Raw genomic sequence first — 575,409 nt, 5'->3', positions numbered from 1 at the left:
ATGGAGTCCAGATGATGACTTTTGACAGTGAAATTGAATTGATGAAAGTCGCCAGAGCACATCCAAAGGCAAAGTGAGTCTTCTGATTGATCACAAAAGGCCAGGCCTTGTAGGGCAGACTCAAATCTTGGTTCCTTTGTTCCTATACATAGTATATAGCTCTATGTATAGGAATAACCCTGGGTTAGACGCAAACTCACAAACTATACTTGGGAATCCTGAGTGTGGGTGAGCGTGTACAGAGAGAGCACTTACTTGGTGTACTTCCACCTAGGTTGGTTTTACGGATTGCCACTGATGATTCCAAAGCAGTTTGTCGCCTCAGTGTTAAGTTTGGTGCCACACTCAAAACCAGCAGGCTTCTCTTGGAACGGGCAAAAGAACTAAATATTGATGTCATTGGTGTCAGGTGAGATCTCAGTGATGTTATTGCAGACTGAGACGTTAAATTTTTGAGAACTAGTCACCAACATCATCCTGTTTCTATTTCAGCTTCCATGTGGGCAGTGGATGTACTGACCCTGAGACCTTCGTGCAGGCAGTGTCAGATGCCCGCTGTGTATTTGACATGGGAGTAAGTACATGTGCCTCGTGGGGGGAGGGGTTGTCTGAAATAACTACTGAGTCTAGAATTTGCCTCTTGTAGAAGCCTTCTGTATAACAGATTTTAAACCCATCTGTCATTTAAATGTGAATCTGGCAATTTGACTTCTGAATTTTCTTGGTTCTAGACGGAAGTTGGCTTCAGCATGTATCTGCTTGATATTGGTGGTGGCTTTCCTGGATCTGAAGATACAAAGCTTAAATTTGAAGAGGTAATTACAACATTCGTTAGTAACCTACAGAGGGTATTTTATATATAGAAAGTTCCATTTTGGTATTTTTACTGATATTAAAAGCTACCAAACAAATAAGTGGCCTGACATTGTGTTCCCACTGACTTGTGTGTCTATTTTTGAGACTGTAGCCCAGGCTGGCCCTGAACTTTCAGTCCTCCTGCGTCAGCAGCTTGTACTGCCGTTCCCATCTCCCATATATTTTCAATGTTTAGTCTCTTAGGAAATGAAGCCATTACTCAGAGCTTGTGTTAGTATTTGTACAATTATGTGAAGTTAGGCAGGGTGGGAGTTTTATGTTGTTGGCATGTATTTAACAGGATTATTTCAGCATTTGGCCCCTTTTTTGTAATTCATTTTGTGCTATTTAATAAAACTAGTCATAATATGTTGGAAAGACAGAGATGGTCCTGAGAGGGCAATGGGAAATGGTGTACAGACTGGTTTCCAGGGAGAGAGATGTTTATGTTGCTTCTGTTGCCCGATGACAGACCTGCTGGGTCATGTCCTGTTCCTTACACACAGCAGTGTGATCTTTCTCCTTTGTGTCAACTGCATAACAAATGGCTGCTCCCTCTCTCACTCCTAGATCACCAGTGTAATCAACCCAGCTCTGGACAAGTACTTCCCAGCAGACTCTGGAGTGAGCATCATAGCCGAGCCAGGCAGATACTATGTCGCCTCAGCTTTCACACTTGCCGTCAACATCATTGCAAAAAAAACCGTGTGGAAGGAGCAGAGCGGCTCTGACGGTATGTGCTGTCAGATGAGTCATGTAGGATAACTGAAAGTTGATATGCTGGGTGGTAATTAGGGTGATCTGTTTTTCTAGATGAAGATGAGTCAAACGAGCAAACCTTCATGTATTATGTGAATGATGGAGTGTATGGATCATTTAACTGCATTCTTTATGATCATGCACATGTGAAGGCTCTGCTGCAGAAGGTAAGTTCTGAGTGTATTCTCTAGCAGTGAGAATGATGGACAGGATTCAGAGATATTAAAGAACAATGACTTCCTCATACAGAGACCCAAGCCAGATGAGAAGTATTACTCATCCAGCATCTGGGGACCAACATGTGACGGCCTTGATCGGATCGTTGAGCGGTGTAACCTGCCTGAAATGCATGTGGGTGATTGGATGCTGTTTGAGAACATGGGTGCATACACTGTTGCTGCTGCTTCTACTTTCAATGGGTTCCAGAGGCCAAACATCTACTATGTAATGTCACGGCCAATGTGGTGAGTGAGATTTTGTGCCTGCTTGTTCTTTCAGTTGCTCAGTGGAATATTTGCCTACTATGAGCTAGTAGGTCAGCCTTGATTATAACTTGCTCAAGCTAGCCTTGTCTCAAGAAAAGTACTGAATTTGTGTCTGGTTTTTTCGTCTTTGATAATTTTACTTGAGCTAATGGGAATTCTTTTCAATAATACTGCTCATTTTCAGATTTTTACTAGGAAAGGTCTTAGAACTAAAAGCAATTTAGAATATTAATGTAACTAAAATCAAGTTAGCATATGTGACCTGTGGTTTCCTTAGTAGTGAAATGGTACATTGGATTGTTTCCTGGTGATGTAGTGACGAAGGGTGAGGCCAGGAGATCTCTTGGGAGGGTGCCCAATTTGGAGAAACACTTGGGTTTTGAATATATCTCTTTGTTTTTAGGCAACTCATGAAGCAGATCCAAAGCCATGGTTTCCCGCCGGAAGTGGAGGAGCAGGATGTTGGCACTCTGCCCATGTCTTGTGCCCAGGAGAGCGGGATGGACAGTCACCCTGCCGCCTGTGCTTCTGCTAGGATCAATGTGTAGATGCCATTCTTGTAGCTCTTACCTGCAAGTTTAGCTTGAATTAAGGCATTTGGGGGGACCATTTAACTTAATTACTGCTAGTCTGGAATGTCTTTGTAAGAGTAGGGTTGGCACCAATGCAGTATGGAAGGCTAGGAGATGGGGGTCACACTTAACTGTGTTCCTATGGAAACTTTGAATATTTGTTTTATATGGATTTTTATTCACTTTTCAGACATGATACTAACGTGTGTCCCTCAGCTGCTGAGCAAGCATTTGTAGCTTGTACATTGGCAGAATGGGCCAAAGCTTATGTTGTGACCCATTTTGAAAATAAAATATCTTGAAATAATTGGGCATTGGGGAATGTTTGTAAGTATCCCTTGAAGGCACAAACTTCTACACAGGCTGCTGCATCACAAGGCTGTGCCCTCTCTGTACAGCATCAGTCTGCTTAGCCCCTCCCAAGTATGTGCAGTTGGCTGGGAACTTTGTGCCCAGAGTCTGTTGGTAAGGAATGTCATCTGCCTAGTGACCTGTAGGCCTGGCCACTTCCTAGAGAAGGCATCTGAGGCTCTTTGAACCTTGCCTGCAGAAGCCCTGATTGTTCCTAGACCCTTGACTTCAGCTGCATCACCACCTAGTAACAGTTGAAAGCATTTGGCAGTCAACTTCCTGTAATAAATTCAACCAGCAACTACTGTGTTGTAAAATCTTTACCTTGACCTTTTATGTTTTATAGTCTTGGCTCAGTTTACACACCTATTGCCTCCCCAAAGTATGTCTGCTCTTAGCTAACATTGAAAACTTGTAGGTCAGGAGGAGGGGCAGTCATATCCTGTGGTCCCAGCACTGGGAGACCAGTGTGGGCCACACTAGACTCTACCTCAAGCAAAAGTTAGATGTGGCCTGAGTAAAGCTGCTAACCTGTGACTGTGTGTCCATGGGTCTGAGCTACCTGTCCCTCCATACAGGTGAAGAGGGAATCCCTTCTGGAACTGCTGCTTCTTCAGGGGCTCCTTCCCCAGGCACAGCGCTATGACTTTTATCTGCTAAGATGTGAACTTTGTTGGGAACCATTACATGGATGGAAGGGCCCCACCCCAGGCCTGGGTGTTTGGTAGTTTGGATAACGGGAAATTAAGGTCTCTCCAGCTCCTGGCAGCAATACATTTTTCTATAGACAAGTTTTAAAGATAGTACACCATATGATTACTGGAAATACATACTTAGCTGTGAAGGTGATGGACAGATGAGAGGACACAAAGGAAAAGGCTTTTTTTCTAAAGACTTAAGTTCCAACCTAAAAGCACAAACTGAAATGGCTAGAAGCCAGCCTGGAATTCACAGAAAAGTACAACTTAATTTTTGCTTTCTTGAAGTAGAGCCCCACTATGCTGGCCCCACTTGTTTTGTAGGTCAGGCTGCCCTCAAGGTGGTGATGTGTATGTGTACAATGTGGGTTTTGCCTGAGGAGCCCAGAAGAGGACATCAGATTGTCTGGAAGGGGAGTTCCAGAACCTGGGTCCTCTAAGAGCAGCCAGTGCACTTAACCATTGAGCTATCTCTCCAGCCCCCAAATAGGTTTTGTTTTTTAAAACATTTTTGACCTGAAGAAACAGTTCTTACCTGGCTGGCTGGCAAAGACAGTTTCTCAGCCCTAGGAGGCTAAAGGCTTTGGGTTCCTTCTTGCCATGAAAGGAGTTGAGTTTGGGAAGACAGGCATGCTCAGACAGGTCAGGAAGGCAGCTTTGACTTAGTTCTCAGCAGGATCCAATCCTGACCTGGAATATGTGTATGGAGACCAGAGACTGACCTCTGACCTCTGGTCTCTTCCTTGAACACTTCTCCAGTTTATGTGTGATGTAGAAGGGTGGGCAGTGCCAGGGGCTGCTAGGCCAGCAGCCCACAAGCCCCAGTGATCCCTCTCCACCTCTGAGACAGGTTCTCACCAGACCTGGAGCTCACAGACTATACTGACTGGCCAACAAGCCCCAGGGATCCTGTCTCCACCTCTGGGATTACAGGCCTCTGCCACCTTTGTATGTGGGTATGGGATCAAACTTGGGACCTCATGCTTACAGGACAAGCACTTTCCTCACTGGACCATCAGACTAGCCCCTGACACTTTGTCCACCGGTTCATTCCCTGTCCAAACAGTGGCAGGCAGGGGCAGCCAAGAGCATCTGTGGCCCTGGTACTGCTGTGGACTGAGTTGGGCCTGGAGCTGGGCAGACCCAGCTGAGACAGCAGGGCACAGTCTACCTAACTCATCGACAGTGGGAGTGAGCCAGTGCTACCTCTAGGACTTGCCCATAGGTGGGGCTTGCAGAGCCCAGAATTAACTGGCATTTCTCCATTTCTACTCTAGTTCCTGCCTTGAGCTCCTGACCTGGCTTCCTTCCATGATGGTTGTTTAGTTTCAGATCAGGACAGGGGACTGAGGCACACATTTTACATATCAAAGCAGACCTGGCCTCAGGTTCCTACTTGGCAAACCCTGCCCCCAACCCTGAACTTTCCAGCCCAGGGGCTAGGTTGCCCTTCCCCTCTAGGCGCTTCCCTATATAATCCAGACACTCTTTCTCTTCCCCCTCCGCTCTCCCAGTGGAATTCCCCTGGCCTCAGCCTTTGGGACCAGTGAACTCTGAGAGCAGCTTCCCAATAAACTTGCCTTTAATATAAAATCTGACCTGAATTAGCATATTTCACCAGCGGAGAAATAACCAGTTGTTGGTCTATAAGCCAAACAAACCTTTGCCCTCTCAAGTTGCTTTTGGCCAGTGTTCTGTCACAGCTACAGAAAAACTAATAACTAGGATATCCCTAGCTACACACCTAAAACATTGCTGCTGCTGGTGAGAGGTTTTTTATGTAGACTAGGCTGGCCTCAAACTCAGATCCACCTGCCCTTACCTCCCTAGTGCTGGTATTAAAGGTGTGCACCACCACTGCCCAACTGACCTAAAGTGTTTCTAAGGTGAAACTTGCTGGGCCTCCATGCTTGACAATCCATTGGGAGAAGGTGTAGGAAGCTGGGCTGACAGAGTCTGGGCAGGAGTGTGCCTCTATTAGGTAGCTGGTATGCTAAAGCCTGGGCTGCCTGTGATGTGGCCTGTTCCCTCCTGTTCCCAACCTGTCTTGGCAGCTGTGCATGTTCAGCTCTTGATTTATAGGCAGAGAGACCACATTTAGCAAGTAAATTTTAATATATTACCTGATCCTATTAAGAAACATTTGTGGTTTATCTCATTCAACTCGGCAGCTTGACAGGGCTTCTGAGTCTTAAAACACCAGGATCCTGGCCTTGGCTTCTGGGTGCCATGTTGCCTTCTGCAAGTCAGGTGTTTCTGTGGGCCTCAGCATCCTTTTGAGTCAACAGGCACAGGAGACAGCCAGGCTCTTAAGACCAGGCCCTGGGAGACTCAACTGTGCAGTCTGGGACAATCCTGGTTATGGCCACCAGGGGGCAGCAGCACCTAGTGTTTAAGGTGTAGCCAGTTGGCTAGGGGCCAAGCTCCACTCTGAAAGAAGACTCCAAGCTGACTTGGTTCCTTTCCAGATTCCCTCAACCCTCATCCCTTCCAGGGATCTCCAGTGGGTCGTCTTCGGCCTCCGTTTCATGGTCTCTTTGTCCCTTCAGTGAGTAAAGCCTACAGCCATGGCTTCCTGAAGTATTACAGGCCTTTCTCTGTGCCCACACATTTGTGAATGCAGATTTGGCCCACCTGTCCCCATGTGCCCTGAGAATTTGTGTGTCTCAGTGTAGTCTCTGCTAATTGGCTCTGAGCCAGAGGCAGAGCCCACCTAGGATTTTCTTTGTATAGTCCGGCCTGTACCACCCACCCACACCCATCCCGATACCGACCCTCTCCTTACAACCTCCCTGCAGAAGCCAGGGTCTTCTAGAGATGAGCCTGGCAACCATTTGCTTTCCCTCAGCTCTACTCTGATAGCTTGCGGTCAGGTCCTGTCTCTGGGAATCTCATCTGACTCAGGACATCACAGTGGGCCATTTAGTACTTCAGCTTTCTGGACAAACAGCTCCCATGGAAGACAAAGGTCTGGCCCGAGTCATCTAACTCATTCACGGTACATCAAACTTGCACCCGAGTCTCACAGAAAACTGAAGCTCTTGTTTGTACTCTGGTGCTTTCGAGCCAGAACACAAGAAGCCTTGCTTGGGAAGGTAAACGACAGGATGCCACGCAACCACTAGAACTGTGTTCCTCCTCGGGTGCCTGTACAGGACAGCAGAGGTTCTGGGATCCCAGAGGCAAGAGAGCAGGACCAAGGGACTTTTAGGAGGCTCCTCTTCCCTCCTTCCCCCGCTTTCCTTCTCTTCTTCCTCCTCCTCCACAAGAGTTGACTTCCAGAAGGAGAAAGAGCCTGTCGGGGACCCCTGCTGTATAGGTGAGAATTCAGAGTTCATTCTGGGGTTCTTTCCTCTACTGTGAGCTGGGCTTCTTGGCATGTGACCATCATCTGTGGGGCCACTTCCCTCCTCTTTCTCCTAGGCAGCAGTAGACTGGCTCCCTGAGGAGCCACACAGATTTAATGAGTTCCCGACAGGGCGGGGTCTGCAAGGACCCTCAGAGCCACATCTTAGTTTGTACAGAAAGAGCTGTAACCCGCGTTTTCCTTCTTAATTTTTTTTTTTAGATTGCTTTTTGTTGTTGTTGTTTTTGAGACAGGGTTTTTCTGTATAGTTCTGACTATCCTGGAATTCACTCTATAGACCAGGCTAGCCTCCAACTCAAGAGATCTGCCTGCCTTGGCCTCCAGAGTGCTGGGATTAAAGGCGTGTGTTGCCACCACCTGACTCCAGATTGATCTTATTCATGAAGTGACTAAGTACATTAGCAGCCCCGGCCGGCCTGAGCCTCAAACTCCTGATCATCCTCCTGCCTCTGGTTCCTGAGTACTGGAACAAGACAAATTACTACACTGGTGTAAGTGGTGTGTGTGCGCGCGCGCACGAGCGTGCAGAATTTGCCGCTTATCTTGGGATGGACGCTAGCTTCCTCGTGCCTTCAGGCTTGTTTGTACTGTAATCACTGTTGGCTCTGGGTCTCTGAATTACAGGGCTGACGACCTTAGGGTCCTCTAGTCCACCTTTACTGGTTCCATTCCACACACCAGTTAGCGAATCAACAGATTAACGCTCCCAGTCATCTCTCCTGTCCTCCAGTCACTTTCTCCTTCGTCATATGCATTGTGCTGGTTAGTTTTCTGCCACCTTGACACAGTGGTCATTGGGCAGAGGGAACCTCAACAGAAAATGCCTTCATCAGATTGGCCAGTGGGCATGTCTGTGTGGCATTTTCTAGATTAATGATGGATACGGGAGGACCCAACCCACTGTGTGTGGTACCGCCCCAGCAAAGGTGGTCCTGGGTTGTTTAAAAATGCAAATTCAGAAAAACATGAGTAAACCAGTAAGCAGAGTTCCGTAGGGGCTCAGCCTCCAGGTTCCTGTTCTCAATCCCCTACATGATGGATTGTAAACTGTAAGAAGAAATAAACCCTTTCTGCCCTGACTTGCTGTTGGTCATGGTGTTTATCACAGCAACAGAAAGCAAACTGTAGCACAGAGTGAAGTCCTGCTGTGACAGATCTGACCGTGTTGTTTGGGGTAAGGTTGGGGGTGTGGGGGATTGTAGAATAGTTTGGAACTTTGGGCTGGAAAACACATTGACTGCTAAAGCTATCACAGCTTTGTCCCTTTGAAATAGGGTCTCTCAATGAACCTGGAGCTAGGCAGGCAGCCCACCAGCCCCACAGATCCTCCAGTCTCTGCCCTCCACAATGCTGGGCGTTATCAGGATATGTGAAGCCATTTTTTACGTGCATGCTGAGTTCTGAACTCAGGTCATGATGCTTACACAGCTAACCGTAGCCACGGAGCCATCAGTGCAGCCTCCCTTACTGGCTATAAAAAACAAAAACAACAACAAAAAGATTTACTTATTTTTATTTACGTGCAAGGGTGCACCACATGCATGCATTACTTTCAGTGGCCAGAAGAGGTCTTGAATCCCCTGCAAGTGGGCATACAGACACCATGTGAGCGCCATGTAGGAATCAAGCCTGGATCCTTTGGAAGAGCAACCAGTGCTCTTAACGGCTGAGCCATCTCTCCAACTCCTTTTATAGCTTTTGCTCCCTCGACCCCCTCCACCCATAACATTCTAGGGCTCAAATTCTGGTCTTTGTGTTTGCAAGTGTTTCTTCACTGTCTCTACCCAAACTACAGCCTTCCTTGTCTGCAGCCTCCAGACGAAGGGGTGTACCCAGCAATTTAGCAGGGAAGCTGTCCTCTTAGACTGGCTAGAAGTTCCTGCTTTCTCCTGACTGAGAAAACAGGGCATAAAAGTTGCACCATTAGACAGAGTAAGGAGAGACTTGGATTTCAGGTAGGCTCATCCCAAGCGTGAATGGTTACCCAGGGCCATTGGAATTACTGCTTTACTCCACTCTCAGCTCGGGACTGGGTGTTCTAGACAGGGGACAGGGGACTCTGGGATGGTGCCATGCCACACATCCCTTGAGACAGTTTGGTCTCTGCCTGGCTGGCTGTTCTAAAAATAGCTTCTGCTAATGAAGGGAGCGCTGGGGTCTGGCTGGGATGGGGTGCTGGGCCCCATTCTCCTGCGAGCAGGCCCTGTCCTGAGCTCATCAGCTAAGCAGGTAATTATGCATGTGCTTTGTTCCCCGGCACAAAGGGGCTCTCAGAGAACTTCCGAGAGGTGCGGCTTCCTGGCTGATTTGATTTTTTTTTTTTTTTTTTCCCAGAGCTGGCGTGTGAAAGTCAAGCTGAACCTGCCTAATTGTGCCTGAGAAGGCAATTCAGAGAAGCTGCTCTTGGAAGGGAATCAGGACAATTAGCTCTGGGCTGTGTGGAGAAGGGACGAGAGCTCACCATGGTGAATGTCAGCCTGTCCCTGGGGAAGCAAAGGGCAGCATTGAGCGAGAGTGAAGAGGTGAATATCTTCTCCTGAGGCAGGGTTAGCACCCACATCTGCGATGGATGTGAGTGGTGGGGGTACAGGCGTGGGAGCCAAGGCCAGTCAGGAGAAGGCATAATTAGCCCAGTCAGGGTTGGATGCCAGTGGTCTTGAGCCACTAACACAACCCTGGAGCCTTAGCTTCCCTGATTCCCCAAATGAGCAACACACACACACACACACACAACCCCAAAAACCAGACCAGATGGAGCACGTTCATGCCAGGCATCAGTAGGCACAAGGCCAGGGCAGATGGTGCCAACAGGGCCTCCAGCAAACAATCCACAGCAGCTGTAGCCCTGGCCCTCCAGTGCCCAGGGGCCTGGCCGTGCAAGCCAACTGCTCTTCTCCCTACTTCCCCCACTGTGCCTGGACCAGGGGAAAATGTTATTAGTTCCTGTGACTCTTGGGGCTTCCAAATCCAAGAGCTGGGCATTTGAATCTGGGGAGGTGAGTCTGCAGCCTCTGAACTGGCTTTGTCCCTTTATTCAGGTCTCCATCTGGCACCGAGTAGGTGACAAATGTTTGTTCTTCCTATAGCATCAGGAAACTGAGGTCTATAAGTTCACCTCCCAGTCAATGAAATACTTATGTGTGTGTGTATCTCATTGTGTGTGTCACACATGTGGCTCAGTATGTATGTGTATCAGAGGGCAACCTCAGGTATTAGCCCTCACCTTCTACCTTGAAACAGTCTCTCTTGCTGTTGTCTTGGGCTCCTTCTCCCTGTAGGAGCACAAGAATTACAGATGCTCATATTAATGTGTCCAGCTTTTATGTGGGACTGGAGACTTGAACTCGGGTCCTCACACTTGGACAGCAGTCTCTTTTACCTACTGAGCCATCCTCCCAGCCCTGTGTGTCTGTTTTAGGTTTGTTTATGTGTGTGGATGTTTTGCCTGTAAGTATATCTATGCACCATGTAAGTTTCCAGTTCCCACAGAGACCAGCAGGGGGCATCAGACCCCCTAGAACTGGAGTTACAGGTGGTTGTGAGTTGCCTTGTGGGTGCTGGGAATCAAGCTCTGGGCCTCTGGAAGGACAGCAAATGATCTTAACCATTGAACCATCTCTCCAGCCCATTGTGTGTCTATTGTAGATAGAAATTTCTAGAGAGAGTTTTGACTACCTGCTTTGAAAGGAGACTAAGGTATATACAATTGGTTTTATTTGTTTTATTTTATTTTTCAAATTATTTCTTTTAGTTTTCAGGATTATAATCTGCTCAGGAGAAACAGTCTTGCCCAGGAAAGAGCACACCAATTGGTTATCCGATACTAAATGGTCAGTCCTGAAAACGTATATATCAATAACATTTTACACACTGGGAAGGTTGTACTTACGTATGTTTTACTCATCTTAAAGGGACGTGGCTAGCTCCATCTGTTAGGACAAGCCTATGGAGTAGGGCACCCATGTCTACACTCAGGTTGTGGCAGTCACACTTCCTGGCTGTGTTTCTCAGGTTAGACTCCATGTATCTAGAGGACTCAGAGTAGGCCTGGCCTGGTTCTGTGAGTTTTAACATCACTGCTGTGGTCATCATTGGATGGTCCAGGCTTCCACTGTAAAACCCAGAGAAGCTGGCAAGTGGCATGGGATGAATCCTGCCATGTGGCTGGAATGAGAACACCAGGGCTCGGGCAGTGTCCTCCAACAAGGGGCATGCTGGGCTTCATCTGATTGGTCTATGTTTGAGTCATGCTAGTTAAATAGGTGGGGGGTTGGTTGTTTGCTTGTTTGTTTGGGACTCATGTAGTTCAGGCTTCCCTCAAATTCACTGTTCAACCATGCTTACCCCTTAAATTTATAGTCTTCTGCCTCTTAAGTCCTGAGTGCCAGGACCACTGGGAATGCACCACCACGCCCAGTTTGTGTGCTGGGGATGAAGGGCCTCATGAATACTATGCAAATACTCTTCCAATGGATCCACACGCACACGCACACGCACACGCACCAATTAAGTAGTTTATTTTTATTCTTTGAATATTTGTACTTATTCTTTGATCATGTGTTGGCTGGTTTTATGTCAACTTGACACAAGCTAGAGTCATCTGAAAGGAAGGAAACCTCAACTGAGAAAATCCTTCTATAAGATCCAGCTGTAGGGCCTTTTCTTAATTAGCGATTGATAGGGAAGGTCCCAGCTCATTGTAGGTGGTACCTTCCCTGGGCTGGTGGTTCTGGGTTCTATAAGAAAGCAGGCTGAGCACGTCAGGAGATGCAAGCCAGTAAGCAACACCCTTGTGGCCTCTGCATCGGCTTCTGTGTCCAGGTTTCAACCCTGCTTGAGTTCCTGTCCTGACTTCCTTCTACGACGGACTATGATCTGGAAGTGTGAGCCAAATGAACCACCTTTTCCTCCCCAACTTGCTTTTTTGTCATGGTGTTTCGTCACATCAATAGAAACCCTAACTAAGACAGAGGCTATTGGTGAAAGTGCAACCTGGTAAAGCAAAGAACCCCAACATTTTGGAGACCGCAGGACTGTGGGATGACCATCAAAAACCACAGCTGGGGTTAGAGTGGAGCTGACAGGAGCCTAGCCGACAAGCTGTGTATAGATGTATAGATACCATAGAGGACAGAGCTGGAAAAGGGAGGAGCCCAGAAAATCATGAGTGAATCTCACACAATTGGGCTGTTATTTACACTGTTGGAGTTTGGTTTTGCTTTGTTCAGATTATGACAGTGCCTTGGTTCTTCCTTCTTCCCTCTTGAAGAAAGAAAGCATTTAATTTATTTTTGATTTTATAAGAGCCCACGGTTAAGAGACTTTTAATTTTAAGGGGCTTTGTATTTTAAAGGGACTGAATTTTTAAAGATTGGAGCTTTCAGAACTTGATATGTTTATATTATAATGTTGGTATTAAAGTGTCATCTTAGGGAAGAACAGGAAAGAAAAGGTTACGGCTTAATGATGTGTTGTGTGTCAAGTTTCCAAGGGGTCTATTGGGCTGGCTGGTTTTATGGCAGCTTGACAAAGCTAGAATCATAACCTGAATTGAAAAAAAAAAATGCCTCCATAAGATCTGGCTGGAAGACATTTTTTCTCAATTAGTGATTGGTGGGGAGGTCCCAGCTTTTTGTGGGTGGGACCATCCTTGGGCTCGTGGTCCTGGGTTCTATAAGAAAGCAGGTTCCGTAAGCAGCATCCCTCCATGGCCTCTGCATCAGCTCCTGCCTTCAGGATCTTGCCATCCTGAGGGTCTTGGATGATGAACAGTGATAGGGAGCTGGAAGGAGGATTAACCCTTTCCGCTCCAACTGCCGCCCACCGCAGAAAGAAGCTTCTCTGACCAACATTGAGAACGGCACTTATCAATGAGTTTAAACAACTATTGAGAAGGCAGTTTGACAGCGCATTCACTTAACAAAGCAACGCTAGCACATATGTTACAGATGGGGCCCATAACTGGCTAACACCAGTGATATCTTTTCCTCTCCAGGGGCCTACATGAACCTTGGGGCATTATGAAATCCAGCCCTTCTAGGAGGGAAGTTTTCAGGGCAGTTCCAGCTTGTTTTCTCCATGTTCTGCAGCCAATATGTGTTGTCTTTAGCAATAGGGCCTTATCATCTAGTTCTGGTAGGCAACCAAGAGCAGTGGCAATAGCTTGTGTGGTTTTGGGGCCTCTGGGGGCTTCCCTGACCAATAATTCATAGGGAGGCAGCCCACACTTGGCACTGGTTATTTTGTTTCGTGACCCATGTCTTATGGGGAAAACATTGTCCACCCATGCACAGTATCTGTGTTCAAGCTTTTTAAAATTATGTTTTCAAAATGAGCTTACAACGTAGTGGGTTTCCATTAGGGTTTTTCACATAGACTTAGTTTTGATTAATCCACCCCACCTTCTCCTCCTCCCCAGTTAGATGGTTGAGAGATCCATGGATGGAGAACCCCCAAGGATGCTTATGGACACAGGGTGTGGGCTGCTGTGAGTGGGGCCAGAAAATGTAGGCCTGGAGACAAACTATCCTAGCTTGCTTTTCTGTTGCTGTGATAAAACACCGAGGCAATTGGGGAAGAAAGGGTTTGTTTATCTTATTAATCTCCAGTCCATTATCATGGAAAGTCATTGCATAAGCTCAAGGCAGGAACCGTGAAGGAATGGTGCCTACTGGCTTGCTTGCTCCCTATGGAAGCTCAGCTTGCTTTCTTAATACAGCCCAGGACCATCTGCCTAGGAGTGGATGGGGGGGGGGGGGCCTTCTACATTAGCCATTAGAAATGCCCACAGGCCAATCCAATGGAAGCAATTCCTCAATTCAGGTTCCCTCCTTCAGCTGACTCTAATTTGTGTCATAATCACAAAACAAAAGCACCCAGCCCCTTTCGCATCTGAGGAGACAGAGCTCCAAGGGAGATCCCCCTCCCAAGTAGAAGCCCCCACCTCGACCCCTGCCAGCCACTTCTGTGTCCGGCTGTCCACTGGATGTGAAGCCAAGCTCTGTTCAGTCAGAACAGAGGAACAGGCTGCATCCCATCACCAATGGCAACAGAGAAGAAGCCTCCTCAGCAGGCTTTACGGTAGGATCTCATGGCTCCTGAAACATGTTGCAAGATCTGTTCACGTGTGCCTGGCCACTGTTGGTTCTTGACTACCTTAATGTCATCTTTTGGAGAGCTATAGCACTCCAGCAAAGACATCTCTTGATGTGGAGTGCTGTCACTGAATCCTGTGTGGTAGAATTTCTATAATGTGGGAGAGTGTCTAAGACCCTCTCACTAGTGACTACTAGACCCTTCTGAATAGTTGCTCAAGCCTTACGGCTTTTTGGGGGGATGGAGACAAACCAAAGTGATAGAGGGTGGGTATGTTTCAGGGGCCATATTTAACTCAAGACCAGACATCTCTCAGGCTCCATCCCACTATCCAGGCTCAATGCAGAGGAGGGAACCAATAACTTGAAACCTATGCAAAACAATGTGTGGTTGTTCTGCGTGTCCCGTGTCTGCAGGGTTTGAGCATCATTGCTGATGCGATCCTCTGCTGGGTGGACCAGGGTGGGAATGGATGAAGAGCAGAACAGCCGAGGACTGCTGGAGCAATCGGAAGAGACCGTGCTCCAGAGAGACTGGATGCTGCCTCCAAACTCTCAGGGGTTATTCTGGAAAAGGTGAGCCTGGTTCCCTGACTGAGCACTGGCATTTGGAAAGTGATGTTGCTACTTGTGTCCTGCAAGTCTACTGTGTGTTAGGACTTGGTGCAGAGGGACAAGAAGAGAGCTGCTTTGGACCCCAGGAAGGGAAGCCCTTACTGGAAACCCACTCTGAGGTAGGCAGGGAGGGGATTTGGGGCAGGCTGAGCAGCCTGGGGTAATGGGTTTCTCAGCCACAGTTGGTAGCAGCTTTCTTGGGTCCTCAAGGAGGCTCTGGAAAGGTTCTTTTGCCCTGAGTGTGGCAGCTGTGGCTGAAGCAGACGGAGCTCTCTGAGGCCGCAGCCTCTCTCTCGCCACCCACCTTCAAGAAGCTCATGGTTCTGTCTTAAAGCCTTTCCAATAAAGCCTTGGAGACAACAAGCCCCATTTCCTGAGCAGAGCTGAACGGTTATTTTACACTTCATCTAATTGATTAAAATGACTCTTCTGAATTAACTGGGTTTTCCAGAGCCGAGCAGGGGAGTAAAATTCAGAGAGTGAATTGGCTGCCAGGCTGGACAGAGGCTTTTGTGAGGGGTAGTCCCTCTGGTCCCTGCTGTGTACAACTCTGCTCCCTGTCTTCCACATCCAGTGCCCCAATGCCCTCCTGCAAAAGCTAAAGGCATCTTTGTGGAGTCTTACCCCTCAGAAATGGGGCCAGGGATGATACAGCTGCTGGCCACTCCCTGCAACCTCAAGCCTGTTGGCATGTATTCGTGGTACAGTTTTCTTGACTCTTTCACACTTAATCCAGAGAGTCACTGAGACACCAATTGATAGAACAGACCCTGAGGCCTATTGGTGGCATATTCAGGAGGTGGCTAGGTTGGGGCTCAAGCCAACCTGTTGATAGAAAGCCAATGTCCTGTTCACTTTCTGACTCCTGCCCTGAAGACACTGTCAAGGGAGTACTCCTACACTGTGACTTTATCTCATGACCCTGAGATTCATAAATGCAACTGGATTTCAAGACTCTAAACATGAGACCTGGTCCAGAATGACACCTAAATCAGCAGGTCTCAGCTTGTGGGAGGTGACGTCAACGTCACATGAACTGTTTTATACCCATATGTAATACCTGTCAGGAGATCTGTCATGATGTCCATGGTGGCACATGCCTGTAATCCCAGCATTGGGGAATGGAAGCAGGCCAACCTCAGTTACATAGCAAATTTAGGTCAGCCTGAGCTATGCAGTGCCCCCAAGTCCCCCTAAAAGAGATCTGCTGTAAGCAAGAACATAAATACTCGTAGTTAGTCTAACAAGAGTTATATTTCATTATGCTAGGGGTCATCACACAAAGTTCACACTCCAAATTCCTAACTATGATCCTAAGCCAGTCTTAGCAAGACTGCTCACCCGTGTGGCTTACCTCGGCTGCTGAAGGTCAGGCCCAGTCTCCAACAGAAGTCTTTGGTTGCGTCTTTCTAGATTTGCAGAGCAGAGCGTTGCTCTTGGTCTCTGCTTATATACTGTCCAGTGAGCGACATGGCGTTCTAGGCCTGTGTCTGTTATCCAGAGTGATGTCACTGAGTTCTGGTTATCAGGGATGTAGTAGGGATCCTGACTAAGCTATTTTTACATGTCTAAATGGCTTTTTTTTTTTTTTTTTTTTTTTTTTTTTTACTATTCTATGATCTGTCACAGTCTTTCTGTGTCACAGCCATAACCCTTGGATCCCCTCTTCTGGCTCCTCCCCAGGCCACAGCTTTGGCCATTCTCTTTTGTGAGGTGTGGTTTTATAGCACTTGATTACTGTGTCATCGTCCTTATTACTGTCATTGGCCTTATCTTCTCCTCAAGGTTTCACTATGTATCCGTGGATGCTCTGAGACTTGCCATGTAGACCAGGCTAGCCTCAAACTCACAGAGATCTGCCTGCCTCTGCTTCCTGAGCATTAATGGTGCTTAAAGATCTGAACTTAAAATTAATGAATGAGGAGAAGAGGGAAAAGCCAACTATAAGAAGCAGGAGATATCTTCAGTGGAGATATAGAATAGGCTTACTCGGGGACATCTGGACAGTTTTTTCTCCAAGGCCACCCTTGCCATGATCGTAGATGGTGTTATGAGCCTGTCTTTGGGCCTGCAGGGTACAGGGGGTTCATGGACACCTCCCAACCAAGCCCTTGACTGTGATCATGGCTGCCCGTTGGTTTCTAGACTAAGAAGGGTATGGAATAGAGCTAGAAGGCAGGCAGCATGCTCTCTGGTGCATCTGTCAGTGTGCGGATGAGGTAGACCCAAGTCCTCTTCAGCATCCTGCAAATGGAGACTGCCCACAGTCCCCAGCCAGGTGCCCATGATAGTAAAGACATCTTTGCCTTGTTATCCTATACCTGTATTAGTGGAAGTGGAGCAGTGACACTGGACAAGTGTCCCCAGCCTGGCTGGCAGTGTCTCAGGCTGTGTTTTTGTCCTGGTGAATATTTATGACCTGCCTATCCCCATTCTCCAAATTGAAGCTGATGGTGGCTCCTGTGATTTCTTTCCCACACACAGCCAGGCGGCTGGCTGCCTAGGAGCATTTAATAAGCCCTTAGGCCAAATGTCTGCTTGCCCCAAGGGAGTGTCTCTAGGGCTTTCTTGCAGACAGCTCTCATGGCAACCTTGTAGGGAAGAAGGCTTTTTTTTTTTTTTTTTTTTTTTTTTTCCCTCTTCCTGCTTGGGTTCAGTCTGGGGGGCCTGCAAATCCAATTGAAAACAGAGGAACAGGAGAGAAACCAAGGTGTGTTTTTATACCAACAGAGAGGTCCGGTGAAGAGCAGAGATAGGTTTATATTGCTTTATACAGGCTTTTAGAGGAGAAGTAACAGGAGATAAGCCTGGGATTGTCACACTGACCAAGCCCTGCCCATCTCTTTTCCAACTTCTTTGTTTCAGAACCCCTGCTTTTAGCTTTATGTTTAAATGGTCCAGAAGCTTTAGCAAGAATCCTGTGGAAAAGAGGCATGGTGGCTGCTACCCAGCAGTTGGGAGGCTAAGGCAGGAGGATTGCCTTGAGTTCAAAGTCACTTGAGCTACTCAGTAAGCTCTAGACCAGCCTATGCTATGGAGTATGATCTTGTCTTGAAACAAAACAATAATAACACAATAGTCCTGTACAGTCAGGTCACCCCGGTCACACGCTGAAGCCTCCATATCTGAGTAACTGAACTTACCTGATCGGGTCCTCCTCCATCCCCCCAGAGGACATCTGATCTCATCTGCCTGCCTGCATTCACAAGAGTCCTGTTAAGTCATTTTAGCCAGAAGCTCTCAATCCTCATGTTTCCCCTAGTAATTTTCCATACTGATCTCGCTGCCATCTTGTCCATAAATCCCTGCCTTTCTATTTATTTAATTTACCCCCATGTGTGTGTGTGTGTGTGTGTGTGTAGGTAGGTAGTATGACCCTTGGAGGCAGGAAGAGGATGTCTAATCTACCCACTACTGCGAAGTCTCATTATTGTGAAGCTGGAATTAACAGTGTAACACACATTCCACATGGGTGTTAGAGACTGAACTCAGATCCTCTATAATCCTTATTAGCTCTTACTGACTGAGCCATCTCTCTAGCCCCTCTTTTCTTTTTTCCTTTTTATGTGCATGTGCGAGTGTATGTGTATGTGTGTGTGTACAGTTGCTCACAGAGGTTAGAAGAAGGCGCTGGATCTCCTGGAGCTGGAGTTATAAATGGTTGTGAACTACCTAACAGAGATGCTAAGGAAACAAAAATCTATTCTTCTGCAAGAACATAAAATACTTTTTTAAAAAAAGATTTATTTATGTTATGTAAACAAGTACACTGTCACTGTCTTCAGACACACCAGAAGAGGGCATCAGATCCCATTACAGATGGTTTTGAACTGCCACTTAGTTGCTGGGAATTGAACTCAGGAAGAGCAGCCGGTGCTCTTAACCACTGAGTAATCTCTCCAGCTCCACAAACACTCTTTTTTTTGTTTTGTTTTTTGAGACAGGGTTTCTCTGTGTAGTCCTGGCTGTCCTGGACTCACTCTGTAGACCAGGCTGGCCTCGAACTCAGAAATCCGCCTGCCTCTGCCTCCCAAGTGCTGGGATTAAAGGCATGCGCCACCACTGCCCGGCTTCCACACACACTCTTAAACACTAACATCCAGTTCTACACCCCTACTTTTCCTTGTCTTGTTCCTGACTGAGCCTAATCTACCCACTGCTGCAAAGTCCCATTACTGTGACCCCAAGCCAATGTCAATGGTTTATCATATATGGGTTCTTATGTGGCCCAGGTTGGCTTTGGACTGGCTATGGCCTTGGGTTTCTAGTTCTCCTGTCTCCATCTGGAATCAGTGCTGGAATCACAGGTGTATGCCACTGTATCTGGTTTATGTGGTGCTGGGATTCAAACCCAAGCTCCATTCCTATAGTCCCGCCCTTAGACAGGGTTGCTTTTTCTTCCCATCTGTCCTTGTTACTTCTTGTTGCTGTGTTAAACACCATGACCAAGTTTGTTTTGACTTATGGTTCTGGGGGGAGATTCCGTAATGACAGGAAGGTATGACAGCAGGCGGCCAGAGCAGGAAGCTGAGAGACCACATCTGCTGCTACACACAGGAAGCAGAGAGTGACCCGGATGTGTGTGAGGCTCTCAAGGCCTGCCCCCAGGGAGCTACTTCCTCCATCAAAGCTGTACTTCCTAAAAGTTCCAAACATCCTCCTCCATCAGCACCACCCACCAAGGACCAAGTGTTCAAATACAAGGGCTCATGTGGGCCGTCTCATTCCGATCACCACACCCTCTTCAAAGGTGTCACTAGAACATAGTCTTTTCCTTTTTTTTTTTTTTTTTTCCCTACAGTGGGTGCTAATGGCCCATCTACCATCTTCTTGACTAAATTGTTTTTCTCCACCTCCTTTCTAGGAGCAGCCAGGATGCCCTTTTCTTCAGAGAAAGGGAGTTTATGGACAGAGGAAGCTCAAAACAAACCTTGCTTTCCATGTCTGTCAAATCTCAGATGTCTTTAGTTCAAAGACTTGTCAGGGCCAGCAAGATGACTCAGTGGATAAAGGCACTGTCCTACAAACTTAGTGACCTGAGTTCAATCCCTGAGACCCACATAAAGGTAGGAGAAAAACCATAGCACAAGTTGTTCTTTGGACATATATGTGCTATGACACACACACAACAGTAGGGATCTTTGTGCTAACTCTGGGTCTGAACATTGCCCCCCCTCCAAGCCTCTAACTTCTCTACAAGCTGACCCTGACCACTGCTGCTCCTCCTAGTCCAGCTTCCTTCACACCCCCCTCTTTTCCCGTTGTCCATCAGTCCTACTCACCTAGGTCTGTGTATTCCTCCATTTATTTTTTTCCTCAGCATCCAAAACACTCAGCTGTGCTACTGCAGGCACTCGGCAATGGCCCCATTTTACCTGCTGTTTGACCAACAGCATCCTTCCAGATGTTGGCTGCTTGCCTCTCTCAGCACATTCTCAGCATCCTTTCAGGGTTCTATAGACACAGCAGATACAAAGTGTGGGGTTCAGAGCTGCCCTGAAGGAGGATCCCTCTCTGTTCTAAAAGGTATCTGGGGATCTGCCGCAGCAAAAGGGGAGGAGCTGAGGTGTTCTGGATGCCCCTTAACATCTGGGAGCAGTAGAGAACGCCCCTCCCCCAGTGAGAGTTCCAAGTCCAGCTGCAGGACTGGCCGTTGGTTTTGTTCTGGGGGACTAGAGTTTGGGATGGCAGGTATCAGATGGGGCTCTCACTGTGTAAATCTGTGTTCTAGATTTACAGGAACCGGGAGACACCGACTCATCTCTCCTGCCTAGGTTCTAACGTGGACTGAAGTTCAAAGGCAGTTATTTCTAGGGTTCCTTCAGATCCCAAGGAGACTTCTACCCTCCAGACAGCTCCAACCTTCCCATCCTGCTTCTGGCTCACAGAATCCAGTGTGGGATTCAGGGTTTCTCTAAGCTCCGCAATGAACAACCATAAGGACACCCAGGAATGGAAGGACATGGAGGGGTCCCGAGGAGAAGAGTTACCATACCAGCAAGTTTCAGAGGAGCAGCAGGCCCCACTAGCCTTCCAGTGTCTTCTGATGGCAGCAGCGTGAGGCTGGGGGGCCGTGTCAATGCTGGTCCCTAGCCTCTTCTGTCTTATTGGACTTCCCATTGCTGTCCCTGCAGTAAACATCAGAGCTGGTCTCATGTGGACCCACTGGTGATGCTTCCTCTCAGTCTCCTGGCTTGAGGGCTCAGAGCCCAGTGTGACAGATTGATGCCTGTCCCAGGTGACAAACATACAACAGGCCTGTCCAGCCTTGCATCTAGGTCTGGAACTCTATCCTCTGGCTATGCCAGTCACTGCAAACAGCTTGGTCGAGGAGGAGGGACTTTCTCTGCCATTCCCTGGTGTTACAGGGCACCTGAAGTCCCCTAGCAGGGGACTCTTGCATCCTCTAGGACCTCCCTGTGACACTTGCTACCTTCCAGAATGGCCCATCTGCTGTTTTCCCAATTAGAGCGTTCATTTCCTCTTTGCCTGGAACCTGGAGTTTGTTTCCGAGGCTGAGCAGGTGGCTGGAGACCTGAACATAAACAGATCATGATTTGGGAATTGACTTGCTTATCATGGAAATAAGTGTTCCTCCTCCCGAGGAGGAGTTGCTTGGCCAGATTTCTGAGTAATCCTTGTATTAGCTTCAATCTTGCCCTGTGAAAACCTGCAGCCCTTAGCTCCCCCACCCTCCACCCCAGGAGAACAAGACCCTCAGGGGGTGAGGCTGGGGTGGGGTGGGGTTGAGGGGTGGAGGGGTAGGGGGAATTGTGAGTCACTGATTCTTTGGGATAAGGTGAGGGAGTGGAATCAGGTGTTGTGAGCCATGCTTGCCGGTGGGAGGGGAGGGCGGGAGGGAGAGAGAGAGAGGAGGAACACGAATAAACAGAGAACAGTGCCAAGGAGACATCTGGGCAGCTGATCAGCTCGGCTGCCCTCGGTGCCTGCAGTCTTCCGGTCTGTGACAGGTCAGACAGACCCTGCTGCGAGGCTGTTGCTTCAAAGTCTGCCCTGCCTCTCACGTGTACCGGGGACTGTAGGGAGGCTCCACGGGGACAAAACTCTTTCAAAGACTCACAGGACCGATGCCTGGTTAGGAACCAGTTGCAGAAAGGAGCCGCATCTGTTTCTAAACCAGGAGCAGGCAAAGAGGTGCCCTTCACAAATACAGCCTGAGGGGATCTGGGGCTTGTATTGGACAGCATGGCCCTCGGGGCCCCAGCTCGTCTGAGCCGGAGGGCGCGGACTTATGGAGGGATGAGGCCCCCGTGCGCGGAGCCTCATCACAATGACACAGATCCTGGATGTAGTATATGGATACTTGAAGGCAGGACCTGGAGAGGATCGTGAGGCAGGAAGTAGAGGCTGGTTTGCAGCCTGGTTTCAGCATCCTCACTGGGGGAAGTTGTATCTGCCCCAGAACTATAGAATTGATGATATGAGATCTCACACAATCACCCCATGCTAACGTGGCTTCCAGGGAGATGGTGGTGAGGGGAGAGCAGAGCATTGCAGCCATCCAGACTGAGGAGCCGTGTCTCTGGATGCTGACAGCTGGCCCAACCTGGTTCTTCTCACAGAACTACATTGCTTCTGCTCTTGCTCATAAAGGGGGGTCTGTCAAGTATGAGAAGCAGAGGCAGGGCTCTTTCTCTCTCCCTCCCTCCCTGTCTCTTCACTCTTTCTTTCTCCCTTCATCTCCTTTTCAGTGCCAAGGTTGGAACTCAGAGCCTCTGTGCTAAGCAAGCTCTGAGCCCTATCCCAGCACGTCTTAGTGTGACGAGTAAAATGGAAGATATTTGGAATGAAGCAAAGAGGAGACTGGCTGAACAGCAGAAGGCTGGGTTAGAATCCAGAGACGCCAACCAGACAGGTCAAAGGACTCCAGCCCTCCTTCACTGTCCCTGGAATAGCTTATCTCAAACAATGTACAGCATCAGAGCTGGGCGCTGTTCCGGATAGAAGGTCCAGGAGTAAACAAACCCCAACCCCTTGCAGGGTTTAAGGATGGGAAAGTAAGGACAGGGTGCCCTGAGGGTATCCTCACCCCACCAGGATCTGAAAGGCTGCTGTTTTGGTGAATATTGAGGGTTTGTTGGGGGAAGCCTGTAGACAGACCCAGAGCAGGCTGTTCCAGGTCATGCTACCTGGTCTGTCAGAGCCCAAGGATGAGAGGCTGTGTGGTTGCTCTGAGGCTCACACATTCAACCTGAATGTGCTGAGGGGAATGTGTGTAATGGGGCCTGGAACTAGGAGCCAGACAAGCCTGGGGTGGATACTGCATCTCCCTCCTCTTTATTACTAACTTGATGTGAGGGCATGGATGAGCCCATAAAGTTTCTAGGTTCTGAGTCAGGGGAACTGAGGTCTGTGCCCTGTGAGAGTGCCTGGGGTGGGTCATAGGAGTTGGTGGATGGGAGGAGTAGACACTGGGTGGTCATTGGTTCATGCCCATCTTACTCCCACTGGTGGCCCCTCTACCATACTTGGTTCCAGGAAGCCAGGCCAGAGTGGCTGTCTTCCTCCCTCCTGTGATGTCCCCTCTCCACTGGCACTGATCTATGGGTAGCCAGCTCCACAGAGAGCCTGGGAAGACAGTGATGCCCTTTGTTTTTAGTTCAATTTGGTGAGCAGAATGCTCCTGGGGCCAATAGATTTCCCTAGTAATGAAATTGTAAAAGGAATTGAGTTTTGCCTTACCAGCTTAAAGGACAACCTATGCCCTTTCCCAAGTCCCAGGGTGACACCAGCAAATGCTTGTCTCTTGGTCTTTTCTCTATCCAGCATTCTCCTCTTCCTGCTAGAACAGAATCCCTGTGATGGAGTTAGCTACCCTAACACATCTGTTCCCTAGAACTGGATGCAAGATTTGCAAAATGGGGGTTTGGGGAGGGAAGCTCAGATTCATGTGTTGTACCTCGCTACAAAGTTGCAGTCTACCGATTCTGGACAGCTTTCCTGAGCTCTGTGCAAAATAGAGGATTCTCTTTTCTTAGTGAGACTTCCTCTTCTCCGCCTGATCTGGGGAGTCTGACCCCCAATCTTCTGTCTGAGGAATGTCATGTAATCCTTGGTGAAATTACAGATTAAACTTCTTGGAATGCCTCTCCATACAAATGAGGTATCTCCAGAAACTTAAGCCTCAGCCCATGAAAATTCACCCTAAGAGGAACCCCTTCCCACTCTCCAAGATTCATAAATATAGCCCTTGATTCACCCTGAATAAAGTCTCTGCACACACACTTTTTCATTGAGTAGTTTCCTATAGAGCTGTAACACTAAAATCCTTGGAAAAGCACCCCCCACCTCCTTCCTTCAATCCTGCTGACCCACCCAGTCCAGACTCCACCCGCCTCATCCTCATCTGCCAGGTATGCAGCAGTGTCCGGACACCCTGAGGGAAGGATCGGGAAATGAGAACCACACCCATGGAAGGGTGGGCAAGGATGACTGTGCTGGTCTTACACTCAATGCCTGGCAGGTGAGAGGAGCTTGGGAAACCATTTAGGGGGAGACTGAGGCTTCCTGCTTCCTGCCCCTCCCTGTTACCTCCATCCCAACTTTGTCTATCTTGATGCTTAGCATAGGAACTCCTGTCAGGTTCAGAGCCTCTGTCCACCTAGACAGCTGCCTTGAACTGGGCTCATTTTTCTCATCTAAAAAAGGGGGAAAGCCCCAGCCTCCAGCTCAGGGATGAAGACAGAACCATGGACAGCACGGGATCCACAGGAGTCACACTAGAGAGGTCAGGATGGCACGCATCCTCCTTCTCTTTCCTATCTCCCCTCATCCCCATTTTATTCTTTCACCTTCCTTTTGTTTCCTTTCTGTCCTAACTGTATCTCCCATATGCAAAACAGTGGCTAGTGTCCACCCTGATCTTGCTTCTGAAAATGCCTGCCTCCAGGGTCCACAAAGTACCTGGGAGGAAACCACACCCTTCCCCCTGGTGTTCTCACAATCCTGATCCCCATGCTCCTCTTGAAACTCCACTCACCCCTCCTCCAACTGTGTGACTCAGTTCATATGGTCCTTTGTTGGCCAGAACTCCCTAGAGCTTTGTTGCATCAGCCAGAATTTTTCCTCAAGCATGAACTCCTTAATAAGGCTGTCCCTGAAGGAAGCATTCCAAGTTATCAAGGATACAGGGTTGGACCCTGATCAGATTGAATTAGGACCTTACTGGAAGAGAAACAAACTATAGCCTTGAGCTGTCTTATGCCCAAACAAGGACACGAAGAGGCAACCATTTGTAAACCAGGAAGAGATCTCAGCAGACAGTGAATCCTAACTCCACCTGTGATGGATTGAATAAGAATGGCCCCCATAGGCTCATATTTGAATGCTTTGTCACCAGGAAGTAGTAGTATTTGAAAGGATTACAAGGATTAGGAGGTGTGGCCTTGTTGGAATAGGAAGTGTATCACTGGGTATAGTCTTTGAGGTCTCAAAAGCCCATGCTAAGCGTCTCTCTCTCTCTCTCTCTCTCTCTCTCTCTCTCTCTCCTCTTTCTCTCTCCTCTCTGCCTCTTTGCCTACAGAGCAGGATGTAGCTCTCAGCTACTGCTCCAGAGTTGGCCTGCACATAGCTATGCTCCCTGCTGCGATGATAATGGACTAAACCTTTGAAATTGTAAGCAAGGCCTAGTTAAATCATTCTTTCAAAAGAGTTGCCTTAGTCATTGTATTTCTTCAAGGAGGATCAGAAGTTTAAGACCAGTATGGGCTAGATAAGACCCTGTCTTAAACAAACCAAAACCAAAAAGACATTATTAGTCGATTGAATTTTTTTTCCTTAAAAATTTCATATACATTATAGGCTAGTGTGGTGGTTTGAATATGCTTGGCCCATGGGAAGTGACACCATTAGGAGGTGTGGCCTTTTTGGAGGCAGTGAGTCACTGATAGGTGGACTTTGATCATCTCCTTCTATGTCCAGGAGTAAAATAGTTGGGTCACCTGGTAGTTCTACTTTTAATGTCCTGGTGAATTGCCAAGCTGATTTCCACAGTAGCTGTATTAATTTGCACTCCACCCTGAGCAAATAAGAATTTCTCTCTGTCCACATCTTCTCCAACATCTGTTGTAAGGTGTCTCGATCACAGCCATTCTGGCTGTGGTGAGGTGTTGTCTCAAAGCAGTTTTAGTTTGCACTTCCCTGATGACTACAGATGTTAAACATAAGAAAAAAATGTTTTGGCCATTTTGGTTTCTTCTCTTGAAAACTGTCTGTCCAGTTCAGTAGCCGTTTGTTGATTGGCAGGTTTATTTTCTTGGTATTTAATTCTTGAATGCTTTGTAAATTCTAGACATTAGTTCCCTGTCTCCAGTGTGGCTGGTAGAGTTCCTCCTGCCTTGTGGGCTGTCTATTGCTCTGTGGATAACTTCCTTTGCAGTGCAGAAACTTTTAAATCTCATGTCATCCCATCATGGACACTTGGGGCTGGTTCCTGTGCTGATGTCCTGTTCTGGATGTTCTTATGCAAACACTATAGGTGTGGGGTCTAGTTTAAAATGGAGATAGAGAAAGGTAACAGTTTTATGTGGCCTTTGTGTCTGCAAGTTTGCTTTCTTCCTTTTCTCAGTGTTTAGGTTGTATTAAATAAACATAAAAAGCTGGGCCTGGTGGCACACTCAGCGGCAGAGGCAGGCAGACCTCTGAGTTCAAGGCCATTCTGGTCTATAAAGTCAGTGCAGGGACAGTTAGGGCCACACAGAGAAACCTTGTCTCATAAAACCAAGCAAAAAAACAAAACAAAACAAAAAGCAAACAACCCTAAAATTTTCCATCCTGACAATTGTGTGTATAGTCAGTCTATTAAATGCATTAATGATGTTGCATAACCATCACCACCATCCATTTTCAGACTGCTTTAAAACTCCCCTCTCAAATGAAATTCTGTACTACTTAAACAGCAGCTGTTTTAATGAGAAATCCCTTGATTTCCTCAGCACTCAGCCATCACCAGGAACTTGGTATGAATTTGGCCATGTAGTTATCACACTAAAGTGGGACTAATATAATGTCAGTTTCTTTTTTTGTTGCTGTGATTAAAAACAGCCCAGCAAAAGTAACCTCAGGGGTAAAGGATTGGTTTGGCTCACAATTTCAAGTCACAGTCCATCATTGTAGGGAAGTCAAGATGACAAGTAGCTACTTGAATCACACCTACTGTCAAGAGCAGAGAGCAGTGAATAAATGCACACTAGCAGTGAATGAATGCACACCAGCAATGAATGAATGCACACTAGCAGTCAATGAATGCACACTAGCAACAAATGAATGCACACTAGCAGTCAATGAATGTACACCAGCAGTGAATGAATGCACACTAGCAATGAATGAATGCATGCATACTAGCAGTTAGTGAATGCATACTAGCAATTGTAGAGTGAAAAATTATAAAGGCCATTTTATGAAATATGTGTAGATTTTTTGCCTTAGACCTGAGCAGGAAAAGTGCAGATTCCAGAACGAGGAACTGAAAATAAGATTTCAGGCCTTCACTTCCCCGGAGCACATTCTGGGTGGAGGACATTATTCCCTGAATCAAGCCTCAGGCAGTAGGCCCACCTATGGGTAGAAAAGGCCCAAGGCAGGAAGGCATTCCTGACTACAGATAAAGATGCTGCCACCTAGGTGGGGCTATAGCCAGAAAAAGTAAAGATAGTTAATCTGAAATAGTTGGTAAATGACAGGGTGGGACACAGTGACATGGCTATTAACCTTTCAGGGTGGGTTTCTCTGGAATGTTTCGCTATTCTTATGTTATGTATCCTTGGCAACCCCTCCTCACCCCCTCCCCACTCTCCTGGTTTGTGGTTTTACTCTTTAAAAGACCCCTTACCCATCACTCTGGGCCAAACCTTGCTCTTGAGAGAGAGCTTGTGGTTTGACCGCCGGCCAATTTCTCTAATAAAGCCTCTGCTGATTGCATCCAGGTATGGTTTCTTGTGATCTTTGGGTGGTCATGATTTCCTGAGACTTGAGGAAGGGTCTCCCGAGTATGGAGGTCTTCACAATGAATGAATGGATGCACGCTAAAGCTCAGTGTGCTTTCCCCTTGCTTATAGTCTAGAGTGCCAATACAAGGAACAGTGCTGCCCACTCTACATTGAGTCAAGTTGATTAATTAAAACTGATACAATGTTTCTTTTACTATGTCTGGCTTATCCTGTTTAGCCCAAAGCACTCAAGATTTATCTGGTTGTATATAGCACGTTAAGGCTGAATAACATGCTGTATAGATTTTTCCATGTCCCTCCACCACTTGAGTTACTTCCACCCAAGTTCCAGAAAATGTGAACAAGGCTCCTATAAGTGTGGAAATGTCAATATCTATCTAGGACTTTGTTTTCAATTCTTGTGAACATATACCCAAATTGCCATAGTGTTTTCCCCAGTGGCAGTACCATTTTTACATTTTTTGGCTTTTCACTGTGTCAGGCAGGTTCATTGAGGTTGTATATGGCACACACTTGTGTTTTTAAATTGCCATGTTAAGGATTGAGTTGCAAGAACAGAACACAGCCTATTAATCCACTGGTGATGGGCATCTGGACTCGCCCCAGTTCCACGGGGCATTGAACTGGGATCAGAAGACCTGGAAGAGAGAACTGGAGGACAGGGGAATGCGAAGAATGACAGCTTGTTTATAGGCTGATCAAACTGTGATTTTGATTTTTTTCACACAGGGGTTATGCACATAGAAGCAGGATGTGGGGAAGGGCATGATGCAGGAGCATAGGTGTTCTCAGGGGGAGTACAGATATCTTCCAGAACAGGATTTTGGCTGGGTGAAGAAACAGAAAACAAGTCACTATGACTCTGTCTATGATTCATTTGTTCTTATCTGACCTGGTACATTCCACCAAAGCTACCTATCCACAAGACCTATGACTACTTGTTTTTATCCAGGCTGGTAGTTTTCTACTAAGGCCATCTGTCTACAAGATCTATAGCTATCTGTTCCAGGGTCAGTGCTTTCCCACAGAGACCAAGACTTTGTGTTAGCAGGCATCCATGGCCGACTCAGGCCCATGGCCGATTTAGGCTTTCAGTGTATAAGAAAGGCTACTCCCAACATGGACTGTTGCCCACAATGGTTATTATGAAAGAATTTTCTTTTAAGATCTATTTTATGTAGGTGAGTACACCGTCACTCTCTTCAGACACACTAGAAGAGGGCATCAGATTCCATTACAGATGGTTGTGAGCCACCATGTGATTGCTGGGAATTGAACCCAGGACCTCTGGAAGAGCAGTCAGTGCTCATAACCACTGAGCCATCTCTCCAGCCCCCATGCCTATTATGAATCAGACTACCATTACCTGTCCTGTCCTGCATTCACGTTCTGATGGTCACTTATTTCTCTGGGGAATACATGGGAGGTAGAATTACTGGGTCCTGGGACAGGCAACTGTTTAGTAACTATAAGGTATAAAATTTGAGGTCTCCCCCCCCCTTGGGGCTTGAGTTTGAACCCAGAATTTCATGTGTGCTGGGCAAACTTTCTACAGCCCCAGCCCCTACATTTTGAGGCATTGAAATAGCATTGCTCCCAGCATACACAAAGCTTCCTGGTCTACTCTTTACATTGGACATTAAATCATTGCTATGTTCAAGTGAAAATTTTTATCTGGAGATAATTGCAGATTCACACGCAGACATGAACAACACAGAGAGATCCAGAGTGCCCAGTGCCTGCTTTTTCTATCATCAATAGATGTGTAAAACCATATCTAAGTATGAAGCCACAATGAATATATTGACATTGATACAACATATCTGTTTTATTCAAAGACTCTCTGTGTGTGTGTGTGTGGTGTATATGTAATTCTGTATGTTTTCTTACTTGTGTAGACTTGTAAATCCACCATCCTAACGCCCAAGCAAAGACACTCATCCTGTTTGTACCACAGATACCTCTCCGCATCTGGCATTGACAGACCTGCTCTGTCTTTACCCTGTGGGTAGGTAGCCACTGTTGGCTTGGCTAGATTGGGAATCACACAGGAGACAGTCCTCTGAGCATATCTTTGAGGATGTTTCTAGAGAGGTCTAACTGAAGAGGAAAGACTCATCTGAACGTTGGCCGCATCACTCTATGGACCCAGACCTGGACTGAATGCAGAGTGGGAAGCAAGCCAAGCACCATCATTCATCTCTCTGTGCTTCCTGACTGTAGAGATCATGTGACCAGCCACCTCCTGCTCCTGCTGCAGCACCATCCCACCTTCAAACCATGAAGCAAAAGAAACCCTTCCTCCCTTAAGTTGCTTCTTGTTAGGCATTTGGTCACAGTAAGGACACAAGTGACTAGTGTAACCCTTTATTGAGAGAATGTACTATAAAGAGAAGCAGTGTGTTAACAGTTGAGCTTTGCAGTCAGCAGACTTCTCTGCTGTGTGCTGTGGTTCCTCTGGAACTCATAAACTGGGACTTTAACCAGGTAGGAAGGACTTGAGAATGGGTCTTTAGGAATAGCTGTGCCTGTGAGGGCAGAGCCTTGTGTGTTAGATTAGTCCTTTTAGACACGAGACTGAGAGTGTGTGCACAGCCACACGTGCTGCCTGTGAAGCAGAGAGCAGTTATCTAATGGATAGTCAATCTGTGATGTCTCAACTGCCGGGAGCCAAGCCCAGGAAATTACCTGCTGTTTTAGAAAGTCAAGTACAAGGTTAAGAAAGGACGTTCACAGGTCTCAGGTCCCAGGAACCTAAAGAACGTCTGGCATTTCCTTGGAGCAGGTTATGACAGTGGGATGGTCTAGGGCAATAAGGTTATGACAGTGGGATGGTCTAGGGCAATAAGGATATGACAGTGGACTGGTCTTAGACAGTAAGGATTCCATAGTAAGATAGCCCTAAGCAATGACCCTCGCCCAAACTTCCCGGTTTGCTGTGTCTTTATAACCTGCCCCCAAAATTAAAGTTTCAGAGCTTGATCAGAACCTCAGACTTGCTCTCATTCTTTGTGTCTCTTGTCCTTTCATTCGTTTGCCCCCTTCCCTAAGGTCTCGTCGAATCCCTGCGGGCCGGGGCACTTGGCGCCCGACGTGTGGCCTTGTGGGTTGGGGTCCGATCGAACGTTGCTTCCACAGGGACGTCCCGAAAGCATAGGATCGACGCTTCTCCAGAGAGAAGAGAGAAGATCCGCATTGTGATCGCCGCAGAGTCACCCGCCTGTGAGATTGATCTGGTGAAGGTAAGAAAAAGCAACGCAATTCTGGGACAAGCATTGAGCAAACATGATTTGTTCTTAAAGGGTCTCAAGGAGTCCCTCAAGGCACGAGGAGTAAGGGTTAAAAAAAAAAAGATCTTAGAAAAGACAAATAGAATAGAGTTAGTTTAGAATAGTTAGTTAAGTTAGTTAGAATAGAGTTAGAATAGAGAGTTAGAATATAGAACTTTTCCCTTTTCCCAAATAGAAAAGACAAATAGAATAGAGTTAGTTAGAATAGTGAGTTAGGTTAGTCAGAATAGAGTTAGAATAGAAAGTTAGAATAGAGATAGAAATAGAGATAGAATAGAATTTTTCCCTTTTCCCAAATAGAAAAGATTTCATTGGTGATGTTTGTCGATGTTTCCCCAAGAGGAGACTATTGATGAAAAAATGCTACACCTCCTAAGGAGATAAAAACATTAAACCTTGGAGATGAGGGAGAGAAAGGGCTAATGCAGTTGTCCACTCTCCGGCCGTGTTAACAAAAGAAAAGAAGAAGGCGATTTTAGAGCCCTTCTGGGAGAAGGAGAAGATCAGGAGACTGTCCTGCTTTTTCTCTGGCCCCTTCGGGAGAGACCCTCAGTACTGCTCTCTGTGTCTATTTTTTGTCCTTGGTGCACCAATCTGTCTTTGTCTGTCAGTTTATGTCTGTGTTTTTGTTTTGTTGCTTGAATGTTGTTCCATGTTTCATGTTTAAAAGAAAAACGGTTAAAACTTTATCTGCTGGTTGTTAAGCCCTTGATTTAGTTTTTAAGTAGCTTCAGAGAGAGAGAGAGAGAGAGAGAGAGAGAGAGAGAGAGAGAGAGAGAGAGAGAGAGAGAAGAAAAAGTAAAAATAAAAAGCAGTTTCAATTGGCCTTTGGAGCCCTGCACTTGTGGTTAGGAGTCTAGCACAGATGGAGAGGCCCTGCCATGGTCTCACTGATGTAAAAGCTGCTCTTAAAGGGACTCGCAGGTTTTTATGGCTTCTATGGTAAGGAGCTAATAGATGTTTCTCCTAGAAAAATCTGTGACTATGATTATTGGGTTCAACAGGTGACAAGGTGCTTCTCTTGAAATTACAGCTAGAAAAAGCAAGAAAAAATTGTTTAGTCTAAATATATGTGCAGCCACTTCATTTTTGCTTCAGACTGGTTTCAGAAGTATAAAATGTTCTGCATGTCTTGAATATAGATTATTTGCTATAAGTTATTGGGTATGATTAAAAATTTTTTTGCAACTTTGGTAACAGAAAGTTGGCTTAAAACTGGTAACTCAGGATAGGAGTCATTCAGAAACCAGATGTATAAAGATAGGATTTAAAACAATGTCTCCTTAAGAGGTATTAAAAGCTGCACTATCATGCATTCATACATAAGAACTGACAGCCAAACTTAGTAACATGAAATAATGTACTTGGTGTTGATTTTAGAGAAAATAAATTGTTTATATTGTTAAAAATTGGTTTTGTTTCCCAAAATTATGGTTACACTCTAATATTGCAAAAGAAACTCAAAAATATAGTTAAACTGAGATCTCAGTGGGAGTTTTATCTAGAACACACAAGCTCTGATAAACCATTTTAGGAATTTGTAGGTAGTCTGCTAAAAGGGCTGGTAGAAATTTTAGAAACCCCAGGCAGGAGTTGTTTTTTACACATTTGGCTTATGAGAATGCTAACTTTAGTCCAAGCCATGCTTTCACAGCACTGAGGTGATAAGGAATGTTCTAGGTATGGAGACACCGGTCATTTTCGGAAAGACTGTCCAAAAAATAGAGGCATAGACAGACAGCAGAAATGCTGTCTGGAAGCAGGAGTGCCCCTGGAATTTGTCCTCAGTACAGGAAGGATAATCATTGGGCCAGGCCTCAAGAAATAGGCCCGGATTAAGAACTCTCACACTTGAGTTAAGAGTTTGAATCTTTCAGTGTATATTATTCATTGCATGGTATTTTATTAGTTGATCTCTCTGAAGGAGTTTTAATGCAAGCCTTCACGCTCACACAACGAGCTTTAAATTTTTGGGAGTGCTTGTTGCTCCAGAAAATATTCAAAGGCAGAAAATATTTACAGACAGCCCACCTAATGGGAAGACTATATATATAATTGGATCACATGTTCATTTTCTTAAGTTTCCCCTGCTTCAGCAGAAATAATTGAATTATGTGCTGTAGCCACTGTTTGAAATGCTGAAAAATCAAGCTTTCAATTTGTATACTCATAGCCAGTATATTATAGCTCATGGTTTATAATTGCTTAAAATTGTTCCTTTTAAAAGATATTGCTAATTCTCAAATTTGACAAATATAGCTTAATTTAAGAAACATGTACTTTTCCTTAACTTTATAAGACATTTAAGAGCTCATGTTGGATTGCCTGGACCTCAGGACAATGCCACAGCAGATTTGTATACCAGGCAGATTATAAGCCTCACAGTAACAATTGGCCAAACAATCTTATTCTTTATATCATCAAAATAGTAATACCTTAAGACAATAATTTGATATTTCTAGAGAGTGTGCAAGTAAAATTGCAAAAACTTGTTCTCTGTGTCCTCAATTTTTTCATAATGTTGTTAATCCTTGAGGACTTATACATAATCAATTATAGCAAGTTACTCATTTCTGATTTTGGAAAATTAAAACATGTACATGTGAATTGACACCTTTTCAGGCTTTCTAGTTCCAACTGTTTTAAAAGGAGAAGCAACTAAAAATGTAATTAGTTACTACGAGAGAATATGGAACTGGTTATTGCAGTTGGACATTTGAGATGTTTTGTTGACAATTTAATATTACCCATATTACTAGGATTCCTTATAATCTTCAAGGACAAGGTATTGGGAAACAGGTATTGTGGAACTTTAAAATAATATCTTCATAACTCTCTGAGTGTGGAAGGAGCAGCTACTGTTGCTTCTGCCCTGGTCTTGTAAGAAACTCAAAAAAAAAAAAATTGGCTTTTAAAAAACCAAAGATTGGGAGTTATACCCCCAGAAGGGGTCTCCTAGAAATATTCTCCATCATGCTTTGTTGTTCTCAATTTTCTAAATCTAGATGCTCATGGCAAATCTACTGTCAATCACCTCTGGCACCCTGAGACTAATAAAAATTATGCCATAGTTATATGGAAGGACCTTTTTACCTTTAAATGGAACTGCCTAGATTCAGTTCTCATATGGGGCCGAGGATTGATATGTCTGTTTGATATCAAAAAAGGCGCAGCTAGATGGCTGCCAGAAAGATTGGCGAAACAAACAGATACCTCCACAAAGCCAGACCCAACTGTAGATAAAATGGATAACAATTGAAATCCAGGGAAGAGAAATCTCCCTGAGAATTCCCTTCTTTTTCCTTTCCAGATAAAAATGAGCCACCCATGGTATCCGCTGTTGGAAGTTCTGATCCTGATGCAGGCCTCGGGACTTGTACTACTCAGAACCTTGACGGGCCATTGACAAGGACATCGAACAGCTAGAGATTGGCATCAGAGAAAAATCTCTCATCTGCTTTTCCTTCAGCAACGGGGGCTCTGTGCCACCCCCCAAGGAGGAATGCTGTTTTTATACTAACTGGGGTAGTTAGAGATAGTGTGGTCAAGATCAGAAAGAGATTAGAATGTCAAAAGAAACAGTGAGAACAAGAAAAAGTAGTTTTCTGCCTCTCCTTGGCTTACTATCCTTCTCCCTTCCATCCTGGGCCCTGTGATCAGTTCCCTTCGCCTTTTGGCTTTCCACCGGTGGGCCTTTAACAGACTCACTGGCTTTATAAAACAGCACATTGACTCCTTGGCATCTAAACCTCTAAAAGTGCATTATCATAGACTTGATTCGGCTGATAGAGGCTTGGCTGAGCCTTGCGACGACATATCTCCTTTAGGAGCTGCATAGAACTCAGATCTATGCATGTTGGTTCGGCATGGCACGGACACAACGTGGGTACCTGCAAGGGGTGCGTGACAAGGTACCGCAGGGGGAGGACCCAAATTGTCCGCTTCTGAGTCCCCTGAAAAGCAAACCTGATTGCATAGAGGTTGGTGTTGATTTCTTGTGTCTCAAAGCAGCCGACTAGGACTCAATATCCTACATGGCCCATGACATAAATAACCCTCTCCTCCCCCAAAAGACATCATTACAAATGATACTGGGAGGATCAGGTCAATGCTTTCCCCCTCTGGTCAATGCCCATTTATCTGCCAATGAGATTTCTTAATGTCCGCATTTGCCTGCCAGCCTCGTTTAAAATTGTTAAAATTATTAAAAGGGAGCAGATGCCGGGAGCCAAGCCCAGGAAATTACCTGCTGTTTTAGAAAGTCAAGTACAAGGTTAAGAAAGGACGTTCACAGGTCTCAGGTCCCAGGAACCTAAAGAACGTCTGGCATTTCCTTGGAGCAGGTTATGACAGTGGGATGGTCTAGGGCAATAAGGTTATGACAGTGGGATGGTCTAGGGCAATAAGGATATGACAGTGGACTGGTCTTAGACAGTAAGGATTCCATAGTAAGATAGCCCTAAGCAATGACCCTCGCCCAAACTTCCCGGTTTGCTGTGTCTTTATAACCTGCCCCCAAAATTAAAGTTTCAGAGCTTGATCAGAACCTCAGACTTGCTCTCATTCTTTGTGTTTCTTGTCCTTTCATTCGTTTGCCCCCTTCCCTAAGGTCTCGTCGAATCCCCGCGGGCCAGGGCACTCAACTTGGGGCTTCCTGACCCCATCAAAGCTAACATTATATGTTTGTTGTTTATAAATTAGTCTCAGAGGCTGGAGAGATGGCTCAGCAGTTAAGATCGCCAACTGCTGCTTCAAGAGGTCCTGAGTTCAATTCCCAGCAACCACATGGTGGCTCACAACCATCTGTAATGGGATCCAATGCCTTTTTCTCGTGTGTCTGAAGACAGCTACAGTGTACTCACATACATAAAATAAAAATAAATCTTCAAAATAAATAAGTAGATAAATTAGTCTCAGATCTTTTGCTACAGATGCTGGACTAGACTAACACATGGCAGGTCATCTTTGGTTTCTCCTCAAGTGTGAGGTATTCTAGAATATGGACCAGATGAAGTTGGTTCTGTACCTACCTTTGAGAGGATGTCTGATGTTTCCAGCTTCTGTTTATCATAATAAAACATTTGAACCAAGGGTTTCACAAACTCAAACTCACTCCAGAATGCAACTAGAAGTTTTGGGATGTCCATCTCACTCCCATTTTGAGCAGGGACCATCAGCATCTTCCTCTCTTCATGAGTTTGAAGCCTTCATGGTTATGGCCTCTCTGCGCCTCATTTTTTAAAATTGTATTTATTGCTAGCTATGGTGGCACATGCCTTTGATCCCAGTGCTTGGGAGGCAGAGATGGGTGGATCTCTGAATTCGAGGCTAGCCTGGTCTACAGGGCAAGTTTTAGGACAGCCAGGGCTACACACACACACACACACACACACACACACACACACAAAGCAAACCCTGTAAAAGTAGTGTTTGTTTTTTCATTACGTATTATTTTTGAGTCTGTGTATTTATGTGGAAGAGGCGTGTGTCACAAGGCACAGGTAGAGGTCAGAGGACAGACAATGTGTGGGGCTCTGCTCTCTCCTTCTACCATGTGACTCACAAGGGATTGAATTCAGGTGGTCATGCTTGGTAGCTAACACTTTTACCCACTGAGCCATCTTGCTAGCCCTTTGCCTCTTGTTTCTAAGGATTAGAATTTCAATTTTTCTAGCCCTGGTCTAAAGCCCCTTCTTTAGGAGTTGTAAGCAGCCCTCCACCCAGAACACCTCCCACCTGTGAGGTGCAGGCCTCAGGTGGGCCTAGGATGTTACCGAATGATTCCCTTATCTCCAGGTTTTAGCCAAAGCCTATACCCTTGCACCTAGCTCTATATACCATGCACTGTGTGTAAAATAAAATAGAATATACATCTCTGCTCATGAGCTGGACAGAGCTTCTCCTTCTGGGAGAGGCTGACTTGATTTGATGGAGACATGTTCTCTTATATCCATCCAAAAGCAAAGTAGCTTATCAGAGAGCCTAGGATTGACCAGGATTAAGCCGGTCGCTGGCTAGATCACTGTGTTTCTAACACTTTGGGAAGAAGCTGGGAAGCAAATGGTTAAAAAGAAATTCCAAACCTCTCATCATTCACCATAGTTGTATAATGTATGAAGCGGGGGCCTCATGTTTTCAATGAGGGCCTCAAATGTCAGCTGCTGGAAGGACTTTGGCCCTCTCTTCTGTGGTTCCTTTTCAAACTAGAGTCCTCTGGAAGAACAGGGAACACCCTTAATTGCTGAACCAGCTTGCTTGCCCAACTCGTGTGATCTTAATCAGGATGTTGGCATTCATTTGCCTCGCAGCCATAGGACAGAACACATGTGTCTTTCACCAAAAGAAATATGGAAGAGGGCTGCTTGTCTGGACAGCAGGCTTACAAGGAGAGTCCATGGACCTAACAGCTATGCAACTGTAAAATGGTAGGAACATAGCTCAGTGGTAGAGGGTTTGCTGAGCATGCATGACGCTCTGGCCTCCATCCCCAGCACTCCAAAACCCATAACAAAACATTATGTCACCATAATGACATTCCCATGAGTGTGAACACACATATAGTCTTATACAAAAGAACCTGTAGACAGTCAGAGGGAGACATACGTTTCAAGTGCATGGCCTGAGAAAGCATATAACCTCTGCTTACAGCCTTCCTGTGCTCTGTCTGGGTCCTCAATGGTAGCTGCTGGCAGCTTCTCAGGATGGAGGGGCTGAGGTGGTGTTTGACCTCTTTGGAAACCCTAGCAGCTGTAGAATTGGAAATGATGCCTGAACAAAAATGTTAGGATGGGTCAGTGATGGCTGAATCACCAGTACTGGGTTCTCTCTGCACCTACAGGCCACCTCTCAAGTGCCTTGCAGGCCTCTGGCACGCTCTGGCTGGCTGTAAGAATCTATTCCTGGAGCTGGGCAGTGGTGGTGCATGCCTTTAATCCCAGCACTTGGGAGGCAGAGGCAGGCGGATTTCTGAGTTCGAGGCCAGCCTGGTCTACAGAGTGAGTTCCAGGACAGTCAGGGCTACACAGAGAAACCCTGCCTCGAAAAACAAACAAACAAACAAACAAACAAAAAAAGAATCCACTCCTGGAACTGGCTTCTGGTGAACTGGCTTTCTGCTCAGGAACATAAGTGTGCTGAGTAGACTCCCAGTTCAGAAACATCTTTGTCCCCTTCCAAAGCTGGACCATCCCACGCCACTTGAATAACCCATCCCTTCCCAGTAATCTCTAATAACAGTTTGTATAGCTGACCAACCACCCAGGAGGAGAATGACCAGGGTGTTGTCCTACACTGCTCTGGTATTGCCCTTGAATGTTTGTTGTCATCCTGGGCATTGGTCATTCGTTATTCCACCTGGGAGGGTTCCATGGCAGGCTGGACAGAGAGAAGCCAGAATGGTGTTGTCCAGCCTGCTTCCCGCCTCCCATTCATCACCATGGCTCCCTGAAAGATTAAAACTGAAAGATTAAAGTTACCTCCAGGATGTCCCTTAAGCTCAGAAATAGCTGCTGTCCCTGGAAGAAAGCTAGCTCTAGGTGGTCATACCCTTTCATTTCTTGTACACACAGGGAAACTAAGTCAGAAAGGGATGGGACCTTGCTTGCCACTCACCTTTGCATTAGAATAAGACTTGTGACTCTAGCCTGGAGAATAGGGTTTCAGGCCCATTTCCTAGCTGGGTTGCAGCCTCCTGGGAGGAATCTGCATGCCTGTGCCCAGAGCTGAGGTGCCCAAAGCTAATTCGTCAACAGACATCAGATTTACTGGTTTCCATTATCTATTTACACAATTTAAATTTTGTAGCAAATCCTGTAAGATCTGGTGGATTTGAGAGATTTGGAAGACATTCTGTTTAACTAATGTTTGTTTTTTCCTTTGCGTCAGAGTTTTAACAAATGCTTTGGATTTCATCTAAGCAGAGCAGAACCTCGGGAGCCAGACCTGCTGGCTTTTGACTCCAGGACTAGGCCTGGGCTCAAGGAGAGTGAGGGCTTCATTCGGCCTTTTCCCAAGGAAGGCTATAGCCAAAGCCTTCTAAAATACTGACAATGTGCTTTTAAGAAACATTTTATATTGGACATTTTCATACTCAGAGAGACTATGTAACAAGCTGGTGTTCCAAACCCTACTTGTTCTTTCTCCTTATACTTGGAAGGAATTCTAGCCACAGTGTTTCAGCTGTAGAGATGAATGACTAGATTATCAAACACTGACTAGGTTCTTTTGTTTTGTTTTGGTTTTTGTTTGTTTGTTTGTTTTTGTTTTGTTTTGTTTTTTGTTTTGGTTTTTCCAGACAGGGTTCTCTGTGTAGTCCTGGCTGTCCTGAAACTCACTCTGTAGACCAGGCTGGCCTCGAACTCAGAAATCTGCCTGCCTCTGCCTCCCAAGTGCTGGGATTAAAGGCGTGCGCCACTACCACCCGGCTGAATAGGTTCTTAAAAGTACCATTCAATCAGTGGTTTTCACAGGGTGCTGATGGTGCATGACTTTAATTCCTGCACTTGGGAGGCAGAGGCATGCAGATCTTTCAAGGCCAGCCTAGTCTACACAGAGAAACCCTTGAAATGGAAATGTAAGGGTTCTTTGGAAAGTCAGTTGTGTTGGATGGTGTTTTACTGGGGCAAACACATGAAGGAGTGTTTTCCTGAAGCAAACACACTTTATTTTCTTAAGGCACAGGGTCTTTTTATTGGCCTAGAACATGGCAGTTAGACCAGTCTGGCTGGTTAGCAAGCACCAGGGATCTGCCTGTCTCCACCTCTCTAGCCCTGGGATAACAGGTTCTTCCTATCACACCTGGGGTCCTCATGCCTGTCTAACAATCACTTTACTAATAGAGTCATCTCCCCATCTCCTTTGAGACAGCTGAGATTCCTTCTACCCACAGCTAATGCCTAGTGAACCTCACTGGGGTTTAGTTAAAATCCTAACAGTTAAGAGCAGAGCATAGAGGGCTTACACAAGTGAGCATGAGACCAGGATCTTAGCCACACCCCCCTTATGCTTTAGGCCTCAGTAGTGCATCTGTAAATGGGTCTAAGGATAGTTAGGGGATAGCCTAGAGTGCTCCTGGGACGGAATGTATCCAGGGCCTGCCACATGTAGTAACTGCTCAATGAACAGCAGCATTATGATTCTTCTTTTTTAAAAAAAAAGATTTATTTATTTAATGTATATGAGCATTATGTATATTAGTACACTCTTACTGTCTTCAGACATACCAGAAGAGGGTATCATGTGGGTGCTGGGAATCGAACTCAGGACCTCTGGAGGAGCGGTCAGTGCTCTTAACCACTGAGCCATCTCTCTAGCCCTCAGCATTATGATTCTTACTGCGCTGCTTCTAAAGCAGGACGTACAAGCCAGCCACTGGGTGTTGGTCATGCGCTCGTCTTCAGCTGGAACCAGCCCATCTCCACAAATGCCCCTGGGCTTGGAGGCGCCGGATCCTGTGCTCCACACACGTTATTTGTCCCAGTGAGGCTGAGTCTAAACCCACCCAGGACTAAAAAAAGCCCTTTGGTGTCCAGGATTTTGTCTAGGGATGTGTTTGATGTGAGCATGGTGCTGGATTTCTGGGTTCCTGCCAAGGTCCTGTGGGCTCTTTGCCTCCTTGGATCCCCCTCCCATCTCACACAGCATTTTCCTCAGGAATTAGTGTCACTGAAAGCTTCCAGACAAGTGAGCCCAGACCAGACAGAACCAGCTCCTGCTGTCTGCCAGGCTAGGGGTGCATAGCCCCCTCCTTTCCCACCATGAGCCTCCTCCAGCCTCATGCTGACGCTAGCTGCAATTATGAACAACCACAGTTTGGTTGCTATAGAAACTTGCATGGTGGCTTGATTGCCATTTCCTTCTTAAGGCTCCTGTTTCAACAGGCATCAAGGAGGGTCCAAAGGATGGGTGGGGAGGAGGCTGCAGAACCCCACACCCACAGAGTCACAGTTGCAACAGAGAGTCCCCGATAACTGATGACAGATGATGAAGGTTTTGTGTCTCCTCTAGCTGTTCCAGCAATGGCTAGGCTCAGATGGGCACATGCGACCACTCCCCTGTGTCCAAGTCACAGCAGCAGGAATAGCCTGAGAAAAGGGACCTTGGCCTCACGGGGATCTGTGTGATCCTTGCTGTGAACTGGGTTTCTTCCTAGACCTCTCCAGGGTAGCCACACCATGAAAGTGGAACAGATGTCAGTCACCTTCCTGTGTGTCCTTGCTACCTGTCTTAGGGTTTCATTGCTCTGAAGAGGCATGACCAAGGCAACTCTTATAAATAAAACATTTAATTAGCGCTGGCTTACAGTTTCAGAGGTTCAGTTCATCATCATGGCAGGAAGCACAGTAGCCTACAGGCAGACATGGTGCTGGAGAAGGAACTGAGAGTTCTATATCTTGATCCAAAGGCAACCAGGAAGAGGCTCTCTTCCACACTGGGCAGAGCTTGAGCATAGGACCTCAAAGCCCACCCCCCACAGTGATGAACTTCCTCCAAGGCCATACCCACTCCACACCACCAGTGCCACTTCCCACGGGTCAAGCATATTAAAACTGCCACACTACCTTAATGTCATGACGGCATTTAGGGAAGGAGAACCATTAAGGACAGTGACTACTTCCTGCCCTGACTTCAACTATTTGACCATAGAGAACTCTGATGCAGGCACTGGGGCCTCACAAGCAATGAAAATTCTCTGGCCCACACTAGACTCACCAAGTCAGAACTTCCAGGACTAGCACCCAGCCATGTGTGTCTAAGGTATCAAACAGACAGGATCAGTGGCTAGGATACCCTGTGCCTGCTTCCCTGAGGGAGGGACCTGATTTCACTCTCAGCCCCCATTGCAGCCCTTCTTCCTAGTGTTCCCCAACACCTGTGGGGTGACTGAGCTGATTCCAGGTTGTAGAGATCACAATGGGGTGGGCCAGGGCTGCCTGGTGGTCCTACCTCCTGTAAGAACTTCATAGTGGCATCTTCTCTACTGAGTCCACCAGAGTAGGAAGTTCAGACTAACAAATCATACCAGTTCTAGGCTTTCTAGAAGCTCAGACTCAGTTTCTAGCAAGGCCCCTTTCTGTCTCACAGATGACCACCTTTCACTATGTCCTAGCCTGGCCTCTAACTATATGTCTCTCCTACTTTCTCTGAGGGTGGCAGGCCTGGGTCATGAGGGACCACTCCTTTTGACTTCAGTCTAGTTCTAGACTGTGATAGGGGCTAGGACCTTAGTGTGTAGACTTGGGAGACAATTCAATCCATGTTACATAATCCTGGACCCTCCCCTCACAATGCCTTCTGGTATGAAGCACATACTCAGCCCCACAGTGATCTTCTAAGGGTCTGTCTTCAATACTCAGGACAGGCCTGTTAAGGAAGTACCTTGTTCCAAGATCATCACCTTACCCTGATTCCCAAACACACATACTCTTGCTCTGTACAGCCCAGCTGGCTCAGCATCCACTTCAGGAAACAGAATGGCTTCTCGGGGCGGGGCTTCCGGCCTCCAGGTGGGTGCTCAGTGCTCCCCCCTTCCATGACCAGTGACTCTGCTCCCCAAGGTGTGTCAGACTGATTGATTGCCGAGACTGAAAAGGTCAGCCGGAAAACCAGTTGGGGGAGCAGGGGAGAGGATGCAGGAGTTGTCCTGCATGAGGGAGATGACTCATGAGACTTAAACCAGAGCAATTTGGAGACAGAAAAACAAAGGTGAAATGTCAGTCTGGGCAGAAAGGGACAATGACCAAAGGGACAATTACAAATGGATTTGTAATATCCCAGGACAGATAGGGCAATGCTTATCACAGTGATTTTGGGCAGGCCTAATTTTCCTTACTCGTGTCAAAGGGTGACATTAGATGATATGCTTAAGACATGGGTGTGGGTGTGGGGCATGGGACATGGGGCATGGAGCATAGCAATTCTTGATAGTCTAGGGCAGTGGTTCTCAAACTTCCTAATGCTGTGACCCTTTAATACAGTTCTTCATGTTGTGGTGACCCCCAACCATAAAATTATTTTCATTGCTACATTATAACTTGTCATTTTGGTACAGTTATGAATCATAAATGTGGTGGTTTGAATATGCTTGGCCCAGACAGAGTCACTATTAGGAGGTGTGGCCTTGTTGAAGTAGGTGTGGCCTTGACAGAGGAAGTGTGTCACTGTGGGGTTGGGCCTTGAAACCCTCCTCCTAGATGCCTGGGAAATAGTCCTCTCCTGGAACAAGACATAGAACTCTCAGCTCCTCCAGCGCCATGCCTGCTTGGATGCTACCATGTTTTCCACCTTGATGACCATAGACTGAACTTCTGAACCTGTAGGCTAGGCCCAATTAAAGAGCTTTATAAAAGTTGCCTTGGTCATGGTGTTTCTTCATAGCAATGGAAACCTAACTAAGACAATAATATAAATATTTTCAGAGATAGAGGTTTGCCAAAGGGGTTGCAACCTACAGGTTGAGAACTACTGATCTAGGGCATCCTCCAGGCAGGGCTTGCCTAGAGCTGGCAGATACAGGACACTCAACAAGTATAGATTTACTTTCTTTAGAGGGCTGATAACAATAGCGAAGATGGTGTGACGGTGAATGCTGTGACGGTGTCGGTAGCAGTGATGGTGGTGGTGATGGTGATGATGGTGTTGGTGATGGTGGTGGTGATGGTGGTGGCAGTGATGGTGATGGTGTTGGCAGTAATGGTGATAGTGATGATGGTGCTGGTGGTAATGATGGTGCTGGTGGTGGCGGTGATGGTGGTGATAATGAGGAGGAAGAGGATGGTAATAGTTATGATGGTGGTAGTAGTGAAGCTGAGAGTGATGCTGGTGATACTGATGGACATAATCACAATGGTGACTGTGATGCTGACAGTGTTGGTGATGCTGATGATTGTGGTGGTAGTAATGATGATGATGACAAGAGCAATTTCAGTGAATAATGACAGTGATACTGTATAATGTCTTACTTTCTCTGGGACTATCTTTCATGCTCTTGTCTGTGTCCCACCATAGCCTACCTTATCCAGGACCATAAAGCCACTTCTTGCCATGGGGGGAAAGTAATTCCAACTATGACATTTTTCTATAGTGAATAAACCACCAGAATTTTCTAGAACACACAAGTCCAGGACCAGTGACTCTGGCGTTGCTCTCTTAGCTCTTTCTAAACCATAGTCAAGAACAAACAAGAGAATAACACAGGTTACCTTCAATTGGTTCAGATGTTGCCCTGCCTGGCACACCTGCCATGCCCATCATGCCTGTTGGGTGGACTCTCAACACAGCAATGAGTCTTTCACAGGCTGTGTGGTCTTGGTCAAAGCTGAATGCTGGGATCTGCCATTTATGATCTGTGTGATCTTGACGTGTTTCTTAACTTCTCTGAACTCAGAATGCCGCTATGAAAGATTAATAAGAACATGTCTGTGAGAGCTCAAAGTGCCAAAATAAGTCGTTGTCAGTGATTACAGAGCTTTGTCGGTCCTGTGGTCAGGTAGAGGCTGCTGGTGTTGAGTTGATGGACCCAGAGTCCGGTCTTTTGGAAGGAGGAGGGGTGCTGTTAATTGGGTGCATGGGTAGAATGTGAACTGGAGTCAATTACAGTTGATCATTATAGCTTAGAAGGGATGGGGGGGGGGTAAGGGCACATGGCCCATGAAGGAACCAGTCCCCACCGTCTGTGTTCCTATGTGGGTTTGGGGGGCATTTGGGAAACCAGGGCTCAGCATACCAGGATTCAGTGAGGTTCTGGCACCCAGGCCTGATAGTGCTGCCTCATTTGCAGTCTGGTTTCTACTATGGCTGTGGTTGTGGCAGCCCTAATGTGTGCTCCTCACTAATGGAGAGCAAAGACAGATGGTGACATGCCTAGTGATGGCTTTGCAGCAGGATAGCAGGAGCATGTGGATTGTCCTCTTGTAACTATTTGACCTTTGAGGAGTCTGTGGACCATCTGGGATGAGGCCTGCAGCCTGCACTGACCACAACCAATCCTTGTCATCACCTGAAGCCCTCCTGCTCACTGTCCAGCACAGCCTGAGTCTCACAGGAGCTGAAGTATACACACCAGAGTGAGAGCACAGGAGCTCAGAAGGCTGTAGGCCAGTGATCTGTAGAGTTCCCAAAAATAGCAGAGAAAGAAGCAGGAGCTCAAGCCCAAGACTCTCAGCCTGGGGTACCACATTTATGTTTGTCTCATTTTGTAAATAACCCAAGGATATTGGATGTCCCTGGCTCGGAGTGAGTGGGCGGCAGGATGTGATGGCTAGTTTCATGTTGATTTGATGCAAGCTAGACTCATTGGAGAGGAGAGAGCCTTGGCTAAGAAAATGTCTCCAGGAGACTGGGCTGTAGGCAAGCCTGTAGGATATTTTCTTAGTGACTAGTGGGTGAGGAACCCAGACCCGTTGTGGGTTCCCCAGCACCACAGTGACAGTGGTCCCCCTTAGTTCTACTGTTACCTCCTTATCCGACTCTTCTTTAGCCTTCAGCTCTCACCAGGCTCCGGGAAGACAGCCCTTGGCCTGAGAATGGTGATGTTTTCCAGCCGGCCTCCATGTATACGAGCAACCCTTTCATCACCTAAAGCCCTCCCACTCACTGTCCAGGACAGCCTCTGTCTATCTCTTTCACCTGGAAGCTGATAGGTCTGAGGAAGTCCTAGCTACCACACACAGACAGAGGACTCCGAAGCCCCAAGAGTGCTGAAGCAAAGGGTCCTGAGTATTAGGGACATCTGTGCATGTGCAGGTCACAGGCTTAACAAAAGGCTAGCTTTTCCTTTTGTCCCAAATTTAAGGTGTCCAGGTTCTATACCCTAACTAGATATTCCGCCATGGACAACAACTTACCATCGGCATCAAGACTTCTTGGCAAAGCCAGCCTCCCTTGATGCAGGACGGGACAGGTCTAACAAGAACAAGTATGAAAATACAGCACCCAAATCAAAGCTGGTGTCTTAGGGTTTCATTGCTGTGAACAGACACCATAGCCAAGGCAACTCTTATAAAGAAAACATTTAATTGGGGCTGTCTTACATTTTCAGAGGTTCAGTCTATTATCAGCATGGCAGGAAGCATGGCAGCCTGCAGGCCAACCTGGTACAGTAGAAGTTCACCATGGAGCTGAGACTTCTACCTCTTGATTGGAAGGCAGCCAGAAGATTCTTCCACACTGGAAAGAGGCTGAGCATAGAGACCTCAAAGCCCACCCTAACAGTGACACACTTCCTCCAACAATGCCACGCCTCCTAATAGAGCCACTTCCCATGGACCAAGCACTCAAACACATGAGTCTATAGGAGCCAAACCTATTTAAACTACCACATTTCACTCCCTGACCCCCATAGGCTTGTAGCCTAACATAATGCAAGATACATTTAGACCAACTTCAAAGTCCCCATAGTCTATCACAGTCTCAAACTGTTTACAGGTCCAAAGTTCAAAATCTCTTCTGAGATTCATGCAATCTCTTAACTGTAATCCCCTATAAAATCAAAATGGAAAAACCAGATCACATACCTCCAACATCACAGGATATACGTTACCATTCCAAAATGTCATAGTGAGGAAATACTGGACCAAAACAAGACCAAAAGCCTGGACAAATTCCAAATTCTGCATCTCCATGTTTGATATCCAACTCCTTTCAGCTTTGCTGACTGTAACACACTTCTTTCTCCTGGGCTGTTTCCACTCCTGTTAGCAGCTTTCTGCAGCAGATATCCCACAGCATCTCTAACATCTTCGGGTCTCCTAGGCAACTTCAACTTTGCAGCTTCTTGTTCCAGTGTCTTGGCTATACATATTATCTTCTGGGCTCTCAAAGGGTTTGGGTCACTTCTCCAGCTCTGCCCTCTGTAGCATTCGAAGCTCTGGTTGACTCCACTCCACTGCTGCTGCTGTTCTTGTTGGTCATCCCATTGGTACAGACATCTCCAATATGCTGGGGTTTTCTGCAGCAACCAGGCTGCACTTTCACCAATAGCCTCTCATAGGCTCTCTTCCTGATGCTAAGCCTCAGCTTCTTTGCATAAGCCCTTCAGTCCTGGGCCATTAACTTCCACTGAGGCTGCACCACTAGTTTTTCCTGGCCTCTCACAGGGCCAAGCCTCAGCTGCTCTCCATGACCCCTTTATACCAAGTCTGGATGCCAGCATGAGGTCTATCTCTCCTTGTGCTCTCAGAAAACACTTCCCAGAAGATTTCACCCTCAAGGCTTGGGAACCCTATAGCCCACCTGTCTCTTTTGCCCAGGTATTGGCTGTCAGCATCTTTATTCACCAATCAGAAATAACTTGGTCACATAGCATCACCTGGGTCTACATGTGGACTCTCTCCTCTCTGGGGCAACCAGGTCTTGAGGAACCAGTATTAGCATTAGAATACAAGCAGCATCAGGCCAACCCACTATATTTCCCCCTTGCAGAATGCTAAAGATAGATGTTCCAACGTTATAGAGAATATTGGGGACTGTCCAGGCAGTCAGCTGTCTCTGTAATTTCTATATTTTTGGAAGCTGTGTCCTTGTGCTTCCTGCATACTCAAGCAATATTTATTTCCTCCTCAGGCCTCTGATGGGGTTAAAGGATAAATAGTCATAGTCTTACTTTAAGTTATGTTGTTTAGGATTTAAAAGGACATTCTTGGTTTAAAAAGGTAATTTTAGGAGCATAATACAAGTTAAGAAAAAAATTGATTTAGATACAAAACTCTAAACTCACCAGGATAAGATAGATAATAAAACACTTTATCCTCAGTTGCTAAATACAAACAGACTAGATGTTTTAAATGTGACTTTTACTTAATAATGTTCATAAAAAATTCATAATTGTTCCTAGGGTGTGTTGTTTATTTTTATTTTAAAAAGAGTCTTTTTATTTAGACAAAAAAAGAAAAATTGTTGAGGTTTGTTGTTGCTATGTATTGTAATGCTAATTTTTTGGTTTGTTTTTTGTTTTTTTTCCAAGACAGGGTTTTTCTGTGTAGTCCTGGCTGTCCTGGAATTCACTCTGTAGACCAGGCTGGCCTTGAACTCAGAAATCTGCCTGCCTCTGCCTCCCAAGTGCTGGGATTAAAGGTGTGAGCCACCACTGCCCGGCAATGTTATCTTTAAAAAAAAAAAAAAAAAAAAAAGATTTATTTTATGTATGAGACATCATTGTTCTCTTCAGACACACCAGTAGAGGGCATCAGATACCGTTACAGATGTTTGTGAGCCACCATGTGGTTGCCTGGAATTGAACTCAAGACCTCTGGAATAGCAGTCAGTGCCCTTAACTGCTGAGCCATCTCTCCAGGACCCTCCCCCTTCTTAAAGGATTTTTAAAAATTTTATTTTATTTATATGAGTACACTGTAGCTGTCTTCAAACACACCAGAAGAGGGCATCAGATCCCATTATAGATGGTTGTGAGCCACCATGTGGTTGTTGGGAATTGAACTCAGGACCTCTGGACAGGCAGTCAGTGTTTTTAACCCCCAAGCCATCTCTCTAGCCCAGTAATGCAAATTCTATATCCAAAGGTCTAGGCCTATGAGTGACTTCTCATGTTTAGGAGCCTTTGTTGTGCAAACCTTGTTCCTTGATTTTAAAACTATTGGTTAAATAAAACTGGCTACAGCCAGTTACTGAAGGGATTAGAGGTAGATGCATTTGGAGTGACTTGGTTATGAGAAGAAAAGGAGAGGAGAGAGGGAACCAAAATGAAGGGAGATGGACCCTGAACACGTGGCCAGAAAAAACAGCAAGTATCTACCATACACAGTTGTGGAGGTAGCCAGGCTAGCAATAAAAGAGTAGATTAGGGGTTACCCCCAAATAATTGTCAAAGCCAAATAAAACAACTATAGTCTGTGTCTCATTGATTTGTAAACTACTCAAGGATAAGCTTAAATTGGTTATACTACAGTTTGTTTTGTTTTTTTGAAAGAGGATTTCTCAGTGTAACCAGCTCTGGCTGTCCTGGACTTGCTTTCTAGACCAAGGTAGCTTTGAATTCATAGAAATCCACCTGCCTATGCCTCTGGGATTAAAGGAGTATCTCACCATGCCCGGCTACAATGCTGGTCTCTTCTTAATCATTGCTAATTTCTTAGCTCTAGCCAACCAGCCTCAATTGTCCCAGTAACTCCTTCTATTCTTAATTCTAAAGCCAGAGCCACATGGCTGAAGCTGTCAAGTTCTGCTGCTTGCTGGAGCTGGAACTTGATCCCCTTGTTCTATTACATCAGCACCAGTTTTCTGTTTTCCAACACCTTTACTGCCTAAGCTTGCTTGACCTGGCTCTTACTCTGTAGACTGACTTTGAGCTCAGAAATCTTCGTGCCTTTGTCTTCTGAGTGCTGGGATTAAAGGTGTATACCACCATGCCTGGACCCAAGCTTTACTTTACCTGGAACTTGTTCTGTACCAGGCTGGCCTTGAACTCAGAGATCTGGTTGCCTCTATCTATTGGAGTTAAAGGTATGTACTGTCACACCTGGACCTAAGTTTTTAAAAATTCCTTTCACACAATCTTTATAAGTTTTTGGTTGTATTTCATTCCAGATATAGTCAAGTTGACAAACAAGAATGGCCATCACAATCTACCCCTTGTCAATTTGACATACAATTATGTTTCTTTATGTCCAAATGAAAACAATCACCAGGTCATAATGACACCCAACATGATATAACTATCCTTATTCAACTGCAAATGCATAAACAATAAGCTCAGCAGGGTGGGATCCTGACCTGAGGTCACCACTCTCTTAATTTCATTTAACATCCTTAAACATAGGATTTGTCTCCATTCCACTTCCTGGTGCCCTTTAATCTTTGAACCAAACATTTTGTATTTTTCTTAGCTTGCTACACTCAAAACGTTCTTCATAAGAGTGAACTGCTAGACAGAGTCTATGCTAGGCTTTTTTGAGATTTCCTTTGTAAACACAATTAATCTGAATCTCTTCATCTTAGCCTCAGGCAGACTCTTCAGACAAGAGCAAATAGCGCTGGGCGGTGGGTGGTGGCGCACGCCTTTAATCCCAGCACTTGGGAGGCAGAGGCAGGCAGATTTCTGAGTTCGAGGCCAGCCTGGTCTACAGAGTGAGTTCCAGGACAGCCAGGGCTACACAGAGAAACCCTGTCTCGAAAAACCAAAAAAAAAAAAAAAAAAAATAGCAGCCACATTCTTCACCCAAATACCACAAGAATGATCTCTAGTCAATATACTAAAATTCTGTTCCTCTGCAACCTCTTGAGCCAAGTCCCCACAGTTCAATCATCCTCAGTACAAATCTTCCATGTTCCTACTAGGATGGCCCATCAAGCCACATTTAAAGCATTTCACTGCTTTCCTAATCTAAAGTCCTAAAATTCATATTCCTCCAAACAAAAGCATGGCCAGGCCTATCACAGCAATATCCAAATCCCTGGTACCAACTTCTTTCTTAGTTAGGGTTTCATTGCTGTGAAAAGACACCATGACCAAGGCAATTCTTGTAAAAGAAAGCATTTAATTGGGGCTGGCTTACAGTTTCAGAAGTTCAGTCCATTATCATCATGGCAGGAAGCATGGCAGCCTGTAGGCAGACAGGGTGCTGGAGAAGGAGCTGAGAGTTTTACATCTTGATTAGAAGGCAGCCAAGAAGAGACAGTCTTCCACAGGCAGCCAGGAGGAGGCTCTCTTCACACTGGGCAGAGGCTGAGCATAGAGACCTTAAAGTCTACTTCAACAAAGCCACATCTCCTAATAGTGTCATTTCCCATGGGCCAAGCATTCAAACATATGAGACTATGGGGATTATACCTATTCAAACCACCACACCTGTCAAAACACTTATGCAGAGAGTGCCAGGTCCAAGAAAACTCAATTTTGCCAAGTTCCAAAAGGCACCTGGGACAAATGGCTACCTATAATGTCTATCAGCATAACAAAGTACATACTGGCCTCCAAGGTCTCTCAGTATCACACGTACCTGTTACACATTTCAGAGTCCATGTTACTATCTTAGCTCTTCCCGCCTCTCATCTACCCTACCCTCCCTCCAGCTTAGAGCTTCTCTTTCTCAAGCTACAAATTCTTCATGGAGCCCTGCAATTTCAGTTTGCTCCTCTTTTGCCTCCATGCTCTGTCTTCTTCTCTCAGTGTTCCTCCTCCTCCTTTGCTCTGCTCTCACTCTCTGTATGTTCCTCTCTCTGCTCTGCTCCTGGCTTCTCTCATGGCCAGGTCGTCTGCTGGGCATGCTTAATCTACTACTACCTCTCTCTGCTCTGGACTCTTACAGATTCCTCTGGTTGCTCTCTTCTTCTTCTTCTTCTTCTTCTTCTTCTTCTTCTTCTTCTTCTTCTTCTTCTTCTTCTTCTTCTTCTTCTTCTTCTTCTCCTTCTCCTTCTCCTTCTCCTTCTCCTTCTCCTTCTCCTTCTCCTTCTCCTTCTCCTTCTCCTTTTCTCCTTCTCCTCCTCCTCCTCCTCCTCCTCCTCCTCCTCCTCCTCCTCCTCCTCCTCCTCCTCCTCCTCCCCCTCCTCCTTCTTCTTCTTCTCTCTCTCTCTCTCTCTCTCTCTCTCTCTCTCTCTCTCTCTCTCTCTCTCCCTCCCTAGCTGGATGGCAGTGGTACACATACCTTTAATTTCAGCACTCAGGAGGTAGAGGCAGTCAGATCTCTGTGAGCTCAAAGCCAGTCTGATGAGTTCCAAGACAGCCAATACTACACAGAGAAATCCTGTCTCAAAAAAACAAAATGAAACCAAGCCAAACTCAATCAAAACAATTAACAATTATGGAGTAGTTATGGCCTCAGTTTATACAGAAACAAGTTTGAGATAATTGTCCCAGGGAAGTGGATGCCAGTATGGAAGTCCCCAGTATTTGGTCCTGGGATAGAGTGCAGACAGAGCTCAGGGGAATTTGAGAAAAGCTCATAAATTCTATGACCACCTCAGCCCATCTCAGTGCTTAACATAAAATATAAATATACCCCCAGATTTTGGAGGGGTTTGAATAATTCCATCCCCTCATCATTTATTCCAGACACCTCATTTTATTCTAGAGTTGCCTTTGAAAACAAAGGGAGATGGATGGTGGCCGATAACTTGGGACAGGTTATAGAGAGAACTGCTGGAACACTATAGGGAGGGGGCCATGGCCTGCTTGGGGCTCAGACACCAGAGCAGCCTCAAGGGAAGACCATGAGAGAAGTCAGCAGGCCTGTGGCCCACCTTCCACCCTACTAGGCTTCTCTTTGCCTATCTGTAGTCAGGGAGGAGAGAGATGACAACTGACACTCAGTTCACTCCTTTGTGACTGGGTACCTCCTACTTTGTCTTTTCATTCAGCCTTTAACCCCAGCCCATAGGTTCTCTACACATTCAGGATCTTCCCTCAGCTAAACCTAGAGAAGCATCTTTATAGACAGGCTCGGAGGTATGTCTCCTAGGTATTTGTATGAATCTTTATGAGATCACTGCTTGCCGATTTGACACACAAACTATCCATTTTAACCATAAAACTGTGGGAATCAAGACAGCCCATCCTCTGGGATCGAGGTGTGAACTACTTTGTCTTGCTTTATTATAGCTTTTCTGATGCCTGTGTCCGTTTTCCCAGCCAATGAGGTCGTTGTGGCTGAGGACCATGGTTCTGCTAGCTCTCTGACTCTGCCCACCATGGACTCTGATCCTAGCCAATACTTATTCAAATGCAATCTCCCTCTTGGTCCTCTCTGCCTGGTAACCAATGTGAAGTTACCTCCAGCTGACTCAGCAGGGGCTTCTGCTTGGCATCTGAACTGTCCAGCTTTTTGGCCAGCTGCATTGTCCTTGTTCCTGTCCCCATGTCATCTGCCCTGCCCACACACACACACTATCACTTGCCTCCTGCCTCCCTTCCTGCCTTCCCATGTAGTGGAAGAAAACAAAGTTCAAGTCTCCTCTGTGCCCTGTGCTTGGCTTTGGGTGAGTCACTTCTAACTTCATGGTTGTCAATGTCCAGTGGGGATACAGAGATTTTCTTGTTCCTGGCACCAACCTCTATGGATTTAGAGCTGATGTTTTTGGGGTCCACCAAGAACCTCGCATGGGGTCATGTTCATGGCTCCTGTTTTTTTCTACACTGGATTCTGTCCCTTCTGCCTGAGGCCCATGTCTCCATAGGATGAGGAGCTACTGAGATGACATTTAGTCTTGGCTCATTGGTAGTGATAGTGTATGCTGAGATACTCCCATGTGTGGGAGTGTTTGATGGGTGGGCTTGAAGGAGTAGGAAAACTGGTCTACCTGTGAGGGTAAAAGGGTTCTTCATGAAGGATAGAGTGGCCCCTAAAAGGATCAGTGGAGCTTGGAAGCAGGGTTGTATATAGTAGGAAGGTCAAGAATGGATGATCAAGGCTCGAAGGGCCATTTAAGAGGATCTCTGAAGTCACTGGATGTCATGGTCCCCTAAAACAGGAGTGAGTGGCAGATGTACATCTTGGGATCAGTTGGTCTGAAGGACAGGTTTCTTTGGCTTGGATGATGGAAGTGGAGAGAGCATCCCGTTAAGGAAGAGGCACTTTCTTCATCTAAGCCTGGGATATATGATGGGGCTCTAAGCCTTGGGAGATGGAGTGGTGGGTAGAAATCACTGCAGTAGCCACACGCCTTTGTCCCTGATGCCTAGCAGCAATGCCTCCCAGTACAGGGGAAAATCCAAGTTTGTCTGAAGCTGTCATGACCCTGGGATTGGCTTATAGAGGAGTATGTGACCTGTTAGGAAAAAAAAAAAATAATTCTAGGGAAAAATTTTCCTGTTCAGCCAAAAATGGAGAATCTCTGTTCCTAGTCACTTTGCTAGTGTTTAACATTATCATGTCTTCCTCCAGGAATGATCCTTGAGCTGTCAAAGCCATCTTACAAGCCTGAGGGCAAGGCAGAAATGCCAGTCTAGAGACCTGATGCTGTTAGCTGCTGAGCCAACCGTGGCTGCTGCAGATTGTCATGTACTTTTGTTGTTAAATGTCTTCATTATTTATGCAATTAATCAAACTCTCTGCATCTCACAGTAAATGCATTCCTAATTGATCCATTCTACTCAGACTTTTTATTTTTATCATGGACACTATGGGAAATTATTAGATGATTTGGACACGAAGAAGGCTAGTGTTAAGAAATATAATGTGATGTCGGGCAGTGGTGGTGCATGCCTTTAATTCCAGCACTTGGGAGACAGAGGCAGGCGAATTTCTGAGTTCGAGGCCAGCCTGGTCTACAGAGTGAGTTCCAGGACAGCCAGGGCTACACAGAGAAACCCTGTCTCGAACCCTACCCCCCCCCCCCAAAAAAAAAAAACACTAAAAAACCAAAAACAAAAACAAAAAAAAATTAATGTGGACCGGGGGGTATCTTTGATGGGCCCATGCCCAGGTGAATTTCCAAGAAATTACAGCATGTAACAGATCTGGTGCAAAAGAGATTCATTGGGGGAGGGAAGAAGAGCAAGGACCTGGGAAAGGAATAGAGGCAGACAAGTGGACATGTAGACAGAAAGACAGACAGACAGGGAACAGGAAGAGAGTCATGAGGGCAGAGAGAGGGAACAGAGAGGAGGTGCACAGAAAACAGAGAGAGGAACTCAAGAGAGAGAGCTGCAGTGACTGTAGGCCCTTTTATCTGCAGCACATGACTGGTGGCCTACAGGCCATGGTAGCAGATGAAGATGCAAGGAATTGCTATGTCCTTGAGAGCCGGCCAGTGGAACTGCCCACACATTAACAGCTAGGATAGGATTATATTTGGGTTTTCCCTGTGTTGTTCTGAAAATAAGATGGAATTTGTCATTTCAATAGACCAAAGAAGAGAATGATACCATTCAATAATCAGTCATGATAAATACTCTGAGTGGTATAGGAATTGAACCAAACTTCCACAATCTGGTAAAAGGCAAGGGGATGCACATGTGCATACACACACACACACACACACACAGACACACAGACACACACATGCAGACACACACACAGACACACACACAGACACACAGACCATACAGAGACACACACACAAACACACATACAGACACAGACACACACAGACACACACAGACACACATACAGACACACACACAAACATACACAGACACACATACAGACACAGACACATGCACACAACAGGAAAGTTTTCTCTCAATATTCTTGCTCAACACTGTCCTGTCTTAGTCAGGGTTACTATTGCTGTGATAAAACCATGACAGAAAGCAACTGAAGAAGGAAAGGGCTTATTTCATTCACACTTTCTAACATTCATCATCAGAAGCAGCGAGGGCAGGAATTCAAGCAGGACAGGACCCTGGAGGCAGGAGCTGATGCAGAAGCCAGAGGAGTGTACCAATGTCAGTTGTCCAGTTCTGGTATTATCTGTATTTATACAATATGCAACAATTAGGAGGAATTGTGTGATGAATACAATTCAGTAGTACCTTGCCATTTTTTTTTTTTTAATTAATGAATCACCACTGTGTTGCTGGACACAATGGTGAATGTCTTTAATCCCTGAATAAGAGAGATGGAGAAGAGGGAGACTGGAGGATGACAACTTTAAAGTCATTCCTTGCTTTATAGTATATTTGATGCATCTGAGCTACTGACACAAAAGCCTAGCTCAAAAACAAAACAAAAATACCTTTCTTTCTTTCTTTCTTTCTTTCTTTCTTTCTTTCTTTCTTTCTTTCTTTTTTTCTGAGACAGTGTCTCACTATGTAGTTGTGGCTGCCCTGGATCAAGCTGGCCTCGAACTCACAAAGATCTGTCTGCCTCTACCTCCCAAGTGCTGGAACTAAAGGCATGCACCAACCACTACACCAGGCTAAAATCCTTCTGTTTTATATACTCATAAAAGATAATTAAAGATGAATAAAACTCTAATAGCTTTTCCAAACATGAAATGCTTAGGTATAAATGCTTAGGTAGCAGAAAACTATAAAATGGCAGATAAATAAAGATGGCTTAAGGAAATGGAGTTGTGCTCTCAAGTTGGAAGAGTCAGTATTTCTAAAAGTGTCCTCCCTGATCTGTAGAGTCAAGAGAATCCCCTATTGATTCTGCTCCAGCTGGAGCCCCAGGATGAATGGGAGGGGCTGTGAAGATGGACAGAACAATCCAGGGGGAGGGGCCAGTGAAGATTGATAGAACAATCCAGGGGGACCTCAAGGGGAGCACAGGCCAGAATGGCTATGTTTGAACTAGGAGAGCAGAAGGCATCCTACACTATGACAAGGTGACATCTAGGGTTAACTGCAGTGTGGACAGGGCTGTGTTCCTTTAACATGCCTTTCAGAAGATGATGTCACCAGGTGAGGACAGTCAGAGGATGTGAGTGTGATGACCTCAGTCACAGCAGCTGTGGGGACAAACAAACCTAGGAATGGATGACAGAATGAACTCTGTGAGCAGAGCTGACAGGAGGTGATGTCTTCGTTCAGGTCTCACCATGTAGCTCTGGCTGTCCTGGAACTATGTAGATCAGGCTGGCCTCAAACTCAAAGAGATCCACCCACCTCTGCCTCCTGAGTGCTGGGTTTAAAGATGTGCACTACCATATCCAGCTAGGTGTTGGCGCTCTTATCCATTTTCCATGCTAGAAATGTAACCAGGGGAGGTTAGTTGCCCAGGTTAGCACTGTTGATTTGACAACATAGAATCACCTGAAAAGGAAGCACCAACTGAGGAACTGTCTGAATCAGGTGGGCCTGGGATGTGTCTATGTAGAATTGTCTTGACTGATGCGGGGGTGGGGGGGTGGGGGGAGGCTAGTCTATTTTGGGAAGTACTGTTTCCTGGGAAGGTGGTCCTGGACTGGATAAGAATGCTAGCTTTTTGAGAGAGAGCCAGAGTGTGGGCAAGCAAGTAAGAGAGTGAGCCACTGAGTAGCGTTATTCCATGGTTCCTGCCTTGAGTTTATGCCCTGACTTCCTTTAACAGTAGATTGTAACCTGGAAGTATAAGCCAAATAGACCCTGTCTTCCCTAAGTTTTCAGTCAGAGTGGTTTGTTTGTTTGTTTGTTTGTTTGTTTTGGTCTGTTTTTTGTTGTTGTTGTTGTTTTCCACAGCAACAGAATACAACTAGACCAATAATCCCTTGGAATTTTATGTCATTTTTAATCTTCCAATTTCTGTGATAAAAATTCCTGGTGTGGACAATCTCTTGAACCTTGATCTCTTACACTATACCACGAGATGCAAGACCCTGCAGAGCTCCGAATGTGTCTTCACTGGAGGCTTTGTTGGTTTGGAAGGACAGAAGTCTTGGAGGGGCTTCAAGCCCCTCCAACATGTACATCCTAGGTGTTGGCTGGAATATGGTGCTGTAGTCTCCTGCTTCTGGTCCAACTGGCTCTTTGGGATGAACTCTTTTTATCCACTAGGGAGCAATTGCACTGACCCAGAAAGTGCAGGAGCTCAATGGGAAAGAGGGGCTGGAAGAAGCAACTAGAAACAAATGGAGATGCCAGTGACCAAGACCTCAGCCTCTGGCCAAGGGCTCCTGATGCTTTGCTCCTCTGCCCACTGGAGCAGGATGAATACAGGAGCAGCAAGACCTCATTCACTGTGTGGGTACCTGAGCCTCCAAGGATAAACAGATCACAGCCTTGGTCCAGCTGAGGAGTAGATAGACAGATAGTCCGTGGACAGAGATCACACAGGTGATGTGGTTGAGGCTCTGCTTCTGGGGTTAAGGTCAGAGGAACATGAACAGCTGAAGCCAGGCTGAAGTGAGAGATTCTAGGAATGTCAGAGGAACACCGAGATTGGGATCCTGAATAGAAGTCAAGACTAACCTCTGAGACTAGCAGAGCATGGCCCTTCTATGACCACACCCCCTAACACATCTCCTCCTGCTCTCAGTCTCAGGGGCACCAGCAGCAGCCATTTACCTCTAAGAAGAGCCTCTAGATCTAAGGAATCAACTCAGCTGACCTAAGAAGTAAAGAGTGTGTGTGTGGGGGGGGGGCCTCACATCTACCATGGACCTCTATGGATCAGCCTTTGTCTGTGACATGGACCAATGTCTCTCCTCTAGGCCTGTGAGGTCAGCCTTCACCTAACCTAGTCCCTGTTGCAAGCTTACTAAACTTCTGAACAGGGTTTTACTTCTGAATTTGAACTGTGATGATGAGCTGTCACTGTGAACTTGACCCACTTAGAATTACCCAGGAAGCCGGGCGGTGGTGGCGCACGCCTTTAACCCCAGCACTTGGGAGGCAGAGACAGGTGGATCTCTGAGTTCACAGCCAGTCTGGTCTACAGAGTGAGTTCCAGGACAGCCAAGGGCTACACAGAGAAACCCTGTCTCGAAAAACCAAAAATCAAAAACAAACAAAACAAAACAACAAAAAAAAAAGAATTACCCAGGAAGTCTCAAAGGAATGTATGCTTGAGTTGACCTGTAGGGAGATTATTTTAAAGGGTTAGTTGTGAGCCTTAGACTTTAATGGCTGAGCCATGTTTCTAGTCCTGGTTGCCTTACTTGATCTGGGAAGACTCAGCCCCCCGTGGGTGGCACCATTCCCTATGCAAGGATTCATGAACTATATAAGAATAAAGAAGTTGAGCTGAGTACAAACAAGCAAATGCATGTGTTTATTTTTCTCTGCTCTTGAACATATGTGATGTGACTAGTTGTTTGAAGTTCCTGCCCTCCCCTTCCCACAGTAATAGATGGTAACTATCTCTGACAGATGGAATAACAAGCTGAAACAATCAATTATCTTTCCCCCCTAAGTTTCTTTTTGTCAATATATTTTATATCAATCAAAATAAAACTATGACAGGGACAATGTCCCTGCCTCACAGTGCTGCTAAGGAAACCACAAGGAATGTTCTGTAAGGGCAACCAATGAGCTCATAGGTGGAACTGCTGGGCTCTCTGTACTCTGGAGGTACAAGGTTGAAGTGGGAAGGACTCCCTGACCTACCTCTTGCCTCCACCACACTTTGCTGTTCTTGAATTCGCCAGGTCACTTTATTATTGCTTCAACTACTGAGGAGCAATTCCTACAGTCCTGGGAAGTGGGAAGGGCAGAGGGAGTCTGAGGAGGCAAGGGTGGCATCAGGCCAAGGCCATAGAGAGCATGTCTAAAGTCAGGAGAACCCACTGGCGAGGACCTAGGCAATTGTAACACTAGATGACAGTGATGACAACCTTAGCAGCCATCTTTGAGGCCTCTGGGTTTAAGACGAGGATGCCCCATCTGTGATACTAAATGCCAAGAAATTCTAGTATGGAAGAACATAGTATTAGAATCCAGCTGCTGCTCAGCTACAGTACCTGCAGCAACCTTCCCCTCCCACAGGTACCCACACACATCCTACAGAGACACTCTGTGAGGTCTTAGCTCACACATTCCCAGGTGCCAGGATCTCTTGCTTGAGTTTACATTGAAGGGAGTATCGGTGGTCACACACCCTGCCCCGACGCCTGCCTAGGAATCAGAGAGCCTGCCTGTAGGCTTATATGGTAAAACCATCCTCCAATTAGAAAGGTATGAAACTCCTGTTTCTGTCATGTAGGCTCTGATTCCTCTCTTCAGAGACCACCACCATGCTGTCTGTTGCTTGAACTCTCCTCGGAGTCCTCACCGTGCGGTTGTCAATATACCCATCTGTCCATGGTGTGAGTGACTCTTAATAATTTCCTAATTACTAGCAATCTGCTTCAGTGTCCTTCTTGAAAACTCCCACCTGAGACTTTTTGCAGTGTAAGCTCCCAACACAGGAAGTGAGGGCTCCTGCCCCAAAGGACTCTACAGCCTTGGTGATACTTTGTGTGTGTGTGTGTGTGTGTGTGTGTGTGTGTGTAGCCTCTTAATTGCTGAGCCATTTCTCCAGCCCCCCATTTTTGGTTTTTGATTTCTTTTTATTTTTTATTTAATAGTCGTGACTGGCCTGGAACTTACTATGTAGACCAGGCTGACCTTGAACTCACAGAAATCCAACTGAGTGTTGGGATTAGAGGCCTGTGCCACCATGCCTGTCCTGTTCACCTTTTTCTATGTATTTATTTTGAGACAGAATCTTTTATTGGCCTGGAACTCAAACCCCAGAGATCTTTCTCTACATCCTCACTAGGATTACACGTGCATGCCACTGTGCCTAGCTTTTAAATGTAGGTTCTTGGGATTCATGGTGGATTAAATGACAACCTGGATAGGCTTCTATATTTGAATGTTTGATCCCTGTTGATGTTCTGTCTAAAATGGTTTTTGAGCCATGGCCTAGTTGGATGAGGTGTGCCACTGGGCATGGGCTTCAAAAACCCATGTACCATCCATTGTCTCTCTCTACCTGCTACCTATGGATCAGGTTGTGGGGAGCCGACAGAAGGCAGCTATCATCCTTGCAGCCATCTTGAGCCATATACCCTGACAAAAGACTTGTTTACAATAGCCTACAACAGCTGAGCACACTCTGATAACATCTTGGTTTAGATACTCAGGATCTTCCCTTCGGTATGTGAGACTTAAAGGTGTGTGACTTAAGGGTGTGACTTAGAGATCAGATTTAGAGACAAGACCTAAGGGCATGATTAAAGGCGTGACTTAAAGGTGTGGCTTAGAAGTGAGACATATAAAAGGCAAGAGGCAGACAGGAGAGTTCAGAACAATTTGGAGTAACAGAGAATCAGACACTTCAGAGAGTACAACTTGGAACTAGGAATAAGGTTAGAGAGAACAACTTGGAGTTAGTTATTAGACATTAGGCACTTGGCACTTGGAAGAAGAAACTTGGAACTTGGAGGCACTAGGGACTAGAAACTAGGGACTAGGAACTCAAGACTTGGGTCTTGGAGAGAAGAAGAGAGACTGAAGAATAAACGGGATTGAATCATATTCTATCTGGTCTCCATTCTTCGATTCTGTCCCCACTCTCTCTCTTGCTGAACCCTGACCCATGGACTGGAGCAGCTTGGGGCAATGCAGGCTCTAACAGTTTAGTTCCCGAGGCTTTGGCAGTGCGGGTCCAACATTGACAGAACAGTCCGAGACACTTGGGCCCCCAAACGTGGGGCAACTCGGGCCTCAACATCAGGTTGTAAACCATTGGTTCTCAACCTTCCTAATGCTGCAACCCTTTAATACAGTTCCACGTGTTGTGGGGATCCCACAACATTGCTACTTTCATTTCATTGCTACTTCATAACTATAATTTGGCTACCATTATAAATCATAATGTACATTTATGATATGCAGGATATCTGATATGCCACCCCTCTAGGGGCTGACACCCACAGGTTGAGCAGCACCTGTGATGTAATGCTTTCAGCTACTGCTCCAGCATCTGCTGGAGCCTGTCTGCTTCCCATCATGATAATCATGAACTAACCCTCTGAAACTGTGAGCGAGCCCCCAATTAAATGCTTTATTTTTATAAGAGTTGCCTTGGTCATGGTGTCTCCTCACAGCAACAGAACAGTGACTAGGGCAGGATTGAACTCAGGTTCTCATGACATCAAGACAATGGCTTTATCAACTGAGCTAGCTTCCCAGACTATACTTTCTGAAAGCTAGGGCTATGTGGAGAGCATCAGCTTAGATGTTGGCTCCTAAGGGGAATGCCTGAATCTGCTTGGTCCTGTTTCCAGATTCCCTCTTCTTTCCTACACATATCTGCTTTGGGGTAGGTTTGGACTCCATCAGCCAAAGCCCCAAAGGAGCAAGCAGCCTTTCTGCAGGCTCTATTTCCTGCTACAGAGTCTACTTCTTACCCACATATGTGCCCCATATGCCACATGGGGATAGACACAGCCTTCAGGGAGCCCACCCATAGAGCGGACCTGCCTTCATGCCACACTCAGATCCAGGAAGTGCATAACTTGTCACTTTGTGGTAACTTCTGCATTCCTACTGGGGAGAAATCTGGGGAACGGAGCTCACTAGAGGAGACAACCCCTGCCACGGAGCCGATTGACATTGTCTCTCCTGGTACATTTCCTAGTGCTGCAGACACCCCCTCACAACCCAGAACCATCCAGACTTCCCACTGCCCCTTTGCTATGCTTCCCATTGGCTCTTGATGCAGATGACAAAGGAAGAACACAATGATTGCTCAGCCTGCAATTCTGCCCAAAGGCCACTGCTGAAGAAGTAATTACCTCAGCTGTAACAGACATGTTAACCTTTCTGCACCTCAAGAAATATCACTCATCCTTCAGGAAGAAGGTAGGACTGAGTGCCTCCCACACCTTCCTCTGGAAGTAGGAATACCTTAGGAAATCCAGCCTCTCACTTGAACTGACTCATTTGTAATTCATGCCTTCACTCATTCAGAGCAGACGTGCTCATGAATGATTCTCCAGGGCAGTCTGCCCCAGGGAAGGCCAGGGGCCAGCGTGATTGCTTTCTTCTCTTGGCTTCTGCCTACCAGCTATGTGGCCACAAGCAAGTGGCCCAGGCTCCTCACAGTTCTTCTCCCTCAACTTTAAAGTGAGGAATAACAATGTTATCCACACCTAGCTTGTTGGTGAAGGTTGAATGAATGGTGGGTGGGTGGGTGGGTGGGTGGATGGATGGATGCATGGATAGATGGATGGATAGATGGATGGATCAACGGGTATGAGAACCTTTCAGGCACGTGTAAGACTCTGACAAGCCTTAGCTTACCGGGGACCCCCTAAGTGAACAATGTGGAGCCAGGGATTGATGCAAAAGCAAGAGGAAGTTTATTGTTCCAGCATGCTGGGGTCATCCCACATCCAAAAGGAGAGACGCAGCTCGTTCGGTGGGCCTTTATACAGTTTCCAGGGGTAGCATACAGAAGCAGCAGCTAGACACAATATGATTGGCAGAACAGTGTGACTTTTAAACTGATCGGTCTTTAGGGAATGAGGTGGCAGGGACTTCCCTTGTCTACAGGTGGCCAACGTTCTGCCCTGTAGAATGTGTCCATGTGCTCTGGGCCTCCCCCACCCACAGGTCGGTCCCCACCCCCTGTGGTCTGAGGAGTGTTTATTAGCCTCTCCCTTCCAGAGGGACAAGTGTTCCAAAGTTCCTGAGCTGACCTTTTCCCATGGAGCCCTGCTCTATCCAGGGAATGGTGCACGGGGGGGGGGGGGGGGGGGTAATGTGAGACCACTCAGGCTCCTTCCCCAGGGAATCTGAGTCCTGGCCTTGGCTGATGATGCAAAGACTCCAATTAGTGGGTGAGCTTCCCTCCCCTCTGTGTCCTGAGGACATCATTGGTTTCTGCTACCTCGATTACCAAAGCTGCCTGGCACCTGTGCCCAGATCCAACTGAGGCTGATTTTTTTCATTCTAAGCATCTTCAGATTTCCAAAACCCTTTTCTCAGAAGAAGCAAGAATGGGCTCTGTTGCTTACACACCCGTCCTACCTAACTGGAAGTTCTGTGGTCTCCCATCTGGAAAGTAGACTCCTTTCACCTGGGGCCAGGCCTTCTCCTCTGGTGACAGAGCCTTTGCCTTTTTTTTAGACAGACTGACTAGGAATAGACATGTAGCCCAGAGGGGGACCTATGTAAAAATCAGAGTGGCTTCCTGGGAGAGGGGATGCCTGTAGGGTGAAATGTTTGGGGTACTTTAGATGAGGGAAGACAGTAAGCAGCCACTGAGACTTCAGCAAACAACTGCTGGCTGTTTCCCCACCAGCTCCTCCTGTGGAGAAGTGGGGTTTCTTCTCTGAGGAACAAGACCATTAGGGGCCAGATGCTAATGGATCCCTCCCCATTGATTCTGCCTTTTGTGACCATGCTTGCACTGACTAGTGTGTTTAATTACCCATTGTTAGTCTTTCTCAGCTGTCCTGACCAGATAGTCTGTGTCTAGAAGCCACACCCTCAGGATCCCCTTCCCTCCTTTAGGGCTGGTGGCAATGTTGATGAGAATACTTGTGTTACCTCATGCAATTAATAATCAACATAAATGAGTAGGGCCTATGGGCTCCTAGAGGAACCAGAGGCACAGATCTTAGCAAGCAGGATCCCAGGCAGGACATGAACAAGCCAGGCCCAGTGTTCAAACAGAGCAGAGCCCATTTACTTCCTACTAAAGCCTTCCCTGGGGCTTTACCATCCTTTACGAGTCTTGGTTGTTGTCCTAAATTCAGGCTGGGACCAGAGGTCAGAGGTCAGGAGAACAAGCAAGAAGGATGCATGGAGCAAGGGCTGAGGGCTGAGCAATCAGGACAGACTTGATGTTACTGAGGTGATTCAGGCATAAGTAACTAGTGTGTAAATGTGAAATGGACTTATGTTGTTGCCGGTCATGGTTCTCAATGTGGCCTGCCCATCTTCCTTTCTCAGCTCTGAGCAGCAATTAAAGCAGAACCCTGAACTTCCCCCTTCAGATACCAGTTCACTCATACACTTTGTTGTTTTGAGACAGAGTTTCTCTGTATAGCCCAGGCTGTCCTAGAACTCACTCCATAGACCAGGCTAGCTTGGAACTCAGAATTCCGGGTGCCTCTGCCTCCCACGTGCTGGGATTAAAGGTGTGTACCACCACTTCCCGGCTCACTCATACACTTAAAAACTTCTATTTAATCCAACACTTCTACCACCCTCTACTCTAGAGTTTAAAAAGAGTTTTAAAAAAATTATTGGGGGGGGGAGAAGAAGAGGGAGACGGAGGGAGAGAGGGAAAGAGAAAGGGAGAGAGAGAAAGAGAGAGACAGAGAAAAATATTATAAGAATATGTGTTTGTTTTGATCCCGTGTGTAGGCTATGGGGGCTGCTTCAGATTGTCACAGCAGCTGACTATGATTTGCCTCATGCTCTAGCAGGGGTGTGACTTTGCCAGCTTCGGATAGTTTCTGCAATTGTGTGATGTTTGGAATTCTGGGAACTTTTCAGAGGGGATATAAATACTAGGGCCCCAAAAGGTGGGGTATGTTATTGGTTGCTTGTTGCTGGCCACAATTTGTTAAGTAATTGTTTACAAAAATAAACAAACAACAAAATTAAATTAGATATTCTGATGGTGAAGATCAAATTTGTCCCAAGGAACTCTATGCCCTGATTACAACAGGAAGTAGTCTAACAATAACATGGACCCTTTCTGACTCCTGACTTTATTTCAGGAAATTCTTTCCTATCCTCTCTATCTTCCTGACCCCTGTGTTATCTAGTGTTAGGGGATTGAAAGCTAGGAAACAGGGTGGAGAAGGGTGAAAGAAAGAATAACTCACAAAGTAGCCAAAGACAGCTATAAGCAGCAGCCAACATGAGGCCAGATAGATTGAGAAGATTGATTTCAAATGCCATAGAGGATACAGCAGGGAACAAAGGAATGAATGGATATTTCTTCTCAAGAGAACAGCAAGACTTTATTGTGGCTGATACTATAAGGCCCGCCAGGAAGGGAGAAACTCCCTCTCAGCCCACAGGAATTCACGGCCACCCCAATAACAGCAAGACACCGAACTTTATGTAATTAACACAAGGTATATTTGATTTCAACGTGTTGAGGCCGCACTTCAAGCCTGTCCTACGCAGAGGCAAGCAATGAAGTATGACCCCCACTTAGAGAAGAGGTAGACCTTTTGAAGGAAGAACCGCAACCTAGGGAGACGAGGGGGGAAATCACGATTAAGTATCTATAGAAAGCACCTGTCCAGTGTTCAGCTTCCGTGACAGGTTCAAGAAACAGTCATGAGGACATATCTCATAGTTCTGTTCCTGGTCTCCAGGGTGCATGGGCACGCTAACTTGAACTCTCAGCTCAAACCCTATTCAATCTATCTATGGTCAGTTTTTAGTTCCTGGTACCCATAGCTCTTGGTCACGCTGTCCTGAACTCCCAGCTCTGAACTCTTATCTTATTTATTTTGTCTTGAGGATAGTTTGTTTCCTAGGACCCAGTGCGCAGAACAAGCTGATCTGCACTCTTGACTCCATCTGTGGAAGGTTTAAAAATTTTTAACTCTTTCAATACCACTGGGATGTCCCCTGCTTTGCTCCCAGAGAGGATTTTCTGGTTTTTTTTGTTTTTGTTTTTGTTTTTTTTTGATTGTTTGTTTGTTTTTTCGTTTTCTTCTTTCTATATTCTGTTTTTTTAGAAGAATGACTGAGAGAAGTTGGGAAATTTCCAGGTGAAAATGGAAGGGCTTGAGAAACAAAAAACAAAAAACAAACAAACAAAAAAAATGGCTGAAATGGAAACACAAAAGGAGTCACTCTGCCCTCTCATTTCTGAAAGGATTGCAGAGTTGGCCATGCAACTGGAAAAATTACAGGTGGAAGTGGAGGCACCAGAGAGGGTGAAGCGTGGAACACCAAATGGCTCAGTCCAGGTGACTGAGCAAGAGACTAGGAGTTTCCCAGGAGGAAAAGGGAGCAGGAAAACTATGCTGGAGGGCAGTTGGGTCAGAGAAAAGCTGAAGAGGTAGGAAGACAATCTGATGAAACCGCCTGTTTCAAAAGAAAATAATTACTCTTGAACCGATTGCACCACCAGAGTGGGAAGAGGGATGGCCTGGGGTTACAAGATTATCATCAGCTTACCCAGTAGTCATATATGCCTGCTAATGGTGTGGAACAAGGTTATGAAGAGACAGACTGGTGTCCTACAGAAATGAGAGATCTAAGCTGGTTTAAAGAGGCTGTGATTTCATATAAGACACACTCACTTTATGTGAAACAAATTCTAAATAACTGGGATACTCAAAATAGAATTATCCCCCAAGACCGGAAGAGATTAGTAACAGCTGTATTTGAAGCTGGTTCACACTTGCAATGGTTAACATGGTGGAGGGAAGAAGCTGTGAATATTCAACAGTAAAAGTAGAGCAAGGGGAATGAATATAGTAGAAGATCAGTTGCTGTGTCTCTTAGGGTTTCCATTGCTGAGAACAGACACCATGACCAAGGCAACTCTCATAAGGGACAACATATAATTGGGGCTGGCTTACACAGTCAGGGGTTCAGTCCATTATCATCATGGCAGGAAGCATGGCAGTATCCAGGCAGACATGGTGCTGGAGGGGCTGATTGTTCTACTTCTTGTTCCGAAGGCAAACAGGAGAAAACAGGCATCTTCGGCAGCTAGGAGGAAGCTCTATCAAAGCCCACGCTCACAGTGACACACTTCCTTCAACAAGGCCACACCTCCTAATAGTGCCCTTCCCTGGACGAAGCATATTGAAACTATCACACTGGGTGAAGGCTGGTACTCTGATATATAAGAACAGACTCCATTTGATGACACTACTATAGAGCAATATCGCTTAGCAGCTTTGAGAGCTTGAGACAAAGTTGAGGAGCCTGGGAAAAGGTCCATCTTGTTTACAAAGATTAAACACAGCTCTGGAGAAGTCTTCATTGATTTTTTTTTTTTTTTTTTTTTTACAAAGATTAGTTCCAGCTGTGAACAAAGCCATATCAGACCCTGACGCAAGGCAAGTGTTGATAGAGATATTGGCATATGAAAATTCAAATAACAAATGTAAAAACGTTATTAAACCATCAAAGACTCAAGCAGCGCCTGCCGATGAGTGGATAAGGGATACAACTAATACTGGTTCTAATGTGTACCGTGCTAATACCATATGTCATACTATAGCTAGAGGTCTCCAATATCAACATGCCTGGTGTTTCAATTGTGGGAAATTTGGTCATTTGCATCAAAATTGTGAACAAGGTATCTCTAAGGGCAATGGTTTTTCTAAATACAAATCAGAAAGAAGGTCTAGGTTTCCAGGGGTGTGCAGGCAATGTGGCAAGGGGTGTGCAATTGGACCAATGTGTGTGTATATAAGAGATATATACAAGGTGATTTCTTACCCTCAGGAAATGGCTTTGGAGGTCTAGCCTGAGGCCCCACAGCAAAAAAAATATGAGCTGCTTCAGACAAGGAGTAACATGCAGACAGACAAACCTCAACACTCAGCAAGAGAGTCTCTAGGTCATAGAAAAATGTAGAATTAAATTAGTCTGTGTACTATAAGGATGTATTAGCATCAGAAAGGAAGTCCGAGAAAGTTTTGGATTGGGGACATGAATTTGTTTATATTTCCTCAGGAAAAAAAAGCGGTGGATACCATCAAAATTGATAAAGATTAGAATTGAGCAGGAGAGGTCTCCTGAAAACCTTGGTCACTGATCTAAAAAAGTGTTCATTTCATTGAAAATGTCTCTGTTTATAACCTCCCACTATTCATTCACAGCACAATTAATAACAGCACAAAGCAGTGTAGTGACAATTTTGGAGTTTTGGTTTTAAAAAGTAAAACACAGAAATAATATAAAAATGTGTTTTGGGGGGTTGGAGAGATGGCTCAGTGGTTAAGAGCACTAACTGCTCTTCCAGAGGTCATGAGTTCAAATCCCAGCAACCACATGGTCGTTCACAACCATCCGTAATAAGATCTGGTGTCCTCTCACAGTGGTGTGTCTGAAGACAGCTACAGTGTACCCACATATAATAAATAAGAAAACCTTTGGGTCAGAGAGAGGGAGAAGGGAAAGGGGAAAATGTGTTTTGTTTTAACCCCAGGCTGCTTCTTCAGATTGACACAGCAGCTGACTACGACTTACCTTGTGCTCTAGCAGGAGTGTGACTTTGCCAGCTGCAGATAGTTTCTGCAATTGTGTAATCATTGGAATTCTGGGGACTTTTTATTTAGAGGGTATATAAATGCTAGAGCCCCAGAGGCAGGGCAGGTTGGTTGTTGGTCACAGCTAGATAAAGAAGTAGTCATGTGCAAAGAAGAAACAAGAACAAAAACAAATTAGATATCCTGACAGTGAAGATGAACCTTGTCCCAAGGAACTCCATATTCCTAATCAGCAGAAAGTAGTCTAAGGATACTGTTACCCCCTTCCAACCCCTGACTTTATTCAGGGATCTTTTTCCTTTTCTCTCTATTCTTTTCTTCTCTCCTTTCTAGTGTTAGGGGATTGAAAGGGTAGGAAAAGGGCGGAGAAGGATGGAAGAAAGAAGAACCCACCATCTCACTTCAGGAGCACCAGAACGGCAGAAGCATCAGAATGGCAGAAGCATGTCACCACATCCTTATGTGCATTCTGAGGCTGTGCATCATCACACTGTTAGATGGGTCTGGGAGACTGAACTCAGTTCATCGGGCTTTACCAGGGCAAGCTCTTACACAACGAGCCCTCTTCCCAGTTCTTCCTTCCTCTTTCTGCCTCTTTGTCTCCCATACAATGAACTTTGATCTGAAGGTGCATGTTGAGGGAATTCTCATCTTTGCTCCTCTAGAGTAAAGAGGGAAGAAACTAAGGAAAGGGGCCAAGACAAACCTTCACCCTTCAACTCTGTTTTTTTTTTTTTTTTTTTTTTAAGAAAAAGATTTATTTATTTATTATGTATAAAGTGTTCTGCCTGCAGGCCAGAAGAGGGCACCAAATCTCATTGTAGATCGTTATGAGCCACCATGTGGTTGCTGGGAATTGAATTCAGGACCTCTGGAAGAGTGGCCAGTGCTCATAACCTCTGAGCCATCTCTCCAGCCCCACTCTTCAACTCTCTAACCCTTTGTTGCAGTAATACATGCACACTTTGACTGTCTGAAAGACGTCAGCCACAATTGCTGAATGCCATGCAGGCAATGGTCAAGGAGGATTTTATGAAGTTAAACATGCATCCCATCTGTGCCCCAGAAATTCTACTCCCAGATGTGAATCATCAAGAAATGAAATGTGTCTCCACATAAAAAAAAAAAAAAAATCTGGAATGAACTGCAATCCAGAATTGGAGGGCTCACATGTGATCCAGATCTTGAGGCTGGATGACACAAGTTTCTGGTCTGGATCTTGTCATGGAGAGCTTCAGGCATGAAAAGCTAAGGCCTAGGCAAGGTAGTACATGCCTTTAATCCCAGGGGAGTGAGGCAAGGAGATCTCCCAGCAAATGATTGAAGAGACTCAAGCAAATGGAGAGGTGGCACAACGGGTAAAGTGCTTGACTTTCAAGCACGGGGTTTGGTCCCTAGCATCCATCAGGGCTGTTTGTAATCCCAGTGTTTAAGCAATGAATCGTAAGTAGATTAGCAGACATTTCCGCAGCTGCAACGAGAGACCTGAGGTGGTGGAAGGAGATGAAGGTCAGCCTAGAGTCTCACGTGTCTGGGAAAACATTCTCCAAGGAGGGCAACAATAAAACCGATTTTCAGAAAATCACAAGCAGAGAACAGATCTTATGAATAGACTCTTGCTCTAAAAGGTAACAACAACAGCAATAAGAAACATACAGAAGAAGGAAGGCCCTGCTGAGGCAGGGGGAGAGCTGCCTCAGCAGTCACCACGCTCAGTGCCTACCCTCACTTACCCTTGTCCTCATAGTCACCTGTCCTAGAGCAGCACCTCATGTGTGTGGTGACCATGAAGATAAAGCCAACATAAAGGCACACATGTCCATGGTGCTCCCTTACTGCCTGTACCCATTTCCCCCAGGCCTGCCATTCTGCCTTCTGAACCTCAGTCAGACCTGCCCAGCCTGACTCTCATGGCTATGGAGAGAACCTGCTGCAGCCGGCCTCCCTGCATTCACAGACACCTAGAGCTATTTCCTGAATGTAGCTTGCCTGCTTTCTTCAAAGTGTAAATCTGACCCTAGGAAATTGTACCCTGGTTGGTTTTTGTTTTTTGGGTTTTTTTTTTGGTGGGTGGGGTGGGTGGGTGGAGAAGAGGAGAAAACTAAAAATCTGTAACTAAAAATCTCTTCACTTCTCCAGTTTAACCCTCTGCTCTCTCCAGTCTTTCACTGTCAGCAGATTCTCTCAGTTCCACACGTGGGGCACCAGTTATGGTCACATAGACTCTTGTCCATGCAGTTTCGGTCACACCCATCCCTTCTCTGTCTGGTGAAAGTCTCTCCTCCTTTGGCTCATTTGGCCCTGTCAGTTCTCTCCCACTGAATGCCCCTGTGGTATCATGGCTCCTTCTCAGTGACAGTTACCACAGGAGTGAAGCCACATTTAACTATTTACAGTCTGATTCTGCTGCTGGACTTTTAAGTTCCTACAGGGAACAGCCTGACAATGTGTCTCTGGGACAAGCACCTTGCATGGGGGAGGCTTGCCCATGTCAGGGAGTCTGTCACTCCCATGATACAAGGTTCCAGACTATACAGATTTGTTTCCTTTTGAATCCCTGTGAGTTTTGGGTCTTGTAAAATTGTACCATGGCCTGTGTGATGGGACAAAGGTTGCTGAAAGGAACTGGAGGTTGGGAAAGGAAAAGAAAGGGGACTTGGCAGCAGAGAGCAAGAGGACTGGCTTCTATGACGACCTTTGAGGGAGGGGCAGGAAGCTGGTGAAGAATGAGGTCAGAGGAGGGACAAGTGATTGGTCTGAGGTATGGGGGCAGAGCTGAGGACACTCAGACTAACATGGGAAGGGTTAAGGAGAAGCCATGCCACGCTGCCACACAGATCAAAGAATAGCTTGAGTCTTTCCCATTTTGAAAATGGGTGTTACTCTGCATCTCAGGGACTGTGACAAGACCCAGGAAGCAGGAATAAATAATTCTGACGTTTAAAAGATTATTTTTTTTTTACTTGAGTGTGTGTGTGTTTGGGCGGGGGGTAGGTATGTGTGTATGCACTCAAGCACATATGTAAAAGTCAGTGGAGAACTTTTGAGGGTCCATAATCTCTCTCTCCATTGTGAAGGTCCTAGAGACCAAACTCAGGTCATCAAGCTTGGAGGCAAATGTCTGCACCATTTCGCTGGCCCAAGTCTGAGACTCAACAAGTGTTAAGGCACCAAATATTGGTAGGGACACAAACCATAGGCTTTCTGTATGTACTCATGCAGAAGGCCTGACCCCAGGACAAGGGTCTGTCAGGGCAGGGACCGCTGCCTGCAGCATTGTTCTGTAATACTTACCAGGTTTAATAGATGGGTAAAGGGATATTGACTCACGTCTGTCTCATGAGTTGTCTATTTAATGTTGTTGAACAAAAATATTTTTATAAAGATTTGCATGAGCTCACGGGCAACCTTTGCCTCCCAGGCTGCAGAGTTACACCTGCAACTTCCTACTGGAGAAACCCCACTCTCCCTGAACCCGCCACGCCCTCCCCCATCTCCCTAGCCCCACCATGTGCCAGCTCAACACTTAGCACCATCCAGCCCCTTGATGCCATCTACTGCCCTCATCAATAGACGACCACTGTGTCCTTTAACTCCTCACTAGAGGCCTCCTCCCACCTACTGCGTTCAACCAGGTCAGATTTCTCTGTCTCCTTTGGTCCAGTTGTCTAAGTGCTCTTAAATCTGGTCTGGTTTTCTCTAGTCCCTCCACTCTTCCCCGAAGACAGCAGAGAATACATTTCTAAAATTCAAGGTTATGCTGTGATTCCCTTTTGACACACTTCGGTATAACCCTATTACTTTCCCTCTAAGAGGCAGACACTTTTCATCTGCCCAGCTTCTCTTCTTATTTCTGGACTATTCTTCTGGGAAGTATTCTCCTTTAGGCAGCTATATTGCTTGTATTGGTAATTTTAACCTGCGTGCGTGTGTGTGTGTGTGTGTGTGTGTGTGTGTGTGTGTGTGTGTGTGTGTGTGTGACCTCCTTCCTCCAGCCTGACATGGCTACCATAACCCTCTGCCCACAACTTCCTGCATAGCCAGCCAGGGGCTGACATATAATCTGGGCTTAGTGTTATGAATATATCTGCTGAGAGCTTATTCCCAGAGCAATGAGAAGGCATAGCATCTCTGCAGGTGGAGATCCAGCTGACATCATCCCACTTATGAGGGGGCTGTGCAGGTCCCTCACATAGGAGCTCATCCTGATCCTGCCATTTGGGAATCTGTAGCAGCCCTTCCTTCATCCAATTCTCCCCTACAAAGAACACCATTCCCTACCAGGAAAGGAGGACCCTTGTGGTGTCACACAGAGCCCACTATTCTCTCCCCACACAGGGACTCTCCCCATGTATCCTTTTCTTCTCCTTCATCAGCCTCTGTGCTCCTGCTGGCAGGAGCTGGCCTTTGCCATCCTTTATTGGTAGATTTGGGGCTTGATGGCTTTTGTTTCAACCCCTTAATTCTGTATATTTCTCCCATGAAGTTTCAAAGGTTTCAGCCAATTCATAACAATGGTGATTTGAAAGACACAGAAGTCTGTGTGAAAGGACACTTGTCTAGGGTAGTGGCAGAGATGACACAGTAAGGAACCCCAGTTCCCTTTTGAGCAGAGGCTCGTGGGATGTCCTAGAAACTACTGTTTGTATGGGATGGATTTGTATGAGAGAACTCTCCGCAGAAATGTGTGAGGGGCCAGTTCTTGGCTCCAGTCTCCAATAACTTCTTTCATCCATACCAACATCACCCTACCAAGCAGGTAGGACCCCTTATTTTCAGAGCTTAAGTTTTATGTGTGTGACCTCTCAGGCAGCCACATAGGTGAAATCATGAGACTGGATCTTCAGGAGGTGATGATGTCTTGGCAGTAGAGGCCCCAGCACTGATGTTCTACTAAGAATGGGGAGAGACTCTGGTTGCTTGAATGACCATGCAGTGGGAGGGGGCTGTGTGCAACCAGAATAAGCCTCCCCAGGCCCCCAGAAACCAAATCTGATGCTTTCATGATTTGGCTCTTCAGTCTGAGAACTCAGAGGAGCGAATTTCTGTTATCTAAGCTGCCCAGGATTTTGTTCTAATCGCTCAGGCTCCTAAGACAGATGTGCACATATAAATGTGAATTTTGCTCCTCACTTCATATTGTACATAAGAGCCAACTCCACATGGACCCCAGATATAAATTTTCAGAGCAACACAATAAAATTTCAGACAGAAACAGAAGAATATCTTCATGACCTTTGGGTAGGCAAATATCTCTTAGGACACAAAAAGCATAAGTCATGAAAGGAAGAATGGTAAGTTGGCCTACATTAAAATTAATAATGTTTGTTCAACCAAAACAAACACTGAGAGTGAAGAGGCAAACCGCAGGGGGATAGAGGAATTGGCCATGTGCACATAAGACTGCAGACTCAAAATCCGGCAAGAATGCCTTCAAGCCAGGAAGAAGAAGAGGAAAGGCACAGCAGGTGGAACAGAAAGAGGGCAGCCAGGCTTGAAGAGCTGCTTCCCAAAAGAGGACATTCAAATACAAACATGAACATTTGTATCTAGACACTGGAGAGTAGGCGTTAAAGCCACCAGTGGGGCCTCCTGGTACAAGCCTGTCATCCCAACTGTTTGGTGTGCAGGAGCAGAAGAGTATTAAGTTCAAAACCAGCCTGGGCTATAGAATGAATTCAAGTTCAAACTGGGTAATTAGTGAGACCCTGCCTCAAAGCATGGAAAAAAGACCTGGATGTATATAGCTCAGGGATTGTGTGTGAGCCCCAGATTCAATCCCTGAACCACCGAAGCCAGGCAGGGTAGTGCTTATTCACAATCCCAAACCAAGTACTAGGGGCTGAGGTAGGATGATCAAGAGCTCAATGCCAAGCTGGGCATGGGGGGCGGGAAGGCAGAGGCAGGAGGATCTCTGTAGAGTTCAAGGCCAGCCTAGTCTATATAGCTAGTTCCAGGACAGCCAGAACTACATAGTGAGACCCTGAGTGGGGGCGTGGCTCAAGGCTAGTCTGGGCTATACAGACAGACCTTGTTTCAGAAAACATGAGAATAAAAAAAGAAAGAAAAGAAAAGAAAAAGCAGAGAAAGGAATATAAAGCTATAGTGAGATACCAACACACACACAAAAGAAAATAAAAATGACCATAGGGATAAGTCTCAAGAAAGGCAGCGAATATTCATATTGCTGTGGGAGGGAGTCTCCATCAGGGCATCGTTAGCCAAGTTTTCCCTATGATGCAGCAAGAGTAACCCTAGGTGCCATTCACTGGGATCTATACCTTCAGCATATCAGCCTTGATGGTGTGAGACTAAAACAGGAACAAATACCTCGCAAGCTAATGGGAGACCAAAACAGGAAAAATATACCTTGCAAATTAAGAGTTCTGTTTGCAGACCCACCCTGTCACACGGCTGGCTGCGGGGTGGTGTGGACAAAGAGCTACCTGCCACCCAGGACATGGAGGCTATGATGATCAAATATGAGACTGAGAAGTGGAAAACCAGGGTGGTGCGTGCCCCATGGAGAGTGGCTGTGACAGGTGAGAGACAGGGCTGAGGTCAGCATGCTGTCACTGCTCAGGAGGGTCCGGAGCAGTGAGCAGCAGGTTTATGCAGACACAGACTCTGCCTCCTCCCAACATGCTGCCTGGCCATACCCTGGCTCTGGGCAATGAGATAAGGAGAGGTTCACTTTCTGGATTAGATCTCCTGGTCTGTGATACCACCAGAGGCCATGTTGTTGGCTGTGGTCCATGCAGCTGCCCTGGGGCCATGTCAAAGCCTGAGAACCACATGAAGGTGAGCATACAGTGTCGCTGACGGGCAATGGCTTAGTGATGTCCTCAAGCTTTGCTGCCTCAGGGGTACATGTTGAAGGGACTGACATGTGTAGCTACTTGAGGCCATGATGAGACCTGAGGTCCAGACAGCTGCTTCGGGCTGTGAGTGGTCCAGGTACAGCCAGAGGCTGTGTTGATGTTTGTTGCCCGAGGTTTTACCATCAAAGGCCTTGTGGGTGTTTGTAGTCTGGGCTGCTGCCTGAAGCCATGTTGATATGCAAGGGCCTTGCTAAAATGGCTCAATCCCTTCCAGATGTCACCCTGCAGTGCTCACTGCTGTGGCATCATGGTGGCCCTGCAGAGGCCCAGGGCTGATCAACTCAGCTACCACCCAGGCCCAGATGAAGGGCTTTGAGTTGCCCCACCCCAACATCTACCCCATCTGTGAGCTGTTGTAGTGTACATGGAGAACAGTCCTGCAGAACCACAGATAGCCACAGGATCTCCATGTCTATGGAAAACAGCAAGATACCTGAGAAGAGTCTCAGCAGGAGTCCAGGATTGATGCAATAGCAGAGAAGCCTGGAGCCTTAAACCAGTTCAATGACTCATTGCAATGGATATTTGCAAATAAGGCTGTTTGGGCAAAAGTGTATCCTGCCGGACAGACTTCAGCTTTCAGTGCCACTAACATGAGTGAATATGTGACTGAAAGGCAGGAAACACCGAGCATCGGAGTGATACACAAAGAATGGGAGATGCACGGCTATGAGGGATGTGAGAGAAGGATGCAGTTGAAGGAGGATGTCCCAGGATTGGTAGGCTTCCCCTTCTCCTCAAACAAGGGGAGGAGGTGGGGAGGAGGGGCTTGCAAGTAAGGGTGGGATCAGGAGGAGGTGGGGGCTGCAATTGGGATGTAAAGTGAATAAAAAAAATTATGTAAAGAAAAAGAAAATGAGGAGCAGGTCACTGCCTAGAGGGGTCAATGAGATGGTGTTGTTGTTTGGGTTTTTGTTGTTGTTTTGTTTTAGGTTTTTTTTTTTTTTTGGTGGTGGTTGGTTTTGTTTATTTTACTGTTGTTGATTTTTATTTGTAGTTTTAATTTTCTTTTAAGGGGAGGTTACAAGGGTAGGGGCAGACATGGAAGGACTGGGAAATGAGTGGGATTGAGGTGAAATTCCCAAAGAATCAATAAAAAAATGTTACGTTTTAAAAAAACGTTCTGTTTGCAGCTAAGAATAAGTTCTTGTTTGTCCTTGAAAATTAAGGCTTCTAATTACAAGGGCACTGTGCTTTGCAGTTTGCTTTCTGTTAAGTGATTCTTAGCTTTAACATATAAAACTAAATTTCTGGTTGGATCCCATGGGTTGCAGGGTTGCAGCCCCTTTTATTCTATTTCGGGGTTCTGCAAGCTATTCTCATTCTGACTCCATATCCTTGGAGGAAGTTAAGGTTTGTTATGGATACCCAGTGTGGTGCTTTGTATATGCTTGGTTAAGGGAGTGGCACTATTAGGAGTTATGGCCTTGTTGGAGTGGGTGTGGCCTTATTGGAAGAAGTGTGTCATTGCAGAGGTGGGCAATGAGACTCTCCTCCTAAACACATGAGAGCCAGTCTTCTGTTTGCCTTTAGAACAAGATGTAGAATCTCAGCTCCTCTAGTGCCATGCCTGCCTGGATGCTGCCATGCTTCCTGCTCTGATGATAATGGACTGAACCTCAGAACCAGTAAACCAGCCCCAATTAAGTGTTGTCCTTTATAAGAGCTACCTTGGTCATGGTGTCTCTTACAGCAATGAAAACCCTAACTAAGACACCCAGTTACCCATTCAGGCATCAGTCCCTGAAGAGGCATCCAGAGGAGGTAGGCAGGGAGTCCCTAGGCTTTGGGGATAGAAGACAGGACCTTTTAGCCCTACATGTCCAAAAGACTCAGAGATTTCTGAGTTTGTTACTATGGTGGTTTGAATAGGCATGCCCCTGTAGACTTATGCATTTGAACACTTGGCCCATAGGGAGTGGCACTATTAGGCAGTATGGCTTTGTTGGAGGAAGTATGTCACTGTGGGGCAGTCTTTGAGGTCTCCTATGCTCAAGCTATACCCAGTGTGGCACACAGTCCCCTTCTGCTGCCTGTGGATCAAGACTTAGAACTCTTGGCTCCTCCTGCACCATGTCTGCCTGCAGGCTGCCATGCTTCCTGCCACACAACAATGGACTAAGGCTCTGAAACTGTAAGCCAGACCTGGCCTGGGAGCCAGTCTAGGGGTGTGACTCCTAGGTGATTTTATATCCTGTTTGGTATCACACATCCCAGGAAACTCAGAGCCTTGGCCTCAGTGGCCTACCCCAGAATCGCAAGGCATGAATGGTTCTCTGAGTCCTCCTTGCTTTGGAGTCAGGAAAACTATTTCCAAACCCTCCGGGCAAGAGGACATTGTTTCTGCTTGAGTCCCGTGTCCATTAGCTGGCCATCACTATAACAAGCACCTGGGGCCATCTACGTACATGGAGAAAAGGTTGGTTTGGGCTCACAGTTTTGGCAGTTTAGCAGTAAAATCAGCTGTACCGATGGTTTGGCCTTTGGTCAGGGAATGCATCCTGGTGGGAATGTGTGGCAGGAAAAAAAAAAAAAAGCCATCCATTTCAAAGCCAGGCTATTGAGTTTAGAGGAGGCAAAAGAAGCTGAGGTCCCCTTCAAGGCCACTGTCACCTACTAGGCTATAGGGTCTGCCACCTTCTCATAGGTGCACACTGGAGAGCAAGTTTGAACCCCATGGGACTCTGGGTACATTGTAGGTCAATAACAGTAGGGCCCATGTGGAAAGGATCCCCTCACTGTGCCCGAGAGGCAGGAGGTCTTTCAGTGTGGGTAACTATTTCTCAAGGATGTTAGGAGTCTATGAGGAGAGGAAGCTCACAGGAGACTGAAAAGAAGCCAACATGTCAGATGCATTTGTGTCCAGTTGTCTGAGCCAGAGAACAATGTTGCACTGGTTTATGGTCTGTGTTAACAGAGACCTCTGCTAAGCTGTGTAAGATCCATGCTACCTGCAATGAGCGTCTTCCTTGCAGCATCCCTTCCTCACTTGATAGACAGACTGGTAAGCCTAGCAAGGGTCCCTGAGTCCTTGGGAAAGTCCTCTGCAGAAGAAACCTGACATAAGTACAGGGAAGGAACTTTTGCTTCTACAGAGGAGCGCTCTGTATTGTGAAGCTGTACATGTGTGTGTGTGTGTGTGTACATAGTAAAAGATTTAAAGATCTGCATGGTTAATTAAGTTTATGGAAGTCTGAGTTAAGCAGGTTCCTTCTTACAGAACTTGTTGGGTTGTTTAATACACACTATCAATCACCCGGACAGAGATATTCATGCGGCCATAGCTCAAGTATATTGTCCTCAAAGAAGTTTAGAGGAGGCAAAAGAAAGAGGCTGAGGTCCCCTTCAAGGCCACTGTCACCTAGTAGGCTATAGGGTCTGCCATATAGGAGTGTGTGTGTATGTGTGTGTGTGAAAGTACGTGTGTGAATGTGTATGTGTGATTGTGTTTGTATGTATATGTGTATTGTGAAAGTGTTTGTGTATATATGTGTGTGTGTTGTAAAAGCTATGTGTGTATATGTGAAAATGTGTGTGTGAATGTGTGTGTGATTGTGTTTGTATAGATATGTGTATGTGTGAAAGTGTGTGTGTGTGCTCATATTATTGATTCAGAGAGATCCAATGTGAATTTCTTTCTTTCTTCTTCTTCTTTTTTTTTTTTTTTTCTTGGTTGGTACTTTTTGTTTTGTTTTTTTTTCGAGACAGGGTTTTTCTGTGTAGCCCTGGCTGTCCTGGAACTCTGGAACTCATTCTGTAGACCAGGGTGGCCTCGAACTCAGAAATCCGCCTGCTTCTGCCTCCCACGTGCTGGGATTAACGGCGTGTGCCACCACTGCCCAGCCCAATGTGAATTTCAATACAAAGTAAAGAACATGCTTTTCCAAGCTTCTCCACTCCATCCCTTCCTTCCTCCCTTTCCCCTTTCCTTCCTCCCTCCTTCAAGAGCTAGAAATGGAGTCCAGGTTCTTGTATGTACCAAGTAAGTGCTACAACACTGGACTATATCCCCGGCCCTTGCTTTTTTTGAGACAGGGCCACTCTGTGTACCCAGGCTGGCCTTGAACACATGACCCTCCTCCTCTGCTTTCCGTAGGCCTTTTTTTTTTTTTTTTTTTTTTTTTTTTTTTTTTTTTTTTTATGATGCTCCTTTCCAAGAGCAAGCATGGAATCCAACAAGATGTTAATTCAGAAACACAAACTGCTCTACCGGACCATCACAGAACAAAGGGCAGCAGTGACAGGAAGTGGTTCAGCATGGGAGGTGGGCAATGGCCTCGCTAAGATCCAGCCTGTGAGCTGTCTTGGGGAATCTTGGGGAAGAACTTGGGCTGGCAGGTGGGCTGCCTTGGAAGGGGCTCATTTTGCTGGTTAGCTAAACTTGGAATGAGGTCACAGCAGGGTGGCCGAAGTGACAGGCTCCTCAGCTGGGGCCTGAAAACTGCAAATGAGACTAGGTTTGTGTCTCAGAGTTTCCTGTTTTTAGTTTTGGTGTGTTTTGATCAATTGTTTTTACTGTTTTGGAGAATGCAATTTAAAGGCACTTGCACTGGAAAACATTTTAATTATTTAAACCTTTGCAGGGAAGAGGATATGTTGTTGCAAATCAAAAGCACCCCAGGCATTAACTCATCATATTCCTGGACATCAGTCATTTCCTTGGGAGACCCTCTCTGAGGGAGAGTAAAAGAAAGAGGGAGGAAGTGGGAGGGAAGGAGTGAAAGACACACACACACATACACACACACACACACACAGAGGGAGGGAGGGAGGGAGAGAGAGGGAGAGAGAGAGAGAGAGAGAGAGAGAGAGAGAGAGAGAGAATTTTTGTAAGAGACAGAGGAGGAAGTGCCATGTATTTGAAGTCAGCCTGAGCTACATATAAAGTTCAAGGCCAGCCTGGACTACATAGCAAGACCCTGGTCTCAAAAGAACTAAGAGCAGAGAAGTGAGGTGTTCTTAGCTGCTTTGGCCTTGGAGCCGAGCAAGGAGAGGGCCAGCAGATGTGGAGAATGGTTTATGAGAAGCAGGGATGCCTCTGCTCTAAATTCATCACCAATGCTGAATGGCCTTTCTACATTCTGACACATTCAATCACTGAGTCCAAGTTTGTCCCATTATTATGACAGTGCGTGTTCAGGATAACTGTTCCAGCCACTGTCTCCCAGGAAGGGCACTGTCCCACACTGTTGCTCATTCTCATTTGAAGCAGATGGACCCTCCTCCCTGTTCCTGGAGCACACCTTCCCCCCACCCCCCAGGATCCCTGCATGGGGTGAGAATGCAGATGACAGGAATCTTCTGGCCTGACCCCTCAACAGACAAATGGCAGGCCATCATCACCATGTAGCCTGCAGCAGCTTAAGAGCTGAGTATCTGCATCCTGGGTCTCCATGGCAGCTGGAACAGAAATTAAGCACTTTCCTGCAGAGCCCCTACTTCAGAGGGGTGAGCAGAGGCCAGAGCAATGCACTTACACACGGCACTCCTCCTTGTCCCCCAACTGTCCTGTGGCAGTCCCTTTTGGGGGACGGTTCTCCTGTACAGATCTGAGCCTCCTTACTGTGCCCAAATTTCCAAATTTTGTCTTCTGGCTGGCTTCTTTTTGTTTTGTTTGTTTGGTTGGTTTTTTTTTTTTTTTGTTGTTGTTGTTTTTTTTTTTTGTTTTTTTTTTTTTGTTTTTCGAGACAGGGTTTCTCAATGTAGTCCTGGCTGTCCTGGAACTCACTCTGTAGACCAGGGGCTTCGTGTCCATTATGCAGAGACCTGTGTTCCTTAGCTCCAACAACCGGAGCCTGTGCAGGTCAGGACTGTCGTCTCTAAGGCAAGGCAGAGTCCCAGGTAGTTAGAGCTGGTTTTCACTTGGACCTTGCAACCCAGCCAGGTGACTGGCCCATATGCTCCTCCCTAAGCCTGGGCTTCGACACTGTCTGGGCCTGAGGCTGATTTAAGTGTTGTGCCCCTATCAGCCTGTGGTGGGCCTCACCATGTCACCATCTCTTTGACTTTCATTTGTTTTTCTAGATAGGGTTTTTCTGTGTAGCCTTGGCTGTTCTGGAACTTGCTCTGTAGACCAAGCTGGCCTCAAACTCGGAGATCCATTTGCCTCTGCCTCCCTAGTGCTGATGTTAAAGGCGCCAAGCTCTAGCTTCGATTTTTTTTTTTTTCCTTCTTCCTGGGAATCCCATTCCCATTGCTAGCTATGTCCATCTCCTGGATTATGGCATGCCTACCCTCTTTTCTTTGCCTTTCAGATACACAGCTGTCCTCTACTCTTCCTTTCAATCTGGGTCACCTTCCTGTTACACCAGAACGCCCTGAAGGGCATGCTATGGGTATAGCTTCTTATTACAGCTTCTTGTGCTTGAAAGCATCAGAGCACTGAGCCTGAAGCCCAGGGTATCTCTCCACACACCAAAATCTAAGTTTTTCTCTGCCCCTACCCCGGAGCTCTACCCAGGGCTGTTGGTCATTCTATACCAACTCCTACTAGAGGCTTGAGTTGGGGCTTGACAGTACAGAGGTGCTCAAATGGACAAGGGGGTGGCCCTGGTAACCTAACCTGGTGCTGACTGGCCCTGTCACCTGGCCCCTCTGTGGCAGGAGCCCATTTTTTGCTGCTTCTGTTCTTGTGGTTTTTCATGTGTGAATGCCTCCTCTGTAGCTACAGCCTCAGTGGTTTATAAGACTCTACTGGTTTATAATTCCTCCTACTGTGAGGAAGACTGCAGGAACCGTGCATGGCCTGAGATATAGCCCCTGAATGTCACTCTAGCTAAAGACAGAATTCACCAGCTCCCCAAGACTTGGTATCCACCAGACTGGGAGACCCTCCATGCCAGGTGTGAGTTTTTCTAAGCACCCATCCTGTAAGTGGGGGGGTGGGGAGGGGAGGGAGACAGGCCCTAGAAGATTCTACCATGTAATATCTTGTAGGAGGAATAAGGAGCTCTGGGACTAGCCAAAAATGTGGCATTGATGTTTCTAAGCTGGAGCGACAGAGCCCGAACCCCTCCAGAATCCTGTGTAATAAGTGATGGAGCTAGGTGGCAAACCCGGATGTGCCTGCCTCCTCATCAATTATCCATGGCAGACTTGGGCAGCATCTTAGTCAGTGTTCCATTGCTGTGAAGCGACCGTAACCACAGCAACACTTATAAAGGGAAATGTTTAACTGGGGCTGGCTTACAGTTTTGGAGGTTTAGTCCATTTAGACCATTTAGTGCATCGTGGTGCGTCGTATCATAGTAACACGCAGGCACACATAGTGCTGCAAGTTCAACATCCAGAGCCACAGGCAGCAGGAAGAGAGACACTTCCTCCAACAAGGCCACGCCACTCCAATAAGGCCACACCTCCTAGTCCTTCTCAAGTAGTGCCACTCCCTGGTGACTAAGAATTGAATGAGCTATGGGGACCATTCTTATTCAAAACACCAAAGGCGTGGATTTCACGGATTCACAGAGCTTTATAAAACTCCAGGAGAGAGACACTGCAACAGTTTGTCGGTGATATCCAACTACTATTGGAAGGTAGGGCCCTTAGAGGGTGATTAGGCTCTGCCTGCATGGGTAGGATCCGTGTTTATACAAGTTCTGTCTCCTTTGTCTGTACATAGCAAAAAGTGCTTTGATACAGACCAGTGCCTTGATCTTAGATTTCAGCCTCCTGAACTGTGAGCCAGTTCATTTCTGTTTGCTAAAACTTACTCAGCCTCAAGAATTCTGTTATAGCAACCCCAAACAGAATGGGATACTACTGAGATACTACTGCCTGTGTGTTTCACAGGTGATAAAATTAAAATAAGAGGCCTTAGCCAGGCTGTGGTGGTGCATTCAGGAGGCAGAGGCAGGCAGATCTTTCTGAGTTCAAAGCCAGCCTGGTCTACAGAGTGAGTTCTAGAACAGTCAGGGCTACACAGTGAAACCCTGTCTTACACACACACACACACAATGAATCAGAGACCGTAAGCAGCTCATTCAAGGTCACAGAGCATGGAAGTAGCAGGGGTGGGATTTGAACATGGTCTTTCTGGATGGGATTCCTATCACAGTCCTGACTGCCTCCCACTATGCTGATCCTTGGAAACGTCACTGTTTAGGCAGGCCTCCCCTCCATTCACATGATGCGTCTTGTCCTCATGTAATGATGAACTGTGTTTTCCTTTGGGGGAAGCCAAGTCTGCTGTCTGTGTCTTGGGTAGTCTCCTCCCTCCTTGCTGTGGGTTTAGGCCAAAGCGGGATCAACAGAGAAGAGTAATTAAGGCCTCTGAGCCGCTGATGCTGATTTTCCCATTAAGCCATTGTTAGCAGCAAGGAGGCATGAGCCCGGGTAATGACTAGTTTTGCAGTTCAGTAGAGTGTGAAGGAGCTGTACTGTCGGTAAACAGTTTGGTGATTTGAAGAGCAAATTGTGGCTTAAGGGAGCAGTGGGGAGAAGCCCTAGGTGGCCCCCACTTCTGGAAACTGGGGAAGGAGTTCTTTCAGAGAGAGGCCATGGCTGGGAAGAGAGAGGATGCTAACAGAGCAGGGGGGACCTTTGCAGGCCATCTGCCATGTCTAGCCCTTTGGCCAGTTCCCTGCAGGGTTGAGGCTGTTTGTTCTGGGTCTGTGGTCCAATGGGGAATCAGGCGTGTGAAGATAATCACGTTAAGAATCTTGGAGCAGTGTAGATGCAGGCTCATTGGGGTCAGAAGACAGAGCTGTGTGACTGCATGTCCTTATGGTTCTTGCACTTCAGATTGAAGGCCAGCCTGGGCTACCTAGTGAGGCCCTGCAGCAATCGATCCTCTTTAGTCATGACGATGAAATCACTTGTAGTGAAGTAAACAAAAGGTAAGCACCATGTGATTCCACTTCCCTGAATGTGGAGAGTAGCTGGGTGTCTGCCTGTGGCCAGTTGTTCAAGGGGTTTAGAATTTCATCTTGGAAAGGATGGAGCCAATGGTTCCGCTAACAACACAAATATACTTAATATAACTAAACACTAACTGCAGTTAAGATGACCACTTTTGTGTACGTGTTTATGTTGCGTATATTTTACTGACTACAGTGCAAAACTGTTTAGGTGGGTTCTAGAGCCTAGAATGAAAGCTTAGCTATGAGGGTGTATGTAGAGGGGACAGCAATATTTGTCTACTAATGAATATCTATGGTGAGGACTGGTCAATTCGTGTCTAATCCAGAAATGATTGACAGTAGCTATGAAACATTCCCCTGCCCCCATGAGCACTTTCTGAAGGCTATAGCCCCAGGCACAGGCGGTGGCTCTGATTGGATACTGGCAAGATGGAGTTTCAGAAAGGAGGTGTCCCCAGGCTGAAGGCCAGCAGTCCCTGTAACCATCAGGGACTCGGCAGGGCTCCCTGTGGGGGACTTTTGCCTTTCCTAATAGGCCTCCATCAATAGCGCCAGTAATTTCGGGTTTGGCTGAGAAGAATGTGTTCAATCAGCCAGCGGCTGTCATTTCCGTAATGATTGTGTTTTGCTCTCTCAGCAGATGGCCTGAAGCCTTCCTTTTCTTGACTCCTCTGCTGCAGGGCTATGTTGTGCACTCAGCTCCCTGCTTCAGGGGTCAAGGTGCAGTCATTTCTCTCCCTGGCAGGAATTTGCTGTCAACAGCAGGGTAATCAGTTCCCTATGGAGGAACCAGTCCAGGTCACCTGCTCAGTCTGTGGGAAGGAGGTCAACCAGGATGGTGACATGATTGTTGGGAGCCGACTTTAGTAGAAAGCGGCTGGATCAACTTTGCAGCCATCTGGAACCATATACCCTGATGAAAGACTTGGTTGTCAAAAGCCTATAACAGCTGAAGCACACTCTGATAAATATCTTGTTTATCCCACATAGCTTGTTTTGCTGTTTAGTGACCTCAGCTGTATGGTGCACGTGGTAAAATGTTTTCACCTGTGTTCTCCTGCTTGTGTATATAAATACCTCAGAATTCCCTTCAATAGGAGAGACTCAATAAAAGAGAGACCCAGTAAGAGAGACATGAGAAAATAGAAGAGACTGAATCACACCCTGCCTTGTCTCCATTCTTCGCGTCTCTTGCCCCAAGAGCCACACTCTCTCTTGACCAGAGCACTTAGCCCCAAAAGTGTTGAGGAAAAGTGTTGAGGCAGAGTGTGGGCCTCAACACATGATGATGACTGTGACCCTTTGAGGGCCACAGTCCTTTGCAGCTTATCTCATTTCCTCTTCAGAGTCATCCTGGAGGCTAGGGTTATCCTGATCTTCTTTGAGACACCCTAAGAGGATGAAGAAAGTGTCCCAAATGGCTATCAGTGTGGAAAACACTCTTCATCCAGTGTCCAGCGTCCAGCAAGGCAGATTCTAGGACAGAGCCTAGCCTAACATATGGGATATAAGGAATTTGCTGATAGGCTTCCAGGCCTCCCTAAAACAAATGTGACCAAGCCTTTCCCCAGTGATCCAACAGACTTAATAAAAAGAACCAGCGAAGAAGTAGAGGGGGCATCGTTGTGAGTGGGGTCCTGAGCTCAGGAGTGGTGGGGCCTGGGCCTGCAACTACAGCGGGGAGACAGTTGGAATAAGATACAAGGACAGAGTGGGAGCTTCCGGCTTAGGCAGTAGCACAAGTCTCACACAGAAATAAAGGTTGTAGCTGGAGCCAGGCAGAGTTCACTGTGGAAAACACAGAGATAGTCCAAGATGGGGCTGGATGCATCGAGCCCTAACAAGTGCACACATAGCTCCCGTCCATCCTGGGGTCAGCTGTGTGGGGTCAGATGGCCTCCTTTGTGCAGACCACAGTGACCAGTGACCGGGAGGCACTTCACACATTCCTTAGCTTCCAGGAACTGAGTTGAAGATGACTAAATTTTGTATTCAATTTGTATCCAAGGATCAGGGTGGGGGGAAGGAGGGAGGGAAATTGCTGAAGGCTCACAGATAATGTGCCTAGAGCCATGGGCTTCTTAAGAGTCTCTTGCTTTCTTACCCCTCATCCATTCATATGCTCTGTTCCAGGGTGCACCCACTGCCTTGGTTAACTTTGGCACCTCTGATCTAAAGGTGTGGCCAGAGAGAGTTTCTATCCCCTGGGCTAAAGGTGAGAGGGACCTGGACCAGAGAACCCTGCTTAGCTGAGGATGCTGGGGACAGGCAAGTGCTGGCACAGTGACATAATGAAAAGCTGGGAAACCAGTGGCTGTCTCTGTTGCTGTTCTAGGAGTCCCTCATCTAAGAACAAAGTGACCCTTAAGAAGACACTATTAGCCGGGCAGTGGTGGCGCACGCCTTTAACCCCAGCACTTGGGAGGCAGAGGCAGGCGGATTTCTGAGTTCGATGCCAGCCTGGTCTACAGAGTGAGTTCCAGGACAGCCAGGGCTACACAGAGAAACCCTGTCTCGAAAAAACAAAAAACAAAAAACAAAACAAAAACAAAAACAAGAAGACACTATTAGGCATTTGAGTCCCTGGATCCAGCTGTGTCTGAATCCCATGCTCCAACCACAACTATGTAGTGTTATGAGCCAGTCAATCCTTTTCTGCTTAAACTTTCAGGACTTAAACACTCTAAGTGTTCCAACCCCAACAAACAAACAAACAAACAAACAAGCAAATAGAAACAACAAAACAAACAAACAAAAAACACCCACTAGGTATTGTGACTTCTTTAAGCCTTGTTCTAAATTCTGTATTGTTCTTTTAAATGTAATCATTAGTGGTTGGTAATAATTTATCCTCAGGCCTTTTAATCAAATGTTCTGTTTAGCAGAAAATGCAATTGAATGAAGAGGCACTTAATAAAGGCCACTTTCCTCTAACGTGCTTTGGGAAGGCCTTGCTTCTAGCTGTAGGTGCTTCAGCCAGACCTCTCTGCAGCCATCACTGCTGGAGAGCCTTCCAGCAATGTGCTATGCTTTGAGTGGCCAAAGCACACAGGCCCGAGATGGTGATAAAAGCCATTTCAGTGTGTTTAGACTGAGGCAGACTGTGGGGCCCATTGGTATGGAGAGTTCCAGTCCTTCAGGAGTGACAGTAACAATGCTGCCACCTTCCCCCTAAAGGGGCACAGTTGGCATTGGCTCTTCAGGTCCACCAGGATATTTCCTGCTTAACATCCCATCCCCTCAGAAGGGAGGCAAGGTTTTGCCACTCAGCTGCTGCAAACCAGAGGTTGTAGCCTCTCTGCCTCTTTCAGTGTTTCCTTGTGGCTTAGAAGACATTTCTCCAGGATGGAGAAGTGGTTCAGTGGTCAAGAGAGCTTGCTACATGGTCATCAAGATCAGAGTTTGGATCTTGGCACCCACATAAGAAGCCATGTGTCTGGAGGGGACCTGTAGCCCCAGCTCCAACTAGGTGAATACGGAAGGATTGCTGGGGCATGCTGCCTGCAGCTTAGTTGAGAGAACTCAAGATACAGGTTCAGGAAGATATGCTGGCTCAAGAGGCTAGGTGAATGGTGATAGAGAAGAGGACACCTGATGCTCTCGTCTGGATTCCATGCACAACATGCACACATGTATGCACATGCAAAGGTAAATACACCTCCTCCTAAAAAGATATTCTCTGTGATCCTTATAGTGTTCCAGGAAGGAAGACTTCTCACCTACAGATGGGTAAACTGAGGCTCCCTGGGGCTTAGGTGTTGGGAGCCGACTTTTAGCAGAAAGCGGCTATCAGCTTTGCAGCCATCTCAAGCCATATACCGTGATATGAAACTTGTTTTTCAACAGCCTACAACAGCTGAAGCACACTCTGATATCCCACATATTTTGTTTTGCTGTTTACTGCCCCCAGCTGCAAGGCGCACGTGGTAGCCTTGATTGGTGTCCTCATGGGAATAGAATAGAACAGAGGGTGAAAGCACTTGCAGTTCAACCCAAATAATTCCGATTCAGATTCCTGGATCTCATGTAGAAGCCTGGATGTGCTGTAATCCCAGCACGCCTATGATGAGACGGGAGGCAGAAACAGGGGAAGCCTTAAAAAGCTTTGCTGGCCTACTAGCCTGGCATATCCAGCACAGTGACAAACAACCCTGCAAAGTGGAGAGAGCAAACGGACTCCTGAGGTCATCCTCTGACTTCCACATGTTCCTCATGGTGGATTCATGCATGTGCGCGCGCGCGCACACACACACACACACACACACACCAACAACAAAGAAACAGAGAGACAGGGAGAAAGTCAGACAAAGACAGAGATTGGAAGGAAGCAGTCAAGCCCTGGTCACACAGGCCACTTAGAAGCTGAAGGAGGCTCCACAGAGGCTTTGGAGGGAGTGTGGCCCCGTCAATACCCTGACCTTGGAGCTCCAGCTCCTTGGATGGTATTATCCAACCAAGAGATAATACACTCTTAGTTTAAGCCACTCAGTTTGTGGTTCTATATGAAGGCAGTCCTGGGGAGCTGGCATAGCCCAGAAGCCCTTCAAAACCTGGGCTCCTGGGAGGGAAATGTACCCAGGAAAGCTGAGGGCCAGATGGGTGAGGTGGAGGGGTGAGACAGGAGAGCCTCTGTGCTGGAGGAGAGAGGCCTGTCCTGCCCAGGGGCCCACACACAGAGTCTTGCTCAGTCCATTAAAGAAGGAATATTATTAACACAAGCCCAGCTCCATTGCCCTTTCTCACTGCACAGGGCACTAATGACACTTTCCCTTTGAGTGGGAAACAATAGCTTCCCAGCTGCAGCCCGTGGATGCTTTCAGAGGATAGAGGTCCTGACCCCAAGCCATATTGTATTAGATAGTCCTTAAGCAAACTGCTGCACCTGGGCTGTCAGGCAGGGAGGCTGCCATTCAAGGCTGCTGAATAGTCCAGGCAGGCTGGCCCAGGCATTGGCTAGGTGATGGTTCTCCTATCTTCCTGGAAGAAAGCTGAGGCATCCCTCTCACTTGGTGCTGTGAGAAATGCAGACTCTGGGGCCTGCCCTCAGCTTTCTGAGTCAGATTCTTCATATGTGTGTGCACAAACGTATGTGTGCATAAACTCATATAAATGGATGCAGGAGACAGGGATGGCCAAAGAACAACCTCGGGTAGCATTCTTCAAGTGTCATTCCTGATATTTTGACAGGGTTTTTGGGTTGGAACTTGCCAAGTAGGCTGGTTGGTCTGTGAGTCCCAGAGTCCCCATATGCCTCCATCTCTTTTTTTTTTTTTGGGGGGGGGGTGTCAAGACAAGGTTTCTCTGTATAGCCCTGGCTGTCCTGGAACTCACTCTGTAGACCAGGCTGGCCTTGAACTCAGAAATCCGCTTGCCTCTGCCTCCCAAGTGCTGAGATTAAAGGCGTGTGCCACCACTGCCCAGCCTGCCTCCACCTCTTTAGCACAAGGATTATAGACATGTGCCACAATGCTCAACGTTCAAAATGTGGATTATAGGGATCAAATAGACATCCTCATGCTTGCATGGCAAACACTTTACCAACTAAGCTATTACCCATCCCACGTTTTAAATAATTCATTTTATTTTTAAAAATTATGTGAGCCAGGTGGTAGTGGTGCATATGTTTAACCCCAGCACTAGAGAGACAGAGGCAGAGGCAGGCGTATCTCTGTGAGTTTGAAGCCAGCCTGGGAGCTAGTTTCAGGACAATCAGAGCTCCAGAAAGAAATTCTGTCTTGAAAAACAACAATAAAATAATTGTGTGTGTATGGGTATGTCAGGGGTTATGTGCACAGGAATGTGGGTGGGTGTCCTTGGAGGCCAGAGGTGGCGGATCCTCTGGAGCTCAAGTTAGAGCAGTGAGAACTACCTGATGTGGGTGCTAAGAACCAAATTCAGGCCCCACTCCATCCTCCCACCCCCAACCGCCCCTCGCCCCTTTTTTCTAATGCAACTCCAATAGCGTAGATGCCAGGTCCAAAGGCAGGAGATGTTGGTTCAGAGCCCTTTGGAGTCCTGGGCCTAGACTCTTCCCTGCTTCTCCATAGTAACTGACTCAGGACCATTATACAGGAGCCACTGTGGAGCCACAGGATCTCAGGTCCTTTGCAAAGGGTTGGGGCCACTAGCTCATTTAACCTGCAAACCACAGAAACATGTGCATCTAATCCCCATGCTATGGGGTGGGGAGAGGGGGAAGGCAGGGCCAGGTTTAACCAAGTAAAAGAGCTGAGATTCAAACCCAGGCCTGTCTGATTCCAAAGCCCCGTGTCTGCAGAATGTTCTGTGGGAAACGACACACAATTACCTCCTCTGTGTTCAGACAGGCCTGAAGGATGTCCTTCAAGTAGGCCTAGTAGGAAGGGCCTGAAATGCGAAGTTTTAAAAGTGGCTTGGACCAGCCACAGCCTTTTGAGCCTGCCAACATGGCTGCCGGCATCCTGGGTAAGGAAGAACAGAAATGACTGGAAAGCCTCTGTGACAGTCTTAACTCCTCTTCTCTGCCTCTTTCCTCTTTTCTTTCAGCACTTCTCCCTTCTTTCTCTTTCTTCTCTTCCTTTTACATCTCCCCCCACCCCCTGCATGTTCTCTGTGCTTAGCTCTGTGCCAAAGCCCTAGTTTCAGAGGCAACTCTGAAAGCCCCAGGACAGGAGATAACCCTTCATCACTGTGGATTCCAGTGTGGGATATGGGGCTGACCTGTGCAGTACCTGAGGGATTCTGGTCCAGAGGAGGAACTCTGACCTAAAGCAGGAAAGGAGTCCAGAGCATCAAGTTGCAACACACACCCTGTTAGGTGAGATGGGCCATTGACCCCAAGATGGTTTCCTTCCACTTCAGAGGGAAGAATCTTCTCGAAGACTGGGCAAAGGGCGTTTAACATCGACACTATGATATGAATTGAAAAACTATTTTTTTCCTGGCTTTAAATTTCCAAAGCAGACACCCACTGAGAGCTGAGTTTTCATTGTGCCTCTTGAGCTCAGACCGGTCTCTGGTAGGAACTGCCCCAAGCCAATTTATAAATCAACCAATTGTCTCCACAGAAGCAACCTGGGCCCATTTAAGCTTAACAGTGTCAAATGAGGAGTGAGTCCAGATCTGTCTGACCCCAAAGTTCATTTCCTTCCTGCCCCTGCCCCCACACCCAGATGTCCCTGGCCCTGAGGCCTTTGGGCCATGTTAGGGCACCCAGCTGCTTCGGGCGTCCTCAATCAGAGGCCTGAGAGAGAATGAGGACACTTGGAATTTTCCATCATCAACTGAGATGCCCTGGAGGCCTGTCCAATTTTATTTCATTGAGCCTCACTCTCTTCTGATCACGGCACTACATTCTGAGAGCTTTTTAAAAGTCAATTTTGCTGATTTTGAAGTGTGAGGGTTTGCACATGCATATTCTGGGAGGGTTCATATTCTTGCCTTTGTTCTCTGAACCTAGGTCCTGGGAACTAATGACTGACTTCTTTTCTGACACCCACCCCCATCTCTCCTCCACCTCTTCCAGAAGGAGATGGCTGCAGTTTTGATCCAAGGCTGAATCCTGTCTTTGTTCCTGCTGCCTCCGTGACAAAGACCGGGTGACAAAAAGGCGCTGCTCTTTGACTCCGGGTTCTGGGACCGTGTCTTAATCCCTTTGTTTCCAATGCTCTGACTTAGGTCTTTCATTTTGGCTCCTAATGGGCATTTGCAGCCCTAGGGTCCTCTTGAATCTCTGCTCTGCTCCCTGCAAGTACACAGAGGCACAAGGAGCTGAGCCCAAAGTCACCTGTCTTTATGATCCACCAGGCATCCCTCATCCTCAAAGATCAAAAAGTGACTGTAGCCCAGGCAGGCTGCCTAGCACCTGAGTCCTGATACTCTAGAAGGCCCAGTAAGCAATGGCAATGGTGTCTCTAAACTCTTCAGGCCTTAGAAATAGCATTTCAAGCTGGGGTGGTAGTGGTGCACATGCACCTTAAATCCTAGCACTTGGGAAGCAGAGGCAGGCAGACCTTAGAGTTCAGGGTCAGCTTGGTCTACAGAGAGAGTTCCAGTATAGCCAGGACTACACACACAGAGAAACCCTGTCAGAGGGGGTAGAGAGAAAGAAAGGAAGAAAAGAGGAAAGAGAGAGAGCATTTCAGCAGTGACCTAGAACCTTCTGAAATATTAAAACCTTATTAGCTCTCAGAGCTTCTTCAAGGCTGTGGCATCTAGTGATTTCCTTTAGTTTCACAAGTCAAATTCAGGTCATGCTGTCTCCTCTCCTGTGAGCTGAGCCTGAACTGGAAGAGGATGCCAACCCTGCTCTCAATCATGGGCATTTGCTGACAAACCCCCAACTCAGTGAGGCCGCCAAAGCCATTTCCAGAGGATCCTGGTGGCAGAAAGCAGAAGCTCTGCCCTCACTCCAGTGTCCCCAGGGGCATCCATTCTAGGTAGGGCTCCTCAGGGTCCTCTTTGCTCAGAGCCTCCTGATTTGGGTTTCTTCCAGGGGTTCTCCAGGTTATAGCAAGTCCTCATTTCAGTGATTCACTGCTTAAATTAGCACAAAATAGTGAGTAGCCACATTGCCCCCCTAATGGTTTCTGCAGGGTCTCTGTGGCTGCACCCTGCCTGAGGGTTAAAAGAGTCAGTTATGGGCAGTGGTGGCGCGCGCCTTTAATCCCAGCACTTGGGAGGCAGAGGCAGGCGGATTTCTGAGTTTGAGGCCAGCCTGGTCTACAGAGTTCCAGGACTACACAGAGAAACCCTGTCTCAAAACAACAACAACAACAAAAATGAACAGAAGAGTCAGTTATAGAGAGTCCAAGTCCCTTGTCTTAGAGTTTTGGGGTGTCTCCAAATCCCTTGTTCTATAGTCTTGGGTTGTCTCTCTTTCTGGGTTCATACCATTGGGGTTAGGTTGGACAGCTGGCCTCACCTTTCCATAGGGAGGGTCTGATACCTTCCAACAATGGGCAAGCTCAGAACCAGAGAGCAAGTTTACTGCTGGTAGCTGTGAGTGGGCCAGCTGCACTAGAAAGAAAAAAAACACTACACAAAAAAAAAACCCTCCAGTGAGTGAAGTTACCATCAAGAGTGGCCACAGCTACTGGAACAGACAGAAATGACAGAAAGGGAGACCTGAGGCTCTTTCAGTGGACTCATGGTTCCCTCACCCCCACAGGTCTGAACACTGTTCTCTGATTGGTCCTATTTTTTTCTCCCTATTTGCCTACCCACATTCAGCCACTCAGGGCCCAGCTGGCGTCCCTTAGCCCCAGAGCTTCAGCTTGGGGTGGAATTTATTTTCACAGCCATTTTCAACCTCCAGACATCAGACCCCCTGCTTCAGGTACTGGCTGTTCTGGACATGTGAGCACTGCAACCGCTCTCTGTTAGCATCGCGATGCTATGGGGAGTTCAAAGCCATCCCAACTGAATCATCTAACCTCACAATGGCAATCAGTATTACCCAGATTAATCCCGAGTTAGCTTGTATAGTACTTCCCGTTTGTACACTTTGCCATCTGCCCACTTCATTCTTGAAGAGGGCAAGATAAGAACCAGTTTGAGACAGAGGTGGTCTCTGGTGAGCCTATAGCACTATGAATTTGCCCTCAATGGCTCTTATGCTTGCATACTTGGTGCCCAGCCAGTGGGGAGGCTGTGGCATCCTCCAGAGATGAACTTTTGCTAGGGGAATAGAATCACTAGAGGGCAAGCCTTGCCCATTTCCACTTCCTTCTCAAGCTCTACTTTCCAAGTGGCCCCAAGTAACAGTGGCTGTATGATTCTATTACCATGTGGTGCCTGTGCCTGCCCCTCCCCCAGTGTGGTGAACTGTATCCCCCCCCTTTTTAAATTTTTATTTATTTATTTATTTATTTTTGGTTTTTCGAGACAGGGTTTCTCTGTGTATCCCTGGCTGTCCTGGAACTTACTCTGTAGACCAGGCTGGCCTCGAACTTTTTTTTTTTTTTTTATTATTTTATATTTTTTATTTTTTATAAATATTTTATAAATATTTAATATTTTTATAAAATATTATTTATATTTTATTTTATTATTTTATATTATTTATTTTATGTCTGTGAATACACTATAGCTGTCCCCAGACACACCAGAAGAGGACATCAGATCAAATTACAGATGGTTGTGAGCCACCATGTGGCCGCCGGGAATTGAACTCAGGACCCCTGGAAGAGCAGCCAGTGCTCTTAACTGCTGAGCCATCTCTCCAGCCCCTGAACTGTATCCCCTTAAGCCATGAGCCACAATCACCCTCTCCAAGCTTAAGTTTCCTCTTACTGTGTGTTCTATCACAGTGAAGTGGAAGATAACGAATATAACTTGTTTGGGCTTCTTATGGTCTACATACCTCACGGAAGTAAGGCCACTTGAAGGGTGGCTGGGGATTTTAAGAGCAAATGCTCTAGGAGGCAGAGCAGAAGTGGCTAAGATGATAGTTGTAGAATTCTGTTGAGAAAGGCCCAAGCTCGAGCTCAAGAGGGCTCTTCTAAATAGGCATGCAGCCTCTGGCCTCTCTATACCTCTTGGATGGCCATTGATGGCTTTTCTGTAGTGGAAAGTACAACCTCAAGGCCCTGGATCTCCCTTTCTTAGAGTCCTATAGGATTCTGAGGCATAGGCAGTGTGGTGGTTTGAATACACTTGGCCCAGGGAGTGGAGCTATTAGAAGATGTAGCCTTGGAGGAAGTGTGTCACTGTGGGAGACCTTCCTCCTAGCTGCCTAGAAGCCAGGCTTCTCTTGTTTGCCTTTGGAACAAGATATAAAATGCTCAGCTCCTCCAGTGCCATGCCTGCCTGGATACTGCCATGCTTTCTGCCTTGATGATAATGGGTTGAATCTCTGAACTTGTAAACTATATAAATGTTGCCCTTTATAAGAGATGCCTTGGTCATTGTGTCTCTTTACAGCAATGAAACCTATGCAGCATTTCACTTTTCCTTCATCCTCAGACCTCTGAACACCTTTCAAATCCCTTACCCAAGGGTTTTATTTTTTATTTTATTGCATTTTAACCCTTTTTATAACCCATGTATAAAATACAGGAAAGTCAGAGGCACTACCTGGCTTCTTATGTGATACACTGTTTCTGCTGGTATTTAAAGCTATAAGAAGCCACACTATGGACTCTTCCCGTGTGTGATGGCTATTCTTGGCTGTCAACTTACTACATCTAGAACTAACTAAAACTTAAGGGTCTGGGGACACATGTGAGAGAATTTTTTTATTATTTTTAAAGACTTATTTTATGTATGTGAGTACGTTGTCACTGTCCTCAGACACACCAGAAGAGGGTATCAGATCCCATTACAGATGGTTTCGAGCCTCCATGTGGTTGCTGGGAATTGAACTCAGGGTCTGTAGATGAGCAGTCAGTGCTCTTAACTGCTGAACCATCTTTCCAGCCCTGGGATTTTTTTTTTCTTAATTAAATCATTTGAAGAGAGAAGACTTGCTTTTAACCTGGATCTTTTGAGGTGGGAAGATCCACCCTTAATATGGACCACACTTTCTGGGAACAATCTATATATAAGGGACATAGGAGAAGGAAACTCGCTCTGCCTGCTTGCTCTCACTCTTACTGGCAAGACCATTCCTTCACAGGCATTAGAGCCCGCTTCTTTGGGATTCTGGTATATTCTGAAGACTAGATTAGACATCCAGTCTCATGAACTGAAGAACTAATAGATTCTTAGAGCTTCCATTGAGAGACAGCCATTGTTGGACTAGCTGAGCCACAGACTATAAACTACTTTAATCCTTTTCTCTTCCTCCTTCCCCTCGCCCTTACCCTCTCTCACACACACACATTCTGTAAGTTCTATTCCTCTGGCTAAGACACTATGTGTGCATCTCTGCTGCCTGGCTATGTTCCCCACCATGTTTGTGGGCATCACTATCTCAGTGTGTGAGACTGTGACTCACATATACAGTATATTTCATATATGGCCTTCTGCTTAGCGACTCTACTGCGGTCTGATTGTTCTATAGTCGTGCTGGGGTGGGCATTCAGGACACTTCGATTTGGGGTTAGTATAAATGATGCTACTCTGAACATTCAAGGTCATATTTTTGGAATGCAAAATGCACATTTATACTGGGTATAGTAAAATTGGGGGATGGCTTCTATGCCCCCTTTTGCTTCCAAAAGGGGGTTTCTAATGCCCACTTTAGCCCATATAGCTCCTGCATAAGAGACACGGAGACCTGGTATTTTTATAAGAAGCTGCTGGCAGTATGCTGGGCAGGTTCTGGGCTATTCTAATCCAACTAGGCTGTTAATACCCAGATGTATGCCCTGCTACTTACCATCTGAGTCTTTCTCTGCTCCGTGTGTGTCTTCGTGGCCAATCCTCCTGGTGTCTCCACATGGTCTGTTCACACCTTTCCTCTCTTTCTGTTCTCTCTCTCTCTACCTGGGACCCTTTCACTAGAATCCAATGTCCTGCCTCTACTGTCCTCTTCTGCCCAGTCATAGCCTGATCAGCTCTTTATTAACCTATCGGAGATGATAGAAAGCAATTTTTACATAACATTGAGACCGGAGATGCTTGACCATTCCCTTGTTTATACTGTAACCAGACAGGCCAGCATAAAATCAGCATCTGAATATACAGTACACAAGACCAAACCCCAACAACTGGTTATAAACCTGGGAGCTTACTAGGTGGGGGTATAGGAGGAATACGTTTAGAAAGGATCTCTTAGTACCCCAAAGGCTGATTCTGCACTGTTAGGGAGGAAGTAGGAGCCCCAACACTTGGAGAACAGGTAGATCAGCAGGTTGGACTGGGTCCCCAGCTCACTCTCCACCTCCACCACAGAAGTTGCCAGAGCCTCCCAGGGTAGGGCAGCTTCTGAGCACAAAGGTTCTTGATGCTTTGCTGTCTCCTGGCTGGCGGGTGTCGGTGAGTGGAAGATCTGATTGGAGATGAATAATTAACAATGACCGTGGTGGAAACAAAAGCCACAGGAGAGGCTAGATGTCCATGGCTTGGCTTCCGTGTCTTCCCAATGACTGCCACATGACCTTGTAGAGTGAAAAATTATAAAGGCCATTTTATGAAATATGTGTAGATTTTCCGCCTTACAGAACTTGGAACTGAAAATAAGATTTCAGGCCTTCACATTCCAGGTGAAGGACACTTGCTGGATTACATTCCCCAAGCCTCGCCCAAGGCAGGAAGGCATTCCTGACTACAGATAAAGATGCTACCACCTAGGTGGGGCCATAGCCCTATAGCCGGAAAAAGTAAAGATAGTAATCTGAAATGGCAGAATAGGACACAATAGCATGGTAAAAACCACATTTTTGAGAAGAATGAGTGTGCAGAGTGATCTCACATGACTCTAGATCATTTGGGCTAGATTCTCTGAAATGTTCCACTGTTCTTGGTTACCCCTCCCTTGGTCTTCCCAGTGCTATGTTCAAAATTTGTAAAACAACCAATCATGTGTAAGCGCTCGAAAATGCAACCATTCATGTGTAAGCTCGCGAAAATGCCTTCCTCTCCCCCCCCCCCATGCTATAAAAGACCCTTTAACCCACCACACGGGGCCAAAAACCCTGCTCTTGGAGCTAAAGAGCTTGTCATTTTTGACCGCCGGCTCCTCCCATAATAAACCTCTGCTGATTGCATCCAGGTATGGTTTCTTGTGATTTTTTTGGGTGGTCGCGATTTCCGGAGGCTTGAGGAAGGGTCTCCCGAGTATGGGGGTCTTCAACCTTGCAGGTGGTGGGGGTTGGGGTAGGGTTCCCCTTCCTGAGCCCAGGCTGAGTCCTAAGTGGAGCTACAAACTGGAGTCTCCTATGAGTAGCATATGGTCTCAAATGCATTTATATGCTAGAATCTCCTTGATAGCTTAAAAAAAAAAAAAAGGATAGTTGGGCCACTCTGGAAATGATGTGGCCTGGACTCTGAGTTAATGAAAAGACCCTGGTATGTCAGATGAATCAGACCAGCAGAATGATGTGTGCATGCAATATGCATGTGAGTGGGCAGTGTGCATACATAGTATGTGGTATGTATGCAGCACACCACAGGCAAGTAATACATTTACAAGGTACATGTAGGTACTGCACACAGTATGCATGTGGTATACTCGTGGTGTACATGTGGGTACTACAGTACACATATACCTTTGCTGATGTCTGTCATAGGGCCGTGGCTGTCTGTGATTCTGGAAGCTGTGTAAACAGCCCCTGTGAGGCTGATACCTTTCTTCAGGATTAAAAAAAAAAATTCTTTTTAACATTTATTTAGTGTGTATGTGGGGTGCATCGTGCATACGCCACAACAGGAGTGTAGGGGGTCAGAGTGCAGTTTGCAGACATCAATTCTTTCCCTATACTATGTGAGCTCTGGGGCTGTTCAGGTAGTCGAGCAAGCTTGGTTCCATGTGGCTTTACCCACTGAACCACCTGTCCAGCCCAAGGGTCGTCTGGTGATGTCATCAGGACAGGCAGGTGAGGACAGTCTAATATCAGGTAGGAGTAGTAAGATTTGGAGCCCTCAAGCAAGAACCAACTGATGGAAGTGGACTGGGAATGTGCCCCTAATCTTATCGCACTGACCTTGGGGTGTGAGTATTTCGAGGAATCCTTGTCTTTGTCATGGAGTTAAACAGCATGCTTGATTCAGGATCCAGGGAAGGGGAACAGCTGACTACTGCTCACCAAGCCTCACACCAGAATCCCTCTTGGCAACACCAGGAAAAGTTCAGGCCACCAACTTCAATAGCCAAAGCAGCTTTCGTGACTGTGGAGTGGGACAAGGTATAACTGAGCATTCACTGGCCCCTGTAGCTCTGGATGGTCCATAAAGCTACAGGCACCATAGTGTTCTCCATATTGACGTTTGCCTCCTGGCAAACTTTGTCTTGTTGCAGGATATTTGATCACAATGTGAACCCTGAGATTGTGTTGTTTACTGGAAAACCCTGTTACTAGTTGTGGTGCGGCTCAGCCTTAGCATACACCTTTAAGCCCTCTGGCTGGAATACAGACATACCCTTGGTACATACCTTTGATCCCAAACAATGAAGTTAAAGTGAGTTTGTAGAAGGAAGCATCCCTGTTTGAAAGTGATGTCTAAGTGAGTGGCAGACAAAGTAATGAATCACAGAAAGATTTGACAGAATAGGGTATGCCTAACTCAACCCAAGACAAGAGAGGAAAGGGAAGCTACTTGTGGGGCAGTGAGGAGAGACAGAGACAGAGAGAGACAGAGAGAGAGAGAGAGAGAGAGAGAGAGAGAGAGAGAGAGAGAGAGAGAGAGCGCGCAGTTTTACTGGGACAGTTAGTTGTACAGAGACAGGTTGCCAAGAAAGAACAAACTAGGCACAGGTGAAGACAGAATGGGTCAGAGAACCAGAAGGAGCCAGAAGATTAGAACAGGTTGCCGAAATTAGTATGAGGTCAAGCAAAGCAACTCAGGAAAACCTGATAGAGAGAAGCCAGATTGAATCAGTTAGCTTGGGGAAGAGTTTGAGCCAGAACATCTGGGTGACCTGAGTTCACAGCCCGAGTTCAGCTTATTCAGCAGCAAGTCTCAGAGGCTGAAATATTCTAGGCATAGATAAGATTGTATGGAGGCTAGAAGCTTCCAGGGCTAGGCTTGGGTTAGCAGACAGAGACAATAAGCCTCAGAGACTACAATTACATCAGCCAAATGAAAGTTACTTTTACATTGTCTAAGACTTGCCCTCCTAACCTATCCCTTGCTTGGCCTGAGTCCCACTCTGGTGCCTCTCGATATGCAAGGCCTCACCATTGCTTTTAAGTTGAGTGCCTCTTACTCTGTCATGAGATGCTCTTATGCCATGGCGTGCTCCCTTCATGCCAAGGTGTGCTCCCTTCTCCTTCTGCTTCCATGGAGCTTTACCTTCTGTCTCCCTTCCTGGAGCATTGGTTGCTGTCAGATCTCAAGAGCAGAGTGTGGGCTTTGTGGCCTTTTGTTTTAACAGCCTGGTGACTTCTTGCTGTGTTCCACTGAAGAGAGGCTGTGCTAATATCCTGTGGGAATGAGGCCACGTGCCAAGAGCAGGCTCCATGGGCTTCCGAGGGTCTGGCCTTCAGCTCGGAGGCTGTTTGAACTGGCGTTTTAGAAGGAGCAGGTTAAGCGTATCCACTCTGCTGAAAATGAAAAGTGTGGCCCAACCCCATTGATATCATCCATTCCTATCCTGGCTTCTGCTGGTGCCACCAGGGGGCATTTAAGTCAACAGGCTAGGCTCCTCTACAAACCAATTAAAATGTGGTGGGCATGCCAGCAATCTTAATTCCTTTCCTCCCTCCCCCCCCCCCCCCGCCATGACTCCAATGTATGCCACTGGTTGGTGCCAAGGTTGCAGACACACTTCTCATGAAAAAGACAGGGAAGGCGTGCCAGTCATTGAGAAACTGGTTTGGGCCTCCCACCAGCCTCTCAGTGGAGGTTTGGTTATTTACTCAAGATTTAACTGAGTCTTTATCTCCCAGTTAATAAAAAGCACCATGGAAAGTCTGACATCAGGGGCAGGTGGCAGATCACACCTTCCCTGGCAAACACAAATATAGTGTCTACCAAGGTGCTTGGCTACCTTGGGCAAGTCCCTGCCTTGCTTGGGCATGCCAGGGGGCTTTCAACTGAGGGATGATGATACCCTTCCAGCTTTGTCACCTCAGCTTACTAGACCAGAGAGAAAAGGTGATCAGCCAAAGACCTCATACAGGGAGCAGAGCTGGACCTGGACAAGCCTTGTCTGGCTCTGTGTGCCTCTGAGCTGTGGGCTCTGCATTCCCCATCTCAGACTGCTTGCCAAGGAAGCATTGAGACTTGGGTGCCGGAGACCTTGTGTCAGCAGGAAGGAAGAGTGGGGCCTTGGGGTGCTCTGAGCAGCCAGAGGGCTGGGGTGGAGCAATCCAGGAGCCCCCAGCTATGTTAGAGTGTATGCATTATTCTTAATGCAATGTTCAACATCACAAGTGGGACCAACTCTGTCTCTAAAGTGACCTGAATTGTGGTAGAGAACCACAGCACTCCTTGAGCATGGCTCTCCGTTCGGCCCCAGAGACAGCTGAAATATTCCCAAAAGGCCTATGTATGTAGTCAAGGCTTGGTCACCAGCCTATGTTAAGAAGTGTTACAACTCTGAACTTTTCAAGTTTTGGACCTGACAGGATGTGGTGTAAACTTTAAGGAAGCAGGGCCTAATGGAAGAAAGTCTCCTGGTATGTGTCCTTAGAGCAAATATTAGAACTGCAGCTGCTCCTTTTTCTCTTTGCTTCCTGGCCACCATGAGTAAGTTTCTTCCAACACATACTCCCACCATGATGTATGTAACCCCTCACCACAAGCACAAAGCAATAGGGCCAAGTGACTATGGGTTGAGACCTCTAAAACCATGAGCCGTGGTAAACCTTTCTTCCTTTTAGGGTGATGCTCTCAGGCATTTTGTCACAGTCACAGAAAGCTTACGAGCACAGTCTGTAACTCAAAGCCCAAATTTCTGAAGAAGCATATGCTTCTCAGAAATTGTTTCCCTCCACCCCATGCTGACATTTCAAGACTTTAAAACTCTGAATAAACACCACAGATTGGACTGTAAACTGAAACTCTATGACTATTGTCTTCTAAAATCCCAAGCTAGAAATACAACTTATTCAAGGCCAGCCAGATGGATAGTAGATCCTAGGTTGGGGATTTCTTCACTCACATTCCTCTTTCCATTAATTCATACGCAGACCTCAGAGCCTCAACTTACTCAACTAGGTGTCACTACCTAGCTACACCCAGCTAACTCACAGCCCCCACTAGGTGTGAAGAAAGATCTAGGTGTGAAGAAAGAACCCCTCCAGATATATCCTAAGCCTTTGGAGGGAGTGATGGAACATGGTACCCCACATGCTCTGGAGATTGGTTATCCTGAGCCCAAAGAGAACACTATCCACAAACAACAGAAGTGTCTCTCGAGATGGAAGCAGTACTGGTGAGCTCAGACGATAGGCTGCTTTGGGTGTCGGGGAGTCAGAGCACTGCTCTGTAATGATCCAATGGGGTCAGCCCATTTCTGGAACTCTCTGGAAAAGCACAAGGCTATTACTTTCAAGGCAGCATGAGACTGGCTCTCTTTAAGATGGTTGGATGGACTGTGACCACTGCATACACTGTGAAAATGCCTTTGGTTGGTGACATTGATCAAGTTGAATGCTTTCTAATCCCCAAGTACATAATAAGTTTTCTTCATGGATAGTGTTGCCAGTTCACCCAGTATATGCAGTGGTGGTTCTGATTGGATAAGATGTTCTGTGAGGTGGTGTGTGAAAGCAAGCTTGTCTACGCTATGCCACCTTCTTGGCTTCTTGAGGTAGCCCAGAAAGTGATGATGGGTGGGCCCTAGTGGTCTTACGAAAAGACCCTACAGATACCTAGGCTATTTTTTCCTATAGCCTATTCCTGGGTCCTGGGCACGCAGGCCCAACCTTGTCTCTTGAATCAGAGCAATATAGCTATGCAGCTGCCCCAATATGAAATGCTGTCCAGCCTTCTCAGCTGACAAGGTGTCTGCTGCGTGCCAGCCATCAGCTTGTCCAAAGCCATAAGCGGAGTGATCAGCTCTGACATCACCCTGAATGTCCCTTTCCCACCTGTATTAATTTTGTATTACTGTGATCAAGCACCTGATAGGAAAAACTTATACGGTAAGGATTTGTCCTGGCTCCTGTTCCTGAGCCAAAACAGCTGCTTGGCCTAAGTGCTTGGGCAGGAACATCCACAGGGAGGAAGGCTAGCCTCATCACAGCTGGCTGGAAGCAGAGACAGGGGCAGACTAGCATGCATTCTGTAGGTTTTCTCCTTTCCCTCTCTTTACTCTGCTTGCGCTCTAGTCTGCGGTGGGTCTCACACCCTCTGTTAATCATCTCTGGAAAGACTCCCACAGACACACCCAGAGGTGCACCTTGCCAGTCTAGGTGTTTCTAAATCCAGACATGTTGACAATCAAGATTAAGCTTCATGTCACCCATTTGAGGAGAGCCAGCTTACTGCCCTCCTGGGCTGTGGGTCATATCCTCTAATGACCCAGCAAGGGGGCTCAGGGGCTGATGCTCCAGGTTCTACAGGGCTCTGTTGTAGGGCAGTTCCTTTGAATTGGAATGTTCCTTTCAAATGGGAAGGGGAGTCTCCTGTGACTCTGGAGTAAGCAAAAGGTCACAAGTCTGAGAAAGTGGGATTGTGCAGAGTTCTCCAAGTTCCCTCCCCAGCTTTACAGAGCAATAGCTGACGACAGAGGGAGGACACAGACGGCCAAGCTATCAAGAGGAGAGCTTTCTGACCTGTCCAACTGCCTGCAAATTGAGCTTCCGCAGCAAACTCCAGGGTTGCATCTTTTGAGTGATCAGCTGTGTTGGGTGGGCTGTGACTCAGCCCTGCTCATTCCCCCTCACACATATTGCTGTTAGTAACCCCAATAAAAATTTAATGGTTTGGCAAACTGTACTTTGGTTCCCTTTCTGGAGTGAGTAAACGTGTGTGTATGTGTGTGTGTGTGTGTGTGTGTGTGTGTGTGCGCGCGCGCGCGCGCGCTCCCAGGAAGAGTCTCTCACACAGCAGGTCTGAATGGGAATTACAGGAATTAGCTTCCTATAGCCACAAGTCGGGGACAATTCACTGGTTGTGGGGGGACTGGCTGGTGAATCTTGGGTCAAGTGAATTTTGTTTTTGGTCAGTTCCCACAAACCCTTAACATACCCTTGTCTCCATAGGCTTTTCTCTGCAGGGTCTTCAAGCAGCTCAGGAAAGAATGGGCAAGATCTCTCCAGAGCCCTATGATACTGGGGTTGGGATAAGCCTGACCCTATGGGCTTTCACCCCACCCCCAACCCCCAGGGTCAGGCAGCAATTTCCATACCTATTAATTATTTTTCAAAATGAAGGGAAAAAATAACAAAAAGAATCCCAGAGGCTCTGAAAGGCTTTTATGGGCTCCTGGCAATTAGGAAGGCTGAGCTGAGGGAAGCAGAGGGAGCTCTGGGGGCAGGTTACTCCAGGAAGCAAAGTTGCAGGTGGAATTTTCCATGACACTCAAGTGGGATGTGTCCATGGGAGGGGTGTTTCTTGGGGACAAGTTCTCCAAAGATGTCCCAGAGGTATGGAGGTGATATCCCCCAGAAGGGAGAAAGACTAGTGCCCAGCCACTGAAGCTAACTTCCACTGTCTCACAATGATTCCAAAACTACTCATGTATCGTAGGCCCCTTTGGGGGAGCCCCCAACATAACAAGGAACTATCTGCAAGTCCCACTCACTTCCTGGTCAGGTGGAGATGATTAACCACACACCTAATACAGCAGAGCCATGAAGGGGTTACTGTGTGCACTTTGTCAACTAGTCATAGGGGCTATGGAGGGGTACATACCATATGCCTTGGAGAGTCTCCAACTTCCAGGGCAACAGTCCCAAGGAGGCAATGACTTCACCCCTGGAGCCCTCAGCCTCTTCCCCAATGATGTCAGAGCACTGGATGTCACAATCTGGCCACTGGCTACAGGGACCCAGCATGGTGACCCATGATCACACCAATGTATACCTAACTTACATCCACTCTTGGTACCCAACACCGTGGACAACAAGAGGCAGAGAGGACTGAGGCCTTCAGTAAGTGCCTAAGGCTCAGGAGTACAGTAAGGCTGGTCACAATGACCTCCTCAGGAAGTCTCATGAAGCTGGGCTCAGAAGGCCTCATACATGTAGCAGCTCATATCCATGTGTACACACACACACACACACACACACACACACACACACATCATAGTTCACAACAGGGAAGCAGAGGGATGAGCAGAGTCAAGGTTTTCCAGGGAAGTTCAGGGAGAAAGGCAACTGAGAAAATCTGGGGTACCTTGGTCAGCATCTCCAGGGAGGGAACAGGACTAACAGATGGGAGAGGGGGCTTCCAAAGAACAGAGTGTTTATTCCTTGTCTCTAGTCCCTAGAAAGTAGCTGAGTGGAAGTCATGAAGCTGGGGCCCCTTTACAGGCCAATTTCAGCTTGCCCCTGTTCTCTGAACTAACCTGGAGCACCCAGTACATCTCAGTCCAGGTTACTAGCATCAGGTCTGGAGGATGAAACCACTACAAGGCAATGCTGAGACAAGCTCAGTGCTGGAGAACACCAGCCCCTGCCTATGATGTGGGCCTTCAGCCCCTTAGATCTCCAAGATAGCACCTTGATTCCCAATACCTCAGAATATCTGCTTCTCACAGGGCTGAGAGCCTAGTGCCCCCTCCTTAGAGTGAGATGCAAACCTCTCCAGATCCTGAGGCACATTCTTTTCCCAGCTTCTAGAGCAACAAATGGTTCTTGCCTGTGGGTCGAGACTCCTTTGGGATCGCCTACCAGATATTTACATTATAATCCACAACAGTAACAAAGTGACAGTTATGAACTAGCCGTGACATGACGTTATGGTTGGAGGACACCACATGAGGAACTGTACCAAAGGGCTGCAGTATTAGGAGGTTGAGGTTGTAGTTCCATTGCTCTGGAGCCACAGCCAAGATATTCCAGGGTAATGACTTATAGATTAACTAGCACCAGCCAACACTGCATCCCTCTCAGTGCACAGCAGCTAAGTTCCTGCTGCTTATAGCCAGGAGGGAAGGTGGTCCAGCTTGCAGTGGTGGATGGAGGCTGGCAGATGCAGGTGCTATCCACTCTGCTTGGTGGGGGTGGGGTAGGGGAACTGGGCACGCTAATCTGCTGGCTCTAGCAGGCTGCTCACGGCCACTGAAGATGCGGTGAAGCAGGGCTGGAGTTTGGATGAGGTCAGCTAGGAGACCAGAGTGGTTGGGAAAGATGCACAGCGTTGAGTCCTCCTGAGAGCTGCTAGAGAGCTAGGTGGGTTGCTTTGTAAAACTAGAGTTCTTGATCCAGCTCCTCTGAGCCAGACCCCTAATCCTGTCACCCAACCCTGCCCCTTCCTTGTTTCTTTGCTTCTTGTCAAAGGTTTCTTCTTTTTGGTACAAAAAGGTTCTTTGATTTTCTTTCATTTTAAAATTGTATTTTTATCAGTAGGGGTGGTTTGCCTTTGTGTATGTCTACACACCATATGTATGCCTAGTGCCCACAGAGGCCGTAGAGGGGATCAGACCTGCTGGAACTGGGGTTACAGATGATTGTGAACTACCATGTGGGTGCTAGGAATCGAACCTGGATCCTGAGTAAAAGCAGAAAATCCTCTTAACCACTGGGCTTTCTTTCCACACATGCCCCTTTTCCCTGCCAAGATGCTTTTGTTCAGTGTGTCTTATCACAGTGGCAGAATGAAACTGGAACAGGTAAGCTCAGATTTCATCTGAGTCATGGCCTGGTTATATAGGCTGCTCTCGGTGCCTCAGTATCCCCAAACTTAAGGGAGAGGGTTCCAGCAGAAACAACAAAGGCTTCTGTCAGCTTTGGATTCTTCCAAGTGAACTTGATACCTCTCTAATGGATGGCCAGACAGACAGCAGAAAGAAGACTGGCCGACAGCCTCCAGTGATGATCCCCTGTGGCAGGTCAAAAAGTCTTCTTTTTCCCTAGTAGGGGCTCCCACTCTCAGCCTCCACCCTAAACCAGGCATTCCTCTTTCAGAAATAACATTCGGATGCCCCTCTTCTCAGGAGGTGTATTAGAGAAAGCCAATTGCCCCCGAGAATCTGCGTTTGACCTTCGCTAAAATTAGGTTCCGAGTCCCAAAGGGCAAAAGCAAAGTGAGGAGGAAAATGAGAAAACAAATTGAGGGCGACGGAGGATGTTAAAAATATGTGCCTGTAGTAATGTAGGCAAGGAAAGGAGGACGCCGCAAGCCAGTGGAGCCCCTGCGTGACTGACATCACGTGAGCGTGGGATCAGAACGCACCGCTCTGGACTCTCAGGGAAACTGAGGCCCACAGAGAGTCAGTCATAAAGCTCCAAGGCCCTCACACAGCACAGTCTGAAAGCCAGTCATATGCACGGGCGAACTTCCCCAAGCATGAGCACAAAATCCCCATGGTCCCACCTCTTGACCTGGAAGGAACCCGACTTCAAGGGTGCTCAGCCTCTTACGGGCTGCTGTGAGCTTCTGGGAAGTAATCGTTGTCTTTGTCACGGGACTCGGCATATCATAGCCTTGTTTGTGATAAGCCTCGGTTATTGTTTTCATTATTAATATTGATCATGGTGTGGAGTGACGTGAGAACGGGGCTTGTAGAAAATTATGTCTCCCTTTCTCCCCTAGCAACAGAATCGGGAGAGAAGCATGGGACTGTTTCAACTAGAGGCGTTAGGGTCAGAGGAGAGTGACGGAGGTACGAGGGAGGGATCAGGCTGAGGACAAGAGAGGCAGACCAGCGTCTATGCCATGGCGACTGAGCAGTACAAGCCTTTCTTGAGCATTGTAAGGGGCTGGCCCTGGGCAGATCTGCCTCTCTCCACAAGCCAGCCACCAGCCTTGCTTCTCAGAGGACTTACATTTTAGTAGATCCAAAATCTGCCTCTGCCTCTGATGCCCTACCCCTATGCAACCCTCCTAATTAGCGCATGGCATAGGCAGGGCAGAGGTTAGTTATGGATTACAGTCACAGGTCACCCAGGCAGAACCATAGCTGAAGCTCCTCCCTAAAGCACAGGCCTGCATCCAGCTGCCTTCACTGTCCCCTCCCACAGCCCATCACCAAGTGAACACCATTCTGAAGAGCTTGTGGGGAGGCTTCCTCAGGGGCCGCACCTGCATGTGCTTGATTAAAGAAGGACCCTTGGCTGTGAGGGTGCACCTGAGCATGCAGATTTGGGAAGGACATTTGTGGAGCAGTGACAGAGAAGAGGGACATCATAAAGCCAGCCAAGTCAACTAATTAACCCTGGCAATCAGTGGAGTGGCAGATGTCATGGGCAGGTTGCCCTTATATCCTGTAATACCTTTTTATTTTATTTATCATTATTATTATTATTTGACTTTTTTGAGGCAGGGTTTCTCTGTGCAGCCCTGGCTGTCCTGGAACTCACTCTGTAGATCAGGCTGGCCTCAAACTCAGAAATCTGCCTGCCTCTGCCTCCCAAGTGCTGGGATTAAAGGCATGCGCCACCACCGCCCGGCCTGTAATATCTTTTTAATATAATTTATATATAAGCTCTTTATTAGCTGCAAGACTGGGAACTTCTTCCTTCATTATATGAGGTTTCTTTGCTTTCTTTCTGTTCCTGCGTTTCTTTGTTCCTTTCTTTGTTTCTTTCTTTGTTTCTTTCTTTCTTTCGTTCTTTCTTTCTTTCTATCTCTTTTTAATGTAAGGGTCTCTGTATATATAGCCCTGGCTATCCTGGAACTCACTATGTAGACCAGAATGGCTTAGAACTCACAGAGATCCTCCTGCCTCTGCCTCCCAAGTGCTAGGATTAAAGGAGTGCACCACCATGCTAACCTTCACTTACTCTATGGTACCCTCTGGAACACAAATGGTAGCAATTCTGCTTAATCCTAACTTATTATTTCTTTACCATCATTTGTGATTTGATAGACTAGTGTATGAGGCTTTACGCACATTATTATTTTCTTCTCTCTCTCTCTCTCTCTCTCTCACACACACACACACACACACACACACACACACACTCATAGTGAGCTCCTCAAGTACAATGCTGAGTGGAAGAGACAACCCAGGCATCCTTCTCCTGTTCCTAATTACAGAGAAGAGCTTCCCATTTTTTGCCGTTAAGTATCGTACTGGCTGTGAGATTTTCACAAGCACCTTTGTCGGGTTGAGAAAGCGCCTGTCTGTTCCTACTTTTGTTGAGTGCTTTATGCAGGAGCATTTAGTCGTATTAAGTGTTTATGTGTCTATGGAGACCATTTAGTGTCTTTTGTCCTTTATTCTATTACTGTGACATATTACACTGAGTGGCTTCAGATGTTGAGCCAACCTTGTACTCCTGAGATAAGATACCATTTTTCATTGTGTCTAATCCCTTTTAATATATTCCTGGGTTCTCTCTGTGCTTTGGGGGGTTTTGTATCAACATTCACAGGGGAATATTGGTCTACTCTTATAATGTCTTCATGGGTGTCAAGGTAACAAAGCATGGGTTCTCCATTTACATGGAGAGGGATATACCAAGGGGTGGCTGTGAAGTCTCTGTGTGCACACGTGTGTGCATGCACAAGTACATGCATGAGGTGGTGGAAGGGGATCTGTGTCACCAAGGGTCGTCGATACATAGTTGGCCATTTGGATTTGTCTTCTGTGTGAGGACTCTCCTCATACATTATCTGGACTCATTTGCTTTCAGATGAATTCATCTTTCCAGAAAAAGATTCCTTAAATTTCTTGCTTGTTCTGTTGCCAAGGAGAGGACTAGAGCAGGAAGAGGCATCTGCAGGTCTGGGCGAGACCTTTGCTTAAACCTCTCACACATTAGCCCCGTCTCTGCCATACCTGGAAAATCCAGTCCTGGAGGATCTTAAATCTCCAGTCAATAAACCAGCTGTCACCTTCTGGGATGTGAGGAGTACGTGGGGAGAGGCTTTGGGGATCAGGGCTGGCTAGATCGTAGGCAGGTGAGATGGCTCACTGGATAAAGATGCTTTCTGTCATGTTGTTCCCAGGAACCACACGATGAAAGGAGAGAACTGATTCCAGCAAGTTTTCCTCTGACCTCCACATACATATGTGCCATGGAGTGTATGCACATGCTGATACACGCACACTCAGACCCACACTTTAAAAAAAAAAAAAGCCTGCATTATAATTTCCTTCTGGTCCTCTGGTCCCTGCTCTGTCCTGTGTGGCTCTGGACTTCTAAGATGTACCTTTCAACTTCTTTGTTGATATTTAATAGTGTTTTCTGGAGGTGGAAGTAGAAGTATAGTTAACTGGACAGTCCTTGAGTGATTTTTCTGTCTCAAAATTGGGGGACCCACCCAGAGTCTCGAGTATGACTCTCCCATGGCTGCCGCCTCACTGCTTTCTGAGGTTCCAAGCAGGAGATAATGGCTCTTCTGACCCTTTTTTTGACCCCCAGTGTTAGGGATGGACTCTAAAGTGTCCCTCATAGGCTTAGGGTTTCCCAGCTGGTGTTATTATTTGGGGTGCCATGGAACCTTTAGGAAGTGGGATCTGACTGGTGAAATTGGGTGCCTACAGGCAGGTCTTTGAAGATTACATCTTGTTCCCTGTTTTCTCTCTCTCTCTCTCTCTCTCTCTCTCTCTCTCTCTCTCTCTCTCTCTCTCTCTCTCTCTCTCTTCTTCCTTGTCAACCATGATGCGAATGCCTACATTATGGCCTTTACCACCATGATAATCGAAAGTCCCCTCAAACCTCTTTCTATTCTTGCTTCCATCGGGTATTGTGGTCACCAGGAGGCAAAGGGAACTAAGTTCACTTGGAGGTTTAAATGTAAATGTTTGTGTCAAGTCACTAAGAACCAGACCCCTGTCAGGAATTCTGACCAGAAGGCTTCATTGTGTCACTAGGAGTTTGGGGGAGTGGGTAGTCCCCAGCATGCAGTTCTGATCTAATGATTGGTTTGTCATCGATGGCAGAAGGAAGGCTACATAGACATGCTGGCTGGCCTAGAGCAACACTGGGAGATGAGTTCCCAAACATGATGTGACCCTGAGAGCCAGAGGCCTTGGAGAGCCAGAAGAGATCTGGTTGTATATGCTTTGAAGACAGACCACCTCTCCCTTGGTGAGCTGGAAATCGGTGTGGGATGAGGAGAAAGGGATGCTGGGAATATGCACTCAGAAGGCCTTGTCCCCAGCACAGCCAGTCTTCCCTCAAGCAGCCTCTAAAAGGAGATGCCATGGCTGCAGAGCAGCTTCTGGCTTCTAATACCTTCCTACCAGGATGTATTCCCATCACAGCCTTCAATCCAGTGCACCTCCAAACAGGCATCACACTGGGGATGAGCCTCAAGGTTTTCTGTAGGATCCATGTTTGCTGGACAATGGGTTAGAATGCTGCCCTTAGACAGCACTGGCTCATGTACATCCTCTGAGGACACAGCTTTTCTTGATAGGTCACTTGGGCCAGGCAGGGTGAAAGCATTCCTGTCCTCTCAGCTAGGTCACCTACACAGCAGGCCACTGGGGACAGAGAGGAAAATCAGTGAGGCAGATACATGGCCCAGATTCTAGTATACTTGATGAAACCTGAGGTTCAGGGAAACACCAAATCGCAGCTCAGTGGGTATCCCCAAATGGAAAAGACTTCTCATCTTTAATTTCCCAACTCTGACAACTCTATATGTGTGAGTCTGGCCAGAACATCAACTCAGAGTGGTTTTTGTGTGCCAAGTACTTTGCTGAGTAGAGCCTTTCAACTGTACTCTTTGATTTGTTAATAAGCCTTGCCAGGACACCAGCTCCATGCCAGGACCATTGCAGGAAGAGATAAAAATCTAGCAGAAAGCAAACCAGACACCAGCCTGTCCTCTCAACACTCACACTCCAGTGGGGTTGGGGTAGGAGGTGGAGGGGAGAGCTCAAGAATAAATAAACAGCATGGAGGTGTGCACCTTTAATCTCAACACTCAGGAGGCAGAGGCAGGAGGATCTTTGTGAGTTCAAGGCCAGCCTGGTCTACATAGCAAGTTCCAGGTCAGCCAGTGCTACATAGTGAGACCCTGTCTCTTTTATTCTTAAAGAAAAAAGTAAATAAACAAATGAAAATATAACATGCTAGGTGGTAAAGTGTTACATAGAAAATAATACAGGAGGGCTGGAGAGATGGCTCAGTGGTTAAGAGCATTGACTGCTCTTCCAGAGGTCCTGAGTTCAATTCCCAGCAACCACATAGTGGTTCACAACCATCTGTAATGGGATCTGATGCCCTCTTCTGGTGTGTCTGAAGAGAGCAATGGTGTACTCATATACATAAAATAAATAAAGAAATCTTAAAAAAACAATACAGGAGAGGGAACTTCTTGTTTACCAGTGATGAGGTTGTCTTGGAAGGCAGTGCTCTAAGCAAAGGCAGGAGGCTTGGAAGGAACTGGCCATGAGCACAACTTACTGTCATCAATGGGGAAAGAGCAGAAAAACTAAGAGGAGAGGAATTGCTGCAGGGTGGCTTTGAAGACAGTGCAGGTCACGGAGTATGACTTAGTGACTCCTGTTACTGTGGCTGTGAGGAGATATGGATCATGATCAAAGGAGGTGGGAACAGGGGTACAGGCTCCAGAGGGAGGCCCTGGCTACTGCACACTGCACATCCCCTACCTGGACTGTGTAGACAGTAGCCTGGCGGGGACTAGCATTCATTCAGGTCTAAGATGGCAGAGTCCATTCTAGCAGTCACACACACACGTGCACACGCACACATGTACACACACATACATGCACATATACATACATATATACTGTATACATAAGCAGCACATGTAAATAAGACCATATATACACATATCACATGCACACAAACTACACTCCCTATATACAAAGCACATATTTTCCATAACACACACACATGCACATATGTATACACACAGGTATATATTGTACACATATGCAGAACATATAAGTCAGACCTTATATACACATATTACATGTATACAAACTACATTCCCTATATACAAACTACATATTCTCCATATTTCTCACACACATATATAAATTCTCTCTCTCTCTCTCTCTCTCTCTCTCTCTCTCTCTCTCTCGCTCTCTCTCTCTCTCACACACACACAGAGGTATGTAGGCACATAAACCTCATACATACAAACCATACGCCCACCCACATGTACATTTACATCATGTATGCCAATCTACCTTGCAAAGCCCAGAAATCCAATCCTTCATGGAGAACAAGAGAGCTGGTAGCTGCTCATATCTTTTCTATGCAGCCCCTAGTGCATTAGCCCTTGAGGCTATAGAAAGTGGCTAATGTGCACAGGGCTCTGTCCATCTGCCCTGGCTGCATCTCATCTGACTGAAGGTGGCGTTGGCACTACCTGTAAGGTAAGAAGAGTCAATGCAGGTGCTGCAGAAGATTTTGGCCAGCTTGGGGTCAGGGAGTGAAAGCCACTCTGGCTCTGCCTATCCCTCTAGAAGGCAGCACACCCCTGACAGTGGATTTGGGAGTAGCACCAGATAGGAGGTTCCCAGTGGGCAGACCAAGTACTGAGATGAGAAAGAGGAATCAATAGTTACCTACTTTGAATCCAGGCCTGCCCTGCAGTCAGAGGAGACAGGTACCCTTGAAAGCAGATCTCCCACTTCAGAGATTCTGGGAATATCCTATTTCTAATACCCTTGGACCAGGCAAGGCTGCAAATGAGGGGGTTCGGCCAAGATGCAGCACTGGCTTCTATCTAGGAAAAGCAGTGGGGGCCTAGGCTCAGCTGTTCCAAGAGAATGTCTCCTACAAAGAGAGTGTTCCAGCCTAGTGCTGATGCCCAGAAACCTCTGAGACCTAGTGACTCCTAAACCTTAGGACGTGGGAGTGACCTGGTGCTCACCAGCGGCTATGCCTGGGCCGTTCATGTGTTCCTTTCTCAGCTCTACTGACCCCTGCACACCTATGTTCCTGTCGGCTCTGTCCCTGCTTCCTGATTTTTGCCTCTCTGCGACCAGCAATATGTGATCATCTTGTTCATGTCTGTGCCCTCCCGCAGAGTGCTCCAAATGTCGCAGATTCTCAGAAAACATCTGTGAAAACAAGCCTAGCTGTGAGACACCTCTGGCCACCTGCCTACTGGGAGGGAGAAGTAGGAGGACCTGTCTGTTTCCCATTCTTACTTACTACTGGAGGTCTCTGCTGATAAGGAAAGACGACCCCCCTCCCCCAGTCATAAGATGATGGGGCTGAGGGCAGACTTGGCAGCAATAACTGTCCTGTCCTAATGTTAGAAGCCAAAATGTGGTCTAGGTTCCCAGGAAGTGTCTCTAGAGCTTGGTCTCTAGAGGGTGGGGTTGAGGAGAGTTCTCAAGTAGGCAAGGACATAGGTGATCCCAAAGTGTAGATAAATGTGCTAGCACCTGTTGTAGCTTCAGCAGGGGAGTTGGGCTAGCCTGGGATTGAGGAAGCTGAAAGACTGATTGGCATTAGTGACCATGCCCTTAATCCCTGCCTCACCTTCCCTGACCTCCCCAAAGCAGAGTCTGTTGTTTTCTGACCCTGTGGAGTTTACCCAGGCTTATCACACCATCCCTGAGACCAAAAGGCCTCTGGTACGCAGCCACATACTCTGAGAGCTGTGTTCAGAGCCATTTAGACTTGAGTCTGAGGATAGGCCCTCAGAGCCTTACCGTGGAAATGTGCATCCAGCCAGCTCACCCAAACATCCCCTTCCAGATGGACTGATGAAGCTTCCCTTGCCAAGAAAGGCATCCCAGAGCTCAGCCCAGCCATTGCCAGAGGGAGGTTACAGAAAATGAATGCAGGGCTGCTATAAACGCAGGGAAAGCTTTGTAATGTTGGGGAGGGCCACCAGGGCTGCCAGGAGCCCTGAAAGGATGACTTTGGGTACCTGCTCTCCTACAGGCCTGTGCCCCCTCCCCCACCCTGCACACCCACAGCCTCAAACACCAGGCTCAGCATCATCTGAAGCTATTTGCTTCCCATAGCGGCTGCTCTTCCTGGGGCTTTCTCTGCAACCATCAGCAACATCTGACAGGGTATATAGTTATGTTCATCATTGTGGCGGCTGAAGAGTACTCTATAAAAGCAACCTAAGGAAGGAGGGAGGGAGGGAGGGAGGGAGGGAGGGAGGGAGGGAGGGAGAGAGGGAGGGAGGGAGGGAACGATAAATCTGGCTCACAGTTTGAGGGCACAGTAGTCTGTCAGCAGGAGTGAGAGGAAGCTGGTGACATTGTATCTATTGTTCAGAATTGTATTGTTCAGACATTGTATCTGGTGGCAGCTGGTGACATTGTATCTATTGTTCAGAAGAGGAGTGATGGATGCCGGTGCTCAGCCCTTTTGTCTGGGACCCCAGTCTATGGAATATTGCCAATAGTACCATTTAGAGTGATTCTTCACTCCTCAATGACCCCAATCTAGATAAACCCCTATGGACATGCCCGGAGGTTTGTCTCTTACGTGATTCTTCAAGTTGACAGTCAACATTAGGAGGCTTTGGAGTGACAGAGCCTCTGTAGTTGGGTATGAAGAGTCATTAAGTTTGTAGAGGGCTGTCACAGTGGGTGACACCTGCAATACCAAGAGCAGCTCCAGGTGTGACTCTAAGCCCCCGTGAGCACCACTGCATCACCTCCCCACTTTGTCACAGCCGACTCCCTCCCAAGTGAGATTTGCACTGTCCCCAGGTCAGCTGTTTATGATGTACTACTTGAACCGCCTTCATATTGTGGAAGGCATCTTGGGAGTATAGCCCCAACCAAAAATACCTAGGTCAGAGTGGAAACATAATATCTAGTGACTTACCACTGAAGCTTTAATGTCACTCACTCCCATGAAGACACCACAGGATGGCTGGGCAGAGACAGGAGGAGGGAACAGAAGGAACCTGTCAGCCTGTGGTATGATGTCAGGGAGGTAGCGACATGGTCCTTGGTGTCACCTCTCCCACATGTAACTTCTTATTCCCACCCAGCCGGGCCCCGGCACCAGCTTCCTCATGGCTGCTAGTGGACACAGCCCATCAGTTGTAACAGACTTTCTGACCCTCCACAGTGCACTAAAGAGTCTTAATATTCACTCGAGGATGGATTCCAACTATTTTTGGCCTCCTGCTAGCCAGACATGATTTCTCTGTGGACCAGAAACCACATCATGATGCTAATTGGGGAGGGTAAGACCGTCAATCACCCCTGAGACCCAGCGTGGGTGATGCTAGCAGCCACTACCCTGCCAATTCACTGATTACATGACCTGTCAGTTTGCAGTGGGAACCAGTCTATGCCAAGAGTAGGGCTGGTTGTTCTGGGAATTCTTTTGGCTCCTAAACCAGGAGCAGCTGCCGAGTTTTAGATTCTGGGAGTCTCATGGTCAGTAAAGTGTTTGGGCTTTGCACTTGCAAGACCTAGGTTCTTCCATCCTCTGATACCTCTGGAGTTCCATGCCACAGAAGGTACCACTCCTTCCTCTGAGACCAGTCTTCACTCACTAACCCTCTGACAAAATGCTTTTGGGAATGTTTGAAGGATGTGTTCTTGCTTTTTAAAGGGAAACCTACAGCTCCAGGGCATTTAATACCCTCTTCTAGCTTTTGGAGCATTCACGATCATACATATGGGCATCCACACACATGCACACGCACACGCACACACACAATAAATCTTTAAAACATAAAATAAATGTTTGTAGTAAATAAGGGAAATCTGAAATGTGCTAGGCCTTTCTGTGCCCCTGGTGCTGGCCTGGGGAATGAGATGTGGTCAGGTTCTTCATGGCACACTCCTTTTTTTGGATGCTGATTTTTAATGCCTGATGGACAAGGCAGAGACTCAGCATGCCTGAGCTCTTTGCCTGAGGTGACAGAGTCAGTGATGTAGGAGACAGAATTCAAATAGGTTGCTCTTGTCTGAGGTTGACCCAAAATCTTGGAGGGAGCTAGGCATGCTGGAGAAATCCTGAAAGGATGATGTGAGAGATGGGGGTCTCTGAGAGCCATCTCCTTCTACCCAAGCACAGCGGCCCCTCAGTCCACCCATCCCAGGGACATCTGGTAACAATGGAAGTGACCCCTGAGAGCTGCAGGGCATAACCACTCCTGGAAAGGATGGCTAATGGCCAGTTTTTTTTTTTTTTTTTTTCTGAGCACATTTTGACAGTCTGACACTCAGGGATGGGGGGAGGCAGTGTGGGGAGGGGTGTCATTAAAGCCGTTATTGCTCTATTAAATTTCTCTAGGAGCATAAGGAGCTTTCATCCCCCTCAAGCGCTGTGATCACAGTGGAACAAATTATCACCTTTTAAACTGGATCCGTTTCCGTAAAGCCCTGCATAATATGTCCCTGTTGGTGAAGCACACCCGCCTCTCTTCCATCTCCAGGATTCCCTGTCCCCTCTTCCTTTAGTTCTTTTTGACATTTTCTTTTCATAGCCCTGCGATTGCCTGGAGACATTCTTGTTGATTTTGTAGTAAAATCTCTATGGCCTACACTGCACTGAGAATACAGACCTGGGGTTTATTGATCAAAACCTGGAGTGCCTCAAAAAGTAAATGGGAAGGGAGACAGGCCACTTGGGTCTTAGGCCAACACTCTCTTATTTCATTTTAGATTTTCCAAATAAAAATGTGTTTCCACGGTAGGGTCCTGAAACTTCTCTGGTAAAATCAGACAACACTGGACATTTCTTTGTAATTGAACTCATTATGGACATCCTATATTTATGAAGGATTTACAACCATGACGAAAAAGCCAAGACAGCAGGGGAGGCTCCTCTCAACTTGCCTGCTGGACTCCACATGCCGCAAGCCAGGAAGAAGAGAGCAGTGGATGCGCACCAACCATCTCTTCTTTTTATGCAAAGCCCAAGCCCAGGGAATGCTGATCCCCACAGCGGTGGGTCACACCTCAATTAATTTCATCAAGATAACCTCCCATAGGCATGTCCAGAGACCCATCTCCCAGGTCTCCTAGATCTCATGAAGTTGACAGTTGAAACTAACAATCAAAGATTGCTTTTAAATTTTTGTTTTATTGTTTAATTCTTAAAGAATTAAGGATTGAACCCAGGGCTTTGTACACGATAGACAAGCAACTCTACCATTGTTCCAAGTCCACCCATTGGCAAGAAGAAACCAGAAGGGAGGGAGGAATAGGGGATGGTGTCTATGGTATAGAGTCACTGAAGAACAGTAATCACTTCTGCCCAAATTCCCTAAGTTCCTTTGGTCTCAGGTCCACACTGAGCTGCAAGGAAACCTGGGAAATGTAGTCCAGAGAGAAAGATTAATGTTAATGACTCTAGTAGTCAGCTTCCAGTTTGGGCCATGCTAGGTCTTTGTTTTGAGAGAACCAAAGTGGGGAAAACTAAAAAAAATGCAGTCTATGGATGTGATGAATGAGCCTGTGGAGGTGATGGATGAGTCTGTGGAGGTGATGGATGAGTCTGTGGAGGAGATGGATGAGTGTGTGGAGGTCATAGATGAGTCTGTGGAGGTGATGGATGAGTCTGTAGAGGTCATAGATGAGTCTGTGGAGGTGATGGATGAGTCTGTGGAGGAGATGGATGAGTCTGTGGAGGTGATGGATGAGCCTGTGGAGATGATGGATGAGTCTGTGGAGGAGATGGATGAGTGTGTGGAGGTCATAGATGAGCCTGTGTAGGTGATGGATGAGTCTGTGGAGGTGATGGATGAGTCTGTGGAGGTCATAGATGAGTCTGTGGAGGTGATGGATGAGTCTGTGGAGGTGATGGATGAGTCTGTAGAGGTCATAGATGAGTCTGTGGAGGTGATGGATGAGTCTGTGGAGGTGATGGATGAGTCTGTGGAGGTGATGGATGAGTCTGTGGAGATGATAGATGAGTCTGTGGAGGTGATGGATGAGTCTGTGGAGGTGATAAATGAGCCTGTGGAGGTGATGGATGAGTCTGTGGAGGTGATGGGTGAGTCTGTGGAGGTGATGGATGAGTCTGTAGAGGTCATAGATGAGTCTGTGGAGGTGATGGATGAGTCTGTGGAGGTGATGGATGAGTCTGTGGAGATGATGGATGAGTCTATGGAGGTCATAGATGAGTCTATGGAGGTGATGGATGAGTCTATGGAGGTCATAGATGAGTCTGTGGAGGTGATGGATGAGTCTGTGGAGGTGATGGATGAGTCTGTGGAGGTGATGGATGAGTCTGTGGAGGTGATGGATGAGTCTGTGGAGGAGATGGATGAGTCTGTGGAGGTGATGTCTCTATTAATCTGTGTTAAAAGCCTATGGGAAGAAGCTTTCTTTGGAACCTTCAACAGAGAATGGCAACCTCATTCTGAAGCCTGAAAATTCATGTCCAAGGGTACAGGGAACCATTAAAGGCTCTTGAGCAGAGGAGTGACCTGAGTAGAGCTCTTTTAGCAGACCCCTCTCTGAGGCCACTGGAGCAATAAAACAGAAAGGCCTAGAAGTCTGGGCCAGGTTAAAGACATGTCCCTGAGCCTAGGACATAGGAGGTGGGCAGTTGACATTTGTGTCTTGAATGAAAATTATCCTTTCATTAAATCTGTTTTTGTCTTTGTGTGTATGTGTTGGATATATACATGTTCACATACACACATGTGTACTTACACGTGTGAGAGGAATTTGAGATCAGGATTAACTTTAATTGTAACTTTGCTTTAATTCAACTTAGCTTTAATTGTAAATTTAACAGTTTACAGTTGACTGACAGGAAAGCCTCAGCTGAGGAATGGCCTCGACCAGATTGGCCCATGGGGACTGTCTTGATTACTAATTGGTGTAGGAGCGGGCCCACTGTGGGTAGTACCATCCCTAGGCAGGTAATATTGGCTTGTATAAGAAAGCTACCTAAGCACGAATATGAGTGAGCAGCAAGTAGCGTTCTTCCATAGTTTCTGCAACAGGTTCCTGCCCTGACTTCCCTCAATGGTGGCCTGTGACCTGGAAGTTGAAGATGAGATGAACTCTTTTGTCTCCAGCAGGAAGAAAACTAGGACAGGTGTTTTCCTCCATGGTCTCTCCATCTTAATTTTTTGAGACAAGTTCTATCACTAAACCTGGGTTCCTCTAATTTGGCTACAAATGACTGGCCAGTGAACCCCAGGGGTTCTCCTGCCTCTGCCTCCCCAGTGCTGGGATCCCAGGCATGGATGCCCACACCAGGCCTTTCACTTCCTTGCTGGGATCTAAACTTAGGCGCTCACGATTTTGCAACAAGCAATGAGCCATTTCCCCAAACCTATTTATTTTGTTTGTTTGAGCAAAAGCCTCAGTGTGTATACCTCTCAATGACCTAGAATTTGCTATGTCAACCAGGCTGGTCTTGAATTCACAGAGAACTGCCTGCCTCTACCTCTCAAGTGCTGGGATTAAAGCCCTATGTTTACTTCTTGATTGCACACAAAGCTACTGGCAGGATTCACGTTAGGTGTAAGCTCCTCACATTAGAACTGGGGAGGACAGGGTTGGTCTGGACTGCAGTTCACCCATGTTTTCTGTTTCCTGTTTCCACACCCATTCTATCAAGCATGTGACTGCTGGTATTTAGCCCTTAGTAGGAAGGCTGAAAGCACCATCTAGTTGAAATCTAAACTGCTCTGCCTTTTCTTCATGCCGTCATTTGTTATACATGTCTTTTTATCTGCAGATTCTCTTGGTTAAATGTTACAAATGTTTTTGGAAACCAGGTTTCTCTTCCCTAAAGTTGGGTATCATATATCTTCTCATGTTTGTGTTTGGCCATATTTAGACCTCTGTATGGTTACCGAAGGACCACAAGACTAGGGGAAAGGTTGGCAAGGAGGGCCTCTAACCCCAAGCCAGCTGAGGGAGGATCAGTTGCAGATGGATCTAGTGTGGCTTTACTTAAGTTCCCCAGGTCAGGCTAACCAGTGGCTTGTGGCTACCATCAAAGTGCTGTGTGATCATGGGCCCTCGGGGGGTGGGGGGAACAAGACACTGCTGTCCTTGAGTTCTGAGGAAGTATAGGGAGGTTTCTCAAAGGTTTCAGCTTTCTGTGGTCAGCAGGAAGGGAGGGGTGCAGGAAGATGACACCACTTGTGTTCTGCAGTTTGGGGGGGGGTGTCTCTAGGGCTAGGACATTACTCAGAAGGCTGATTACTGTCACACAACTTCAGAAGTGTCAGGATGTCATACTCTCCAAATGAACAAGACCTTGCCCCCTCAGGCCCTGACATCATGAACTCTGTGGTCGCAGGGGTCAACTGGCTTGCATTTCATGGATCTTCAATGGTCTCCTGCCTCCTGTCTCCTGCTTTTCACCCATCTGTCCACTTTGCTGCCACATTGCTGGACTGGACAAAGAGTCCTGCACAAGAACTTTGGGGATGCAGTAAATCATGGCGGGAGGCATAAGTGGTGCATTTGTTTCTATGGCTTTTTGGCATAAATCGGCGTAAATATATTGGCTTTACAGCGACACATGTTTATTCTCTTACTCCTTGGAGATCAGAAGTCTGAACCCTGTTTCCTGGGGTAAAAACCAAGGCTATGCAAGATGCTCAAAGAAAGTGGTCCCCAGCCCTCTCTGTTCTCCAGCACTGCGCCCCCCCGCAATCCTTGGCTCACAAGCTTCTCCTCCATTGACTCCAAAGTCCATTCGAGTATCTTCAAGCCTGTCCTCAATTCTTCACAAGGCCTTCTCTCTGATACAGTCTTTTTGTTCTCCCTCCTGGGGGTTCACACTTTTGATGATGTTTGGGGTCCATCCCGATAATCTCCTCATCACGGCTTCCTTGATTTGGTCACCACTGCATAGGTTTTGTCCAAGGAAGGAACATTCACAGGCCCCAGGAATCTTGATGCAGGTACCTTTGGTGGCGTTTGTTCTTCTGCCAGGGGGAGGGAGAAAGATGGACTGCACAAAATATTAACAGAGGGTCAGGAACCCAGACACCCCCCACCCAGGACAAGAACATCCTGTCCTGCCCCTACCTCTCGTCCTACTCCAGTGCCTCAGGACTCTGAGCTCTGGCACCTGACCTTGGAGTCAAGGCTAAAGGCCGAGGGGTTCAGTACAGTCTAATCTTTGGCAGGTATGCCGACCTCTTGCAACTTTAAGAACTTACAGGATGGGGCCAGTTCTTCACATTAGCTGCAGTCTGTCCTTGGCCAGGTCCTGGGGGTTCTCCTCTGCCTGCAGTTCAAAGAAAAGGTCTAGGTGGAGCCAGTAGGCTTACTTAGGTCTAGCTGTGTTTCTAGGGATGGGTGTTCACATATGCTATGAGGCTGGACTCTTTATTACCATCACGCACAGCCAGCCCATCCACCCCTCTGCCTGTGTGTGACAGGGCGGGCTCAGAGCCTGGTGGTGTGCTTGGCACTGATCTTGAATGGCTTAATAAAGTGTTTCTCTCATTTTTACTCAGCAGCCCAGGTGGCAGAGATTCCTGAATGAATGGTGGCGGGTGGGAAGGGCTAAGGAGTTCCCTGTGGTTTGCCTGCCACCCACAAGTGTCCTTGATTCCTGCTTTAGTCAAACATGCTACACTATTCTTTGCATCCATTTGCATGAGGCATCCAGGTATGTTTGAACACAAAAATTGTGCTTGCTCTTCATATCTGTTAGCAAAGGATTCTGGGAAAGAGACAGTGTTCCCTGTAGCCTGGGGCCCCTCTGCCTTATTTCTCCAGATGCAGTGTCTTTTGTGAAACAGATCTTCATAGCAAACCATAGATACAGACTTTCAGGAACAATTTCAGGGTAACAGTAGAAACCGCACCCCCTCCCTCCCTTTACCATCTGTGAATGTGTGTGTGTGTGGGGATTTCTTCCCGTGCCTCATGTCACCTCTCTCCTCTACCCGTTACCCCCTTGGCCATCCCTGAATGAAGTTCCAGATCAGCCAATGGACCCTCTCTGTGTGGATTTGCTTAGTGATTTAGAATTATCCAGAAGACTGCCTGGGTATCTGGCCTTGATTTCCTTTGCCCTTTCTTGAAAGCCTATGAACGTTCTAGAAGTTTCCAACTCATATCTGGCAAATTCATGAGGAGACCCAGTAGATGCTGTAGGTTCTAGAAGAGCCCAGAGTTACCATAGACTTCAGAATCATTGACTTTTGAACATGATCTACTCTGACCAGAGCCGGTTCATGAAGGTCAGTTATCTTTGAAAAAAACCCTTCCTGGATTTCTGAGAATTCTGGATATTCCAGCTACCTTAGCTATGCAGGGGTAGTGTAATCCACTTGAAGAACACCAATTGCAGGGCTGGGGAGATGGGTCAGTGGTTAAGAGCCCTGGCTGCTCTTCCATAGGACCTGGGTTCAATTCCCAGCACCCACATGGCAGCTCACAACTGTCATACCTCCAGCTCCAGGGGATTCAACACCCTCACACAGACATACATATAGGCAAAACATCAATGCACAATAAATAAATCTTTTTAAAATTTGTAGAAAATACTAGTGGGAAGCTAGTATGCTCTGTCTGTATTGAAACCTTGCAGTTTCTCCTAACCCCGGTTTCCTTCCACATAAGACAGTTCACACTTGTTGTCCCACATATTCAGGAGCCCAAGGCAGAAGGACTGTGTAAGTCCAGGACCTTGAAGTCAGCTGGTCAGTATGGGACACTATCTCAAACAAAAATAACAAAACCACAATAGCCGTATGCAATTGTGGCCAAGTGATTATAGTGATAGATTAGAAAAACATAAAACAATAAAGTCTATACAATACAATGGCATATACATTTATCCTTGTGTGCTCAGAATATTCAGTTCTGGGGACTGATGAGATGGCTCAGGGAAAAAAACCCTGCAGTTGCTGGGACCCACACGGTAGGAGAGAACTGACTCCCACAAGTTGTCCTCTGACCTACACACATGCACCAGGGCACATGCATGCACACTCAAGCTCACACACACACTCGTGCTAACACACGTGTAACATGTACACACACATAATATTTTTAAAAATTCTATTTTGTCCAGGTGTGGTAGGATATGTACTTAAGAGACAGAGGCAGAAGGATCAGGAGTTTAAGGTCATTTTTGCCACATAGTGAGTCCAACCTGAGCTACCTGAGACCCTGGGTTTTTGTTGTTGTTTCTTTGTTTTGTGTGTTTGCTTTAATCATTCATAAAATACTCAGTTCCACAAACCCTTATCTCCTGCTGAGTGCTGTGCTGAGTACTGGGCCAGGTGTCCCAGAGACACGAACAATAGCATCTCCCCCTCAACTTAACCACAACCCTGCAGGGAGTGAGTCCCAGAGAGTAGTGGACACCAATGGGCTTGCTCTCCTGGAGGCCTGGCTTCCCAGAAGCCCCTCCTACAGGACCACCTCTTGTCTTCGAAGGCTGAGAAGCTGCCAAGGTTCTCTGTGTGTCAGGTTACACCCATGGCTGTGCCAAACAACAGCTGTCCTCCGAGAGAGGCTCTCCTGGTGCAGCCCTCCACCTGCTATGAGGTGACCTTCTGAAACTCAGGTTTCCTTAGCTGTGCCCAGATCCTGCCGGCCTTTCCTGTGTATCTGAAGGCTGGCATGTTGCCAGGCCTTGGCTTATAAGGATGGGCACAAATCCCCTCTCCCTGGAGAACCCTACAGACAGGTGGAGAGTCAAAACTGCAAACAGTGCAACAGCTTGTTCCCGAGAAGGTCCTCAAAGGGAAAATGGAACCTGCTAAGCAGAGGAGGAGGAGGGGTCAGGGCAACCTGACAAGAGGAGCCAATGCGCCACAACTGGGAACAAGGGGGAGCCCTGCTCCTTGCAGGATGGCACTTGCCCCATGCTTGCCTCTGTTTGGGTTCTGGCTCAATGTCCCAAGGACCCCTGGAAGGAATGCAGAAGAGCAGCTCCAAGAGTCTTCTGTCTGGAGGGAAGACCAGATTCAGATGTCTGTTTTGATTATTGTAACAGTCTCTGACTCTGAGATACTATGTATCGAAAGATGGGTCAATCAGTGAGAACCCTAAGGAGGAGCAGTTTCAAATTACATTTAAAAGGGGAGATGGGGATATGGCTCCCTCCGCATCTAAGAGCATACACTGCTCTTCCAAGGAGGACCTGCCTTCAGTTCCTAGCACCCACATCAAGTGGTTCACAGCTGCCTGTGATTTCAGCTCCAGGGGATCCAACATTGTATTCTGACCTCTTTTGGCATTTGCATGCATCCATGCAAATGGGCACACATACATATAAACTAAAAAGATGCATTGAGATTTCACAAATATTGTGCTGTGTCTCTGGCAGGGATGGGAGGATGCCAAGGAGTCAGGGATTTACTTTGTAGGCAATACAAATATATCACATAATTCCATTCAACTGTTCTCCAATTATAGCTCCATAGCACCCCTGGGGAATCCCTCCCTCTAAGACCATTTCAGGAAGTCTGCAAGCAAAAGCCATTACCAGGAATGAAAGTTGGTCTGGTAGAGTGTTTGCTAGGCATACAGGAAGCCCTGAATTCCATCTATTGAATAAGCCAGGTGTGGTGCTGTATACCTGTAACCCCAGTACTTGAGAGGATCAGAAGTTCAAGGCCATTCTCCTCTATATAGTTAGTTAGAAGTCAGACTAAGGTACATGAGACCCTGTCTAAAAATAAAATGATTTTTAAAAATGATTTATTTATTTTTATTTTAAGTTCAGTAGTGGTTTACATGCTTCTATGCCTGTGTGAGGGTGTTGGATCCCCTGGGACTGGAGTCATAAACAGTTAGTTGTGAGCTGCCAGTGGGTGCTGGGAATTGAACTCAGGTCCTTTGGAAGAGTAGTCAGTGCTCTTAACTGCTGAGCTGTCTCTCCATCTCCCCAAACCATTTCTGTAATGCTGCTTAGGCCTTATTAGTGTGCTATTCTCTTCTCACGGGTGCAGAAAGGTTTCCTAGGCCTGTGCAGTAATCAAATGCAGAAGCAACTAAGGGATCCTCTTATCAAGCCAGCGTTTGTAACTGTAAAACAGTGACACGATTCTCAGTAAACATGTTGTTTGAGGAAAAATACAGCTGCTCTTTTCCCAACAAAACTGTTATTATAGTAATGTGTGATGGATCCTTCTTAATTGAATGAACGACTATATAATACTAATTAAGAGCAATATAATAGCTAGACAGTGGTGGTGCACATTTTAATCCTAGCACTTGGAAGGCAGAGGCAGGTAGATTTATTTATATGACTTTGAGGCCAGCCTGGTCTTCAGAGCTAGTTCCAGGATAGCCAGGGCTATACAGAGAAACCCTGTCTTGAAAAACAAAAACAAAACAAAACAAAACAAAACAAAAAACAAAGAAAACAAACAAAACAAAAGAATAGAAGAAAAACAGGGAAAATAAAATAAAAGACAAAAAAGCAATAAAATAAGGAATATACTTCTGGGGAGGGGCAATAAATGGAGGCATACAAAGGGGTCCTGGGAAGAGCCTTAAAAGCTGGTTTACAGCATCATCTCAAGCTACCCTAGTGGAGCAGAGGGCTGCTAAAAACTCTTGTGGGAATGTAAGAACCAGCCTTGAACTTGGAACATGACAGGAGTTAGAATAGCTTCAGGTTAGTCTTTTAATCTCTGAGCCTCCATAGCCTCTTCTGCATAAGGAAAGGAGACTCATGACTTCTGAGCCATTGGTTTTGTGGCAACTAGAATGAACTTCACTGCTTTCCGTTGGTACCAGGAGCCCAAAGGAAGCCACAGTCAATAGTAGTCAGGCAGTGTTTTCCTACTTCCTACTACCTGGACCTTGCCCCACCCCCAACACTTGCATCTATCTATCAACCCATACTGGAGCAGGTGAGGGACTTCCTGACTTGCAAGAATAGGAGACACTGTCTTGGAGCACAGCACCTGGTGTTACGCTGGAAACAGTCCCATGCACTCTGGACTCCCAAGAAGCCTGGGCACAATTAGGCACAGAGGGATGAACTCAGCCAGGAGCACCAGGCTTGGAGCTTGAGCCTGGTACAAGAAGCTGGCAAGAGCCTTGGACAGCAGGTGGGCAGTAGCCATGGGCATGCCTTTCCTTCCTCTTAAGCCTCCATCTGCCCAGGTCCAGGATTCAGGCTTCCTGAGAGACCTCACCTAAGTTTCCAAGACTTCTTTCAGGAAAGTGTGCATAAACGGAACCCAGGATAGTTATTTGGCTCCACCTGGAAAACAGAACAAGGTGTTAGCCAAGGCACCCGAGCTGTGCCAACTGGCACCATGTGGCACTACCCCTCCTCCTAAGGCCAACACAGGAACCATATCTGGCAGTCCTAGCTGAATCTTCCAAACCTGCCAAGTCAGGCTATTAGTGTGAGTGTGCCGCACGCACTTGGACACACGCACACCCTGCCTATGTTTATAGAGAACTCCTCACAGATGTCAGAAGTGAGGATGAGCCAAAGGCCTGCAGGCAGCTGGTTGGCTTCTGCCTCTGTGGCTCCGGCCCCTAAGAACCCTTGGGATAGGGGCAGAAGGGAGAGGCTTCCAGAGCTCAGGGGTGGGAAAGTTGTCTCGAGCCCCAAGTGCCAGCCCTGCATTGTGGAGGCCTGTGGTTGCCAAGGGCTGTGGTTGGACTCCATACTGGATGAGAGGCCTGGACTATTCACCTCGGTGGGTGCATGCTATTCATGCACACATCCTATGTAAGCATGTGTGTAGTAAGTGTTTGATAAGTTAGTCCCCAGCTTATATTTCCATAGGGGCGGGATCAAGCTATAAAACATAGCTAGGATATTTGTTGCCTATAATGGATCATGCCCCACCCCCCACTCCCACTCCTGTCTACATCTGCCTCCTACTACCTGGATACAAACACCACTTAGTAGAAGGAGGACCCTGAAGCCACTTGATCATCACCGACTCAGGCTTGGCCCCTACCCTGAGTATCCTTTAAGGCCTGTATTCTGTCCAGGGGCTCTCCAGGTAAAAGATCCTTGGAGTCAGGCATAGAGGGTACTCAGGGCTCAGCCTGGTGGCCATATGTTGACCCTACTTCAGAAGCAGGAGACTGAGACATGGCAAATATATGACCAGATGAGGCCTGACCAGCGTCTTCAGGTGACCACTTTCTGTTTGCTACTTGGATCTCAGTGTTCTGTGTCCACTGTGAGGATGCACATGCCCATCATGGCCTGTGAGTGTCTCTAGGGACAGGAATAGGATTCCCTGCCTTTGCTGAGTCCCACACTGCAGCAAAGCTAGCGTGTGGATTGTGATGATGACGAGGGCCCTGGCGGAAAAGCTCCTCTAAACACCTCAGGTGACAGACAATCCCGTGAAGCACTTGCCACTCAAGCAAGAGGCTCTAACTTCAACCAGAGCACCCCTGTAAAAAGCTGATGTAGTGGTCCATGATTATAATCTCAGTGCCAGGGAGATGGAGACAGGGATGCAGGGAGATGAGCTTACTGCAGCCAGCCTAACTCTAGGTTCCCTCTGGTCCTAGTGAGAAACCCTGTCTCAAAACAAAACATACAATAGGGTCGGATGGTTCAATGGGTAAGGGCCCTGGGGATCAAGCCCAATGACAGGAGTTTAATCCCTGGGACCAACATAGTGAAAAGAGAGAACCAACTCTCACTAGTTGTCCTCTGACCTCCACATGTGCTGAAACACACACACACACACACACACACACACACACACGCATGCACGCACGCATGCACACACATACACACGCACGCACACACGCACGCACGCACACACGCACACGCGCACACGCGCACACGCACACACGCACACGCGCACACGCACACGCACACGCACACACACACGCACACACACGCACGCACACGCACACGCACACACACACGCACACACAAGCACACACGCACGCGCACACACGCACACACGCACACGCACACACGCGCACACGCACACGCACACACGCGCACACACGCACACACGCACACGCACACACGCACACACGCGCACACACGCACACACGCGCACACACGCACACACGCACGCACACGCGCACACACACACGCACACGCACACACGCACGCACACGCGCACACACACACACGCACACGCGCACACACACACACACACGCACACGTGCACGCGCACACACGCGCACACACACGCACACACACACACGCACACGCACACGCACACGCGCACACGCACGCGCACGCACACGCACACACACGCGCACACACACGCACGCACACGCACACACGCACACACACACACGCACACACATGCACACGCACACACGCACGCACACACACGCACACACGCGCACACACACACACCCGCATGCACAGAGGTGAAGGAGAAGAGAAAACTAGAGAAGGGATAACCAAGCAAACAAGAAAGTGTAAATGGAATAATTTTTCTTCTAAAGACGGGCAGCTCCTGAGGAATAATGTCTGAGGCTGACTTTTAGCTCCATATGCACCCACATAGAGGTGCACATAACCCTGCTCCCCACACACATACCTTCCCCCCACACCCTCCCCTGCTGGAGCACAGCAGAGAAGAACACAACACAGCCCGCCTTGTTCTCCTTCCCTCAGACCTTCTCTGCGACTCAGGTTTTCCAGCCACCCTCCCTCCCAGCTCCACGTCCCTTTATCACTCCTGAGCTTGTGGTTGGGTTAATTTTTGTTTTCTAACTTCCTTCTACTCTTTCCAGTTGATTTGACTTTCCATGCTCCAGGCCAAATTACACACAAGCCACTCCCTCTCAGGCTTCTGCTGTGATTTTTCTTATAGAGGTGGCACCTGCAGGAGACCCTGGGCAGGAGAGGCAGGCTTGGGGGAGGGATCCGGAACAGCATCTAGCCAGGCAGGGTTTCTTCTGCTTGTCCCTTGAACTGAGGGCTGTGACCTTCCCTCCTACACACAGAGCCCATTGCGCCACCCTTCCCTTGCTTTACCAAGAAGCCCATAGTTGGAGTGGGTGCTGCCACCCCACTGGCACAGGTGAATTATGCTCCCACAAAGTCAGTCTGAAGTCTAGCCCTCAAAACCTCAGGGTGTGACTGAATTGGACACAGTGACTGAAGGTCATGTGGGTGGGTCCCGGTCTTCATCAGTAGATCAGGACACAGACACTTTACCTGTGGACTGTGAAGATGCAGAGACGAGGGAGCCACCCACAAACCAAGGGGAGAGGCCTCAGCAGAGAGCAATACTGATCTCACCTGGGCTCACACTTCATGCCTCCAGAGCTCAGAGGTGAGAAACTTACATCACTTAAGTAAGCCACCTAGTCTGGGACCTTCTGCCATAGCAGCCGACATAGATTCCGTCTACTCTCTTGGGCTCAGCACCCTGCCTGTGCTGACATGTCAACCCCCTAGAGGGCTCCAGAGCCACATGAGGGTACACTGGGCTCCATGAAGTTAAGGTCCCATCAGCTGGGCCCTCCCATCATGCCCGTGCCCTTGGGCTGCCATGATCAACTGTGTCTCTTCTCTTGCCAGCTGGTTTTGCTCCCAAATCACCCATGTGAACTGTGCTTGTTAGTGAACTATGCACAAAATGGTCTATCTGCTCCATAAACATGAGTGCAAAAGCGATCATCTCTATGGACGCTTAACTAAATGATTCGAAAGTAATTCCTGAAAGGCAGATTGTTCCTCATATTGAGTTCCACATAATGTGAAGCCCATCTCCAAGACAGTGCCAGGTTACTCCCCCCACGCTCTCTTGGAAATCATGCTGTTTTGTAGTTCTCCGTGAGGGGGCAGACTGTCAGGATAGGGACTGGGGATGGAGTGTGTGGCTCAGTTGGTAGAGTGCTTGTGGTACAAGCATAGACCTGAGTTCAGATCCCCAGCACCCATACAAAAGGCCAGTGTAGCAGCTTGTGCCTGTAATCTTCGCTCTGGGGAGGCAGAAACAAGAGGACTCCTGGGGCTTGCTGGCAAACCTGCCCAGTTGAATCAGTGGTCTCCAGGTTCACTGAGAGACCCTGCCTCGAAACATGATTAATGAAGACATATGACATTGACCTCTGACCTCCACACATGCACATATATCTATGTATACATGCATACATACAAGCATACACACACACACACATATGCACACACAAGCTATTGGTAGAATATGGTGTGAGTCTGGGTCATCAGTGGCTAGGACGTAGTGGGTTGAGAGCTGCAGTTTGTTTCTTTTGAGCCATTTCCTGTGGAGGACAGCTCTTTGTAGAGGCCTTATCAATATGGGCCAGGCAGTGGTGGCACACCCCTTTAATCCCAGCACTTGGGAGGCAGAGGCAGGAGGATCTCTGTGAGTTTGAGGCCAGTGTAGACTACAAAGGCTACCCAGAGAAATCTTATCTTGAAAAACCAAAAGGAGAGGTGGAGGAGGAGGAGGAGGAAGAAGAGGAGGAGGAAGAGGAGGGGAAGGAAGAGGAGGAAGAGGAGGAGGAAAAAAGAAGGAAGAGAAGGAAAAAGAGGAGGAAGAGGAAGAGGAGCTAGGTGCTCTGCAGGCACCAGCAGTGTGATTAACCTGTTTGCCTGTGGATCCCTCCGATCCAGCTCCTCCCACTGCCCTCCTCTGATAGGCTTGAATATCACCTGAGCAGTCTAGTAGAAAACCTGAGCAGACTGGTGTGGTCCCATTGCTCCCAAGTTCCTGACCACAGACAATGCGAGAGAGTAAAAGAAGACGGCTATGGGAGGGGCTGAACTCGATGTGATTTGCTATGAAGCGATTTACAACCTGCGCACACCAGAGAGACCACGGGAGAATCACGAGGAAAGCAGCTCTCAGTGGAAGCCAGATCTAGGCTGATTCATCGATGTTTGTCAACTCTCACTGCCACCTAAAGAAAAGGAAACTAGGGTGTAGTAGCACACGCCCTCAATCCCAGCACTCAGAAGGCAGAGGCGGGTAGATCTCTGAGTTCAAGACCAACCTAGTCTACAGAATGGGTTTCAGGACAGCCAGGATCACACTGTGAAACCCTGTCTCGAAAAAGAAAGAAAGAAACAGAAACTAGAAGAGGCGGCAGCCATCCCAGCCAATGCACAGTCCCACCAGCACCTGGACTCCGCAACTGTGTAACACCTAAACCAAAACCAGAGTGATAAACAAACTTAATGTGTGTTTTATGTTAAAAATGAGATTCTGGCTGGGCATGGTGATGGGATTGTGGGCACAGAGCCAGTGGAGAGCTGTGAGTTTAAGACCAGCCTGGTCTAGATGAATTCCAGGCCAGGGAGATTCTATCTCAAAAAAAAAAAAAAAAAAAAAAAAAAAAGCCATTTTGTTAAACAAAACTAACATAGGCTCAAAAGCTGTGGCAAAAGAGTGGGATTTTAGAACTACAAGCAGATGACCCTTTGTCCAGGAATATGGAAAGGTTATATCAATCAAACTTTGTAATCACGGGAGTGATGCCCCATTAAGTGGCTTTACCTAGAAAGGCCTAATTTAGGCATGAAACAAGAAGACATTGTCCATTGTACAAGTGTCTGTCATAGTAAACAGGGCCAGATGAGAAAGTCCTTGGCTGGAGGGGTTTTCTGCCTTGGCAGTGTCTCCACATGCCTCTTGGGTGCTACCCAGTGCTTGAGAAGAACTCTGGATTACTTTTTCTGTGTTTGCATGACCCGAAGAAGGGAGAAAATGGCTGGTACCTCCCCTACCAAGCCCACTTCCTTTCTGCTCTCCTGCGAGGCTCGAGGCTGATACGTACAGATATCTGCTGTGCCAGGCTTTGCCCCGGCATCGTCCTCAGCTGAGGAAGTTCACAAAGTTCACACGTGGTGGGTGAGCAAACACCACACCGAGCTTGCCCAGTGGATGAAGTTCCCAGACGACCAATTGACCAAGGGATCTTTAAATTGGAACCCAAAGAAGAAGAAACGGGCAGGATAGGAGGAGAGCTGGGACCAGGGCCTCTCAGGCAGAAATCATTGTGAACCACCAGGGACTCTCAGAGGCCAGTCCAGTCCATGTGGGCACTCCCTTGTCAGAGCATAGGAGGGAAGGATAGGGTGGCTGGTGGTGATTTGGGTGCAAGAAAAATCACATAAACTATTAAGTTGTGGGTGGGAGCAAGTGGCTTAACAGAACACTGAGGTAGACTGCTGAGGACTAAAGAGTTTAGTAGAAGAATTATTAACACATAGGCAGATAGACAGAGAGGCAACAACATGGGGGAGTCTCTGAGGCAGGTTCATGACCCTGCACCAGAGACAGACAATACGATGTTGTCTCTGAAGAGAATCAGAGCTCAGGTGGCAGAAGTGTCTTCTCATAGGCCTCAGAGGATAAGGGAGGTCTCCCAGCAGGAACCTGTAGCTGGGATCTCTGATTCCCAGACAGGAAGGTCAGATAGGATGGGGGGTGGGGGGGGGGCAGGATGTGTGGTGTCAACACCCACTGTGATGTGAACTGACTTCCCCCGGAAAAAGCCCTGTCTGTGTTAGCTAGGAACTCCCAGACAACGTCCCGGCAGGGGGCCTGTCAGTATCTGATAGAGGAGACCCGAGCAGAGGCTGGATTCTAACACTGAGCTCTTAAACAGGTTACACACATTTCCAACAACAGAAGGTAGCAGGCAGCATGATGCCCAGTGACCTTAGATTCGGCCTGGATGGTTTCCAGAGCCAGGGAAAGGCTTTCCCTGCTGCTAAGTGCAAGAGGCCAGCAGTAGCCATGGGAGTGGACTGAAGCAAGTGGGCTTGAGGCTGGATGAGGAGAGGTGCTGGTGCCTGGATGGAAAAGACAGGAAGCAGCTGAGTCCAGATCCCAGGCATGCAGCCTCAGATGTACTGTGGTGCTTGCTGTCAACCCAAAGACAACAGAGGCTGTATAGTGTTGTGAACAAGAAATGTTCCCCATAGACTCATGCATTTGAAAGTTTGGTCCTTGGTTGCTGTTTGGGACATTATGGAAGTTTCAGAACATGGAAACTTGCTGGAGAATCAGATCACTGGGGGCAGGGTTAGAAAGGTTATAACCAACTCTACTTCCAGGTCTCTCTGTCTCTCTGTCTCTCTGTCTCTCTGTCTCTCTGTCTCTCTGTCTCTCTGTCTCTCTCTCTCTCTCTCTCTCTCTCTCCTTCCCTCCCTCCCTCCCTCCCTCCCTGAACCCCTCCCCCATCCTCCCCCCTGCTTTCTGCACGATCTCTCAGCTTTCTATTCTGGCTTCTCCAGCCATTATAGACTCTCCCTTTGGAACCATAAGCTCAAACAAACTCTTTATTCTGTAAGCTGTTTTTGGTCAAACTGAAAGTCACTGGGGACCTGAGAGGTGATTTATCAGAGCAACAGAAAAGCAAATAACACAGAAGAATGCATAGCTGGGGATGCCTGCTGGGTCTTGAGATGGTTTCAAGTTCTTCATGAGAAGCTGGGTGGCTTTGGCCATACCAAGGAAACTGCTGCACTATAGCAGGCCATTGCAGCCATAGGTTATATATAGGCAACACCTCCGCAGATCTGGGCAGGAGAACCTCTCCTGAGGACACAGGCTCTGGAGGAAAGCCTTCATTAACAGGCTCTCATGATGCCATCAATGGTTCTGAGGCTGCTGGGTCACAATGGCAGGAACCCATTGAAAGGTTATGGGATCTTAACCTTTCAATCCCACGGGCTCCAGTATCCGGGATAGGGGAGAAGAATCAAGCAGAGCGAGAGACTTTGGGTGTGTGTGTGGGAGGGGGGCAGGGAAAGACTCTGCATCACCCAAGTTCAAGGAAGAGATCGTTTCAAGATAGAGCAGTGAAGCCAGAGGAAGTTCTGGGAGCTTCTGGAAGTTCTGGGCTGGCTCTGGGCAAGGTGATTCTGCAACTGCAATGGAAATTATTACCAGAGGGTGTATGCATAGAGACTAAGTCTCTTACAAAATGTTTGGAAGATGGAAAGGATCCAGAAATTCTGAGAGACTGGTTGTTGTTTCACCCCCTTTTTTATTCAATTAGGGGTAACATGTGAGTATGTTCTTTGGTTGAGAGTCAAGTTCAGATGAATGCAAAGGGGCTGTTCGTTTAGGAAGGATGCTCAGAGTGGGTGACTATGATGGTAACGTTGATTGTCAACTCGTCAGGCTGAGACTAGCCTCTGGGCATATATGTCCAAGCAGTTTCTAGATTGCATAAATAGAGGTGAGAAGACCCACCCTAAATGTGAGTGGCACCATCCCATGGGCTGGGGTCATAGATGAGATCAGAAGGAGAAAGCCAGCTCTTCTTGCTCCTTCCTAAATGGCATTTATCTCTTTCCTCCCTGATGTGGACTTTCTCCACCATGCTGGACTATACCCTCAAACTGCGAGCCAAACTAAACTCCCTTTCCTCCCTTAAGTTGCCTATGTTGGGTATTCACAGTGGCCATGCTGGCATGGTAGCACCCCTCCGTCATCGGGTGTCCACTCTGTCCTTCTACCTGCTATCTTAGCAACAGCTGCCTGTTTCCCACTGACCAGACCTTCTTCATCAGCCATTAGCCACTGCCCCAAATCTGTGGCTAAAAAGGATGAGGACAGACGTGGTGGACCCCAGATGCCTCTGCTGCATCACAATGGGACATTAATGAGCGATGCTAGCATTGCAAAGAAAGGGAGATAAGTTTGGTTTTAGATTCCTGAGGATCAGGAAGGGAGTGAGGGGATTGCCCAAGGCTGAGGCTCTAGCAGAAACACACTCCACACTCCTGTGGAGGTTAGGGTGGGAGAGGGGGATGGGAAGACACTTGGGTTTGGAGACGTGACAGAAGGAAGTAAAATTCCTTTTCATCTGATGGGTTCTACATCACAAAGAGACTCAGGAGCTCATCTGACCGGAATGAGGTGTATTAAAGAGACCGGAGGATTTCGGAGTCAGGAAGATATTAAATATGGATTATAGAAAATGAGGAAGTGGGTAGGAGAGAGGAAGGTGTGGAGACAGAGTCTGTGAGCATAGTCACGTGTGGGGTCTGGCGTGCTAGAAAGTAGACTGCGTGGTGAGATCATGGGACAGTCCTCAGAGAAGAGCTCCAGAGAGGCCAGTGTATGGACTGGTGGGAGTGACAGATGAACAGCCAGTGGGGAGAAGAACAGGAGAGGGGACAGGCAAGATGGCTCAGTGGGTTAAGGCGCCTGCACCAAGGCTGCAAGTTTAATCCCCAGGGCCCACGTGGTGGAAGGCAATCTGAGTTTAATCCCCAGGAGGACCCACGCGGTGGAAGGCGAGAACTGGCTTCTGCAAGTTGTCCTCTGAGCACCATATGTGCAGTGTGACATACATGCATGCACACACAAATATCTGCGTGTGCACCCACAAATACATGTAAAAACACAAATTTTGTTTAAAAGAAGAAGAACTTGGGCAGGGAGTTCTGAGTTGACACATGAGGGAATAAGGGGAGTCAGTACCCAGGTCAGTACTGACCTTGGAGGAGCCAGTGGCTGATGGATGAAGGTCACGTGATCAAGAAGAAGAGCTGGGAAGCTGGAGGAAACCCAGCATTGAATGAGCCATCCACATAAATATTTACAGCAGGATGGCGCAGGGTATCTTGGGAGAAGAGGGTAAGCAAGGAAACAAATCACATCTTCACAGATGTGCTCATCTGGAGGTCTCACAAGGTTGAAATGAAAGAATAGTCACCAATTAGCTGCTTAGCAACAGACTGTCCTCTCTAAGGTATCCCAGCTTTCCTTCCCTGATCCAGTTAGCCCAGAACCCATAAGCCCACCTGCTTCCATCACTGCTGCTACTCAGAATCTTCAGTCCTTTATCTGATGGATGAAGATGAACACCTACTCCTAGCCTGATATTTGCATGGTAGAGACGACCACAGGACTCTACAGGGATGGTGCAAAAGTTTGCCTGGGCAATGTATTCATTTATTAATGCAGTCCCTCTGATGTCCCATACACCAGCACTCTCCTCCCCTCCCAGGTGTCCTGCCTTTCTCTCAGAAAGCCCCAGCCATCTTTACCTCTTCTCCCTCCAGTACCCACTGGCATTGCTTAACTCTGTCTGTTAGGCTGGCGGCAGGAAGACTGTCCCCTTCGTCCTACTCCCACTTAGATCAGCTGTGGAGCTCTTGGACTCACACAGGATAATCCATGCCTCTCCATCATGCCCTCTAAAAAGAATAGCCATGACCTCTGATCTGTGGGCAGGGAGCTTTCCATTTCCTTCTGGAAGACTGGTGTCCTCCTGCACAAGCACAGATCCTTCCACAACTGTCCAGTCCCCTTCACAATGGTTTAGAAACTTTTTGAGACAGAGTCTCACTATGTAGCCTTAGCTACAGTTGCGATCATTACTCCCGACTCCCTGATACAGTGCCTGGGCCCCTCGGAGATAATGGCTCCTCTGAAGCTTGGAAGAGGGCAGTTAGGACCCGTGGGACACACAGAAGCAATAGCCTGTGTTGGAGAGGATCAAACAGTTGCCTCCCCCAACCCTCTCAGTCCTAGCCACTCCCTGCACACTCACAGTGAGGGAGGGGCTCTCCTAACTGCAGAGCATGCTCATGTTCTCGATAGCAACACAGCCATTTCCTCCTGGAGACAGTGATGAGGTCAGCTTCTGTCCCACGAGGCTTGGTGTGAATGACTGGGGCCAGAAGGCCATCCTCCATCCTCAACCAGGGTTACCTCTCTTTTACCCATGCTGGGCCTGAGAGCTTTGCCTGGTTATATCTCTCTGTTGTCCATCAGGAGACAGGGGGCAGGAGGCTTGAACTCTGTTCTTTAGTGGAGAAGGGAGAGAAGATTAATAATCATGGTGAAAGCAGTTGAGAAATCTACCAAGTATTTCCAGGGATGCTATGCATTGCTGCCTTTGCACAGAGATAACAAATCTCTGATCCCAAGGAACTCACATTCTGGTGCTAGAGATAGGCAAATATTGTGGTTTATATCAAAACAATGGTGATGGGACATTCCCAGAAGTAGATGTGAGTCCCGGAGGGGAGGGGAAGGCTTTGCAAGGTAGGTACCAAATCCAACCATCAAGAGAAATACTGCCTTAACAGTCGTCAACTCAACAGTGCTAAAGCCCCTGTTGCAAAGTCTTATCAAGTAAGCAGAGACAAGCCAACAGTTTATTCTGTGACCCTGTGACTTGCGCACAGAGATTGTCCCAGGAGGCTTGGTGTGGGTAGCTGGGGCCAGAAGGCCATCCTCCATCTTTAACCAGGGTTACCCCTCTTTTACCCCAACTTGGGAACCATCTCCCCTCTCTTCATCTTCCCTGCCTCAGAATGGATCCTGTCCCAAGGGATTGGAGCCAGGTAGCTTAGAAGTAGTCCAGTGTGAATGTGGTTAAAATAAAATACAGGGTGAGATGCTGGAGAGACTCTCAGCATTGAAGAATACTTGCTGTTCTTGCAGAGGCCTGGAGTTCTGTTCCCAGCATCCATAGTGGGCAGCTCACAATAGCCTGTAACTCTACTTCCAGGAGAGCTGGCATCCTCTTCTGGCTTCTGAAGGCTTCTGCACTCACGTGCACAAACCCATACACAGACACTCACCATCATGGCCATCATGTGGATATGAAGCCCCCTGGACAGGTTTAGGGTAGGCATGGATTGACAAGGGCACATGAACAGAGTAAAAGATTCAGGGCTTTCTATGGTTTCATGGATTTTGGCATTAGGGCTTCTGTTTCCCGTTTGCCCTGAGAGGTGTTTTGGAATTATATACCGAGCACAGGATTTCCTACAGCCTTAGTCTCTGTCCAGTGTGTCTGGACATAATGCTGGCTGCAGAAGAACTGGAGGGGTTTCAGGGGAGGAGGGAAAGAGGGAAGGAGGAGACCTCGATGAGGAAGCGGTCAGTGTGTAAAAGGCCAGAAAGCAGACATACCACACAGTTGACCTGAGGGAAGATATGGGAGAATGAAAAACAGCATTTCAGAATGCCTTGCCTGAGAGAAATCACTCAGTTCGTTCACTAAAAGCATGTTTCCATGGTTTTCAGTATCTTTCCAGTCACTCAATTACCACCTCAACAAATTTTAGAACAGTTCATCAGCCCTAAAAGAAACACTCTCCATTCCAGAGCCACTCCAATTCCCTCTAAACCTAGCCACTGCGGCCCAGCATCTTTAGGAAACCGTGATCTATTACCATGAAGTGGTTAGACACTGGATCTTTGAAGATTCTAGACCTATTTCAAGAATGTCGACCCAGATAGTTCCAAGGCTTGAACCTCATGGTAAAAGCCTACCCTGTTCCATTTTTTTTTTTCTTTTCCCTTCCTTCTTTCCTTCCTTCCTCCCTGCCCCTTCTTGAAGACAAGGTCTTGGCCCTAGCTGACCTCAAATTGTTTGCAGTTCTTCTTCCTCAGCCTCTTGAGTGCTGAGATTACAAGTCGCCATACTTGTCCTGGAAGCTATCTCCTAATGTCTTCTCTTTGAAGCACACACTCACTACCCAAGTTGGACATTCTAATCCAAAATGTTTTAGACCAGAAGTGTTGTAGACTTTGGAACATTTTTCAGATTTGGGGAAAATCTGAAATTTTTGCATATCCATTAATAATACAGCCTGGATTTGGAGCACACCTTTAGTCTTTGTCTTGGGATGCAGAGGTAGACAGATCTCTGAGTTCGAGGCCAACCTGGTCTACAGAGTGAGTTCCAAGACAGCCAGGGCTACACAGAGAAACTCTATCTTGAAAACAAACAACAACAACAAATATATATCTTGGATTTGGAAACCAAGTCTAAACCAAAGACATTCATTTGTTTTTTTAGATACATGATACATGTAGCCTGAAGGTAGTTTTACCCACTAATGTTAGTAGGCTGCGCTGTGACTCAGCTTGTCTGTATGTTGCAGGCTTCAATGTGGGATTTTCTTCATGTTAGTGCACCAACCTCTTGAATTCTGGAACATTTGGAGTTTTTAACTTTTGGATTAGGGGTAGTAAACATATATTTAATTTATTTTATTTTATGTATTTTATTTATTTTTAGAGTTATTTTTATTATTTTGTATTTTTGCGCATGGGTGTTTTGCCTGTATGTATGTCTGTGTACCACATGCATGCAATATCTTCAGAGGCCAGAAGAGGGTGTTGGTCCCCTGGAACTGGAGTTACAGGTGGAGATGGTTGTGAGTTTCCATGTAGTTTGGGAATTAAACCCAGTTTTTCTGGAAGAGCAGCTGGTGCTCTTAACCTCTGATGTCTCTCTCCAGCCCCTTATTTTTATTAGTATTTGTTTACTTGTTTGTTTGTTTGTTTACTATATATGAATATGCACCACTTGAATGTCTGGGAGCTAGAAATAATTATAAACCACCACGTGGCTGCTAGAAGCTAAACCCAAGTCCTCTGCAAGAGCAACAAGTATTATCATCCATCGAGCCATCTCTCCAACCTTGTCCCTTACCCTTATTTTACTTTTAAATGTGGTGTGTGTGTGTGTGTGTGTGTGTGTGTGTGTGTGTATGTGTGTGCGTCTGTATCTGTGTGTCTGTGTATGGGTTTGTGCACGTGAGTGCAGATGCCTTCAGAAGCCAGAAGAGGATGCCGGCTCTCCTGGAAGTAGAGTTACAGGCTATTGTGAGCCACCCACTATGGGTGCTGGAAAAGAACTCCAGCCACACTCACACTGGACCACTTCTAAGATACCTAGCTCCAACCCCCTGGAGACCTGCAAAGAGTCTGGTTAAAAGCTCATTCGTTTTCCAGCTTTGTTATAGGAAGACACAGCTATTCCTTCCCTGTCCCCCGAGCAATTCCTCTTCACCATGCTCTGGCTGGCCTGGAACTGGCTATGTAGACCATGCAGAGATCTACTTGCTTCTGCTTGGGATTAAAGTGTGTGCTACACACTTTGCACTTACTATCTCCTTAGAAGGGGGATTAGGCCCCCTTTCCTTTTTCTTCTCCCAGCTGGAATAAGGATACAATACCAGAGTTTTTGTTGCCATTCTGAGTCATGGCATAGCTTTGTAAATAAAAAATATACCATTCAGAGAAACAAGACACAAAAGACTGGGTCCCTGTCACTTAGAGGTGACATTTTAATCCTAAATTTCCTACCTTGGGGCTATTGGTTTTTTGTTTGTTTGCTTCTTTCTTTCTTTTTCATTAAAATCAACTTATTTAAATTATAACAGAAAATGAAAATCGTCCATTAGTGTATGTTTTTCTGCATGTATGTGTGTGTGCACACATACATGTAAAAGCTAAGGGTCAACTACATTGTTATCATTCCTCAAGAGCCATACACCTTGTTGAAACTGGACCTCTTACTGGCCTGGAGCTCATGTAACTGGCTAGCTGGCCAGCAAGCCCCAGACATTTACCTCCCTCACCCGGGGATAATAGTCACACACTACCATGCCTCGCTTTTTATGTGGATTCTGGAGATCAAACTCAAGTCTTTACATGTGTGCTGTGTGCTGGCTGGTTTTATGTCATCTTGACACAGCTAGAGTCATTTAGGAAGAAGGAACTTCAATTGAGAATGCCCACAGCAGATTTGCCTGTAGGCAAGCCTAGGGTGCATTTTCTTGATTGATTGATTGATGATTGATTGATTGATTGATTGATTAGGTGATTGGTGTAGGAAGGCCAAGCCACCCCTAGGCGTGGTGCCAACCTTAGGCTGGTGGTCCTGGAAGCTATAAGAAAGCAGGCTGAGCAAGCCATGAAGGGCCAGCCATGAAGAAACACTCTTCCACTGCCTCTTCTTCAGTTTCTGTTTCAAGGTTCTTGCCCTATTTGAGTTCCTGTCCTGACTTCCCTCATTGATGGACCATGATGTGGAAGTGAAGCCAAAACACACCCTTTCCTCCTCAAGTTGCTGTTGACCGTGGCGTTTCATCACAGCAATAGTAACCCTGACTAAGACACGCTGCAAGCAACTTACCCATGGAGCCATCTCTCCAACCCTGAAAAGCACCCATTTTAAGTGCACAGTTTAATGAAGTTTAACAGATGCCATGCCCATTTAACCAGTGTCTCAAGATACAGAATGTCTCCATCACTCCCCAAATTTCCTAGCATCCTTTGCAGTCATTCACTACTCCCAACACACTTACCAGCCCTGGAAAGCAACCATTAATCCACTTCCTGTCTTACTGATGCATTTCAACCTGAGCTACTTTTAAAAGATTTTATATATTTTTATTATACATGTACACACATATATATGCACATATATACATATAAGCACATATACATATATGCATATGTATTATACACACACACATATACATATATATGTATACATAGGTGCATACACACATGAGTACAGATGCCTGCAGAGTCCAGAAGAGAAGATCAGATCCCTGGGAGCTGGAGTTACAGGTGGTTGTGAACTGCCCAGTGTGGGTACTGGGAGCTGAGCTCAGGTACTCTACAAGAACTGTTTGTACTTTTAACTTCTGAGTCATCTTCATGCACACACCCCAAGCTACTTTTTTTTACCTGAGGAAGAACTAAATGGCTACATTTGCTGAAGTCAACATTTTTCAGACCTCTTTTATTTACAGCTGACTGTTCGAATCAGAACACAGACATTGTCTACACAGATCGACTTTAAGCGTATGTGCTAAGCATATGTCTACTCACAGACAAGAACGCTTGCTAGAGAGATATCAGCGTGTTAGGGGGCACGGGCTGTGACAGCTACGACAGAGGTCTGCCGACCCCCAAGGGGGTCTGATGTTGGAATGACCTTCATTGTTGTTCTAGGCAGGAATCTGGACCTTAGTATCCCCAGATATAGGCAATCCTGGATGCAGGTGGACCTTAGGCTAAGTAGCCTTTTCCACTAGAGGACAGTTCCTAGGGAAGAGCCAGGAACCATAAGTCACCAAAGCTCAGAGCAGCTAAGAAAGTGAATGTGGTGGCTATGGTGGGGATTCAGGGAGTTCATCATAGGAGCTGTGACACAGTATGTGTTAGAGCATATCCTTAGGGACCACTTGGATGTGTGGGAACTGTGTAAACCCATCAGCCATCACTTCCCACTGTGCTGTACCCCTGCCCCTGGCAAGCAAGCATCTGCTGAGCTTCAGTGGACTTGTGAGTCATACCTCTGCTCTGTGTGCCAAAGCCTGCTGGGGAGATGCCTGACTCTCCATGGGTCAGAGGTCTGGGGACTGGGTCGTCTGTCAATCAAAACAGCTCTGCTTGGCTTCTCTATGCCTTCTGTGTGCTTTTCCCTACCCACCCTCCATCACCCACACTCGAGATGCTAAGGATTCTGATTTTCGTTTTCCTCCTCGTTTGTCTGGTAAGCTAGCCTCAGTCAGGCCCGGATGTCTCTAGTTATCATTTTTTACATCTTTCCCATAAGTGACTGTCCCTGCCTCCTTATCTTGGTCCTTTCTTATTTTAAGCATCGTGCGCAGAGTTTTCGCTGATCCTAATTAAATGTCCTGTGACATTTTACTTCCTTCTGAGTCACATTTCTCCAACCACTGTGTCTAAGATTCTGCCTTACTTTCCTTGCTCTGCCTGAGGTTTAGCATTATCCAGAAATGTGGCCTCGCAGGGATGCCAACAGTGTTACCTCTGCCTAGATAGAAGGATGTCTCCCCAGTGATTGTTCTCCCTGAAACTTTGACATTCAGATGACCTGGGTGTGGCCACATGCTTTATTATTATTTCCTTTAAAAATAAAAGAAAGCACATGGGAGGGTATTCACATTACTTTAAGAATCATTCTATTATTTTATGTGTATGTAGGCATGTCTGATTGTGTATATGTATACGACATGCATGCAGGATCCCACAGAAGAGCAGGTAAGGGATAGTGGCAGGCAGGAATAATGGTAGAAACAGGAAGTTAGCTGATCATATTTTCATCCATAAGCAGAAAGTGGAGGAAGAGGGGAAAGAACAGGAAGTAGGGGGAAGCTATCAATCCCAAATCCACCCCCGACTGACATACTTCCTCCAGCAAGCTCCACCTCCTCCACAGCCTCCCCAAACATTGTCAGCAACTGGGCATCACGTGTTCAAGGGATGAGCCTAGAAAGGACATTTCTCACTCAGACAAGCACAGGAACCTTTGATACATTTGTAAAGGAGTGAATATACTCTGTATCATGATATACTAAGATAACTAGCAACACATTTCAGACTTGCAGCTGTCTCCTTCCATATTGTCTTTGAGATCTGCCCATAGGGCTTCACATTCATCTACTGATCTCAGCTGCAGCTTCTAGAAGTCTGTGGTTTCAATGTAACTGGCTTTATTTCAACATTAGTTCCTTCAGGGGTACAGTAACATTCTGGCACACACCCCCCCCTGCTGTGGGCTTTTGCAATTTTTTTCCCTCAGGTTCTCTTACTAGAAGCACAAATGAGGGACTGGCCTCTGAATCTCTCCTAGATGTGGCCAAGTGACTCTTGAATTCATACTTCTTATTACAGCATGGAGTGTATCTTTGCCCAGGGCCAACCCAGACCTGTGCTGTGGGTAGGATTCTGCCATATAATTGCTTGCTTTCTCCTTTCTAGCCACAAATGAAGCTGAGAATCTATTTTGTGGGAGGGAGATTTTTGTTGTTGTGTTTGTTTTTTGTTTGGGGGTTGTTTGTTTGTTTTTGAGACAGGGTTTCTCTGTGTAGCTCGGGCTGTTCTAGAACTCGCTCTGTAGACCAGACTGGCCTCAAACTCACAGACATCTACCTGCCTCTATCTCTGGAATGTGGGATTAAAGGTGTACACTATCACCACGGTGCAAAGCTGAGCCTCTTGAATGTGTTTATTAGCCATTTGCACTTTTGTTTTCTTCTGTGAAATTCCTTTTTTGTTTCATAAGAGGCTTTTCAAGTTGCATCCTGTGATACTTATGACAGTGGATCCCCACAGGCCAAGCGAGGCAGGGGGAAATCTACTTAGATGTCTGTATTCCAGGGCCTACCTCCCACTTAACATTTATTATTTATGATTTGAGGTAAATGCCTTCCTCTCTGATGTTTCCAGCATATTCATTCGTGTAGCACACAGTTCAGTAAGCTTTAGTGGAGATACAATGTATGAATCACTACCTGATTCGAAGAAGAAACCCTGTGCCCATCAGCTCTTCCTCTCCCCTCTCCTCTCTTCTCTCCCGTAGGCCCCTGCAGACAGGAATCTATTGTCAGTCTCTGTAAAGTGCCTTTTTTTTTTTTTGAGCATTATGTAGAGATGGACCATATAATAAATGGCTTTTTTGTGCTCTCTCTCTCTCTCTCTCTCTCTCTCTCTCTCTCTCTCTCTCTCTGTGTGTGTGTGTGTGTGTGTGTGTGTGTGTGTGTGTGTGTGTGTGTCTGTGTGGTTTTTTGAGACAGGGTTTCTCTGTGTAGCCCTGGCTATCCTGGAACTCATTCTGTAGACCAAGGTGGGCTCAAAGTTAGAGATTCTCCTGCCTCTGCCTTCTAAGTGCTAGGATTAAAAGCATGTGCTGCCACTCCCTGGCTACATGGTCCTTTGTATCTGGCTGCTTTCACTTGTCATAATGTTTTCAGGTTCAACATCTTAGAGCATGTAGCAGTCTCTTTTTCTTTGGTCAATTGATGATCCATTCCTCATAGACAACACTTTGTTAACATGTTTATTAGCAGATCAACTTGGTGTTTTTTAGTGAACTCTCTTCTGATTGTATACACATTCTGTTATTTCTGAATCTTGCCTCATACACAGTGGACCTGTCCAGTTGGTCATATTGTGACCTGTATACTTAATATTTTGAACTGTCAAACTGTTCTGCACAACCAACTGTGTTGTATTGTCATTGGCAATAGTTTCCAGTTTTCATCTTCTTAGCCACCTAGGTCCTTAACTTATAGTCCTAGCCATCCTGTTAGGCGCAAAAAATTCGCCTTTATATTTTTTGAAGTTTTAAAATTTAAACTCTGTTATTGTTGTTGTTGCTTGTGTTTTGGCTTTCTTTTGTTTATTTTGAGACAAAATCTTCTGTAGCTCAGGCTGGCCTCAAAATCCTTGTGTAGCTAAGGATTTTGTTTGATTGTTCCTGCCTTCACCTCCTGGAGGTAGAGTCTCTGACTTATGTTTCCCAGATGTGCCATGGTGTTGAAGTTTCTTGTCATGATTTATTGGTCATTTATATAATAAGAAATGATTGTTCAATCCAAAGTCATGAACACTTCACTTATATCTACTTCTAGGAGTTTTTTAGGTCATCGGTCCAGTTTGAGTTACTTTTGTAGAGGGTATGAGGTAGAGGCCTAAATTTTTTTTTCTGTTTGTTTGTTTGCTTGATTACTAGATATATTTTTGAGACAGGTCTCATGTAGTCCAGGCTTGCCTAAAACTTGCTGTGTAGCTGACAGTGACCTTGAACTTCTGATCCACCTGCTTCTCCTGAGTGCTGGGATTGCAGGGGTATGCCACCATGCCAAGCTCTCAGCTTTATATATCTCTCTGGTCTTCCAGGTGCCCTAGCAGCATTTATTGAGAACACTAGTCTTTCTCCCGTTGAATTATCTTCATAGCCTTGACAAGAGTCACTTGACAATGTATGAGGATTTATTTCTGGACTTTCAGTTTTATTCTGTCCATCCAGATGGTGATGTTGATGCCAGGACCACACTGCCTTGATTATTGTAGCTTTGTAGTGATGGCATTGCTCTTCCATATGGAAACTAGAAAGCACATTTACCCATTGCCTTGGAGGAGTATGTGACAAGTGGTTCTTAACGTGATGTCTCTGGGCCTACAGCATCAGCATCATCTAGACCAGTGGTTCTCAATCTGTGGGTCTTGACCCCCAACAGGGGGTCATATGTCAGATATCCTGTATATCAGATATGTACATTACAATTCATAACAGTAGCAAAATTATAGCTATGAAATAGCAGTGAAATAGTTTTATATGAAGAACTGTGTTAAAGGGTCACAGCATTAGGAAGGTTGAAAATCCCTGATCTAGACACTTGTCAGAAGTGCCTGAGACTTGCTTCACTAAAAACACTGGACCTGTGGCCCATCAGTCAGCATTCTCACAGACCCTTTATGGATTCTTCTGGGTATTGAAGCCTGCGTTTCATTGCATTGTATTTCTACTGTCTTGCTGTCCACTGGGACAACCACAAACACATGGTTATTGACTGGCCATTGGGGTTGTAGTCAATGAAAATACACTCAATTTCAAAGTTAATATGGAAAGGGAATACAAAATACCTCATTTGTGATTTTCACATTGATTTTCACATACATATAAGATTAAGTAAAATACACTGTTAAAATTGATCTCAGGAGCTGGGGAGATGGCTCAGTGCATAAAACATTTACCAGACAAGCATGAAGACCTGAATTCAGATTGGTAGAACTCATTTGTTTTGGTCTCCATTCTCTGCTGCTGTGGTCAAATATTCTGACCAAAAGCGACTTAGGAAAGAAAAGAGCTTAGTTCTCTGTGCTTCCATGTTAGAGTTCATTATGGAGGGAAGTCAGGGCAGGAACTTCAGCAGGAGTCTGAGGTAGAAACGGTGGAGGAATTCTGCCTGGCATGGAAGCACTGCTTGCTGGCTCAATCTCTGGCTCACTAGTTGCATCAGGTGATGTGCATCTATAATTCCAGTGCTGGAGAGGCAGAGGCATGTAGATCTCTGTGAGTTCAAGGCCAGCCTGGCCCACATAGAGTGCTCCAAGTTAGCCAGGACTACATAGTGAAATATCCTCTACAAACAACAACAACAACCACACACACACACACACACACACACACACACACACACACACGGACTGGAAGCTCTGGCTGGAAATATGATTGAGTAGCTAGGAGCACTGGCTACTCTTGCAGAAGGCCAAGGAGGGATTCCCAGTACCTACATAGTGTACTATGTACTAAAAACACTGAATGAGAATGGAGACCAAAACACATGAGTTCTACCGATCTGAATTTAGGTCTTCATGCTTGTCTGGTAATTGTTTTATGCACTGGGTCATCTCCCCAGCTCCTGAGATCAATTTTAACAGTGTATTTTACTTAATTCTGTAGTACCTCACAATTGTCTATGACTCTAGGGGCTAAAGTCCTCTTCTGGCCTCCAAAGGGGCACCTGGCATGCATGTGGTGCACGGACATATATGCAGGGGAAACACCCATACACAAAAAATAATAAAAAATAAAATTTAAAACTGGAAGAAAAAAAAAACCCAATCCCTGTGCGAGGTGTGCACTGAGATAGTTTTCAGGACACCTGTAGAGAGCAAAGCTGGACAGGTAAGCAGTCTTTCCCAGTTTACATTGGTTTAAAACAGTGGTCAAGGCTGTTGTTTGTATTTGACTTTGGAATTTACCTTCTCCGTGAGAGATCTGCAACCACACAGAACCTAGACGAACTCTCTTATTCTTCACAGACATGGAAAAGACATCAGTGTGCTGGGCAGAGCCTCAGGCTGGGACTTCTGCCTTGTGTGTGTAGAACCCGACAGGCTGTGGTCTTCCCCTCTATCCAGCTGTGCCAATCTGCAGGAGTGCAGACTGGTACTCACCTTGGGACTGTGGAGTGAGTCCTCCAAAAACAACATTTGCAGCGGCTCAAGTACACTTGACAGTTTATAAGGTCACTTTCTAGCTCTTAACATGTTTGAACCTACCAGCCCCTGGTCACCTGATGTCAGAGTACCCTGAGAGAGGTGCAGAGCAATCAGAGTTTTGTTCTGTGACACTGACCAAACATGGTGCAGCTGGGACCAGCACCCAGGCTTTTCTATATATGTGCTGCATGGTCAGCTCTGACAGAGAAGGGAAGGAACAAAGGAGGAGGAAGAGGATAATAAAGACAAGAGAAATATGCCTATAATTTTCTGAGCAGCTACCGTGCTGTAGGCCCTGCTTATGCATCAACTGTTTAAAAGAATTAATATCCACATCTTAGACATTAAGAGCTAGAGACTGGCAAGATGTCACAGTGGGTAATGGAGCTTTACCCAAACCCGATGATTCTGAGTTCAAACCCTAGAACCCACATGATAAAATGAAAGAATGGACTTCTGCGAGCTGTCCTCTGACCTTCATACATGACCGCCATGGCACATGTATGACCCATCCCCATGCACACACAAACAAATAAATGTTTTTATTTTTGTTTTTTTAAAAAGGAAGCTGGAAACTTAAATTCTGCATCAAGGCTCGGTTGAGGTGCCTATAGAGAATGCTCCAGACCTGTCAAAGATGGGTAGTGGATAAGAAGATACAAAAGAGGGTGTTATTTATATCTCTCAGTCACCTCATAAGATATTGTCTGCTTAGAGTCCTAAAAGCCCCACTTCCTTGCTCCTGGTGCCTTAGCATTCAAGGTAAGTTAAAAGGCCCCAAAAGATGCAAGATGAGTCCTCCTTAAAGCCATGGGCAGGGTTCTGGGATGACAGCCTCACAACCAAGGAAAGGTTAGGGAAAAGAGCAAGGAGCATATCTCATGTCTTCTACTTACGTTGCTGAGACAAAATATCACAGACTAGTGCTGGAGAGTGGTTGCTCTTGAGGAGGACCAGGGTTCACTTCCCAGCACCCATGTGGCAGCTCACAATCAGCTGTATCTTCAGTTTCTGGGGATTCAGCTCTCCTGTGTGAGTACTGTACACATGATGTGCACAAACATAAATTCAGATAAAAAGCCTATTATACATAAAATAGAAGCCATATTTGTTTAAAAGCCACATCCTAGATGACTCGAACGACTTTATATATATATTGCTCACAGCTCCAGAGTTAGGGTGCCCAAGATCAAGGTCCTGGCAGGTTCAGAGTTGAGCTTCCTTCCTAGCTTTTGTCTTCTTGCTGGGTTTCCACAAAGCATTTTCTTGGTGCCTGTGCATACAGAGAGGGATTGATTTCTCCTTCTCTTCAAAGACCACCAATCCTGGGGGCCTAGCCTTCTGATGCATTCAGCTTTAATGATTTCTTTAGACTATCTAGATCTAGAATGACCTCCAAAGGCCCATGTGCTAAATGCTTGGTCCCCAGATTGGTGTTACTGTGAGATGGTAGGGGCTTTAAGACCTAGGACCTACTAAAGGTCTTTAAGTCACATTTGAGTATCCCTTAAGGGGACTGTGGGACCCTGGCTTCCCCTTCACTTTCCTTAATAGGCAGTTTATTGCATCTCAGCTCCTGTCATGATAAGCTACTTGTCACAGGCCCAGAGTGTCTGGGCCCACTGATCACAAAGCAGAACCTCTGAACTACATCTAACAAGCTTTTCTGTGTATAGGTTCTAAAATCTTTGTCTCCAAATTCATAACACTAGGGACCCAGTGCTCTAATGTCTGAGGCAGGGGCATATACACATCCAATCCACAGCTGCCAGCAGCCTGAGGTCACTCTAGTTTATCTTGGTCTCTTGGAGCTTGCAAAGTTCTACCTCTGAATCACAGTGACGGCATGAGGCACGAGCTACATACATATTTCAAGAGAAGTCACGTACATAGTGTGTCTCAGTGATGGACTCTGTGACCTAAGATCCTAAGACCTGAGCCATCTAAGGATGTGAGGGTGGATCTAGTAACTTGGGTAGCTGGAGGAACACAATCACCCCCAAAGTCTCCCCTTCTTGGGTACCTTGTTGAGTGTCACCCCTGGTGCTGATAGGAAGTGTTCTGGCCATTTTCTCTGCCAGCTTCTGGGGTCAAGGGAAGGGTAGACAACTTCTACAGGTTGGAACCTCACCTACTCCAATCCTGGCAGGCTGTCTCTATCTCTAACAAATAAAACATGATAAAAAATGAAGAGGCTGTAGAGACTCTGGTCATAGCAAAGGACTATGACCAGGAACCATGTTGATTTGAAAGTCTCCCAGGTAAGATGCAGACAGGACTTACTTTCTCTCTGTCTCTCTGTCTCTCTGTCTCTCTGTCTCTCTGTCTCTCTGTCTCTCTGTGTCTCTCTCTCTCTGTCTCTCTCTGTCTCTCTCTGTCTCTCTCTCTCTCTCTCTCTCTCTCTCTCTCTCTCTCTTCAAGACTGGGTCTCATTATGTAGCTCTGGCTGACCTGGAACTCACTCTGTAGCCCAGTGCTGGGATTAAAAGTGTGTGCTACTCCACCCAGCTACCCTCAGGTTTCTTAAAGTACTAATAAGTAAGCTTTTATTTAATTTAAAAATTATGGTTTTTTGCTTATTGAATGTTTGAATGTGTTTGTGTGTGTGTGCACGCGCATGCATGCACGTAAGCATCCAATAAAGCCATAACTCCCAGAGCCCCTTACAACTAAGTAGGTTCATATGACTAATTCTGGACCATGAGTGTGGGCAGAGATGACTCAGACTACTTCCAGGCCGGGCTCCTAAAAGACCTCCCTTAGGTACCACTTCTGCTATCTTAGGTTTTTTTTTTTTTTTTTTTTTAATGGATGCTGAGAACCAGTGGTGGCTTACAAAGACCTGAGGTTCTGCTGAGGTCACTGGATAGAAGCCAGTGGGTTTCTGGGTGTCTGAGTGAGGCCTCTCTCTTTTGTGTTGCATGAGAATGAATAGGGGACCACAGTACAAAGCCACCTGCCTTAGCTGACAAGATGTCTGAAGGCTTCTGCCTCAGTCACCCACTTTCTGGGAGGCTCCTACCTGTAACCCTAGGTTACCTGTGCAGTGGTATGCTACAGAAAGGGGCAGACTGACCTTTGATAGGGTCTTTACTGAGAAGGAAGCCATCATGGCCAGAGAGACGTAAAGCCTAGCCCTCTAAATCAGTCAGATAGGTGCCCTGCAGCCCTCATTCCCTTGAGTCCTCTGGGTTCAGATTTGCCTTTCTTCGCCAGAAGCAGAGAGAAATAGAGAAGGCCCCAGGGCTGCCCTCCACCTTCAAGCTGCTCCACTACCGGCTCCCCTGGCAGCCTCCTGAATAGTAGGAGTTCACGCACATGTTTTTTGTGGAGGAGGATTTGAAGGAGGGATTTGAGTTTTCCCCTAGAGACGCCAGAGAGACAGATTCATCTCTGCACAACAGGCTCGCCCAGCTCCTCATATGAGCTGTTTCTGTGGTTACCTGTCTTCTGGGATATTTGCAGTGGGTGGGCATGGCAGGTGCGATCTGCCAGAGTATGCTGGGAGTCTGAAGGAAGCACCACTGGGACCCAGAAGGCCAGATGTCCCTATTATGGGAGATGTCAACCAAGCCTGCCCTTCTCAACAGGAAACTGAAACCACACTGAATGTCAGGGAGGCAAAGACCCTAAGGAGGATTCTGGACCTCCTCTCTGTGCAGTTTATAGGTGGGGAAACTGATGCTGAGGGAATCTAAGGGTTTCTTGGAAAGATGGCTGGAAGAGTTAGCAGAAGTAACTACAGCTGAAACACAGGTCTTCCCGCCTCCAGGCTAAGCTCTTTCCTTAAACCAGGCGCGGGAAAGTGGGAGATAAGTGCACACGGGACTGGTGTGGAGAGCGAGGAGAGCCTTGCAGGCATCCCAGAAGGTCCTGGGATGCCTAGGGCGACTCAAGCCTCTTTTCCACTTCCTTGGCCACTAGGACTGCACTTCCTTCCAAGTACGGCGGGGGTGGGGGTGGGGGGGTGGGGGGAGGGGGGAAGAGGACGGGGCAGGGGGCGGGGGGAGCAGGGTGGGTGGGCGCTTGCGTAAGGCCGGCCCCTCTGGGCACCGCCTCTCGACCTCTCCCCACCCGCAGGCCAGAGGCCAATGGTTAGGGAGGTGGGACCAGTGCTCGGCACTCCTTACCCCTCCTTTACCCCGTTCCCCTGAGTTCTAGTGGCCTTAACACCGAGAGGAGACTCTGCTGCTCTGAGAATCTGCAAGTGGTCAGGGTGATATATGGAACAGGGTTGGCGCACCGAAGGTCCAGCAGTGGGTGTGGCACAGGGTGGGGGCGTAACCAGACTGAGGCTGAGGCGGGGCTAAGACTGGGGGCGTGGTCGAGGCAGGAGGCGGGGCCGTTGGAAACTTGAGTGCCCGCCCTTGCGATGCGCCCCGCCCCGGCCTCCGCCTCCGGGTCCCGCCTTCTCTTCCCTTCCTTCCCGGGCTGGTGGCGGCTGCGGGTGGTGGACCTGCAGAGCGGCGGTCGCCCACACCTCGCTCTCTCCTGGGCCGGCGGATCCTTTTGTTTCTCCGAGCGGCGAAGGTCGTAGAGCAGACGCGGCGGCTGCGGGCGCACAGACGCCCGCGTTCTCGGTCACCTCCCCAGCCTCGGCCACCTCCGAACTTGGGCTCAAGAAGCCAGCGGACCGCGTCCAGCTCCGGAGCCGGTAGGGAAGGGGAGGCTGCGGGACTTCTAGGCTGCGTGGAGGGAGCGTGTGTGATCCACTCGCTGCGACCCAGCTGTGCGAGTGCGCGGGTGTGTGTGCGCCGGTACTGATGTGCCTGTTTCTCTGCGTAGTGGGCTTGCAGCTGACCGCGGACGGTGGCGTGGCTCTAGAATGGCGTGTCCTCGTGGGGATCGTTGTGCTCGATGGGATGTGCACTTTTCAGACTACCTTTGTGGAATTGTGTGTCGGGGCACAGTTGCCGGTGGGGACTAGTGCTGGCGAGGGTCGAGGGGGAGCCGCTGTGCGCAGAGTGGGGGTGGCGGGGTGGGCGTGGGCGGTCTGCCCCAGCAAGCCGAGCCCCCGTTGGTGTCGCTCTGTGCAGTGCGTAGCTCAGGAACCTGAGGGTACGACTAGGACCCGATAGGCAAAGTACCTGCCTGGTGGACAGCGGGCGTTGACCGCCCCCCCCCCCCCACGGGGTGCAGATTCACAAGGTCCACGTGGATAATTGTGAGCTTCGAAGAGGAATAGGGACTCCCTTGGCAGTGATCAGCTCTTGAGCAGTTGGGAAGACCAACCCAGCCCTGGCCTCGCCGTGACCCGCCCTGAGACCTGAGCATGAGATAGGCCACCTTCTTGGGTCGCAGTTTGCGTCTGTATCAAATGAGGACGGCCCCTCTGGGGCTGTCTTGACTGTGTGAGAACGCACTTCTTGACCCAGAGTCTTGCTATTCATTGGATTCTCATCTCATTAAAAAGAAATCCGTTTTGCCTTTATTGTGGATGACGCTCTCATTTCCTCCTGTACGGTGGTTTGTGCCTCCTTCCTGGATCCAACTTCACAAGCGAAAGCTTGGAGATTGAGAAAGTTTAGGCGGCTGTGTGCTATTCCTCCTCTCCGCACCTTACTGGCTGCGTGATGCGGCCTTCGGGTGTGCGGGAGCCCGCTGCGCAGGGCGCTAGCCCGGAAGGCTCCTGCGCCCGGGCAGCGTTCCGGAAGGCTGCGACTACAGACTCGCGAGCCCTTTTGTTCAACAAGTGCCTGGAGGATGTCGATCTGGAATTAGAGTTGCGGTGAGAAAGTGGCGGTCTTTGTAGACTCGCAGTTTGGGGTACCTGGAGCCTTTCTCCTGGCCTGGTCATTCAGGAAGCCATCCTCAGTTATAACCACTAGCAAGTCCACCCAGTAGAGGGTGTTCGCCAGGACTCTAAATCCTGTTAAGACACCCTCCACCCCCCCCTCAAACCCCCCCCCCCCGCCTGCCTTGGCTATGCAGTCAGCCTGATTCAGGAGGATGAGGTAGGTCGGGGTGGGGTGGGGGCACCCTCCTTCCAATTCCACCCCTTGATTAAAAAAAACAAATATATTTAGTATTGAAACCCGATAAAACTGCGTTGCCCTGAATATGCATACTGATCTTGACAGTTCAGCCTCCTGCACTTCTGTATTTGCACTGCGCCAGCCAGAGGGGCGGGATGGGGCTGCAGCAGGGCACCTGTCAGATCGCTTGATTACTTCCCTTCCCTACCTTGTTCTCAGGATCCTTCCCAGTTTAAAAGCTGCCTTTAAGCAAGGCTCTCAAAATGGAGCACTGGTGGGGATGCCTGCCACCTGCCTTTGTACGGGATATGTTCCAGAGTCCTGCATGCTCCGTCGTGCTCCCTACTTGTGCTCTGTAAGAAGCTGGAAGGTCTAGCAGGTGTTTGGAGCAGAAACCTCCTGTTTGGGTTCTTTGATTTGTCTTCCGAGCCCTGAGGTCTTTAAGATGATGGCCATCCAGGGATGTCATAAGCTGATTTTTTAATCCTGATGTCAGGGGCTCACTTAGAAAGCCACCTGCTCTCAGTCTTGATTTATATCCTAAAGAGAAAAGGTTTTTGATTGGAATCTTATCTCCCCCAAATCAGATTCAATAATTGTTTTAAAAAAGCAGTCTGGCTTTCTCAGCTCAGAAGACGACCAAAAAGCTGTCTTGTTTTGTTTTGCTTTCCTAATGCCAGCCCTTTGTCTCAAGCAAACCAGTATTTGGGCCTTCGATCTATTTCTGTTTCACTTTTGAAAGCTCCTGTAATTACCACGCTCTTGAGGTTTTATTGGATAATGTGCCAATGGGAAGGCCCAGGGGCAGTGCCTCTCCCTGTAGGAGGATGTGGTGCCACAACCTAACCTTACCTGCTCCTTTGAGCCCTACTTTGACACTGTTCCCTAGGTGGAACATAGCTGTAAATGAAATGATTCATAATAGGCCAGGAGTCATGACTTTGGGAATGGATGTCTGGGAGGCTGTTGGCTTGTGGAGAGACTAGAGCAGGTGGACCGGCCAGATGAACAGGGGTTTGCACAAACTCTGGTCACATACGCAGCCAATAGTGTGCTGAGAGGGGAGGAAGAGAGGGAGGGGGAGGGAGGAAAAGAGGGAGGGAGGGAAGGAGAGAGACAGGGGAGAGGAGGGAGGGGAGGGAGGAAAAGAGGGAGGGAGGAAAAGAGGGAGGGAGGGAAGGAGAGAAACAGGGGAGAGGAGGGAGGAGGGGAAGGGAGGAAAAGAGGGAGGGAAGGAGAGAGACAGGGGAGAGGGAGGGAGGCAGGGGGAGAGGGAGGGAGGGAGAGAGAGAGAGAGAGAGAGAGAGAGAGAGAGAGAGAGAGAGAGAAAGAGAGAGGAAATTGTTTTAGACTTTGACTTAGCCCCTCTCTCTATCCACAAGGCTATGCAGAATTAGAAATTTCCATGCAGGAAAAGGAATAGGTTCAGGGTCCCGTGCTGGGCCAGCTCCATTTTTTACAGAGGGCTGTGTTCTTCTGCTAGGTGGTCGGCCTGCACATCTTAGCCTTGGAGCTTAGTGCTCAGAATCCCAAGGGTTGCCTTTCACATCCTGTTCCACACTGAGCAGACAGGAGGATACTTTCATATGCCTTCCTCTCAAACTCATTCTAAGACTTTAGATTGTCCCTTATAAATGGTGGAACTCTGGATTTACCTCCAACCCATCGATAATCCCAAACCCTCATGGGGACCCCCAGCTTTTATTTGGGATTGAAGGTTAAGCTAGGTTGGGATCTGGTTTGTATTAGACCAGTTGCATTCCAGCAAATCCCAAGCCATGCTTGTTTGATGTGTGAGAATGCTGGCCCAGGCTTGTTGGGGGATTATGTATGTTTTTTGAGTGTTTGTCAGGCCCTGATGTTATTGTGCTTGGGACTGGAAGGTCCAGATAGAGTTAGGATGAGCTGACAGAGAGTTTAACTGTGCTTTGTTTTGAGGCTCCCCACTCTAACTAACCTACAGTCTTTGAGGCTTCTTCACGGTAGGTAGCTGTGTATCCGTAAATCCCACATAGCTCCTGTAGCTAGCTAGCTCTTTTTGGGTTGGGTTCTTAATCTGTGGAGGATGTAATATATGGAGATATCAGGATGGGCTGAGGGACTCCCTTAATGCCCCTTGCTCTATGTAGAAGAACAATATTCACTTCAAATCATTTTTTACCAAAGAACAAAAATTGGCAGGCCAGGCTCTCATGGAGCAGGTTGTAATATATAACTTCAGATAATCAATATAGTTTGACAGGTGGGACATTTCTTAGGTGCTGTTGAGCAAAGTGTGAGTCTATAGAAATCACACACACACACACACACACACACACACACACACACACACACACTCGAACCCTACCTTGACCATGTAGGTCCAAGTAAAAATAAATTTCCAAGGCAAAGTTTTACACCTCTGCATTTATGAGCCATGACTAACTGAAGCTTCGCTTCTCCCAGGCTCTCCTCCTGCCACCTGAGGGGCAAGAGATGGGGCTTCTTAGAATTCTTTTCCTTTACCTTAACAAGCCCAAGGCACCCTGGCATTGCTAACCTCGCATGCTTTCCTGGTACTGTATCTGTTTCTTTGTGGTGTTTTAGGTACAGCCTAAGTTGGCAAGCAGCCAGGAGCCTGGGGGTGGAGGTGCCAGCTCAGCTCCTCTCGTCCCCAGTCCACTGTGTTCTCCAGGAGCCAGCAATGGGTCTGTGACTAAGAAAGCTCAAGACTGGTAACCACACCATGGTGAAGATCCTATAATCCTAAAGAAAGGAAGAAACGGGTGGGGCTGTAGCTCTGTGTTAGATCATTTGCCTGGCTTGCATGAGGCTCCAGGCTCAACCCCCTAGTACTGCCAGTTAAATTTAAAATGGAAGCAGGTGGGGGAGGGAGGCTCAACTTGCACAGCCTTCATGGATTTTGCTTCAGTATCCTTGGGTCTCCATTGAAATCGCCCATTGCTCTAGGTCTGTCTGAGTCAGTCCCTCAGTAGCAGCAGCAGTAGTATAGCCAGTACACCTGCCAGGTTCCCCAAACAGTTGGTGACACACACCTGTGTCACCTCCTTGGCTGCAGCCCTGGCCCCATGTTCTGGGATGGGATGTGGGGTTCATGTTACCTGTCCCAGCAGGTCCAAAAACTCTCTGTGTTGGTCACATCTACTTGTCACGTCTAGACAACATTCTCCTCCTCATTTGTGAAAACTCTGGGTCTCATTTTCTGTCTCTTATTGCACCTGGTGAATATTCAAAGGGAATCTGAAGTGCTGGCCTATTCTCTCCAGTCAGAACCATGTAGCTTGGCTTCTGGTTCTGTCACCGAAGCCCTGCCACCAGCAACTCAGATGCACATTTGGTTACCTGTTCCTTTCCATTCGGGTTTGACCTCTCTCCGTGAGTGCTGTTTCCCACACCTCCTGTGAGTATCTCCCAGTCAGGCTCTGGGCAAGCTGGACCTGGGCTTTTCTACTGCTGGTGCACAATTTAAGGGCTTGAGCTGAGGATGAAGTAGGAAAATCATCAGAAAGCCCTTGGAGCTCAAGGGACCTACATAGGGGAGCCCCCTGTCCAGGATAGAAGCAAGGGGGCTTCTGGGGGAAACACCTGCTAAGTGGATACTTGAGAAGGATGTAGAGTGGGAGGCTGGGTGGTTCCTACCTCTCTCTCTAATCTCTTCCTCCAGAATTTTCTAACTACAAGCTTCCTACCTCTAAAAACGATATACTGTAACTCAGATAGAGTTATACCCATTTTAAGTGTACAGTTCAGTTTTTGTTTGTTTGTTTGCATCAGTTCATTGTTATATAACCATGGCCATCGTCTGGCAAAGGCTCCTTGAATCTTTCTGAATGAAGCCGCATCTTCACGTGCAGTCACCCCCTGTCCCAAGCTCCTTCCCACACAGCCGCCTGTCGTCACATTCTATGACTTACCTTTTCTCTCTCCTTCTGCTTCCTAGGTTTGAGTCAAGAGATATCTTCTTTGGATTCATCCTGGAGTCTACCAGTTAGAATTTGCTTTTCACCTGCATCAAACTTGTCTTTTAGATGTAAAAGCTGAGGAGGCTCAGAACAAAATAAATAGCCTAAGACTATCTGCACTGGAAACTGGAGAGCTAAGAACTGAACCAGGCCTTTTGCCCTGCTTTGGTTGTTACTGGGTGCTTGGTATTGCCTGGCCTGGGCAGATGCTCAGATTTTCCCATACAACACCTGTCATCATTTCCTAAACTAAGGTAGCACCTTTCAGGGTAAGGGGTAGACGGTGTGTCTTCGTCTATATCTGGTGCAGCTGGCAGAAGCGGCTGGATTACCCACATGTAGAGAGTTCTCTTGGGGAGTAAGTGGCGAGGGTGGGCATCCTTGGGGAGAGGGCGTGGTTGAGTGTCAAGGTGTGTTTTGATGCTGTGTGCTTTTCAGAAGTAGTGTTCTTCTTGTACTTGTGGGTGCTAAGGCAGCTAGCGGAGGAAGATGCCCTGTTTGGCAGGTGCACCAGCAGAGGCACAAAGTGTCCCATGTACCCCATGCAGACAGTGCTCAGACTTCAGGTCTCCAGAACACCCCCCCCCCCCCCCCCCCCCCCCCCCCGGGTTACAGGTTACTTCTTTCCCAGCGGTATAAGCAATTCTCATGGTAGGACATGACAATGTCTTACTTTCTTCCACTTGTAAAGGAGCTTGGGAGAAGAAGAGTGTGGGGATTGTCATAGTCCATGCTCTCTGATGTATTGTCTGAGAGGGTTCTGGGCCCACCTGGACCTTCAGAGGAAAGGCGACAAGTCTGTGATCACAGTCACTGGTTAAACCTCCTTGAACGGTAGCACCTCCATGCCGTTAGATAATCCCTTTCAAAGCAGGCTGAAGGGACTGGCAGATCTGTGTGTGACAGCTACTGGTATGGAGCCCAGAAGGGTCTGGGTCTGGAGTTCAGAAGACTATCATTTTGGGTCTTCTTTGTCTCATGATTTCTAAAAGACCCTTCTCAGGTTTTCTTATTGCCCAGAAGGGACCCTAATTCTGGGGGCTGCCTAGACTACTCTGCATGGTGCTTCTCAGACCCGGTGAGGCTGGGCTTCCTGCCCCTAGCCCCAGGGAGTACTTGGAAAGCACGTGTAGCATCTGGATGCTGGTATCTTCTCAGGCTGAGCAGGACTACAGGGAATGTTCACAGGCGGCCCTGGAGCAGTGTGCGCACGAATCGTACCACGTTCCTCCTGCAGCAAGGGAATACTCAGCTCTCCGCTTTCTCTCTCTGCTTAAAGGATGCTTCCTGGAAGCAGAGCCGATGGCGGTCCTCACCCCTCCCTGTCACGTCTACACTGTCCATTTGCCTCCCTGTAATTCCTTTTTTTTTTTTTTTTTTTTTTTTGGAAACTGAGAACCTCTTAAAAGCCAATCATTTCCAGGACTGTGGAGGTTTTTTTGTGTTGTGTTGTTGTTTTCTTTTCTATTCACCATGTGGGACTGTTAATAGATGCTCCTGGCCAACTGAATGCTGTCCAGCCTGGGGTCCAAGCAGAGCTTTCCCACATAACCCCTGCCCAAATGTAGCTGGATATACACTTGGTTAAAAAAAAAACAAAAAACCCCTTCCACAGTGTCCATGTGGGTCCCATATTTGGTGGCACAGCCTGGACAGTGACATAGCGTGGCATGTGACCGGTGGCTGCTGCCTTGGTTTCAGTGAAGTTAGAAACAAGCCTTTCTGGGACACACCCATGTCAGAACTCTGATCTGTCTGGAGGATGCCACTGCCTTCATCCTGAAGGGATAGATGAGGGATTGCTATTTTTACTCCATCTGTACCTAATATTCTGTTGCTGAATCTAAAATAGTGTGTCCTGATGGTTCCCTGGCCTCACTGTCGACTGAGAACTTGTGGTTTGGGAATGTTAGTGAGACTGGGCCAGGGGAAGTAAAAGTGAGGAATTCCCAGGGCTTCTCAGCCAGGGAAACCCCCACCCCCAAGGCAATATAAGGGGTTCCCTGTAGCCTGTAGCTCCCTCCCATAGCTTGTGTTGGGGAAGTTACTGGCTCCCTAGGAAAACCATGTCACCAGGGTCATTGTCAACATCAGTCGTCACCGTAGCTGTCAGTCATCACTGGTTGCCATCACCATAATCACCATTATGATTACCATAGCCACCGTCATCACCATTATCACAGTCACCACAATCTCTGCCATCATCACCATCATCATTATCATTGTCGTCACCTTCATCACCCAGTCTCAGCATTGGTTCAGCCTTCGGGCCATAATATCACATGGTACATTCATGCCATGTGCTCTACAGTCTTCCACGATTGGGGGTAGTAGTTATGAGGGTACCTTGGGCAGGATGGCTGTGGGCATATATAGCTTGGATGGATAGACAGTGGAATGTGATTCTGAAAATGGCTCTGGGAGAGTTACTGATCTGGAAGCTTCTGGAAAAAAAAATCTCACCCATTTTTTTTCAGGCCAGTATTATCTGGTCTGTGGTACTATTCTCTGTGCCCCTCTAGAGAGCCTAACCGTCTACTTACCTGTCCTAGGACAGTGGGTCTCTGAAGCTGGAACCCTGTAGATCTCTCTTGCTTGACGCTCCCTTACTGGCATAGAGCCAGGAGCACAGTGGATGCCCAGATGTGTGCTGGAACAGTCCCCACTTGCTCCTCTATAGAATGATGGGTGCATTGAATTATTTAAAATCTCCACAGCTTGCCTGAGGGCTTGCTCTGCAGGCTTGTGTGGCCAGGCCAATGTCCTGGTGGCATCTCTTTTGCATGTCACTGATTGGTGTGTGCTTGTTTTGGGCATTTGTTAAAATGGTCACACGGTGGTTTGGGAGTCCTCAAGACTTTATGGGCTGTCGGAATAATCCCCATCCTGCTAATGTCTGGCTTCGACTTGGCACAGGGAAGGTTTTCTCTCTCTATTCAGCCTCCTCATTTGTCAGATGGTGGGGCTTAGGGCTGGATGACTTCCAAAGCCTCTGTCAGTACCACAGTTCAGGAAAAAAAATGGTTAAAAAATATTAACTTGTGTGGTAAGACACATCCAATGAAGAGCATACTGAGAAAATGTATGTAGCCAGACTGACTGTAGGGGGAAATAAAGAGAAAAGAAAGAAAAAGAAATTAATGAAGACTCTCTCTTAGAAAATACAGACACCTTGGCAACTGCTGTATTGAGAGGTGACATTGCAGAATGGGGTACTAGGAGGAGACCCAAGCCTGGAGTGCAGACAAGACAAAAGCAGACGGGGGAGGGGTAATGCCCAAGAGCTGAGCTCTGGGGTTTTCCTCTGCCCTGGCCACCATTCAGTCTTTGCTTTGTTGTGTGGGACAAGGTAGGCGGGGCTCCTGGGAGAGACCAGGAGAGACCCTCACTCACAGTGGCACCTCTGGCAGAGAGGTTAGGAGGTAGGCCCAGCCCTTGGGCTCTGGACTCAGTGCCTTATTTAGAAGCTGTGTACTGTTGTCACAGGGTGCTCTACTAAGGAAAGCCACCAGTGAAGATGCAGTCCTTGTTATAATGACGGGTTTGTGTTCTTGGGAGGGTCTGTGCTGATGATCTAAGAGACCGGGAGATGGTGCTTCTCAGTTTGATTAATTGTAAATTAGGGAGACGTCAGCTTTATGAAGTATTGCACAGGACAAGCAATCATATTATTTTTCAGGTCAGAGTATATTTAGTGATGTAAAATACTGACCAGATTCTGCTTCAAATTGGTCTTGTGAGAGGATTCCTATGAATTCTTTTAAAATTAGCACATCGTTGGATGGTAGGAGTTAGTTCCTGGGGTTGGACACTGGGAACTTAAGCATTTCCTAAGTATGGGGTTGGGAACGAAAATATACAATTATGCAGACAGCTTCATTTTACTTATGCTTTGAGAGGGGAAAGCCAGAGGAGGACTATGGGAAGGAATTGGCTAAACTGGACAGGCATTGAGCTTGGCTGGGAACCGATTTCTCTTCCCTGCAACTTTGTATCTCTGTGAGTTCTAAATTTTCCAATAGGCATGCATGATTTTTATAATGTAAAAGACAAACAGGCTGGAGAGATGGCTCGGCAGTTAAGATCACCGATGTGAGTTCTTTTCTCAGCACCCACATGGGGGTTCACAGCTATCTTTGACTTCCAGGGGATCCTGTGTTCTCTTCTGACCTCCATGGGCTCAGACATGCATGAAGGCAAACAGGAAGGGAAAAGGAAGGAAGGTTGGTTGGCTTTTAGAAGAAGCCTGCCCCATGTAGCCCTTGCTTACCTCATTCCTAGCATGCTCCCTCTAATTTGTTTACCCAGCTTCCCTCCTATCCCCAGACTGTCTGGAACCCACAACTTCCATACTTGTGATTGTGTTAATTAATGGAAGTGTATCATAAACACACCATTAGAATTTGTTAACTCAATCTAAACTCAATATTGAGTAAAATGCATTAGGCTGGATATAAGCAAAAAACGTCCAGTGTCCTCCAAGAAATCCGCCTTGTCACTGTGGCCAAGGGCAGTTTGTTCCTGATCCACGGCACATTGCCACTTTGTTTGTTTGAATGTGGACATTCACTTGTGTCTTGATCCGAACAAAGCTTCCTGGCTCCCGTTGCTTTCACTTGGAGTATTATTTAAAAAAAAAAAAAAAAAAAAGTTATTTGGTGTATTCTGTGTTTGTCCGTGTGCGCATGTGCATTTGGGGGACAGAGGACAAGTTGCCGGGGTCAGTTCTTTCTGTCCACCATGTGAGTTCAAGGCGTCAAACTCAGGTTGTTTGGCTCAGCAACTGATACCTTTATCTGCTGAGCTCTCTTGCCAGTCCTCACTTGGGGCCTTTTGAAGCCTTAGGACCAGTAGTCTCTGTTAGTCTTCTCATTGTTCTTCCTTTTTTAGGTACCATCTCCTGTCTGTCTGTCTGTCTGTCTGTCTGATGTGTCCAGTTTCCCTTTTGAGAGTAACCTTTTATGTCCCTGTCCAGCCATTCCCTCGTGACCTGGAGGTAGGACTTGCTGGCATTCCTCCTTGGGAACCAAAGGATTTCTGATGAGAATCCTTCATCTTCTCCTTTGAGTCAGATGCTGTGGGCTGATGTTGGCTGGACTGTATTTATCTGCTGGCTGGGAATGGGGCCATCTCAACCCTCGTTAGGGTCAAACCAGACTTTTGGTGGCGTCCCTCCAGAGGCTGTTATTCCCCGTAGGTTTGTTTTTTTTTGTTTTTTTTTGTTTTTTTTTTGCCAGAGTCCAGGATATTGAATCAGCAATGGAAAGTTAAGATGATGCGGCAGCCATCAGAGAAATGGGCTAATATCAGAGATTAATTTTAGGGTGAATAAGGATAGAGGTTCTGTGAGCTGGGCTCCCTCCAGGCAACTAGCATTGCTGTGCCATGTGAGAAGCCCACCATTGCCTTTCCTACCAGTGCCTCAGTGGCTGCTTATTGTTCCTGGGATTAGATGTGTGCCAAAGCACAGCTTTATGGCTCATTCACTGTGTTTATGATATGGAGAAAGAAACCTGCAGTTGTCAGCAAAATACCATTGAGTTGGTATATAACTTTAAGGCTTTCACTGTTAGGACACCAAATTAAAAAGAAAAAGAAAAGAACAGGGCTCTAGTGTTGAGACATTGTTCTTCCTGATGCTGGGTTCTCTGGCCATTCCAGGATCCAGCACCAAGACAGGAAGCCTGCTTGCCTGTCACTGAAGACAGGTATGTTGCTATGGAGACCAGGTATGCCACTGTAGTTTCCTGGGTACCCCAGTCATCCTAGAAATGGAATAAGCCCCACCTTACGTGGTGTTTCTGAAGGGATGCATGTGAATTAACTTTCTCTAAGCAGAGGTCAGCTGTTTGATTTCACCCACAGCATGATTTCTGACGTCATTCACCTTTAACCCTCTTCTGTTTAATTATTAACATCCCCCCTTCCCTACCTGAAACACTTAAATGTATTGAGACCATATATTGAAAACAACAACGAATCTTTTAGACCTTTTACCAAAGCCAGGAAGCTCATTTAGCAAGAATGACGAGTTCCCTGTAGAACTCAGCAAGTGAGTCCAACTGTTATGGGCTGTGTGCCCAGCCTTGACCCAGGGTCCAGGACATTTTAAAATTGGACTGCTGAATTTGTGTTATGGCCACAGTCGCTACATTCTCCCTGTTCTATCACTAAATACCTGAGAGAAATAACTTAAAAGGCCCAGGAGTGATGGTATATTCCTTTAAACCCAGCATGTGGGAGGCAGAAACCAGTGGATCTCTGTGAGTTCAAGACCACCCTAGTCTACACAGTGAGTTTTAGAATGGCCAGGGCTACAGCCTGTCTCCAAACAAACAAGCAAGCAAACACACACACATACACACACACACAACCTTGGAAGGTTGAGAGGGGCCAGCAGATGGTTTAGCCCTTAAGGACAATTGCTACCAAGCCCAACAGCCTGAGTTCCATCCCTAGGCTCTGCATGGTAGAAGGTCAGAGCCCATTCTCCAAAGCTGCCTTCGACCTCCCACAGGCAGTAAAAATAAATAGACAAATGTAATATCAACAATTAGAGGTAGAGGGATTTATTTGGGTTCTCTATTTCAGATGCTTGTGTGTCTGGCCACTTGGCCCCACGTTATGACACAGGAAGTATTGAGATTGATGGGAAACAACTTGGGAAGAAGATGTCAGGGTCCCATCATTCCATTCTGGGCAGGCCCTTGATGACCTGATTTCCTTCCACTAGGTCCCACTTCTTGAGGGTTTCACCAAAACCTCCAGTCCTGATTGAGTTTTGTCAACCCCACACAAACCCAGACAAGGCTGGGAAGAGGGAACCTTAACTGAGGAAACGCCTCCATCAGATTAGCCTGTTGGCATGTTGGTGGGGCATTTTCTTGATTAATGATTGACACAGGAGGTTCAATCCCACAGTGGGCAGTGCCACCTCTGGGCAGGTGGTCCTGGATTGTGTAAGAAAGCAACCAAGCAAACCATGGAGAGCAATCCAGTAAACAGTGTTCTTCCATGGCCTCTGCTTCAGTCCCTGCCTCTAGGTTCCTTCTCTGACTTCCCTCAGTGATGGAGTGTGATCTTAGAGTTCTAAGACAAAATAAACCTTTTCCTCCCCAAGTTACTTTATGTCCTGGTGTTTTATCACAGCAATAGAAACCCTAATTATGACAGAAATTGGTACCAAGATAATAGGGTATCTCGATAATCAAACTGACCATGTGTTTGCAGAAGGATTGTGGACTTATTTACAAGTTTGGGTTAGAAATGCCATTGAATCCTCAGATCTTAATGGCTTCTCTGGGGGTTTGGAAGATAAAAATACTGAGAGTAGTATTAGAGGCCTGGCTTGGGTACTTACAGAGGGGAATTAATGCTATTAGGGCTGTATTTAGTTATATTTTGAATTAAGAATTTGTGGTTCTGGTCATCTGGGGCTGAAGGATTGGCTGTAATTAACAAGAGACCAGGACCACAAAAGTGAAACCTTTGCTTTCCTGGGACAATGAAGACTGGTCATCTGGGGCTGAAGAATTAGCCATAGTTGACCACTGAGGAGAAATCTTCTGAGAAATGTTTCCTTAGAGTCAGCATGAAGAAGCTGCAGTTAAGATGGGCCAAGGCTGTACCTCATGCTTGTCACTGAACTTGGTAATGTTTAAGAGTCTCCCACTGGTTTTGAAGGCATGAAGGGGTCACATGGGGCTGAGGCTTGGCACTGTGAGAGGCTATGGGAGGCCATTGGTACAGATGCAGCCTCAGTTTCAGTAGAAAGCCCAGGATTGAGGAGATCATGGAGCGGCAGGGTCAGAGTCCCAGAAGAGAGCCTATTGGTGAAGGTGCAGCCCAGTTGCAGTAGAAACGCCAGTGTTTTGAAGATGCTAGTACCATGGAATGATCACCCAGGACAGCAGCAGCTGCGAGCAGAGCCAGCCTGAGCCTGTGACATGAGATGTGTGTACTGTGGCTGGCAAAGCCAAGGACGTGGAACTGTACAAGGTTATAAGATCATGACTGAATCCCAGATGTCTGACACAGTGAACACTTTTGGACTTCAGTTTCACTTTGATGTGAATATAAATGTAACTGACCCTGGTTCTTCCTGCTTGGGCTAAGAAATCATTTAACTTGTTTTGATTTTTATAGAAGCTCTCAGTCAAGAGACTTTGGATGTTTTAGAGAGACTTTGAACTTTGAAAGAGACTTTTGGTGTTTTGAGGAGACTGAACCTTTTAAAGTATTGAAAATTTTAAAGACTAGTGGGACTTTTGAAAGTTATATTATTTTTGTATTGCTATATTAACATATGGTCTTGGGGACAAATGGGAAAGGAAAGGTTGTAGTTATAGTGAAGCCTTTATGTCAAGTTGACAAGGGATTAGCTGTCCTGGTTGATTTGGTCAACTTGATACAAACCTAGACATAGCTGAGAAAATGGCCTAAGAGTGGACTGGAGGCAGGATCTTGCACTTAGGAGGCAGAGACTGTGAGCTGGAGGCTAGCCTGATCTACAAAGTACCAAGACTATACAATGAGACCCTGTTTTTAAAAAAGAAAAAGAAAAAGATGGACCTATAGGCAAGTCTGTGAATGGCATTTAATGATTGATGTGAGAGGGCCCAGGCCGCCGGAGGCAGTGCCTCTGCTAGACAGGTAGTCCTGATTGTATAATAAGGCAGGCCGAGCAAGCCCTGAAGACTAAGCCAGTAGCAGCATTTCTCTGTGGCCTCTGCTTGAGTTCCTGCCTTGACTTCCCCGATGATGCACTATGACCTGTGAGCTCCCCCAAGTTGCTTTGATCCTGGTGTTTAACCACAGCGATAGAAACAATAACTGAGACAATAGAAAACTAATGAAGCATATGGACCTTTGGGGGATACTTAGTCCAAGCCATCATAGCCATAGGCTTTATGATGATGATCTGAGGGTGGAAACTGTCTCCCTGTCCCTACGGGGAGAATGAGTACCTGCCTGCCAGGATGACCCAGCAGCTCTGCAGTGGTTGTGATTCATGGGCATCCGTTGTGTGTTGTCTGTCTGCTTGCCTATGACTATTTTGCATGGCTGGCAATTTATTCTCCCCCTGGGGACCCCCCCTTTCAATTTCTCCATAATCTTTTTTATTATAGTTTTCATTCTTTTCTGTGTATATGTGCATATATGTGTGAATGCATGTGTGCTATAGTGTGTGTAGAGGTTGGAGGACCTGCAGGGGTTTGATTTGTTAGGTTTTTACTCATGGAACAAACTTGTTGCACGCGCCCCCCCCCCCAACACACACACATACCAACCCAGATTTCTAAATGCAAACCCGAGCTATCAGCTGTAGACAGACCTCTCTTTCAATGTCTAGGTCTCTTCACATAATGGTATGTCCCTCCCTCCTTTCTTTCATCCAGCTGGGCTCTGGTATCCTCCAATCCTCGGCGTCAACAATCCTTAGTCTGTGTGCTGGAATCTGAGGTGGGTGCCTCCCTCTGCTCACCCAGTGCTCTTGGTCTTCTTCATGTGATTTGGGAACCATAGGGTTACTATGGCTTCTTGCAGATGGCCTCCTGGCTCATGCCTGGTACTAGGTGGTGATCTTGAGGGACTATGTCCATGACAAATGTGGAAAGCAAGAAATGACTTTACTTGTCTCCCTCCCCCTTGTCTTCTCCTGTTAAGGACCACATATGTTACCTGCCAGGTGTCTTTATATTGTGGAGGTGAAAGAAGGAGGATTGAAAGTCTGTATAACCAAAGAAAGAAAGAGAGAAAGAAAGGGAGGAGGAAGGAAGGAAGGAAGGAAGGAAATAAGGTATAATTCATATATCACAAAAGCCATTGATATATATATATATATATATGTAATTCTGTGGTGCTGGAGAGATGGCTCAGCTCTTAAGAACATGTATTGCTCTTACAGGGGACCTGAGTTTGATTCCCAGCACCTACATGGTATCCCAGGACCATCAGCAACTTCCAGGACTCAAGTGGTGCACATTCAAACACATAAAATCTTAATTTTCAAAAAATGCACGATTCTGCCATTTTTAGTACTCACACAAAGTCGAACATTGCCACAATCAGATTTCACAACACATCCATCACCCCAAGAAAGAAATCTCCGGCATTCCCAATCACTTCCCAGTCTCTCTAGCCTTAGGCCTGCAAACCCATTATGTATGTTTTGTTTCTATGGGTCTGCCAGCTTTGGACATTGCAGGTAAACAGAACCATCAAACACATGACCTTTTGTGTCTGGCTTCTTTTGTTGAATATACTTCGGTGCTTCTTGTGTGCATGCAGTACCACAAACAGCTGCACACTGTGCTTTTACATGATTCTGTAACATCTCACCACAGGGGTATACCCCACCCCTCTCCATTAGTTCCTTTATCTGGTGATGAACTTTCAGGTTGTTTCCACTTTGGGTCACTGTGAATAACATTGCTGGGGACATTTGCTTACAAGTCTCTGAGTGGACATAGGTTTCATTTCTCCCAGGCATCTACCAAAATTTTGTTTTGCAGTGTGTGGTCCAGGAAGGCAGCCGGAAGGTGATCTTTGAGGCTGTTGGTTGCCTGGAAGTCTCAGTATGTGGGATTTGCAAGTGTAGAAAGCTCTTCTACACAAGGCTAGGAAACAAAGCCTGACCTCAGTGGCTCCCCAGCCAGGGAAGCCCAGACAGTTTAGCCAGGAGACGTTCAAGGTCAGTCAAATGGGCTCCCTGTTCCAAAGAAAGCACCAAAATCCCAAAGCTTTCAGAGCACCTTATCTTGCCTGGAAAGCTGATAAATTTCTGGAAATAGGGCAGCCTTTTTGTGACCATGAGGCTGAAGTTCCTGGACCAAGACCAGCAAAACAGATAAACAAACTAGGTCTCTGATGGCCTCTTAAACTCTGAGCCCTGGAGCCTTGGCACAGGTGTAACATAGACAAAACCCTCTTTTGTCTAAGCCACTGTTTGTAACCAAATGTGTTCTTCATGGATCTAATGCCCAACACAGGATGAATCATTTCAAAGTCCCCCAGATAGATCACTGCCTGCTTGAGAGACGTTCTGGTCCCTGTTACTGTTTTTCACTCAGCAGGCTAGACTCCCTGTTGGTCACCAGAATGAGGGGTTCCCCCATAGACATAAAGGATGTCGATAATTATCATCTCGCTGTTCCGCGCCTTCATACATGCTGCTCCTTCTGCTAGGAACACCATCCCCCTCCACCTGTCTGTGCTTGCCAGAGGGCCACTCATCCTTCAAGTGCTGTGCTGAGAACTGGCTCAGAGGGCGAGAGTATTTACTAAAGCACAAGGACCTGAGTTTCAATTCCCAGAACCCACATAAAAAAAAAAAAAAGCCAGGCATGGTTGGGTGGTGGCGCATGCCTTTAATCCCAGCACTCGGGAGGCAGAGGCAGGAGGATCTCTGTGATCCACCCTGGTCTATTACACAGAGGAGTTCCAGACCAGCGAATGGCTATTACACAGAGAAGCCTTGTCTTCGAAACCAAACAACAAAAAAGCCAGGCATGGTTTGTAACTCCAGTGCTTGCAGGTGGGGCAGAGACAGGAGGATCTCAGGAGCTAGCTGTCTGCCAGGTTCACCGAGAGACCCTGACTCAAGAGAATAAGGCAGCGTGAAATAATAGGGCAGGGCACTAACCTCTCTGGCCTCTGCATGCATGGATGCGTGCATCTGAACACACACGTCCCAATACACCGCACATACAGTGTTGCACAAGCACACAGATACAAATTTAATAAAAGCAAACAGCACAAGAGGCAATACTTCCTCTTCTTTCTGACATGCCCTGTGTAGCTTGTAATCAACATGGTGCAGTGGCATTTTTCGAGAAAGAAGCTCTTTCTCCCCAGTAGATGGAGTCCCCAGAGAGCAGAGCCCACACAAGCCTTGTTCTCTCTGTCCAGCATCTGGTCTTGCCCAGGCCTCCATTTGGCCCCTGAGATGGATGGAGTTGTGGTGGATGGTAGCTGAGACTATTGCAGATGTTGGTGGTGTCAAGTGCTTTCCCCTTTGTGCACCTCATTCTGAAGTGCCTTGCTTTGTCAGGAGTGAGCTACAGCAGCAGTGATGGAGTCCGCTGTCTGAGCTTCGTGTGTACTAGCCTAGGCAGTGAATGCTACCTGCTCATCAAACAAATAGGAGTGTCCAGTGCATTCCAGGCCCTTGGGACGCACCAGTGGGAAAGTGTCCCTCCCTTCTCTGAACTTCACTGTGGTGCTTTCAGAGACACCTTGGGTGTTTGCCCCTGTCTCTTTCTTATCTTTCATTTTACAGTAGGATCCAAGAACATGGTCTCAAGGATGGGCTTCAAGGGCCAGTGGGGTGGCTCTGTGGGTAAAGAGGCCTGCCACCAAGCCTGATGATCTGAGTTTAAACACAGGACTTACGTGGTGAGAGGAGAGATCTGACTCTTGCAAGTCGCCCTTGAAGTGCCACACGTGTGCCATGACCTGCATACAAGCACATACATGTAATAAAATATTTTTCTTTTTTTTAAAAAAAGAGGGTGGACTTCAAACCAATGGCCCTGTCATCTCAGGGAAAGGAAAGAATATTGAACAAAATGAAGTTGAGGAAAGTCAGGGAAGAAATCAATCCTATTGTGCATGGTGGCCTTTGAGAAGGACCAGCTACATCTTGCTAGTTTTGGGGTCTGTACTGAGAACTCACTGGCCAGGGGTGAAACCTAAAGAAATTGTTATGTAAAAGTCAATCAAAATAAATTAAATGCAAATACAGATTCATTGTAATGTTAATTTTAAGCCCTGGATCAATCAGAGGCTGTGGAAATGCCAAAGTTGTTAAGGCTGTGGTTGTCATGGTGACCGTGCTTCATGGAGAGGGGCCCTGTGCAAAGTCCTTGAGGGGGTGGGGGGTGGTGGATTGCTCTGTGCTGACCCCTGCAGGGCAGGATAGTGATCTGTTATTCGGCCTGGGGGTCAGGAGACCTTATGAACATTATCTCAAGACTCAGTTCATCCAGAACTACCTGTTGGTTTCCTTGGGAAAGAAAGTCACTTCTCTTCTGCCTCAGTTTCTACCAAGGGTTTTGCTGGCTTTTGACTCCCAGTGCCCCTCGCCAACCATGAGGACCTGAGTCTGATTCCCAGAATCCATGTAAAAAAGCTGGACACGGTGGCGTGTTCATATAACCCCAGCACTGGGAGGCTGAGATGGATACATCCTCTGGGCTTGATAGTGAGCCAGCTTAGCCACTTGTTGAGTTCCAAGCAAGCAGGAGACCCTGTCTCACAAAACAGACTGGACAGTGCCTGAGGAATGTGTTTTAGGTTGACCTTTGGTCTCCACACACACAACCAATACATGCACACACATGTGCATCTGCACGCACATGCATATACCATAAAATATTGAGGTTCAAAAGGTGATGCATCTGCACTCTCTGGGCTTCATAGTGGCAGTGCCAGGGTAGACATGGGGGTCCCAAGTTTTATGGTCCCATATACTTGGGGCCTTTCCCAGCACCCACTTCTGCATTGGCTGTTCAGAGTGTGTCTGTGGGGACTTTCAGTTTATTGACACATTGGTTGGCTTTGCATGGAACAGTGCTGGGCCCAGGACTGACTGCCTTGCTGTGTTTGGGGAAGCAGGGTTGCAGTGGCTTCCTACCACAGCCTGTAACTTTAAGACACGCTGAGGCACACAGCTGCAAGCTCATATTAAACACCTGCCTGAGGTGCATCTGGCTCCCAGCCCTTTATCAGAGTCCTGCTTTCTCTGGCTCAACCGGGGCTAATTAGTGCCACTGCCGGCTGGCTTTGGGTCCACTGACTGGTCGTGTGAAGCTGGCCTGGCCTTTCCCCATGCTCTGTGAGGGTAGCTGGGAAATGAAGCAGCTGTTCGCGACTTTTAAACTATGTGGGAAGTAGGCTGTTGTTCTGGTGTGTAACCCGTGCAGTCTCTGAACCGCCTGTAAGTGCGGCTGTCTTTCAGGGCCCCAATACTAAAAGATGGTGGTCACCAGAGACCAGAGCTGTGTGTCCCCCCCCCCCCCCCCGCCTCCCCCACAGTGCCTGGACTCCATTTCAGGGCTCACATGAAATTACATCTGGACTGAGTAAAACTGGGAGGTGGCAGGTTGCACGGGAGCTCTGCTCCCAGTCTGGCTTGGGGCTGTCAAAGTTAATTAATGTTCTGTAGCTCTACTTCCTTTGAGTTTTCTCCTCCGCATAGGTGTGTGAGTCTTCCTACCCACTGGCACTGGCCAAGAGACTCTGAATGGATGCCTACCGGCTCACATGGTGAGGTGGGAAGCAGTTTCTGGCATGCTACCCTTGGGTTGTGACAGTAGATGGCAGAAGCCTGTGGTGAGTCCTGCTTTGATCTTGATGGCCCCCTCTTTAGAGGTTGGGTTAGGGACAAGGCTGGGAATCAGCCTGCCTGCCTTTCTTCCATACTGGCACCCTGAGCCTCACCGCTCACCTGGAAGATAGGTGTGCTGGATAGTTTTATATCAACTTGGCACAAGTTAAAGGCATTCTCCGTGGAGGGAACCTCAATTAAGAAAATGCTTCCATAAGATCATGTTGTAGGCAAGCCTGTAGGATATTTTCTTAATTAGTGATTGATGGGGGAGGGCTTCTTGGCTCATTGTGGGTGGTGCCATCCTTGGGCTGGTGGTCCTAGGTTCTATGAGAAAGCAGACTAATCAAGCCCGGAGGAGCAAGCCAGTAAGCAGTATCCCCCCACAGTCTATGCATTAGCTTCTGCCTCTAGGTTCCAGCCCTGCTTGAGTTTCTGTCCTGACTTCTTTTGATGATGAACTGAGGTGAAAGTGTAAGCTGAATAAACTCTTTCTTCCCTGAGTTGCTTTGGTTGTGGTGTTTCATCACAACAATGGTAACCCTGACTAAGACAATAGGTGAATCCATCCTGGCCAGTGCTCTAGGCTAGGGTAACAGAAAGCTTCCTTGAAGCTGGCCTCCCAGCACAGGAGGGAGGCTCCCCTCAGCCTCTCTAGCTCTTCTTTTTCTCTCTCTACAGCCTTAGTAAGGAAATAATACTCCCGTGATTTCTCCCTTTGGGCAGAATATAGACAGTAGGCCACACCAAGCCCGTGCATTAGAATTGGCCAGCACTCGCTAACAGATGCCTGAGGTTCTTAGCATGGGCGGCTGGCCATCACAGCCTCTCCTCCATGTCCACTGTGGATCTCAAGAAGTTGGGCTACTGCCATTTACCAGCTATACACTCCTCCTTTCCAGCCCCCAGCTTTTGATCATGCTCAATTCATGCCCTTCTTCACAGAGAGAGGGCTTCTGCCTGGGTGCTTCCTCCACTAACCTGTGGCTCCTACACCGAGGTGGGAGGGAGGGAAGGAGTGCAAGGAGTGCAAGGACCTCTGAAGAATTCTGTGACCTCCCTGTGACCTCACACGCTGTCCAATGTACAGCGCACTTGGAATCAAGCCTCACCTGTCATTCCTGTGATTTGCAGCCACAACTGAGCTGGAAGAATGCTTTTACCTTGCTCAGCTCCAGCTAAATGATTCCAAACCCGCATTCCACAGAGCATAGTCCTGTTAGGGCAGAATGAGTACTGTCAATCCTGGGGTTACTCGCTCACACAGGCGACCTGTGGGAGACCAGAGCGTGTTGGAGTTAGACCCTTCTGTGCCTGCAGAGTGTGTTGGAATTAGACCCTTCTTTGCTTCCCAAGAGTTTCCAGTCAAGACACTCTGAGCCTAAGTTTCTCCACACGTGAGTCATACTGACTTGCTCAAACTGTTGTGGGGATTCTATGAGCTTTTTCTTGTCTTGCTCATGTGAGTTCCTTATTTCAGTAACACTGGAGAGTGTTGGGTTTTTGTGGTTTTTTTTTTTTTAATTTTTATTTTTAAGCCCAGGACAGGAGCCAGTTTGCCAGAGTCATCTGTGGGTGTTGGTAGCCTTACCTTCAGCAGGACTTGAATTTGGCCAAGAGCCCTGGCTTATTCCAGTGGAGAATGGAGTTATTTAGAGCCAAACTGTGGGGGGGCTTAATTCTCTGGGAAGCATTTGCTGCAGATGGTGCTAACATTAATGACTTACTATATATGTCTTCATAAGTGGGTGATTTATGGCTAACACCAGACCCATAACTTCTCATTTCCAGAAGCTTCATTCGTAATGGCCTGCTAGATTTAGGAAGTGTGAAGGGCTTGAGCTGAGGTCATTTTTGTTCATGAGTGGTAGGTGGGAGGAACTGGGCCTGTGGGATACCGAGGGGCGGCCATAAGGGACACCACCATCTCTTCAGAAACGGTCCACAGTGGGCAGGTGATGGCCAGAACCCTGTTTTATGGAGGCGGGCACAGAGGCCCAGGGAGGTTAAGTGATTTTTCTGGGTTAACAGCTCCCAGTAGACAGAACTGAGATGCCTCTGACCCTCAGTCTGGAATAGTGCTTCATGCAGGGTAGCTATGACATCTGCTCACCAGCATGATGTGCCAGCCTAACTGGGCTGAGGGATGACTAGGTAGGTAGTAAAGTGTCATTTCTGTATGCTGCTGGAAGAGATTAGCGTGGGAGCCAGTAGATAGCTGAAAGGCTAGCATTTGGATCAATACGTTCCCCAATGTGGGTAAGAGTATTATATAGTCCCCTGAGTGTCTGAGTAGATGTGCTAACCAAATGTATTGGTTATTTTTCTTATTGATATGACAAAGCAACTTACTAAAGGGTTTTTTTTTTTTTTTTTTTTTTGGCTCACAGTTTAAGGGTATAATTAATGATGGTGGGGAGTTCAGGACCTTGAATTGGCTGGTCACACCACATCCAATCAGGAAGGAGAGAGACTGGGTAGTGGTGGGGTCTGTTTGTTTGTTTTGAGCTCAGCTCACATCTTTTTATTTAGATCTGTACTGTAGCCAGCGGGATGCTGATACTCACAGTCAGGGTAGGTCTTCCTGTCTCAGTTAAACCTCTCTGGAAGCACCCTCATAGATACACCCAGAGTATACAACCAGTCACCATGGTGATTCTAAGTCCAATTAAACTGAGAATGAAAACCAGTCATCACCCAGGAGGAAGAGTAGATATTATCTCTCCTCTTTGGTCACCAAGCTCCTGGGTCTTGAGCCTTTGAACTTGGCCTAGAACCCCCACCAACTGGTTTCCCCTGGGCTCTAGCTTGCAGACAGCAGGTTGTGGGACATCTCAGTTTCCATAACCATGAGGACCGGTCCCCTCATCATCTCTCTACAGGTCTCTTTGTATTTTTACCAGCTCTTATTCTCTGGAGAGCCCTCAATACCATAGCAAGATTTGGGTTACTTTCCTACCTGAACATTCTCCATTCAAGATGGTAGGTCACTGGGGCAGTGAAGTGGTTTTGGTGACCTACTTATGCAAATTACTTTGACATGTGGGTTTGGGGGAGCTCAGTTTAGCTTATTCCACATGGAAGGGACAGTTTGCCTAAATAAGCATCAGCCAGCATTAACCCTGAAGAAGGGACGCCAGTTATTCTTGGCTTCCTTTGGATACCTACCTATCTTGTTTTCTCTAGTAATTAGCTCCCTGCCCACCCCTGTGCCTGCTAAGCCACTGCCCTCCAAACACAAGACTGCCTATCTCTATGTGGAAATGCAGAGTCCCCAGCCAGGCCTGGCTTGGCCAGCCAGTGGCTGCCCACGGCTGAGCAGTGTGCGTGTTAAGTGTAGACTCTCAGCCCACCACCTGCAGAGTATCTCCTCAACAGCTTCTGGAAACTTCCCTCTTTCCTGTCCCTTGCTGTCACAGCTCATTTTATTCTCTTGGGACAAGGGCTCTCCCTTTTCCCTCTTGTCTCCTCCAGTGCTGTTCTCTAGACCTGTGTGTGGCACACAATCCTCAGAACACTCTTTGGAGACTTGCCTGCAAAGTGCAGTCACTACTCCGGTACTGGCTGGTAGCCCTGTGCTGGACACGGGCTTCTGGACGCTTTCCCAGGAGTCCCCGGTTACATGCTGTTAGCCAAACATGCAGCCTCTCTGCCTCTGGAGCCTTGCATCTGCTTTCTGATCTTGGAGACGCTTTCTTTTTCTCTTCAAACCCCATGCCCCACTCCTTCCTTCAGAGGAAGGGGTGCCAGCTCCAAGCATAGGGCTGGATTTCTTCTTTAAGTGTTCTTTCTCGACTCTCCTAACGTTTGGACCCTGAGAAGTCCTTGCAGTAGGATAGAAAAGGGCAGTGGGGTTCATGGGGTGGAGCATGCACTCTTGGGGGGGATGAGGCTTTCCCTTTAAAGCAGACACAAGCAGTCCCTGATAAAGCTCAGATGGAAGTGGGTCCCTTTCCATATGTGTATCAGCCTGGGTGCTTTGCCTCTGTTCTGGGTGATTCATTTGCCTCTTAGGGCTCCGGGGCATTCCTCAGCTCCCTCCCTCCTCCTAAAAAATTCTTTCTGGTCTAAAATGGACCTGGAAATGTGGCCATGGGCAGGGTTATCACACTGACTCTCACCCCAGCTGAGTAGGTTGCCCCTGCTGGGCTTTGGTGAGGGAACCAAGGCATCCCCAGTGTCATTTTCACACTGTTGGATCTGCTTTGCACATCCCTGGGCTGCCAACCCCCAAGGCTCTGCTTTCACTCAGGCGTGTAGAAGGAACTGCTATTGCTCAGCTCTGAAGAGGGGCTGCTGAGGCCGCAGAGGACCAGAGTGGGCTCATTGGCTCTGTCCATCTTGTAAGCCTCAGTGTCTGTTTTATTAACATTCTAGGAAGGTTTAATTATATAGCCCTTAGCCCAGACTGGGGATATAACTCAGCTGCTAGGAGGCTTGCCTGGCATGCATGAAGCCCTGCATCTTCAGTACCATATAAACCTAGTTGTGGTGGAGCATGTCTGTAGTCACATCCCAGTATTTAGAGGTGGAGGTGTGATGATCAGAAGTTCAAGGTCATCCCTGATGACATAGAGTCTAAAGCTAACCTGAGCTATATGAGCCCCTGTCTCTTTTAAAACAAACAAACAAACCTTTAGCTCAAGTGTGGAGAACACTAAGCTGGGCAGTTTCTAGACCCTTCTGTCTAACCCATTGTTCTTGAAACCTGCACCCATTCTTTATAACTTCAGATGTGCTCAAGAATTCGTAGGTCAGGCTGGGTGGCCTTGGGTCTATGACAGCCTTGAGAGCTGTCTTAGGGTTTTACTGCTGTGAACAGACACCATGACCAAGGCAAGTCTTATAAGAACAACATTAAATTGGGGCTGGCTTACAGGTTCAGAGGTTTGGTCCAGTATCATCAAGGTGGGAACATGGCAGCATCCAGGCAGGCATGGTACAGGAAGAGCTGAAAGTTCTATATCTTCATCTGAAGGCTGCTAGCAGAATACTGGCTTCTAGGCAGCTAGGATGAGGGTCTTCAAGCCCACACCCACAGTGACACACCTACTCCAACAAGGCCACACCTTCTAATAGTGCCACTGCCTGGCTGAGCATATACAAACCATCACAAGAGCCATTCGAGATACACTCAACAAGCAAAGTACTGGGTATATGGGAGGGACCAGGGCGGCTGACAGGGAGACACATGTCCCAGACAGGCACTCTGTAGAGGACCAGGTAAAAGCTACAGTCCTGCTTTGGGGGTACTGGCCATGCCTTAGACTAACGCCTCACTGCAGCTTTGTGGATAAGGGCCACACTAAGAGGGGACAGACATGGCTTTGGGGAAGAGTAACACATGGGTCCACTCTCAAGCTACATGGAGGTGGCAGATTCTGGAAGCAAGATGCTGCCATGTTCCCTGGCATCTGGAAGGACACCAATAAGAAGCCTCTGATGCCTCCATCTGGCCCACAGGCTTGAGGGAGACTGAGCCTGGTGCCAAGCAAGGAGCTTCCCCATCAGTACAGGTCTGGAAAAGGCTGGATTCAGTAGAGACTCGTAAGGGGCCTTTACCTTGTACTGCACTTGTCCAGTACAAAGGACTGTGTCCTACTCTTTAAGGACAGGCACAGGGCTCCTCAGCCACAGATGCTGAAGCAGAACTGGCATTCTGTGAACTTAATGTTGGGCCTGCTTATCAAACCCCGCCCTTCCTGCCTCCATTGAAGAAGACAACACAGTGGTTCCCAGAGGGGAAGTGACTCTGGGAGATCACACTGAGTTAGGGCAGAGCCTCCAATGTCTGCCTGCTACTTCTTACTCAGCCTCCCATTTTCCTTTTTCCTACTTCCCAGGAACGGACTGTTTCCTTCCATTTAAGTGTCCTCAGCCAGTGTCTACACAGCCAGTGTCTTATGTTCTTGGGGCCTCTCTCGACTCTAGCTGCCACCCCATGCCTGCCCTCAGTGTTTCTCAGCAAAACTGTGTTGGGACCCCCAACTTTTCTTCACTAAGCTTCTGTCTACAGACGGTTGGAGTTAAGGGTAAAGCTGGCTCTTGAACTCCTAAGATGGATGTTATGATTAAAAAAAAATATATGGTCCCCATAGGCTCATAGGGAGTGGCACTCTTAGGAGGTGTTACCTTGTTGGAGGAAGTATGTCACTGGGGTCACTGGGAATGGCCTTTGAGCTCTCAGATGCTGAAGCCGGGCCCAGAGCATCATTGTCTCGTCCTGTTCCCTGCCGATCTGTGTATAAAACTCTCAGCTACCTCTCCAGCACTATGTCTGCTTGCACACTGCCATCCTTCCCACCATGGTGGCAATGGACTAAATGTCTGAAACTGTAAGCAAGCCCCAGTTAAATTCTCTTCTTTATAAGAGTTGCCGTAGTCATGGTGTCTCTTCACAGCAATAGAAACCCTAACCAAAACACCAGGCTTTTGTTTAAAGGAAAAATGGTCTGATACTTGTTAACACCTCAAGAAAGACAACTGCAGTAGGGGTCATCTCCATTGTACAGGGGCCAGGGATGTGTGTGTGTGTGTGAGAGAGAGAGAGAGAGAGAGAGAGAGAGAGAGAGAGAGAGATTGCTGTAACTCCTAATATAAGGAAGATATGGGCTAGGGAAGATGAGGGAGAGAGGGAATGAGAGACAGAGAGAAGGGGATTATGTCTGTGTCTGTCTGTCTGTCTGTCTGTCTCTCTCTCTCTCTCTCTCTCTCTCTCAATGTGTGTGTGTGTGTGTGTGTGTGTGTGTGTGTGTGTGTGTGTGTGTGTTTCAGTTTCTAAATGGAAGAAGACTGAGGGAAGAAGACTTTAGGGGTAGAGGATTCAAACCCTCTACCCCTGGGGTGAGAGGAGGGGAACTTGAATGAATGTCAATGGTAGGTCATCAGATAGAATGGAGACACATTGTTCAACTAATCCAGCAGGTTTCTTGCTAGCCCTAGGCTAGCAAGCCAGAGTGGGTGGAGTAGGGCAGGTTATGGCCCAGCCAATGAAGACTCAGAGAAGCCTGGTGTGGCCAAGGAAGGCATCTCAGCTAGGACTATGAGGGAGGTTGTAGGGTCACAGGTGGTAGGGTTCCTTGGACACTGTCTGGGCTAGCCCGTGCCTGAGCTCTTGTTGCAAGAGACCCAGCCTGCTCTTGGTTTCTGTCCTTGGTCTTCCTTCAGCCTTCTGAACACTGTGAATCATAGACTGAATTTTCTCATTTTAAAATTGACTGATTCCTCTGTGAAGAAAATTAGCAGGCTAGAGGTTAGACCGTAAGTCAGATGGCCAGGACCTGAGCTTAGGGACAGAGGTTTGTGTCTCTAGGAGCTTTCTAGGGACGAACAGTTAGCCTAAGTTAGCTTGAGGGAGCCAGCACTGGGACATGGCTTTTCATACCTGCCCATACATCCAGGTCAGGGACTTCCTGTTTGTCACCTGGCCGTATTCCCAGAATGGGAGCTTCCTGTGTTCAATGTCTTTGCTGCTCAAGGCCTAGGTTCTCACCTCTGCCCCAGTCTTCCTGTTGAGCTGGGATTTCTTAGCACACATTCTCAAAGCCCATATGTTCTGGTGGTCAACCTTGGCCATTTTTTATTTTATTTTATTTTATTTTATTTTATTTTATTTTATTTTATTTTTTGACACAGTGTCTTACTGTATAGCTCTGACCAGCTTGGAACTTGCTATGTATATAGACCAGGCTAGCCTTGAACTCACAGAGATCTGCCTTCCTCTTCTTCGCAAGTTCTAGAATTGACCACCATCATGCCTAGCCTTGGTTTTGATTTTTGAAGAAAAAACTTTAATTCAGTTTTTACACACAAACTTGAATAATTTGGTAAGATTAGAGAATACAGAAAAGCAAAGCCCCACCCCCTCTCCATGGCCAGCAAGATGGCTCAGCAGGTAAAGACGCTTCCCTATGAGTATGACAGACTGAGTTTGACGCCTGGGCTGCACATGGTAGAAAGAAAGAACTAACTCCCACAAGTTGGCCTCTGACTTCCACACATGTACTTTGGTGTGTGTACATACATATATACATCAACACACACACACACACACACACACACACACACACACACACACACACACACACACACAAATACATTTTTACAAATCCTCATCATGGCCAAAGTCAACTCTATTAGCATGCCGAGGTGTCTCTCTCCATTTGCGGCTGGCCACTTAAGGAGTCCTGCTGTCTGGAAGCAGAGCACATGGACTAGTGTCCTCAAGCTGCTCCCAGCTGTAAAGGAGTAAAACCGTCTTTGTCACCCAGCCTCTGTAGGGGTGGGGCCGTGGGGGTGAGGTACATGCTGCTTTGCAGGCATCAGTTCTCCTTCTCCTTTTGTCATAGGCATCTGTTCTGTTGCTGTGATGAACATCTGATTCTCATGCATGCAGGAGGCTGCTTCCCTTTGCATCCTTGTGTCTGCAAGCCTTGTATAGTCCTCACCCTTGATGTGACCTGGCCTTAATGATTTGAGTTCAGAAAATAAAATAGAGAGGATAACGGGGTATCACTGACACCGGGGTCTAAGGCTGGAGCTGCTTCCTTTCCTTTCCTTTTCTTTTCTTTCCTCTTCTCTTTTCTTCTTTTTTTTTTCTTCTTCTTCTTCTCATTTCCTTGCAACCCTTGGGTGGAACCCAGGACCTCATGCAGGCAGGGCAAGGCCTCTCTGTTGAGGTATATCCTCATCTCCTTTCATTCTCTCTGGGATGACTTGCCCCAAAGGAAGTCAAATGACAGGTGGAAGACAACTCACGAAGAGGCTCTGTCTGTGGAAGGACTGAGCCTGCCAGGAAGCTTAGAGGCACATGTCTATCCATCAGAGGATGAGCCTATGGCTGGCGTCAGAGCAAGTCTCTGACCTTGCCTCCTCTCTCCAGCAGGCCTAAAGAGGCTGTGATTTCAGGGTCTCTCAAAAGGTTCAAGCACAGGCAGGTCCTTTGGAAGGCCCTCGCTGTGTCCTCATGGCACCTTGGGGTCTGCCCTCTGGACCAGTGGCTTGTAGCTGAGCGGCTTAATCTGTATTAAGGTATTGCTGACCATCGTCGGGCTCGGGAGCAGATTTACTATTTTTAGCAAAAGTCAGGGAGTGTGACAAATCCTGTTAGTCCACACAACTGAAGAGAGGGGTTGTTTATTATGAAGAGTGGCTTTTTAAAATAAATTAGTCCCGGCTGTCCTATAGGACCCTACCACGTCACTCTGCTTATATGAGATGTCTTAAGTAGACAAAAGTAGACCAGTTGGAATGCTTTGTCTAAATGCTGAAATGTTACTCAGACCCAACAAGTTAATTCATGTTCCCTGCCTGGTCCCTGTGGAACTTCAAGTTCTAGTTTCAGGGCCAGCAGAGAAACTGAGGCAGGAATAATGCAGCCCGCACTTTCCTCTCTAGGCTTGTCTTTGTGATCCTCAACTCTAGCAGACCATTCTTTCTACTCGCCTTACATGGCTGCTATGACAAACTTTAGGGACATCAGAGCAATAACCGAGCAAGCTTTAAATGCTCTATGTGTCACCTCCAGGGTGGCTAGAACCCAAACCAGACAGTAACAAGTGTCAGTGGAAATATGGGGATATTTGTGCCTTGCTGGTAGGAGAAACAGTGCAGATGCATCGAGAAGGAGTCTGGTGGTTTCTCACACAACTGCATAAAGAACTGACAGGTGACGTCATGATTCCCCTTCCGGGTATATACCCCCAAACACCAGCCTTATTCCTTATAGTCCCCAAAGTGGAAGCAGCCTAGATGCCCATCAGCTGTTAAATGGGTAAACAAAGTGTGGTAGATCCATACAGTAGAATATTATACAGCCATAAAAAAGAAACTGACATATGCTTCCACCTGAAGGAAACTTGACAATATTACCCTCAGTGAAAGAAGCCACTCACAGAAGGTGGCGTATTGTGTTACTTAGGTGAAATTTCTAGAATAGGCAATCTAAAGAGAGCCAAAATAGATTATATTAGGGATTGCCTGGGGGCAGGGAGGAGGGGACCAGAAGCCACTGCTGATCTTTTTTAGGAGATAGAAAATATTCCTGGAATTAGATATCTGTGATAGTATGCTACCTGGGAGCCAACTGGAAACCCCAGGGCTGGGTAGAGAACACAGCTAAGCTGTACACACACAGGGACTGGGATTCAGGTCTCCAGAGCCCATGTAGGAGCTGCATGGGTGCCATGATCACCTTCAATCCCAGAACTTGGAGAAGAGGGAGGCAGAGACGGGAAGGCGCTCCCTAGGACACGTCAGATAGCGGGACCAACCAAATGCCCGAGCTCTGATCTCAGCCCTGCCTCAGTGAATTAGGCGGAGAGGAATGGAGGACGACTCTGGGTTTCAACTTTGAGCCTCCAGATATACATCACACACATATATACACACATGGGAGAGGAGGAAGAGGAGGAGGAGGAGGAGGAGGAGACCACACAGATAATACCACCACAACCATGTAAATACGAGCGGACAATATTTTGACAGGCTATGGGATATCTAATAATGGAACGATGTGATTTTGAGAATATTATCCTGGCCATGCTAAGTTAGCTTGCTTAATTAAGTTCTTTAATCTCCACCACTCCCATCTGTAAAGTGGGATCGCTCCCACTTTGTAGGGCTGAAGACTTGATGGGGTGGTGTCTGTGTGTCTTCCTGCATCGGTAGGTCCCACAGAGTGGTCCCTGTGATGATTGTCCCCTGCTCTGTGCCCAGCACTAAGCTGGGTACCAGGTGGTGTTGAGGAGGATGAAGCAGTGCTCAGAGCCCACCTGTCCCCAGAGTCAGCCTGCAGGACTCTTTGACACTGCATGCTTGGAGATGTGGTCACAGAACTTGTCTCATACACTTGTGTCCCACTGAAGCAGCCCTGTCAATCAGTGCTTGATAAAGAACCAGAAAGTGGCTCCACATCAGAAGCAGAGACAGAGGCAGCAGGGCAGGCACCCTGCCAACAGGAAGAACCTTCTGCATGCCTGCTCCTGGCACCTGAGGGTGTATTAGCTCATATAATTGTCCAGGCAACTGTGGGGCATGCTGGAGCAGCCACCAATGGAGTGATGGGGTGCGTGTGAGGACTTCTTTAGAAACACTGGGAGGTACAAAGAAATTGAGATGCACTATGGCCTGGATATAGAATTCTGGGTGCTAAAACCCATCTTCATGCCTTTCTGTCTTACATCTTGAAATTTTTACAGAGGAAACATAAATGTTTGTTTCAAGATGGAGTCTCGTTATGTAGCCCTGGCTGGCCTGCTCACTATGTAGATAGAGCAGGCTACCCTCAGACTTACAGGGATTTGCTTCTGCCTCCCTAGTGGTGGGATTAAAGGTGTGCACCACCATGTCCAGTCAGAGCAAAGTTGAAGCATCCTCACCCAAGAGAGGTGGGTGTTTATGTTTTAAGGGCAGTAGAGGCCCAGAGCAGTGGTTTTCAACCTTCCTAATGCTGTGACCTTTTATATAGTTCTTCATGTTGTGATGACCCTCAACCATAAAATTATATTCATTGCTTATTTCATAACTGTGATTTTCCTAGTTATGACTCTTAATGTACGTAGCTGTGTTTCCAATGGTCTTAGGTGACTCCTGTGAAAGGGTTGTTCCACCCTCAGGCTCAGAACTGCTGGCCTAGAGGAAGCCAGGTCATACAGCGGGCCTCAGAGTCAGCTTGCTCACTCTGTGCCTGTGTGGAGCTTAGCAACAGGCTCAATGGAGTAGTCTCTGGGGCCCACAAGCCTCCTGAGGTGAGTGTTATTGGTCCTCCTGCTGTTGGAGCATCTGAGGCCCTGAGGCTCCTGCCAGGTTTCAAGATGGGGACACTATCCTCTGTCTCATGGTGTGGAGTGTTCTTGGCTAGCCCAGATTAAGACACATGGATGATGTTCTTCTAAAGAGAAAAAAACAAAGTTTTGTACGCACGCACGCACGCACATGTGTGTATGTGTGTGTTAGGGTTACTGTTGCTATGATAAAACACCATGACCTACAAACAAGTTAGGGAGGAAAGGGTTATTCAGCCTATACTTCCAAATCACAGTCCCTCGCTGAAGGAAGTCATGAAGGAACTCAGAGCTGGAACCTGGAGGCAGAAGCTGATGCAGAGGCCATGGAAGGGTGCTGCTTACTGGCTTGTTTCCCATGGCTTGTTTAGCCTACTTTTTTATAGAACCCAGGACCACCAGCCCAGAGATAGCACCATCCACAAAGGAATGGGTGCTCCCACATCAATCATTAAGAAACTACCCTTCAGGCTTGCCTACAGCTAGGTCTTATGGAAACATTTTCTCAATTGAGGTTCCTTCTCTCCTCTCTGATGACTCTAGCTTGTGTCAAGTAGACATAAAGCTAGCCAGCACAGTCAGTCTCTCTCTCTCTCTCTCTCTCTCTCTCTCTCTCTCTCTCTCTCTCTCTCTCTCTCTCTGTGTGTGTGTGTGTTTTCCCAAGATAGCATCCACCATCTTCCCTATCACTCTTGACTTCATGTCCCTCCTATCTGGGAATGAAATGGAAAGTAGTTGCCCTCCTGTCTCCCTTCAGGCTCCTTCAAGAAGTAATAGAACTGAGGATGTAGTTGTGTGTGTAATCAGCTGAGCAGCATCGCAGAATTTCTTAGTCTCCCTGAGCCAGCTGTCCGCACTTGAACAGGAGAGAACAAGTGTTCTTGGGCTGATTGTTCTCAGTGTAGCTTGGGACTCTGGCCATGGAAGATGAGGTAGGACAGCGTAGATCCTGTGTCGCTGTGTCATGGACTTAGGCATAGTGATTCTGGACTCTCTAGAAGAATGCTCCAGGTATTAATGTGCTTTTCATACTGAGTGACTCAGAATGTTCTTTACCATAGTAGAGGGTGAACTCAGAGGTCACTAGCAGCAGACACTGGCATACCCCTGTCCCCGGAGGTAGTACCCCATGGGTATAGGTGGATGAGGGTTGGAGGGGACTGAACTAAGGGCATAGTCTGGAGGGGACAGGGCAGGTCTAATACAGGCCTGAGCTCTGCCCCCCACACACTAACTTTCTATAGTGGTAGCCTCTCAGATTCTGGCTTACCTCTCAGGCCTGAGGAAGGGTCTACAGCTTGCTGAAGTCCCAGGTCCCTGTCTCTCTGCACTCTGTGCCAGCCCTGGTCCCTGAAAAAGCAGAGCTCTCCTGATCACACCACCCATGTCACATGAGCCTTGAACTCCTTCCCTCTGGGTTAAAACATCCTACTTCCCCCCCCCCCCCCGAACATCTGTTCTAAATTCTAGATTCTGCATTGATGTGTAATAGATTTGGAATAAATTGCATGGCATGGTCCACCAAGTCAAATGCCACATCATGCACCAGGGACTGGTTCTCTTAAGAGAACACACACACACACACACACACACACACACACACACACTTCAGACTAGCTGTCTTGGTCAGTGTCTCCAACTCACAAGTTCAGATTTGTAACAGAAGTCATGGCACAGACTTGCCACTGGGTACCAGAGAGTTTCCTGGGGTTAGACTTGGCCATGGTGGAAGTTGGGAGTTTTGAGAACGGAAGGTTGGTATTTTGAAACAGAGACCCTTCCAAAGCCCCCAGGAGTGGAGTTCAGGGGTCCTTTATTATAAAGCACCCCTGCCCATTGCAATTGGAAGGGGGTGTGTAGGATTAGAGACAGCCCATTCATTGGTGAGAAACATTGAGAACTTGGCATTGAGTGAACGGGTGCTGGGAGGTGTGGGGCCCCTTTTTGGAGCCTCTGAATAGTCTGGGCAGGCCCAACCTGCCATCAGTCAAGACTGGCCAGCCTTAGCTCCTGGACACAACCCAAACAAGATTTAGTCTGTGACCTTCTTTGGTCAGCCAATGAGAGAGTGTATGTGTGAAGATGACAAGGCCCCAGAACAAAAGTCACCAGCCTGGAGCATGGGAGAAGCCTTCCAGGGAAGCTTCCCAGGGAAGCCTGAGCCTTACTCTGGACCTCTCAAGACATCTCGTGGTTAACATGGGAGGGGCTCAGCTGAGTGTGTTCCTGGGCACAAGGAACAGCATGTGCTAAGGTGCCTGGGCCTTGGGATTGGATCAAGGCGTGCCTTAAGTGCCGGAATCCCATCAATCTCTACTCTGGTTTTGTTTGTCTTCCTCCCCAGTTTTCCGTGTGAAGGGAGGTACAGTTCGTTCCTGGCCTAGCATGTTCCTGCCACCATGCAAAAGTCTCTCTGTTCTGAGGCTGGAATCCAAGGCTGTGGTCTGGACATGGCCGTTTATACCTCTTCTCTGAGGTCTTCCCCACCCCTTTCTTAGAGAAAGGTTGTGATGTGGAAGTGGGAGCTTCAGAGATCAGCTGCCTTGCCTTTGAGGTCTAGCTTGGGGCTCAATGGAAGTCGGTGCCCTGCTACCATGGCAAGAACTGCCCTCCATGTAGCCATGAGTGTGAGTTGTTCTGCTTCCTGCGCCCGGCTCCTCTGTACTCTGGAAGCTGCCGAGACCACATGTTTGTATGAAGCCAGCCATACTGAAGCTGGTATGATCATCAAGGGCCCTGCTGTACCCATGACAAAATGACCATGGTAGTGGTTGCTAACCATCCCTGTGCATCTTTACTGGAGTCAGACTCCCCTGTGACCCAGGTAATTCAGGAAGCCACTGGACTGTGTGGGCTGTTAAGTTTCACTAGCCTCCATATCTGCACACACAGGCCTCTCTTCTGCACTTCCCCCATGCCTGCTGGGCTGCTGGGCAGGCTTAGCTCACCTCTGCTTTGCCCTTTACAGTTTAGAAGTCTTACTGTCTTCAAAAGCAAGGGGCCCCAAGCACAGAGTGGGTTGGGTTCTGCAACTTGAGAACACTTCAAACTGACCTCAACCAAAGGCAGTTTAAAACCAGGTCTCTGATCTCCCTAGAATGTTACCCCTAGGTACCCCACTAGGTAGGAGGACTGCCTTCCTGCAGTGATCAGGGCAGGAGCCATCTTCAGTCAAAGATGAGTGTTGGACAGGAGGAAGGAAGAAGTGAATTGGGAAAAGGAGGGGAAGAGGAGGGAGGGAAAGGAGATGGGAAAGAGAGGAGAGGGGAGGGGAAGAAGGGGAGGAGAGAAGAACCAGAGGAGATCCAGAGGAGGAGGAGGAGGAAGAGGAAGAGGAGGAGGAAGAGGAGGAGGAGGAAGAAGAAGGGAAGAGGGAGAGTAACTAGAGGGGGAGGGAGAAGGGGGGATTTTCTTTCCTAAAAGAAGAACTGGAGTTTGAGTGAGAATTTAAAGATTTATTTTATTATTTTAATTATGTGCTTGTCTGTATGTGGGTATGCATTTGTGAGCATAGATGCCTGCAGAGACCAGAGGGGCAGAATCCTCCAGAACTGGAATTACAGGCAGTTAGTTGTGAGCTGCTAAAGGTGCCAGGAATCAAACCAGGGTCCTCTGCAAGTGCGGTGAGTGCTTCTAACTGCTGAGCCATCTCTCCAGCCCTATTTTATATCTAAATTATGTATATGTACATGTATGGGTATGTGTGTATGAGTGCAGTGCTCTCAGAGGCCAGAGGAAGACATAGGATTCCTTGAAACCGGAGTTACAGGCAATCCCTCCCCTGCCTTTTGTGTCTTCCCTGCCAGAGACTCCCTATCCCCTAAAGCACCCACACTATCTGCACACAGAGGCCCCACCGCCCCACACACACACCACACACACACACACACATCACACACACTGCAGCTAAGCACCCCCCCACCCCCCCACCCCCATTCTGGCTTTCTTCCAGGGGCAAAGCACCCTGGTGGTAACTCAGACCGACATGTGAAGAACCAAAAGCACCATTCATTACCTGCCCCAAGATGGTTTTATAGCTTTCACTGTCTTTGGCCACAGATACTGGGTTGCATATGTCCAGCGCTGGGCTTGCAGGGTCCAGCTGGAGCTGCCTTGATCTAAAGTTGAAGGACAGAAGTAAACCCAGTTCTTGCAAAGGGACTTTTAGATGGTTATCTAGTGACATCTGAAAGCCTCCTGCTACTCCTTGGAGGGGTGGGCTGAGGGAGGGGAGGGGGAACAGGAGGAAGAGGGGTCTATGTGAAGACAGGCTGAACATGTGGTTGGCTATGTTTTTCCTTAGTACATGGCTCCTGTGCGAGGCTCTCCCCACCCCACCCCCACCCCCACTGTCCTGGTGGAGATCTGCACTGCTCTACTTATGAGAACACTGAGCTGGTTCTCCTTAGGGAGGATTCGTGGTATCCTCTAGGCATTGAGCATCTTACCTGGCCTAGCTTCCTTGGAGAAACCTACATTGAGCTCAGAACCTGTTGTTTTATAACCAGTTGAGCTGTGTGGAAACCAGAGCTGAAGTTTCTCCCCTATTGAAAGCTAAACCAAACACAAACCAGGCAGCAAAGCCACGTGAATGATTAAGTACCACAGTGAACTCACCACCCTGAGGCTTTGATCTCCTAGGTTCCTGTTCCTGCACACAGCACCAGGAGACATTGCTTTTGATGTTGACTCTAGCACAGCCATCTTGGGACCAGCTAAGCTTTCTGTCAGGGAGCGGTGGTGGTTAAGTCTGAGCCAGGACTAATTATATAACAGAGCCTGGATCTCAGGCCCCACCTGGGCAGGCCATTTGACAGTAAGGGAACCCAAATGCCTTAGATTGGCACAGAGCCTGTTTATTCAGGAAGTGAGAAAGGGCACACATCTGCTCAGTGGTGCAAAGGCAAGCCAAGTTCCTAAAGTCGCCTAGCCATTGTCTTGATGGAATTGTGGAATGGCTTCTTGGATGTCACTCTTTCAGGCCCTGAAATGGAGCCCCATGCAAAGAAATGAGAATAATGACCCAGGCATCCCAGCCCCCATTGTACCATCTGGTGGCTCAGAAATCTTTTATAATCAAATGAGTAAGGAGACTTCTCACACTTCACACTGTCTGTGTGCGAGCTCTCTCTCTCTCTCTCTCTCTCTCTCTCTCTCTCTCTCTCTCTCACACACACACACACACACACACACACACACGCACGCACACAGACTCTAAAGGGAACGTTTTTTTACTCTGTTTTGGAGGCTTTTCTATGTAGTCTGGGTGGGTACACAGATGGTATGTTTAACCAAAGCATGAGGGATAATTTGAAAATAACTGAAAGTTTGAGTCTGTGGACACATCTGACGGGTTTGTGTGCTCTGGGGGGAGGGGGAAGGGGGGTGTCCGCATGACAGACAACCAAAGCTTGTATGCCTTGGGGTCCTTAGGCCTCTGGGTCAGAACATGGCTGACACCCACCTGGCTGTCTTTGACCCTCTTGGGGGGAGGTAGACCAGAAGAGTAGTGATAGTGTCCGATAATGAGGACACAGTGGCCAACTTTAGATTACATGGAACATGGCAAAAGAAACTTTAACCCAGGAGGAGGTGGAATGGGTCAGACCCAGCCTGCTTCCAGCTTTTTGAAGCCCACAGGCCTATTCATGGTTGGAGTGGATTCCTGGGGAGGCAATTCTTCATCTCCAAATTTGAACATGTCTCCCTACTTCTACCTCCACCCCTAACTGGTGCCAATTCTGTCCACTTGGCCATTTAAGCAAAACAGACCTCCAAGCTGCTTGGAGTCAACCCGTATCAAGAGCTGGTCAGGGTCAGGGTATGAACGGGCTGTACCACTGGGCAGCTGGCCAGCCAGGTTAACAGCCTCAGCCTGGGACTGGTGGTATGTCCTTGTGCTGGCAAATGCTAGCGTGGCATGCCCAGGACCTCACTGGCTGGGTTTTCACCATGACAAGGGATGAAGCCAGCACTCAGTCTCTCTTCCCTCTCCCCCTCCTCCCTCCTGCTTTTCTGCTTCTATTACAGCTCTCATTCAGCTCCCCAGGCAGCCAGGCAGCTAGGCAGCCTCCCCTCCCTTCCCCCTCTCTTTCTGGTGGGGCTCAAGACCTCTCCGAGATGGGAGAGTTTAAACACGTGTTCTTTCCCTCTCTGCACCCCACCCACCTTTGGCTTGCAGACTGCTGCAAGCTGTTTTCCTCCCCAGAAGAACACTGCAGCACTAAGCAGTAAATACTCTGGAGTCTCCCAAATACTCGCTCAACCAGCTAGAGTGCCGCCGCCGCTGCTGGTAGACTCTGCTCAGGTGAGTTCAGCTTCACGGGTAGTGTAGGCGCCACTCAGGAAGGGAACAAGAAGGTCTTTGGGTCTAGGCGCTGGAGGAATGTTTCTTGGGACTTGAGTTATCTGCTTCTTGCCTTGTCACACTGCAGTGTGGGGGCCTGGTAGAACTTCCATAGGAATCCCATGGCGGTATGGAAGTGGGATGGGGACTGTGTTTTTTTTTTTTTTTTTTTTTTTTTTTTTTTTTTTTTTTTTCCTGCACTGGTGAGTCACAAGGATTTCATGAGTGAAAGATCCCTCCCTTTGCTTCACAGTGGCCCCCATAACATTAACCCCTAACACTGGGTCCCAAGTGTGAACCAAAGTACTGTACAAATGGCGGCAGGGAGGAGAAAACACAGTTTTAAAACTATGCCAAGGCTGGAGAGATGGCTCAGCAGCTAAAGGCTGGGTTCACAACCAAAATGGCAAAGCCTCAATGTCCACCGATATTTGAAGTGCCTCCCATCACCCTGGGCTTCCAGGACCTGATTTGGGTTGTCATCCCCAGTGAATACCTGCTCTTCTCTCAGGCTCCCCCAGACTTTCTGGAACTTTCTGCTAGCTCCTTGTCTTCTCAGGTAAAAGTGCATCTCTGTCTCCTTCATGTCATCTGGCTTCTTATTCTGCACTGTGGGCAGGGGGTGGTCTGGGAACTTCCCAGTCCTCCTCTGTGGCATTGGCCACCACTAGGTACCTGGCAGAGGACATTGTCACATCATCTTAACATCTAGTCTCTAGGTTCCTCATCTCTGCCTCTCGGTTGATTCACACAAGGCTCAGTGTAGCAATCTGCTTCAGACATTAAAAATGGGGATGGGGAGGGAGGGGTAGGGATAGGGCCACCTCAGAGTACAGCTTAGGGGTGTCCTGACCAGTTACCCGAGCATGTGTTCCTTCATGCTTTGATTCTGTTTTGAGATGTCTGCTGTAAGTCTAGCTGGCGCAGGGGTTAGAAAGGGGAAGGCTAAGGATTAAGAGCTGGCAAGGCAGACTTGTATCCAGCAATTCTGTACACTCTAAACAGCAACATTGGGTTTCTTTTTAAAGTAATCTGGATTTTGGCCGCCTCCCAGGAAATCCGGAAGTGTGTGGCGTGATGTGGCTCACGCCTGTTTGGTCTAGTAGCCCAGCTTCTTTGCCAGAAGCTCACTATGAAGTTCCCAGCAGCTGGGCCACACAGGTACATGAAGGGCCTATCCAAATTTCAGGCAAATGAAAGAATCCGTTTATCACTGATATACTCTGATGACAGCAGCTACACTCTGGATGCCCGGCCGCTCTCTAATGTTGCTCTGTTTGCGTCTTTCCTATGTATTTTGCTGTTACTGCACCCAGGAATTTTCTTGGCTTTTATGACGCAGCTGGCCATGGCAGTGGATGTTTCTGAATTTTTTCCCATTATTACTGTGTTGGAATGGAATGCAGCTCTTAAAAAAGAAATTTTATCATGGTTCTCCACTACTATAAAAGTAATAACAAGTCAGGCATGGTGACTCATGTCTGTAATTCTGGTGCTTAGGAGGCTGAGACAGGAGGATTGCCATGAGTTCGAGACCAGCCTGGCCTTATAGTGTCTGACCTCCATCCTTTAAAAAAGAAAAGCAGGGCTTTGGGATCTGGCCTAGTTGCCAGAGTGCTTGCCTATCACATACAGGGTTCTGGACTCAAACCTCAGCCCCTCATGTACCAGTCTTGATGGCATATCCCTGTAGTCCCAGCACTTGGGAGGTGGAGGCAGAAGTTCAAAGTCTGCATGAAAAAAAGAAAAGGTTGGACTCCCATTTCATGCTGTGTGAAAGAATTAACCCAAAATATCCCCAAACCCTACATATAGTAGCTAAAGCTAGAACACTGCTAGGAGCTAAATGAGCAAAGTCTTGACCTTCAGTCAGGCCATCACTTCTTAGATACGACTCAGAAAGAGCAAACATCGAAAGATAACACAGTTGCCCTTCAAAGGACACCAGCAAGAACTTAAAAAGAGGCCAGAGAAGAGCCAGACTGCAAGGCACACACATTCTAGACTTGTATCTGGAATGTGCGAAGAGCCCTTACAATGCAGTAGCAAAAGATCCTCACAGAAAACATCGGGCAAGATACTTTTGTTGGTACTTTTCTCATTGTTCTATCAAGATGTTTACAAAAGGAAAAAAGAAGAAAGGATAGCAGCAGCAGCTTGAGGTGTCTGGTCACATTGCTAATACAGTCAGGAAGGAGGGGGCAATCCTGGTGTTCAGTTTACTCTCTCCCTTTTATTCAACCCAAAATCCTAGCCTACAGAATGGTGTTCCCCACAGTTAGGGTGGGTCTTTTCACCCTAGCTAACCCACTAGAAGTTCCCTCACAGGCACACCTAGAGAGTTGTTTTCTAGGTGAGTCTAGATCCCATCAAGTTGACAATAGTAGCCATTTCTTAAAGAATTCATTCAGGGACCTTGGGCACGTGACTGCCCAGAATCAACTATCATGAGAGCCATGTAATTCAAGACCACCACAAAGGGCCCGCCATACCCACTAAGACTCAGAGAACATCAGGCAGATACAGGTGTAGAAGTGGATATGGGGACATCGGAACCCTCGTCCACTGCTAAAAGAGATACTAAGAGAAGGAAGCACTCACAGAAGATAACAGGCTGTGTCATCCTACTTTCGTAAAATCTTCAGAGCAAAAAACTCCACAGAGAGAGTGTGAGGGTACATGGTTACCTAGGATGGTGGTCAGAGGGAAAATGGTAGTAAGTAAAGGATTTTAAAAAAAAAAAGATTTTATTTGGCGTGTGTGTGTGTGTGTGTGTGTGTGTGTGTGTGTGAAAACATACTGTTGTCGTACATACGGAGGTCAGGACAACTTGTGAGAACTTGTGAGAGTTGGTTCTGTCTTTCCACCACGTAAGTCCTGGTGGGACTGAACTCCGGTTTCAGGCTTGGTATGTCAAGCACCTTCATCATCAAGGCATCTCTCAGGCCCAGGTATGGCGTTTTTTTAGGAGGACGACAAACATGTTCTACGGTGGATTGTGATGATGACCACACGTACCTCTGAAACAACTGGGTTGCACACTTTGGACATGTGAAGCGTGTGCTAAGCATGTTAGTCCCCGGTGGAGGTGTACGTTGGTCACACCTTGCTGTGACAAGACACCTAGCAAGGGGCATTTCTGGAAGGAAGAAGGGTTTATTCTGGCTCACGGTTTGAGGGGACCCAGTCCCATAGCTGTGGGGAAGCGGGAGGCAGCTGATCATGTTATATCCACAGTCAGGAAGCATGGAGGTGAATGAATACTGTTACTCAGCTCCTAGTCGTCTTTTCATTCACTCTGGGGCTCCATCTAGGTCAGCGGTTCTTAGTCTGAGGGTCAAACAACCCTCACAGGGGGTTGGTCTTTCACAGGGTCACCTAAGACCACCAGGAATACATAGATATTCACATTAGGATTCATAACAGTAGCAACGAAAATAATTGTATGGTGGGGGGTCACCACACCATGAGGAGCTGTATTAAAGTGTCACAGCATTAGGGCAGATGTGAACCACTGATCTAGATCATGGGATGGTGCAGCCTACATTCAGGGTGGGTCTTCCTTCCTCAGTAAGCCTCTCTGGAAGTGCCCTCATAGACACACACCCAGGGCTCTGTCTCCTAGATAATTCCCAGCTCTGGTTGACAGGACTGACCAACACAGGCTGTTATTTTAAAACCCCAAGGACTTAACACAGGAGCTCCGCTTCCTATGTCTCCTTCCCAGGTCACATTTCAGTGACAAGAGCTTTGCCTCAGTGTCCTCCCCTCAGCCTGTCTGGGACCTTCCTTCCTTCCTTCCTTGCTTCCTTCCTTGCCTCCCAGTCCCTGGGAATCCACTCAGAAGGCAATGGCACCACCCACATATCACTGCAACGTTGCACTGCAGTCTTAGATCCCTTTAGCTTTCCTCATGGGCTAATTTCCCACTTGCTTTTCTGTCTAGAGCTGAACTAACTATCCCCAAACCAGGTGACTGTGTCTCCATTAGCTGTCACACACCAGAAGCTTTGCAAGCTGGGGTAAGATCCAGGCCCACGGCTTCCTCTGCAGGCACAGCCATCCCAGACGTTCATCCTTGTTATCTGAGCATCAGGTGGGCAGGAGAAACCCCAGAGAACAGCCCAGGGTAGGAGCTAAAGGATGGGAGCTCAGAGCCTGGTGCTTCCCCAGGAGGAGGGGGCCTCTGGGGTCTCAGTGTTGCCGTGGTCTTCCGTCCAGATGTCAATCATTATAGCCATCTGTATATTAGAGCGAAACAAAAATAATCTGCTGTCCTTCTGGCTGGCTAGGGCACTCTTTAATAGTGAATTCTGTTCCTCATCTGTGGAGTGGGCTGGATCCTTTAGTGATTTTTGATCTGCACTGGTCAAGAGAGCAAACTTTGAAAGGGTATGCTGACTTTCTGAGAAAACAGGTTGAGCTTTGGGCTAGCCTAGGACAAGGACAACCCTCATCCCAGCTCCTACCGCAGGGGTGACACTGACAACACATTTTCAGCTCTGCTGTCCAAACGGACTTTGAAAGGGTCACCTCTGCCTTCTACACCCACCCTGTCATCTCTCAAATGGGAAGGATTTCTGTCCTGCCCATTTTGTGGCTAGAACCCACAGTCTTTCATTGAGTTACATGAGCATGCATCTTCTGCCTCTTGCTCCAGATGCCAAGGACTCTCTGAGACTGAGTGGTTGGCTTGCACTAGACTCCATGTTTCCTAAATCAAGAGTGATCTCCAGGCATGCCAGGTGGGGATTTTATCAGCGAGGTTACCCCCTATCCCCACCCTGCTCCTCAACAATTTTCTAGAGTTTGAGTGAGAGCCGAAATACAATTAAAGGAAAGAAACAGAACTATGTTAGGTTACAGGGCTGGAATAAACTCAGAAGGATGGCTTTGTTATGGAATCTTAAGGTCCCATGAGAGTCTTGGAAACCGGTCTCCCTTGTTCTTCTTTGGAGATGGGAGCCCCTGGCTGAGGAGTTACAGCAGTGGTACTGGGCCCCTCCTGAAGAGTGTGTGCTCTTGCCATGAGTCATGACAGATTCATTTACCCTTAGACCTCACAGAGAGTGGGATGGTATTGATTTGTGGGCCTTTAGGCAAAACTTACTCTCTCCTAGCTAGTGAGAGAGCTGGTCTGCAGATATTCTGGGCAGGACTGGACTGCGAGGCCATAGATCAGGGCCTGTTCCGCCCTGCTCCTCTACTCTGTGTGGGAGTGTGAGCCAGGGACAGATAGGAGGAGGTGTGGGAGCAACACTGAGGAAGGACGGAGAGGAGGGGAGAGAAAGAGAAAGAGAAAGAAGGAGGATGGGAGAAGAGAAGGAAGTGGGGAGGGAAGAAGAGGAAGAGGAGGGGGGAGGGAGGAGGAGGAGGACAGTCCCAGCTGTAGGGGCAGTAGCAGCAACCCCACTTCTTAAGTGAGTACTTGGCCTTTCTCTGCCCTGGAGAAGCAGTTTTGATCTGTGTAGGCATCCTGAGTGTTTGAGGTTTTTTGTTTTTAAAAAATCTTTCCCAACCCCTAGCCTCTGCTATCCTATCAGGGACTGCATGGGCCTGTCCTCAACCAGCTGTGAGATTGCACCAATGCAATGCACTTGCTTAGGCACAGAGTCCTCTGGGGCCATCCAGTACTAAAATACCTCAGGCCATCTGCATCTGCCATCAGCCTTGGTGCTGTGAGACTTGGAGCCTGGTTTCAGCTCTCTGGCGGAGCTTGTTAACATCCTGACTCCTTCCCTTCTTAACTGTCCTCCCTCTGTGGAAGAAGTGCACATTGCTCCCCAACCATGTGGGCATGGCCTCAATGTCTCATCCAGCTGGCAATGGGCTCAAAGCTAACTAGTCACCAGCACCTAGGCAATGCTCACTACTATCTACCAGACTCATTCATTCATTCACTCACTCACTCACCCATTCACCCATTCATTTGTTCTTTAGATTCCAGTAACAACCCTATGAGACAGGTGTTTCTCTCTTGTTTGATGAACCGATGCCCAGCAAGGTTAATCAACTTGCTTATGGACACACAGCTCCTGAACTACTAAACCTCACGCTTACCCAGAAGAGGAGACAGGATCCATGTGTAGGGCTCTTGAGTCTAGCACAGAGAAGCATTAGGCCCCAGGGAAACCAACCCCATATGGAAAGGGCTCACAGAGAAAGTGCTTAAAGGACCACGGGTGGTGGCTATGAAATAAGCCTCAAAGGCTAGCTGAGGCACCAGCAAGAAGAAAACCTTGATGGAGGCCAGAAAGGGCCAAGGTAATAGAGCACGGGTGTCCAGGAGGACTGCCGTGAGCTGGGCACCAGTGGGGTATCACGCACACTGCTCTCATCCTGCAGCTCCTCTATAAGCTGTGGCTTCCCTAATTTACTACTAAGGGCCCCATAGGCCCAGGAGTAGGAAATATCCATCAAGTCTGAAATCAGGATTTGCACCTGCCTGGCTTCATCAGAGCACTCTGTCTTTCCTTCCCCCTCCCTCCAGTCTGGAGACTGGAAATACCATCCCTCAGCATTGGTTGAGTACTAAAAAGCTGTCCCCTGTAAGGGGTCCAGGCCCATCCACTTGCCTGTAATCCCACTCTTGTCCTGGGATTTCCCACACCTCATCCTTGCAAATGTCACCCCATCTGATAACATTAAAACTTGCACCCTCCCTCCCAGGCTACCATCCTCCAAAACCAGACCGCATGTCTTAAAAAGAGAATTAAAACAGCGGTGTCCTCCAGAATGGTGATGCACTCCAGTTATGTAGGAGACTGAAGCAAGAGGATTGTTTAAAGCCAGCTGAAGCACCTGTCTTAACCAATCATGGCAGCAGAGAAGAGCCTACACTGCCCAGTCCAGGAGTAACGACCTTGTATTAAAGGTGGAATGAAGGGGAGACCAAACTTGGCTAGAATGTGCAGGTGACAGCCACCTGGCCAAGTTCCCAAGCCCCTGGTTTTGCTCTTCCTCGTGCGCATATTTCCCAGTGTTTCCTTATCTTGCACCTTTTTCTGCCTTGGGAGCTGTATGACATGTGGCCTGTGTGTCATATGGCCAGAAGGCTGTGGCAGCTACCCGGGAGCAGCCCAGAGAGGATGCCAAGGGGAAGAAGCCCTGATGTTAAGCACCCTCGGAATCCTCTCTGATTCAGACATCTGTGATGGCGTGTCTTTTAAAGCATGCTAGAAAGAGCACAGAAGCCTCTGTGTCTTTATTAGATCACCCTGCATTGATCCACAAGAAGCCAGTGTTCTTTTAAACATCACGACACTTCCTCCATACCCGCCCCCTCACCCTGCCCCACTTCCTCCCCACTCCCTCTGAGGTATCTGCAGAACAATGTTATTTACTCCTATTTGTTTTCTCTACCTGCTGTTTAGAGAAAAAAAAAATCAAGAGATAGTATTCCCCCTACCTCCCTTATTCCGTTCCTAACATCACTAACAATAAGACTATCTTCCTTTGAAACAACAGCCTTCTCTGTGCAGAAAAAGGTGTGTCTTGGCAGGAGAGAGAGATTATGAGGGAACAGCTGGGAGGGAATGGAGAGGCATAGAAGGCTGTTCACCCATTCAGGCCCCTGTGCCTTCTGGACTGACTCTGAAGTGTTGTGGGAGCTATTAAAATCAACCCAAATATGACCAGTCAATGAGAGCACAACAGTAATTATGAATATATTCTGTAAGCCTAGATTGGGTAGATAGCCCTACTTTACTCTGTTCTCCAGCTATGAGACCCTTATAACTTGAGGATTTTCCAGACCCTGCTTCTGTCCTTCTACCTCCTGCCTCCCAGTCTGTCTTCTCCTTCGTTGTCTTCCTCCTCTATTGTCTTCCTCCAGTTCCCTCCCTGCTCTCTTCCACCAACCTTTATTTCTCCACCTCCCCTTCTTGTGCCCAATCACTGGCTCCGGCCTTTATTTTACAAATTAAGATGGGCAGAAGGTTCACTAGAATTCACCTGTGTAATGGCTCACACCTCCTCTTCACAGGAAAGGGGAATTAGTATCAAAATACAAGGCCGGGGCTATCTGCAACACTAAAGCTTCACCCTGCCTGGACGGTTCTTTCAAGCATACACTTAACCCACCTTGCATGCCCACCATGTGCACCTTGTGGTAGCACCCCTGGAAAGGGACCTTCCTCCTATAGTAGGAGTAGATGCTAGAAATGAGGAGAGTGTGCAAGGCCCCATTTCTAGCCAAGACTGCCATTGCTGCCATCGCTGAATGCCTCTGGCCCCACCTTGGCCAGCAAAGGGTGGGTGCACAGTAGGGTGTCGAGACAGCCCTGCTTCTTAATAGAGAAACAGGGGTAAATTGACAGCGATGCAGACTGTCCTTGGTGGGCTCCTGGTGGACAGCTGTGTGCGAGTGCTTGGGAAGTGGGTGGAGGCGTCAGGGCCCTCTGGATTCATGTCCGGCAGTACTTGGTGGGGTCCGACAGGCAGCCAGTTTTTCTGTAGAGACTGAGAAGTTGAAAGGCTCTGGCTGTGTTCCCAGAGAAAGTGTCTTTAGGTACCTGGCTCATAGGCTCTCTCCGCCTGCTTTCTCCCCATCTATCTATGCTATGGACAGTCTTTGTTGCCCTTGGCTTGCTCATCAGCAGTGTAGGACATTGGACACCTCGAGGATGCCAGGCTTTTTCTTTGATAGGCTTTCCATTGCAGCAGCATGTCTCAGGCAGATGTGGGTCCTACCCAGCCTGTCAGCTTGGCAGCCTCCACTTTAGACTACTACTTGGGACCAGAAGGATGACTGGGGGGCGGGGGGGACACACGACTATCCCAGGGCATGGCACACTGGCAGTATGGTGGCTCATGGCTTTCCATAGGCCCTTAAGGGGTAGCCAGCTCATAGGGAGACCTTAGTAACTATGCAGGGGCTGGTTCAGGAGATGGTGGGTCTAACATGGAAACCAACTGACTTTCACTCAGAGTCTACCACCTAGTGAGAAAGCCACTGAGAAGTGGAACCCACTTACTCCTCCTTTCCTCCCCCACCTCTTGTTTTGTTTTGTTTGTTTCTTGACAAGGTCTTATGTAGCCCAAGCTGGCTTTGAATTCTCTATGTAGCTAAAGATAGCCTTGAGCTTCTGATCCACCTTCCTCTATATAGGCATGTATCAGCACACCTGATTTATGTGGTGGTGGTGGTGGGCAGGAGGTTGAACTACAAGCATGCTACCCACTGAGGTACACTCCTGACCTTTCCCCAGAATTTCAGTCTGTGATCCTAATTCTGGAATAGTCCACCATCTGACTGAGCCCCTTCTGCCTTTGGTCTTGAATGAATGATTCTTTGGATCAGTGCTGGGATTGTGACCTGGGGAGGATCCGTAAAGTGTGGGACCAGGTGCTCCAGGCCATCCTCTGGCAAGTCTGGGCATAGGGACTATGGACACACAGCAGATGGGTGAAGGGCCAGAGGAAGGGAGAAGGGGGAGGTGTGGCATTCCATTGCCCTGTGGCTCTGGGACTTACTAGTCTTACAGCCTTCATTTGCTGGGATGGTGAGGTGATGGGGGAGCCCGCTCTGTGTTCTGCTTGAACTTCCCGGCCACTCCTCCAGCCGGCCACTCTGCAGCCTAAGCAAAACCTCCAGTCCCTGCACTTGTCAATAGGGATTAGCAGGTATTGTCTATGCCCAATGGTTTGTTTACAGAGGGGCTTTCTGTCCCTCCCCCGCCCAGACTCTGAAGCCACTGCCTACCAGACCTGGGTTGATCAGAAGTACTGAGGGTAAGGTCTTTTGAGTCTTCAGTTGGGCATACAGCAGTCTGTTAGAATGTGAGTCAGAGGACTCCTGAGCAAGGAAATCTAAGGCCTAAGAGAAAAACTGGTTTTCCCAGCGTCACACAGCCAATCGTGTATGTGTGTGTGTGTGTGTGTGTGTGTGTCCCTGTCGGTCCTTAGTCTAATGCACAGTATTTCTGAAGTGTGTGTTGGTGTGTTTGGCTTTTTACTTTTCCGACTGTAATACTGAAAGAGTATCAGAGGTGTGGACCCCTCTGTGGTCATGTGACATCACGGCCGGGAAAGTGTGACTCGAAGCAATCTATAGATAGATGGATGGGCCGAGTCTCAGGGTTGTTCTCTAAGCACCCTGATGACTCTGTGACTTCAATAGTCCTTCTTGGAAACTCTAGAATGGGCTCCTTAGGAACTGTCTTAATGCTTTGCCACCTACACCTTCTAAACATGGGTTTCCAGTGCAGAGCAAGCAGGGTGCTGGGGGAGGCAGGTGCTGGAAGGCAGGTGCTGGGGAGCTGGGTACAGAGTCCATCCTCCCAAGCCTACCTATGAAGTGTCCTGAGTGGAGTCAGAATCTTCATTTCAAAAAAATATTTTATTTTAGCTGACTTTAATTCCAGTACTCCAGAGGCCAGCCTGGTCTACAAAGCAAATTCCAAAAAAAGCCGGGGTTACACAGACAGAGCAACCCTGTCTCAAAAAAAAAAAAAAAAAAAAAAAAAACCTAAAAAAAACAAAAACAAAACAAAAAAAAAACAAAAGAATTATTTTGTTATTTTTTAAATTATGTGTGCATTGCGGGGGTGGGGGACACACATGAGTATAGTACCCTTGTAGGCCAGAAGAGAGTGACAGATCCCCTGAAGCTGAACTTATACATAGTTGAGAGCTCCCCAACATGGGTACTAGGAATCGAACGTGGGTTCTCTTGAAGAGTAAGACCCATTTTCAACCACCGAGCCATCTCTCCATCCCTAAGGATCTTCATTTGAAAGGAACTCAGGTCAGCCCTGAGGTCAACTGCAGCTTGGATACCACTGGCAAGGTTAAAGGGCTTGTTTACTCTCCTCACTACCCCTCAAGGCTGTCCCGAGTGAATTGTTTCCTACCTCTGGACCTTGATCCTCTTGTCCGTTAAACAGGGTGTCACCCTTTCCTGTTTGCCGCTGTAGGGGTCACCTAGAGTGTACAGAACATATAGTGCCTTGAGGCTGGCTCCCTGTGTGTGCTGAGTGAGTAGTGACTATCCTGGGCTTGTGGAGCGATGGGCAGGGCAGGGCAGGGTGATTCAGAGTGCCAGGATGTGGGAAAGTTTGCTGGGAGGATGCCAGGCCAGGACCTCAGGGCGAGGCCTCTGGGGGACTGATGTGTTTGCGTAGGAAGGAGGAGATAACATTAGAGCTTCAAGCCAGTCCAGAGATGGATCCTCCTACCTTTCCTGGGCACAGACTCCTAGCACCCAGGATGAGGAGGACACAGAGCCCCAAGAACTGTAACCTGGTTGGGATGTGTCCCAGCAGGCGTGGGAGCTGGGCCTGAGGCTCCTAGGCTTGCCCCATACCAAGGTAACCCCCTGAGCATGATGGAGTACCTTGGGACTGTACACAGGGGTTAGGGCAGCACCCTCCTGGAGGTTTGTGGGCTCATTTGAGAGGCTGATGGGTAAATTCTGGGAAAATACCAGATGAGATTAATTGCTGATGAGACTCTTTTTCACCAGGAAAAGTCCTCCCCCTGTTACCACCTCACCTAGGAGTCTCCACTTCTATTCACACCCTTCTCCTCTGAGAGGGACCAAGCCCCATCCCCACCCCCATCCCAACTCCCTCATTTCCCCCACACACACACCACCTCCCCATCCTCACCTCCTCCTACCAGATGTCCTGATTCCTCTGAACACAAACTTGAAAAAGACCCAGGGATTTATTTGTGCCTTAGCCTTTCGCGTTGTCTGCCCTGCCACGCTGAGCTCTGGAACTCAGTCAGCCAGCCTGTCTACACAGGGAAGAGTGAGGTCTCCAGGAGTCTGGGTCTGGTATGGGATCCTCAGACAGTAGCGCTCTTGGTCATCTCAGTAAGTTCTGGGGAGGGGTGGGCTTGTGGTGATAGGGCTGTCAGAGTCCAGACGAGGGACAGGCAGCAGAGTCCTCATGGGAGACTGGGAGGGAGCCAGGTGGAGATCTTGTAAGGATAGATAAGTCTTCCCCACAGGCTCGCTCTTGAGGCTGAATCCAGAGTGGTTGACAGGTTACTGTCTGGTGGGGACAGTTGTCTTTCTTCAGCCACAATGCTTGTCTTTTGCTCTTAGATGCTGATAAATCTAGGTTCTAGCAGTAGTTAACCTGCTGTCCTCACTTGGACTCACCACACTTGGCTGAGGGTGGCCTTTCTGTGCTCTATTCATGAGCAAGGCTCGAGAACATGGCTCACTGCGGATGTCCGGTTGGTTCATCGGCCAGCTGAGGAGCTCTACATTCTAAATTCATTTTTTTCCCTCACTATCTCTACACATCTTCACTTGCTGGATGTGTTCTGTATCCAGAGAGCATCTTATCAAGCTCAGGTTAGACTTGTATTAGACCAGGATAGACATTGTGTGACAGAGGTACCATTGCCTGGTCTCACAACAGCTCTAAGATCTGCTTTCCAAGCCCTGGCTCACTAATAGCCATCCCCAATGGTCTCCACCTGATCTTACTATGCCTGTCCATTTGTGATCTGTTTCTCCCCACAGCCCCTTCCTGCCCTGCCTCAGCAGCTCACTGTTTATTCTCAAAACTATAGAAACAACTTCAGATGTTCTGTGCCCCGTGCTCCAACAATCCTGAGCACCTGCACCCTGTGGTGCGACAACCCTGGCCATCCTGTATCCTAGGAGTCCACAGCTTCAGGATCTCACAGTTCTGGGCACCAGCAGCTAAGGGCATCCATTGTCCCAGGCATCCTGCATCCAGGGTGCCCACAGCTCTGGGCTCTCACAGTTCCATGCCCTGAAAGCTCCAGGTGTCCTCTGTCCCAGGCACCAACAGCCTTTGTCTCCTAACGGCCTTTTATGCACAGAGCCCCAGGTACCTTGCACCTCACGACTTCACAACTCTGGGTATCCTGACCCCAAGTGCCTACATCTCTGGGTTCCAAGAGCCCTGGGCATCCTATCCCCATGTCCCCACAACCCTGGGCTCCTACACCCCCAGGCTCAGCTCCCTGATCCACCTGATGCCCCGACTTCTTGCTTCTTCACCACCCAGGTTGATGTGATTTTCTTTTCTTTTTAAAGATTTATTTGATTTATATGAGTACACTGTAGCTGTCTTCAGACATACCAGAAGAGGGTATCGGATCCCATTACAGAGGGTTGTGAGCCACCATGTGTTTGCTGGGAATTGAACTCAAGACTTCTGGAGGAGCATTCAGTGCCCTTAACCGCTGAGCCATCTCTCCAGCCCATGATTTTCTTCTATATCTTAGAAGATATATCTTCTATATCTTCTATATCTTCTATATCCTCTATGTCTTAGAGGAGAAAAAAAAATTCTCATAATTGGGGTGCCTGATCCAAAGTCAAGGCAGCCTTGATTTTATCTACATGGGCCCAGAGGTTTCCTGCCGTGGGAGCAGCCAGCTGCTAGGTTGACGCTGAGTCCCTCAGTGCAGGATAAGGATATGTGGCGGTGCTAAGAGAGGGTACAGGAGCCACATGGTAATTGACATGGCAGAGGCACCCAAGAGAAGGATTGAATGGTGCCCCTGAGGCACAGTAAGGAGGCATTTCTGAAGGAGAGTTCTAATTGCTTTTGTGATGTGCTATCGTCTGAGGGTAACTTTGTGAGCGCACTGACCTCCCAACGGTTAGATAGAGAATTATAGGATATAAGCCGCTGGTGCGGGGGGTTCTGCAGAAGGTATTTTATTAGCATTTTTTTAAAACTAAAATTTAAATATTCTTATTGTGGAAAGGCTCATAAATATCCAAAAGGAACCTAAGGAGTAAAATATTAGTAACCACCACAAGCTCACATGCATATTTAGACGTAGATGTTAGACTTTCTGGTCAAAATTGTCATAAGTTCTAGACAAGTCCTTGGGCCTTCCAGTGCCCCCGGCTGGTTCCCTTGGAACTGATATCACAGTGAACTCTGTGGGGAAGGAGGGGCTGGCGAAAGCAGAGTAGTTGTCACTGCAAACCAGCTGTCTAATAAACTGAGCTTTGACACTTATCTGTGCCCCCCCCTCTTGGGAGACCTAAGCCCCCAAGGCATGCCCAGTTCCTTTCCTGGAACTTGGGAAAAATCGGCTTGAAGTCTTCTTTGGCACACCCCCTAAGCTGTAGCCAATATTTAGCCACCCTCCTTGAAGTCTGCATTCTGTGCCAAGGGTTTCTTAGACCTCACTGCCTTGACCATCCATGCATAGGGTCCTGTGTGGTGGGGCGGAAGGTCGGTGTGTGTGCATGGGGGTCCCGACAGAAGCATGTTCACTGAGCACCCGCAGCTCCGAAATGACATTTCAGGAATTGAATTACCGACATTTCAGTACTGGCAGAATCCAGGAATAGATTATTTGATTATATCTGTTGGAAGTCATCCCCGCAACCGGCTTTGCTTTCTCAGCCAACAGCTGAACCGGGTGAGGAGCAGGCGACAGCAGGGGGAGGCCGTAATTACGTGGTTCTCCCAAAAGCACAGCTCTCAAGCTGGCAGCAGCTGGTGGCTTGTCCCTGGTCTGTGAAAGCCCCTGGACTCTGATGCGCCAAGCCGGACCCAAACTGGCACCAAATCCCAACAGGCACAACATCACCTGCTAGTGCGGGTCACACTGCTGGGCCTATGCAGACTAAAAATGCCATTTTGATGGCTGCTGCTGCAGCCAGAGGCACCTCCTTCCCCCTCTGTAGAGGAAGAAGTGGGCCACTGAGGTCTGCTGGGTAAAATCAGGGTATCTGTGGCCTGATTTCTGTGACAAATCCTCTAGAGGTTATTGGTCTTGGGGTTCCAACCTTTAGGGCTCAACAGCCATTGAGGAAATCTCTGATTTTCCTTGACCTCAAGGTATTTACAGAGCATATTAAGGTTCCAGGAGGTGTTTCCTAGCCCTGCAACAATGTCTCCCTTTGGAGCTAGTAACCCTGCAACAGTGACCCCCTTTGGAGCTTGCATCCTGCCTGGCCCGAGATGGGAACATAGATACTTGGTGCTGCTAAGTTGAGGTACTGGCTTCCTGGTTGCTTCATGACTGGAAAACCCACTGAGAGTCACTCATACGCACTTACCCCTGGGTCAAGAGCAAATCTGTGAGGATCAGAAGAATGTGCCTCTCTCCCCAGGGCTCTCAGCACCCAGGCTGAGCTCTGGCAGGGCCTCATGGCAGACTAAGCACAGTGGGGAGAACTTCGTCCCTTAAAAACTGTCACCATTTGCCAATTAATCAAATAATAATTAATAGGTTGTATTTAGCTCCACCAGGGAAAGCCAAAATGAGCTCCAAGGAGGCACGGGCTCAGCCAGGCAAGAACTACTTAATTCAAAGGGAAAGGAAGGGCCTGGCCTCATTAGGCTACCCCCAGTGTGTCCTTGAAATGCACTTCTTGGCGTCCTGGAAAAAACAACTCTCTTGTGCAGGCGCCTACCTGTACTACTTATCTCTAAAAAGGACAGAGTCATGCCTCTGGAGTGGTTGGACTCAAATACTGTGCTGGCATTCCGCCCACACCATCTTTTGTAGAGCCCTGGAAGCCCAGGCCCCCTTTCCTATTTGTATCTCTCAATGTCCTCTTCTTTCAGTCCTGAGAAACTAGCTTCCTGGTTACCCAACACCTCTGGTTTCAGCTTCTTCTAATCTGTTTCTCGTCTTTCTGGAGCAGGCAGGGCATCGTCATGATAGAGGTTGGAACAGAGCGGCAGGGTGTCATAAGCAGGTGCCTAAGGGCAGGTGTGGAATGGGCTTGAGGGAGATTTGGGGATTTAGGTGTCTAGTCTGTCTTGACCTGAAATGTTTAGTGACTTTGTCCCCCTGCTGTAAGACCCCTGACTCCTCAGAGCTCATCAGAAGAAATGCCAAGCAACAGAGGCAGGTGTAGGCCGAATTCCATTTTGTCTCATGTTCTGAGGCTTGGAACCTCAGGACTGAATAGTACCTGTGGGCTAGCTTTTTTCAAGGCTGCTCTATGAAGTCTGGATACTCAGAACAGGCTCTAGACATTGAGGTGAGCACTAGCCATAACCTGAGGAGCCTGACCAGGGGCCATGATCCAAGGGATCACTGTAGCCTATTGACCACTATTGAAAACTCACAGCATGCTTTTCTGAGTTATGTGGTGCCCTGCCCCTGGGAATCAGGTAGCAACAATGTTAGGGAAAGCGTGCTCTGCACCTCCATCTCCTGCCTCAGTTTCCTCATATGTAAAGGGAAAGTGGTCGTCTATCTTAAGTCATACAGAATGAGACCTGTCACTGGGCTGTTACTTTGCTGTGGATCCAAGGTAGACCGTGCATTTTAGATTGTAGAGCCCAGGCGGGAGCTGGCATACAGGAGACTCCAGGAGGTCAGTGTACGGGCAGGGGAGTAAGTAATAGAGGCAAAGCCATGCAGGATGGAGGGGCCTAGTGGGTGGCATGCACTTAGCAGAGGGTGGTGGGGTCCTGTGCTTGCCCTGGTGTGAGGTGGAAGGGTCATGCAAGTCTGGTGGGCTCTTCACTTGGAGGGAAGCTGGTCTGAATGCACCAGCATCTAGGAGGTGACCATAGCCCTTGAACCACGTGGAGAGTCCAGCTGGAGTGCACATCTGTCTTGCAACCTTGACCTGGTTTACAGTGTTCCCTGGAGCTTTTCTACCAAGTCATTTACCCTGTCACCTCGACTTCTCTGTCCACTGCACTCAGTTCCACCGGAGCTCAGAGGCCTGGGTAGCAACGCACTTGGTTCTTGTACAGCAGGGAGACTTTCTGATAGCCTCTTGTCAGGTGGATAGCTTAAGGCGTGGTCTCACCTAAGGGCCCCAACTGGAGTTTCCATGAAGCTAAGTCTTACTGCATTAAAGGATCAGTGGGCAGGGTGTGGGACTTCCATGTTCTCTCTGGGGCTGGGCAGCATTGCAAGCTTTGACCTGAGCAGCCTTCCCTGGGACTCTTGTTTAATCCAATGCACATAGAGGCCTTCTCTTTACAGTCTCTTCCTCCTCCTCATCTCCTGGAGGGCTCACCTGAACAAGCCCAGTGTGTCCTTGGGCAGGCTCTCCCCTGGATGGCAGTGGTAAGGAGACAGGGCATACACAGGCCCTTGTGGGTCAGAATTTCTCTGCTGCTGGGCTGGCTCTTTTATAACCATTCAAAGATGTGTGGCAGCAAGTCTGCTTGCCTCTTCCAGAAGACAGCATCTTCAACGATGAAAGAATGTACATGGGTGTTTCCTTGGCTCATAGTCACTCCTGGGAACCTTGTGGTCACTGTTGGCCATAGAGTAAGGGTCTATCAGTCTCTCGCCAACTGGTCCAGTTGTAATTTTGCTTTATATCTGATCAGTTTTCCAATGATGAGAGAAATCAAAACCATCTGCTCCCTGTGGGCTGAAGCACAGGAGGGAAGCTATATAGTGCTTTGACTGTGTAGAGTTGACATGGAGAGAAGGCTATGAAAGTCTACTAGAGCGTAGCAGGGCCACCAGCATGTGTGACCATGCACTGCATGCATCCCTTCAGGCACTCAGCATGTATTTTGTCTCCATATTGTATCCAGGGTGATGGGTTCAATACTAGGTTAGGTTTGAGCGCTCTAAGGCTCCCAGGTGGGAGGTAAGTGATTGAGCAAATGTGTGTGATCCAGGGGACAAGCGCTGTCATCAAGTCAGGGCTTAGTAATAAGTGTACACGCTGCTCAGGATGCCTGCCCCTGGCACTCTTCTTTGCCACCTGCCTGGATATCCGAATGCTTCCCTCACTCTTGAGCATCTGTGTCACCCCTCAGGTGGCATCCATTTATAGTGAACACAAAGACAGCTCTCATTCCCCACCTAAGGACTGAACTACAGGTGGATTCAGAGCCACTTGTCAAAGCTGTGTGACCCAGCAGCTGTGGCTTCCTGTTCTTTCCTGGCTGTATCACACCAGCGACCCAAAGAGGGAGCAATCCAGTGCTGGGGGGCCCCCCCATCCACAGGCCTCTGTTTGCTCTCCCCAGCTGTTCTGCTCTCAAACAGGCAGAGCGTCAAGAGGCTCTAAGGGACATAGTTAGTGACAGGTGATTGCAGCAAGCCCAGGACTGATGGGATAATCAGAAAATGACTATAGATGCCTAGAAGGAGAATGGGAGGGGGTGGGGTAGGAAACAGATTCCAGGCATGCAGCAAGTGGAGCCAGATCCCTGGACAGGGATGAGAAGCTGATGGGGAAACTGAGGCATGATGTTGAGGAAGGTGTGACACAAGACTCAGGCCCCAGCAGGCTCTCTACTTCTGACACCCATGCCTCTTCTCCATGAATAAAGCATGAGGGAGAGGGGGTGCTGTCATCATTATCGTCTGACTCCATAATAGAAAAATTAAAATTTAAAGTGATGGAAAGTGACGAGAGACAGAAATGTTCCTAGAAACTGGAGATTGTGCACTGGGCCGCTCTTGGTGAAGATGACATCAGACACCCGAGTCCCCAGGAGTGGGTTTTTAATGTTTCAGTATTTGAAGTGGAGGACACAGGAGCCCTTTGTTCTCTGGGCCCCTGGGGGCCTTCAGTTCTCACTACCAGCCCCAAGAAGCAACTTCATCTCACCATGGTCCTATGCTTTGTGATACAGGCGGCCTCAGGAGTCCTGGCCAAGTCTACCCGTGCCACCTATGGGGACCCATGCCATGCTCATGTCAAAGGAAGCCCAGGCCATTTAAAAGCCAAGCCACTAAAAGCCTTTCCAAATTGTCTCTAAAGTTCTTAGCCTGAATCCAATATTTGAACTCCAGGGTCCTTGGGAGTTTTGACTCCAGACTCCCTTCCTTCCTGGGGTGGCTGAGGGTTGGCATTGTGATGGATGTTGGCTACCAGCTCTGGTTGATGTTAGTTGTTTTAATGTTTTAAAACCAGGTCTCGCTACAAAGCAAAGTGGCTTTAACTCTTGTTTTCCAGCCTCACCCCAATCAGTGTTGGGAGTGCAGGTGTGTGCCGTTGCATCCAGAAAGAGGTCTGTTTTTCTACTCTTGGGCTCTAGGAAAATCTAAAATGTAGCCAAGTCCTTAGTCCCCACCCCACTCCCAGGAGCTCAGAGCAACCTGGCTGGGCTTGCCCAGTTCCCCAGGGCAACCACTTGTCTTCCGCTGGCCTGCTGGGCTCCAAATGCTACTGGGCTCCTTCCTGAAGAGCATCCAAATCCTCCCCCCTGAGTCAAGCTGAGTCCTCAGGTCAGTGGGGCAGAATGCCAGAGCCCCAGGGACAACAGGCTGCACAAAACACTTACTTTAATTAGAAGAATTATGTAAAACAGATCAGAAAGTTGGCAAAAATATGGGACAAAAAAGTCACTGAAGGCCACCTCCTGACCCAGCCACTCGTTTGCCTCACCCTCTGATGCTTTCCTCACAGTATTGGCATGCACTGCAGAGAGGCCACCTTCTCTGCGGTCAGCCTTCTCAAGAAGTCTGAGGATTATAGGAGACACCCTTTTCCTCTGAGACACAGCTTGTCCGCCTAGATGGAGGATGTAAGTGGCCTCCCATCTGCAGCCGAGGTGGCGTCTTGTGAGGAGCAGGTGTGAGGAATTCCAGGGAGGAATTAGGAGAGAGGAGTTGAGTAGACATCTGGACATGATGGCATAGAGTCTGTGCCCAACCACCTCCTTCCTGGCAGTCTTCCTCCTTACTGATTATTGGTCTGTAATCTGTGTACACACACACACACACACACACACACACACACACACACACACACACACACGAGAGCTGAAGTTCTGTGAGGTGTGGATTTCTGGGACTTCACCACACGAAGCAGGACCATGATGCTGCTGGGAGAATTTGAAGCGTGGAGAGGGAAATAGCAGAAATCATGTGGTAGATGATTCCACAGGCCACAGAAGGTCTGCCAGAGTTCTGGGATGGAGAGGTGTTAAGCCCTCCCTCACATTGAGCTGTTTATGATGAACAAAGAATGCTAGAAAATAGGGTGGGTGGAGAGGGGAGGGAGGGAAGGAAGATCCTTATTGTCCCAGCAGGAGTTTGGGTCTGCCCTGTCCAAGGTCTCTCCAGGGTGAGTGCTTACTCCTGGAGAGCCATGACCTTATCCCTTATCTTTTGCTTAAAGTCTGCCCTTTTATCTAGTAACATTGTATCCCTCCAGAGAATTCACTAAGCAAGAGGTGTTGGCTACATTCTGTCCTGTCTCCAGTCCTACACTCCCTCCAGAGGCTGAGGTAGATTTGAGGGTATTGCTCAGAGGCCAGAGCTGAGGAGTGGCAGTTGTCTGTGTGTGAGGAAGGCAGAGGGCATGGGTCCAGCATTCACTCCCATCTCATGCCCTTTGAGACACTTAAGGCAAAGCTGTTATGGAAGGACACGAATTGTACAATGGCGTGTGTGTGTGTGTGTGTGTGTGTGTGTGTGTGTGTGGTGTGGCTGTTGGGACAGATACAAATACGGAAGTAGAAATCAGACCTGGATGTCAGCCCCAGATTTTCCTTTTAGCAGCTGTCTGACCTTGGACAGTTTTCCAATCTCTAGACTTTACTTTCTTTGTAGGGCTGGACAGGGTCACCCCCCTCCCACTGAGTCAAAGAGGCAGCAAGCCGCAATCACTGTATACAAAGCTATTGAGCACAAAGGCACCAAACCAGCTGTCTCCTGGTCTGCCTTGTTTTATATCTTGTGAGAGAGAGAGAGAGAGAGAGAGAGAGAGAGAGAGAGAGAGAGAGAGAGAGAGAGAGAGAATGAGAATTGGCTGGAAAACCAGCAATTAATAAAATAAGTCAGGAGAGTAATTGGCGAGGTGATAAATATTCATATTTGCTAAACCACTTATTAGCATAAATTTAAAAGATTTCTTTCTCCTGCTAACATTGTTTTGGGTAGTTACAGAGCTGGGTACATTTGTCAAAACTAAATGGATTGTACACCTAGAAAGGATGAAATTTATTGTAGGTAAATTAAATTTTTTTTTCCTTAGCTGGGTATAGTGACACATGCCTGTAATCCTAGCAATGAGGGAGCCGAGGCAGGAGGATGATAAGTTCTAGGCTGAATATATATATATATATATATATATATATATATATATATATATATGGCAAAACACATGTAATTGACAAGGTCTAACTTAAGAGGATGTATCTGATATTGATGAAGAAAAAGACACCTTTTTTTTTTTTTAGATTTTTTTTTAATTGTCTGTGTATGAGAACATATAGGTGGCCTTGGAGGACAGTGGTGTCAGATCCTTTAGAGCTGGAGCTCTAGGCAGTTGTGGGCAAGTCAGCATGTGTCCCAGAAACAGAACTAGAACCTCTGCTAGGGCAGTATGTGTTCTTAACCACTGAGCCACCTCTCTAGCCCTGCCATCTAAATAGTTTGCTCTGTAGACCAGGCTGTCCTTGAACTCACAGAGATCCACTTGCCTTTGCAGAAACCAAAGGTAAGAGCCACCGTGCCCAGTTTTGTAAACCGAACTTCTGGTGGCAAGTTTTAAAAATGTTTGGACTTGAACATGACTTAATCCTTTCTATTCTGTGGAAGGCCACCCCTTATACTCCTCCCCAGAGCCATCAGGGGGACACTACCCTGATTCTCCTCATGAGACCTTCACAGAGGCTACAGTGTGCAGACAGAAGCAACCCTGCCGTTTCCCAGAGATGACTGCTTCCTCCTCCCTTCTGTTTCTGAAGCCCCTCATCTCATCACTTGTCTGTCAAAAATCCTGTGAGGATGAACAAAACGTGGCTCATGGGAGTTGGTTTGGAGAGAAGGGGTTTATAACGTTACATACTGTCCTTGGCCCCATAAAGCGAAGGACTTGTGGTGAGACCCTAGAGGGTTGACAGACTTGGAAGACATACACTAAGCTTCCCTCTGGGCTGTGGATGAAATTCCACAAGGCAATAGCTGATCTTTTCTCAATGACAGCTCAGCAGGGCTCTCAGTTAATGGCCTTACAGTGAGTACAGCAACCCCGCCTATCTCTCCATTGGACATCCATTCACGAGTGCCTGGTGGTTTTGCCTGGACCACATCAGCCATTTCAGCCTCTACCTCTACGACATGCATACTACTTATCAGATTGGCCCAGGATGGGAGGAGGCGGGGAGCTATTAAAATTCCAGAAGCCTTGGTGGGTTGAGAAGATGAGCCTGGAAGGAGAGGGAATGTGTTAAGGCTAACGGCAGACTTCTCACCATGCTTTAAACGTGTAGTCACTCATTCATGAGAGGACAGGTGTGAGAAAAACGAAGACCACTGGAGACTTAGGGGACACTCAGAACCAATGGTCTTTCTCAACACATCTGCACAGGCTGACTGCAGCCTTGAGCAGGAAGCTGAAGGCCCTAAAGCCAGGCCTCCCCAGAACAGGCACACCCTCCTCATTGTAAGGATGGACCTGCTGGCCCAAGTCTATCTGGAGGTCCAGACAGGAAGAATGCTTATCTCAACCAAGCCCTGTGCATTTTTCTTATTTCGTAAATGCCACTGCCCCCAAAGAGCTGTTAATCAAGTCTGGCTGTGAGTCTACCTGCTCTGCCCTTTTGCCACTGTGACTGCACTTTAAAAACTTCAGCTGTCACTCAGCAAGTGGCTTTGCTAGCTTTGGAGATACCCCAGCCCATGCTCTGGGGGTGGGGAGAAGATGTGTGGGCAGACTGGTGGAAGAGCCATCTGTACGCCCTGAGAAGTCTCTGGCTTGAGGTCTGGAGTGAACAGGGAGAACCTGCTGGGACCAGGCAGTCATCGAGCTTTGTTCTTTGAGTCTGTGAAGTGAGGAATACCTGGGCTTTTCATCTAGCTAGCCCTGCTGAGAAAAGCCAGTGGGCACTGGGCCAGAGGCTAATACCGGCAGAGGTCTGTTTTAGCCCAGGGATCTGAGTGCTGACCGCAGCCGCCCACTGTCTGCTGTGTAGCACAAGCTCTGGCCTCCCCAGAGGATGAGCAGCCTTCTGGTTGAGTGGAGTACTTCCTGGAAAGTTTCTGCCAGGACTGCACTCCACACCCAGCCATATTCATATTCATAGTCACTTGCTGGCTCTTACTGGAGGCTCTGTTACATGTCACCTGCTCTGGAAAGCTCTCCTGAACCCTAGGCAAAGTTAGAGCTACCTCCTTGGCTTCTTCTAGTATCTATCACCTACCCAGGACTTCCTGTGGCCTTTTTGCTACATGTACCATGAACTCTTTGGAGGCAAGAATCACCCTTGTTCTGTGTTCCATTCCAGACACTTAAGACGGGGTCTGACACATGGCGGGAGTTTGGTTAAACGTGAGCAGAAAGGGTCCTCTGTGCTGGTTCTGTCTGAGCTATCCAGGAGCCCCCCTGTGGTGGCGCTTCCAGGATGTATGTGAAGCTGACACACTTGCCTGGTGCTATTAGAAGCTGAACAGTTGCCAGCCTGTCTGGGTCTCATGCTGCTTTCCCATTGGGAGACTTGTGCAAGTCTCCTTTCTCAGGCCTGGATGTATCTCTGTGGAGACATTGGGTAACACCTGAATGTCCATGTAGAGATGATGGTTCTATTTGCTTCATCATCAGCTAGATTGAGACTGTGTTAGCATGTTAGATAACACTTAGGGGACCAGGTTATTGGGCCTGAACAACTTGGGGTATCCTGATGTCCTCTGTGACAACTCCTACACTGGTCCTCACTGCCGCCAAGGCATGTTGTCACTGCAGTCCCAAGATGGTCTCGTCTACAGTAAAGATTGGTCTTAGGGTCAAATGTGATCAAAGTACATTGTATGAATGTGTGATGTCACAGGGAGGCCCTGTTATGTCATGCAGTTAATACGTACCAAGGAAAATGTGACAGTGTCACACTATTACAATGTGTCTTTGTTTGGTTGTTTTTTTTTGTTTGTTTGTTTTGTTTTTTTGTTTTTTTTAAGGCTAGTCCTGTGTGATCTGAAGTTTGCTGAAACAGTGTCATTAAAGATACGTAGATTAAAACATTACCACTGTAAACCTGCTAGAATGGCCAGAGTCCAAACTTTCCTGGAAGGCAGCTGGCAGTTTCTCACAACACTAAACATGTTCTCACTCTATGATCCAATAGTCACCTTCCTTCATACTACCAAAGAGGTCCAAACATGTGTCCACAAAAACTTACACACAAGGACCCCATGCCCAACTGCTATGACCCAAGTTGACCTTTTCAGCCACATGACTCCACTGTAACCTGCCAAGTTGCCACAGGCTCAAAACTGCAGGGCCAAGCAATTACAGATGAAACTTCTGAATCTGTGGCCAGAGTAAACTTTTTCCGCATCTAAGATGATGATCTCAGGTGTCTTTTGATGGAAAGTTGACTCAGACACAACTCTGCTGCTGGAATCTACAGTCTGTCGAAACACGAGAGCAGCAGTGGCTTATGGAGTCCAGCTCATGTCCCAGCATCTCAGGTACAACACTGTTGTTGTCTGGGACTTTGTAGTTCTTAGGCTGGTGTAGACTGTCATAGGTATGTACCCCCATTCTCTTCACCCATTGCCACATGTTTCCCTCTGAGAGATGCAACATGACTTTTGCTGAGAGCTGCTAACATTTAAAAATATTATATATTATATATATGCATAATTACCCATATGTGCACACACTTCCACCCACGTGCATGTGTACACACACACATAACACATGCCTTTTTAATGGTATCTCTGAATTGGCGTGTTTACTTTATATCTAGAACCAGTTTACTGAGATTTGCCCCAACCTGTAAGACACATTTCTTTCTCACATGTGAGCCACAGACAACTCTGGACCTCCACTCGAGGGCGGGGCTGGCTGGAAAATCATTCTTTTATTTACACACTTACGTCACTTCTCACGCAAGGAGTGGGCATGAGGCTGGATGCCAGCAAGTGTGGCTACTGCAAAAGACCCCTTGTGGGAGCTTAGGGACAGAGAAGTGGAATCCTCTTCCCTGTGGGTAAGATGGGCACAGGCTCCTAACCCTGGTGAGTGCCCAGTTCCCTGTGGGGTGTCATCTCATGCCTCACCACTGCAAGGCACAACTCTGTCCTGTTCTGGACAGGTGAAAAGTGGGGCCTTCAGACTTAATCTCATTTGCTCTCTCTGTGCCCAGAGGTGTGCTGGGTGCCAGGCAGGGGGTCCTCTGTCCACACTAGTTCCTTGCTGCAGGGCTAGCTCTAGACAGTTAAGAGATGCCATCAGTGCCACCAGCGGCTGAGTAAGATAAGGGGAAAGTGAACCTTGTGGTACAATAGGAGTGGGGTAGAGCAACAGCTTTGAACACGCAGATTGTAACCATCGGGAGATGGTCTCAGGAGCCCCACCCGTACATTTATTTTCACTGCTACTTCATAATTGTGATTTTTCTACTGAGTGGTGTCTCAGTTCCTAAGAACATTGGAAATATGTGTTTTCTTATGGTTGCAACCTACAGGTTGAGAACCACTAGGGTGGTGGGGTCAGGTGCTTGGAGCCTCCATGGAGGGACATCAAGACTCATCTGAAGGAGAATAGTTCATTGAGAAGTTGGGAACTGTTCTAGGCAGAGGAAATAGTCCAATGGCATGCCAGAGCTTAGAGATGGTCAGGTGGCTAAAGCACGAGAATTGTTTTGTGAACGAACTTCTCTTCTTCCCACTACCTGCTAGTCTCTCTGAGGTGCTGACCTAGGGCTGCCAGTGGTGCATGGAGTTACCCCAGGGGTAACCCTAGAACTCTCACACCTCCTACAGTGGCCTCAGCTCATGTGGTTGGGAATCTACATGGGAACAAGCAGTGACTCTAGGCTTCTTTCCTGGTGGGGGCAATTGTATGTTCTCAACAGACTCTGGATGCAGCTGATTTCAGGGAGATGCTACCATCCACAGGGAAGCTCCCCCTGTGGCTTAAAGCTGGCCTGAGTCTGGACTATATTAGTTGAGCCAGGCTGGATTAATCCGTGATGCTGAGCGTACAGTGTGGACAGATCCTGGGGAGCTGTCAAGATGGCGACGTTGTTCAAATCCTGTGTCTACCCACGCCTGAATGGCTGAGCAGTGTCACTAACAGGACTCCTGTCTTCGGGTGCCTGTGGTGAGGCAGTTGTTGTGGGAATGTGAAGGCTGCTCGTTTGAGGGGAATGAATAATTTATTTCTGTTTTCGCATGGCTTATCCCTTCATCGAAGTTGAGCTCCAAGCATCCTGCAGGCTCCTGATTAAGGGGCTTCGGCAGCCTTAATCCCAGTCTTTGTGGTGTGTTTCCACGTGGTCACTTCACAGGCTACATTTCAGGAGTGTCTTTGCTTTGAATTTCTCTGTCTCTGTCTCTGTCTCTGTCTCTGTCTCTGTCTCTCTCACTCCCTCTCTCTGTCTGTCTCTCTCTCAGGAAAAAAAGTTCCTCTCTTACCTGTCCAGAAACTTTAATCCCAATAATTCTGCCTCACAGGTTGACTTTCTTTAGTGTTTGTGACAAGCCAAAAGCTACCTATGGCTACACTCACCCCAGATTGTCTGATTGTTACATGGACCAGCCTCAGCCCCTGCCTAGATTGCTCACCTATCTCCTATCTCCTTTGAACCACCTCTGGCAAAGGTCCTGGCATATGCCCAACATTCATCCTGCCCAGGTTACCATCCTGACCCTCCAAGTCCATCATTTAAGAATCCACAATGGCTCCCAACTGCCAAACACAGTCTGAATCAAAACTGATAATGAATTACCCTGGTTCCTCCTTTGAGCTGCCTGCTGATTCTTCATTCAAAGTTTAGGGAGGGTCTTCTTCATCCAGGAGGTATTTGGGGACTTATGGACCCAGGACCAAGATCCCACTCTCTGACTGCACAACTCCAGAACAAGATCATCAGCACAGAGATGGCAGGCAGGCCTGTCGGATGGCCTGGCCCTGGGTGGGAACTGAGGGAGACAACATGGAGCACGTCAGGATTTGGGCATATCGTATGCATGTGAATGTACTTTCACATGGTCCTGTGCACAACAGGATGGTACTGCCAGCCCTTTGCATAAATGCCCATGAGTTGAGAGGGTGTTTCTGAATGGGTTCATCGCCTCATGTGGTCTCATGGCTACCCAAAGAAGGACAGGGAGAAGAGATGGAGGAGGCAGCAGTTCCAGGAGAGGTGACTGTCCAGGGCTACCTAGTGACATAGCAGAGTTCAGAATCGGCATGCTTTAGATTCCTTCCATGTTGAAGGGTTCACCCCCAACTCACCCTTCACATTCCTGGTACTCTGAGAACCTGCTGTCCTTCAGTCACCTGGGGTGGACTCAGGACAGCCACTCTTAGGGACACTGTGGCCATTGTGCTTCCTCTCTGGTATGATGATAATTTGTTCCAGACCTAATACCCGCTCTCCTCTCTCCTCCAATTTCATTATTAATAAAACTGTTGGAATGTGTAACGGTGGCACTCACAGATGACAGGCGGTCACTGAGTGACCACAGGTGGTATCACAGGAACACTTGGAAACTTTCTGTCACTATCTGACAAATGAAAAGCATCTGCCTCTCCCAGGAGTTTTGCTTGGTCATGCTGCCACACCTCACACACTGGCCTCACTTGCCCACTTCTGGGTATATGGCCTGGCCACACCTGGCCATACTGGTCTTACAGGGCCACTCCTGGCCATACACCTGGTCACACCTAGCTCTGTGATTTAGGACCAAGACTCTTCCCTCTTGGGATCTTTTACCCAACTGTAAGATGACAGGGATGGACCGGCTGGGTGGTTTTTTCTTCTTCTTTGCTTTACCCAGGGAAGCCTCAGCTAAGTGTCCGTGTTCACAGATGTGGTCCCACTGTGGAAGGAAGGGCAGACTACTTTTCCTTCCTATCCTCATGAGACTTGATGCAAAAGTTCTGGCTGAGACAGGAGAGCATCCCTTCTTGTGGGCACCACTCCACAGAAGCAGAAAGTGCCAGTTGGGTTAGAAGACACACACACACACACACACACACACACACACACACACATCTGGTGTTGGCTAAGGTTTTTAACCGTCTTCCTTCTGGAGCAGGAGACCCCTTGGTCACTTCCTGGGAAGAATGCCAGAATGGGTGTCATATGGCCCCTGGTCCAGGGTCAGCAGCAGCAGGTAGTCATGGTGGCAGGTAACAATGGCCCTGGCTAGGGAGGTCCCAAGAAGTCTATTATGAGAAAAGGGCCACCTTTATCCCCACTCTCTGGAAGATGATGTACACCCACCCACCTAGCCAGACAAAGCTGAAAAGTCTCGATTCACCACTACTCTGGTCCCCACAGACTCTTTACTCTGGTGCCTGATATTTTTGCAGTTTCTAGTTTTCAGAGTTCTTCTACAGCAATGTTGCTTAAATTCTGAGTTCTTGGGCTGGTGAGATGGCTCACTAGGAAAGGGTTCCCACCACCATCTCCCAAGCTGAGAGCTATCCTCATGACTCACATGGTGGAAGGAGAAAACTGACTCATGAAGACTGTCTTCTACTTACCACATGCAGCCGTAGCACACACACACCCTCACCAAATACACACACACACACACACCACACATGATGCACACACATAGCACACATACCACACACAAACACACCCATACACACACATACCCCACACACATGATGCACAAACACACATAGCACACACACCACACACAAACACACCCATACACACACACACCACACACATGATGCACAAACACACATAGCACACACACCACACACACCACACACATGATGCACAAACACACATAGCACACACACCACACACAAACACACCCATACACACACACCACACACATGATGCACAAACACACATAGCACACACACCACACACAAACACACCCATACACACCACACCACACACAAATACACCCATACACACACACCACACACACCACGTACAAACACACCCATACACACACACACTATACACATGATGCACAAACACATACCACACACAGCACACACACACACAAACACACACACAGACACCTGCACCCTCCCCAAACATACATACACACACACACACATCCCTAAATGAATAGATAACAATTTATTTTAAAAAATTAAGAGGAATGCCCACAGTGTTTAAGTCATTCATGGTGTCCCTCAAACCTGATACACTGCATGCTAATTAACAGTCGATATGTTAGGAGGTGGAGGCTTCGGGAGGTTGATTACATCAGGAAAGTAGACCTCTCAAGATGGGATTCATTCCCTTATAAAAAGAGGAAGAGGGCCTTCCCCCTACCACACAAGAACATGGTGGTGAACCAGGAGAGCGGCCTCACCAGAACCCATCCATACTGGCACCTTGACCTCAGATTTGCCCCAGAACTAGGAACTGAAAATGTGTTAAGCTGCTCACTCTGTGGACAGTTTATTATAGCAGGCCCCAAGGCGTGTGGACTCTTGTGTCTGGTTTCTTCATTCACCATTGTCTGTGTGGTTAGGCATCTCTGAAGGGCATTCTGATGACTTTTTATTATTCTGTTATGTGAAGACATAAAACTTTCCTACTGGTGAAGTGTAGATGGACGTTTGGGTAGCTTACAAATTGGTGCTGGCACATGCCCCCGGGGTGTGTGCGTAGCCACCTGTCTCAGTGTATCAGGGAGCTAGACCCCTGCTTCGTGGAGGATGTGAGTAGCAGATAACCTAGTCTTTTGAAGTGAGCGTAGACGGCAGGCTTTGTTGTCTATTTGCTTGTTTGTTTTTTGAGACAAGCTCTCATGTATCCCACGGTAGCCTCGAACATGCTGTGTACCTGAAGATGACCTTAAAAGTCTGATCCTCCTGCCTTGACCCACTGAGTACTGGAATTACAGGTGTGTACAACTAGGTCTGGTTTGTTCAACGAGAGGGATTAAACTCAGTGCTTCAGGAATGCCAGGGAAGCACACTAATAAGTCAGCCACACAGGCTGTGGGAGTACAAGCAAGAGCCACAGTTGGGTACCACATAGGCTTTGGAGTAGTAGGCATCTTTTTAAAAAAAAATATTTATTTATTTTATGTATATGAGTATACTATCTTCATGCTCACCAGAGGAACATATATAGCCCATGCTATACAGTATAACCCAGGCTAGCCTGGAACTGACACCTCTCTCACCTTAGCGTTCCTACTCTAGGGTCACAGGTATATGCCATCATACCCAGCTGTAACTCAGTTTCCTGAGCTGTGCAATGAAAGAGATGCCTCTACAGAGAGAGGTCATCGTCTGGATGGTATTGGAGGGTATTCTGTGAGCCACTGTGCTTATTACCTGGGGACCGTGGTGAGTCATTTTTAAACCACAGTCACTAAGGAGTAGTCATAATCCCAAACCATCCATCTTGGGCTTCAGAGCCCACAATATTTTTTTTTCTCCCTAAGGGACTCTGCTTCCTAATTAAGTTGAGCTTCAGAATATATTAAGACAATTTGTCATCTCTTGAGCACACATCCGGTCTGTGGGAGCGGGCTAGAGAGGCCATTTCCGGGTTCTCTGCAGGTTCTTGGAGGTAGCATGATACATTACCTGGACGGGAGTTGTGACTGGGGGCTGGAGGGAGACTTCTCTAGCTGAAGGCAGCCACAAGGGACCCTCCAGGTCTGGGCCATCAAGAGACTCCTGCCACAGAAACAGCCAAGGACTCCAAAAAGTCTAAGGCTGCAACTGCTGTGCTGTGGGTACATCTGGGCTGTTCATGTGACTGATCTGAGACCTCGTCAGCTGGAACTTCTTATGGACCATGTATACCCTGACAACTGGCCCTCCACAGCACCCCCAGATCCTGGAGCACCCCTTGAATAAGGAGGATGCTGAGAGTGTCTAACAGTATGCCTGGCATCAGGCATGTATCCAAGTAAGCCTACTGGGCTGTGCGCTTCCCACAAATGTAGACGTGGCCCTGGATGTAGTGCACATGGGGCCCTCAGCCTGGGTGGCCAGCAAGGGGGGCGGGGGGAGGGCAAGGTGCTGTACTAGCTCAGCCTAAAGTATGTTCTTTGGGGCGGTGGCCTGAATGTGAAACTGCGTGTTCTCTTCATCATCTAAATTGACACCTGCTCTCCTCTTCCTGTCTGAGAAGGATAATGGTCCAGCGCTAGGAAACCATGTGGTTTATCTCCTTGTTCCCAGGACTCTGTTCTTTGTCCTTCTGCCTTCAGATGTAGAAATGTAGAAAGACGTTGGCTTAGTTCCTTTTTTGCTTTTGGTGGGTGTCTTAGTTGCTGCTGCTGTAATGGAACACCATGACCAAAATTCGAGGAAAGGGCTTATTATCTTCCATGTCACCGTTCATCATCAAAAGAAGTCAGGACAGAAACTCAGGCAGAGAAGGAACATGGAGGCAGGAGCTGATGCAGAGGCCATGGAGGGGTGCTGCTTACTGGCTTAGCCTTCTTCCTTCTAGAACCCAGGACCACCAGCCTAGGGTTGTCCCCACCCACAAAGGGCTGGGCCTTTTCCCATCGGTTTATGAAGAAAGTGCCCTACAGTTGGATGTTGTGGAGATGGTTTCTCAATTGAGGTTTCCTTCTTCTAGATAACTCCAGCTTGTGTCAAGTTGACATAAAAACTAGTCAGCATACCGGGTTTTGAAGAAACGGTTCATATACCCTAAATTACCATGTCATAATATGAAGTAAATGTAATACACATAATTCAGTTGGTGGTGGTCTTTTCACGAGTATTAGTCCGTTTTGGAATGTTTCATCACACTAGAGCAGCTGTTCACAGCCTGTATCCCCTGTGGGGGTCAAATGACCCTTTCACAGGGGCCACCTAAGACCATCGGAAAACACAGTGTATTAAAAGTTCGCAGCATCAGGAAGACTGAGAACGTCTCTAGAAGAAACCTCACACTCCTAACTACACCCTTGTTTCCCCAGATCCAAGAACCACCACCACCATGGCAGGCAAGATAGCTTGGTGAGCAAAGACTCTCGTATCACACCTGAACTTAATCCCTGGAACCCACATGGTGGAAAAGAGAACCAACTCCCAAAAAGTTGTGCCCTTCTCTCTCTCTCTCTCTCTCTCTCTCTCTCTCTCTCTCTCTCTCTCTCTCACACACACACACACACACACACACACACACTCACACATAAATAATTTTATTTAAAAAAAAATTAGTCTTGCATGCCAGATGGTTTTGACATCCTTGTTAAACTGTATGTGTGGGTTCAGTCGATTGGCTTTTGAGGCACAGGACTGAGCCTTGGGCTTTGCTCATGCTAGGCAGGTGCTCTGTCCCGGGACTACATCCTACAGCCCCAGATGTATGCATTTATTTCTGGACTCCCAGTTCCACTTCATTGCTCTGTGTCTTTCCATGTGTCGGCACCGTGCCACCCTGACCTGAATGCCTTTTGCTAAGCTTTACATTTGGTAGGTAGTTGGCTCATATGGCTTGCTGCACTATTGTAAGGACCAGAGCTCAGATCCCAGAACCCACGGCAAATGTCAGTTGTGCATGGCGGCTGTGATTTCAGTGTTCCAAAGGTCCAGATGGGATCCTGAGACAAGCTGGCTACCCAGCCCAGCAGCATCAGTGAGCTCTGTGTCCAGTTGAAAGTCCTAGCAATGAAGGAGGGTTCCTGAGGTCAACCTCAGGCCACACACACACACACACACACACACACACGCCGTCACACATACACTGCACAGACAAAACACAAGGAAGATTGGGAGGTATGAGTCCTACGATTTTCTTCTTCTTTATAACTATTTTTGGCTACTTCAAGTCCTTTGCAATCCCGTATGAATTTTGAAATCAGTTTTTCGTTTTCTACAAAAAAGCAGGGATTATATTAAGTCTGTAGATCAGTTTGGAGAGTGTCCAGCTTAACGTTAAGTCTTGTGGTTTGTAAACAGAGAATGTTTCCCAAGTTATGTAGCTCTTCCTTGAGACCTTTCAACAATTTTTTGCTTCCTCCAGGAGTGCTAGTGCATGCCCATAATCCCAGAACTTCGGAGGCTGAAGCCAGAGGATTGAGGCAAGTCTGAGACCTGGCTAGACTACATAGCAAGTCCTAGGCTAGTGTGAATTATACAGCAGACCTTGTTTGTTTGTTTGTTTGTTTTAATAATAGTTATTAATTAATTAAGCAAACCAAAACAATGTTGTGTTATTTTCCAGAGCAGCACTTTTTGCACTTTTTATTGAGTATTTTTTTCCCCTTAGAGTTTATTCTGTTTGATGCTCTGTTTGGAATTGCTTATTCTAATCGATGTTATCATTATCTTCCTAACTTGATTTTTGAATTGCAAATTTCTACACATAGTCATTTTTATCTATTGATCTTGCCTCTAGCAGCCTCATTGAAAAATGTTGTAATGGGTTCATCAAGGGTGCTAATTATCAGATAATAACAGCAGAAAGTAGAAATGGTGTGCTCCCTCCATTCTCACAATAAATATCTTTCATTTTTGTATTTTTTTTTCCTTGCTTTATCGCCCTGCTTAGAACTGTGTGACTTGGATAGATACAGCTGGGAGGTAGCTCAGTGGTTAAAGCACAAGGACCAGAGCTTGCATCCTCAGAACCCAAGTAAATGTCAAATGGGCATCCTGGGTCCCTTGTCATGACAACAAGTAGAAAATTGAGACAGAGCAAGCTGGCTAGCAAGGCCAGCTAGACAGATGTGGTGGTTTGAATATGCTTGGTCCGGGGAGTGGCACTATTAGGAGGTGTGGCCCTGTTGGAGTAGGTGTAGCCTTGTTGAAGGAAGTGTGTTACTATGGGCGTGGGCAGTGAGACCCTCCTCCTAAGCACGTGGGAGCTGGGTCTTCTCCTAGCAGCCTTCAGATGAAGATGTAGAACTCTCAGCTCCTCCTGCACCATGCCTGCCCGGATGCTGCCATACTCCTGCCTTGATGATACTGGAATGAACCTCTGAACCTGTAAGCCAGCCCCAGTTTAATGTTGTCTTTTAAGAGTTGCCTTGGTCATGGTGTCTGTTCGCAGCACTAAAAGCCTAAGACAACAGGTGAGCTCTGAGTTCAGTGAGAGATCCTGCTTTAATGAAAAAGGTAAAAAGTGATGGAGGAAGACTCGAGACATCAGCCTTGGGCCTCCACACCCCTGCATGTGTACATACACACACATGCACCCACATACATGCAAACACCAACGTGTGCATGGCAAGAAAGAAAGAAATGGCAAGAATGAGCAGACACCCTTATCTGATTCTTCATGCTAGGAGGCATGCCAATATTAATTGTAATGTTAGCTCTGACTTTTAGTTGTTGTTCGTAGATGCCCTTCATCAAATGCACAGGTTTGTGTGTGTGTGTGTGTGTGTGTGTTTTTGTTTTGTTTTTTTTTTTGTTTTGTTTTGTTTTGTTTTGTTTTTTGTCCCATTATCCAGATATAGCTTTTTCATTAGGTAAGGGCATCAGATATTGTCAAGTGCTTCTTCTAGATCTGTCTGGGTGAGCATGCAACTTTGGGTTGTTATTGATATGATACACTACATCAGAATATGTAGAGGTGCTGCAGGCAGCCTTTGTCCCACAGTACATGTATTGGATGCTCAGAACCAAGGCTGCTGTGAAGTCACATGATGCAACATGTATGAGCCCACCAGGAACACCTCAGATAGTATATGTTTGATTCTGATTTATTTTTTGGTCATTGTATTTGGTTTTTGAAACCTTCTGTTGCCAATTTTGTTTTCAGCCATCATATTCAGTGGCTCCTTATGGAGTTGTGACATATGGTTTAAGGAGCTGGGTATTACAAGATAAGCCTACAAGAAGGTTCAGTGAGCAAAGATGCTTGCCCCCAAGACTGAGAGCCTGAATTTGATCCCTGGGATCCGCATGGTTGAAGTCGAGAACCAACTCCTCAAAGTTGTTTTCTGATCTCCACACACAAGCCTTGGCGCACACATGCTTATACACATAGACACACACAAAGGCACAAAAACAAATACATTTAATAACAACAAAAAAGAAACCGATCCTTAGGTGGTAAATAAGCCAAGCTTGCATTCCTGGGATAAACTTCACCTGGTTGTGGTGAATGATCCTTTTATATGATGCTGTATTTAGCATGCTGTTTTGTGATGGATTTTTGATATCCATAATGAGAATGGCTCAGGACTTTTATTCTCCTATGAAGTATTTCTCTGGTTGTGTGTCACTATCTCTTTGAGCGTGTTGGGTGGCACACCCTCTCTTTCTGCCTCCTGGGGAATCGGTAAAGGAATTCACATCTTTGCAGAGCTGACCGTGAAGCCACTTGGGTGTGGAGTTTTCACTGTGTGTAATTTTCTCTTCGCTTATTCAACCTCTTCATTACTTGAATCCATTTGTACCTTTTCTTTTCTTCTTGACAAATTATATTAGCTACTTTTCTCATTGTGGTGACCACACCTGACCAGAAGCTAGGGGAGAGGAAAGATTTATTTGGGCTCACTGAAGGGATACAGTGTATCCTAGTGGAAGAGGTACCACAGCAAGAGTTCCAGGAGCTCGTTCATCTGGATAGATCAGGAAGCAGCGAGAGATGAGTGGGAGAAGGCTCCAGGCTATATATAACCTCAAGGCCTGCCCCCAGCAAAAAAAACCTCACTCCTAAAAGACTACAACCTCAAGCAGGGCATCGGCTTGGACAATGTGTTCAAACATGAGAGTGGGGGGAAGAGGGGGTCCGGTCAGAATACTCTACCACCAAATCAGAATACAGCTCTTGTTTTGTAGCCTGAGCTGGCCAGACTCACAGTAGTACCCCCCCACCCCCACCCCAGTGCTGCGATGACAGGTCATCAGACTTAGCTAAAGAGTGTGCCCTTTCAGTTGGCTAAAATACTCCCAAGCTTCCCCTTGCTCTTCCAGAGTTGACATCATTGAGTTCTTTTCTATGTGCAGAGTTGCTTTTTTGGTTGGTTGGTTGGTTGGTTGGTTGGTTGGTTTTGTTTTGTTGGTTTTGTTTTGTTTTTAGTGCACTAACTCATAATTTTAACATAGTAGGAAGTGCCATAATTCTGTCCGGTTTACAACTGTGGTAAAGGGAAAAGGAGAAGTTGAGTAACAGATTGAGGTTACCCATCAGGAACAAGGCTCTGTCTGGCCAGAGGACCATGCTGCCCTCTCTGTCTGTCCCCTTCCTCTCCAGCTGTCCTCACAGATAGATGGGTCAGGCGTGGCCACAGCCTACCTTCGTTCTGACAGACCAAAAAGGCTGTCAGACCAACGGAGAAACACCCTGCAGGAGCTTGGGGCTCTGGTGCAGGCAGGAGCCTGGCTGTACCTTTTGTACCAGCCCAAAGGCTCTTCCCCGCCAGGATGCCTATGCATCCTTGGAGCAGCAGGACCTTCATCTCCGGCTCTGTATGACTCACCCATCTCTCCTCCAGAGGAAGAGACAATCTGTAAGACAATCGCAGACAGAAATCAGGATCTACCAGACATAGCTCAACATAATTATTCCCGCCTAATGACTTCTGCTCCTTGAGTCCGTCTCCAACAATCACTGCAATCTTTATCTGCCATTGGAAAGCTGGTAGCCGGGGAGCTCCTGCAGCTGAATGATAGGGCCGGGGAGAAATTTGCAATTCATGTTAATGGAGTGTTCACAAGCAGCCTTGAGGGTCTCTGGAATGGAGGGCTCTTATGCAAGGAAACCTGGGATCAGAGATGGCTGTTGGGGACGGGAGCATGTCTTCCTCAGGGATTCATCTCACTTCCTTGGCCATGTTAGTTATACCTTACCAGAAGACATGGCCCTTATCCTGTAGAGATCCTGTGTTCAGGAACAACAGCTAGCCAGGTCTTTGATGTTCCCCAGGAAAAAAAATTCAGGATAGGGCAGTATAGAAACAGACTTTGAGTTTATTAAAGGGAGTTTCTGTTTTGTTTGTTTTCTTTTTGAAACAGGATCCTGTGTATCCCACACTGGCCCTGAATTTCTGATCTTCCTGCCTCCACTTTCCAAATGATGAGATTATGGGTGTGGGCTGCCATGCCTGGTTTTAATGCAGTACTGAAAACTGAACTAAGGCCCAGTCGTGCATGTCAGAGAAACCTGAGTGAGCTATGCCTTCAGCCTTAACAAGAGATTTTAAACATAGATTTGAGAACAAGAATTAACAGAAGGAGAAGCAGGGCTGTAGGGTTGGCCCAGTAGGTAGAGGGGCTTGCTGCACAATCGCGGAGGCTGAGTTTGAATTCCCAGAATCCATGTGAAAAGCTAGATGCAGTCGTGAGCATGTGTAATCCTAGCGTTCCTACCAGGAAACAGGAGAATCCCTGACACTCAGGCCTGTGAGCCTGGCCTAACGCGAAGATTCCACCTCAAATAAGACAGAAGGCAAGGACCAACACCTAAGGTTGTCCTCTGACCTCTGCATGGGCACCATGGCACACACATGCCTGTATTCACACACATGAATGCACACACATACGTACATGTGCTAAGTAAGTAAGTTAGAAGGAAAACTGGCCAGGAAGAACAAAACACACCCTGCAGGAGCCTTCAGTCCCTTAACTTTGAGGAGTCTCCTGTATGATTTTGGTGACCCTATAGTCTGATCATGTGATTCATGTCACAAAGGTTATCTGAACACTTAGGTTGTTCTCATTGTAAGTTAGTAATCTTTCAAGACAGGGTTTCTCTGTGTAGCTCTGATTGGTAATCACTTTGTAGACCAGGCTGGCTTCAAATTCACAGAAACCTGCCTGCCTCTGCCTCCAGAGTGCTGGGATTAAAGGTGCATGCCACCACACCCAGCCTGAGAGTTAGTAATCTTGTTTGTGAGGTTTCCAAAAACTATCCAGAGATGAGCCAGGCCATGCTCAGGGTCATCCATGCTCAGGCCTTTGGCATGGTTCACTGCTGTTAGCGTTCTTACGGGAAACATCTCTATATAAAAGAAATAGTCTCTCTGTGTCAGCACCCTCCACAGCAAGTGTTCATCATTCTGGAATTCTTGATTCCCAGCAGGGCAGAGGCTACATCTGGACTCTCAGTGAAGGGCCATCCCTTCCCACAGCTCCATAGCCTTCTCTTGCTTCTATACTTCCTGTTACACAGGGAGAACCTGACCATGCTGAGGTCACATGGTGTACCCAATATGTGCCCAAGGTCACTTAGCTGCTGGGCAAGCTTGAAACAAGAACTTACTCTAGGACCTCCCCACACCCAGCAGGCCTTAAACCTGGGAACATCTCTAGGGGATGGGGGATAGCTGATAATAAGTGCTTTCTTGAATTGGGTATGGTCCCCTGTGCTGAGCTGGGATTGATGAGTGGTCCCCTGGTGGTCATTAGAGCTGTTCCCAGAAGGCTGACATTTTTGTAGCTGAACAGCTAAGGCACCTCCAGCTGGTTGAGGCAAGGCTCTGTCTAGAGCAGTGGTTCCCAATCTTCCTAATGCTGCAGCCCTTTGAGACAGTTCCTCGTGCTGTGGTGTTTCCCCACCGTAAAATTATTTATATTGCTACTTGATAACTGTAAATTTGCTACTGTTATGAATTGTAATGTAAATATCTGTGTTTTCGGATGGTCTTAGGCGACCCTGTGAAAGGGTCATTCAAGCCCCAAAGGGGTTGCAACCCACAGGCTGAGAACCACCTCTGCTCCTGAGGAACAGAACAATGGAATGGATGTGTTACAAAGAGGATTTATTAGACTGGCTTACACGGTAGGACAGTATCTAGTCCAGCAATGGAGAGGCTGAGAACCCTCTATGTTCAGCACCGAAGCTGCACCCCTCAGCAGTCTCAGTGCGGTGCTGAAGGTGTGGAGAGTTCCTGGACAGCCACTGGTCCTATGCCTGGGCTCTGATAGGTTAAGGCTGGAGGGAGCATCAGAGCCAGACTATATGCACTCACTGGCAAGGAGGGAAGGCAGGCAGCCATAAGCGGCCCTTGTATCTACGCTGCCTACCCTCAGGGAGGCTCTTACTCCATCAGTTAATCTTCCAGGAAGTAACTCTTACAGACTCACCCACTTCAAAGTGTGGTCCAGATCCAGTCAAGTGGACCACCAAGATTAGCATCACAGACACCGATGGTACAGCATCTCGCGAGCTGAGAGATGGCAGGCTGGGGCTTACCTGCTCAGCTCAGTGATGGGGAGACACCCCACCTCACCCCACATCTACCCCCCCCCCCAGTGTATATTCACATCCCTAAAAGAAGGTGGGATGCTTGTTCATTGAACCCTTGGTAATTTTTTCACTGAACCCAACAGAACTTGGCCCTCTGCAAGAGCCGTGAATGTTCTTACCACTGAACCCTACCTCTGGCCTGTGTTTGTAAACTCCGTAGGATAATATGTAGTAGTGTTTGGTTCTCTCAAAGTGGGTTCCTCAAGGTCATCATCATACTTAGTGCCATTGTCCATTGTTCTCATTTTTGCCCTCCCCCAGCCTCCTGCCCGCCCCCCAAGCTGGTTCCCTTTCTCCCTTGCTTCATCCCTTCTGCTTTCATGTCATGTGTATCCTGTTACTCTACCTCCCATAGGATCCTTCCCTCTCAGGCTCCCCTATCTGGTTTCAACACACACACCATCCATACACACACACACACACCATCCATATACAATACACACCATCTATATATACATATACAGACACACACACATATGCATGCACACACACATATATACCACATACACACACCATACATATATACACACACCATCCATACACAATACACACCATCCATATATACACACACGGGCACACACACATATGCGCGCACACACATATATACCACATACACATATATACACACACACTATCCATACACAATACATACCATCCATATATACACACACAGACACACACATATGTGCACACGCACACACATATATACCACATTCACATATACACACACACCACACATACACACACCATCCATCCATACACACACACATGCACTCACACACACACACTCCCCTTTTTGAGTCTGCCTCATTTTGCTTAACAATGATTTCTAGTTCCTTCTGTTTTGTACAAGTATCTTGCTTTTGCTTTTCTTTCTGATTACATAAAATCACGTTACGCGTGTACCCTGTCGTCAAGTTGGTTAACAATGGTGAATGCAGAAAGCAGGGCCTGAGCTGAGGGATTTGCATTTTGGTGTTTCACTTAGTCAAGAGTGCCATGGCATGTCCCAGAGTCTCTCCCCCTCAGGAAGCCTTATACAGTATGGCTCTTGGCCAAGGTTGTGGGGAAGGCAGGCAGGATGAGGAAATCAGTGGCTGGCATTGTATACCTACTTGCCTGGTGACTTCCGCTGTGTGTTCTAATGACCTTCCACGGGATTCCACTCCTTTCCAGTATCTGCCTGCACTTTGACTCCTGGGTACCAAATCAGAACTCCTGGAACCTTTTGGGGATGGGGGCTTTGAAACACCTTGAGAAAATATGGACGCGGTGGAGCACAGGGTCTCTGAGGTCAGTGAAGCAGGTCTGCATACAACATTGTAGAAGACATGCATCTGTGAACCTGGACTGTGCAGCTCAAAGCGTGAACACACTGTGTAGGCTATGGACCAAGTGTCAGCGACCGGTGATGGTACAGATGTCCCATTCTGGTGTAGGGTGTTGACCAGATGGGCCCAGGGGGTATTTTTGTACCTCTCTTTCAGCTTTTCTATGAATCTAAAACTGCCCTAAAATGAAGTCTGTTAAAAAATACATATGGAGACTGGTGGGGTGGTTCAGTGCTAGGAGTTCTTCCTGTTCTTTGAGTGGACCCTGGTTCCATTCCTCCCATGTTAGGAGGCTCACAACCACAGGTAGCTCCAGATCTGGAGTGGGGGGTGTCTGGTGCCCCCTTCTGGCCTCCACAGGCACCTGCACTAACGTGCATATTCCCACACTAATGTGCACGTATCTGGTAGGGAAGTGTATGGCTTTTCTAGTCCAGACTTGGATTCTTGGTCTGAGTCTGAATTCAGGGGGATTCCTTTGTAAAGTACTAAGTATCGATGAGTGGCTGCTTTGTGTGCAGCTCCTGGCTAGGCACTGATGCAAGGTAGTGAAATGATGCATTCTTGACTTCGTGATGTCCAGTCAACTGGGCTGCGTGGGAGGAGGGCAGACACACAGTCCCCGCCCCACCCCCAGTCTGCAGAGCAAGGGGAGCTCCAGGTCCTTCTGCTCTTTAGAACAGACCCCCGGAGCGAACTGGTGCTTGGTGCCGCGAGCACATAGGAACTGATCGTTTTCATTTATGAAGGGACTCTGCACCAGAAGGGGAAACCGACACAGTGCTGTAGCCTAGCAAGAGAAGTTGTGCTCAGGTGACAGGACTTTCCTCTCCCATCCTGATTGACCCTTAGCTCCTGAGTCAATCACTAGCCTCCATATAGGCCTCATTTTCCCTCTCAAGGAAAAGAAAGTAACGCTGGGCCCCCCTCCTTGGCCTATCCTGAGGATCTCAGGGGAGAAAGACAGCTTTTAGTGAGGTGCAAGACTATTTATGGACAGTTCCAGAGTACTGTTCACTGGGAAGAGGCCACCAGTCCCCACGTGGGGAGGAGACAGGGAGGAAAGAGATGGCCTTCAGACATGGCTCTACAGTGGGCTAAGGTACAGTGATTCATGATGCGGACTGTGTGTTTCCTTGCCTGGACTGGTGAGGGCTTGTGTGCTGTCTGAGTTGCGATGTATTTTTTACTCAATGTATACATCTTCTATGTGCCATGCCCTGAGCCAGTGAGGCTTGGCTGGGCAATATGGGCTTTAAGGAGAAGGCCTGGGGGTCAGCCCTAGTAAGGTCCAGAGCAGGATCTTGGGTGCTCCTCTGAGCCTTTCTAAGCCCAGCCTGGATGCTCCACCAAGCCTCCTAATGACCAGAAGGCATAAAGAGCCAGGAACCACACACAGCTGCATCTGGATGGCCCAGTCACCTAGTTGAGTTATAATTAATATTTTGAGCCTGGAGAGCCATGTCCATGACCAGCATCGACATAGTGTAATAATGTGATAATGTAATCCCAGCTGAGGGTGCCAATATCTCACCAGGCTTCTGTTAATGGGGGATTGTAGGAATTGGACACACACATACACACACATACACACACATACACACACACACACACACACAGAGAGAGTACACACATGCATGCTCAAGTAAGCATGCACACCCTCTCAGCTTTGCTTGGCTGCTTAGGGCAAGTGAAGAGATGTTGTGAGCTTATCCAGATGCCAGTGTCCCACGTGACCTGTGGTCCTCTTTTCCAGGGGCATGGTCTAGCAGCTCCTCAAACCTGTGCATCATCCCCCAGCAGTTCTGATCCCTGCTCTGCCTTGGCCTCCACTTGGCCCTAGGTAAGTCACCCTGAGGCCAATGGGCCTGCAGAACATGAGGACTGTGAATGGAAGGGGTGGCTTTTGCAAAGACTGTGGGGATAGTCTCCTCAGTGACCTCAGGGGACAGGTCAGGAAACTGAGGCTGAGAGGTAAGAAGAACCCTGTAGGTTCCAGGTTCAGCTCTCTTCTTGTTCTCTGAGAACAAGTGTGACTGTGCTTGTGCCTGTGAGCCTGTCCAGGGAGCAGGGCTGGGGACTCAGTATAAGAGCACAGAGCAGAGATCAGGGCCATCTCTCTCCTGAGTTCCTTAAATCTTCCATTCCCTTTGCGCTCATGTTCTAAGACCTCCGTTCTCCCGTGCCTTCCCCGAGGTCATACCTTGAAAGAGGGAGTAGCACCCAGAGGGGAGGGGTCAATATGCCCTGAAATGATCCCCAGGATGAGCCAGGCCTACTTAACCATGAGGCCAGCATCACCACCATTGTTCAGAGGTTGTGCATGTGTCATGGTTCTTGCTAATCCCAGTGGCTGGTACCTTGAATGGTCTGCAAGATGCAGAGGCAAATGTCAAGTGGTACTTCTGTCTGGCTCTGGTAAATGTAGCTACTAGCTCCCTAGAGACTTAGACCAGCAGCTCCCAGCAGACCTGGGTGTGGCTGCCCCACCCCCACCCCCAGACACCCAAGCTCCTACAGCATTCATAGAGGGTTTTCCAGGGCACAGGGTGTCCTCAGGACTTCCTGTGGGTGGAGTACCTTTTCCTGCCTTCATCTTCCGGATGGGGTGGATGAATATCTCCCACTGCCTTGTTCTTCACTCCCCCACATTCCCTGGATACTCTGTCCAGGTTATCAGTGAGTCTGAAGGAGATACCCAGAAAGGGGCCCATGTCTTGGGAAAGAGGGTCTTTGGGTCCTCTCAAACAGACATAACGACATATGGCATGCACTGCTGGGGCTAAAGAGTGAGCAGTTCCTGAGTCTGCATTACCCAATGCCACCTGCATCCATGCCTCCCAGCCCCAGGGTGCCACAAGTGCGCAGGTGCATGGTAGGGTCCAGCCAAGCCTGGAACTGATGTTGGAAGCTGGAGCAGACAAAGAGGTCAGACGAGTAGAAGTTCAAGCCTATGGGGTCTCTTCTCATCCTGAGGCCCTTGGGTGCTTTGGTGTGTATCTTCAGTAGCCACACACACACGCACACCTCGGCACTGAAAGAGTCTGGGTCACATAGTTCTTTCTAATTTGATGTCAGAACTTGGCCGTGTTGTCAGAGGTCAGGGGATGCACAAAAGACCCTTCTGATGATGGCCACCTCCTCCATTCCCACCCACCTGCCTGTGGATGAGGGCATGTATCAGTCTAAGGCCCAGCCTTGATCGAGCTGTCCATCCTGGCAGGCAGTGTGACCACGCTCAGCATGTATTGAAAATATGCTTTGTCCCCAGGGAGTTTGAGGGCTCTGGTTTCTAATGGCAAAGTAAAGCTTGGACTCCTGAACTCATTATAATATGGAGAAAAAGTAAAGCTGGAAAGAGGTTAGTGTATATAAAGGCTTCCCTTTTGGATAAAGTATTCCAGGAAGGCTAAGAGATGTGAGCAAGGAAAGTGCCTAAAGAAGGTATGGGAGCAAAGACCCAGTGGCAGCCGCAGGAATGGAGACAGAAGAGAGTATGGGAAGATGGGTCAGACAGATGGGGGTGCACTGAGTCACAGCCTGCAGCTCAGAGCTCAGCTTGTACTGAATGACAGACAGCTCTGGGGTTTGTAGATAAAGCCCTCTGCTTACAGGTCTCAAAGGTCAGTGTTGCACAGAGAGGGCTATTTGGCAAGTAGCATCTTCTAGAAGAGCGGCATTCAACCTGTGGATCACGACCCCCAAAAGGGTCACCTATCAGCCAGCTATCCTGCATATACGATGTTTACATTATGATTCATAATAGTAGCGAAACTACCGTATGAAGTAGCAACAAGAACAGTTTTATGGTTGGGGGTCACCACAGCATGAGGAACTGTATTAACTAGACACAGCATTAGGAAGAATGAGAACCACTTCTCTAGGAAATTCTGGGTTGATGGCTGGAGACTGGGTGTGCTGTAGGAGAGAGCAACAAAGCTGACCCACTCTGTAACAATCCCCACCTAGAGATGACCAGCTGCAAGATCTCAGGCAGCAGACCACCCTGGCTTTCCTGGAGTAGATTCCCATGGGAACCGTCGTGGTTAAAGGGGCGGGAAATCTTTCCTGTGTTGAAAGTCGGGGCTTATTTTTAGGACAACAATGACTTGGCAGTATCAATGTCCTCTCTAACTTTATCTTGGGAGGCAGTGTTGACAGTTGGGAGAACACACACAACTATAGTGCACTTGGCCTTCTGGTTCACAGTGGAATTCTCAGAGGGATGGGAACCCCTGCCCTCACGGGCAGTTGGGGAAACCTACCCCATCCCCTCTCTTGAGTACTTGCTTTAGACCAGGCTCAGTGTGAGCTGATACCCTGGGTAAGCAAAACCAGCCCGGATCTTGGCTACTTAGAGAACAATTTACCTGCCAGTTCCCTGGGTTCAGTGACCCTAATAGGACAGAGCAAGGGACTCCTTTGAGAGCTAGTCCATACCTATGGGCAAGAGGTCTGGATTCTCTCAACCAGAGCTGAGCCAGCTCAGAAACCTCCGACCTATGGCCTGGCCTCTCCAGGTAGGGTCCACATCAATCCGTTTCTTCTGCATCCCCTGGCTCACCCTGGGTACAAGTTCCTGAGTTTCTGGGACAGCCCGTGTTTCCTATTTCTCTCTAGTTAATCTTTTGAATGGTCTTAGACTTCCCCAACCCAGTGTGTCAACTTTCAGGCTAGAAATACTGAGGACACAGGAGACCTTTAACAAATGTTTGACTGTTGGCAATTGCTAGGGTCTCCAGGTCTCCAGAAAGCCCAACCCTTAGCTGGAGTAAAGACTATGGCTTAGAAAGGATGGGCTGGGGACTGGGGGACATAGCTCATCTGGTAGAGTGTTTGCCTAACATGCATGAAGTTCTGGGTTCCATCCCTAGCATGAACTGGTACACACACACACACACACACACACGCACACGCACACGCACACACCTGTAATCCTAACACTCAGGAGATGGAATCAGGAAGATCATAAAATCAAGACCAGCCTCAGAGACACTGCATGTTGGAAGCCTGTCTAGGGAAAGTGAGGCCCTGTTTTTAAAAAGGGGGCAGGGGTTGGTGGGGCAGGCTGAACCAGATCATAGAGAGGTGCAGAAGAAGTAGGGGTGAGTGACAGGTGCAGAAGCATGGGTGAGGACAGTGCCTGTGGGCCACAGATCCACTGTCAGTGGCAGGGTCTTCAGTGATCTAAGGAGTGCCCAGGCAGACTGTTCCCTCCCTCCCTAACTTCCTTCCTCCCATGAAACAATTACTGTGGCCTTCCTGTGTTATGTTAATTGGTCATGAGATCAGTCCCAGCTGTGCCCTGGGGAACTGGAACCTAGCCCTGTGCCCTGGGGGTTGGGAGGGAGCAGTTAGTTCATCTTGAAACTCACCCTCTGCCCACCACCTACCTGGATACTGTATTTGGCAGAATGAACACGGGCTCCCTGTAGAAGGAAAGGGCCCAGGCCTCTCTTACTCACTGCAGCCAGCAGTGAGTGTCTCATACAGCTGTGCTTTGCTTTGCTCTGGGGGTTTACATAGTAGGTCTTCAATTAATGCTTGTCACTGAAGCTTCACATAGTATATATTCAGTTGTTACCTGTCACTGGGGCTTCACATAGTAGGCATTCAGTCAGTGCCTGTTACTGGGGCTTCACATAGTAGGCATTCAGTTAAAACCTGTCACTGGAACTTCATAGTCAGGTTTCTGCATGGCTCAGAGGCTCCATGCGTGACCTGTGGCTTCTGGCCCTGTAGTAGCAAGATTCAAAATGGCCAAAGGTGGCTTTTCTGAGCTGCCCACACCATTCCTCATAAACATGTTCCCTCCTGGACTCAAAACTGCAGCTGCCGGGGCCGTGGGCACAGCCCATTCCCTGGCCTAGCGTTCTCTGCAAGGATGGGAGGGAGCGACGATAGTTTAATGAGCATAACTTACTGTTTTTATTTCTTCCCAAAGACATTAGCCATGAGTCAAATAGCTCATGAGCGATTCCCTGGAGGCTTTCTTCTGAGCTTTGAAAGAAAAAAAAAAACAAAAAACAAAAACCTAATTTGTGGAGTGAGTAGGGTAGCTATGCTTGCAGCCCCCAAATCCACAATCTTCACTGGGATCCACCTGTCATAGGGGTTCCTTGCCCCGAGGACCGATCCCTGGGTTAACACATAGCCACCCCATCTAACATTTAAGGTGACATCTCTCTTGGTTGGCTTCTGTCCAAGGCGTGTTATTAGCATGTAGCCGAAGCTCATTCACTGAGGGCACATGAATTCTACTGTTCCAGTTCACCGGGAGCCATGAGGTGGGTGGGATCTAGACATCACCCAGTCAGGGACTTGGGAGAATGTAGCTCTGCTGGCTTTGAGAATGTGCTGGGAGCAGTGAACCTACCAGCCAGGAGGGTGGGGAAGGAGCATTCATGTCTAGGAAGGGAAAGAGCCTTCTCACGTACCATAGCAGCCTGTCCTGTGGAGGAGTTGCATTTTAGAGCTGGGGTCTATCTGCTCAGGATTGCACTGATCAAAAGCCTTTGGAGAAAGTACGTGTGTCAGGAAGTGTCCTCCCAGACCATCCTGAGGCTGGCAATGATCAGGATACCTGGGCTAGTGCAAGCGTTCTAATCTGTCCTTACAAATGGGTCTAGATCCCAGGCCTTTCCCTCTGTTGCTTCAGGTTTTTATTCCGGCTTTCACCCAACTTGAACCAACCTTCGAGAAATGAATCTGAATCCCTTGGGTTTGATGGTATTTATTTTCTCTTTCTTTCCCTAGCCTCCCCTCCTCCCCACACCCTACATTCATCTGTTTCTCCATTCCTCTCATACTGTTCCTTCCCGTTCCAGACTCTTCCGTGTTGTTCTGCCCCAGTCTACACTGTTCTGTTATTGTAAGTAGTATTGTGGATTCTGAGTCATTCATCGGCTCCCTTAATATTCCTAGAGAGGTAACGGACCCCATGAACTGCCACCCCCACCCCCAGGTAGATGTACCCCAGGTAACACAAGTCCTTGCTCTTCTCTGTTTCATCGCGGCTTACCTCTGAGCGCACTGAGGCTCCCTCTTCCCTGTCCACCCAGTCAGCATCTTCTCCATCTGCCCAAGGTGAGGGCCATTTGCTCAGCACATCTTCAGGCCAAATCCGTGCACACTTGGTAAAGGTGTAGACAGAGGTTGAAGGAGTGAATGAATGAATGGCTCATATTCTTATGTGTAAGAACAGCAAGTTCCCAGGGGGCAAATCTGCAGACCTATGGGGTGCTCTGAGGAGTCCTTCCTCTAACAGCTGTTCCTCCTGGGCTATCACTGGAGCAGAAGGGATGGGAGCTTTTGGGTAGTCATTGAGGAACACATCATGCGTTGAGGGATGGGTGGGGTGTGTGTGTGTGTGTGTGTGCGCGCGCAAGCTATGCAACATGTATGTCATGAAGTGTGATTGAAGTGTGAGTCACTGCCCTGAGGGTCCCTATCCCTCACACTCCTAGTCCCAAGCAGTAGGACTTCCTAGTATACGTGCTGCCATTAGAGGAGGGGCCTTCCTCCTCCTGAAGCCCCACCCCTGTGTCAAGCAAGCCTTTGGTGCTTGGGCCCCTATACTAGACCTGCCCCTCAGCAACCTGAGCCTCTGCAGTCCCTGCCTTGATGTTTGCCTGACTACATCCTTCCTTCCCTCCCCTCATTTCCTCTTTGAAGTACTGGAGTTAAGACAGTCACTGGCCCCACCCCAGGGATGTGTCCGGATCACTGTGACCCCAGGCTCTCTGCCAGCACAGGACACGGGTGTTTAATGCCACTGCACTAGACATGACCTGCAAGAGAAGCTTTCCAGGTCTGTGGCTTCCCGCCTCACAGGGCGAAGTTCTCTGGTGGAGCTCATTGAGCAAGCCAGGGCTCTTTCATAGTAAAAGTCCCCCAGTTTCACCACCAAGCATCCGCTTGGTGCTTCAGTTTGTCTCCATCTCCTTATAGCTTCTGCTTCCCTTCCTTTCATAGAAATAGTTATGCTGTAAACTCAACACACAGGGACCTTCACTCTCAGTTTATAGCTAGGGAGCCAGGACTCAGAAAGGTGAGCTAGACAAGAACATATGGCTAGAAGGGAAGGCTGTATGCAGGGAGTGACCCAGGGACCACCAAATCTGCATGTCCCATTGTAGCCTGACACAATTGACTGCAGTTCCTTTTAGAGAGACTCAGTCAGGAGCAATGAGACCTATTCTACCCTGCTTGATGCTAGGCCTGCCTCAGCACCCTGGGGTTACTGCTGGGTCCTCCCAAGAGTGTTGGGTGCTGGCCACTGGCCAGGGCAGCCTGAGTCATTGACCATGCAGAGCCAGTCCTAGAGGCCCTGTGCCAGTCCCCTATCCACTGGGGAAAGGCCGTTGCTGGCTTCTTGGCCTGCAGCATGAGAGCATAGTTGATATGAACTGTCAACCCACCCAGTCAAGAGCCCATGTGTGAGTCATTCCATAGCCTGCCCAGGAGCCCTAAAGAATGTGCTGCAAGCCTGGGGCCCGCGTGCCAACCTAAGTCTAGGTGCTGGGCAACAAAGTAGAGAAGCCCATGCTGTCACCATCCCACCAGGGCTGACTGCATAAGACATCCATCTATAGAGGGTCTGGGGGAACAAAATGGAGGTCTCCGCCCCTCTTGTGCTTGAAGTAAATGTCTTACATACCCTTCAAAAGCACACATAAGGCACGCTGTGCTTCAAAAATTTCAGCAGACTGAGGAGTGTCCTGAGTTCAAGGCTGGCCTGGGCTGTATAGAAAGACTATCATAGCCAGGTGGGGGGGGGGGGGCACACCTTTAATCCCAGTACTCAGGAGGCAGAAGTAGATGGATCTCTGTGAGTTCCAGGTCAGCCTGGTCTACAGAGCAAGTTCCAGGATAGCCAGGGCTACACAGAGAAACCTTGTCTTAAAAAAAAAAAAAAAAAAAAAAAAAAGTCACAAGAAAATGGGAGGGAAAGGAGGAGGATAGGCTGGAGCTGGCTTGATAGCATGCTTGACTAAGATTCACAAAACTCTAAATTCTGTCCCTAAGTAATCCACAAAATGCATGTGGTGGTGCATGGCTCTAATCCCAGTCCTTGGGAAATCGAGGCAGAAGGATCAGGTGTTCAAGATTGTCATCCTTTACATAGTGAGTTTAGTGTCCAGCCTGGGATACATGAGACACCCTGTCTCAAAAACAGAGTGTGTACTCAGTCCACAGGAATAAGACTGTTTGTGTGGCATAGGTGTTTGTTCCTCTGGCTCAGCCTTGGGCTTCTACTGGGCAGTTGAGCATTGACTGTGTCCTGAGATTTTTGACTGGATAATTCTCCAATAGGGCCTGCCCTGCCTTTCATGTCTTTCCAGCTATCCCTATTGCCAGTTCCTAGTATGATTGTGTTGGTCATCTTGGTTGTGCTCCATGTTAGCTGGCCAGACCTCTGTCCCTTTGGGGATACTATCACTTCCTCATTGGGCAGCTGCTGTGTTCTGCCGGGCAGTATATCCTCCCTAGCTCTGATGCTGGCACTCACCCACACATTGCTTTTTGCCTTCCCCTCCTCCACTTCAGGGAACTAGCTGCCCAGATGTCCTGCTGGTCCCACATTGGAGCAGAAGCCTCTAAAGGGTCTGGTGATGCTTACTGTGGCAGTGCAGGCATCACCCAGAGCATCTTTGAAGATAATGACTTCTTGGCAAGGAGCAGGAAGCCTTACTTGGGACCCCATAACCGGGATGCTGTCCAAAAGGTTGGAACATCGGCACCTAGCTAGTGGACAGCCCCTAGTGTGACACATTCCTGAGTGTCTGCTCTGCTGTTACTATTGTGCCAGAATAGAGCTTTCTAGAAGACTAAGCCACCCCACATCCCTCACATTCCTTCCTGAATCCCTATCTCTGGAGGTCACAGAGTGTTAGAGCCCTCAGGAGGATAGGAAGAGTCTCCTGGGCCTCGCGCTGCGCCTTTGAAATGTCATGCAGCCCTAACTCGAAGTTATCAAAGCATGTACCCTGCCCTGTTTGGGGGGGACTCTGGGGGTTCACGGTGGCAAACTATTAAATACAGAAATGCAGTGCCTGAGACTCTGAGAGATGGAGTGCTCGCTGTATATAAGCATAAGGACCTGGGTTCAAGTCCCCAGCACCCGTGTAAAGAGCCACGTATGGCCCTGTGCCCTGCAACCCAGCACTATGGGATGGAGACAGCAGGAACCCATCTCAGGGTCTTTCTGGCCAGCTAGTCTAGACAAAATAGTGAATAGTACTCTCTGAGTTCAGAGAAAGGCCCTGACTCAAAAACAGGGGGGCAAGATTCTAAGGCGTGGAGAGCTGGCTCTGTGCTTAAGAACAAGTCTGCTCTTCCAGAGGACGTGAGTTCAGTTTCCAGCACCTACCCACATCTGGCTCTGTGAGCCATCAGTAACTCCAGCTCCAGGGCTCTGATGTCTTCCCACCTCTCTTAAGTACATGGCATACATACACACAGACATATGTGTGAATAGAAATTTTAAAAAACAAGATATTTTTAAAAAGAAAAAGACAGGTGGGCAGTGGTAGCACACACCTTAAATCTCAGCACTTGGGAAGCAGAGGTAGGTGGATCTCTATGAGTTTGAGGCCAGCCTGATCTACAGAGTGAGTTCCAGAATAGCCAGGGCTACACAGAGAAACCCTGTCTTGGGGGAAGGGCAGAGTAAAGAAAACCAAAAAAAGAACAAAAAGACATTCTCATGTCAACCTTTATATCCTGCATGGACAAGCATGCATGTGTGTATGTGCATAAGGGTGCATGTGTGTGTGTGCATGAAGGTGTGTAACACACACATACACACACACATCTACACATGAAAAGAAAAGGTAGTTCAGTGCCTAATTTGAGGAAGTGCTCTGAAAACAAAACAAAACAAAAAAACAAAACAGGATCAGAGTTTGAAAACAGTTGTGAATTGGTGCTAATTCTGGAGGTCTCTCCCAAGATGAAGCACCAATCCAGAAGGGATGACCCTCTCTGACACAGAAAGGAAGAAGGGCAGAGAGGTACAGGATCTGCAGATGCAAAGGCCCTAGGGCTGAAACATGCTTACCGGGGTCCAATCAGGGAAAACCAAACTAACGATGTCCTAAAACCGTAAGTCTTAATAGAAGATCAGAAGTGCCATCGGGGTGTTGGGGAGAGTGACCATTGAGTCTGGGAAATCCGTCCCCCAAGGAGTGACGGGATGTTTGTGTCTGAACAAGCTGCGGGGTGTGAATAGGAGCTTCCTGGGTGACTGGAGTGGGTGTGACCCAGATGAGCCTAGCTTAGTGAGGAGAGCTACCCACATGGCCCCTTCCTGTTACAGTAGCAGTTTCCGGTAAGAAAGAAAGTTCTTGGGGACTTCCAGTTCTTTTCTCTACCTCCTTTGGTTCCCCAACTCATGTGGGGCCTTTCAGCCTTGGGAGAAAGCAGAGGGAGAGAGGTTGTCGGTGCAGGGCGGGGCTTTCCCTGCAGCCTTGCCAGCTGCCCCTCTTTCTCTTTTTACATTACACTTTTACTTTGTTGCTTAAGTTTTACATGTATGGATTAATTTGTATGTGATGGGCAAGTGTCACAGTGTATGTATGTAGGTCAGAGGACACTGGTGGGATTCAGTTCTCTCCTTCTACCACGTGAGTTCCCAGACTTAAACTCAAGTTGGTGGCTGGTGGTTTTACCCACAGAGTCATTTCAATGGCTCTGCCTCTCCCCCCACACCCCCCCCTTTTTTTTTTTTTTTTTACAGTCATTGAGGTTCTGGGGAGTATGAGCTCCTGGGAGTGGCTTGGGAGTCAGGAAGGGTTTGCAGTGACTAGCCCTGTGACATGGGATCGGTGGCTCAGATAGCAGTCTGAGTTTGCATGTGGGTACCCAGTAACACCCTAGCCACCCTCCCATAGATCTCACTGGGGACTGGCTGTTGTCCCACTCAGACTCCCTCTCTTACTGCAGCCTTCTGCCTCCCTGGCTGGGATCAGGCTTCCAGGCCCTTACAGCTAGCTGGCTTCTCCACATGGCCCCATCATCCAAGGTAGCCCTGCAGGCTAGGTCTCTGGAACTGAGGAGGACCTCGAGATGGGACCACACTATCTTTCCCTCGTGGTATCAGTGAGTGACGTGAGCAAAGGAAGCCATAGGGTGCTAATTGCCATGACTAGGATCCCTGTTTGGTCAGCTCCAGAGTCCTTGGTACCGCCCAGTGCTGTCCACCAGAAATATGATGACAGCTACATGCATATATAATACGAGATTTTCCTACAACCACATGGAAAGAGGAAAGAGAAACAGGGGTGAGCAGTGTCCACAGCCTGTTGGGTTTAACCCATTGTATTCCAAACGGGCTCAAATCCTGTGCATTTTACACTAAGGACTTACTTGAGTTTAGGCCAGTGGTTCTCAATCTTTCTAATGCTGTGACCCTTTAATACAGTCCCTAATGTCATGGTGAACCCACCCCCCAACCATAAAATTATTTTCATTGCTACTTTGTAATTTTGTTACTGTTACAAATCGTAATGTAAATATATGTGTTTTCCGATAGTCTTAGGTGACCCTTAAGAAGAGTCCTGCAACCACCAAGGAGTTGGGACCCACCCATTGAGAAGCTCTGGTTTAGACCTACTGTGCTTTCTTGACTAGTTTAGAAATTGAAACGGGTGTCAGTGGAGGGCTAGGGAGTCTTCCAGCCTGCGCCCTCTAGTGTCTGTTCAGCCTCAGTGCAGCTTGTGTAGCTCCAGGTGCTTCTCCGGCTACACTTACCAGGGCAGCTGACTTCTGCAGAGGACTGCACTGAAGCAGAGGCTGAGGCTGCCTGAGTCCCACCTACACATTTAGAGAAAAGCAGGACACAGGTTCAAGTTGTTTTGGAAAATGCAGTCACACACACACACACACACACACACACACACACACACACAAGACTGCGTCTCAGCAACAGGACGTGCAATCTTCTGCTGGTCACCGTAAGGAGGAGCAAGCAGTCTTTTGCCAGTCACCACAAGGAGTAGTGTAGTTGAGGCTGTTTTCAACCTGCCACCTTCTCTTCCACCTGACATGGAACAGGCTCTCCATCAGCCAAGCCCAGATGGTCTGTTGAAGTTCAAATTCACAGAGGACTCACCCAGTCTCTCCTGAGTCCAGGACTTCATCAGGATTTAGTACGCACGTCTCCCACTACCTTCCCTCCAGGGTCTGTGTCTAGCAGTCTGACTGATGAGATTGCTGTGTGGTGGGATGAACAGTGCTACTGGTGTTCCCAGCCAGCGCTGAGCTGTGGTTAATGGGACATTGGAGCACTGGGTTCCCGAGGGCCTCTCGGAGCAACAACACAACTGTGCTGTTAGCAAAGCTTTTTACTCGCCACACCAAGCTCGGGTTAAATATTTTCACAGAGCTCCCCGGCTCCTTGTTTGCTCTTTCTTTACTTTACAATTCAGTGTGTTAAGGACAATAAGAGCGTAACAGAGACCCAGGGAGAAGGCGTAGGAGCTGTTAGCTCCCTCTCCCATTACCATGAAGTCACATGTCCTCGATGCTCCAAGGCTGTTGTCTGTCTGATCTAAGCCCTGCTAGAATATGAAGTGTTTTAAGTCAAGTAGGAGGTGGCTGTGTTACCCCAGGGACCCTCATCCCCCCCCCCCCCCCACACACACACAAAAGATGAAAGTAGGGTTGTCTGAGCAAGGAAGCCTGGGTTAGTCTGATGACCAGAGCTAGGTGGGTATTTCTTCTGGGGAGCATGCACAGTGATTTTTCTGTCCCTGCAAAAGCATTCATGTTTTGTCAGGTGTTTTCCCAGACAGCTAAACATCAATAAGGCTGGCTCAGTTGCATAATGAATAACAGAGGGGTCACGGGGTGCACAGCACTGAGCTATCCTTGCTGCTGTCTCAGCCTCCAGGAGAGCTAAAATGAGGTCTTTTGTATTAAATATTTTATCCAGGTCTCTGTTAGGCATCTACAGGCGAGTGCTGGGAAGCGTGTGTGAGACTGCCAGCAGTTGTGGGCTCCACTTAACAGTTTCATGAAAGTGAACATTAAGAGATCATCTTCCGACACGGCTACGACAGCCACTTTGCTGGGCAGGAGCTTCTGTAGGTACCAGCTAAGTGCACAGTGGAAACTCATTGCCTCTCAGGGTGCTAGCTAGGAAGGGGCCCAGGACAGAGCACAACCCAAAGGAGAGAGTACCCAGTTCTAACCTGGATCTTCTCTTTCTTGATGGGACTATTCTGCTAACTCCTGACTGAGTCAAGTGAGAACCCTTACCAATCCATGCCTCCCTGGAGGCTCTGTCATCTTTCACCATCCCCTCTGGGCCTTCAGTTTTGACTCTAAGTGCCATCTTCCTAGGCTGACCTTCTAGTTCTCCTGCCTAGGGATATGCCATAGTAGCACAGGACACTTAAGAAAGTAGGAGCCATATCCCAGCATGACTCAAGCATCTATACTTCAAGAACCCAAGAGACTGGAAAACACTGGAGCACCTGCTCAAGTGTGGACTTCTCTGCTGAGCCACCCTCCCAAGGGGTGGGGTGGATCTGTCAGTCCAAGCTTCCATACAGCAAGGAGGCTAAGCTGGGGTTAGGGGGCTTTCTGCTGCAGAGAGCCAGCTTTCTTGCCCTCCTTGGGGGTTCTTTGGCTAGCTTGCTCTATGACTGTTAGTCCTCTGTCCCAAGCCTCTGGATACTGAATCCTTGTCTCCTTTGGAGAGGGGGGTGGCGGGGGGGTTTCACTGTCACTGACTGCACTGGGCTGGGCGTTCCTATGGCTCAGGGCTGGCTGGCTGGCTGCAGCACTTTTCCCAGCTGGGTGTAGTGGAACATGGCAGGGTGGGAGGACTCTCTCCACAGAGGCCCTCTAGGGCTGGGGCTTCCTTACATAGCGCCCTTCATTACTAGAGTTTCAGAAAAGGCCCAGTCCTACCTTCTCTTCCTCCTTATCTCATACTGCTTAAGCCATTCTTCCCAGACGCATTCCCATTGGTGCCACCCTTTCTTTGAATGAGTGTGAATGCAGGAGCAGATCTTCAAGCCATTGCTCCTCTCAGAGCCAGGGCCCGAGGCCCAGACCCTTTCTTTTCCCTTTGCTACGTCCCATGAATCCTCAACACCTCAGGGATAGCCTTGAAACATTGTTTGAGGGCTCCCTCAACACCTCAGGGATAGCCTTGAAACATTGTTTGAAGGCTCCCTCAACACCTCAGGGATAGCCTTGAAACATTGTTTGAGGGCTCCCGGGTGGTCTCGATCCTCCTTTGGATGGTTGAGCTTTGTTCTTTGCATCCAAAGAGTATTGCTTGGGATCTACTTGGATCCTAGCTATGTCAAAGTTCTTCTTGCTCCAAGTTAGTGGCTCCTGGGAGCAAGGGGTGTGTGTGTGTGTGTGTGTGTGTGTGTGTGTGTGTGTGTGTGTGTACTATAATCACAACAGCAACAATGTCCTAAACCAAGGCAAAGCATGCATTCTGCCTAGCAGCCTGATACCAGGGAGGAGGCGAAGGCTGGGCAGAGGCAGAGCCCTGCATTCTAGAGCTCCTGCCCTTAAAATATTTGGTAAGGAGCTGGGAAATCAGGCATCTCCTCCCACAATGCCGAGGCGCTCTGCACTGCAGCTTCCTCCCGGCAGATATCTGCAGAGCGGGTACGAGGAGTTTGGCATTTTGGTAGCATCTGTTAGGTGATAAATCACAGACACAGCAGCGATGTGTGTTCAGTGAGGTGAGTAGCTGCTGCGTGCGTGAGCTGGAAACCAAGGGTCTGTGGCAAGGCTGCAGGGTGCAGGGCTGTTGATCATGAAGAGGAACCACAAGCACAGGGCTGGTTGTGGTGGCAATGCAGCTGTTCCCGCATTGCCCTCTCTGGGTCTGTCTACCCACGCAGTCCCAAAGCTAGGCAACCTGGAGTCGGGTCCTGACTCACTTAGGAGAGGTTCTGCAGCTCTCTGGGGGTCAGCTTTCTAGTTAACAGGATGTATCCGATGTGTGAAGTTTCTAAGTGGACCACAGTCCAGAGACATGCTATATATAAGTCTCCCCATGTGACCGGTTCAGTGGTGAGGGCCTTGGAGCCACATGGCTCCACCAGGTCTAGGTCCTACTCTCTCCAATACTAGTATTTGAGCAGGGGACCCCACCCCCCAGCTTGGTCCAACCTGGCTTCTCTACCTCTCTCTTCCTACTACCCTAACCTCTGCCCTATTTTCTGGGATCCCCTGCTCACCTTGTTTCACACAGTTGTATCTCCAGCCTGAGGGACTTCTGAGTGCCTGCCACTGACAGTGACATCCTAGCTGCCACTTTTCTGGCTCAGCTCATTGTCTCTTCCTCTATGTATTCAGTTCCTTTCTCCCTCCCCCTCCCTCCTTTCCCCTCTCCCTCCCTCCTTCCTTCCTCCCTTTCCTCCTCCTTCCATCCTCCCTCCCTTCCTTCCTTTTCCCTTGCTCGCTCCTTCCTTCCTTCCTTCCTTCCTTCCTTCCTTCCTTCCTTCCCCATCTTTATTCCTGGAGGACCCCCAGACATCTCTTTTTACACCTCTTGTTCTGCTCTGCTTAGGGATTCTTTGGACCAGCCATCTCCAGGTGCACTACCCTCCCACTGTCGGCCTCCCTATTCTTACCTCCACTTCAGTGTTCCCAGTGTGGCTTCAATTTTATGTGTGTCTTGTTAATTGAGTTTCCAAAATGAATTACCTACAGTAAAACCAGGGCATTTCTCTCTCTTCTCAAAGAGTCATGACATGCTCTTATCCCATGGTAGGGTGTGGATCAGAGCACTGGGTAGTAGTAAGCCCCTCCCCAAAGAGCAGCTAGCTCTTCATCTATGTGCTTATCCTAGGCCTGTGGTGACCCCTCAGCCACCAGCAGTCACATTTCATCTTAGGGCAGACTCTCTGTGGCTGGAGAAGTTGGCTTCGTGGGCTCCTGTTCAGAGCTAAATGTAGCTAGCTTCCGGGGGTACTTCCGGCCAGCACTGGCCACCTTGCCAAGCTCCATCTCCAGTGAGAAACTGAGCATCCAGCCAGGGAGAAGTTGACTGACTTGTGGTTTAAGCCCAGGTGTAGGTGAAGCACAAAGAGGACATTGTAAACCTTGGTAGAAGCAAGGCTGTGAGAGTGGAAGATAGCAAGAAAAGAGGGGATCTGGCAGTCGGCCATCGCAGGGGGAGACCCAAGAGGGCCTGCGCCTCTCTATGCAGGTCCTCCAGCACCTTAGTTCTGCCTTTTTGGTTTTGTTTTTTTATTTTTCGAGACAGGGGTCTCTCTCTGTAGACCAAGCTGGCCAGGAACTCAAAGTTACCTGCCTGCCTCTGCCTTCTGAGTGCTGGGATTAAAGCTGTGTGCCACCACCTGGCTCCATCACCACTTCTTGTTCCTGAAGCCCCTCCCAGACAAAGCTTAGCCAACATTGTTCTATCCACTCGGAGGGAGGTTCTTATACATGCCACCAGTGAGAGATAGAGGCTGGGCCACTATGATGTAGGTATGCTTATTCTTTGAGTAGAAAATAGAAACTGGGGACTGGGATCCTGGAGAGAGGGCTCTTGCTGTTCTTGCAGAGGACCCCAGTTCAGTTCTGTCCCCTACACCCTCATGGTGGCTCACAACTTCTATAACTCCAGTTCCAGGGGATCTGACCTCCTATTCCTGCCTCTGCAGGAGCGGGAGACACACACACAAACACACACACAGAATGTATTATATAACAAGAAAAACTCTCGTAACACACCATATACCATATAAGTAAATATTCTTAAAACATTGAAGAAAAAAAAGAAAGAACATGTGGACACATTTCAACAATGTAAAATTGCAAATGGAGCCCAGCATGGCGGCTCACACCTGTGGCCGCTAGACAGTGGAGACAGGAAGGTAAGGGGTACCGGTCATCCCCAGCTACATAGTGAATTCAAAGCTAGCCTGGACTACAGGAGACCTTATCTCAAAAAACGTAAATAAACAAACAAACAAATAAAATTACAAAGGGAAACATGGCAAAGGGTTCGACAAGGTCCCTATCCATCCAGCCATTTCTCCTTTTTAGCCAACTTTATCATTTCTAGTAAGTTCTTCCAGAGGAGGCCTCCACACAAAAACACATCTGACCTGTTCTCACAAATAACAGCAATCACCACATGTCCTTGTGCATAACCTCCTTCCATTCGTAGATCTCTGTGTCTGTCTGTCTGTCTGTCCGTCCATCAGTCCTTCCCTCCTTCCCTTCCTCCCTCCCTCTCTCTGTTTTTTTTGTTTGTTTGTTTGTTTTTTGTTGTTGTTGTTTTGTTTTGTTTTGTTTTGTTTTGTTTTTTGAGCCAGGGTTTTTCTGTGTATAGTCCTGGCTGTCCTATAAAGTCCTGGCTGTCCTAGAACTTGCTCTGTAGCCCAGGCTAGCCTTCCTTGAACTCCTATCTGTCTGCTTCTGCCACTGAGTGCTGGGGTTAAAGGCACACACCACTACTTCCCTGCTCTCTCTCTCTCTTTTTATATAATTTTTTTGAGACAGGATCTCATGTAGCCCAGGCTGGCCCTGAACTTGCTGTGTAGTCAAGGATAACCTTGAACTTCTGATCCTCTGCCTCTACCCTCTAGTTCTGGAAGTACCAATGTGTGGCACCAGGCTAGCTCAGCTGATGCTTATTTCTGATCAGGATACTATGGACATTTGAGTTGGTTGTCTGTAAGGTGGGGGTGTTTAGATAAGTAGATGTGTGCTTTGAAAGGCAGTATCAAGCTGCCATATGTCTGTGTTGGACAAGGAACTTTAAATTTCTCATAGTCATAAAGACAAGTAAATAAAACTATGTGCATAGAAAGCTAACAGCCTGGTAAGGAGATGAAGCAGACAGGGGAGGTAGCGAGTAATATTGAGTGTGTGTCTTGTCTTCCTTAGCAAGTCCCAGCACCTAATGCTTTGAACTCATAAGCCTCCAAGCAGTTCAGAGTGGTTTCCTTTGGGACTTGGGTAGGGGATACCCACTCACACTCATTCTTCTGCATACTTCAGAAACAACTGAGCTATGCACATGTGTTACAGTGAAAGGAAGAGAACAAAATTGAGGTAGCGAAGTGAACGAGTATTGATGTCCAGTGGCCGATCACCGCAGGGTCTCACACATGGCCTTGTGGGAGGCTGCAGTGGGGTATTCTTTCCAATGGAGCACAGTCCTGGTTTCCGTGGGGGCCCATTTAACTGTTAACATTCATATCGACAGTCACCGACCGATCGATGCTAATTCTAGATCTCCTGCCAGAGCAATACCTCAGAGGCATAATGAAGAGCGGGGACTCCCCAGAGGCTCCCGGGTGCCTCTCTTCTAGGGATAAAAAAGCATGATGTGTGCTGGTGACTTCTCCCAGTCAATTATGTGGAGGGGAAAAGTGAGGTCTAGGGGGTCTGGAAGCCCCCTGCCAATAACAAAGCTTCAAAGCTTCGTTAATACCTGGGTCCCCCTGAAGCCCTACTCTACCCAGATTTACTAAGAAATCTGGGTGGGAATGGGGTTGATAAATGTCATTTATTAAAATTAGGATTGCTTGATAAATGAAGTTAAACTTTGAAAGGCTAAAGCCGTGTTCCTGTTCTCCGGCATTATCCCTGAGTCTACTTGGGATGGGGGTCAGTCTGCTTACAGATTTAACCTAGCTGTGTCAGGTAGGAACATGAACCACCAACATCTGCCTGCCCAACCATCATTTTTTTTTTTTTTACAATGTAACATCAGCAAATATATCTGTGACATGAAAACAAACACACGGATGCCCCAAGAGAAAAAGAACTAGCTATTCAAAGCAAAGAGTCTGGATTGGGTCTATGAGACCCTTTTGCCCCAAGCTGATGAGCTGAGGGGTTTGTCTCAATCCTGACTCTTATTTAACCCTTGCTAGACATTTGACAATGCTTCATCCCGCTGATTTTAGCTTGCCTTCCCCCTTCCCTTCTTTTCACAATTCTGCATATATGCTCCAAGTAGACCATGCCTAGCCATAAAAAGATATTTTTTCTGTCTTTCTTAGAGTGTTCAGGGTTTTGCCATGTTGTGTAGAACCATTTTGTACCTCCTGACCAGAGCCATCCAGGACACTCTAAGAGTCAGAGCTTGCACTGTCATGGTCATGAGCTCTTCTAGCCCGGCAGTTCTAAACCTATGTGTCACAACCCCTTTGGAGATCGAATGACCCTTTCACGGGGGTCACCTAAGACCATCCTGCATATCAGATATTTACATTATGACCCATAACCATAGCAAAATCATAGTGATGAAGTAGCAACAAGAATAATTTTATGGTTGGGGTCACCACAACATGAGGAACTGTATTAGTGCAGCTGTAGCTGACGGCACTGGACATGCAGGGGGTGTCGCTTAGCCAGCTTGGTGGTAGGATATGATAGGAAGCCAGACTTGGGTCCCAGGCATCCACAGCTCACCTTGCGTCTTTGTCTTGCAGGTTTCGTCTCCATTGCCAGCTGCCATGGGCAAGCAGAACAGCAAGCTGCGGCCTGAGGTGCTGCAGGACCTGCGGGAACACACGGAGTTCACCGACCATGAGCTGCAGGAGTGGTACAAGGGCTTCCTCAAGGACTGTCCCACCGGCCACTTGACCGTGGACGAATTCAAGAAGATCTACGCCAACTTCTTCCCCTATGGCGATGCCTCTAAGTTCGCCGAACACGTCTTCCGCACTTTTGACACCAACAGCGATGGCACCATCGACTTCCGGGAGTTCATCATCGCGCTGAGCGTGACCTCTCGGGGCAAGCTAGAACAGAAGCTCAAGTGGGCCTTCAGCATGTATGACCTGGACGGCAATGGCTACATCAGCCGCAGTGAAATGCTGGAGATTGTGCAGGTACTGGCACTCGGCAGGGCCAGGAGCACAGGGAGCCAGGGGAGCCAAGACCCCCATGCCCAGCCCTGTACACCAGGCCATTCCTAGGCTCACTTGCTACCTGGTGTCATAAAGGACTGCAGGCCTTTGCAAAGAATAACGATAAAAGCCAAGCATCTGTCGATTGCTTGCTAGACATCAGGCCCCAGCTGAGCTCATCCATCAGGTTTATTCCCACAATTCTATAAGATGGGTCATTATTTTACTTTTAATGAGATCTGAGGCTCAGATTAGTGATTAAGAATTATCAGAGCAAGCCAGGTGGTGGTGGCGCACGCCTTTAATCCCAGCACTTGGGAGGCAGAGGCAGAGGCAGGAGGATTTCTGAGTTCGAGGCCAGCCTGGTCTACTGAATGAGTTCCAGGACAGCCAGGGCTACACAGAGAAACCCTGTCTCGAAAAACCAATTAAAAAAAAAAAAAAGAATTATCAGAGCAAGAACTGGGGAAATGGGCTCAGTGGATAAGAACACTTGATATATGGTCATGAGGACCTGAGTTCTGATCCCAATACCCATGGAAAAGCTAGGAGTGGCAGAGCCTGCCTGAAACCCTAGAACTAGGGGACAAGTGAGTCCCCAGAAGCCTGCTGACCAGACAGCCTAGCTAAAATGGTGAGTTCCGGGTTCAGTGGGAGACAAAAGGAAATGCCGTGGACACCAGCGTCCTGTCTGGTCTCTGCACAGGTGTTCATCTGCACACAATGTGTATGGCATACATTAGCTGTCTATAAGGCCTCCTATAGTGCCCCGGTCCGCGGGGATTCAACGAGACCTTAGGGAAGGGGGCGAACGAATGAAAGGACAAGAGACACAAAGAATGAGAGCAAGTCTGGGTTCTGATCAAGCTCTGAAACTTTAATTTTGGGGGCAGGTTATAAAGACACAGCAAACCGGGAAGTTTGGGCGAGGGTCATTGTTTAGGGCTATCTTACTATGGGATCCTTACTGTCTAAGACCTTCCCACTGTCATAATCTTATCACCCTAGACCATCCCACTGTCATAATCTTATCACCCTAGACCATCCCACTGTCATAATCAGCTCCAAGGAAATACCAGACGTTCTTTAAGTTCCTGGGACCTGAGACCTGTGAATGTCCTTTCTTAACCTTGTACTAGACTTTCTAAAACAGCAGGTAATTTCCTGGGTTTGGCTCCTGGCACTATAGAGATCAGAATGACACAGTAAAGGATGAGGCAGTGGTCAGTCCTTCATGGGAGACATGTTTATGTGCGCCCTGCATTCTTCTTTCTGTGCTTTAAACCATTCCTGTATTTGGGCCAGTGAGGTGACTCTGTGGGTAAAGGTGCTTGCTACCAAGCCTGGCAGCCTGAGTTCAATCCCTAAGACCCCCCATGGTAGGAAAAGAGAACCAACTTCCACAAGTTGTCCTCTGAATTCACAGGAGATTGCCTCCCCAAATACATACATACATATGTACATACGTACATAAAACAAGTAAAGTAGTTTTTTACAGTGCCTAATGCAGTGACTATAGATGTTAATAATACTTTGTATCATTTGGGAAATAATAAAAGGTCTGTGTACCTCCAGTTTCTTTTTCTAGACTATTTCCCACCTGTAGTTTGTTGAATCTGCAGATTCAGGACCTACATGTGGGCAGGGCTCACTGTATTTCCCCTTTGACCTTCCCTCTGGGCATTCCAGCTCCCCACCAAAGTACCTTCCGGACAGATGCTATGCCCCGCCCCCTCCCAGCCCCCACACTCCCAGCCTAGGAGCCCTCTGTTCACCATTGCCCCAGCTGTATCCTGTGCTTTTGAACCTCACTCAACCTTTCCTGACTCCCTTCACCCAGCACCTTGTCTGTGAGATTTGTTCTGATAGGAGAAGGGTCCTCACGCAGATGGAGAGCACTCCTGTCCGTGCTCCTTGGTGGGCTGAGTGAGGACCATCACCCATCCTCTGTCCTCCTGAGCATACTCACAGATGCCCCTTTGCAGGCCATCTACAAGATGGTGTCCTCCGTGATGAAGATGCCTGAGGACGAGTCCACTCCGGAGAAGCGAACAGACAAGATCTTCAGGCAGATGGACACAAACAATGACGGTAGGAACACGTTGGGGGTGGGGGGAGGGGATGGGAGGTAGAGAGGTGGGGTGGGGGATGGGATGGGGGTGGGGTCACAGATGTGCCTGTGAAAATGTTGATGGCACAGAGGTATTGGGATACACCTCTGCCCTATGCAGCCCTGCCCCTTCCCAGCCCCCTTGACTCAGCTCTGCTGAAGGAAAGAAGACTAGAATTCAGGGTCAGGGACACCAAGCCTGAGTCCCATACCCTTTCTAACCATGGCTTTCTAACCATGGGCATGTCAATAGAACCTCTGAGCCGTAGGCTTCATACATGTTATCTTAGTAGGGGTTACCATTGCTGTGATGAAACACAATGACCACAAACAACTTGAAGAGAAAAGGGTTTATTTATTCTCAGTGTCCTCTTTAAGTTCCTCTTTAACAGTTCCTCTTTAAAACAGTGAGGGCAGGAACTCAAGCAGGGCAGGAACCTGGAGGCAGGAGCTGATGCAGAGACCACGAAAGGGGTGCTGCTTATTAGCTTGCTTCCCCTGACTTGCTCAGCCTGCTTTTTTATAGAACTCAGAACCACCAGGCCAGAGTTGTACCACCTACAATGGGCTGGGCCCTCCTCCATCAATCACTGATTAAGAAAATGCCCTTCTGGTTAGGCCTGGTGGCACATGTCGTTAATCCCAGCACTTAGGAAACAGGAGGTTCTCTGTGAATTCAAGGCCAACCTGGCCTACAAAGTCAGTTCCAGATATACAGAAAAACCCCTGTTTCAAAAAAACAAAAGAGAGAGAAGGAAGAAGGAAGGAAGGAAGGAAGGAAGGAAGGAAGGAAGGAAGGAAGGAAGAAAGGAAGAAAGAAAGAAAGAAAGAAAGAAAGAAAGAAAGAAAGAAAGAAAGAAAGAAAGAAAGAAAGAAAGAAAATACCCTACAGGTTTTCATGCAGGCATTTTATAGAGGCATTTTCTCAATTGAGGCTCCTTCCTCTCTGGTAACTATAGCTTGTGTCAAGTTGACACATGTTGATGGAGGGAGTGGTCTTACTATTTCCACAAGTATATCTGGGGAGGGGGAGGCAGGTATACTGATGGCCTGAGAGGTGAGTGTCTTAGTTAGGGTTTTACTGCTGTGAACAGACACCATGACCAAGGCAAGTCTTACAAGAACAACATTTCATTGGGGCTGGCTTACAGGTTCAGAGGCTCAGTCCAGAATCATCAAGTCAGAAGTATGGCAGCATCCAGGCAGGCAATGGTACAGGAGGAGCTGAGAGTTCTACATCTTCATCTGAAGGCTGCTAGCAGAACACTGGCTTCCAGGCAGCTAGGATAAGGGTCACACCTACTCCAACAAGGACACACCTTCTAATAGTGCCACTCCCTGGACCAAGCATATTCAAACCATGACAGTGAGACACTGAATCAAAGGGCTTTGAGTCTTGGGCTCCTGAGAGGCTGGCCAGGCCATCATCCTGGGATGTGAGGCACCCCATATACTCATGGGTCTCATCAAACATAGAAGCCTCACCTGGCTATGGCCATCATTCCTAGGACTCCGAGGTCCTACCACAGCTGCAAAAAGGCAGGTCTCAGGAGGAGGCGAGGTGGTGAGAGGTCACGGAGGACATGCCCTGTGTCTTCCTGTGCCTTGGCTGTGAGTTTCTCACAGGACCTCAGCAAGGGCGAGTTGATCCTGCCTGTCTGTGGCTCTGTAGAGCCGAGACTGATTGGCTTTTGTCCCAACAAGAAATGCAGCATTAAGGAAAGAAAAGGCTCCCTGGGTTGCGCTGAGATTAAATGTACGCTAAGCGCTAATGCACAGGGAAGTGCTGAGCAGAGCCTCAAGTGCTCCTCACAGGTGAGTTGAGGACGGAGCTCAGTGGGACTCAAGGTTCCCGCGGAACTGTAGACAGCAAAAAGCTTTCCAGACAGCAAGGAAGTGCTTTTCAAAACACGTCCACACACAAAGCAAGACAGCCTCTTGCCTGGCGCTGCCTTTCAGCCAATTTCAAAAGTGTTCTTTACTCTCTTGTGTACCGTGACATCGAGGCTTGGGTTCGGAGGCTTGGCCACTTCCCAGGCTTGGCTTTCTTCTCCGTGAAATGGCACTAAGCCCACTTGCGTGGGTGTGAGGCTAACGTAAGCACCATGCTGGTGGCACACTTACCATGGAGGGCTGTTGTTTCTGATTGTCAAAGCCATGAGCCTCACCACTTCAGAGTGGAGACTGTGTCCGCACTGTACACGTGTCCAATTGTCTGTGTCTTGCTATAGAGGCCACAGAGCACATAATCTGCCCCGTAAGCCAGTCGCCATTTGTTAGCACTCAATAAAGGAGAAGGTAGGGCTTTCAGAGAAGCTGGTACAGACAGGATCAAGAAGAGGGGGGCAGCTCTCATTTCCCGGAGCTTGGCAAAAGTCTACACTAGAAGGCGCTGTGATAGTTTTAACTGTCAACTCAGTTTAAAATCACCTCAGAAGTCTTTTTTTTTTTTTTTTTTTTTTAAGATTTAGTATTTATTTTGTATATGAGTGTTTGCCTGAATGTATGTTTGTATAATACATTAGAGGCCAGAGAAGGGCACTGGGTCCCCCTGGAACTGGAGTTACAATTGGTTGTGAACTGCCCTGTGGATGCTGGGAACTGAATCCAGGACCCTCTGCAAAAACAGTAACTTCTCCTAACTGCTGAGCCATCTCTCCAGCCCTAAAAGAGAGTCTCTTTTCTTTGTTTGTTTGTTTTTGCTTGTTGGTTTGTTTTTTAGAGACAGGGTTTCTCTGTGTAGCCCTGGCTGTCCTAGAACTTGCTGTTTAGACCCTGACGACTTCAAACTCAGAGATCCACTGGCCTCTGCCTCCTGAGTATTGGGATTAAAGATGTCATCGCTGCTCAGCTCAGAAAAGTCTTAATGAAGAATTATCTAGATCAGTGGTTCTCAACCTATGGGTTCCAACCCCTTTAGGGGATCAAACAAGCTTTTCCCAGGGTTCCCGAAGACCATCGGAAAACATAGATACTTACATTCTGGTTCATAACAGTAGCGTAATTACAGCTATGAAGTAGCAACGAAAATAATCTTATGTTTGGGGGTCACCACAACACAAGGAACTGTGTTAAAGGGTCACAGCATTAGGAAGGCTGAGAGCCATTGATGTAGATCATGGCAGCTATGAGCACACCTGTTGGGGGCCGTCTTGGTGGTTAATTTGTGTGGGAAGGCCTGTTGCCTTTCTCTATTATACTGTTCAGGGGGGGACTGAACAGTATAATAAAGGAGAAAGCAGAGTATCAGCAAACAGCCAAGCATCCACACATCCATTCTGTCTGCGCTGTGACCCCCTGCAACGATGGATTGTAACCTAGAACCAAACCAAAGGAAACTTCCTCCCTTAAGTTGCTTTTGGTCGGGGGATTTTTATCACAGTAACAGAAATAGAACTTGACCAGCACCACAGTTTGTCCTATCTCCCCAGCTGCCCTGGATCAGGGTGGCTCGCCTGGCCTCCACATGGGGCTGGCAGCTTACTTCTGGCCACAGAGTTCATTACCAAACCTTGTGACTTGTGCTCAGTCCCCACGACCTACACCATGAAAGGAGAACCAGCTCTTACTAGTTGTTCTCTGACCACAGATGTGCCTCAATGTGGCATGTGCGAGAGAGAGAGAGAGAGAGAGAGAGAGAGAGAGAGAGAGAGAGAGTAAATAAACGTGTGCACACTCATATGTAAAAAGAATCGTAAATGCCTTAGAAGTGAGTGGAGACTGGACATTGTCCGTTTTCCAGAGGGATCCAGACTTTAACCAGAGCGCTGGCTAATCCTCCCGTCTCCTGCTCTCATCCCTCAGGCAAACTGTCCCTGGAAGAATTCATCAAAGGTGCCAAGAGCGACCCATCCATTGTCCGGTTGCTGCAGTGTGACCCCAGCAGTGCAAGCCAGTTCTGAGGGGAATGGGCTTTCGGACAGTTGTGAGAAACACAGGCTTGACCTGCCATCTTCAGCTTTGCTTGCAAACGTGGATTCCTCCGTGATCTCTCCTGCTCTCCCGGGACCTGGGTCAGGCAGCACATTGCACCCACCTGGCCTGGCCCGCTGTGACTCCTTCCTCTATCTGATCCATTCGATGTCCCTCCCCCTCCAGTCCAGGCCGGTTCTTTCCTTCCAAGGGTTCAAGTGTTCTCAGCTGTAGGGCTCCTCCTTACCCACAGAGGGCCCGGAGGCCTTTAAGGACACCAGACAGGACTTTTCAGTATCTTACCGAGACCAGCTCGTTTATCCTATGATCCCAGGTGACTTTGTGGGGATGAAGAAGATGGAGAGTAGACAGGCAAGCCCTTCCTGTGCATGGCTCCACCTCCCTTGTTCATTTTCTCTGACCAAAGCCGCTTGCACGTATATACTGTGGTTTCCTTCATTTTAATATATGAGTTATATGTATGCTGAGATGGACTATAACGTTTAGCCCCTGTATTTAATGCCTCTGACTGCCTTTGAAGCATGGTCCCCTGTGGCCTGTGATTCCCCCCTCCCCCCCAACTCCCAAGTCTGGCTGTGCTGTGGTATTTATGCATTCATGATTTGCCTGATTCCACAGGAGATACATGCATGCCCAGGGCTATGGACATCTGCCCTCCGTCCTGCAAACACAGGTGTTTCTGTGTGCTCCGTCCTTCCTGTTGATTGGTCTGGCTATTAAAATGATCAAATAAACCAAGGTCTGTGAGTTTCCTGTGTTGATGTAGGCACCCTGTTTGTTGTTCCGACCCTTAGCAGAAGTGGGTACTTGGCATCCAGCTGTTGTTGGTAAACACAGTCCCTGGGGTACCCTTCTAACTGCCACTTGTGTCTACACATGTTCTATGCCTGTTCTGCAACATCAGCCTAACGCCAAGAAAGACTTGTAAAAATAAAGGATGACTGTTCTTGGCAGGTCTGACTATGACATGCTGCCTCCCTCCCTCCCTCCCTCCCTCTGTGGTTTAATCACCTTTAAGAGAACAGATGCAGGGTCGTCAGTGGTGAGGGGGCAGACCTGGCTCTCATTACCCTCTTCTGGTGCCATCCCTCTATCTGGTCCCTGAAAGTGCTTCTACTATGAAGATGTTTGCCTCTTGTGCCCAGAAGTCATCAGGAGCCAGTCTTCCTCCTGCCTTCCGTGCCCCCACCCCCATGTCTTAGTTAAGGTTACTGGTGCTATGAGCAGCTTGAGGAAGAAAGGATTTATTTCACTCAACAGTTGATGTAACAGTTCATCAACAGTGAGGGCAGGAACTCGAGCAAGACTAGTGTGTGTTCTTAATTGCTGAGCCATCTCACCATCCTGGCTGGCATTCTCACACAGCCAAGGGGTGGCACCACCCACATCAATCATTAATCAAGAGAATGCCCTCACAGACTTGCCTACATGCCAATCTGATGGAGGCATTTTCTCTGGAGTTTGTGTCGTTCGTTCATTTTGGATTTTTATTTTTATTTTTATTTTTTTTTTCAGACAGGCTTTCACTGCAGACTTGGACGGTTTGAAGGTCAGTTTGTAGATGAAGCTGGCCTCAGGCTCTCAGAGATCCAGCTGTGGAGACTTCTCTCAACTGGGGTTCCCACTGCTCAGATGACTCTAGGCTGTGTCAAACTGGCAAAAAAAAAAAAAAAAAAAAAAAAAAACAACCAGTAGAATTGACTCTTTGTCAACTTGACACATAAATACATCACTATTAAACTCTAAACTTTTCTTTTTTTAATTCACAAGATCGTGTGTTAATAGCAATATTACAATATAAGACACATCCCAACATTTAAAATTTCCAATAATCTTTAAGACTTTAAACACTTTAAGTGTCCAAGTTTCTCTTTTAAAATCCCAAATATGTTACCTGTAGGTTCCTATAAGTCAAAAACAAATACTTCCTTACTCCAAGAGGAAAAGAAGCAGGTGCCATCATAATCTAAGCAAAGCAAAACCCAAGTCCCGAAGTGTAAATACCTCACTGTCTAACATCTGGAACTCACAATTTTCTAGGCTCTAAAGGGCTAAGGCAACTCCAGTCCTAGTTTTTCTCTCCACAGGATGCAAACAACTTCTCTCAGGGGCTCAGGCTGGGTCCATTCTACAGCTGCCTGTCCTTGGCAGACATCCTTTAGTCCAATATGTATCTCCAGTATGCTGGGGTCACCACTGCAATGAGGCTGCACCTTTTCCAACAGACTACAGGCCTCTCTTCAGGGACTCTGACCCTGATATTGTGCCAAGCCTCAGTTTCTCTTTATGACACCCCCATCTCTGCAGATTTCAGGCTGCCCAAACCACTACAGTATGGGAAACACATAGCCAAGTCCAGCTTCCAGCGAGAGATGCATCCTTGCCCCTATCTGGAACCCTGCTTCTGCATGCTTGACCCTGGAGAAATGCTTCCCAGAGGAGGTCACCTCAGTCAATAATGCTGCTCTCTCTTAAGTCACAACTGATTTTTCTACCCCAGCTGACCAGTATTGTCCCAGCAAAGCAAAAGTTCACTTCAGTGGTGCTAGTCTCTTGTTAATCATAGCTGGTTCTTCAGTCCCAGCTAACCAAAACCACAACAGGTTCTGAATACAAAGTAGTATCACACAAATGGCCTGGTAGTCGTTGCTTCCTCTGAAACTAGTGCATTTCCCATGGGTCAAGCATATTCAGACCACCACAGCACCCCAACCCTAAGGCTATGGAAGCTGACTAACACCTTGACTTCCAACTAGCCATTGTGTGGGTGTTCTGGGGTCCCATGGAGAAGGCTAGCTCAGAGTTTGGCCATGAGATGGCTTCTTCCTTGAAATAGTTCTTCCTTTTCTTTTTAAAGATTTTTCTACTTTTATTTTATGTTTTGCTCATATGTATGTCTGTGTGAGGGTGCCAGATCTGCTAGAACTGGAGTTACAGACATTCATGAGCCGGTATGTGGGTGCTTGGAAATTGAACTCAGGACCTCTGGAAGAGCTCTTAACCAAAATCCCAAATTAGTACTTTCTATGACAATTGGCAGGTTTTGTTTTTGAGACAGGGTCTCACTATGGATCCTTGGCTGGCCAAAAACTCAGTCTGTAGCTAGGAATGACCTTGAATGCCTGATCCTGTTGTCAGGCCCCCTGAGCGCTGGGATTGAATTCCTGGCTCTTCCATCACCATGCCTCCCTGCATGCTGCCTTGCTTCCCACCATGATAGTAGTGGACTGAACCTCTGAAACCATAAGCTAGCCCCAATTAAATGTTTTCCTTGGTCATGGTTTCTCTTTACAGCAACGAAACCCTGTCTACAACAGGTCAAGGTTAAAGTCAGCTTATTTAGCTCCAGCTGAGCCCTGAACTATCTGAAGCTTAAGGAGAAACAGCTAACCAGAGCCCAGAGCAACCAGGCTTTGCCTAGAGCCCAGCTCAGGTCCATAGAGCAAGCTGCTTGTTACTCAAATTTAAATTAATTTAATGAGTTCAAGAGGTCCAATTACTCCAGACACAGAAAATGAAATCAGTGAGCACTGGCCACTGCAACTGTATTCTAATCTGTCTCGCCATCCCCCTCCTTCCCCCAATGAGGCAGGTTAGAAGAGGGGGCTGTCCCAGGGCCAGCTCTAAGTGAGCTATTTAATCATGGTCCAGATGAAAGGATAGGGGTCCAGGGAAGACAAGGGGCTCAGGGCTCCCCTAGGAGAGAAGGCAAGATGGTGGGGGCCAGGGCTGGAAAGATCTGCCTGCCTTCTGCCAGGCCCTAGGAAGGTAGGCAGCAAGGGGCAGTGCAAGCTGTGGTGGGATGGTCAGGACCTGCACGTTCAAATCCTAGCCAGGCTATAACCTTCGCAAACATAAACCTTAAGAAGGGGACAGAACCAGTGGCAGTGTCTTGAAAGCTTTTAATCCCACCATGCAGTAGACAGAGGCAGGAGGACCTCTGTGAGTTCAGGGCCAGTCTGATCTACAGAGTGAGCTCCATCAGCCAGGGCCACATAGGGATACCCTGTCTTTAAAAATGGGGGGCGGGGGGAGGGAGGAGGAGGAGGTTTTCCCATGCCAGGCCATGCTGACCGCTCTCTCCATGTGAACTGCAGAGGCTTTCTCTCCACAACCTGCTGAGCTCTGTCACTACCTAGTTCAAGGGGACAGGGGTGGGGAAGGTGAGTACTTGGGTGTCCAATAACCCACAGTATCTGAGCCTGGGGGAGGCTACTGTGACTGATAGATCTACCTCTGCTTCCTGAGTGCTGGGACTATAGGTTGTGCCTACTACAGCACTATTTCCAGCTTCTAAAGACATAGATACATGATAGATACATACCTGATAGATTGATAGATACATAGATGATAGTTACATAGGTACATAGATTATAGATAGATAGGTACATAGATGATAGTCACATAAATACATAGATTATAAATAGATGATAGATACATAAATGATAGATATATACAATATAAGATAGATACATAGATGATAAGTATATGTGATAGATACATCAGTGATCAATAGATAAATGATACATAGAAGATAAATGATAGATAAATAGAAGATAGCAAAAATAGATGATAGATACATAAATGATAGTTACATAGATACATAGATTATAGATCAATAGGTGATAGATACATAGATGATAAATAAATGATAGATACATAGAAGGTAGACAATAAGATGGTAGATAGATAGACAGACAGACAGATAGATAGATAGACAGACAAATAAGGCTGCAGTGCCTTTGCCTTCTACAAACTGAGTAGCTGCAAGGCAGAGTTGTTCCTGAGAGTAAGACTGAGCCATCAGCTCCCTTTAAGAGGATTATTCATGAGTCTAAAAATAGAAATGCTACCAATGTGGAGGGAGAGTAGGCAAAGCAATTGTGGCCTACGCTGCAATGGAGCACTCTCCGAGCCTAAACAAAGACAGTCGCTTCCAGCAACACTCAGCTATCCACTGAGCTCACCTCTCAGTCCGAGAGCCCCAGCACAAAGTGCTACAGTGCCACTGTCTGAAGTTTAGGGCCAGGTGAGGCTCATCTCTGTGGATGGGCATCAGGTTGGTGGCATTGAAGAGGGCAGAGTCACAGGTAGGACGCTGTGGCCACAGGTCACCCTCTCTTGCCATCCGGAACTGGCTTCCCACCTGCACTTTCTGTGAGGAAAAGTTGCACTATGCTCTTCCAGTGTGTATGCTTTTCTGATTTATGATGCCTGTTGAAAAGGTTCAGTGGTGCATACCTGTGATCCCAGCTGAGAAGACAGGGTTGCAAGCTCAAGGGCCATTGAGCTGCAGAAAAAGTTCAAGGCCACATTGGGCAGCCAGCCCAGCGAGACCATGACATAAGAAGTAAGAGGATGGTTGGGGATACAGCTCAGGGGTAAAATGTTTGCCTAGTATGCGTGAGACCCTGGGCTCCAATCCTCGGCACCCCCAAAATAACAGCAACAAGGAAGAGGAGGGTTGAGGAAGGCCGAGAGTCACCATGTAAGTACTGGGAATCAAACCCAGGTCTTCAGCAAGAGCAACAAGTGTTCTTAAGTGCTGAGCCATCTCCCTAGTGCCCTTTGTAGATCTTGGCTCTCCTCTCTCTCTCTTCTCAGCATCCAGGAGGAGTTCTGAGACTGTCCCTAAATGTTTTCCCTGTGGTAAGCCATTCTTCCCAAGCAGCCTTTCAAGCTTCCTGGCTTGCTCCCCATGGCTTGCTTGCTCAGCCTGCTTTCTTATAGAACCCAGGATCACCAGCCCAGGGATGGCCCCACCCACAATAGGCTGAGTTCTCCCCCATCAATCACTAATTAAGAAATTTCCCCACAGTCCAATCTTACGGGAGTATTTTCTCAATTGAGGCTCCCTCCTCTCAGATGACTCTAATTTGTGTCAAGTTGACACAAAACTAGCCAGCGCAATAATAATAACAATTTTGAAGGGAAGCGAATATGAGGTGGACCATAGAAATGTAGAGTCTGACTCCAAAGCTACATGACTTTATTTCACGGACCTGTATGTTAGCATGCACCTAGCTACATTGCCACTGGTGCTGACATGTCCCATCATGTGGGACAGAGCAAAGAGCAGTACAACAGAGACAGACAGGTAAGACCACTGCTCCCCACCCTGCTACCCATGGGGCTGGGTCTCTGGTCAGCCTCATCCTTCTAGATGCTGAAGGCCCCAAGGGCAAGAACTAGGTTGACTTATCTCTGCTCCACACAGAGTTCGGGCCAACATCCTGTAGCATGCACATAGCACAGGCCTTAGGAAGTGACTGGACACATACACATTCAGGCTAACATCCTGCACCCTGCAGATAGCTTTAGGACGTGGCTAGAGATATATACATGGAGTATACATGTGTGTGCACACGCACGCGCGCGCGCGCACACACACACACACACACACACACAGAGGACTGGCCCAGTTTCTTTAAGCATGCCTCCTCATCTCACATAGAGGAGAGCCCTGGGGGGTGTGAGCTCTCCTTACCAATCTCCCTGGCTAAGTCATGACCACTAGCAAAAAACCAGGTCTCGGAGCATGTTGGAGTAACTGGAATTCTTCAGGTTTTTCATAGTGGGAAACTTACCACCTTTGCACCAGAACTGAGCATGACCTTTCCCTTGCTGAGCTGCTGAAGACAAGCCTGGAGCCCCAAGAGCCTAAGGCGGCACTCACTCCTCAGCTGACCCCAATTCAGACACCGCACTGCTGTGTCGGAACTAGCTATATTGGTTCTGCCTGCTGGGAAGAAACACATTAGACAAGCTTAGCAGGGGGATGTATAAACCAGAATCCACTTTCTCATTGCTATTGAGTGACTGGATGGTGGTCAGCACTGTCTGACTTTCTCCTTGACATTTGTCACCCTAGGCCCCTTTCTGGACAGTGTCCTGGGGCACCAGGTCCAATGCTTCCACATGGGACACGAGCCTCCTCTTCAGTTCCTTGCAATGGTGTGGGCGGTCTCGGCCCCATGGGTGAGGCTCGGGGTACATTGTCTCTCCCTGCTGCCCACACACAGTGCCCAGTCTCTTGTCTCTTCCCTTCCACTGCAGCCCCTTGTCCTGGGACTTTGGGGAAAACCCAGAGCCAGATGAACTAGTGAGCCCAGACATGTTGCTATGTCTTCCAGCATCGGAGACAGCATCGGGAGCCCTGCCCACACGGTCCAGGCTCAGTAAGAAGCAGGTGGACCGAAAGCACCTGGTTCTCTTCTTGTGTGTGAACAGCAGGCCCTGGGGGTGTCTTCCCCAGGTCTCCTGAAGATTCACAGAGAACCCTGAAGCCCTTTCTCACTTGCCCACAGAACCAAATCAACACCTACTGGCTCACCCAGGCCTAGAAACTGTTCTCTCCTTACAGAGACTGTTGGAATGGGGAGTAGGGTGGGGGATGTGGCTCAGCCTGTAGTGTTTTCGTACAATGCCAAAGCCCTAGGTTCAATCCTTGGCACTGAATCAGCAGAGTGTAGGGCTTGGAATCCCATCAGAAGACCAAGGTGCTCCTTGGCTACACAGTGAATTTGAAACCAGCCCAGGCATAAAAACCATGTCTCAAAAAGAAACAAGACCGTGATTATGCAGACAGGTAGACACAGCCCCTCACGGACCACCATAGTGTCGTAAAGCACGCGGCTGCGTAACTATTGGCCCACCATAGTGTCGTAAAGCACGCGGCTGCGTAACTATTGGCTCAGTTAGCAAACATCATGATCAAAAGCAAGTCGGGGAGGAGAGGGTTTATGCGGCTTACACTTCCACAGCAGAGTCCCGCAATGAAGGGAGTCAGAGCAGGAAATGACAGAGCAAGAACCTGGAGCTCCTGGGGCAGGAGCTGATACAGAGACCATAGAAGAGTGACTGGCTTGCTCATGGCTTGCTCATGGTTCTTATAGAACCCAGAACCAGCAGCCCAGGGATGGCACTACACACTATGGACCGGGCTTTCCCCCATAAATCACTGATTTATAAAATACTCTGCAGGCTTGCCTACAGCCCAATCTTTTGGGGTTATTTTTTTTTTTTTTTCAGTTGAGGCTCTGTCCTCTGGTAACGCTAGCTTGTGTCAAATTGACATAATACCAGCCAGTATACTTTAGTATATATATTCATACAGTACTTTAGGTCTATACTAATTTTTCTATACCCACATACGTGTGTTTGTACTGCCATGAATGTACACGTGTATACACGCACTTATGGGAATGTAGGTGTGTGTGTACATCCATTTTACTAGTAGATATGACCAAACTTGTGTGCATATATTTGGTGCTGTATTCCTGTTTGGGAGTACACATCCAAGCAGAATGGGTTCAGATGGACCCCACACCCTCTATCTAGTTCCTATGTATTTTGCCTCACACTGTCCTCTCAGCTTTTGTATCTGATGGTGCAGGTAATGGCCCCACAGCGCCACCTGTTGACCACCCTGTTTCTAGAAGCGGATGATTGATACATAGATGATCGTTACATATATACATAGATTATAGATAGATAGATAGATAGATAGATAGATAGATAGATAGATACATACATACATACATACATACATAGGTACATACATACATATGTACATAGATAGATATATAGATGTATAGATGATAGTTACCTAGATACATAGATGCTACTATGTGTCAGAGAGGAACATGCATCAGAGAAGCCCAGGGGAGAGAGACACTACCAACAAAGCCCCTAGGATCACAGTGTCCCCAGATGGTCCCACAGTCTGTTTTCAAATCTAAAGATGAACTTCCTGTCAGGGCCATCCAAGTGTGTGGCAAAAGCACCACCCAAAAGGGACAAAGCCTTGGTGAGCCTTACAGAATGTGGTTCTTGCCCTTCTGTGGCTTGTGGGAGAAGCTAACCCCAATCCACACCTCACCTTATACTAAACCTTGTAGCTAGCTAGTGTCAGAGACAGTGTGGTGGCAATGGTAGCAGGTAGGAACAGCAAGGCTGGGGCTGGGAGGATGGAGGAATTTTGGAAGCAAGATGGTTCCAGCCAAACTTACCCACTTTACTTCACTCAGTGGATTTTTAAAGACTTATTTTTACTATTTCAATTGCAGACAGGTGTGTGTGTAAGAGAGACTATATGCATGTACAAATATGCATGCAGGTGCCTGTGGAGGCTCAGAACAGGACATTGGATCTCCTGAAGCTGGAGTTACAGGCAGTTGTGAGCCCCGGTGCATGGTTGTTGGGAACCAAACTCTGGTGCCAGCAGATGTAGTAAGTGCTCTAACCACTGATCTATCTCTCCACCCCCACCTCACTCACTTTAAGCTTAGACCAGACCAAACTCAATGAAATGTCCTAAGTGCAGTGGGACCCTTCTTACTAAAATGCCTCTGTACACATGGTTCCTGCATCTGGATTGCTCTTCCCCCTTTGAATGGAAAACTCCTACTCATCCTATAAAACCTCATCTCTTGGGTCTCATTTGTGCAGCCTTCCCTGTCCCCTACACCTCCTTCCTAGTCTCACTAGCTACTAGTCAGTGAGAACTACATTTACCTTCTGTTTGGTGGATCTACTGTGTTCCTGTGGCTCACATATTTTTAACGGCCATGCTGGTCTAATTAGGGTCAGATCACTAGTCCTGTTTCCCACTGTATATTAAAAACACGAGCCTTCCAAAGTTTAAGTAATCCAGTCATGATGGTTCACCCTTCTACTCCCAGCACTAGAGAAGCTAAGGCAGGAGAGTCTCAAATTTGAGGTCATCTTTGGCTCTCTAGGAAAGCCCTGCATAGTCTTGAAGGACTAACAAGGCACAATACTGAGGTATTCAAGAGCTACCCTAGGGTGCAAAACTAAGAATGACCAGTAGATGGCACTGTTGCACTACTCCAGTTGCCGCTTCTGCAGCCTGCAGGGTGTGTCTGGGGCTTCGATTTTCCGCCCTCCAACGTCAGTGTTAATGGATGGAAGAATTCATGTGTTAGTGAGTGAACCAAAACATGTGGAGCAGAAAATTGATATCAAGGAGATAGGGCGTTTCCCTCCCAGTGCTTTTGTGGGAGTTCACTTGCTAGGTTTCTCGGAGACTGTCTCAGTAAGGAAAGACCCCTCAGTGTAGAATTTAGTCAAAAACCAGAAGCACCCCAGTGGTGTCACTTGTGCACAAAACTATGCTTTAACCTCATGACACAGACTTCAGAGTCACTGTTGCCTTAGCTGCAGCTGCTAAATGTTATTGGCAAATCATGCAAGTATATTTTCTTTTACTCACGCCAAAATTAACACAAGGCCCTGCAAAGCCTCCCAGACATGTAGCTGTTTCTGGTAAACGCAGCTTAGGCACTAGTCCGTTTACAGATGGACCACAGGGGGAGGGTACTTGAAAGGGAACCTGAGCAGAAAGTCAGGACAAAGGGTACAGAGCTAAGGATGGAGCAGGAAGCCTCATTATTTGGAGAAACTGGAGTCACCTCCCCACAGAAGCTTCTCTGCCATTTTCTAACCATATTGACACAGGAAGAACCACAGGTGACAGTGATGACATAGATCTACACATGGCTTGAAACCCTGTCTCGAAAAACCAAAAAAAAAAAAAAAAAAAAATTGTTGGGCTGGTGAGATGGCTCAGTGGTTAAGAGCACTGACTGCTCTTCCAGAGGTCATGAGTTCAAATCCCAGCAACCACATGGTGGCTCACAACCATCCATAATGAGATCTGATGCCCTCATATGGGTGTCTGAAGACAGCTACAGTGTACTTACACAAAATAAATAAATTCTTTAAAAAAAAAAAAAAGAAAGAAAGAAACTGGGATGGAATAGTCTTCCTCAAACCCACAGATGTGCAGGCTGGGATGCAGGAGATAGAGAACAAGCAGAAACCAACCATACCGTAACAGCTCTCTCTAATCCATGTTTGCAACTGTATCTTCTACTGGTGTACAGGCATACCCAACAACTAGTCAGTGAGAACTACATTTACCTTCTGTTTGGTGGATTTAGTTGATTCCAGTTATAGTCAAGATGACTAACCAAGATCAGTCAGCATAGGGGTAAAGAGAGGCTGGGCAGCGCTTTCTTCTCTGTGGCCAGTTGGATACTAACTAGGATGAATTTTGTTAAGCCTGGAATGGTGTCGGCATGGAAGAGGTGCACATGGAAGAGTTAACTGTGGTGGGAGCTTGGGTAGGAGGTCAGCAGTGAAGACAATCAGTCTATTCAACAGACACTGTGCTGGGGGGGCTTTGGGGGGAAGGCCAGCCACGGCCAAAGCAGTGCCACAATGGCCACCCTTTCATTAGTTTAGGCTCCACTGTGGAATGGACATTGGAGGGTGACTGTAATATGAAACTATGCCCTGCAGGGATGTGGTCTTGAGGAGCAGTGCTTGGGGCTGGACTCCTCATTCTAATTGAGACTCCAAGCAATTCCACACTCAGTCCTTCACTGAGCCACTTCCGTCCCCTAGGGCAGGTCTCTTCAAAGCCAGGTCCTCAGCTCATGGTGGCTGAGCAGTGCAGCCACGGCTGGCAGGGTGTGCTGGTTTGTTTCTTCTCTGGTGTCTGCAAGCAGATATCTTCAAGAAGCAACTCATGGAAGAAAGGGTTTCTATGGCAGTTTAAAAGGATGCAGTCTATCATGGCTACAGGAAGCACAGAGAGATGAATACCGGTACTCAGCTGGCTCTCTCCGGTATATGCTCACTGGCATCCCAGCTGGGGGGTACTGCTGCCCATATTTAAGGTGGGTGGCTCTTCTCACATTAATCCATCTAACAGATAATTCCCCTGAAGACATACCCCGAGTCATAATCTCTTTGGTGATGCTAGATCAGTGGTTCTCACCCTGTGGGTCTCAACCCCTTGGGGGGGGGCACATATCAGATATTCTACATATCAAATATTTACATTACAATTTATAACAGTAGAAACACAAAGTTATGAAGTAGCAACAAATAACTCTGTGGCTCGGGGTCACCACGGCGCGAGAAGCTGTATTAAAGGGTCGCAGCGTTAGGAAGACTGAGAACCACTGCTCTAGATCTACTCAAACTAACAACTAATATTAACCAACCACAGAGGGTCAATCCCCAGTCTCTTCCAATGGACCCCCCCCCCCCCATCTGGCCCACTGAGCCTCACTATGCTGATTCTCATAATTTGGGGGAGAAGAAAAGTTGCCACCAATGTGTCTCCCCAGTGGGCACAAACTGAGAGGGAGACACAATGAATGGCTTTCCTGGTCCCCAGCAGCCACTGTGAGCATGGCTTCTCAGGGCCCTTGTCAACAAGGGGCACTGTGAGCATGGCTTGTCAGGCCAACGTTAGGGTCTAGGGGAAGATCAGAGGCAGGCCTTGTCACTTAGTGTGGAGATGGACGGCTTCTTCAGGTCTTAGGGCTGAGCAGGAGTCATTGTCAGAGGGCCAAAGGAGGAAGGAAAAGTCTACCATGCCCAGGGCCACATGGGAAAAAAATGCGGGTCAGAGAGCCACAGTCCAGAGAGGCATTTACACCACACAAATACTTAAAATTGACTGTTCCCCATGTTTGTCTCCAGCCGTGAAAGGCAACTCTGTTAACAACAGTGTTGATATTCAAGGTGTGGTTAATCCATTATCCCTGCACTAGCTGTCAGAGCATGATGGCCAAGGCCAGGACTGTGCAAGGCTTCCATTCACTTTCAGTGATACCTGCTAGCTGAGAGCTCACAGGCCCAGAAAGACAGACATGCTAGATAGTCCTTAGGTAGCCTGTAGCTTGAGGTCAGGACCCTCCAAGGAGGGAGGGGAGAGGAGAGGAGGGGAAAGAAGGGGAGGGGAGGGGAAAGAAGGGGAGGGGAGGGGAGGGGAGGGGAAAGAAGGGGAGGGGAGGGGAGGGGAGACGACTGCCTGGGTTCTGCTGGTGCTTGTTTAGCTGTGAGATGAGCCAGGGTGCAGGTCAGTTAGAGGTCAGAGGGAGGGAGGAAGGAAGGAGACTAGACTGACATCAGGACTTTCTCCCACAACCCCACAGACATGACTGGCAAACGCTCACTAGAGCATTCTTTGTCGTAAGAACCGAACATCAATCCCGAGAGACACAGTCAAGCAATTTTGGGGTATGGAATGCAGTATGCAGAATGTGGGATACACATACATCTATACATACAGTTGCAAGACTAAGATATGTCTACATAGCCACGTGAAAAAGCTTAGCATGCTTCTGTGTTTAAGAATAAGGCACCAGGCAGTGGTGAAGCATGGCTTTAATCCCAGCAGGGGACAGCGGTAGCTGAATTTCTGAGTATGAGGCCAGCCTGGTTTACAGAGTGAGTTCTAGAATAGCTAAGGCTACCCAGAAAAAACCTGTCTCAAAAAAAAAAAAAAAAAAAAAAAAGAGGAGAGAGATGGGGGAGATGGGAGGTAACCTCCTTAGACGGTCCTGACCTCAAGCTACAGGTGACTTCTAAGATCTGGTAATAAAACAGGACCCTGAGTTGGTCTCTATCAACTTATTCCCCACTCACTATGAGGAGGGAGACCTCCTGCCAGTGTGAGTTGCCCTATCAGAGGCCCAGGTAGCAACAGCCCACAGGAACCTGGGTCTGCCAGCAGCCACCTGGAAACGCAGAGAGGAAGTTGCCCTGGTAACAGCCCAGATCCTGGGCCAGCTGAGCTACTGCATCCCTGAGCTACAGGGATGCTGGGAGAGCAAACGCTAAGAGTTTAAGGGTAACTGTGGGAGGAATTCCACTGTCTGAAGGCACACCTGGGACCGTGGGGTGTGACTGCTCCCTGGAAAGTTCTGGGCTGCTGGCAGTCAACAGTCACAGACATCATTTAAAACAGAAAAGGCAGGCTGGAAAGATGGCTCAGTGATTCAGAGCACTGGCTGCTCTTGCAGACAACCCCATTCAGTTCCCAGCACCCACAGCAGCTCACAACTGTCGGTTACTCCAGTGACTCCCTCTTCTGGCCTTCAGAGGTACTACACTCATGTGGTACACATACATACAAACATATATACATACATACATACATACATACATACATACATACGTTCAGACTAATGTTTACACACATAAAATAAAACAAATAGACCTTAAAAAAAAAAACAAAGCAGAGGCCAGGCATGGTGGCACACATCTTTATTCCCAGCACTCAAAGATACAGATGGATCTCTTTTAGTCTAAGGCCAACCTAGTCTACATAGAGAGTTCTAGGACAGCCAAAGCTATATTGTAGAGAGACTTGGTCTCCAGAAAGAAAGAAAGAAAGAAAGAAAGAAAGAAAGAAAGAAAGAAAGAAAGAAAGAAAGAAAATAAAGAGAGAGAGAAGGAGGAGGAGGAGGAGGAAGAAGAGGAGGAAGAGGGAGAAGAGGAAGAGGAGGAAGAGGGAGGGAGGGAGGAAGGAAACAAGCAAGCACTGGGCCTTTTTCTGTATCTGTATTGAGTGGTTGAAGTAAGGAAATAGCTCACTCCATCCCATTCTATTTCTCACTATGCCCAGTGCTGGTCTCCAATACAGACTAGCCAGCAAGTAATGGAGGGAGAATAAGTCCCAAGAGTTTCTCAAAACACACTGAGATAGGTGATCAGTGCTCTCATCTCTCTCTCTCTCTCTCTCTCTCTCTCTCTCTCTCTCACACACACACACACACACACACACACACACACACAAGCCCCACTCACTGCCTCCTCTGCCCACTCGCCTACTCCAGAGCCATTAGTGAGGTGGGCCTGATTGCCTGTCTGCAAGGTTTGTATGAGAAAAGAGAAACTTTTAGTCTCAGAAGGATGGAGTTGCTGGGACTACTGGGGGTTCCCTTCCTGGCAGGGACTATGAGGAAGTCACCTCCCTCTGGGCGGGGAGAGGGCCCTTAGGGACTGTAACACCGATCTCAGTGTGTTTTGAGAAACTCTTGGGACTTATTCTCCCTCCATTACTTGCTAGCCAGTCTGTATTGGAGACTAGCACTGGGCATGGTGGGAAATAGGATGGGATGGAGTGGGCCACCTGGGACTGCAGTTGCCCCTCTGCTGTGTGCTCGGAAGCCCATTTGGAGCCTAGGAGAGTCTAACCTACAGTTTTCCTGCTTTAAAAGGTCTTCTGAATTGTATATCTTTTCTCACGGCAAAATATAGACCTAACACATCAGTATGAGTTAAATCATCTCTTTCCCAAGGGAGGGACACTTAGAGGCCTCACGGAGGGGCCACATTGTTCCTGTGCTCCATCCCAGACATCCTTGCCCTGTCTTGGTCCTCAGAGGCAGCCCTTTAATGAGCCCCATGTAGAAGGCTCTGTAGCAGTGACATTACATAAGACCATCCTAGGGGACAACTGTTACCTCTTTGTGTAGAAGAGGACCCACTGGGAGTCACAGTAAGACTCTCCCTGCCACCAAGACTGTGCTGTCCCCTGTCTCTGGAAGACAGCCTAGTGAGTCATACAGAAACATGAAGGTTGTCCCCTGGGGCAGCGTCTCCATGCCTCCTCCTGGCCCCTGCAGCTTTATGGTTTCATCAATACCAAGAGTGTGTTTTAATGAATGGACTTCCCACAGCAGTTCATCAATTAGCTTAAAATTGCACCCGATCCACCCTACACACACCTCGGGAGCTCAGGCTGAAGCCACTCACTTCCCAGGAAAGAGCGTTGGCTGCCCTCCCACAGTCTGTCTCTGCTGGCAGTGACTTGTCAAAGGGTAGAGGGAAACAGACGTCTAATGTTAGGAAGAAGAAACTCATTTTGTGTCACCAACCTGCATTCTTTCCATGTATTTGTTTTCATAGCAACAAGTCAAAGGTTTTAAAACAGAAACTAGAATTAACATGTAGCAATTTCATCACCTGTCTCCCGCAGAGCAATGGGCACCTCCATATCAAGTCCTGAGTGTTGCATCTTTCCTCCACTGGGGGTTTCTGTTGGACATAGTTTTCTCTTTTGAGCTGCCCTCTTGTGGCTGAGCAAGAACCTTTCTTCCATAGTAACAAGACCCAGAAGTGGGTAATCCAAGACAGCAACATGTCCTTGTTGCAAACTTCAGAAAAGAGTCAGGCCCCCTTCCACTGCACGAAGTGATGCGGACCTAGGAAATTCCCAGCTGTGCTTTCCCCACGGAGCTAGCTCAGTGACATTTCCCAAGTGAGGAGGCAGGAGAGGGGATACTGTCAGTCTAGACTAGACTGATGAGTAGGCTTCCTCAGCATACCCATGACAGCATGTGTGGACACTGACGTGACTTGTGTTCCTCGACTTTGCCCCAGAAGGCATAAGCTCCGCAGAGCCTCATTCAAGAGCCTAAGTACAACTAAGTGCAAACTAACTCTCTTCCTTGCTTACAGATACAGCTCAGGCCTGGGCAGAGCAAGCGTGCTCATGGGCATTCAGAAAAGAAAACTGTTAGCAGTGAGGTAGGTCCCATCCCTCCAGAGGGAGCTGGTGACAATATCTGAAAAACAAACATGTCATACTTATGCAGCAAGGGAAGGTCTGGCTCTGATAAGCAGAAGAGGATGCTTGGGATTAGGAGAAGGAACAGAGATGATCATCAAGAAATCTGTAGATGGCAAAGAACAGGAACACCAGCAGCCGACACATCTTCCAGCTACTGATACATCTTCCAGCTACTGATACATCTTCCAGCTACTGATACATCTTCCAGCTACTGATACATCTTCCAGCTACTGATACATCTTCCAGCTACTGATACACCTTCCAGCAGCCAGGACTTTCAAAGAGAGGTGAGGGCAAAGAACAATAGGACATGCCTTCAGTTATGAGACACAGGCATCCTTGGGACCTTTGACAGGGCTTCTCTGTATAGCCCTTGCCTGAAATTCAATCTGTGAACCAGGCTGGCTTTAAAATCACAGAGATCTGCCTGCCTCTGCTTCCCAAGTGCTGGGATTAAAGGCGTGTGACACTACACTGATGCTAGTAGCTTTTGTAATGATACCCCTATCCCCAGTCATCACTCCACTTGCATTCATTTGTGTGGGTGAGAGTGTGGGTGCGGCTGTGGGTGAGGGTGAAGGTGTGGGTGTGTCTCTGTCGTCTGTGGGTGTGTGTTGCATTCTATACCTTTCTCTTCCTTCTTTTCGCATATCTGTAAATGGAGTCAAGACTCCACATGGTTACAGCACCCACAGGAGGCTCCCATTGGTCTTTAATAATCATCATACACACCTCTCTCTCTCTCTCTCTCTCTCTGTCTCTCTCTGTCTCTCTCTCTCCCTCTCTCTCTCTCTCTGCCTCTCTCTCTGTCTCTCTGTCTCTCTCTGTTTCTCTCTCTGTCTGTCTCTCTGTCTGTCTGTCTGTCTGTCTCTCTCTCTCTCTCTCTCTCTCTCTCTCTCTCTCTCTCTCTCTCCCCCCTCCCTTTCCAGGATTTTTTTTCTCACTCTGTAGAATTCCCTAGAGTCACCCAAGCAGAGTGTTTGAGGTTTTGTTCCTCTTCATGGCTAAGCTGCATTCCACAGCGCTTATGCATGGCGGCTGGTTTAGCAAGTCACCATTGAAGGACATCTGGACGGCTGCTTCCATTACACATACAATCATTGTGAACATTTACAAAAAGGTGAACTCGAGTTTCCATGTCACTGGGATAACTGCCCAGGAGTGCAACAGATGGACCTCACAGCAATTGTATGTTCAGTGTATTGTTTTTAAATTTAATTCATTTACTTATTTCATGTGTGGGTTGTATGTATGTAGAGATCAGAAGACAACCTGAAGGAGTCAGTTTTGCTCTATTGGTCCTGGGTTTTGGCCTCAGATCACCAAGCACCGTTACCCATTTAGTCATTTTACCAGCCTGTGTGCTATGTTTTATTTCTTACAAAACACTGAACTGTTTTCTAGGATGGTGTATTAAGAGAGCAGAACAGATTGAGCAAATCTATATAGAGACATAAAGGGGAAATTTATTAGAGTGGCTTACAGGCTGTGGCCCAGCTAATCCAACAATCCAAGAATCCAGTAGTTTTTCAGTTCATGAATATGGGCATCTATGATGGTCTTCAATAGACACTGGAATCCCAGAGTAGAAGACTCCAGTGTGTCAGTGAAGGAGTGATCTTGCCAATGAAAGCAAGGGCAAACAGGCCAAGAGTGAAAGCATCCTTTTCCCATGTTCTTTATATAGGCTGCCACGAGAAGGTGTAACCCAGATTAAAGGTGGATCTTCCTATCTCAAATGATCTAGATTACAAATTGGTCTTCCCACCTTGAAAAACCTGGATTAAAAGTGGGCCTTCCTACTTCAAAAAGAAAAAAAAAATCCTCACAGGTATACCCAGCAGCTTGGGCTTTACTTCATTCCAGATGAAGTCAAGTTGACAACCAAAAGTAGCCATCACAGGTGGTGGGAAATTTTTACATCCTCACCCACAATTTATGAGAAATTCAGTCTGTGAACCTTTGCCAGTGTTTGGTGTGATTATCATCTTCATCTTAACTATTTGGATACATAAGCAATGATATTTCACTATGAAGTTTATTTGATTTAAAAGCAAATAAACAGGGATAGCTCAGTGGTTAAGAACATTTGATGCTCTTCCAGAGGACCAGAGTTCAGTTCCCAATACCCCCATCGGGCAGCTCCCAACCACGTATAACTCCATCTCCAGGGAACCAACCCACCAACCCTCTCTTTAGCTTCCATGGGCAACGCGCGCACACATACACACACACACACACACACACACACACACACACACACCCCTACATAATTAGAATATTGGGGAAAATTTAAATGAAACATTCACTAATGTAAAATGTACAGGGAAAAATGTTTTATGCATTCATGCTAAATACCGTGCATGTGTGTCTGGTGCCTGTGGAGGTCAGAAGAGAGCATCTACCCCTCTTGCTTGGAACTAGAGTTACCATGGTTACAAGCCACCATGCAGGTGCTGGGAATCAAACCTGGGTCCTCTGCAAGAATAATAAGTACTTTCCTTGAGCCATTTCTCTTACCCTGGAAAACTGGTTGGGTTTTTTTTGTTTGTTTATTTGTTTGTTTGTTTGAATTTATTGCTTTTGTTTGTTTTTGTTTTTTGGTTGTGTGTTTGGTTAGTTGGGTTTTGGTTTTTCAAGACAGAGTTTCTCTGTGTAGCCCTGGCTGTCTAGGAACTTCTCTGTAGACCAGGCTAGCCTCAAACTCAGAGATCTGCTTGCTCCCCCACCCCCGCCACCCCTCCCATGTGGCTGGGATTAAAGGTGAGAGCCACCACCCCCATCACCACAGCCTGGCTGAGAAAGCTTGTCTTTAAGCTTTCTGCATCCTCAGGTGCTAAGAACACCTTTCCTTAGTTTTCTTGGTCTATTTGGGTTTCTTTAGTTTCTTTCGTTTTCAGGGTAGACCTAACTTTCTATCTTTAGGACCCAGTCCTCTGAGGTACGGAGAGTCCTGCGATTCAAGACATTTCTCAGTTGATTCATGATAAAACTAGACGATCTCTGTTCATCTGCTCCCCCACTTCTCCTCAGGGTTGTTGCTGATCTCCCTGGAGACTGTTTTAACTTTAAGACCTTGAGCTGACACCCTCAGGACACCCACAGGGTCATGGGTGGATCTATGGGGGAGACCCCTCTCCAGTATTAACTGAACACGGTTCTTCGTGGTTCCCAAATGCCAGCAAAAGCAGCTTTCAAACTCACTGACCTACTTTGCTTCCTATTGCTGCTTTAAATGCTGTGATCAGAAGCAACTTGGGAAGAAAAGATTTTATTTCATTTGGCTGCTTATGAAGGAAAAGAAGGCAGAAACTCAAACAGGGCAGGAACAAGAAGCAGGAATTGAAGCAGAGATCATGGAGGATTGCTTATGGTCTTGCTCCTCACGATGTGCTCAGGTTGCTTTTTTTTTTTTTTTTTTTTTTTAAGATGTATTGTTTTTAGTGTATTGATGTTTTGTTTGCGTGTCTGCTTAAGATGTGCATGCTATGCCCAAAGTGGCCACAAGAGGACTCCAGATCCCCTGGAAGTGGAACGATGGATGGTCATGAGCCACCATATGGATTCTGGAAGTTGAAACCAGGTCATCTAGAACAGCCAGTGTTTTTTTTTTTTTTTTTTTGTTGTTGTTGTTTTTTTTTTGTTGTTTTTTTATATTTATTTATTTATTTATTTATTATATTCATATGAGTACACTGTCACTATCTTCAGACACACCAGAAGAGGGCATCGGATTCCATTACAGATGGTTGTGAGCCACCATGTGGTTGCTGGGAATTTAACTCAGGACCTCTGAAAGAACAGTCAGTGCTCTTAACTGCTGAGCCATCTCTCCAGCCCATAGCCAGTGTTCTTAACCACTGAGCCATCCCTCCATCTCCTCAGATAGCTTTTTTTGTACAACCAAGGACCACTAGCCACAGTGGGCTGGGCCCTCCCACACAGCAATCATTAATCAACAAAATGTCCCATAGACTTGCCTACAGGTCATCTGATGAGATTTTCTCAAGTGAAGTTCTTACTTCTCAAATGACTCTAGCTTATGTTAAGTTGACAAAACCACTAACCAGCACACCCCCTACCAAACAGCTAAGAGAATCCATCTTGGTTTACAGGTGAGCATGCTGGAACCCCTACAGGGTGTTGCAGCTCACCCAGCATCACAGACCTAAAATGGATGGATGTGGGAATCCCAGAATGTGTGTCTGTGGTGTGACTGACAAGTTCTGTCTGTCCAGTCATCTGTCCAGTCCATCTGGCCACCACTTCTAAAGTCCAGATCACAAGTTTCTTCCAGGCTGCAAGAACTCTCTGTGATCACTGATTTGAGTATCCAGACTGAACCTGCTTCTGTCAAACAAGGGAAAACCTTTGGCTGGGGACGTAGTAAACTCTGTAAGCCAGTCAGATCTACCTAGAGGAAAGCTAAAAAGCTCTCCCTGGCTCCTGTTTGGACTTGGGGCTCGGGCAGAGGAATGCAAGGACAGGCCCACCCCTATGCCCCTTCTCAGGCGCCTTCCCTGGCTGTCTCCTTCCTTCTAACTCTAAGCACTGCTCCCCAGTCACTTACTCCTCTAAGCCTTCTTCCAGAGTGAACACCGGCATCATAGATTTTCACACTAAGACGAAATGGTTCCCAGCCCTGATACAAGCTGTCTTAGTTAGGGGTTTACTGCTGTGAACAGACACTTTGACCTAGGCAACTCTTATAAAGGACAACACTTAATTGGGGTTGACCACACCTCCTACTAGTGCCACTCCCTGGGCAAAACCTATACAAATCATCACACAGGCTAAGATCAGCTGAGTAGAATGTTGAAGAATATTCATGTAGGCCTGGCAAGATGGCTTCGCGGGCAAAGCAGGTTGTTGCCAAGCTTAATGACCTAAGTTTGATCCTGTAGACAAATGTAGTGGAAGAAGAGAACTGACTCTAGCAAGTTGTCCTCTGGCCATGCACACCACCCACGTATACAAATACATAAACAAAATGTAAACAACAACAACAACAAAGACATATCCGTGGGCAGGCCCCAGCTCCCGAGATTCTGATCCAATCCATGTATGCTGGGAATGTTTAAATTTGGGGGATGACTTTAATATGGCTTCAAGGATGAAAATCAATATCACAATCTGAATGAAAAATTAGATAATAGAAGGGGGCATAACTACTCCTAAAGTATGGGGAAGGCTTTTATTGTAGCTATAATGGAAAAAACCGACAGAGAGAAGAGTCCAGGCTGAACATGCCGGCAGACTAAACCATGAGAGAAGAGCGAGAGAGCCAGAGAGAGCGAGAGCATGAGAGGGGTGGGAGTGAAGGAAGAAAGGAGGGAGGAACAGAGGGAGGGAGGGAGTCACTGACCAAAAGAGGTGGTGACCAGGGCCAAGAGAACAGCATAGCCAAAATGGCTGAGTTATATAGGGATCAGGCTTGGCAAGGGAATACAAAGGTCTAGCCCCCAAGGAGTGAGAGGTTTAGGGTAGGGGATGGGGTGAGAAGTGTTGGGAGAGCCGCAGATACTGAGGGATGCTGTGAGAGCTGGGAGGGGCCACAGATACTGAGGGATGCTGGGAGAGCTGGGAGGAGCCACAAGCACTGAGCAACGCTTGTCCTGGGCTTCCTAGAAACTTATTACAATCATAAACCGAAGTCTGTTCTTGGATGGTGTACTTACATCTTCCCCCTGCAGGATGGAGGCCTGGCCTCTGGAAGGTAGATTCTGTTGTCCGGGGAGGGGACAGGGTTATTGACAAGCTTTCTTTTGGCCCTATAAAGCAGAAGTTTCTATACCTGTATCTGCCCACCCCTGACTCTTCCTTTGAGCTCAGACCCTTCTATTTTTAGAAACTGAAATGCCAGAGCTACAGTCCCAGCCTCCTACAGTGCCTAGGTCCTAGCCCTGGTTCTGAACTGGGATTTTATTGTGAAAAAGAGATGATAATCCTCTCTGGGGTGGCAGACATCAGCAGAAAGATCTAACAATCTCCCTCTACCATCATAACATGTCCAGAAGCCACAGCTGGGCAGCAGGGTCCTGAGAGGACAAACGCCACTGTGCAGTTGACACATGGTTCTGGCTGCGTAGTGCCTGACCTAGTCCTTCTAGAGAGGTAGCAATGTGCCTGAGGTTGGGTCTCCTGGAATGCAGCTCCTCAGGCCTGGCCCCAGGTCAGTGGCATCACAGTACTGGGGTTTGGCACCTGGATTCCTGCACCTCTCCTGAGGTAATGCCTTTGGGAGCTGAAGCTTGAGAACCCTGGTCTTAGCCTTCAATGCAAGCCTGGAGCAGCCCTTGAGAAGGCAGGGCTCTCCTGGTGGAAAGAAACTGGCCTCCCAACATAAAAACCTTCATTTTTCAGCTAGAAAACTGAAGCTGAGGAGCCAGGCGATTTACTCAAGAGCCATCGACTCCAGTGGGAGTGGAGACTAGAGGGTTCTAGAAGACATGGAGCATTGTTGTGAGAAGGAATCCATGGCAATCATCTAGATTGCACACCAGTAGAAAAGCACAGAGTTCATTGTGTAGACAGGGCAGGTCGGAGATGCAAACTCTGGGGAGGGCCATCAGATTGGACAGCAGGAAGAAAATGGTGACCATCCTTGCAAGACCAAAGTTGTTCTAAAGACACACTTGTGCCCCTCCTTTCAGGTATCTGCAGACTGTGACAATGGACTCTAAGGAACTGGAATTTCCACCAGGAATCCCACCCTGGGAGAAGGAAAGGACTGGGACCCTGACACTAGCCAGAGCAGGAGTCTGTCTCCAGTGCTGACAGCCTACAGGACAGACATGGGGAAGGGTTGTGTGTTCAGCAGAGACAAGGACAGGTCAATGATGGACTGAATCTTGACCAAGACTGGTTAGTATCTATCCAAAGCTGAGCACATCTGTAGCCAGGAAGCAGAGAGAGATGGATGCTAGTGCTCAGCCTGCTTTCTCCTTTTTATTCACATCAGGACCACAACCTGTGGAAGGAGATGAGTCCATGGGTTTATCGTCTAGGTGATTCTAGATTCCATCAAGCTGACAATCATTCACCATCACAGAGCCCTCAGTGAGTAGGTGTTGATCCTCATTAGTGTGAGTGCCAGACTGGGAGTCAAGGGGCCTTGTTCTTACAATGGCCTTGCTGCAAGTCGTAAGTAAGGACACAGGTGTCCTTTCTGCTTAGCCCTGGGTTCCAGCACCATATAAAAATGGGTGTGTGGCACATGCCTGTGGTGGCACATGCCTGTGGTGGCACATTATGGCTTGCTATGCTGGCTAGTACTTAGAAACAATAAGATCAGAAGTTCAAGATTATCTATTTTGTTGTTTGTTTTTCTGAGACAGGGTTTCTCTGTGTAGTCCTGGCTGTCCTGGAACGCATTCCATAGACCAGGCTGGCCTCAAATTCAGAGATTCAGCTGCCTCTGCCTCCCAAGTGCTGGGATTAAAGTCCTATTACTGCCCAGCTCAAGATTATCTTTATCTTCAGGCTAGCCTGTGATGAGAGAGGCTGTCTCAAAAGACAACAAACAAACAAATCAACACAAAAACCCCAGTGTATCCCACAATAGCAGTTAGTTTAAGATGACTGTACCATCCATCAGTGTCTTCTTCACTTCCTGGGGCTATTTTTAAAAAGGTTAACACTTGGGGTGACTCCTTGGGAATTGATCATCTTGACATGTTAACAACTCAGATCAAGGTGTTGAATTCAGGGGCTGGTTCCATGTGAGGCCCACAGGCTGAACTTTGCCCAAGCCTCTCTTTGGCTTGTGTGTCGCCATTTTCCTGTGTCTTCTTTCTTCTAACCATATGTGCCTCTGTGTCCAAATTTCCTTTCGTATGAAACAAAGGGAGCAAACGTCCTTGCAGGCTGGAGGGACGACACGGTGAACAGAGAGCTTGCCATGTGAGCTGGAGGTCCAGGATCCTTTTCTCAGAAGCCAGATTGGCTGGCTACATGCCCTGTAAGCCCAGCACTGGTGGGTGGAGACAGGAGGAGTACTGGGAGCACTGACCACCTGCCTAGCACCAAGTTCAGTGAGAGGCCCTGTTCTCTCTCTCCGTGTCTCTCTCCCCCCCCTCTCTCATACATACATACATACATACATACATACATACATAAAAAACTAATTTTTAGAAGTCCTTGATTGTAATGACTTTTAAACCAAAGTAAAATGGAAAAACAGGAAAGGCAAATCTCTCGTCCAGAAGGACAAGATGCTATTGGAGCAGACACACCGTGCTCACTTCAGCCAAGATCTTATTTCTAAATAAGGCCACACGCTGAGGTACTAGGGCCTACTTCCTCATAGCTCTTCTCTGGGGAATACAGGATGTTAAATGACTTCCGGGTGTAAGCACAGAGTGTGGGGGGGGGAAGCCCTGGATTACAGTGACAAGCCTAGATTCTAAGTTTCAGCTCAGTACTGTTTGAACAAGCCACTGACAAGGGGAACTGGGACCTGCACTCACTGGTTGTTGGTCACTGTCCTCTGAGATGAAGGTTTTCTAGAGTTTGGGTAGGAGGAACAGATGACAGGCATAAGATGGCATGATTTTGCTATCCCTGATTTGCGTGATTTCTCAGTTCCTCTTCATTGGACCAAGGCTGTATAAGAAGTACTTCATAATTCTATCTGTCTGTCTGTCCATCTGTCTATCTATCTATCATCTATCATTATCTATCTATGTCTGTCTATCCATCTCTGTGTTTGTATCTATCATCTATCTTTATCTGTCTTCTATCTATTTATATCTATCCCTACGTTTGCCTATTTCTATTTATCTACCTATCTATCTACCTACCTATATCTATCTATCTATCTATCTATCTATCCATCATCTATCTATCTATCTATCTATCTACCTATCTATCTATCTATCTATCTATCGACAGGGTCTGTGTAACCCAGACTGGCCTTGAAATCCCAGTCTGACATTGACCTTCTGATCCTCCTGTTTCTACCTTCTGAGTTTTAGACTTACAGCCATGTGCCACTATGCCCAGTCAATGCAGTGCTGAGGGTATAGGTCGGGGCCTCGGGTGTGCTTAGCGTGCACTCCACTGAGCTGCATCCTGACTCTCTTTCAAAAATTTACTTTTTTTTTTTTCTGAGACAGGTTCTCTCTGTATAGCCTTGACTAGCCTGCAACTTACTATGTAGGCCAGGCTGGCCTGGCACTCACAGAGATCTGCCTGCCTCTGTTTCTCATGTGCTGGGATTAAAAGCATGTACCACAATACATGGCCCAAGAATTGAATTTAAAACATGTGAATGTTTGTATTATTATCAATAAGAAGTATCAAATGAGCATTCTTTCCCTACCTCTGAGTTTTCAAGGCCATTTAAAATTCTGTTTTATTGCTATTTGTGTGTGTGTGTGTGTGTGTGTGTGTGTGTGTGTGTTTTCTTTGTACATGCATGTACTATGGTGCATTGAAGGTAAGAGGGCAACTTTCAGGAATGAGTTCCCTCCTTCTACCAGGTGCATTCTGTAGATGGAACTCAGGATCAGATCTGTGCAGCAAGTACCTTTATCTCTGGGCCATCTCACAAGGTCTACAGGGCTATTTTTTTCTTAAGGCAAAACATAGAAACATTAAGCAGGAAGAAGGGACCTAGCCCCAGAGTTCTGGTGTGACAACCATACAAAGCAGCAGTATCATGTTATCCAATCTCAATCAGTGAAGGGCCCCAGCCCAGGACCACTCTCTACCTCACATAACAGATCCCACATAACAGCTCAGTAAGCCCAATCAAGTACCTAGTGGCTTTTCTAGCCCAGTGTTCCAAACTCCTTCCACAATCTTTCCCAAAACAGAGGGCCAGCTCTTAACAATACCCCACTCCTGGTACCAATTTCTGTCTTAGTTACTTTTCTGTTGGTGTGATAAAACAGTGGCACCCCCTCCCCCAAATATGAGGACAGAGTGTTTATTTCTGCTTACAGTTTATGGGCCATCTGGAATGGAAGTCAGGCCACCAACACAAAACAGGAACCTGGGAGTTTGTGGACCTGGAGAACACTGCTTCCTGCTTTGCTCCCACTGGGTTGCACAGTTTGCTTTTTTATATTCCCCAGGATTGCACAGAATCACATCAATTTTCAGTCAAGAAAATGCTGGACAGTCTTGTCTATAGGCAATCTGATATAGGCATGTTTTCAGTTGAGGTTCCCTCTTCTCCGAAGGCTCCAACTTGTGTCAAGTAGACAAAAACCAAACAAACACAGCAGACAGGGATTCTGTTGCACATCTTTCAATAAAAATAAATACATAAAAATGTATTTTTCAAAGGCCATCCAGTAGTAGGGACTTAGTGCTGTTCTGTGGGAGTTTGGAAGAGAATATTAAGACAATGCAGAAGATGGAGGCCTGGCTTGTGGGGTTTCAGAGGGATGTTTGAGAATCCTTTAAGAACTCTATCAGGGCACTTTGTATGGTATATTTTAATTACGAATCTGTGAGTCTGGTCAATTGGAGTTGAAGAATCTGCTGTGATTAATAAGAAACCAGTACCTCTAAACTGAAACCTTTGCTTTACTGGGAAAATAGAGAACTGACCAAAAATAGCTGGAACTGAGAAATTGGTGGTGATTAAGAAGAGACCAGCATCGTTGAGGCGAAGTCTGGGAGTGTTTCCTTCGAGTAAGCACACTAAAGCCATTTTCCAGAGGGAGCCAAGCCCATAGCTGGTAGCCAGATTCAGTAATGTGTCAGAGTCTCTCACATCTAACTGGTTTTGAAGATACAACAGGGTCATGGATAACAGCTGAAGCTTGTCACTGAGAGGCCAGAAGAGGTCGTCAGTAAAAATACAGCCTCAACTGTGGTGAGAACCCTAAGACTGAAGGGGTCATGGAGGGAGGCTGAGACTTGGCACCATATGTCAGAGTCAGAGTCCCTGAAGAGAGACCAGGAGGCTATGTGAAGATGCAGCCTGTGGAGCCCCCAGCATATTGGGGATGGCAGGATGGTGGGACCACTGCCAATGATAGCAGGGACTGTAGAGTGTAGCTGGCCTGAGCCTATGAGTTGAGTTGAGTTGAGTTGTGTTATAAATGGCAAAGCCTGAGAGGTGGAGCTGCAGAGGATCTCTGGAGCCCAGAAGATCATGAGTCCCAGCACTGGGGACTGAGTTATTTGCATGGTTGTAGTTTAGCTTTGTTTCCTTCAGACTGTGACTATGCCCTGGCTCTTCCCTCATGAAATGAGAAAATATTAACTTCTTTTTTATTTCACAGGAGTCCACAGTTTAGAGACTTTAGACCTTTAAAAAGATGTTGGATTTTCAAAGAGACTTTGGACTAAAAGTCTTGAAAATTTTAAAGATGGTGGGACTCTCTTAAAGTTATTTATGCTGTGATATTGATATTAATATGAAATATTGAGGATAAACAAGAAAGGAAGGCTTATTGGTGTGTCAAGTTGACAAGGGCCAATTGTTCTAATTGACATAAGCTAGAGTTATCTGAGAAAGGGACCTCATTTGAGAAGATGCCCCCATCAGATTGCCTGTGGTAAGTCTGTAGGTCATTTTCTTGATTGATGATTGATTGGAAGGCCCCACAGTGCCATCCCACACAGATGATCCTGGGTTACATGAGAAGTCAAACTAAGGACAAAAGGGAGAAAGCCAGTAAGCAGCATTGCTCCGTGGTCTCCACTTCAGTTCCTCCTCCAGGTCCCTGCCTTGAGTTCCTGCCCTGACGACCCTTCAAGATGGAGGGTAAACTGTAGACTGAATGAATCCTTTCCTCTCTAAGTTGTTTTTGGTCTGTGTTTTATTGCAGCAATAGAAAAATAACTAAGACATTGTCTTCTTAGACCGTGACATTGTTTCCCCATTTGACCCTCCAGTTGAAGGCCATTTCCTTTTCATCCCTACCAAGGACTTTCCTATGCTGACAACATCCAGACCCATCTTCACAGATACTTTTCCTTTGACAAGTCTTCCTTTTAGAAAGGAAGCTCTGAAGGCTCGTGTCACAATAATGACCCAAGCTGCTATGACCATTTTTCAAAAATGGAAACTAATTAAAAACCTGCCATGGATAAATGGGACCTAGATCCATCTTGGAGCTCTTAATTCAGTGTTGGGGAGGGTGGACTTCAGAGCTGCAGCCATGCAGATGCCCCAAGAGACATATGACTTATCAGTAGCCAAGTGCATCCACTGCATTAGGCCAGGCATGGCAGCTAGATGCATTTGGATACTGGTGGAGCCATGCTTCCTTCCCTAGTCTGTTTTCTCACTGCAAGATAGAGATACAAAATGAGACAGAAACTCATTGTCTTTCTTTTCTTCTTTATCTCTTTAAAGAAAAAGAAAACCTTTATGTGTCTGTGTGTTTTGCTTGCACATATGTATGTGCACTGTGTGTGTGCCTGATGCCTGTGGAGGCCTGAAGAGCACATCTGATCCTCAGAGCTGGAATGGCAAACAATTGTGAGCTGCCATGTAGATGTGGGAACTGAACTCGGCTCCTCTACAAGAGCAAAAATATGTCTCCTCACTGCTGAGCCATCTCTCCAGCCCTTTCTGCCTGTTCTTAAACATTAACTTTCACTTCAAATGTGCACTCTCAATTGAGTCATCTGAATGTTGTCAGCATAGGAGAATCAGGGACGAAAGGAAGTGTTCCTGGCTGTGAGCGATCTGGAGTGTCAAGTGGGGAACTGGGGCCATGACTGCTTGTGAGAAGAAGACAGTGCCTTAGTTACTTTGTTATTGCCATGATAATACACTGACCAGATGAGTAAGTGTACATTTAAAGTTAAGACAAATGTCTAAGAACAGGTGGAGATGGCTGGAGAGATGAATGGAGAGCTAAATGGAGAGCTGAATGGAGAGATGGCTGGAGAGATGAATGGAGAGATGGCTGAAGAAGTGAATGAAGAGACAACTGGAGAGATGGCTAGAGAGATGGAGAGATGAATGGAGAGATTGCTGGGGAGATGAATGGAGAGATGGCTGGAGATGAATGGAGAGATGGCTGGAGAGATGAATGGAGAGATCACTGGGGAGATGAATGGAGAGATGGCTGGAGATGAATGGAGAGATGGCTGGAGAGATGGCTGGGATAATCAGCTCTTAAAGGCAGCTGCCCACCTTCTTTCATTTAAGGCATTGGTTCTCAAAGTGTGGGTCATGACACCCAATCAGCTATCGTGCATATCAGATATTTACATCAAGATTCATAGCATAGCAAAACCACAGCTATGAAGCAGCAACAAAGTAATTTTATGGTTGGGGGTCATCACAAAGTGAGGAGCTGCATTAAAGGTGCAGCATTGAGAGCCACCACTTTAAGGTGAAGTTGCTGCTTCTACTAACTCTGTTTACACCTCAGGGTTTACCACTTGCAGATGCATAATAAAATCATGCCCTTAGGAGCACGGGGATGTAAAGCGGCTCAGAGTGAGTAGTAGCTCTTGGCGAGCACCATGCTTGGCCCTCAGGAGCTGAATGACAAGCCATTTGCTAAAGGACAGGCCATTTGCTAGAGGAAAGAAGGCCCGCCTGCCACAACACCCCAGGGGAACAGCAAATTGTTGCCATTACATGCACTTTGCATGTATGCTTTCTCTTACTTCACAGATTCATGCTACAGAAAAGGAAATTGAAATTCAAGCCCTTGTCTTTTTGTGGTATCAGGAAGTGAACACATGCCTCATGTGTGGTAGGCAAGCACACTACCCCTGAGCTGTATGCTCGTACTTATTTTTATATTTATCTTGAGACAAGAGCTTACTGTATTGCCTAGGCAGGTCTTGAATTTGCAATCCTCCTGCATCAGCCTCCCGTGCAGCTGGAATGGCAAGCATACACTAGACTGGAGAAATGCCAGAATCTTAAGTATTTTGCTACAGAACACAGGGAGATGTGGTGGGCAGGGATTCCTGGGATCTTTGGTTAACTTTAGATTTTATCCTCTTCTCTGGGGACCCCTATGTTTTGGGAAGTATTTTAAAAAAAATGCACCATCCTGTGCTATACCCAGCTACTCTCTGCCCTGGCTGGCTGGCCAGCCTGTTCTCATCTCGTGGAGACTCTCTGACTCAGAGCTCCGAAATCTCTCCACCCAGCTCATTAAGTTCCCACTGGCGGGTTGCTACCATGCCAGCCCCATGCTTCAAAACCCCCACGGCCTTTTGTGGTGCACTTCTGGCAAACCCATGCTTTGCCGTCATACCTTTCTCTTTGGAATCCAGTCAAGCCGCTGTGTGAAGGAAAACACTACACAAATTTAGTTCAGAATCAAATGGTAACTCAATGGCTGGGAGCATCAACTAAACTCTCCTTACAATGGCCTGTATAGCTCCCAGGATCCAGACACCAGTGAGACAGTCCCTTCCCTCAGGGATTTCACAGTCTGGTGGAGACAGACAAGGGACCAAGGAAAACATGAGAAAGCAAGCAATGAAAGATTCTATAGTAGGCTGGTGAGCTTCAGAGGACATGGATCATGGTGTGGTTTAAGCAGCAATGGCCAGTAAGGCTAGAACCAGCAAGAGTCAATAGGGAACATGCTTGCGCCAAGTAGAGAGCACAGGGTATAGTGCTTTAGCCCTTGGGTGAGATATGGAAGACTGAGGGAGTCATAGGCATGCACAGAACTGCAGGACACTCTAGGGGGTCCCTGGGATCCTGGCTCAGCCTCCATCCAGGTCATTTTTGCTGGTTACCGTCCTGCTCTCTCCATCTCCCATCCTATTAAGAACAGTCCGTCCTTTAGAATATGTTACTTCAGCTCTAAGAGGCAGAGATGGGGACATTCCATGGCTCTGTTGCTTTGGATGACCATAGTGCCTGGAATACAATGGTCTCACCATGTTCTGTAGTATTGTGAACAAATGCATAAGTAAGTGAAAGAATGGGCAAGTGAGTCAAAGAATGGAAGGTGTGGTAAGTTATGCTCAGACGCTTATGGTATTGTTCTGAGGGTCTTAGGGAGATGAGATCACACGTTGTCCTGGTTAGGGTCATGACTGCTGTGATGAAATACCATGACCAAAAGCAACTTGGGGAGGAAAGGGTTTATTTGGCTTACACTTCCACATGTAGTTAGTTCATCATCAGAGGAAGTCAGGATAGGAACTCAAATAGAGCTGGACCCTGGAGGCAGGGGCCATGGAAGGATGCTGAGCACGGGCTTGCTTGGCCTGCTTTCTTATAGAGAGCAGGACCACAAGCCCCGGGAATGCCACCACCCTCAATGGGCTGGGCCCTCCTCCATCAATCACTAATTAAGAAAATGCCTTACAGATGGATTTTCTCAATAGGGTTGTGCCCCTGATCCCCAGATGGCTCTGGCTTGTGTCAAGTTGACGTAAGGTAACCAGCATATACATGAATTTAGGGAGCAGAGAATGGGTTGGAATTGCTGAGAACAGGAGGAGGAAATTGGGGGTGGGGGTAGGGGTGGTGGTAGAGGCAGCCAGGACAAAAGCTTGCTCTCTTGAGAACAGCATGTAACCTCTGATCTAGGCTTATTTCTGTATCATATAAGGGACTGTGCTTTTCATCAAACTGTGAAACAGGGTCTGATCACAAGGTCAATGCGGAAAGCCAGCACCCAACTTGTGCTCTGAACCTCTGAGCTCTCCCAGCTGATACACGATTGAGTGGAGTGTGGAACAGGTGTACAGGGAACCCACAATGGAAGCCTGCCTGAGATACATAGGGTGAAGGTATCAGAGGCCCAGGGGACAGTCCAGAGTTTATTCTATCTCTCCTCTCCTCCCATCTGCCTTAAGTGTCTTTATTAATCTCTTGGGGACTGAGTGGGAGAGTTGCCCCCCAAAAAGAGTGGGAACCAGCCTGAGAGCCTGATGTTCCAGCAGTGAGCTAGCCTGAGGAAATACATTGTGTCTTTCTTCCCTGACAGAACAAGCAGACTGCCTATGACTGCTTCCCTGCCAGACAACATCTGTGAGTAAAGGATGCTGAGAATTCTGACGTCACCTGTGTAATGCGATGTCAGGACAGCCACTGCTCTCAGGTGCTTCTGGGAATCTCCGGGGCATGTTTTCAGATCTTAAAAGATTCTGTGCACCCACACTGTTGAAGCTGAGTCCCCTTGGAAGTCGCAGACTGAGACGTCTTTGTTCCTGTTAAATGACTCATGGATGCCCTTTAAAAGAGAATGAAACAGACATGTTTTGATGGGGGGAAATACATGAAGAATGCAGCTTTTTTTTTTCCTCAAATAGCCATCAGCCCATCTAATTTAAGCCAATGAGGGGAAATGCACCAAAAGCTCCCAGCTGACCTTCCCCGTGTGGATCTTGTGTCCTGGTCCCAGGCCCAGGGTGGGGGTGGAAGGGCAAAGAGCCTGGCCCTGGTGGGAAAGGGATACAGCTTTCCCAGAGCTGTTTAGAAAAGATGCTATGTCTACAGTCGGTTGTGTTTCTAGCAAATCACTTTCTGTAGGGGTATAATAGATAATCACGAGTGCTTTTATGGAACATTTACTGCATGTGCAACACAGTTCTCTGTGTTGGACAATCAAGTTTCCTAGCCTCCCAAAGGAAGATCCAGGGCTCAGAAAGAGTTAGTGACTTGCCAGGGTCACATAGAGGATGTCTCTGTGGGGACAACCAGGCAGCTAGATGCAGTGTCTATCTAGAGTAGCAGGTCTCAACCTGTGGGTGATAACCCCTGTGGCAAACCTCTGATTCCAAAAATATTTACATTACGAGTTGGAACAGTAGAAAAGTTAGTTATGAAATAGCAACAAATATAGTTGGGGGTCACCACCACATGAGGTACTGTGTTTAAGAGAAGAACTGTATCTTCCTTTAAATAAAGGATCACAGCACTAGGAAGGTTGAGAACCACTGCTCTAGTGTGTACTTGATTGATAAAAATTTTCTTAAATTTTATTTATTTTATGTGGATGGATGTCTTGCTTGCGTGTATGGCTTTACTCCACATGAGTGGCTGCTGACCACTGGGGTCAGAAGAGGGCATAGGACCTGGACCTGGAGTTACCGGTGGTTGTGAGGTGCCATGCAGGGGCTGGGAATCAGATGTGGGCCCTCGCCTCCAGCCCTCTGGAAGAGCACTTCTATGGGGCCAGAAAACCTATGTTCCAATTTTTATAAAATCTGTATAACCTTGGAGAGTGACTTACCTTAAAAAAAAAAAAAAAGACTTGTGGACTGGAGAGGTGGCTCAGCAGTTAAGTGCACTGACTACTCTTCTAGATGTCCTGAGTTCAATTCCCAGCAACTGCATGGTGGTGGCTTACAACCATCTGTAATGGGATCTGATGCCCTCTTCTGATGTGTCTGAAGATAGCAATAGTGTACTTACTTATAAATAAGATGAATAAATCTTTTTTTTTTTAAAAAAAGAAATTTACTATTTAAAAAAATTTTAAGATATTCAATTTAAAGAAAAAGACTTGCTTACTTTTGATTTATATGTATGGGTGTTTTACCTGCATGTGTGTGCATGTATCATGTGAATGTCTGCAGAGGTCACATGAGGGCGTAGGATCCCCTGGAGCTGGAGTTACAGGCTGTTATGAGCTGCCACACAGGTGCTGGGAATTGAACTCGGGTCCTCTGAAAGAACAGCCAGTGTTCCTGAGTGCTGAGCCTTCTCTCCAGCCCTTCACTTAACCTTCCTCAGCCTTGGCTCCCTACCCTGCAGTAGGAGGTGGATGGTACTGTTATTGGAGGAGACAGTAGACTTGAGCTGATCTGGATCCTGGTGAGTCCAACACGTCTGTTCCGGGCCTCATCTGATTCACTCGGGCTTCGAGCCTTCTGTGTGCAATGTTGGATGGGAAAGCGGACGAAGCAGCCAAGGTTTCTATGGGCCTCCAGCACATCCTGATCTGTTGTTATGAAAAGTGCCTGAATGAACAGTGATGGCAAATGTGTCCCTTGTATACACACAGCCAACATCAGCTGGGAACCGCAGTGCTCCCTGCCAAGCAGAGACAAATGCCAGCAGCAGTTCCTGTGGCTGTCAACCTTGGTTTCATCAACTTGTCCTGGGTTTTCAGGGGGTTTCCAGGAAATGCGGCTGGTTTGCATCAATCTCTTTGAATGAGGGAAATCCCATGTTGACAAAAGGGGAAGCAACAACAAATCACAGTGAAGGCGCAGGAAGCAGCTCTTTGATTTCTGGCCCCGAGTATAAGTTATCCAGGGCAGCTCTGGTCCTGGAGTTTGCTCCCTGGCTCCTTAACAGGAAGGAAATGATATCCACACGGAGGATGAGGTCCTTGTAAATGGCTTGCTCTGGGTGGGTATTCTTGACTGCTTTATCTCCTCCCCTTGTTGGAGGTGTTTCTCTCTCACCCTAACTAGGGAAGTCCTATAGAAAGTCCTTAACACCGACTAAAGGGCCACCTATGGAGGCAGCAATAGGCTGCCCTGCTTGCCCATGTGTGGCGATGGCATCAAAGCCAGAGCTCAGGACAATCACACCTCCCATCATTCTGCGTCTTCGATGCCCCTGTGACTGTGTACAACTCCTAGATCTTGCCTCAGGAAGCCAGGCATGTGATAGTCCCTCTGACTCCCTTGTCAACACTCCTTACATTAGCTGGTAAGCATGAAAGGCAATCAACATTTGTTTCTGTAACTAAGTCTCTTAGAATTGGGCTTTGATCTCTCAGAACAGAAAGAGCCCTGACTAATATAGAGGGAGTTTAGACTGTATGTGGAATGCCAAGCTGAGCAGTGTGAACACTGATTTGGTAGGAAGAAGAGAACCCTGGAAGGTGTTGGAGCATAAAGGGACATTCTCCTATGTGTTGGTCAGCCAGCATGTCTCCTAGGTGCTCCTATAACTGTGTCCCTGTGTTGTGTCCCTATTCCAAGGGCAGTCCTTTCTGGGAACACTCTCTATCCTCAGTTGTTAACAGCTGATTATATGTAAGACACTGTGTGACATCCTTAGCCATATAAGGTGCTCACGGTAACACAAAGGGAAAACCTCTCTTGTTAGAAAAATCAGGCTGGTTGAAGGAGTTCCAGACGTCTGAACAGAGATATAGATGCCCCTCTGGGTGACTCTGGGAGTCCAGCTGTGAAGGTGGAAGGTGACAGGAAGGAGAGGCAGGGTGGCCTGGTGCTTCACCGAGCTCAGGAGAAGACAGGAGACGCCCACTAAGCATAAAGGAAGATGGGGGGCTGCTTGGGGACAACTTGATTGGCCACACTGTGAGCAGCAGGACACATGTTGAGGATAATGGGCAGGTAGCTTTGTCACACGACCCTTGAGCATCAGATAGGGAGGCATTTCCTACCTGTGGGCTGAATTGGACTGAAATGGGGCACAGTGTCTAGGCTTGAGAACCAGAGGATGAGATCAAGTCCAGCTTTCCCCTGCAACAATAAAGGTGCCGCTTTGCTTTTCTGAACTTCAGAAGGGATATTAGTGACTCCCCCCCCCCCCCATTTTGTGCTACCTACAGGTAGCACAGATAAAATCTTGTCACTCATTGCATGCCATTTGCATATCTGTTATTAGGGCAGCAGAAAAATGTACAAAATGATTAAGCACATTTTAAAAAACTGAAAATATAAGTCATAGAAATTTGCAGACTGGAATGTGGGGATCATTAAGTTTTCTGGGGATGACTATAAAGAGAGATAGAAGTTGGGGTTTAAGTGATGGAAATAACCTTGCAGGTCTAAGTTAGACCCCGGCTGGAAGATGGAAGTAGAGCTTGGGTATGTTTTCCCTCCTGCATGCTGCTGCTGTCCCAAGGCAAAGCCTGTCACTCAGGAAGTGTGGCATTGTAAAACTTCATCTGTCACAGGAAAAGTCAATTATCTCTTCGCAGACATCGCCTTCCCTGGGTGATAAAAGGGAGCAATTAGTGTGCCCTTGGCAAAGACCTTGGCAGGTTTTAATTCTGTCTTCCTGGCTGGACTGTCCTTGGACCCAAGTCTGGGATCTGCGGACTCTGTGGGAACTTCCCAAACTCACTTAGACCCCCAAAGTCTCTCCTGTGAACTGTGGAGGAACCTCAGTGCCCTTGGTTCTTGTTATTCTCACATGTGGCTTTCGTTAAATCATCTGTGATCAGAACAGTTTATACTGAGAACTTTAACAGCAGGAGATGAGACAAATACCTCCCTGATGTGGGAAGAACCCTGTGCTTGTCCCCTTTTTGCAGAGCAACCCTGGACATCTGTACCTTGTGACTGTGAAGATGGAGCAAGCTGGTGACTAAAACCTATTTGAGATCACATTCTATTTTAGTCAGTTCAAGCAGGCAGCTGTGAATAGTCTCAGTGGGACTGACTGACCATCCAGCTTCCACAGAGAAATCCTTAATGCTGAAACTAGGAAGGGGGCTGGGGGGGGCATTAGTTAGGCTTCAAGGTCATGCCTACTCTGGCCTTTTTCTCTTGGAGAAGTAACATTTTGGTATCAGTATCTTCCTTCTTGGTCCAATGATCAGGAGGACTCTGAAGAACTATCTCCAAGAGCATGTAGGCTTCTGGCATGTTCCTCCCATGGACAGATCAAATATAGCTGTCTCTTCTCCCATCTGACTTAGGAGGTTTGTTTTTATTCTCTTGCCGAGGAAACTGCAATGTGCAGCCAGCTTAGTTTGAAACCTAAAGGGACACATTCCTTTAGCTTAGGTTATACCACCTCTACATGGACCCTGATCCTTAGAGTCTGACTTATATAGAACATTCACAGAAGGACAACCAGACAGCAGGGAAGCTTGTGGGCTTTACAGATGGGCAAATAACAATTTGAAGTGAGGTTAGCTCGCAGAGCCAGCTGATTTGTTGGTAGGATGTGCATGGAGAGCCTACCTCACAGATAGTTGAAATGGTGATGTACAACAGAACACATGCCATGCCTCCTTTCTGTGTTGGTTTGAAATAGAAATATCCCCTACAGCAATGGTTCTCAACCATCATAATGTTGCGACCCTTTAGTACAGTTCCACATGTTGTGGTGACCCCCAACCATGAAATTATTTCACTACTACTTCATAACTGTAATTTTTGCTACTGTAATGAATCATAGTGTAAATATCTTATATACAACCCCTGTGAAAAGGTCATCTGACTTCCCCAAGGGGTCATGACTCACAGATTGAGAACTACTGCCCCATAGGCTCAGGGATTTGAACAGCACATTCTCAATTGGTGGTGCTGTCAGAGGAAATTCAGGAGGTCTGGCTTTGCTGGAGGAAGCACATCATAGGGGCATGTGGGGAGCCGACAGAAGGTGGCTATCATCCTTGCAGCCATCTTGAGCCATAGACCCTGACAAGAGACTTGATTACAATAGCCTACAACAGCTGAGCACACTCTTATAACATCTTGGTTTAGATACCTTGGGTGTGTGAGATTAAAGGTGTGTGACTTAAGGGTGAGACTTAGAGATCAGATTTAGAGACAAGACCTAAGGGTGTGACTTAAAGGCATGGCTTAGAAGTGAGACATATAAAAGGCAAGAGGCAGACAAAAGAAATTATTATTAGTTATTAGGCACTTGGCACTTGGAGGAAGAACTTGGAATTAGACAGTAGGCACTTGAGACTTGAGACAGGCAACTAGGAATCAGATACTTGAACAGAGAACTAGGAATTAGACACTATCGTTAGACACTTGTACTTGGATGAGACTCGAGACTAGAACTTGGAACTGGGAACTTGGAACTTGGAGGCACTAGGGACTAGGAGCTAGGGACTAGGAACTCAAGACTTGGGACTTGGATTAGGAAGAGAGACTGAAGAATAAACGGGATTGAATCATACTCTGTCCGGTCTCCATTCCTCAAGTCTGTCCTCTCTCTCTTGCTGAACCCTGACCCGTGGACTGAGCAGCTTGGGGCAGTACAGGCTCTAATAATTTAGCCCCCAAGGCTTTTGGCAGTGCGGGTTCCAACACTGATAGAGCGGTCCCTGACATTTTGGCCCCCAAATGTGGGATAGAGCGGTCCTCAACATTTTTGGCCCCCAAACGTGGGGTAGCTCAGGCCACAACAGGCTTTCAGAGTCTATAGATACTCCCCACTTCCTCTTTCACTCTTCCTCCTGAATGGAGCTGGAGATGTGATCTTTCAGGGTCCTGTTCCTCACTCCATGCCTGTCACTTGCTGCCGTGCTTCCCTGCCATGACGGATTCTTATCCCGCCGTAGCTGTGAACTAAAACAAACCCTGTCTTCCATAAGTTGTTTTTGGTCAGTGGGTTTGTCACAGCAACAGAAAAGTAACAAACACGCTTTCCTTTTCTATTGTCCCAAAGTCTCTGCTTTCTAAGGAATCGACGGAGAAAAAAATATGAAACAGGTTTTGCTTCTATGAGGCTCGGTGTAGCAGCTTAGCTTTATTAGTCTTGGAAATTCCTCCTTCTCGCTCTATGGCTTGCAATGATAGGCCTTGGTTTCAAACGGAAAGAATCACAACTGAAAAAAAGGCCTCCATCAGATTTACTGTAGGCAAATCCGTAGGGTTATTTTCTTGACTGCTAATTGGTAAAGGAAGACCCAGCCTACCATGGGCAGTGTTCCCCTAAGCATGTTCTTTTGAATGGCATAAGAAAAGAGGTTAAGCAATCCGTGGGAGCAAGCCAGTAAGCAGCATTCTTCCTTGGCTTCTGTTTCAGTTCCTGCTTCCAGGTTCCTGCCTTTAGCTCCTGCCCTGACTTCTTGTCATGATGGACTACAAGCTGTAAGATGAAATAAACTCTTGCCACCACAAGTCATTTCTGGTCATGGCAGTCTTAGCAATAGAAAGCAAACTAAGCAAACAGTTTCCTTACAGTGTGGGGGTGAGGAGTTATGAGTGGGTTACGTGGGTGAACCCTAAGCAGCCACACTGGAAAGTCTTCACATAGCACATCTGATCCATCCCATCTAACTACATACCCTCTACAGCCTTTGTGCTCTGCTAGTTGCTAAGAATTAAATGCCTGCAAGGAGGAGCTGGAGTCTCAGTTAAGGATCCAGGGATTCCTTTTCTGAGGGAACGTCAGCATTCCACAGGCTGCTTCTGACGGCCTCTTGAGAGCATATCTTGAGGTGATATCTGTTTGATCAGAGGACTGTGTTCAACAACATCCACCTGCTAACAGGCCCTCTGGCCAGCATTCCAGTACCGTGATTCCTGCTATTCAGTTTAGTCCTTGGGTTTAGCCCTCGGGGTTAGGGTTAGAGATTAGCCAGTGGAGTAGCAACAACAGGTGTGGGACTGAATGACCCAGGTCTATCTTTTGAAGCATCCTTTCTAGTTCTCATGGCAACTGTTCTTCCATTTTTGAGTCCAGCATCCGGTAATCCTGAAGACAGAGGCTTGGACACCAGTGTTTTATAACCAAAAAATGTTCTTACCCAAGAATCCTGTCTTTTTTTTTTTTTTTTTTTTCTGAGTACTTGTGTTCCAGACCTGGAAAACTTAGCATTACTCTATATAAGAACTGTTCCTTGTAGGAGGCTTTTAATTATGAAGGAATAATCAGCCGGCTACAGACTATAATTATTTTATATATGCTAAGCTCTATTCAAAAAGTGCCTTTGAAATTATGAGATTGAAAGCAATCCCATCTGCCAAGTGTTTTTGAAAGCATATAAATTTGAATGGTAGAAAACCCCATAGACATGAATACCATAGACCACACTAAAGCATCCATAACAGTAGAGACCCTAGGGTAACAGGTTTCATCTAAGACAGATCCCTAAGAACTAGGGAGTGTTTCCCAGGGGAGTCCTGGAATGTAATGTAGATACATATTTTATTTGTTTGTTTATAATCATAGGATCTCAATGAAACCATGGCTGACCTCCAACTTGCTACTGGAGGACGATGACCTTGAACTTTGACCTTGTCTCCACCCTTCAAGGGCTGGCATGACAAGCATGTACCACACGCCTATGTTATGCAGTGCTGGGACTTAAAGCCAGGGCTGAGCAAGCATTCTACCAACTGAGCTATAATTCCGGTCAGTCAGACATGCATTTATTTGTTCACTGCAGATCTTGAAAGAGTTAAAAGAGCCTGGATACCAAATGCTCCCTCCGCCATGAGTTTTACTGTTCTAACCGTGTTTCCTTTTACATCCACAGCCAGCTCCAGCTCCAGGGACGCAGGCTCTGTGGTAAGCAGAGTTATAACAACTGACATGCTATAAAACTCGGAAGAATTAGGGAAAGCCCACAGTCTGCCTTTCTCCTTGCTGCCAAAGAATGTGCTCCACGTTTTATTGCCTAGGGAGATAAAATCGAACATGGTGTCTGATCTGGAGGTTGCTCTGCTAATTTGAAGCCCTCCTACCTTGGGTGTGCTTGGGTGGCATACGGCCCCTTCTTAGCTTCTTAAATTGTGGATTACTGGGGCAGAGGCTGTGGCTTTTCAAAGGTGAGTGCCAAAGGTGGTGGTGGGAGGGCTTGCATAACTCCGTCCCTCCACCCTTCTATTTTCGACACCTCCCGATGTTTGCATCCTCCCGGGATAGTGCAGCTTGAGAACAACCAGGGCTGCATGAGATCACTTGCTCTGTGATCTCAGCCTCTTCCCGGCATCTCCAAATTCTATCAATGCCAAAAAGCCGCCTCACATGCTGGCAGTCAGGAAGGCTCTTCCTGGAGCCTGGGAGACGACACAAGGATCAATGGGAGATGACTCAGCAATTAAGATCTACTGTCCCTTCAGAAGACCCGGGGTTCAGTTCCCAGCATTCCCATCTGGGGATCACAACCAGGGGATCACACTCTCTCTTCTGGCTTTTATGGGAAAGTGCACTCATATGAACACACACACACACACACACACACACACACACACACACACACACAATCAAAAATAAAAGAAATCACAGTGCAGAGTGGCATACACCTTTAATCCCAGCACTTCGGGAGGCAGAGGTAGGCAGATTCCTGTGAGTTGGAGGCCAGCCTAGTCTGTATAGTAAGTTCCAGGACAGGACCTTCTATTGTAGGTTATTGGTATTTTCCCCCATGCTTCAGTTCTTGAAGGGAGAGGGTCCAGACTGAAACCCTACATTATGTCGTAAACTAAGCACACTTGCTTAGCTTTGTAAGTAGCACAGTGGCAATTATAATATATGCACTAAAAAGACTTTGTGAGAATAAACTGTGCAGAGTCGTTGCTAGGCACAAAAGTGATGCCTGGACCAGTGACCTGGCTCAGTAGGTAACAGTGCCTGCATGCAAGTCTGACATCTTGAGTTCAATCCCTGGAACCCACAGTAGAAAGAGAAAACTGACTCTTGAAAGTGGTCCCCAGACTTTTGCATGCATACTGTGGCGTGCGTGTGCCATAAACATAATTATAATGATGATGAAAGTGATAATAAAATAATATTTTTTTCTTTTTTCTTATAAAATAATAATTTTTAAATAAAAATTATTTAAATATTTTTTAAATAAAATAAAAATATTAGTAAATAAAATAAAAATATTAGAAAAGTGGTCCTTCATGAACATGTTGAGTGGATGAATGAATGAATCTCAGTTTTCAAGGGTTTGTACTTAGAAATCAGCTTACCATTTCAGCAAAGATGTTAGAGTCCCAACCTGTTTCCTCCTAACTGGTTAATTCCAACCAAAGACTGATAGGATTTACTCACAAATAACAAAAACAGTCAAGCTTCTCACCCAAATACTCCTTCTGTTTTTCAAACCTCACAAGCTTTACTGCCTCTAGTCCATGTGGAGCTGTTTGCATCATGGGGGAAAGTATCTACTCCTCTCATTTCTAATGTCATCCATAGGCCATGGAGCCCAGGAAATCTGCAGGCTGATCCTGTCAGTTGTAAAGGACAAGAGGACCCACCTATAGCTCCACGTCACACAGTCTGCATGACCTTCTGCCCTGCTTCACTGAAGCCTAGTGTGAGTTTACACCTCCCAGACAGGCCTGTGTCCAAGAGACTTCGACTCCAAATCATGCAATATTAGGAGAATGTTCCAAACCCTCCTCGTTGGGCAGGGTACTTGTCTTGCAAGCTTAAGACCCTGGGTTTGACTCCCCAGGACAACAACAACAGCAGCAGCAGCAGCAACAACAACAACAACAGCCAAACCAAACCAACAAAAATAAACCAAACCTTCTTCCCCTTTCCTGCAGAAGCCTGTTTTTGGTGTTTGTGGAATCATGAGCAACACACAAGGCCCACCCATCCCTTAGAAGATTCCTGGGTCTTAGATGGACTGGGTCTTCCAGTAGAGAAAGACTGTGAATAAAGGCACTATCTATATAATTCAAAGGAGGACCTTTCTGTACTCTCAGCACACACACACACACACACACACACACACACACACACACAAAATCTGTTCAAAGGATACAATTAAAGCAAGTGCTGGGTTTTAGGGACATAAAGATGAAAGGATTATATACCTGATCTCCTGCAAACTCATCATCTAGTGACGAAGACAGATCTGTGAGTGGAAAGTGCTGTGTATCACTCAGTTTTACATCACCATGATGAAAGAATCAATTTAGGAGGAAAGGGTTAGATTTGGCTCCTGGTTTCATCCACGGTTGCCTGGCCTGTAACTTTGGGCAGGTAGCAACTTAGCACATCATGGTAGCAGGATGTTGAGCAGGTCTGCCTCATGGCAGAGAAGAGGGGCTAGGGGATGGAAAGCAAGGTCCCAACATGCCCTCAAAGCCATGTTCCCAATGACCTAACTTTCTTCCCCAGGCCCCACCTAGGGAGCAAGCCTTCAAAGCATGGGTCTTTGGCAGACATTTCACATCTAAACTATTATATGCTATAACAGAACATGGGAAGTGTTGAAGATATGCTTAACTCAGCCAGGGAAGAAGGGAGGGGCTGCTCTTAAATTTTTAAAGCTTGCAAGCTGAGGTTTGGAACATGGGAATGAATTCACCAGGTAGACTGAGGTGGAAGGCAGCCCTAATGGATGAAAGGTTTATTGGCTTATATTAAGCACAGAAGACCATGTGGTAATCTGGGAAGCTATATGTGTTTCAAGGCATTCTTTTTGGGTTTTGTTTTCCTGAGACAGTCTCACTATGTAGCCCTGGTTGACCTGGAACTCACTATGGAGACCAGGCAGGCCTCAAACTCACAGAGAGATCTGCCTGCCTCTGCCTCCCAAGTGCTGGGATTCCAGGCATATACCACTATGCCTGGCTTTCAAAATGTTCTTCCATTTACAACCAGGGATATTTGAAAGTGCAAATCTTCTTGAAGTGGTTTGGTGACTTTCTATGAGCAGAAAACCTGAATTTTATCCTGTGACGCACATCATGGGAAGATAGAACAACCAATTCCTACAAGTTGCCCTCTGACCTCACACCAGGGCATATGCACACTCCCTTACCTGTGTGCAATTCCCCTCATACACTAATTGTGTAATGAAAAATAAAGCAGGATCCGAATGAGGAAATGCCTGAGTCCATAGACCATGGTTCAATCTTTGGCTACAAGCAAGGTTGGAGGAGAGATGAGGCAGCACAGTCAGGCGGTTTGGGCCATAAAGGATCTCTGAGAGCGTATTGAAGAATTTAGGGTGTATTCATAGACTATAGGGAGCCACTGGAAGGTTTTGGGCCACTTAAAACTACATTTGCTTTTTAGAAAGATCACTCTGGGAAAGAGTCTGGCACCCAGTAAAAAGAGTGATTGGGGAGTAGACTAACCCAGAGATGGGAGGATCTATTATTCGGTAACATTTGCACATGAGGCGAGCCCTAAGTGGATAAGGGGCACAGTGGGAAATGAGGGCTCAGGACCACAGTGCCTGTGGATAATAAATCGAAATATCTAGTCCAATGACAACTGGATTAGTGGGATGAGGAGGAAGAGGCCCCAAAGTGGTGCTGAAGCTTCAGCCTAGACAGTTAGAGGGGAAAGAACAAAGGCAGTGAACACTGGGCAAGAGAATCATCCATTCCCTATGAGAATGAGACCTCCATGAAAGTGAGCTGTGTTTTACTGCCCCAGGTAGTTAATCTGAGCAAGGGACCTGTCGTAGTCAGGGTCACCATTGCTGTGATGAAACACCGTGACCAAAGCAACTCAGGGAGCAAAGGGTTTACTTGGCTTAGACTTCCACTTCACAGTTCATCATTAAAAGAAGTCAAGACAGAAACTGGAAGAGGGCAGGAACCTGGAAGCAGGAGCTGATGCAGAGGCCATGGAAGAGTGATACTTACTGGTTTGCTCCTTGTGGCTTTCTCAGCCTGCTTTCTTATAGAACCCAGGACCACCAGCCCAGGGATGACACCATTCATGAGTAACTAGGCCCTCCCCCATCTAATTAAGAAATTGCCTTAATTTCTTCATTAAGAAAATGTCTTACAACTGGATCTTATGGAGGAATTTTCTAAATCTAGATTTCCCCTCAGATGACTCTAGCTTGTGTTAAGTTGACATAAAACTAGCCAGGACAGGATCTGTAGGGTCTTTTGTTCTGTTGAGATCAGACTTCAGAAAAGTGAGAACCTTGCTTATGTGGGCTTTCAGTCCCTGGAGACATGAAGGATGAAGGTTATTCCTGGCCTTACATCACTGCTTTGCCTGGTTTATGGTGGTGAGCAGTGTCTTCCAGGGGTGCTGCTTGCTCCTAAGAGCTTCAGGCTGAATTGCTGTGTCATCTTTACTGGAGCAAGGCACAAAGACGGCATTGATCAGCTGGCAACCCTGCTGTCAAATCCCTTGGTCTTTGCCTTGCTGGGCTCCCATCTTCAGCTAATTACTCAGAGGGACCCCGACTGCCTGCCCAACCAGCCATTTCCACAGGTCTGGCCCAGGCAGGGACCTTCTTTGCCACACTCCGGGCTCTGCCCAGGGGAGGGTTCAGGGCATGACCTTGGAGAGGCTGGGCCCCTAGGAAACTTTGACCAGGACAGGAGCTGGCTGCTGCTTCTTCCCTTCATGGCACTTGTAAGTGGGACTCACCAAAATGCAATGCAGAGTCAGCCAGTGAGGTCAGCATTGGCTGCAAACCCTAAACTGAGTGGGAGAGGCCAGGAGAGAGAGGAGAGGAGTGCTGGAACAAACAGAATCAGAATGTAACCCTGTTTTTAAAGCATCGACAGAAAAGGGAACATTTTGGGGCAAAGTGCCTGGCTCCCCATTGTTGTCTGGGGGGGTGGGGGGGGGCTGATGCTCCATCCCCAGGCTGCCAGAGGTAGTTTTCCAAGCAAATCGAAAAGCCTCAGGAAAACAATCTATAAACCTTTTGCAAAGAAAGCCCCATACATAGCATCAGACACTAGGAATTCCACAGCACTGAGAAAACAGTCTGTAGGGACTAGGTCTGCTCTGTGATTTGGGCATGGCTTCCACTTACAGGCAGAATCCTACAAGCTAATCCCTCTGCCCCAGACATATACCAGGAGGGCAAAGGAGTCATCTAAGCATGGATATTAGACACTTTCAGATCCACTGGGAACACTTTTGGTCTTAAAAACATTTCCTATTACATTTGTGTGTGCGCACACTTATGTGGAAATCGGAGGACACTGCAGGAGTTGGTTCTCTCTTCTACCATGTTGGTTCCGAGAACTGAACGTAGGTCATCAGGCTTGGTGGCAAGTGTTTTTCTGCTACTTGTTGGCTCATGTTTATTCTTGACTCATTATTTTGTAGATAGATCCTCAGAGGTTTGCTGGTTTGTGGGCTCTGGAATGGGCTCACGGCTCATTCACTTCCAAGAATTACCCCATGCCTGCATACACTCATAAAGAAATTCCCAACACTTTGGCTTTGAGCTTCTCCACCTAAATGCCACATAAAGCTGCAGAATTTTGTTTGATGGAAAATCCTGGAAGCAGTATTAAACATATAAGATACCTGAGCCCCTCTCCTGAAGACTAACTTTAAAGGTCTAAGTAAGGCCTCCCAGAATCTAGATTTTTGAAAATGAAGCCTGGGGAGATGACTCAGCAGGCAAGTGTACTTACTGTGCAAGCAGGACTTGAGTTCAAAACCTAGCACACATGTGTAGAGGAATTTTAATTCAGCAACAGGGCAGCTCTGGCAAGTGATCACATCCAAAGATATGATCTGGCCAGAATGCAGATACGCCCCGGATTACAGTATGTTTTAACTAGAATACAGACGCACCTTTAGTACACACTTTTAATCACTAACACTGAAGGTAAAGTTTAGTTTATAGAAGGAAGGTGATGTCTAATTGAGGGGCAGACAAAATGGTGAATCGGAGAAAGATCTGACAGGATGAGTCAGAGATAGGATACACCCAACTCTTAACAGAAAGTGGCTGTCATCTTTGCAGCCATCTCGAGCCATATACCCTGACAAGAGACTTGTTTTTCAACAGCCCACAACAGCTGAGCACACTCTGATAAACATCTTATTTATCCCACGTAGCTTGTTTTGCTGTTTAGTGCCCTCAGCTGCAAGGTGCACGTGGTATCCACACCTACAAGGCAGTGGCAAAGCGTATAAATACCCAGGACTTCCTTTCAATAAAAGAGACTAGAGACTTGAGACTTGATCAGTCCCTCCGTCTTGTCTCCGTTCTTCTTGTCTCTTCCCCTCCATCCCCATCTCTCTCTCTTGCTAGGACACAGTGGCCCCCAAGCTGGGGTGTGTGTGTGTGTGGTGTGTGTGGTGTGTTGGTATGTGTTTAGTACGTGGTATGTGTATAGTGTGTGTATGAGAGACAAGTTTTTTTGGGTTTTTTTTTTTTTTTTTTTTTTTTTGGTTTTTCGAGACAGGGTTTCTCTGTGTAGCCCTAGCTGTCCTGTAACTCACTCTGTAGACCAGGCTGACCTCGAACTCAGAAATCTGCCTGCCTCTGCCTCCCAAGTGCTGGGATTAAAGGCGTGCGCCACCACTGCCCGGCGTGTGTGACAGTTTTATCCGGATCGTTTTACAGAAACAGTTTACAGAAACTACAGTTCTCGTGTATAACGATCAATCTCGGTGATATCTTCTTCTATGATCTAGACCTGTCATCTATTTCATTTATCTTTTGGTTTAGTTTTAGTGTTTCAAGACAAACTTTCTCCGAATAGCCCTGCCTGTCCTAGAACTCACTATTTAGATCAGGCTGGCCTTGAACTCACAAAGATCCTACAGACTCTGCACCCTGAGTGCCTGATTAAAGACTCATGCTACCGTGAGTCTTTCATCTGTTGTCTTTATTTAACTACGTAGCTGTCATCTCTTTTATTTTCTGTTCATCTACCGGTCATCTACCTTATTATTTTCTATTACTTATAGATCTTATCTATCACCTATCTCTCTTATATTATCTTTTTATCCATCACCTATATCGTTATTTTCTATCAACTCTATTATCTCATGTATCATCTATCTATCTAGTTATCTGTTTTCTATTATCTATCACTATTATCTATTATTAATATCTGTCAACTGTTATCAATTTACATATCTATTTTGTGGTATTGGGGATGAAACCAGGGTTTCCTGGGTAAATTTATTTATTTATTTATTTATTTATCTCTTTGTGTGTGGAATTATCTGAGAAGAGGGAACCACAATTTTTAAGAAATGCCTCCATAAAATTGACCTGTAGGTAGGTTTATAGGACATTTTCTTAATTCGTGATTACTAGGGGCAAGCCCTACCCATTCGGGCCCCTCTGGGCAGCTGGTCCTGGAATGTGTAAGCAGGCTGAGTGACTCATGAGGAACAAGCCAGTAAGTAGTTCATCTTAATGGCCTCTGCTTTCGTCCCTGCCTTGAGTTCCCATCCCTTCTTCCTTTGATGATGAACAGTGATGTGGAAGCAAAAAATGAAATTAACCCTTTCCTTCCCAAGTTTTTTTTTTTGTTCTTTGGTTTGTTTGGTTTTGTTTTGGGTTGTTTTTGTTTGTTTGTTTGTTTCAAGACAGAGACCCCTTTCTTCATGTAGCCCCAGCTGTCCGAGAACTCGCTCTGTAGGTAAGGCTGGCCTCAAACTCAGAGATCTGCCTGCCTCTGCTTCCCAAGTACTGGATTAAAGATGTGCACCACCACTGGTTTTGGTCATGGTGTTTTGTCTCAGCAACAGGAACTCTAACTGAGACACAGGGCTTGTTGCATTCTAAACAGTCTACAGCTTCCACTGAACTCTACTCTGAATTTTTAGTCATTCTTACATTTTTTAAGCTATACCCCAACCCAGTTGATTTACAATTTTGATTGTGAAAATATTTGTAGTTGGATACACACACATATTCATATATATGTATATCTCCAAATATATATTCTCTAGCTATCCAAATCATATACTTTATATGACCTGTAGGCAAGTTTGTAGGGCATTTTCTTAATTAGTGAGTAATTAATTAGTGATTAACATGCAGTTGACTATACCAGCTATTTTTCATCAAAGCTTTTAGGAAGTCACATTGTTTTTGGAGGAGGCACATGATGAGAATTAAGAATCCATTGAAAAGTTAATGCATGGTCAGGAGGGATTCTTCCAGAGCTCTGGTAGGCCCCTAAAACTCAGCACCCAACAAAAGCTCCTAACTCTTGCATTCTGGGGCCTGTAGCTTGTCACAATGCCCACCTCCATGGCTTGCTTAGCAGCAGGGATCGAATTCAGCCCTGCCTGGAGTCCCCTTTATCTGGAGCCCACTGTTGCTCCCACCTTTACTCCCTTGATGTGTGCTGACGAAGCACACACATGTTTAATTTGATAATGAACCCCGTTATTTTGTACAAATAACATAAGCTAATTTCTTTTAAAGGTGGATTTAATCCAACTTTCTATTACTAATTAGTGCTTTACCATCTGTTCTGGCTTCACCCTTACCCCATGTAATCATTTTTTTCACAAGCAGTCAAAGGAGGGAGGGAGAGAGAGAGAGAGAGAGAGAGAGAGAGAGAGAGAGAGAGAGAGACTGTATGTGTGTCTGTGTGTGTGCATGTATGATCATGGATATGTGAGTATCTGAGACCAGAGTCTACATTGGATTGTTGGATATCTCCCTTGCTCCCTTCATTGATCCCACACCCCTTTGTCTTGTTCTGTTTAGACAGGGTCTCTTGCTCAACCTAGAGCTTACCAATTGGCTACAGTGCCGGGCAGTGAGCCCTGGGATCCTCCTGCTTCTGCCTACCAACATTGAGATGAAAAGCTGCCACACATAGCTTTGTACATGAGTGTTATGGGTCCCCATGCTGGAGCAGTGAGCACTTTACCTGCTGAACCATCTCCCCTGAGTCCAGTCTTCTTTGTTTTTAAAGTGAAAGGCCAGTTGTGTTAGTTGCATACATGAAAAACCACACTCTAGAAGATTCTAGGACCCTGTGCAATCAGTGCCTGCCTGTGTCTTTTCCTTTGGGGGCAAGGCTCTAACCTAGGTAAGGCCTTCTTTCTCACAGCTACCAAGTTCACACCTCAGGGTCTTTGTAGGACTCCCCCCAGTCACTTAGGCTCAGCCGTTCCTTCTCTTCATCCCAGACTTAGCTTGAAAGTTGCTTCCTCTAGGAAGCTCTTTCTGACTGCCACCTCTAATGTCCTTACCCTGCCCCAGTTATTATTAGATCTCCCCATTTTGTTTCTCTCAGTAGGACTCACATGAAGTCTGAAGCTGTAGCTCAGTGATAGAGTGCTCCCCAAGCACGCACAAAGCTCTGGGTTATAACTCCTCCAGTCCCCACTCCTGCTGCCACCTCCACCGCCAAACAAAATAAATTGTGCATAGACTGTAATCCCACATTTGAGAGGTTGAGGCAGGAGGCTCAGGAGTTCAAGGTTATCCTTAGCTATTTATCACTTTAGAGGACAACCTGGGGGGATACATAAGTCTACTACAAACACAAACACATACACACACACACACACACACACACGATAGAGACCCAAACCTCTGATTTTTTTTTTTTTTTTAGATTAAATCCCAGCAGTACAATAGAGTTCACATAGTTCGAAATATTAGCCTTCTGACAGGATGAGAGAACAAAGTCCTTGTTTTTGGTATATCCTTCATATAAGCTAGAGACACGTCTCTCAAAGGTTAGGTGCAAACAAGATAGCTAGAGGTCTCCTTGAGTCTTGGTAAGAGTGAGTTCTGCATTTCTACCAAGCTCCCAGGCTGCTGCTGCTCTCCAGACCACAGTTTGCACACCACAGGTTGAGGAAGCAGAAGTTCCTTTCTTCATACTGAACTGTGTTCATGGCTGTCATGTTGAGCCTCAGGCTTCCAACACAGGGAAAGAGGCTTGAAAGTTACTGTGTCTAATTAGAGGTGTGTGTGCAGTGGGGAGGTGCAAGGTGGCCCAGTCCAATCACCACCCTTCCAACCAGTATGTCCATTCCTCTGTAAATATGTTTCCCAGACCACTTGAGCAGCTCACCTAACCTATCATGGGTGAAGACCCCTTTCTGCCTTGGCAGATGGCATACCAATGGCTTTTCCAGTATGGATTTCATTCTGCCTTCTAAAAGCTAAGTGGTGCCATGCGATTAGTTTTCTAGAAACGTTTAGGGAGTCCATAGAGAGACCCAGTCTCAAAAAAACAAACAAAATCTACAGAGGTCCTACTGTGTGTCTGCCCTGTTTTAGAGCTTCTCAGAAGCTGAGTGGAAGAGGTGAGCTGAAGAAGCAGAAGCCCTAGTGATAAATGCAAATTGTTCTATAGTGGAAGCTTCTAGAACAGAGTGGGGTTGGGTTGCATCATAAGTTCACTGAAATGAGTGCTCTCATCTTGTCTGACTCAATATTTGGCCAAAACCCAATCACTTCACATGTCAGTCAGGGTGGAGACAGGGAGAGAGAAAGGGCCGTAGGCGTCTCACTGAGCACCAAGATCTTAGCGCTGTGTTCTGCTCTGTTTCTTCTCAGCAGCCTTACAGATTCTCTGTCTAATGCTTCCAGGAAGGAGGGTAGACAAGACCACCAATCTTTCATACCAGTATGAAGGTGTGTGAGGATGAGGAAGCTTACAAAATGTTCCAGGATCAGCAGCTAGCATGTCCTACAGGAAGCCAATGGGGAGCAGAGCTGCATTCTGTGGGGAAACACAGAGGTGCACTGTGAGCTGGGGGAAGGGCAGCTTGAAGTTCTAAGAGTGTGGCTGACGCTGCCACTGGTTCAGTGTTCAGCAGGTGCTTTGGATGTCTGTTGCAACTTCTCAACTCTCTGCAGGTGACTGGATGGCGTGGTCAAGAGAGTTTCTCAGTCTTTCGCGGCTGAGTCCCACAGAACTGTCACCTGTCAAAGCCACTCTTAGTGGAAGGCCACTACAAACACAGGCAAGGTCTGGAGGTGCTTAGAGATCATGGTTTGCTAACCTGTGTCAGAGGATAGCTGGGAGAAGGAGTGGGGGAAGGGCTAGGATAGAACCAAGGAGCTTCACTTTTATTTCATAGACGATAGGAACCACTAGAGAAATGCCCGATAAAGGGATCGGGAGAGAAACCTATGAATGCATCCACACGCTGGAGGAAGAGGGATTTTGTTTGTGTGTTTGTTTTGTTTTCTAGAAACAGGATCTTACTATGTCTGGCTTCCAAATTGGCTCTGTCGCCCAGAATTTGTAGCTTCAAATTCCTAAGCTTCCCACTCCAGCCTCGCTGGAGCTGGGATTACAGGCATGCACCACCACACCCAGCTATGACAAGAGTGATGTGATCTAAGGGGGGGAAAAAAAAAGAAATTATTGCAAGCACCCCTTTAAAGCTTTAGCAAAAGCTATCTGCATATGGAGTGCTAATTAAACTTTTTTTTTTTTTTTGGTTTGTTTTCCTTTCCCATGAAAACAAACCCCGCCCTCCGCTGGCACTTGTTTGTACTATTCAACGTACTTGAAAACAACAAATGGCACTCCCTTAATTGCTGGAAGACAAATAATATTTATTAACACGAGTTGCCTTTGCTTGCATGATACAGTGTATCAGGGCTTTAATCCTATATGTATTTAATTCCAGGAGCGTGACTCAGAGTTGGGAGGGCCGCTGCTCTGCTGTTGGCAGGGAAGATAGAATTATATTCAAAGTGGGCTGGTAAATACCGAAAGCCTAGTCTCTGAAAATAGATGTATGTGTATATACACACATAAATACACTTATTTTATGTTTGCTGACTTAAAGGCTGGACAGCACACAGCCTGCAAAGCATTCCGAGCTATCTGCTACTCTATAGGGAATCCCTCATGTAGCTAATTGATTCTCATAGAAGCTTCCATTGATTTTTGCCAAGTGCTTGCATCAATACCCAGTCTGCAGTTTAACCATGCCTAGACAAAATAAGACGTGGAAGAAATGCTTATTATCCAACTCAGTCAGCAAAGAAGTTACTGTTGTCATTGACAGATGAGTCTAGTTCCGACATCAATGCCAGTTGGCATTTGTTTATGTTAATGAGCAAGCAAGGCTGGTAAAGATGTATGTTGTAACTTCATCTGCCCATGACACACGTGGCCTCCTTGCTACAACATAAAGTACTGGCAGTGTTTTCCCCCAAACATCCTTGCTACTCTCAATGCGGTGGCTGCCGATGTGCCCACTCTGAGTATAATGGTCAACACACTCACAACACTCTGCTGCTTTGTTTGGCTTAGACAATTAATTAAGTGATAAGTCCAGTCGTGATTAGCGGTTGCCCATTTCTCTGGTGTAACTAGTTCTACGAAGCACACCACCATATAGTATTTCTACACCAGATACACGAATTCCCGAGGCCAGCATTCCTGACTGTGTGGCAGAAGCTCACCTGATTACACCCACAGACTCCAGTTTAAAGCTCCTTTATCTAGGACTGTCTCTTGTATTTCAGCAAGGAGAGTCTACAGACTTTATTAAGATGACAAAATGAACAGCCCTTGTGTGCTGTTCTATAAAATAAACTGTGAATAAATCTGCTTGCCATCCAGTCTCTAAAGGTGATTCACAATACACCCATTTTCAAATGTTTAGGCCTAAACTGGGCATGGTGGCACACACTTTTAATCCCAGAACTCAGGAATGAAGAGGCAGGCAAATTTCTGGGAGTCTGAGATCAGCCTGGTCTACAAGAAAATTATAGGCTAGCCAGGCTGTAAAGTAGACCCTGTCTCAAAAAAACAAAAACAAACACAAGTGTCTAGGCCCACGGATGAACTCCTAAGCAGTAACATGTCTCTTATGGTAGTTTCTTTCTTTGTAGAAACACACACAAAACATGGATCATGGGATCATGAACGCTAGAGCAGAGATGTGGTGTAGCTATGAGTCCATCTAGGGCATAGGTCAGTGGAAGGACACCTTTTAAAGTAGGGATGGTTCAGAGGTTAAGAGCAGGTTCAATTTCCCAGCACAGACATTTACAACCATCTGTAATTCCAGTGCTAGAGGATATGATGCCCTTTCTGTCTCTGAGGGCACGGCATGCATGCGGTGCACAGACATACATGAAAGCAAAAAGACACATACAGTAATGACAAAAACTTAAAATGTATATGTGTGCATGGGTGCACATGACTGTGCGTGCATACGTGTATATGCGTGTGTGCACAAGTGTGTGTGCATGTGAGTGTATTTTAAAGCTGGGGGGCTGGGGAAACGATGACTCAGCCATTGAAAGCACTTGCTGCTCCTCCAAAGGAATGGGACTCAGTTCCCAGCACCCACATGGCGGCTTACAAGTATCTGTAACTCCAGTTCAAGGGGATCTGACACTCTCTCTGGTCTCTGGGCACACTAGTCACACACATTGTGCACATATGACCACACACATGAATAAAAATAAACATAAGTAAATCTTGCTTTAAAATAAAGCTAATGTAAGCTTCTGCTGTTATTTTATATATGGATTAATTGAAGCTCAAGGAAGCTGATTTACTCAGCAAAAAACTGACCCTCAGAGCCGGGCAGTGGTGGTACACGCCTTTAATCCCAGCACTTGGGAGGCAGAGGCAGGTGGATTTCTGAGTTCGAGGCCAGCCTGGTCTACAGAGTGAGTTCCAGGACAGCCAGGGCTACACAGGGAAACCCTGTCTCAAAAAACAAACAAACAAACATTGACCCTCAGATCTAGATTTCCATCTGTTTTATAATTGTGCACTACCAAATCTTTCCCTGACTCTGACTCCAAAGCATAAACCGTGAGGTGAGTGACCAATACATGTGGCTGTCTCTCACCTTGGGGAGGGGTGTGAATGGGTCCCTTTTGCAACATTATTTTGGGGCAGGTATTCTGTGAGGTGGAGGAGAAAGTCCCAGTGACATTTCCCTGTTCACATCACGGGTCCTTGTGGGTGTTCCTGTTTTATTACCTTGTTTACTGCATACTTTCTTTAAGGCTCAGATCTGTCCATTCCAAGAGCAATCATTTACAAGTTAACTGCAAGCAAACTGGAAATGTCTGTGCTAAACCAGCCAAGCTTCCAGAAAAGTCTGGAGCTGAGAACATTACTTTTTCCTTTAGCTGGACAGTGAGAAATCTCAGGTTCTTGGGAATTAATAGAAGCAGAACATTCCTCTGGAAAATGGGCTGTTAGCCAACTTTACTGGGCACCAGGCCTGGGCTTTTCTCTCATTCTTTTTGGTTTCCCGAGACAAATCAAGTTAAAGGATGAAGGCTTATGTTGGCTCACAGGATCAGAGGTTTCTGTGTTCTGTCCCTTGGCCTTGATGGTTTGGGCCCTGTAGATGAGTCAAGATATTCTGGTGGAATAATGAAGGGGAAGGGAGATGCTCACAGCATGACAGAGGGGAAATCAGAGAGAGGGTGGAAGCCAGACTCCCAGCATTCTCATTAAGAGCAGGTCTGCAGGGATCTAGTAACACCAACAAAAGCCTGTCTGCTAACTTCTATTACCTCCCAGAAACACTGTCAAGAGGATGCTGATGATGTCATCAGAGGTCTACATGTCTTTATCTAGAACTTTTTAACTCTTTGAAGTCCCAAAAAGTATTGACTTGTTTCTGAGAGAGGGTCTCACTGTGTAGCCCAGGTTAGCCACAGCCTAAGAGAGATCTACCCATTTCTTTCTTCAGAGTGCTGGGATTAAAGGTATGGCCACCACCACACCTGGCAAGGATCTAGTTTTTAAAAATAACTCTTAGTAATATTGATCTGAAATGAGCTTGTATGAATTTATGCATAGTTCTTACCTATCCTAACTTCAGTGATAACAAACCCTTTCTCTCTCTGCTACTGCTCTGATGTGGTTTGTCCCCTAATGGTTCATGTATTGGAGCCTTGGCCTTGGTGTCATGGTGGGGCTGAAGTGGGGCCTAGGAGGAGTTAAGGTGCTGTGAGGGTACTATCCTTGGAAGCAATTAAGGTAGTTTTCTTGGGACCTCCATCAGTTCTCATTAAAGAGAGTTCTGAAGTAAAGAGTTTGATGTCTGTCTCTGATTTCCAGCCTGTGATCAATCTTGCAGGTAAATAATTTCAACATTATGCTACCACCTATCATGAAACCACAAGGTGCTGCTTGGTCCTCGACTATACACCTCTGTCCTAGTTTGTTTCCTGCTGCTGTGATACAACACTGATTACAAAGAACTTGAGGAAGAAAAGGATTCATCTGAGCTACAGGTTATAGACCATCATTCAGGAAAGCCAAGGCAGGAACTGGATGCAGGAGCTGAAGCAGGGACCGTGGATAAATGATGCTTACTAACTCACCTTCCTTGGTCTATTCAGCCCGTTTCTTACACAGCCCAGGCTCAACTGCCTAGGGATGGTGCCGCCCACAGTGGACTGGGCCCACCTACATCAATTAATAGTCACGAAAATGTCTGCATCCCAACCTGATAAAAACAATTCCTTAATTGATATTCTCCTTCCAGTTATATCTAGGTTTGTGTCAAGTTGACAAAACTAACCAGGGCAGCCTCCAAAGCCACCAGTTAAATACTTCCCCTCCCCTCCCCTCCCCTCCCCTCCCCTCCCCTCCCCTCCCCTCCCCTCCCCTCCCCTCCCCTCCTCTCCCCTCCCCTCTCCTTGCTGTTCTTATTTTCTGCCACTGTGAGAGATGAACCCACAGGCTCTATATACTCCAGACAAACACTAGAAATGTGCCACTGGGCGACATCCCAACCAACCTCCTCTTCTTCATAAACTTTCCAACCTTGGGTATGTTATAGCAACAAAAACAGATTAATACACCCAAGGTTAAAAAAATAGGACTATAGTCTTTTATATGAAAAATATAGGCTCAAATACATATGGATTCATAATTTCTCAGATTTTAAAAGTAACATAGTTTTACATGGTATACCTTTTGAACCAACCCCTAGTGGGGTCTAGAACAATACTGTATGATCAAACAAATTTATATTTTACAGCAAAACATAAATGTTTGTATGGTATGGGATAAATGAGATTGTATATTGCCTCAATTCAGTTTCAGGACAATTTTATCATTAAAAATTATTATATATTTTTGAGACAGGGTTTCTCTGTGTAGAGCCCTGGTAGTCCTTGAACTCACAGAGATCCATCTGCCTCTGACTCCTGAGTGCTGGGGTTAAAGGTATGTGACACCATGCCCAGCAAGAATTATTTTTAAAAATAGACATTTTCAGATATTTTTTTTTAAAAATAAACTTAGTGGTGTCCAGGCCTCTAATGGTAATATCAGCATCTTCTCTAGATGCATTAAATATGTAAATGAGGGCTGGGAAGTGGCTCATTGGTGGAGTGCTTGTCTACAGGCCCAAGGCCTTGGATTCAATTCTTAGTACCACACACAAAGGAGAGGGTAATGTTTTCTTGACTCGTGTTCAACATTTAAATTTTAAATTATGTTCCTGTGTGTGTGTGTGTGTGTGTGTGTGTGTGTGTGAGAGAGAGAGAGAGAGAGAGAGAGAGAGAGAGAGATTAGTTTGACTGATACTATATGAGAAGCCAAGGAAAATATTACTTTCTTTTAACTTCCCAAGCCATCACAGAGACCAGGCCTCCAAAAATAAAACCTTGAAAAGTTACAGGGAGTACTACTCCTCTTCTTCTTCTTCTTCTTCTTCTTCTTCTTCTTCTTCTTCTTCTTCTTCTTCTTCTTCTTCTTCTTCTTCTTCTTTTTTGTTGTTGTTTTTGTTTTTTGAGACAGGGTTTCTCTGTATAGCCTTGGCTGTCCTGGAACTCACTCTGTAGACCACGCTGGCCTCGAACTCAGAAATCCGCCTGCCTCTGCCTCCCAAGTGCTGGGATTAAAGGCGCACCACTCTTCAACTTCAGAGAAGTCAAAAGGACTTATAGGTGGAAAGAGAGGCAGAGGGATCAGAAAATTACCGTATGCAGGTGATCGTGTACTGTAATACCCTTGAGTTATACACGCTGACGGGTGTATTCCTGAGACACTAAATGGATGGACGTTCACAACGGTAGAAAGTGGCAGAGAGATGCAGTTTTGGGATTGCGATTTATTGCCTAGCGCAAGAATAAAAGCTACCCACTGGCACAGCTATTTTTGAAGGCTGAACTTATTCACACGCAGTGCTAGTAAAATACCAGAAGCCATACATAATGTCTGACCCCAGCTGCCACCTCATACAGCAAATTTGTACATGGGAGCCTTAAAAAGATTGACTGGTCTGCTGTCCTATGGCAGCAGGAGACTACTTTTATCTCCCATGTTGGGTTTACAATGTCTCTCACTCTCAGACACACAAAAGGTTTTTGTAAAGTTTCTCTAGTCTGTATTGTTGGCAGCAGCAGTAAGATGCCTCACGCCTCCGGGAGTTATAGGGTGTGACTTTTGACTAGTGTCTTCAGAACCTCTGGGTTTTAAAATACAGCTGAGAATTTCCATACGAGATATAGACGAAAATGTTCTAATTCAGATGATTTATAAGCTCAGTCTTATCTGTGATCGGCCAGCTGGGGGGTTGGTGTACTTTCTCTGAGAACCATCAGGTACAATAACCCCCCTCTTCTCATGCTCTACTCCTGGTTCTCTTGGGTACCCCTCACGTCCAATAGCAAATATCAGTGCGTTCTGCAATCTTCTCAGGGTCAAGCCTGGCCTAGCACCCTAAAACTGTTTACAAGTAACTGGAAGTATCCCTAATTGTATAAGCTTAAGGAACACGATGCTTACCAGGGGCTGGAGTATTCTTTCAAGTGGAAGGTCATGGGTTTGAATTCCCATTCGGTCTATACCATGTGATCTCTGGTCAACATCCTATGCAAAATACCCGTCTTTACCCCTGGCTTCTTAAGGCTGTGAGGAGGCGAGGCGCACAGACAGGACATGCTCCCTACAATTGCATTCCCAAACTGTCTCTGCGACTAGTCCCGCTAGGGTGCCCCGGAGGATTTCACCGTCCTGTAGGGGGCGAGCTACCCACACTGTTTTCACTGGCCCTTCCCTAGTGTTCTGGTGGGGATTTCAGGGGGTTCTTAGCCCAGGAGTGGAAGTGAGGAGCAAAAGGGTGGGCTCCTGTCCAGCCAGGAAGCCGGGGTCCCCGGTTCCAGTTCATGCCCTCTGGGTAATGTGGCTAGGGCTCATGGCGGGTGCGGGTTGGGGGGTCGGGCACCGCAGCCCGGAATAGGGCGCGCCCTCGAACCCTTACACGCCTCGAAGGCAGACACAATGCGGCGGCCCGCAGCGGCTGACGGGCCCGGAGCGCACACCGCCCTCCTTCCTGCGGCCTCCGCTTCCCGGCGGCGCGGTGGCGGCGAGCGCGCCGATTGGCGGCCGGGCCTGCGCCCCGCCCCGCCCCGCCGGCCACCGCCCCCTCCCCGGCCGGGACCCGCCCCTCTCCGCGGGAGGCGTCGGGGGCCAGGGGCTGGGTGGCGGGCAGTTCCCGCCGGCTGTGCGCGCCCGCGTCTGGGCTCGCTCGGAGAGGACGCGGCGGCGGCGGCTCCCGGAGCACAGCGGGCAGAGCTGCGGGCTGCACGCGCCCCTGCTCCCACCGGGCGTCCCGCCGTGGCTCCCGCTCCCTGCGGCGGCTCCCGCGCCCCGCGTTCCCCTTTGTCCGCGGCCCGGAGCGGCGGCGGCGGCGGGGTCGGAGCCCGCGCCCTGGGTGACTGAGGCGGCGGCGGTCCGTGCCCTGGCGCCGCGGCGATGCCGGACCAGATCTCCGTGTCGGAATTCGTGGCCGAGACCCATGAGGACTACAAGGCGCCCACGGCCTCTAGCTTCACCACGCGCACGGCCCAGTGCCGGAACACCGTGGCGGCCATCGAGGAGGTGAGCGGTAGCCTCGGCGGCGCGGGGCGGGAGGCTAGGGCCGCGGGGATCGCGCTGCGCCCTGGGGACCCACTAGGCTTCCGCGCCTGGTGCCCGATGCCCAGTGTCCGCCACCTGCGCCCACACCCGGGAAAAGTTTCTGGTCCCTCAGAGCCGGACGCGGCTGGGCCAGCAGTGCCCAACACAGAAGCCCTTTGTTCCCTGAGAGGTGGCTCTGGGGAGAGGCTGCTTGGCCACCTTGGGCCTTTTTTGGGAACCCTTCTGTCTGCTCCCATTTCCCTCGCAGGGTTTCAGGTCCTTTGCTCCCATCCTCGGAGAGGTCAACTTCGGCTGCAGAGTCCATGGCTGCTGCGAGCCGGGGACCCCTGCGAGCTCTGCGGCCCCGGAGTGATGGGTCTCCCTGCGCAGACCTCTCCAACTTGTTCCAGAAGTGGCCCGGCGGGGGCAGCTGTGCGTTCTGAGCCAACAAGCAGAGCAGATCCAGGGGACCCCGAAGCTGCTTAGGCAAGGGTGTCCATCCCATCTTGGGAGGCCTGGCAGTTCCCACTGCGTGCCGCAGAGCAGCGCTGCCGAGGGATGTGGAGAACCGGCGCTTTGAGGTCCAAAAGGCCCTTATTGGCCGCTTCTGGGCTACCTGTGTGCCTGTTGACAGTATGGTCAGCTCCTTGTCCTTAACCTGGAAAAGGCCCGATTTTAGTAAGGGCTTTCAAGGTGCATAGTCATCGTATTGAGTGACTAAACAGCGAGCTCTCTAGATCCTGGGGAAGAGGGACTGCAAGAACGAAGCAGCTTGGGTTGAAAAATTGAAGCAGGCTTGGAAGAGGCTGTGTGAGTCCAGGGACCACGGCTGGCTGTGGCTTGGGGATAGTTTCACTTCCATCATTTTCTTTACCTCCCAAACAGAATTTAGAGTTGCATGTTTTCGGCTCTGTAGGCTTTGTGCGTCCAGCTGGACTCACAATAGGTAGCTGGAGTAGGAGACACACACGTGTAGCAGTAGTGAACCGATGATTACGTTTCCTTTGGCCAGAATTTTAAGATCGGGGTAGAAATTTTAAAATACTTGTGCCAGAAATTGGTCTTCAAAGAGCTTTTAAATTAAGCTATGTCATTACGTCCTTTCCTCCTGCTTGAACAAAGCATTCGCTATTAAGCTTCGCTTGAAAAAAAAAAACTACACTATTTTTCTTTCGTGCAAAATATTTTTCTTTGTAGACATACACAGTCAGGACTAGACTCAATGAAAAATACTAGGTTCAGCATGCTGCTCTTGGAAGTATGTCTAGGGTATCCACTCTTCTCCTTCACCCTCCCCCATCTCTTTCTTTTCTCTCACCCCTCTTCCAAAAGATCTGCTTGTAAATCTTTTGTGGAGAGTTCAGTGAGTGCAGATTGCTTTAGTCTACTTTTGTCGGCAGGGCCTTTAGATGTCAGTGATACCTTTAGATGAGGCAGGTGGGGGATGAGGCACTGGGAGCCCCTCCCCCATGGGGGCCAGTTGAAAAGCACTAGGAAAGCAATAGCCACAGTGTTTTGCTTATGAAAATGAGTACATTCAAAAAGGTAGGAATCCTTCTGTGGCAAGGGCGCTTTGTGTGTGGTGTTCTTAAAAGAAAGCTGGTGTTTATAAAGTTATGATGCTTCTCTCACTGTATTGAATCAGTTAAGTGTCACTAATACTGGCAGATGTTGGAAAGCCAGGCAAATAAGAGTTGCAATTAAAGTTGGCATAGCCTCTCTCTGATTAATTTTAGTTTATAGTGGATGAACCCAAAGCTGCTTTTGCATGCAGTGCAGGAGATTACCCAAGAGCTCAGTTACTGAGTAGATTAAAGGGAGACTGGATTTGGTCATTTTGTTAAATTGCAGGCTTGCTTCACTCGGCCTCCTAAGCAGAAAATGGATTCGAGTTGGAAACAGGGAAAAATTGAAATCATTGCACGCTTATCTCATTTTAAGTAAACCCAGCATCCACTCTAGGATAATAGTGTGTATGAACTTAGAGTTGGAACTAATTTTAAGGTTGAAAGGACTCAGTGTGGATTACTTAAAATAATGCACTCTTTCCCCTTCTAGATTATTTACTGTTCATTTCCATTACAAAAAGTTGTTCTCTGTCCAGTGCAATAACTCACCATGTTCACAATACTTGGATTTTAAGCAACCATCTTTTTATGCTGAGATGAGACACCAGAGGAGGTTTTGTGACATACAAAAAGATACCCATTTCCTATAAATATGACTGAAAAAATATAAGTCCCTGGTCTTCTACTTAAATGAGTTATGGGAATTAGTAAACTTATCTGATTAACTTTGGCAAACCTGTTTGCTTCCAACGGAGGATATGTCTGGCCGTGGTCATTTTCTGACTGAAATAGGCTTTCTTGGTTTGCATACCTGTAGCCAGAATATCAGTAGTTAGCCAGTGGCTGGCCTGTATTACAGGTAACATACTGTTGTGTTTAATCTCTATGCCTGATTTGTAGATGACGAATTTGAGGCTAGGAGATTAGTTCAGGCTATCAACCCAGACCCAGCAAGCCGAGTTTGAACTTGGCTGGAAGCTGCTTTCAAAACTTGCATGGCTTCATCTAATGCTTAGTGATGGTGAGTTCTCGAAACTTCCCCTTGCTAGACCAGCCACACTGAGCCCAGGCTCCATCACTTTGCAGTTGTATGAGTTGGGATGAGACACCCTACTCCCCCCCCCCCATTTACTATTTTCAGTCCAGTTCACAGTCTAGATAATCATATCTATTTCTGAAGGTTCTGGTATAGTACCCAACAGACTTCTTAAATGGTAGCTGCTTTACCAGGTCTCACTGTAGGTGATATATAGACCCTGGAATGAGAATGGAGCAAGGGGGAAGAAAATGGATGAATGGCTGAAGGCCTGTATATAAATGGAAACTGTTGTCCTTCCCCCTGAGTGTGCGTGTATGTGTGTGCGCATGTGCTCGTGTGTGTGTGTGTGTGTGTGTGTGTGTGTGTGTGTGTGTGTGAGATGGCTCCCGTGCTGACCGAGGCCAGAGATTGACATTGGGATATTTTCCTGAGTCAGTTCTCTACCACCTGTCTCTGTTGCTTCTGTAGCAAGCAACAGACCCCTAAGCTGTCTTCCCAGCCCCCATGCATTCTCTCTAACCAACTTATTGTATTGGTAACAGGTGAGTGCTGGCTTGAAACTTTTCACTTCATGATGTAATTATTTTGCACAGTTTGCAAAGTGCGGAGTGCAACTGGCATCAGCTCTGTGCTTTTGGGAATAAGGGAGAAAATAAGTAGCTGTGGCATAAATCTGAAAACCGAGCCCCCTCCCCCCCCCAGCTTTGTTTTTGTATCTTAGTTTATTTGAGCCTCTGGTTACTTCAAAATACTCTCTAAATAGAGAAACACTGTGTGCATTCTTGGGATATTCATGTTGTTAGGCTTTCTTCATAGCTTGGTTCAGCCTGCCTTGCTTATTTGGCATTGATGTAGTTTTAAAAATAAATTTGATATTGACTCTTAAGTATTAAAATTTAATCTTCTTCCTTCCGGGGCCACGAGTCTCTTATTCTGTTGTCCTTGGTTACCTTGGAAATCACTTTGCTGTTCTAACTGCAAAAGGAGAATGAACATCTGGACTGTACAAACTCCCGGGGGTGGCGGTGGTGGTGGTGGGGTGGGGTGGGGGGCGGGCTCCTGTTCATGGGGCCAGGCTCCGCCCATCGGTTCCAGTGGGAACTGGCCTTGCATTTGATTCTGAGTTGTAGTCCCTTGTGACTTGTTTGTAAACCAGCTCCTTCAGAAGACCAGGCTAATAGATTTTGGATCTGTGGTCAGAAGAACACCACCTCTTTCTCAGTGTATTTATATCCTTGGAAGGGAATAGGTTAACAGGCCATCATTTTATGCTGCCCCGAAATCTGACCTGGTTTATCCGAAACATTTTGAATCAGTTAGGGTGGAATTGGTTTCCCTCCGGCTGAATTAAATTTCTCTTTTATGATTAGTAGTACAAGCACCATGATAGCACTCCTGTGCGCCCCAGCTCTCCCGGGGGTTCATTCAGGACCTGTTGCTGTGTGTTGGGTGAAGGGATTCGAAATTTCTTCTCTTTGAAAGAACCTGTGGAGAAACCAATTCTCCAGGCAGATCAGTGCACTTAGGTGACATGAGGCCATGTTTGCGAGACCATCCATGGTGATGATTCAGAGACCAGGAAGACTGGGACAGCTTATATGTGGTCGAGGATGTAGATGGAGAGGGCCTTGAGTGGAAGCCCAGTGCAAGGGGCTCCAAGGTGGTTTAATCCAGCCTTCCATATCTGTATTCCTACCTTAGGGAAATATTTATCCATTCTTGAGCTGGTGACTAACTAGGCCTTTGGTGGGATTTTTTTTTTTTATATCCATCCAGGCTGCAGAAGGCTTCTTAGGCCAAGAATTTCTAGAAGCCTTTCATGGTGGGGCACATACATTCCTGCGCTTTTGGCTTTTAATCAGTGTAGTAGCCCAAGAATGAAGTCAGCTCCTTGCTAACGTGTCTCTGTCTCAGATGTTTGGTGGCCATTCAGATGGGTTGGTGGTCACTCTGTTGAATGATGTAAATTCAGGACTTTGTTATTATGCATACTTGCAGGAAGTCCTGTTGATGAGCACACTTGACCCTTGCAACTCCAAAATGCTTCACCTGACAGCACGAGTCAGCGTGGTGTAGGACTTACGGAGCCTCAGATCCTATGGTAGAGCTGTGGAATCAGAGTCTGCATTTTAACAGCACTCTCAGGAGCAGTGTGTGCACCAGGGTTTGAAAGTACCGTTGTAGTCCGCCCTGAATCCTGGCTGTGCTTCAGAAATGCCTGGTGGGAGAGGGGGTTGCTGTGGACCGGAAGAACCTGGTCCAGCTCTCCTGAATTCTGATCTCATATGATTTGGGTGAGGCCTGGAGCTTCCATATTATTCCAAGGCTCCTCCCTAGTCGATTGTCACTGATAGACAGGTGATTATGTAACGTCGTCGTGTGCCAGGTAGTGATAAATCAAGGTTATGCATAATACGGGGATAGGATGTGGTTGTGGAAGGGAGGAAACTGAAATCAGGACAGGCCTCTCTGCAGAGGTGACCTTTGAGCAGTCTGGAATGTAGAGGCTGCCTGCTTGCAAAGACCTGGGCATAGAGGAGTCCTGGAAAAGGCCTGAGATGTGAGGATCAGGGCAAACAGAAGGCCTGTGATCAGAAGAGAGGGAGAGGGGAGGGGCCCGTCTGGAGGGGTGGCTTAGGGCCAGGTCGCCCTGGGCTTTACCTTGGGGAGGGAATTTGCACTTTGGCTGTGGAGTGGCGCGAAGCTGTTAGAAGGTTTGGGGCTCAGACTGTCATGGTCTGATTTCCTGTCTAGGACTTACTTTTTTATTGATTTGTATCTGTATGTGACATGCATGTGCAGATGCTCTCAGAGATTACAACTTATGGAGCTGGAATTATAGGCAGCAGTGAATTACCTGGTTGTGGGTGCTGGGAATGAAACTTGGAACCTCCGGAAGAGCAGGAAGTTCTCTTAGACTAAGCCATTTCTCCAGCCACCAGTTCCCATTTTAAAGACATTTCAGAGGTTGTTCTTAGGCCTAGGAGAAAAGTGGGAAGATCAGCAAAGGGGTAGGGGTTCATTGCAGTCATTTGGGTGCTGAGGTGGTGGCAGTGCAGAAGGCCAAGTGTCCTTTGAACTGGGTGTGGGGCAGACAGCACAGCTCATGCCCTGACACTTGCAGCACGGGCCTCCCATCAGCCCCAAGGTAAAGCTGGCACTGTCCAGCATGCCTTAGTGGCAGAGACCAGGTCTACTGTGAAGATTGGCTGTCTGGAGGATTGTATTGGGATCAGTCTTACTGCAGACTCTGAACAAGGTGTGGAGGGGGCCGAGGGGCCTTTGCTGCTGCTGTGTCTTTGGGCAGACGTTAATTGGTGATACCTGTTCCTTGGCACACGCTTTCCTTTCCAGCTTTTCAAACTCTCCTCTCTGTACTGAAATGAGATGAGCTCATTTAGACACGATTCCCTCATTCGACCCCATGACTGGGGTCAAATTAGACAGCTTGCTGCTCCCCTGCCCGTGTGGTTCTAGCACGTCTGTGATGCCATGGGATAAAGGGCCCGCCACTTGGAACTGGAATGCCGAGTCTGTGTTTTGTGATGATGCTTGTTCTTCCGAAGGAATTTGGTTGAGTTTTTTTCTCTTCATATAGTATATTTAGGTACCTATCATATAGTGTCACTGTCAAATGTCCGGGCTGTGCAAGAGGACAGGCCTGTTGAGGACTGACCCTCAGGTTGTGTATGAAGTTTTAATTTTTTTCCCCTTCTGTGCCATGCATCTCTTTGACAGCATACCTCTTTTTAGGACTGTGTGCTTCTCTTGTTTCTTCCTTAGTCTAACCATGTAGCCCAGGCTGGCTTTCAGTGCTCCCTTTTAGCCGCTGAGTGCTGGGATTATTGCAGGTACCCTGCAGAAAGAGGTTAACATGTAGAACAAAAACTTAAGATTTCAAATGGAACCAATTATACTGAATTCAGTTTGTAAAACATTAAAAAAAAAGATACACATACTGATATATGATTTTTTTTTAATGATGTCAGGATTTATTATTGGGTTGAATAAGTACTTCAGTCGTGGAGTACTGTGAATGTAAATAATACAGTGTGACATTGCTAATAATTAGAACGTGGGGTTGTGGCACCTTTTATCTCAGGCCCGGGTAACAGTAACACTAATTGGGATGTGTTGCTTTCATTCACAGTTGAAGAAAGGCTGGATTTCAGTTAGATGCTAATGATGTGTACACACATACATTTTTTTTTTTTTCTCATCCAAGTAGTATATGGATCCCTTAAATTCAGACTAAAGATTCCAGGTTTGATGGGACGATGTCTCAAGTTTGACTTTGGATGGCTGGTTCTTTGCAAACTCTATAAACCAGACCGGATGTATAATTATTGTTGGTGTCATGAACCGGTTCTAGGAATCTAGCTGAGAACAGTCACACGCTGAGCCAGTGTCAGCTGGTGAGGTAGCAGAGGTGCTTAGAAAAGCCCTAGTGGAGTGGGAGCTGCCTAACCTTGATGTCACCGGGATAACCCTCATTCCTCCATAGTGAGGGTGTGGGCAGTTTCTCTGGCCCGGTAGTATGCTTCTGAGTTTACTAGGCCTGCAGTTGTACCTCAGAATCTGGTAGTTAGGATCAGAACCTGGTGGCCTCTGGAGGCCAGCTCTACTGTTTGTACTCTCCTTGTTATTATATACTGGCCTTGATGTAGGACAAGCTTCAGTGGGAAATGATAGTAGATTCCCAGGCATCTTCCACCCAAGGGATCAAGGGAGCCTTGACAGACATTGCTCTTCTGGTGAGGTTATGTACAAGCTCACTGCTGCAGCAGAGCATGCTGGATGTTGGGTTTTCCCTCGCTATCTTCCTGTATTTGTTGGGCATTATTGTGTACCAGACATCCTTCAATATAACATGGTTGTTACTGAAGCTGTAAGATCGGTGACCTTCTCGACTTCACAGAGCTGGACTGAGTTGGAGCCAGGATTTGGACCAAGATTTTTTTCCCTCCATGTACATATGTGTTCACTTGTGTGTGTAGAGGCCTGAGGTTGACATCAGGAGTTTCCTTTGATGGTGTTCGACCTTACTAACTGAGGAAAGGATCACAATTGAATTTAGAGCTCATAGCCACAGACTAGGCTACTTGCTCCCGGGGTCTCCCTTTCTACCTTCTGAACACTGGATTATAGGCCAGCTGCCATGTCCACCCAACAGTTACATGGGTTCTGGGATCTGAACTCTGTCCTCACCTTTGCATGACAAGTGCTTTATCCACTGGGTCATCTCCCCAGAACTCAGGTCAAGCATTCGACATCAGTGTCTGCAGATTCGGCAGCCACCTGTTCTATAGAGCTGGTGCCTAAGGGAACCTTCGCTGCTTTGATGCCTTTGGGTCAAGGCTGTCTCTCTTGCTGCTTCTGTTTTTAGTGAGTGGGCTCTGGTGCTTTTCTTAAGTGGGAACTCCGGTAAAGCCCTGGGGCTGCTCTGTTTCCTCCCTTCCTTCCTGGAGAAGCTCTTTCCTTTTCCTGTCCTGCTTAGCCCAGCTCTGCAGAGACGGTGGCCAGCCATTGCTCACACTCTGGCAGGAGGCTGCTCTGCCAAGGGTGTTATTAATGATGTCATCTTTCTACTGGATGCTGGTGATGGCTTTGCCAGTAACATCAGGTGGTTGATGAAGACAGTGTCTTCAAATAATGGGTTCCCTTGACTTAGAATTTTAACAAGTCAGCAGGCTTTTAGGGCCCTTCTCCTTAAAGATTTCTCAGAAGAAATCTTGTGTTTTTTTCTTTTCTTTTCTTTTTTTTTTTGGTTTTTCGGGACAGGGTTTCTCTGTGTAGCCCTGGCTGTCCTGGAACTCACTCCATAGCAGGCTGGCCTTGAACTCAGAAATCCGCCTGCCTCTGCCTCCCAAGTGCTGGGATTAAAGGTGTGCTCTACCACTGCCTGGCGTGTTTTTGTTTTTTTTAAGACAATGACAATAACCAGTATTTTTATAGGCTTTATTCTTTGTTAAGAAATGTGCTAATGCCAGTTGGTTACTTAATACCAAGTGGTTAGCACTAAAGCCATATATATAAATAATATTATACAGATTGAGCAGGTTGTATTTCTGTATTTAGGATTATACATATATGTATAAAATAACAAGAGGTTATGAATTTGAAAGAGAGCAATTAGGGATATGTGGGATGGTTTGCAGGGTAGAAATGATGAGATTATGTAAGAATTTAAAAATTAACTTTTCAATTAAGAATTGAAAAATAATTGCAAAGCAAGAAAACATTAAATGGGCTTACTTAAGATTATTCCTTTTAGAGAGAGGTCATATAGGCACAGTCATGTGATTCTTGGTTTCAGCAGTTGACAGAACAGGAATCCTGACCACTCAAGGATTGGAGCTAGGCCCTTGTTGGTTCTTTAATGTCCTTTCACTGTGCGGTGGGTTTCCTCAGTGCAACCTGGTGTCCATTGAGTTTTTGTAGGCCAGTCTCCAATGTTGTCAACTTAAGAGGAGCAGGGACTGATATCTCCAGGGCTATCAAATGCTAAGCCCTGGGGAGGCACATAGCATTAGAGACCCTTGTAGAGGCTTTTTTTTTTCTTGTTTATTTTTGAGGCAGGGTCTCTTGTATCTCAGGGTGGCCTTGAACTCTATATATCAAAGATGACCTTGGATGTCTGATCCTCCTGCCTCTGCCTCCATCTTTGAAGGCCGAAGTTACAACATGTGTTGTCATGCCTGGTTTATATGGTGCCAGGAATCAAACCCTGGGCCTCTCAAATGCCAGGCAAACATTCTACCAACTGAGCTGTCTCTGTAGCCTCTAGAGGCATTTACTGAGAGGCCTTCACTGCCACACAATGAGTTGTCAAATAATATACCTGGCCCCTTAGCGCTGAAGGTTCCAGAAAACCATCTGGGTTGTGTATATAAAGGCCTCAGAGTGAACAGACTTAGTGTGTCTTCCAGGCCAGCAGATCTGTGCGTGGTGAGGTGACCTTGAAGGATGTTTCAGGGATGTACAGGTCCAGGCAGAACCTGACACCCTGCTGGGAGAGACGTGTGCTATATTATATTCCCTTGAAACTCCTCATCTGTTGCTAAGATGCTTTTGGGTCTGAACTGGTGACCACTGACTATGCCTGTAATAACGGAGGGCTGGGTGAGTACACTTTACTTTCAGTGACCCTCTCTTCTCTCCTATCTTTATCCATCTCTTGGCTGTTTTATAATTGTACTTTTTGAGAAATTAGAGGTCAAAATGAGCTTGACCCCTTCTGTTCTCCACTGTAAAGAGTCCCTTCCCAAATATCCAGATATCTCTGCAGTCACCATGATAGTTGTCACATGATCTGGAATTCTGTTGGGTTCACTACTGGCTGAAATTTGGAACAAGCAGGACTGTATTGCCTGTGGGGTTTTTTGTTTTGTTTTGTTTTTCAGTCATGGACTGCTTTGTTCTGTGTCTCTTTGGTAAAAGGCAGGTTGTATTAATGATCACAAGGTTTTGTGGTCACTAATGTGGGCTACTGAATGTTGCATGAATATTGGCTTTCTCTCAAAAGTTATTTATTCATTTATTTATTTACTTATTGTGTATTTGTGTGAGCCTGAGTGGGTGCTTGCAGGAGCCTGAGGAGGCCGAAATAGGCATCAGATCTGGACTTGGGGTTGGTAGGTTGTTAGGAGCCCCCATGTAGGTCCTGCCAACTACTCATGCTCTCTCTGCAAGATCTGCAACTGCTCTTAACCTCTGAGCCATCTGTCCAGCCCTCTGACTTTCGTATTTTGAGGTTTTAGATGGAGGGGAGTGCTGTGCACATCCTTGGAAGATGTGCTGTCTCACATAGTACCAGTTTCCATAGTTCCCGGTCATTTGTGTTGTGGTGGGATGGTATTAGTAGCCAGGGAGTTAGGGGTCCAGTTTTGACCGGGCCTCTGTTTTACTGTGTGACTTTGGATTCCTCCCAGGAAGTCTGCCCTCAAACATGTGGGGTTTAGCTGACCTATGGCCACCCTCTTCAGACTGAAATCCCCGTAGTTGTCTATGTCACACATATTGAATTTAGATAGGAATAAATATCAGCAAGAAACGGTTACTCTGTAGTCCTGAAAAGGCAGGAGAGGAGTTTAAACATCTATCTTCAAGTTTAATTATTTATATAAAGATAGTTTCTTTGTCTAGTGGTACTTTTTATTTTTGCTTTAAGAAAAAAAAAAATCAAAATACAACACATGTATCATAGAATTGTTCAGGCATGGTAATACACAGAATCCTGTTACTGAGGCCGGGTGGACATTTCAAGTTTGAGGTCAGCCTAGTCTCTTGACTTGGTGAGTTCCAGGCCAGCTCTGTCTACAGAGAAAGACTGTTTCCCTCTCATTATCCCCCGTCCTTGTAAAGCACTGGTTCTCACCCTTCCTACTGCTGTGACCCTTTAATACAGTTCTTCATGTTGTGTTGACCCCTCAACCATACAATTCTTTTCATTGCTACTTCATAACTGTAATTTTGCTACTATTATGAAATGTTATATAAAAATTTTGGAGACAGAGTTTTACCAAACAGGTTGAGACCCACAGGTTGAGAAGCATTGCTTCAAAGTCTCCAGCTCTGTGAGTTTAGTACGTCCCCAGACTGCAGTCTCCCTCACTATTCAATCCTAGAACTTTTTTTTTTTTTTTTAAATAGGAAACGTCTCACCTGTTAGCAGTCTCTCTGTCACCTCCTTTCCCCTAACCCTGGGCCTCCATTGATCTGCTTTTGGCCTCTGGATTTCTTTACTGTGGACATCTCACATATGGGATCAGACATTTTATGGCTTTTTGTGATGTCTTCTTTTGCATAGCTGATGTTTGCAAGGTTCATTCATTTGTAGCAAGAAACCGCACTCTGCCCCTTTTAATGGCTGAATAGTATTTCACTGTGTGTTGCAACACACTTATTTCTGCTTTTTGGCTATTATGAATGATGCACTGAATGTTTTTTGCAAGTTTTTGTTAGACATACACTCTCACTTCTCTTGGCGCTGAATTGCTAAGTCATAGGGTGACTCTGTATTGAAGTTTTTGAGGAATGAGGAGCTGGCAGACTTTAAAATCATTTTGTATTCCCTCCAGCCATGTGTAAGCGTTCCAATTTCCCTACATCCTTGTCAACGCTAATTATTGTCTGTCTTTTTTGATTATGTCCATTCTCACGAGCTTGAAGTTGTATCTCACTGTGAGTTTACTTGATTTGCATTTCCTTGATGGATAGGTGACTAATGATGTCAAGCCATGGTTAGCGTGCCTGTGGCTGCTCGTATATATTATTTTTGGAGGTCTAACTTTTCAAATTCTTTGTCAATTTTTATGTTGGCTTGTCATTTTATTATTGAGTTGTGCACACCCGCCATGCATTCTGGGCACGGGACCGTAATTTGTATCCTGCAGATGCTCCCAGCTTTGGATTGTCATTTCATTCATGTGTGGTGTCCTTTGAAACAAGACATTTACATTTTTTTATTTAAAAATTGGAGTATGTATGTATGTATGTATGTATGTATGTATGTATGTTTGACTGTGCAGGTATGAGTGCAGTGCCCAGAGTACAGAAGAGAGCATCAGATCCCTTGTATTTGGAGTTACAAGCAGTTGTAAAGGTGCCTGATTTTGGAACTGGGTTTTCTGTAAGAGCCATACTCTGTGTACCGTTAGTTTCTTGTTAACTTCACACAACCTAGGGTTATCTGCAAAGAGGGAACCTCAACCAAGGAATTGTCTATATCAGAATGACCTGTAAGAAACTCTGTGTGGTTGGGGGGTGGGGTGGGTGGAGGGATGGCTCAGCGGTTAAGAGCACTGGCTGCTCCTCCAGAGGTCCTGAGTTTAATTCCCAGCAACCACATGGTGTCTCACAACCATCCATATCTGCAGTGGGGTCTGATGCACTCTTTTGGTGTGTGTGAAGACAGCTATAGTGTACTCATATAAATAAAAATAAATAAATCTTAAAAAAATGAAGAAAGAAAGTCTGTGGGGCATATTCCTCATTAGTGATTGATATGAGAGGGCCCAGCCCACTGTAGCAGGGCCGCCCCTGGGATGGTGGTCCTGGGCTAGATAAGAAAGCCACAGAGAGCAAGCCAGTAAGCTGTGATCTTCCAGAGTTTCTGCTTCAGTTCCAGTCCCCAGGTTCCTGCCTCGTTTTCCCTTGGAGATGGACTGTGAGCTGAAAGATGAAGTCACTTTTGGTCCTTGTCTATATCACAGTAATAAAAAGAGCAAACTAGGGCGTGCTCTTAACTGCTGAGCCACCTCTGTAGTCCTAAGATATACATTTAAAAATGTGGATGGACATCTCTGGACTCTCCCTCATCCAATTGCCTGCTCTGCATACCTCACAGGCTCTGTTGCTTTAGAGTTAGTGTTCAAATGAGGAAGTATGAGTCTTAACTATTCCTCTCTAAGATTGCTTCAGTGTTCTGGATCTGTGGCAGCTCTGTGGGATCATGTTCAACATCTGCAAATAAACTAGCTAAGACTCTTGGGGAGTTATATAGAACCCACAGATCAGTTTAAGGAATATAGAGACCAGCAAGCCATCTTTGTATCTCTATATTTGGGATGTTTTCCCATTGATGTTTTTTAAGTTTAATTTAGCAATGTTTTATGGTTTTTACTGTATACATCTTTGCATTACTTTGTTTAAATTTGTTCTTAAATATTTTCTTCTTCTGGATGGTATTGTGAATGGAATCGTTTTCTTCATTTCTAGGTTATCATTAGTGTATAAAAATCCAGTTGATGTTTGTGTACTAAATACTAAGTAGGCTGAACCTTGATGGATTTATCTACTGGCTCTTACTGTGTTGTGTGTATAGTCTTAGGATTTTCTGTAACATGACATCATAGATGAGCTGGCTGCTTTATTTCTTTTTCTTGCTTAATTGCTGGATCAAGTCTTAGTCATTTAAAAAATACCCTTTGGTTTCCAGGATAGTAATTTTCTGAATGATTGACTTAGATATATTTATAAAGCTTATTTATTGTTTGTGTACACACATGCATCGTGGTGCACATCTCATGCACACATGTAGAGGTTATGGGACAACTTTAAGAAGTCTGTTCTTATGCTGGATATGGCGGCACACACCTTTAGTTCCAGCACTTGGGAGGCAGAGGCAGGTAGATCTTTGTGAATTTGAGGCCAGCCTGGTCTATAGAGTGAGTTCCAGGACAACCAAGGCTACGTAGAGAAAACCTTTTCTAAAATAAGTCTATTCTCACCTTCATTATGTGGGCCCTGGGGATTGAGCTAGGTGGTCAGGCAGGCACCTCTATCGACTGAGACATCTTTCCAGCCCTGACTTTAATATTAGAATAACTATTTTTTATATGTAGTGGAAATTGCTTCTATATAATTGGATTCACCTTCCTTCTCATTTGGTTTTTCTGTGTATTGAAAAATTGGGAAGGTTCAGAAGCCTGGAGTTTGGCTGCAAAGGAAAATAGCAGGGGCATCTCTGTCTGATTCTTAGGAGATACCTCATTTGGCCATGGTGTTTGAGAGTCACCCCGTTTCTGGTTCAGTGGGAACCAGGGCTGTATGCTCTCTGCAGCACCCAGTTCCGTATCCCCCTGTTAATGGGTCTGACCTGCAGGGTCATCTTCCCAGGAGCATCTCCTTGGCTTGTTCTCTCAGGGCAGCCACTCTTCTTCCCTGAGGTCGAGGTTGCTGGTCCTTGTCACACTGTACGCTCTCCCGTTTTGTTCCTTCTTGGAAATGAGTGATGCCGGTTTCCTCCTGCCCTAGTCAGGTTGTCAGAACCTGTAGCTTTTGTTAGCCTCAGCCAAAGCTTGTCCAGGCACTGCCTTGCCGTTTGGAAGATTTAAAAGGTTCTGCTGGGTTTGTTTGCTAGTGGGGGAGAGAGAGCCCTCAGGGAAGCACAGCTTTCTGTCTGGCAATAATTCTCCCTTCAGGATGTTTAGGCTGCAGTGTCTGAAGCCTGGGTTTATCGCTTCTTTTTCCTGGTCTATTTGTAGACCCCCTGGACCTGTGTCGTCTACCATATAGGGGTCTGGGATGAAACTGTAGCTTGGGATTTCCGGCAGACCCCTGCATCTGTCCACTCCCTGAGCAGTGACAGGGAACAGTGACAGGTTTCATTTCCTACTGCTCCTCCTCCTCACAACCTTCCAGAGCTGAGGCATATTGCTCTATCTTTTTAAATGATTTATTTTCGATAGCCATATTGGAGCTTAATTTTCAGAGTGCACAATTTCTTTATGGTCAAAGTAAGAGAGGGCTTGATTGATCCTAGGACAAGATGGCTTTAGTTGTCACTAATATGAAATCCCTTAAGGGCCCTTGTTTCATTTGCTCCTTTAATTTACGAGTGTTCTCCGATCCTTCATGCATCTATATACTAGCCAGGAAGGCCCCAGCCTGTCTCATTCTGAGCTTAATGTCTGCCTCAGACACAGCAAGGACTGCTGTACTCAGTGTGTAGCTGACAGTCTGTTAGATTTGGGGCTGAATTATGGAGTGGTGGTGCCAGCAGATGAATGAATATTTCAGACATGTGTTAACTGTTTTTCCAAAGGAAAATGTACTGTAAGCTGCCTGTTAGCCACAAGACATGCTTGCATGAGAGTTTGTGGGTGAAGAAGAGACACAGTGATGTGGATGCAGCAGGGTTCCCCCTATGTTCTCTTAGCAGAGGCCAGTGGGAAGGAGAAATGAGGATTAGACCAGAAGGGCAGGACTGCTCCCTGCTCCACGGATCCCAAGGAAGCACTCAGCCACAGCTAGCATCCCCTGATGTGTGTGGATTCTCAATAATATGACCTGAGATCAGAGACTGGGATCCGACTCTATAAGACAGCTTGCCTAATGTGATTGAAGCCCTGGTGTTGGTCCCTGATACTTCAAAGCAGATCTCACTCCCCAAACTAAAACAACAGAAACTGAGTCCCAATCAGGAACAGTCTGCCTCAGTAGGCTGAGAAACATGTAATCCCTTCAAGGAAAGTTGCCATGAAAATAGGTTATAAATTTTTGCTGTGTAATTTATGAACTCATGTTCACTGAGAAAATTTATCCATGTGAACAGCTCCTTCCTGTGGTGTTGACTCAAGGGCACTTTCAGTGTCTCTTTGAGGGTGGCATTTAGTCAATGGTGGACGATACAGACATTCTGCGATATGTGGACAGGCTTTGGCCCATGGGTGCCTGTGTCAAGTATGAGGAGAGGAAACTCTTCCTATGAGGGAGTGTGACAGTGTGTGCTTCTGTCTCTGTCTTCATGCTCAGGTAAAGAGTAAGTTTTAATGGTGTCCAGCTTGTGGCTCAGGGGGTGTGTGTTGGGTGTCCACATCCAGGCAGTCCCCCTTAAAAGGCTTGTTTTAGTTGCCATAATCAAGGTTGTAATGACACATTTTGAAGCAATTAGAGAAACTGGAAAGTATCTCAAGAATTATTGAAGTCTCTGCTCCCTATAGTATTTTAATTAATACCTAATTTCTTCACTGAAAAATATTGATCCTCTTCCCTGTAACTCTTCCTTAATCCTCACATCTTTTAGGACCATTTTCTTCTCTTTTATTTTTCTTTTCTTTTTCCTTTCTTCCTCCCTCCCTCCCTTCCTTTCCCTCCCTCTTTCCTTCTCTCTCTCTCTCTCTCTCTCTCTCTCTCTCTCTCTCTCTCTCTCTTTCTTTCTTGTTTTTGAGATGGGGTTTCTCTATGGAGCCCTGGCTCTCTTAAGGTAGACCATACTGGCCTCAGACTCAGAGATCATTCTGCCTCTGGGACTAAAGGTGTGTGCCACCTCCACCCACTCTTCTCTGAATTCTTAAGGTGGTTATTCTTTGATGTATTTGGGTAGCTTTTTTTTCTGTCCATCCACCAGTCTGTCTCTTTGCTGTCATCCATGCAAAGTTCTGTCATGGAGACCAGCCTAAAGTATCTGTACTCAGAATCACAAAGTACTGCAAGGTGCATGTGGTACCCACACAGCTCCAGGTGCTCCTCTGAGCTGGGAGTGTATCCTGGCTTCTCTCTCTTGTAGCATGGGACTCTCAGAGGAGGAGATATAGACTCTTAGCTTGAGTTGAGGTCTCATGTAGGCTGGTTTGGGACACCCAGACTACATCCTACAGCTTCTGTGTATACTTGAAGTGGTCCATGTCACTCACGGACCCCTCTTTAAATACTTGCCTGCTGTAGTGACCAGGTGTTTAACCGCCCATAGAAGCAGCCATTTCTACCCTTGGAAATTTACAGTCAATGAAGCAAGTGCTGTTACCGTCTGCCTTTTTATTTCTGATTTTACTCTTAAGATCATACATAAGCCTGGGGACTAGTGGGTCACAGCTGTTATGGAGGGCTGGGCTTGACCTTTGGAAATGGATTCAGGAGTTTGTGGGACTTAAGGAAGATCAGCAGCTGGGGATGGAGAGGAGGAGAGAGGCCAGAGGTGGGGCGTCTTATAGGAGACTCTAGCCATTGTAAGGTGGTTGAGGGTCCCGTGCTGAGGAAGGAATATGTCACTCACGCATCCACTGTCAGGCCTATCTCGCGTCTCTGGAGTTGTTGGGCTATGGTTGGTTCAGGCCTTTTTTTCCCCTTCATTGAAGCTATGTAGAGGCCTCAGATGCCCAGAGTGTTCCTGCCTTCCAGGAGCTCCTGAGTGCTGAGTGAAGAAGAAGCAGTGGCCTGAGAGAGAGAGAGAGAGAGAGAGAGAGAGAGAGAGAGAGAGAGAGAGAGAGAGAGAGAGAGAGAGAGAGAGAGAGAGACAGAGACAGAGAGAGAGAGAGAGAGAGAGAGAGAGGGAGAGGGAGAGAGTCAGAGGATGAAGCACACTTTAGGGGAAACGTTCTTGAAACAGGGCTTGCTTTGCTTCCACGCACCCAAACGTGTCTTTCTGATCCCCTTGTGTTGGAGAGTAGCTGAGAAGCTTGGATGGGCTCAACTGGCTGTAAATGTAGAGATTAAGGCTGTATACTAGAAGTCAGTGATGGTAGTAAGAATATTAAAATACCATCTTGTCCCTACACTTAAGGAACCTGTTTAAAAGTCATTTATCAACACATCATTTATTTATTTATTTAAAGCCTACTGTTGAGCTGTGTACACTGGGGCGCAGAGTTTTCCCTTGAGGCCACAGTAGGGACCAGTCTGCAAGCGCCCCCCTGCCCCCCCCCCCCCCCGTGGGTCCCAAATACCATGTGCCTGCTTCTTGATCTGAGACTCTTGGGCAGTGACTTCAAATGCACCTTCCAGCCTGGGGAATCTGTGTTTTGGCAAGTTCAGCTCCCTGACACTGCTGCAGGTCTCTGTAGAAAGGTAAGAAAGTGGAGTTGGTAGACTGGATGTTAGCCCCTGCCCAAAGCTTATCCCTTGCTGTCACACATGACCACTCCTTGTCATTTCTTCTTGTCTGGACACAGAGCTATTTATGAGTAGAAGACTCAGGGAGCTGGCCATAGGGTGTTTGGGAAGATAACCCATCCAGGGAAAGTGCCGGCAGGCCATATGCTTGGCTCAGACCATCTTTACCGTCGCTGGTATGTGTGGGCTACCCCAGCTCTCACTGGGGAAAAGCAGTCCTTGGATATGAGGAGTGGTAGCAGAGGTGCCTTAGGCTGGCCCCACCTTCCTGCTGTGTGGGGATTAGGGTTCACCATGTAGGCTTACCAGGGGAGCTGAGATAGGACTGGTCAGCTGAATAAGAGGAGAGGGATGTATGTCAGTTAGGATGGTGTGGCGATCTTACCACACCCTCTGGTGAGTCTGGATCCCCTCATTTTCCTCCCAGCATCTTTAGTCTTCCTGTATCTGAGATGCTGGTACTGTTCGTGAGCAGTTTCCATGTCCAATATCCTGCATTTTTAGGGTGCATGACCCCTGTTGAACCCATCAGCCCCCAGCTGTAATGGTAGATGTTTTAGAGGGAAATGCCACTGTGTCCAGTCGTGCTGCCGATAGGAGCATTGTGGGCCCTCCCTGGGCATCCCTGAGTGGCTCTCCTCCTACAGAACGGTGCCCATACCACTCGCTGCAGCCCGGCTTCCTGCATTTGTTCTCAGTTCCTGAAACCAGCTGCAGATTCCTGACTGCGTGAGCTCACTTTTCTTTGTAAAATAAGCTCTTGCTTTTACTTTGACTCGATTATTTTCAAAACACTGTATGGAATAAACCTTTTGCAAGCTTTGCAGACAAGTAGATGCCCCCTGATGGTCTTTAATGATTCATAAAGTAAGATACGGAGTCAGAGTTGTCCCAGAGTCTGGAACCAGGACCTTATAGTGGGTCTTGTCCAAGGAGTGACTGTCTTGTTTTCCAGAACCAACTTCACTGGTATGGTGTGGAATGTCTGAGAGTCCTCAGTAATGACTTTGTAGAGTTATCGAGCCTCTCTCTCTCTCTCTCTCTCTCTCTCTCTCTCTCTCTCTCTCACATCAGGCTCACACACTTGTAATTACAAAGTTCTTTGAGAGGTAGGTAATACAGGAAGCTGGTGAGGCTCACCATGAATTTCAGGTCAGCCTATTCTATAGAGCAAAACAACAAAGCAACAAGCTTCGAAAGCATAAAAACAAGAAGAACAAAAATCACAAAAGTGTTACTACCGAGTCAGTGTGTGGGCGCGCGGATCCTCCCTGTGTGCACATGTCTCTGTCCGGGCGCTGAGAAGGGATTTCATGTGCAGTATGTGCACTGACTGTTAGTTCTGGTTACTATTAATACTGGCTATATTAGCGGTTCTAGGAAGAGGTGATGCTTATTCATAATACCTAGATAATTGCTGTAGACTGGGGAGAGCAGACCGTACGGTGTTATGAGCGGAAGAGTAATTACAACTTAAAAGCAAAGGGGTGACTCTTTTAATGCGAGGCGTCAGGAACGCTAACGTCTTTGTGTAAGGGGCAGTGCATGGTGTGTATTTGATAAGGAGGCAGACTCAGCCACACGACCCCAAGGAAGTCCTAATCTCGAGTTGTTTGTCACAGGAATGGAGCATCTGGAGAGCCCCTCATTCTCCCTCAGTGTTAACAATATGTTCATGTCATCTGCCGTAATGGATATTCATTTCCATTCAATGTGGATTTCTGTCTTTGCTTCCTGCCCACTCACTTAGTGTTATGCTTGAGAAGAGAAAGGGATTTGGGATGAGAGCTAAGTGGTACCCAGTCTTTGGGGCTAGTGTGATGCCCTCCACCACACTTTCACATTCTCACCTGTTTGCTGTGTTCTCCTACTTGGTCTCCACCCTGTCTGTGGAGAGGGGTGAGTTGGGTGGTTGATGAGGGAGTGAATCTATTTGGGGCTGGTAGCAAGAATATTTGTCTTGCTTTGCACAGAGTGACAGCACCCTTCCTGTGTGAAGTAGTCGGAGTGGTCTCTTCTCTGACTGTCACAAAGGTGAGAACAGTACTGCCCTTGGGACACTGCAACAGACTCAGGCAACAGCATCTGTGTATATGTGCCCTGGGCCACTCCAATGCAAATTCTTTCTGTTGGCACTGAATATATGCAAACTTATGCTGCTTAGTTGACAGTGACATTATGCAACATAAATGAAATTTCAGCTTTTTCCACCTTGGTGTTCAGGTGTGTTGGGAGTCCTGTTTCTTGTGGAATTTTTGAGATATTCTCCACAGCCACAGTGTCTCAGAAGCTCTACTGTCTGAGACACTGTGGCTGTGGAGTAGGGCTCCCCTCAGAAGGCTCTGATGGTCTTCACAGGACATAGGAGCCCTGCAGAAAGAGGAGTGTGGTGCAGAGAGGGGAAGGTAGCACTATGGGAGGAAGGCCCTGCCCACCCTCATCATTTCACAGTCAGAGACAGAACCCAGCAGATTTGGAGACAATGCTAGGTGGGCGAGGCCATGTGTGCTAGAGGATTTCATTCTGCCTATATGGCTTCAAGGTTGTGCTTTGGTCTTGCTCTGGGGACTGACCACTGGGTCAAGACAGTACTTGGTGATCTCCATAGGGCAAGCATTGGTCTCACCTCTACTGCTCACACTCACTTAGAGCTCTATTGTCTGACCATGTACACCCAACCCCTTACTAAGCTGGGCCGCAGGGGAGTCACCTAGCCCAGCGTGAGAGGCCTGATGAGTCCAGGGCAAGGTGGAATAGCATTGCTGGCTAGGAAATGGCTGGTGTCCTGTAGGAGCCTGAAGCTGTGTTACATAGGGCCAGCAAAGATGAAAAGCATGTTAGGTAGTCCTGAGTCACCTGCACATAAAACCACTGGAGGCCACATGTGGAGTATACTGATTTCTCGGAAGGGACATGTTACATAGCCCAAGGCTGTGTGTTGGAGAAGAGATGGATTTGGTGGCAGCAGAGAGGAGGGGTCCTAGACTTGCTCCAGAGGGTAAGAAAGACACTGGCTGAGAACAGCTTCATGATTCTTGCAAAAGGGATTGTCACATTTGGCTCCTAGCCCTTCATTGACAGACAGTCTGACCTCTCCAGGCATGAGACCATTTACTAATGTGAATAGAGGCCAGGATTTCTGTGAGGTCACTTTCAGAATAAACAGACACATAAACCGATGATGACAGACTACAGGGGCAGTTGCTATGACAACAAGACATTCATCATAACAACCTGTGAGAATGGACAAGGTCTGGCAGGAGATCCAAAGGACCAGTGATGGGGATGTGTGCAGACTGTCATGGGCCAGCACCAATTTGACTGACATGTTTACCCTGTAGAGGTGTGTCAGGAGCCTCGGGCTGAGCTCAGGACCTGGGGTGGAGTTGGAGCCTGCACAACTCTAAGCTCTCTCTCCCTAGAGGGCAAGCCCACAGCTGTTCGCAAGTGGTGACTGGGAGACTGGTCTCCTCCGGGAGCGCTGGAGGGGGAGAGCTGTGTCCACACATGTATCAGGGCTCTGCTGCTGCTGGGAGTGCCAATGCTAAGTATAGTGTTTGCATCTTCTGAGCTACCTGCATACATCAGTAAGGAAGGGAAGCTTCATTTTCTCTTAAGGGAAGGCTGTCAGGAAGATGCCTGCTTTTCTAATCAGGAGGGTTCTGGCAAGGGCATTGAGGACACCAGTGGTGTCCACAATGGCAGCAAAGCCAGGTGCAGTGTTCACTGTCTCATCAAAGCGTGGGGCGGGGCCTGTGGCAGGAGGGATGTCCTTGGCTTACTCAGTGGTGGATGTTGGGCCAGTTTGCTTCCTGGCAGCGTAGTCTCTCCTTCCTCATACCTCCCTCCCGGCGTGGAGATGGCTGGTTTGTGGTTCTGGGTCGGTGACTTTCCTTGAGCCACTTCCTCTCTTTCTCTTCCTTTGTCCGAATGTTCAGGAGGAATTTCCTCTTCCCACCAGCAGGATGGAAAGGAAGGGAAGGCAGCGTTGCTCATTTCTGTCTGCTGCAGAGAATCCCCTGACAAACAAGGACTGCTTCTCTTCCAGGCCACAGGTGACAGTTTCCTTCAGCTTCTCAGTGGGGATTCTGGCTCTGCCTTCTCTGACCTTGGCCAAGAGGAGTCTGCTGCAGGACTTAATGTCAGGCCACTTCTCAACATGCTGCACCTGGTGTGGCGGGGGGGAGGGCTGGGCTTGCTCACGGTGTGGTTTTCTTAGCAAGATGCCAGGGAACACCTGTCACTATGCAGCTCCGGCCTCCTCTAGCTCCAGGTCATATCCTGGCTCCTGCCCAGCTAGGCCTTGATCCCAGCTTCTCCTTGCGCCTGCCTGGTGTTTGGGTGTCTCTGGCATCCACACTCTGTCTCCACACATGCTGTTGTTTGGAACATCTCTGCCTCCTCTTCTGGGTGGAGATGCACCTTCCTTGGGGCTTTCCCTTGCTGCCCTTGAGGGTCAGGTGCCCTTCCTGCAGTAGGTAAGGGATTCTTCCTCCCCTCGCCTTAGCCGTTACTGTCCTTTCTGGAAGTGACATCTGTAGCCAGCTCCTCTGGCCTCTCTTAGTCTGTAAATTACCCTGCTGCTTTAATTTTCCTTGACCTGGTCCCCCTTTCTCTTCCTGCAGCCCAACTCACAGCCTCCCACTATCAGCCAGACTATTCAATAGCCTTTGTCTCCACTGAAGTTCAGGACTTGACCTTTTTAGTTAGAACCCGAGTCTGGCCCCATCTCTCTTAAAGGCCATCTGCTTTCTCTTCTCCTGGTCATCTGAGATACACCTTCAACCCTCTTACCAGAAGGAAGTCTCTGGCTTCAGCCAGAACTTCTTAAAATTTTTTTTTCTATCTCTCTTTACCTTATTATCATAAACTTTATGGGGACAAAGACCTGTGATCATGTCCTCAGCGTCCCAAATTGTGCCTGGGACATCACACATGCTTAAGAAATATTTGTGATTTGGTGTGGTGGCTCACCCTTGTAATTCCAGCACCCTGGGATCTGACAGGGGGGATTCTCAACCAGAAACCAACAAGAGACAAGAAAGTATTTGCCAATATATAAAACTAACCAGCAAATCCAGCTTAGGTGGCAGGGGGTGGAGCACCTTTCTTGGGAGTTGTGGAGTTACTGGTTCTAGGAAAGCTGGCAGTTTTAAAAATTGAATTTGGAGCTGGGCGTGGCAACATATGCCTTTAAACTCAACGCTCAGGAGGAAGAGGCTGTCACATCTCTGAGTTTGAGGCCAGCCTGGTCTACAAAGAGAGTTCCAGAAAAAAAAAAAAGTTGAATTTGTTGAATATATATCTCTCAAAAAGCAAGAGGCTGTTTGAGCCAGTTTCACCCAGTGTGGGAGGAGCCGGGAGGAAGAAATTCCAGGTTAAACACTCCCAGCTGCTCTTTATCCCAGACCCACGGCTGGCAGAGCTCTAAATTGCTGCCAGGGAGGGCGGGAAAGCGCTGCTAGTCTGTGCTCCGGGTTTCTTTCACTCAGTGGGACCAAGGCTGCTCTGTGTTAGGAGATTGAGAGATAGGGCTTTGAAAGGGTCTGATTCATCAGTCATTGTTCGGGTGGACTGGGAGGTTAGCTCAGGCGGTAGCTTCTGATAGGGATCGGCAGCTATAATGGAGACCTGTATTATGCTAGGGCTTTGAAGAGTCTGTGGAGCAGCGGTGAGCCGGGGCCCCACCTGCGCTCTCACCATGCTCTCCTGGCCATCATATTGTCTAGTGGCAATGAAGACCGCAGTACAGGTTACATTGACGAGAGGCTTTTTACTAAATGATCCTTGTTTCTTTGTGGGTCCAGTGGCTGTTTAGTGTTTGTGACTCCTCCCCCTCTCCCCCTCCCCCAGAGGTAGCTTTTTATAAATTCTTCACATTTCACTCTTTAGTGATACTTATGAGTATGGTGGGCTGGGATTACTATGTTTTGAAGGAAAATGCAGAGAAAGGGTACAGTTGGCCTGTTTTCTACAGAGCTTGTACTCTGCCTTAGCCTGAACAGTGATCGGACATCTATCTGTCTATCTGCCTTGAAGCCTGCTGGACCTGACCTCAGTGGCTGGCTTCACCAGCTGACATTGCTGTGGCTCCAGGCAAATGCCTCATTTACTTGTTTAAGAAACACTTATATTGCACTTACTGCATTCCCACACTTATATTGCACTTACTGCATTCCCACACTTATATTGCACTTACTGCATTCCCAGCAGGGCGACGAGTGTTAAACACTCATCTCGTCCACGTTTAGAAAAGAAAGGGTCCCCAGGGGATGTTAAAAAGTCAAGTTCCAGGCCAGCTAAGCCTTGGGTTCCCACTTTGTCCTGACCCTGTCTGTCGCACCTTTCATCTCTCTGGGTGTGGACTTTGAATCTGTAAGATTGGAGACGTTCGTAGCTTGGCTGCTCTGAGTCAGGATTACTGTAAGAGCAGTTGGCCCGTGAGCCCTGTTGAATGGTAAGAGCATCTCAAAATTACATGAGGAGCCGGAAGCTGTTGGGACGCTTGTGAAGCCAACCTGTGTGGCTGGACAAGATACAGATCCTGACCAAAGTCTCCAAAGCAGGCTCTACCCATGGTGTAAATTTCGGAGCTGAAACTCTCATTCCAAGCCTCAGGGCTGGCAGGACTGAGGAGCAGGAAGATGGATCCGCCTGGCACCAGATGACTGTATTGTTGAGTTGGACACATCTGGGGTAGTCCAGCATACAGGCTGATCAGCCAGCGGCTGTGGAGTTCTTTGCAAAGGCCCAGCCGGCGGCCACTTCCGGCCCTGCAAATTCCTGATTAGCTTTCCATATTGTCTTTTTGTTCATTCTCTTTAGAAATTCGCTCCCACACCTTCCTTCCATTGCATTTCTAGAAATACCCTGCCTTTCATGACTCACTGATTGAACATATCCTGTTTGGGGAAGTGTTCAGAGGAATTTCAGAGTGGGCATGTTGACTGCCAGTGATAAGTGGTGCAGACAGGAGCCTGGGAGACAGCTCTCCCAACCTCCCCCAAGGCCCAGACGAGGAGTGCAGCTCCTGCTTTCACCTGACACGCCCACTGCAGTTTTCCCTTCAGTCTGTGAGTAGGTATCTGAGTGTGGCCAGAGTGACTGCTGTCCACTGAATCAAATCAGCCTGGAGTTTGAACCTAGCTGGGTGGAATGACCTTTTGAACCACACAGATGCCCTGTCTTCCTGGTGCCAGGATTCTATCATGGAGCAGGGAGGGGCTGTGTCCCTGGAGACACAGTCGCTCCCAAAGCTCCCAAAGCTCCCAAAGCCTCACGTATGAGGAGAGGCCAGGAGGCCGTGCAGGATGGCAGTATTGTACACAGAGCAGAGAATGCCAGCCTTGTTTTTGGATGCTCTGATTTTGCCCATGGCCTTGCTGTTATTTCACAAGCTAGAATGTTCCTCCCGGTCTCCAAGGCTGGGTGTGTAACTCATGCCAAAGCAATTCTCTTTTGTATAGCCAAAGGCCTTTGGCAGGCTTACACTGTAGCAGGGAACAGCCAGCGAAGTAAGAGGAAGAAAAGCTGGGGCAGTCTCAGGCACAGCAGAGGCCATGATGTGCTGGAGATGTAGGTTGAGAGGTACCTGGATGCTGAGATGTTGGTCCTGCTGAGTGGCAGTGTAACCAGATAGGCTGTGAGGATGTTGCTGAGGAAACCATCAGCCATTTTTTAAGGTGCTTTGAATCTGAAGGTGCCTCAAGATGCAGAAAATGGTTGAAAGGCAAACTGCAGAGGTCTCCCCGAGAATGGCAAAGGTGGTGGGGCAAGAGAGGTACTTCTGAGTCTGGGCAGCTGTGATTCAGAGGGATTTATGACAGGATTTGGGGCTCAGGGCAGGGGGTGCTTCTGGCATCTAGTGGGTAAAACCAAAAGTAAATCAAGTGTCCCACAGTGCACGAGAATGCTTGGGCCACAAAGAACACTATTGTTCTTAGTGGTGTTAATTCTGAGGTCCAAAGACCCTGAGCTGGGTGATCCCAGATCCCCGGAGAAGAGAGGAGGGTCTTAGCGGATCTGAGTATGTGTGTGTGTTCATGTGTATTTGAGTGTGCAGTGTATGCATGCCTATATGTTTGGTGTGCACATGTGTGAAGGCCAAGGCTGATAGGTATCTTCCTTGATTGCATTCATGTACATATATGCTTATTGTACATATCATAAATTATATATTATAAGTTATACATATGAAATAGTAATATTATTTTATTTTTTTGAGACAGAATCTTTTACTGGTTTGGTAAGACTAGCCAATGGCTAGCTCCAGGGACTCGTCCATCTCTGCCTTCCCAGCATTTGCCACCAGTCCTGGCATTTTATGTGGCTGCTGGGATCCAGACTCAGGTCCTATGCTTTGGTGGTGAGCACTTCACCCACCGAGCATCTCTTCAAATTGTATAAGCTGAAGATTATAGGTAATTAAGCACCAAAAGGCAAAGACCATTCTTCAGGACACTTGGGGACATGAAGTCTGCGGCGACCTTCAAAGAGACGGATTAAAATGATGATTCTCCTAGACGCCTGACATAGCTCCATCTATTTTTATGATTACATTTCATTTACTTGTGTGTGAACATGGATCTGTATCCACCAAGCCACTCTGCTTACTACTATAATCCCATCTTTGCACTATTATTATTATTTTATCTTTTAAACTTGAAATGTGCCCCAATACCAAATGTAAACACCTTCCTTTTGTGTTAAGAAGACTAATAAAACTAAAATGGTATAAACATTCTTAATTCAGCATTTATTAAGTGGGAGGACTTTATCAAAGAGCCAAGGGGAATTTAAAGATTGGTGGAATTAATTTAAAATATTAAAAGCCAGTACATGGTTGTGTAGGCCTCCCCTGGCCCCCTGCCCTGGAAGATACACACTGCATTCTTTTTCTCCTCTTCCTCCTTCTTGAGACAGGGTTTGTGTACCCTAGGTCTGTTTCAAAGTCTCAACACTACCCCCCCCCCCCCCCCCCGTGGAATCACAGGCATGCATCACCACACCTGGCCACAGTTAATGTTATTAATTGTGTTCTTTTCTTAAAATTAAACAAGGCAGGAATGTTTTGCCTGCATGTATGTATGTGTATTGCATTCATGTTTGGACCCCGCAGAGGTCAGAAGTGGGTGTCAGGAGCTTGGATGGCTGAGAACCAAACCAGGACCCTCTGCAAGAGCAACTAGTACCCTTAACCACTGAGCCCTCTCTCCAGCCCCTAATTATTGTTTTCTTTAGTCTCTTTGTCTTTGCCAGGGGACAGGTTTATTTGCTTCTAAGTACCACTGACTGATCCTGGTCTACTCCATTAATACTGTGTTAAACTGACAGAGCGCAGGCTATGTCCTCTTCTGAGAGGGTTGTGGAGGGCTTTTGAGACAGACCTGAGTGTCAGCAAGATTCCTCTGAGCCAGTGTGGGTGCAGACAGGGCTGGGTATGGGTAGGTAGGTGTCTGGCCAGAGGGGAGGAAGGGAGGGACACTGTGGACAGGAGGAACAGACTGACCTCAGGCAGTGGGGGCTGAGGAAGGGATGATGGAGTCTAGGAAAAACCCCTTTCTGGTTTGAGTGGGTGGACAATTTAAAATTGTTAAGAAAGAGGAAAAAGTCTGTCTTCAGCGTGCTTTGATAGTTAATGCTGCCCCGGGACTTTTGCTTTTCAAACAGTCAGTGAAAATGAGAAGTTTGAACAGGCTAGATTAGCACAGTTCCCATTGATGTAAATTTTAAATGAAAACACATTTGATACTTTTGGACAGACAAAGCCAATTTTGCTTGTTTTTAGACTCTAGGAAGCCTCGCGTTGGTCTCAGCTGTAGCTAGGTTTGATGATGGGGCCCCAGGAGCGAGGCCAGTCTTGCTGCTGGCCTGGTGTAGTACGCTGCAGCCCACTCCAGACTCTGTCTTTCTTCCTTTGATTGGCAGAGTAGCCATTTAAAGATGTTCCATGTGTTCACTCACAGTGTGTACCCATTCCAAAGCAGGAGTACTGGGTATGGGAATGGGGTTGATGGTAAGGCTCAGGGTCTAGCCTGTGGTTCCGTGTGTGTAGTTCTTCAGGCAGGCGTGTTGTGCTTGGATGCAGGATTCTTCCTTCTGCAGAGGGAGGAGTCACACGGCTCTGCTGGGATTATATGGATCAGTTTGTTAGTTATGAATATAAATTACCAATTCAAATTATATGCGGTTTTGTATTTGTCCCATCTCAACAGCATCTGTCAGATCTTTGGCAGAAATTTGTATGTATGTTGAACAAGTCATTTTTTCTGCTGGAGCCTGGGGTTCCTTCTCATGACATCACGGAGCTAGGCTCCGTTTTTATTAGTGCTTATCCTACATTTTTGCTTTCTTTTCACACTGGGTCTCCCTCTTGAGACAGTCACCCTGCCTCAGCCATATGGAGATTAGAGTCGTGAGAGACACTTGATGGGGGCTCACAGCTGGACTGCGAGGCAGTCACTCAACTTTATATGGCCTGTGTGGGGCCAGCAGGCTTGTGTGGCCTCTGGAAGCTGGAAGCCTGACATCCCTTGTATTATTTCAAATGCCTTCCCCAGGACCTCTTCTGACTCACAGGTCCCCAATCGGGAAGCTGGCCTGGGTGAGGGGAACTCCACTGCCTCCTGCCGCATTGCAGGAGTAAGTTCATGCCAGTGCCTGGGGGAGGAAGGCATTGGGGCTGCAGCCTGTTGGCCGTGGAGTAGCAAGACATTTGTTTCCTTTCTCACAACCCTTTATTTTGTGGTATAATTTATATGCATTAGAGTTCACCAGTTTTTGATTTGAGAGTGCTCTTTGGGAATCACTACCATAATTACCCTATAGATGTGTCCTTTAAGAGCCTTTAAGAACCCTCTTGTTGGGTTGGTGGTTTCCATAGCGATTTGTAGACTGCTGGGTGCTTTCCATGTACACGATCAATGTCTTTCTTAGACACCGTGTTTGACTCCTTCCTTTCCAATATGTTTGCCCTTTCTCTTTCCCCCTTGCTGCCCTGAATTATTGTAGGACCTGGTGTGGAGGAGGGGGATGCCGCCACTGCTCTGGTTCTGTGCCTCACTGCTCTCTGCCTTAGATGCAGGGTTCCCCGTGTGGCTGGGCTTCAGCTGACTGTGCTTCAGCGGGTTCCTTTTCCTTGCTGGAGGGCTGAGATTTTGTCATGAATGGGTGTTTCATTTTGTCAGATGCTACTTTTGCACCAGCTGAGCTGACCATATGGTTTTCCCTTTTTAGCTTGTGAGTGTGGTGAGCTGTATTTCTAGAAGCTACCGACTCTTACTCCGCCTTATGCGTAGGGTAAGCACGGAGTCTGGTGTCCTGTTGGGACTTGGGGGTTCTTCAGCTATACAGCACATTGAGAGTTACTGACGTCAGCTGTGCCATGGGACTACTCACCCATGGGATCTGAGCTGTTGAATTATGACTGTTGCTGGTTTGCTACTTCAGGGTGTTTTATGTGAAGTGACAGGTGTGTGCTTGTGTGCGTTTGTGCATTTGTGTGTGTATACAAATGAAGAAACTGAGACCCTGCTCCTTGGAAGATTAGAGAATCCCATCTCCTGTATGGTAACTCTGTACCATTCCAGCACTAAGCGTTTTGACTCGTGTGAGTGGCACCCAAATCACCAGTGACCGCGTCTTTATATTAACAGTGTGAACTGACCAATGGCTATGTATCCTTCCCAAGCTTTACAGCTGTAGACACAGGTCTCCTGTTGCTGAGCTGTGTTCTTTGCCATGGCCCTGCTGCCACTGGAAGGGCTGTGGAAAGGAACTGAGTCAGGATAAAAAAACCAAACCAGATGGTCTAGCGTGATTCAGACAAGGTTTTCATAGTTAGTCCCTGTAGACTTATCTATCTATATTTATCAGAAAAAGTGTAAAATCACATTTCAGAGCGAACTATTATGAGCTCACTTATTTATCTTTTAGGACAGCAGTCTTAATCTAGTCATGTTCCAGAAGGGACTGCCTCCATATCAAATAATGACACTGCAGAATTTTGGCTGGACCGTGTTGATCCTTTGTGTTTGTGGTTGCTTTGAGTGACAGGTTTTCTGCAGAGTGGTTATCCAGTTGCTGTTTTGCATGCCAGGCAATGGGTAGTTCTGAGATGCTTGTATGGAGTTAGAGCATATGCATCTATACCCGAAAGCAAAATTGATTCATTTAAATTAATGTTTGTGCATAAAAATACTGTAGGTGTCCTATTGTGGACACATGTATTTTCAACTCAGCCCACAAACAGTTGTAAGCATCTATATAGGTTAGTCACTGCGAATCCAGGCAAGGGAGAAGGCAAACAGAAAGGAGTGTCATTCTGATGTAGACCGCAGAGGATGATCCTATGGCCAGAAAACAGGCGGAGGTACAGGACTTTTGTCACCAGATGGATGTTTGTGAACTTCAGATATGCTTCTGCTGTTGGGTGGCTCTGTACTCCGAGGCCAGGTGCCTCTTTTAGCTTGAATTTTCTCTTAGACACAGAGCTGAAGGTCTGTGTGTCATTCAAAGGCATCTGGTGAGAATGTATTCCTGTTTCAGAAATCAGGCTGAAGGTCTGGGCTCTGTGCTGGAATGACACCTTTGTCCTGGCCCGACAGCAGGGTGGGTGGGTAGTGTTTGGGACAGTGGCCTCCTAGGAGCATAATCGGTGGTTCACAGATGGAGATCTGTCCAGAGCCCCAGGAGGCACAGGCTTGAGGCCGTCTGACTGTCAGCTGCCCTCCCTATGCCGCACGCACCCAGTGCTGACACGGTAGTAGTGTTTGGTCACAGTTTGTAGACTAGTAAACTGGGGTTTACAGGAACCTGTGACAATATCTGCTTCTAGGGTCACACACTGGGGGGACTGGGTGCTGAGGACTGTGCATAGACCCAGAATCCTGCGGCAGGGTGTCCAGTTGGATGGTGAAGCACCTGTCTGTTGTTGTGACAGTGTGGTTCTCTGAGTCAGTCCAGAAGCTGTAAGGGAGGAGAGCTGGTAACCAGATGGTTCACTGTTAGACCCAAACTCAACACCTGTGACTCCTCTGAATGCCAGGTGAGGCCCAGGAGAGAATCTTTGGTTGATAACCATTTTAATCACCTTTCCTGTTTCTTCTGCTCCAACTCACTCTCTCCCTCTCCCTCTCCCTCTCCCTCTCCCTCTCCCCCTCTCTCTCCTCCCCCCCCCCATTTATGGTGGGAATTTACACCCTCTGGACAGCATGATGCTGAGAAGGTAGGCTTTGGTTGTGTGAGTACTCATAGAAATGGTTAAATTGCTGTGAGACCATTGTGCTTATTAGCTCCTGCTTGAATACGACAGACTCATAACATGTAGCAAAGAACAGAATTTTGTTCTAAAAATAAAACAGGCATTGAAACACGATTGTATGCATGTATAGAAATGTTTCCGCCGAAACCCACTAATTTGTACAATTAATATGATTGAATAATTGTAGTTTAGGAACCAGGGAAGAAAAGGAGGCACATGTGGCTTGTGTGCCTGTTTCGTCAGGGGCTGCCCTCAATGACGGCTGCGATATTGCTGAGGGATGAGTATGCAGGTTGGTCCTGTTACGTAATAATTAGCACCCTGGACCCTGAGGGCGGGTATGGTTTAACAGAAGTCTTTCCTTGGTTTCCACGAATAGGAATGCTTTGTTCTTAGCAAACCTCGGAGTTTGGGGGTAAGGCTCAGATTATAATCATTGTTGGTGTAGGAACCCAGTTGGAAAGTGTGACTCAATCAGGGAAGTAGCTGTTAAAAGTCATATTTTATTTTTAAAGTAGCTGCTTGCTGTGTGCCATGACGCAGATGAATTTAATTAAAATACTTCCCAGCTCTAGGTTGGTAGAAGACCAAAGATGTAAGTATGTCGTTGCAGGAGATGTGGGGAGTGGGGCTAAGTTGAAGCTTGTTTTGGTATTTCACCCAGATTGTAAGTAGGTCATCGGGGCATGTATTCTTCATTTAGTCCCTGCCTTGTATGTTTGCTTGTTCATGAGGCAATCTGGATTATGACCCCAGTCACCCAGAATCCTGAACTGTGGATTCTAGTGCTCACAGTCTAGTGTTGAGAGAGAAGTTGAAATAGCAAATAATTTGGTGAGCTTATTGGGGAATTTTGGCCTCCCCTACCCCTCCTCAGTGAGAAGCAGGGATGTATGCGTTTATGAAGTAACTGTATATAAATGCTTCTTTGGTGAATTGGCGGAAAATTACTTTTATAATAAATGCCTCGTTATAAAAATTGTAACACGTTGAAATTGTACATACTGAGGACCATACTGACCCGTGAAGACAGGGATCCAGTTAAAAAGCTTGCCTTTGCAAGGTGAATGCTGACCGACACTGGGACAGTGGGTTTGGTAAAATCCATGAATGAAATTCTAGGCTTTCCTGATGCATAGTAGATAGATAATTGGAGAAGGAAACACATGTGCATGCACATACACCTTGTATGCACAAGCACACACAAGCAGCCTGCAGGACAGTTTGTAACAGCACTCACGGGTGCCTAACACACTACATACCAAATGGAGTCAAGAATGTTCACACGAAGCCATTCTATAAGAGCAGGGGGTAGCTGGGCAGTGGTGGCGCACGCCTTTAATCCCAGCACTTGGGAGACGGAGGCACGCAGATTTCTGAGTTTGAGGCCAGCCTGGTCTACAGAGCAAGTTCCAGGACTGTAACGGCCTGCTCTGCTCCGCAGGTTGGGGTCTAGCAAGAGAGAGAGAGAGAGTGGGGGGAAAGAAGAGGGAGAGACGCGAAGAATGGAAACAAACCAGAGGATCTGTAGTCAAGTCTCCTTTACTGTCTCCGCCACACCCTTACAAGGAAATCCTGGGTCTTTATAAGCACAAGCAGGAGAACACAGGTGAAAACATTTTACCACGTGCACCATGCAGCTGGGGTCACTAAACAGCAAAACAAGCTATGTGGGATAAACAATATATTTATCAGAGTGTGTTTCAGCTGTTGTAGGCTTTTGAAAAACAAGTCTTTCATCAGAATATATGGTTCCAGATGGCTGCAAAGTTGATAGCTGCTTTCTAGCTGCTTTCTAGCCGCTTTCTGCTTAAAGTCGGCTCCCAACACAGGACAGCCAGGGCTACACAGAGAAACCCTATCTCGAAAAAACAAAACCAAAAACCAAAAAACCAAAACAAAAAAACAAAAAAAGCAAGGGGTCTTGGTATTTGCTATGTCTAGGGACAGAATTGCTCACTTGGGTTGTCACTACAGTTAAAACATAGTGTCAACAGTGCCTGTGACTGCCAGTTACCACCCAGATGTGTTAATAGGCAGAATAGGCAGTGGGTTCATAGTCTAAGATTATATGACACTAGGCTGGGTAAGGTGGCAGACATCTTTAATCCTTTAGTTCTAGCCCTTGGAGGCAGGTGGATCTCTGTGAGTTTGAGGCCAGCCTGGTCTACAGAATGTTCTAGAGGAAAACCTTTCCCCTAGGCCCTTCTAGGAGGTGTCATATAAATAGTGTGGTTGCATGCAATTCTTGATTTATAGAATGCTTTATGGTACATTTTACCAGTACCAATCAGACCCATACCAGGATAGGAATAGTTCAGGGTTCATGCAGCCCTAGGTCAGATGTGAGCTTTCATCTGTGGCCTGATAGGACAAGTCTCTTGGCTACTTACTCTGGTGGAGTGGGGTGGGGGTGGGGGGCAAAATCCATGTAGTGGCGTGTATGCTGTCCATGGAAAGTAGGCTATGGATGGTTTTAATGATGGTATTTCTAACAGGAGCTCAGCACACTGGGATCTAAGTTTTCCCTGAGCTTCGGTCTGAGGAAGACTGGTCCTCATGTTGTTGAGTACCATGCTTTTCCATGGGTGATGGTGTGGAACTGTCATTGCTGGACTCTGGAGACACTTAAGGTAAATTTGGGGTCCCTGAAACATGGCCAGCCTGCATAGCTAGGTCTTATCTGTGCTTCCTCAGGCTATTTACTGTGCTGGGTGTGGAGCTCTGCAAACAAACCCTAAACCCATTAGTCATATATTTATTTCTGGTTGTTTGTCAAAGTGATGACGGTTCCCCTCTGTAACCTAAACTTACTTTCCAAGTCTTTCTTTTTTCCTTCTCTAGTGTGTCTTATTTAAATGTCATTTCCTTCCCCAGTAGCAATCTCACTCATTCCTTGAGTCACCAAATGCCTTCTAGGTGTTGCTGTTACACCAGTGAATGGAGCCTACAGAGAGCCCTCCTAGTGGGCTGGCCATGTTCACCTTTGTCTCTCCCACCTGCCACTATCCACCATGTGGTTGTTGGTTCATGTCTCTCCACTGGAATGACACTTGTCACACCCTGTGGGACAGAGCCTTTGCTTCCTGTGCCTCAGATGCTGGCACCCCAGTAGTGCCTGAGGTGTAACTCTGTCACAGTGAATATTTTGCTTTGGGGATGTTTGAGAGTCAGGTCCAAGAAAACAGACACACAGCCCCCCCCCCCAACCCCCACCCCGTGCTTGATTGTGCAATCACTAAAATATGAGGTCTCAGCCCAGGGAATGCTCGAGCATCAACAGGATAGAGGGGGTGTGGCCTGAGATAAGGGAGGAGTCTGGGCAAAAGACAAAAGAGACCTGGTTTGGGGCTTTGGTTTTGTCCCTAGTAAAGCCATTGATTTAGGGCAGGTCTTTACATTTATCCCACCCACCCCCCCAAAGTAGAATTTTCAAAAAAGTCAGATTGGACCTTTGAAAAAAAGATTTATTAATTTTATTATATGTCTGAGTGTTTTGCCTGCATATATGTATGTGCACTACATGCGTGCCTGGTACCTGTGGAGCTCAGGAGAGAATGCTGGATGCCCTGAACTGGGAGTATGGATGGTTGTGAGCTGCTTTGTGGGTACTCAGAACCAAATCAAGGTCCTCTGCAGGAGCAGCACGTGCTCTTAGCTGGGCCATCTCTTCAGCTCCATACCTGACTTTTAAAAAGCCATCTTGTTTGCTGTTGTTTCTAATGAGGTGCCGGGTCTAGAGCCTAGGGCTTCCTAGTGTTGGTGTGCAATGCCAAAACAGTCACTCTCCACTTTATTGTTTTTTGAGGCATAGCTTTTCTCTTACCTCTTGGACCAGACTGGCTGTCTGACAAGCCCTGGATATCTTCCTGTCTCTGCCTCCCCAGCACTGAGCTTACAGATAGATGTGCCTCATTGTGGTCACTTTTTACATCAGCAGGGGAATGAAAATCAAGTTCTTATACTTGTGTGGAAAGCATTTTACTGGACCATATCTCCAGCTCCAAATAGGTATATTCCGCAGAGCTGGTGAACATATGTGCTGTTTTATTCATTCTGTTGTATATAAGGTTTCATCCTGTTTCCAGAATAAAAAGAACCGTGGGAAGTCTTCAGCACAGCCTTCCAGCCTTCAGCACAACATCCCTCTCTTGTGTTTCTCTCTGAGATGCTCTTGATCCTGTTTGCATCCAAATTGCTCAGCCCATCCTGTTCCTCATGAGATGGTTTCCACACAAGGCTGCTTACTCTGGGTCTGTCAGCTCCAGATTTCTGAGGCACAGGCTGTACAGATCTGATGCTGGGGTGGCAGCATGAACTCTCTGCACTTCAATTAAGGGGTCCAAGTTGCCTTTCACCAGAATGGCCGCCATGTTGGACCGATTTCAAGCCACCAGATGCTTTGGGAGTCTCAGATGGCGTGCACTCCTCATTTGCACGGGGCGGATCAGTTTAGCAATTTGCCTGCCTAATAGGATATTGGCCTTGAGACCCCATCGCCTCATGAGCTGTTTCCTGCTACAGCTTATAGCCTTTTGATTTGAGTGTTTTGTGCATGTGCTGGCAGCTTCTGCTAGAATAGTTAGTATTCTAACAGAAGGAACGCACACATCAGCTCGTGGGTCTGGACTTAAAAGTTCCTCTGGTCCCCAGATCGCTCATCCTGAGTTTGAGGATTCTACTAACTCACTGGTGAAATGAATGGTGAAATGGCTTGGCCAACACGTAGGCTAGCACCAGGCCCTGAGTAGGTACTCAGTGCCTGGAGCAGCTTTCCCTTTTAGCTCCTCCATACACGCTAACAGTTCTCTTAGATTTAAAATCTGGTACTTAGCTTGGTGGAACCAGGAAGCTGTCACTCTCTGAAGCTCATCCTCTCTTCTGCCCTCACCCCACTCTGATAACCTCTCTATAATGTGTGTCCTCCAAGCTCTTAGTCATAATTGTGCTCCACTTATCCAGAGGTCAGACTTTTAGCAACCTCTGCCATCTGGAACTCGTCCATGAACCAGACAGGAAAGGCCTGTGAGCTCAGCTGGAGTCGCACCCTGGCTGATGGGAGGATATCCAGTTGACACCAGTGAGAGGTGGCAGGAGGTGGAGAAGGTGAACACCAGAGTGGGCTGTTTGTGCACCCACAAACAGTGAGACCAAACCATAGCCTTCCAAGTGAGAGTCCTTGGTGCATTCAACCATGCCAAGTATTGAGATAGTATTGAAGCCTTCTGACTTCTACAGACACCAGACACACATTATAGTACACAGATATGCATGCAGGCAAAATTCCCATGCAAATCAAATAAACAAATCTAAGAAAGGAAAGAAAGAAAACGGGAGACTATAAATTTGATTTCTCTTGGATTTCCAGTCACTTTTTTTAAAATTTTTTTTAAACAACTCCATTTAGTGGGATTTGGAGATGGTCAGCGGGGAAAAGGATTTGCTGTGTAAGTCTGATAAACTGAGTTCAGATCCTCAGACCCCACCTAAAGAGCTGGATGCAGCAGCTCTCATCTTTAATCTCAGCATCCCTATAGTGAGATGGGAAGTGGACAGTTACTCTGGGGTTCATGGACCAGCTAGCCTGGAGTATACGTGATGCTGACATGGCCAAAATGATAAGAGAGACCCTGTCTCCAAAAGGTGAGGAGGAGAATCAACCCCCAGAGTTTACCTCTGACCTCCACATGTGTGCCCAGCCCTCGCCCACACCCCCACACCGTACCCCAAAAAGACTTTTGGTATTTTGTCATCACTTCATCTGGATAATTTATGTCTGTGAAACTTCATTTTTTAAGTACGGGCAAAGATGGTAGGATATGGTAGACAGGCGGGTGTGAGAGGCACTTACCCTACCATTGCTGGTTAGCTGCCTTTTGGGCCTCTGCTCTCCCATCCATTTCTGTGCTTCCTCCAGGGCCACTGGGTGGAAACTTCCAGGGGAACAAGCCTCTCTGCTTCTGGAATCCCTTCTTCTACTTATTAGTGTGGGCTTGTATATTAAATGCAGTGTTGAGTGGCAGTAAGGCTGGCCTTTATGTACTTTCGTCACAGAGACTTCTCTATGACCCTGAACCTGAAGGGACATGTTGTATGCTAAAGAGTACAATTCCACCTGTTCATTGCGTCTCAAATGCCTAGAATTTTAGGTTTCCAGGGGACTCCGATTTGTATTCTCATGTACAGATTGCATGTTCTGGGCCCCTGTAAGGGCTAAGAGGTTGTCACTTGGCCAAGGTCATACAGGTGGACCCAGGCTGGTCCTTAGGTTTGGGGGTCTGCTTTGCTAGAATGCTTTCCTTTGTTCTGTGGTCTAATGCAGTCTCTCCCTGCTGCAAAATTCAGTGTTGCCCTTACCCGCCGAGGCCTCTTAAGTATGGAGTGAACTTAGAGTGCAGTTGATCTCAAACCACGGCCTGGGCCTCAGCCCTGTCCTTAGCCTCCCTCCTCCCACCTCTGTCTGCCCTCATATCTCCATGGGAACAGCACCGTCGTCCTTATATGGCAACCTTCATGTCTGTGATGGCGCTGCGTCAGGTGCTTTCATACTTACAAATGCAAATCACACGTTTGGGTTTAAACTTGTGTTCAGATGGAGGGTGATTTGTGGGGATTCATAAGGCCAACTCTGCCATAAGCACTCCCCAAGAGCCAGCCAAACTGGTTCCAGACCCTCTCAGGGGTCAACTAAGACCATTAGAAAACACAGATAACTTACATTAAGATTCACAACAGTAACAAAATCACAGTTACGAAGTATAGCAACAAAAGTCATGTTAGGGTTGGGGGTCAGCACGTGAGGAACTGTGTCAAAGGTCGCAGCACTAGGGGAACCACTGCTCTAGAGGAAAGGCGTTGCAGAGGTCATTGATGACTCCCTCGGAGGAAATGGCAGGGGGACTCTGCATCTGGATTGTGTTTCTGATTTACCAGGGTGGGGCAGTATAGGTGGCAGGCAGAGGAAAGGTCACAGAAATTGCCAGGTCCTGGCAGAGGCTTGTTTGTCCCTGCAGGCTAGTGTTTTGGGACTAGTTGAGTAGCCCAGCTTGCACTGGGGAAGTGCTATAGGCATTGTGCATGGCGAGTGGCCAGGCAGGGGCCATCCTGCATACAATGCTGTGTTCCCTGGTTTTGTTGTAGGTTGGTCCTAACGAGGACTCAAGAGTATTAGGCTGCCACCTATGCCATCCATCAAATGACCGTGGGTCATGGCGGAAAAAGACAGATAGCAAGATTTGATATCCAATATGGATTGATATCTATTAATTGGAAAGTTTCCTTATTTTTTAATATTTATTTTTAAGCTTGTGTGTGTGTGTGTCTGCCCCTGTGTGTGTCTGTGTATGGATATATACACATGAGCACAGGTGTCCATGGAGGCCAGTGCTGTACAGGTAGTTGTGAGCTGCCCAGCATGGGTGCTAGGAGCCTAGGTGTGGTCGTCTGGAAGAGCAGTCTGTGCCTTTAGCTGCTGAGTCATCTCTCCAGACCTGCAAGCTTACTTATCTTGAGCCTTGCTTTACCTCAAAAGTGAGGCTCCTGCTCCAACTGCCTTGCTGTAATGCACAGGACCTTGGGGTTGGAAACACTGCCTTCGTTACTATCTACCATGCAGCCCAGCACACAAAGGGCATTTAATATTTTCACTTTTTAAAAATTTTTACATATATGTTGTGTGTTCTTGAATTCATTTATATGCACCATATGCATGTAGAAACCTGTGGAGGCCAAAGCAGGGCATCAAATCCCCTAGAGCTGCAGTTACAGATAGTTGTGAACTGCCTTGTGTGTGCTGGGAGTCCGTATCCTCTGTATGGAACCAAAGGACAACCTGGAGTTAGTTCCTTCCTTCTACCTTCCAGGGCTTGGAGCTCAAGTAGTCAGGCTCTGAGGAGTGAATTTACTCACTGAGTCATCTTGCTGGGCCCCTCATTATCCTTTTGTAGTAAATCAGACACCTTTTGGGAAGTGCTGACTAATGGGAAGGAGTTAGAGTGTCTGCAGGCAGAACCCTACACAGAGATTAGGGATCCCTCAGTGGTGAGACACATGCCATATGGATGCTGACAGATGTCCTGTGGAGAGATGTCAGAGGGACCAAACCAGGCCACAGGTGTTGAGGGTCTCTGATATCGGAGCCACATGACCAACTGGGGCGAGGTCCATTGAAAGAACTGACAGATCAGTGTATACCAAGTCTTAGTAAGTCGCTAAGAATTCAGGAATGCATGTGGCTGGTGCGTGCTGATCTTCAGCCCTGTGCTACGTGCTTGACTTTTAATAGTTCATTACTTCCTACCCTTCACCCCAGCTTGTCCTGAAGTGCCAAAGAAACCAAAGTTGTTTTTGAGAGTTAAAATAGAACGGCTTGACGGGGATCTGTTCTACGCACACTGTAACTTGTCCGCTTTAAGTGGGCATTCATTGAACTCGCTTAAGTGTCTCGTTGTGTAGCACCTCTATAGTGTACATCACACACACACACGTACGCTAATGAACATGATACATGTGTGGTTATCTTGAAACGTCCCCTCTGCTCCACTGGAAATGAACCCCTCCTCCTGCCTGGTGGCCACTGGTTTTTGGTTTTGTTTTAGAGTTTTATAAAGGGACTCATGCTATGCAGCCCCTTCAGTGACCTTACTCCACTGTGGTCATCTGTCCCTGCTGCCTGCACTCTCAAAGCAGAGACCACTCTGCTTTGTTGCTCAGCCTTGTTACGTGGACATGTCATAATTTTAAAATCAGCTTTATTAGGCAACGGACAGTTGAGTTTTGTCCAGGTTTTAGTTGTAGTGAGTAGGAGGAGCTAAGAACATCCCAGCTCAGATCTCTGCAAACAGATGTTTCTTCTTTTCTGAGACAAGAGCTGGCCTTGAACTTGTGGCTGTCCTGCCTTTTACTCCTGAGTTCTGGCCCACATGTGTTCACTGCCATGTCCTATTTGTGTGACTCTGCCATTCTGTTTTCTCAGGCTGTGATACCACTTTTAATTCACTCAGAACATGCAAGAGTCCCAGTCACTCTGTCTGGGCGGCATTATTAGCCTTTTTGTCATTTTAGGGGTGTGCTGTGGCATCTCACTGGGATTTAACTTACATATCCCTGGTAACCATGGTATCCAGCATGTCATGTGTTCAGTGGCCTCTGGGCATTCTATCTGATGTAACTGTCTGAACTTACACAGTGTATATGGTTTCTTATGAGATACATCACAGGAGTGGAGAGGTTGAGGTGCTGGATGTCTCTCACTGGATGGGGCTATCAAGAGAAAGTGAATGTTTCAGGGGTTCTCAACCTTCCTAATGCTTTGACCCTTTAACCTAGTCCCTCATATTGTGCTGACTCCCATAAAATCATTTTGTTTCTACTTCATAACTGTAATTTTGCTACTGTTAAGAATCATAATATCTGATATGCAGGAACTGGGGTCGAGACCCACAGGTTGAGAACCACTGGTTTAAGTGGTGATAACCCAAGACAAATTTGTGAAAAATGAACTCTGCAAAAAACAGTGCTGCAGGGGTTCTGTAAGCTGGATTAAATCACCCTTACAGGAAAAAAAAATAAGTGATTCACAAACTGATTTATTTGAAAAATATTTGGGGGGATTTGCAGAGATGGCTCAACAGTTAAAAGCACTTGCTGTTCTTCCAGAGGACTTGGGTTCAGCTCCTGGCACGCACATAATCTCTCATAACTGTTGGTAGGTAACTCTGCTTCCAGGGCACCTGACACTCTGCTCTGGTCTCTGTAGGCATTATACATGTGGTGCACAGACATGCAGGCAGGCAGAGCACCCACACATGTAAACAATAAAAATAAAGGAACAAAATTAAAACTCTTCTGGCATTCTAAAATAAATTCTGGACCTGGAGAGGTAGCTCTCTTGTCTGTGCACATCACTGTAGATTTAGCAGCTGGTTAGAGAAGACAGAGTCAGATTTTCTGTTCATCAGTGTGCAAGGGCTTGCCCAAGATTACGAAGGTAATTTAGTTAGGACTAATGAGGCCTGAGATTCTTCAGAGGTTCCCGAGAGATTCTATAACATGTCTACAATTTTTACAAAACTATAATATCTCTAATAGTTGCTAAAAAGTCTTCAAATTTACATACTGGCACTGGAGAGACGGTTCAGTGGTTAAGAAGAGCAAGTAATGTTCTTGCAGAACTTGAGTTCTGTCCCCAACATTCACATTGGGTGGCTTACAACCTCCTATAACTTAAGCTCCAGGGCAATCTGATGCCTCTGGCCTCCAAAGACACCTGCAGGCTCACATGCACATACACGTAGGTGCATCTCATAATGTAATTAACAACAATAATACATTTTAAAAAAAGATTTGCATGCTAAGGCATGCTTCCCCAGGCATTAGGGGCAACTACCTAAGCATTCTAACCACCCCATAAGCCATAGATGGAGGGGTATGAGGGCATCAGATTTATTTGCATTCCTGTTGGCATGCGGCAGGTGTTGAGGGACTTAAGAACTAGAGTTCATAGGTGGGAATTGCACCAGTGTGCATACAGTGTATGCAGAATTGCATACAGCTCTGCTGTCTTAATGAAGGCTCTTGTATAGACATGAAGTTGGAGAACAGTCAGCATGCAACTGCTGAATCAATGTGTCATCTGAATCAATGACACATTCATAGATGCTGACCCTTCATAGCAGTTTGGTAGTAAAGCCATCCTAGGGTCCCCTGCAAAGACAAATGATCTCACCAGCCCAATTAACTAACTGTTTATTGAGGACCAACTGCTTGCATGGTCCTAGGATGGTGAAGGCAAAAAATTTGCACCTTAGTGATTTCCAAGAAGATGTTAACAGTGGAGTGTGGTTTTTGTGTGTGTGTGTGTGTGTGTGTGTGTGTGTGTGTGTGTGCGTGTGCATGCGAAGGGCAGGTAGTGCAGCATAGCAGCATATAATACTTGTTAAAATATGGCCCATAGCTCTGTCCAGCAGGGACTTCTATAAGGACTGCAGGGACGTGCATGTTACATGCCAGTCACTGATAAAGTTGAAAACAATTTTGTACCACTTCAGAACATTTCTTCTTCTTTTTTTCTTTTTAACAAAGGGTGTCTATGCCCATCTGTTTCCGTTTACTTGTGCAAATCCGTCTCCTCTCTATCTTATGTAATTCGGAGACTGCGGAAAGCATGGTGTGGGCCACTGGCATCGGTGCTACCAGTTCCCGATGAATGGCAACAGCTCTGTGTTCTCACAGAGGCATCTTGGAGGGCAGGATGCCATACATTTAACAATCTGTATTCTAGCAAGGATGCTTCAATCCACTGTAGAAAGAGGAAGTGATTTGAGAAAACACCGGCCTCCTTATCCCCCCATCCATCTCCTGCTTCCATCGAAGCCATGTGCTGGGAGGGGCTGGCACAGCCTCCCTGGTTCCATTCACATCACCCGCCTGCCTGTTAACAACTTGTCACTTTTCCAGGATGTCACTGTGTCATCATCTCTCTCCTTAGAGTCAGCCACAGCAGTGTTAGGTACTAAGTACAGTACAGTATGATCTATGTGTGCCACATTCCCAAAGCATGTGCCCATCAGGGAAGAGACCCCGCTCCGTGCCCTTTGTCTTCCAAGGTTCTGTTAAAAGATTCAGTGGCCCCAGGAAGTCTTAGGTTTCTGAAAGCAAGGTCTCTTTCACACTAACCTCAGGCCATTATAGAAGCATTACAGAGTAACCGCAGCACTTTCAGAGGTCCCCCAAGCCCCCAAATTAAACACCTTTTTTTTTTTTTTCATGATTCATTGTTCCTGGACTTTTTAACAGTAGTTTACTGTGGACAGACTAAGGAAACAGCACTGTATGAGAACAGGCTGAACAGGACGACGGAGTATTGAGTTGAGAAAGGAGACTCCAGAGAACCACTGTCGCTCATCCTCACCTCTGTGGCCTTGGGAAGGGCAAGGCCTCTCCGAGCCTTAGTATGGCTGCCTATGTTACCTCCCCACTGAGCCAGCTGTCAGTCAGAGCCCTCTGTATTGCAAGTGTCAAGTAGACAAAAGGTGAATTGCTGCTGCTCACCTTCCGGCATACAGTTGGTGATGGCCCTGACTTTCAGGCAAGTGGCATTCCCATAGGCATTCTATCTGTCCAAGCCAGGGAGATACAGCAGGCGTTCTAGTTTAAAAAGTGCTTTCTGCTGTTTATTATTGGCTTTGCTTTTATAGTCCCTTGTTCATTGTAATAACTAATCACTGATTTTTTTTTTTTTTTTTTTGAAAAAGGAAAACTTAGGGAGTTGGTTCTCTTTGTTGTCTACCATATAGGTCCTGGGCGCTGAATTCTGACTGGTTGCAGGTGCCCTTACTCACTGAGCCAGCCAGCCAGCCCAAGCTGTCTTGGAGGCATCAAAGCCCTCTCTCATGTTGCCTGAGGTGGAGTGAGTTCTGTGCATGTTGGTTTTACAACGGACAGCCTACTGGTTGGAGAAATACTTTAAACTGTATGTGTGTGTGTGTGTGTGTGTGTGTCTGTCTGTCTGTCTGTCCGTCCAGTCTTCTGTGTTGGTTCCCCACCCGCTCTCCTGTAAGCCCATCAAAGCAGACACAGCTCACTGTGTGTTAGCCTCTGTGCATTTGGCCTTTGGAGCTGGTACATCATTGTTCATTGTACTTCTAACTGTGAGCTGGGGTTTGCCTGTCCTTGGGTACTGTCCATGAGGCTTGTGCTTTGGGATGGTGCTTGCAATGCATGAGGTGGGCAGGCATTGTGTCCTGTAGCCTGTCAGGGACCCTGGGCCTTTTCCTCTGTCATCAGTTTCTGCAGATGTTCCTGTAGGCTCAAGGGAGTCTGGCTGTGCCATTTTGTGTGTAGAAGGCTCAGCCAGGGCTTCCCACTTTCCCTTTTCCCTACAATTTCCAGTTTTTTTTTTTCTTCCTCTGAACTAAAAACAAAAAGTCAGGATAACTAATGGCCAGAGCCCTTCCTTGGGGAGGGACCTGCATCCTCCAGTGAGGAAAATAAACTTCCCTGCTGCTGACCTTTGCAGCACAGCCAGGAGCTGCCTCTGCCCTTCGCTGCACTTCCTGTTGCTTTCTCAGTGACAGGGACCCAGCCCAGCCTTACCTTTGCCTCATCCTTGATCCTGCTTGCCTGCCTTCCTGCTGCATCAGGCTCGTACTTGCCTAGCCCTGGCCACATTTCTCTTCTGTGTATGGCCTCCACTCATCCCCTGTGCTGCGATTTTGGGGGTGGGGGTGCTATCTGAAGGCTTGGTGGCTTTTAGCCAAAAGCTTCAATTAAAAAAAAAAAAAAGAACAGGTGACTGGAGAGATGGCGCAACTATTCAGAACACTTGTTGCTTTTGCAGAGGTCAAGGGTTTGGTTCCCAGCACCCACCTGACCGCTTACAACAGTCTAACTCCACTTACAGGGGATCTGACTCCCTCTTCTGTTCTTTACAGGTGGTCATAAATGTGGTGTATTGAAATATATGCAGGCAAAACACCCATATACATAAGCATCGAGTAAATCTTTTTTTGTTTTGTTTGTTTGTTTTGTTTTTTCAAGACAGGGTTTCTCTTTGTAGCCCTGGCTGTCCTTGAATTCACTTTGTAGACCAGACTGGTCTCAAACTCACAAAGATCCGCCTGCCTCTGCCTCCCTAGTGATGAAATTAAAGGCATGTGTTGCCACCACCTGGAAATAAATCTTAAAAACAATTAGGAGCTTCTGCTTCTCTTGGGGGCCCCTAAACTTGTCAACACCTCGTTTCCTATGGTTCTTAGGCCCCTGTGTTTGTGACCAGGCCAAGGCTGGAAGAAAGCCACCAGTGTGTGGCTCCCTTCTAGTCTAGGACAGGGGAACCAAGTTGTCTTTTGAGTGTTTTAGCAGCACTGTCTCATCACCTGAAAGCATTTGATGCCCAACAATGAAGCAGGCTATTCTGGAGGCTGGGGGCTCGAGCCTATTCTGTCTTTACCCTATAACTTCTTATGGGGACCATGAAGGGACTTGCATTGTCCTAGAGCTAAATGGAGGAGCAGAATATGAGTCCTTGTTTTATATCTAGGAATAGCCCCTCTGTGTCCATCTATACCCTTCCCCAGGGGATCCTAGACAGCCTCACCTCCCTTCTAAGCAGCCACCGTCAGGTAGCCTTGCTGCTTTGCTATGGTTTCAGGGACACTGTGGGGTGGGGTGGTCCTTATCTTAATCAGGATGCTTTGTCACTCTCCAGCAATTCCATTTCAAGCAGATGCTGCTGTCCTATTTTAGGAATATGGTGAGTGTGGTCAGGAGATTAATTGTCATGTGGAGATGTGGGAATGGAAGTGGCTCTCGCAGGAAGTCTGGGTCTCAAGATGAAGAGAACAAGTTGCTTGGAGCAGGAAGGATGCCCTGGTGGTTTCTGTGCATCCGTGGCCCTCCCTCAGTCTGTCTTTCCCTTTCAGTAATCGTACCACATAGATTAAAGAGCAATACAAGATTAGTGCGTGGATATGGCAGATTGGGGTGGAAGCTGTGGAGGGGGCCAGGCCAGTGCTCACTGCCAGCTACTGTATGGGCCTTGGAGTTAGGCCCCCAGCTGTCTGGTTAAATGCTACATCCTCTGTGCTCTTGTATTTTAGTGTGTTTCTCTGATGCTACCCGGGCACCTGAGGACTCCATTTAGATCTAGGCAGGACCCTCCAGGAACCCCAGAAGAAGGCACAGGGGAAGGACAGACTAGCCCCAGTGTGGGAGGAATGGGTGAGAGTACATGACCATTCAGCACTTTCAAAGGCATCTTTGAAAAAAATGATTCCTGTACCAGACAGCATGGGGATGGGGCAGCAGCCAGCCTGTAGCGTCCCCCTTAGCTTTCTGTACCCTCCACGTTCTGGCTGTCCCTGATTCTTCTGCCACAGGGCAAAAGTGCCAGATCCTTGGGGGTGGGAAACAGGAACTCAGGAACCGAAGTCCGAGAAATCGACCGAGTGTAGCAGTGATCTATAATCTTCTTGCTTGAAAAGTCCAGTAGTAGATGTATTTCAGACACAGGCAAGTCTTGACGCCTCCGAGCGCTGGGATCAAAGGCTTGCACTACCACTACCTGGTTATCGGGGAAAGGTTTAAAGAAGGCTTGGGGGGCACAGGATGGGGGTGAGAAGGTATTATTTCTCTCAGGCACAGTGGCAAAAGTGAGACGTGGGGGTGGGGTGGGGCTGCCTGTGGCCTCCTGGCTCTGGCAGGGCCACTGTTTGGAAACAGTAGGGACGCAGCTCTGGGAACTAGCCTTTACCTTTCCCAAATTGGCTGTTGCTCTCCAAACCCTTTGATCAGTTCAAAGCCAAATAAGTGGTCTGGGGTGAGTCTCTTAAAGTATTTGAACCATTTTCTTCTGCTTTGAGTTGGAAAAATGAATGAGGATTTTGCCGGCTGGCCTAAGAATTGTCTAATAGGATAGAATTCAAGCGCTCAGTGTCAGTTGCTGTGTGGTACTTGAAGTTAAGCCCCTGACTGACTGTCTTGTTAGATTGTACACATTCTGTGGTAGTTATATTTAGTGTTTCTTAGTGTGTTTCCCTGATGGTTACAGGGTACGTGCCTCAGTGGTGGTGTAGCCGTGTGGTTCACCCAAAGGGCTTTAGTGAGGCCAGGGCTTAGGGGACAGGGTAGGTATGGGTGGAGCATCATCTTTGTCCCTGACTTTGACACTGTGAGGACTGTACAGGGAGAGCCGATGGGGAGCACAGACTTGCTGGATCCCCTTGCACAGGGAGGAGCTTCCTAGGAATCATAGTCAAGTACCCCAACATAGAGTCTCTGACTTAGGGGAGGAGGGTTTCGTGGGTTATTGGTGACCACTTCCCCACATCCCTGCACTTTATACCCCATTCATTTAACCCTAAATATTAAAGCTAAGAGGACAAGGGGCCTCCCTTCTACCAGGCTGGCTCAGGGCACCCTTTGTTGCCCTTATGGGGATCCTGTAGGAGGTGCCAGGAAATGTTCTGAAAACCTAAATACACATGAGAAAAAAAAAACCCTTGCTATTGGTTCTCAGAGGCAAGGCAATGGTCAGGAAGCTGGCGTGAGCTGGTCAGGAAGGTTCATTATTATTTATTTGTTATTAATTTATTCTTTGGCAAGTTCATATGTGCACATAGTATATCTTGGTCTTTCTAGCTCCCATTCCTTCCTCCCACCCCCATCCCTTCTGACACTTCCACCTTCGTGTCTTGATTGTATCTTCTTTTTCCTCCAGTTTCCCCATTTCCCCTTCCCCTCCCCTCCTTCTGCACTGTCATCATCATAGTCTACTAAGGCCACATAAGCGATGCCTGATGGAATATTGACTGATCTGTTAGGCTTGATCTTGTGCTTATAAATGGAACGGCACTATGCAGGGTATACTGGCCACGTCATATCCAGAAGACAGTGTTTTACCAAATTCATCCTTGCCGTCCTCCTCCTGATGGTCTTTGCACCCCCCTTCTCTGCCATGTTCCTGTGGGTGTTAGTTTTGGAAACTTTTTTTCTCTGATCTGAGAATAATTTATCCTGATGATAAGGACAGCCCTAGGTGGAAGGTATGTTCCTAACAGTTACCTATTGGAATGGTTTAGCTTGTGCCCCTCTGAGAAGCAGCAGACACCAGGTTGGTGTGTCTGCTACTGTGCCAGCCGCATATGGAACACTAACTAGCTGGTGACCCTAGCTGAGGATGTAGACCTTGTTATTTTCAGCTTAGGAAGCCAGTGAATGCTCTTCAGAGGGCATGGATTCCTGGAGAATTCCCATTTCCTTGGGGTCCATTGTCTCAATAGTTTTGATAATCAAGATGGAGAGACAAGTGTCTCTTTAGCACATCTTCAATGCAGCCTGGTATATTCTCTTCTCCAAAGACACCCAGTACTGCTTTGTCCCATTTTTAGTATATGCGTATTGCTTTAAACTTCTGGTCACAGTTACATGGTGTTCCCCTGAAAGAACACATAAAACACAAGTATGACAGCTTGTAGACAACAGGAAGGCATCCACGGGACCTGGCATGCCTGACAGGATGACAGGGTAGTGGTTAGAGCCATGGTGTGTGCTATGTGTGAAGGTGTCCCAAGTCAGACCACATCACCTCAGGAAGCAAAGCCCTCCTTAGTTTTGAAGGCGGGGGGGTGGGGGGAGGGGGCTGTGTGAGATGACCTCCCTCCCTGTTTGTGTTACCGAAGTGAAGTTTATGTAGCGTGCTTGAGCCTAGTTTCCTCGGGAAATCAGTCTAGGATCCCACTGTCTTCTGGGCCTGAGAAGATACAGAGGCTGGCCTCAGCCACCAGCAAACGGTCACCTTCCCAGCCTCTCTGTCTGTCTCTGCAGCAGCACAGCCAAACAGTCTGCTGTGCCGTTCTCTCTTGACTTTTTCTGTCTTCTGTCCCTTCAGTAATGGCTGGGCATATTCTGGGATGATGTCCTCTGGTCTGTGCATGGTTCTTCTTCTGCCATGGCTCATCTCCTGCCTCAGCTCTGTAACTGTTTGTAGTCGGAGGGGTACCAAGTAGGATTGTCAGTTACATAGATAGACATCAGGACATTGGACCATCCAGGGTCTCTTATGGCCTGCTGGCCCTTCCCTGGGATGGGCATCATGCAGGCTGTGTCAGCAGCCTTCTCGTGCCTCCTGTGCGCTGCCGCCATGCATGCTTTCCTTTCCTGGTCTCCTCAGGCACTTGCAGGCTTTTTGTCTGTTTCAGTAATCAGTTTGAATCATGACAAAGCTTATGTTCATGGGCATCTGTTTCCTTTTCTCTAAATAGTGACGTAGCATAGTCTAATTAGCAGTTGGGTGTGTTCCCATTGGTGTCTGGGGTGTGTGTGTGTGTGTGTGTATAGCCTCTTGCGTAGTTGTTTTTGAAAGTTGATGAAACTGAAGCTGCTTCTTGTAGACCCACCATTTCACCTGGGATGTGTGGGACATCTGGGGACAGGTGTGTTCTCTCCCTTTACCTGTCCATTCCACACGGCCCCGTTACCTTCAGTCACATCAGACTGCTGCCTAGCGCCTAACAGTTTCCGCATAGTTGATTCTCTTGGGTGATGACAACTTTGGGTTTTCCCCCTTCTCCAGTTCTAAAAGCATTACCGAGAATGTCTTTGCAGAACCAGTTTGTGGGAAAAGAGGGAAGTGGATTTCAGCCCTAGAATGGCAGGGTAAAGGTGAGACACTTTGCTCCCTTCTCCCCGTTGTGTACCGAAGCCTTCTGCTGGGGTTTCCCCACCTTTCGCCTGATTTCTTCATTAGTCAGTGTTTCCTGGCTGCCCTGGGTCTCCTGTGGTTTCATACTTCATAAGCCCCCAGCCCTGATGGCCTCTGTGTCCACATCCAGAGAGCTGTGGGGTGAGGCTTCTACCCACAGGCTGGGTTAGCTCACCCTCTGCAGCCCACAGGCTGGGTTAGCTCACCCTCCTCTGCAGCCCACAGAGCTGCTTTCACGTTAATCATGTATTTATCCTTAAATAAACGAATGCATAAGCACACCCTGGTAAACCGTTCAAAGAGTGCCAAAATTTTAGTCTCTTGGCACCATTTTCCACCTCTCCTCTAGAGCCACGTGATGGCTTCCTGTGCCGCCCAACCAAGGATTCTCCGTGTTTATTTTTACATGTGGGAATATGCAGCTTTGAGTATTGCTGCTTTCCTCATTGTTTAATGTGTTCCTCCCTCATGTTGTTGCGGTCAAAGGTAAACAAATGCTCAATGGCAGGAGAGTAGGAAAGGAAATAAAATGCAGGATATTGAAATCCTTTCATCTGTCTAAACTTCAAGCATAGCGAATGCACCCAGCCTAATGATTTGTTGCCGTGTTGCATCTTTCTTCTCGCTTTCAGCTGTTGTTGTTGTTGTTCTTGAGACAGTCTCACACTCTAGCCCATATAAAAATCACAGCAATCCTTCTGCCTCAGCCTCCTGGGCGCTGCGATTTCAGGAGTGAGTTACCAAACCTGGCAGCTTTCAGTGTGTGTGTGGGAGTGTGTGTGTGTGTGTGTGTGTGTGTTATTGGTTTATGATGACGCTGGTTTTTCTCTCTACTTTCTTGTGATGAAATTTTTTTTTTAATAGTTATAATCTCATCTCCTGCAACACACTGTTGCTTTCTTCTGTGTACATTGCTGTATGCACAGGGGAGGGCAGTTCTGCTGGGTGATCTGTGTCAGAGTACAGCCTGCTTTCCTACCCATGCACAGTGGTCAGTAAGTTGGTAAGGTGGTGTCCTGTGGTGGTGGCACCTTCCTCTGAAGGTGTGCTCGCTGGCCAGGCTGCGATAGGAATAGAATCCTACTTGTATAAACCAGGATTAGGACAAACATGGAGCCAGGGTGTGTTTTTTGTTGCCTGCACTGCAGTGTCACATACTTGAATATTAGATTGAATCCTTCAGTAAGCTTGTAGTTCGCCAGCCATGGCACAGTGGCACATGTAGCTTTGCCTTTTATTTTGAGTTTTTATGGTATAATATTGCATGTGTTTTGTTTTTAGCATTTTTGTCAAAAATCACTTGTAGTCTGTGTACACAAAGGCTGTCCTGTCCTGTCATTACTCTGGAGCCTTCTTTGGTACAAATTTGCGCCGATTTGTCTGAGCTAACCCTCTGACACACTTGTGGGGTTGTCCGGTTTGGGGCTGTTTTGAGGAGTGGTATGTATATCCTTGTGTTTGACTTCTGTCATTAGATAATAACCACGTGTCCCCCTTCCGGCTTCACTGGAGGTACGCACATTTCTTGCAGCTTCCATTTGGCTTGGGTATGAATTTGATCTTAATTTCGAGTGACACCTGCTCTTCTCCTGGCCTTGCTTAATTCCCAGAAGGAGCGTAGGCCCATTATTGCCCTGCTATATGGCAGCTCATAGCTGCCATGTGGTCCTGTTAGCCACTGTCCTTTATGCACCGTACTTTGCTCCAAGTCAAGTGTGTGATGAAACCACCATTAATGCTTGTGTGACCTGGCAGAGCTGCCATTAATGCTTGTGTGACCTGGCAGAGCTGCCCTGGGTGTGCTTGGGTTTATTAGCTAGCTTTCAAAACTGTCATTTTCTCTCAGGTTGACCCTTTATGAATAGAGTGAGGGAGACGGGGTGGGCCAAGAGGAGAGGACATAGGTGGTGCCAGCTCCAGCAGAGATGCCTGTGGTCTGTTGGCCTCCTATCCTTCAGACATTATCTTTGGGTTCCAGGAAGGAAGTTGGCACCTTCCCTCTCATGTTTGCTCCATTTGAGATCCCAGAGTACTGGACCATCTTGTTCCTGGACTGGTACGATCCAGTGCTTTTAGGACAGGGCTGAAGGGACAGGCCTGGCTGATGCCATGGAAGGGATGTGTGTGATGGTTTGTATTTGCTTGGCCCAGGGAGTGGCACTATTAGGAGGTGTGGCCTTGTTGGAGTAGGTGTGTCAGTGTGGTCGTGGGCTTTAAGACCCTCACCCTAGCTGCCTGGAAGCCAGTCTTCCACTAGCAGCCTTCAGATGAAGATATAGAACTCTCAGCTCCTCCTGCACCATGCCTGCCTGGATGCTGCCATGTTCTTGCCTTGAAGATAATAGACTGAATCTCTAAACCTGTAAGCCAGCCCCAATTAAATGTTGTCCTTATAAGAGTTGCCTTGGTCATGGTGTCTGTTCACAGCAGTAAAACTCTCACTAAGACAGGACGCTTTCCATGGATCATCTAAGTCAGAGGCAGCAAACTTCTCCTCTGAAGGGCTAGATGGTAATTAAATAAATTCCCACAAATATTTATAGTGAAATTCAGAACATATCTAATAGTCAAGGCCTGTGGTTGAGGGAGATAGGACTATTCTGAGGGCTAGGGTAAGGTTTCCCTCAGCAGGGTGAGTCAGAGTGGGCCTTCTCTCACTCATTACCACATCCACCTGACATGTCCATCCACCTGTCAAAACCATTAAGTTGTGACCAAACAGGGATTTCCCACCCCTGAGCCAGATTAGCTCCTTTGGCAGACTGTGGAGGTCACCCCTTCACTTAGCCTACTATAAGGATGAAGGGATCTGCCTGCTAAGGTTATGGGACCCAAGAAGATGTGGGCTGAGCTACCCTGCAGAGAGAAGGTGGTATGTGACTGGGAATGCTGGTACTATGGAACAAGGAGCACCAGGCTGCCGGGGTGGTTTCCCTGGCCCTGGGACAGACCCTTGAGTGCACAGAGAGACCTTCAGAGGCAGCAGAAGAAAAACCCTAAGGACATTCTGGAACCATCTGAATGTCTATGTGGCTGAAGCTCTGTGAAGACAGCTGTATGCAGACACAAACTATCAATGTTTCTCACTCTAATTGAGTCCCCTGCAGCTTGTGGCTACTGTGTGGGGTAACCAGGTGTGAAAATGCAGTGTCTCTCTGATGGTAGATTTGCCGTGACCCATACCCCATACAGTCTCCATTCCCTCTCCAGGCTCCTCATTTTCAATTACCACCCCAACAAATGTTTATTTTCCTTGGAAATATTTGAGACACATCCCCACTGTCTTATTTATGCAATAAATTTAATCTGTTAAGCTTGTCTTACAAACTAGAGGTCAGCTTAAGTCTAGTCCCTCCAAGTTTATAGGGTTTGGCCAGACATCAGCTGTGGGTCAGGCCGGGCCTATTTTACATCCTTATTGACTTTTACAGTTCTGTATGCTGGTAGTTTGCCCACACATATGGGTGTAGGGTCGTCTCCTTTTTCCTTCTAGGTTTGAGTAGTTGTGGAAGAAGGGGTGGAGGGAGGTGAGTTACAGATAGAAGTCTGAGCCTTCACAGGTACCTTTGATTTCTAAAGGCTGCCAAACTCCTATTATTGTTCTTGCTTTAAGGTTTTGGCAAAGCTTTTTATAGATCACAGATACTAGACTTTCTGTCTTAATCATACCCGTTTCTCCTGACTGGTTTAATCTTGATGATCTATAAATACACGCCGTGATGGAGGTACGGTTTTAGAAGGGAGGGAACCGCTTTTCCCTTGTGTGGGTTTTAATTATAATTACCTCTGCCACCAAGTGCCAAACTCCACTTCACTCTGCTGAACAGCCAGGGGAAAGCAGCAGCTCGTGTTTGTTTATCTACTCATTCTTGAGGCCGGAAATGGCTTCCCTTCAACAACAGGGACAGGACTCAGATGGAGGCGTATTTTTATAAGACTTTTGTGCTGTCCTTGATAGGAGAGAGCATGGTCTCCAAAGCACTGAGTTGGGTGTCGTCCAGGTTCTAGCTCGTTGCAGAGTGCCAGCCCCTGGTACGCCAGTAGCTCACCACCTCCATCCTCTGCTTCTGAGCAGGACTGAGCTATACGCCACAGACGCAGGTGTGCCCCATGACCTGGGGTTACCAGTGGACAGAGTAATTAACTCTACTGGAGAGAAGCAGGCTAGCTTGCTAGCTGATTACCCAGGAGTCCAACACACAGATGGAGCCTGATTGGTTTCTGAAACAGTGTGGCAACAGCCAGTTCCTTCATCTTTGGCTACTCCTGGAATCATTTCCTGCCTGCCTCCAGTGGCCCTGAGATACTCCAGTGCACTCTCTCAGGAGTGTCCCTGGCTTGATAGAATCCTATTCCTTGGCAGACTCTGGTGCACAGTAGGATGTATATACTGCATGCACACTGGCCCCTAGCCTCAGAGAAGGTCACTGGGGAAGGTAACAAGCAATGAAGGTAGTTTTATTGGTATTTCACAGAGCTCAGTGTGTTCAAGTGTTACTGGGTTTCAATAGAAGCAAGCCATGGCAGCAGTCAGCGTTGGTGCGGGGGAAGCATCCGAGGTTGGCAAAGCAGGTCACTGTACAAGGCGAGTCTTGGCCTTCTGCTCTCACCAGGTGTTTATCTCTCCTGGATCCTTGTCTTAGTTTGCTCACCATTGCATCTCCATCATCAGCTTTAGCATCAGGCACATGTACTCAGTAAATCTCAGCTGAAACCCTGAACAAGCAGATACCGCGGGCCAACCAAAGATGAGTGGTTAACCCTTGCTGTGGAGGGATGTCGGGTGGCTTTGTTGGAGGACCAGATACTTGTGAACCAGCCTGCGTAGCTGGGGGTCAAGAGGTAGGAGGATATTCCAGGGAATTGACAATGTTGGGAGGTAGAAGAAAACAGGGAGTTGGGCGAGTATCAACCAGTTCACTGGGACAAGAGCTTGGGGGATAACCAGAAGTGAAGAAGACAGTCCAGGGGCATGGATGGATGGGCAAGGAAAGCTCAGAGCACAGGGAGATTCTACAGCTTATTTGAGTTGGGTATTATGAGTGCCAGGAAGCGTGTGATAGTCTCTCCTTTTACACCTTGCACTTAAAGCTTCCAGGGAGCTCAGTCCTGCTGCTGTGGGTATCTTCTGCTGTCTGTGAGGCGGGTGGGAGGAAGGCGGCCCTTCTTGTTTAAGTACAGGTCAGATAAGTTCTGGTGGATTGCAGACACTGGCCAAGACAGATTCTTCAGCAGGAGTCATAGATTGCATGTTTACTAGATCCAATGTGCTTTGTAGCAAGGGCCACATGGGAAGGGAACTCCCAGCCGTGACAGCACACTGATTCATGTCTGTATGTCAGGCTTTACTCCCCACCACATGGGTGGTGGCTCTTCAGGAACCAGTGCTTGATACGGCCTGAGCAAACACTGCCTGGAGGCTGGAGGACTGGGGAAGCTGTGAGGGACAGTTCAGTGCAGTGTTTTGTGGGTTAGTTACTGTTTCTTTCCCCTTGAGATATAAAATGCCCTTTTATATCTCAAGGTCCAGAGTAGATGGGAGATGACCACCCAGGAACGCTAAGAGTTCATTTGGGGGTTAGGGAGATGGCTTAGTAGGTATGAGAGTTTGCTATACAAGTGTGAGGCCCTCAGTTTTAAAACAACAACAAAACAACCCAGAGTTCACATAAAAAAAAAAAAAAAAAAAAGCCAGGCATAGCCATAACCCCAGAGCTGGAAGGTGAGGGCAGGTGGATTCTGGGAATTAAATGACCAATTTCTGTCCCCAAAGGCATAGGGTGGGAAGTGAAGAAGGAGGACATCAAGTGTCCCTTTTTCTGATTTCCACAAGTGTGCGCCTCCCCACCCATTCCCCCCACACACACCATGATTCCACATAAAAAGTCGGATACGGTAGCAGGTGCCTGTAACCCAGCACTGAGGTTGTGGGGATGAGGCAGGAGTATCTCTGGGACACATACACCACACTTAATATCATTCCTTATACACAAAAAGCTAACTCATTATAAGAAATTTTGATGTGCCGAGTGGTGGTGACACACGCCTCTAATCCCAGCACTTGGGAGGCAGAGGCAGGCAGATTTCTGAGTTCGAGGCCAGCCTGGTCTACAGAGTGAGTTCCAGGACAGCCAGGGCTTCACAGAGAAACCCTGTCTCGAAAAACAAAACAAAAAAACAAAAAAACAAACAAAAAAAAAAAAAAAAAAGAAAGAAATTTTGATGCAAGGTCAGCCTGTGCTATGTAATACGGCAAGGCTGTCTTTAAAACCAAACCTGGGATATTTAGCTCTGTGTATGCTTGCCTAGGGCCAGGGTTTGATCTTGACATACCTAAGGGGTCACTCAGAGTACATCCTATGTGTTCCGACAAACACACAGTGTAATAAGAACTTCCCCCCTCCTTTTACTACACCTGGTGCCTCTTGATCACTGTTCCATTTAAAATTGTCAACTCCAATCTCACCTGTCTGTTACACCACAGAAAATAGCCATTGTGACCTCAGACCGAGCACTTACAGAGGCCAATGCTGGAAGCCCATTCAGCATTTTTAGATGACAGGTCACTTCAGTGTTAATAGTCACCGCCATGACTGTTCACTTGGCCTCACTCTCACCGTTCCCAGAGTGCTCAGTCTTCTGTCACAACTCCTTGGCATCCTTTGATCTACTGAGCTGTTTAACTGAGTTTTGGGAGAGTGTTCAAGCTGTTTCTTTGGTGGAAGCTTAGCTGAGTCGATGTATCTGTTGTTGAACACCTACTATGTGCAGCTGTTGTAAGTGCCACTTACTGCTGCTCTGTGAAGGTGGCTCTGTAAATATTTGCTGAATATTAACCACGTGAGTGTTTGTTTAAGCATTCAGCCTTGCAAAGCTGTTACAGCTGAATTCTGGAAGTGAAATCCGAGGCTTGGAGAGGATTAGGAACAAGCTTCCTAAACACAGCTAATAGCCTTACAAATGCAAAGCACTGAGCTTTTTTATGTGGGGCAGGTCTGGTTCTGTGACTGCTGCCTGTTCTTTGGAGCCTGCAGGGCAGGGCAGGGCAGGGCAGGGCAGGGCAGGGCAGGGCAGGGCAGGGCAGGGCAGGGCAGGGCAGGGCAGGGCAGGGCAGGGCCCTCTTTGTGGGGAGGGGCACTTGGTATCTTTGAGACCGTTCTTTCTTTCAAGACTTAAGGACAGCCCAGCTGTGGTAGAACCATCTGTCCAGAGTCACTTGCCTCAGTGTAGAATGCTGTTTCCAGCAGGTGATGTGGGCAGAGGCAGCTTGTATGCTTCAGGTGCCTGAGCTGGTTTTCTGTAAACCAATTGAATTGCTACTCTGTGTGCTTTGGAAGACAAATTTCCACACTATGCAAAGACAGCCCATAGTAGCAGCCTGGGGCCTTGCAGTAGGAACTCCAGAAGGCTTTCATGTGCTGCTGCCCATAGTTACGGTCTGTATGCAAACATGTTATTAATTCACATATTCTCTGTTATTTTAGGCTTTGGACGTGGACCGGATGGTTCTCTACAAAATGAAGAAATCTGTGAAGGCAATCAATATCTCTGGGCTGGGTGAGTCCTCGCCGTTCCCTGGGGTTGGGTAGGGGTGAAGTCCTAATTTTAATCACCATTTGTCAGTGAGTGTTGAGCCTACTGCAGTGAGCATACAGACCAGAGACACCGGCCGCCTACTCCAGAAATAGGCTTTATTTCCCAGTAGTCTGGTTTAGGAATAGTTCCCTGCCTCTGTCTGCCCTTGCATGACACTCCATCAGACTGGATGAGCCCACTCCATCAGACTGGATAGCAGAAGTGCTTCCTGTTTCTGTTCAGTCTGTGCTATGAGTCCCAGCAGACTTCTCTCCGTACTTCTCACCTCTCCTATCATTTCCTAGTTTGGAAAGAAAATGAGTAAATATGCAAGCATAATATGCAGCCACTACTTACCCAGTAATATTTGATTGATTTATAAATGCACTGAAGGAAAAAAAAATCACTTCAGAACCCAGGAGAGCTCGGTTGCTCGAGAATTTGCTGAGCACATGAGGTGAAGCCTGGGTTTGGTTCCCAGCACCTGTGGCACATGTGTGTGATTCTAGCACAGGAAGTGGACGCAGAAGGACCAAAAGTTCAAGGTTATCCTCAGCTACATAGTAAGTTAGAGGCTAGCCCGAACTGCATGAGACCCTGTCTCAAAACAAAACAAGAGTCCCTGGAACTTTGGGCTTAAAGTCAGCAGGCTGTGCAGATGGTAGGAAGGCTGCCTCACGAAAATACTATTAATGATGGAAAATATTTCTGAAAAGTCACCAGATGTCTGTGTGGCCTCATTCAGAAGGAAGGTGTCTTCAGAAAACAGAAATAGTGATGGTGGTAGGTGTTTAAGAGAGGCTGAGAGATGTGGAGCAAGTGGACGCCGCTCAGTGTAAATACCCTTGGTGGTGACGGCCTTCCAGATGCCCCGACGCTGAGGCTTGTGCCATTAGTGTTGAGCATGAGCCGAGGGTAGCTCCCAAAGTCACACTCACACTGAGAAGGACTAGGGAGGATAAGAACTTCTAGGCTGTTCTATACCCTCTGACATCATCTTATCCTCCTGCCCAATATCTACTCCAACTAAAAGAAGATACCTCAAGGTAAGGGAGTCACAGTACAGACACCTGGGGTCCTGAACGTCCCTATAAACCCATATATAGGCACCCAGACTCTTACATTTATTAGGGCTGCTCTCCCACAGGCTGGCTAGCGGTTTGTTCCAGGATCTACCTGTTGAACTGTCTGCCTGAAGGCTAAGGCAGAACCAGGACAAGTAGGTTCCATGGAACTCGGGTCCAGATAGAATGAACATATATGACATAGGAGATTTGTTAGATTGAATCACATGATATGGTCTGGGTAGTCCAACAATGGCTGTCAGCACACCAGAGAGGTTTCGGACCAGCTGATGGATCAGTCCACCAGCCTGGATGCATGAGTAGCCCCTGTCTGGAGCTGAAAGCCTAGAGAATCCCAGGAGAGTTATTGGTTGTCAGTCTGAGGTAGGAGGCCCAAGAAACTGGGTTCTGGTGTTAGAAGGCACAGAGTAGGTGTTCTCACAGATGGCAAGGTAGCCAGGCTAACACCAGTCAGCTTTCCCTCAGATCTTATGTCCAGGCCCCTGCTGGAAGGTACTGCCCACTCTTTGGGAGTCCTCCCTCTGTTTCTCTAGGAGCATTATTCCTGACTTGCTCAGAAGTGCATTTCTTGGTTGATGTTGACTTCACAACTAGTTGAGGCTGTAACCAGGGTAACCTCCACAGTTCTCTTGAGGACCTAGGAACAGATTTACAGAAGTTGTACAAGACCTCCATAGTGAGGCCCTCCAAATGTTGCTAACAGAAACATAGAGATAAGACATGTGTGAGTGACAGGAGGTCAGCACTGCAAAGAGCCCACACTTCACCCTGGTCCCAGTCAGACCCAGCAGGAGCAAAGGACAAGCTGACTCTTACACATGTGTGGAGGGCTGGAAGGTGGTTCTCTGCCTCGGGCCTTGTCCTGCAGAAGGCAAGGGAACAATAATATCCTTTGAACACTCACTGTGGACCCTCAGCTTTCTGTGCATTGTGATAACCTGGACAACAGACTACTCTAGGTAGACAACAGGAGGGGCCTGCAGATCAGAGCTGTCCCCAGGGTGCTCTTTTCCAGGCAGTCACAAAGCCACTGCCCAGCTGCCTTCAGTCTGTTTAGCATCTTGTTGCTTCTCAGGAGGCCAAGAACTCACTAAGGGACTCAACTGTTGACAAATCCCAGATTTCACAAAGCATCTCAGGAGAATTTATTTTAATTTTTAAAAATTGGATTCACTTGGCTCTTTTGAGTTTATAATTTGGAGACTATTAACGCATTGTATAAAAGGGAGACTGTATTTTGGTCAGATTGATGAGAAGTGATTTTGTCACCACATGTGGAAAAGACTTTATCAGAGATAAAAAGGAGGTTATCTTTTTAAAGAGAAAGAAACAGGAGTCTGTGGCTCGTGTGCGGGCTGATGCGTGTGTTCATGTGCTTACGTGTCTCTTATTTGCCTTTCTGACCCACATTGCTGTGCGTGAACCATAAACCTCATCCCATTACCTGTCTTCCTGGAAGCATTTTAGAAGACCAGAGGCACTGCTATGTCTGCTTAAAGTCCAGCAGAATTCCTCTTATTCACACAGAAGTTAGTGGACATGAGCTCCATTCAGAACATGGGGAAGATGAGGGAGGCCTGTAGGAGCAGCAGCAATGGGGGCGGAGCACCAGCAGACAGAATTCTACCAGAACCACCCAGCAATTTCAATGTGCAAATATGGGTTGTTAGGGGACATTGCTGCCTTGATCTCTTCCATGTTCAAGTGGTCCTGAAGCCACAGCTGCCACAGCTGTAGTGAGTGAACTCTGCAGGAACCAGGTGAGGCCCAGCCTCCCATATATCCCCTGGGCTCAGGCCACTCATCAGGGGTCCACTCCCCATGCCCACATGCACATCTTTGGATGCCTCACCATTTCCTGATCTTGCCATGTTTTGACTTCCCTCCATGCACACTCTGATCACTTGAGACCCCAGGAAGGAGCTTTGCTTACTGTCGAAAGCTCTTAACTGATAGGGCTTCACAGTTCGTGGGGACTGTGTCTAGGTCTGTGTTGTTCCCAAGGTACCATATGTTCAGCAAGCTGGCTTTGCACCTGACCTTGGAAGGGGGAATCTTTCTTTTTTTATTATCTTGTATTCATCAATTCCGTTATACCAAGTTTGAATTGTCATAAGGCTGTGAGTCTGATTTTTTTTTTTTTTTTTTTTAAGTTTGGAGTACTATCTTGGAGTCCTTGTTTGAGAATTAAGTGTCATCTCCCTGGAAAGTCACCTGAGGAGACCGTGATTTCTTTCCTCCAATGTTGTTGACGTCGATCACAGCAACAATTTATAGTCTTCCTTTGTAACTACTGTGTTGTGACTCATTCTTCAGAATATATTTGTTAGCCGGGCGGTGGTGGCGCACGACTTTAATCCCAGCACTTGGGAGGGAGAGGCAGGCGGATTTCTGAGTTCGAGGCTAGCCTGGTCTATAGAGTGAGTTCCAGGACAGCCAGGGCTACACAGAGAAGCCCTGTCTCAAAAAAACCAAAAAAAAAAAAAAAAAAAAAAAAAACCCAAAAAAAAAAAAAAAGAATATATTTTCTCAGGGTAGTTTGAGTTGTTTCAGAACCAGTCAGAAATAAATCAGAACATTGAGTGAGGGATTCATCTGCTGACCACTACGGTTGGCTAGTTACATTAGAGCCTGGACAGCTTCTGCTCCAAAGGCTGACTGTTCCCAAAGAGGAGTTCCCAGTGATAGGTTTTAGTGTTTGGTGTCCCAGGATGGCTACTTGTCCAGAAAGAGTGGTCCTTTTGCTTATGTTTGAAACAATAGTGAGAACAGTTGAGTATTTATGCCTGGCCTGTGCTATGTCTTTCCTGGTCTTACCCTTCTAAGTCTGTCCTAATTTGTCATGGACTGGCCCCATATGACCTCTTGCCTGGCCCCAGTTTGTCTACAGCAACTTGGCTCCGTCCATTGCTTTTAGAGCATGTGGAGACTGTCTGTGTCTTTCTCCACACTCCCTGGCTCCGTCACCTGGGTGTGACCTTCCCACCCCTACTGTGTTTCAGGCTGAGACTTGAGGCAGGGTAAGCCTTTCCTGACTCCGGTTTCCTCTGCTTCTGTAGCATGTTTCTGTCTGCCCAGCGACTTCAGGGAGCACACGTTCTTCATTCAGGTTTGCAGGTGGGAAGTGGAGCGTGAGTCTTACTGTGCTAACATCAAAGCATCTTCAAGGTCCCTTCCCCATTTCTTCCAGAAGCCAGCTGTACTCCTTGACTCTCGCCCCTTGTATCTACAGAGCCAACAAATGGCCACTGGAGTCTTCTCACAGGTCATGTCTGAGAGTCTGTACCGTTGGTTGTCACAACGTAATGCTATTTATCCATGCCGGAGTTTATTGCAGTTCTAGAAACAGGAAGTCCCCATTAGGCTACCAAGGTAGTCAGGTGCTCAGGTGGCCCTCTTCGTTTATAGACAGTTTGCTTGTTTCGAGACCATAGCCCTGTAGTCCTACCTGGCCTGGAACATGCTATATAGACCAGACTGGCTAAGAATTCACAGAGACGCATCTGCCTCCTATGTTCCACCACACATGGCTAACAGTTATTTTCTTGGCATACAGGAAGCAAGTCCTCTGGGGTCTCTGCTCATAAGGACATCAATCCCATGAGGGTCTTGTCTTCTGAATTCATCTAAAGCTAACGATTTCCTAGTGACTCCATCTCTTGAGATTAACACATCGAAGGTTTGGACTTCAGTATTAAACTTGGGGATACAGTGTCCAGTCCCACTACAGACACTGAATCTCCTGCCTTCCTCCTTCACATTTAAGTACCTTACAGTTTAAAAATTACATGTGTTAATTATTATTTTGTGTGTGGTGGGGTGGGGGCTGTGTGCACATAGAGTAACTTTCACAGTTCGGTTCTCTCTTCCCGCCATGTGGGCCGAGCAATGGAATTCAGGTTGTCAGGTTTGGCAGCAAGTGCCTTTACCTTCTGACTATCCCGTCATCTAGAACCATCACGTCTCAAACTGGTTAGCAAGTTTAACTCATTCACTCTTATCTCTCCCTGTCAGGCAGCACGCTGTATTCACGGGTTCTAGGGGTTACGGTGTGAGGGATGGGACATTCTCCCTCCCACATCGAGCCTCCGAGCAGTTTTGAGGTTGATTCACTTTAGACTCTTCTGGCGAGCCCCACATTAATGGGTCCCTAATATTCAGGCACTGTTAACAGCTGCATATAGGTGCCCAATAAATCCCCCACTGCATTGTGTTTCCATTGCACCATCCTAAGAACCTCCTTCTAGTGCAGAAGAAAGGGACCGGTTGATGATTGTAGATCCAAGCAGTGTCCATTGCAGCAGACACCATCTGTGAGGTTTGCTCTGTGAGGGTTTCTGTGGAAGGAACAGGCCTGGAATGTTTTGGTGTAGGGGTCGGCAAACCACATCCTGCCACCTGTGTTATAAGCTGGTGAGCTAATGATGGTCTTTATTCTTTTATCTATATGTACACAAACACTTGAGTATTGCTTCTTAGCCCACAAAACTTTGTTTGTTTGTTTTAATTTACCAATCTTGCCTTAAAAGCAATACTTCTGAAGGTCCTAGGGCAGCACTTCTCAGTCTGTGGGCCAAAACCCTTTAGACAAACCTGGGTTTCCAAAAGTATTTGCATTCCAACCCATAACAGTAGCAAAATTACAGTTATGGAGTAGACATGTAAACAATTTTATGGTTAGAGTCACCACAACTTGGGGAACTGTATTAAAATGTCGCAGAAGGTTGAGAACCACTGCTCCAGGGAGATCTGGTTAAAACCGCAGGCTGGACTCCACCTGTAGAGTCCTGGTTTAACTGGTCTGTTTATAGCTTCAGTGTTTGCTAATTAAACAGTGCCCCATGGGTAGGGCTGGTCCTGAGAAGTCCACCCTTGAAGTTGTCCTGGGCCATAAAGGTATCAGTATGTGCACCCCCACCCCCCAGTATCTCATAAGCATTGGTTTTTGTATGTGATAGCAAGGGATTATGCTCTCTGTTGGGGATGCCTTTTGTGGAATGTCTTATGAACAGGTTTTTATGTTGATTGTTAAGAAATTGTTTCTGTAATTTTCTCCCACTTGGTGGCTGCTACCCGAACTCTTAAAAAAACAAACCAAACCAACCAACCAAACAAACCCCAAATCCTATTTCATATTTATTTTAAAACTCTTACTTCTTAAAATTCATAAGCTCTGTCTCAGTATAAAGGTGTTTTCCTCCAAGCTAGGAAGTTGAAGCTAACATTTTCATCTGCGTTTGACACATCAACGGGTGGGAAAATTCATCTCCATCAAGGAGGAAGCAATTTGAGACGTTCATTTTCACTTCTAGGCCCACTGCAGTGGATGAAGTGCTCTTAGGGAGAGCCGGAGTCCTCCTCACCTGGAATCTGTAGGCCCTGGGGGAAATCATCACATCCCCAAATAGAAAAATACAGAGGAAGAAATGCTAATTTTAGCTGCAACTTTTACTGTCTTCCACCTAGTGACGAAAATGAGCCTTCACAGCCCTCCACCCCCACCTGGGGTGTGTGTGTGTGTGTGTGTGCATGCAAGTATGTGTGCGTACTCTTATCCACATGAACAGAAGGTTAGAGGACAACTCATGGGAGTTTTCTTTTTCCACCACTTGGCTGTTACAGGCATTTCAACCTGCTGAGACACCTCACTGGCCCTGTTTTTATTAATGAGAAGCATATCCGAGCTTGGGATTGAAGTTTTAGTGCCCATTAAGAAGGCACCACATGGGTATGGTTTTCTAACTTGTACATGGAAAAATAAACCATAGTTGTCCTCAGAGCTGGGCAAGGATACTGGAAAGCTGGGACTCGGCTCCATGGTCGTGGCATTGAAAATGGGCACACAGAGTTTTTGGAAATCTGTAGGCAGTGCACATCTCTGAACTCAAAATCTCTACGAGGAAGGATATTCTTGCAGAAATATGTTCACTGTTTTGTTGTCTTGCTTATCATGCTGAAAAATAAACAGTGTCTCTCTGACAAAACCAGGACCGGCCGCTTGGGATGATGGGACGGTACAACAGGAAGAATGCTTATGAAATCCAGGGTACACATTCTGTTACTGAAAAGGAATAGCCATGTAAAATTTGTACAAAAATATCTTCTTAAAAAAAAAAAACCAAAAAACAGGGGTTGACTTATGTCCCGCTCCTGAATACATGTAAAATTTGTACAAAAATATCTTCTAAAAAAAAAAAGAAAGAAAAGAAAAGAAATAGCACTTTGTAACATCATGAAACAGCATCTACCACCATCAAGGCCTTCATAAGCTTGATGGTAGAATAGTAATGTTCACAAAAGTCAGATGCTCGTGTATTTGTGTAGGCCAGGCAGTCTGCTTACATAAATGTCACCCCCACAGCAACCCTGTGAGTTAGGTGCTGACCTATGGCAGGCAGGGTAGCTGGCACACAGTTAGGGCATGGTGAAGATGCACATCAGAGGAAAACATCCTCCATGTAGCTCCTCCCGAGCCTGGCAGTTCTGCTGAGCAATCTGTAGGTTGTTTTGGCTGGTCGCCAGTTTAGTATGAGGCTGTACATGCCACTTATGCTAGAGGTGACTCTCAGGTGACCTGAGGGGAGTGTGAAGATCGTTGGAGTCTTAGAACCAGAGGGTGCTCATCTTACAAGAATGCTGAAGGACTTGGGACTTGCTGTTTTAGAGGGGAGAGGACACCTGTGAGACAGGGTTTCTCTTTGTAGGCCTGGTTGTCCTGGAACTCACTCAGTAGACGAGGCTAGCTTTAAACTCAGATATCCACCTGCCTATATCTCCTAAGTGCTGGATTAAAGGTGTGTGGACACCACCACCACCTGATGGCTTGTTCTTGTCTATGAGATGCTCTCCCCAAGAGCAGGTTTTGACCCAGGCTCATTGGAGAAGGTGACTGTGTGAGCTGCTCCTTGGAAGATTCTAACAGCAGGTTGGAGAAGAGGTGATGGTAGGAGTTGAAGTCTGACAGTGTTTCCAGGTCCAGGCTCTGGCTGCCAGCTCACTCACTTTCTCCAGCGCTTAAGTAAAATGACTGGAATGTACACAGGTGACTTGCAAAGGGAATCTTGTGATTGGCCTGTGAATCACTGGAACGTCAAGCCTGTAAGCATTGGCCTGAGTCAGACTTGTGGGTATAGTTCTGATTTGTGGGACATTGGGACTCATCTGGGCCTTGGCTTTTTCAGTCCAAGCTTAAATGGAATATATGCATTCCCAGATTCTGTACATGAAAGGTCTCTAATGAAGTAGTTCTTAACCTGTGGGTCATGAGCCCCTTGGGGAGCCGAACAACCCTTTCATAGGGGTAACAGTGAAAAGAATTTTATGGTTGGGGGGGTCACTACAGCATGAGGAACTGTATCAAGGGGTCACAGCTTTAGAAAGGTTGAGAACCACTGATCTAGAGAGACAGTAGAATAATCTTGTGAACTTTCTTGTTGCCTCTGAGAGCCGGAAGATGAAGAGAGATCTGCTATGCAAACTCTCAGCCTCCCAGGTGGACACCGTCACTGTTTGCCTTAATGTACTGCCAGATCACCTTGCAGAATCCAAGCCTGTTTCCTCAGAGCTACCGCAAGATGAAACGTTACCTACCTGTTTGGTTGACTCTAAGCAGCAGTGGCAGCCATCAAATGAGGCTATGGACTCTGACTTTCAGGGACTATAACTGTTCCTCATCAAATCCTAGAAGTTGTCTGGGTTTCTTGGCTTAGAGGCTGGGTTTAGAATGGGAGGTCATCTTACCAAGTCATCATTGTAAGTAATGGGAATTGTATGCCCAGGTTGATGAAATAAAATCAAAAGGAAAAAGGCTAAAAGCAGCTTGGGTAGAGAACACATGCTACACTGTGTGCTGCGGCTGGTTGCACCGTTTGGCCAACATGAGGGCTTCCTCTGGCAAAGAATGCAGTTGGATGTAAAATCTGCCCTGTTTCTAATTGCCTGACGTTACTTCCTTTCGAGGGGCATCTGGGAATTACGGGCCTGAAGAGAGCTGTCTGCCGCACCCTTACCCGGGCTTAGAGCAGAGTTGGACACAGGCAGTTCCAACTAGGGAGAGTCCCTGGATGAGTCAGGCAGTCCTGAGCTCATCTTCAGTTGCATCCTGTCCTGGGGTCTCAAGAAATTGCCAGAAGCCGTTGTATCCTCCAGTGCTGGAGTTTTCCCTCATTTCCAGTGCTGTTTCTGCCTTCTATGTTCCCTGTCACCATGAGTTGTTTTAGTTTTCACCGGCAGATTCAAACTTTACTCGTAGTGTTGTATCTAAGTCAACCTCACCTCCAGGGTTTTTTTTTTTTTTCTTCCATTTTTAAAAAAAATGAGATGTGGATCTCATTTTATAGCCCGGGTTTGCCTGGTATTCACTATGTAGGTGAGGCTGGCCTTCCGACTCACAGTGATCCTTCTGCTTGAACCCCTCCAGTGCTGGGGTTATAGGTATGCACCTCGTGTGTGTGTGTGTGTGTGTGTGTGTGTGTGTGTGTGTGTGCTGGTCAGCAGCGTATCAGGTGTCTTTCTCTACTGCCTTGAGACAAAGTCTCTCACTTGCCCTTTTTGGCTAAGCTGGCTAGCCAGAGAGTTCTTGGGGTCTGGGATCTACCCATCTCTGCCTCCCAGTTGTGGGGATGCATTGCTTGTATGACCAAGGCTTTTTACACAGGTGCTGGGGGTATGAACCTAGGTCCTTGTGCCTGCAGGGCAATTGCTCTTAACACACTGAGCCATCTCTCTAGGCCCTTCATCCCACCCCACCCCTCATCCATCTTCTTAACACAGATTTTATGGCCCTTTAAATTACTTTCCAGTTCTTTCTATTACCTAGGGGAAGCATTTCATTATCTGGTCTCAGGGGGCCCTCCATCAGCTGCTGCCTCTGCCCAGGGTCTGCGTGTACCAAGCCCATGACTTTCTGATTGCCATTCTATATTTGCACACAATAGACTTAGTTGAGCCTTTCTATCTGATAGAGGCTTGCTCCTTGAGGCCAAGACCTATTAGAGGAATCTTTATTCATTAGTATCATAGGCTTCCCACATGACTGGGTTTTAGTCTCTTAGATGATAGGTGCTTAGAAAATACAGAATGAAAACACACATGAGAGCTGATGTTTTCAGTATCCAGAGCTTGTGTTCTAAAGGGACACAACAACCAGCAACATGGCCATGAACATGCAGATCTATCCGGACTGCATCCTCTCCTTGGCTTCCAATGCACTGTGAGCCGTGAGAGTTTGGAAGAAGTAATTGGAGGTTGTGTTAAACTATTCACATTGCCTCTGAGCTGTCCCTGATAGTACAGGATCACTAAAAGACAGGATCAGAGAGTACCCAGATCATAGGCAGTGGTCAGCTCATGCTTTGACCTGTGTTGCCCACAGCCTGACTTAGTATGTACCAGGGTGGCATCTGTTTGGACTAGTGCCATTCATGGGAGTCTTGAAGTGGGAAGAGCTACAGATGTTTGAGAAAGTGTAGGGTTGGGAAGAAGTGTCCCCCTGAAGCCAGTCTTGTCAAAGATGACACACTACCTGCTTGCTCATATTGTCTCTTCCAGGGAAAGTTTTGAGAGAGAATAACAGACTGCAGTGATCTTTTTTCATTTTTTTCCCTCCCTCCCTCCTTCCCTCTTTCCATGCATCCCTTCCTCTATCTTTTTTTTTTTTCTCTTTCTGTTTGTTTTTTTTGAGACAGGGTTTCTTTCTGTAGCCCTGGCTGACCTGGAACTCACTATGTAGACCAGGCTGGCCTTGAACTCACAAGAGAGCCTCCTGTCTCTGCCTCCTGACTGCTGGAATTAAAGGCACATGCCACTGCACCTGGAAAGACTATAGCGATTTTTAAAAATTATTTTATGTTTATGGTGTTTGCCTGAATGTATGCCTGTGCACCATGTGTATACAATGCTTACTAAAACCAGAAGAGAGCAACAGATTGCCCAAAACTAGAGTTAACGGACCTTTGTGAGCCTCCAGTGTGGGTGCTAGTGTGTGAATTAACCCAGATCCTCTGGAAGAATAACCTGTTCTTGTAACCACTGAGCCATCTCTCCAGTGGCAGCTACAGTCGCACTGGCATGGAGGGCTAAAATGATGGCGCTATTGCAGCCAATGGTGGCTTCTTATGCTGTTTTTTTACTATGAGGATGCCTAATTAGACTTAGAAAATCCCGTTGTGAGTGGAAACAGCTTTCCTGGTGTGCAGGAACAGAAGGGGCTTGATGGGTGCTTACCGTGAGCCACCCTGGGCTGGCACCACCGTTGGTTCATTTCTTTACCTTTAAGACAGCATGAAGGAATATTCCAGAAAGTGTGGGGTCTGCTGCTTGGTGTGTAAAGGCAACAGTTTGTTGAGAACTTGCTATTTTTAACCATCATGCATTTTGATACATTTTCCTTCAGCCTCCGTCCTATATCTTATATTTTATGAAATCGAGACTGAATGTCTAATTTTATATTCTGCCTGTTTCAAGTTGGGTCTCCTAGCCTCCATTCCATGAGATGATTTGACGAGCCGACCTTTCTGTTAGAGAAATGACTGCAATGGTTAAGAATGCATTCTGTTCTTGCAGAGGACTTGAGTTGGTTTCTAGTACTCACAACGAGGCCAGCAGCAAATACCTGCTGCAGGGAATCCAACACCCTCTTCTTGCCTCTGTGTGAGCACACATGCACACACATGCACGCACACACACAATTAAAACAAATCTTTAAAAGCTGACCTCAAGTGCTGTTTTTCAGGCATACTCACCCTCTTCCAGCTCAGCCTTGTTGGCACCGTGTACATTTCCTACTTCCAGTCTGTAAATCATCTTGTGTGCAATGCTCTACTAACCTTGGCTTCACACCAGCAGTTCTCAGCCTCAGAGAACACGCATTTCTGATGGTCTTAGGAACCTCCCACCATTTGTTTTCATTGCTATTTCATAAATGTAATTTTATTACTAAGTGATGTCGCAGTTCCTAAGACCATTGGAAATATGTGTTTTCTGATGGTCAAGACCCACAGGTTAAGAACCGTTGCTTTGGATAGATTCCCGGAAGCGGGTTCTCAAACGACACGAGCATTTTAAAGACTTTATTATATATAGACCACCAAGTTGTTGACTGGAAGGTTACTTTCAGTTTTTTATCTGGGCCTGACCCTAGAAATGAATTCTAAAACCAACTCTCCCCTGGGACAGGAAATGACCCCGTGAGGAGGTGAGATCATCCCAGAGTTGACCTTATTCCCTTAGAAATTGTGTGTTTCAGGTTCGATCTGAAACCAGGCAACCTGTAGGGCCCCGGCTGTGATCACCTTTGGAGTAGCTTTATGTGAACATGTGGTGCACATTTGATTGAATATTAATCATGTCATCTGGGGAGTGTCTCACAGCGCTGCTGAAGAATGAATGTCTCCTTGACTGTTTCCTTCACTAGCTGTCTAGGTGGCTCAAATGTGCCACAGAGATGGATGCTTCTCAGCCAGAATTCACGTGGCCATGGTCTGGTGTGGAGCAGGGGCTTGCAGCAGCCCTAGGGGTGATGCAGAAGTTGGGGCCAGGCTGGTGCAGGAACTGCCCACCTGGTTCTCTTCCTCATCAATGATGGCATTTTGAGCTGTTGGCTTGACTGGAAGGGTGTGGCCTTCGTTTTAGCCTAGAGCAGAAGGAAGGGTTGTGAGTAAGGCAAATGCAGCAGCAGTTCCTGGTGAGGAGGAAGAACACTGGGCTGAGAGTCAGGAAGCCAGAGCTTTGCTCCGGCTCCACAGACTTACCATGTAACTTGATGTAGTTGTTGTCTTCCCAGTGCCTGCCTTGCTGTTTGTAAAGAGAGCACTAGGGTAGGTCCTCTCTCATCACCCTTAGAACAGGACAGGGTAGTGGATATGGATGGACAGGAGGCATGTCCTGGCCGGTTTTAGTTTCAGAATTGAGAGCTGGATGCAGGGCAGAACTTTGAAAGAGATGTGAATAGCCATCAAATGCCCAGGACTCTCCAGGGCTCACAGAGCTTCACACCCTCTTGTTTCCCCTTGGTGATTCATGTCCACCCTTGGAACGGTTGTCCAGATGTTTCCTTGGTGTGTGGCATGGAGCAGTGATCAGTGAGGACACTGATGACTCTCTCCCTAGGCATTTATACCTGCTCCTGTGAACATACTTGTTCTAGGTGTCACTCTGATGCACTGCCATGCTCCTGCTGCTGGGCTGCAAGTAATGAATGGAATATCTGAGTTGGAGACGGAGGGAGTTAAGACTGTGTTGGCTGTTGGAGGTTAATTGGCTTTGATGAGCTCCCTGCCATCTTTCCTTGCTCTGTGCTGGTGGTTTGCCCCCTTAGTGTCTGTGCCACTTTATGTATATCTCATTAAAGAACAGCAAGGAACTGCCTTTTGCCTTTTTAGATCCAATATTTTTTGTTAATTCACATTCTTTGGGTCTTCTCCTTGATATACACATTTAAAAATGACAAAGTCCAGGTAAGCCGAAAAGCATGAGATAAAAACCTAACCCTTGGCTCTAACCTCCATGTCTGCCGCTGCTTAAAGGATAGGTTCTTGGGTGAGTGCACCCTAGTTCACTCATCTCTTGAATAGATTGGATTTTGTGATCTGAGGTGCGGGAGACAGGAACATATGGAGAGAAAACTCCAAAGAAATGGGGTCTCATCCTGGGGTGGGTCCTGCAGCTCAGATTCCTATCTCCCCCAGTCTCCCAGAGGAGATATTCTTGGCTTGGGATCCCACAAACTGGATCAGAAGATGTATTTGAAACAGGGGGAGGTGAGAGAGAGCGAGTGTCCTGTAAAACAGCTTTTGGTTCTGTAAATAAAAGCTGATAGATTCATTTTGGGATCTTTCCAGAAACTTTATTCCCAGGCTATTTATTTTAGGTTCCTATTTTAAGGTTTGTTTTTTTGGCAGAAGAATGATAAAGGCTCTCAGATTGCTCTCAGATCTTGGTAGGAAATTTTCCAACTTGGGGATGATCTGGAACAATGGGTTACCATGCTTCTAGGCAAGTTGGCTGTTCTCACAGTGGGCACCGTTCTGGGCATCCTAGGAAGACAAAGATGCAGAGCACACAGCCTGGAGTGAGATGCTTTGACTCGTTTGAACCTTGAAGAAAGTTTTCTTACACACATAAATATAAACATACACACACACACACACTGCACATCACCAACACCAGCTATAGGCTGTGACCATCAGCTGTGGGCTAGAACCTCATTGGGCCTTGCCTATGTTTTAACTTGGAAATGGTTTTTTTGTTTGTTTGCTTGTTTTTTTTAATAGTATCTGGTGCAGAAGGCCTGCTCTTCATAGTTCACCACATGTGTTAGACTTATACAGAGAAATGGGGATTACTGATCTAACTGTGAAATGGAATTTAAGAATCTAAAAATTGAGTACTTTCAGTTTTAACAAGGTAAACTAGTTTTGAGTTTTAAAGTGTTATTTACTGTTGTATGTGAGTACATGGATGCCACAGCACACATATATAGATCAGAGGATGGCTTTGTGGAATCCCTTTTATCTTCTCACCTTTATGAGGGATCTGGGAATTGAACTGTGTCTGTCAGGTTTGCATAGAAGGTACTCTTTCCCGCTGAGCTGTCTTGCTGGCCTAAGGTAAGCTATTTTTAGATATGAAAGGCCAGTGTGTCAGAGAAGGGAGGAGCAGGCTGGGGAGTCAGACACATTCAGGGCTGAAGCCCAGCTGTACCACTCTGTGGTTTTGTTGCCTGGAACTCCATATAGACGTCTGGTATCACAGTTACTACTGTTTGTAGTGTTGGTTGTGTGCATGGTGTGTCCTTCCCTTGCATTGACTTTTATTATATTCTGACACCAGAGGCCAGCAAATCTCTGTCATTCACAAAACCTGATAGAGTAGGTTTAGTGAGGGCTACCCTTACCTACCAGTCGCACAAATGCCCCCTGGCAGCCATAGAAATGGAGCCCAGATCTCCCAAGGGCTTCTCTTATGATACCAACATGCGCATGCATGCATGCATGTATGCATTGTGTGAGTGCATGTGTATTCATCTAGAATTCCTGAGCCTCTTTCCGGAACCTCCCCACCCCAGTGCTGAGAAATGATCCTCAGGGCTTTGTCTGTGCTAACTAAGCACCACCACGAGGACATCCCAGCCCTGGAATGCTTCTCAAAATAAAAAGACTGAGGCATCGAAATTTAATTTTCTCAGTGTTTGCTAAATCAACATTAGCATCCCCACAAATACCAGGTGCCAATTGAGGTCAAGGACGCGGCGCCTCCCTGGCAGGCCATTCAGAGATCATAGGATTGGCACAGGGTTTAGGACTGCCCTTAAAAGGCCTTAGTCTCGTTGTCACCAGGCATTGGCACTAATGAGCAGTAGTGCTGTGGTCCTGAGGAAGGCAACTGCAGAGGAGCCTTCAGGATCATTCCCTGATAAGACAGCCAGAGCGTGTGGACCATCTCTGCCTGGCAAGGTCTACACAAATTATGCTGTGCACTTGCCTGCCCTGCCTCGTCTGCAAACTGGTTGTGTTTAGTTTCTAATTGAGACAAAGGTCTAGGAAGCAAGACCCATGGGAGTGGTAGTCCTATTATAGACTGGCTGGCTTCATTTGAAATGCCTGTCCTAGCAGAGAGGGAATTTGATTCCATCATGTTAACTTACTGGAATTACTGTATTCCTTACCCTCACTTTGAATCAGAGATCCGAGTGGGGACTCTGATTAGTTGTTAAACACCTGTGTATGGCTTTATTTATACTTCTTATTTGTTTGGATATGTCCTTGTGTAGTACAGACTTGCTATGTAACCAAGGATGACCTTGAACTGAGTGTGATGCCCATACCTCCCAAGTAATAGGATTACAGGCATGTGCCACAGTGCTTGGTTCGTGTGTTGCGGGGGATCTGACCCAGGACTTGGAGCATGCTAGGCAAGCCACGTTTCCTTCTGTGTATAATCTTGATGTTCTGGACGCGTGGAGCCGCTGAGCTAAGAGACCCTAAGGCTAGGTTTCTTCCTCTTTGGTGTTTATCTTGAGTCTGATGGTAAGATGAATGACGGAGTTTGCTCTTTCTGTGACCTTATGTTCACGACATGAACATAAGGTCATGAACAAGGATAGCCTGGTCCCTCACCTAAGTACTTCCAATGGATGAGAACAGACTTACTTGACAGTTTCAGTGTGTCATGTAAATGGAAGGAGAAGGGAGGTGTAAACCCAGGCACCCAGGGATCAGGACAAGTCTTTAGAGTTTTGAGAAGAACGGGTAAGTGGATTGAGTGAGTGGGAGCTAGGGTGGGAGGGTCTGGGCAGAGGATCCAGAGCAGAGACGACGAGGACCAAGCTGGCTCTAGTTGCCCAGCCAAGGCTTCAGAGAGCACCACAGTCCCCATGTGAGGAGGTGCCAGTGGTGTGGATCTCTGACTGGATGTCCTGTGCTTTAGTGGAAGAAGAGCTGGCATCTTCGGCTACATTTCTAGGATGGCTCTGGGACCTTCTCTTGGACCAATGGCTAGCTAGTGTGGTGGCCAGGCTGAGGAGGAGTCTGGGAAACTCTGGGGTACTGGGATATCTCTGAGTCTCTGTTGTCCTGCAGGGAACCTGATAGGACGTTTTCATGTCACTAGCTGCTTCTTTAGGCACAATGGCTTCATTTTTTTTTTTTGGAATAGTAATTGTATTTCTGTTCCTGCAACCTGACGTTTTCTCAGTATCTGTTCTGAGAATGTTCTTTAAGTTTAATTCTGGGTAACATGTTTAGTCTTACTTGTAACAGAGAAGGACCTAGTGGTCCAGGACCCGACTGCTTGGTAGGTGTACATTAACAGCCCCTCCGCTTGCTCTTGCAGCACACGTGGAGAACGAGGAACAGTACACGCAGGCTCTGGAGAAGTTCGGTGGCAACTGTGTATGCAGAGATGACCCAGACTTAGGAAGCGCATTTCTGAAGTTCTCTGTGTTCACCAAGGAGTTGACAGCACTCTTCAAAAACCTGGTCAGTGCCCACTGTGTGTGCAGCTACGCTGTGTGCAATGCCTGCCATGTCCCTGCTGGGAAGACAGCCCATCAGCTGGTCAGGATGGCTTGTTCTCTGGCTCCTGTGGAACCTAAAATAATTGCACTATATATATGCTCAGAGTGGGTAAATTTGGAACAAAGTTTACAGTTGCAGTTTTTCCCCTTAATACAACTTAAATTTAACTTGGCATTTTAAACTCTCAGGTCCAGGATAGAATGGGTGAATTCATTTATCTTCTTAAAGGCCCCTGACTTTAGTTTCTAGTAGTTTTAAAACTTTAGTTTGTTGCTGTGATGTTTAACACTTTTCTGTTGCTGTGAAGCAACTCCATGACCAAAGCAACTCATAGAAGAAAGAGTTTATTGCAGGCTAACTTACAGTCACAGAGGGTTAGAATTCATGACCATCATGGTGAGAAGCAGAACAGGCAGACAGGCATGGTGCCGGTGCAATAGAGGGGTGGGAGAGGGGAGGGAGAGAGAGAGGGAGAGAGGGAGAGAACTCTAGTGCTAATTGGGAATGGTGTATGCTTTTGAAACGTCAAAGCCTAGTCCCAGTGACACACCTCCTCCAACAAGGCCACACGTCCTAATCCTTCCCAAACAGTTCCATCAATTGGGACCAAGCATTTAAATATGAATCTGTGGGGTCCGTTTTCACTCAAACCACCACATGATAGCAGGCATCCAGATTGATAATATCTAATGAATATAATTCAGACTTATGAAGCAAGTTAACCTATACTCAAAAAAAACAAAAAACAAAAAACAAAAAAAAAACCCCAAAACAAAAAACCTATACACAGATGTCACCATGGATATTTAAAGGTCTTCAGGACTGAAAGAAAAGGTTTGTGAGCAGGTAGAAACAGAGTGGAATACTTGGTAGCCCGGGGAGTGGGGGCTGAGGGTTGGGGGGACAGGGTGTGTGGGGGTCAGATATTTTTTTGTGCTTGGCAGTTCGGTGCCTTTCCCTGCTGTGGGAGCAGGATTCTGAAGAAGCAGGCGAGAGGGCTGTTTGTGATCCTGCCCTGATGGGTGGTTGTTTCCCCAAGTGGAATGGGCCCTGGAGAGTTCCCCAGCATTTCCTTCCTGTTTCTCTCCCTGTTTCTCCTAAAGGCTGCAGAAGGCCAGGTCAGGACTCAGTCATGCTCTCTGTAGAGGTCACGGGCAGCGAAGTGTTTTCATTTCTCCTCTCAGCTCATGACAAGTGAAAAAATTGCTCATCTCAGAGGTGGTGGTGGCTGGTCTGTGGGCCTGTGTCAGTGGGCGGGGAGCAGGGAGTGTCGCATATTAGTTTATTACAGGAAGGGCAGAGAGCAGGATCATTTAAGGCTCTTCTTCTTCTCATCTTTATTTGAAAATACTTCCATACAAACAAAAAGCTGTCATTATTTTTAGTTTTTATTTGTTTGCTGGTTTGTTTTAACTTGAATGAATTTGAAACCTCTTGGCATTCTGATAAATTCCAGTTACTCTTTTTCTCTGTCCCAAACAGTGGCAGGCCACATACTGCTTCTTGGAGCCTACTTCTTCCAGGATTGTGGCAGACGTTCATGCATAGTGGGTAGTTCAAAAACAAGGGAAAGGGTCTTTGCATGACCCAGGTTAAAGCTCTCCAGATGTTGACATGGTGGGGTTCCCTAAGGAAAAGTCACTGTGCTCCCTGAACTCTGAGCCCCTCAGTGCAGAGTGGTCAGTCAGCTTCTTAATGGTTCACTTGTAAGTACCAATACATGTTCTTAAGAATGAGAGACAGAGCAGGGGTAGAGAGAGTGATCCGAAGGCAGAGGAGAGCGTTACAGCAACTGTGTGTCTACTGTAACCCCAAAGAAACCCGAGAACTGCACATGTATGGGGAAGGTGGGCATTGCTGGTTATTGGAGGAGTTGGGGGTGTGAGAGACCATTAGTATATGAAAGTATAAAATTAAAACTCTGGGGGGCAGCTGGTCAGTGGTGGTGCATGACTTTATTCCCAGTTCTCGGAATCCAGAGCAGGTGGATCTCTTGAGTTTGAGGACAGCCAGGGCTCCACAGAGAAATTCTGTCTTAAGGAAACAAAAAACAAAACAAAACAACAACAACAAAAAAAAAACCCATAAAATTTTGGGGGCTGAGGAGATGGCTTAGTCAGTAGAACTTTTGCCTCCTAAGCAGGAGGAGGTGAGTTCAGATTCCCAGGACCCATAAAGCACACTTGGCATTCCATTGATGACAAGATGGGACATAAAGCCAGAGAGATCCCTGGAAGCTGGCAAACCAGCTAATCTGCCTTCTGTGGGGGAAGTTCCAGACCAATAAGAGAGCCCAGTTTGTACAAAAGGTATCTACAGACCAATGCCCAAAGTGGTCCTCTGACCTCTGCACTTGAGTATCTGCACTTGAGCACTGTGCATCACACACACACACACACACACACACACACACACACACACACACACACACACACAGAGAGAGAGAGAGAGAGAGAGAGAGAGAGAGAGAGAGAGAGAGAGAGACATATACATACAGACACGCACAGACAACTCACCCCCATCCCTGATAAGATTGTGTAGGAAAAAAAAAAATCTCCCAAAAAGCAGATCAAGAACTAAATAAAGAAAAACTGTCAATTAGAAAACATATAGAGGATAAATCTCCCAGTTACCCTTGGATGCAGCAGCAACCCTGGAAACCTTAAGATGTAGCAATACCTTTAAATGCTGAGAAAAATATGGCTCTGCCCGGCCTCAGGCCCAGCCCACCGAGCTTTAGCATGAGGTTAAACGATGCTCTCACACTGAAGGCTCTCAGGTATGATTTCTCTGAAATTCCTGCAGGAAGTGCTTTAGTAAACGCAGAGGGAAGCAGAAAAGGAGGACTTGGAGTTAGAGTGGGAAGTGGGCAGTGAAGGCTATCAAAGAGGACGGGAGCAGCCTTCTAGGCTTAGGTGGGGATGCTGGAGGCAGTGGGGGAGGTGCTCTCATTCTCTCTGAATCCCTCTGGACTTTCTCAGCTACACTAAAACCAGCCAGATGCCTTCCCACTTCTTAGCTCATCTAATCCCTATACCAATCCCCTGAGTTGAATTAGGTTCACACCGGATGTCTAGATCAGATAATGCAGGCCCTGATAGTGTACAGAACTGAAATCTCTCTGTGGAGGGTCAGAGCGCTCGGCCACTCTGGAGTGTGTGCTGCAATGAAGAAAGGGCACCTGCAGCATGCCATGCCTCAGGGTCTGCAGTTCCTCATGCACTCATGCAGGCAGTTGCACAGCCAACTCAGAGCAGCTCTTCTCCCCATGTTTTATTTTCTGTAAAAGCAGGGAAGGAACCAGAGCAGGGCAGGACCTGGATGTTGTGTCTGGAACATTGCTCACCATACTGTGGCTTTGCCATTTGCAGTACTTGAAAAATAGAAATCAGAGTCCAGTTGCAGTCAGACTTTGTGCAGAGACTTTGTGCCTCAGAGGGTGGGACCCTCTGAGCGTCCACAGTGTGGCAAGCTGGGCATGAAAGATCCTCTGTTTCCTTTGCTTTTGGTGGCTGCAGTGCAGGAGAGTTTATCCTACAGTTGCTAAACATGGGGTGCATAAGCTAAGTGATGTCTGGAACCTTAGCTGATGAGGAACTGAGTTGGGATTCAGAATGAGGCCTTACAGTCCAAACTCACGGGGCTTTCTACTGTTGACACCCAAAGAAGCTGCTTGTTGGCATTTGGAGGGAAAGAAGGATAGAACCTGAAAGAAAGTAATTAGGGTAAAGTGGTCAGAGACAGTAAGGGCTGGTTTCCCTGCTGGGACAGCAACCTGCTTCACATGGCCAGCTCCGAGGCGAATTGAAGAAGTGAGAGGACTGGCAAGGTGACCCCCAGCATGTAGGTGGTCTGTTGGAGTTGTCATGACCTGTGAACTTATACAACCTGGCCCTGGTAACTTTTAAGTTTCGAAGCTTTCACTTCATGGAATGTGGACTGTTGGTCTTACTTTCCAGCAAAGATAAAAACAGAGAAAAATCTTCTTTGAGCCTAAATCAGCACTCACCAAGCATGGTGTGGATGCTGTCAACCCTGGGGACACTGACACAATCTATGAGCTGACTGGGAGAACTCACCTTTTTTTGGGGGGTGGGGATTATTTTCAAAGTCTTGTTTTTTGACCACACCTGTCCCATCTCATGTTTTTAGGGTCTTTTCTTTGATCTCCCACAGACATTTAAGAAGCCACTCAGTATAGGTGAGATTCTCAGATCTGCCTCTTTCCAGAAAGAGTAATAATTACCACCTGCCTGTCTGGAGGCCCGGGAGGATGCTTCTGAGGCAGTTGGAACAGCTCCAGGGAAGACCGACTTATTATGAAATGAGATTTTCTTCCAAGCGGCTGAGACTCTCACCCTTAAAAAGCCTGAGCAGCCGAGCAGAATAAAGAGAGAAACCAGGCAGCTTCAGAAATCTAACATCATGACATTAAACAGGTCATAAAGATAGCCTGGGTTCTTAGACTCATCCTGGAGAGATTTTCCAAGGACCACCTCTGTGACGAGAAGGGACTTTTAAATGACAAGCTTCAGACCAGGACTGACTTCTGCAAGGTCAGCTTCAGATAAATGTTCTGACTGCAGAGAATTAGAAGTAGCCGGGCAGTGGTGGTGCATGCCTTTAATCCCAGCACTTGGGAGGCAGAGGCAGGCGGATCTGAGTTTGAGGCCAGCCTGGTCTACAGAGTGAGTTCCAGGACAGCCAGGGCTATACACAGAAATCCTGAATCGAAAAACCAAAAAGAAGGGGGGGGGAGAAGAGGGAGGGAGGGAGGGAGAGAGAGAGAGAGAGAGAGAGAGAGAGAGAGAGAGAGAGAGAGAGAGAGAGAGAAAATGAATATGAGAATTAGAAGTAGACAATCCTTCATAGTCCCAGAACCTATTCAAGAGAAGACCAGAGTCCAGCAGAACAGAGCTAGGGAGGCTGGGCTGAGGGCAGAGTTACAGTGTGAGAGCCTCTGTGGCCGGGAGCTGAGGAATTTCTATTCCTTCATACCAGAAAAGAACCGGGAGTTCCACCAAACATCTCCTCCCTTTATCACCACTGCTCTAAGCATCTGCCTAGAGTTAGAAGACAGCATAGCTTCCAGTAAAGCCAGCTAACAGGCTCTGCTCGGATAAGCAGCAGCAAATAGCTTTAGTATATGCTGTGCCTGGCGGGCCCTGATCCACCGCATCTAGAAGAGAAGCTCCCTTTCACAAAGGTATCCCACAGAACCTACCTTTGCCTCATAAATACTGGGATTCAAGGTGTGACCTTGAATGAAAATGGGAAACACTTGTAGGAGGGGTAGGCTATGTAGGCCCCCCTGGCGAAGGGAGGAGAGCTGTGTACAAGCTGGTGCTGAATGAGACAGTGCTCCATGGTGCCTGTCTTTTGTCATCACCTACTGTGTGCTTTGCAGACCACGGGCAGTTCCCGGAGTTCTAGCAGCCTTGCAAGCTGTCCCTGTCTTATTCTGGTGTGAAAGTTGTCTGCACATTTTTGGTAGCTGGCTTTGCTTTGGTCTTTTATTTTGTGTTAAATACTCAAGATCAGCATGGGCTTCCTCTCTTCTTTTTAATTAAATAAACTTATCAAACTTATCAAGATGACTCTTCTGCCAGAAAGACAGGATAAAGGGCATATGCCTACTAGGCGCCCCTGGAGTACCCCCAACCGTGTGTGTGTGTGTGTGTGTGTGTGTGTGTGTGTGTGTGTGTATGTGTGTGTGTGTTAGAAAGACTGTACCAGTATCCATTGGCCAGGGACAGTGTTCTATACCAAGAACAAAAGTGGGCTAGACAGTTTTGCTTAGGAAGTTTCCTGGTGTGTGCACTTATGTGATGCATATATGATGGCCACCTTGCATGCAAGGGTTTGGGTTATAAGGAAGTGTGGTGGAGATGGCTCCAGCCTGGCTCCTTCCACATCAGATGGGAGTCCTCTTATATAGGAAGGGCAGGAATACCTTGAACTGTTCTTATCGTCAAACAAACAAACAAACAAACAACCCTCTGGCTTCACATTTCTTTCCCTGGCTTTACCCATTCCTAGTGGTGTGGTCTGGGGAACAAGGTGGATGCCCTAACCCCGTGTCCATACCTCGTCAATGGAGGGAGTAAGGTGCACCTCTCAGGATGGTTGTGACAGTTAAGTGAAATGAAATGCCCTGTGCCATTTGGTGGTGTAGTCCAGCCATTTCTTCTCCAAATATTTTCTGCTTGGATGTCCATTCTTTCAGACAAGCAGCTTTGAGGAGGAACACAGAGAACTATCCTTTGAGTCTGGTGGGCGCACTTCTGCCCAGGGCCTTTGTGTTAGCCGTTCCCTCTGCCAAGAGTGTCCTTCTACCAGACCCTCATGGTTCTCCACCATGCGTACTTCAAACTCTGCTCAAATATCACCTTGTAAGAAGGGCATCCTGAAGAGTCTCTGCCCCAAACATGATCGCAGCATCATTGTACAATGTACTGAGAGTCATACATCATCACTTATGGTATTGATAGTCACACCTGTACTGGAATCAGCTTGAACATCTGTCAGCAGCAGGATGAAGCAATTATGGTGTGTTTGTACCCTGGGGTAGACCTTAGTATTAAGGAGGAGGGGACCATGGACCATAAGCAGATAGATCAGCATGAATGAATCCCAAGGAAGTGATGCTTAAGGATCCAGGCAGCAAGGAGTGCATACTAGGAAATGCTGGGCAGCAGAAGCTTTCCTTTGGTGTCAGGGGTTGGGGAGGAGTCGCCTGGGGACCAGGAGTGAACACTTGGCAGCTTTGGGAAATGATTGGTATAGTGCATCGGATATTGGCATGGTTTCATGGATGTTATAACCTTCACTTCATTTCCTAACACATTTTTAAATGTGTGTGTGGTTTGTGGTATGAGTTACACCTCAGCAGGCCTGGATAATAAATTTTATACCATTGCTGAAAGCATTGGCATCTGGAAGAGCTTCTGCACTGAGGGAGATGGCAAGGCCACCAGCCAAGGGAAGAACTCACTGCTGACTTAAGGCTCAGTTGTGTCAATGTGGAGAGGCCAGTCAGTTTTCATCCATCCTGTAAGGGCAGTACAAATGCCATCCCCTAGAGCCTCATCACCCATGCATTCTAGATCCTGGGCCCAGAGAGGTAGATGGCTCTCTGGGGAGTGGCATGGGGCAGGGAAGAGACTGGTGTGTGGTCCAAGGTGTGAGGTGGGCAGAGTTAGAGTTAAGGAGTTTTAAGGATGAGTGTCTTAGTTCAGGTTTTTGTTGTGAAGAGACACTATGAGCAAGACAACTATTATAAAGGACAACACTTAATTGGGGCTTGTTTACTGGTTCTGAGGTTCAGTCCATTATCATCATGACAGGAAGCATGGCAGCATCCAGGCAGGCATGGTGCTGGAGGAGCTGAGAGTTCTGCATCTTGATCCAAAGGTAGCCAGTGGAAGACCAACTTCCAGGCAACTAGGATGAGAATCTTAAAGCCCACATCCACAGTGACACACTTCCTCCAACAAGGCCACACTTCCTAATAGTGCCTCTCCCTGGGCCAAGCATATTCAAACCACCACACTGGGCAGCTTGTGAAGGTGGTGTAGGCAGATGCAGTGCCACACCCTTCTAGTTATTATCTGGTGTTACCATAATGGATGCTCTTGACCTCTCCCCGCGATGTGCTCCTGCCTTGTCCCAGCTACTTTATTTGTACTTATGAGATAGATTATAGACTTGCCTCCAGTTGACTCATCTCGTCCAATTGAATTCAGGAAAGACTGGAAGAGGGAAAGAAAAGGGGAGGGCTGTTATTTTAGAAGGGTGTATATTAGCTCACAATAGTTATAGCCTTGATTAAGTGGTCATTGTATTCACGAGTGCTTGCTGTTTCAAAGGCATTTTACAATACTAGTTTACATCGGAGAAAAATGTTCTCAGTCATTGCCTGAGGTTAAGTTAATCCTTGCCTCAGTGTTTGGGCCAAGGTGTTCATCTCTGCCCAGAAAAATCTTGGCAGTGGTGTGTTTAATAGCTGCCTATGTTAGATCAGGGTTGATTGAGGCAACTTGTAAATAACAGAGAGACGAGACAGGCCTGTACAGAAGCAGGTTGTCCTTTAAGGAGAATGAGAAAGGATAGCAGTCTCTTGGGGGTAGAGGTTGTGTGCTCAAGGGGGTGGAGACGGTATGTTCCAGCACATGGGGCTTGGGGTTATTATAGGATAGAAAGGGGAGCTTCAAGATAGAAGATTTCCATCTGCAGATCTATTCCCTGCAGTCTCAAAGCTGTCAGTACTAGAGGAGGTTGGTCCGTTGGTCTTATCAGGAGATCCCTGGATCCTAACATCTCCAAGAAAGATGTTATCAATGTGTTAGCGTTCCTGTCCAGGAGTGTCTCAGCTCATCTGAGGTTTGTTGGGGTTACTAGCGCATTAGCTTGCATACATGCTGCAGAGGCTTCAGACTTGTTGCCTTCCTGCCAGTACACATGGAGGACCAGGTGGAACAGGGCAACTCCCCAGTGAAGCCACTGACGAAGGCACTGTTAGAGTTCTATAGTTCTGTTTTGATTTTTATATTTAAGGTTTATTTTAGTCCTATGTGTGCATGTGTGTGCATGCATGTGTGTGCACGTGCACATGCGTGTGCCCAAGGAGACCAGGGAGTGGCTCCTTCTGGAGGGAGCTGTAGATACATATAGGTAGCTGTGAGTTGTCTCCTGTGGGTGCTGGGCACTGAAATCGGATCCTCTGCCAGAACAGATTGCTGTGTTCCTAACTATCCCTCTTGCCCAGTTTTTTCTTCCAGCAAGCAACATAAACAACCTAAGTAAGGTAGATTTTCCATATCATAAGAACTACCTATATAAATGAGTTAGTGCTTTCTGGAACCTTCCTAAAGCCAAGCCTCTATCCATGCCCCAGTTTTAGGGACCCCCTCCCCCAGCTTTTGCTCTGACAGTTAATCTCATCTCCCCAGCTCCAGTCAACACTTACCTGTTTTCTGCCTCTGTTATAACTCAATTTTGATTAGAAAAGCTGGATTTGTCATCTCAGTCAACTTGACAACTTGACTAACCCCAAGAAGAAAACCTTGTGAATAGAGACTCCTTCAGCAGGCCTGGCGCTGTGCTTCTGTCTCCAGTAGTTGTTGAGATGGCCCCCCTCTGCTGTGGCCGCCCCCACCTGCAGCAGCACCTCAGCCCACCCTCCGTGCCCTTCCATTCACCCAGGCACACTGCTTTCTGGTCCTGTAGGAAGGGCAGAATTCTTTCCTGTGTTTTAAAGCTGGTTTCTCAGGTCATGCTCAACAAAAATTTCCCTAGTTTCCAGGTAAAAGTGACTTTGAGAACCCCCTCCCCCGGGCGGGTGGGGGGGGGGAGGCTTCCCTTATAGCTCAAGGAGGTGCCTTCAGTGCAGGCCATTGTTTTCCTCCTAGCAAAGCTCAATTCCTGGGGCTCAGTCTGTCTTCTCCTAATCACTCTGTACCCCTGTCTCTTCCCTGGCTATGTGCATCTCCTGTGCACCGGTCTTCACTGTTTTAATTCTTAAATGTTCCTTCACAGGGACTGTGTGCCTGTCCCATCCATAGCCTGAAATATGCCTTTTTTCATTAATTTATTACTTTTTTCACTTTACGTCCTGATCACAGCCCCCCCTTTCTCCATCCTCATGACCCCCTCCCCTTCTCCTCAGAGAAAGGGAAGTTCTCTTTGGGTACCACTCTACCCTGGGACATCAAGTTGAAGCAGGACTAAGCATCTCCTTCCTCTCCCCACTGAGGCCCGACCAATCAGTCCAGGAGAAGGGGATCCAACAGCAGGCAACAGAGTCAGACCCCCCCCCCCCCCAACACACACACACACACACACACACACACACACACACACACACGCTCCAATTGTCAAGGGACCCACATGAAGACCAAGCTGGATATCTGTTCCAAATGTGTAAGGGGCCTAGGTCCAGCCCCTGCATCCTGCCTAAAACATTCTTAACTAAATAAAGATAAAAGCACACCAATGGAGTGTGTGCGGATAGCTGCGGTTGTTCACCCTCTCTGTAGACTTTGCCTACCTCTTCCTATTTTTACTTTAATAAATCTATTAGCATCAGCTTGCCTGCCTCCCTCCCTCCCTCCCTCCCTCCCTCCCTCCCTTCCTTCCTTCCTTCCTTCTATCTATCCATTCATCCTTACTTTGTTTGGTTTGGTTGTTGTTGCTTTGAGACAAGGCCTTGATCTTTCTATATAGCCAGCATGACCTTGAACTCTTGATCCTCCTGCATCGACCCCCTTAGTACTAGAATTACAAGTGTGTGGAATTATACCCAGTTTATGCAGTGTTGGGAATTAAATCCAGGGCTTTGTACAGGGCTAGCGAAGGGCTCTACTAAAACAAAGTGGGGAGCTACACTCCCAGCCCTAGAGTTATAATTCTCGCTTCGTGTATATATTTTTATTCTCATAGCCAGTTGTTTGCAGTGAAGACTTAAAGAAACCTGATGGATGGACTAAAGAGTTTACACACATTTGCTGTATTATAGTTGGCGGGGGGGGGGGGGGGGGGGGGGCCTGCTGACTAGCCCAGACTGGCTTTGAACTTGGGATCCTCCTCTCCCAGTCTCTAGCGTGCTTAGGTTACAGACATATGCACTACACCTACGTTTGATGTAAAAGTAGCAGTTTAATTCACTCTGTAACTGAAGCTTCATTTCCCTCTCTGATGTGTCCCACCAGGACTCACTGCCTGGCCATTCACTGCAGGTGGATCCTTGGGTGGGGGGGTGAGGCTGGACCAGCCTGGGGCTGAGAGGTTTCAGGCAGCTGAGGTGAGAACAGACTCTCGGGAGCTCATTTTAACGGGGTGGGGGGGGTGGGGTAGGGGGGAGAACAAAGTTATTTAAACCTTTGGGGTTGGGTATGGGCTATTGGGGTAAGCATACATCATTGGCTGGGGCTAAGATGCTGGAGATGCCTCATTTGCATAAGAATGCATTTCCGGTGCTGGTGGTCTTGACCTTATAAGGGGAGAGGAAGTTTAACCTGTCTGCCTGCCTGGCTACTTGACCTCCTGGGGATGGGGGCAAAGGTCCTACTCCTGTTGATCTCAGGATGAGATTTCCAGGGTTTGGACATGCCTTGACCCCACTCTTGCTTGGGGCCTGCTCCCCCGACCCTCGGTTCCTCTATCCCACACTGCCCCTCTGAGGGGGGGTGTGCGGTGCACACATGAGAGGTAGCATTTATATTTTCTAGAACTTAGTGGTTACAGGTGGGGCCTGCCAAGTGCCAAAAGAAATTCATAACAGGGAAAGCCTAGGGAATGCCGGGAAAGGCCGGATGCTCTCTTGCAGCTGAGAAAGGTGGCATTTGAGTTCTGGCCGGAGGGAAAATAGCTCTGGACAGTGAGGACAAGAGGACAGAGACTACCTCTTGGTGAAACAGCTGATTGTGGAGGGATGGTAACAGGAACAAGGTTGGATGTGTGGTCAAGAGCACCCTAGGGTGTCTGCCTTCATCCTTGATCTTGCAGGAGGAAGAGGTGATCCTCTTCAAAGCCCTGTCTTCACATCAACTCCCAATGGAACCCAGATATGACTGCTCACTTTCAGGTGTGATTGTTCTCTCTCGGGTGTGATTGCTCTCAGGTGTGATTGCTCTCAGGTGTGATTGTTCTCTCTCAGGTGTGATTGCTCTCAGGTGTGATTGCTCTCAGGGATTACTCATCAGCAAAGACTGGGTTGTTACTGTCAGCCCAAGACCTCACTTTCAACAGAACTTTACAGAACTTAAAAGTCGATCTATTAAGCTTAATCATCACAAGTCACAGCCAATTACAGTGTGCTTTGGGCTGACGTCAGGCCCATGACAAATGTTGACTTATTTAATACTAAAACAACAGTGTCTCAGTTAGGATTTCTATTGTTATGAAGGGACACCAGGACCACAGCAAATTTTATCAAGGAAAACATTTAATTAGGACTGGCTTACAGTTGCAGAGATTTAGTCCTGCAACGTGGTGCCATACAGACATGGTGCTGGCGAAGGAGCTGGCAGTTCTGCATCTTGATCCCCCAGCAGCAGGAGACTGTGAACCTCTGTGAACCTGGGGGAGGGGAGTGGGAATGGAGGCCCTTAGGCAGATGATGCGAAGGGCCGCAGGGGGATCCATCGAAGGGGCCTTTGGCAGGAGACTTAGGCAGCCTGGCTCAATAACGTGAAGGCTTCCCCTCACTGGTTCCTGATGAGAGATTCAGTCCTTGCATGTCCAAACTCTTCATTCATGATGAAGGTGGTGTATACAACTTACTCAGGGTGGACCAGAGATTAAATACCTTTTGCAGGAAGGAATATCCAGGAAGGGAAGATTATTGGCCAAACCCTCGGTGCAGCCCATCTGTATACCTCATTAGCATGGAGAACTCTGGGCTCTATGCTAAGTGACAACAGTCTGCCTGTGGGGTGTTGTGGTCACATGCTCCAGGACAGGAACCTGGTCAGGAGCAAATGCAAATGCCTACTGTTCTTAATTATGAAAATTGCAGGGATTCCTTAATCTGCCTCCCTTTCCAGTTTTTGTCTGGTGACAGGGTTCCACTTGTCCCACACCACAGCAGTGGTGGTAGGAGGTAGGTTGTGCCTGTTTCTTCCATGCTTTTGACTGATTGATTCTCTTACTGATTGATGGTTTCACTCATTAAAATAACTTTCCACAACTGAACAGTGGAAGGTTCTTATTGTGGAAGCACACAGATCTGGGTCTTTCTTTAGCTACGTGCTCACTTCTGAAGCAAAATATGCGTGGGTGGGTACGGCCACCATATTGTGCTGGCTAGGTGTGGTGAATTATTATCAGTGTCCCTTTCAACACCCTGATTGCCTTTGCTTTGGGTTAGAAAGGAAGTTGACTATCTTTTCTGTTCTCTCTCCCTTTTTAGATTCAGAATATGAACAACATCATCTCGTTCCCTTTGGACAGTTTGCTGAAAGGAGATCTGAAAGGAGTGAAAGGGGTAGGAGGAGCCAAGTCCTGGCGCTCTGACATCATGGGAGTCACAGTGCTGTCAACCGTCACCCCACCCAACACATGAGGCCACAGGGATGGCATCTGCTTTGTTTCCTTTAATGTGACATTTTGATGCCACCTTCTGTGGGAATGGCGGTGCCTCTCGGCCATTGGGTTGCTCTGATGCTGGCGCTACAGGCTTGGTAAAGGGAGAATGCAGAGGCGGGAAACAAGCCGGTTGAGGTTCCCTCAGGGGACAGGCAGTGGGATCTAGTTTCCTAGATGCAGTGTTGCTGATTTACTTCGAGGAAAGGATCCTAGTGAGGATAGAAAGTATCATAAGCATGAGCTAACTACATGTTTGTCCTTCAGAGGATAGGCCTGGACACTTACGCCACTGAGGCCTTGTAGTACTTAGTGAAAGCTGGAATTATTATTAGTCCTTGGGGCCAGAGAGATGTTTGGCTGAGTCCTTGAGAGATCCAAGCCTTTTATGTGCCTGTGATTTTTGGGTATCTGTTTGTTATATCTGGAAGCCTGTCTGCCCCATCTTGGGGACCTCTGCCTGGACCTTCTGCTGTGTCTCTTGCAAAGCGTGCAAGGAGGAAGCATTTAGGACCACAAGAGACATTACTTGTTTTCCCTGTGGAGACCCAGAAATGAGGCCATCTGAGTTACCAGGAGAAAAACAAAAGCAAAAACCAAGGGGTATGAGGTTGCCTTCCACAGAGGAAAGACAGATCCCATAGTGGAAGTATGGATCCACACTATGCACCAGGCTGTCAGGAGCAGGAGGGCAGTTTCACAAAAACAAACAAACAAATAAACAAACAAAACAAAACAAAAAACTTCTGTGGCCAGGGGAGACTCGAAGATGAAACACAGAAAAGAATCTTGTTGAAGAGAACAGACCTGTGTGGGAATCTTTTGATAGATTTGAAAGCCTCAGTGATTTTTTTTTTTTTTTTTAATTTCCAAGCCTTATTAAAGATCATAACTCTTCAGTTCCAAGTGCAGGAGAGAAATCAGGGAAACAGGAGAGTGGGACGGGGTTGGAAGTGAAAATGGGCGGTGTGTATGTTGTAGAGTCTGCTTTTGTGTGTGTGTGTGTATGTGTGTGTGTGTGTGTGTGTGTGTTTAAAATAACATGTACTTGAAAGGGAGAAAGCAGGCGAGAGCAGTCTGGCCACCCCGCCCACAGTGTACCAAAGGCACCTGGTTCTTATTATTTTTATAGGATCCCGTGCATGATTTCTTTCAGTCCTGTGCAGAGCCAGTCTAGGAATAAGGATGTTTGACTTGCACAGAAGTTAATGATTAATTAAACTTACTCGCTGCCCTCTGTTTACAGGATCTGAAAAAGCCCTTTGATAAAGCTTGGAAGGACTATGAAACAAAAATGTGAGTGCTTTTATTTTAATTTTACTTTTTTGGGAGGTATATGTAGGCAATTGGAGATTTCAGTCTTAAATCAGGTTTTTGTTGCTCGAAAGGACTTACTGAGTAGACCTAATCCAGGTAAGAGTTTGCCTAAAGCTGCATTGCCATGGCTCATACTGGCAGATGGGTTTCTGTTGTCTGCATTCGGAAATGGTGGCTTCTGCTAGCAAGCTCTGTGGTGTCATGGTGGCTATAGGATAGTATCTCATGCTGTGTCTTCCTGGTGATTCATTAAACAAACCTCGGGAGCTGGGAGAGGGCTCAGTGGGTAAGCCATGGACCATGTAAGTGTGAAGACCCAACTTTGAATCTCCAGAACCCACATGAAAAGCCAGGTGCAGTACTGCATGTCTGTAATCCCAGTGTTCTGGGGTGAGATGGGAGGCGGAGACAGGAGAATCCTGGAAGTTTGTGGGAAGATGTATGACCCATCGTTATACAGTGGCAAATGAGAGACTGTCTTAGACAAGTCAGAAAGCAACTGACACCTGAGGTTGTCCTCATGCCTGCCAGGATACACACATACCCTCAGTTACACATACACAGGCCCACTGCCACACACTAAGTTGCCCTGTTTGCTTGCTTGTTTTGGTTTGTGTCTTAAGTGTGCTCTTAGCTCTGGGTTCCTGTTTCTCTGAAATACCAGCTCTTGTGTTTTTAGGATTTCAAGCCCCTGGTGTTTCAATTTTACCTGGTTTCTTTGTTGCTGGGGCGGGAGGGATGTAGTGATTGGGGCTCTGTGACTCTGAGACCTGAACCACCAGCCACTCCTGGACAGCTATAGGCAAGGGCAGTTAGAGCCGTGCTTAACAGTTCTCATGCCAAAGACAGGAAGAATCAGCCAGCTAGAAAAAGCTGGGGTGAGGGGAGGGGGCGGTTAAGGCTTTCAATTATTTAAATGCTGGAGAACTCGACAATTCTTTTAAATGCCTTGTGCTTACTTGTAATCTCTCTGGGGACTGGAGGCGTTTCTGAATGGGAAGGAACTTTCATGTGAGACCGTCTGGTGCAGTGAAGAGGGTTAGAAAGGGGAAAAAAATCACTTCACATGTGACTCTAAGTATTTTTAACTGGGCTGTTTTGTTTTTAAGCTGTCCTGGGGTTTTCTTCCGTTAATGAAGTGTCACAAAGCTCAAATCCACCTGTGGAAATGCCATCTCTTGGCATTTATTCCACATGTGGAAATGGTACACCCTGTGTGGAAATTGCCTGGGTTTCAGGTCTGCAGTTTCACTGGTGACATCCACTCAAATGCTCAGCAGGGGTGTCATGAAACTGGGGGGACCTGGAAGGTCTGTTCAACCCAAGGAGACTCCCAACTATTGGCCCTGCCCATTTAGCCTGTTTTAACTGTGATAGGTTCTGTGACGTCTGCAGGGATAAGCCTTGCTGAGGGCTGCCACTTATGTACCCAGCAAGACAGTCTCAAGCTAGGGCCAGGAGTGCTATTGACAACTTCCGTCCAGCTGTACCTCTGCCTGCTTCCTTTCCCCAAGGGCTGGCTTAGAGAATGCTGTGGGAGAGAGGCCTCTGGCTGTGAAGAGATAGACTGGGGAGAGAAGATGTCACACACTCTCTGAGATGAAGCATTGCCTGCACAGCATAGGACAGAATCACCTACAGAGGTTCAGAGTCTGGTGTGTAAGGGGCAGAGCCTTTTAAACTCAAAGCAACCCGAGGATATGTTAAAAAGATATTTTTTTTAAACCCACGAACATGAGTGGTTCCTCTATCCCAAGAAGCCTCGCCTCCTGTAGTGACTAGGTTTAAGATGTCTTCAGGATTCTCAGCGGTAGCTCTGGACTGAATATAGATACATGGCCGGTGACCATAGAATTGTATAAGGAGTCCAGAGGCTTAGTGGCCACAGCTCCACTAAGGTGCCTAAATTCACTGAACAGTGTTTCTGCCAAATGGCCTCTTAAGTCCCTCATGCTCTTTTCTCCTTCAGCTTGTTGGGTTTACCCTGTGCACCCAGACAAAAGAGCAAGGACTGACGTTCCTGCTTCTTACACACACACACTCTCTCTCTCCCTCTCCCCCCTCTCCCTCTCCCCCCTCTCCCTCTCCTCCCTCTCCCTCTCCCTCTCCCTCTCCCTCTCCCTCTCCCTCTCCCTCTCCCTCTCCCTCTCCCTCTCCCTCTCCCTCTCCCTCTCCCTCTCCCTCTCCCTCTCCCTCTCCCTCTCCCTCTCCCTCTCCCTCTCCCTCTCCCTCTCCCTCTCCCTCTCCCTCTCCCTCTCCCTCTCCCTCTCCCTCTCCCTCTCCCTCTCCCTCTCCCTCTCCCTCTCCCTCTCCCTCTCCCTCCTGTGACAGGAAACCCTCAAGTAGCCTGTTTCATCATCAAACAACTTTTAAAGAAAATGCCAGCTACGTCTCTGTGTGCCACCCAAGGCTCGGCAGTCGGTGCCTCCGTGGACTTTAGATCTAGAGCTTTCTATGGCTGATGTGACTCTCTGACTCCCTTCCCCTTGGTGGTGGTTCTGGTGTGTGCTGTGCTGGTCAGTTTATACCCGAACTGTACACATGACATTTAGTAACGTAGCTCAGCATGAAGTCACCATGAAAAGGGCCCAAAGGACAGATGAACAGCATGATGCTGTAGAGAGAAGTATTGTGGAAGCCGAGTAGCATGTGACTTTACTAAATGAGGCAGGGAGGGTGCTAGTGGAGGTCCAGAGAGAGGCTGGTGACCCAGGGCAAGGTGTATGTGAATCTCCCATCAGACACGGATCAGACCTCATACGTGCTTGGGCAGGATCTGTTCAGTAGTAGCAGGAAGGCCAAGTCTAATGTGTTTTTATGAGACAACATGTGGTTTGCTTTCTGCAAGAGTTAAGAGGTTGCCTGCTCAAAAGAGCATGGCGAGCGTTTGTCTTGGCAGGTGACTCTGAGGCTATACTGTAGGGAGTGTCATGCCGAAAGGCCTCTTGATCAATGCCTGCTTCGTCTTCACACATAGAACCAAAATAGAAAAGGAGAAAAAGGAACATGCCAAGCTCCACGGGATGATTCGTACCGAAATAAGCGGGGCTGAGATTGCAGAGGAGATGGAGAAGGAAAGACGGTTCTTCCAGCTGCAGATGTGTGAGGTAAGATGCTGTGAGAGGAAAGCCACTCAGTGCAGGCCCCGCCACATGTGCATGCCTCCTCTCCACCGAGCCTGTGGCTCTGGTGACAGTACCCACTTGGATACTGGGCTGCATTTCTGTACTAAAGGTTTGCTTTGTTAACGGAATGGTAGACTACTTACAGGTGTGTGGGTTTAGGTTCGTCTAACACCAACTTTTATTAAAGGAAGAGAGAGGGGAACTCAGAAGTTAAGAACACCTGCCGCTCAGCCCTGAGGACCTGATTGTGGATCCCTGCATCTAAGTCAGGCTGCCAAAAACCCCTGTAATCCTAGCTCCAAGGGATCTGACACCCTCTTCAGGCCTTCAGCTAGGCCTGCATGTACGAGTGTGTGTGCTTGTGTCCATGTGTGCATGTACACACAGACACAGATGAGACTCTTTTTTCCGTTTTTTGTTTTTTGTTTTTTGTTTTTTTAAGTAGAATAGAGAACCTGAAGAATGTCCTCCCTGGTCTCCCATACTTTCTCAAAGGAGTTGGCTAGAATACTTACTTCTTTGCTGCTTTTAAGACTTCCTAGTGTACCTGTGGAGTTGATGAAAGGGAGGAGGGGTGAAGATTCAGCCAGCAACCATTCATGCAGCCCACAAACTGAGGCCTTAGCATCCAGTTCCCAGATGTCACTTGCCCTCAGGTTCTTGCTTCCTGTGGCCTGTGGCCTGTGGCCTGTGGCCTGTGCCTTAGAGAAGGGCAGAAGGGGAGCTGACCCTAGAGGTCTTTATCAAGATCACAGACCACTGAGCATGAAGGCCTTTGTATTTTTGTGCCTCACTATGAATGAGAATGGCCCTGTCTCTCCCTGGGCTCTACATCAGTGTAATCCCGGCTCAGTGCCACTTGTTACACCCTCTTAAATTGGACACTATTTAAAAAAAAAAAAATTGTAAACCCTCCTTCCTATTCATCTCCGTACGCATTTCTGATTGTCTCTTAGAATAAGTTCCGGTAAGTAGAATTTCTGGGTCAAAGAGCGAGCACATTTTAAGTCTTGATTCATTGCCAAGCATTTTATTTAACGATTGTATCATTTTGGCCCATGGCCAGACATCCAATTAACAGCAAATAACTATCAAAAAGGAAGGAGAAGAGAACACATAGGCAGTTCTTACAGAGAGGAGAAAATTGGTTGTTATGGTTTCAGAATGGCTTCCTGTCCCCTCCCTGGCTTGCACAGCTGGCCTGGGAGAGTTCTTAGACTTGGCCTGAGAGACAGCTGGGAACTCATGGGGCCTAGGTCAGGTTAGCAGGGTTTCCTGGGCCATCCTGTCTTAAAAATGAGGTGTGCTCAGAATTCTTATACCACAGCCTCACAGTGAGGGCAAAGGGGGTTATAGAGCCCTTGGTCTGTATACTTTTAGGAGGAAGAGACAGGTGCATTTCATAATGCCTGCTAATTGGCCCTTAGTAGGTTCTCCAGGTTAGAAGTGACTTTGATGCAATTTAATTTAAAATTCCCCTTTTTAGCAATAATATTTAGGGAAAGTGTTTTGGGTCAGCAACATGGCAATAAAGTCTCAGCTACTGGATTGTAGCAGTTAGTATTGAAGACAATGACCCGACAAAGAGGAATTTGAAGCTGGTTGATGGTGGCGCATGCCACTGATCTCAGGACAGCCAGGACTATGTAGAAAGACAGTGTCTCAAATGATACAAAAAGGATCTGGGAAGAAGAGTGTGCATAGGAAGATCTAAGGTAGTTAGAAATGCCCATTTGTTCCAGGCATCTTCCTTCCGTGCAACCAGAGTAAGCTTATCCTGTCTGGAAGTGGTAGAATAGCTAGTTAGGTAGAGATAGGTTCTTAAACACTGAATCACCTGGCTATCATAACCATTGAAACATATGCAGAAGGTACTCAGCATCTGTCTGCCACTTGCCCCGCCCAGTCTACAAGCTGTTAAAGAAGAGAGAGTCACGGGCTGTGGCTCAGTTTGTAACTACTCTCCACGAATCCCTGGGGTCAGTCTCTAGCCCTGCGGATAAGACAGATGTGGTATTGCACACTTGTAATCCCAGCACTTGGGGGGCAGAAGCGAGAGGATGAAAAAGGCCAGGCCCTCCTTGTCTGTATGACAAGGAGTTCAAGGCTAGCCCAGGCTACTGGAGTCCCTGGTTCAAAAGACATCCCCAGTGTCTTCAGAAGCTCAGGTTAAGCTCCTGCTTGCTCTTCTCTCAACATCCTTTCCTTACTTCTCCACAGTACCTGCTGAAGGTCAATGAAATCAAGGTTAAAAAGGGTGTGGATTTGCTTCAGAACCTGATCAAGTACTTCCATGCCCAGTGCAAGTAAGTGTCCCTTCTTTATGGCATCTTTTCGAATGTTGCTCCATGGACGACAGCTTCCGATGGATAGCATTGCTTTGAGGGACTTAAACATTCACTTGGAAATGACCATGGTATGGCTGAGGACATAGCTCAGTGGTAGATCACTCTTGGCCAAGCATGTGTGAGGGCCCAGGCTCAACCCCCAGAACTGCAAAGAGAAGGAAAGGAAGAAATTATCATGCGCTGGGGCTAGTGACATAGTTGGTTGTACAGTGTTTGCCTAGCATATGGGAGTGGGAGGGGTGGATATGGTGGGGGCAGGGTGGTGTCTTGGGTTTAATTTCCACACTACATTAACCAATGTGATGGCACACACCCATAGTCTCGGTGCTCTTTAGAGGTAGAGGTAGAAGTGGCAGAAGTTTAAGGTCATCCTTGGCTATACAGAGATTAGTCTGGGCTACATGAAACCCTATGAATGAATGAATGAATGAATGAATGAATGACCATGGAACAAAATAAGTGTTCAGGATACAACACAGATGAACCTTGACCTTGTAGAGGGATGGAAGCCAGAGACACAAGACCACATTGCATGACTGCATTTGCCAAGTCATGGGTTAAAGCATATTTATAGACAGAAAGCAGCTTAGCAGTTACCATAGACAAGTAAGAGATGGAATCTGACTGTTCGTGGGTGTGGACTTGCCTTAGGAGGTAACAGAAACATTCTGGAATCGTGCTGGTTGCTCAGCCCTGTCAGTATTCTGAAACCCACCGCAATGTACACTTTGAAAGAGTCATCTTATGGCTTGAGACTTGTGTCTCAGAAAAAAAAAAAGTATATATACAAATATTTGAAAATTGACATATTGTCATATATATTTTTTTCTTGCTGACATGATCTGACACATGATCTCAGAGGTTTTTGTTGTTTTTGAAAGAGTAAGGAAATGGTGTTAATTTGATGTATTATGTTAATGTTAAGACAGTATTTTCATTTACTGCTGGATCTGGAAAGTCAATAGGAAAAAAAGAAATACTTCATGTTCTAGATCTTAGCTTTGCTCTCTGGATGTCAGCCTCTGCATGGTTCCGTTTCTGTCCCAGGCCCCTGAGCACTGGTGTAAGTACACACCCATGGCTCCTTTACTCACCGGCCCAGTCTTTGATGGAGTTTGTGCTATGTCAGGCTTTATGCAAAGTGCTAAGTTAAAGGGATGTGGTTGGGGAGATGGACTTAGGCATTGAATGCTTGCCACAGTGTTCTGAAGACTGGAGAGACGTTGCTAAGGGAGCTGGCTGCTCTTCCAGAGGATTCAGGTTGGATTCCTAGTGCCTGTGTAACAGCTCACAAACGTCTATAACTCTGGTTTCAGGGATCCAACTTTTCTGACCTCTGAGGACTCCTGCAGGCATATGATATGCATACACACACTCAGGTACACACATGTACACATAAAGCTAAACTATACATTTAAAAAAAAGAGTAGCCTCGGACAGTGGACTGCCATAGAATAGGCTGAGATGAAGTAGCCTGGCTGGACTGGTCACAGCTGGAGTGAAGATAGTGAAGTCTCAAGTGCCACACCCATTTGCTTACCTGTCCCTGAATGGGCTTTGCCTGGGGCTGGTGTCATTGTTCACACCTTTCCTAGAATGTCAGCAGAAGTCCCCTGTTTTCTCCTGGAACTCAATCCTGGCAGCAGCCCTGATGGGCTCTTGCCTTGATAGCAGCCTCTGCGTGCCTCCCAGATGGCTCTTCATTCATTCCATGTCCACGGGTGCTACGTGGACCAGCCACATATGTGCAGCAGGGCTGTGTGCTCACCTCTGTATGGCTGTGGTGAGTAGTGTAGCTGTGGTGACATCGCCTCCCTGCAATTATGATCAGGGTGAGCTTGTGCTGGGGAAGATTGGCCCAGAGTCAAGAGGACCTGGAATTTCTGGAATTTTTAAGGTGGTTTCCCTGACCAACTCAATGACTGTTCAGCAGATCGGCTGCTCTGCCCTCCCCATAACCCGGCTGCCAGGCTATGTAGGAAGTGGGTCGCTTCCTTGCTGAGTTTTTATTTTTAGGAAGAAGTTATTCTCAGATTTCCTTTTTCTTCTTTATTTTGCACAAACTATCAGTTGGGTAGCAACAGGCCACTTGTGGAAAGTGAATTATTTGGCCTTTTATGGCCACGAGCTCAATAACCTTCTAAAATATGAATCTTCTGCTTCCTCCTTGGATGGGTACTAGTGTATGGGCGTGTGTGGGGGCTGCGTCCTCACATTGGCTAATTCATACTTGGGGAGATAAAACTGAGCCCAAGAGGCTTTGTTCTCAGACCCTGTGGACCTGAGGTCACATGTGCGTTCTGCATGTGGTAAAGTCCTTCACATTCCTTCCTCGGGTACCTGGGTCCCTAGCCTCACAACCTCCTCACCACAGCCGCCTTTTGTGAGTGTGAGAAGCCTCTGTGTGGTATCCAGCTCTTAGGACAACTTCCATGCACCTTACTTAATTTTGTTTCTCAAATTCAATTTTGCTTGTTACATTGTGTAACAAGCTTTTTGAAGTATCTTGAAGAATACATCATGGTTTATTTTGTGTAAAGATACCACTTGCATCCCTGGAGCAGCTGAAGGGGTGGGATGCTGTTTTGTAATAGAATCTAGAAGTAGGGCAGCCTTTGAAACAGTAACTAAAGGTCGCTCTCAGGTGGAAGGGTGTGTTAAATTGCCTTGTGCTTTGGGTACATACTGCTCGGAGGCATCATGGCCAGCTGTATATGATGACTTGAGATATATTGGGTTGATGAGGCTTGGGAGGTGGAGCTCCGGAGGGGTTTACTTTCATGACAGGAAAGGGTGGGCACTACAGGCAGATCCTCAACAGATGAGGTACCCGTCTGGTGTGGTGGTAGTGTAAGCATGAGAGACTTGGTGTACAGTGTATAAGGTCCACGAGAGGAGTAAAGATTGCACCTAAATAGTTCTATTTCCAGGGCTTGAAAGTCTGGTTGAGCCAGGAAGTGTCTAATAGGCCAGAGAACAAAGTCCGAGTTGATAGCACTGATGATAAAAGCTCTTCCACGGGAGGAAAATGCTTGACTGGGAAAATCGCTAATAGGCTGTCGGGGGAGATTGGAAGGGACATGCACCTGTGAGTGTCCCGGTGACACAGAGGTCACCGAAGCAGCCAGCCCTTGAGCTCCTGTACTTTGAAGCTGCTGGCTAGGCCTGGCATCCTCAGCAAGGAGTGCACTGACAGATGGGAGCTTTGAAAGGGGTGAGCATGGGCGTTATAGGTAGACTTGTAAGTATATCAAGGCTGTGACAAAGATGTCATCTATGTTTTTAAGCCCAAGCTTTTATCACTCTTCTGAGTGCATTCTTCAGGAAACATGTGTATGTGTGAGAGCCAGGTCTCTAATTAGTTACATGCTTGCTCTCTCCACCTACCTCAGGGATAGTTGCCAAGCTCCAGCGGTGCCCAGTGCTGTGCACCTGTTCCCTCCCCATGGACCACTGCCTTCATGTGCTGTCTGTCGTACTTTCTGCTTTTCCTATATCTGCATTCTCTGTCTCTTTCTCTCTTTTGACCTAGCTACATTACCAGAATTTGGAGGTGCTAAGAAAATCATTACATAAAGGAAAACTTGAACTAAGCCCCGGGGATCACATGAGTTCACAGTGGGAGCAAACCCAGTTACAGTTCCTGCAACTCCACAGTCCTTCAGGATTTCTGTGTCAATTGAGGGGTCCCAGAGACAGAGGGACCTGGCAATTCTGCCCTTACTCTGGCCACAAACACCTGGACAAATCACACACTGACACAGGGACGGAATTGCTAATTCAGAAGCAAAGTCTGTTCAGAAAAGATCAGATAAACCAGGAATGTACAGTATACATGTACATGTCTAAGGAGTGAAGTAAGAACACTAGCAGCACACTGTCAGTGTGTCCGGAGCTCACTCTATGTGTGTGTGTGTATTATGCATGCATGTATATGTGTATGTGTGTGTGCATGCTTATGTGTGTGCATGCTTGTATGTGTATGCATGTGTCTATATACAGGTGTGTATGCATGTGTATGCAAATGTGTGTGCAAATGTGTATGTGCATGTGTGTATATGCCTGTGTGTATATGCATGTGTGTGGATATATGTGTATGTGTATGCATGTGTGTGTGTGTCCCATCACTAAGTTGAGTTACAGGCTACAATGTTTTTTTCATGACCCTTTGTTTTGTGGCACACAGTATGAAAGAGTCTCATAGGACCACCGGTGAATTAGGAAAAAGGAAAAATCACCCATGTGAATTTTACTTTGAGACCCAGGTCATTTTTTTCTCAGCCCAGATGTTTATTATTTATTTTTGAGTGTATGTGTGTGCAATGCATGCATGTCATGGGGTGACCCTGAGGTCAGAAGACCACTCTGGGAACCCATCCTCTCCTTCCACAGTCTCTCTTTTCCTGCTGCTATGTGTGTTTCTGGCCAGTTGTCCTGTCTTCGCCTCCGATCTTACCATCTTAGCGGGAAATGCTGGGATTAGACCACATCTGGCTTTCTGTGTAGGCTTCCCAGGAATGATTGAATTCTGGTTATCAAACAACTGAATTTCCCCGAGCCCAGCAGGGTGTCTTACTTACCTTTCTTGTGGTAAAAAGCCTTTAAAAGCAAGTTAAGAAAGAGAGGCTAAGAAGGAGGCTCACTGTATGGGTAGGTGTAGTCTACCAGACAGGGCATGGTTAAGAAGGAGGCTCACTGTGGGTATGTGTAGTCTACCAGAGGAAGGGCATGGTACCAGGTGAGGTAGCTGGTCACATCACATCACAAAGCAGAAAAAGGAGTGCTGGCGTTTAGCTTGGTGCCCCCTTTTTATTCAGTCTGGGACCCCAGCTCATGGGATGGTGTCCCCAATATTCACATTGGTCTTTCTTGCTTCCTCTCTGGAAATGCCCTTGCACACAGACCCAAATGTGAGTCTCTTAGGTCCTAAACCCAGTCAGGTTGATGTAAGATTAATCGCATGCTTCGGAGCCATCCTGAAGACCAGCAACTTTGCAACATTTCCCAAATACTTTGTCTTGAGTGACCTGACAGCCATCAGTCCCTATCTTAGGAGATTCCTTTTGCTTTCTAACCTTTAAAACCCACGATGCTTTTCCGCTATGCAGATGGAGCCCGGTCATTCATGTGTGTCAAGGTTGCCTGGTTTCTCACTTGTACTCTCTCCCACTTAACTGTTTCCTGTTGGGGAATTCTCTAATGCACGCTCTCGTCTGTATCCCATGGCTTTTTGGCTTCAAAGCCCTCACTTCCACTATCAGGAGAGTCTAGTTTCTTTCCATTTATTAACTGGAAAATCAGGTCTCTTGTTATGTGGGTCAAAAAAAATGTCACAAATGCTCAGGCTTATAAGTTGTTCTCTGTTCATTTAACAGTTTTGTCATTTTATTTTGGTTTTTGCTGGATTGTTTCTGTTCCTCTAGGAATCACATCCTGACCAGCCACCTTCCCTTGGACAGTCTTGTCTCTAACAGCCTTCTTCTCCCTTGTGATGTGCAGTCTCTGCTTTTTCTCTCCCCCAGTTTTTTCCAGGATGGGTTGAAAGCAGTAGAAAGCCTCAAGCCTTCCATCGAGACGCTCTCCACGGACCTCCACACCGTGAGTAGGCGCCTCTGTGCTCTTTAACTCCCCTTTCAGCCGGTAGCACATTCAGGCCCCGTTTGGTAACCTTGTGCATGCACACTATGCTGTCCAGAAATGACTGGTGCTTCTGGAACAGTACTGAGGGACGATGTGAACAGGTCACCCTCCCGAGGGCTCGTGTGTGGCAACACCACGATCTGCAACATCTAAGGTGCACCCCGGTTTTACTTTTCTCTGCTTTGCTTGCTTTTCAAAGATCAAACAGGCCCAGGATGAGGAACGACGGCAGCTGATACAACTTCGAGATATTTTGAAATCAGCATTGCAGGTGGAACAGAAAGAGGTGAGGGGATTTAACATTGAAGGATCACAGTCCATCGGTCCCCTCCCCCACTGCTGCTGCCAGCGCCTTAGAGGTTTGGGGCTGAGGAGTATGACATCTGTATCTACCACAGGACCATGTCTAGCAGCCCTGAAATGTCTTTTGCTTTTTTAAATTTTAGTTTTACAAGGATGTCTGTCTTAAGATAGTTACTTCTAGGAGCAGCAACTGCCGTGGGCCTGAGTGGCCAGGTGTGATGCTTTCTTGCTCTGCCAGTTTCTGGTAGTTTCGTTTATCTCATGTGTACCTTAAGTTCTATTCCTAGACTCTGTGATTTCCCTGTTGTGCTGTGTGTGAACTTCCCCCCACCCCCCAATGTGAACTTTACCCTGTGTGAACTCTCCCGTGTAAACTTTCTCTGGTCTATGGAATAGGGACAGAACAGATTCCCTTAAAGCCCAAGAGTGTTCTGTCTGTGAAGAGTTAGGCTGGGTGTAGTGGCACTTGGAAGGCTGAGGCAGGAGGACCACCATGAGTTTGAGGCCAGCTGGTGTTGCATAGTGAATTCCAGGCCAGAGTGAACTATATAATGATGTCTTGTACAAAGATAAAAAATAAAAGATGAGAAGAGAGCCGGGACGATGGCTCAGAGGGCGAAAGCGCTCGGTGCACAAACCTAATACCTGAATTCTGCTCCCAGATGCTGCTGTGGAGGGAGAGAACCAACTCCTGAAGACACCTGCCCTGGCACTTGCATGGCCACTCTCATGGATGCACACACGCACGCACACACGCATGCACGCACGCACGCACGCACGCACGCTAACAACAACGCTTTCTTAAAGAGGAGAAGAGTTAACTTTCCACATGGCTCCACTTGAGCAGCCAGCCATTTGTGGTTCTCCACCATTCCTTTGGTGTGGTGATATCTTTGTGTCCCCCACACATCACCAAATGATAACAATGCAGCTTTGGTATTATAATGAATAACTTTGTCTCTAGTCCATTGTTGAGGTTAGCCCTGAACTCATAGACTCAAATGATCCTCCTGCTTCAACCTCTGAGTACTGGGATGTAATGAGAATTTAATGTAAATCCTCTTCTCTTTCAGTAAATTTAAGTCACTACTTAACAAAACATAGTTCTTAGACTGTAACCGAATCTTGTTGTTTTTCTCCTAAATGCATTTACCTTTTGTGACCGAAGTCTAGGAGAGTAAGTACCCAGTATTTTCACAAATTGCAGAGTATTGCATGTTTTGGTCATAGCTATTTCTTCCTCTTACACCTTAATGGCTGGTTCATTTCAGCTTTTACTGTCTCTACTTTCACTGTAGCAGATGATTTTGCTGTAAAGATGGTAGAATTTGGATGCATAAGACAAGCGTAATGGAAAATTCCCAAGTTTAGATTAGACTTATAGGGCCATTCCTGAGGATGGAGCTCACCCCTAGCCCTCCCTGCGGGGCTGAATTCCGCAAGCCCTCTAGTCTATCCTGAGCCCTTTCTCAGCAGGACTGCTTCTGAGCACCCTCTCCATAATGCTGCTTTGCCAGAGATTGCTCACAGCATGGTGATCTTGTCCTAGTCCAGAAGGTGCAAGTCTTGTGATTCGAGACCACAGCCTCACAGTAAGTAGAAGAGGCAGGCTGCGTGTCATTGAGGCGGCTGCTCTCCAGAGCACTGGAATGAATGGTGGAGAGCTGGCTTTGTCTGAGGAGGCTCTAACCCAGGAAGAAATGATGCAGTCTATGAGGCATGGCTCAGTGGGCAGCCACTGGGGTACCAAGACTGTGATGGATCAGGCTGTGCAGGATTTGAGGTCTGAGGAAATCGATTTCATCAGAGAGCTGTTACTGACAGGGACTAATTCATTTCTTTCTTCTGCTATTGGAGCCCCTAGATGCAGTAGTGAGCCATGCACTTACCCTCAGTGTCTGAGCTATAATGAACAACTTCACTGTTGTCCATCACCAGTGCACCCTGCTACACCTCAGCCCTCCCCGCTACACCTCAGTCCTCCCTGCTACAACTCAGCCATCCCCATACACCTCAGTCCTCCCCGCTACACCTCAGCCGTCCCCATACACCTCAGCCGTCCCCGCTTGCCTCTTTTCTCCCCTACAACTTGCTGCACCGACTCTTTTTAAAAATTATTTATTTATTTTATGTCTGTGAGTGCACTGTAGCTGTCTTCAGACACACCAGAAGAGAGCATCGAATCCCATTACAGATAGATGGTTGTGAGCCACCGTGTGGTTGCTGGGAATTGATCTCAGAACCTCTGGAAGAGTAGTCAGTGCTCTTTAACTGCAGAGCCATCTCTCCAGCCCTCCTGCTCTTGCTCAAACCCTGCCTTCTATTATAGGCCCAGGACTCATGGGCTCTTTGGCTCCCCGGTCATAGGTCCTACCTGCATCAGTTTTCCTCTACTAGTCCCGCCTCCCTGCCCCAGTGTGAGCATTACAGGTGTGTACCACACCCAGCTCAAATGAGTCTTTGATGGGGTTACTTTTAGTCTTCCAAAGAGAGTCATGAGCAAGGCAGGATTTCTCCTTTCCGCTCCACTGTGTTATTCCTTACGGTGTAGAAAGATAGGTTTGCTCTAGATATTCCGAGACTTAAAGTTCTGTCCTTTAGGGAGAGTGTGAGGCCTGAGGCTGCCTCCTGTGAGGAGGATAAAGTCAGCACCCAGACATCAGCATTCATGGATCCAGTGTTAGGTGTATAGCAAGACTTAATAGTATTACATATAAAACAGCACTCCCCAAATACACCCAGCAGCTCAGTGCTCTCTGCATCAAAATCCCAGCTGCCTTTTTGCAGAAATTGACAAGCTGACTCTGAAATTTGTATGGAAATGCAGAAGGATTCAGAGTATCCAAAGCAATCATGACCTGACTTCAGAACTGGCCGCAAAGCTGTAACAACTGCAGCGCTGTGGTGGGCTGGAATGTGGATGGGTGTGCAGAGGGATGAGACAGGATTGAGTTCAGTCAGAACCCATACGTTTATGGTCAGTAGACTTCACCAGTGTTGCCAGGACTGTGGGAAAAGAGTGGTCTTGAGACATCTATCTTCCCATCAGAAATGGAAGGAATCTGAAAACCCACCTCACATCATAACCTTAAATTAACTCAAAGAGAGCTGTAAAACTCTCAAAAGACTTATTTATAGCTATAGCCTCCGTGATCTTAAATTAGGTGGTGGTTTCTTGTATGTATGGCCCCTAAAGTACAAATTACAAGAATATTCCAAGCTGGGAAGGGTCCCCGAGGCTTGCCGTTGCTTGAAGCCGAAGCCTGCACTATGGCCCTGGCTCTTCTGCCTCTGGCTCGGTGCATGTCTCTTCCTCCCATTCTTGTTTCCTGTCTTCTAACTTCTTGCCTGGAATAGTTTTGTTTGGTTTTGTTTTGTTTTAACCTTTGAGAGATTCTTCCAGGCTCTTTCTTTCTGCAGCGTGCTCCTTTGGTCCCTCAGTTCTTGGGTTGAGTTTGATTATGTTGATCGTCATATGTTAGTACCTTCATTGTCTGGCCACTGCCTTTGCTTTCTTGGGAACAATCAGCTGTTTGACACCTGGAAGGAAGTTGGCCCTAGTCTCTGGCAACTTCCAAAGTAGCTTGATGGAAGGAGGGGTGTCAGTGGACCCGAGTGTCCGTTCTACACTCCGCTCTGTCTTTGAGAGGCTCTGCCCCCTAAGCAAACCTCTTAATATCTTCACACCTCTTGATTCCTCGGGAGAAGTGAACCAGTTTGACAGAATCCATAATAAACAGAAAGGGTCTTAGATCTTGCCTGGTTTCAAGCAGTTAGTGGCCTCTTCCCACTTACTCCCCATAGGTCTGCTGGAATCCAGTACTGGCTGGTTGCTCTTTGCATGCTCAGTGTGGGATGGGGACCTGTCAGAACTGGCACTGGCCTGGGTTCTGGAGAATTCTCACTGGTTCTTGCTCTGAGAAACTCAAGTACTAGAGTTCGTCATCGGGTGGGTGTACGCTGTTAGTCTCAGCTGAGCACATGGATGGCCTCTATTCTCATGGTACACTTGGTCAGTGTTGTAGCAATTAAGAACAGCGCCACCCACCAACACACGCATGGACACACCATGAAATTGACAAGGCAAGCAGGGGGATATTTGACCAGTGCTGTTATCTACCAGGAGTTTACATATGTGACCGAATCCATCCTTAGCACATACATTTACAGTCTTATTGAGTGTTTTCCTGTTGTCCAAGAAAGAAAATGAGCTAGAAAGACCAAATAGATGTTTTCTTTTTGCCCATGTGGCAAGCAGTGATCTTTGTGAAGATACACTGATTGTTCTGTCTCAAGGCTTCACCACCACAGGATCTCCTAGCCATGGCCTGGGTCCAAATTAAAATCCAGCACTTCCAAGGTGGCTCATTAAAGCCAGTGTAGAAGCACTGATGGTTTAGAGGGAGATGGAAATGCTGGGATGGACTTCATGGTCATCCACATGTGAGGCAGTATTCTAACGTTCAGCTCCCCGACACCAGCACTAGAAATACTGGATTTCCTTCTACAGAGGGTTGATGGCCTTTGTGAGTTCTTTGGTGGAGATTTTGGGGTTTTTTCTTTCTTTTTTTTGGCGAGTGATGAGGGGGGACGTTTTATCACAATAATAAAATACTTCGGCATATGCTTCTTTTTATGTAGTGTGTTTAAAAAAAAAAACACCTGGGACTTACAAGACATATTAAAAAGCAGTTTCTTGACCGAATTTCAGGACTCCCAACTTCGCCAGAGTACAGCGTACAGCTTACATCAACCTCAGGGGAACAAGGAGCACGGGACGGAGCGGACCGGGAACCTCTACAAGAAGAGTGACGGGTAGGTGACCAGCTGGCTAGGTGCTGAGTTGGAGCATGCGCTGGCTACCTCCTGTGTTCTGTCTCCTGCGTTCTGGTCTAAATTGGCCCTATCTCCCCTCTTCTTCTTAAGGATCCGGAAAGTGTGGCAGAAGAGGAAGTGTTCCGTTAAAAATGGCTTCCTCACCATATCCCACGGCACCGTGAGTATCTTGTAACTGGCACTTTCAGCTGAGGGCGGTTGCTGACATCTGTTATATGCGCATTGCTCTAGTGAGGACACATTCTGAAGATGTTTCCCCGTTAAGAGCTTTGTGCCCTTGCCTGTGTGGGGAGCACCTGCACCCTGGGCGTGCTCCTCTGGTCACCTGCAGCCTGGTCACTATCCATGGCATCACCAAATCCATGACAAACCGGTCACTCAAGCTACTTTTCTTTTGTAACCTTTGACTTCCAGAAACCATCAAACTTGCTCCCCCAGCTAACTTTATTCTGAACATCCTCCTTACTTACAGAGACTTCTGCTGTCTCTAGAAAGAAAGGAATAATCTTTTTAGTCATCAGGATTTAGGAACCAAATCTAGAGGGACAGGGAATTCTATATATCTCTTATAGAAATTTCATATCCCGTGCCCAACTTAAGCAAGTTTTCCTCCCTTTCTCCCTGTTTATAGAAGTGCATACAGCACAATGGAGCCCTGTATGGGCTTGTGTAAGAATCAAATCATTTTCCAGTTTAGTTTTCAGAGATCAGAAACACTGTCACGGTCCTTTACTCCCTCCACCTGGTGTGACTGGGGCCAGTGACCCTGGTCAGGATTGTCAAGGCCAAGTTGGTCATCCCTTTGTTGAATGCCGCTGTGTAATATATAACATGAATGTATAATACAGTCTCATACGGCATTCGTACCTTGGCCATGAGTGTGGGTAATGACCTGAGCCTTTCTCTCAGACTTCCTTTCTCCATCCTACAGTCAGTCCCCTTAAGAGGTGTAAACTAGGCAGAAGCACAGACAGGTTTCTTGGACCCAGTAGAAAGGTTTCACTTAAGATAGGGTCCTAAGAAACTTAACTTTTGAGTAACAAAGCAAGTTAACAAAGCCTCGTGTGAAGGATGTCACAGGAGCAAAGGTGTTGCTGTGGGGTTTGGGGACGGATTGTCCCCTTCACTTTTGATGATTCCATTAAGGGCAAGACACTAGAACTGATCTGTAGCAAGCGTTGACCTGGTCTCTGCCCCCTCTGCCCAGGGCACTGACTCGGGGGAGTATAGGTCATCCGTCTTCCCATAACCCAAACTGCTCCTCACTCCTGAGCCTTCCGGTTGGGATCTTGATGCACTGTTCTCTCTATACTGCAGATGCATAGGAATGAGGGGGCATGACTGCCCAGACTAAGGGAAGTTTAACCATGTACGCATCCTTTAGATGCAGAACGTCAGGCCAGGAGGACGGCTAGGTTTCCCTGACAGGTCTCATGCTCGCTGACGTGGTTCGCTTTTACAGTGTTCATTAGTTTGTTTTAGCTCAGGCATATACTACCTCGATGGCAGAAGTCACCGTAGAGGAAAAGCCAAGTTTCCCTTCTTGTAGTTAGAACTCGTGTGTCACAAGAATTATCTGCTTTCTTGGGGTCCCTGAGGGGCCCTTCACTTAAATCAACAACAGGGCTGTGATCCCTTGGACATGCCTGGTGATTCCTTGCTGGCACAGTGGTTTCAAGTGAGTTCCAGAGTTCCAGCTGGCTCTCCAAAGGCATAATAAAAATTCTTTAAATTTTGATGGGTTGCCCCAGTTTTGGGGCAGACGGTAGTTATAATTATCGTCACCAGGATGCTGATGGCTCTTCTTACACAGTGGATATGTATTTTTAAAAGCTGTGCTATTCTTCTGTCCCCTATTCTCTGTACCCCTCCCCTCTTTTTAATTGAAACTAATAAAATGTGATGTGATCTTTTGTATGTGGAATTTGTCCCATGAACACAAGTGACAGTGGTGGTTGGCATTTAGGATTGTAAATCGTTGTCTGATCTCATTTTAGTCAAGACAAACAAACAAATGACGCATGGACACACTTCCTTTTACATGCATGTCCTGAATGGCTTTTCCTAGAAATAATGTTTTCACTTAGGAAAAACCCTTTGAAAAGCTCATGAAATGAAGCTGGGTGCTTGCTCAAGTCACCTCAAGGTGTCAGAGCCCTGTGCCTCAGTCTCTTAGCTCTAGCGCATTTTGCTACCAGCCTCTACACTGGCCTGGTGCTAGCCCTGTCAGATGGGTTGTATAGACCACTGTATGTGCCCTGGTAGAGCTGCTGTGGATCTGGGATCCAAGGACCCCTCCCCACCTCCCAGCATTCCTCTGTATGTCCTGCCCCTGGAAATCTTCTGTAAACTAGTAGTCTTGAGGACTGTCTCCTACTTCCCACAAACCTGCATTTTTTTTCATTTGTTTTTAAACAGGCCAACCGGCCACCTGCCAAGCTCAACCTGCTAACCTGCCAGGTGAAGACCAATCCCGAGGAGAAGAAGTGTTTCGACCTCATATCACGTACGTTCTTTCTCAGACTGTGCAGTGGTCATTTTACACGGTGCCTGGAGCTTCAGCCTTTTGAAGGTTGTAGGGTGGTCTTCAAGTGGGTGGGTGTTATGTCATAAGCCTATAAAACCAGCACTCAGAAGGCTGAGACAGGAGGATTATGAGTCTGAGGCCAGTCCGGTCTGCATTCTGAGACCTTGTTTTCAAAAAACCTGCCTCTTGTCTTTCTAGTGCTGATTGGTGTCTTGCTGGACCTTGGGTTAGAGTTGGCCTTTGAAGCCAGACCTGTTCCATCTGCTCTGTGAATTGAGAGCCTCCCTCTCCATTCGAGCCTCAGCTACTCCATCTGTAAACAGACAGATTGTTCTGGAAGAGTCTCAGCCCTAAAATCCTTTCACCTGCCTTCTTCAATGACAGTTTTGCTGTATGGAGCTTCTATAATTTATTTGTGAGATGTGTTAAATGCTCTACTGGAGGCCAGTGAGGTGGCTCACTGGGTTAAAGCCCCTTGGCTGCCGAGCCTGACCACCTGCACTTTATTCCTGGATCCCATATAGTAGAAAGAACAGATCTATTCCTGCAGGTTGTCCTCTCTCTCTCTCTCTCTCTCTCTCTCTCTCTCTCTCTCTCTCTAGCTCTCTCTCTCACACACACACACACACACACACACACACCCCATGGTGCACATAAGTCCCCTCCCTACCCAAAACATAAATAAATGTAATAAAGTTTTTTAAAGCTCAAAACAACAATGATTAGGTTTTTCAGTACAGCCCCCTTAGCTTCAGGTTTTTTTTTTAAGTTGTTTATTTTTCCCCACTACAGAATTTGCATTTTTGTTCCTGTGTATTTCTCTTCTTTGTGGTGTACACAAAAGAACTGCCATAACCAGCAATTACAGAAAACGTCTACTCAGAACCTTCCAGAAACAAGGAAGAGGCTCATGACATCTTAAGGAAAATATGATAAATACCTTTTGTCCCCGGTCATTGTGCATGGCATGATTATAGTTCAGGAAAGGGTGGGCCAGTCTTCCCTCTGAAGTGGTATCCCCAGCAATCCAGCACAGCAGTTGAGTTTACACAAAGCACTAGCCTGAGGGGCCTAGGCTGGTGGTGTGTCCCATCCACCCTAGCATGCCATCCCATGATCTGATTAATTCTTCTGACCACATGATTGAGACCTCAGAGCCAGTGTGATGTGATTTAACACACACAGCAAATCGAGAAGGCTGGCCACGCCGTGTCCACCTCATGTGTGTGTGGCTTACACAGTCTACAGACCCACTTCGCTGAGTGGCAGGCAGGGCTGAGCCAGTGACAGGGGAGATATCTGGGGACTGTCTGCCATTTATGCTGGGCTAGGGAGATTGCTCAGTGGGTTAGAGCACTTGCTGTGTAAGCTGTGGCCAGTGTGTGCCTCTGACTCCTGCTCTGTGAGAGAGATAGAGACAAGATCAGTGGGCTTAGAGTCAGACAGACGGACAGACAGACGGATGGACGGACAGATGGACAGACAGACACAGAGAGAGCTTGTGTTGCTCCCCATCTCCTCAGTCTGGTAGGGTCCGAGTGTAGCAAATTTTACTCCCAGAGTCCCATCTGCAATGTACAGTGCTAAGCCTTGACTGTATGTGACCACTGCCGGGTCACCTGCCTCTAGACTGTAACCAAAGCTTAAGTTAGAGGGAGAAAAAGTGATAGTGTCTTTAGCTGTCTGCTGGTAGCTGGAGAAGAGGATTTTCAACCCTCCTTTTTTTTTTAAAAAAAAAAAAAAGGATAGCCTGTTAAAAAGATGTTACCCTGGGTGTAAGTTCCCTTGGGTACCAGAATAGTACCCGGTAGCCATCTGAGCTTGGCTGGGCTTTGAGCACCATACAGAGGTAGTAGGGGCAGCACCTCCTCAGCCATCACCTTCAGAATGGCTGGTGGGTTCCCAGCAAACACCACAAGTGCAGAAGCAGTTGCTACAGAACCTTTCTCCTGCGTGTTCTCAGCTCATCGGGGAGGAGTGCACAGGCCTGCTAGGTGTGAATCGTTGCATCCTGAGGATGTGGTGAAGTGACTAGTGTGTGTGTCTGCTTATGCCCGAGGGCAGTGGGGCAGACAGACTTCACCACACTCCCACTGTTGACTTTGTGGCAGTTTGAGGTGCTTTGTGACTCTGGGCTGCAGCCACCTTTTGCCATTGTGGCCATGTCGAACTCTAGTTACGTTGAAAACCTATCTCACCTACTTCTCCTGCTTGGTCTTCAAGGGGGAAAATTAATGCCAGTCCTACCCAGTTTTCAAAGTGCCCGATTCCTCTGAGAACATCTGGTGGGAATGCTTTCTGCAGAGCTGCTGGGGTTAAGTTCATGTAGAGACCTGAAGTTATCAGGCGGCATGCACTGGCTAAAGCCCTGATGCGGCTGTTGTCCTGAGAAGGGGGGTGGGGGCCAGGCTCATTTAGCACTGTATTCTTCCCTCTGCCTCCTACTAGTGGAGCAGATGCCATCAAATGCCCTTGAGCTTAACATAGTTGAGTTGTTGGGAGATCAAAGATGAACCCAAGGCCAGGCCAGGAGACAACAGGTCAATGAGAGTCTAGCTGCCCCCCAGGAGTCACCCTTTCCCCCTTATCCTCACTGATCATTCTATGTTGGATCTTCGGAGAGGACAGCACACTGGCTGGCTGCCCTGAGCTACTTCCTGCAATGCCCTCCCCCACCCACTGTTATCTCCTGCTCGCAAACAGGGGCTTCCCATTCTGATTAAGAGGTATCATGATCCTCTAGGGGGTCTGTCTGCAGTAAAGCCAGACCTAGGAGACCTCATCCAGTCTTGTGCCCTCAGACTGACTCTTGAGCCATTGTCTTTGACACACACAGGAAGGTGGTTAGAATTATGAGATAACTTGGCCAGTCTCCCAGGCAGGATGGAGCTCAGAGGGCCTTGGTGGCATGCCTTTCTACAGCTCCAAATGCTTCTCTTGTGGCAGAAGCTCATGGAAACTGCCCTATTTTAGGTGGATTTCCAGAGAGCCTGCAGAGAGGGCATTATTATTTGGACACTTTGTGCAGAATGACCTCCCGTTTCTCCAGTGCCCAGTCGGATTACTGGCAGAATTAGTCAGCAGATGACGAAGCCACACCCAACCTGGCTGTAAAAGTGGCTCAGTTATGGGGCCAGGACACTGACGTGCCCTCCAGTCACAGCTTCCTGAGAACTCTGAGGTCTACTTGGCAAGCTCCCAGCTCGAACTGTGGACCTGCCCCCTCTGGCCCTTTTCCTAGGAGGCTGGGCAGGGCTGTGAGGTGCCCAGGAGGAGAAGGTGGCCATGTTTCTTTTCTCACTTTCAGTCTGCTGCAGTCCAGTGTTTGTCTAACTTGAAGTAGTTCTCTTTGCCTCTGTTCCTCTCTTCAGTAACAGATGGGGCATAGACAAATATCTGACTCCCTCTGGTGTTATGATTTTAAAGAAACAAAACCTCTGTTCTGCACCTCACTTGTGTCTGCACTTGACCCCTCTTGATATTTGGCTCCAACCAGAGGGCTCATCAAGAGTCTTTCTAAGAAGGAATGAAAACTACTATTGCAGAGCTGTGTCCATGCGTTACATTGTTAAAAGCATGGATTTATGTATATGGGTGTGCTTGCACATGTGTGTGTGCATGTGTGTATGTATGTGTTCCTGTGTACCCGTGCCATGTAGAGACCAGAGGACAACTTGTGAGAGTTGGTTCTCTGCTTCCACCACATGGGTTCCAAGGATTCATTCAGCTCAAGCTGTCAGTCTTGGTGGCAAGTGCCCTGTACTGCTGAGTCATCACCCTTGCTTGCTTTTAGGATCATAGCTGCTTTACTGTGCTACTCTGCTCCCTGCCAAAATTAGACTTCATTTTCTTCTTCTCTTTTCAAATTAAGTTTTCTTTTTTACTTTGTTTTTCAACCGGTTTTTCTTCACAGAGTTTGTGGATATTCCTTACCCATATTCTCTCTCTCCCTTTCCCTCCCTCCTCTCCTCCTCCTCCTTCTTTCTTCTTCTTCTTCTTCTTCTTCTTCTTCTTCTTCTTCTTCTTCTTCTTCTTCTTCTTCTTCTTCTTCTTCTTCTTCTTCCTCTCTCTCTCTCTCTCTCTCTCTCTCTCTCTCTCTCTCTCTGTGTGTGTGTGTGTGTGTGTGTGTATCAGTATGTATTACTAGAGGATTCCACATTGAGGAAGGACACAGGAATGGCGCTGTGAAATGATACTCAGAATGTACCGATTTCCCACTCCTGTCTTTGTCCTGGCACTATGAACCCCTCCAGGCCCCATATTGCATTTAGATTATATTTAGTCGTGGCTTCTAGGGCTCCAGTTTCTAGTCATCCCTTGCCCATGTTGACCTTTGTATATTTTGAAGACTGCTGTCCAGTTTTGTTGAGAAATGTCTGTCAAGTTAGGTTTCTCCTGTGTTATCTCAGGACTTAACTGAGGTTGCACATTTTTGGCAAGAGTAGCACAGAGTTAAGCTATCCCCTCATCCACCACTCCTGGGAACACAGCCCCTGAGAACACTTGTAAGATACTGCAAGCACCTGATGAACACTGTAACACTTCCTATTGGACCGTTCGTTATTCATCTTATCAGGCTAGCTGTGCTTGTGACACAGGACACAGGGCGTGGCTTTAGAATTTCTGATATAGTATTAGTTCTTTTCTGAGGAAACCAGAAAACATTTAAGATAGTGTTTTTCAGAAAAAAGCTAGCCAGGGGCATTATCTGAAACTTTAGTCCTATCACTCAGGAAGCAGAGGCAGGCAAATCTCTTGTGAGTTCAAAGCTAGCCTGGTCTACATAGGGAGATAGTGCCTCAAAAAGTAGGATAGGGAAGGCTCTTATCAAAGGACTGGAACAGTTCCTTTTGGGGGATGGCTCTGTAATGAGATTATAGAAATTTTCAGGAAACTGCATCTTTTAGACAAGAGTAGGGCAGGTTGGTAAATTTGCCTTGCAAGGTCACAATGACTGAAGTCAGCATACCCATGCAGGCAGGCAGGCAGGCAGGCAGGCAGGCAGGCAGGCAGGCAGGCAGGCAGGCATGCACACACATGTGCACAGCACACGCAAGGGCTGCTTGGCTTTGTACATGAATCTGGTAGAGAGCACACATTATTCCTGAGGTAAATAAGCCCGGCTGCACAGTGATAAGTCTCCTTTGCTGTGCAGATGACAGGACGTACCACTTCCAAGCGGAAGACGAACAAGAATGTCAGATGTAAGTTCTATGGGTGGGGCTGGGACCAGGGGTGGGAGTGGGCGTGCTCACCCAGCTAACGCCTGCACTGCTGCTGTGTGCCCAGATGGATGTCTGTGCTACAGAACAGCAAAGAGGAAGCGCTGAACAACGCGTTTAAGGGTGATGACAACACCGGAGAAAATAACATCGTCCAAGAGCTGACCAAGGAGATCATCTCGGAGGTGCAGAGGATGACGGGCAATGACGTGTGCTGCGACTGTGGGGCACCAGGTGACCCGGGAACCGAGCCCCAACCCCAGCTCTAGGGCATTCAGATTCCGGAGATGCCTGGAATCCACCCATTGATTTTTTTTTTTTTTTTCCACTCTCATTTTCAACATGAAATTGGTGCAACTCAGTCTGGGCTCATCCCATTACACAAATGCTTAATGAACTGTGCAGAGCACAGTGGGGCTCATGGGTGGGAAATCCCTGCCTGCTGGGTCCAGGGGAGGACCATGGGAAGGCAGCCTGGTGGAGATGAAAAGATTATTCCCACAGCGTCTTTCGGGCAATGAAAACTGAAGGGTGCAGTGGGGGTGAGCTATGGCCACTGGTCTCACAGGCTCTGAGGGGCTGTGGAGACACAGTGGGGGCCTCTGCCTAGGATTTATATCAGCCTCTCTGTCCTACTTAGAGGACTGTTTAAAGTAACTTTCAGGCAGACTCTTTGACCCAGGAAGAGACTGTCGAACAACCAAAATGAGCAATGAGTTTATCTGTCACATCTTGTGTTTGGATTTTGATAGAATTTATCAGAGGGTTTGTGTTAATATACACGTATCTTTCTGGATATTAGCAACTAGAACTTTAAAGATCAAGGAATTGGCATTTTAAGATTGGAGAGGGCTAGGGGGTCAGGATCTACACAGTAGCTTTTCTGAATGCTTGTTTGCTGAGAAACATCGATTTCTGTTTATCTAGTTCTGTGACAGTCTCTATTAAAACACAGCCACAGTAGAGTGGGTAGTTAAAGGTACTATTAAATTCCTCATCCTCTGGGTTCCTGTTTGGTCTTGGATCTATTAGAAATATCTTTTGGGGGACTAGAGATGGCTCAGCAGTTAAGAGCACTGACTGCTCTTCTAGAGGTCCTGAGTTCAATTCTAGCAACCACATGGTGGCTCACAACCATCTGTAGTGGGATCTTATGCCCTCTTCTGGTGTGTCTGAAGACAGCTACAGTGTACTCATATATACTTAAAATAATTAATTGATTAATTAATTAATTAAAAAGAGATCTTTGTGGTAGGAGCAGAGGCAGGAAGTAGAATGCCTGAAAGCATAAGAACAGTGTGAAGCTCTTAGATGCTCACAACGTCTTCATAAGGAAAGGCTGCTGAAGCCAGGCGGCGGTGGTGCAAGCCTTTAATCACTTGGGAGATAGAGGTGTGTGGTTCCTTGTGAGTTCAAGGCCAGCTAGCCTGGTCTACTGAGCAAGTTTCAGGACAGCCAGGGCTATTTGTAAGACCTGTCTCAAAAAGATGAAGAGGAGGAGGAGGAAGAAGAGGAAGAGGTGGAGGGAAGAAGAAGGAGGAGGAGGAGGATACATTGATACATTTTGGTAAAATGCTTAAGAAAGCACAGATGGTGTGCTATGTTATCTGAATGTGCACTCTTCCCCAAAGCAGGATGCACACAGAATAACTGAGATGCCTGCAAACATGGATGCTAGTAATATTTACTAATGTGGATATAGTTAGTGTGCATGTGTCTATGTGTGTACATACGTGTACTAGGAGTTGAATTTAGTGCCTTACATGTGCTAAGCAAGCACTGTACCTCTGATCAAAAGTTCCAGCTCACAATATGCTTTTAAAGATTTGTTTGTTTTTACTTAGAGTTGTGTGTATGGGTCCGAGTGGGTTTATGCATACTACATGTGTGTAATGCCTAGAGAGGCCAGATTAGGGCATCAGATCCTTTGGAATTGGACTTATAGGTGGTTATAAATTGTCACATGGGTGCTGGGCATGGAACTCTGGTCCTGTGCAAAAGCAGCAGGTGCTCTTGTCACTGAGCCGTCTCTCCAGCCCCTCTCTCCAACTCCCACTTTTTAACAACTAGACAGTTTTTAAAGAACTTGATGATGCCTCATGGGCAAGATCATGATGTTTCTCTGTGGAGGATTTCAGGGGGCAGGAAGTACTCGGGAGATATTGTACTCCAATACATCTTAATTTCAATGCTTTATAAATTCAGCATTCGCCTGTCAAGTATTGGCTGGGTCCACACTGTGCGCTAGGCACTTGGAAGGATACTTAAATGAGGAAATGAACATGCCATGTGGGGAAGGTGTAGCTTGAACTCTGAGATGATAGTATGTAAAAGTACTCTGACTTCAGATGTTCACAGTTGACTGTTACCACAACCCAGACCCTGAGCTCAGCACAGCACAGGCATGGGGTGTATTCTGTTATTGTTGGTATCTAGAGATCTTATCCGTCCCCTTCATGCTCTGCTTTGGAGAATCCCACTCCTCCCCTCTGCTCTGCAATATGGCCTGGTGACTTGCAGTCACTTGTGTTTGGAAGGATAGGAGTTGGAAGGAGAAGCACCTTCTCATTGCTTGTGGATTTGGTGTGATCTTAGATGACCAGGGGTGCCAGCTGTGTGTAGGGTAAAATGCTCATATTCAAAGCCTGACAGGGAGAAACTTCTGCCTCCTGACTGATCTCTGATGGCAAGCTCATGATGTCCCCTTTCCTTTGACAGATCCAACATGGCTCTCTACCAACCTGGGCATCCTGACTTGCATCGAGTGCTCTGGGATCCACCGGGAGCTGGGGGTTCATTACTCCAGGATGCAGTCCCTGACCTTAGATGTGTTGGGAACGTCTGAGCTTCTGGTAATTAGATTTAGAAACTCATTGATGATTACTGACTTCCCGACACCAGTGGGCAAGGGTGTGTCTTGTTATGTGATGTTGTTCCTAGATGCAGAAAACACAAATGACTGAGGCTGTGTAGGAGTCTTCTGAAACAGCCAAAGTGGTCGCTGGGCCCCCTCCACTTCTTCATTAGCCAGGCATGGAAACCAAAGCCCAAGGGCAATAAATGGTTTACTGACCCTAAGTCATCAACCAATTTCTGACAAAACTGTACTCACTTCTTGCTTCAAGCCTCCATTGTCTTCCTGATCCGTACTCTTCCTCTCAGGAGAAACACTGTCTTCTGTTTTTGCTCTCGCTTCTCCGAAATAGTTTTTCATTCTTGGGTCATTGGTAATATGGATGCTTTGTGTTAGAGGGATGGGGAGTTGGAAGCATGTTTTGAGAAACACCTTTTGGTACGCGACACTGCAGGCCGACTGAGTCACGAGGCCAGTTATATACTTACGTGGGCTTTGGAGGACACTTCAGAGTTCATGGTTTCCATTTGGAAATCTGTGCTCAAAAGTCTTTCCTGAGAGGACAGGGTGTTGGGTAGCAAGGAGTAAGTGGATATTGATTGCCATTGATTTTAATGTCAAGAGCAATAATCATGATAGAACATCAATTCACACAGTCAGTGTTCCTCCCACGGGGCAGTAAATCTTCTTGACAACTCTGAATCCAGTGTGTCTGTATTCACGATGCCTCTGGCTGTCTTGGGGAAGCTTCCCTGTCTTTCCTAGGAATTCCTTGTTTGATCTTGGAGGACAAGAGTGAAGAATAGCTAGCGTGGATCCTGGCATCTCAGACAGCAACATCCTTGGTTACTTATAGCTTATAGATGAAGCAGACTCAGCAAGTCCTTACAATTTGTTCTTGGTTATGTGTATGGCTCCTGCTGCTGAGACACTGGCCTACATTTTTGAGGTATATAGCATCTCTGGGGAAGTTGATTATGGCTTAGTTTTTAAATGGTCACATTAAATTCTCAAGGAAACAGTACCTCAGCAAACATTGATGGACTGCAGCAATTTCAATCTTCCCTGGTCTGCTTACAGCAGAGGGACATGTCAAATGATGTATCGTGAGGTAATGGCTTATTCTGGAAGCACTTTGTATGTGTTGGCTCATCCGATCTCTATGACTCAACATCCATGGTATATTATCCCCACCTACCAATGGGGAAACTTTGCTTACAATACCTTAATGTACCTGGGTTCTGCACCCATTCAGGTAACACAGTAAAGATGAGGCTCCCTTTAATCTGTCTTAGCTCATACTCACTTTTGAGACTCCTGGGACACAAACTGGCATCTGTGGTGGCTTGTCTAGCCATGTGAGAAATATGGAAGCGTCACATCTGCCCCTCTCCAGAGCCCAACAAATATCCACCAGCAACTCTGAGGAGCAAGAGCTCGTGATAGAAGCCTGCCTATTCTCCTGGTGTAAACGCTTCTGTCATGGCCAGCTTCAAACTACTCTTGGGAATTACTGACTGTGGAACTGGAAAAGGATGTTCAGTAACAGTGTTCAAGCAAACATTCTTCATAGAAACACAATGCATGATGTTCAGTAACAGTGTTCAAGCAAACATTCTTCATAGAAACACAATGCATGTAGGCAACTCCAATCATTGGTAATAGTGAAATGGAGTAAAATTAAGAGATGATGAGATTTGTCCTCATTTGTTTATTTGGAACAGGCTCTCACTCTGTAGCTCAGGCTATTCCTAAACTCAGATTTCTTCCTCCTTCCTCAGATCCCTATGTGCTTAGAATTCAAGTGTGTACCAACCAACATGCCCAGCAAAATAATGAGCCTTGAATATTTAATATCATAGTTGTTGACATGATTTATCATGCGTTTACATAGTATAATTTTTAACAGTAGCAGTGTCTAACAGCTGTCTCTCAGAATCCCTAGACGTCTAGTAATTAGCTTTCAAGAACTAGTTAGAGCCTTGCTCAACAATGACTACTTAAACATGTCTCAAAAAGTGGGCCTGGAGAGATGCTTCAGAAGACAGTGTCAGATACCCGAAAGCTGGAGTTACAGGCCACTGAGATACCTGGATGCTGGCGATAAGATTTGGGTCTTCTGTAAGAATGGTGGATGCTCTTAACTGCCGAGCCATCTCTGCCACTTACTTTTATTTTTCTTAAAGAAACCTCTATAAATTCAGACCAACAGTGTATATGGTTCTTTTTCCTTCATTCACCTTGAAGTTTTTGATAAAGGCTTCTTGGTGTGAGGTGATGCTTTTTGCTCACATGTTGCTGCAGCTGACACTGCTGGGCATTTTGTCTTGTACCCATTTGCTGTCTTTGGTCCTCTGCCCACAAGTCAGGACTGTGTTCACTCTGTCAACGTATTCAAGCTCGTTATATAGTTTGGATTCTGTCCTTGAGTCGGACCAGCATCTCAGGTGTTTGTCTCATTCCATGGGCTGCCCCTTCACTCTCTTACTTATGCAGAGCAATTCCACTTTCCCAGTTTTGCTGTTGTTGGCCAGCCGAGACTTTTAAAATGACCTGAAAGGGACAGCCAGCGCATGAGCAGGATCTGGGTACACTTCCATTTTCTCGTTGGCATCATGTCTTTGAATGGGAGATCAATGGCTGCCTGTTCTGCCCTACAACATAACTGCGATGCTTTCCTCTCCAGAGGAGCCCTTTGCTCAGTTCTGTGGATTACCTCCTGGTTTGCGGAGTTTCCCTGATGTTGTGCCCTGGCTGTTTCTCCATTTTAATGTGTTGTTATTTCAGAGCACACTTTCTGTGTTGACGAGTCAGACCTGGACAGCATCTCTGTAGGTGGCTGGTTAGTAATCCTCTCCACTTCTCATTCAGTGAAATGGAACAGGAACAGTTGTTAGGTTCTTTTGGGGGAGTTCGCCACTCAGCCACTTCGGCAGCCCGTACTCTAGTAGGCTTAGAGCAGTGGTGACCCCTCTGGGGTTGTCAAATGACCCTTTCATAGGAGTTGCCTAAGAACATCTGCATATCAGATATTTATGTATTTAGGTTTATAATGGTAGCAAAATTACAGTCATGAAGTAGCAGCCAAGCTAATTTCATGGTTGGGGATCACTATACCATGAGGATTTGTATCAAAGGTCACAGCATTGGGAAGGCTGAGAACCACTGGCTTAGAGCTTCAGTGAACCTGGTCCCAGAAACCTATGACAAGTCTGGATTTTAAAGAAATGAATTTTCTCCGTAACACTGAAGAACATTACAAGAAGCTTTTTTGAGGGGGTATGGGGGGTTGTCATCTGGAAAACTAGTAGGGTTACCTAGTAGGGTACTGATATCACGTGATCTATTTCACTATCATATTTTATGTTAATAAATAAAACCTCAGTATTTTGAAGTTTAATTTAGAGCAGGATGTGATCCATGCCTGTGATCTCAAAATTTGGAAGGCTAAAAATGAAGGTTGCTGCTACCTTGAGACTAACTTGTGCTACCCAGTGGGTCCCAGGGCCACCCTGGGCTGCAGAGAGAGACCCTGTCTGAAGAGAATAAAGGGAAAAAAAGGCAATTGAGTTTTAAAGTCTTCAGTCATGTTGGTGGAATGTCAGGAAGCCGAGGGGCTGGTTAGCTGACTCAGCTGTCTCTTGAGGTCTATCTCTGTCAGACAGCGGGGCTGGTCAGCCGCAGCCTCAAGCCCTGGGAACTGCTTCTCAGCACTGGCATTTCGCTGACACTCAACTATGCCACTCTGGGTAGTGACTGCAGTTGCTTAGGGCTATGAGAAGTTACAGTCAGCTGCCATCCATGGATCACGTTTAAGCTCCGGGCATTGGCATGACTGGATTGTGTGTGTGTGTGTGTGTGTGTGTGTGTGTGTGTGTGTGCGTGCGCGTGTGCGCGCGTGCAAACACTTTTTCTCTGGCCTAAATGAGACTCAGAGTCCAACTTGCTCATGTAATACCCCTAAAGATCCTTGGACACCACAAGCTGTATGCAACCCATTTGTAAGTCACAACACAAAACCTACAAGTAAAACCAAACTCCCAAGCATCTGTGTACGTTGTCAGCTACATTAGAGAAATGGCAAGGCCCACACAGATGTCAGGCATGTGAACTCCCTTCTCAACCTTTCGGTGTTCATGCCCCGTCCTTGTTAACCTCCCCCCCCCCCCCCCCATTTCTTGATTCTACCTGTACTAGTCACTCTCTCTTCTGGGTTCTAATGCATACGAGTGTCAAAGGGCATGACGTGTCTTCAGGCCTTCCATCCCTGCTGGAACAAAGCTGGGGATAAACAGGGAGCAAGCTAAGGTAAACCAGAACAGATCTAGACTGTGTAGTTGGCAGAGGCCCAGATTGCTATGTGGTGCCTGTGTGCAGAAACTGTGTGGTAGTCCCCCGCCCAGTGACCCTCCCCTCGGCAGCTTGAGGACACCAAGCCTAGAGGAGGAGCAGGTCTCAGTGTAGTGACCCCTGTGGGACCTAAGAGACTTCAGAGAAGTCATTCTGGTTTCTGTCCTCAAGACAGAACAGAGGTAGGAAAAAGTTTACGGTATCTCTCCCCATGGAAATAAGAAGCAGGAATTTTGCTCCAGCCAGTCCCAAACTCTAAAACTAGGGTCTAGATAAAACTTCAGGCCTTGTAGCTTCATGCCCTACTTAGGCAGCTGCTAAAGATTTATAAAGGCCCTGTTTCCCTGTTCTGGGCATATGTGTGATTCTCAGAGTCTTCTTGGCCATGAGCATGCCTGGACTTGGGGTCTTGCAGGGCTGAGTAGAATCTTCTGTTGCTGTACCCCCAACACTGTGCTGCTTTAAAATATACTTTTTTTTCATGTTTTATTGTTTGTATATAGGCATGTGTATGTCACAGTGTGCATGTGGAGGTGGCAGGAGAACTTTAGGAGACTGTTTTTATCTTCCACCCTTGAGAAACAAGGGTTGTTCTTGTTGCTGTTAGTCTGTATATTCTAGCCTAGCTGGCACATGGGCTTCTGGGTAATTCTAATGTCTGCCCCTCCCATCTTGCCATAAGAGTGCTGAGATTACAGATGCACACCAGTACCTCCAGCTTTGATGGGTTCCAGGGATCAGAGTCAGGTTGTCAGTTTGAAATTCAAATGCTTTTATCCACTGTGCCATGTCCCTGGCCCTGCTTCTACTTCCTTCTCCTCTTCTTCTTCCTCTTCCTCTTCTTCTTCTTCTTCCTCCTGTTCTCTTTTCTTTTTTATTTTATTTATTTTATCCGTTTGTCTCTGTTGTTGGATTGATCCAGTAAAGAACAGCATTTGGCTCGTAACCAATGCCCAAAACAGCAAAGTTGCTCAGTTACATGAAAGACTCATTTTGTGTTTATAAAGCGGCACGAAGGGTGAAAGTTGAGGCTTCAGCCCTACTGCTTTAAGTGATACTCAGTTGGCCCTCTGTGTGCTGGGTTTACAATCTACAAATCCAACCAACCTCAAGTTGAAGTTATTTTAAACAGGTGCTGGAGAGCTGGCTCAGTGTTGAAGGGCGCTTGTTGCTCTTGTGAGGACCTGGGTCCAGTCCCCAGCACCCACCCAGTGGCTCACAACCATCTGTAGTTCCAGGGAATCTGACTCCCTCTTCTGAGCTCCATGGTCATTGCACATTTGTGGTACATTACATACATGCAGATAAAACACTCATATACATAAGTAAATAATGTGCTCTCTTCCAATAATACTAAAAGGTATTCTAGGAGGTTTTTTGTTTTTTTTTTTAAAGCTTAAATTTGATTTTTCCTTATCCTGAAATCTATCCCATATGAAGTGAGGTGCCTGGCTGCTGAGTCTCTTGGAGACCCTCCATCTCCCTGACCCGTAAGCATTGTTTGTTCACATATTAAGTAGTTGAGCCTACCAAGGTTTTATCCCATACTGGACACATGAAGACTTTTCTTGTTGTTGCTCCCTGAACAGTGTCATTTGACAGTGACTTACATGGCACTTCCATGTCTTAGGAATTAGAAGTCATCTAAGCAGTGTAGGATATACCTGGGTCCCCTCAGGTTTCCCATCTCTAGGGCCCTGGAACCCAGACCTCAGACAGGAAGAGACCTGTACCAGTGAGCACTCAGGCCTCCTCCTCGGCTGATGTAGCTCAGGTTTCCACTCAGCACATCCACACTTCCTTTAGGTGACAGTGACAGCTCTTGATGCCAGAGCTCTGGTCAATGCTTGCTCTCCCTGCTCCAAGCATTGCTTCTCAGGGGTCTGCTCGCCCTGTGTTTTCCAGCAGGATCTCGTGGCCTCCAGCTCTGGGGGCTTTGCCTCTCTCCATGGTTCCAAGTGGTTCCCTGTAGGCTACTTTATAAACCGGGTCTTAGTAGATACGTGAGGTGACAGGTTGCTCCAGTGTTGAATGTGTATGTATGTGACATACAATGTGGTAGTTCCCTGGACCAGGTGTCCCAGCTAAGCCAAGCAGAAGGGAAGCATTCTGATTCCTGGTGAATTTCCTCCTCCTATCCCCTTTCCACTTAATGCAAACTAGGAGACATTGGGTGTGGCTTCTGACATTTATTTTTTGGATCTGAACTTAAGTCAGTCACTCCTCAAGACCCAGATCCTCCCAACAGCCACACCTCCAGACTGTCTCCACGCACCCTTTGTCTGCATAGGCAGTCTAGCTAAGAAGTTTGACATTAAGTCACTCACTGTGTTTGCAATGATGAAGTTAAATAATCTGTTTTTTCCAATCCTTGTGCAAGATGTGCCCTACCAGTATTGTTTCAGGAAATATTTGAAAATCTGACTTGAGGACCAGGGTGCAGCACTGCCAGGAATCTGTCCTGGAAGCTCACTTCGAGGGCAGGTACTGAGCTCTGTGCTTGGGATGAGGTGGGGATGTCCCTGCTCTGAAGGAGCTCCTGATTTTGTTCAGCAAACGCCAATTGTCATGTTATCAAGGTAGCATGGCTGTGCCTAGCACATGGGTACTTGGTGATTATCAGATGTGAAGATATGAAAAAGTCAGAACTGGAGGTCACCTGGATGTCATCTGTGATGTTGTTAGTGTTTCAGTTTGCCAAGAGTTTTCACTGAAAGTGTCCCATTTGGTTGGTTGCTCTCTCTCTCTCTCTCTCTCTCTCTCTCTCTCTCTCTCTGTGTATTTCTCTTTCTCTCTCTCTCTCTCTCTCACACACACACACACTCACTCACACTTTTTGTTGAATTTCATACTATGTATCTCAATCCCACCCATCTCCCTTTCCCCTCACACCCACCCTCCACTCTTAAAACCTCCCTCCGACAACGGAGAAAAAAAAAAACTCTTGTAAAAGCTGCAGTGTGTCCCAGTGTGTCCCATGGTATTTTCTTTTGTCCACTCTTCTTTGCTTGCTAATGTTCACTGCAATGAGTCATTGGTCTGGTTCCAGGCCTCTGGCTTCTGCTTCACTATCAATACTGAAACCTCACCGGGACTCCTCTCAGATATCCTGTTGTTGCCCTGTGCCATGGAGATCCTGTAGTTTTGGGTCTGTAGGACCAGCCCCTCATGTACTCCAGCAGTTCATTGATGGGGTGGATATTGGGGTGAGCCAATTCAAAGCCATGACTCTGGGCCTGAGAGGTGTCTGAGCTGCTCGGCCTACCAGCTCTCCAGCTCTCTAGACCCATGGGTGGGGTCGCCGGCAACCCTGCCCCTCAGTCCCACCAGGCAGAGTCCACTCTCCTGAGTGCCACAGCCCATGGGGGACATGGCTAATTCTCCCACTCTCAACACTCTCATGACCCTGGGGCCAGCTCTCCCACCTGCCATAGGTGGTGAAGGATGGAGGGGTGGGGAGAAGTGTGTCTCAGTTTGGTTTTGCTACTGCCCAGCAGACAAGAGACAGAGCTGGCTCTCTTGAACTTATGACCTTGGGGCCGGCTCCCTACAACCACCATGTCCAGGGCCAGCTCTACTCTGCTGCCCAAGAGAGGTGCAGGGCCCATTCTCCTCAGTGCTGTGGCAGGTAAGGGGCAGGGACAGCTCCCCTGCTCTCTGGACCCCATTGGGACCAGCTCTCCTGCCTGCCACTGGTGGCAAGGGCAAATGGGAGGGGAGGGGATTTCTCCCTGGCCTATGCAACCCCACCGCACAGCAGACAAGAGTCAGGGCCATCTCACCCGCAACCCCCACATCCAGGGCCAACTCCTGGCCCCGTGCATCTCTGCCACACGACTCACAGCTGGTATGAAGAAGGCTGTGGGTGAAAGAATTTCTGCAGGAAGGCAGGTGAGAATGTAGAGCACCATGGTCGAGTTCCTGTATCTCCAAGGCTGTGGTGACTGGCGCCCATTTTCCACAGAACCCTCTGCGGGTCATCATACTGTGCTGATACCGTGGGCTTTGCGTTCTGTGCCTTTTCATTAAGAGCAAACCACTTTATCACGCTATTTCTTAGTGGCCATTAAATAAATCACCAGATTGTGAATAACGGACAGCAGCGGAGGGTATTAATAATTGAGTGCTCTGAAATAGACTTCTATTTTTGCAGCTTGCCAAGAATATTGGGAATGCGGGCTTTAATGAAATCATGGAGTGTTGCCTACCGTCTGAGGACCCAGTCAAACCCAACCCAGGCAGCGACATGTGAGTATTAGGCTCCTGTTCTCATTTGCCCTCTGCCTGAGCCCTGCAGGCGGGGGACCAGGTCCAGGGTGCATCAGTTGTCGACTCCTGCTAGCTAAAATTGTTCATTTGTTTTCATTTGGATTTTTTTTTTTCACCCTTAGTCATTTCTGTGTGTCCAAATAGAAATGTGGCGTGGACACAGAGGACAACAGCGATGTCCCGTAGCACAGCAGCTATGGGAGAAGGGCATTGCAGTGAGCCTGCCTCATTGCTGCCATGGACCCCTGCGCCCTTGCCACTGTTCTTCCTCTCTGCCCACTTTCCTAGCATGGTGAATTGTGCCTGGCCCTCACAGACAATTGACCATGCACCATTTCTTGTGCCAGTTTCCTTCCAGGTGTGCAACCTGTTGTCTTCCCCAGAAAAATCTATGTGTTTTACCTTTGCTACAAACTGTAACTGAGAAGCTGTTGCACCTCACTGGGATTCTGTTGTTGATCGCTCTGTCCCACGCTTGGGGGCCACTATGTTGAGGTCCACACTGCCCGGCTTGGGGGCCACTGTGTCCCAGCCTGAGCTACTGCGTGGGTCAGGGTCTAGCAAGAGAGAGTGTGAGGATGGAGGGGCAAGAGACATGAAGAATGGAGACAAGACAGAGGGTCTGATCAAGTCTCTTGTCTCCTTTATTGAAAGGAAATCCTGGGTATTTATACCCTTTGCCACATGCCTTGTAGGCATGGATGTCAGTGCGCCTTGCAGCTGGGGGCACTAAACAGCAAAACAAGATGTGTGGGACAAACAAGATATTTATCAGAGTGTGCTCAGCTGTTGTAGGCTGTTGAAAAACAAGTCTCTTGTCAGGGTATATGGCTGGAGATGGCTGCAAAGATGACAGCCACTTTCTGCTAGGAGTCGGCTCCCAACAGGATTCTAGCTGGCCCACAGATGGAGCATGTACAACAGGGATTCCCTACCAACTCTATCCAAGTGTTGTTTTTTGTTTTTTTGGTTTTTTTTGTTTGTTTGTTTGTTTGTTTGTTTTGGTTTTTTTTTTTTCCCACACCTGGCTTGAGGAGCTAGACAGGGAAGTGCATCCTGCCCCTCAGACATCATCCCTGGTTCTTAAAATGGCCTGTCTGCCCTCAGGAGGGCTTGGGATGCTGTGCCTGCAGGGAACGATGCAAAATGAAGGCGATAGAAGAAAGGAGCAGGTCTCCCAGCCAGCAAGCAAGCACCTGCACCTGCGTAAGCGGCGTGACAGCAGAAGGAAGCTAGAATAGAGTTGAGAAGAAAAGAAAGTTTTGCAGTCTGTAAGCCAGACCACATTTCACTGGGCTAGGCCTGAAATTGAGTTAGTAGTTAGGGTTGCCCTAAAGGACATTGAGTGATGGGGGACAGAGCAATTTTACAAGTGGTGGTGGTATACAGAGCCTGTGTAAAGCAGAACACTTAGAGTTCTGTAACTGTTCTGTTTGGGAAACTGAGGCAGCAGAAGTGCAGGACCTGTGTTATCTTGCACTCTGATTCACTGAGGGCATGGAGAAATTCTGGAGGGCAAGCAGGAAGCTTGTCAGTTGTTAGCTGTCTTGGGCGTCAAGACTAAGAAGTTAGTCTAATGACTTGCAGGTGTTAGATTATGTCAGTTTGTGTTTGCATCCTGTAGTAGGCAAACATTTGTGACATAGTGTCTCCCAGAGGCTGGATAACATGGTTACAAAGCATTGTCTTCTTTATATGAAGTCGGACTTCAATTTCAAGTCTGACTTGAAGAGGCATTAGGAGCTCATGTTCTTGGCCACAGAACGGGGCAGGTTCTTTGTCATCTGAGTCTAAACCTTACTTTCTATAATAAAAAGGGAGAGCATGCTGACCACCTCAAAGAGGCACTGGGGAAGTTAGAAAGATGACTCACACTCAGTTGGGCCTTGAATGGTATTGGCAACAGACTCTATACAAGTGCCCTGGCTACCTTTGAGAAAAGAGGATCCCTTGCAATCTAGGGTTCTCTTGTAACCCACAGAGACCCAGTGCCTTCCTGGACAACTGGAGGACCCCATCTAGTGAAGGAAATGTCACTGCCCACTATGGCAAGTTTAGTGGCAGCTGTTGCTTGATGCTGGTTTTCTTTGATGTTTGTCTCACTGAGGTACCAGTCTTCTGGGATGCTATAATACCAGTCAACCTGAAACAAAAAGTACAGCAAAATACTTCTTTTGAGTACTAGGATTAGCAGCTAGAGAAATGGTGCCGCTGTTAAGAGCACTTGTTGCTCTCAAGGAAGACCTAGGATCAGATCCCAGCACCTACATGATGGCTTCAATGATTCAGAACTCTGGTTCTTGAGGACCTAATGCCTTCTTCTGGCCTCTGCAGGCACCAGAATGCCTGCACATGCATGGTGCATATATATGTGCAGACCAAATCCTCAGACACATAAAAACAAATAAATCTTTAAAAAAAACAAAAACAAAAAACTAATAGGAGTCCTTATGAAATCAGGCATCTGTTTGTTTGAGGGGCAATTGATTCTAAAAAATGAACACCACTTCTCAACACCTGGGCTCAGTTCTGAGACACACATGTACACACACGCTCACACACAGACACATGCATGGTGGTTCATGACTGTAATCCCTGCAATGTCAAGGTTAAGGCAGGAGGATTATGCATTTGGAGCTAGTCTGGACTCTATAGTGAGTTCTAGGTTAACCCGGGATACATAGTGAGTTCAAGGCTAGTATGGGTAGCATAGGGAGACCCTTAGTCAGGCTCCTCACACCCAAATACAAGAAGAAGATGTGTTGTGTGACTCTGTGTGCTTCCGGCAGCCGCCTCTTTCTTGTAACACTCCATCACACTTTACAATATACTTGGGTTTTCACATATTGTTCTGCAAATTACATTTCACTCATTTTCTGTATTTGCCCCCACAGTATGTTGCTTGTAGTGGTTCCGTAAATATTTAATGGCTCAACAAATCACATAAATAGCCCCAGCTCTATGCCTGCTTCATTCAGCGAACATTTTATTTCTAGATTTGATTGAATGAGTTGCTTGCAGCTTGGAGTAAGCACACACCAGTTTTAACTGTATGCTGAAGGGGAAAGCAAAGGCACCCTCTAATGGCCTGTGAACCCCCAGTTAGGAGTGGAGGCAGAGAGCATGTGTAACTGGGCCACCCAGAGGCCAGATAGCATCTGCTCATAGAGGCAGACTGACTCTGAAGAAGCAGCAGGAAGCCCTCCACCCCCAACAACACCAGATGGATCAGCCTGCAGTCCCCCTCTGCTTTTCTCCACACATCTTAGTCTATACATTTAAAAGAAAAACCAAGAACACACTAAATGGCACAGTCTATCTCGATGTAACCAGGGGTCAGAGTGGGTTACAGAGATCTGTCCCTTGTTTGGGTTAGAACCACCTTCAGGGGACTCAGAGCCTAGGATAGATGAATACCCATTTAAAACAACAGCAACAAACCCACCAAAAACAAAACAAATAGTCCCATCACTTTAGAAGCTGAAGCAGGAGAATTGGGAATTTGAAGCCAACCAATCTCTGTTATATAGCAAGACTCTTTAAATAAAACAAAACAAAACAAAACAAAAAACAAACAAACAAACAAAAAAAAACATAGCTTAATGGCTCCATGGTTAAGAATGCATACTGCTCTTGCATGTGACCTAAGTTGAGATCTCAGCACCCATATAGTAGTTCCCAGGCTGCACTTTTAGTTCCAGGGCATCCAAAGCCCTTGTCCCACCCATTAGGCAGCAGACATGCATACGTGCAGGCTAAACACCCATACGCATAAAACAAAGTAGGTCTTTAAAACAAGAGCTGAGGGTGTCCTTGCAGTGATAGAGAGCTTGTGCCTAACATGCACGTGGCCCTAGGTTCAGTCCCCACCCCCAAATAAATAGATAAGTAAAGGAACCCAGCTGTTTCTACCACAGCTTTGTCCACTAGGAGCCACAGAAAGTGCCCCACAACTGTCCTGTCACCGGAGCCCATTGAGTTGAAGGCATGGCATACATTCCTCATGAAGGCTATCCCACTATGGTTTGTTAATTCTTTTGTTTGTTTGTTTGTTTGTTTTTGTTTTTGTTTTTCGAGACAGGGTTTCTCTGTATAGCCTTGGCTGTCCTGGAACTTACTCTGTAGACCAGGCTGGCCTCGAACTCAGAAATCCGCCTGCCTCTGCCTCCCAAGTGCTGGGATTAAAGGCGTGCACCACCACCACCCGGCTGGTTTGTTAATTCTTGAAAGTCCCACACTGGAAAAGATCTCCAGCTCTGAAGTGAGCCAGGCCAGGGCCTTTGCCAGTGGGCTCAAGAAGCTACCCATTTTTCCTCTGACGGCTTTGTCGTGCTTTTCTGTACTGTGGGGATCAGTGAAGCAGACCATCTCCATGATGCTTAGTACCTTGTGGACAGGTTGATGTGCTTTATCAAGGCTTGCGCCTTGAGGCAGACCTGGAACTCTCTGTAGATTGGGACTACACATGAACAGCATGAAGACTGAAGTGACTTAGTGTGCCCTGCCCTCCTGCTGGGGCCTGTTCTAGAGGAGAAGGCAAAGACCATCCTGGGTTGAATGACTGTCTCCATGGTCCCCCAGTTAAACAAGCTTCGCTTCTGTGTGTTCTGCTCCCAGAGAGCTCAGGCAGGTTTAGGAAGTCTACCACTGCTACTGCAAGAACAGGCTTCCCTGCAGCATAGCTGGGGCGACAGGGAGAGAACATGTGAGAAGTGTGGGCCTGGGTGTTTCCCTCTCTGGGTCCTGTCCTCCTGGAGATGAGAGGCCTCGTGGACAGTGGCTTTTGGCTTAGCTCACTTACCTCTTGATGCCAGCTTCTAGGGGTGCGGTTGTCTGCTTCTTACAGTGCCCATGCTCACAGTGCGTCTTACAGGCCCAGACTTAGAGAAATGCCATCTGTAGGCCCCAGTGGGATGATAGAGAGCCACCCCATTCATTTTTCGCTTTGAAGGAGATGATGTCAGTATTGTGTTTCAAAATGCTGAGTAGACCCACACAATCCTGACCCCCAGTGTCTGTCAGCTAGAACCCCTGCGATTTGAGAGTTTGACACCTTTGTCACTTAGTTTACTCTGCCACTGGTGAATGTGCACCTTTTAAGGCTACAAAGGACAGGGTGAAGATGTGGCTATCAGGTAAATAGGAAGGCAAAGTACTAGGGAGAGCCAGAACAGAGAGCAGGTCAAGGTGGGTGGCCTGTCTTGAAGAGGGGGCTTGGAACATGCAGGAGGAACTTGGGTGACAGCAGAGAAAGACTTGAGCATGTGGGTAGAGGGATGTGAGCAAGTCAGGCAGATACGTGGATGGGGACTGCAGTGTGCTGAGGGAGCGCTCAGGGCTATGAAGGAGACAAGGGCTATGAAGGAGACAACAGCAGGCAGCTGGGAAAAGATTTAAAAAAAAAAAAAAAGCCACGAATCTCACCTCTGTCCCTATAACTGGGTGAGGCCCAGGACTGTTGGGTGGGCTTTGGTACCTCTGATACTGGAAGCTAGACATGCCTCTACTTAAGGAAGGTGCCCACAGGGCCCCACGAGGGCTGGGCATGGTTGTAGACAGTGGACTGCTGGATGGACAGAGGCCCTCGGTGTTTGACCCATCCGTCCGTCATGTCTGGTTTCAGGATTGCGAGGAAGGACTACATCACAGCCAAGTACATGGAGAGGAGATACGCACGGAAAAAGCACGCAGACACCGTGGCGAAGCTCCACAGCCTTTGCGAGGCCGTCAAGACCAGAGACATTTTTGGGTTACTCCAAGCTTATGCTGATGGTGTGGACCTGACAGAGAAAATCCCACTGGCCAATGGGCATGTAAGAGGGGCTGCAAAGGATGGGAAGTGCCGGGTAGGACAAGAGAGGTGTGCAGTGGGTTATTCTCCGTGTCCTGTCACTCCCTGGGGAGAAATAAGTGGCATGCTTTCTTTTAATGGGTAAATAAATGTATGGGTTGAACATATATTATCATAGCTGCTTGGACCACAGTGTTTTAATTTGGGGTGTTTTTTAGGTGTTGACATACTTGATACATGTTGAGAGCTTAGAGATGGAACACGGCCGACTTATGTCTCCCATAGGCCGAGTACACAGAAGGGATTCTGTACAGTCTCCTCAGCACGCCTCCACTTTAACTGTTAGCCGTCATCTGAGCTCGAGTGTGGAATTTTCCTCCTGTCAAAAAGTTTAGGGTTGTGTCGCATTTTACATTTATGACCTACATTTGGGATGCCCGGCCCATTCATATGCAACATCATTATGATATGTAGCCAGCATTTTGATACATATTCACATTGTGGAACGACCACAATACAGAGAGGTCACCTCATATACTGTTCTTTTGTGGTGGACACATTTCAAATCTACTCAGCAATTTTGGATTCAAATACGTGATCAGCTACAACCACTGCTATACAACAGGACCTATTCCCCACTCCCCAGCCCTCCCGCCCCTCTCCCCTTTTTATTTGAAAGACTTGAACTTTGCTAGCAATCCTCCTGCCTCAGCTTCCTGGGTACTGAGATTATTCTTGTACACCATCACACCTAGACTGACTCCTTTCAAACGGAACCTTTGTATTTTGGGTTGTTCTTTAAAAAAAAAAAATTAATTAAATTTTGTCTGTATGTACCTAAGTGTATATAGGCACCATGTATATATGGGCATCCTCAGAGGCCAAAAGAGGGTGTCAGGTCCCTTAGAGCTGGAGTTACAGATGGCAGTGAGTCTTCCAGTGTGGATGCTGGCAACCCAACATGAGTCCCTATAAGAGCAGCAAGTCTTTTAACTGCTGAGCTGTCTCTTTAACCCTGTTGGTTTAGTGTTAAGCCAAAAGCGTAATGCCAGATGTTGAAGGAAATGTTCAGAAATGTAGTGCCAGATGTTCCCATCTGAGGTGGAAAGGAATACATCCTCTGATGCCTGAGACCCCGAGCATCTCTGAGGCCATACTGAGGAACTCTGTGGCAAGGACCATCTTGTAGTTCACGCTCTGAGTGTCCTCCCAAAGGGATGGGTAGAACACCTTCTCCAGTCTCCAGATGTTGCTTTTGGGATCATGTGTGTGTTATACTGTTGGTACCTAAGGAGCTGCCTAGTCTCCTGGCCTTCCTGATTGAGTCCCCATGACACATAGTTCAGGTCCAAAGAACCTCCTGGTCTTTGGCACATCCTGGTCTCCAGATGGGGTTCATCATCCAGTATGGTGGAGTACTAGGTAGAGTATCATGTTTGGATCCAGAATTCTAGGCTAAGCTTGATCCCTTGGGTGGGAACATTGAAAGGTGACACCATTTTCTCCTGGTGTCATAGGCTATTCCTAAGTATTAGCAGTATCACTTCCGTTCTCTCTCAGGAGAAAGCTCCAGCCCCATGTCTAGAGCAGCGTGTGCCCACAACTGCCAGAGGACTGAGCAGGCAGGACAAGTGAAGAATGAGCCAAGCGGGGCGGTGGTGGCGCACGCCTTTAATCCCAGCACTTGGGAGGCAGAGGCAGGCGGATTTCTGAGTTCGAAGCCAGCCTGGTCTACAGAGTGAGTTCCAGGTCAGCCAGGGCTACACAGAGAAACCCTGTCTCAAAAAAAAAAAAAAAAAAAAAAAAAAAAAAAAAAAAAAAAAAAAAGAGCCAGCCGCCCTGTTCATGCCTTCTGCGTTTTGACTGTTTGCTTCTACTTTTTGACCCATTCACCTGGTGGTGACGTAGGGATAGGGACACAATTGAAAGAGCTTGGAATCCCCAGTGGTTCTCACTTCCTGCAAGTAGGGAGGTTTAGGAAAGTTATGGTGTCTTAGTTCCTTTTCCTATTTCTGTGATAAGGCAACATGACCAAGACTACTTGTAGAAGAAAGTGTGTATTTGGGGATTACGGTTTCGGTGGGTTAGAATTCATGACCATCACGGTGGGGAGCATGGCAGCAGGCAGAGAGACTGGACTGGACTGGAAATGTCACAAATCTTTTTAAACCTCAAAGCCCACCCCTAGTAACACACCTCCTCCACTGAAGCCGCACCTTCTCATGCTTTCCAGATTGTTCCACCAGCTGGGGACCAAGTATTCAAACATGTGAGCCTACGGAGGCCATTCTCATTCAAACACCACATATGCGTTTTGCTGTGGAGATTAAAAAGTGAACACTCTATATCATAGATAAATGATGTATGGGGGGGGGATGGAAAGGCTTTTAAAAGGGACACGTGCTATTTCACCTTGGTGGTTCTGGGATTGATAGATGCCACTGGAATTCCAAATGTCTTGGTTTGAATTTTAGGAGCCAGATGAGACAGCCCTCCATCTTGCAGTCAGATCTGTGGACCGGACTTCCCTCCACATTGTAGACTTCCTGGTCCAGAACAGGTGGGTGTCTCAAAAATAAGCAGAGTTCCGGTTCTCTTAGGCTTCTAGGGAGGGGACCAGATACTGTCTCCACTACTTGGGCTGTGTTGCCAAGATGCTCATATCTCAGGTTTAAATATGAATTATGGGAATTTCCTAGAAAAGCCCCGTAGTGTAAGAACAGAAGGTCGTCTTCGTGATACCTGCAAAGTCTAGAGTCTAGGAGAGAGTCCAAGGAACCATGGCTGCTCAATTCCCAGCCCTGGGGAAGACCATGTGGGCGTCAGGGCCATCATCTGTGCCATGCACATTTCTCTGGTTTGTTCTGTGGGTGGGTCTTTCCCATATCAGTTCCTATGCAGCATCTCAATAGCAGAGAGATATGAGGGGATAAAGATGCATTAGCCCCTGTCCTAAGCCAGGAGTTGTAAGTCAGAACTCAGAGAAGGCTGTTCCCTTTGAGTTGAGAGGCCATTTGTCATCATTGACTAGAAACAGCCTTCTGAGTTCGGTGCGTGCTGCGTCCGTTTGCACGCCTGCATGGTGACTGCAAGCCACATGCTAAGACACTTCAGCCTGTACCATGACTCCCTAATCGTGGCTGGGGTTGGCTGTGTTGGTACAGAGGGTGCTGTTGCATGTGCAATGGGAAGTTCTGGCGTGACAGCAACAGAAGATGGTTTATATTTGTGGCCTCTGCCCTTCCCTGCCATTCCTGGGCAATGGAATGAAGGAACAGCTGGAAGGTAGGAGAGACTTGCAGGACAGTCAGCCCTAAGACCTGCAGTTCCTTGTTAAACTCTCTCCTCTGAGCCCAGACCAGGGCCCGAATGCTGACTCAGTGGATAAGTAGCTGATTTGTATCTGCTTCCACATAAACTCTCCCTGGGCAGGAGCCCTATTGTCTTCTCCTAAGACAGAAGGTAGATAGCGAAAGAGGATGCATCAGGCTAGGAAGCGGTTTGGGGTGAGCTCAGTGGTAAGGCTTGCTTCATGTGCATGAACTTCGAGTTCCATCCTCGGCACTGTACAAAGCAAGGAAAGGAACGGTGGTTCTTACACTGAGGCAGCCAGTGTCCTTCTGCTGGGAGCAGTGGGTACCAAACCAAGGACACTTCTGTTTCCATTTGTCTGCCTGTGGATACACAGCCCCTGTACTTTATTGGTTGTGGTGTGACTTTGAGGGATGATTGCTTTTATCACCTATGTGGAACACATGCACCTTTGGTTTTAAATAATCTCGTCTTTGTAGAAGAACGTGTAAAAGTCTTCAGAAGTGTCCCCCTTTGCCCACTTTCAGGGGGCTGTCCTAGGGCCAGCAGGCTTGCAGGAGCCTTGGGACACCAAACTGAGCAGTAGCATTCCCTTCCCTGGTAGAAACAAAATGAAGGGGGCTGGAGAGATGGCCCAGCGATTAAGAGCACTGGTTGTTCTTCTGGAGGACCTGGCTTCAGTTCTCAGTACCCACATGGTGGCTCATAACCAGCTATTCCTCCAACCCTAGGGAATACAATGCCTTCTTCTGGTTTCCACTGGTACCAGGCATATACATGATACTCAGACATACATATAAATATAAACATCTATACATACAAAATAAAGTAATTTAAAAAAGAAAATGAAAAGTTTGCTTGTTCTCCAGGGTGACAGGTAGGGCACGTTGTGTAGACTGAATAGTGGCAGGCAGGGCTGGTTGTATAGACTGAATGGTGACAGGTAGGGCTGGTTGTATATAGACTGAATGGTGGACCTGGTGCTCTTGGTACCACAGAACAAGAGAGGACAGAGGCACTAAGATTGCTCCAGGGTATCTGCTCTAGTCTAGTGGTTCTCAACCTTCCTAGTGTTCCTCTAACACAGTTCCTCACATTGTGGTGACCCCCAACCATGATTTTATTGCTACTTTATAACTCTAATTTTGCTACTGTTATGAATTGTAAATATACGTGTTTTCAATGGTGTTGGGTGACCCCTGGGAAAAGGTCATTTGACCACCAAAGGGTTACACATCACTGCTCTAACCCAAATTCAGCAATGATACAGCCACCATTGGTCCACTCTGTCTTCCTTGTAGTCTCTCAGTGGGGCTGCTCCCTGGCTGCCTTCATGCTAGCTAGTGTGGCGCCCACTCACTGCGGGGATAACTTAGGTACATTGTCTGCTGCTAACTCACATGTCTGTCCACAGTCTGCAGGGCTGTTCTCATCCTCTGGCTTATGACTGATTTATCTTTTTCCATCCGTGTTCCGAGCAGTGGGAACCTGGATAAACAGACAGGCAAGGGCAGCACAGCCCTGCACTACTGCTGCCTGACTGACAATGCTGAGTGCCTCAAGCTCCTCCTGCGGGGAAAGGCCTCCATTGAGATAGGTAAGCCACCTGGGTGTGCTGGGTGCTCGGGGCTCTACTGACCCCCTCTGCCTCCTTTCCGCAGCTCTGCACTTCTGTTGTTAGGAGCATTTCTCACACTAAAAAGAGCGCCTCTCCCTACCTGTCCTACAGAGTGCCTTGTCCTGGGTCTGGAAAGGCTCTGCCTACTGTGTGCCTTAGCCTTTGGCCTAACCTGCAGGCTTCAGGAACGATGAAGCTAGGCCTTGCAGCTGGGTGAATCTAGATCAACTTTGTAGCGATTTTAGCTCACCTCCCGAGATCAGACAAGGCCTTTCTTTGAGGAGGTGCTGGTCACTGCCTTCTCTTGCAGTGCCTGCAACAGGTCCTAAACCTACCTGGCCTTTGTTTCCCCTCAGTTGTAGGTCTTCCATTGCCAAGGCAGTTTACCCAGAGCTATCCAGGTAGGCTTGGGTTCTGGAGAAGTATTTGAAGAACTACTAAACAAAGCAAAAAGTAGAAGGGGAAAAAAAAAAGGCACATCCTGTTCAAAAGCCACATTTATAAAAACTGAGCAAGCCAGAAGGAGGAGCCATTATAGTTTGAAGCCAACTAAGTCTCTACAAAGAATTCCAGCAAACCAGAGCTATAGTGATGCTCTGTCTGGATTATAGGAGGAGGAAGAAGAGGAGGTAGAAGTGAAAGAGAGAGAAAGGAAGAGAAAGAAAGAAAGAAAAAAGAAAGAAAGGAAGGAAGGAAGGAAGGAAGGAAGGAAGAGAGAAAGAGAGAAGCAAAACCAACCAACCAAACATTATTGACAGACTCACAGGGAAGAAAGGACCAGTCCAGATGTCTGGGCTGAAGCTTATTGCCTTCTAGTGTGGGGGCGGGGCACTCCATGTGCACGCTCTTGCTCTGCTGATAACTCAACCTTAGAATAATGGTTGTCTGGCTTGACATTTCTTAGGTAGCTCAGTCCTTTCTTTTAAAATCAAAGCTTCTTTACTCTGCTGTATCCTGTACAACTAAATGACAGCCATCCCTGCCCAGGTTAACTGGACTCCATTCCATGATTCCTTCTTAGTTTAATGAGGTGTGTCTGTTTTAGTTAGGGTTTTATTGCTGTGAAGACACACCACAACCACAACAACGTTGTGCAGGAGAACATTTAATTGGAGCTGACTTACAGTTCCAGGGGTTTAGTCCATTATCATCATGGTGGGAGGCATGGTGGCACACAGGCAGCCATGGTGCTGGAGAAGGAGCCGAGAGTTCTACATCTTATCCGCAGACAGCAGAAGGAGACTGTGTGTCGTGTCACACTAGGCAGAGTTTAAGCATAGGAGACCTCAATGCCCACTCCCACCGTGACATACTTCCTCCTAATAGTGCCACTCCCTATGGGCCAGGCATTCAACACACACTTGAGTCCATTCCTTTTAAAACCACCACACCTTGTCTCAAAAGAAAAAAGTGGGGGGTCAGGGCTACAGAACTAAGCAGAATTCTCAAAAGATAAAACACAAAACACTGAGAAGCACTTAAAGAAAATTTCAGGATCCAATCACCTCTCAATGGCGCCACCAGCTGGGGAATCACGCCTTCAACATCCAAGTCTTTAGGGATGTTCTATATGCAAAACATAAGGCCAAGTTTTGCTTTGTTTTTCTACCTTGACTTTCAGCCAATGAGTCAGGAGAGACCCCGTTGGACATCGCCAAGCGGCTCAAGCATGAACACTGTGAGGAACTGGTGAGCATCCACCCTGAGTAGATGGCCTGGGGTGTGATGGAGTCGAGGAATGGAGTAGAGCCAGTCTCCCTGGACAGCAACAACAGGGCCCAGAACACACATCCTGGGCTATGCTAAGTACTAGCTGGTCCGGAGAAGCACTTTGGGAAAGTTTGCTGGCCAGGTGGCTACCTTCTTGTGGTGGCACTTGTAACTCAGCATGTGATTATTGAACCTGGTGGTAGCCCTGGGCTCCTTAGGCAGCTGGAGTAAAGGGGGCCCTCCACATTATCTGGTACCCATGAGCACCTAGCTCTTTGTCCCAGCATGTCCAGCTGCGGTTCCTACCTTTATCCTTAAACCCAGAGCATGGGGGCAATGTGTGTTTCTCTTCTGTTCTGGAAGAAGAGGTGTGTGGCTGGGGGAAGGGGCTTCCGGGTCAGCAATCCTCAATTGCAATGGGCTGTGCCTCATCGCAGCGTTGGCAACATACCCCAGGCTGTCGCTTCACTTGTGACGTTGAGTTAGTTAACAGCCCTTTGTAAGAATTGTTGAATTATGCAGAGCAGGTGCACATAGTAAGTACCCAACCCACAGGACTCAACTAGAGGGTAAGTAACAGGTGCTCATCTCAGACCTTACCCATCACGTTGTTTAATCTTTAGTTCCCATTGACTAGATGAGGAAGTAGGTACAGAAAAGTCAAGTGACTTACTCAAAGTCACACAGCAACTGTCTGGCCCTAAACACCAAATACAGATAATACATTGATGTCCCTCCTGCACAGCTGGAGGAGAATTGGCCAGCTACTTTCTGTGAGAGAACTGAAGAAAGGGGTGTCATTTTCTGCAGGGCTGTGGGAAGGCTGACTCGGCTGCAAACATGTTCCTTCTGCTGTCCAGTTGACCCCAAGTGGTGCTAATACCTATATACTGGCCATCACCTTTTAGGTCCCCAAATTCCACACCTGTGCAGCACATTGCACGATTTACCGAAAGTCACTGACAGGGGTCTTTGAGGGACTGGGTTATCCTGTGAATCAGGTACAGGGACCTCCATATGGACCCAGGGATTTAATGAGCTGTCCTGGAACAGAGTGGAATGTCCTTGTGAGTACTTCCCAGACCCTCCTCCCTGGCCTGTCCATTCTTGGTCTGGTCTCCCATGAGGGTCTGTCTCTTGTTGCAAAGTAGGCAGCAGCCCTGACTGCCATGTCCTCCTTCCTAGCTCACTCAGGCCTTGTCAGGGCGGTTTAACTCACATGTTCACGTCGAGTACGAATGGCGACTGTTGCACGAGGACCTGGATGAGAGCGACGATGACGTGGACGAGAAGCTACAGGTTTGTGCCACGATGCCACCAATGATTCCGCAAACTTCATGCAGAGGAGGGTGGGGCTTGGCCTGCCATCTTGTGTGTTCTTTGATCCAGGCGGGTTCCAGTTTTCCCCTTCCCATTTCTCTCCTAGCTCCAGTCCATGCTGGCAAGTGCTAGGTCCCGCTGGCAGGTGACAGTGTTTATGTGGCTGGTCATGTGGTCCGAGTGACCTTAGGAACCACCAAGTGGGAATCACTCCACAGCCTTTGGGGTTCACTGGCTCCAACTCCTTTTATGGGAGGGGACTTTAAAGCCTCAGGAGAGGCTGACAGACAGCTGTTTGCACACAGCCTTGCAATGAGCACAGGGCTCTAGCTTTGCTCCAGTCCCCTTATCACACACACTGCCAAGCGTACCTTGGGGTACTTCAGGATGATGCCACCTTCGTGCAGGTCTGTGGATGCAGAGCCAGGTATGCCAGCATGCTCTGTTTTGAAATGAGAGGAAAGGCCTTGTTGAACACATTTTTATGGTCCTAATGTTTTATTTTTTGCAGGACCTTAGTATTCTAATATGAAGTATAAACACAGATGACCAATAGATACAAATGGGAAAAAAATATTTCTGAAGGCCATTGGGCCATCGGTGATGGAAAATCAGCAGTTAACATCTATACTTATTTCTCTGTAGTACAGATATGTAAGTGACGGGAGGAAGTTGCATCTCAATAAATCTTTATTTATAAAGGCAGTAAGGTATTTCTGTCAGTCATGGAGACCTGAGTTTGCTCTCTAGGACTCATATGGTGGAAAGAGAGAACTGAGCGCCATGGTTGCCTCTGGTCTCCTCATATGTACTTATACACAAAGAACACACTATTTTTTTTTTTTAAGCAAGTGATAGCCAAAAGGGTCAGGATTTACTGACCCCTGATTTATTGGGATCTCAACAGCTCAGTGGTTCAGAGTAATGTGGAAAGGACTTGCTGTTTTGCACTGAGTTAAACACAGTGCCGGTGGAGATTACTTGCCGCTCGCTGTCAAGTAATTGTGAGCCATTCTGTCACAGAAGAAAGTGTGTTTGGAAAGGGGCACAGAGCTAGGCTGCTTTGTCAGATAAAATAGCTGCTATTTGAAGTTCTTCACAGAATTAAGAACTGTAACTAGTAAACCATGACTCTGAGGAGGTGTGTGTGTGTGTGTGTGTGTGTGTGTGTGTGTGTGTGTTTTAATTACAAGACACAAGAAGAGTGAACTTTAAAAACTTGCAGTTCAAATGCACCACCGTAGGGCTGAAATGGTACCCACCACACGTGGATGAGTGTTCACTGTCCAGTTGATCCAACTCAGAGAAAGCCATAGCTCCATCTCGTGCTTTTTCCCTGCTATTCTTCTGCAGCCTAGTCCCAACCGACGGGAGGACCGGCCTGTTAGCTTCTACCAGCTGGGGTCCAGCCAATTCCAGCCCAATGCTGTGTCTTTGGCCAGAGATACTGCAAACCTCACCAAGGACAAGCAGAGGGGCTTCGGGCCCAGCATCTTGCAGAATGAGACCTATGGAGCCATCCTGAGTGGCAGCCCGCCTTCCTCCCAGTCAATACCCCCCAGCACCACCAGCGCACCCCCACTCCCACCTCGGAATGTTGGCAAAGGTATACAATTTTGAGTCCCCTGCTAATACATATGGGCTTTGGCTTTGAGAAGTTACATGTGTGGGTGTTTATTCTGTAGCTGTTTGCTGTTTGCTTTCTTAAGGAATTCCATAATTCTTAGCATGTCAAACTGGTAGAGATTCTGCCTGGGTTCTTCCTCGGGCAGAGGTGTGCATGGGTACTGCAGGGCTGCCCCAGGTAGTGGTGATGGGTGGGCCTGCAACTGGTCAGCTAGGGTGTCCTCTGCTGCCTTCCCACTATATCCTTTTCCCACTTGCTCCCCTCCCAGTGTCCTGATGATTCCCTTTCTTCTTTCTCAGGGCTAGCTTAAAGCACTGTGATGACTTAGTATCTTTCTAGAATACCTTTGAAATGAAGGAGTAAAAGGCAGTAATTTGGGGAACGGTGCTCAGCCTAATTGTAAAAACACAAATGTATGGGCCCTCCTGATGTCCTAAGTATGAAAAACGCCACAAAACTACCCCGTCTCTACATAGCAGATCCACTGGACAGGTGATTTTTTTTGTTTGTTCGTTTGGTTGGTTTCTTTTACAAATACAGAAACATGAACAGTTTGTATTATAGCGAACACCAACTAGTCACTGTGCTTCATGAAGTGGCCAGCAAGTGGGCACCCTGGCTCAGCCAGGCCTGCCAACCTTAGGTGGTTGTCTTTAGGACCTTCTAGGTCAAGGAGGGAGAGGCTTTCCTGGGGAGAATAGTAGCTTCTACTTGTTGTCCCTGGGCTGTGGCTGCTATGCAGAAAGGCATTGTTAACTGTCTCTTGCAGCAGCTGGGAAGGGGAGGGCAGAATGGGATGGTACTAGGTATTGAGTAACTGGAAGACCAACTGGACAGACCACATGTGTCACTGTCCTGCACTCAGGGAGGCCCAAAGAGTTAGGTGGGTCACTGAAGAGCAGAGGTGTAGAGCAGGCCCTGTATCCTCCACCTTTTCCACCCTTCCCCCTAACACCCACACCACCACACATTCATTCCTCCTGGGCTTAGCAAGCACCCCCTGTCACCTCCTACAGACTGTCCTGGGCAGTGCAGGGCCTTATGGGCATCTCACTGCTTCTTCATCCTGGAGAGGTGTGTTGATTCTGAAATGCCCAGTGTCTCAGAGACTGGGTATCTGCATTCCCAGGAGAAGCTTGTGCTGGCTCTATGACAGAGACCTCATTCACTCCGTTGGGTGGCAGGAAAGGATTGGTCATCTCCTCATCTTGATTTTTTGCAGTCCTGGAATCCAAGGAATTGCTTTTCCTACTTTTAAGGCCGTAATATCTCTAGTTCTGGTATTTTTTTGGTTTTGGTTTTGGTTTTGGTTTTTGGTTTTTCTGTTTTGTTTTCACATGAAGTAAATCGCACCCCTTTCCTGCCTCTCCCTTGCCCTAGAGTCTATACTTGGTGTGGAGATGGAGTTCTCACCCTATGTCCCACACTGAGATACAAACTTACTCACATTAGGGCAAGTTTGAAGGTTCTGTCCCAACCCTGGGACTGACCTTTGAGGGTGTGTCTCCTCACTGCTAGGCTCAGCCCTCCACTTAGATACAGGGACATCCATGTACATCTGAGTAAATCATGTATGGTGAGAAAGATGGTGACCAGGGAAACGTGGTCACCGTGGGTTCACCTGAATCACTGGGTCATCTGCGCTGATCTCCAGATATGTTACAGGAGGCTTGGGGAGAGTCCCACCCATGGCATTTGGAATACACCCTTTCTCCTCCCCACACTGGCTGAGAACAGGGTCTCTGTGGCCCACGGTGGGAGGTGATAGAAGAGCAGAGATGAGCAGACGTTCTGTAGGTCCTGGATGCAGTGCTCAGTAGATTTATGGCTATTTATTTCCTTCTTCAAACTATAATATTTTTAAAATGGCATCAAACTGGAAAAGGCTCCCTGTGAGCATTCCCTGGAGCAGTTTGTTTATTATTATTTTTGTCTCATCTTCTCTACTAGAGAAAAGAGTAAATCTCAGGGCTGTGTTGCTGTTCTAGAAGGCTCATGTTGACCTTTTATGAGTGAGAGGATCAATAACGACGTGTTTTGTTTCTGTTTTTGTTCCGTGTGTGTGTGTGTGTGTATGTGTGTGTGTGCCTGTGTGTGCCTGTGTGTATGTGTGTGGGTTTAGTTCAGACAGCCACCTCAGCTAACACCCTGTGGAAGACAAACTCTGTAGGTGTGGACGGTATCAGCAGGCAGCGATCTTCGCCAGATCTGCCAGCTGTCCACCCACCGCTGCCCCCTCTTCGAGTGACATCTACCAGTACGTTTTTTTTTTTTTTTTTCCTCCTTTTTCCTTTCTTGCCAGTGGGCCTTATGAATCTGGAAGACAGGGGCACCATTGGCAGCTGTGGGCTGCACACAGATACATACCAGATGTTGCCCCTATGGTCCCAACCCTTGCAGCCTCCACCTTAACCCCCCGTTCATTCCCTTGCTACCCTTAAAATGACTCATTCTTTATTCTGTCTCACCAGGAATTTTAACAGCATCCACACTCGAGTTTCTTTGGCTCTGTAGTGACTTGGGAGTGGTCATTTCAGTCATGATCTGCCATGATATTTCCAGTGTGGTTGGCAGTTCCCAATGCCAGGAGATAGGCAGTACGAAAGGACCTTTGTCCTGCTCCAGAGCCAAACATTTTCACTGGGTCAGTGACACCAGCCCTCTCTGCCTGCTGCCCACCTCTCAGCCTAAGGAGTAGGGAGTCCTGCATCTCTGGGTCTATTGCTTCCAAGGCATCAGGGCCCTTCCGAGGCCACACTGCCTATGGCTTATACAGAAAGCAGCTCTAACCCTTCTGCAGGAATTGCCAAGAGGGTAGATGCCAGCAGCAGCAGCACCGGGGGCAGTATGTCCCAGAAGCTCTGCAGAGGGATTTGGGTCAGGGTCCAGCTGTAGTACACTGAGGTCAAACATCAAGAGGATTCTTAATCAGATGTTGCTGGGCTAATATACCTTAGACTTTCCCATTAAAATGGAAAAGGGAAGAAAGAGGGAGAGAGAAACAGATCCTTTAAAATAGATCCTTCTTTCTCTCCCCATATCCCTTCTTGTTCTATATATATATAGGTCTGTTCCCATCCTGAGACAAGCCACTGACAAGGGCCTGGTGCTGTTTGAGAGATGGGTGGGTGAAGGAAAGCCCAGGCACGTGACCTCACTCTGTTGTTGTTTTTAAACAGTTCTGTCCACTTGGTCACTATGCTTTGCTTCTGTGCCTCAGCCTACTGTCTGTAAAATACAGATAGCAATAGATTCCAACACCTCTCCACTCAGACTGGGAGCCCCATACTAGTTGATTGTCACAGTTTGTCCTTAGAGCTTCCCCCACTAGAGGCTGGTGGGATGCATAGAGCTCTGCCCCTTTTTGTGGTGGGTGGGTCACTTGATGCAAAAGGAGCCCTGGCCCAAGCATTCTGGGTATCTCAGGGCAGATGTCAGACATGAACCTAACCTCAGACTCTGCCTGCTCGGGTGCCTTGGGGGCAGCTCAGCACAGAATCAAGGGCTGGCCACTACACAGGTTCCTGGCTAAACACACACAAACTTTCAGTGGTAGTCAAGGCTGCCCTTACTGGGCTGGCCCTCCTTGTAGTTTCCCAGAAGAAACAGGCTGAGAAGCAGCCATAGGTGTACCCGAAGAGTGCTAGAGAAGAGAAAGGCCTCCAGCAAGAGACTAGGTATGAGACCGGGGCTTACTCTCTCTTTCCCACCCCCTTTTCTCTCCACAGATCCCCTGACCACCACACCACCCCCTCCTGTGGCTAAGACATCAGGAACTCTAGAAGCCATGAGCCAGCCAAGCAAGTCCTCCCAATCCGGGACCTCACAGAGCAAACCCCCGCCCCTGCCACCCCAGCCACCCAGCCGCCTGCCTCAGAAGAAGCCAGCTTCCGGGTAACTGTTGCCCCTGCCTGGCCACTCTGTGCCTGGACACATTAGCCATCACTGCCTCTCACATTCAGAAGGCTTCCAGTGGCGTTGGCCTCATTTCTTCATTGGTTGGGACTTCCGTGTGAGCCCTGGAAATCTGTGTTTCTACCATGCTAGGCTGAGAGGCTAAGTGTGTAACTTACTGATCAGCTCTCCGGGGATTAATGTTAATTCTGAGAGGAGGTTTTTAGCTGTCGTACAAACTTAGATCTTAAATCTGTGTAACTGACTTAGATTTTTGGGTATTAACACTGTCGTGTTTGGAGTCGAGTCCTCAAGACCCGGGCTCCTGTTGGATCTGTGTTTAGCTCTCTAGAAGTATCTTGATTGTATGGTTCCTCCATAGTGTCTGTTAGATGTTTCCTACAGACAGGGGCTTTCTCCTTTGTGCACACACTGCAAAGGGATCTGGCTACCTGTTTTGAAATTAGTTAACATTTTTATATTTTATTTTATTGTATGAGTGTTTTGCCTGCTTGTATATGTGCATATTACTTACATATCTGGTGCCTGAAGAGGCCAGAAGAGGGTGTCAGATTCCTGGACTGGAGTTAAAGATGGCTATGAGCCATCATATGTGCACTCAGAATTGAACCGATGTCCTCTGGGAGAGTGACCAGTACTCTGAACCATTGAGCCATCTCTTTAGCTGCCTCCCCCATCTCTAAATCTCTTAATCTATATTTTTTATAGTAGAAAGTGGATTTTTAAAAATATTTTTTATTTATTTATTATATGTAAGTACACTGTAGTTGTCTTCAGACACCCATATGAGGGCATCAGATCTCATTGCAGATGGTTGTGAGCCACCATGTGGTTGCTGGGATTTGAACTCGATCTCTAGAAGAGCAGTCAGTGCTCTTAACCACTGAGCCATCTCACCAGGAAGTGGATTTTGTTGGAGAGTCTTTGCTTTTACACTAAGATTCGAGGTCTCTATGGGAGGTAATGTATCAGCTACAGATTATATATGTATTTGTACACAAACGCGCTTTTATCTCTTTCTGTATTCTATAGATTTCTCTGTTGGACCCCGGAGTTCATGTCAGTATCTCCAGTTTCACTCATATAGGTACAGATCTTGCCAGCACCTAAGGTTTTGAGACACACCCATTTAGCTGGTGCATGCTTTACAAGTCCTATTACCAGGATTGCCGGTGGCACAGTGGGGCAACTGAGCCCCCCAGGCTGGGAGTGTTGTGGTAGAGGGGCTGGTGTCATGGAGGTCCCTCCACTCCATGGTAGCTGTTGCTGCCTCAGCAATGGCTCGTCTGAGCTACTGACAGCAGCGTCCACATGAATATATATGATCTCTTCTGGTGGTGTGACTTCCTCAAGACATGAGGCCTGGACCCAAGACAGGTCCCTCAAAACAAGCCAGGCCCTGGGAACTAGCCAGTATGACTGCATGAGCAGTGCTGGACACTAGGCCCAAGTGCATAGGAGGGTTCTGGTGGGACACAGGACAGCCAGAGTGTGCATTTTAATGCTGTTTCCCCATACTTGCTACTCCCTTGCTCAGAGGTGAGAACTCTGTTCCTGTGCTCAGTAACGCAGTCGCCCCTTCTTGTGAACACTCACTTGGTTCTGCCTCTGCTTATCCTAGAGGTTGAAGCCTTTCCCTGCTTGGACCAAGTCTGGTTCCAGTAACCATGCTTAGCTGTGCAGCCTCTAGCCCCTGTCCAGGCCAGGTGTCCCTGCTGTGTCATTGACTCCTTGTCTCATGTAGGTAGGATCTTTAGTCAGGTCACTAGACCACTCAGTCCTACCCCCAGCCTGACCTTTGCCCTGCCTGGCTCTCACAAACCTCTCTGTTTGATTGCATGAAGCCTACATGAATTCCTGCGTCTCATCTGTCAGACTGAGTTGGCCTTTCCTTTAAATGTGCCATCTGATTTTTATCAAATAGCACAACTATTCTGACAGCCCCACCTGATCCTAGAGGTCAAATCCAGGTACATGTTCCCGATTGATCTCCAGCCCCAAGGCCCTGTGTCTTTATGACTCTTCCCTCATTATCCTTTGGGCCAGAGCATTTTGAAGATGGCTGTGGTGACAGCATGCTAGCTTCTCATACGGTTTACCAAAGCCAGCCTGGTGGCTCTGCAGGACTAGAGGCAGGGCTGGGGGCACAGTCCCCACCTGGGCTCTACACTGTAGCTGGGGAGTGGGGTTTTCTCATTAGCTGGGGTTCTGTCACCATCTTCTTTAATTCCTGTGTCGGATTCTGTGCCTGTTTTAAAAACATACTCGCAGAATTTTCTCAATGCTATTCTTTTCTTAAAATTTCAATTCTCATAGTAAATCAAACTCTTTTTATACCATCTGGGTTTGTTCTATGGGAGCTTTATCTCTTGTTTTGTAAGGGCTGAATAATTTGGGAGAGAAGTGGGCTCTTTCTTTGCTGGCTTCCAGGGTCTGGGCCTCTGTGTAGCTGTAGCGTTTCCTATAAGTGCCCCGTGCCCGCCCTTCCTGCCTCAGATTAGACAGTTAGCACTGACTGGCAGACCGCAGTTGGTTCTGTCCTCACTGTAACCAACAGCCAAGAGGAAGGAACAGGCTGAAAGAAGAAAGGTTTGTCTCGGTTCACAGTTCTTGCCACAGGCCATTTGACTCCTTTACAGTCGGCCTGGGAAAAGACATGAACGTCAAGGTGGAGGGGGCAAGACTACCTCACAGCAGCAGGAGAGCGTGGAGAGCAGAGAGTGGCAAACAGGCCAGAGGCATGCTAGGTCCCTGAAAGGCATGGCCCTGGTGAGCCTGTCTCCTGCTTGCTGTTGTCCTTTAAGATTGCCACCAGATTTTGACTCCATCAGTGGACAAACTCACTTCCCAAAAGTCCATCACCCAGCAGCTGACATTCAAGCACGAGAACCTGTGGGGGGACGTTTCATAACACTAGGTTTCCCTAGGGTGGGAGGGCTGTTTGTCTATGGAACTCTGAGTCTGAGTGATTCCCCCCCTCCTTGGACAACTCAAGTTCATGGTGTCTGCCTAAAAGGTGTATGAATTCTGGGAGTCACATTAAAATTAATCTTGTCTTGCCCTGTGCCCTCCCTGGAATAGAAGCTGTCTTCAGTGTGCTGGGGAGGGGTACCTGGGAGTCCAGGGATTTGTCAGCTCCTGATACAGCTTTGGGGATTTTGTTGTGGTTTATTCTCGGTGAATCCTCTTGCTCATGGCATGACCTGCCCTATCTCCCACTTCCAGAGGTCCTTAGCCTGGCAGAGATATTACCATATACCTGGGACTATTCAGGGCTTTTGTTACACTTGTGTATGAGTCTCCTGCTTGGTCCGATAGGTCAGTTATAATTCATCCTGACATTTCCAGCTTCTAAAATTCTTTCTTTTCCAGTTCTTTGTACATTTGGTTTGAATTTTCATTTCTAATTGCTTTGCTTGGGAAGTGTATTTCCAATATGCTATTCTTCCTTCCTCCCTCTTCCCTTCTCCCTCTTCCCTCACCTCTCTCTCTTCCCACATCCTACTTCCTCTGTGATACTGGGGATGGAACCCAGAGCTTTGCACCTTCTATGAATGCACTCCTCACTGAGCAACAGCTCCAGGCCACAGTCTGACATTTTAAAACCAGAATGTCGCATGTACTACTTTGCTGAGACATCCTTCTAGAGCCCAAAGTACACATCTACACTGTACTGTTCATAAATGGTGATTTGATTAAGATTGGCTGCTAAGTTACATTGTCACAAGTATGCTTCCCAAGCCCCTATGCTAGACAGCCATAGCCTGGACCTCTCCTGGTCTGTTTCCTTCCTCTTGTAACGTTCCTGGATTCTCTGGCTCCTAGATAATTGCTTTTTAAGGTGCCAGGTCATGTCTTAAAATTCTGGACAAGGAACAGTGGACTCCTAGCACTCTCCAGACAGATGAAAACAGTGGTACTAGCCAGCAAGCACCAGCTCCCAGCATCCTCCTCGCATCCACTCCCCCAGGGCTCACAAAAGCCAAGCCAGGATTGTGGATGAGTTTTATGTCCAGCGCCATCTCACTGGTTTTAATCCAACTGAAAGAGGAGGTATGTGGTGACAAAGCAGATGAGGTCAGGGTGTGGCTTGTCTAGGACAGATTTGGGTGAATGGACCCAGGTTGCCACTGCTGGTAGAATTCCATGTAAAGGAAGACATGGTGTATGAGCCGCAGCCACCGCCGCCACTGCCCCGCTGCCAATTATTTTGAACATGATATAAATCTGCCATTTTGTATTTGTTCTTTTAGAGCAGGAGACAGCGAGAGCAGGCCTACAGGCAAGCTGCTGCCGCTGCTAATGTCCGTGAGTCACAAGCTGTCAGTGGGTTCACGTGTCGGGTGAAATTTTCAGTTGAGAATCTTTCATGGCATGTGAAATTCCCGGGACTTAAGATTTTAGTACCTGAGTCTTAGTTTCTCTTCTCTTGCTGTGAAGAGACACCGTGACTAAGGCAACTTACAAAAGAAGGAGTTTATTGGGGCTCACAGTTCCACAGTCAGAGTCCATGATCATCAGGGTGGAGAACATGGCAGCAGGTAGACAGGCATGGCCCTGGAGCTTATATCCTGAATAGAATGGACTTTTGAAGCCTCAAAGCCCACCTTCTGTGACACACCTCCTCCTAAGGGCCACACCTCCTCCCAAAGGCCACACCTCCTAATCCTTCCCAAACAATTCCACCAACTGGGGACCAAGAATTCAAATATATGAGTGTATAGGGGCCAATCTCATTCAAACCACCACACTTGTAAGTGAATTTTCGTTGGCATGGAAGACTCTGTGTGCCAATACACCATCCATGGTATCGTCCCACCTTGGTAGCAGACAGAGCTGAATAGTTGCCACAGAGACTAACTCACAAAAATGTATCATTTGCCTTTTTTACTTTTTTTTTTTTTTTTTTTTGGTATTAGCCTAGGTTGGCCTTGAACCAGCTGGCCTTTGAGGACAAGGCTGGTTGACTATGGTTCTCTGCTAAGTATCTCATGTGAGCACTTCACATCTGAGTTGAACACAGAGTAGGAGGCCACTCCACTTAATAATGTCTGCTAGGACATACACACCCAGAGGTGGTGGGAGTCAAATTGAGCCTTGGCTCTTATGGTTTTCAGCCCCTTGGGGGAAAAAAAATAAGAATACAAGTCTTGTTCTTTTCCTCTTCGTCCTGAGGCTGCAGACACCAGCACCCACTGGGGCTGCAGAGGAAGTGTCTGAAGGAAGTGACCTGCTGTGGAAAGAATCCCATCCCAGGCTGCCTCCTGCTTCCTCAGCCCCTCCCAAGGCTTGCCTGCCCAGTTGTTTGTCTTACTTTCTGCTAGGTCCCAGCAGCCCGGCCAGGCCAGGCATCTGAGAGAAAAGCTTCTGTCTTAGTCCTTCACAGACCCTGGTCCCTTTTCCCTTTAGAGAATGAGCAAAGCTCATGTCCACTTTCTCTAGGTGAGAGCCGCCTCTCTGTGTGTCTCCTGTGGCAGGTCTGAATGGAGAGAGCCCCCTCTGCCTGCTGTGAGAAGCACTTGCCTGTCTCTACTGTACGGTACAGGAAATGCTGGACAAAAGTTCAACAGGCTTGTGTTCAGATGCTTTTCCACAACATTGGTTCCCAGGAGCTCAGAGGCACGGGTGGCACGGACTTGTGGTGCCTACACAGACCCTGGCAGGCCACCCAGGCCTGAGGTTAAGCTTCAGCCCTTCCAGGCAGTGATGGCTGCTTAGCTTCTGCCCTGGGTTAGGATCAGGATCTAGCACTTAGCTCTGGACCTTTCCTTTTCCAAGAGTGGGGAGAAGGCACATGTGATGGCCTGATGGCAGGTCCCTTATCAGGGGATTAAGGTCGGAGCAAGTGGCCTCGGTGATCAATAAATCTGTATTTCTTTCCTTATAGGGCTGACAAGCCGACCCCACTGATTAACAAAGGACAGCCGAAAGGACCTGGTAATTATTTAACTTGGAGCAGGTTGATTCTGCAGGGACGGGGTGGGGTGGACTTGGGTTGGGGGTTGTGGATTTCTAGGCAGCTGGTCAGGTATAAAGGAGTTCTCTGCCTTGTACAGGCTTTTTCTCCTGACCCAACCAAACTTGTGCAGAGTCCTTGTTTTCAGATACAACCCTGTGAGTCTTACAGTTGTCTTAGTTACAGTGGGTGGGGTAGGGGTGGGGTGTCTTATAAAGTTGCTTTGTCTTGGCCCTAACGCAGTGGATCTCTCTGAACAGAAGCTTCTGGTCCTCTGTCCAACGCCATGGCCCTGCAGCCCCCAGCACCCATGCCTCGGAAGTCACAGGCGGTGAGTGCACAAGCCAGCTAGCCTGCCTGTGTTAGACGCCAGCTAGCCTGCTTGTGTTAGACGCCAGCTAGCCTGCCTGTGTTAGACGGCTCTAAGGCAACCGGGCTTCCTGTTGCTCCTTGGTGGAGGGTTGGTAGCTTCTTTCTGGTGCTGTTTCATGATCTGGGGAGGCGGCCAGCTTAGCCCTCTGCTCATAGTCCTGAGCGCCAGACCTCAGGTGTTTCACTTCCTGCCTCCGCCCAGGCTCTTGCTGCTCCCGGTCAGCCCCACTTTCTTGACCTTTGTTGTGTGTTTCCAAGCCCGGGTACATGGCTCACGAGGCAAGCAGAAGGCACGAGGCTTGCTCTCTCTGCCTAAGAACTTGGCTTCCTACCACCCTAACCCTCAGGCCTCTTCTTCTGATGTAGAGCAAGTCAAAGCCCAAGCGAGTCAAAGCGCTCTACAACTGCATGGCTGACAACCCAGACGAGCTGACTTTCTCTGAGGGCGATGTGATCGTTGTGGATGGGGAAGAGGATCAGGAGTGGTGGGTGAGTCGGGGAGGTGCTGGGGAGGGCTGGGGGGGCTGGGGGTGGCTGTGCACAAGTAAGGGTGGGGCCATGGGGCCTGTGAACAATGGAAGCTCTCAGCCTAAGCAGTCTGGATCTGGTGCTGCTACTAGACTGCTGTGCAGTGCCTTCCTTCCTCATCCTCTGGGGTCTCCTTCCTCTACGTGGGCCTTATCTGTCCCTCAGGTGAACACCTCACTATAGATGACTTAGGCTACACTTTCAGAGCACACTTGACAAAGAGCTTTGAGACCCCAGACTTTCACATACAACCCTTCACCGCCAATTTATGGAGCAAGGCATCCAGAGAGCTGGGCTCCCCCAGCAGAGTCCTCATGTCACTTTGACAACTCCCCCCCCACCCCCACCCCCACACACACAAAAGCTATCTGCTACTCAGCATCCAGGGAGCATAAGAGTGGCATGGGTATTGGGCTTATCCCAGAAGCCTTTGCAGCTCAGACTCAACCACTTACAAGCTATGGACCTTGGCAGCAGGTCCTTGGGTCTATAGACCTGGGTGACATCATTTCTGCAAGGAAGTCGTTCACAGCACTGTGGCAAAGAAGCCATGAGAGGCAGCAGCGATGAGACAGGTGGGGGCTGGGGATGGGGTTAGGAATTAACCAGTGGAATGAGGTATACACAGAAAGCACTCGGCTGTGGCTGCCACCTAGTGGCCACTCATGGCCCTGCTCCATAGACAAAGCCCAGATATAAGAATTTCAAACTTGTACCTCAGAACTTGGGGAGGACTTTGCTTGTCAATCACAAGGAGTTTGACCTGATCTGTAACTGTCCCTCCTGCAAGCCCTCTTCTGGGACCTAACCCCTAAGTTCTCTGCTTCTGGTTAGTCTGGGACTCCGCCTTGGAGCACTGATGCTATTGGCTTGATTACATTGGCCTTTCTTAAAGCAACTGACAGAAGATTCCCATTCCCATCAGCCTCCCTCAGCACAGGCTCATTAGGGTCCACAGGGACCAGACTCCCTCCTCCTCTACATGCTGAGGAACTCCTGTGCATGCCAGGCCTGGTGAGAACCCGACCATGTCCCTCCGCATAAACACCAACCAACACCCATCAGTTGGTAGCAGACATGGAATCACACCATCTTACATACTAACTTATGGATGAGACTCCAACCTGACCTTGGCTTAGCCATATGTAAAGTATCTATTTCCAAAAGTACGGAAAATTCAGACAGGCACAAAAGAAGTAAATGTCAGCCGTAACTACAGAGTCCGCCCCCTCCTGAGGACCCACAGTTCTCAGTGGCATTCTTGAAGAAACAACTGCATACTTTGGCAGTTTTCCTTTAGAATTTGCCAGTATTGTAAACATGGCTGAGACTGTGCATGGCTATAATCCTGTTATTACCCAGACTGAATGTTTTTGAGCCTTTCTACAAATGCCTGATAAAATATGAATGGAGCCACATCATACTTTTGCCAAGTTATATGACTTTGGGTATAGTTTCTTCATTCATGTACTAGTGGGGAGTGAGCCCAGATGGCTTCCCTGTAGCCATCTGAGGGTGTACGAGGCTTGTGGAAGGAGGCAGGTGCTTTAGCAAGCACAGACAGGAAGGAAAAAGAAAGTACGGCTCAGTGGTTTTTCTAGCATCCTCTAGTGGAAGAGATTCCTCTGAGCAAACACAGATGTTGTGTTGCCCCTCCAAGTCTGTAACACTTGGAACCCAAACTTGCTCATTTCAGATTGGCCACATCGATGGAGAGCCCAGCCGCAAAGGAGCATTTCCCGTGTCGTTCGTGCACTTTATTGCCGACTAAACTGCCACTGAACAAAAGCCTTTGTTCCCCACTACTACATGTTCCGTTTTGTTACTGGTACCAAGGCTGGCCATAGCCAGTCTCACGGACCCTGTTGTACGGCAGACCATTTTTTCATGACACTGTCCTGTTCTGAAAACTTCAGAGGCGAGTTTTATATGTAAGCAGGTTGTTTTTTTTTTTTTATAAGTTGTGGTTTTCACGCAACATTGCTATACTTTTACTAGGAAAAGCGGAATTTCCTAAAAGGGGGTGGGGGGGATGAGAAGCTATTTAACTGTATACCCAGGAGCCTGTATTTCCAGGAATAGCTGAGCCTAAAAACAGTTTAAACAAATCTGGGGGATTCTTAAAGCTTTCCTTAGCCCGATTCTGACATTGGTTATCTTGTTTAGCAAGCCAGCACCATGCTGCTTCCAAGTCTGTCACCCTACCCTGGACTTTGTCCACAAAGCCATCCATTCACCTTTAAAGATGTGTATTCCTTTGAAACTCGGCCAGTGTCTGTTTAAAGCAACGTGGCAATTTATATGTTAGCCTTGTACTTTTCTGGACCCCGCCTGTGAGGTGGCAGCTGCCATGATCTCCTGCATGTATGTCCAACCCACTGTTGTGAACAGTCATACCTAGCTTACTACTGGTGGGTTATTACGACATAGCTAACACAGTCTGTTCTGCACCAGGTATTTTTAAACTGCAGTTCCTGAATTTGGTTAAAAACTAAGGATGATGGATTGCAAAGCAGTAAACTAGCTCGTATGCCTGGGTGTTTTAGGATTTGCCTCAGTGTCCCCCGTCACCCAGGAGTAGAATAGGTGGTGCAGGCCACAGTAAGAATCACATTCCTCCGCGTACATATGTCCGAGTGCGTGCTCCTGCCTTCCCCTCTCAGCTCCCGAGGACACCCACTCAGCTTAGTTCTTGTCTTTAATAGGATTCTCCAAAAGGAATGGTAGCTACACTGTCTTGAAATTTAGCCTATCCAATTGTTTGTATTCAAGAGCCTATCAGAAATGTGTAGATCTTGGGGAGCCCAGTATCCCCAAACATCCCAGTTACACTATGTAAGCCCATCGCATCACTCCTAAATTTACACTATGTAGGGTGGGGGGAGGGGAACTAGGTTGTATATGATAAAAATCAAAAGTCATTAGTTTCATGAACTTGACTGTCATACCTCTACTTAATAACGGTAAGCACAGGTAAGAGTCGCAGTTGGGAAGTGGGAAATGAAAGAGGCCAGCATAGGGCTCGAACGAAAGCAAAAGGAATGGATCGAGGGTTAAGCTTGACAGTGAAGCCATGTCGCAGGCGCACTTGAGTGAAGCAGCCCCTTCTTTACTCTCTTTGTGCAAGGTTCTTACAAGCTCAGAGCTTCCCGTTCTTTGTTTCTTTCAAGGAAAACAGGACAAACTGGAATGTCTTATGATGCTATATAGTGATTGCTTCCTGTCTTTCAGATTCTGGGTGAAAACGTGTTAGATCTGTAATTGAGCGCTTTCTCTCTCTCTCTCCCCCACACACACACACTGCATCTGTTTTTCACTACTTATTAATTTCTGTCCTTTGAGCCCTTCTCCTAGTCACTTTTCTTGTAGACTTAAGAGTGAGAACAGATGCATTTTGCACATTGCACTTCCCAGTACCTTTTACGGTGCCTCCCCCACCCCCACTCCCACCCCTACCCTCATCTGTATCATCGGTCTTTAGAGACCTGGTGCCAGCTCTCTGAGGAATCTAGTTGATTTATGTCAACATTTTAACTTCAGTCCCAAGCTAATCTATCAGGTTCACTGGTACATAAATACCTAGGAAATATTTTTCCACTCTCTAATTTGGTGGCACTATTGTGCGGTAATGGATAGTACTTTTTACCAGAAGAGAAATTCTATTGACTTCCCTCCTAATTGTCCTTCCTGTTACTTGCTCTTTGCAAACTGAAAAGAGAAAGCAACTGAAAGGAAAGCATTGTAGATATCTATTTATATTTAAAGTTTACATTTCACGAGAGTCAGCTGCAGAATTCGGGCTTCTTTTAATTTTTTATTTTATTTTATTTTTTTGCCGCTTTCCATCAGGTCTGACTTGGAAGATGACTCAGACATAGGGTGCACAGACTAATGTGATCTATTGAGGGTGAAGAATGACCTGCAGCCTAGAATGCTATTTTGAGATGTATGATATTCAATTCATTCACTTGATTACTTTGGTCTGGTTGCAGCGCAACTGTATATACTGTATAACCTAAACGGATTATTTTCATTGTCCTTAATGCAGTGATTTATAATTAGAGCATGTTTAATAAATGGACTTCCTGTCAACCAGTCATTTGACTGGAAAAAAAATAAAGTACTTTTAAATGGACATGGTTTTCATCTGTACAGTATTAGCTATTGGCACCCAGCACCCAGCAGGCGTCCTCCACAGTTCTCTTAACTCTGGGTATTATCTTGACAATACCTTTCTGGTAGGGTGCTTTTCTTCCTAAGCTGACACTGTCACTCCAAGGTCATGTGAAATTGAGGTTCCCCAGTCCAAACCTCTGTTTGTCTCAGTTCCAAGCAAGTGATCCTGACCCCCTGGGAAACAAGTCATGCGGAGCAAACTTAGATAATGTGTCGGTATTAAGCATATTTGCATTTAAAAAAAACAACAGAGGTTTCTTTCTCTTTCTTAGGTTTTATTTTTTATGTGTATGTGTGAGTGGCTGAATGTGTGTGTGTGTGTGTGTGTGTGTGTGTGTACACCACATGTATGCCTGGTACCTGAGGAAGTCAGAACAGGGAGTCGGATCTCCTGGAACTGGAGTGACAGGCAGTTTTGAGCCACCATATTGGTGCTGGGGAACTGAACCCAGGTCCTCTGCAAATGCTCTTAAGTACCAAGCCATCTATCCTGACCCCAAGGTTTCTCTTTTGTCCAGAAAGCAGGTAATTTATTGGAAGTTGACCTACTGTTAACACCTTTTAGTGTAAAATCACTATTTTCTACATTACAGTTTAGAAAACCGGGTCAGGGCATTACACCCTCTAACAGTCCACGGCTGCAGACAGATGTAGGAACAGGTAAGCGCTCGGTAGGTCAGTTCAGGACTTATTAGAGTTCAGGACTTGTCAGAGGTCAGCACGGAGTCAAACGCTGTGGATAAGACCTTGCAGATTGCCTGGGCTTGCTCCTGCATTATAGGAGGAGACACAGTGTTGGCGGACGGTGATACATGACCAGCACACATTGTACAGAACTCTCAAGAACTAGTGAAGAGAAGAGAGTGCAAATGGAGTCTACACATCTCTCCAGGAGCTTCGCCTGCCCTACCTCACATTGCTTCCTCCAAACCTACACATCTGCACCTGCACTCCTGACATGGCAGACAGTAATGGCTGGCGCTAAGTAAGCCTGAGACTAAGAAGGTGGCAACTCGGGAGTAGGGAGAGCTTTGACCCAGCCCAGCCAGGTCAGTGTTGCCCAGCAGAAGCAGTTCCTGGCCTGTCTGAATAACTGCTGACCCAGGGCTTATTCCTTCTGAGGATGGCCCTTGGGGAGAGGCTTTTCTCAGCCTTTAAAAGCTGTGAAAGAACACAGTCTCTTCATTTCATCTACTGAATAGGAACAAACAGAGACATCTCACCAGGCTGTTACACTGGTAAACCCACAGGCTGTATTCTTCATGGCTTGCATCTGTGGTCTTGAGTGCCAGCAAGCTCTTCCCAGCTCCCAGGCCATCATCGTAACACACCATCCGGATGATTAAATACAGGGCATGCCTATGCAGGACACCCTGTGAAAAATCACAAGACCTTCAGAATGCTGGGACATAGCTGTCAGTGTTTCACAGTTCTTGGGAAACATGTAGAATGCTTTAAGGGGCTTAAAAAGGTAGGCCCACAGATCTGGAAGAAAAGACTCAGTTTCTCAGCTCAAGGGATACTGATACACCTAGTTATGGGGCGACTTGCTTTCAAGATCACACTTTCCTGTTTAAACCCAGAGAAATAGGAATAAGGCCCACACCGCTGCCCAGCCTCCATGCCAACCAACAGCCTTAAAATGCCATGGGGCCCCTGGATGAAACTCAGTGGGGGCCCACATGTATGTAGGAAATATAAAAGACGCTCGTGCTCACCCTCAGGAGTGAGCAGAGCTTAACACCAGCAAACAGGCAACCCCACAGGACACAGGAGTCCAAGTGTGACCCTTACAGGCTGCGGCCCTGATGTCACAGAATGTACTGACTGAGCACTGCACTTACATGCTGATCCGTGGTCGAGACTTTTATGCCATACTTAGAAACGCCCAGAATAAACTCCTCTTCCATGGGAACAAAAGGCAACTTTCCATCTTGCTTTAAAGAGAAAATAAATCACAGCACACATTAAAACCACAAGATCATCTTAGTTACATTGGAATCTGGTTATCACAGCCTCAGACCCTTTAGAATGCAGTCTACACAACTACTCCCCCCCCACCCCCAAATTCAGATCAATCCATTTTCTGTGTACTGTTCTGTCCTTTTGTGGTGTAAACACTAATGGAAAATATTATTCAGCCAGGTGTGTTGGTCCAAACTTTTAGTCCTAATGCTCTGAAGGCAGAAGCAGGCAGAGTAAGGCAAATCTCTGTGAGTTCAAGGCCAACCTGGTCTACACAGTGAGTTCCGGGACAGCCATGGTTGTGTACCTTGTCTGAAAACAAAACTTACACTACTTATATTTTAAAATCCTCAAAGCTCATCAGGACAAGGAATGACTGACTGACTGGGAAGTTAGGCAGCAGAGACCCATCTTTCTCATAGCCATTTTCTGTCTGACAGCTAATATATACCTTGCTAGCTACAGATATTAGGAGAATTACAAATAACTCCACTCACAAAACTGTCAATCACCAGATTGAGCTGTTGGGTGATACCTGATCATACCCTGACCCCCAGCAGATCAGCTGGTCCCATCCACCGAAGAATGCTGCCTAATTTGTCTTCTCTCAATAAAGATATTACTAGCAGATAGGAGATGTCCTGTACTGTAAATGGTTTGTGGACTGATGAATTTCAGTAAGTGAGCCATGTCCAGATACCTTGGCTCTTGGCTCTACCAATATTGAGAAGAATAATACCCTGCCAACCATTTCTCACAGATCTAAGACAATTACAAGGACCAAAATAATGCTACTGGCAATGACGGCCTTTACCAAACAAGCTCTGGTGGATGCAGAACATAGCCATCCTTACAGAATGAAAAGAGTACTAACAGTTCTGAACATCTTTCTGCATAACAGTATTTGTCACTTACATCTTGTTTAAATGACCATATTCCAAGCTAAGTCAGGGATAACTAACAGGCTCTACCAAAAGTTCTGCTAAACTGCAAGATTAGATTCACTAATTTTCCGAGTAATTTCCCTCACAGCCATAAAGATACAAGTCCTGTCTATGTTCCCAATCTCTATGACCTGAGAGGCGGAAGGGTCTCTAGGTTGTCCTGGCAGTTCTGGGGCTCTTGCTATACAGACCATGATGGCCTTGAACTCAGATATCTGCCTGTCTCTGCCTCCCAAGATAAATGTATAGGTAATGTGAAGGTAAATGTGTAGATCTTATAATTTTATTTTATAAACAGTATAGCATCTTAATTTTTCTACACATAGATTTTTTTTAAAGATGTTTTGAAAATGTCTATGGGTGTTTTGCCTGCCTGTATGTATATGTGCCATGAGTGTGCACCCTAAGGAGGCAGAGGAGAGGGTTGGTCCTCTGGAGCTGCAGTTACAGATGGTTGTGAGCCGCCATCTGGGTCCTGGGAACAGAACCTGGGTCCTCTATAGGAACAGCTGTGCCTTTCACACTGCCTTTCTAGCCCTCCAACGGTGATTTTTTTTTTTTTTTCCTGATCTCAGTATATTTTCAAAACCTCTCAACTTAATTCTAGTTGGAAATGGAGTTAAGAAAGAAGATACATTGGCAGTTAGTGCCTCATGCCTTCAATCCCAGGACTCAGGCAGAAGGCAAGCAGATCTCTGAGTTTGAGGCCAGCCTGATCTATAGAATGAATTCCAGGACAGCCAGGCCACATATAGGAACCTGTGTTGAAAAAGACAGAAAGAGAGAGATAGTTTTGGTTTGGGATTTTTTTTTTTTTTTTTTTTTTTTTGTCCATGTTATGAGTTTTTACATCAGTGAAACCAGTTTAGTCAGGTAAGGCTTTGAAAGACTGTTTTAAAGAAAAATCTACAGAGTCCAAGAAGTCAGTGCATTCAGTTCTTCCATCAAGCAAGGATGCCAGTCAACCCCATAAAGTAAAATGTTCTATGCCTGGAGAAAGCTGTTTCTTCCTATGAGTCTCCATCCCCAGGGCCCCTTGACCATCTGTGACTCCATGCTGACTCAGGATGAGAACCAGCTTTAGCCAAAGATGGTGAGCACCCTGCAGTGAACCCAAGAGAAACATTTTTCTTCAAGGCCGCACGTTTAGCAGCCAGAGGGTTCAGTTGGAACCCAGCTTTGTTCTGTCACTCACCTGGGCGACGTCTATGTAATTGATCAGATCTAGCGGTCCTTCAAGGCTCTTCCCCTCAGACACGGCCAGTTTCTCAATGGCACCAACGTACTTTATTCGGAACTCAGCACATGTGTCTAAATTGCTGTTACTTTGTCCTAAGATTACAATAGACATTGAAAAGTGATGCTTACTTTACAGAACATTCTCAGTCTTTTTATATATATTATATATGTTATATATAGATATATTATAAAACATATAAAATATATAAATAATATAAATTAAAATGTATATTATAAAGGAAGACTGTCATTAGAATATAACCCTAACTATAATGTTTGTTTTAGAGATTTATTTTTATTTCACATGTACCTGTGTTTTACTTAATCTATAGATCTGTATCATAGGCATCCAATGCCTGAAAAGGCAAGAAAGGTGATGGATGCCCTGGAACAATCTGCAGGCAGTTGTGAGCTTTCACGTGGTACCTGGGAACCCAACCAGGGCCCTCTGCACTCTTAACCTCTGAGCCATCCCCAGCCTGGGCTTCATTTTTGAGTTTCACTGTGTTTGCCAGGCTGGCTTGGAAGTCACAGAGCCACCTGTCTCAGCCTCCCAGATGCTGGAATGAAAGGTATATTCTACCATATCAGCTTTTCATTTTGTTTTTTACTGGTTTTTGAGGCAGGGCCTTACCATCTAGCTCTAGCTAGCTTAGAACTTACTATGTAGACCAAGCTGGCCTCAAACTCATGGACAGCCATCTGTCTCTAAGTGCTGAGATTAAAGGCAGTCACTACCATGCCTGGTCCTACACCCAACTTTTTAGTTACAAGCTTCATTCAAGTGCACTTGAATGAATGGTGCCATTATAATACAAAGCTACTGGTCACTTCATTTCCTGACTCGAGACACCTGTTCTATCATTCTGCCAAAAACACCAACTTCTTTTTTTTTTTTTAATTTATATAGAATAATGTGAAGGATAGGGTCTCCCTTAACAAATGGCAACAGGATCTAGCCAGTGTAGAAACTCCCACAAAGCACTAATGACACAGTGCAATTACATTTATGCTGTTTGTGAATGAAATTGATGCCAACATTTTAACATCTGGAGGTAAAGATAATGAATTTTAGGTGCCAATATTATTTTAGGTAAAATAAAAATGAATGCAGTTTATTTCCAATTACTAGCTAATTATGGAGCTCAGTTAGTAGTCTCCTAATTTCTAAGAAGCCACGAATTTGAGGTAACTGTATAACTGCATAGGTCTGGGACACACATCCTCATTTCCCGTGTGTCTGCTGACCATCTCAACTAGGGTATCTGGAGGCAGCCCTTGAGGTTAATGGTTCCTAAATCCTTCACCACTAACACATCTGTGCAGTTCCCATAAATATTAAGCCCACGTATAGTTCAGTCTGTGCTACCCTACCTATTAAAAAGCTGTTTTGGAACCACTAAGTCACTGCCATGGGATGTTTTCAAATGCTTGCTCAGAGACCCACTGAGAACACTGCCTACGTGCCTACCCCATCTCACCAAACTGTGGTCCGTTTCTGAACTTCCCAGAAGTGGCAGAGGGGAGGGAGAAAAACCAGACTGGGAGACATCGCTCTACCACATAAAACACCAGAGTAAACACAACATCAGTCACAAAGTCACCCAGCCCCTCCTCATACCTGAGCTTTTAGTGGAGTCTGTATCCAGGCTGGCGACCGTGCTGGATCTCGAAAGTCCTCCAAGGCTGGAATCCACAGACTGAGAAGAAGGACAGTAAGTAAGACACATGTCTTCTCTGATGCAAATTTCTTATTAAGCTGAGCTGACACAATATCTAGTCAATGATTCAAGCAGACTGGCTAAGGCTAAAGACATTTTCCACATCCAACTTCAAAACCCATGTGACAGGTGACTGCTCTGCAATCAGACAATACTGGATGCATGTGATGTTGGCATCTTCAGGCTGACGCTGTTAGCTCCCTTCCCCCACTCTGCCTTACACTGGAGCCTTCATGGACGCCTCTCCTTGCTTTCCTATTATTTCCATGGAACCTCAAAAGAACGGTGTGCAGAAAGACAGCCATCGACCAATGTCTCAGTCTGATATGTGAAGAGAGCCCAGGAGTCTCCCCGTTCCTAACCTGGCGCTCTGCAATTACTTCCTCTAGCCCACAACAGGCTCAGGGATATTAGCAGATGGCATGGCTGTCAATGTGAACAGAACAACAAAACCGGTGACCAAGATTAAAACTACGTAACTAGCTCTAGGGATAGATGTGTCATTTGTTTTCCTAGAAATGGCATTCTGTGAAAACCCTGACTCAGGTGAGTGTTTCATAAATCTGTTGGTACTGCCAGGCAACATTCATAACATCTGGTTAAACTTAAGCAATCTTGCTGTAAAGGAAATACTGTTGTACACAACAACAACAAACCCTAGACTCTGAGGTATTTCACCCCTCAATGCCTGCAACTTCACTTAAAAATAGTATTTTATGGCTAGCAAAATGATGCAATTCTCCAAGAGAACCTGAGTTCAGTTCCCAGCTCAGAACTCACCATAACTCCAGCTTCAGGGCTCCAGTGCCTTCTTTTAGACATTGTAGGCCACCACCACACTCATCTGCATATAACATCCCTCATATATATGTACAGATAACTAAAAATAAAATAAATCTTAAAAAATTAATTAAATAAAAAAACTTAGACCCAAGCATGGTGACTCTAGCACTTGGAAAAGGAAGAATCAGGATAAAAGGTATGCCCTGCTATAGAGACCTTGCTATGAATTAAGACTAGTCTGAGCTACCTGAAACCCTATCTCAAGGAAGAGGAGGAAAGACACTATATATTGTGGGCAGTAGACCATACCATCAGACAGAAAACTTAGTAAGGTCAAGTGGATTAAAAAAACCTCCATATCCTCATACCTGAGGACCATATGTGTGAGCAGGTTCCTGTCCTGGAACATGTGATCACAGCACCCCATAGAGAGGACAATCAGTCACATAGGGGCAGGGCCTGAAGCTCCTCCACTTGCAGATGAGGCATCCTTAATATCTCATACCAAGCCAATAGAAAGCATCTACATACAGAGCTATGACACTGAGAGTGTCTGTCGTACAGAGCTGTGACACTGAGAGTGTCTATAGTCATACAGAGCTATGATACTGAGAGTGTCTGTCGTACAGAGCTGTAACACTCTGGGGAAGAGAATTCTCTCCCAAGCTTGTTGCTCCAGCCTACTGCACTCACTTCCTACTCAGTGGCCCACGCCCTGTTGGCCCACACAGGAGCTGCACTGCACTGACTCCAGAGCAGTGGGGGCAGCGGTAGAGACCTAGCAACTTGCCTTGATCTGACTCTCCCTCCCCTTTGGAGAGCTCAACTCTTTGGCTGCTTAGGCAGGGCCAGAGACCCGCAGATCTCTACAGATTGAATCCAGAAAAAAAAAGTGGCAATATATAGGTCATTGAGATGGGTTTAACAGGTAAGGACTTGTTGCCCAAGTCCTCCCACCTGAGTTCAATCCCCACTATCCACAGGGTGGAAGCCTAGAACTAATTTCTGCCAGTTGCCCCTCTGATCTCCACAAGCCACATAATATGCCTCATCCCTCAAATAAATAAACGTTTTTAAAAAGTTGTTTTTTTTTTTAAATGTTAAATCAGGGCTGGAGAGATGGCTCAGCAATTAAAAGCACTGTCTGTCTACTCTTCCAGAGGTCCTGAGTTCATTCCAGCAACCACGTGGTGGCTCACAACAATCTACACTGGGATCGGATGCCCCCTTCTGGCATGCAGGCATACATGCAGACAGATCACTCGTATACATAAAATAAAATTTTAAAAAATGTTAAATCAGTGTGTTTTAATGAGACCACTCATGCTTTAGTTCCATTTAATGGAATGCATTTAAACATTTCAGAAATATACCAAAATAATCAAATTAGAGCAAACACAGAGTGGCTATGTAGTGCAAAACCAAGCATTCTAGGCAGGCAGCGGGAAGACTAACCCTGGCTGTGGCCAGCACTCTGTATGCAGTTAGGAGAGGTATCCTCAGAGCTCTGTGGTTCTGCCCCACCCTGGCCTCCTACCTTGCTCTTTGTACTGATTTCACTGCTCTGGGAACTGCTGCTGCTGTGTCTCTTCTTGCCTTTGCGAAACATCTTTCACCATAGCTTGATCCGGAGAAGATGCCCACGTGGACCAAGTGTTGTTTCCAGCACTGTCAGCTGCGTAGTGGCGCACACCTTTAATCCCAGCACTGGAAAGCGGATCTCAGTGAGTTCGAGGTCAGTGTGATCTACAGAGTGAGTTTCAGAGCTATACAGACTGGGTCTCAAAACAAGGAAAAGAAAAGCAGCAGCAGAGCATGCTTTTGCAGAACACAAGCATCAGCCTTTCCATGTCTGTGGGTGCGTTCTTTTTACTTCCCTTGGATACACTTTTTTCATCCCTTTTCTCTATTAAATTATAAGATGCTGCTCCAGGAATGGGGCTCAGTGGTTTAGCACTTGCCTAGCAATGTGTGCGCTCCTGGTTTCACACCCTATTGCTCCCTTAAAGATTTTACAGACATGGCTAGAGAGATGGCTCAGCAGTTAAGAGTGCCTGATGCTCTTCCAGAGGACCCGAGTTTGGTTTTCAGTGACGTCAGGTGGCTCACAACCACCTGCAGTCCCAGCTCCAGAGAATCCATTGTACTTTTCTGGTCCCTGATAGCATCTACATACCTGTAGTATATACGCACAAAACACACATGCGCACGCGCGCGCACATACACACACACACAATTTACACAAAACCAGTGCAGGAGAGTTGGCTGATTGGTTAAGAGCGGTTGCTCTTATAGAAGACCTGGGTTAAGTTCCCAGCACCTCACAGCCATCTGTAACTCCATTTCTAAGTGATCTGATGCCCTTTTTCTGGCCTCTGTAGGCACCAGATGCATATGTGGCTTATATACACACATGCAGGCAAAACACTAATACACATAAAATTAAGTAATTCTTCAAAAAATTGGCAGAAAGTGATCGAACAAACCAAAAACCCTGTCATAGTGACAGGTGAAAGTCCTTTTCCTCAAACTAACACATGCTGCCCAGTTCTCCAAGATTCAGAGGCTATACTTTTCAAGTGATTCAAGATTTGACTAAAGCATGTGACATGTTATCAACCAAGACACTGAGATGTAGTTACTTCAGGCACTTGGTAGAGTCAGGGCTAAGGGGTGAGTTCTAGCACTCACATCCCCCACTTTGGATATTTTGAGACAGGGTGTTTAGGACCAGGTTGGACTTGAATTCAAAGAGTGACCTACAATGACCCCAAACTCCCGATCCTACCAACTCTACCTCTGGGGTGCTAAGATAATAGGCATGCACCACCATGCTCTCTTCCCCACTCCTTCCTATGTAGCTCAGGCTAGACTTAAACCCATGATCCTCTTATCTGAACCTCCCAAAGGCTAGGATAACAGGTAAGGACTACCAGCATGGTAATATGTGCATTTTCTTTCCATAGACAAAAACACTTAAGTAAAACTCTGACATTAAAAACACACCTAGGTATCAGCTCCTCATCTCCCTGCAACAAGAATAAGCAGGAGCTGAAGGAAGGTGAGGCACAGTCTTTGTAGGAACATGGCCTTGGTGGGGACAGAATGACCTAGTTCCTGCCCCTGTGAGGTCCAGCAGGCAAGAGCCTCCACCTGTCGATGGCTGCTGTGGGCGTAAGGCTTGTTTGTATGATAATGTATGTATTTTCATGTTCCTCTCAAGAGGAAAATCTCCTTGTTACTGTTAAGAACTTCATAATAATCAGAGACCGCATGAGTCCAGGGAGGCCAAGCTGTGGCTAATGTCTAGCAAAGCGGTAAACAGCCCTTATGGCTTTGGAAAATCACTATAAAAATATGAGTCCGAAAATATATAATTTCTCAAGTATGCAAAAATATAAGGATGAAATATGAATTGTATAAGGAACTTCACAGATCTGAAGGAACAGAGGCTGCTCACATTATCAGTCAGCTTGTCAGAAAGATTCAACAGACAGGCAGACACAAATACAGATTCCTGAGTTCAAGGTCAACCTGGGAGAGGGGATTTAGATTCAGGTGTAGTCAGGATGATGTCCCACCCAGCTAATAAATAAATAAATAAATAAATAAATAAATCCCAAGAGTTACTTAGAGAGCAGCTCTCTTAGAACATTGTCTAGCAGCTATCCAGAGAAGACTGTCTGAAGAGCGAGCACAGCTCTTTTAGAATTTATTTATTTATTTTTTTTGGCTGTATGCTTTTGATTGGAAAACCCAAGAATTACTTTTAGAATATTTCTAACAGGATTTCTAACTTGGTGGGAAGATCCAAGTATTTTTTTTTATAGCAGCTTTTCTGACTTTGGTCAGAAAACCCATGAACTGTCCAGAGAGCTTTTGGAATTTTTACTAGCAGAGAGAACTGTCCGGAGCAGAAAGCTAGCTGTCTCAACCAGAGAGTTTTTAGAATAGCAAGAACAAGCTGTCTAGAGGAGAGAGGGAGAGGGGGAGGGGTAAGAGGAGGGGGAGAGAAAGAAAGGGCACAGTCTGGAAAGCCATCTCAGCAGAACCTAGGCCGCCAGCCTGGACCCACGATTTGACTTCAAGTCATTTGTTTTCACGGATCCAAGACACTCTTCTCTCAGGAACCTGGACCTAGCCGAGGCTGGTCCTTGGAGCTCTATAGACCATGCTTATGCCAGGACCAAATACTTGTATTGTTCTCCAAGGTTCCACACAACAATGTGCCCAGCAGCTTTCGTTCCCCTCACCCAGTCCTTTCCAGGCTGAACAGTGAACCTCGTGGAGGAAGAAAATGAGTTACATTGGTAGTGGGTAGACACCCACAGCAAGACCAGGGCTTCTGTGTATTTGTAGAACCCACTCTCAGCCCACCTTCTAGGCCACCCACCATGGTGGCCTAAGCCTGAGAGTTTAGTCAGCCTCTCACCCAAACTCCTTCTCAATGCATACTTTATTTGTAGCAAGAAGAGCAGACTCACTCACTCAGTCATGAATAGGCAGTAAGCACCTAGATGCTGGGGAACTCATGGCAGAAGGACAAAATTGACCCATGGGTAGGGGGGTGTGTGTCCATTTTTAGTGTGAATGAGTAGATCAACAACGAAAAACAAAAAATATTAGGGAACATTCCCATGAGGAAAACTAAAAGAGAAAGGCAGAAGCAAAAGGAGAGAAGGCCCAAGGCCTGTATGCCACAGGCAAGTATGGTTTGAGCCTAGCTAGTCTAACGGAGGTGTTCCCACAGCAGTCAAGGGACAAGACCAGACTTGTGCTTTCGAGAACTGCACTGGGCACTACACACGTAGCTAACTGCCTGAGGCAGGGGCAAAGGGAGTTAAAGGTTATTTGATTACTGTGCAAAAATTGCTGCAAAAGATAAGTCCACATCAAAAGATGCCTGTAATGAGGGAGGGGCAGTGGGAGAGCCTTATTCCTAGGCCTGTGCTAAACTAGGTTAACCTAGCAGTATAAGGTACTGTGTTGGTGGTCTATGATAGTTAAAGTGCTGGTATAGGACATACTTTAGGCACATTATATTTTAGTGCAGACTTCTTGCTATTTACAGAGGGCTGGTTCTATAAGCATACAAATGCGTATAACCTATTCATACCCTCCTATATACCTTAAATCACTTCTAAATTATTTAATGTAACTAGGCAAGCACCCTCCACTGAGCTGAACATTATATTTGAGTGCTACAGAAATAGTTGTTATGATGTATTATTTAGAAAATAATGATAAAAAAAAAAAGTCTCCACTTGTTTGGTACAACTGCTTTAAAACTCAGGTTGTCAGGGTTGGAGAGATGGCTCGGTGGCTAAGAGCACAGACTGCTCTTCCAGAGGTCCTGAGTTCAAATCCCAGCAACCACCTGGTGGCTCACAACCATCTGTAATGGGATCTGGATGCCCTGTTCTGGTGTGTCTGAAGACAACAGCAGTGTACTCACCTACATAAAATAAACAAATAAATCTTTAAAAAAAAAAACAAAAAAAACTCAGGTTGTTTAAATCTGAGCATGCAGAACCCATTTGCTGTGGAGAGATGATTACAAATTTAAATGCATATTTATATATTAATTTTAAAAGTTACTTAATAAAATCTGGTTCTGTTGTTAGTAGAATCTTAAAGCATCCCCACAGATCCTTGGCAATGATGTGGATATCACTAAGGCCTTTGCAACTTCTCAAAACTTGCTTTCCAGCATCAATCCAGGAATTTAGAGGGGAAAAGAATTGGTTAGTCTTTGACATCTACTGCTGTTCTGGATGCATGTACTTAAGCAAATTGTTCTTGCTTCTAAATTACTCATACATAAAAATGAGCCAGGAGATGCTGTCTGTCAGCTGAATGTTACACAGATTCATCAAATGCAAAAACTGCCAGAGGCTGATCATATCACCCTCCCTCCAGACCTGCTCCCCCCACTGTCTCTCCTACTCAGGCAATTAAGCCATCATTGGTAGGAACCAGAATAATCATCAATCCCTCATTGTTCTTCAGCCTCCACATCCAGTTAAGGACCAGGATCCCAGCGTACATGGCAGAGCGCTCTGCCTCAGTTTTGTAACCAGCCTCACATCTTTGGGGGACTAATGGCATTCTTTCAGCAGGAATGTGATGAATTCTCAATCTATGGAAAATGCCCAAGTACACAGTTTGATACATTTAAAGAATCTACAAACCCACTGAAGATACTTTCTGGATAAATGCCTTTACCAAGAAAGAAGAAAGAAAGAAAGAAAGAAAGAAAGAAAGAAAGAAAGAAAGAAAGAAAGAAAGAAAGAAAGAAAGAAAGAGGGAGAGAGAGACAGACAGAGAGAGAGAGAGACAGAGAGAGAGAGGATTACCTCTGGAGCTGGAATTGAGCCACAAGCACCCGAACTTGGTTCCTCAATAAGAGAGGTAGATGCTCTTATCCACTGAGCCAGCTCTGCACGAGTGAGCTTGTCCTACAGGACTCCTTGAGGCTCTAAGGTCTGCCCCCACATTTTAGCCAAGAAAAAAGAAAAAAGAAAAAAAGATAACAATGATTTCTTTCAAACACAGATCAGAGACCAGTATTAGGCCGGCTGGAAAGCTTTCACTGGTGCCCTACAGTATTAGACTAAGGAAGGTCAAATCTCTCCAGCAAGACACCCAGGGCTCCAACCACTCTTCTCAGAAGCACGTCTTCCACAACAGCTACACACTGAGTTCATCTCTCAGGAATGCAAAGCCACCTTGGTTTTCAGCCGCTTCTAAGCTCCCTGTATGTTCGTTCTTATGCTATCCAACTTTTCCTCCCATAGAACTCTGATTTTTCTAAGTTTCTTGGCAGCTACTTGTTTCGCACGGGTTATTTAAGGCCTTTTCTAAGAAAACCTTCCTTGGACTTTCAGGTTGGACTAAAAGACATCAGATCACAGCATTAAAATATGCCATCTTCTACTTAAAACTCTCACTCTCTCAACTAACTAGTGCAAGGCGAGGCTGAGTTAGTTCTCGGCGCATAGACAGCATAGCGGAGGAGGGCTTCCTACAGAGTTCTGAGAATTGCCTTGGGAGGTGATATCCAATATACAACTAGCACTGAACTCCAACATCGCCAAACGCAACACCAGGTGCTCCAGAAACCGCTAGCCCTCACTTCGGCCCATCTGGAGCAGCGGGTCCCTAGGGTCATCAGAGCCTTCCACGCAGTGGGAACGCCCAGCTGCATTTACATGAGTCAACCAAGACGGAAATTCAATAACTTGCCCCACATCACAAAGTTTACTTAGGGACCCCGACAAGATCAGGCTCTGCACCCATGCTTCGCACAAGTGAGGATGTAGACAGCTAACTCCAACCCCAACGATGCAGCAGCAATCAAAGGGAGGCCTCAGGCTCTTACCGAGCCTGGTCCCCGGGGAGGCAAGCGGTAGACCAGTCACGGGATCGCGGGTCCCTCCCTGACCGGGCGCGGAGCTCCTCTTCCTTTCCCCGGTTTGCACTCAGTTGGTGCCTCAGCCTCGGGACGTGGAGGGAATGGGGGAACGGCGGGCTGCGGGGAACCCCACCCCCACCCGCACCCTCTGGCCCGGCTGGGGTGAGGCCCGGTTCTCACCTCGCCTCTGCGGCTCGTCTCCCGGTCGCCCCCGCCTCGTGGGGTGTGGGATGGTCCAGCGGCGGCGGCCGGGAGGCTACTCCAGTTCGTAATCCAGCTCCAGCTTTGCCAGTTTTCCTACCCTGGTCCGCTAGGACACGCCCCTATCATGCGCAGGCGCAGTCCTTAGGCCGCGCCTCCAGTTCCTTAACCGCACCTCGGGGAACCAAGGGAACCTCATTCTCGGACCGGAAGTTGGAGGGACGAATCTAGCTCCGAGAGCACTAGAGCGCCGGAAGTTGTGTGTTGGTGGTGGGTTTTTTTTTTTCTTCCTTAGTTTGCTGTGGCTGTGCTTTGAATTTAGAGACTGCGACGACGGGTTCGTGGTCCACGCTGCTCCTGAGACTGCCAGGATGTCTGCGATTCCTGCAGAGGAGAGCGACCAGCTGCTGATCCGACCCCTGTAAGGGACGAGCTAGAGAGGGAGCGAGGCCCCCGGATGTGTTAAAACCTGGAGGGACCCCCTCGGAGGCAGCTGCGGGTCCAGCCTCTCAGGCTCAAGGGGTTTGGAGAATGTTGATCGAGGGGCCATCTAGGTTGAATGTCATTTTTCCTTCAGTCTCGGGGAGGGTATGTCGGAGTTGAAAAAAAAAATCCAGGTCATGGGGCGTTTTCTTAAAGAAAGGGGGGGCCAATTAACACAAGTCTGGATCTCGTACATCAGGGCAAGCCTTGAGGGAACCGACATGTAGAGGACAGTGTAAGGAAGAACTGCATTTGCCTCCTTTCCAGGCCCATACACGTGCTCAGATGGGCGGGGAAATTAAAGACATGGTGTGAGTGTTGCACTTTCAGAGCTCAGACCTTAGCAGAAGGTAGGAGGAATTTGGAGAGGGGAGAGCAGAGGTGTTTTAAGAGCTAAATCACCATAACAGACTGGTGCTAGTGGAAATGGCGTTCTGGAATGTTTTGTAGAGAATTGCCTCACACATTTAAAGGTGCAGAACGTATTGAATGAGCGATGAGACGCCACACGTGTTGCTCAGTGTGAGACACTAGCCGGCACCACATGAATGTGTACATTTTCAAAAGATGGAAACTATGTCTTTTTTGTTTGTTTGTTTTTCGAGACAAGGTTTCTCTGTGTAGTCCTGGCTGTCCTGGAACTCACTCTGTAGACCAGGCTGGCCTCGAACTCAGAAATCCGCCTGTCTCTGCCTCCCAAGTGCTGGAATTAAAGGCTTGCGCCAGCACTGCCCAGCAGAAACTATGTCTTTTACCCATTCGTAAAGTAAGATTTACTGAGCACGTACCAATGAATGTACCCAAGTGTTGCTGTCATCTCCCTATATACAGTAAGCAAATATCAAACAAACAACATCACCAGGCATGGGCTGAGTTCATTGATTTCACTCCTTTGGTGAAATTGTAAAGTGAGGAGTGCTGGAATGAGTTTGTGAAAATAGACAGCTACCTTGGAGTCAGACCTGAAACCCCCTCTTCCTGTGTAATACGGAAGTAACCTCAATGAATCGACTTCCTCATGTGGAAAAAAAACCACCCACCATGAGGAGTCATGCTCTTGGGCAGTGCTCAGTAAGTGACACCAGTGACCACGCTCAGTGCTCATTTTGACAGCTGTTTCAGGAGCACAGGTCAGCACTGCTGATTCTCAAAAAAGTTGGAAATGACTTTCTGACAGATCTCACACAGCCTGGAAACGTGTTCCAGCAAAGGCTTAAAGAGTTGGTAAAAATTAAAGACAGTGTTGGAGCCATAATGTTCCAGATGAACACAAGAGGTTCTGATTTATGGCCAATTTTACTTTGGTTGCAGCTAACAGATTAGCAGACAGATTGGGCAGGCTATCAGGGTCCACCTTATGAAGGACCTTGTGTATATATTAAAGAGTATGAGTGTCTATCACACCAGTTACAGTAAGCCAACAAAAGATTTGAAGCAACTCTGTAATACAGTGGAGTCACATTAAAATGTGGCTACTTCCCCTTTTAAAAGTATCCAGTGGCCTTTTGCTAGTGACTCACTGAGGCGCCAAGAAGGGGCAGAGTGAAAACGTCACTTGGAGGAGAAGTGGTAGCATGTTGCTTGCTTCCATCAGTGTTGTGACAAGAAAAACAGAAAACAACTCCAGTGTGGTAGATGAATAAGAATATGGATGAAGTGAAGAGAACGTGGTAGGGTGTAATTGCAGTCCAGTTCTGAGTGATGAGCACTGTTAGCCAGTGAAGTGAGGGCTGATGGAGTAGGAGGAGTGGGTTTGAGGAGTTCAGAAGGAAAGTCTTGAGGAATTTATAACTGATCAGATGTCATCTGAAGGGATAATGGCGGAACACAGGCAGAGGGTGCATCTCAGGTCCCTTGGTTCTGTACAGGAGGTGCAGCAGGGGAAGAAGTTTGATTTTGTTGCTTGGTGGAAGCAGTAAATATGTGACTCACCGTACAGCTTATAAAGCTGCGTACTCAAGTATGTGCTTGTTTGCTTTGGCATGTGTATGTGTCTGTATGTTTTATGTTAACATAGGATCTGGCTATGTAGCACATACTGGCCTGGAACAAACCCTTGCAGTTCTCTTGCCTCAAGTCTCCCAAGTGTTAGGATTACAGGAGCGTACCTCATGATGAGCTACAATGGTTTTTAGTGTGTTTGAAGAATTATATAACCTTTATTACAGTTGTGGTACCCAATCCCAGAACATCTGCATTGCCCTTTTTTAAAAGCTCCTTAGTCTTCACACTCATGTCTCTCCACCCTCCCAAGCCTTCAGCGATCACCAGTCTATTGTCCTTCTCTGTGGATTTGCCTTTTTGAGACATTTTATATAAATAGAATTATGCGCACGCACGGTATGGGCCCTTGGTGCCTGTTTTATTTCACAGCATTTCTAAGGCTTATGATTTGGGAGTTTTTAATTCATTTGGCAAAAATTTCAGACCCCATAGCAGTACCACAGTGGACAAGATAGACATGTTGTTTAATAGAGCTTCCATTTTAATGTGTGAAGTACACCATCAACAGAATACCTTCATGTAGCCTGGGTAGCCTACAATAATGGTGATGGCAGAGCAAGGCTTGCTGTGAAGGATAACTTAAAGTTGGCAGTTGAGAAAGTGTCTGAGAAAATGAAACCTGAGCTGAGACCCAGATGGTCTAAAGGAGCCGGTTGTGTCAGGAGCTGAGAGCAGCACACTCCAGGAAGAAAGAGCCAGCCCAGGGGCTTGTGAAAACCAGCTTGGCCTATTAAACATGAAGTGCCTGGTAGCTCTCCCAGCAAAGAGGCTTAAATGTCAGGTACAAGTACCAAAGATCTAGAATTCAGAATAGTCTAAACTGCAGACATTCACTCTGAATTCAACATCATGTCAGATGCATGAGTGGAAAGACCATGAAGTTGGAAAGAGGGCTCAAGAGAGACTCTTTGGGATATAAGCATTCAGAGGCTAGTGAGAGCCAAGGCAGATAAGTGAAGGGGGAAAAAAAAAACCTGGGAAAATCAGCAAGACAGACCGGAGTGTAGAGTCAGAAGCCAGGACATGCTTGAAGGAACACTTAAGCAAGGAAGGTAATGGCTGCCAAGGGGACTGGTTGGATTAAGGACCAAGTAGAGCTGTTTGCACTTAGCAGCAAGAACAATCTGAGAAAAGTAGCTGGAAAGGCTGGTGAATGGAGTGGGGGGTTTAGGGGTGATATGCAGACAGGCAGCTCTGTGGGGAAACTGGCTTAAGAACAAAATGAGAATCATGGAGATAAAAAAGAGTTTTAATTGAAGATAAAAATGACCATGGAATTTATTCATTTATTTCTTTGAGACAATCTCACTATGTACCCTGGCTGTCGTGGAGCTCCCTGTAAGTCAGTCTGGCCCCAGATCCACAGAGCTCTACCCACCAGACAGCTTTATTCTCGGTCTATCCCCAAGTGCTGGGATTACATCCCTATAGTCTGTGGCTAGCCCATTGGGTAAGGGTCTGTGTCATCCCTGTTTGCTGCTAGATCACAAGGTCTTTGAGATCTGATCACTCTCAGACACACACTCATCCTAGGCAGTTTGTACCACACTGAAGAGTTCATTGTGAGCTAGATTTGGGGGGAAATATCCAAAAAGCTGTTATTTTTAGCTTAAGGTGTGCCTGAAGGGGAAGGACTGAAATCATGGTGACCAGGCTACGTGGTAAGATGGTCTCAAGGTAACGTTGACATGATGGCTTTGTTCTAGAAGTATTACTCGACAGATTGTTTACATCTTAAACATCCCACAGTGCCCAGCACCCACCGAGGACTGCTTTTTGCCTTTGTCTTTTTGCCTTTGCCTGACATCCATCCTCTATTGGGACCTCTAGAACTGTCCTGTCTTGGGAATTAAATGACTGCTGTCGTAACTTGGCAGTTTGTTGTGAAAGAGTTTGAATTTAGTATGTTGAGTGTTACTGGGGTAGAGTGAGACAGGCCTTACTGAACGCCGACATATTTGCCGTGGTTCCCTGGTGCTGCTGTTGTCAGTATTGCCTCTAAACCGAGCTCTGGGTTACTTGATTGCTTCTTAATTGCTTTATTTCTCCCCTTGACTGTTTGCAGTGGTGCTGGACAAGAAGTGGGAAGATCATGTATTATTCTGGAGTTCAAAGGAAGGAAAATCATGGTAATTACTATTGCTGTTATTGCTATTTGGTACTGGGAATTGAACTTCGGGCCATGCGTATGCCAAGCTTGTGTTTTACCACTGACTCACATTCCTAGCCTAGGGAGTGATTCTTCATACAGTCAAGAAAACAGTGTAGCGCTGTCTGGACTGGCTGTTAGGTCTGTCCTACAGAGTGTCTGAGAGAGATGTATGGAGCTAACACTGTGTGCTGAGAGAAAGACTGGCACACTTCGCTTAGTAATTAAAAGCGTTAAGTAACCTGAAAAGATACATTGTAACACTGTAAAACTGCGAACTAGATCTGCCAGACTGTTGTCTCTTCGTAACACTGTAACACTGCGAACTAGATCTGCCAGACTATTGTCTATTCCTAACACTGTAAAACTGCGAACTAGATCTGCCAGACTATTGTCTCTTTCTAACACTGTAGAACTGCGAACTAGATCTGCCAGACTATCGTCTCTTCGTAACACTGTAGAACTGCGAACTAGATCTGCCAGACTATTGTCTCTTCAAAGTCCTTATCTATTCCCTTGTCTAGATAACCTGAGGACCCCAGCCCTTTGGAAGACATCAGGGAATTAACTGCCTTGAATGGGTATCAACTTTGGCTACCCCACAAGTGACATCAGTCCTGCTGGTTTTGTCAGGCCCATCTCTTTGCCTGAGAGGCTGAAAGATCAGGAGCACTGGTTCCAAAGGTCCCAGGAGAAAGGCGGACACTGACTCTAGTTCCCTGATGCTCCTTTCTTCTTTAGTTCTCTTGGTCTGGTGTTTTGTTTTTTAAGAAATTTTTAAAGGTTTATTTATTTATTTTATGTATGTGAGTAAAATGTAGCTCACACCAGAAGAAGGCATTCGATCCCATTACAGATGGTTGTGAGCTACCATGTAAAATTGAACTCAGGACCTCTGGAAGAGCAGATAGTGCTCTTAACCTCTGAGCCATCTCTCCAGCCCTCATTTAAGCATCTGTTAACTTGGAAGTAACACCTCGTAGCATAAATCCCCAGTCACCATTCTGTAGGAAAGTGTTGATGGTGCTCTCCCAGGTGGGAGAATTGCTCCAAACGTCCAAACTTGTCAACGTCCACCGACTTCTTAGCAGAGTCCTTGAGGAAGAGCTCATTTGTAGAGTGAACTCCAGCAAACCTGTGCTGCTAAATGTGAGCTGGATCTAAAGAGACTGGAGCTGCTGTGGGCACATCCTGGCTTTTGTGAGACTGTTCTGAGTGCGCATGTACTGGGCTCCTCTGAGCATGGTCCCAGTGTCCATCTGCTGGATGAGCGTTATCAGATGTGTAGCAGGTTGTCATCTGTTTTGTTTGTTTGGGTTTTTCCTCCTTCAGCTGGACTGTGGGATCCACCCTGGCCTGGAAGGAATGGATGCTCTGCCTTATATCGACCTCATCGACCCAGCTGAGATTGACCTTCTATTGATCAGTCAGTAAGTGTCCCTTTAAAGCTAACACCTCTCTTCAAGCCTCTGCTGTGAGGATCAGTCTTTCCAGGCTTTGGTGTGGATTTTGTTGTTGTAGCCCTGGCTGTCCTGGAACTCACTCTGTAGACCAGGCTGGCCTTGAACTCAGAAATCCGCCTGCCTCTGCCTCCCAAGTACTGGGATTAAAGGCCTGTGCCACCACTGCCCGGCTGGTATGGGTTTTTGTTTACGTTTTGTGTGTGTGTGCATGTGTGTCCAGGTATATGTATGAGCATGCATATGCCACAGTGTTCATGAGAATCAGGACAGCCTTGCTGTTGGCAAGCCCTTTATCCTCTGAGCCATCTTGCTGGTCAGATTTTATTACTTGTTTATTTAATAAACTGGGATTGATATTGCATGCCTTTAGTCTCTGCACTGGGAGGCAATGACAGGCAGATCTTTGTGAGTCTATACAGTGAACTCCAGGTCAGTCAGAGCTGCATAGTGAGACTCTGTCTCAAAAATAAAATAAAATAAAATGAAACTTTGAAAAGAATGAAACTGGGTTTTTAAGTGTAAACCAGTGCTGCTCTGTCATCAGTCTAGCGAAGTTAACCAGGAAGCATCTACATGTGGCAGTGGGGGCTTGGGGGGGAGATGTCGTGTCTGCTGTAGGTCACCCTCAGGTGGAATCTGAGGAAACCCTCTCACAGGAGCTTCTTACTGTCTTGTCACATTCCTCAGAAATAGCTTCACTTAAGGAGTATGGTGGTGCACACCTGTAGTCCCGACACTAAGAAGGCTGAGGCTGGAGGATTGCCAGTACAGGTGGCACAGCAAGACTGTCTTGAAAAACTTCATTTAAAGATGGAGAAGCTAGCCAGTGGTGATGTATGCTTTTAATCCCAGCATTTAGGAGGCTATCTCTTGAGTTCAAGGACAGCCAGGGCTACACAGAGAAAAGAAAAGAAAAGAAAAAAAATGTGGTAATAGATTTCAAATTTATTTCCCTAAATTGTTACAATTCTGGCTGTCAAGTGTAGATTTGGTTCACCTTCTTTTCCTTCTACTTAGTCACTGATAGAGTCGAGGGACATCAGACGAACAGAGGATGAGGTACTAGCCGCCAAGCCTGATAGGAGTTTGACCCCAGACCCCATGCTAGAAGGAGAGAGCTAACATGCCTCCTCGGTCTTCTCACAGCATCCCGGTGTACTTAGCACAGTTTTGTCCATTGAGCAGGAGTTGGAGCAGTACTGGCCTCTGGTATCTAAAGCCCTGATGGCCCTGTTTCTTTGTCAGTTTCCATTTGGATCACTGTGGAGCCCTGCCCTGGTTCCTTCAGAAGACAAGTTTCAAAGGACGGACGTTTATGACCCATGCCACAAAAGCTATTTATAGATGGCTCCTCTCAGACTATGTCAAAGTCAGGTAAGTTGCTTCACTGGGTTCCATAGGCTCCGCCAATACTTCTACTTCAAGATGCAGAAGGATGCTGTGATCCAACTCCAGGATACATCTTGTACATCAGCACCATCTGACTTTAGTTTGCATCCTTTCAAATGCAGAACCAAATCTAGAACTCAGAAGGTCTGATAGAAGTGCTCTGTAGGTAGCACTCGGACATGCTGTTACCTTAAGACCAGCTGCCTTAAGCAGTGATGCATAGGGGAGCCTTTGTTTGCACAATCCGACCAGAGAATGATGCCTTAAGCAAAGCTGTTTTCTGGGGACGTTGGCACCAGTTGTAAGAGAAACGTCCACTCCTGTACTAAGGGTACATCATGTTTATGATACCTGCAGTATGAAGTTGGCTCTAACTTGGACGTATTCCAAAAGGTGTTTGTTACTCTTCATATGAAAGTACAAAGAAATGGAAAGCTTTGTAACATTAATGCTTTTATCACGTACCACGGGCCTCAGTGTTCAGACCCTGTAACCCTCACCAACTCATGATGCCAGCAATGGGACTCGGCTATGAGTCCCATTTTGCAGACAGTGCCAGCAAGGCACAAAGAGGTTATTTGCCTAAGCAGTCTCAGTAAGAGACAGCTGACCTGTGACCCCATCCAGTGTGGCTACACAGTCTGTGTGAAGTTCGTTATATAATTTCCAGGTGATTAGTCATACTTAACTTTGAGAGAGGTCTTTTCCTGGGGCCAGTGGAGAATCTCTGTTTTATGTTCGTCTGTACAAACGTTACTCTCCCCGGAGTGTCGGAGAGGAAGAAGTTGAGAAATACTGTATTAAAGAATGATGTGTATAGCTGGGACTCATAGCACAAGCCCATGGTTCCCGCTCAGGCTTATACAGGAAGATTACAAGGTGAAGGTGTGGTGGTTTGAATAGGTTTGATCCCCATAGACTTATGTGTTTGAATGCTTAGCCCACGGGGAGTGGCACTGTTAGGGGGTGTGGCCTTGCTGGAGGAGGTGCATCACTGTGTAAGCAGGCTTCAGGGTCTCATATGCATGCTCAGGCCACCTATTGTATGAAACACAGTAGTCTCCTCCTGACTGTCTTCAGATCAAGATGTAGAGCTCTCGGCTCCTCCAGCACCAGGTCTGCCTGTGAGTTGCCACACTTCCCACCATAATGATAGTAGACTGAACCTCTGAAACTATAAGCCAGCTCCAGTGTAATGTTTTCCTTTATAAGAGTTGCCTTGGTCATGGTGTCTCTCCACAGCAGAGGAAACCCTAAGACACAAGGTCAGCATGAGCAACTTAGTGAGACCCTATCTTCACAAAACAACAGAAAGAGTGTAGCTCTGTGGTGCAGCACCTGCCTGGCATCCATAGCTTGAACTCCAGTCTCCAATGCTTCCAAATGATAAATGTGCAGAATACTCTGTCTTACTGTGCTGCGATCTCCTTAAAGTCAGGCAGCTTTGAGTCCTGCCAGCTCACGGCTAAGCTCTGCAGCTGTGCACTGTTTTATCATAACTATAGAAAATCCCGGACATTCTTAACACTGGGGTTTGTTGCTGTTTTGTTTTCAGTATGGGAACTGAACCTGGAGCCTTGTGCATTGTGGCAAAGGTCTGTCCCTGACTATACTCCATCCCTGTGTTCTGTGACGTTAAAAAATATTTTATCCATATGTCACCTATAATTTCAGCAACATCTCGGCAGATGACATGCTATACACTGAGACAGACTTGGAAGAAAGCATGGACAAAATCGAAACCATCAATTTCCATGAAGTTAAGGAAGTTGCAGGAATCAAGTTCTGGTGTTACCATGCCGGCCACGTCCTGGGAGCAGCCATGTTTATGATAGAGATTGCTGGTGTGAAGGTACACTCTAGCTTGGGCCCCTTGTCCCCAAGGAGTCCGTGCAGAGTTTCCTGCCCCTGAGAGGTGTAGAAACTTCCCTAAGATTTGTAGAACGTCTGAACACTGAAACGGGTAAAGCTAAGTCACTGTTGATTCTTTGAGGGTAATCTTCCCCATCATAACAGCAAGTTCCCCAGCCCACCTCGAGCTTCTAATTCTGTGTCTTCACAGCTTCTGTATACAGGTGACTTCTCACGACAGGAAGACAGACACCTGATGGCCGCTGAGATTCCTAATATTAAGCCAGACATCCTGATCATTGTAAGTATTAATGGACTGGATTACAGTTAGTGTAATGTAAACCTCAACTTCTTCTAATGGAAAAAAAATCAGTATCATGGTCCTGATGTCCTTGATGGACAGTGTCACATGGTCCTGACGTCCTTGATGGGTGTCTATGGTTTGTTTATGTGAGGATTTTCTTGGCTCTCTTTCTGTCTCTCCCTGTTGCTGTACAGTGCATTCATGCTAATTTAGTTTTTAAAACCATGGTTTGTCTCTGCAGCATGAGGAGACAGGGTGGGCCTTCCTGCTACCTGCATATCTTTCTCTAGGTGAGTTTGTTAGGAGAACATATGAAGTGGTTTTAGAGATGGCCCCACTGCCTCTGCTATGCCGATGGCTTTGGCCTTTTCCGTGGGGTACTTGTCACATTCTATTAGTTTGCAAGTCTTGAGAAAACAAAAGAATGAACTATCGTCAGAAGCAATTTTGAGGGGACTGATGGTTGACAGTGTCAGGGAATGGTTGTCCTCTGGGCCTGTCATACACACAAGAACATCAAGTACCTTTGACCCCCATGGCTGTGGCTTGGGCCATAGCTGCTGACATGAGAGGAGCCCCTGCAGTTGCTGTCCCTGGGCAACAGCCAGAGTGGATTTCTTGTGGTTTGGCTAGGTGCTCAGCACAGGCACCAACCTTAAATTGGGGAAGATGTTTTCCAACCCTGGGGACAAGTAGCTCCTTCCATGTGACTTGTGCTGTAGAGCAGAGCTTCCCTGACTATGGCTTGTCTGGTGCTGCATCGGGTGGGCTGGGCCTTGGATCCTGCATTTCTGATAAGTACAGGAACTGCAGCAGTGCCTGTGTAGCCAGGCTCCAGGGCAGGTGTTCTTGAATACAAGCCTGAGATCCATTATCTACTGATACTTAGAAGGCTTTGACTTCTCCATGGTAGGAGAAAAAAGGTTACCTTGAGGAAAGAAGGAACACTTTACAGTGATCCCTGACTCCATTTCTGTAACATTCTTGGTAAGATTTGAATTCTGATGTTATTTACTGTTTTTCTAGTTACTATTATACCAACATATGCTCAGGTGAATGCCTTGTTTCTGAGGAAATGGGCATCAGCCTCGGCTTTTCCTTAGTGCTTAAGCTCTGAACTCTCCAGAGTGGTTGGTCTTAGTCTTCCATATCTAATCCGTTATTTAGGAGTCTACTTATGGGACCCATATCCATGAGAAGCGTGAAGAGCGAGAGGCAAGATTCTGCAACACTGTGCACGACATTGTCAACAGAGGGGGCAGAGGGCTCATTCCTGTCTTTGCCCTTGGAAGAGCTCAGGAGCTGCTCCTGATTCTAGGTATTTGGGTGACTTACTCTCCCAGCCTTGGATACAACATTTTCTCTTTATTTAAAGCTGTAGTTTAGGGATGGAAGGTATAGCTCAATGGCAGAGTGCCTGTCCAACATGCATGAGACCCAGGTTCAGTCCCCAGTGCTACAGGGGCAACTTGGGGACTTGGTGCTGGTAAGAGCCAGGGGAAAACAGCACCTCACGTCCACTGCTGCTGGGACCAACCTGGCATGCCTTTCTGGTTCCCTTCAGTGTCAGAAGCCCTCCAGCCTGAGCACCTGTAGACCAGCTGTGACACTTCCAGGAGGAACCGAGAGATAGCTAGAGGCATTTGTCCTCTTAGTCCTTGCTGGTGTATCTGAGGGTTTGTTTGTTTGATTGATTGATTGGTTGGTTGTTTTAGATAAGGTCTTACTGTGTAGCTCACATTAGCCCAGAGTCTCCAAGTACTGGGTCCCAGGCCTGAACTTTCATCATTGTAGTATTTTCAGGAAATACCACGTCAATGAACATATGAAGTTGAGTTAGAGGACAGAGTATAGAGTTTTCATAGAACATTTAAGTGTTCCCCCCACACTCCCTGCCAAAAAAAAAGAAAAAAATGAGACTGAAAATCTACCTGTCCTATGGTCTGTGTAGGTAAAGACACAAACAGGAAGGAGTAATAGGAAGGTGAGTGGCTGTGGTCTGCTTCTCCAAGTGTCTTCCAAAGACTTCGGTCAGTGTGCATAGCTTTGTACCGTGAGGGGCGTGCGTTTGTGCTCGCTGACCCCTGAGCTTGAACTGTCATGATTCTGTGAGGGACACATTGTAGACAGTCAGGGCCTGCACTCACAGCCGGTATGTGAAATAAAGGTGCCTGTCCTCGGCTCTCAGTGCTCGAATCTCTGTTAGGGATGAACAGCATTCTTGTTATAGCAACTGGGAAAAAGGCAAGGAAAGATAGACTTAACGCCTCTCAGGGACACAGCAGTCCTTCACGGAGACTGCGCTTGTCCAGTTCTGTTCTCTGAACTTGATGGTTAGGCAAGTTGGTCCATCAAATTGTAGGATGAAAAGCTGTCTTAACCAGCAAAGAGCAGGTGAGTGAAGGTGGCTCTGTGCTGTCACAGATAAAGTGTCAGCCATCCAGGCACCTGGGTGCAGACGAGCAAGGAATGGCATCTCGCTGTGACTGTCCCGTGTACCTCGTGTGCACTCCAGCTCCTAAGCCCTTTCAGACTAGACAAACCTGGGCAGCATGTTTCTAAAATGCTGGGATTTAGTGGGGTTTTCCCTGAAAACAGGAAGAAAAGGCCTTCAAGTGAAAGTATTCTGTTCACAGCTCTCATTAATTAGTAAGCAGCTTGTGTGAAAGTTTTTAGAAATAATATGTGATATTACTCAATAAGCAGTTATTACATTAAAACCTGTACCTGTACTTGGGAAGCAGAGGCAGGTGGATCTCTGTGTGGTCTTGGCCAGCCTGGTCTACAGAGTGAGTTCCAGGACAGCCGGGGCTGCACAGAGAGACTGATTTTGAAAAACAAAACAATCAAACAAAAAATGAATCAGTATAAATATAAAATGAAACAGTTGTTAAAGAGTCCATATTTTTGATCTGTGACCACAACTTTGTTTTATTTTTAGATTTTATGTTGCTAGTTAGATTTGTAGTTTATATTAGTAAGGATCAGGGTAGTTTTGATAAACTCATTAAAATACAGTTGTATGGTACTTCATTTCTCGGTTCAGATGTTTTAAAGTTATTGTTATCATGATTTGAATTGTTTACCTCACCTGCCGAGTGATGCTTGCCTCTGTAACCACTGCAGATGAGTACTGGCAGAACCACCCCGAGCTGCACGACATCCCTATTTACTACGCATCGTCTCTGGCCAAGAAATGCATGGCTGTGTACCAGACCTACGTGAACGCCATGAATGACAAGATCCGGAAGCAGATCAACATCAACAACCCCTTCGTTTTCAAGCACATCAGCAACCTCAAGGTGATGCTTCTGGAGGAAGGGGAGGCATGATGGGGGATGGACAGTGGGGGAGGGGTGAGCACACTGCTGCTGAGGGCTCTCTGCTCTCCAGCCAGCTTCATGGTGCTGGGACTCACTGGAGCCTTGGGGTCTCCACATTCCCTCAGTGTGCAGTAGTAAAGTTGAATCTCTCCTGCCATAGGAAGAAAGTCCTGACAGGAAGAATATGGCAGGTTACAGATTTAGATTCTGTTGTTTACATCTGAGCCTCTTTGAGTAGCACTGCAAATTCCATGTAGGAATTTATGATTTTGTCCCAAGATCAATTAATAGAACCGGATTTAATTTAAAGTATATTATGACTAAATGCTTTTCAAATATTATGTTTTAATCTTGGTTGGTTGGTTTTTATTTTATTTTATTGAGACAGGGTCTCCCTGTATAGCCCTGGCTGAACTCTATAGACCAAGCTGACCTGAACTCAGAGATTTGCCTTCCATTGGCTCCCAAGTACTGATATTAAAGGCATTCACCACCATGCCCAGCACATTTTAATTTTGTAATGTGGCACTTAAACACATAGTCCTAGCTAGTCTTACCATGGCCCATGCAGAAGGGTGATTACTGAAGTAGAGACTGTTTGACCAGCCTGGTGACTGTGATGCTTTTAACCCTTCCTTTGTCTCTCAGAGCATGGACCACTTTGACGACATTGGCCCCAGTGTTGTGATGGCCTCGCCAGGCATGATTCAAAACGGCTTATCCAGAGAGCTGTTTGAAAGCTGGTGTACAGATAAGAGGAATGGCGTCATCATCGCAGGGTACTGTGTAGAAGGGACACTTGCCAAGGTCAGTCACTATCTTGGGGTACGGGTCGGTGTTTCATCCTAATGCTGGCAGAAGTCCTGCTCAGGCCCTGCGCTTGTAGACTGGGGTCATCTGCATAGGCTTTACCAGTTGAGCTTCCCCAGACATTTTTGCTCAAAAATACTCGATCTTTCAGATGAAGGGGCCACAACCATGACATGGGCTTTTACAGAGCTATGTAATGCGTCAGGGTGGACTGCCATCTCTAGTTTGGTATAAAACGGCTGTACTTAGCATGCAGATTGTACACGTTGTAGAGCACACTGCACAACCTTAAAGGCAGTAATGGACGTCCAGGCAAGCGTGTTCTCTTGTCTTCTTACTGCTCAGTCTGTTTGAATTTAAAAATAGACTGTGGTTTCCTGTTCGGATCATTTTCCTCCTTCGCCACATTCTATGAAGTTGTTAGAGAGCCTGCTGGTCACTTGCTCAGCTGACTCCAGACTAGAGGTGTGTCTGTCCTGTGGGTTCAGCATGAGAGAAGCTGTACAGCAGAACTGGGTGCAGCTTTATTTACAGTTGCAGGCTTCCTCCAGCGTTGGATGCACCAGGTCCTACTTAATGTCTGACCTTCTGATTAAATATTTACTCAATAAAAACCATAAGTGTTTGCTACTTGCTAAGTCAAGAACATCAGAATGACATTCATGGTACAGTTCGTGAAGTTACCATTAGAGATCGTGAATGTGCAAGACATAACCAAAGTGTACCTTCTCTTATCTAATTGCAAAGTCTGTTTTTCTTGTATTTTGTTTCCAACAGCACATCATGTCTGAACCTGAAGAAATCACTACCATGTCTGGACAGAAGTTGCCACTGAAAATGTCGGTTGATTACATTTCTTTCTCTGCTCACACAGATTACCAGCAAACCAGTGAATTTATTCGTGCTCTGAAGCCGCCTCATGTGGTTAGTCTGTGAATTCCATGTGTACTAATAAAGCTGCGTGAAACCCACGGGGCTCCCACAGAGCCAGCTCTGTGTTCCTTTGTGAGCAGAGCATTCTGCTTGCACTTGGTTTTACCTTTGCTCTTCCCCTTTGATTTAGGCCCCCTGCCCTGGGTTTCCTCATTTTACAGACTCCTGCAGACGTACCAACCTATTCTAGTGTTCTCTCTGTCTTCTACTACCTCTCTAATAGCCAGAGTGCCAGGCTTGAGCGTCTGACTACTGACATCGAACCCCTGACTCTTTCCTTTGCTTGCTGTGTATCTGGCAAGTTGTGGAGCCTCTTTGCGCTTTATATGAATATGGGTGATAGCACTTTATAAGGTCATTGTGCAGGAAGAATGAGAGACTGGCGTGCTTGATACACACCGAGTATGCTTTATGTTGTTACAAAACATTTTCACAGAAGAGAAAGTCATGGTAAATGTTTAAGGTTTAATAGATACAGATGTAAATACATACTGTGATAGTTCCTTATATATTAGTATAACTTGTTTATATTTTTAAGTATCACAAAAGCAATAATAATGAGCCAGCAAGCTGGGGAAAAGAGCTTGCCTCAGCGTGTGTGGAGGTAGAAGGAGAGCTGAGCAGAGCTGCCCCCGACTTCCATGTGCATGCTGAGACAGTGCACTCCCCGCCCCCCCCCATCATACACTCAGGTGATGGTGATCATAATGAATAAAATAAGGCTTCATGGATTGGAAGAATTTAAGCTGAAGACAATTAGGTGTTTTTAACTGGAAGTGGAACAAGTGTCCATAAAAGTAGATCAGATCCTCCCAGTGATCTGTAAACTTGCTTAAAGGAAATGGACTTTGGTTGGTGTCTTTTGTTTCTTTATCAAATATTTTTACTGTGCCAAAAAATATACAGCATGCAGTTGCAGCTGTCACCAGTTTTAAGTATGGAATTCAGTGGCATCATCTACACTGACGGCACAGCCACCCCCAGTCCAGGTTTCAAACTTTCTGCTACCCAAGTGGAAGCCTGAGCCCTGTTCCCCTCTCTCCAGCGTCCCTCTTACTGTGTCTCTGAGTCTGACAGTTCTCAGTGTTTTCAAGGTCTAGAGCAATAGTCCATGGTTTATTCATCTGGCTAATGTGAGCGACATCTAGTGGCCACTAGTGTCCTCAGCATTGGTGCACTTGCAGAAGACTGGTCCTCCTAGGTGTTCTCCCTCTTCACCTAAAGAGCAGACGTGATGGAGACAGTCACTCTCCTCCTCAGCATCATATGTAGCCTATATAATTTGAGCACAGTGTAGATCTTACCACATGTTTCTGATGTGTATGTGTTTCATGTGTTCTGCAGTGTGCGTACTTCGTGGATACCACCCCGTAACTATTCTGCTTTCTCTGCTGCTGCTACGTTGCCTTGGTGCTGTCTGGTTCTGTCTGTGCCTTGGGTTAGGACTTGCTGTTTGCATTCTAATAACCAGCACTGTTGACTGTGGCTGCACATGAATATGCAGGTGTAGTAGCAGTAGCTCATATTTGATGCTTACAGAATATCAGGAGCCACGTGTTATCTTATGCATCTGCCTGCTCAGTCTTCACATAGAATGCTGTTGTGGGGGCTGGAGAGATGGCTCAGTGGTTAAGAGCACTGACTGCTCTGCCAGAGGTCCTGAGTTCAATTCCCAGCAACCACATAGTGGTTCACAACCATCTGTAATGGGATCCAATGCACTCTTGTAGTGTATCTGAAGACAGCTTCGTATAAGTAAAAAATAAACTTAAGAAGAAGAAAGAACGCTGTTGAGGCCCTGGGCAGTGGATGTGTTGGCTAGCTTGATCAGGGTTCCACAGTACACAGCAATGGTTAGTGTTGAGGCAGCTCAGACTAAGCCTCCACCCCAGTAAGCTGAGCCTGTGCCTTGAAGTAATGTTTCCATAAGCCAGATAGAAGCTGTCTACCAGTAGTCTGCAGGCTAAGTGCTGGCTGCCTGCCACAGAAGGACAGAGGCACTAAAAGCAGACTGACAGCAGGTGTAGGAGAGATAGACACTGCTAAAACTATGCATTTGGTTCTGAAGCATCTTATTACAGTTGCTTTAGTAAACAAGAAACTATAAGAAACTATAAGAAATTGGATATTTTCTTAGCAAGAGCAAAATAAAATGTGCACTTTAAGCTGGAAGGACTGTAGAGGCCATCTGGTTCAGCCATTGATGTGAACATGGGAGCTAGAGATGACCAGTGACGGAGGCTGTGTATCCAGTTAGTGCTTAGAGCAATCCCTTTACTCATTCATAAAGTAGGTGTGCCTAGGATCCAGACAGGAAAGCATGCCACACAAGTTTAAGGGGTGAAGTTCGGTTCTTAAGACCAGGAAGCTGTGTCTGGAGAGATGGCTCAGTGTGGTTCAAAGTGCCTCCTGTCCTTCAGAGGACATCTTTGGCTCTAGCACTCACACACAGACACTCATACATAGACACACACACACACACATATAAAAATAACAGTCTAAGAAGAAAGGAATGTTTCATCAGTAAAGTTGTCTATTTCATGAATTAACTAATGTTCCTAAAGACAGTTTTCACCAAGGTGGATCATGTTTCTTTTGACTGTCACATCTTGCTCTGCGCAGATCTTAGTCCATGGGGAACAGAATGAAATGGCCAGGCTGAAAGCAGCGCTCATTCGCGAGTATGAAGATAATGACGAAGTCCACATCGAGGTTCACAATCCTCGGAACACAGAGGCCGTGACCCTGAACTTCAGGGGAGAGAAGCTCGCCAAGGTACAAGGCAGCAGGTGCCGACCCCGACTGTGCACTTCTCAGGGAGATAAGTTCAGATTGTGTGTGTGTGTGTGTGTGTGTGTGTGTGTGTGTGTGTGTGTGTTTTACCTGCATGTATGTCTATACACTGTGTATGTGCTTGGTGTCTGAGGAGGTCGGAGAGGGCATCAGATCCCCTGGAAGTTGGGTTATGGATGGTTGTGGTCCATCAGTTGAGTGCTGGAAATCAAATGTGGGTCCTCTGCCAGAGCAGCAAGTGTGGTCTTACCTGTGCCATTGCTGTATCCCCAGGAGAGATATTCTTATGCGAGATATCCTTGGTGGCACGGGCTTAGGATCCAAGTATTGGGTGACTGAAACAGGAGGGTTGAGAGTTTGTTGTCAGCCTGAGCTACGGTAGTAAAACTGCCTCAGAGTAACAAGAAAGAAAAGCTGACAGAGAGCCATTCTTATAGAATCATAGACATAAGGACCTTAGGACTTGGGACGGGTGACCTTTGCTCCAGATAGGAGGGCTTCTGGCTTTGCTCTGCTGCTGGCAGACTGCAGTGGTCTGTTTCTTAGGCCTGTAGAACTGGGCATTCAGTCAGAAACACCCTGATAGTGGGGTGGGGGGGAGTAAAAAGGTTTCAGTTATGATTGAGGAGAGCTGCCTATTGGAGGCTTAGGCGGGGCTCAGTGTTTGAGAACTTCCCTAACCACGCCCCCAAGATGGAGCCATAGCACCACCAAAAACAAACTTTTTAAAGCATTAGCTCTGTTTATTTTCTTCTTATTCACATCACCACATTCAAGTGCATCACTCTAGAGTAAAAGGGTCACTAGCATTTCAGGAGGGTGGGCTGTGCTCTGTGAGGGCCTGCACAACCACTGTCTCCACAGCTGCTCGTCTGCAGCTGCACTAGGACAGGTCTCCATCCCTGGGGGCTCACTGGTGTGTAGTGGAGAGAAGTTACATGTGAGGATTACATGTTTCAGCTAGACATGGTGTCGCCTGCCTGGTATTCCAGCACATAGGAGATGGACACAGGAGCAAGGGTTAGGCCACGCCTGCAGTGCATAGCACTGTCTACAGACAGTTGTGAGAATTTGTAAGGTCCCCCCCTCCAGTGGTTGAGAGTGTCCTGTCAGTGTCTGATCCCATCCTTACTGAACTTTGTGTTCATAAATGCTACTTCCTATCATACACTAATACACACCAGTGCAGTGGGGCACCCTTCCACAACCCCACCCTGTGTGGCGACAGCCTGAGCCTCTGCTTTGACACCACTCTGTTCTCTGTTTTCACTAGGTCATGGGCTTTCTAGCAGACAAGAAGCCAGAACAGGGCCAGCGGGTCTCTGGAATCCTTGTTAAAAGAAACTTTAACTACCACATACTCTCTCCCTGTGATCTCTCCAGTAAGTACTCAGTTTACTGCGGAATGCCATCTGAGCTTAACATAGAAGGACCGTCTGAAAAGTGGCTCAGTCTGGTGGTGTGAGGAGGGTGTGTGTGTGTGTGTACTGTCATGTGCTGCTTAATTGAAGTGTTTTGTGAAGGAAAGTGGTCACAAGTGTACTTAGATCCTTACTTGTGAGGTAAGTCACCTTTCAGCTATCATACCTCCCATACAAATAAATGTACATGCTGGGTTTTTTTTTTTTTTTCCCCACTAACTCTTTAAAAGAAACTTTAATTTTTAAAAGATTTATTTTTACTGTTTTGAATTGTGTGTGCACACATGCTGGTGCCTTCAGGCGCTGGATGCGCCAAAAGCCAGTGGAACTGGAGTACCTGGCAGTTGAGCCTGAGCCAGCCTGGGTGCTGGAAGCCAAACTTGGGTCCTCTGCAAGAACAGTATGTGCTCTTGACTGCTGACCCCTCTCGAGCCTGTGTGAACTCAAATTCTTCAGCCAGTCTCTGGGCTGAGGCTGGACCCAGAAGAGTTACTAAATTCCAGTCCTGGCCATCGATATGCCAGTGTAATGAGGGGGCAGTGTTAGGAAGTGCTGATCCTGGCATTTCTGTCCACAGAGACAGTGAAGGAGAGACTTCCTTAGATAGAGAGTGCTTTCAAGTCAGGAGCATTAGTGCCTGGTAGATAGTGAGGGTTATACAGAGACACTGGGCAGAAAGGAAGGCAAAGATAGCTGACAGATTGGCTTGGAGACGTCCAAGGATGACAGGCACTTTGCTGTGTCCGGACCAGACTGACTGGGGGTGGCCTGAGGTAAGTACAGGGAGTAGACTGGGAAACATGAAGCTGCCTGTCAGTTGTGGCACACATGGGCTGTCATCTTGCGGGGTCTGGGATGGGTTCTGGATCTGCTGTGTTTTTCTTAATCCTTCCTTTGTGTTCCTCAAAGGTGTCTTCTGTATGATTTGGTATTGCTTCTTTTTTTGGTTTTGGTTTTGGTTTTGAAGCATGGTCTCACTCTGTAGCCATGTCGGCCCTAGTTTCAGACTCCTTCTTGCCTGTGACTCCTGCGTGCTAGGATTGTGTGTTTACACCATACCCAGCTGATGAGTTTCTTAGAGTATGTTTATCCTAACTTTCTTTTCAGATTACACTGACCTGGCCATGAGCACTGTGAAACAGACCCAAGCCATCCCGTACACTGGGCCCTTTTACCTGCTCTATTACCAGCTCCTGAAACTGACGGGTGTGTCTACTGAAATTCATCTGATCTTGTTTCTTACTTCATTTTAGTGATTGTCTGAGAACTTCATGTACACAATACATTTTATCCCTAAAAGTGAAATTTTTAAAAATACTCTCATAAATTTTTTTTTAAATTCTATAATATCTTTGATCACTTACAGTTCTAAGAATATCAGTGGTTAACTATATAGTTAACTATGCCTAAAATTTTATTTATTGTGTCCTTTGTTCCTCCAGTCCTGGTACTTACTGGCTTGAAAGGCCTCAGTGGGAGCCTAAGGCTGTGTCACATTCTCACCCTTTTAAATAAAAGAGCTCTCTCTTTACCCAACTAGAGGGGGTGGGCTCTCTAAGGAGCCGAACACCTGAGCCCCTCGCAGCCCTTGAAGCAAAGTTCTGCCCTGTAAGAAACAGGGAGGGGGATCCTCCCTAACCCTGCACTGAGCTCAAACAAGAACTATGGCCATATTGAAAATCCATGAAATATGTCTGAATCCATCACTTGAGAACTAGTGAGTCTTCAGCACTTTGGACTTCCTGTGTGATGATTAGACTCAGGGTGGAGGTAGTGAGTGGTCCCATAAGGCCTCTATAAAGCTGGGGTGCCATAGAGACCAGTCTCTCCGGCTGCTGATGAAGGTGTGGGTGCCTGAGAGGTATGTGTAGGAGTTTATGTACTGTGTTGTCTCCAGTTGCTACACGCAGTTAACAGAAAGCATAGCCATCAAAGGTTAACAGTTTTCCCTTCGTAGCAGCTCTACTTTAACTACCTCTATAAAAACAAATGCCTCTTAAATACGAATCTTCTAACTTTTTTCAGGTGATGTAGAAGAATTAGAAATTCAAGAAAAGCCTGCTCTGAAGGTGTTCAAAAGCATCACTGTGGTACAGGAACCGGGCATGGTGGTTCTGGAGGTGAGGCCAAGCCACCGCCTCACAGCGGGGAGGGCTTCTCTCAGTAAGCATGTGTGTGATTAGAGCAATTTGGTTACTGGTATTTCGGGATGAAGAGAGAGTTCACAGGCCCAACCCTAGATAAAGACTGCAGGCTACTAAGGCATTCTGGGAGCTGGAAAAATAGTGTTCCCCAGGGAAGTCCCCGATTGGTTTTCCAGTCCCAGCCCTGAAATCATACACATTCAAATAACATTGTACATGTTGAGCAGGATTTATTTATATATCCAGGGAAAAAATAATAGCAACAAAGTTAAAGAGGCCATGAATTGAGAGAGAGGGTAGGTGGTAGGTGGTTAACATGGGAGAGATTGGAGGAAAGAAAGGGAAAGAAGATGATGTAATTATAGTTTAATTTTAAAAAAAGGTCGTAAAAGTCTTGAGGAAAAATTGAATTCTGGGGCAGCACTATAGCTGAATTGTCAATATAGCTGCACACAATAACTAAGGACAGTAACTAATACATGCGAAGCCCTGGACCAAGCACCACATACAACTAGGTGATCCTACTACGTGGGAGACGGGGGCGAATCAAAAGTTCAGGATGATCCTTGGCTACATAGACAGTTCAGAATCGGCCTGAATTATATGAAACCCCATCTCAAACATTGTTGTTGAATTCAAGCAAGCTAGTCATGCTACTTTCCTTTAAAAAGTCATATTCTCGTGTCTCAAATAAACAATAAAGTAACCCAAATCCAAGGGGTTTAAACATGATTAACTTAGGTGGAGACAAACGTAAAGCAGTTGGATTCTTTTCTTTAAAACAAACATTACCAGGGCTGGAAGGATGGTTCAGCAGTTAAGAGTACTGACTTCTTTTCCAGAGGACCCAGGTTCAATTCTGAGCCCGGACATGCCCACTCAAAACTGTAACTTCAGTTCCAGGGCATCCAATACCCTCTTCTGACACATGAGGCACAGGTGTACAGGCTGACAAGCAGTCAGACCCGATCAGAGTGGGTGGAAATACACTGATGAGACCCCAAAACAAAATGTCTGACATGCACGGATATCCTGTATGGTCATGTCATGGCAGTGTAGTTCACCTTCTACTCTCTGCACTGACACAAAGCGCTTCAGAAGCTGAGTTTGAATCCAGCCCCAGCAGTTATGTCCCATGTGTTACTTTGGGGTCAGTTTTCTCTTTCATAAACAATTGAGGAAATTAAGTGGTAATGCATGGAAAACCTTTTGCCACAAAGATGGTGCTTAGATTTCTTTTTGCTGATTAAAAGGAAATTTAAGGAGTCTCCTGAGACTCAGTTATCACAGGCAAAGCTAGGAGCAGCAGCTCCCTTGGCCTGGTGGGCAGAGCTCCAACAATGTGGCTGGACTCATCCCTTCTTGATTCCATCTTTCTTTGTAGTGGCTGGCAAACCCCTCTAACGACATGTATGCAGACACAGTGACCACCGTGATATTGGAAGTTCAGTCGAATCCAAAGATAAGGAAAGGTACAGACTCGCTCATACTTACTGTCCATCTCTTCAGGGTCTTTGAACTAGAACTCAGTGGAGCCCTGAGTAGAACTAACTTCTCCTGTTTTCTAGTGTGTGGTTTTGAGGTATGCACACAAGAGTGCAGATCTGACTCACCATCCTTACGGTAGGAATCTGCTCATGGTCCCACAAAGGTTACAGTTCTCCTAAACACTATCTCCAGGGATGCTAAAATACTGCTCAGCTGAGCTGCCATCTGTCAGGAAGATGCTGTCCTCATGTTCAAAGGAAGGTACTGACTAGAACAGGAGCTCCAAGCAGAGAGCACTTGTGCCATGGTTGGCAGCTTGACCTGGGGCTGCACCATGTACAGTGTACGTCTCCAGATGTGCCACCAGGCAAGGAACCAGCCTGACGTGTTCTGGGAGATGCCTCCCACGATGGAGGCATGATGTCAGCCTGTTCAATATAGATTTGTTCCCGTCTCAGTGGGCAAGAAAGTTGAGCTGGACTTCCTAAGCCTTCCTGGGTTGGCTACCTTGCCACATGAATAAACAGACCAGGCACATCCCCATCCTCTGTTACATGAATAAACAGGCCTGGTCTGTCTGAATCATCACTTGAGCCTCTGGTGAGCATTGGGTTGTGAGGACCGGCGCTGTCTTTGCTGGTTCGGCTCATCCTCTCCTTCAGTAAACAGTGCTGCTGTTGCTCTTTGTGCTCTGTGGCTACTGTGCCCCAGTGCTGACAGCACTCGCTGGCTGTGATTCCCTGTGATTCCCGTTGCAGGAACCCTCCCCAGCCTGAGAAGGGGTGGTGATTCCAGGCATGGTGGTATACACCTGTCATCCTAGCACTTGACAGGAAGGGAAAGGAAGAGGAGTCCAAGGCCAGCCTCAGCAACATAGCAAGTTTGGGGCCAGCCTGGACTGTACAAGAGACCCTGTCTCATAGGAAAAAAAAAAAAAACAAAAAAAAAAAAACAATAAAAAGAAGCTGGGTGTGGTGGCACATTCCTGTAATCTCAGCACTTGAGAGGCAGAGGAAAGACAGTCCCTGCCTGCAAGTGTGAGGCAAGCCTGGATCCTCACAGAGAGACATCATTTCAGGGGAAAGGAGTCTGTATATGCATGTGCACACTTCACAGGTCCTGAGTAGGGCAGGGCTGGATGTTAACTCTGTCCACCCTCTGGGGAAGCAGAGACTATGGATGGTGCTTTCTTGTGTAGCTGGTATAGCCTGGGAGGTATCCATGGGTGTGTCAGGGTGACCTAACTCTAGATTAAAGGTGACGTATCTTTTGACTACCAAGTTGTGTATTTCCTGGGTTTAAAAAAAAAAAACTAATTATTAATAGACACCTTTAAATATATATATATTTTAGTTCTGTGTATATGTGCGTGTGGGTGCAGACGCCACTGCAAAGACCACAGTGGTTAGATTCTCTGGAGCTGGAGTTGCAGGTAGTTGTGAGTAGCCCCATGTGGGTGCTGAGAGCTGAACGCTGCAAGAGCAAAAAGTGCTCTCAGCCTCTGAGCTCTCTCTCCGGCCCCTGAAGCACTGGTTTTTATTAAAACATTCATAAGCAGATGATAGAGGATGTTAAATGAATATAACATTTAGATACAAAAGAGATCTTTGAGCTTAAATGTATCCTCTGAAATTGTTGAGCCTATAATTTTGCTCACCTCTCCTCAGAATGGAAATTTGAGAAATATGGGAAGCAAAAGTGAACTGGAAGGTCAAAGGACATGAAATAACATAGTGCACATGAATGCGTTAGTGGGCAAGGTGACATATCACATGTTTTTACTGTGAAGTCTCCATGGTTACTTCACGCCTCTGCAACTGTGACATGTGGTGACTGTAAATAAGAATATAGAGGCTGAGCTCTGTCTTCCAGGTACAGTACAGAAGGTCTCTAAGAGGCTGGAGATGCACATTTACAGCAAGAGGCTGGAGATCATGCTTCAGTAAGTAAGGGGCCAGGTGGGCAGCCACGCAGCTGTGTGAGCAAGCGGAGGCTTGGACTCAGTGTGGCCCCGTGCTGCCCACGGACCAAGTCATGTCCAAGTTCACACTGTGTTAGCACCGAGTGCTGGTGCCCTGCCTAACCAGCCTCAGGGGTGCTTAGAAAGCTAACAGAGTCGTCCACTGGGTGCTGGTGTCTCAGCTCAATGTCACTGTGCCTTTAAGAATTATTTTAAATGTTTGCTCAGGTGGTAAAGCAGGTGTTCTAGAAAGTGTGTTTTTGACACCAGGTGCCTTTCTGTAGAAATTCTTTAAGCCTTGGTTAGGACGCTTTTCCAAGCCGTCTTAGGAAATTTTAATAATGGCTTTTTGTTTTGTTTTATGTTTTAGAGACAACTTCACTATTGCCCAAGTTAGTCCCAAACTGGAAGATCACAGAACAAGTATATTATAGCTACAGGTGGAGGTGGAGGCCATTCTAGACAACGTAGTGAGACCCTATCTCAGAATAGAGTGCGGGATGTGCCATGTCTCTGCCTGTGTGTGCGAGGCCCCAAGCTTAATCCTCAGTATTAAATTAAAAACAAAAGTAAACCCAGTGCTTGCTAAATGGAGCAGTGGAACACTCTGGCGGGTAGGGCTGTTTCAGCTGTCGGAGTGAGCTGATCTCCGAGCAGCAGCACGTCCCCCGGGCAGCTGGAGGCACCCTAACATGCATGAGTTGGAGAAGGACTTGCACCTTCTCCCCAGACAGGTGAAGCTGGGCTTTCCCAGTAATGCCATATCTCTCTTCACTTAAAGGGACATATTTGGAGAAGACTGTGTCAGTGTGAAGAATAACTCTGTCTTCAGTGTCACAGTGGACGGGAAAACAGCAAATATTAATTTGGAGACTCGGGTACGTAGCTGTCCATGTGTGTCAAGGCATTGGGGAGTAGGGTGAAGATAGGGATAAGACCACACCCTGGCAGTTAGGTGCAGCAGCTTGGCGGCTGGAGCCGAGGCTCGGAGGGTAGGATGCCTTCTTAGCATGAACAAAGCCTTGGGGCCTCGGAAACACATGGAGGTGGGCAGTACGGAAGTACACGCCTGTATTCCCAACACCCTGGTCCCTGGGGTTTGTTTTGTTTTATAAGATAGGTTCTTCAGGCTGACCTTAGCCTCACCAGTGCTGGGGGATCAATCAGTTACCACTACACCAGCTTTAAAAAAATTACACTGTAGCCCAGGCTGAGCTGGAACTCCATAGCCCAAGCTGGCCTGGATCTGTGTTTGTAGTTGAGCTGGGTAGGTGATATAATGCATGTCTTTAAGCCACTGCTCAGGGAGCTGGGGCAAAAGATCCCCAGCTCCAGGTCAGCCTGAGATTGAAGTCAGTCTGTATAGTGAGACTAAGTCTTTAAAAAACAGCGGCAGCAAAAAGGCAGTGGCTGCTGGACGTCAAATTAGCACCAAATGGTGAACAATTGAGCACATCCATTGCTGGCCACGTAATCGGTGCTATACAGGCTAACTTGCATGGCTACTGAGGACTGAGTAGAAGTAGGGCTTTGGTCCAAAGCTCGTGCATGCCCCCATCCCTTGGCTCTCCAGTCACTGTGTTGACAGAGACACTGCGGGTGACTGGAGGATAGATGAGTGGCTTACACCCTGGCATCAGCCTCTAGGCCTTAAGAGCGTTCATCTTCGTCTAGGGGACAATTCTGAAGGTAGTGCTTTCACTTTCAGGCTGTAGAATGTGAAGAAGGAAGTGAAGACGATGAATCCCTCCGAGAAATGGTGGAATTGGCTGCCCAGAGACTGTACGAGGCGCTAACGCCAGTGCACTGACACCTTGCTTCCCAGACTCCAGCTTTTTTACGCTCTTGGCTTTAACTTCTGTTCCTTCAAATAAAATACCTTAGTTTCTCAGGTGGCCTGTTTACTTTTGCATCAGATGGCTTGACTACTGCTGGACCACTAACTAATTCATCCAATATTCTCAAACCAATCATCAAAGGAGCTACTTAGTGCGCTGCCTCCAGGCATTTATGCAGTGTGTGCTGAAGTCTTTTCAGATCTAGCAGCTGAGTCAGAATCTGTGCTTAGAGCTGAATGCAGATGTTGGGCCACAGCCATGAAACCTGTCCTCCACCCCCTACCCAACTCCTTGGTTTACACACTATTAGGACTCATTTCTTTGTTTTGGGATCTACACATTCAATTCAGAGATGGAATTTTATGCCTCAGATGTATTGTGTGGATTAGTTCATTAGTCTGATTTTCTAAAGTATATAAAATTCAGACTGGGAGTAACCAGATTGAGGGAGAAGGGGGTGGATCTCAGTGATGTTATTTCTCTAACGGTGAAATTAGCCAGTTCAAGCCTATATAAACGCAGGTTTGTTGGACCAACAAGTTCGTTGATCACAAGGAACAAGAATAGAGAGGTTACCATGGGGAGAGGGGGAAGAGAAAGGGGGGGGGATGGGAAGACAGAATGTCTGGATTACTACAGAAGAGCCCAGCCCCGAGGCTGGAAAGTCCAGGGTTGGGGCAGGGTATACTAAGTAGGGACTGAGAGATGCTGAGAGAACCTGGAGGCCAGGTAGGTAAAATATGCACTTCAGTTCCTTGTAAAGATGATTGTCACCTTTCTCAAGGGAGTGCTTCTTCAGAGCACAGTCTCCAGCCAAAGAACTTCGCCCATGTAGCCTGTCTTGTCTACCTCCCCTCTTAGGTGTGTAAACACTCCCGGCGCTTTGCTAACAGTGTCCGACTCTTCCTTAAAATGAAATTTCTATAAAACGGCCAAATTCCCATGTCTTTGACCTATACCAAAAGCCTAGGGCCCCCATAACACACAAAAACGTATTACATAAAGCTAAACATTTCCTTTTGATTGCTGGGGCACGATGCCTTGAAGTCAGGCGGTCTGCAGTGAGGGAACCTGGACAACTCTGGCTTTTAAAGCTGTGTCCTTACCCTGTCCATCAAGGCCAGTAACCAAGGAGAGGCAATCCCCCACTTGGGCGTGGCCAAAAATGGACGAGTGGGCCTGCTAAAAATGAAGTCTCCATGACACCACAGCTATCCTCCGTCTCAGAGAGGGGGGTTGGGGTGAGCGGCCCAAAGGATCCCCAGTCTATGGACTCACTCGGCCTGGTCACGCGGGCTGCAGGAGACCAGAGAGCTAGGAGGCTTGCTCCGGAGCTCGCCCAGCCCACGGCTAGCCACGCCCACTGTTAGCTCCGCCCACGGAGCGAGGAGCCTCCACATCCGGCGCGGGCCTGCGGGTTCAGTGCTTGTCACCATGTCGCTGTGCGAGCGAGCGGCTAGCGGGAGCTCTCTGCTCTGGCCTCGCGTGTTGCTCTTCGGGGACTCCATCACGCAGGTACCCACCGCACCCTCGGCTGCGTCTGCGCGCGTGTTGGGGCAGCCCAGGCGCGGTTCCCCTCGTGCTCCGCGGGCCGTGCACCATCGCGAGCCGGTGCGGACGCCGGGCTGCCGGAGTCCGGGGCTTCTAAGTGGGACTTCGGATGGCCCGGTGCGCGTCGGGGTGCACGGGAGCTTAAAGGGTCCGCCTTCGCTGCCTGCAGTCTCTTGCGGGTTCTTCACCGAAGCCACTTTGAACTTTGAACCTCGCTTAGTTCACCTCGCTTCCTCAGGCGGCTTAGGTCCAGTACCAAGTGGTTTTGAAAACAATGCGTTCAACAGTATGAAAAAGTAACCCTAACAGAGAACATTTAGTTCCCAATTAAGGAAATTCCTCAAGATGCCTTCCTTCAGGGAGATAAACAAAAAACACACGTGTCCAAATGGAGCCCGCATCTAAAGGGGGCTAGCCCACCACCTTTGCCATTGTGTATAGCTGCGTGGATAGTAACAGGCCTTTTTCTTCAGTTTTCTTTCCAGCAGGGTGGATGGGGCACATTGCTGGCTGACAGACTAGTCAGGTAAGAACAATTCCTACATTGTACTTGGCTGCTTTCTGTTGGGAAGCATAGTTGAAGATTGATGAGGTGGCATTTATCTGTTAGCTTTCTCTTCCTGGGTACATGTTAAAGGGAAGGAACACAAGGCAAGCACAAAATCAAGTTTATTACCACATGAGATCCGGCAGCACTTGCATTGGCTGGTCTGCCTCCCTGGAATCTTCCAAATCACTGAGTTTCTGCCTGTTAGCAAGTTTCTAACGGTCCGTGCTTGCTTGGTTTAACATCTATCCGGAAGTCCATTTTAGAGTCACCACTAAAATGTATAGATTTAGCCCCTTGTATGGGATTCATATCTCACTGGGGGCCACGAGGAGCGTGAGCGCTCCCATAAAGAACAGAGGCCACACGGTTACTGTGGCCAGTTCCCAGGACCAGAAGCAGCCCTTTGCTCATAACCCGTCTTTTTTTAACCAATTTATTTCAGAAAGTGTGACGTTCTGAATCGTGGATTTTCAGGTTACAACACCAGATGGGCCAAGATTATCCTCCCGAGACTAATCAGGAAAGGGCCTGGTGTGGAAAACCCGGTGGCAGTTACAATTTTCTTTGGTGCTAATGACTCTTCACTCAAAGGCAAGGACATCTCTAGATCATTTTTGGTTTTCCTGGGACTCAAACAAACACATGTTTGCTCTTTCACCTCCCTGCTTCTGTATCTCCCAAGAGAAAGTTTTCCAGAGAACTGTGCGCTCCTGGGGCCCGCCTGTGTGGGCTTCTTTGGGCTTTGATGTGGTTAGCGTTGGCTCAGGTACACTAGTGCTCCTCCACATGACTGCCTCATTGATTCACCTGAAAGTACTGTTCATTGTTAGTTCCTGCCTTCTAACGTCCTCAGCTGATACAGTTGGCAGCAGAGGGCTCCTCAGGGCATGTGCCCTCTGGTGAGAAAAAGAGTGTCTTTTTTGATTAGGTTTTTGGAGGGCTCGGCTCTGGGACATGCACCCTCTGGTGACAAAGGAGGGTCCTTTTTTGTTAGGTTTTTGGGTTTTTTTGAGGCAAAATCTCCTGTAGCCCAGGCTGGCCTCAAACTCACTAGGTAGCTAAGGCTAGCTGATCCTTGCACCTCTACCTCTCAGGTGCTGGGAGATAGGTGTGTGACACACAACCTGGCCTGTTGCTGGTTTTTGTTGTTGTTTTGGCTCCTAAAATTACACAGGACTGCGGAGAAAGACTGGCCCGGAATACATAGAAACAGCAGCAGTGGCCTGGGTGGTAGGTTCATGAGTGACTTTGCTTTTTACTTCCTGTGGTTTGCATGGAGTCTGCAGAGAGTCTTGTGCTTGTGTGCCAGCCTGACTGGAAACAAGCCTGCAGAGCAACTTCACACACTTGACTGGGTTTCACAGCTGACCTAAGAGGCAGACCTGCCATTACCTCAGTTCCCAGTGAGAGCACTGTGAGCTTCAGAAGGTTAAGCCACTAGTCAGTGAAGGTCGGGATTAGATGGGGGCAGTCTTACGTCACAGCCTACAGATCCAGCCTTATGGATGATGGAGAACCTAGAGAAAAGGCTTGTACACTCAAAATGTCCTAGCCAGCCTTCGAGGCCTGAGCTATTAAAGAGGAGGGAATCTTTTCTTTATGTCTTGGAACACAACAGTTCCTCAGTGACACTGAAAATTTGCAAAAATATATTCCTGCCTGGGAGCGGTGGCACATACTAGTGGTCTTAGCATGGGGAGGCTGACAGAAGATCACTGCATGGTCCAGGCCAGTCTGAGCTAAGATTTTGAGCCAGTCTCAAAACACAAAGGGGAGGTCACACAGTGCTTCAAGTGGTTGCCTAGAGGCACAAGTTCAGTTCCCTTCCCAGTCTGACATAAAACTAAGGCTGAGTGTGTGCGTGAAGGCCTTTAATCCCACCCAGCACTTGGGAGGTCTGGGTAAGGGCAGGAGGATCTCTGTGAGTTCCAGGCCAGCCTGGTCCACATAGCAATTTCCAAGTTATCTGGGCTACATACTAAGACCCCATCTTGGCTATATAGTGAATTTAGAACCTGTCTGGGCTATGTGAGACTATCCCAAAAAGAAAAAAAAAAAGATTTAAAAAGAAACAAACGTATATTGGTTGTCTGTTATTTCTGAGATACACCTATCTTGAACAGATGAGAACCCCAAACAGCATGTCCCCTTGGATGAATACAGCACCAACCTGAGGGACATGGTGCAGTACCTGAGGTCTGTGGGTGTCCCCAAGGAGCGAGTCATTCTCATCACGCCACCCCCGCTCTGTGAAGCGGCCTGGGAGAAGGAATGCATCCTGAAGGGTGAGGAGCACAGCTCGGCCTGTCAAAGCTGAGTGTGGGTGCTGAGGGCTTCCACTCAAGGGAGGGGCCTGTCCACTTTCAGTCAAGTCTTGCCCTAGAGCAGTGGTTCTCAACCTTCCTAGTGCTGCGACCCTTTCAGTCAAGATGTGGTGACCACAGCCATGAAATCATTTCATTGCCACTTATTTCATAGCTGTAATTTTGCTACTGTTATGAATCTCAGTATAAACATTTTTGGAGACAGAAGTTTGCCAAAGGGGTTGCGACCCACTGGTTGAGAACTGCTAGACTATTTTTGACATAAATTGGGGTGTGGGGGGGTTCTGGTTGTTTTAAGTCAGGAAGGCATTGATGACCCAGAACCTACTGTCTGTAGTTGCCAGACACCAAGATGCACACACAGCCCACTGCCAGCTGCAGCAGCTGGGCGGCCAGGTGCTCACAGCAGTCCCCATCTGCAGCATTCTCCCCTGAGCGCTCTGCAGATGGCTGCTCCTCCAGTTGCCAGGAGCCGCTCCCGTCTTGCCTCCTTTGGCAGTTGGAAAAGTGTGATGATGGTAAATGCCTCCACTTTCCTTCCATGTACATGGTCTGTCCCTTCAGCGCAGCAGCTCTCATGCTGACACACTTGACTGAAAAGGTGTCCAAGCTGCATGAAACCGGAGGACAGGTTTGACTGGGACACATTAATGGCTTTTGAGCACAGGTCTGCTGTCAAAACTGGGGAAGTTTTTATTTCTCACACAGTGGTCAGCCTGGCTCCTACTATACCCCAAATCCCTTCCCTAGCCCTCAGGAAGCTGAGATTTCCCCCCCACCCTCCAAACACACTGGGTAATTTGGGAGGTAGGCAGCACGCATGTGTTAAATCTGTCCGTTTTATACTGGAATCTGCACTAATGGGATAGGCATGGCTGTCACGTAGACTAGAAAAGCCTCAGAGTGGTTGAGCATGCTGTTCACAGGTAACAGCCGTGCAGTAGCAGGCTCAGGCAATGACTAGTCTCCTGCAGCCTTTGCCCACATTTCTGCAGTAGCTGTTGGTTGCATGTTGACACTGGGGTCTCAGTGGCAGTGTGTCTCTCATGATCTTGATGTTTCGTTCTAGCCATGCCCTTCCTTGCTCTTTACCCAACTCACTGGGGTCTGCATTCTAGCTGCCTAGCCTCTGTACCCCGACCCTGGGGCCTTAGGAGCCTCTGGCTGCTATAGCCAGCTGTCCCTCCCCACTGTGTGCTTCCTGCACTGTGTAGAACAGTACCATTGTTGCAGCCCCCATGCTGGCATCAGTGGCACTTAGAAACTGTCCAGTCCGTGTAGCCTTGAAAAGCATCGGTACCAAGTTTGCCAGTGACCTTCTGGAGTTTTCCCCAACAGGTTGCAAATTAAACCGCCTGAACTCAACTGTCGGTGAATATGCTAAGGTGTGTGTACAAGCAGCCGGGGACTGTGGGACTGATGTCCTGGACCTGTGGACCCTGATGCAGAAGGACAACCAGGTACCATGGTTTTCTCAATCCTCCCACAGTTGTTGGGATCACACAAGCCAACAAGATGTGTGCAGCTTTCCTAGAATAGCTCTTTAGATGGGCATGGTGGTACACGTCTGTAATCCCAGAGCCTGTGAGGTGAGGGTAGCCCTAGCTACTGGGCATGTTTGTGCCCAGTTTGCCATATAAAACTGTCTCTCAAAAGACAGGCCAGCCATACTTTTCACCAGGAAAACTGGCAGACGAAAGAAAGGCCTGGAGGAGCTGAAGCAGCTAAGACAGCCAGAACCTTAGCTAAGGGTTACCTTGAGTACCATAACTGCCTTAAGTCAGATATATAACAGCAGGACAGAATTCAAATAGAACAGTGATGTATATTCACTAACAAATCCACTGCTAGAGTGATATTCTAGTTGAATTATTTTGTCTTAAAGCCTGAAAACACACACACACACGTATATATGTATACATATACACACAGAGATATATATGAACATATACATGGAAAAAGCTAGTTGTCATATGAAGGGCATCCCCTCAGGAGGGCAGCTGGACAGTTGTGTAGTCACACACACACTGACAGAGAATGCAGCCATCCACTGTATAGTTTTTTGCGGCATTATCCATATTAGGCCCAAAGCTAGAAGTAAGTCACTCATCTTTCTGTAGGTGACCAGGTAACCCCGAGTCCATGGAATCTTGAGAAGTGACAACATCTAATGTAGGGTCCAAAACACAGCTAACACTGATAGGAAAGGAGGGCTCTCGAGTCACGTACGTGGTTCCAGCTGTGTGACATCTCAGACAAGGCTGTAGTTACAGTAGGCCTGTCCCCCGGCCTACTTTTTACTCCATAGTTAAATGCATGTTCTGTGGGATCAGCTGAAGGTTATTTACTTGTGATGCTGAGACCCAGGGAGGGAGCTGAGGGGAGGGTATTTGAGGGAGGTGGTATTTGAAGTACTTGGGGAAAGGAGGACCCACTCTGCCCCAGTTCATAGCTGCTTGGTTTTGCCATGTACACAAAAGAACAACTCAACACAATCACTAAACCAGACACTAACTCTCTCCTCCCCTCATTAACCCATCCCCTTCTCCATGGACCAGGAAGGGTCTGATATTTTGATAGTTCATCTGTAAAGGAGAACATGGTACTGCTTCCTTACTGGAAGAATGTAACAGGAGCAGAACCTGGATTAGCACTGGAAGGCAGAGACCATCGGGGCATCTTCCACCACTGCCTGGTTTTACACACTAAGTTTTCAGGTTTAGAAACTCTTCCTTATAGATCACTAATCAAGAACCATGTTGATGGGAAAGGCCACTAGAACTGTAATTCTCAGCCTGTGAACAGTCTTATAGGGATTAGGCAAGTGAAGATTCCCCCTAGTCAGAATGGGCCTCCAGTAAATCCTGGGTTCACATAGAGGAGTGATGGAGACTGGCCTCAGCCCAGGCTTCCTATTCAAATCCAAGTTCCTATCTCCCCAACTGGCCCAAGCACTAAGATGACATCAGAGAACCCTGAGCCCTCCTGTCAGTCATAGGCACTCATTCAGCCTCCCTCTGATAACATGCCATGACATCCCAGTTCAGACACATGAGGAGCCATGATTCTGAGAGCTCAGATCTGGTAGACACAGGAGGACAGGGCAGCAAGGGTCCTGTACCCCAAGCACCTGTGTAGAAGCACACTGAGGCCTCTGTGGTCCCATTCCGTGCACAAAGCACAAGGGCTGCTGAGCGCTCTGGGCCACCCTGCGGAGGGAGCACTGACGCTAACATTACTCCTCTCCCTCCAGGACTTCTCACGCTATTTATCAGATGGTCTGCATTTATCACCAATGGGAAATGAGTTTCTGTTCTTACACCTCTGGCCGCTGCTGGACAAGAAGGTCTCCTCTCTGCCATGGCTGCTTCCTTACTGGAAGGATGTGGAGGAAGCAAAGCCTGAGCTGAGTCTGCTGGGAGACGGAGACCATTAGCCTGGGAAACGTTCCCAAAAATGAGTGGCTCATAGCATTCACATCCACCACCTCAAGCTGGTAATCACAAACGCTCCATGAACATGTGCATAACTCTGTTCATAATTCACAAACATCAAGAGATTGATTAAATGTTTTTTTCCAAGCTTAACTTCTATTCATGATTATTAATCAAAAAATCTACTAACTTGTTTTTCAGGGAAATGTTATATACTTAATCCATTGTTTTGATATTCAGTATTTATTGACTGAAGTGAAGCAGGGACCATCAATGCCATAGCTACAGAATATACCCTGAGCATCTTATTAATTCTGTACATGGCAAAAAAAAATACAATTAAGACAATTTTGGTTTAAAAAAATCACAATTTTATAAAAATGGTTTTCTTATATTCTGCCAACTGTTTCATTCATACATACACCCACACACCCCACTCACCTTATAGCAAATCCTCAAAGTGTATCTAAAATATAAGACTATCGTGACTAGTAAAAAGAGCAAATACCACAAGGTATATGTTCAAGTATTAGTGTAACAGATATCCTCAGGAGAGACAAGGCGCAGGCTGGTTAACTGTCCTCAGAGTTTATAAGTTCTCTTGGTTAAAATGTGTTGGCTGGTGAGCACATTGCAATTCGTAGAAGAAAAAAGCTTTCATAACTAGAATTTATAGAAATCAGAATTCAGGCTAATGGTATTTATTCCTCACACAGTAAGTACAGTGCATCCATGGTTCTGAAGCACCAAAGCCAGAGGTCACATGAGCATCTACTTGCTGAGACTGAAGATCAGTTCTTCCAGGGTGGGACCCCAGATGGCAGCACCATTCTCCCACCCCCACCCCCTCTTCCTAACCACCTCATCAAATCCCAGCCTATCCAGAAGTGGTTCTGGTAAGAGTACCTGCTCACCGCTCAGCTCATACTGTGAGGCACTATAGGGTTTGTGGAGATTGCCACTTCTTACGGCACTTGGGTTTTTTAAAAATTTTATGCATGTGAGTGTTTTGCCTGCTTGACTGTGCACCAAATGCATGCCTTGTGTCCTAGAGTTCAGAAGATCATCTCCCCTGGGATTGGAGTTACAGAGAGTTAAGAGCCACCAGGTGGGTGGGTGCTGGGAATGAGACCAAGTGCTCTTAACTGTGGGGCCAACTGATTTTTTTTTAAGGCAAACAATGTTAGAGATATGTGAAGATACTTTTGTAAAACGGAGAGACTGCCCAGTGAACCTGGGGCTAAACAGTTGATACGCCATCTTGAAGTTCATGTGGCTGTTTCTATAGACTATTCCAGAAGCTATTCATCTTCATCTTGGAAAGGACTGCTCTTAAAGCAGATGGTCCTAAGTGTAGACAGGACTCTCCGCCTACAAAGAGTTCAGTGCTGAGACAGGCCGAATTTGGAGATAACGTACAAGCAGGTTTCTCTTGCTCCTCTTTTACTTGAAGCTCCCCCCCCCCCAAGTATGTCTGTGTTCCAGTCATCCTCACTGCTAAGTGCTTCACTGTAGTCAGAGGACACTTACAGTACACAGAAAAACAGACTGAAGGCTTCATCAGCACTGTCACCAGGGACTTGATCCAGCCTTATTTTCTGCTTTTGCACCACAGGTCAAAGGAGATTTTAGATTATAAAAGAAAAACCCAAAACCTGAAAGCCTTAAGTAAGTCAGATTTACCTTAGTTCTTCAAAGGGCCTACACACACAGGATGTCATGTGAAGGTCAGATCACATGACCCACACCTGTTAAGTTGCTTCCCTGTTTCTCAGATCATTACAATCTATGTTTTGATTCAGGTCAGCTCTATGGAACATCTGCAGGTACATGTCCTCCAAGAGCAGGCCAAGGCCCCCACTAGCACTCCGTCTCTTTGCTGTCAACTCGGCTCTGACGCTGCAGCTTGAATGAGGCGGCCTTTTCACTCCTGGTGACTGGGTGGTCTGTGAGATCCTCGAAGGACTTGGCAGCTGCACCGCTGTTGGGGAAGGGGTCCTTCTCAAAGCCATCATCGTCCACATGTGAGTCCGTGCTTGGGTCTTCCTGGATGGTGTCCATCCTCTGGTGGTCCAGTTTTGGAGCCGCAGACACTGGCGGCATCATGGCAGCTGGCTGCAGGGCCTGCAGACGACCTGGAGTCTGGGGTGCAGGAAAGGGCTTGATAATGCGAACAGATGCTGAATCCATGCTGCTCAACATCTCAATGTTCTGGAAAGGATGGGGAGAAATGAATCAAAGGTCATTATGTTACATAATTGCACCCAGAGTAACCCTGGGCTATGCTCGCGCTAAACCTAGTGCTGGGCAAGGTGCTAGCTACCACCCGAGCAGGAGCTCTGGAGTGAGATGCTCGGACAACTGATCCCTAGCAGATCCAAGACAAGAACTCAGTGCTGAGAGCTTAAGTCACCACCTGTGATTATGGAGAACCAGGTTCTTCTCTGCTAGCTTTCCTCCCATGCAACTAAGTCAAGTGTGCCAGAGTCATTTTTTTCGGGGTCAGCCACACCCAATCAGATGCTTGTACCTTCCCCTGGCCCAGGAGGGAGGAGCTCTTGCTAAGGCCTTGTTAGTGTGACTGAAGCACAACTAGAGACTGGTCTGGTTTGACATGTGTACTTACACTGTGATGAAACAGAGACAGGGATTCATACTGCTTGTCCAGTTTCTTATCCTAGAAAGCACAGGGAGTGAAAATGTCATTCTTCCTAAAATTCAAAGGAACCCAACCCTCAAATGGTGAGTGCTTCCTGCTTACTGCTCCTAAAGCTGAGTGAACTTAAGACCTCAACTGTAGAGTGATGCAGGATGTGTCTCAGCACTGGAGCAGTCACCTTGACACACTTAAGCCATGGGTCTGTCTGCCACCCCTCCACGAAGTACCAAGAAGAAACCCAAGGGACAGCAGGTTCACTAGCTGAGAGCACATTTATGCAGCCACACACACACACAAGAAATGCTGTTCTACACCAGCAGTGACATGGATATAAAAGAAGAGGTACTTTAAGGCCTATTTTTCAAAGCTAGCTTAGACTGGGAGGAGAACAAGAGGGTTTATGTACAACAGGTTCAGCCCAAGGAAAGAACTCAGGTAGTCGGGTGTGGCAGTGGGTGTCTACCGGCTGTTGTGTGAGACAGCCTCATGTACTGAGGCTGCTCACTATGTTCCTGGGTGTAACTTTGAGCTCCTGGTCCCCCTGCTTCTATTTCCTGAGTGCATGTCCTATTATATAGTTTATGCAGTGCTGGGAGGAACACAGTCCTGTGTAAGCTAGAGACACCCTCTACTAGCTGAGCTACACGCCCAGGCGCCATTCTGCCCACAGCCCATCAGTAGGTCTCTAGGGAAGCTGTCTTCAACACCCATAACAGCACTGACAACTCTTTTGGTCAATCTTTCAATTCAGAGTTGCTCAGCACTTTTGTAAAACGTTTGATCACTTCAACTTTGGTGACTTACCACACAGTGGACAAGAATGCTGAAAGGAATCCAAAATATCAAGGAGAAAACCAGAACAGACCCAACGATGTTATCTGCCAGAAACTTCCCTGTGAATTATCCAGACAGGAAACATCTCAATCACATTTCACAAGCCTACTACAAAACACTCCTGGGTTTCATGGCCAGGCTGTGCTTGGGGATGAGGAGACTAGAGCAGTGCCCACCTCCTGTGAGGACTGCACCAGTAGGCCAAGCACAGCAGCTTAGACACTGCTTTGATTGCCTGAAAACTATTTTATAGCTAAACTCTATGGGGTTTTGCCTTCTATAAGTTTGAGATCTACTGGTAAATAACTCTTAGATTAGCCAGAGTGAAGGGACTGAACCATGTTCAGGTAGACCACTCTCCTCTGAAAACCCATGCATGCAAGACATATGGGAACAGACCTGTAAATGAATTTATTTTGTCTTTGACAACAAAACTGTTTAAAAATTTTTAACAGGTTTTAAAAATTGTTTTATTTATTTCCAAATGTTGCCTCCCTTCCCAGTTCCTCTTCCCTTAACCTCCCTTTTCCTGTGTTCTGCATATACATATCTGTGTACTATGTGAAGGCAGTCCCTGAGAGGCCAGAAACAAACGCTGGATTCCCTAAGGCTAGAGTTACAGGTAATTATGAGCCACCATGTGGGTGCTAGGAATTGAACCCAGGTCCTCTGGAAGAATAACCAGTGTTCTTAACCCTGAGCATCTCTCCAGCCCCCATTAGAATCATTTCATAACAAGTGTGGGGAATACTTCAGTCTTCTGTTGCAGGATCACAACTCAAACTCTGAAACCACACCCGAGTCACCATGGGAATCAGCTCAGATCCTGGTAAATAATCCAGGAAATATTTCACTTACCAAAAGTGTTGATGCTCAGCTGGTCAATGAAATCCCAAAATCGCTCAATTACATCTTGTACTCGTTTCTCACATTTGCCCTATAAGGAGAAAAGATACTGCACTACCCCAAACAGCATGTTTAGAACTGACAGAGCCTCAGAAAATCAATGGGCATGCAAACAGTTCTGCTGAGTGGCCCACCTGGACACAGGATGGTGATTCCGATATGAAGATACCCAAGAAAGGAGGCATTTTCACAGTAAGTCCCTTAAAAAATACCTGGTGCAGTGGTGGGGCTAGGTGTGTTCAGACAGGGTGTCCTGTATATCTCAAACTGGGCTTGTCTATCTGTTTAGTAACGGCTAAGAATACAGGAGTGTGTTGTCACACCTAGCACAGAAGCCCATTTTTAGAATGACCAGGATAAGACTCAAGAAAACTCTAACCCTAGGAATACCTTGGTTAGAATGACAGCAATTATATCCACAGTGGACAGGGAGGGCTTTAGAATATGAAGTACTTGATTTTGCAAGCAAAGGCAATGCAAACACAAATGCTGTCTTCTTACCTTTGTAAGCAGTGCTTGCTCCCATTGAGTGTGTACAGACAGGGGCTGTGTACCATTGAGTGTGTACAGACAGGGGCTGTGTACCATTGAGTGTGTACAGACAGGGGCTGTGTAAGGTGAACTAGGCAGGTGTTCTAGGGCTAGTGCAATCAAAACTCAGCTCAGAGACAGAAGACCTGGGGAAGAAGCTTGCTTTTTGTTGTTTACATTTTGAGACCAGATCTCACTAATAACCCTGTCTGGCCTAAAACTCTTATGTGACAGCACACTGGGGCAAGGCTGTGTGGTAGTCTTTACTGTCTTAGCTGGATTCAGACAGAGTCCTAAGTTCCTGGCTTGGAGAATGGACACAGACTGTGAAATTGGGCAAGCTGTGATTCTAAAGGAGGCAGAGAGAGTAGGAAAGACCAAGGCTGCTTAAGTAGCCAGAGCCACACCCTGTGCCTCTCTACAGATGCATAATTCTACAACAGGAGATACTTACATTCATGTCACAAAACCCTACTGTACAGGGCTTCCCTTTCCTCAAAAATAAGTTTTTCTGCTCTGCATCAACATAAGGCACACACGGGCCAGACAGGTTCCTGCAGCACACCTTGCACGAGTTGTCAGTGTCTGAAAAAGAAGCATCCCGGCTGACATCTAGTCTGTGACCTCCCTCCCGGATGTGAAAAGCTGACCCTGCCCAGGGCTGAGGTTGCAGGCAGAGTGCCTGCATGGTCAATGTGACGGCTTGGGTTCCAGGTCTAGCACCACAAAACGAAAATGGCCCAACATTCCCAAATTAATATTCCTCAGCTCTTCACATTAAACAATTACTAGCTGGGCATAGTGGCACATACTTTTAATCCCCGCACTTGGGGATCAGAGACAGGCAGATCTCTATGAATACAAGGACAGTCTGGTCTACATAGTGAGTTCCAGGACAACCAGGACACAAAGTGAGACTCTGTCTCAGAAACAGAAAAAAGAGATGATCAACAGAAAACTTTGATGGGTTAAGCTGAAGTATGCTCTCCGTCTAACCTGCCTAATGTTCTTCCAATGCACCCTCTGGCCCACCATGCCTGTCACCGTGCCAGCTTCCATCCCTGGCTTCTCAGTGAAAGGTCTACCCTACCCTGGGCCAATGATATGCGCACCACAGCCTGGACTTGACAGCACCTTCCCCAGGAGGAGTTCTGATACCATCTGGAGTAAAAGTCAGCAGTAGGCACCAGATGTGTGAACACTCAGAATTAAAACTTTACCCTCCAGTGTAACTTGGGAGAGTCTGACTTTGCTCTAGTGGGGAAGCTACGTTCACCTTCAGGAAAAAGGTCAAGTAGAACACAAAGCAAGCCAAACAGTTTTTATTACATTATCAGAGGCTCACTGTGGCCTAGACTTTGTCTTTCCAAGGAGCAGCAGGTCTGTTGCCTTCACTCAGCCATTTACTGCAGCTGTGTTGCCTTTGCTGCTCAACCACAGACCTCATGCTAGGCAGACGCTCCCAACAGTGACATCTCCACACAGAACAAAGAGCAGCCATCAATCCAGCAGCTCCAAAGTGGAGTGGAGCCAGGCCCTGAATGTCCTTAAGCCTCTCTTCAGACCTAGTGATTCCAAAAATAAGAGCATGGGAACCCAAGGAAAACTGAGACTAGCAATAAAAGGCTGCTTTCCCAGGCTGCCCCAGCAAGGATGAGAGGGTGGCAGACCTTGGCGGCATCAAAATTCCACCCAGGGGCTGGACAGACAGCTTAGTCGTTAAGAGCACTGACTGCTCTTCCAGAGGTCCTGAGTTCAATTTCCAGCAACCACATGGTGGCTCACAACCATCTGCAATGGGATCCAATGCCCTCTTCTGGTGTGTCTGAAGACAGTGACAGTGTACCCACATACATAAAATAAATAAATCTTTAAAAAAAAAAAAATCCCACCCAGAGGACAAAGTGGCTGCCAAGCTTGAAACCCCGAGTTTGATTCCTGAGACCTAAATGTTACTAGGTGAGAACTGATACCCTCAAGTGATCATCTGACCATATGTACATGGAGGAAGGTCCATATATATAAATGCATGCACACATATGCATGCACATGAGCACACACACAAATGCAGTTTTAGAAATCCAATCTAGTCGGGCAGTGGTAATGCATGCCTTTAATCCCAGCTCTTGGAAGGCAGAGGCAAGCAGATTTCTGAGTTAGTGAGTTCCCAGTCAGCCAGGACTACACAGAGAAACGCTGTCTCAAAAACAAAAAAAAAAATAAAGATAGAAATCCAATTTACAGGAAATGGCTTTGGTTAAGCTCAACGAGTTTCCTCTATTAGTGCCATGGGAATGGAGCTACTGCTGCTTTTATGCTTTATGTGTTGGGGGGAGGGTAAGGACAGCCCTCCACCTTCCTCTCAATGCCTCTCCATGTGTCCATGGAGCCTGGCTGCCACATGTCTGAAATGGAGTAGGAAGTGAGTTCACAAGGTGCTAGGGAGCCAGGATCTGAACCGCCCATCTCCAAACACTAGCTTGCCTTGCTCTTTCCTCATCCCTTACTTGGTTCTCCCCATTCTTGATGAGCAGAGGGAGCAACAGACAAAAAAGCATGTGTTATACTGCTGCAGGACTTAGAAACTACTCACCAACGCATGCACAGGACTCCAGCTCCTGCTCCCTCTTGCAGAAAGGGATGCATTTCCCAGCCTTGCACTTGCCAAGGTCCAAACATACAGTGTCATCTTCAGCATCTCCTGGTGGGGGGCACTCACTGCTATTCCCTGGAGGCAAACACTAATTAAAACTCAGTCCAGGCCATAACAGTTGCCACATACTGCTTCTCACAAGAATGAGGACCCAGCAAACAGCAAAGCCTCAAGGGCTGCTTTCACCTGAAGGAAACTTGATTCTGGTTTCAAATACATATTCACATGCCACAGGACACCTGGAGAAGCAACGGAAACACATACCTGTGCAGTAAGATTCTCCTTTGCAAGTAGCATTAATAGCCTCCTGGCACTTCTTCTGAGCCGTTTCAAATTGACAATTTTTACAGCAAGGACTGTTCCTATCACTACGGAAGAGCAGACAAACACCACTCAATTCCAATGAGAGTCCAACATCAAATGCTATGGCTGTGATAGTGACCCAAACACTGAAGCAATACCCCAGGGCCAAGTCACTCTGTGTGTGTCTGTGTGTGTGTGTGTGTGTGTGTGTGTGTGTCCCCGTGTGTGTCCATCCCTAAATGTGAAAAGTAAATACAGACAGCAATCACCTCCACATTATTCTATTCTATGGGTACTCAGTAACAGTTTATATTCTAATAGCACTACCTTTGATTATTCCAATATTCTGCTATTGTGACAGATGGAGGCAAGAGTAGGCTTGTTAAATCAACTTTGTTTATTTTAAAAAGATTTTGGATTTTCCACATAGGGTTTCACTGTGTAGCCTTGGCTGGCCTGGCTAACCAGGCTGGACTCCAACTCATAAAAATCTGTCTCTCCCTGCCTTTCAAGTTCCGGGATTAAAAGCATGCCCCACCATGCTTTTAAAAGATTTTTTTAAAATGCCAGTGTGACAGCTAGTAAAGGCAGTTACCACCAAGCCTAATTTTAAAATAAAAATAAATCTTAAAGCACTAGGGAGGCAGAGTTAGATGGATCTCTGTGAGTTCCAGAATAACCTGGTCTATCCAGAGAAAGTTCCAAGTCAGCCACGTTGCCTGCATTGCAATCTCCTGTTATCTGGACCCTCATTATCCCAATCCCCGGCCTCTCTGGGAATACCTCTCACCTGCACTGCACACCTGGCTTCAGTGTGCAGTCACTATTGCAGCAGGTGTCGTTGTTCAGGTACATGATGCCCGGGTCACACTCTTCTCCTTCATCCACCCTGGAGTTGCCACACACCTTGTTGCTGCGCTCCTGGAAGCACTCTTGAGCCTTACTTTCTATGGTCTTGAGGATGGACTGTTTACTGCAGTTTGAAAACATCTTAAAAGAAAAAAAGGCCATGAGAGTGGAAAAGACCTAGATGAATGCATTCCCATGGAGTGCTACTCTATAGACAAACCTAACTGCGAAGCCCCCACCAACACCACCACTGTGTCAAGCAGTCACCTGCAAATGCCACAGTAAGAAGTTACTGAAATAGAGTAAGATAGAAAAGACCAATTATTAGACAATGACTTACTAAGTGACTTACTTAAAGCACTGCCTGTACTACCTATTGGCAAGCATGACCTCCCTTGCTGTATGAACAGAATGACCTGGAGGAATAGCTGAAAGAATGAGCTGCTGCAGACTGCCACCTGTGCCTCTGGAAAAGTCTGCCTGCTTGCCCAGCCCACCCTGTGCTTTTAGAACAGTGGTTCTCAACCTGTGGGGTGTAACCCTGCAGATGAGATGTTTACGTTACAATTCCTAACAATAGCAAAAATTACAGTTATGAAGTAGCAATGAAAATCGGTTTATGGTTGGGGGTCATCACAGCATGAGGACTGTATGAAAGGACTGCAGCATTAGAAAGGCTGAGAACCACCTGTCTAGAATATAAAATGAAGAATCCAAACTGAACCCAGCAGAAAAACCTTCCAGGAGCTACCTAGCTTTGGTCTACACTGACATTGGTGTCAAAGTACTTATTTAAGAAAGGCTGCTACAACAGTCGTTCCTTCTAGTCAATACAAAATGGCTGGGGATTTGTTCCGTTTTCTGTTTTAAAACAAGGGTCTCAAAACAGCCTGACCCCCGACCTGGAACTCTCTAGACCAGGTTTGCCTTGAACTTAAAGATACACCTGCCTCTGCCTCTCAAGTGCCGGGATTAAATAAAGGACCTTAGGTAAGGGCCTAAACTACCACAGCCAGCAAGAATACCTCTTCATTAGCAGGTAAACTCTCAGACATGGGTCTCCAGGGCCTAGACTGCGCTGAGCACATAGTGACCAATCTGTCACTGGCTTTCTGACCACCATCTCTAATCCTAGTCTTGTATTTATACCTTTGTCTAGAGCCTTGCTTTCTTTCAGTGTCCTTCTCTAGGAGGTCACAGCCCTCAGCATCCCTTCTTTCTTCCCGCTAACATCAGTGTTCACAGCTCCTGGAGCACCACAGGGCAGCTGCTGGCTGGCCCATCTAGGAGCAAAGGGCTATTTGTCCAGGTGAAATGAAGAACCACTTGATTTCTATAATCCTATAGTCCTTTTTTACCTAGTTAAAAAATGTTTAAGAAACTCATGAACTGGGCACGGTGGTATAAAACTTTAATCCCAGCACTCAGGACACAGAGGCAAGAAGACCTCTGTGAATTCAAGCCTCATCTACACAGCAAGTTCCAGGACATCCAGGGGTATAGAGAGACCCTGTCTCAAAAAAGGAAAAGAAAGACAAACAAAACAAGAAAGGGAGGGAGGAAGAGAGGGACAGAGGGGGGTGGGGGGAAGAGAGAGGGAGGGGGGAGAGGGAGAGGGGGGGGAGAGGGAGAGGGGAGAGGAGAGGGGAGAGGGGAGAGGGAAGTAGGTAGTTAACTCATGTAGGGCCTCTCTGCAGGTATAAGGACCCTGCTCCCAATGAAACCCGATGACCTGAGCACAATCCCCAGATAAAAGGAAAGACCCCCAAAAGCACGTATCATGGTATACACATGATGTCCACAAATAAATAAATGTAAAAAAAGTATTTGAAAAATTCTAAAACATAGACAATGCATAGTATTTTTTCATAAGGGGAGAAAGATAGCAGTTGGGAAAACTTAACTGTGAGGAGAAAATATGTACTAAGTGTGATGGATGCAGGACAGAACCAACTGTGCTTCACTAACAGCTCAGCATACCCCAAAACCAGTTCTGCCCACGCCCCACTCCCACTAGCAGGTTCTCACAGGCCATGGGGATTTCCACAGAAGAGGAAGTAACATCATGTGCTTTCCCTTACAGCAGAGCATAAAGTTAAACAGTCCCCAAGCTGGCAGTGTCCTCACAACCAAAGCAATCCAATACGGAAGCCACGTGGGAGTTTTTCCTCCCTGGGTGTCTTACAGTCTACCACAGAAGCGTCCAAGCGTGCAGTAAACAGACAACAGTCTCACTGATGCTCACGGCCCTCACCAGCTGCCACATGGCTTCACAGTTTTCTGTATTTACCTATTTTCTTGTCCATTTGTATTATTTGTTTTTAACAGTTTTATTAAGGCACATTTAATCCCTAGTGCAGCAAGGGAAGGAGGAAGAGGAACGGGACTAGGAGGAAGGGTGGTGGCAGCACACTGTGAAGTACTGCTAAATCAAATGAGTCATAAGTGGTAAATAAAACTGTCAGGTCATTTCTAAGGCTGAACAAAACACCCTTCAAAAGTAGGACTCCGACAAAATCACTACTGTAGGGAACCCAAGCTTACAAGACAAGACTGACCAAATGACAGTGTAAGCACTTTAATATGAGCTTGTGTCACTGGAACCATACATCAAGTTCCTACTGTACTGACAGTTCCACCTCTATGGAAACACCTAGAGATGGATATTTTCCCGAGCCCCCTTTCTGCTAACATTGCATAGCCTTCTTTCCTACCACTGAAAACAATCAAAACACACATACCTTATTATTCTCGTGGTCACCACTCACAGCTATGGGATACATAACGTACTTTCCTCCTTGGTCCTCATTTGGGGCACAGTCTGCTATTCCATCAGGATCGTGCTCTGCTCCAAAATTGTGTCCCAGTTCATGAGTTGTAACCAAGTCAGCTTCCTGAAGAATCAGGGAAACAAAGTATGTAATCATCAGCTAGTTTTGCCAATTGGACCCATGCTATATTTTTCAGATCAAATGGAAATAGAATTACTCCCATAAGTGGCCGTATCCACATACACATATCATACACCCTACATGAAAAACTTTTCACACTTATTTGTGCATTGGGGGTGGGGGTGGCACAGTGAATGTGTGAGGTCAGAGTTCCAGCACAGGGAGGCAGAGGCAGGCAGAACTCTGAGTTCAAAGTCAGCCTGGTCTACAGAACAAGTTCCAGGACAGTCAAGGCTACACAGAGAAACCCTGTCTCAGAAAAACAAACATCACCTACAAAATAAGACAAATAAAAATAAAAAGATACTATCTCAATCTCCCTCTGGGTAGCTGGCAGATCAAATTACATAATTTGGGGGGTGGGGTGGAATATGACTCAATCTTTAAGGGTGTCTACTGCACGTGCAGAGTTTAGGTGCAACCACCTATAACTCTAGTTCCAGAAGATCAAAAATGGGGGCTCCTCTGCACCCATAAACTTACGCAGGCACATATGCATACATGTAAACAATACGTTCATTAGTTAAGAAAAAATAAGGTTGATGGAGCATGAGAAATCACATCCAAAGCTGACCTCTGACTGCCACATGCAAAGATAAGGAGAGGGAGGTAAGGGGGTGCAGGGTAGGGGGCTGGAAGGCAAATGTTCCCCCAAACACCTGTCCGGTTCCTTTTTCCATCTTTTGCCAACAGTGGCAACTCTCCTCTCAAGACTCACAACTGCCCAGCGGTGGTGCTTTTTTATTTATTTTATGTATGTGAGTACACTGTAGCTATCTCCAGATGCAGCCAGAAGAGGGCATTAGATCCCATTACAGATGGTTGTAAGTCATCACTGGTTGCTGGGAATTGAACTCAGGACCTCTGGAGGAGTAGACAGCCTTCTTAAACGTTTGAGCCACCTCTCCAGCTCCATAGGAATATACTTTTAAACCAGGCTTTTTGCTACATGTCTGCAGTTCCAGCACTCAGACTGATATAAGAGAATCTCAAAGTCCAGTGAGACTCTATCTCACCAAAATAAGCACATCAAACAAAAAGTAAGCATTGTGCATAAAGACAAAAAGTATCTAGACTAAAGGGTCCCAACTCCTCCACAAAGGAGGGAAAAAAAATAAAAAGAGCGGAGTGGTGGTGGCATACGCCTTTGATCCTAGTGGAGCTCTGAGCACGAGGCCAGCCTAGTCTACAGAGCAAGTTCCAGGTCGGCCAGGGCTACGTAGAGAAACCTTGTCTTAAAAAACAAACAAGCAAATACACAAAATAATAATTATAATAATAGAGATTAGATTGGTTTTAGTTATGTGCACTCAGTCTCTGCATGGTTAGTGTTAGTACAGTGACTGGGAGGCTAAAAGAGGGTGCTGGATCCCTGGGGCTGGGAACCAAAGACCCCGAGAGACCAGGAAGCAGTTGTAACTATTGAGCCAGCTTCCAGCCCCACACAGTTATCTTAAGCTCAGAGTCAACATACCAGTGTATCATATACTAATTTTTCCTACCAATACCTACTCTCCCCATTATAGATATACTTGGCTTTTTGAGACAAGGTCTCTACATAGTCCTGGCTGTCCTGGAACTCACTATGTAGACCAGGCCACTAGTGTTTACTGTATTTTCTATTATTTGTAGCAAAACATACTTAAACAGATATATCTATACAAAAACAAGTTGTTTTGTTGAGACAGGTCTCAAGTATCCTGAGGTGCCTTGAATTTACTGAGCTGAGAACAATCTTGAAATGTTGATCCCCCTGCCTCCACCTTCCCGAGGGCTAGGGTTATAGGCGTGCATCACTATCCCTGGTTTTAAGCTAGCATTCTACTAACTGAGCTACATCTTCAGACTCCAAAACAAGATATAAAAATCTCTGAAAAAAAAAGAGGTCACAAACAAAGGCTAAGACCTCCTACCCTTTTAAACAGCATGTGAACACTAGCAAACAACGGAGCAATGCCATAAATGCTTAAGGTCAGAACACACTCAGCCACATAATCAACCAAGTACAAGTTACTTTTTTACAAAGATACCAGCATAAATATGTAATGAAGATACTAACGCAATGGATTGAGAATCTGTCCTGTTTAAAAACAAGAACTGAGGCTGGAGAGTTGGTTCAGGGGTTAAAAGCACTTGCTACTCTTCCAGAGGCTGCATGTTCAATCCCAGCACTGGTATCAGATGGCTCACAACCATCTATTGTAGCTCCAGCGCCAGAAATTCCAGCATCTCTGCTGCTACCTGTAGGAACCCACGTTTGTGTGGATGTAGTATGCACGCACACTATTCTCTAATAAAGTTCTTTTTTTTGTTGTTGTTGGTTTCTTTGTTTTTGTTTTTTCGAGACAGGGTTTCTCTGTGTAGCCCTGGCTGTCCTGGAACTTACTCTGTAGACCAGGCTGGCCTCAAACTCAGAAATCTGCCTGCCTCTGCCTCCCAAGTGCTGGGATTAAAGGCGTGCGCCACCACTGCCCAGCAATAAAGTTCTTTAAGAAAATTTAAAAAAAAAAATAGGGGCTGCAGAGATAGCTCAGTGGTTAAGAGCACTGACTGTTCTTCCAGTGGTCCTGAATTCAATTCCCAGCAACCGAATGGTGGCTCACAACCATATGTAATGGGATCCAATGCCCTCTTCTGGTATGTCTGAAGACAGCAATGGTGTACTCATATACATAAAATAAATAAACTTTTTTTTTTTCAAAAAATAAAAAATAAAAAGGATAATCAAAAAAACATACCTTTGTGAGAATGGTTTTACCATAATTTTTTGTACTAGTCAGACCACTATTCAAATAGATGTTTTTCTTCACAGCTGGGTTGTAATAAGCTAAAAGAAAAAGGAAACAGACAAAAATTGCCTCTTAAGCACAGAACTGAAACATACCCCAATCAGCTTTCTTTTTCATCTCTCTCATGACAGTGCAATGAGACACTTACCTTTTGGACAAACCCCTCCATGACTGTTTGCTCTGGGAGAACCAACATAAGCTAATCCAAGAGTTCCCATATCAAAATCTTGGTACGTGAAAAGATGAGCCAGGCAGACTTTAGATGCTTCTTCAGCTATATCAAGGCTAAATTGCTTTAAAAAGAGGGAATTCTTAATTAGCTTGTCATCATGCCAGATTCAAGGGTACTTCAACCAAGCATTACAGGACAGCTACAGCTCAGCACTAGCACCTACAAACACAAATGCTTTCCCTGGGGTTCACACCTAACCAGGCAGGTAGGAAGCACAGTGGTCATGGAGGTGGTGGGTAGCACTCAGGCACCTTTCATCTACTCAGAATAAAGTCACTGGTCTTCCAGAGACCTTATCAGGGCTGGAGCAGCCCCATTTCCAAACAGACTGTAGCCCCATGCTACAGTATGTCAAAGTATTTCAAGAGTTTAAGACTGCTATGTAGGGGTTATTTTTAATTATTTGGGATGGGAAAGTTTTTGTTTGAATTTTAAAATCTTTATAATCCAAAAGAGTTGTAAATGTAAACTTATAAAAAAGCACACATTCTTGATTTTATGGTAACAAAATAAAAAATTTAAATCCATTTTATCCCCAAAACCTCCAAGACTTTTCTGGGGCTGAGGGAAAAAAATGAAAGGAGCACATCTGAGGCCACAGGAAGCAGAGGTGTGGCGGGTCAGCTGTCTCAGCACTCAGGAGGTCTGGTTGCTCAGGCTGACCCAGGCTAACCCAGGACAAGACACTACACTTGGTGAACAGGCTGAACTGTAATCATATCGAAGCTCACACACTGATGTTCTGGCCCTGACTAACCTAGAACACAGCTGTATTTGGAGACAGAGTCTTTACCAAAGCCAGTAGTAAGGTCATAGTCACATGCCCTAACTAAGGGGATGATGACCTGTTCCCTTATGAAAGCTACTTTGGGGGAATGCTTGTTCATTCATTTGTCTGCACTGCTAGGGTCCAAATCCAGGGCTGCATGATGCAACCTCAGGATGTATTAGAACTGCATTTCCAGCACCACGTGTGTCTTCATGAGATCACGCACAGACACATACGAAGGAAGACATCAGCATGCTAAAGAGAGGCCTGAGGAGGAAACAATCTTGCCAATACCTCAACCTTGTATTTCTGGTTTCCACAGCTAAAACAAAGTAAGTCCCAGGCTGCGGGACTCCACAGCTGGAGCTGACATATTTGCTGAGACTTATCTCAGAAGCAAATGATATGTAGGCCTTTAATTCCAGCACAGGGAGGCAGAAGCAGGCAGATCTCTATGTTCAAAGTCAGCCTGGTCTACAGAACAAGTTCCAGGACAGCCAAGGCTACACAGAGAAACCCTGTCTCAGAAAAACAAACATCACCTACAAAATAAGACAAATAAAAAGATACTATCTCAATCTCCCTCTGGGTAGCTGGCAGATCAAATTACATAAACTAGTATTACATAAACATACCACATGATCTCCATCTGGGGGGGAAATAATAAAAGCCTTTAATTCCATTCAAGTTTGAAACTTAATCTTGTTCTTGTGTGTGCATAAGCAAGAAATTCATATACGCTCACCTGGACCAACACATTGAAACTACAAAATTTAAAAAAGTAAAACTGGGCAGTGGTGACACATGCCTTTAATCCCAGCACTTGAGAGGCAGAGGCAGGTGGATTTCTGAGTTCAAGGCCAGCCTGGTCTACAGAGTGAGTTCCAGGACAGCCAGGGCTATACAGAGAAACCCTGTCTCAAAGAAAAAAAAAAAAAAAAGAAAGAAAAGAAAAGAAAAAAAAGTAAAAAAACAAAAAAATGAAAGAACCCACTCAAATGTTTCAAGCTGCTAAATTTGTAGTAATTTGTTACAACAGCACCAAGAAATTAACATACATCCCAGTACAGTAAGCCAATTTACAATAACGCAGTAATATGTACAGATAAGAATCGTGTAGCAGTACACTAAGGAAAGGAGACACACCCAGAATGAAAATAAAGTGTTTACATTTCTATAGATCTCAAGTGATATTTGTGCTGGCCAATACACGTTCACAGCTTCATTAAGTTAAGTTTCAGAGACCTGAGGTACAAAACAGTGTAAAAGTCTACACGATGATTAGTTTCCAGAGAAGAGCCATTGTGCCTAGATGCTCAAAGATACTAAGGTTTCTACCATGTTCCTTCACTAGTATAGATACATGTATGCATTAAAAAAATTTTAAAAATAGATTAGAGAGATAGCTCAGTGGTTAAGAGCACTGAATGCTCTTCCAGAGGTCCTGAGTTCAATTCCCAGCAACCACATGGTGGCTCACAACCATCTGTAATGGGATCCAATGCCCTCCTCTGGTGTGTGTCTAAAGACAGCTACAATGTACTCACATAAATAAAAATAAATAAATCTTTTAAAAGACAATTAAAAGAATGGTACAGAGCATGATCTACCTCTAGCAACATCTTCACATCCCAAGCATCCTTCTCTTCACTTGGAAAACTTTTTGCCATATTGAAGTGTCTTTCGCCAGGTTTTACCTCTTGTGGAGACTTGAGAATTCGAATCTATACTTAAGAGAGAACATACTTAGAACAATTCCAAAGCATCCTAAGACATTTACTGCATTATTTCATCATTAAAAACAACAACAAACACAAAACCAGCATCTGGCCAGGTGACACACACCTTTAGCCCAGAACTCCAAAGCCAGAGGCAGGTAGACCTCAGTCTAAGGCTAGCCCAATGTACATAGTGTGCTCTAGGATGGCCAGAGATGTCTAGAGAGACCATGCCTAAGAAAAACACCACGAAAAACTGTATCAAAGCCTGGCATCTAAGAGCTTAAGAGACTCAGGACTCAGGTTTGATTCCCCAGCACCCACCATGCAAGTTCATAACATTCCATAACTTTGTATCTAGAATAAAAAATCAGCATCTATATAATATAGCACTTGGTAGCAGAGACAGGACATCACTACTAGTTCAAGGCCAATCTGGGCTACATAGCCAAAGCCTGATTCAAAAAACACATGAGCCATACACATGCACGCACATGTACGTATACGTGTACGTGTACATACACACACACACACACACACTCTCTCTCTCTCACACACACACACACTCACTCATCTACTCCCATAAAAATGTTTTGCAACCCAAATTTTTTAACTCAAGTATTTGTCCAAATCAAACTAAAAACATATAGTATAGAAAACATGCAAATGAATTATTTATAAAGTTAAAAATGTATTAAATTCTCACATCCTCCACATTTGAAAAAACTGAGAACTTAAGATTACATGACTTTAAGATATTTATTACAATTATAGCCAATAATTTAAAAATGAAGGGTTCAGATGAACATCACTTTTCTATCATAGTATAGGAGACTATTAAAAAAAAAATGGAGCTTCTCCTTGAATGTATATTCAAGACAAATTCCTATTAAACCCACTAAGAAAAAAGGAACAAAGGTTTCTGATCACAGACTTTGGGAAAAGCGTTAGGGCCTCCCTTCTGTCTGTACTGACAATATGGTAAGGGGAAGGGGAAGGTCAAGGTCAAGTCTGATAAGAAGAATCTGGAAACCCAGTATGATAGAACACCTAAATTACACCCTCCAATTCATCTTCAATAGATTAAAGAAATTGGCATTTCTGTTCCCTATATTATCATGTTCTTCAGTTGTTTCCAAGTTCCTAAGACAAAAAGGAACTATTTACTGATCCCCAAAAACCTGAACATAGTACAGTGATTTTAAAACCACTAAGTCTGTTTTACATTATCAATAGGGAATAATATCTAACATAACATAAAATAATAAGCCAAAGGGCCAAGAGTGTACAGCATATTGCCAGAATGTTAAATACAAGACTTAAACCAGGCTGCCTGGAACTTACAGAGATCCTCCTGACTGCCAAGAACTAGAATTATAGGCATGCATCACCAGGTCAAGTAAGTGATGTTTTTTTTTTGTTTTTGTTTTTGTTTTGTTTGTTTGTTTGTTTTTTGAGGTTTTTTTTTTTTTTTTTTTTTTTTTTTTTTTTTTTGGTTTTTCGAGACAGGGTTTCTCTGTGTAGTCCTGGCTGTCCTGGAACTCACTCTGTAGACCAGGCTGGCCTCGAACTCAGAAATTGGCCTGCCTCTGCCTCCCAAGTGCTGGGATTAAAGGATTAAAGGCGTGCGCCACCACTGCCCAGCATTGCCTTTGTTTTTTAATCTATCAATTTTACACAATGTAACTTGTTAGACTATATGTTTTAATACAAAGAACCTGAAAATTATATCAAAATATGTATTTTTCCAAAGCAATACTCAATTTCCAAACCATTGAAGTCCATTTTTAGCGAGAGTAATTAAGCTGGTTCTAGTGTAGCACTAACAGCATGCTACAGCAGCTAAGGAACAGAAGGAGAGACGACATCTACTGCTGTGCATGAGCCCTTCCCCTGCACTGTATTCTCGAGTAAATTTCTACAGATTCAAAACTGTAGGATTCCATCAGAACTCCCTTTAATTAGAATATCCTGACATTGGATCCCATTACAGGGATGTGAGCCACCATGTGGTTGCTGGGAATTGAACTCAGGACCTCTGGAAGAGCAGTCAGTGCTCTTAACCACTGAGCCATCTCTCCACCCCCACCCCCTTTTTAGGACTTATTTATTTTATGTATATGTACTAGAATTCTAACCAAAGTCTGACACATGGTCAGAAGGAAAAGAAAACACTAAAGGACATGAAAAACGATAATCAACAGACGAGAGGAATATAACAGCATTACGATGTTTCATTCCTAAAATAACTCTCAAGAGAAAAACTTTATCAACTAGTATTAAATACCAAAACACAACACAATTTATCATCAAAAAAATTTCACAAAATGAGAATGTTTATGATTAATGTTAAGGTAGGTTTGGGGTTTTGAAAGAAATATATTTACTATATATGACCTCATGGATCAGCTCAAGGCCTACTATTGATGAATACCTGTTCTATCTGTATTCCATAACCTTTAAATCCTGCATTATCCCACGAGGTATTCCGATATATGTCATCAACTCGGTCAATTAGCTCTATCTGTGGATATAAAAAGTGAAGTTATGCAGAACTCTACCACTCTTTTCAATGTAATAAAACCTACTAGAATAGACATCTAGTGGAGAAAAATGCAAGATTATGAAAACTGGCATTGAGAAACCAATCTTTATCACTGAGGGGTGTATCAAGAAGGTACCCTTAGAGCCAAACTTGAAACACTGCTACGATAAAGAATGTTACTGTCTACCTAACCTCAGGCTTTTTAAATACTGCCATCCCAGCCAACTATGAAAATAAAAAGTCACTGATTTACCAAAAACTCTAAAAAGCAGTTGGTCTTTATTCTGTGTCATGGGTGCCTGAAATGTGACCCTTGAACAGGTAAAATGGTGACGACTGCCTTTTTATTTTCCATCTTTCTGTGTGGGGGAAACGTGTGTACATGTATGTTTTCCACATGTATGAGCAAATGTGTGTGTAAATAATCATTTATGTTCACATGATAGAGGTAGAACATAATTACTACATCAGAAAAATAAACTACTTATCAACAAAAAGATAAAAAAATAAAAAAATAAACTATCTTTTCTCAAAGAAAAGTTATCTGTTCAAAAAAATGGGTTAGCTTGTTTCAGCTATGAAGGAACATTCTTTAAGTAGCAGTGAGAAATGCACTTTGAAAAAGTGAACCTCACAGTATGCTCTCATTCATGGTATACAATAAGAAGTAAAATACAAGGAGTCCTTTAATACAAACCCCAGATAAGGATTTTTTAAGAAAGACTCTTGCTTATGAACAAGAATTACAATGACTCCCACTCTTCTCCTAATAAATTCATCCATGACATAAGGAAAGGAAGAAGGCTGAGGGAGAGCTGGAATAAACGGAGAGAAGGGGAAGGAGGCGATAAGAAAGCCGTCTTTGCTACATCGGCTGCTGTCCATGAATAGCTGCCTTCTCCTCCATTCCCTCCATGACAACATTTTCGTCAGAGCCAAGAGACCAAGATAAATGGGGTCATACTGAGAAAAAAAACAATTCCAGGGAAAATCATTTCCTTGACTTTAAAATTTTAGTAGCTGATGCTAAAAGTTCCATGTCAGGCTGGGGATACTGCTCAGTGCAAGGGCCCTTGTTCACAGACATGAGGCCCTGGGGTTGAGCCCCAGAACAATATTAAACTTCTTTAATCTTTCCTCCCTGTCTCTGCCCTAGAGTTAACTGTGGCTATGAGTGTCTCACTTATTTCCTAGTCTAACTTAAGGTTATCTCTGTAATGAGACAATAAACAAACATCTGTGGAATAGATACAAGCAGAAAATGTATACAAGTTCTCACAAATATATATTTTTTACTCTCAAGTATAAATCCTTGCATGTGATACTAACGTTTGTAAAGAATTCACATGCATAAAGAAGCTACATTATAAACGCTCCCCTAATTTATTATGTAGGAAATAGTAATTTTAAATCAAAACCTTCCTCATAATTTTAAAACTATAGTTTCTATATAGAAATGTAAGATCCTAGTAAATGACCCTCAAAATAACAGGAGATTAACAGTATCTGGAGCAGGCCTGGTTTCTCTAAGTTGTAAATTACTGCAGCCTTATCTTAATAGAGTTAATTTACCCACATAAATGACTTGCTAAATTAACCTGTATATCATCAAATACTTACTAAGTAATTTGTAGTGGTGCTCTCTTCTCCACGGCCCATGTATTTATAAAATCGATGATCTGCTACCACCAGTAATTTACAAGTATTCTTCAAGGGGTTAGGTTCAGCTCGTCTCTTCACTCGACGAACAAACTCTAATATGAATTTGTATGCACTATTAAATTAAAATTCATCAAAACAAGGAGGTTTTTTATAGTAACACTTAGTTCTAATGTTTTTCTGAAACAAACATTATTTAAGCGCATTATTATTAAAGGTATCTTTTTCTTTTCAAGGGGAAGGGTAGAGACTGGGTCTCTTGCAGCCCTGGCTGATCTCAAATTCCTTACACAGTAAGAATGTCCTTCAACTTCCAATCCTACTGCCTCTTCATACTCCCAAGTATGAAGATAACAGTCATGTCAACTGTCCTTAATGGTATCTTTAATCATCATCATCATCATCATCATCATCATCATCATCATCATCATCATCAGGAAAAAGACAGAAAGTAAAAAGTAATATAAGGTTTAAAATTGTTGAATCCAAAACCAATGTGGCTTGGAATATGCAAGACCCCAGTTCAAACCCACCACCACAAAAGGAAAGAATTTTTCATATATGTTTAATATAGTAAAATAATCATCACTAGGCAATGAAACCACTGATCATTTTCTTCTAGAATTCTATGAATTAATCAAAAATAAAGTTAAAAAACTAAAATAAAAAATCAAGGTAACTGTACATTAAACTTAAGTAGCAGTGAGCTAAGTATAAGGCACGCACAAGCCCAGCACTCAGGAAGCTGAGGCAAGGACTGAGAGCTGAAGGCCACTGTGTGCTGCAGAGCAGACCTTTTCAAAGAATCAAAATATTGAATAACCCAAAATAACCCAAAATGTCTTGGGTTGTATAAAAACAAAAACAAAAGAACAGAGCTAAAGCCAGGCATGGTATCACATGCCTTCAATCCCAACACTCAAGAAGTAGAGACAGGTGGATCCCTAGATTCAAGGTTAGCTTGGTCTACAGAGCAAATTCCAGGACAGCCAGGGCTACACAGAGAAACCATACCTTTCCTTTTTAAGGGACTGTAAGCTATAATATGAAATAAAATCTTTCTTACACAATTGCTTTTGATCTTGGTGTTTATCACAGCAATAGAAAGCACACTAAGACATTCATACTTGTCAGTCAGGGAGCCTCACTAAAGCAAGTGGAAGCAAAATCATCCTTATTGCTTTTTAATAAATTGTGTACATACAGTGCTACAAACAAATGTACCCTTATAATAGAAAACTTAAAAGATTAGTCTTTGTTAACAGAATACTTATCAAATAATCTAATTGCTTAAGAATTTATCATCAATATCTTAAAATGTTAACAATGCCTTTTCAAGATCCAAATCCTGATAGCAAGCCTAACACAGTAGCACATGCATGTAATCCCATCACTCAGGAGTTGGAGGCAGGACAGCTTGAGCCATGCAGTTCAAGCCAACCTGAGAAATTATCAAGACCTTGCCTCTTTAAAAACATAAAAACAAAATTAATGAAGACAGAAGAACATCATTCCAACAATTTTTTGTTGTAAATGACCCCAAATAGATGTGTCCATGACTGACAGCCTTTGTGTACTTCAAAAAACCACAGAGCTCTCTTGCCACCTGACTAATCTCTTACAAGCTCTCAAGACCACTTTACAGAAATAACATTTTGCTGTTTTTGAAGGTCTACAAAGTACAGAATTTCCCTTAGATCATTTCTCTGTCCCCTTCCTTAGTCTCTTTTAAGACAATTATGTTGTACTTATTATTTTTTTAGTGTTTTCAACTACTACTGAACAGAAAAAGAATTAAGAATTTCTGTAACAAAACTTCGTTTTCAGACCAAATACTTGAGTTATTTAATAGTCATGCTCTTTTTATCAATTAACAAACATCCTTCTGGAAACAGCATGATATGCTTATGTCATGCCTGAAATATGTTTTTAAGTCTTACCTTCAGAAGGCTCTCTGTCTATGAGCCCTTTCGGAAGCAACTCTTCACTATCTGCATTTAAGTAACCACATATTTTTGGAGACTGTAAACGTGAAAAATCCTTGATATCTTCAGACTTATACACCAGCATTCTTTTATCTTTAGTATCATTAACAAACCTCCAAAGTGGCTAAAAAGGAAACACAGATGATGAAATAAAAAACAAAGCTGCTGCTGGGCAGTGGTGGCACACGCCTTTAATCCCAGCACTTGAGAGGCAGAGGCAGGCAGATTTCTGAGTTCGAGGCCAGCCTGGTCTACAGAGTGAGTTCCAGGACTGTCTTAAAAACAAAAAACAAACAAACAAACAAACAAACAAACAAAAAACCCAAGAACTTCTAAACATTAAATAAAATTCTCACAACACTTTGTTCTTAGATAATATTGTTTCCTAGAGAATAAGTTACTTGTTTTATCTTACAGTTTCTACACTGCAAATAAATTTACAACTATTCGTTATTTTATGCATATTTATGTACAAGCTAGTAAAGAAAAAAAAAGTCTATCCTTTTCCATAAGCCCATTTAAAATGTTCCTGTAACTCCTACTCTACTCCAGTGTTGCTACAGATGGTCACGCTGCAGTGACATCAGGTGACGTTCCTATGTATGAGACGCTTACAGTTCATCCGGCACTCAGCCTCTTTGAGATGATTTATATACAGCAAAAACTATCTTTTATAAGAGATGATTGAAAACTCCTAATATGCCTAAGCCTTCTATTGGTTCCCAAGAAAACAGACCTTTGTTTGTTCTAATCTGTGGTATCAACCCCTAGCACCACAGAAACAATGATTCTAGAAGAGTCTGCACTTATAACACAGGGCCAGGTCACAGTAAATACAACCCATGTGCTCCAAAGGGTATATGAGTCAAACATGGCTGTTTCCATTTTTACAAAGCCAACGTGTCTTTAAATATACTGGTCTCAGCTGTGATGGATGTAAAGGATTTTATACATAAAATTATGATGTATAAGAAAATAAGTAAGTCACCTCTTCATGCCCATTAGGACATCTATAATCAGACACATTTTGGTGACACTGTAGAGAAATGAACCCTCACACAAGCTGCTGAGAACGCTGAAACCCTAACACTAGCAAAAGAAATGGCCTTCTACAGAGCCACAGAAGACTCAATCTCAAAAACAAAATGAAACAACACAACAATGGAGACCTAAGACTGGTACCCAGACCATCCCAATTAAATATATTCACCCAAAAGTATGTTCAAAGCTGTTCATGCTACACATTTCTATTTCAAAAAATTAAAGCACAATAATCGATCATCAACAGAGGACTGACTAAACAATGGTATACTAGGAAGCCACCACTAAAAAAAACTTCATTTAGATCTATATTTATTAACCTGAAAAGATACGTATAATTATATTGTTAATTGAAAAACATATGATGACAAACTATGTATTTTCTGAACCCAGTTTTGCAGGAAGAACAGTACGGCTAGCCACACTTGGTGTACACAGCAGTGAGTGTATGTCAAGCACTCAGCAAGCATGAAGAGGCCCTGGAATCATTTACTGCCACTACAAACAAGGCATGGTGGCATAAGTGCAACATGTAGGATTAGTTTTCTTAAAGCACCCTAGGGTCTCCCCATGTAGCTCAAACTGGTTCAGATCTCACTATATAACCCAAGTTAGCCTTGATCTTACAATGATGCTCCTGCCTCTGCCTTCCTGGGTGCTAAGCAGAGAACTCACTCATGGCAATCTTCCTGCCTGAGCCTCCCAGGTGGGACTGATTGCAGGGTTGACCCACTGTACTTAATTAGTCTTAGTATCTTAAAACAACCAAGAAGCTCTGTAATCACCAGAGAGACAAGCTGCTAAAAGAAAGACAACTTCAAAGGAAGGCAGACAGAAAAAGAGGCAGAAAATCTGGAGTTCAAGACCAACTTTAATTACACAGCCAATTAGAGGCCAGCATTGGCTCTAAGAGACCCTCTCACAAACTCATGCCCCCAAATACAAGCCTCTTACATGCAGACTCACCTCTATGTTATATTCTGCCCCATCTGTGTTGATTCTTACTGTAACATCATCATCTCCTATGTGGGCTAGAACCCTAGAGCCAGGCTCACCTTGGGGGGAAAAAGGTGTTTTTATTATCACAAATATTTCTTTCAGGGCCAGCAAAATGAATCAGCAGGCCTAAAGGCCTTTGTCACCAAGCCTGATGACTTGAACTAAATCCCTGGGACCCACATATGGAGAGCACCAACTCGCATAGGTTATCTTCTGACCTCCATATGTGTATGGGATGCATACACATACAAATACATAAACACAAAAGACAGATTACCAAAAAATAATTTGACTATTCACGGTTGACAATTAAAAAAAAAAAAAATCAGATAGGTCCCTCATCAGCATAGCCTTTACCTTGTTAGACTGAGATCTCTGCAAACTAGAAACACAATCCTGAAAAGGCCCAGTACCTCAGTCTTCCCAAGAGGAGAAACAGGTCAGGTAATGTGACACTTACCTACTTCCCCTCTGCATAATTTAGCATAAATTTGTTCAGGAAAGAAATAAGAGTCTACAATCTCTGCAGTCAAGCAGCTGAGATAAGAGGACTGTCATGAGCTGTGGGTCAGCCTAGGCTACCTACTGAAACCCTGTCTCAAAAAACAAAAACAAAAACAAAAACAAAAACCCTAAGGAAAGTTAACTGAGCATGTTGGCATACACCTAAATCCCAGCACTCAGTAGTCAACAGATATCTGCGTTCTAGGCCAGCCTGGTCTACAGAATGAGTTCCAAGGCATCCAGGGCTACACAGAAAAACCCTATCTCAATAAAATAAAATAAAATAAAATAAAATGTCATTTCCTTTTCCTGATTATAGAAAAAAGTAAAAATCAAACTTAGCCAGGTGCAGTACTTCACACAGGATTCATGCAGGATAGGACAACAGTGCACTTGGGGCCAGTTTAAGAGGTAAGGAAGGAAAGAGGGAGGGAGGGAGGGAGGCTAGCTAAACAACATGCTAAATGATACCTACTTCCTCCTATTAAAATGTTTCTGCTCCCAAACTTACATAGCTTAAATAAAACTATGTAGCATACTTTGATACCCCTTTCCCTACACAACCACCAAAATGAAAAAGAAAAAAAGACTGTAATTAAGTTAAAGCTGGAAATCTATGATGTTCTGAACCTAAAAATGCCTCCTAACCTCATCAAGGAATTGATCCACTGATGAACTCACAACTGAGTAGGCTAATTAGAGGTGGAATCTACTTGGAAAAAGTTAAAGGATGCGCCTTGTCTCTATGCCCCCTCTTTTCTCCACGCTTCCTGGCCTGTGAAGTGAGCTGCCACCTTCTCCACCACAGGACTCTGCCATCGTTCATCTCACCTCAGATCTAAAGCATCATGAACCAAAACCTCATAAACCATGCACTGACATAAATCCTCTCTCCTTGTTTATGCCAGATTTTCCATCACTGCAGAAAGTGACAAGAGAAAACACAACAGCCCGGGAACCATCACAGAACACAATGTTCAGACTCACCGACCACGTGTCCACTGAAGAAGTCCTGCCACTTTACGTTGTACTCGCTTTCCTCATTCCTGTCCACCACCACGACTCTCAAGTTCTGTGAAAAGCGTTCCGTACTTGATGTCAAGTATAATTTAAAATGCCTGAAGAAAAAATGCACTCACAGTTTAAAGACATAAAATAGAGGTCTAATTTTCACTTCACTCTTTAAGATCTACAAGAGATGAGATGAATAACATCCACCCAAGTTATAACTCATAAATTTTTTAAGATTTGTAACTTGCGCACTTTGTCAGCACATACACTAAACTTACAATGACACAGAGAAGATTGACATGGCCTCTGCACAAGGATGGTATTTTCCATATTTTCTCTCAGACCAAAAAAAAAAAAAAAAAAAAAGATTATTCCACTGCTTTGTGTATCTATGTGTGGGCCTGTGTACACACGAGTGAGTGTCCAGGGAGGCCAGAAGAGTATGTTGGATCCCTTCAAGCTAGAGTTACAGGTGGTTGTGAGCTGTCCAACATGGTTGCTGGGAAACTCCAGTCTCCTGCAAAAGCACCAAATACTTTAACCACCAAGTCATCTCTCCAGACCCACAGCAGCTAACAACTTACTAGGAACATAAAGCATTATTCTTCCTGTAAAGACAAATGCACTAACTGGTTTAGTTATAAAACCTTAGCAGAATTCACTTTAAAACAATCTTTAAAGGAGGCAGGGGGAGCCGGGCAGTGGTGGCACACACCTTTAATCCTAGCACTTGGGAGGCAGAGGCAGGTGGATTTCTGAGTTTGAGGCCAGCCTGGTCTACAGAGTGAGTTCCAGGACAGCCGGGCTATACAGAGAAACCCTGTCTCAAAAAACCAAAAAAGAAAAAGAAAGAAAGAAAGAAAAAAAAAAAAAAAAAGAGGCATGGGGGCTGGCAAGACAGCTCATAGGTAAAAGAGCTCATTCCCAAGCCTGACAACTTGAGTTCCATCTGTGGGACCTACATAATGCAGAGAGAAATAATTCCCTCAAGTTGTCTTCTAACCTCCACATGTATGCCATGGCACATGTGCCCACATACATACACACACATACAGAAAGAAACTACGAAGCAGACCTCTGACTGCATGAGAGTTCCACCCAATTGTTTTTCTTATAGCACCTGAGACCCACTTGAAAGGACTGACAGAGGCTATTTTGTTTAGCACTGTGTGAACTCAGGGACATTTGCAGCCAAGCTTTTCTTTTACAGCATAGCTCTCTGGTGTCACCAAACATTCCCTGCCTCCATTCTGAAGGCTGCTTGAGCTTCAGGTACCTGCTGTCTAATTTTTAAAGAGTAAGACTATTCCTTGAATTTCTTTCTAAGTATTATGTGATCTATTTTTGCAAAAAGTACTGTTACAGTAAGTGATTCTGTGTATCCTAGCTTAAAGAATGTAGTTTTAAAAAAAAAACCTTCATATTCTATATGGAAGGGAGGGACAGGGACAGGGACAGGGAATGAGAGAAAAGAGCAGCAAGCTCATTAACTAATACTTGGGGAATGAGGGTAAAAGCGTATGCATTCATCTTTCCTAGAAACTAATTAATAAGGAAACACATGTGGACAGTTGAAGGCTGAAGTTGGGTGTTCAGAAATTCACTATTAAAGGCTATGTTATATGACATTAATTACATCTACTTGCTCTTAAGATAATCTGTGCATTATCTCTACTCATAAAAGTAAAAGTGGAAGCTCAGAGGTTACCCACTCAGGTTACAAACTAGTAAACTGTGAAACTCAACAATGGACTTGAGTGTTCAAAGCCCCAGGGATTTGTATTCCCCGCTTCTAGCAATCCACCTGGTGTCCTAGGGAAGAACTCTGACTACTGTGGACAATTACTAAAATGTTGTTGCTGTATTTATTTTAAAGTGCCCATGTTTTTTTCCCTCCTCAATAAAACCTACTTTGAAAAACAATAATGTATAATTACTACTGGGGAAATAGATACAAAGCTTCTAAATGCAGATATTAAAATATATACACGGCAGTTCTTTATATGGCTTAACACATTAAAGCTTGTTCATTCTAAAATAAAAACTAGGTGTGATGAGCCAGACATTGTCAGTATTTACAAAGACCTTTCAATGTGCCCACTAATAACGAAGGCAAAGCAAGATATGTTATTCATCTCAGCCAAAGGAACAAACTATTGTCAGCTATGGTGTTGAAAATATGAAATGTTACTTCCCTGTGGGTCTGCATAAATCTTTAAACTGCCTGAAAGAAATTCAGACTGGAACTGTCTCCAGAGCAACAAGTATTTTTAACTTTTTGAGCATACAAGGTAATTTTAGTTTTGCTTATGTATTTTTTGATGGTCAGAGAGAGACACAATACACCATTTCATAAACCCTTGGCTCATTTCCTCTGCTATCCACAATCGAGTCCTCCTACACTAGGCATTAACATTAATGTTCTTTCCACTTTGGTTATAATGGAACTTTGAGAAGAAAAGCACCCCTCTTACAAATGCCCTATTCAGTATTAAAGCTCCCCAGGAGCTGTAATAGTGTCTCTAATGTTCTTCCTAGGAAAGTCCCAAGAACTGCATTCTGGGTTTTCTACTTAGGAATCTGCTGTCAGGACTGGGGAGACTGGCTCAGTGAGACTGGCTCAGCAGAGCATTTGTCATGCCAATGTGAGGACTGATCTTTTTAAAAAGTGGCTGGTGAGGACTGACTCCTACAAGCCGTCCTCTGATCTCTACCATGTGCTATAGCATAGCTGGAGCATAAATGCCCCCACCACCAAAAAATAAATAGTTTAAAAATCTTAACGCATTAGAAATAAAATTTTATTTAGAAGTTTACAAATAAGAAACCCCTTTGAATCTGGAATATGTAGGAAATGAAAATTTAACTATACTTCCTTCAGGTTTTTTAGTTGTTGGTGGTGTTTTGTTTGGTTTTTGTAGGTGTAGGGCGGGTACTGGGGATAAAACACAGGACCTTGTGCATGTTAGAAAAGCACTCTACATGCTGGGCGGTGGTGGCGCATACCTTAATCCCAGCACTTGGGAGGCAGAGGGAGGCGAATCTCTCTGAGTTTGAGGCTAGCCTGGTCTACAGAGTGAGTTCCAGGACAGCCAGGGCTATACAGAGAACCCTGTCTCAGAAACAAACAAACAAAAAAACAAAACAAAACAAACAAACAAAAAGCACTCTACAAACTAAACTACATCCCCATTTCTCTGTGACAATTTGGTTTTTAAATCAGATGCATATATTACTAAAACAGGCACTTATGAATCTTTGTACTTCATTTGAGCTCAAGAGTTCTCAAGAAAACTAGATCTCACAAGACAGCCACTTACCTTCACCAACCCAGATAAGAACAATAATCCAGAAGGGTGAGCTACACCCGGGCATCATCCAGTAAGAATCAAAAGTAATGACAACTGATAAGGACTTCTATGGAACACCCCCAAGGAACAAGAACTGAGACAATCAATGGGAGAACCACACCTTGACTAGGATTGTTTAATCATAACTATCTCTTTCCCATGACCCAATTTTTTTCTCTGCTTAGACTTAAAAGCTCATGCTGGAACCTAGAAGATGAACTTGAGGGTTCCTGGACCCCTTCTTCCTAATGTGTGAGTCTCACAACTGGAGTACTAAGTGGAGCCTAGCCTTTTGGGGCTGCTTGAGCTGTTCCTAGCATACAACAATACACATATACTCACACGGACACAAAAAACATAAATAGTAAAAATAAAGTATTTTTAAAATTTTTTAAATAGGTGCTCCAGAGCTAGCTCAGCAGTTAAGAACCCTGGCTGCTCTTCCTGAGGGTCCAGGCTGGATCCTCAGCACCACGGCTCACAAACCAGTCCCAGGGACTACAATGCCCTCTTCTGGCACTAAACATAAATGGGGTATACAGACAAAACACTCATATACAAAACGATGAATAAGAAACTTTAAAATCGGGCTGGAGAGATGGCTTTAACGTTTAAGAAGGCTGACTGCTCTTGCACAGGTCCTGAGTTCAATCCCCAGCAACCACATGGTGGCTCACAACCATCTGTAATGGGATCTGATGCCCTCTTCAGTATACATGCAAGCAGAATACTGTATAGATAATAAATAAATAAATCTTTAAAAAAAAAAAAAGTTTAAAGGGGCTGGAGAGATGGCTCAGTGGTTAAGAGCACTGACTGCTCTTTCAAAGGTCCTGAGTTCAATTCCTGGCAACCACATGGTGGCTCAAAACGATCTGTAATGGGGTCCAATGCCCTCTTCTTGTGTGTCTGAAGACAGCTACAGTGTATTCATATACATAAAATAAATAGATAAATAAATCTTTTTAAAAAGTTTTAAAAAAACTTTAAAATATAAAGTATTATAAGCATTCAATTAATAAAACTGTTAGGATTTTATAAACATTGTTACCATCAGTAATACTCTTGGGATACTCATCTTTTTTAAAATATTGGTTAAAAAACAAAGTGTTTTAAGTAAGGACTTATTTTAAAATAGGCATTACAGGATGTTGCAGTCACACATGACATGCTGTTATTACATCAAGTACAAATTTTTAAGAAGGAATTTAAGATTTCTGTAAATACCCTTTTTTACTGTGTTTGCCAAAACAAAACCCACCCCCACATTGTCCCATATTATTCTATGTATAATTCTAATTACCTTTTCAAAGCTGAAAAAGTTAGAAGTGTTTCTAAGTGTGTGGCAGACTGTAGATCCCTTTTCCTTATGGAGTGCTGCTGGATATTAGACAATGAGAGGATATCGTAGTCTGAGAGCAAAGAATCAAGCTTCTCTGAAATAAAGGTAAAAAAGTATTAGTGGCTTGGATAAATAGCTTAGTCATTTAGAGCACTGCTGCTCAGTCATGAGGTCGTGAATTCAAATCCCAGCACCCACATCAGACAGGTCAAAAAGACCTATTAACTCCAGCTCCGTGGGATCTAAAGCCATCTGTGTACACTCACATGAACAGTCTCTCTCTCTCTTTCTCTTTCTCTCTCTCTCTCTCTCTCTCTCTCTCTCTCTCTCTCTCACACACACACACACACACAACACACACACACAGGCATACATACATACATACATACATACATACATACATACATACAATACATACATACATACAGGCAAAACATTCATACACATAAAAAGTAAATAAACAAGTGATTTTAAAGGTTATTAGCACTTAAATCTAATAGCCAACTGTACCAGGCAATAAACTGAAGTGCTTAATTGCCCAGCACAACAATCACATATTGTTACAAAAAATCTGAACCTGAACTTAATGGAGATGTAAGTTCAGATTCTTAGTACATAAAAGGTTCAGATGCTGCCAAGTTAAATAACTAGTGAAGCATCAGCCACGCCTAGAAAGTTAGATTTCTGCAGAACAAATGACCCAGTTTCTCCAGGAAGAAGGGAGGGGCAAGTAGTAACAGACTTAAGAATACAGAAATAGCTACACTGTAGGAATCACTCTGAGTCCTGGCAAACAAGTTAACTGCAGGGACATACCTAAACTAAACATTCAGAGAACTAAGCATGGACTGAGTGAGGTTAGAAACTAACAATTTGGTGTCTCTAAAGACTACCATATACACTTAGACTTGAAAATAAAAGGCATTTCTAGTGTGCATGTTTAAAGTGTCCAAAATAAAAGTAGCTGACACAATATTTTCATTGTCAAACTGAGCTAAAATCAATCAAGCCCTTATCAGTGGGGAGTTAATAAGAAAGAGTAATGAATGCATGTTTTGGGTTCTTAGAAACCAAAACAGGAAAGTAAAGCTTCTACACAAAGTCCCAAACCCAAGCTGAGTTCCAGACCAGTTTAGGCTTGTCAGTAAGACTCATCCTCCAACCCCAGAGCTGGGAGCAGCACCACTACCACTACTGCCCAACAGACACATCAGCATCCACCTGCCCAATAGGTGCAAGGCCGAGGGAACTGACTGATTCCTCAGCAGGAAGCCAACACCAATTGCTTTACCCGACCAAGTCACCATTCAAGAAAACAAGGATGCAATGGCCCCAGCTGAAGCACAAAAGAAACTCAAAACTAGACTACTATAATAAAGAACACACCATTCCTTCTCATGCTTCAACCAACAGACTCCCTGCCTCCTCCGAAATAAGAACTTTTAAATTTTTTTAAGGTTTTTAACTTAAAAATACTTTCTAAAGGACAATGTGGAAACTCTAGTCTCTTTTAAAACTGTCTAACAGGGGACTGGAGAGATGACTTACCAGGGCTTACTGTTCTTACAGAGGACCCAGGTCCGGTTCTCAGCACCCACATGGTGACTCACAACAAGTCCCTCCAGTTCAAGGGGATCTGACACCCTTTCCTGGGCTCCACAGACAGCAAGCATACATTTGATGAACATACATACATGTGAACACTCATACACATAAAATAAAAATAAATAATAGCTACCTAAAATACATTAGTTGGTATTTTCCTTTCAATAATCAAGGATATTCAAATCATTCCAATGGACCTGGAATTCCTCAGAATAGCAGCAGCCTGTAGTAGCGTTTATTGCTACACAGTAAAAACTTAAAACATTTTTTAAAAAGAATATAAAAAATGTTCAATTATTTATTTCAACCAAAAATTAAGAATAATTCTATTTGGGCCACAGGAGTATACTATATGGCTATTTTCCCCAGGAACTGAAGCCTCCCAAGTACTGGGATTATGGGCATTTGTTTGTTTGCTTGGGTTTCTGAAAACAGGGCCTCACTGTTGCCCAAATTAGTAATCCTCCTGCTTCAGCCTTTCAAGTGCTAGGACTAAAAATATGAGCCATCACATCCACCTTTAAGAGATATAGAGACAGAATCTTCTGCAGTCCAGAGTGGACCTGAACAGGCTAGTCCTTAGTCTCCTGATTCTACCTCACCTCCCGGATACTAGCATTACAGGCCTGCCTGTGCTATCACATCCAGCCTTAAAAATGTTTTTATAGAGTTGAAGAGACAGCTCAGAGGCTAAGTGTAATTGCTATTCTTACAGATTTCTAGGGTTTAGTTCCCAGTATCCACTTGGTGGCTCACAACTATACCTCTAATTCCTTAGGACCTGGCACCCTCTTCTGACCTCCAAGGATACCAGACACACAAGTGGAGCATAAACATGCATGCAGGCATAGCAATTATACACATTAAATTAAAACAACATTTTATAAAATAAATCAGCCTAAATATTCCCTATCAGTGTGTTCATCAACTCATTGGCCTGCAGCTATAAGCCAGGCACTAAATGAAGTCCAAGAGCTGAAACACAACAGCAATGGAACAAAGTTCTTCCCCAAGTGAACAATCATTTTAGTGTAATACCCAGATATGCACAAGAAAAAGTACACAAGCCAGGCCTGGGTCACACACCTAAATCCAGGCAAGCCAGAGGTATGTGTTTAGAAGAGTGGGGGCTACATAGCAAATTCCAGGCCAGTGTGATACACTCACAGTGAGACTGTCTCCAAAAAAGGAAGAGAGGGAATAAAGAGACGTAATGGAGGAAGGGAAGGGAAAGAGAAGGAAGGAGGGAATAAAGAAGAAACAGAGGATAGTGCTGTGAATATTAAAGCAAGATAAAAGTACTGAATAGTTTTGATAGTGCGGTCAGAGAGAACACCTTACTGTTGCATAACACTTAAGTAAACCTGAGAAAGTAAGTGTGCAAGGCATGATGCTAACTAGATGAAAGTTAATCAACATTCATTAAGGTTCTGACTTAAAATTCACAGTTGTTAGATGTCACCCTTTTCTAACACAAGATGAACATGGTGATTTGATACTGCCATCATATAGCTTAGGGGAACCAACGGAAAACCTCCAAGAAACATGCTTCTTGGTCAACCAACTTGTTCAACAATTCCTAAGCTTTCCCTACTACACTACACAGAACATCCCAAGACTGTAATTCTTCTCCAAATGAAGACAAACAGGCTCAGATAAGACTAAGTAATGTGTCTACCATCACAAACCCTGATGCTACTAGTGTGCCAAAGAACCAAAGGACAAAATAAAAATAAAGCCTAGCACAACACAGCCCTGGTTTGTTTTGTTTGGTTTGGTTTGGTTGTTTTTTTAAAATTCCATCCAGGCTGAAATACTCAAACTTTAAAGTGCGTTGGAACACATGTGAAAATAGCCTCACCCTCTTGGGACTGTCTACCTCTTTGGTCTCTGACTTCCTAGCATTTCAAACAAACATGGCATTTCTTCCCTCTGAAGTTTACAGCTCTCTGTATCTTTTTCTTGACACTTTTGCTTATGACATATCTTATCCCACAGATTAGGAAATGACCAAAAAGGAGTCATGTTTTATGCATCACTGCATCTTTTTCTTATAACATTATTTCACAGGGTCGCAGGCTGGTCTGAAACTTCTGATCCTGAATCCACCTCCCAAGTGGGGGCCACCACACCTGGCTCTCATTATAGTATTTTACCACAAAACATTCAGCATGGAAGCTTGACTCATCAGGATCATGTTCACAAACTACAGGAATTCTCAATACTGAGATGCCGATACAATCCTTTAGCTGTCAACTGCCTTGATACAGGCTAGTACATGAACTTGGTTTCATTTAAGATCATAATCGCACCTACTGACTTAGAGACCCAACTTCAATATTGTACTTTTATTGTCAGTAACATGGACCAGGGCTCCTTAGAGTGTGCACCCCCTCCCCCCCCCACACACACACACCAGCAGCATGAGCAGCTGGGAGCTTGTTAGAAACACAAACATTCAGAAATCCTCAGTGTGAGGTCCAACAGTATATGTTGCCTTCCAGGTGATGTTCATGTGAATCCAAATATGAAAACCACTAAACAAGTTTGGCAGCATGAGGGCTCCTACCAGTAACCTTAGTCACTGAAAGCAGAGGCAAGAAAGAGGATGACTGGAGTTCAAGGCCACCCTAGAAAGAAATAGAACCACCTGCCCTCAAAGGCCTTCTTGCCCCATACCATTAAGAGGAAAAAAAGGAAAGAGGAAGAGAAAACCGCTCAAGCTAAAGTTAAGAAACAGCTAAAAACAATGCTTCCTGCAGCTAATATATAAGCAAACCTGTGGGGACACTCAACATAAGGTTCTTTTTGCACTCTACCTTAGTGAATAGTAAGGCATAGTAGACACCTGGCTCCTTTCCAGAAATGACACTCATATGTTTAAGATCTAGCTCACTTTTTATTTGGCCTTGCATTGCTTTTAAAAACAACCAGAAAGTGGGTAAGCTAAACTGGCAAAGAGAGAAGCTGAGGAACTTCCAAAGGACCGGGGAAACGACTCACCATTTAAAAGCCTGGTCATGGCAGGTTTTTAAGAACATGCGAAATGCTATCTACAAAGTTGAGCAAGGGGGGGGGGGGTTTCAAAAGCTATTCATATCCCAGTATCTTAATGTATAAAAATGGAGCTAGAAGAAAAATAAAGATAAGATATAGTCTATAATATGTGCCTTTTAAATGTAGCTTGCTACATGTAAAATAACTTTAAAATAGCTACTGTGTTTCCATTGCAATTACCTTCTTCTAATAACTGGATATTACAAATTAGATGTCCTAGAGCCATTACAAACAACTCAATAAAAAACAGCTCCTTCTTGGAAGGCAAACTGGAGCCACCTACTGTTCCTAATACTGTCTTCTTAGCAAGTGCCCCTCAGATCCAACTTCTCACCGCAGCTCACTTCCAGAACTTTAACCCTTGGTGGTCACATTCTCCTACAACCTCTGCCGCATTTCTACCCAAATCTCTCAATAAAAAAAAAATAAATCAATGGAAACTGGTGCCTGGCATGAAACTACATACCTTCCTCCCAGCACTCTGGAGGCAGAGGCGGATCAGCTAGGGAATGTTCTCTAAGTCCCCACTGCCCTGCTCTTCTCCGACAAGTGCTGCAAGCTGAGTTCTCCACCTGGCACTACCTAGTGGTATTCAGTTAGGGACCCTATCTTCCTTACTGCTTTCCTATTTTCTCTATCCTACCTTTGCCTCAACTTTCCCAAATTCATATTCTACATGTTTTTGCTCTTTTCAAACTAGGACTCATTTATTCAAGTACATTAAGAATCTCCTGGCACTGGCAATGTGACAGAGATTTAAAATAAAAAAAAAAAAACCATACATTCTTAGTACAGTGAGAAAGAACAATTACACAAAATTAACATAAAATGTATCACCTTCGGGGGAGGGAGCAAGCAATTATGGAAAAACATAGCAGGATTAGCATCCCTGCCTGGCAAGCCAAGGATGCTTTTCCTGAAAGTAGTATCTGTATCAAGAGGATGAGGTCAGGACTAGAGGGGATGCCTCAGTGGTTAAAAGCACCAGCTTCTCTTCCAGAGGTCCTAGGTTTGATTCCCAGAACCCATATGGTTGCTTATAACTGCCTGACTCTAGTTCTACAAGATCCTTTGATGCATATACATGGTACAGACATATATACAGGCAAAATACACAGAAAATAAAAATGTTTTGTAAAAAGGATGAGGTAACATCTAAGAGAAGGCATATCATATACTGCAGTAGAAGTGAAAAGGCACCTCAGCTAAACTGTACTGTAAACACCACAGCAAGAATATGTATGAGGCCATGAAGCCAGCGATGGTGGCACAAGCCTTTAATTCTAGCACTCAAACCACAGAGGCAGACAGAGCTGTGAGTTCAAGGCCAGCTTGGTCTTCATAGCCAGGACTACATACTGAGACTGTCTCTAAAACAAAAACAAAATATTTATGAGACTCTTGGAGAGGCAGATGGAGGTCAGCTGATGAACATGGAATGAAATATTAAGGACTTTGTGTAAGGTACTATTAAGTAAAAATCTCAATGAACTTCAGTGTGGAAATCAGTAGGTAAATTGCTTCTGAATGAACAAAGTAAGTATCACTAAAAGACTACTGGGATTCTGGCTTGGCTACCTACATAGACAGACATTCATATGTGTGTTTGCATGTATGTACACTTACACACACACACACACACACACACACACACACACACACTGCTGATAAGTCAGACAATGATTTTAGGCAAGAACAGAGAAAACCTGTCTCAAACTGAAGTCAATGGCAAAAGCAGTTTATAATTTGTTCCTTATTAATTTCTCAAGGAAGAAGAGAGAGCTGGACCATTAAACCACAAACTGGTTCTCCTGGTGTTGATGTGGTGATGCCTATAGGAGATTTGATAAACTTTCCACCTCACCATCCTCTTACACAAGAATTGCCATCTCTCAGTAAGTGTTTACAGCCATTGAATTTAGTGAATTCATCTCAAGTATAATCAAATTTTTCCCATCAAACACAGCATTTCTAAGCTACATCTAATTTTTAAAGTTTAAAAATTATGTCTACATTTTTGTCTACATTTTTGTGTGACTCTAGGCATATGTATGCACAAGTATAGTTACACATAATGTATTCATGTATGCGGGGAAAATATAAATAAAGTATTAGGGAGAAGGGTCTAGAAATATCTATGGACCTTTTACATTATTTTGGTTTTTGGATAGAATTACATTTCCCTAGTATATAGTCTCTAAGTGTAAATGCAAGCCCCCTGGAAGGTGCCAGCCTAGACTACAAAGTGATGCTCTTTGTCCCAGCAACAACAACACAAATAGAAAAACCAAAGCCTGGACTGGGCCACTGAGTACTGTGTCTGTGCTGAAGATTCAAGGTCAGCACTTCCAAAACACACAGAGGGATGCAGTCTGGCCAGTCAGTGCGGGAAGCCCTGGGAATGGATGAATTCCTCCTTGGGACTAAGGCATGAGTGAAGGAAAGCAGTGCTCTCTACTGGGCCTGGGAACCGGAATCTCACAGCTAAAATTGTGACTTTATGGGTTTATACCAGTCAGCTACTTCAACTAATCCTGTATGGTGAGTTCATCAAAGCTGAAACTAACCTAGGTCAAGACTAGCAAGTCCCCTAACCAATAGCTGCTCAACCTAAATGAGTCTGAGAGTCCAGGTGAACCCCTGAAGGAGGCCAGGGCGGTGAGACTGCAGTACACTGGTGAAAACTCAAGTAAGACAATGGGTCAATGTCAATACTCCCAGGCCCCTCCCTGGTCCAACCTCAACTCTGTTTTCAAACTCACTCTTTTTTCGGGGGGGGGGGGGGGGGGATAAGATAGGGTTTCTCTGTGTGACCCTGGCTGTCTAAAACTCACTGTGTAAACCAGGCTGACCTGGAACTCAAGAGATTCAGCTGCCTCCACCTGGGATTAAGAGTGTGTGCCAGCCCCATCTCCCACCCCCTACCACCACCACTACAACTCCCAGTTCATGCTCACTCTTCTAACCAAAAAAATGAATGACAAATTGTGGTGGATAGCCCTAGCCTCTTGTTGTCATGGTAACTCCACTCCTGGGAGGGGCTGCGAAGGAGGAGTGAATCTTGTAAACCTTCTGTCCAATCAAATTTGTTAAATAAAGGCTACAGCCAGTGATTGGGCAGTAGAAGAGGAGTGGGAGGAGCCAGAGGCATGAAAAGAGGGGAAGACGAGGAGAGGGGGGGGGAGGGGGGGAGAGAGGGGGCGTGGAGTTGGCAGTTGGTCGAAGCTAGAGGGCAGTTGGTGGAGAGAGAAGACGAAGAAGACCTAGGAAACTGCAAGTTGTTAAGAGCTCTCATAGCCGGGGAATAGTGTAGTTTAATGGTAAATCTGCCCAATCTAGGCATGCAGCATTCATTTGATACTTATTGACTTGTGTCTTTTCTTCTATGGACTTCCAATGGGCGAGAGATTTAGCTCAGTCGGTAGAACATGAGACTCTTAATCTCAGGGTCGTGACAGAAGGTTTACAAGATTCACTCCTCCTTCGCAGCCCCTCCCAGGAGTGGAGTTACCATGACAACAAGAGGCTAGGGCTATCCACCACAACAAATAATTTTGAACATACTACACTAACGTGCTTTTGAACATGGAGGTGTGAACATCAGCTGGCTATGAATGGGGCCTCAGAGAACAAGACAAGATTAGAGATATTATATTTAGCCATGTATCTCTACACAGCAAGAGAAATTGGAGTAATGGCTGACAATCTTCAGAGTCTATAATTCCTGTTTGTGGGGCACAGACAAAGAGGAAGTTAGAAAAAGACGTGCCCGCTCTCTTAGCTGACGGTTAAGGCAAGGAGGCAAAGTAGAAACCTTTCTTTCTTTCACTTCTCTCGGTGGTGAAGACTGTCTTGTCATTATTCCTTCCTTATCAACCTAGTTCTTGTTCTCTTCAAATTATACTTCCACTTGTATACAGGTGCTATCTTCCACAACAAAAAACGTGAAGAATCACAATCACATGTGAAGGACTTTCACACATAACAATCAAGCAAGGACTTCTCCAATTTCCCCAATTCGGCTCTCCATTTTTTTCTTGTATCACACAAATGGCGCATCTCTGACTACGACTGCAGAACAAAGTTTCCTTAAACCTCCCTTGGAGCCATCTGTGTGAAGTGTTTGGATTTTATAGGATTGCATTGTATAAATAGCGACTTTAGTATGAAGAGGCCAAGCATCTAAATCCTGAGTGCAACGGTACTACTAGCCATGAGCTGTGAGATGGGGCTCAAACTCAGAGCTTTGCATGTAAATGCTAGGCAAGCAAGTACTACATCACCTAGTTTTTTTTTAGTTGGGTAGAAAAACATTGGTCTCAGAAGAATTCAGTGAGTCGTCATGAGCATGAAGTGACAAACAGGCCTTGTGGATTTCTGAAAAAGGACTCTTGTTTTCTTGGCAGTTCACCATATTGTTTGTTGCTTCACCCAACCCTACTAATAGACTGTTGTTCAAGACCAACAAACAGTTTAATTTAAGATTCCTGGGGTTTTTTGGTTTTGGTTTTCATTAACTTACTTGGTTCTATACTTAGACTATAATTGTACTAAAGATTAATTAGGTATATAATTTTCTGAAGGGCAAAAAGTACATAATAAATAGAAACTTGGCTTCTAGGGTATTCTGTGGATCACCAAAAATGACTTCAGGAACTGTTATGAATTGCATAATTTAGGAAAGTTATGAGTCACATGAGCTAAGTCATGATATCATAGTGAAGTTGCAGCTGGGGTATATAAGTCTCACTTTGATTTCAAAACTGTTTTTCCTTTGTGTTACTTTTAATAAAAGAGGATGTGGTGGGTGGAAGAGAAAAAAAGTAGGTCACAGATTTTGTGTCTGAAACATTTTGAAATTTACCTTAAGGTTAACATACACACAACAGTATCTATTTACATCTCTGAATGAGTCTCTTTCCACTAAGTCATAAACCTTCAAAGATGAATATTATTTCATCTTTATATCTTTAATGCCAGGCTGGAGAGATGGCTCAGTGGTTAAGAGCACTTAGTGCTCCTCCAGAGGTCCTGAGTTCAATTCCCGGGAACTACATGGTAACTCACAACCATCTGTAATGGGATCCGACACCCTCTTCTGTTAAGTCTGAAGACAGGGACAGTGTACTCCGATATATAAAATAAATAAGATCTTTAAAAAAAAAAATTATATCTTTAAATGCCAGGCCTAATTCCTGGCAGCCAGAATATGAGTTCTTCAAATCTTAGATCAACAGATTATACCTATGGGTTTGGTTTTTGTTTTCTGACATAGAATGTTCTATACTTTGCTATCAAAATTTAAAAAGAAAGAAAGCAATCCACCCAGGCATTCTGGAGGCAAAGGCAAATTGATGAGTTCAAAGCCAGCCTGGTCTACATAGCAAGTTTCAGGACAGCCAGACCTATCGAGTTAAACTCTGTCTTAAAAATAAAAATTTTAAAATTCCTATGATTTGCATACATTGCTGAGAATCTAGAAATAATGTAGTTTTCCTTTACACTGGTATGAGTCCCTAGGATTCATGCTTTTCTTTCTACCCATGGGCAGGAAAATAGTAATAAGTTATGTCAGAATGGTACAAAAAAAAAAAAAATCACTTTACTATCTCAAATGCAAGTTTACTCTTAACAGCATTCTTAAAATGAAGCATGTCCTCATCTCTGTTATGCATCCTGAATTTTTTTCTTTCAGTTTGTATCAACTTAGATTTCAGCACTTGCTAACTAGCTCCTATGCTGTTCTTTAAACTTGTCAGGTATATAATCCATTTTAAAATGCAAACACACACAAGAAAATCATTTGGATACAAACATAAAACACATTCAGTGTTTACTCCAGTCAACCACAACATCTGTTCAGTAAATAAGATGAAAACACAAGTTAAAAAACTAACACAAAAGCGAGTGGTGGCACAGCGCTTTAGCGCCTGCCCTCTGGTGGCGGACGTGCCCTGAGTTCCCGAGTTCGAGTACAGCCCGTTCTCACTGTGTATCTATCAGTGAGTTTCATGGGGAAAAAAAAAAAAAGAAAACACAAACTAACACAAAGCCGGGCGCCTTTAATCCCAGCACTTGGGAGGCAGAGGCAGGTGGATTACTGAGTTCGAGGCCAGCCTGGTCTACAGAGTGAGTTCCAGGACAGTCAAACTTACACAGAGAAACCCTGTCTCAAAATAAATAAATAAATAAATAAACAACCAAAAAAACAAAAAATAAAAAAAAACCTAACACAAGGCTGGGAGTGATGGTACAAGGTCTTTAATCCAGCTCTTGGGAGACAGGGGCAGACAGATCTCTCTGAGTTTGAAACCAGCCTGGTATACATCGAGTTCAGGCCAACTAGAGATACACAGTGAGACCCTGTCTCAAAACAGACATTAAAAAACAAAAACTCACAGGGCTTCAATCTGAGTAATAAAATACTATAATGACAATTTCACACAGTGAGCTATTTCTCGCTTTCTTATTAACTGAAATGCCTTAGATTTGCAAAATAAAAGATCTTAAGACACACGGTAAGCTCCCTCTCATAAAAAGTGTTTCAAACTTTGTTAGTGATTAACTGAAATGTCTTACACAGCCACTTTTGCAAGCTAAAGGATCCTGAGATACCGGGTAAATTGCCTATCACCAAACTTCAAACCTCTAATGCATGTCTTTCCTTATAATCCGATCTTGCTTTAAAAAAAATTCAAAAATTCTAGAAACTCTATAGTTTCTAGACTGTTTAAATGGGTCAGCCCTGGTGATCTGTTAAAAATTGCAAGGAAAGCGTTCATAGTGGCAAGCCAATTCAAGAGTTAGCTTGGAAGTTTGAGCCTAGCTCTCTCGGCCAAGCACCTCTCCAACAAGACGGTGCATAGGATGATCTCAAATCCAATTCCCGATTCCAAATTCAGTCGAAAATGCAAATGAAACCACTTCAGTTGCCACCTTCCAATCAGGTACTGCGTTAAATACGTCCTACCTAAATTCAAGTTAGCCTGTGAGAGCCAACAAGTGGTGTAGAGCTTTGGGCCCCCGTCCTTTCTTCCAGGGTCTTGCTTTCGGCAGAAACACCTAACACCTTTGATTCACTTGTTAGCAAGCAAGGGACCTCAACCAAATCTCACGCTCCATAAATGCACCACCCACGTGTCAACACCTCTTTTCTAAACATTCCAGAAATAAACCTAGGAAAACTTGCCCCTCCCAGGCCCTCGGTCCCTATGGGAGACCCCTCCAGGATGTCCCTCCTCACGGAGAGACAAGCCCAACTCTTTTCTCTCGCTAAATACCGAGAGCCACACCCCCCTTCCCACACTGAAAACTTCGGGACGCGCCACTGTAGCCAAAATCCCGCCCCCAGCGCCCCGGCGCGTCCCTCCAAGTACTCTGGGGCCAGATAAGTCAGTTTGCTCCCCAGGCTTTGCTCCCCAAACTCTTACCAAGTCGCGGGTGGGAGCCAGTGCCTGGTTCCTCCGGAGGTCGGGGTGCCAGGACGAAAGGCACCAAAGTGGTCAGGAAGAGGAGACGCTGCCTCATGTTCCCGTCCACCACCTCTCTGGGTAACCTTCTCCTAAAGAGCGTTCGGGAAACTGCTCACATTGGGAAGCGGCGGTGCTCTTCCCAGCACGGCCCTGCAAACTTTTCCCTCCCGCGCCGCCTACAGGGAAGACTCAAGAGCTAGGCACAAGTCCCCGGAAGTGCAGGCGGCGCTCGCTGAGAGCCGCTCAGCTCGCTTCCGGCCGCAGTCCCCGACCACCGCGCTGCCCACACCCGGAAAATAGGTGTCGCATAGCATTGTGGGAGGCGTGGCTCGCCCCGCCCCGGCGCGGGCTCTACGCCATCTTGTCGGCTGTAGTCCTTTCTAGTCCCTCTGGGGCCCTGTTGGCGCCTTCCTGGCCTTCAGCTGGCGGCGTCCTGACTCGACCCAGCACGGTCTCGCCTCTGTCCCCGGGTGACCGCAAGGAAGAAAGGTGGGAGAGGATGGGCAGGCCCTCAAACGGGTGCAACCTTCTTCATCTTGATTAAAAGCCCCTTTTTAGCGTCTTTATTAAAGGAACTGTGAAGTCTGGCGTGGGGTCAACTATCGGCCTGCTGTCGCAGGCGCTGGTGATAGGATGGGGCGTGAAGCCTTCTACAGTGCCGCTGGGATCCTCCCCACGCAATCGGCGTCTTGCTGCCGGAGACCAGGTCTCTATTGTCACTGAAAATGCTCAGGGGACTGTACATTTATTTGCTCTTTGGCTGCTCTAAGCAGAGTCTCCAGGAACCAGAATGCTAATCGCTCACTCTCCTGTGAACAGGAGCGACATCTGCCTCCTAACTCTTGTAGTTAGTTTCCCTACTCGATCCCTTGTGTTTTTGCAGTCGTTTTTTTTTTTTTTTTTTTTTTTTTTTTTTTTTTTTTTTTTCTTAGTTCTGTGTTTACTGTTTGTGGTACTGAATATTAATAGCCCTGGTCAGATTTCAAGTTGTCTTCCTGAAAAAGATAAACTGATTTAAATTTGTCCGTTGTGGAATGTCTTGCATCATCTTCAACTGTTACTGACTTTGTACATTTTTATTTTTTGGCATGTTAGCTAAACTAGTCTGTACAACCGAGGTATAAAACGCTTTCACTAGACACACGTTCATGGCATACCCAGCCAAAAAAGTAAATAAATAAAATCACCCCCATAAATTAGATGCCACAACTGTGTAAGGCTTTTTAATAATAGAAATGCTACGGTGTTTCTTTTGAATGTCCGGGCTCCATATCCCCAGGTTTGTAACTTTAGTAGACTGCAAATTATATTTTTCTGTCGCCTAGCTTTTGTGCAGTTGAGCTATGTTTAGTAAATACTATTTCAGTGGCTCTCAACCTTCCTAATGCTGTGGACCCTCTTAAAACAGTTCCTCATGGGTGGTGACCCTGAACCATAAAATTGTTTAATTGCAACTTTATAACTATAAATTTGCTATTGTTATGAACCGTAATGTAATTATCTGAAATGCAGGGTACCTGATATGCGACCCCCTGCCCCCCAGAGGGAGGTCTGACCCACAGGGTGAGTACTGCTGAGCTAGTTTTTTAAAAAGCTCCTGGTCTACTTTATCATAACAGGTTTTCAGGATAAGTCCCAATTTTAAGTAGTCTTCAACATTCACAAGTCAGTATTCAAATTATGATTCCAATTTAAAGTTCATCTTTGATTTGACAGTAGTCCATACCTTTAGGATAAAAGAGCCAGTGAAGCATCTCAGAGGGCCATGCTGGATAAAAGCCCCACAGCAGAACTGGACCCTACAACATCCCAGCACTGGGAGGCTGACACAGAACAACAGCCAGGGTTATGTGGAGAAAACTGACAGGCCAAGTCTGTCTGCAAAGGTTAATTCTTTTGGGATTTGTTTGGTTCTGGCAGGAGGGAAAGGTTTGGTGGGCTTTTTGAGCTAGGCTCATTTTGTAACCCTGCCTAGGCATTTCTGCCTCAGCTTCCCAATTGCTGGGATGACAGGGCATGCGCGATCACACGTGACTTCAAGCTTTTATTTTATTCTCAAAGTTTTTTTTTTCTTTTTAGAAAAAAAAAAAAAAAACACCCTCATAAATATCTACCCACTCACTACTGAGCCACCTTGAAGCCCTACTTATTTGTCTTACCCTACCTGTCAGAGAGCATTAATTTGGATGCTTTTTTTCTGTTGCTGAATAAAGTTGGTAAAGCTAGCCCTTCAAGAAATATGAATCCTCAAGCCTCAAAAAAATTGCAGCTTTGTAATGAGAATTTTGGTTTTATTTTAAAAACCATTTATGAGAACGTTTTGTTTTAATCCCAGGTGTGAGATAAGAGGCTCACAGCAGGTGATTATGATTTACCTCATGCACTAGCAGGGGTGTAATCTTTGCTAGCTGCAGATCATTTAATTCTGGGGACTCTGATATAAATGGAGAGTACCAAGAGGGCCTCTGTTGGCTTCTGCTCCCCATTGCCTTTGTTATGGTTTGTCAAATGTCCCTGAGCAAAGAGAAACAGGAAACTGGAGATATCCTGACAGCCAAGATTGGACCGCCCCATAACTCAGCATCCCTAATCAGCAGGAAGTAGCCTATAGAAGTCTACACCCCCTTTGCCTTGTAACCTCGATCTCTTACGTGGTTGTGGGGAGTGGTGTGGTTGGAAGGGATCAGGGTAGAATGAGACTTAGAAGGGAGGTAGAGGCATAAGAACCCAATAAAAGGAGTTGGGCAGTGGTGGCGCACGCCTGTAATCCCAGCACCTGGGAGTCAGAAGCAGGCAGATTTCTGAGTTCGAGGCCAGCCTGGTCTACAGGGTGAGTGCCAGGGCTACACAGAGAAAATTTTTCTTGAAAAAAACAAACAAAAAATTAAACAGTTTTTTTTTTTTTTTTAAGTACACCAATACAACTGAAATATGGCTATACAAAGTTCATGTACCAAGAACTCATTTCCAAGGTTTTAGTCCAAACAGTTCATACAAAAACCGGAAAATCCTTTTAGAAAGAAAAATGGAAACGCAAACATGGTACAAAACTGCTCAGTGAGCCTGACTGATGAACACACTGTCCCTTTGAGACAGAGTTTCATTTTTCCTAGGCTAGCCCTGAACTTGTCCCTGCCTCTACATCCTGAGTAGTAGGATTTCAGGTGGGGTGTGTACAGTGCCATTTGTGTGATGTGGGGGTCGAACCATCACTTCATGCATGCTGGACAGGTGCTCTACCTGTGGAACTACAACCCCAGCCTGGGGATTTTTTAGTGGTCCAGTAACTCAGTCCTTTGCCTTCAAGTTGGAAAAAAGAAAAATTGATGTCATTTCATTGAGAAATGAGTCTTAACATTATTTTGAAAAGATCCATTTATAGAACTTTTTAAATCACCTCCAGTAGACGTTTTACAGAATTACCTGCAGTGTCTATCCCGGATGTGTGCAAAAGTATCATACATCATGTAGTATCTGGCGTGCACAAGCAACTGTGACTGGCCTCTCCATTCTGAAATACTTAAAAGATTTATTTAATTTATGCATATGAGTACACCACCATTGCTCTCTTAAGACACACCAGAAGAAGCACCAGACCCCATTACAGATGGTTGTGAACCACCATGTGGTTTCTGGGAATTGAACTCAGGACCTCTGGAAGAGCAGTTGGTGCTCTTAAATGCTGAGCCATTTCTCCAGCCAAATATTTGTTTGTTTATTTATTTATTTTATGTTTTTGAGTGTTCTATCTGCATATACACCTGCATGCCAGAAGAGGGCATCAGATCCCAGCATAGATGGTCATGAGCCACCATGTGGTTGCTGGTTCCAGAACCTCTGGAAGAGTAGCCAGTACTCTTAAACCACTGAGCCATCCACCTTCTGAAATACTTCTTTCTCTCCATTGAGAGCTCAGAGTAACTGGACAACAGGAGAAACTAAACATGAGAGTTTGAATGAAGAGAATGAATTGGAAAGGAACTTGATGGAGATAACTACAGTCTAAAGTGACCAAGTTCTGGTTCACTAGCCCACAGAAGAGACTCACCAGTTCTCCAGTTTTACAGTGGCCAGAGACCTTAACTGAAAGCCCATTTCCAACATTCAAAATCTGGTAATACAGAAGAGACCCATATCATACCTTTGTCCTCAAATGATTCATTCTGGTTGGTTTGTGGCTGGGCCTCAGGACCCCAGATTAGCCTGGATCTATGCAGTCAGGAGAGAGCCTTGAACTTCTGATCCTCCTGGTTCTACCTCCCCAGTGAGGGAATTATAAGTGTGTACCACTACACCTAATATACATGATGCTGAGAGAACACAGGGCTCCACATACAGCATACAAGCACATAAGTAGACTTCAGCCAGGTGAGCAGAGTACTTACAGGGAGCTCAGTATAAACATAAATTAATGTAAGGGCTGAAGAGATGGCTTCTCTTGCAAAAATTCTGAGTTGGGTTCCCAGCACGCAAAGTGCTCAAACTGTGTGTAACTCCTCCTGCAACGGATCTGACACCTGGCCTCCAGGGGGACTCCCACCAGTGCACATAATTAAAATTTTTTAAATTGAACACAAATGAGACTGTAGCTTTTTTAGAAAACTGAGTCATGCTCGTTTTTTCAGATTTTAAAAAACTTTCATTTTTGAATAATTGAATTCTTACTAGTTACCAGCATCCCTACTATGTGTATGCAGTGATACATTTTGTAAAAACTAAGAAATCAGGCTGGAGAGATGGTTCAGCAGTTTAAATACTAGTTGTTGCAGGAGTCAGGTTCCCAACACCCACTCACTCACCCACTTCCAGGGTATCTGATGCCCTCTTATGGCCCTTCAACAGCACCAGTGTTGTGGTTGGGGTTGAATGATAGACACAGAGACATTTGTATAATACAGGGCTGTTTGCTGGGGCTTAGTCCCATCCAGCTCCCTGCCCTGCTCCTGTTCTGCTTCCTTCTTCTACCCCTCTACCCCAGCTCAAGCCACCAGGTTAAGCTTTATCACAGGCCAAGCTATTAACATAGTGGGATACACACACACATACACATATTTGGAGATATATAATTGGTTATAGCATGAGATCCACAGCTTACTCATTCTCAGCCAATCAGCAGCAGGACTATGCAGTACATACCTTAGTGTTGCCTTTTGGCCAGATTGAGGGCAACATGTCCTTCCATGACCTCCCCCACAGCAGTTTACTTTCTAATATGATAATCTCAGAGAATGCTCTTTTTGGGGTAGGTGTGAAGTGACAAACATTTATATATCCTGCCAGCACAGTAATTAACAATTGAGAATACAGGAACACACTTTCACAAACAGTTGATACAATGTGTGTGGGGGTAGGTTACCCCAACAGACCAGGTGCACAAACATACATGTCTATGAAAATACTCATACATTTAGAGAAAAATATTCAGCAATGACATAATAAACTGTGAAAACCTGTTTTAAGACAGCCCCCTCCCCTGTAGGGCTGGAGAGCTTACAGCAGCCCCAGGACATGAATAAAATACTGAGTTTCCTCACATCCTCCTAGCCTGCTTTTATGTATATGCAGAAGAGCCATATGTTAATATGAGGCAAATATTTGGGTTCAAAGTCATTCTGACAGGATAATGCCAGGAAACAGCATATTTCTCCCAACTTCTGAATTCTGGGGTTAAGTCTTGTGATTTAATTGTCATTCCCCTGATCTCATTTTTGTTTGAAGAAATACAATAAAATCCCTAAGTAAGTCCAATTGTTGTCCAGCAACGTAACCTCCTTTCTCTTGGTCCAAGGCTATTATCAAGTAGCCGTGTGTCTGTTCTCAGCTTCTTCCTCTCATCCTGCCTATTGGTGGAGAACCTTTGATAAAAAGGCACCACATGCTAGGAAACTGGAGAGACAACAATTAAAAAAATAAAAACATAAATTTTAGATGACAGGCCCTATAAAACAGGTCAGAATCTAGAAATGGCTTTTACCTTTAACAACAATCAGATGTTTTAAATGGATGTTGGTTTGGTGGTGGTGGTTATGAGGTGCATAGGGGGTTATGTGGTAGGCCCCCTGAGATGGACTTGGTATAAGGGAGGTTTATTTGGGGAAAGGGGAGTGAGGACCTGGAGAAGGGGTAGAGGCAGAAGTAGAGCCATGAGAGCAAAGAAGGGACAGAGAAAGATAGAAAGGAGGACAGAAAGAGGGGAAGAGAAAGGCTGGCAGGAAACAAGAGAAAACTAGGTGGTAACGTACCCCAGCGGAATCACCTGTAGGTAAGCTGACGGTATTCCTGTTTAATGCTCAATACATTTATTAAAGTTTAGGTTTACTTGCCTACTGCCAGGTAAGCCCATCCATCTTGTCAAGAACAGTTTATTCCTAATAATATAACATAGGATCTGGGGAACATCTGATGCTGTAGATTCCCTGGCTCAAACAGTGAACATTCACATTAACACTGCAATGGGAAACATCACCAGAGCTGACCAAAATTTGCTCATGAAAACATTTAGGATCTAGACTAGGCAAAAGCGTTCAGTGTGTATTCAGATGATGCATGTGCCACAGAGAACAGCCCACATATGGGGCTTAGCTGTCCCCTAATTTTGATTCTGTGTGATCCTTGTACAATGTGATGTGCTTTGGATCTACTAGTCAGTCACCCTGGATAGACATTACCAATTACTTATTGGTTTACTTTAAAGGAGTATAGATCAGGCAAACTCAGTAGAGTTAGAACATTGGCCGGGCAGTTGTGGCGCACGCCTTTAATCCCAGCACCTGGGAGTCAGAGGCAGGCAGATTTCTGAGTTCGAGGCCAGCCTGGTCTACAGAGTGAGTTCCAGGACAGCCAGGGCTAGACAGAGAAACCCTGTCTCGAAAAACAAAACAAAACAAAACAAAACAAAAAAAAAAAAAAAAAAAAAAAGAGGAAGAATTAGAACATTGCCTCATTACCTGTATAAGGTGGAGTCCTTGGCATTGGATGACTCGATTCCAGAAAGAACTTAGAAGCAAACATCATTTAAACTTGTTAGTAGGATACATGAGGGCTGGAGTGTAGAATGTGGTTGACAGATCATTGTTAGTTTCATGCCTCATGTTCTATCTTGTTTTTATTTCCTAGTTGTAGCCACTCTTCAGTGCCAAAAGAAGTCTTCCACAGAATATTAGTGCAAAGTATTGAGCATGAAATAATCGTGAAGTGGAACTGGAGAGATGGCCCAATGGTTAAGAGCACTGTCTACTCTTAACCATTCATACCAGATGATTCAGGCTCAGTTCCCAACATCGCCATGGAGGCTCACATCTGTAACTCCTATTCCAGGCAATCCTATGCCCTCTTCAGACAACCAAGCAGGCATGTTATACAGACAGACAAAACTCATATACATAAATGAAGCTAAACATTTTGAAGATATTCCTGAATCATCTAGTAGCATCCTTTCATCTTGATAGAAAGAGGCTTAGTTATTTTCCCCAGGTATTTATAGCTGAAATGACAGTCTAGGGTTCCTAATGTCCAGTCCAGGGCACACTGACTACTCCTGACAGTGAGCCCTGGCTGAGACAGACTAGCTCTTGACTATCATCTGACCAGTGAAATGAATGTGCATCCAGTTGGTAAGACCATTCTACCTAGTACCATACATTCTAAAAGAACAGCTGGAAAGCCAGTCATCCGCTAGTGTTACCTCTACCACCTCAGGAACAGCCTATTCAAGTTGAGCACCTAATGCAGAACTCTGATGAGGTTCTATTTTGAGAGATGTGTGAAAAGCTATGCTCTTGTAGTCAAGAGCTCTTAGGTAGAGGAGCATTTGCCCTTGAAATCTGTTTTAAACAGAGAAGGGATGGTCTAAGTTAGGTTTGTAATGCCATCTGATTTTAAGGAGAGAGAATTCTCAAAGTGAATCTCATTAACATGTGTTTTCAGGCTTTTGGGGTTTGCTCCATGAAAGAGGTTGCACCATTGCCCACTCTAACTAAATGGAATGTTTCTCTCAGTGTCCCAAAAGGCAGGGGAGCTTTCCTTGGAAGTGCAACACAATTCATTTCCTCTCCTATATTGCTCCCAGATTTCTTCCCAGAAATGAAAAGAATTGATGAAAGAGATATTTAAGAAAGGCCCAGGGCTGCCAGCCTACCTTCCTTCCAATTTGCTGATCATAAACCAAAAAGAAAACCTGTCAGATGGGCTGGAAAATGGCTGACCAGTTAACAGCATTGACTGCTCTTCCCAGGAACCAGAGTTTAGTTAGTACCCAGCACCCACACTGCTGCTAACAATTGCAAACTCCAGTTTCAGAGGATCGGACACCCTCTGACACTCCATGAACACTGTGCCTGGACAGATGTACACAAAGGCAAAATGCCCACACAAAATAAAAATCCTGTAATATTTTATTGCCTACATAGTTTGAAGGTCTCTGATGAAACTTGGCAGTCTACAATGACTGGAAAATCTCTAACTTAAGCAGTTAACTCATACATTCTTTTCCATGCCCTCCCTTCAGACAGGGATAACCAAGGTATATGGTAGAACCAGACTGGCATTACTTTGACTCTATTGTGTCTCCCAACTGTGGGGATACAGGTGTGTGACACCATGCTCAGGTTTCTGTTCACTTGTAGCTAGTACCCAATACATGTAACTCTTGGTTTTGTTTTGATTTAATGGGTAACCAGTAACCCCGGAACTCTCTATATAAACCAGACTAGCCTGGAACTCATAGATACCCACCTACCTTTGCCTTCCAAATGCTAGAATTACAGCCATGTACCACCAAACACAGCCTAATACATATAACTCTTAGATGACAACCTTGAACATCATATTATTGCTCACAATGTTATGGTCAGTGGTTACTATACATGTTAACATAGGCAGTTACATCCTGATGATACAGAAGATATGGTCAAAAATACATAAATTCAAAAATGAAGGGAGCTAGAGAGATGGCTCAACAGTTAAGAGCAGTTAAGATGGAAGCTCTTAGAACACGAATCCAATGGTATTTGGCATGACACTTGAGATAGCTTCTTACTCTTAAACTCTGAATCTCCTTCCAATAATTTGACTAGGATAAAGAGCATCAATCCATTGTTCCAAATGCCTATCTAAATCCTCTTGTATGTCCACCACATTAGTAACATTTTTTTGCTAAATGATTAACAAAAGTAGCTGTTTTAACTTCTTGTGTCAAAGCAATTGCAGAAGCAGTGGTGCTAGCAATTAATGTAATTAAAGCTGTTATACCAGCAATAATAAACCCACTACCCTCTTGCTTCTGCTTAAAGCCTGACTCACTTCTTCCAGTATTTGCAAGCTTTTTTCAGAAGACCAAGGTTCTGTGATAATTAAACAAACTAAACAAAGGCTGGTTGATAGACCTCTATAACTGACATGCCAGGTTTCAACACCCTAACACAATTAGAAAGCGTACAATCAATGCATGTTACATTAAGTACTGTAGAAGAAACAGAAGTATTTTTAACTTGACAAGTGGTAGTCATAATTAGGACAAAGTTTAAAGACACTTGCAGTGTATTTGGCGTAATTCTAACACTTCTCTGGATGTTTTAACTTTGCATAGGGAGCTTATGAATTTAAAGAATGCTGCTCTGCTGAGTGTTGATGTAGCAGATACTGCTGATAAAATTACCCATGGCCTGAGGTATTTCTATTTTGGTCAAGCTTCAAGAATGGCATATATAGTTTGATCATGCTATCCCTTTTTGTCCTGGGAATACTTTTATCCTGCCCATCCTGTTAAAACTTGCCTTGAACAACATCAACATGTTGGCAGCCAAAGTACATGGCTTGAAACTAAAAATGGACCCCCAGACAAAGTTACTAAATTAACAGGCTGGCAAGCCAAGGACAGCTAAGATTCTGCACAGAGCCTTACCAACCTGAGACAGAAGTGTATTGCTTTTGATAATGCATATTCCACGATGGGTAAGGAAGGCATTCTTGGCAGAACGACCTAAGACAGGCTAATTCGTGTTTATGAAAAAAGGGAGAGGCAAAAAGCTTTTGGGGCTGCTTGGCAGGAATCTGACATTGGCCAAGGACAAGGAAGTGGGCTTGAGGCAGGAATCTATAAATATTAGGCTAGAACAAAGAAGTAATTTCAAGTAGGAATATAAATCTTAAGCTAGAACAAGGAAGTAGGCTTCAGACATGAAAATGACTTTGGGCTATGACAGGGAAATAGGCTCAGATATTTTGGTCATCCTGATAAGCCCTTAGAAAGTCATGGGAAACACTCATGGGAATGTTCACAGAACTTTGTTTATTGCCTTGCTTGTTCCTTGACTATTTGCATCTATTGTATTGCTAGTTCCTTAACCTAGAACTGACCTTAATACTATGTAATTAAAATGGTAAACCAGGCCGTGGTGGCACATGCCTTTAATCCCAGCACTTGGGAGAGGCAGAGGCAGGTGGATTTCTGAGTTCGAGGCCAGCCTGGTCTACAGAGTGAGTTCCAGGACAGCCAGGACTATACAGAGAAACCCTGTCTCCAAAAACAGAAACAAAAAAATAAAAATTAAAAAAAAAAAAAAAAAAAAAAGTAAAATGGTATAGAAGCAAAGAGGAGGAGGGGGAATGGGATAGGGGTTTTCTAGGGAGGGGAAATGGGGATGGCATCTGAAATATAAATTTAAAAAATATCCAATAAAAGAGAAAAAGGAAAAGGATGACGCTCTTCCAGAGGACCCAGGTTCAATTCCTAGCACCCACATGGTAGCATACAAATGTAACTCTAGTTGTAGAGAACTCTGGCACCCTCACACAAACAAGAATACAGGCAAAACACCAATGCACAGGTTATTTTCTAAAAACTCATTAATGAAAGACTTGAGATCATTTGCATTACCAGTTAACAGCTGCAATAGTTGGTGCCCCTCCCCACCCTCTGGAAGGGGTCTGTGTAGCCCAGCCTGAGCCTCCTAAGTGTTTTATAAGTATGTGCTAACACAACAGGCAAGTACATTTTTTAAAAATCCATTTTATTTTATGTATTTGAGTACACTGTAGCTGTCTTCAGACACAACAGAAGAGGGCATCGGATTCCATTACTGATGGTTGTGAGCCACCATGTGGTTGCTGGGAATTGAACTCAGGACCTCTGGAAGAGCAGTTAGTTTCTTGACCAAGAAACAGGCATTTCTTCTCTGGTCCTGATTTTTTTCTAATTTATTTCAACAGAAAAACTTTCCCCCACTGTATTCTATCAGAGGACGCTAATTAGAAGCAAAATCACTGCTTAATAAACCTTTCATTCCCAAGTTAGTAATTTTCTTTTTGTGTCTGTGTCCTTGTCGATCTAGGGCAATAGGACTGCTTGGTACAGTTGACTGTTTTCACTTTATTAGCAACCTCTAGTCCTAAATTAGGCTGTCCTGATGTACCCAGGACCTTTTGCTTGCTAAGAAATCACTGAGTACTGCCAGCACACCTTTCATTTTGAGCAGGATCTTTTTTTTTTTTTTTAAACATAGGATGGTTTTATGAAACCCAGGTTGGCCTTGAACTATGCAGTTAAGGATGGCCTCTGCCTCCAAAGTGCTGAGATTATAGGTGTGTGCCACCATACATGACTGAGAAAGGGTCTTTGTGC

General features: G+C 46.6%; 7 protein-coding genes, 1 non-coding gene and 1 pseudogene across 24 annotated transcripts in view; 7 read left to right on the top strand and 2 right to left on the bottom strand.

The window, feature by feature from the left end:
- The window catches only part of Odc1 (ornithine decarboxylase 1), a 6,349-nt gene extending 3,371 nt beyond the window's left edge, over window positions 1-2,978 (top strand). The window contains exons 5-12 of the mRNA XM_034514200.2: window positions 1-73; window positions 275-409; window positions 493-574; window positions 732-815; window positions 1,426-1,588; window positions 1,669-1,781; window positions 1,864-2,078; window positions 2,503-2,978. The exon at window positions 1-73 is cut by the window's left edge and continues 100 nt beyond it. Of these exons, the coding sequence (XP_034370091.1) occupies window positions 1-73; window positions 275-409; window positions 493-574; window positions 732-815; window positions 1,426-1,588; window positions 1,669-1,781; window positions 1,864-2,078; window positions 2,503-2,647 (1,010 nt within the window). The 3' untranslated portion in view covers window positions 2,648-2,978. The remainder of the gene's footprint in view (window positions 74-274; window positions 410-492; window positions 575-731; window positions 816-1,425; window positions 1,589-1,668; window positions 1,782-1,863; window positions 2,079-2,502) is intronic.
- Window positions 2,979-152,643: 149,665 nt separating this feature from the next.
- Window positions 152,644-258,544, top strand: Hpcal1 (hippocalcin like 1). Of its 3 annotated transcripts, none has more exons than XM_034514374.2 (5): window positions 152,644-152,886; window positions 232,669-232,755; window positions 251,348-251,749; window positions 253,753-253,858; window positions 257,682-258,544. In XM_034514374.2, exons 3-5 carry the CDS (start codon window positions 251,372-251,374, stop codon window positions 257,777-257,779), a joined length of 582 nt encoding a protein of 193 aa, XP_034370265.1. In that variant the 5' UTR covers window positions 152,644-152,886; window positions 232,669-232,755; window positions 251,348-251,371; the 3' UTR covers window positions 257,780-258,544. The 3 variants fall into 3 exon arrangements, with proteins under 3 accessions (XP_034370265.1, XP_034370266.1, XP_076798194.1); XM_076942079.1 differs by lacking the exon at window positions 152,644-152,886 and adding an exon at window positions 190,488-190,588 and having other exon boundaries at window positions 257,682-257,870; XM_034514375.2 differs by lacking the exon at window positions 232,669-232,755 and having other exon boundaries at window positions 152,647-152,886.
- Window positions 258,545-316,827: 58,283 nt separating this feature from the next.
- Window positions 316,828-471,505, top strand: Asap2 (ArfGAP with SH3 domain, ankyrin repeat and PH domain 2). 2 transcript variants are annotated; one of them, XM_034514475.2, is made up of 28 exons: window positions 316,828-317,250; window positions 374,156-374,228; window positions 391,163-391,308; window positions 404,258-404,332; window positions 405,677-405,726; window positions 408,725-408,854; window positions 411,093-411,178; window positions 416,743-416,818; window positions 417,060-417,146; window positions 421,875-421,978; window positions 422,090-422,159; window positions 424,418-424,505; window positions 429,682-429,730; window positions 429,816-429,982; window positions 432,467-432,600; window positions 441,106-441,200; window positions 446,845-447,034; window positions 449,487-449,572; window positions 451,806-451,921; window positions 453,564-453,631; window positions 454,838-454,951; window positions 456,326-456,578; window positions 458,722-458,856; window positions 460,328-460,493; window positions 466,402-466,451; window positions 466,731-466,801; window positions 467,209-467,331; window positions 469,067-471,505. In XM_034514475.2, exons 1-28 carry the CDS (start codon window positions 317,125-317,127, stop codon window positions 469,139-469,141), a joined length of 3,003 nt encoding a protein of 1,000 aa, XP_034370366.1. In that variant the 5' UTR covers window positions 316,828-317,124; the 3' UTR covers window positions 469,142-471,505. The 2 variants fall into 2 exon arrangements, with proteins under 2 accessions (XP_034370366.1, XP_034370369.1); XM_034514478.2 differs by lacking the exon at window positions 458,722-458,856 and having other exon boundaries at window positions 316,829-317,250.
- On the bottom strand, window positions 471,172-485,930 carry Itgb1bp1 (integrin subunit beta 1 binding protein 1). 10 transcript variants are annotated; one of them, XM_076942077.1, is made up of 9 exons: window positions 485,793-485,929; window positions 484,555-484,683; window positions 479,736-479,944; window positions 478,196-478,295; window positions 477,316-477,394; window positions 475,651-475,787; window positions 473,391-473,483; window positions 472,770-472,919; window positions 471,172-472,316 (listed from the first exon to the last, which is right to left on the bottom strand). In XM_076942077.1, the coding sequence occupies exons 4-9, from the start codon at window positions 478,235-478,237 to the stop codon at window positions 472,245-472,247; spliced, it is 573 nt and encodes a 190-aa protein (XP_076798192.1). In that variant the 5' UTR covers window positions 478,238-478,295; window positions 479,736-479,944; window positions 484,555-484,683; window positions 485,793-485,929; the 3' UTR covers window positions 471,172-472,244. The 10 variants fall into 10 exon arrangements, with proteins under 10 accessions (XP_076798192.1, XP_034370370.1, XP_076798193.1 ...); XM_034514479.2 differs by lacking the exon at window positions 478,196-478,295 and having other exon boundaries at window positions 479,736-479,905; window positions 485,793-485,930; XM_076942078.1 differs by lacking the exon at window positions 478,196-478,295 and having other exon boundaries at window positions 472,763-472,919.
- An 83-nt stretch (window positions 485,931-486,013) lies between these two features.
- On the top strand, window positions 486,014-512,219 carry Cpsf3 (cleavage and polyadenylation specific factor 3). Of its 2 annotated transcripts, none has more exons than XM_034514163.2 (18): window positions 486,014-486,083; window positions 490,366-490,429; window positions 491,782-491,879; window positions 493,158-493,286; window positions 494,976-495,153; window positions 495,364-495,453; window positions 496,624-496,774; window positions 498,583-498,758; window positions 499,428-499,586; window positions 500,367-500,513; window positions 503,145-503,297; window positions 504,589-504,697; window positions 505,844-505,942; window positions 506,762-506,856; window positions 508,265-508,352; window positions 510,241-510,310; window positions 511,110-511,206; window positions 512,037-512,219. In XM_034514163.2, the coding sequence occupies exons 2-18, from the start codon at window positions 490,427-490,429 to the stop codon at window positions 512,136-512,138; spliced, it is 1,944 nt and encodes a 647-aa protein (XP_034370054.1). In that variant the 5' UTR covers window positions 486,014-486,083; window positions 490,366-490,426; the 3' UTR covers window positions 512,139-512,219. The 2 variants fall into 2 exon arrangements, with proteins under 2 accessions (XP_034370054.1, XP_034370053.1); XM_034514162.2 differs by having other exon boundaries at window positions 486,037-486,234.
- LOC117717384 (small nucleolar RNA SNORA21) lies at window positions 487,775-487,903 on the top strand. Its single transcript, XR_004607882.1, has one exon. It is a non-coding gene; the product is annotated as a small nucleolar RNA SNORA21 (small nucleolar RNA).
- A 1,291-nt stretch (window positions 512,220-513,510) lies between the features above and the next one.
- Iah1 (isoamyl acetate hydrolyzing esterase 1 (putative)) lies at window positions 513,511-526,841 on the top strand. 2 transcript variants are annotated; one of them, XR_004607835.2, is made up of 7 exons: window positions 513,511-513,681; window positions 514,191-514,243; window positions 514,710-514,858; window positions 516,391-516,552; window positions 517,930-518,051; window positions 519,845-520,087; window positions 520,742-526,841. XR_004607835.2 is itself a non-coding variant. In XM_034513875.2 (6 exons), exons 1-6 carry the CDS (start codon window positions 513,601-513,603, stop codon window positions 520,025-520,027), a joined length of 750 nt encoding a protein of 249 aa, XP_034369766.1. In that variant the 5' UTR covers window positions 513,511-513,600; the 3' UTR covers window positions 520,028-520,178. The 2 variants fall into 2 exon arrangements, 1 of the variants encoding a protein (XP_034369766.1); XM_034513875.2 differs by lacking the exon at window positions 520,742-526,841 and having other exon boundaries at window positions 519,845-520,178.
- On the bottom strand, window positions 520,711-564,099 carry Adam17 (ADAM metallopeptidase domain 17). Of its 3 annotated transcripts, XM_034513873.3 has the most exons (19): window positions 563,748-564,099; window positions 551,617-551,749; window positions 546,940-547,070; window positions 545,416-545,504; window positions 543,364-543,532; window positions 541,385-541,518; window positions 539,654-539,743; window positions 537,112-537,225; window positions 534,649-534,793; window positions 534,450-534,538; window positions 531,502-531,654; window positions 528,702-528,901; window positions 527,873-527,976; window positions 527,549-527,683; window positions 525,410-525,540; window positions 524,377-524,455; window positions 523,489-523,577; window positions 522,652-522,702; window positions 520,711-522,236 (listed from the first exon to the last, which is right to left on the bottom strand). In XM_034513873.3, the coding sequence occupies exons 1-19, from the start codon at window positions 563,842-563,844 to the stop codon at window positions 521,886-521,888; spliced, it is 2,484 nt and encodes an 827-aa protein (XP_034369764.1). In that variant the 5' UTR covers window positions 563,845-564,099; the 3' UTR covers window positions 520,711-521,885. The 3 variants fall into 3 exon arrangements, with proteins under 3 accessions (XP_034369764.1, XP_076798188.1, XP_076798189.1); XM_076942073.1 differs by lacking the exons at window positions 545,416-545,504; window positions 546,940-547,070; window positions 551,617-551,749; window positions 563,748-564,099 and having other exon boundaries at window positions 541,385-541,538; window positions 543,364-543,498; XM_076942074.1 differs by lacking the exons at window positions 541,385-541,518; window positions 543,364-543,532; window positions 545,416-545,504; ... (1 more) ...; window positions 551,617-551,749; window positions 563,748-564,099 and having other exon boundaries at window positions 537,112-537,230.
- Window positions 547,210-547,299, top strand: LOC117717466 (U6 spliceosomal RNA; annotated as a pseudogene).
- Window positions 564,100-575,409: the final 11,310 nt, after the last annotated feature.

The sequence above is a fragment of the Arvicanthis niloticus genome, chromosome 11 (genome assembly GCF_011762505.2).
Source record: "Arvicanthis niloticus isolate mArvNil1 chromosome 11, mArvNil1.pat.X, whole genome shotgun sequence".
Lineage (NCBI taxonomy): Eukaryota > Metazoa > Chordata > Mammalia > Rodentia > Muridae > Arvicanthis > Arvicanthis niloticus.
Note: the sequence above shows the minus strand (reverse complement) of the source record. Positions and strands in the feature narration are given on the sequence as shown.

What these genes read in the sequence shown, in the direction of transcription:
- Asap2 (XM_034514475.2), top strand. Translation starts at nt 317,125, where the DNA reads ATGCCGGACCAGATCTCCGTGTCGGAATTCGTGGCCGAGACCCATGAG. An exon ending in ATCTGAAAGGAGTGAAAGGG is followed by an intron (nt 404,333 to 405,676) that starts GTAGGAGGAGCC and finishes CTCTGTTTACAG; the next exon opens with GATCTGAAAAAGCCCTTTGA. An exon ending in AGGACAGCCGAAAGGACCTG is followed by an intron (nt 466,452 to 466,730) that starts GTAATTATTTAA and finishes CTCTCTGAACAG; the next exon opens with AAGCTTCTGGTCCTCTGTCC.
- Itgb1bp1 (XM_034514479.2), bottom strand. Translation starts at nt 479,807, where the DNA reads ATGTTTCGCAAAGGCAAGAAGAGACACAGCAGCAGCAGTTCCCAGAGC. An exon ending in AAATCAGTACAAAGAGCAAG is followed by an intron (nt 477,395 to 479,735) that starts GTAGGAGGCCAG and finishes CCTTCTTCTCAG; the next exon opens with TCTGTGGATTCCAGCCTTGG. An exon ending in TTTACCAGTGTAACAGCCTG is followed by an intron (nt 472,317 to 472,769) that starts GTGAGATGTCTC and finishes CCTATAATGCAG; the next exon opens with GAGCAAGCCCAGGCAATCTG.
- Cpsf3 (XM_034514162.2), top strand. Translation starts at nt 486,185, where the DNA reads ATGTCTGCGATTCCTGCAGAGGAGAGCGACCAGCTGCTGATCCGACCC. An exon ending in GGAGCTGCTCCTGATTCTAG is followed by an intron (nt 496,775 to 498,582) that starts GTATTTGGGTGA and finishes TAACCACTGCAG; the next exon opens with ATGAGTACTGGCAGAACCAC. An exon ending in TAGAAGGGACACTTGCCAAG is followed by an intron (nt 499,587 to 500,366) that starts GTCAGTCACTAT and finishes TGTTTCCAACAG; the next exon opens with CACATCATGTCTGAACCTGA.
- Hpcal1 (XM_034514374.2), top strand. Translation starts at nt 251,372, where the DNA reads ATGGGCAAGCAGAACAGCAAGCTGCGGCCTGAGGTGCTGCAGGACCTG. An exon ending in AAATGCTGGAGATTGTGCAG is followed by an intron (nt 251,750 to 253,752) that starts GTACTGGCACTC and finishes GCCCCTTTGCAG; the next exon opens with GCCATCTACAAGATGGTGTC. An exon ending in GATGGACACAAACAATGACG is followed by an intron (nt 253,859 to 257,681) that starts GTAGGAACACGT and finishes CTCATCCCTCAG; the next exon opens with GCAAACTGTCCCTGGAAGAA.
- Adam17 (XM_034513873.3), bottom strand. Translation starts at nt 563,844, where the DNA reads ATGAGGCAGCGTCTCCTCTTCCTGACCACTTTGGTGCCTTTCGTCCTG. An exon ending in ACTTTTTCAGCTTTGAAAAG is followed by an intron (nt 547,071 to 551,616) that starts GTAATTAGAATT and finishes TTTTTTCTTCAG; the next exon opens with GCATTTTAAATTATACTTGA. An exon ending in GCATTCTTGTCCACTGTGTG is followed by an intron (nt 522,703 to 523,488) that starts GTAAGTCACCAA and finishes TGTGCTTTCTAG; the next exon opens with GATAAGAAACTGGACAAGCA.
- Iah1 (XM_034513875.2), top strand. Translation starts at nt 513,601, where the DNA reads ATGTCGCTGTGCGAGCGAGCGGCTAGCGGGAGCTCTCTGCTCTGGCCT. An exon ending in TCGGGGACTCCATCACGCAG is followed by an intron (nt 513,682 to 514,190) that starts GTACCCACCGCA and finishes CTTTTTCTTCAG; the next exon opens with TTTTCTTTCCAGCAGGGTGG. An exon ending in GAAGGAATGCATCCTGAAGG is followed by an intron (nt 516,553 to 517,929) that starts GTGAGGAGCACA and finishes TTTCCCCAACAG; the next exon opens with GTTGCAAATTAAACCGCCTG.